At 50.7% G+C, this 555156-nt stretch overlaps 14 protein-coding genes, 1 long non-coding RNA gene and 10 other non-coding genes across 48 annotated transcripts; 16 read left to right on the top strand and 9 right to left on the bottom strand.

Annotated features, from left to right (window-relative positions):
- Positions 1–10638: 10638 nt before the first annotated feature.
- On the top strand, positions 10639–12721 carry LOC130608165 (uncharacterized). The gene is made up of 3 exons (XR_008974460.1): positions 10639–10745; positions 11623–11770; positions 12640–12721. It is a non-coding gene; the product is annotated as an uncharacterized LOC130608165 (long non-coding RNA).
- A 13331-nt stretch (positions 12722–26052) lies between these two features.
- KLF17 (KLF transcription factor 17) lies at positions 26053–28672 on the top strand. Its single transcript, XM_057425900.1, has 3 exons — positions 26053–26176; positions 26436–27414; positions 28217–28672. Exons 1-3 carry the CDS (start codon positions 26084–26086, stop codon positions 28390–28392), a joined length of 1248 nt encoding a protein of 415 aa, XP_057281883.1. The 5' UTR covers positions 26053–26083; the 3' UTR covers positions 28393–28672.
- A 1582-nt stretch (positions 28673–30254) lies between these two features.
- On the top strand, positions 30255–66563 carry DMAP1 (DNA methyltransferase 1 associated protein 1). Of its 7 annotated transcripts, none has more exons than XM_057425890.1 (10): positions 30255–33176; positions 35876–36032; positions 39289–39380; positions 39981–40176; positions 44448–44606; positions 45566–45733; positions 46678–46863; positions 49754–49825; positions 61729–61801; positions 63045–66563. In XM_057425890.1, exons 2-10 carry the CDS (start codon positions 35931–35933, stop codon positions 63389–63391), a joined length of 1395 nt encoding a protein of 464 aa, XP_057281873.1. In that variant the 5' UTR covers positions 30255–33176; positions 35876–35930; the 3' UTR covers positions 63392–66563. The 7 variants fall into 7 exon arrangements, with proteins under 7 accessions (XP_057281873.1, XP_057281872.1, XP_057281876.1 ...); XM_057425889.1 differs by lacking the exon at positions 30255–33176 and adding an exon at positions 33750–33918; XM_057425893.1 differs by lacking the exon at positions 30255–33176 and adding an exon at positions 34966–35084.
- A 2176-nt stretch (positions 66564–68739) lies between these two features.
- On the bottom strand, positions 68740–199961 carry ERI3 (ERI1 exoribonuclease family member 3). 7 transcript variants are annotated; one of them, XM_057425881.1, is made up of 8 exons: positions 199833–199961; positions 189987–190261; positions 177553–177669; positions 171097–171156; positions 168816–168907; positions 148999–149071; positions 107218–107317; positions 68740–70319 (listed from the first exon to the last, which is right to left on the bottom strand). In XM_057425881.1, the coding sequence occupies exons 2-8, from the start codon at positions 190236–190238 to the stop codon at positions 70237–70239; spliced, it is 777 nt and encodes a 258-aa protein (XP_057281864.1). In that variant the 5' UTR covers positions 190239–190261; positions 199833–199961; the 3' UTR covers positions 68740–70236. The 7 variants fall into 7 exon arrangements, with proteins under 7 accessions (XP_057281864.1, XP_057281865.1, XP_057281867.1 ...); XM_057425882.1 differs by lacking the exon at positions 199833–199961 and adding an exon at positions 199807–199830; XM_057425885.1 differs by lacking the exons at positions 68740–70319; positions 107218–107317 and adding exons at positions 133389–133449; positions 133534–133712.
- Positions 199962–220218: 20257 nt separating this feature from the next.
- On the top strand, positions 220219–444488 carry RNF220 (ring finger protein 220). 8 transcript variants are annotated; one of them, XM_057425910.1, is made up of 16 exons: positions 220219–220387; positions 226838–227578; positions 311214–311288; positions 357801–357930; positions 372887–372932; positions 382182–382277; positions 386035–386077; positions 393997–394040; positions 395140–395272; positions 411153–411249; positions 412227–412313; positions 414010–414065; positions 415814–415895; positions 430940–431048; positions 432190–432264; positions 441638–444488. In XM_057425910.1, exons 2-16 carry the CDS (start codon positions 226954–226956, stop codon positions 441707–441709), a joined length of 1770 nt encoding a protein of 589 aa, XP_057281893.1. In that variant the 5' UTR covers positions 220219–220387; positions 226838–226953; the 3' UTR covers positions 441710–444488. The 8 variants fall into 8 exon arrangements, with proteins under 8 accessions (XP_057281893.1, XP_057281887.1, XP_057281894.1 ...); XM_057425904.1 differs by having other exon boundaries at positions 220221–220387; positions 393997–394118; XM_057425907.1 differs by having other exon boundaries at positions 220223–220387; positions 393997–394118; positions 415817–415895.
- A 4994-nt stretch (positions 444489–449482) lies between these two features.
- On the bottom strand, positions 449483–453567 carry TMEM53 (transmembrane protein 53). The gene is made up of 3 exons (XM_057425903.1): positions 453294–453567; positions 452612–452724; positions 449483–450829 (listed from the first exon to the last, which is right to left on the bottom strand). Exons 1-3 carry the CDS (start codon positions 453565–453567, stop codon positions 450167–450169), a joined length of 1050 nt encoding a protein of 349 aa, XP_057281886.1. The 3' UTR covers positions 449483–450166.
- Positions 453568–456851: 3284 nt separating this feature from the next.
- ARMH1 (armadillo like helical domain containing 1) lies at positions 456852–478461 on the top strand. Its single transcript, XM_057425870.1, is given in 11 exon segments — positions 456852–457057; positions 457395–457463; positions 457953–458116; positions 459544–459740; positions 459893–459977; positions 462192–462314; positions 462615–462687; positions 463258–463387; positions 464167–464188; positions 464191–464243; positions 478287–478461. Coding segments are annotated over 11 exon segments (1251 nt in total). The 3' UTR covers positions 478416–478461.
- On the top strand, positions 460402–460516 carry LOC130608175 (U5 spliceosomal RNA). The gene has a single exon (XR_008974467.1). It is a non-coding gene; the product is annotated as a U5 spliceosomal RNA (small nuclear RNA).
- On the top strand, positions 461372–461486 carry LOC130608176 (U5 spliceosomal RNA). Its single transcript, XR_008974468.1, has one exon. It is a non-coding gene; the product is annotated as a U5 spliceosomal RNA (small nuclear RNA).
- LOC130608179 (U5 spliceosomal RNA) lies at positions 461950–462064 on the top strand. Its single transcript, XR_008974470.1, has one exon. It is a non-coding gene; the product is annotated as a U5 spliceosomal RNA (small nuclear RNA).
- On the bottom strand, positions 465974–484584 carry KIF2C (kinesin family member 2C). Of its 4 annotated transcripts, none has more exons than XM_057425867.1 (21): positions 484336–484581; positions 484165–484259; positions 482498–482587; positions 482226–482274; positions 479428–479547; positions 478611–478724; positions 478110–478210; positions 477758–477853; positions 476558–476612; positions 476309–476471; positions 475944–476034; positions 474025–474088; positions 472846–472937; positions 472470–472612; positions 470767–470971; positions 470227–470337; positions 469671–469738; positions 468046–468142; positions 467852–467968; positions 467369–467495; positions 465974–466079 (listed from the first exon to the last, which is right to left on the bottom strand). In XM_057425867.1, the coding sequence occupies exons 1-21, from the start codon at positions 484397–484399 to the stop codon at positions 466003–466005; spliced, it is 2139 nt and encodes a 712-aa protein (XP_057281850.1). In that variant the 5' UTR covers positions 484400–484581; the 3' UTR covers positions 465974–466002. The 4 variants fall into 4 exon arrangements, with proteins under 4 accessions (XP_057281850.1, XP_057281849.1, XP_057281852.1 ...); XM_057425866.1 differs by having other exon boundaries at positions 482486–482587; positions 484336–484580; XM_057425869.1 differs by lacking the exon at positions 479428–479547 and having other exon boundaries at positions 484336–484584.
- Positions 484585–484857: 273 nt separating this feature from the next.
- On the bottom strand, positions 484858–484972 carry LOC130608169 (U5 spliceosomal RNA). Its single transcript, XR_008974461.1, has one exon. It is a non-coding gene; the product is annotated as a U5 spliceosomal RNA (small nuclear RNA).
- Positions 484973–485805: 833 nt separating this feature from the next.
- LOC130608177 (U5 spliceosomal RNA) lies at positions 485806–485920 on the bottom strand. Its single transcript, XR_008974469.1, has one exon. It is a non-coding gene; the product is annotated as a U5 spliceosomal RNA (small nuclear RNA).
- Positions 485921–486899: 979 nt separating this feature from the next.
- On the top strand, positions 486900–491508 carry RPS8 (ribosomal protein S8). Its single transcript, XM_057425901.1, has 6 exons — positions 486900–486995; positions 487826–487932; positions 488311–488410; positions 489389–489564; positions 490515–490644; positions 491343–491508. Exons 1-6 carry the CDS (start codon positions 486992–486994, stop codon positions 491450–491452), a joined length of 627 nt encoding a protein of 208 aa, XP_057281884.1. The 5' UTR covers positions 486900–486991; the 3' UTR covers positions 491453–491508.
- Positions 487672–487756, top strand: LOC130608170 (small nucleolar RNA SNORD55/SNORD39). The gene has a single exon (XR_008974462.1). It is a non-coding gene; the product is annotated as a small nucleolar RNA SNORD55/SNORD39 (small nucleolar RNA).
- On the top strand, positions 488116–488219 carry LOC130608173 (small nucleolar RNA SNORD46). The gene has a single exon (XR_008974465.1). It is a non-coding gene; the product is annotated as a small nucleolar RNA SNORD46 (small nucleolar RNA).
- On the top strand, positions 489802–489875 carry LOC130608171 (small nucleolar RNA SNORD38). The gene has a single exon (XR_008974463.1). It is a non-coding gene; the product is annotated as a small nucleolar RNA SNORD38 (small nucleolar RNA).
- On the top strand, positions 491062–491133 carry LOC130608172 (small nucleolar RNA SNORD38). The gene has a single exon (XR_008974464.1). It is a non-coding gene; the product is annotated as a small nucleolar RNA SNORD38 (small nucleolar RNA).
- Positions 491509–491933: 425 nt separating the features above from the next.
- LOC130608174 (small nucleolar RNA SNORA35) lies at positions 491934–492063 on the top strand. The gene has a single exon (XR_008974466.1). It is a non-coding gene; the product is annotated as a small nucleolar RNA SNORA35 (small nucleolar RNA).
- Positions 492064–495783: 3720 nt separating this feature from the next.
- BEST4 (bestrophin 4) lies at positions 495784–499207 on the bottom strand. Its single transcript, XM_057425899.1, has 8 exons — positions 499056–499207; positions 498656–498750; positions 497778–498011; positions 497322–497476; positions 497154–497231; positions 496704–496856; positions 496357–496437; positions 495784–495942 (listed from the first exon to the last, which is right to left on the bottom strand). Exons 1-8 carry the CDS (start codon positions 499205–499207, stop codon positions 495784–495786), a joined length of 1107 nt encoding a protein of 368 aa, XP_057281882.1.
- A 2085-nt stretch (positions 499208–501292) lies between these two features.
- LOC130608139 (SLIT and NTRK-like protein 6) lies at positions 501293–503082 on the bottom strand. The gene is made up of 2 exons (XM_057425847.1): positions 503011–503082; positions 501293–502748 (listed from the first exon to the last, which is right to left on the bottom strand). Exons 1-2 carry the CDS (start codon positions 503027–503029, stop codon positions 501514–501516), a joined length of 1254 nt encoding a protein of 417 aa, XP_057281830.1. The 5' UTR covers positions 503030–503082; the 3' UTR covers positions 501293–501513.
- Positions 503083–507146: 4064 nt separating this feature from the next.
- PLK3 (polo like kinase 3) lies at positions 507147–514140 on the top strand. Its single transcript, XM_057425849.1, has 15 exons — positions 507147–507305; positions 508076–508183; positions 508262–508378; positions 508827–508956; positions 509044–509131; positions 509639–509734; positions 510414–510609; positions 510954–511080; positions 511450–511559; positions 511646–511763; positions 511868–511951; positions 512098–512260; positions 512390–512519; positions 512623–512733; positions 513097–514140. The coding sequence occupies exons 1-15, from the start codon at positions 507147–507149 to the stop codon at positions 513289–513291; spliced, it is 1932 nt and encodes a 643-aa protein (XP_057281832.1). The 3' UTR covers positions 513292–514140.
- A 770-nt stretch (positions 514141–514910) lies between these two features.
- On the bottom strand, positions 514911–516189 carry DYNLT4 (dynein light chain Tctex-type 4). The gene is made up of 2 exons (XM_057425852.1): positions 515885–516189; positions 514911–515613 (listed from the first exon to the last, which is right to left on the bottom strand). The coding sequence occupies exon 2, from the start codon at positions 515602–515604 to the stop codon at positions 514933–514935; it is 672 nt and encodes a 223-aa protein (XP_057281835.1). The 5' UTR covers positions 515605–515613; positions 515885–516189; the 3' UTR covers positions 514911–514932.
- Positions 516190–517311: 1122 nt separating this feature from the next.
- On the top strand, positions 517312–524348 carry BTBD19 (BTB domain containing 19). 2 transcript variants are annotated; one of them, XM_057425850.1, is made up of 9 exons: positions 517312–517443; positions 519248–519485; positions 519881–519934; positions 520188–520244; positions 521496–521555; positions 522758–522826; positions 523636–523767; positions 523887–524012; positions 524142–524348. In XM_057425850.1, exons 1-9 carry the CDS (start codon positions 517352–517354, stop codon positions 524274–524276), a joined length of 963 nt encoding a protein of 320 aa, XP_057281833.1. In that variant the 5' UTR covers positions 517312–517351; the 3' UTR covers positions 524277–524348. The 2 variants fall into 2 exon arrangements, with proteins under 2 accessions (XP_057281833.1, XP_057281834.1); XM_057425851.1 differs by lacking the exon at positions 520188–520244.
- Positions 524349–526087: 1739 nt separating this feature from the next.
- Positions 526088–547118, bottom strand: PTCH2 (patched 2). The gene is given in 26 exon segments (XM_057425848.1): positions 526088–526345; positions 526447–526860; positions 527022–527267; positions 527669–527768; positions 528045–528187; positions 528319–528456; positions 528963–529246; positions 529779–529959; positions 530049–530191; positions 530441–530753; positions 530840–531245; positions 531796–531914; positions 531994–532119; positions 532205–532297; positions 532422–532577; positions 532659–532790; positions 533019–533166; positions 533551–533672; positions 533768–533963; positions 535859–535950; positions 536177–536246; positions 536370–536559; positions 546420–546612; positions 546828–546923; positions 546925–547046; positions 547049–547118. Coding segments are annotated over 25 exon segments (4293 nt in total). The 3' UTR covers positions 526088–526345.
- Positions 547119–555156: the final 8038 nt, after the last annotated feature.

Genomic DNA, 555156 nt, shown 5'->3' with positions numbered 1-555156 from the left:
TCCCTTGGCTGTGGGGTGAGCTCAGCCAGGGTAGAAACCAGGCTGTAATAGAGGAGTCTGCAGGGAGCTCACACCCGATGTCTTCATCTAAAAGATCAGCAAGAGGTTCTCATGTAAGCAATTTCATTTTTGGCAGTCAATATAATGAATAGAGCTGTTTTCTTCTGAGAAAAAAAACTCTGTAACAGCTCAAATGACTAAAATGGGATAACCCTTTTCACTGGCAAGGTCTGCAGGCTGGTGGCTTGGAGGTCTGTTCAGTGGTGTGCAGCTCAAGGTTCATGTATTTGAAAGGGTCTAAGGTTATCTCTAGTAGTGTCTCTATAGTGTGAGCTCTATTAAAGAGCATTTTAACTGGTACTTGAAGAGTCAGAGTGCCTTTCTCACTGGGATCATGACAAACCCGCACCTCCCGCACCTCCTGATGCAAAACAAACACCAGCTGTGTTTGGAGTGGGGGTCCCAGAGTGGGAAGGGGCAGGTGGAGAGACCTTATGGTTGAAGTCCACGGACTTCACGATGGGTAAAATTCCTGGGGCTGATAGAGATGGATGGGTGCTATGGCTGATACCTGCAGACACAGAGAGATGCGAAGGCTGGGAACCCCCTAAGAATCGGGGTTCTCCCAGCACAGGTCCAAGGGATGGAGGCAGGGGTACTGCATGGACACAGCTCAGGAAGGACTCAATTGTGACTGGGAGGGGGGCCACTCCTCTGCCATTTCACCCTTAACAGGGGAGGTTGAGGTTAGATATAAGGAAGAAATTCTTTACCGTGAGGGTGGTGAGGCACTGGAAAAGGTAGTTCCAGTGTAAATGCTCCACCCCTGGCAGCGTTCAAGACGAGGCTGGACAAGGTTTGGAGCAGCTTGGTCTAGTGGAAGGTGTCCCTGCCCGTGGCAGGGGGTTGGAACTGGATAATCTTAAGGTCCTTTCCAACCCAAACCATTCTGTGACCTGCAGCTTGCACCCTTCTGAGCAGGGGACCCCGGCGGGGGACCCGGTGGATGCTGAGGACCCACACTCTCATCTCATGGGCAGAGGGGGCCGGAGGGGAGCTGCCGGCCTGAGCCGGGGGTAGGAGGAGAAGGAAGAGGAAAAGGAGGATGTGGGCCGGGTGCCAGAGTATCCCCCGCAGCCGGGAGGGCTGGGAAGGGGCCGGGCTCCCTCTGCGGACCGCTGCCGCTCACTGCAGCCGCGGGCAAAGCAGCCGCGCCGGCTCCTGCGGCACCCTGTGGGGTCCGGTTCCCCGCGGGCAGTGAGGACAGCCCGGCCTGGGTCCCCTGCGCTGCTGCTGCTGGCAGGGACAAGGTCTGCCTCCTCTTGGGGTGCCCCCCACTCGGTGTGTGCCGGTGGTCACCTGCAGCCCGGCACACACTGTCACCAGAACAGCTCTGGTGTCCCTGGGGAGAGCTTGCAGGAACCCCTTCGGAGTCGCTGACAGCAGATAAAATGCAAGTATCTCTGCCCTGTGCTGCTTGAGGGTGTCCCCGACCTGGAAACAGGCTCTGAAATGCCTGGAGGACAGGCAGCTTGTGGGCATGGGCAGGCTCTACCATGCAGAGCTGCCAGCCCTGCCATGAGGCTTTGCAGCTCCTAATGTGACTTGTCAGCAGCAAGGGAAGAATGGGAACAGAGGGGACAGCTGCAAAAGGCTGGGAGGGATGGCCCAGGACAAGGGACCACCTGGGTGCATGGCCCCCATGGGGTGGGATGCTGGGGTGATGGGCATGCAAATCCTGTTCAGGCTGGCCAGGCCTGAGCTCCATGCTGCTCAGATATGTGTCATTTAGGACTTTTTAGGCAGGGATTTTAGGGCAAGCTGGAGGTGAAAGGCCCGGTGTCAGAGTCAGATGAAGCACAGCACATTTATGGGAGGACATAGGGCTGTCTTAGCTGTCAAGAGCAATCACAGACTGGTGGGCTTCACATGTGCCCTGAAATAATAGGGGAAACCATGTTGGGGTCTAATTAATAGAGGCCGAACAGGTAGGGATCCTAACACACACTGCCTTTGCCTCGGGTAAACTTGACCTTGCCTGTCCAAACGTATCGGGTCTCTCTCCAAGACAAGTAATTCACTTGATAAAGACACCGAGCAGACCAGCAGTGTGGTAGGATGAGCACAGTGGCACGTCCACACAGCACAGGGCTGCAAGTGCTGAGGGATGCTCAGGCGAGTGCCTGTGCACCTTACAGAGGATTCACATGGGACACCCAGGCCTCTGGGTGCCTGGGGCTGCTCTGCAGTTCACCACGGGGGCAGGGGCAATGCCAAACGTCTGCTGATGAAACTGCAGATCCAGCTCTGCAGATGATGCTGTAGCGATGATACAGCACACATGGAGCATCCGGGAAGTGTGGGGATAAAATGCCACATTTCACCCAAAGCTGAGTGGAGGGGAAGGAGCGGGCCGCGGGCCTGGCTGCCAGGGGAGAGCGCTGCCTTGGGGCTGAGGAGCACAAATGCCGGAGCTCCCGGAGCTCCTGGGCTGCGGGCGCCGCGCTGCCGGCAGAGGGAGGCAGACACTGCGGCGGAGAGTGCGGACTGGCCGGGACAGCACGGCAGGGAACAGAGGGACAGCGGGAGAGGGGGACAGGTGAACGGGGGAAGAGTGGGACAGTGAGGCAGGGGGACAGGGAGACAGAGGGACAGGAGGGTAGACGGGACAGAGGGACAGCGAGACAGAGGGACAGCAGGACAAGGGGACAGCAGGACAGGGGGACGGTGCAGCAGTGGGTCAGAGGGACAGGAGGACAGGACAGTGGGACAGAGGCCAAAGCCTGTGGAGCTGGTATGGCTCAGCATGCCCCACAGCCCCGGGACTGCTCCAAGCCCAGCCGCAACTGAGCTCTGAGCTGTAATTTTGGGATGTAGCCCTAAAGTGGTTTCTGATCCCACAAGCAGCCCTGCATAGCACTGAGTACTGGGATGGGAAGGTGTCAGCTTGGCCGGGGGTGGTTTTGGGTCAGGGGAGATGTGGAGCTGCCCTGGTGACACCAGTGTCCTCACTGCATGCACATGAAGCCTGTGCTGTCATCCCCAGCAACCCTGTTCTTCTGGGTGGCAAGCTCATCCTGCCCCCATGAGAAGTTCCACCTTCCCCTGTGGGACCCCACAGTGGGTGCTGGTCCTGGGGGTGCCTGCGCTGGTGCACACTGGTGCCGCTGTCATACGTACTGCTTGCTCTGACACAGGCTGTGCAGGGAGCTCCCTCATGGCCGCCAGCACTGGATGGTGCCTGGGTGTGTCCCAGCTAAATTTAAAGGACTTTGCGGTATAAATATCCTCGGTCATAAATACACAGAGGCTAGATGTTTATCGGGGCCTTCCTGGCAGCCCTGACCCAGCACTCTGGGCAGCCCACACAGCCTCTGCAGTCCTCACCATACTGTCCCTGTCAGCAGCATCGCCAGGTCCTGTGCTGCCCTATGGGGACATGGGCACAGGGACCTGCCCCGTGCCACGGCCCTGGTCCGGTCCCACAGGGCCCTCAGGGGAGAGATGCAGCCTCTGCTGTTACTCCTCTGGAGATGTTGACTCTGTCTGTTTGCTGGCAGGAGCAGGATGGCCTCAGGCCCTGTGCTGTTGTCTGCCACCAGCCCTGTTTGCCGGGCACCCTGGGAACAGGTTTGTGTGGGGACAAAGGGGATTGGGGCTGGCATCCTGGTACCTGCTGTAGTGATGCTGGGCACAACCTTCCTAGTGCTGGAGATCACCCTAGGGACCTGCGCCGCTGGTGTTGTGACTGAGGCACCACAAAGCTGGTGCATGGTGTGTCCCTGGGCTGTGCTGGCGCTGCTCCTTGCGGACGGGCCACCAAGGGGCCACCGTGAGCCAAGCCCAGAGCCACAAGGAGGGTCGGGGCCAGGACCACAATAGAGGGAGGAGCCAGACTACAATGTGGGGTGGAGCTGTGCTGCTGGGGCAGAGCCAGGGCTGCCTGAATGGGAACCAGGCAGAGGCAGGAGCAGCCCCACGGCGTTGGCAAGAGGTCCCATGGGCACAGCACCCATGGGCTGCCCCAGACCAGTCTCTACCTGTCCACAAGTGTCCCAGCACTGCTGCTGTGGAGCCACCCCATGCTGGCACCAGCCTGTGCACACCCGGGTGCATTTGCATCCTCACAGCCCCACCAGTGGGGAGTCCTGGGGTCTGCAGGTTTCTCCTGTGAATAAAGGCTTTCCTATGTACAACCTCTCTGCAGCCAATGGGATGGCATCAAGGGCAGAGCAGCAGCTCCGTGCCTCCACCTGCCCCCATCTCCCTGCTCTGCGCCAGGCTTTTGGTCAATTCCTGCCCCGTCCTTCCTGGACTGTCTATTTCCAGCCCCTGTCCTGCATCCTGCACCTCTCAGGGTGTCCCATTGCTCACTTCCACCTGGTCCTAACCAGCCAGCCCAATCCATGCTGCACATCTTTCCATGACATGGCCCATTGTGAGGCCTCTGAAACCCTCCTGCCACACACGGGGGCTTGAGCATCCTTCTGTGAGAGCCAGCAGCTCCTCTGCAACCCGTGGCTGTGCCAAAAGCATGGGCTGAGCTGGAGGGGGATGCTCTGAAGTGGATGCCGCCTTGAGCAAAGTCTCATTGTGGGGTGGCCACGGGCCTGTGGGCACGCAGGGCTGACAGCACCTTGCAGACGTGTGAGAGGAAACCTCTGGCACATCAGCACCTGGTAAAAGGTCACCAGAATCTGCTCGGAGCCGATTCCCATCACTGTCAAACTGTTCCTGGCTGGCTCAGATCCGTCCTCCTCACCATCTGCAGCCTGGGGTTAATGAGTACCTCCTGGGTACACAACTGGAGGGTCATTAAACAGCAGTTGAACAAGCCGGGGCTGCCAGCAGCACTCAAACAAAGGGGGCTGATTCACTGTTTGCCCTGCAACAATATTTACCATGGCCAGGAGTGAGGGAATGTTTGAGCGGGGCAGGACGTCGCGGCGACGCGGAGACCAGCAGGGGACGGTGGCGGTGCCAGAGAGAGGACCGCATGCTGCTGCAGTCCTGCCCACTGCGTGTGGCATGGGCACATGTGCCCTGGGCTCTGCAGGGTGTCCCCCGATGTGTCTGTCCACTCTGGAGAGCTGAGGCAGCTCAGTGCCAGGCTCAGTGTGCAGCCTCCCTCATCCTGGCAGCCTGCTCCAGCATCCCTGCTGGTCCATTGTCCTCATCACCTCAGCTTGTTCCCCAGAGAGGCAGGGAGCTGGGGAAAGGTGGGGAAAGCCCTCCCCCAGGAAATATCTGCCTCTAGACCATGGTGTGAGGCTGTTTGTGGCTCAGGGATGCTGTGTGTGATCCGTGTCCCCACTGATCCTCACTTGTCTCCTTTGCTGTCCCCAGAAAGCCATTGGAGGAGGGTTGCATCCCGATTAGCTTACTACCTAATTAGCCCCGACTGAAGATATGTCACATGCGTAGTCAATATGCTCTTGTTTTACATACATGCACACAAACACACATGTGTCAATGCACACACTCAGTGGCCCCAAGGCCAGGACACCCACAGGAGAACATGCTGCATCCCCTGGGAGATGCTAAGACAAGAGAGATGTTCAGCAAAAACGCTGTTTCATGCCAGGGCCTGCCATGCAGCCGGCTTCCCTAACGCAGCAGTGATGGGCTGGGGCATGCAGGCTATACCCTCCCCATGAGCCCTCCAGCCGCTCTGGCTCACAGCCCTCTTGGCACGGCTTGGCACAGCCTTTTCCCACAGCTGTGCCGGCACTGCACCTTGCTGGGGCATCTCTCTGCACCCTGCAGGATCACCCTCCTATCTATACATGGGGATGGGAGCTGCTGGGCTATTGGTGGTCATCAGGATCAGGAAGCTCCCTCCAGCTCACCCCAGCATGTGCCCCCAGCATAGGGACCATGTTGGCCTTGATGCAGCTGCAGTGTGGGTGAGCAGCTGGCAGTGACCCCAGCTTCCTCCACAGCATCCCACTGGTGTGTCTGGACTCACACCCATGGGGCAGGGAAGTCCTGGACAGGTATGGTGGCACTGTGGGTGCTCTGGCCTGGTGAGGGGTGCTGCCTGCCCTGTTCATGGTGCAGCAGCCCACCTGCACACTCCTCCCTGCCCTTGCAGCCTCCTGGGCTGAGGGTGGAGGGGAGCAGATTCCTTTCCAGGTGGAAGATTTATTTCCTCAGGAGCAGTGAATTATTCCCAGCCCATCGCACATGATCCATCTGCCTCTTCATCCACCTGATTGCCAGGCAGCACGGAGCCTGCCTGGTGTGCTGGGTGCACGAGGGTCCTGCTACTGGGTCCAGCCTTGGCTCCCTGTGTCCTTGCAGCCTCACAGAGTGCAGGTAATTCCCACAGGGTTGAAATGTGTTCAAGCACTAGCCATGTAAGCTTGGCTAAAGTGGGGACCCACACCTCCATCTCAAAGGCCTGCGAGTACCCTCAGCATCCACAGCAGTGTGGGAGCTGGTCCCACTTCTCTCCCTGCTCTGCCCTGGTCACTCCCAGGAGCAGCATCCAGCTCAGCCCATGCTCAACCCTGTCCCTGGGCCCCAGCAGCCATAGGTTCCACTATGTGTCACCAGTGGTGTTAGCTGTTGTGTGTCCCCATGCTGGCCCCTGCATAGGGGAGCAGTGTGAGGGGCAACCAGCCCCATGTGTCTTTGTACACTGCGCAGGTATCCATCCCATCCTGAGTGCATCCTGGGCACTAGAAACATGGTGTCCCAAAGCAGGACCTCATGGCTGGATGGGTTTCCCAGCTGGAACCAGAAACCCCAGGCCTGGATGACAATGCTAGGATTTCCCCCACAGCCGACATAATGGGGCTGGGCAGCCGAGCTTGAGACAGGATTCCTGGGTCCCAAGACAGGACTCCTGCGCCTGAGATAAGACTCCTGTGTTCCCAGCCAGGATCCCCTAGCCGAGACATTCCCTTAGTGTGACACTGCAGGCGGGTGGGAATGGCCGGGACTTGCTGAGTTTGGCCCTTTGGTACCCACTCTTTGCCTGGGGCATCCTCATCCACCTGTCTCAGTCGGGGGCAGGAGGAGAGGGGACAAAAGCCTGTCATTACCTGGCCCAGAGAAGCCTCCCTGTGCCCAGAGCCAGCCCCCTGCCCCGCTAATCACAGTCCTTTCATTAGCCAGCCCCTCATTCAGCCCTGATGAAGGGGAACAGCAGGGGATCCCATTAGAGCTGAAATAACAGGCTGGGGCAGGGATCCTGCCCTACCTCTCCTACCCCCAGGCAAGCATGGATCACAGAATGAGGGGTCTAGTGGGACAATGTGCAGGGCAATAGGGACAAGGTGGGCTTGTTGAGGTCCTTGTGTCCAACAGCCTTACCTTAGACACTGCTTTGATTAGCCACTGCTGGAGCCAGGGAAGGGGTTTTAGATGCTGCCCACGTGTTGCTGCAGGGGATGAGCCCACGCTCTGCTCACCCCTATGTGTGTGTGCCAGGCATGAACAGATCCATGCACATGTGCGTGCAGGTGTGCCAGGCTCTGCCACCCTCTCACACCCAGCAGTAAGTTCCTCCAGTGATGCAAACTGCTGCTATCCAATCTGCCCTACACCATGGCAGGCCCTGGCCCTGCCATCCAACCACCACTGGCTGTGGTGGGCAAAGCTGCATCCCAAATACCCACCTGGGGTGCAGCCTGGCCCCATCCCTGCACTCCTACCCTGCTGCCCTGCAGGGACCATGGGGACCTTTGGGTCTCCCTAACATGACTGTCCCCAACCCATTCCCTGGAATAACTGTGGGGCTGGATGGGACCACATAAGCTGGGTACACCCTGGCTCTGCTGGAGAATCTGGAGTTGTCAGTGGTCCAAAGTTTGGGTCCCCATGTCTGGTGCATCCTCACATTCTGGGTGCCAGCAAAGAGTGGGTACAGGGGGGCAGGCTGCAGGAGCCAGGGCAGAGAAGGGTTATGGTTGCAGCAGGACAATGTTCCCAGTACTTTTCCAGTAGGAGCTAGAGGGCTCATTAACAAGATGTCTTGGCATGGATGGGAGGGACATCATTAGGGATGGAGAGCCAAGCTCAAGGGCCCAGCCTCTGGGCACCACAGGGCTATATCCCTTCTCTGCCAGCCAGGATCTGGCCTCACTTGCTCAGGAAGGAGACCCTGACTCAGCAGTCAATGATGGAGCAGTCACAGCCCCACTCCTCCCTCCCATGGGCTGCTCCAAACCTTTCCCTTCACTTAATTCCTGGGGGTGCATACCTCCCCTACCCCAGCCAAGAGCCCATGTCCCACCTGGTGTGGCCAGGAAGGCCTTGCATGGCCTGGAGGGGATTGTCCCTAGGACAGTCCCCTGGCTGCTGGGGATGCTGAAATGGGTCTGGCATCACCACAGTACCTGAGCCCCATCTCCATCTCTCCCTGAAGGATGCTCTGGCAGTGCCCAGGGCTGGGCAGGGTTGCTGGCTCCATGCTTTCTCCCTTTGGGCTTAACCCAGCACATCTCTTCCACTACACTCCCTGCCTCAGTTTCCCCCTCTACCAGGGCATGAACGGTGGGGCACGGCCTGAGTTGCCCTGGGCAGGCTGCAGTGACAGGGAGGCAGGGCAGGGCTCAGCACAGCGAGCAGCTCCCCTGTGCCCGCCTGTGGCTGTAGATACACCCTCTGCCCAAAACCATGTCCTCACTCCTGGTGCAGAGCTGTGGACAAAGAGGTTTTCCATGGGCAGTGTGAATTTGGCCAAAGATCTGGACTCTCCTTAAGGCCAAGCATCCCTGTGTGGCTGGTACCATCATGCACAGTGGCAGGGATAGCCTGGCTCACTGGGGCCATCCCAGCCTGGCTCTGCCTGTCCAGCTCCCAGCCCTGGGGCAGCCCCCGTGCAGTGGGCACCTCATCCCCAGCTCCAGCACTGGGAGATGCCCGTCCTCAACAACACCGATCCCGGGACATCCTCCAGCCACAGTGGCAAATACACAGTGCCGCACTGCCCGCCCAGGCCTGACTTGTCCATCCAGTCCAGCCACCCCAACCACCCGGCACAGAGGTGGCAGGTTTTTCCCTGGTATGACTCAGTGCCTGCCTGCAGCACTCGCAGCCCCAGTGCCTCACTGCCCGCCCAGCATCACTCAGCAGGGCGGCCACAGCACAGTACAGAGCCATCCAGCGCTGGGGTGGGATGCTGGAGCCCGGGCATGGAGCCAGGGAGGCAGTACAAGGGCCAGGGTGATGCGTTGCCCCAGCTTGGTGCTCCAGGAACTTGCCCATCCGGATGGGGAAGAGGCAGGTGCCAAGCAGCCATCCGGGAAATCGCGGCAAGACCCAACATGACTGGCCTGACAGGCTGGGAAACAGCCGGAAAGAGACAGCCTGGCCCCTGTGTCGTGACTTTGGAGCCACTGCTCCTGGGAGAGGCACCAGGAAGGGCTTGGGGCTGGTCCCCAGCTACCTGCTCACACAAGAGCTCACCAACCCACTGGTGGTGCTCACTGAAACACTGCTGCGCACCGGAAGCTGCTGCTAGGGACACTTGCATGTGTGTGCAGGTGGATGGACACATGCCATGACATCGCATGCACCTTGCAGTGCACACTGCTGTGTAACACACACCACCTATGTGCACACCCCCTGCACCCTACTCTACTGCATCCTCCTAGGTGCTATGCACATGCCTGCACACATGCCCCACTTGCATACGCAGCCTACACACACGCACCTCCTCCAAACTCACTGTGTGTATATCAGTGTCCTCCATACCAAATATGCACCCCACAAATGCCCCCATCTGAAAGCATGTGCAACACTCACACCAATGTATGTCCTATATACATTTCTATGTCACATACACACCATGCGCACCCACCAGATCCATGGGTACTCTACCCAGACCCCACACCATGTACCCCCCTGCCATACGTACCTCATGCATGCAACCCCACCATGTGCCCACTCACCTCTTTACCTCTCACCTCCCCTGCCCCATGGCTCAGTTTGGGTTCACATGTGTCATAGGGACAGACATATGGCACACCCCCACGGGCACCGCCAGACCACACACACCCCTACCACACGTCCCCACACTCCTTTCCATCCCATATGCAGACTGATCCCCCATCCAGTTGTCCCAGCACAGGGCTGGGGAGGTGCTATGATGTCCTGTTCGCCTGGACCCGTCCTCCACCCACGTGGCTTCCACACACATGGCCATGTTGTCCCTGGCTCAGCCACCACTGGTACCGGTGCTGGTACATGCTGCACATGCTGATATTGGTGTGAAGCCCATGGCCCCACAGGAGGGCATCCAGGCTGGGGGTCACTGCCATGGTATTCTGGGGGTCACACCTTGCTCCAGCTCTGGGCCAGGTCTCAACAATCCTTGGCACAGGTTTGCCAGGCCCCACAGTAGATCTGGGGAGTGCCACGCTGGGACTGGTGGCACAGTGGCAGGAGAAGCACATGTGCTCCCTGCTGACAGTGAGCCGTCCTGAGGGGCTGCTGGGGAGAATGTAGGGGGGACCCCCATGCACCCCTTCCTCCGCACCCCATCCCCACAACCTCTCTGGTGCCCACTACTACCAGACAAGTGCTTCCCATGTGCCTGACGCCTCTGTCATGGCTACTTTTGCAGATGCCAGGCCAGCCCTAGTGCTGGGGAATGCCACTCCTGGTGTGGTTGGATGGGGATGTGGGGCAGTGCCTGTGGCCCTGAGCAGGGGCCAGGGCTGGGCAGACTGGCTGCCAGCAGGGTGAGGTTGCTGGCAGCACCACTGTGCTCTTCGAAAGAGTCAGGCACCCCAGTGAGCCTGGCAGGAGGCAGCAGGAGGTTAGGGAGGCAGTGCCCGGAGCTGGGAAGCACTGGTGGAGGATGCAAACCCTTTCCATGGGCTCCCTGGGGCAAAGGGTACAAGGGTGGGTGCCCTTCAAGCTCCCCACAGGATGCACTGAAGCATCCCCAGGGCATGGCAGAACCATTTGCCCTGCTGGGGTCTAGGGTGGGAAACCCAGCTCTGGGGCTTGGTAGGGCAGCCTGGAGCATCCTCACAGGGACAGTACCCATGGTGTTGCACGGAGCCATGCGCGGGCACCGGAGCCAGCACAAGCTGGCGGCAGGGCCAGGCGCGGGCAAGGGTTTTGGCAGCAGAGGTGCCGGTGACTCAGAGCTGGCAGGAATGTGGGAAATGCAGCCGGGCTGCGGTGCCACGTGAGGCGCAGGCAGGGCCAGGCCTGCCAGCACGGCCAGGCTCCACGCAGCCACGCTTGGCTGGGGCAGTGAGGGCACCCTGCTGACGAGGCACCGCAGGTAGGCCCTAATTAAGTGTGTGGGTCGTGGGGACGGGTTCAGCTCGCCTTCTTCCGCAGCATTGAGCAACCACGGTGCGGCTGCCCACCCGCTTGCCCGCAGCTTTTGGGTGCTCAGGGTCCATGTACCCAGGTCCTGCCCGCTGCAGCCCTGCACTGGGTGATGGTGGTCGACGGCAGCTCCATGGGTGGGTGATAGCGGCTGGGCAGGGTGAACCAAAGCTTGCAAGATGGCCAGGAGTGGGAACTGGGGACTCCAGCTCTAGGCTTGTGTCCCCCATTGTGATGTGCTACTGCCCCCTTGCCCATGGATGCTGCCCCGTGCCCTGTGGGACCCCAGCCCAGCCCTCCCCTGGAGCGTTTGCTGCCAAACAGACCTTATGCTGCTGGAAGAAGTTGCCCAGACATCTCCTAGCCCTCCCAGGGTGTCATTTGGATGTGGCATGAGCTGCTTCTCTGCTGCTAAATGCCTCCAACCGCCCCCGGACAGGCAGAGGATGGCTCTGGAAAGCAGCTATTTCTGGTAAGACCCAGAGCACAGGTATTTGGAGGTGATGTTACCTTCAACCAGGGATGGGGAAGACCCCACAAGAGCAGGCAGTGGCAGCAGCTCTTGGGTACCTGCACTCTTCACCTAGGACAGAATTTGTGAGTCCTTCTGGGAAGGGTCAGTGTGTGTCCAAAGAGAAGTGGCCAAGGAATTTGATGCCACAGGGAGAGGGAAAGGCTGTAGAGAGGTGGATCTCAAGTGGTGGCTTTCCTGGAGCATCCCAGGAGTGCAGGCAGGACTCAGGCTGACAGCAGAGGTAAGAATGAGCCTGGCTGCAATCCAGTTAACCACAGTGCTCAGTCACCAGGTCAAAAGCCAGATGAATGAGGCCATTGACTGAGCAACAGGGGCCAAATCCAGGCTGCAAAGTGCAAGGGGGTTGTTGGCATCTTCTCTTCCACACGAGAGTGTGCTGATGGTCCCCTCCTGGAGCAGGGACAGGTCCTTGGGGCACAGATGGGATGAAGTGTGCAGAGATTTGATGTGAAGGATAGGGGCGCTTGCCTGCTTTTCCCTATCCTACTAAGGGCAGGTTGGAAAGGCGAAGTCCCAGTGGAAAAGTGGTTCAGGAACCAGAGAGCACTCCCATGCGGTAGTCTTACAGCAAGGGAGGTGTTTACAGGCAGGTCTGGGTGCCTGGAAAAGTGGATGTGAGCCAAGAAGTGATGCTGTAGCTGGGGTAGGACATCTGGGGGCAGAGGGCACCCTTCGGGCCACGGGCAGTGAAAGGCAGAAGGGCATGAAGCTGCGGGGTCAAAGTGAGTCAGGAGCGAGTCACGGCCAAACAAAAAGTGAGATGCTCGGATAAGAACCGCAGCTGACTCAGTTTCCACCTCTTCCAGAGGGTGACCACAGGGAATGGCCGGGGACCAGCTGGAACCCCCCTTTTCTTGGAGCCAGCACTGGAAGGAAGCGGCAATTGCACACCCTTTGGGACCTGAGAGCCCAGACATGTTAGCGGGAGCTGCACCAACTGCTGCCAAGGGCCCCCATCCAGTGCTGGTGTCTTGAGGCATGGAGGGTCCCAGGGGATCCCAGGAGCCAGCCTGGGAACCTGAGCTCAGAGCTCATACCTTCCTGAAGAGCTGAAGAAGAAGCTGTTTGAATTAAATAGGAGAGATTTCCCCCTTATTAGCGGGCTATTAATCACATTCAGTTTTTTTTTAAATGGAGCTGTTGCACAACAGGTTGAGTAACAGCCTAATAACAGGCTGTAAATCTCAGTTTGCTCTCCGGGAGATTACAGATGTTAATAACAGATAATGAGCCACAACTCAGGAGCTGCTCCTCTCCCCCGCCCCTTTGATCCCTCTGCTCTGCCCCTCGCTGTACTCAGCCTCCAGGATGGAGCAGGGCTGCAGGAGACCCCCAAAAATGCAAACCAAGAGGTTTATCCAGCACCACCACCAGCACCACCACCAGCACCACCAGCAGAGTTGGGGTCCAACGGCCCAGTCCTGCCTGCAGAAACCAGCCCCCACTAAACCCAGCTTCTCCTGCAGCCCCCTACCACCACCCATGCTGTCACCCCACACCTGTCTAGAGCAGGTTTTAGGGTCCATGGCCCCATGCGCTGGTTCATGCGACTCATCTTTAGCTGTGGGAGCACAGGGAGCAGCATCAGTGCACCCAAGGCTGTACTCTTGCAGCCTGGGGGAGCTGGCTGAGAGCTGCTGCAGGTCCCCAGGAGCTTGGGTGCCTGCAGGACTTGTGCAGGATGGCTGGGCAGGCAGGGCTTGGCCCCTGCTCTGACTGCTGCCAGACCCTGGGCATAACTCTTCCCATCCCATGTCCTCCCTGCTGCAATCACCTCAGGGTTCTGGGCCTCATGCATGCTCAGGGCTGCTCTTGGGCTTGCTACCACCCTGGACATGGTGAGACCAGAGCATATCGCACACGATGAGAGCCTGTTGCACTGAGACAGGTAGCAGCTTGCTGCAGCAGAGCTGTGCAGGGGAGCTAGCCCCTGCGAAACCTGCTGGGGAGGTTTCCAAACCCATCCCCTCCCCACCTCCTGCCTGCTGCCCCATCCCTACCTAGGGCCCCCTTCCTAAAATGGGGACTGACCACCAACGTGACTTTCCATCCTGGATGCGTGCACGTGCTGCCTGCATCCTTCCTCTGGGATACATACACAACACACCCCTGCAAGCCCTGGGGCAGCCAGACACTGCTCTGGGGACAGGGACAGTCCCAAAAGGGCTCCCCCTCTCCCTGCCCCATGCACTGGCTGGCAGCAGGAGTCTGGAGGGACCCTGCAGAAGGGGTTGAGTGTGTATTGCCCCCAGAGGACTTTCTCCTGCTCCTGACTTGAATCAGACACCACAAAGCATAGGAGGAGGGTGACAGTGGTGCAGCCTTTGCCATAGGGTGTGGTGTGGTCCCTCCATCCTCAGGTTCAAGAGACATCTCACACAGGTGGCAGCCATCCCCACCAGCATCCTCCCAGCACCCTGCAGGGTATCGGCCCGCAGCTGCTGCTATATAGAGCACAGAGGGGCTGGCAGGAGGCATGGGACAGGGTGCAGGAGTCACCCAGCAGGTAGGGCTGGTGAGGGCAGTGAGTCAGTGTCAGCTTTCCCTACCAGGGTGGGACTGCCACAGTCACCCAGTGTCCTGCCACACTCACCATGCACACCGGGCAGCACTGAGCAGGTGGCAGGCATAGCAAAACCTGCTCCCCTGCCCGGGATTCCTTCCTGAGGGCTCCTCGGCCCATCCCCACCTCCAGCAGGTCAAATCAGGCACGGTGCAGGCAGTGGTGGGGCCCCATCCCTTGTGCAGGCACTTGATGTTCCTCATCCTGATCCGTACAAAGGGGTGCAGAGGGTTGGGAGTTGCTGGCTCCCCCCAGTGCCATCAGTTATGGTGGAGAAGGATGGTTATGGAGAAGGATGGGGCAGCAGCTGTGCTTGCTGTGAGAGCCGACTGCTGGCCAGGAGCTGTGAGCCAGCTCCCTGCATGGCACTAAGCCAGCGCAGGCAGTGCTCCTGTGGTACTGCAGAGGTATCCTTGTGTCCCTTCAGGAGCACCATGCCATCTCTCCAGCAGACCTGGGACACTGATAGAGATGGACACCAGGAAAGCTGTAGCCAGGACCCCATCCAGACAAGGCTTGGTTTCCAGCACCTGCCTATGGCAAGGATTATTCAATGACCCAAAGGGGCTTTCCTGTCCTGACCTGGAGGCACAGTGCCACCAGCACATTAGCACATGGGACCACATCTCTGCATGGCTACCTTGGGCCATGGGGCAGTGTCCTCTCTGCACACAGGGAAGGTGCTCTGGAGGAGCCCTGGATGGTGCATAGAGTATAAGCAAGGAGGAAAGCACTTTTCAAGAGGAGAAGATGCTGATGGAGCTACAAGCACACCTTGGAAGATGCAGCAACCACGGCCAGGCCACCTTGGGGTGCTGGCCATCCCACACAGCCCAGCCTTCAGCACCCAGCACCCCGTTAGGTGGATGTCAAGCAGTGCTCTCCTGGTATTTGGCAACGAGGCTGCCGGCCCTTTCCCTAGGGACACCTCACAGCGGGATGAGGACGGTGCCACTCCCTGGCACAGGGAATGTGGACCAGGGCTGCTCCAGCCAGTTTCCTTTAGGATGTTGTTACTAACCCCACACATGAGTCACAGTGTTTGTGGGTGCTCCTGGCTCCGGGTGGGTGGTGGGGGCTGCACCCCTCCCCAGCCTGTCCATGGCCACATTCCTCCACAACATGCATGGGGACCAGAGCTCCTCCATGCTGGTCTATAGGGAGGGAATCCTCAGCAGCAGAGTGCTGGAGCAGGGTGCAGACATAAAGGTATCCCCATCGCGGCACCCAGGGAGGGCTGACGCCCCTTCTCCATCCCTGCTCCTTGGGCTTTCCCGCGGCCAGGGGCTGCCTTGAGCGGCGTGACAACCACCGAGGCGGTGATGAAAGTCGGAGGAGGGGAGGTTTGTGGCCGGGAGGATGCTATAAGAGAGCCCGGGACCTTTGATATGCAGAAGCCTCCGGCCCCTCTGATTGCATTAGCGGGTTTAGTGCCCGAGCAAGCGCCGAGCCCCCGCTATCAGGAGCTGCTCAAGGGCCCAGGTCCTATTTTAGATGCAAATGGCCCCGCAATTGTGGACTTGGAGGGGAGAAGAACTCCAAAATCACCGCCGGGTGGAAGCAGACCTGGCTGGAGACAAAAGGGTTCCCAGGGGCCTTGAGTGGCCCCGTAATCACCGCACTGATGGCTCAGGTGCGGAGCATCTCAGCCTCGATAGCTTCCCGGAACCAGCCTCTTTATGGGAAGTGCACATTCCCGGAGGAATCTCTCACCATTCCCACTGCCACCCCCGGCTGCCCGCTTGTCCCCTTGCCTGCCACTAATGTCCCCAGGGCAGGCGGGTCCTACCCCAGGGCTGGAGCTCGGCTCTGCTCTTGGCTTTGAAGTGCATCAGATTGGGCTAATGGGGAGATGTGTCCATCAAACTCGCACACAGAGAGGCTGGGGGAGGCGACCCCCATCCAGGTTCAGGGGAGGTGACCAGGCATGGCTGGAGCCCCCTTGGTATTCCCCCAGACCCTGTGCCCACTGTGGCCCCATTTGTACCAGGTGAGCTGGAGCAGACTCGCCATATTTGAGCCAATTCAGCAGTATCCTGACTCTAAATCCACCCAAGCACTCAGAGCAATGCTGGGCCACAGTCCTGCTGGGATGTGGCAGCCGCCAACACTCTGAGGCAGCAAGGAAGACTTTTCTGCTCCTGGTCCAAGCACCATCCTGGTACTGCTCTAGTGGCCCCAGGGCACCTTGTGGCACCTCACATCCCCATCCCCTAAGCTGCTCCGGCCCTTCCCTTGGGTCGGGGGGTGTTGGGGAGCTGCCCCATGGCTCCCTACTCCTGGGCTATAAGCCTGTGAGGGCAGGGTTCCCAAAGGGCTTGGTGTGGGGAGTGCCTGGGATGTGGGCCTGGGTCCCCTTCTGCTGAGAAGCAGCCAAAAAAACAGCTTCACATTGCTGCCCAGTTACATGGAGAGCTACACAGAGCCTCACTGCAGCCCCATAGAAACTCTGCCTACCATTCAGCAGCCCCAGCCCCAGAGCAGAATAAGGGATGTGGGGCCATGCATGGGGTGCAGCGTTGGAGTCAGGATGGTCTTACCCCTGGAGATCCCTTGTCCAACCCCCCCAGCTCTCCTTACCCCGTGGTGTGGGCTCAGCCATGGCCTGGACCACAACTCCCCCCCACCCCAGTCCAGCAGCCCACTAACCCGAATACGAGCCATGAGTTCAGTCAGGCACCTTTCATTCCACATCTCTGGGGTGGGAGATGGATACAGGGGGCCATGGGACTTTCTCAGGGCTGATGGCCACCTGGACAGTGTGTAGGGTGCCAGGTGAGGCAGGAGGGACTGAACTGGCATGGTGGGGAACAGAGGACCTCAGGGTCTCAGTGCCTCATGGTCACCATCACTTTCCAAAACAAGGAGACAGACAGGCAGGCAGGTGCACGGGGCACAGCCTCTGCATCCATCCTGCAAAACCACATGGCTTTGCTTTGATGTAGGTGGAAAATTCCCTGTTTGTTCAGGAATCTGAGGGGCCGGAGGCTCCAACACTGGCTGCGCTCGGTGAGGGATTAAAAGCGTGTTTTGCTGGAAAGATTTTTCCTCTCCTGACTGGGGAGGTGACATCCGAACCTTATTTTCCTTTCCACGCTGGGACACCCGCCAGTGCAGCCAAGTGGTCCCCAGAGAGCCACAGGACACAGCGGCTGCGCCGAGACCCTCGATGGCACTTGGGATGGCTGGCACGTGGGAATAGAGGCAGGGAAGATGGAGCCGAGGAAAACGGAGGCCGTTAGAGGCTGAGTTTGGGCTCGGGGCTATTTGCCTGTAGCTTGAACACACACCGAGGTCGGGCAGGGATCCGGCTCGGCTGTGGATATTAAAATAGCACCTCCAGTGCCAAGGACCCTCCTACTCTGCCACGGGCTGGGTGGATCCCGGCCCCGCTGTGCACCTTGCTTTGCTGGTGATGCGCTGCACGCCCGGCCGGCTCCGCTCCAGCACCGCAGCCGCTGTAGGGCTGGGAGGCAGGGAGAGGTGTGCTGCTGCTGCTCCTGCCGCACGCCCGGCCACGGCCGTGCACCAGCACAGGGACAAACAGCCCCTGGCCACCCCCAGCACTGTCTGGTCAGGGGACACATCCTCTGGGCAGGGTGCTGGGCTCCAGCCCCAGAAGCACAGCGCCCTGGAACAGGTGGAGAAGAGCATCCTCATCTCCTGGCATCACCCCCAGCAGCTGGGGTCCCAGGGACCGTTCATCTCAGGGTGGTGGTCCCTGCTTTGGGGCTCTTCACCCCCAGGGTGCTGTTAGGGACCGCATTTGCGGGAAGGCAGTGCGCCTCCTGCCTGCTTCCTGCAGGGCATCTAAGGGCAGGAGCAAACTGGGATTGCCGCACCAGAGCCACCCAGGGAGCGAGGAGGAGAGGATGTGTGCATGCTGAGGCTGGGAAATCTCAGGCTTCCCCCTAATCCCTCCCCTGGAGCACTGCCTTGCTATCCCACTGCTCACGAACAGCAACTGAGTCCCCTCAGGATCAAAACCTTGTGAGAACCTGCCCTCCGAGGCACCTGCTGCCCTGCCAGCTCTGCAGAAAGCTCGGGCATTGAAGGCTATGATAAGGATCTTCCTCTGTCTTCTCAGGTGTAGGTGCTGCCCTGGGGAACACTGGCAGCCAAGCACAGGCTCTGCTGGAGCCGGGATGCTGCGGCTCTGAGTCGACTGACTGTGGCACCTGCAGCACTGCACACGTGTGTGTACATTCACCTGCAATGAGCTTGGGAGCTTCCCGAAGGTTATGCTTGTGCCACAAAGCTTCAAATGTTAATGGCTGCTCCAAGGCAAGCCCTGTCCATCCCCAGAGCATCTGCATCCCAAGCAAAAGGCAGGATTCAGCCTCTGGCTCTGCAGTGATCTTTCTTCATCCCTCTCTTGACTGTCCAGATTTGCCTCTGTCCATCCTTGGACCAAAAGCACGCAGAGATTCCCTCCATCCCCACTGTCTCCACTGTCCCTCGTGGACACCGGTACTGCCAGCACAGCCAGAGTAGGCGAAGCAGCTGGCTCTCTCCGAGTGACTCATGCTGAAATACATGACGTTCACCATAGTTCAGGACTTTTGGCTTGGATGAGAAAAACACCAGGGCATAAGAAAGTTTCTTTACAAGTTCCTCTTAAAACACTGGAGGGACTCCTCCTCCCACTTGCTCACACTCTACTTTTTGGGGGAGAAAAGTAGCATTCTTAATTAAAAAAAAATCCTTTTTATCATTTATAAGGTAAAAACAGACAATTAAGCAAAATGTTGTGCCTTGATTTATATATAAAAAAAAACAAAATGAAGACCACCTGGGTCGATCCCAAACAGCTCCCAGCCGCACAGAGCTGCTCCAGCCAAGCCTTCGTGGCCCAAGGAGCCACGCTGTGCCCTCTTGCCCACAGGGCCATGCCATGACCATGCCGGGCAGCGCTGCCCGTGCTGGCGCAGCGATCCCGGCAGCCCGGCGTGGTTTCGCTGCTGCGTTTGCTCGCAGGGTTATCTGCTCCGGAGCTGGTGTTGGTTTTGGCACGCAGCGCCGGGACCACACCTACTATTTAAATACCACAGCTCGGAGGGGAAAGGGAAAGAAAAAAAATGAGGGAAAGAAAGAAAACGAATATGAAATGTTTGTTGTGGTTTGGAGATACACACACACACATGCACACACAACACAAACACATCAGCCCGGCTCCGGGTCGCTGGCAGCCGAGGAAGGAAGACTCGGGCTAAGATTGTCTTCAAACCCATGCTGGTGGGAGGGAAACCCTTTGGGCCAAAATTAGTTCCTGCCACATGCCAAGCCAAAGCCTGCTGTCACCCGGGCTGGGAAAGCCGGGGCAGCCCCGGTGGCACAGCCAGGACTAGGGAGCCATGCCAGCACATCCCGGGTGGCTGCCCTCCTGCTGGGCTAAGAAAGGTTGGAGACCGGGTGCCAGAGGTGAAAATCCCCATGGAGGCAGCCCTGATGGGGACGAGAGGGTTATCCCTCTGCAGCACCCTGGAATAGCAGGTCCTAGAGACACCCATTGAGGTGACAGCACTCATAGTGGGGCTGGGTAGGCAGGGACAGAGACAGGCAGCACCTCCACTTGGTGCTGGCATGGGATAAATAGGCACCCAGCAGCTGGGGCTGGAAACAGGGATGGGTGTCCCATGGGAGCAGGTGCTCCAGACACCCTCTTGCCTTTGGGACCAAGAGGCATCTGGGATGGACTTGTTGACAATGTGACCCTACCACTGGCACAGTGGTGGATGGGAAGTGGTGCCATTTACCACCTGTCTTTGCTCAGCTCACCTGGGGCAGGTCCCGCTTCCCCTTCCCCAGTATTGGCCCTGGAAAGGTAGCTGCAGGCATGAAACAGCAGCAAGCTGTCCCAAGGGGCGCTGGGTGGCCGTGTTGTTCTGTGCCGAGCCGTGCCACGCAGCGAGGCCTGCCGAGGCGGCTGAGCAGGTGGATTACCGCCACCTTCCTTTCTCCAGGCTCCTTCCCGAAGAAGTTTTCCCGATGATCTCACTGGATGCACATTTCCAAATCATTTGGTTGATTGTTTCATCATCGGAGGTCAATTACAGAGAAGGCGAGTTCCTGTCGCCCCACTCTGAACCCCTTCACTGCCAGAGCCCCAGAACAAAGGGAGGAATTGGGCTTGGGCTCGGCCAGCTTGGATTCCCATTTGATTATTTCCAACAAGGGAGCAAATCTATTTTGGAGCCGGTATTCCCAAGGGATGAGCTCACCAGCACAGAGCATGAGCAGGGTTGGGGAAAAAAAAATACAGCCTTTTGTAATATGTTGCAAACCTATTTACTACCAGGGTAATTAAATGCCACTTCCTGGAGCGGAATGAAGCAGCTTTATGTAATGATGGCACAAAGGGATTTGCTCCCGATGCGAGGCGGCTGCTGCCAGAAGTGTCTGTGTGTGTTGCAGGTGGGAGGATGCATTTCCACAGGCTGCACGTGGGCAATTGCACCTTGGCATCCATGTGTGGATGCTGTGATCCAGGGCTGATGTCCCGCTCTGGAATAGGTGGCCTTGGTGCAGTGCATGTCCCGGGGGCAGTGGATGGCAGCAGGGCAGCTATTTTGTGCAATGCTCTGCAGTGTGTGATTTACACCTGCGAGGCGGCTGCAGTCTGCATGGGAGGAATAACAAAATCAGATGTGCTGGAAAACAACCTCCACACAGAGCAGGATGGCTTCCCAGCTCCCTGTGTGTCCTGCTGTCCCCTGCACTGTCCCCCTCTGCCTCTCACCAGGGCTGTGTCTCCATGGATGCCAGTGACTCATGGCACAGCCCGTTTGCTCAGCTCCACACCACAGCTCCCATAGGACAGTCATTCCTGTATTGGGGCGGCAGTGCCACGCGTACCATGGCCACACCAGTGCCCAGCCTCCGGGGCCAGCCGGGTTTTCTCTGGGCTGGGAAATGGCGTGAAGCAGGGCTGGCCAGCACTTTCCCTGCCTCTGTGCAAGGCAAGGGAGGTTTTCCCCACCCATTAAGAGTGTGAGTTCGTTGGAGACTCAATACCTTAGAGTATGACTTGGAAGGAGGGATGGAGGCTGCTCGGAAAAGAGTGGTGGATTTTACCTGGATTAGTTGAAACTTTTGCAGCTGAATTGCTCATACATGATGTACAGCTGTTAATCCCCAGCGCACAAGAGAAGGGCTTTAATGTGCACAACCCCTGTGCTACGCAGCCGTACTACGATGCCTACTGTGAAACTCTCTGTGTATCCTGCCGGCTCTGTGTCTTGGGCTGTTTTTGTAAAGATAAATCAGAATTAGTGGGAAAAGTATCCTGCACTCTTCCTGGCCACCCCTGCTGCCCACAAGGAACCAGAAACCACCAATTACTCCTTTTACTCCTGGAGCTGCTGGGGTGGCACAGGTCTTCTCCAGCGTGGGTACTGGTGACAGCCAAAGTGCATGCTTCCCACAGCCATGGTCCAGACCCAGTTTTTGTGGATGGAGCTGTGGAATATCACTGGGTCATAGGGCAAGATGCGGCCCTGGGCTGGCACGTGAGTGCACCCGTTCACACATGAGGCCACTGCTGCGAGGACTGGCTGGACACCTCGAGCATGTTGTGCTACCAATGGAGGCTGTGGTGTGTTACAGGTTGGGACATCTCTAGGCACCGTACTGGGTGTGATGTCCTCTCCAAGCTGGGGGATACCCCATCCATTGCAGTGACGGACCCCGTGGCTCTGTGCAGAGCCCGGTGCTTTCAGTTTTCCTGAACCAGTGAAAGTTAAGCAGTGGAGGAAAAACGTTGCTGTATGTTATAGAGGAAGAGAGGTAAAAAGGGCAGGAAATTTGCACCATGTCCATTTCCCCTTGGCCCCCGGCCGCTGCTCATTCCGGATTCGGGATTTGCGTAGGCAGAGTTAAAAATAACAGGGGTATATAAAGAAGGACGGCAAGGGCTGCGCTGGACCCGCAGCCGCCAGGGCACAGCCAGGCAGCAGGCAGAGATCAAAGCAGGATGTGGTCCAGGCGGTGCAGTGGGGCTGGGAGCGTGTGCTGGGTCTGCGGGGTGCCGCGGTGTGGGGAGTCAGGGTGCCCAGCTCTGCTGGCTCAGCAGCCTCCATGGGAGATGGGGCCATGTATGTTCCTGTAGGCAAAGACATCACCACGAACCCCTGTCCCTCCGTATTGTTTACTCCACAGTAACATTCATTGGGAAGGACCTGACCCAGCTCCCCTGGATGGAATGAGCCTGGATGGGGGCGCTGGATGTGGTCCCTGTCCAGAGCACCCCATCCTAGGGACGAGCTCCCTGATGGTGCTGCCAGGGCTCTCTGCCTGTGTTCCAGAGCCTCCAGCAGCCCCAGACCTCAGCCGTGCATCCCAGTGCTCCCCAGGCCTGGGCAGGCAGGGCGGACACAGAAGCTCCATCGGTGGTGCAAACGAATCTGCCCTCTGTGCCCTGATAACATTGTGTTTGTTGCAGAGTGGGAAGAGCCTGCCAGCACACGATAAGAGCAGATGACTTTACTCTGGACCTGCTCCGGATTGAATTATGTTTTAACTTCATTTTCAGTTCCTCTTTTCTTTTCAGGATGGGAAGGGGGCTTTGGGGGGTGATGGGCAGGTCTGGGGACTCCTGGACCCTTCTCCAGGCAGGCCAGCCCCATGTAGAGGAGAGGACAGAAAGTAAAACCCAGACAGATTCACTTTCTGTTCTCAGGGACTTAGCACTGGAAGGTCAACAACAGGGGTGTCCTGCTACATGTGATCCCATGGCACCTACCTATGGGGTCCCCTGCAGAGCTTTGGGGGATGGGTTTTGCCTCCCATTGAAGCAGAAGCTCTCCAGGCTGTGATGCCGTGGCTGGTGTTGGAAGGGCTCATGTTTCCCATCAGAGAGAGGGCACCAGAGATACCCCAAAGGGGAGTTCCTGGGTTCAGTTGAGACCCCCAGCTCCAACTGACCCAACTGATCCAACAGCAGAGGATGCAGTGCAGGTGTTTTGCAGTCCCCAGTGTTTTGTGGTGTAGGGAACTCCTCTGGGTCTCCTGGGGACCCCACAGAGCAACATCTGCAGTGTCCCCTGCTTGCCCCACACATGCTGTGAGGAGGGTGCTGGTGCCGTGGCACTGCCGCAGCATTAGCAGGGCTGTCAATGCTCTGACGGAGCTTGATGGAGCCACTGCCAGCGCACCACGCTGGGCATCACACGCTCGTCCGCTGCCAGATGCGCCAAGAGTAGGGATAACCATTAACCCATTCCTGTTTGGCCATCACCTGGACGGGCAGCCCTTCCCACCCTCTGTTTGCTCTGCCGCTGGACTTGCCGTTTGATCTTCTGGGATGCCAGCGACTTGACAGCCCGTTGTAGTGGCACGGGAGATAATCTGCATTTCCTAAACAGGCTTCTGTCAACAGCGGGCTGAGCACGCGCCAGCTGCTCCTGTGCCTCCCGCTTGGCTTGGAGGAGGCTCTCGCGGCTGGGCTGTGGCTGGGACCCCCCCCGTGCCCACCCCATGGCTCACAGCAGGCAACCCCCCCTTGGTGCCGCCCTTCCCGGCTCCCTGCACGGTCAGCGCTGGCAGCGCTTGTGTTGGTGCGGTGCCTGGCGCAGTGCCGCTCCCCTCCGTGCCGGCCCTCCCCCCGTAGCATCAGCAATAAGAGTTTCCTGGGGAATATCCCGCATTTGCAAGAAATATTGACTGTAAAAAAAGAACCCGATCTGCTGGCGACGCCTCTCTTAAGATAAGGCAGTGCTGCATGGATACAGACACCAAACTGCCCGGAAAAGGGGAAAACCAAGTGGAATTAGTGTTTGTCTCCTGTGGCATCTGCTCTCACTTATCTATAAAAGTTTGGGGCAGGAACTGCCTTCTGATTAACCATTATTTGGCCAAGAAACAAATAATGGGATTAACCGGTGACTTCAATAAACTACTCTTGGGGCCAGGATAAAAGGGATTTTGAGTGATGCCCTCGTGCTTCATTCCCACTTTGGAGGTGACTTTTTCCAAGGAAGTACTGTGCAGCCCATGTGTTTTGACCCGCTGGATGGCATTAATAAACATGCTCCCCCACCAGCAGCCAGGCACGCGGGGCCCAGGCAGTGACCCAGTGTGTGCTCTGGAAACCAGGGCAGAGATTCTTGGTAAACGGGGGAAGACTTGAATCGTTGTTGTTCCACTGGATTACTGAAATAATTTATTGCAACGCTCCACCCTTATAATTAAAGCGCGGTGATGAAAGCAACTGGTAGAGTAGCTTTGGCTCCAGCAGTGGCGTGTGCATGTGTGCGCACCTCACCTCTGCTGTTTATATTTGTTTTTTTTTTAACTGACTCCTCGCTTCTGAATAGCACAGGCAGCAGCCCCAGTTCTTAGAAAGGTATCTAGGGATGAAAAGCCCCAGAAAGCAAGGAGACAGGCTCCAGGAGATAAGGGCCATTGCTTCTTGACAAACGCAACAGTAGCAGGGCCATTCCTGGTACCGGGTGGATGGGGGCCAAGCGGAGGTCTTGCTGTGAGCTAGACAGGGTGGCAAGAGAGACCCCGGGAGGCCTGCACAGCGCCCTGAGTTTCCATTCCATGTCTTGACATGCCAGCATGGAATAGAGCACCTAAAAATGTCTCCTGTGAGGTGTGACATCCTGATCCCCTTGCATCCTCCAGTGCGGAAGCCCTTGGGTGGATAGCACTGTCCCAGGGGCTCCATGGGGTGGGCAGGGTCAGGCAGCCAGCCCGTGCTGCCATGGTAGGACAGCCAAGGCTTAGCCATGGTGCCAGTCCCCAGGCAGAGCAGACAAACGTCCTGCAGGGGCTGTGGGGCGAGATGAGGCAAGGCAGGCAGGGTGCCAGTCCCCGGCAGGGTCCGCTGGGCAGTTATCTCTGCTCACACACGCACCCTGCATACGGCCAGATGGGAGCCGGTGTGCTCTGTGCTGCTGATTGCCTCACCGACAGCGCAGGCATGGGGAGGACGCGGCCTGACGGGCCCTGTTACATGGAGTGGTGTGGGGGCACCGAGCTCAGCCACCCCCGCCTGGCTCCCCGGCAGCACCTTTGCGTGCTGATGGGCTTGATGTCCCCTATGGCGAGCGCTGCGCTCGGCTGTAGCCCCACACCAGCTCTCCCCGGCATGTTCCCACTCGGACCCACACACACTGGCATACGCCACAGCCACTGGCCCTGTCCCAAGTGAGGCAGCATCCCGGGGGACCACCGCCTCTGCGATCTACAACCCCTCTCTCCGCTCGCAGCGTGGGGCAGTGTCACGGAGCCGCTGACCCCACTACGGAACGGGGACGGGCAGCAGACACCCTGGGCTTTCCGATCCGCACTAGCACCCCTGCCCCTAACTCCAGCCGTTGGGCAGGGCACGGGTTGGACCCAACTACGCACACCATGGTCCCGGCGTGGAGCAGTGCGAGGGAACCCCAGCCACGTTGCCTCGGCCGGGCCGCGGGACCATGCGGGCCGCGAAGCACCGCTGGGGCTGGGGCAGCCGCCGACCCCCGTCCGCCGGGGCAGCCCCCAGAGAGGGGGCGTGGCTCTAGCACCAGCGGAACCAATGGAAGGCGTCGGCGGTGAATATCAATGCAGGCCGGGCCAATGGGCGCGCAGCCATGCTGTTAACAGCTTAGGGGCTCGGGGTGGCGCAGAGCAGCGCTGCCGCCGCCGCGGGGAGCGGAGCGGTGCCGGGCTCCGTTCTGGTCCCCCGCGCCCGGCCCGCCATGGCGGCGGCCGTGGATGAGAGCACTTTGCCCTCAATCTCTACTTTCGCCAACTTGCTGCCGCTGGAGGAGCGGCCCGCCGACATGCTCCATGTAAGCACCTGGTAGTGAGGAAGGGGCGGTGGGGGGTACGGGGCATGGAGCAAAGCGTCCCGTGATGGGGTGCAGCCTGGCCGGTAGGGGAGGCCCCCTCCCACCGTCGGAGGGCGTCCTGGGGGTGGCGCAGCCGGAGCGGTGCCGACCCGTCGGACGGGTTGGGGGGAGCCGCCGCCCCGAGCGGGAGGCACGGATCGCAGGGTCTGAACGGCGGTCGCTATCTTCTCGGCGGTCCTGACACCCCTCTTCCCCACAGAGGATGCTGCAGCAGGACGGCACCGCCGCCGTCAAGCGGGAGGAGGACGACTTGGGCAAGTTCGTGGATTTGGATTTCATCCTGGCTCATACAAGCAGTGGCGCGCAGGGGCCGCCCGGCCCCAACTACCCCCTGCCCGAGACCCCTGAGAGCTGCGGCACCACCTACGACAGCGACGGCGCCTACCCCACGCCGGGCAAATTCCCGGCGCCTTACCCCGAGGGCCAGGGCCACAGCTACGTGGCTGAGCTGCTCACCCCGGATCTGCCCGGCCACTGCGATCTGCAACGGAGAGAGTACACGGAGCTGCGGGTGTCCGGGGGCCCCCATCACCCTCACCACCCCGCGCACCACCACCCACCTCTCCACCCAGCTATGGCCCGTCCGCTGCCCCTGGACCCCGCTCAGCCCTTCGGGCCCCGCATCAAGAAAGAGCAGCCAGAGGAGCGCGCCTGCATGCTAGGGGTGCCCGCCGCCGAGTACCTGGGGCCGGGCGGCGGCGAGCATAAGCCACGCGTAGCACCAGGTCCCGGGCCGGGACCGGTGCCGGGGCCGCCGCTGCCTTACCCGGGCTTCGCTCACGGCCGCCTGGGCCCCCCCGAGGAGCCGCTGCCCGGGACCGACCCGCACCTCCTGGCCGACCTGCCGCCTCACTACGCCATGGCCCCGCATCGCTATGCGCCCCACTTCGCCCCCCAGCCGCCGCCGCAGTTTCATGGACACTTCAGTGTTTTCAGGGAGCCCTTGAAGGGGCCGGGGCCGGGTCCGGCGGGGCTGCCCGGGCTGCTGGTCACGCCGCCCAACTCCCCGGTGCTGGAGTACTTCCCGGCCGGGGCTCCCCCCGAGGACTGCAAGCCCAAGCGCGGCCGCCGCTCGTGGGCCCGCAAGCGGACGGCCACGCACAACTGTGAATACCCGGGCTGCGGCAAGACCTACACTAAGAGCTCCCACCTCAAGGCGCACATGCGGACCCACACAGGTAAGGGCATGTCGGGGGAGCTAAGGGGGGGCGGCCACGCTTGGAAGTTAAGCAAAGAGTCCCAGGTGGGAGGACCGGGATACACAGTGAGACCTGTGTCATTCCTGGGGGTGCTGGGTGCTCGTTGACCCCCTGGTCAGTTTGGGGTGCATGGAGGGTCCCCTTAGTGGGGGCACTCAGAGAGGCCCCCCTGTAGCCGGCATAGGGCTCTGTGGGGGACAGGGTGCAAGTGGTGATGTCCACTTGCACTCACTTCGGGTGCTCAGAAGGACCCCCATGGTGGGGCTGGGCAGGGATACAGAGGACCCATGTGACACCCCTGCTTGCTGGCTTTGGGGCCCAGTGGAGCCTGAAGAAGCAGGGCCTGGGGCCACAAGGAGAAGCCCCCCACCCTAGATGGGGGTGAGCAGAGTAGGGGAGAATGGGGTTGTATAGTAAGACCCCTGTGGCAAAGCTGGGGTAGAGCACATGGTGAATCCCCACAGTGTGAAAAAGCAGGGGAGCACTTATAGTTTGTGGTGGGGTGGGGGCACGTGGAGGGGCCCTGCAAGGGGGCAAAGGTTCCAAAGGATGGGTCTCACGCAGGGCACATGGGCAGCAGAGCACATGGGGGAAGAGCAGGAAGATGGGGGACAAAAGAAAGGTGGGGCAGACAGGGGTGAGTACATCACAGGGCTCCCCTCTACTAAGGGTGGGGGTCAGGGTTCCCCTTGAAAGGAGGGGGTGCTGGGCAGAGTAGCACAGGGGTGAAAGTATAGGGAGGATGAAGACCTCCAAGCCCACTGATGCCCATTCTCCACAGGCGAGAAGCCCTACCACTGCACCTGGGAAGGCTGCGGCTGGAAGTTTGCCCGCTCCGATGAGCTGACCCGCCACTACCGCAAGCACACAGGGCACCGGCCCTTCCAGTGCCACCTCTGCGAGCGGGCTTTCTCCCGTTCCGACCACCTCGCCCTCCACATGAAGCGGCACATGTGAGCGGGAGCTGTGGCCGGATTCTGTGTCCCCAGAGCCAGCTCATGGTGTAAATAGCGTCAGGCAGGGGATGGCACTGGGGAGCAGCCTGGCTATCTCTGCTTGTAGTTGTTAACTAGTTTTCTCCTCCTGCCCCTGCTGTGAGAACTGGGCCCAGCTGCATGGTGGGGAATGGCTGCTTTGGGGTGTAAATGGGGAGTAAAGCTGCAAGGAATGTCTCTAGCCCCTGCCCTATCACCACTCAGCTCCCAGTGCCTGGAGGATCCCCCCCTTCTCAGCCAGGTATCTGAGCCAGGTATCTGGTAAGGGGGGGGGGGGGGGGGGGGCTGGTTCAGCAGGGATCTGTTTCCAGAGCTCCTGGCTTGTATTTGGCATCAGCTTAACCTTCTCCCCTTAAATCCTAGCTCTTCCTGGCTCCAGGCACTGGGGTAGCTGACTCTGGCCTGGTTTTGGCCAGAGACCTGTGCCCACAGGGTGTGCAGGTTGCAGCGCTGGGAAGTGGGTTGCTGGTCTTCTCGGTTGAGGCCATCAGAACAAACCTCCTGACCCAAAAGCCCAGCATGGATGGGGTCAGGATGGCACCTGACTGGCTCATGGCTACAAAGGTTTGCAGGGGTTGGCAGTGCAGCATCACCTTGTACAGGGAGTGGGGATGCTCCTGTTGCCAGCCTGGGACCCTGCCGGGCAGTCTGGTCCTGGCCATTCCCATGAGCCTAAAATAGCTCTTTGGGCTCTTGTCTGCTTCCATTTGTCTTGTTCTTCGCCTCAGGATGACACCAGGTACTGCTGCAGCTGCCTTCCCCATGCTGCTTTTTTAAACTTAGTGTGTAAAGGACAATGAGTCCAGCTATGAATGCCCAGGTCTCTGCTATACTTGAAACTTTCATAGAAGAAAACCAAAGAGAAAACTCAAAAGAAAATGAGTCTTTTTATGTGCAGCTTCTGCAAAGCAAGTTGTAAATTAAACAAAGCAGTAATATATAATGTTTCTGTTTTTTAATATATTTTTTCTTCCAGCTGGGAACCCAGATGAGTCTCGGCTTTGGGAAGTGCACTGTTCCCGTCTGTGTATATTGTTAATTAACATTTCTTTGCTTGGGCACGTTAGGTCTCTCGCACTCTGAAATGTTACTTTTCTTTATATGCAAACTGTTGAAATATTGTGATCTGCTGTATAATAAATAAACAAGATGTAAACATGAAAGAGCCAGGAGAGTTTACTTTAAAGCTTTCTTCTAAGACGAGAGGGTGAGGCTGGGCTTGCTTGTCAGTAAATATTTACATTGATGTTCATTTCTGCTTAAGTTAGCTGTGGAGGATCGATGGGGAACGCCCAAGCCTCGGCATCTGAGCAGCATCTCCTGTGCAACAGCTCTTGAGTCACCCCACTTCCCTGTGCCTCAGTTTCCCTAATCTGCAGATGGGGCAATTGCGGCACCGGGATGGCGTGACTGGTCCTGCGGTGAGTCATTCCTAAAGGGAACGGTAGCCGAAACTGTGCCGGGAGCCTTGCTGCTCCTGTTGTCTTCCCAAGCGCTCCTGTCCCGCTGTCCCCCGCAGCAGAAGCTCTATAGCACAGGCCTTGTGGTCACAACCAGGAGGTTGTTGGTGGCTGCCCGGTCCTGTTCCTGCTGCCCTCCTGGGGTGTCCCAGTAGCTCGATGGGGTTCAGGTGCTGAGGTTTCCCTGCGTTCATAGGTGGTGACTCAGCACAAGCGTGCTGGCAGGTCCCGAGCTCAGCAAGCAGGTCTGGCTCCATCCCTCCCTCCCACAGCTGATTACCCGTGATGCACGCATCCTCCTGAAGCCAGGGGCTTGTCTGGACCTGACACCATGCTGGCAGTGCAGGGAGCGTGCCGTGAGGGCTGTGCAGTGCCCTGGCCCAGGGTGTTAGTGGCTTCCTCCTCCTGTGCTCACTGCCACAACCCCTGGTGGCTGACCAGGGCTGGGGGATGCCCTGGGGCTCCTTGCCCCGCAAGCGGATATGGGATGTAGCTGTGCTGCCAGCATGAGCTGGGCTGATCCTAGTCCTTCCCTGTTTTCCTGCCTGCAGCTGTGGAGAGTTGAACTGAGCAGTAGACTAGGGCTGATGTCCCCTTGAGGGGTGGCTAGTGTTTTGGGATTGGTCTCAGTGTCCCTGGGCCAGCATCCAGCCTTGGGGTCTGCCCCAAGCAGGTACAAAAGTCTAGGTGTCTCTAGGCAGGGTGGCAGCGGCTTGGGATGTTGTGCTCTCCCTGCAGGCCTGGGCATGGGACCATGGGACACAGGTGTCATGGATCCACCAAGCTCAATCACTTGTCCTTTCCACAGCTGCCTCCACCCACTGAGTGCCCCACTTTCTGTGAGGTGCCTGTGTGGGGTGACCATGCTGGGACACCAGTGAGCTGTGTTGGGTTTCTCACTCCTGGGACCCCTGGTACCTAAGGGCAAGGGTCTGATGGTGAGGGGTGGCTGAAGCAAAACTGCTGCCTCTTCCCCAGAGACTTGTTCAAAATGTCACATGGAGGGAGAGGGAAAGGTGTGGGCTGTTTGAATTAGCGATGAGTCAGGCTGGCAAAGCCAGATGGGGAGAGTGCGTGCCTGCGTGTTTGTGTGCGTATAAGTAATCTCTGGCTTTGTGCTTTTATTATGATTATTATTTTTATTTCCAGGGGAACGATGAATTTCTCCAACCATCCTGTCCCACTGGAAAGGCTGGCTCTGCTGTCCTGTCCTCCTTAAGCATCCTGGGAGCTGGACTGACGGTCCGCGGCTGTTTTGAGGTTCGGCTCTGAGATCAGAGTACAAACCAGTTCTTCCTTGCCTTTCATCATCGCTGCACTAGGGCGGGAGCGAGGTCCGGCTCTGCTGCCGCTACCTTACATGGAGGCGAGCACAGGGGAAGGTGCCTTGGCTCCTTCTCCAGGCAGAGCTGCTCCGTGTTCACTTCCCAAGGCCTGGGGCAGGGCACTCCTTCGGGCACACGATGGAGCATGGCGGTCGCATGGACTGGCATGGCTGGGAACCTCACCTGGGGGAGGAGGAGCGGCTGTAGTGGAAAAGGCAATTATGGTTAATTTGTTGTTAATAAAAAACACTCTCTTCCAATCGCCTGGGCCAAGGCGTGCTCCCCGCTGGGGGAGAGAGCCCAGTCCTGTCCTCAGCAAAACCTGCCCTGCAAAGTGACGAGGACAGCAAGAAAACACCATCAGCAACATGGAGGAAAGGAGGGCTGGCGTGTAATCCCTGCCTATGGTACGTTTGCCCATGGTCAGCTGAAAGCCCTTTGCCTGGCCATACCTCCCCTTCCTTTCTCCCCTTGGTCACCTTCTTGGTTGACCATGGGAGCCATGGTGGTGGGTGATGCAGGGGTCTCTAATCCCCTCCTGCAAACCTTAAGGTGCAGCACCATGGTTTTGGGGTGCAGCCGAACCGGCACAGTGAGGCATGGAGAAACACCTCCCAGCAGTGAGGTGAGTCACGGCCGCAGCAGGCCTGGCACCATGTAGTCACCTGCCAGCAGGAGCAGGGCCCCCGGGGGTTTTGTAGGTGGAGGAGGGTGAAGGAGTAGCTTGGGTGGGTTTCTAAGCTCTGTGTATGGCACAGCTTGTGGGGATCCCCCATGCTACAGCCAACAGGTCCAACAGTGGTGGTCCAGGGTTGCAGAGATGTGGGGAGAAGGGGGGTGTAGGCCTGGGAGGGTTCCTTGCGCAGGGCTTTACCCTGGGGTTACTGTGGTCCATAGGGACAACATGGTGCTGAAGGTGAGATGCAGCCTGGGTGCTCCAGGGTGGGAGGGATGCTTTGGGGGTGCTTGGAGGGCTGGACACAGACCTTTCCTCACCACAACACAAGGTGAGATCTTGGCTCTCTACAGCCAAGGTGTCCCTGCTGAAGGATGCTCCCAGGGCTGGCGTCCCCATTCCCAATGGGGCAGTGGTAAGTGTCTGATCCCTGCCATGAAGGGAAGGTCCAGCAGCCTGCCTCCGCTGCTTGGGGTGGGCCAGGCGCCGTGATAACGGGGCTGTGGCTGTCACCGCACCTTTAGGAAACATTTGGCTTCAGGCACCTGAACCCACGGGGAAGCGATAACTCTCCGGCTCGCTCGCCCTGCCTGGACCCACACCTGCTGCTATTGTGCCTTAGTCACACACCAAGCGTTTTTCCACTGCTGGGCCCCAGATAACCTCCTCCCACCCCACTGGCCACAGTGTTTGCACTTGTCCTCCTCCGCTGGTGCCAGGCTGGGAGACACTCATGCCTTGAGCCCTGGGCTGGAGGCACGCACACCTCTGGCCTGGGGCCACCTTTGGCTATGCCTGGCAGCTGTGACATGGGCAAAGGGCATGAGGTGCATCCTTCCCTGGGGTGGAAGGGGCCAGCACTGCTGTCCTGCCATGGCTGAATGTGGAGGGACATCCCTCCCCGAGCTGCTGAGCAGCAGTGGGAACACCCAGGTTTGGCACCCTGTGCCTGCAGGATGGCAGGAGGTGGGTGATGGGTTGCAGGACAACAATGCTGGCTGTTGCTGTCCCCTTACCTGGGATGCAAAGGACTGGGCTTCCCAGCATTGCTGGCTTTCGCTGACCTGCTGCATTCCCTGGGTTCTCCCTGTGCTCTGTCAAGGCAGGACCCCAGTGCTTGGGGGAGGTACAGGCCATGGCATGTGTCCCCATGCAGGACTCTCTGACCAGAGTCTCCAGCTGTGCCCCTTTGCCCCTTGAAGGCTCTGCAAACAGCCACTGCTGCCCAGAAACAACATCTCTGTGTCCCTTTGAAGGCAGTGTTAATTGCTCCACTGCTGATCAGGTTAGCAGAAGCACTCAGCTCATGTGTTTCACTTGCAGGTCCACACAGCTCCTGGTAGGACACAGCCTTGAAGTGACACCCGTGCTCACAGAGCTGTGGGGTAAGTGGGCTGTGGGTAACACTACCCAGCTGCCCGCCATCTCCACCTTTCATGAGATTAAAAAGCTGCTATCCTGTGGAAAGGAGCTCAGACGTGCTGTGGACTTCATTTGCTGAAGCTGAGTGAGCTGATCACCCAGCAGAGCATGGGCTGAGTCTTGCTGGGACTGGGGTTGAAGCTGGGCTTGAGCAGCTCGGGCCTAGAAATGGGAGATACAATCAAACCCCAAGGACACTGAATGACCACTCATCTCCGAGTTTTATTCTGGGACTCATTGTGTTTCCTACAAGTGCTGTTTAAAGACATGAATGGACTGTGAACGACCTGCCAGCGAGGGGCAAATGGGAGGTCTTTGTTCCCTGGTCTTACAAAGCTCTCCCTGCAGCAGCAGTGCTGGGTGTTCCAGGCAGGGGTGAGACTGCAGAGGTGAAGGGAGGCAGCTTGGGAAGACCCTATCCTGCTTCCCTCTGCAGACCCACCTTGTAGGGGATCACTTTGTAGGGACTCCACCTCCAAGCCAGCAATTGAAAGAGAGGAAAGAAAGATGTTGGAAACGATTAGGAATGGGCACATTGATGGGGGGAGGGCCTGGGTGGACATGGCAGAGCTGAGAGCAACTGGACAGGACAGGAGAAACCCTGGGTAAGCTGGGAGGAAGGATAATGATTCTTAAAGCCATCCCTGGCAGTGTGGGACAAAAAAGGAGTTAGATGATTCCTAGGGACAACAGATGACATTCTTGTGTTCCTGTTGGGGCACAATGGCACTGGCTTGGCCCTGGTACAGATGCCCCTGTGGGAAGGGATCACCAGTGGGGTGGGAATGGCAACAACTCCAGCACAGCCTGCCTGGCTTTGGGGGGCTGCGTGCTGGAATCACCCCAGCACAGTGAAGTTCACCTCATCTGTGGGCTACTGCACAGAAGAGGTCCCCCCAGGTCCATCCCTCTCCCGGGCTATCCGAGGTGTCTGGCAGTAGATCTCTGTGCCCCATGCTGAAACCTTCTGCTTTGGACAAACCTCTGCCAGGCAATCTTGTGCCTGCTGCAGTTCAGTGGGATTTCTACAAGTCCCTCCTGGCCCCACTCTGCTGTTCCTTCTCCATCCCCCCCCCCCTCTCTTTCCTCTCATAGGGAAGAGGAAACAGGATAGTCCTATTGAATCATATTAATAAAACTTTTGCTCCTAGCTGTCACAGCCTCAGGTAAGTGCTGCAGCTCTGGAGCCCTTCGGGATGGTTTTCTTGCCCCTGCCCTGCCCCACAACCCCGCTGTGCCTGCCCAAAGCAGAGCCCAGTCACCCGTCACCACGGCCCCGGGGAAGCAGGCACCGTTGCCTTGTCCCCTCCGGCAGCTGGGGACAGCTCCCCGGAGGCCCCGCACGTCCCGCAGGCCTCAGCTCCCGCGTAAGGATCGGGCTGAGGTGCGGAGCAGCCCCGGACCCAGCTCCGAGATACCGATCGGGGCTGGGCCGCGCACGGCTGTGCTGCCACCTCCTGGCGCGGGAGCGAGTCCCGCCTGCGCCAACCTTTCCGCCCCGACCAGGGAACGACGTAGGTCGGCCCCGAGCGGGTCCGGGCGCTGCCGCCGGGCAGCAGGGGAGGCGGCTCCGGGCCCGGGGCGGCCGCGATCTGCCGGGAGCGGGGCGCGAACCCGTAACCCTTGCCCCTCGCACCCTGCTCCTCCAGCTCTATGGTGGGGCGCCCAAAGGGCTCCGGGCACTTCCGGCGCAGCTTGGCGGGAGCGGAAGCGGCGCTGCCCGGGCCGCTGTGCCGGTCGCACCGTCCCGGTGGCTGCGGATCCGGCGCCGGTGGGTGAGCGCGGGAGCGGGTTTGCTCGTGGCTACGGCGGCCCTGCGGCCCGGCCTCGTCCCGTACGTCCGTCTGTGGGCTTTCCGGGACCCCGCCGCTGCGCTCCGGGCCGCAGGCGCGGCGCGTCTGGTCCTCGGGACCGGCCGGGTACAAGGCCCCGTTGTTGGGCCTGGCGGGGGATGGGGAGGCGGCTGAGGGGGGTGTGTGTATATGTGGATATACGTGTGTGTGTGTATGTATATATATGCGTGCGTATATGTGTATATGTGCGTATATGTGTATATATGTATGTATGTATGTATATATATGTGTATATATCAGGATTCCTAGGAAAGTGATGGAATGACGATCCTCGAAAACGTTCAAAAACCGTGTAGATGAGGCCCTTAGTGACATAGGTTAGTGGTGGACTTGGCAGTGCTGGGATAACGTTTAGACTTGATGGTTTTAAAGGTCTTTTCCAACTTTTATGATCATAGAATCATAGAATGGTTTGGGTTGGAAGGGACCTTTTATAAAGATTATCTAGTTTCCAACCCCCTGCCATGGGCAGGGATGCTTTCTCCTAGACTGGGTTGCTCCAAGCCCTGTCCAACCTGGCCTTGAACACTGCCAGGGATGGGGCATCCCCAGCTTCTCTGGGCAATATGTTGTATGTATGTATATACATATATATACATATATGTATGCTGTGTGTTATATGTGTGCACATAAGCATGTGTGTGCATGTACAGGATAGTACTCATGAGAGGTGCATGTTAACCCTGGTACCCTGGTTTACCCTCCCCAGAGCCGGAGGGAACGGACAGGACGGGGGCAGAGAAGGCCACTGAGCAGCAGGAGAGATGGCGACGGGCGCAGACGTGCGGGACATTCTGGAGCTGGGTGGTGTGGAGTCAGAGAACACGGGCACCATCAACAAAAAGGATATCATCAACTCGGATAAGGTGAACTGCGAGGCCCTAAGGGGCTGCTGCTTGTTTTCTTGACACTGACTGACCGTGCATGTGGTGTCTGGGGCAGATATTGGAAAAAGATGGAATAAAGCATGTTCCTACCATAGCCTGTTTAATTCCAGGCTTCCTAGAAATATCTGGAAATGCCTGGAGGGCCCAGTTCCTGGTGTTCTTAAACTGCGCTGTGGCATTTGGGGTGGTATTTGAGCTGGAGCTGTGTAAGTGGTGTCTTGGTGAGCTGGGCCTGGCCCGAGGGCGTTTTCAGCTGTCTTGAAAATCCCTATTTTGTGGAGTGAGAAGTGTGTTTACTATTTAGCCCACAAGCAGATGGAAATAATATCACACAGTCCTGTTTTAGAAGGAAAAAACTTATCTGACTTGATTGAATGGTAAATGTCTTCAAACCATGGGAGCAGTCCTTCTGCAGGGAAGGTGTGTGGCTGGGGTTTGGGAGAACTGGGACGTGTTGCCTGTGGGAATGTGTGCAAGTTAGTAAGCTCTGTTAAGGATATATGACTTCACATGCTGTGTTCTATGTGGCGATATGCCACGTTATGTTGTTGTCTTCTGTATTTTTGTATAATTTGGGCAAAGTCTTGGCTTGTAAGGTGTCAATGGTGTCAATTAATGAGTAGTTATGAGATATGGAGGTGCTTGGAAACGAGTTGGGGGAGATGAAATCCCCAAGAACTCTGGTACAGAGATGGTGTGATTTGCATTTGTGTGTGAAAAAACCCAAACCCAAACTAAACATGCGCAACCACTCCATCCCTAAAAGTACTTCCTGACTGTGTCTGCTGAAATGTTTGTCTCTGAAGAGAGGCACAGTGATTTCATGGGTCCCATGCTGGGGCTAGGACACAGTATAATTGCTGTAATGGAAAACTGATGAGTTTCAGTAATTTAGAGGCTGAAATGTTAAAATCACCAGTTATCAGCTGAATTGGTGAATAGTGTGTCCAGTGTGTGGCTGGATTCAGCCTGTGATGTTGTGCCAGTGAGTGTTCAGAGTTGTAAGTTCTTTGATTTAGATGTGTTTATCTGTTAGCTAGCAGAGACCTGGAGGAGTACTGATGGCTGCCTGTCTCTCTTTTGGAGCAGAGAGTAAGAGGGACTTCTCCACAGATTTACTGTAATGGAAAGAGAGAGGAAGGAGAGGTGCAGTGAGAGGCTTCTGGAGGAGTGCAGGAGGCCACTTGTGGCTGTGGGTGAAACGTTCTGAATTTCAGCACAGAAATTAAATCAAACCAAAGGTATAAGTCATTATTGTGCGGAGAGAGCAAAATTGCTATTAACAGTGCAGCACTTGCTCAGGAAATAAATCTGTACTCAATTAGAAAAGAAACAGATTGACGTCTTTAAATCACAAGAGAACCATGAAGTACTTCCCAGTCCATTAGTGACTGAGAATGTTAAAATAAAAATTACTGGGCATAAAAACATTTAAATCAGGCAGGACCAAGTAATTTGTTCTCAGCTTCTAAAAGAGCTGTCTGAGCTGATCTCTGGCCTGCTGATATTAACTTCTAATAAATCTGGGAACTTTGTGGGAGTTCCAGAAGCTTGTGTTCAAACAGGGTGTGTGATGACCCATGTGTAACTGCCTCGGTTGGCCTTACATTGCTCCTGGGCAGTGATGGACATGCTGGGAGAAAGGTGTTTGATTAGGAGTGAAAAGGTGCCAATACAGTAAATGTCTGTCATGATATTTTATGGAAAGGGTTGTAGTCCAAGTTGATAGGTTATTATTTTTTATTGGGATTTTGAATTTGCCTGATAAAGGTGAATGTATGGATTTAATACTATTTATGATAGAGTGTTGGTTTTGCTATTACAAAGTATTGTGATTTAAAAGTCGGTAGTAATGTGATAAACAGGTATTTTAAAGTAGTGATGTGGCTAGTAGTTACAAAGATGGTACAGTTAGACCAGATGCTCTGGACTACTCAGTAAATTCATCCATGTATATCAAGTGTACGTTGTTAATGTGACTGCTACTGTATCTACCTGAATCTAAACCAAATTACTTTATAAACTTCTATATGTGATATCAGGTGGACTATGTCTTAGAAACCATTAGTTCTGACAAGGGGCCAGATTGAGTTTTCAAAACTGAGTTTCTTCATACTAGGAATTATATAAAAATGAATATAGTTCTTTGCTGTATAAATGGGAGTATAAAGGTGGGGATGAGGGTTTGTTTTTCTAGGTGGTACTGGTAGTTTTGACATGGTGCTACTGCAAGGGTTTGGTCTCAGCTGGCAAAACTGGAGTTGCTGCAGAACAAAGTGACCAAAAGACTAAAAGAAGGTGGGAAGACATTTCTTATTTTCATCTTTACTTACATTCATTTCTTATTTTCATCATTACTTAGTTAAATGTATTTCTTCCTAGTAGCTGTGTTTTGGCTTTAGTCTGAGAATAATGTTGATAATACACCAATGTTTTAGTTACTATGTAATGCTTACCCTAAGTTAAGGACTTTTCAGTTTCTTGTGCTCCCCACTGAGGAGGGGCACAAGGAGCTGGAAGGGAGCAGAGACAGGACACCTGACCCAAACTAGCCAGAGGGGTATTCCATACTCCAGAACATCATGCTCAGTACAGGAAATGGGGGCAGTTGGCCAGGACGGGCTGTTCACTGCTTGTGAGTGGGCTGGACATAAGTCAGCAGGTGGTGAGAAATCGTATTATGCATCACTGTTTGGTTTTGGCTTTAGTTTTTTTTACTCTCTCTTTCTCTCTCTCTTTCTCATATTTTCCTTTTCATTACTGTTACTAGTATTCTGTTATACTTTGATTATTAATCTGTTCTTATTTCTACCCACGGGTTTTACTTTTTTTCTTGATTCTTCTCCCCATCCCACTGTGTGTGTGGGAGCGAGTGAGCGGCTGTGTGGTACTTATTTGCCAGCTGGGGTTAAACCACGACATTGCATTAATACTTTCATGTGAGGAGAGTGCTTACCTAGTAAAAAAAAGCTCAGTATACCAGCCCTGAAAACTACAGCCAGGTGTTCAACTTGGAATTTAAGTGTGTGTTGTCAGCAACAAGTGTCTGAGTACTGGTGAGTGCTGTCACTGAAAATGGGCATGTTTTCACTGCCAGTGTCTTCCACCAGAAAGAAATTCAAGGTGTCTAAAACCACATAAAAATGAAAACCATCGCAGGGTACCAGTTTATGTAGTTTAATGTTCCTTCAGGCACTGCTGCTTCTGAATCTAAAATGCAATTCTTTTGTTTCAGAAAAAATCCAAGAAATCTTCAGAGACATTGACGTTTAAGAGGCCGGAAGGAATGCACAGAGAAGTTTATGCACTCCTCTACTCTGACAAAAAGTAAGAGCTTATGGTCATCTGGGTAGGTTGTGGTGTAGCCTGGGCTTTTGGAAGCAGGGCAGCATCCTATTGAAACCATGGGCAGGCTTGCTTCCCACATTGATTCACCTTTGTGCTTGGCCATGCTTGTGCCCTTCTCTCTTGGTCATGAGCAGTGCCTATCTTCTCTCTTCTAAGTCTGAGGGGTTTGCTCTGTCTAGGAGATGAATTGGGCAAAGGCACAATAATTTGGAGCAGACAAGGCAGTATTCTTACCCTTCTGTGTCTAATTCTCTTTATTTGCAACTGGGAATAGCACCTGCTTTTATTTCTGCAGAAAGAGTTCCGCTGCAGCCTATATTTAGCTTGTATGATTGAACCCTTGCCTTAGAGGTCTCTTGCATAGTTTGATGGCTCTGTCCAAATCCATCTAGGCAGTGTATTCTGTCCTCTGATGCTGGAGGCATTGCAGTCTGGGAGGTGCAGGACCTGAATAAAGCTTAATCTCAGGTTTTCCCACCCTAAACATTTTGGTGGCAGATCCCACTGAGTCTGAAATCTCTTTGGGTTTGTCGTTGGCTGCTGTTTGCTTTTGTCACGCAGTGCTTTTCTCCACCACAGGGATGCACCTCCGCTGCTGCCAAGTGATACAACTCAGGGTTATCGAACAGTCAAAGCAAAACTGGGATCCAAGAAAGTCCGGCCTTGGAAGTGGATGCCTTTCACCAACCCAGCAAGAAAAGATGGAGCAATGTTCTACCACTGGAGGAGAGCAGCAGAGGAAGGAAAGGACTACCCTTTTGCCAGGTTCAATAAAGTAAGTGGGAGCACTTTCGAGCAAAAGCATATAAATAGCAGCTGGAAAATACCCTTTTGTCAGCTGCTTGAGCATCCAGACAGGAAGTTGGTCCTTTGAACAAGTGGAGGCTGTTACATTTGGCAATCACATTTTAAATTGCAGAATGGCCTTACAGCCACGTGACCACAGACTATGATGTCTCCAAATCATTCAAACTATGTGGGATCGGTATGTGGTCAGAGCTTGCTAGAGTCTCCTGTGTTTCAGGTGCTCCTTATCAAATCTTGTTATTGATTTGGTAAGGAGGCACTCTGCCATCTCATTCCGTTCCTAACCAACATCCTTCCCCTGATTACAGGCTCCGGGTGGTAAAAGATACTCTATTCTGAGACAAACATTAAAGTCATAAGTCTTGTTATTTTGCCCAGTGTGAAAAAAATCGCTAGAGCTTTGTGGCAGAAAAGCTGGTTTGCAGCCTCTTGGCCAGATTCCAGCTCAGATACTGAATTACGTTGTGCTCCCTCTGAAATTGCTCCTGTGGTATCAGTGTGGTGCAGTACCTTGTTCTTTGCGTCTTACATTAAATTGTCACAATGTGTTGTTGTAATCTCCTGGTGTCTTTTGTCCCAGATGTATCTGCTTTGAGTGGCTGGGGCTTTCATGTGTATGCACAAAGAAAACTACATCAAGATTTATACTTCAAAGTCAGGGCCTCCAAAGTTAGGAAGGAGCAGAGTTAGGGTGCCTTCCTAACATAATTTAATTCCCTTCATGATGCAAATCTGAAGGGGGAAAAAAAAAGTGTGTGCTAACATGATTTCCACAAAAGCTCTACTTGCCTATGCAACATTTAAAGTTTGTAACCCACAGAGCATCAGTTCTGTCAAAGCCTGGCTTCCTGCAGAGTTAAGTGGTTGATTAACCTTGTGTGTTAGAAGGCTTAAGGTCTGACCAATGCTTTTCCTCTTGCTGGGATGTTGGTAAGAGCCTCGTGTCATATCTCTTCTCTAGGGTGTCTATGGTAGAAGTCTGAAGCATGACTCAGTCAAGGCACCTGCCTGGCTTTCTGAGGAAAACTTCGGGGGTGTAATTGTCTCTAAGACTCTACTGCTGTAACTGCTTTTGGCTGAGTTCAACTAAGTTTATCAAAGGGAGCCACACATGGGTTGTAATTATATGATTCTTGTTTCCTTAACTTTATCATGTACTGTGAATTGACAGGCAGAAGAGCCTTCAGCAAGGCTGCAACCTTTAGATTAGTGGTAGACCTCTGCCATCTGCACGTGCCCAATCGCATAATATTAGGAGCAAGTTGTTACCCTTGTGGATCCATGGTTAAGAGGGTAGAAGGCACTGATGAGAAGTTTTGCAGATATTTGCTATGTCAGAGGAATTTTATTTACTTTTCTAAACTCTTCTGTGGGTTCCTTCTCGCATACTTGATACTTCTGCCCAAATTTCTTACTCCTCTTCGCATAATCCATTTTCCCGTGTAGTCTGTCCTACTGGTCCCTCAAACTCAGTTCCTTTGCCTTTTCTCTGTGCTTCCAGTCTCCAAACCAAATCCCTTCTGTTCATTGTGAGATCCAAAATGTAAACTTATGTTTCACAGTGTACACTAAGCTTTGATCAAGGGTGTGAAATAGGAATATAAAAGCAGCTTCATTGGTGCCAGAGCAAAGGCCTGTCTCGGCTGATATTCTGTTTCTAGCTACCATTAGTAAAGACTTAAAGAGGATGAGAATGGGGAAAATACAGAGCATTTTTTCCTAGCTTCTGGTGGTCATTGGTTTAAGGATTTCTTAATTTGGAATTTGTGTTCAATAATTCTTGCTAGGTTCTGGGCAGAAAGCTGCTCTGTGAATACCCCGTGATAACGAATTCTTCAGGTTAACTTTGCATGGTGTGCAGAGGTATTGCTTCTGTTCATTTTAAACTGCTGCCTTGAGGTTTCATTTGGTGCCTCTGAGATCTTGTGTTACATGACGTAATAAATTGTCCTTGCTGTGCGCTGTTTTCTGTGTAATGTGACATACATCTGCCCTTCTGTGCCCTGTCTCACCCTGTTCTCAAATACCTTTTCCTTTGAAACGGGTGGACTAGGAGTGAGTGTTTCACTTAGGGCAGCATAGTGGGTTTGTACATTGGCTGTGTTTCTCTTTGTTTCCCTGATCATTTTTACTATTCAGTTTGTCTTTTCAGCACTGCAAGGCATTGTGCTAATGCTTTCTCAGAACTGTCTCATGGCTCCAGGATTTTCCCTGAGCAGTTTCAGCTAATTTAATGCCCATCATTGTTTGAGTTTATAGTGTGAAATACAGGACTGAGAAGGGTTTTCTGAGCCATTGAATCTTCCTCTTGGCTCTTTCAGGTCCGGCACCATCCATTCCCTTTCATAAACCGATCAAGTTACTTTTGAAAAGCACTTGGATTTTCTTGCCCCTCTGCTGCCTTGGGAAGCTGTTCCAGACTGTCTGTGCTCCGTTTCTTATTTCTAGGTTAAATTTTCCATGTTAAATTGGCATTTCCTTGCAAACCAATTTCTTTGTTCTTGTTTCAGTTGTTCTTTTCTTCCTGTGGGTATTCCTTTCATTCCCTCTAGCATACTTGAAGCCTGCAGTCAGATTCCCTTTCAGGCTTCCTTTGCCAGGCTCCTTTCTCTTCCAGTCTGCTGTTGGAAGACAAGCTCCCCACCCCATTACTCATCCTTGGTGCCCTGAAATGGATACTTGTTCCCATTTCAGTTCATCTTTTCCAAAAAGGGGTCGGTAGAGTTGTGGTTGGCATTCCTACCAAGGTCTTGTGCAAGTGAAACCTTGCCAGCTTCTGCTGGAAATCCCTTTCCGGGGATCATACTTGCATTTTCATGGCTACATTGCATTTGAACTTGCAGTCATCTCATGTTTGTCTCAAACTTTCCATCTGATGATTTCCTACGTTCTCAGTTCTCATGACTGGGGCTGAGGAAGTGTTTTGGAAGTGTCTGTCTGCTCTTGTCCCATTCTGTCCTCTGATCAGGCACCTGCCACCTTCCCTGATAGCTCTTTTCATGTGTATATGCTACTCTAGAAAATAATTCTGTTTTTCATGATGTACATAGGACATCCTTATGGTGTCTAGTGGGGGCTTTTCGCCTGGTCGAAGTGGTACTGGAAGGTTGAGGTGCAGTGCCTCCCCAAGAGATATGCTTCACATCTAAGTTTCTGTGTCTAAGTGATGGAAGAAAGGCAGGAGACCTAAAGAGGCTCAGAAATTCTCCTCCGAGCTGTATGGCGTTCATGAGGAGGACTTTTCTGGTGTAGGACTCAGGGGGCATAGTGTTGTTGACACGTATGCTGCTCACATTTGCAGTGTTTTCTGGTGGAAGCAGGACCTCCTCAGGCTGAGCACAGTTCCTCTGCAGGATGGTGGGAGGGTGAAAGGGAGGAAAGCAGAGGCTTGGTGGTACTTTTGCTTTACCATGTGCTAGGACTTCCCCATATACAGTAAGTATTTTTATTGTGGCTTTAGTACTTGTGACTCCTGTGTTCTGGATAGGGTCCTTGCAAAGCAATTCCAGGGTTGGGACAGTGGTGTGGGTTTGGCCTTTTAGACACCTGGGACATTCGTGAGAGCTGAACTGTCTTTTGGCCCTGTGGTTCTGCTGGAGAAAGGGTGGATGAAGAAAGGAGGGACAAAGTTGTTTGCCAAGTTTATGGCCCTCAGTTGTACAGTACCCAGCCTTTCAGATCTTTGTGGCGCTGTCTGCACCAAACATGAAAGAAATGGGTTGTGTATCAAAGCAGAAGGTGTTCTAAAGGCTAGGAACTACTGCTCCTTGCCTTTCCTGTTCTTCCTGTATAAGTAAGCATGTCCCAGACCAAGTAGAGTTGGCTGTCAAAGCAGTTTATGTTAAGGTGTTGGTGCTGCTATATGGGAGGAATGCAGAGAGGCTGGCTGAACCTTTGGTTCACTGTCATGTTAGCCTGATAAGTTTGAAACCTATAGTCAGGATGTGGGTTGCTGCCCTCTGCCTGTGTCAGCCACCTGAAATAGGTTTCAGCCTCCCAGGCAGTAGTTCCTGATAGGCTTCCCAGAATGTTGTTTGTGGCCCTGAGATCACACATTGCTCCTTATCAAGTCCTCTGCCTGCTTGTCATGTTTCCTACCAGGACCCATTGCTCGGGGTCCTGGCAGCCCTGTCCTGTCAATGCCGTCCTCTTGTTCTTGGCTCAAGTATCTCGGCCCTTACCAGCTGGCAGTGAAAAGAGCTGCAAGAGAGCTACCATCTTTTAATTTTCTCTGCATAGGCAGTGCAGGTACCTGTCTACTCAGAGCAGGAATACCAGATGTATCTCCATGATGATGCGTGGACCAAAGCTGAGACAGACCACCTCTTTGACCTGGCTCGGCGTTTCGATCTGCGCTTCGTAGTGATTCACGACCGCTACGATCACCAGCAGTTCAAGGTGAGTCCCTGGGGCCAAGGTGCTGCTAGCAACCTGCTGTGATGGCACGTGGAGGGCTTGCTGCACTGCAAAGACCAAATTACCCTTTATATCAACTTAATTAGGGAGAAATAATGAATTATTGGCAGCAGGGAATATTGAATTTCCAGCACAGGGCATTGCTGCTTGCTTTGTTTGTAATTAAATCCACTGTGACTTGTGCTCATTCCCTGTTGTGTTTTATTAGAAAGTTAGAAGGTTTGCCCTGCCAGGAGAATAACTCATTATTCCTCGAAGGTGAGGCAGCTCTGGAGATTGTTTAGCTGAGCAGGATAGGTGTCCTAGATTACAGGCTAAGTCCTGGGAGAAGGATCTGCTAGTGGTCCCCAGGGATTGTGATATTTCCTTGGTGCTGCTCTTGGCCTGGTGCATGTTTCTGTCATCTCTCCTGTGAAGCAGGGACCATCAGTGGTCTGAAGATGCAGCACTGGTTTCATGGTCTTAAATCTCCTGCAGTTGCTGGTTCCATGTCTCCTGGTGACAGGAGGGAATGATGTGACTCCTATGGAACAGCTCCAAATGCTTGAACTTTTTGGTGCCCTCTGAAATGCTCACGTGGGGAGCCGTAGCAAAGTCAAATAACAAGAGTTTGCCCAGCTGAGCAGCCCAAACACCTTTGGTGCTTGGAGTGAGGGAACACAGCTTAGATTCCATGTATCAATGGGCAAAGAGTTGTGGCAGCTGATACCTTCTTGGTTATGGCTTGAATGGCCATTGTCTGGAGCAGTTCAGAGGACAGAGAAACTCTCCCCTTCCATGTGGTTGTTCCACTGGGACTGGCCAGGCTCCCTGCTGGTCTTCCTTCCAGGCACTATCTTTACCCTACCTGATGTCCTTCAGCCAGGGGTCCTCAGCTGGCTACTGCACAAGGCTTTGCTTGGTTCTTCCATAATATTGTCCTCTTGTGATGTCTTCCACAGAAAAGATCAGTGGAGGACCTGAAGGAACGATACTATCACATCTGTGCCAAGCTGGCTAATATTCGTGCGGCTCCAGGCACGGACCTGAAAATCCCAGTCTTTGATGCTGGCCATGAGAGGCGAAGGAAAGAACAACTGGAAAGGCTGTACAATAGGACACCAGAGCAGGTAACTTGGGAAGGAGAGCATCACTGCTCAAGAAACTTAAGTTGAATCAGTAGGTAGATGAAGTAGTGTGGGAAAGGGAAAGAATGGACAAGAAAGGAACAACTTTGTTGTTGGGTTTGCGTAATTTTATGGGATGCAAAAAGACAGTAACTGAGAGATCTGACTATACAGGGGAGAGGGTTATGGTGAGGATGAGGGTTATGGTCTCTGGTAACTGCCAGCATCTTCTCTGTAACACTGTATTAGTTCTCTGAATAGAATTAAGTTTGCAGATCAATGTCCTTTTGAATCCCTGAGTCCCATGGGAGGAGGATTACTTCCGTTGAGAGTAAAAATCTTACCAGAAAGCATCAGAGGTTGTAAATCTACATGTTTAGTTCTCCTGTTTGTTGAAGCTGTGTAATGGTCCCATTAGAAGTTAAGGAACTGTGTGTTCCTCAAAGGCTGGGGGAGAGCATCTTCTTCTGTTAGTACGTCTGTCTTAATGAGAACTTCGTATGTGTGACAACTCTGAAGTCCTTCCCATGTTGATAGGTGTGCTGATATTAGGCATAGCTGCTCTAGGTTCTACATGCTAGGTCTGGGAAGGGGAGCCAGCTTTTCACAACACTCCAGTTACAACTACAGTGTATTTGAGCATTTTTACCCTTCTATCTGTGCTCTTGGTCTCTTTGTCTGGAGATGAGAGTAATCATTTCTGGATGCTGCTGAAGTGTACATCCTGGATGTTGTCATACAGTACCTGCCAGTTTGTAGCATGATACTACCATGGATGCAGGGGAGGGCTATGGAGCATTATGTGCTCTGCAAATCCAAGACATTAGGCAGGGGAACATTGTAATACCCAGGCTGGCCCAGAGCTGAGCTGTTATCGGTAGATGGCCCCCTTACCTTGCTGGGCCTCCTCTGCTGCTCTGATTGCGTTTACGTGCTCTGGTCTGCAGGTGGCAGAAGAAGAATACCTCATCCAGGAGCTCCGCAAAATCGAAACCAGGAAGAAAGAGAGGGAGAAGAGAACTCAAGACCTCCAGAAGCTCATCACAGCTGCTGACACCACCACTGAGCAGAGGCGAGCCGAGCGCAAGGCTCCCAAGAAGAAGCTGCCACAGAAGAAGGAGACAGAAAAGCCTGTAAACATTTCTCCTTTTTTCTTTTTTTTTTCTTTTCTTTTTCCTCTTTTCCCCTTTTCCCTGCTTATGCTTTGGCTGCGCAACGTTTTCCTTCAGCAGCCCTACTGGGATCAAGCCCTCAGCTCTTTTAGGGGGAGTAGCTGCTGGCTGCCTTCTGGCAGATGCTTTTTTTGTTATGTCTTTTGAAGGCAGATTGGTCTGAGGCAGCCATTGTCAGAGTCCTCTGGTGTGTACTCTTGTCTCTCTCCCATTTGAAAAATGCTCGTTTAAATCCTGTTTCCCCTTCCCTCTCTGAAAAATGGGATGAAATATTTCCAGCCATTCATGCCTCATGGCAGGGAGAAATATCTGTCTCCCTCCTTCTCCCAAGTGTATTCTGGTACTGCTGTGCAGGGTTGTCCCATCAACCCATTGTCTTTCACCTGCGTTCTTTTTCTAGTCCGTGTTTCCCTTTCCTTTCCCACTTCTGGGTCTCAGCAGTGTCTCCCAAGCTCACCACATGCCTCTCTCCTGATCCTCAGCTTTGATCAGAGCAGCCCTGCTTTGGGACTGTTGTATTTTGGTAGTTATTGCTTCTTATTTCTCCTTCAGCTGACCTAAAGTCTAAGGAGCCCAGAATATAGCTTTTAATTCACAATTGATGTTAACCTCAGTTTCCTTTTCTGGAGAGAGGACAGTATGGACTGAACAAATTCAGCCCTTCAGTAGAAAAGGGCTGTTAAAAAATCTCAGATATTTCCAATGGGTCCATGGGAATTCCTGTCCCTCCATACTGTGAACAGAGAGCACTTGTGTCATTGTCCTCCAAAACGGTCTGTGCATAGTGGGGAGGGAAGCAGAGAATACGAGACAGTTATTGTTTGATGAAGGGTTCCTAATGGACACCACTTCCTCAAAGCATTGTTTTGGTTCCCCCCTGCCCCTAAGTGTAGTTATGTAATATCACTGGGCACCTTGTGCATTGAATTCCCTTGAGGGTTGATATGGTAAAGCTCAACCGTGGCTGGTGTATACCCCTCTGAAGAAAGCAGCGTATTGGTGGTGGTAATGAAGAAAGGGTGGTGATGGAGAATGGGGCTGGAAAGATGCTGAGGATACTAGGGTGAGGGAGTCCAGCCCTAAATGCTGGCTGGTGCCTGTCTGCAGGCATATAGTGGATAGAAACGCCAGGGTGGGCAGAGAAGCAGTTTCTGTTGTTGCACTAGCATCATTTCAACCATGACAGAGTCCATTAGGAGTCAATTACCAACTATAGCTGGGAAATGTTAGGAAAAAAATTGCATTTTAACTAAGAATTTGAATCGGGAGCTGCATCAGCATCATTTCAACAAAGGAAAATCATTTACCAAAGAGTCAATTGAGGTTGAAGCGTTTACAGCATGTACAGGCACGCAAGGCAAAAGAACCCATTTAATTGCTTATGCGCTGAGTGCAGTCAGAGACGTCTTGGCTAAGCCAACAATGCTGATTTACCCTCACTGCTTGTGTCAGGGTGTTCAGCAACAGGCTGGGGGGGCAGAGTTCGGGGAGTCTGAAAGCCAGCCTTCATCCAAAGGAAGCAGAGAGGATTGATTTTTGATTGCAGCTGCCTTTGCGTCTAATAATCCAAGCAGGGAGGCTACAATCCTACCAAAGATCAGAGTGATCCCTACAAATTCATGAACCCTGCTGGTAGTTACGGAATATTTTTTCCACCTTGGTCGTGTCTAGGAGGCTCTTCCTGAAGCTTCTGTTTATTGGACTGACCACAGATAACTGAAGAAGATCCTTAATGCCTGGCCACGCAAAGCACTTTGCAAAGTGCCACCTCAAGACCAAGACACAGAGATAGCTGATAGAGATGTGAGAGTAATTGGCAGGGAACTTGAGGAATTGAGTCACTGTCCTTCAGCATCTCTTGTGATCTTGGGGCAGCCCTGGTTGTCTCAGCACTGTCTGTAATGAACAAAGCCTCTCTGCAGAGAAATGTGGGAGCAGCAAGGCAAGCACTGTCTCCAAAGAAATTGTGAGATTTGAGGTGACTCTTCCTTTTGGAAGAGTGTGATTGAACATACGTTTTGCAAAGACTGGGGGTATTCTTAGATTGAATCATGAGTATCGCTGACCCATTCAGGGGACCCCACACCATTCAGTGGACAGGCCCCTGCAGACAGACTGCTCTAATCATTTAGAAGTTTGTTCACCTTGTGCTTTGTTCAGCAGCACAGATTTTTAAGGAATTTGGTTTATGTTTTTCTCCATTTTGTTGAAATGCAACTAAATGCTCTACTGTCTAGCAGCAGCAGCATTAGAAGTTTGCTGCCTTGTACTGCTATGCATAAATGTTTAGTGGAGAAGAAAGAAAACTGTCTAACGAGTGGACAAATGGTAAAAGGTGTATGAACTGCAGGCCTCCCTGGAGAGGTGCAGTCCTTACATCCTCATTAGTGGGCTCATGTCTGTACAGATCAGAGGTTTCTCAGCTCGTTCCTTAGAGGACTTTCAGTCAAAAGGCATGATTTGGGGAAGTCCTGAGCTGTTTTGATCAGTGACATGGGCCTGAGTTAGATAAGGATGATATTGTGCAAATATGCATGAGTTAGTGTAAAGAGTAGCATTTACGGTTTATGCTTGTGGGGATGGGTTTGAGGTCTGTGTAGAGCAGTGCCTTTAAACCAGCCCAATAAAAATGCTTGAGCTTTCCAAAGATACCTTGGAGTATTTTTTCTCAGTGAATTCCTTGGGATTTTCCCACTGAATCCCATTGCTTGGGATTTTCCTCTTGCCTCAGCTGTGACATGTGGCCATGGCAGGTGCTTCTCTGTCATAGGAAACAATGTTTCCCCTTCAGATAGTCTGTATGAAATTTTGTGTTTCCTCCATCAAGACATCCTGTTTCCATCTCTTTCAGGCTGTTCCTGAGACTGCTGGCATCAAGTTTCCTGACTTCAAATCTGCAGGTGTCACACTACGAAGCCAGAGGGTAGGCTGTTGTCCTGGTCCCTTGGGACCTTGGTTAATGTTTTTCAGTCTGCCTGTCTGTCTCCTCATCTGTTCTCCTTTTATAGCTACAGAAAGTCAAGTTCTTGCCTCTAAAATAAGAAAGGAATTCCATAAATTTGGAGTCTCAGAAACCTGGAATGCAGGCTGTGGGGAAGCCAGCTCATTGCCTTGAAGGGGCACCTGAGCTTGCTGGTGTTTGTTACTGGTGTTCCTGCTCTGTGGTTAGACATGTGACAGACCCAAATGGAGCTGTCTAGTCCAGCAGAGCTCATAGCTAAATGTAATAAGCCTCACAGAGCACATGTCTTAATAGGCGAGAGGTGCTTTTAAGAACTGGATGTTCAGGTTGTGTCTGGAAAAAAAAGAGACACATGAACACAATTTTTGGCTTCCTGTTTCCATTATCTTCAGAAAATATTTCGGGAAAAAGCCCCTTTGTTCATTCTGCTGCACAGATATCCCTGGGAAATAACTTTCTTGTTGTTTCATCAGTAAGATAAATGTAGATGCCTGTCTCTTAGCGACCGGGTTTGGGATACTGAGTATGTTAAACCTGCGTGGCTGGCTGGATGTTTTTAGAGGGGTTTTGATAACCAAATCCTGTTTGCCCAGGACAAGTATTTATTTTTACTATTTTTTAATTTCCCTAGCCAAATAAAATAATCCTTAGTTGCTTTATTGTAGCAAAGGTGGAGAAGTAGGTTCCTTGCCCAGCACATTCAGTTGGCATAGTAATTTTCTAGGTCGCTTTTAAAGACTGTTTTATGGGGTGTACTTTTGATGTCAGAATAGTTTCAGATCTTGCTGGGAACGCCCTGGGGCTGTTATTAGGAATGTGTTTGGGATCATGCTGCTTCACCTTATGGGTGCATGCGTACATTAGAAGAGATGTGCCTCAGCAAGGTCCCTCCTGGGGGACCCCCTTAGTGTACAGGCGCCACCATCTGCAGGCTACCTGTTTGAGTGAGGGGCTACAGCCTTGAGGAAGTCAGAGGCAAGTGACATGAAAGACTGCAGTGCATGTGTTGAGATTTATGGAGACATGGCAAATACATTCTCCTGCACTAAGATAAATAGAATAATTTATAGAGATTGATTTGGGATTTTGAAAACTGATAAGTAGTGGTTGATCTTTTCTGGTATTTTTACCCCCTCTGGAAGAGAAGCTGAGAGCAGTGAGAGAACCTATCTGTGATGGAACCATCTGGCAGAGCCAGCAGCCTTTTCGTTTGCCAAATGGGCAATTCACATCCCAGCCATTTGTGAAAATGGGTGTTGCATGCTACTCCCTGTTCTCTTCAATGCCTGCAAAATGCAGTGATAAGCTGAGGCATGGCATCCTGATTCAGCAACTTTCAGACTGTGGTACCTAAACTCCTGGGATAACCTAGAGCAACTTTCTATGCTCTGCTTGAAATTTTTAAGGATATAAATGCTGTTATTAGAAGTACCAGTGTTTTGCGAATTGAAAAAGATTGCAAATCACTGATCCAGGTGAAAAAAAACAACACTTTGTTGCTTGGAAATGTGAAACCTGCCTCCAGCCCAGCAAATGAATTCATTTATTGCTTTTAGCCAGTCACCTGGCTTCCTTATTCAAGTCTTCCCTGTTCTTAAAACAGGAGCTAATAGACTCACTTTCTTCACATGTGGGTGACGGGGGGGGGGGGGGGGGGGGGGTGTGGAATTAATCATATGAGGTCAGTATGGGCCTTTTGAATTGGTAAGAGGTGCTGAAGTGCTAAGTGGTACAGCTGGCAATCCATGCTAATCCAAATTATTTTGCTGGTGGATTTATATGTCAAACCCTCTACACACCAGTGGTATGGAATTGATAAGGGCAGGAGCTGATTAGGACTAAGCAAGGAATTGGAATGCTGTTCTGGAAACTTGTACTCTGGCAACATCTAGCATAAGATGTTTTGCCCTGAGCACATTGGAAAATGATTTCTAAAGGCTTGTGACACCCTGCAGTAAGTTCTTTTGCCTGAGGACCTAAAGGGTCCTCACCCTTCTATTGTCCTCTTTTATTTTGTACTTTACTACTGTGCTTTACGCCTTCTTAGTTAGGCAAAGTTGGATTTTGCACCGAGATCAGGGACTCAACCTCTTGTCATGTGTGAAAAATGTACCATATTATCCCCAGGATAATAGCACTTAACTCTTTGATTAGAGATTTTTTCCCCTGAAGGATTTACAATTAGGCTGAAAACTTGAGTTAAAATTAATTTGTAGAAATGAGTCCTTGAAGAAAAGGACTGTATTCAACTGCATTCTGTATTCAACTTGATTTGTTCCTAGTAGTTTTTATGACAATAGCACAGGCTTTTCAAATTCTCCCTGTTGTTAAAGCTTACAAAATCTTATGCATAGTCTGAATTTGAAGATCTTTCCCTCCGCCCTCCAGGATTAATGGCCATTTAGGGCTATTATTCTCCATAACTGAAAGTTTCTCCTTCAGCAGATGCTGAAGAGTAATCTCCAGTGAGTTCAGTTTGACAAGCTGCCTTCTATCACAATGGTTTCAGTCTCCCATTGTTCTCCATGGGACTGTGGCCACAGCCAAAGAAGGCCACAGCCCCTGTGCCCTTGCTCTGCATGGGATTTCCCCTCTGCCTCCTGACAGCACAGACTGCAAGTTTCTTTAAGGCAGTAAGAAGCTGGGCATTATGAAAAGCTCTGTCTTAAATCAAGACAGTGCATTGTCTTGGTGCTACGGAGAGCAGGAGACAGTAGTAGATGTTTAGGAAGGGGGTAAGCCTTTCATGAGTTTCTTCAAAAGGAATTTTAGACCTTTGCCTTTGCTGTTAGTAAAACTTATGAAAGTAACAGCAGAAATGTATTATTAATCCTAAGCATTACTTCTGGAAAACTTCCTGTTATACCGGATCTGCTCAGCTGGGAGGGCACACAGCCAAAAAGCCAGAGGAAATGAGAGATGGGTAGGGAATTTGTACAGGGAAAGGAGAGGAAGAAACTAAAGGGAAAGCAGAGAGCTATGAGGAAGGAAAGCTTTGCTGAGCATCTGCCTGAAGGAAAGGAAAATGGGAGCTGTTGAACTTGAATCTTTTCCAGGACCCAGACAAACCAACAATAACCACATGTTTGTGATCTAGGCATGGTGTTGCTTTTGTAGAGCAGAACTGAGTTTGCTTTGAATTCACCACAGTGTTTCTGTACCTTGCTATGTTCAGCTTTCTTTTAAGTTTAACCTTTGTCTTTGACTTCATTGTGTTGGCTTTGGCATACTTAACATCCATGTATTTTAAGTTGTTCATCTTCTCTCTGTCTTATGTGGAAATTTTAAGTTATGATTCTGTTAAAGCTGTTGATTGCTGCAGCAGTGCTTTTAAGAAGATGATGGATGGAAAAGGGTGGATGTTTGTCTCCACTCCTGCATGTTGAGGTGTATGTCTGTGTCCTTGCTCTCTTGTCATGGATTTGGAAACAAAAGAATGGAAGAGAATCGATTGAGTGATGTCTCATCTGGAAACAAAACAAAACTCCAGGGTGAACAGGAGTTTGTAGAGCTCCCAGTCTGCAGAAAGAACTGAGGGATGCTCCAGTTCTGTCATTCCAAGCTGGCCACCTCCCCTCAAAAAAGGCTTCCAGCCAGCAGCCTGATTCCATCAGCTAATTGGGATCTTGTAGACAGTTTGCCAGTCAGTCCAATTAAAAAAGTAGAGGAAGGAAAATTACAAGTACAGCTTTAGTACCCATTGATTCAAATATTCACACTCACCAGCTTTTAAATATTTACTAGCCTGCTGAGCATTTTTTAGCACTGATTTATGAGTAAGAATTTACTGTTTGTTGGGGGAATGTTCTCTTCTATGTTTTGCTTTCTTGGAATGGGAACTGAGTGCTTACTGCAGCACCAAGGTGAATGATATTTCTAGAGGAAGATGGGGTTGTATGTATGTGTTTAGACATGTTTATTCTCCATATTTGATCTGACCCACAATTAAATGGCCAAGCACGCTGACTGTTTACTCTGCATTGGAGGCTGTTGGCTCTGTTCCTTCCCTGTCATTAATGCAAACCCAGACCTCATCGGCTCTGACCGTGTGAAACATCTGTCTGTCCTCCTGTGATCAATACTGTCCCTTCAGAGGTTCAGCTTTGGAAGCAGCTCCATAAAATATCAGTTATTTTTATTTGGATTTGATAAACTTAATTACTTGGAGCAATTAATTATTTATTTGTTTTGTATTGATTGCACTCCAAGGCATCCTGGCATCAATCTGATGGAGATCAGCACACCCTTATTAGGTAGGAAAGTTTATGTTTCCAGATCTGAACATCCCATGGATTAGTTGGCTGAGATGTGCCCATTGCTTCTGCTAGCAATTTTTCATTAGCAAAGTTGTATGTATTGCACTCTGTAAGAGAGTGGAAGAGAGTAATTTCCATGGGGAGCCTGACAGAGGTGTGGAAGGAAAGTAGTAGTCTCATTTCTGTGAACAGAAGTTATGAACAAATGATGCAGGCTGGATCGAATTCATGTTGTGGCATTGCCATCTACTTGTTGTATAACATGCCCTTTAATTAGGGCCAAGAGAGTGCTGGTGCATTTCCTAATCAAACTCCTGACTGTAGAGAGTGAAATAAGATTAAAACATTGGAGTATTTATTTTAAAAGAAAACAGCACAGGATACAAAATCTTGAATGAACTAGAGAAGGTGAATCCAACACTTCTCTTCCACTGTTCTCATTCTTAGCTAAACTGAAAGGTAGTTCATGTTAAATTGCTGAAAGAAAATTCATGCATCAAGTTTTTTTTTTGTGGAGTTCTTTGGTGTGGGATTGCATCGGGACCAAAGCCTTTATGAGGCTCTTGGGTATAAAGAGAGCACTCTGGATACAGTAATGAAGTCTTTTAAAGTTGTAATTCTGGAAAGGACACTCTGTGCTGCTGCTTCTTTTGAACCATCAGGTACCAGTGTCTGTGCGGTACAAGGCCACAGGTATCTTTGTCTACCAGTCCTGGACTGATTTGAGAAGCTTTTACTGCCTTTGTGTGCTCATTGTGATGGTCTTAGGTGTCATTCATCAGGTAATTTCATTGTATGTAACTTGGGCAGAGCACCCAATATGTTACTTTTTTCTTTCATTAGCATAACCAATATAATGATTGGAATGTAATTAATCACAGTGTATTTTTGTAATTGTGTAAGTGTAGTTTCAGTTAAATTATTTAAGGGAAAAGCAACATCAATTCTAGACTGTTGTGCTACAGATTTTTGGATTTCTGTCCAATCTAGAAGTTTAAATAATGTTCTTGTACTATGTGAAGCTGTCCTTGAAGTTCCCCCTCATGTGGCCTATCTAGGGCCTTCCCTGCAATCACAGCACACTCTTTTCTGCTCTTGACCTGTTTGTCAAATGCAGTTCAGAGGCTGCAGCCCTTTCCATTTCCTGCAGCTACCTCTATAGGTCTCAGCTTGGTTTCTGTGTCTGTAGGGAGAGGCAGGGGTAGGACTATACGGGCATCTGCAAGTCTCCTGAAGCAAAATACTACAGTGGCAACTGGTAATGTGCTTTTAACATAAAACACCCTCCAGTAAAAATATCCCGTGTGGTTCTTTGTTCAGCACCATGAATTTTACTATTTTTCCCTACACAAACATTTCCTGTAGTCCTTTTGCGTTTGTTTTACAGGCTTGCACTATATTTAAAGCAAAATGTATTTAAGGGCAAAGAAAATGTTGGGATTGATAAATGGCAGATAATACTTTGCTTGCCAGAAGATGACTATGTTCTAAATGGCAGGCAGTCCTGGCAAGGTGCGAATTCTTTTCTTCTCCAATGTCCTGTTCCTTGTCAACCTGTGTGTCAAATTGGGATAAAGCTGACTCTTTCCAGGTTATCAGCTGTCATTTGTGTGGATTCCAAGTCATTCTCATTTAGGCCACTTGTGCTGGGTCAAAGCAATCTATACACCCTTCCCTGGGGGAAAAGGGTGGGAGAGTATGAAAACCTTGAAGACCTTGTTACCTGTGCTGGTGAAAACCCATCAGGCTGAGCTGTTGATGCTGATGGGTTCTTCAGGAAATATTAGTTTTATCCCTTGAATCAGTGCTATCGATGCATAACGAGGCATTAATGTTTATAGGATCAGTGAGCTGCTACTCCTATGCCTTCCAGTGCAGTGCTTCTCTGGGATCTGTTGGCTTCCCTCATCCTTGACAAAGCTTTCACTAGGTATATTCCTCTAACAAGTAAAACTGTTTTAATTTACTAGGAAGATTCAAGTACAGAATTTATATTTTTGCACAACTGATTTGGGAATTTGTGAGCTATGTCTAACTTCAGTCTAAATAAACCCTGAAATAACCATTTATATAAGTTAATGTAGAAATGGATTCTTCTTGAAAGATTGGTTTATTTAGCATTAAGCCTCATTGATGAAGCAAGTGAATGGTCATGTGCCATCCCAGAGTGATCACTGTGTTTAATGTGTTACAGAGCATAGCACAGATGGCATAGCAGTATGATTCTTTATTTTTACATGTCCTAAACCTTAGTCTGGCAGATCAGCAGGCACTGATATAAGACATGGGGTCTGTGGCTGTAAGCGTGGGGCAGGAAGAAGCATCTGTGTTCATTGAGACAGAACATACCTATGCAGTTTGAAACTTCTAACTTTTGCATACATCCATTGCAATTTCTCTTCTTTCTTCTACTGTAGCACTTTAGTTCTGAGCTGTTAAGCATTTCAGATTTCCAGAAATGTGCACTTTCATATCAGAAATGGAATATTTTCTGCTGGGGTATTTTAAATTCCAGAGCTCTAAGACTAAAGTACTTAATATGGTTCTTTCTCTGAGTCTTCAAACTGTGCAGGAGTGGAAGCTCTCCGCTGCTGCGGAGCAGAGCCGTGCAGCTGGGGAAAGGTTGACCTTCAGACAGAAAATGCAAGAAACATTATTCATCTGAAACTTTAGCACTCCTTCCTGGAAACCCACTAAGCAATTCGGTACTCTAAAGATATCCATGAAGAAAGTGCCTAATGAGAAAGTTTTCTTTCTGCCGAAATTCACGAGGAAGGTGGTTTTCAATGTCAGTGAGCTGTATCATAATGCTGAACAGCAATGCCCGTGCATAAAACCACAGTTTATAGCTGTACAGACACAGGTCAGATGTGTGCAGTTTTTAGGATTAGTTGTTTTAGGACAGTCATATTATTTAGGGTTGGGGAAGGCTGAGTTTAAGGAAAAGATTGTCTCAAAATAGAATTAAAATGAAATGCAGCATCCGGGAGGGTATGTGTGAGATATCCAAATAACTGCTGATTAATTTTAAACCTCTTGTATTTTGGTGATAGACCACACAAAAGCTTTCAGCACAAAAGTGGGATGGTTTTATTTTGTTTTGCTTTGGTTTTAATTTATGAAAACCAGAAACAGCATTTATGAAGAAAGTGGTGAATTAAGAGCAGGACATTCAAGACGACCACATAGATATAATCGCACATGGGACCAAGCTGAATCTGTCTGTAGATCCTGCAGACCAATTCCATTCCTAGTGCAGATCCCCATGACAGTCTCTACCTGACAGGTGATGATGCTGTAAGACACAACAGGGGACTGTGTTGCAAGCTCTGCTATTACTTAGGCTTCTTTACTCCTCCAAAGTATACTCAAATACATTTACAACTATGCTTAAAAGTCTTAGTGTAAGTCATGAAAACTGAATGGCACACAAAAATTAACCCAGTCTGGTTGGGGAGGCTGTGTCTTCAGTTATTTTTTATCATGTTTGTTCATGTAATGAATATTGCCAATTAGTAACTCATTTGCAGTAGGTCTCCTAGTCATTAGCATGAATTAGCAAGGTTTTGTTGGGGGAATGTCTCAAGCATTAAATAAAAATCCTGTATCATTCAAAACCTCAAGGATACTCTGCAGTTAGACCCTCTATGGAAATAAAACTGCTCAGGTTCACCTCCCAGTCTCTCAGCCTCTGCTGTGACAGTGTGGTGGATGCTCTGTTCATCTCTCTAAGCTTCATAACCCAATTCCTGAGCAATATCCTCCTCCTCCAGAGGATAGCAGGCTGGGTCAGTGCTGGTGTACTCCATCCCCCTCAGGCCAAGTGCGTGCCAGCAGAAGCTGTGTATCCCAGGACCAGGCAAGGCTCCTCTCTCCATAGGCAGGCTTTGGTAGCTGGGGCTTTGTGGTGTTGATTCGCACAATTTTCTGTAGCTCTGTATTTATTTTTCTCTTGGTACTCACAGTTCATGTGTTTAATGCAGATTGTTTATAGCAAGGACAAAGGATTACAGTCCTTAAATCAAAAGCGACGTTGGTGTAATTATAAGCGCAGGCTGGTGTGGCAAAGTGGCTGTAGGGAGAGGCTGTCAAAGGAGAAGAGCATCCAAAATATAGTAACCTCAGAAATCCTGGCTAATCAGTTTTCTGACGGGAGCAATCTGTTTCCCAGGTATTATTATTATATGGGGACTTTAAAGATAATAAATAACAATAATAGTCTAGTATAAGGAAGGAAAGAAAAGGGCAAATGCCATTCACCTCGGAAACTGTGGTTGCTCACTGGAGTTCTCCCAGGAACATAATTTTCCTTAGCCCCTGCAGAGGACTTGATCCATGACAACACAAGAACATCTTGGGTGCTGCGGTGTAAGCAACAAGATTGCCTTGAGTAGTGTTTTCATTAACATAGAGACATGGCCTGCAGAAACTATGTACCGCAGGGCAAGCATCCTGAGCCAGAGAGCTGTTCTCTATGCTGTTGGCTGGGACCGATGGTCCCTGTGGATTGCCACATTCCTTGGGAAAGAGGGCAGGCGATACACCACTTCCAGCACTCTGGTACATCTCTGGACATTTACTTATAAAACCAAAACAAAGAAGGGCTTGCAGAAGTAAGCTTTGCAGAGCTGTACAGAGTGTGGAGGCTTCTCTCCTGCAACAAGGCAGCCTGGCTAACGGACCCTGGCTAACATATTATCAGCAGCATTTGAGTAATAGACTGCTCATTTAGTTTTAATACATTTTGCATAGAGAGCAATCAGCCTTCATCAGTCTTAGAGATGAATTGGCTTAGCCAGCTAAATTCTAAAGATATTAGTCTGACAGCAGCCACATAAATCATAACATTTTCTTAATGATGGTAATATTAAAATATACTCTTGCTTTGAGAAACCAATGAAGCCTTCCTGTTTGCAGGCCAGATCATCCTGCCTGAATTAAAAGGAAGCTTAATTGATGTGTTTTAAAACTAAACTCACAGCCCCACTCCTGAGCATCTCTTGTATTCCTTTCTTTGAAGTTAAATTAATTTGTCCTACCTCTCCCTATTCCGTCTTCTAATCTTCAGCAGTGTCAGTGGAGACCTTGGCTCGGTGTTCATTGACCAAACTCCTATGGGAAGTGAGCAGGACATACACAACATCAGAGCTGAAGGCTTTGCCAGGTTAATCGTTTGTGTTGCCAGTAGTTCTTTGAGCTTATGCTTTTCCTCTAACCAACAGATGAAAGAGACCACAAGAGCTCCTGTCTGTCCACCTAGCCTAGCCAAACATGACCTTTTCCTATTTCTAGTACATAGCTCCTGAAGCTGGCTTGAGATCCAGCATGTTTTTGCCAGTTAAAGCTAGCACAATCTGACTAGGTCAGCTCATACATCACCTAGCTGCAGCAGAGCTGGGTACCTTGCCTGTATTAAACGTTCTGTGTGATTCCATGTGGGGCAGAACAGTTCTTTGGACCAAGGCTTGTTGCTCTAAGGAATGTCTTCCTAATGCTCCAGGCTAACCATTCTGTCTCCTGCTAAGCCGTGCTGACTGACCTTTTCTTCCTTGGCATTCTGCTGCTAGATGCAGCAAGGCACCCAGGAAGTAACCAGGACCATTTCCTGTCCCAGTGCCTTGTGTTAGGGCTCTACCTTGTCCTGCTGCTTTTCAGCAGAGCCTCTATAGGGCCTGTGCCATAGAGCTTCTCAGAAAACCTACTTTAGTACGGTTCTGCTCACGTTAACACTCTGTACGAAAGACTTGACTGAAATCCAAATATCTGATACCTTTGGCAGCCTTTCTTCTGCTAAGACAATACTTTTGTGGTCAACTGTAAAGATTCAGTTTCTAAAGTATGAAGTTCATTGCTATGTAGAAACCCCAGCTCTAAGCTAGAGACCCTCAGGGTTTTAAGAAAGGACAGAGGTATCCTTCAGTCCTTACCTGTGCTATTTGCATGAGGGAAGGTTTTCCTGTTTCCCTTTTTGCATCCTCTGGATCAGGTTGATTTCTTAGAAATCCTCCTCTGATAGTCCTCTCCATCCTTTGCAGGGTCTTAACTGTGGTGCTAATATCTAGCAAAAGGACTAGGTGTTACTTATTGTGTACTGTGAAATGCTCATTCCCCTGGGCTGCTCTGTGGCATCCATACTCTGGTTTCTTGGCTGAAACAATGTGGTGGAAAAGGCAGATTTTCCCGGCAGGTGCTGCCCTGGGGTTGTGGAGCTACTTATGGGACATCAACCGCAGCTGAGTTCAGGTTAGTGCTTATGCCATTTGGGTATATGCTCCTGCCTTCAAAGGGATTAAAAAGTTCCAGATGGTGTCTCCTGTTGTTGTTTTTGTGTTGGGGCAGTGAACACCATGGAAAAGATGGGCCTAATTTGGGAGGCTGACATTGGGCTGTCTGTTTTTGGGAGTTCCAATCTGTGGCTTAAGGGAACTAAGGTGACCATGGTACCCTCCAGAGAGCTCACCTCTGAGGCCAGTTTTAAGGTGCAGTAAAGAATGGCTCTCCTTCAGGTCATTCCCAGCCAAGTGTTGCAGGCTCGTGGTTGGTTTGGCCAAGAATGGGGCCATTGCTCAGTAAGTGGCGTGCAGGATGGCTGCAGGATGCTCTTACCTCTTGGCTGTTCACTGACTTGCCAGGCAGCTTGGGCTGGTGGTGGTGATCCTTGGGTGGAGGTGTAAGTTCACCTTCCCAGGGCTGGGTATGAAGGGACAGTCCACAGCTGTGTGCAGTAAGGTGTTTGACACTGTGGTGTTGAGAATCATTTCTTTCCTGGACTGTCTTCTGGCATTGCTGAGGAAGGAAAGTGCTTTCGTTCGTTCTTGGATCTACCCACAGGGCTTGGAAACCTGTTCTCCCCGGTACATTGTGCCAGCTGCGTTTGTGCTGCTTGTAATCTAATAAATGCTTGGTCTGAGCAGCTAGGACTCCTGCTAGAGCCCAAATGAATGCAGAGGAAGGACCCTGCTAAGTGTACGCATTCTTCCTCTCCTGGCCAGCTCCGATTCCCTTTCATAGCTCACATCTGATGCTTCCTCTCTCACCTAGCCCCTTAGCTCCGATGTAAATGTGTGTTCACACTTCCGCCAGTCAAGTAACTGTGCTCTCTCTGTCTCTCCCCTTTGTTACAAAGCCTGCTCTGTAAATGAATCCCACAGGTCTGGGGCTCAGCAGGTAAAAGGAGAAGTGAGTCTGTTAGCGCATGAGTCTAATCAGGCCGGCTAAAGCGAATAAAGTAGGGCAGCATTGCACATTAGCCGCTGTGTAAATGAGCCCTTTGATGGGCTGGGCACCGCGGGAGAGGGTTTGAAGCCAAGAAGAACTTTTGTTGTTAATTCAGTGACACATGGAAACTGTAAAACAGCGTGTCTTGCACGCACACGAGAGGGAAAATAAAAGCCCTCACGACCGGGCTTTTCAATACCTGCCCTCGGACCTAGTCTGAAAACTTTCAGCCCCTGTCTCCCTCTCTTACCACTTGATTTTCCTTTCTCTCCCTTTCTTTTTTTGTTCCCCCTGCACTATAAAAAGAAAAGCTCTCTTGCCTTTTGAACTAGACGGCTGTGAGTGAGGGCTATCTCTGAGCTGTGTGGCTCTGTTACCTTTGTGTTCCAGATGAAACTGCCAAGCTCGGTGGGACAGAAGAAGATTAAAGCCCTGGAGCAGATGCTGATGGAACTCGGAGTAGGTGAGTAAAGGGGGCACGCGAGAGAGAAAGAGACACACAGAGCTAGCCTTTGTTCTCGAGATGGGCTATTTTTTCCCCTAGTAATACAGCCAGTTTCTTGAATAACAGTATGTGAATGGTTTTTAAAATATTTTATGTGTCTAAAAAAAAAGGAAAGAGAGGGTAAAAGCCAGAACAAGATGCACAGGGTTTTTTATTTTTTTTCCTCCCAGTAGAAAAATGTTTTAAAAGAGCCTTTGTTTCTCTCTTGTTTGGGCCTTTTTAACCATCAAGAGAGGCAGCACAGTATTAGAAGGCAAATCTCAGCCTTGCAGGGAGAGGTACTTCTAAGTGTGTTAGTGACCGCGGCACACACATTGTTCAGGGCTGCCCTGTCTTGCTTTCAAGCTTCGTTTCCTCTTAATTTACTGCTCACGGTGGCAAGTCCAAAATGCATCTGGGACTGTTCATCCCCCCTTTATAGGTTGCATGCTGTGTGAAAATCTGGAGCATCTCTGCCGAAGGGCGAGTAAACACACAGCCCTCGCTCTTGAACTCCAGTGTCTTAGCAGCAGAAAGAAGGGTTCACTTAACAGGTACAATACCCACTCGTAGCTAGAGGGAAAGAAGTGCAGCCCATGGCTAGCTGCTGCCCTCCATGCAGTGGGTACAGTTTGCAGGTACCACAGGTCCCAGCATGCAGTGCCCCTTGACTGGACACCTTTTCCCCACACTGTGGCTAGGGGGGGATTTTTAAACACAGAAAAGGAAAAAAAAGAAGGAAAAAAACCCAAACCATGACCTTATTGGTAATTTAAAAGAGATTCCTGAGCCTGCTCGGAGCACTGACTCTGTTAACTCTTGTTAATTTTTTGGGCCAACTGGTTTATGGCTTGATATGTTGTCTCGGAGACACTGCAGTTCTGAAGGCCTCCTGTGGCTGGTGAAAGTGGCTCAACCAGGGTGGTTTTCCCTTTCTGCTTTAAAACTAAAGGAGTTACCATCTTTGCTTGCTAGGGAAGCCTTGGGGAAGGATCTGAGTGCTTCTTACAGCTCACTTTCTATGAGGGTAAGGAGGGGTTCCTGACTCCCCACTCCTGCCTTAGAAAACACGTGTATCCTGAGGGCTTCGTGGTGCTCCAGCCCTGCTGTGCCTTAGAATCCATGTGGGAGTGAATGGGCAGTCAGGACCCTTCTAGGGATATTCTGTAGTAGGGTTTTGCAGGTCTGGGTGTTTAACAGAACCCTTTTTTTTTCTCCCTAGATCTCAACCCGATGCCCACAGAGGAGATTGTGCAGATGTTCAACGAGCTGCGGAGCGACCTGGTGCTGCTGTATGAGCTGAAGCAAGCCTTTGCCAACTGCGAATATGAGCTGCAGATGTTACGGCACCGCTATGAGGCCCTGGCCAAAGCTGGTAGTATTGGCCCCCTCACTGCAGAAGGCGTCCATCCAGATGGCCAGGCGGGGCTCGGCATCGAGGAGGTCAAGGGAGATACCAAGGACCAGATCATTGATGTAGTAGGAGCACCCCTGACCCCCAACTCGGTGAGAAGGAAGGTTGTGGGGGCAGAACAGGGAGCACTCAGGTCTCCGACGCAGATGCCCTGACAAGCGCTGGGGATGCTGCCCTGCTCTCCCTCCAGGCATGCGCGTCCAAGGGAGCACAGCACGCCTGTTTACCCCAAGTCCCAGTGCTGCTCTCTGGGCTCGTCTCCTGTGCTGGACAGTGTTCTTGGTGCTACAGGTGGGGTTGGCAGGGCTTTCTACATCCTGCATGCAGGCAGATGGCTTGACGTGGGTGCCACCGTGGACCAAAGCAGCAAGGCTTTGGGTGACGAGAGCTTGCCCTAGGGCAGCAGCAGTGATTCCATTACAGCTGCAGGCCTGAGGCATTTTCCTTCTAGACACAGCTCCATAAGGGTTTCTCAGAGGGAAGTGAGTGGGGAAAGCAGTCTTGAAATGATGAGCCATGACTTGCCCAAGTATCTGGCATCAAGCAGTAGTTCTGCCTGAAGCAGGAGGCTTGGGAAGGAGAGAGGTGTTTGAAGAGCAAAGGGGTGTTTTTATACCCTGCTTCCAGTGCTGTGAAAGGAAAGCCAGACCCTAGGGGTTCTTCCACTGCGAGCCCCGTGACAGTGTCCTGTGCATGTACCTCTGCAGGATGTGAATTACCAGCCTCTCCTCCCTGCCTCCATGAGGGCAGGCTGCCCAACCCCTCACCACTGCCTCAGGGCCAAGGGTATGCTGGGGATCAGCTGAGGTTGCTTTCCCCTCTGTGCAGTCCCCTGGCACAGCTGAGCTGAACTGCCTGACAAAAGCTGCCCGTCTTCACACAGTGGCATCCCCGACGCCTCAGATATACTGCCCCTGGTAGTGGCACAGACCTTTACTTTCTAAACTGTATAATGTATTGCAGGATATTGAGAACACCTAATCGGCAGAGGTGACACCTTAGTCTGGACTTGAGTAATGTCCTGTTTGATTGTGACAATATGGAGTCATAAGGAAGCGTTCCACTGAGACAGGTTCATGTTTGCAAAGGAGTCTTCTGAATTTTTTTTCTCCCCCTTACTGCTTTCAGTCTGAAATCTTACCCCTCCCTGCGGTCCCGAGTGTCCTGGGTTGAAAACTTTTCGGGCTGATTCACAACACACTTGCTCTCCCTTGAGACGTTGCTTGCTGGGAAGCTGGAAGAGGTGGTGGTGGTGGCCATGGCTGCAGGAGGAGGGAGCCCACGTGTGTTTTTGACCACATTGGTTCTCAGTGCCACCTTCTGGAATTGGAAACAAAGGGGTGGGCCCAGGCAGCACAGAGAGGGTTAAACTGACCTGGTCTCTGACATATTTGAAAGAAATATAATCAAGTTAATTCACTGCAAGGCAAATTCAGTACCTAAAGGGCCCCCATGTTAAATACAGCACTGACCTTTACCGGCTGATTACACAAAGACGACACAATTAGATTAGTCCAAGACAAAAGGTCAAGCACATTCACACTGTGACCATTTTATGCTACCTTTTGAGGGGGGGAAAAATTACATCCCAGCTGGAGGGGTGTCTTGGAGAGAAGTGGAATGGTGCCGCTGTACCATGTTCTGCCTGGCTCAGGTATGTTTGGAGAGTCAAGCAGGGCCTGGCACTGTGCTTGCCCTGAACCCAGCCAATGTGGCAGTGAGAGAGACAAGCAGCCTGTGACCCACAACCAGCTTTTCCAAGGATGGGCTGACCTTGAGTGGAGGCCATGTGTTGACGATGCTCCCTGCCCTGCCCACAACCGGCAGGAGCCTTCCCATGCCTCTCACTCAGCATCATGGCTAAAATTGGTCTCCGGAAGATAAATGGCTTGGGGTCAGCTTTAAGGAGAGCTGGGGTAGGTGCTGGCTGGTGAGGTGTGTGGGTGTGTGTCCTGGGTTTGGGGTTATCCCTGCACGAGGTAGGTGACACCTTGCCCTTCCTCTCACCAGGTTTAACCCTGCCACGCCAGCCTTGAGCTCCCCAGTTCAAGCGTGTTGCTTTGCCACTGAGCTGCTGGGGGCACTTGGGGGAATCATTTAATCTCCCTGCTTCAAATTCCTCTGGGTTGGAGAAGCCCTTTGTGCTGTCTAGCACTGCCCATCCGTGGCACTCCACATGTTGGATTAAGCATGGATTAGTTTAGCCTCCAAACCAGCTGCTCCCCTGAAGCCAGATTTGCTTCCCTAGAGAGAAGTATCTTGCTCCAGATGTTGGAGGGAGTGAGTAGCAAAGCTGGGAATAGGACTAAGGAGTCCTGACTCCTGAGCCCTGCCTGGCATGCCTGGATTCCTTCCTAGGAATTGGAACAGATGGGCAAAGGCACAATGGGGTGTTGAGATACTGTTTGTGGCAACATCTGGCTGCCTCCATCCCCCTTGTCCAGCAGTGGGGATGGAGGCATCTCAGAAGGGTGTTAGGGGTGGTCCTGGCAGTGAGACCCTGCGGGGCAATGGGAAGCTGGTTACCGGTCTACCTCACCGTGTCCACTGCATCCCGGCTGCCCTGGCTGCCTGTCCACCCTCCCCGAGGCACTGCGCTCCCGTCGCTGACCATTAAAGCCGAGCTGGGATCCCCCCAGTGCCGTCTGCTGCTGACCCTGGTAGGGGCTTTACTCGGGGCCTTTGGGAGGTGAAAGGTGAGCCGAACTCAGAACAAATTAGTTCCAAGCAGAAGTTCAGCCAGTTACTCCAGATTGGATCCTTTGATTTCCGCAACTCAGACTCCACTCAGTGATCTGTAATGAGTGACTCTCAGAAATCCTCACATTGCAGCACTTTGTTCCTGAGCTCACAAGTCAGCCCATTAATGGGTAAAGGAAAGGACCTTGAGTCTAAGAAGTCTCGGGTTCAGAGTCAGAATTATTTGACTTTTAAGCTTCCTTTATCTGAACTCCTGCTGACTTCTTGTTTTCTGAGCCTGTTTGAAAGCTAGAAGTTACATTGTTAAGATCAAACATTCTCTCTTTCCAGATGGAGTTACAATATCTGTCTTTTATATATATATTTTAATATATATAGTGTATATATACCAGGGTGTATATATAGACCTCTCCTTTTTTTTTTAATCGTTCTTTCCATTAAAAGAAACTAGACTTGTAAGCTCTTGTAAATTATAATGTAAAACATTTTTTTTAACCAGACAGTTCCCAATTTTGCCCAAGGCAACTGGAATAGCTGCGCCACAGAAGGCAATAGGAAGGTGATTAATATGAATTTGTGACATATTTGAAAGATGGGTCTTTTGCCATATAAAGATTATCAAACACATGTGCTCTTCCCCATTAATTCCACAGCCCTCCCAGGGAAGCCACAAAGCCCAGCTCCTTTGTTTCCAGGGTGGGTTTTTTGTTTTTTTAAATGTACCTTTTGGTCCCCTTGATTACCGCGGATTTGGTTTTTATAGGGCATCTGCTCACACTGCTGCGTGGGTTCTCTGGCCCTTTTATTTCCCCGTTAATCGGATCCCGCGAAGGCAGCCGTGCCAGGGCCTCTGACAAAATCCGTGTGTGTGTTGTATTTAACTTTTAGCCGTGCAAATTCCATGCTCTGTTTGCCGTCCGCCCGGTGCCCAGCGGGAACTGGGGGCTGCCTTCCTGCTGGTGGTGGAGGCAGCGGGGCCTCCCACGACGAGCGCTGGGCTTGATCAGTTTGGAGAGCATGTCCGTTGCTGCCTTGTCCAGCCCCTGGGTGCTTGCTGGCCTTTGGGGACAGGGGCTATCTGCAGGGACATGATCGCAGCCACCGGCCTCTGCCACTGCCTGTGGTGTGTTGTGCAAAGTGGACCCCAGCCTCAGGGCTCCGGCATGGTGTGACCATACAGCACCCAGCACATGGGGTACCTGGTGGCTCTGGCATGCCTGGGGCACCCTGCACGCAGAGTCCACCTTGGAGTGCTTACAGACCACTGCATGGTCTTTAGAGCCTGTGCAGTGCCTTGCAGAGAGGCTCCCTGCAATGCAGTGCTAGGGCTGAGGGAATGTTCCCTGTTTGGTGTAAATGGTCCCATTTTTCCTATGGCTGGATTCAGCCCACACCTTGACTGTGAAGGGTAAGGATTGCCACAGCCCATCAGTCTCACTCCTGTGTATTGGTGTGTGCTGCCCAGAAAAGAGGTGTTTTTTTTGAGGGGCTGTGGTTCTCTGTCAGCCTCCTACTTTGCTCCTGGGCCACTTTACTGCAGGTCTGGATGGTGGAGCAGCAGTTCCAGGCTCTGCCCTGTCACATGCTGAGCATCCGTTGCATGGCTGGCTGTAGTGCAGAGCTGCTCTGCCCCTCTCTCGAGGCTATGCTCCTAATGGCTTGTTGCATCCTAGCTTGCTCAGTCAGGGCCCCTGGGTTGCCACAGAGCTCAGCCCCTTTCTCCTGCTCCCTCCCAGACCCTGTGCCAAGAAGGTGACCATCCCAAAGCCCTGTCCCAGAGGCCCCAGCCATGTTGTCCCTGGCATTCACCATCAGGCCCAGCTCCTCCTGCTGCCCTGCCCAAGGCAGGCAGACACCTCTGGCTTCAGTCTGCAGTGAGGTCCCTGCACCCCATGGTTTGCAGGGCTTTGGAGGGGCTGCAGGGTTGCTGAAGTCAGCAATGGGAGCCTGGGTTTGTGCAATGCCCACTGTGGGCACCATGGCCCTGCTGTGAGCCCCACTACTGCTGCCCACCCCACGTCCCCTCCACCTGCCTTTCAAGTGTAACTGGTGATCGATCCGCTCTGACAACGTCCTCTGAGTCACATTCTCGCCTGCAGGAGGAAAGGGCAAAGGCCAAGTTCTTAGTTTTCATAGAAAACTAATTAGACGACTCCATCGAAAATGGGTCAATAAAGCTGATCAGGGGCTGCTCAGAGGGAGCCATTAAAACCCCTGTGACCTTTGCTGGAGCGAGTGGGATGGGGCTGCCCCTTCCCTCTGGGATCTCCCCCTTCCATGCCAGCTGGACAGCTGAGTCCCTGTCGCACCGCAGCAGCAGGCAGGTCCCTTGGGCATGTGGATGCGATGGTGGTTCCTGCACGGCCCGTGTATGGCTCCTGTGCATCATGGAGCTGCTGCTTGCATGGCAGAGCCATGCTGCCTGTAGCAGGGATGCTCTGTGATAGCAGCTATGTGGGCACAGCGTGCCAGGTTGCAAGGTGAGGTGACAGATGCCAGTGGGCCGTGGTGGTGGCACCCATTGGTGCAGCCTTGTTGGGACAGGCTGGTTGCATCCTTGGTGGCTGTCCTGGGGTACAAGCAAACATAAGGTGGTGGGAGAGGCTGCTGGGAAGTGTTCCCAGTACCAGGGAACCCAGACCTCCCATTCACAGCCAAAAAGCTTGTCTTGGTAGGGAGCATGGACATACTGGGGTGCTGTATCCCAGAAAGGACAGCCCCATCCATGGGGCACCCAGGCAGCACACACCTCTGCATCCGCTCCCCCTGTACACACTCGCACATGGATGGGCACAGCCCGGGCTCCTTTACCCCCAAACTTTATTCATGTGGCACATTTACAGCAAGGATTGGAATAACTAGACAATGAAAATGCTGGGTTTGCATTATCGGTTGGTTTAACTGGAACACCACACACCATGCAGTCATGTACCGCCAAGTTCAGTGCCTGTATTGCCCTTCTGGCTGCCGTCACCGGCTTCGCTCCAGGCCATGCACGCACGGGCCCGGGGCTGCAGCCTCCCTGCTAGGTCAGCACCCGGACGAGGGCTCCATTCAGCAGGGCCCTGGGGCTGGGTGATAGGTGACACTTTTTGGGGGGGGACGGGACGGGACACGACACATGTGCCCTCAGCCTGCCCCATGGCTGCCCCCCAACCGCCCTGGCCGGCCGGGAGCCCACCCAGCCGGAGGGGATGTGCTCGGCAACTCTCAGGCAACAAGCCAGCTGCTGCTGAGCGTCCGCGGGGACGGGGGTGGGGGGGGGCCGAGCCGCAGCTCGGGGTCGGAGGGAGGCCGGATGGGGTCGGAGGGGAGCGAGACCGGGGGCACGGGGCAATTTGCAGCTCCCCTGCTCGGGTACCTGTGGGCCGGGGGCCAGCGCTCGCTGGCACGTCCACCGCCGGCGACCGACGCGGTGCTGTGGCGGGCCCGTCCCCGGTGGAGCTGGGATCGGTCGGCGGGGCCGGGGCAGGGCTCGGGCATCCCACTCAGCCCTGCAAGAGGCACCAGCAGGCGGGACGGGGACGGGGCTCCGCATGGATGCTGTCACCTCCCTCTTGCCGCCCGCCCGCTGGGCCCCTGCCCCACTGAAGGGAGCCCTCCGGGGCCCCGCAGCCCACGGTGGGGCTGCCAAGGGGCTCTGCAGCGGAGAATACAGGCACTTCACCTTGAACATAAAGAGACGGATCGCGTTTGTCACATACAGGAGTCAGAGAGGGGTTAGTGTTGACTCAAAAAGGGGGGAGAGGCGCTCGGGGGAGAGGCGGGGGGGCTGGCAGGGAGGGCGAGGGGCCGTCTCGACACTGCTGAGCCTCCGTGAGCGCTGCCCGGGCGCAGGCATCGCTGCAGCAGCCATCGAGGCCTGGAAACATAAAACCAGAGAAAAGAAAGAAGAAGGGAAGGTGGGGACGGCCCATGCCGGGGAGGGAGGAGATGAAGGGGGGGGTATGCTCTGGCTACGGGGCGGGAGAGGGAGGATGGGGTGGGATATGGAGGGAGGGACGGAAATTGGGAGCCAAAGAAAAAGAACTACGAGTCTAAAATGTGGTGCAAGCGCCCTACGCGGCTGTCCGCTAGCATGGCATAATGTCCGGAGCAGCCCAGAGAGGGAGTCACATCAGGTCTACACAGATTTGCCTTCCCATATATACAACCTCTACTGGAGTTAACAGCTGAAATTGAGATTTTTTGTGTCGGTTCCTCTGGCCTCGGTTGCCGTTTTGTTTTTAATGCTGGAGCCCGTCCTCCCCGCCTCGCCGGCGCCGGGCGCATGCAGCCCTTGCCTGGCTTGCCTTGGGGATCAAAAGGGTTTGGAGGTCTGCTTGAAGATGAAGCCTCTATGGGCCAGTGTCTTCATGATGTTGGCGATGTTCTTACAGTCATCTGCGGAGAGAGAGCACAGAGGTACTGGGTTAAAGCCACGATCAGACCAGGACCTGTTGGATCAAGCTCCCAGTTCCAATGCTGGGGCCGTGCAGCTCCAGGCACAGCCCCTGTGTCCACACCAGTCCAGGCACTCTGTCCCGCGTGCTCTGCAGTGCTGTGGGGTGAGTGCGGGGTCCCCAGCTCCCCAGCATTGGTCACCTGCATCCCAGTATTGCCCCATGCTGCACTGGGATGGATGCATGCCCAAGACTTGGAGGCTTGGCATTGCCCAGGCTGCAAGTGGATACATCTCTGGCTTCTCCAGGCTGGTGCTTGCCCCACAGCCCATGGGGAGCTAGTAGATTCAGAAGGCAGCATTCCTGCAAGACAAGCCCATCACAGTCTCTATCTCTTGGCCAGTGTCTGCCTCCCTGCAAGCCTAGTGCCAGCCTCCTGTTCCAGCACCCCTGTCCCTCAGGTGCAATGGCCAGCAAAAGGGCTGTCCCTGCACTGGGATGGGGACAGCAAGTGATGCTGGAGCTGCCCTCCACCAGCCAAGCCTGGTCCGCACCTTACCCTGGCCCTCATGCAGGGGCTGTGTGGCACTGGGCTCTCTCTGCACTTTGGGGTTGTCCCTGTCCCCACCAGAGCCAGCCTTTGGTGCTGCCCCGTGCCCACCAGCCCCATGCTAAGTCAGACCACGGTCGAAGCAGATGCAGGGGTCCATCCAGCAGTTCCATGACCACCAGAGCAAGGGGTGGCCGTAGCAGCAGCCAGGAGGGGGAAGGCTCTGGCTGGTGTTATTTACCTGGGACTAAACTCAGGCACCGTTTGCTAAAATAGAAGCCGGGCTTAAATTGATTCCTAGTGTCTATATTTCATGTTGAAAATTGGCTTGTAAATCCATGTTTTGATCTATGAGGGCCGTCTCCTTAAGAAAAAGCAAGAGTAAATGTGTAATTTCTCCCTTGACAGCACACGGCGCAGAGGCGATCCTTCTTCCCGCTCCCCTCCGTTTCGGGACAGCTCCACTCGCTCCGATTACCACTCTTTCTTCCTCGCCCCACGCCTTGATGTCTCCATTTCATTACCGCCCGCCCATTTATCAAGCTGTTACCGTAAGGGTGACTTTGCCCACTTGCATGTGGCAGCGGGGCCCGTCTGACACGGGGAGAGGGTGCCCCGGGAAGGGGGGGGAGCAGGCAGGGCCCCCCTCTCCCTGCCGCCGCTGGATGGATGTTGTGGTGGAGGGAAGGCTGCATCATTACTGATGTGTAAATGATAAAGAAGCCTCCACATCCATCTCCCAACTGTAAATCCAGGGAGTGCTTTATAATCAAGCTACAGCGATAATAATGTGAAATTAGGTCTCTCTATCAACGGGAGGAGGCCTTTTAATCACGGCTTAAAGGGTGCAAACGCTGTTTATCATAATTGAACTGTATCCGGGCTAATTGTGGCCATATTTCACTGTCTAGGAGACAGCAGGCTGCCTGCTGACAGTGCCGCGTGCCGCACTGAGGGCCCCAAGCAGACGGGCAGCGCTGCCCCACTGCCAGGCGCCTGCCTGCAGGGATGGGGATTCTCTGCTGCTCCCTGCCCCACCACCAGCACCGCCCAGCCCCGCTGCGCCCCGTGACCTGATGGCAAAGCCATCACTTGTCCCTCAGCGCTGGTCGGAGGTGCAGCTCCTCAGGGAAGGAGGAGCCCTCCTGGCTGATGGCTGGCAGCAGAAGAGGTAATGTCCCCACTGGAGCTATGTGCCTCCATAGTGTTCCTCCGGCCCTTCTTATGGCACCGTTCCCCTCGCCACTGTGACAAACAGGGGAAGAGAGCTGGGTATGAGGACAGCCTGATGAAGGAGAAGTGTTCAGGGCATGTAGTGACAGGACAAGGGGAATGGTTTTAAACTGAAAGAGGGGAGATTTAGATTAAATATTAGGAAGAAATTCTTTACTGTGAGGGTGCTGAGGTTGCCCACAGAAGCTGTGGCTGCCCCATCCCTGGCAGTGTTCAAGGCCAGATCGGACAGGGCTTGGAGCAAGCTGCTCTAGTGGAAGGTGTCCCTGCCCATGGCAGGGGGTTGGAACTGGATGAGCTTTAAGGTCCCTTCCAACCCAAACCACTCTGTGATTGTAAGGAGAGGTGTCCCCAGACCCACTGGCTAGCACAGGGGCAGAGATGAGCCCGTCTGCGCCTTTGTCCTCTCTGCTAACCAAGGTGGCACTGATAGCTCTGGACGTGCCCTGGAGATGCTGGGTGTCCTGCTTGCCCAAGCCACAGAACCAGCTCCTGCTGTCACTTACCCTGACACAAACGAGCCTCTCACCATCCTTAGGACCTGCTGAGGCCCCAGGAAACCAGCACCAGACCTGCCCCAGGAGCCAGCTCCCAGGTGTACCAAACAGGGAAATGGTGGCTTGAAAGACAGAGAAACCAAGGCAGGGAGAGTGCCACCATCTGCAGCCAAAGCACCCCCACCAGCCAGCCCTGGCCTAGTCTCCCAGAAAAGTAACAGCAAAGCAAATCCTGGCCTCTGAGCTCCATCAATCCATGTCTCGTATGGGAAAGCACAGCCCTGGCTGCTGCCCTTCACCACTCCCAGACATCCCATTGCATCCTCCTTGTCCACAGCATCGCCCAGGGCCAGTGTGGGATGCTAGCACTTGGCTATTGCTCTGTATTGCTGTATTGCTAGGGGAACTGCACAGAGACCTGGGGGACCCCACGGAACCTCCTGGGACTCCCAAGCTGGTCCGTGGGGAGATCCCCTGGGACCACTGGCTGCTTCCTGAACCCCATCAGCTGCCTTCCCAAAGCCCTGATGTGCTCTCACGCCGAATGCCAGTGCTGGGAGCTGCCCTGGGCTCTGAGCTGCTGGCCTGTGAAGCCGGTGGGACCCCAGCAGGTTGGTGATACCTGCACAGGTAGCAATGTTCTCACCATCCCAAATGATGCCATGGCCCTTTGGCAGCGGGAGCGCCAAGCTTGTCATAAGTCATTTAGTGAGACTCATTCCAAATCAGTGCTAAGGTAAACACGCTTATTATAATTATCCATGTAAAAAAAAAATCAACAACAGCAGAACAACTTTCTAATATGCAATTACAGCCATCTATTGATTTTACAATGTAATCCGCTGCGATTGATTTAATAACACAATTATAGGCTGGCTCTCGGGATATTAGAGTGGGAGATTTTCATAAACTCCAAAGCAAAAAACTAAGCGGCTTTTAAAACAACACAGTCAGATGGCTGTTTGGGGAATTATTAGCAATATGAAATCCTCTAAATCTGGCCGTTGTTACCTTGTGAAAGGAATTTCTATTACAAAAATGGCAATTGACAGCCTAAGAGAGCGCGAACGGGATTGCTCTGCTGCTCTTTCGGTGCTTAATCCGTTGCAAAGGTGACCACTGGGCAGGGGACGGGTGGGATCCGATGCAGGCCGAGGGCCAGGGGCAGCCCTGCCCTCCTTGTGTCCCCGCTGTCCCCAGCACCCAGGCTGGCACCCACCAAACCCGTCACATCAGGGTGCCCCTGTTGGGCACACAGAGGCCCCCACGGTGCAGAACCTCCTGATCCCTACCCCAGCACACCCGGGTCCCAGACACTGCCAGGGGCCGTTGGGGTGCCAGCCCGTGTCCCCAGGGCTGTGCAGGGGGACAGGGTGAAGGTGGCCCCATGTCACTGGCTGGCACAGCTCTGCGGGTGCTGCACAGGCTCCGCGCGCTCCCGCTCTCCTGGCGCTCGCTCCCTCAATGTATTCCTGACTTTATGGGCACATTTTTCTTGTCAAGCTGACAGGGTTGCTAAGTGGATTTCTCCCTGATATGCGGACGGATTATCACATTACTCCAATGTCCTACACAAACATATTACTTTATATTCAATAGCCCTAATGAATATAAACTGCTTTTTCTTTTTTGGGGGTGGGGGGTAATCTATAGATTTTTAATGAGGGCACTATTAACTCCCTCCTCTTTAAAACAGACTTAGGTGCAGCCTCTGAGTAGAAAATCAATGGTGTTATTGTAGGAATATTGTATATTGATATTGTAATAATAAGATGCAATTGATTTAGGGGTGTTGTGCAGCGTGTGTGAAAGGGGTCAGCCTGGGGTTATCCTGCCTCCTGCAAACAGAGGGTGGCTCTGTCCTGCCTCCCTGCCCCTCGCCTTGTCATGCTGCTGCGGAGCATCGCCCCATGTCCCCCCTGTTACCCACTGCAGCACTGCATGGCCTCGAAACCCGTGTCCTGGCCCTCTGTGTCTTGACAAGCTCTTGCCGCAGTGACAGCCAAGGACAGTGGTATGTGCACACACATGGGGCGCAGGAGCCTCTCTTGATTAGGGCTGGAGTTTGCCACCATTCAGCATCACTGACTGCCCTTGTCCTTGGAGGGGGACAGACATTCCCACCGCACTCCTCTGCCAGAACGGAGGCAGAAACCCTTCATCCCAGCCAGTGCACATCCTCCCTCTGGCCACTGCAAACCCAGGGTGAGCTCAAGGGTTCCATCAGCAGGACGCTTAGCTTGCAGCCCAGGTATGATATAGGAATGGGGCTGCCAGGAGGAGCGATGCCCACTGAGGAGAGCATCACCTCCGCACACACCCCAGGCTCCTGCTGGCATTTCCCCTGCCTCTCCATGGGACTGGACTGTGTGGATGCCATTGCCACTGGGGCTCAAAGGACCGAGCACCACCATGACCACTGTGTGCTGGGCTGAGACACAGTGCAAGGAGCTGGGGGAGCGCAGGGCCCCCTAAATGTGCTAATTTGGAGGCAGCCCCTTTGCACCTGTGCTATGGCCGGGAAGACGGATCACCCCTGGCCCGAGCTGAGCAGGTCCATATTTAAACTGTCCCCATGCTTTATGGGCTGTACAAGAACTGACGCTCAGGCGACGAGGGGCCATTTGTCAATGTTCTAATGGCAGATTACTGTTAATGAATAATATCACCGCTGCCTTTGTATAACAGCTCCCTGCAAAGCGGAAACCCTAACCGCCGCCCTCCGTCTCCTGCTGTGACCCCGGTGACAGTAGGTGGCCTTGTGACCAGCAGGAACGGTATGGTCCCCATGAAGCTCAGCCAGCATCCCCAGCAATAGCAAAGGGGAGCGCTGGGTGCTGTGTCCCCTCAGTGGCTGTGCTGTTCCCTACGAGCAGTCACATCCCCAGGAGGGGACAACCATCAGGGGCAATGAACGACAGCGTTTGCCTGGCACACAGAGACACTCACTCTGTTCATGCTGGAGATGGGAGGGACCTGCGTCTGGTCCACATCCATCCCTGCCATGACATACAGGGCAAGGTGGGGACACCGGGATGCCCAGCTGCAGCGGTGACAAGGACACGGCAGAGCTAAGAGCTCCCATCCTGAAGGTATCCATGGGGACACCAGGGATGGTCCTGCCAGGCTTCTCCCGAACAAATGGCCTCATAATGCTGCATGTGGGGCGAGGGGCTCCGTGTGCCCCGCACAGCCGGCAGGTACATTAGGTGGAGCTGACAGCGACGTGTGGAATATTAAGAATAACTTACCTCATTATCTGCAATTACGTTACTGCCACACACCTCATTTCTTCATGAAGAGAAGGAAATTAGTTTTATATTGACTTCATCCCAGGGCCTCCCCTGCCTGCCCCGCCACAGACCGCCCGCACAGGCTCTGAAGGGAGTTTGGACACAATCGATACTCATCCTGTCCCTACCTGTTGCTGTCCCTATCCCTTGGGGACAGGATACTTGTCCCACCCTCTGCACACCGGGGTCAGTGAGACCTCCAAACGTGGCTCATCCCAGCAGGGAGGCTGGAGCTGGGAGAGCCTGTGTCTGGCAGCTTCCAGGTCCACAGGGAGGTGAGACCACTGGGTGTCCCTGGGAAGCAGCCAGGCAGACACAAGAGAGGGGACACGTTCTTGTGTTCCATCGTATACCCTGCCACTTGCTTCCCCCTGCCTGGGCTGGCCACTGTCACCCCATGGGTGATGGGATGCTTCCTCCTGTCCTCCATGCTGGGTACCTCTTTTTCTATCGTGTCCCCACCGCACTGGCATAGAGCTGGGTAGATGGGGACACAGAAGCCTTGAAACATGACATGTGCCAGCCCTCAGGCTGCTGCATGGCCTGGCACAGGCGATGCCATGTGCAGGGATCCCAACATCTGGGCCTTCCCAGCGTGAAGGGACGGGCAGCTCTCTCACAACATCCCCACCAGTGCACAATCTCAAAGGTCGTTGATACTGCTTGGGCTGAGGGTGGCACAGGGTGTGCTGAGCCCTTGGTTTGTCCTCCATCCCTGTGACTGTCCCCACACACCCAACATCCCAGTGGGCATCCCTGGGCAAACAAAGCGAGTGCTGCCACCGCCCCGCTCCTGGCTGCAGCCTCTCACCGGCCGGGAGGGAAGGGGAGCGGCGTGCGTGGTGATACAGGGGAAAAAGCCAATTTCATCTTTATTAGAAGGAGATTTCTCTTTTAGTAATAAGCACACTTCAAATAATTAGCGTGTTTTACGTAATAATGAAATTATGGAAATGCAGGCCACTTATTCAAACAAGTCACCATTACCATATTTTTAAATATTAGACTTAATTAGAGTTTATCACTTCAGAGAAGTACGAGGAGTGGAAATTTTTTTTCCTTTACAAAAAAAATCCTCATAAAGTGTTTATTAAGAGCGGGTAAGGAGGGGATAATGATCTGTTTGGAAATTAAGGCAATCAAACATTTAATGCTCTGCACTCCTGTAGGCAAAAGCATTCAAATGAGTCAATTATACATCCATTATCCAGGCACGATTAAACAAGGCAGGACGGGGAATTTGTCCTCCGCATCATGCGATTGTCGCGAGGACTTATGTCCACTTAAAGGCAGCTAATAAAACACTAAACTTGGAGAAGGAGAGCAAGGGAGGACTGAGAGAAGGCAAGACAAGAGAAGAGAGGCGGCGGGTCAGTGGGACTGTGGAGGGGCGAGGGTGGGAGGTGGGTAAGGATGGAGCCGTGTCTGCATCCCAGCCCTTCATAAATCAAAGTAATTAAGTTAACATGAAAATCAACTTCACCATCCCGTTAAATTACAGAATTTGCATATTAGGACTCAAATGAAGTAGGTAGCAGGCGAGGGGGCTGGGAGGGAATGGAAGGGGGGGTGGAAGAGGAGGATGAGCGGGACCACGCACCAAAAAGGGAACCATTTATTATGGTGAATAACTAATTTCAGAATTTATAGCTCTGGATTTTCATTCCCGTGCCATTTATATTACAGAAGGAAATTAAGGGGCGGGCAGGAGGCTGGCTGGACATCTTTCTGCGTTATTGCTTGTCTGCCATTTGCAAATCATTATTAATTGTGGCCCGTGTCACTGGTGCAGCAGGGCAGGGTGCCTGGACAGCCAGAGCAGACACACATATCTCTTCATCAGGACCCCAGCCGCTAGCCCTGGAGAGCCAATTACCCCTCCCTGATTGGTATCAGATAAGGAGGGAATTTTTACAAATTAGGGAATAAATAGAATTTCCACACGTGGAGCAGGGAGGGCTTGAGAGGCAGTAATGAAAAACGATACATCACCATCAGCCAGACAACCCTATTCATACGCCGACGCATTACGCTCACTACTCATAATCCCGCCGAGTGACAGACAGCCGCCGAGCCGGAGGGGAGCGCATCCCGCCGGCCAGCCCTTTCCCAAGCATGGCCTCCAGCTTCCAGCACCCTTGCTGCAGCCCAGGGAGGTCTCCCATGCTGCAGCCTTTGCCATGGCCTCGCAGGGTGCACACTGAGTGCTTGGCATTGCTTCTGGCCAAGGTGATGCTGCATGGAAGCCATCACTACTCTGCTGCCTATAGGAGGAGACCGGCAAGATAAGCCTCCAACTTGGCCTTGAGTTTGGTGGGTGAAGTCAGCAGCCAGGCACCCTGCTGCACCCCAGCCTCTCACTCAACCCCTGTATCCCTGCAGCTAAAGCACATTTTGCCCAAAATTATCCAGCCCAAACACTGCCCTCAAGAAGACTCTCCACTCCCTTGGTGGGTCATGGCAGTATCCTGCTGTTACAAGATGCCTATCTAACTTCCAGCAAGGATTTACCTTTTTCTGCTATTCAACCCCAAATTGGTCCCATGGCTCTGACCTCTGCTGCTCAGTTAGCACTGGGGTCCCTCCATGCCAGCGGGGTTCCTGCGTTACTTTATGAGTGGTGCTAGAGCTTGAGGACAGCAGCACTGCCACTGACCAGCCACAGGAGCAAAAAGGATGCTCCATCGGGAATAAGCTTGGGTTAGGGTGCCTCCAACCCTGTGAGTCTGCCTGATGGGGATTTTCAGACCCCAGCATCTCCCTGTGGCAGCACAGTCCTTCACCCTGCCTGCAACAAAACTGGACGGCCTTGAACACTAACAGGGTCCATGGCACAAGGTCCTTGGTCTTGGAAAGAGCAAACCCTGGGAGCATGAGGACCCCGCTGACATTCGGAGCCCAGTCTGCACCGTGCTCCCCAGCGTCAGAGCCACGTGCCTCCGTGCCCATAATTAGGTCTCCCTTATGACAAGCACGTCACTAAACAAAATGCTCGGCAGGAGATCAATCTCGCCTGTAAGTCACGCAGCCTTTAATTTATTCAGCATACACTGTCGCTCCGCTGCTGCCTTCCTGTAATTTATACCGTACACTGTCGTGTATTATTTAACTCGCCCCGGTGTTTTACAGCTCTCCCGAAAGTCGCTGTGCAAGAGAAAGTCATGGCAGGGCACTGGTGAGGTGAAGTGGGATGCAAACTGACCCCTTGCTCCGGGGCTGGTACAGCACCCCTGGCCCTGCCTAGGGACAAGGTGACAGTGACAAGGTCCCACAGAAGCTGGTGCTTCAGGACCCTGCAGGTGGGAATGGCAATGGGAGTTTACTGATGCTGCAGGCGAATCCCTGCAGGAGTCCAGTAAACCACAGGCTCCACTACTGGTGCTCCCTTAGAGGAGGACAGCACGGTGGATGCAGGATGCCTTCCTGTCGGGGCTGGGCTGCCTGGGGAGACCCAGCTGGACCTGGGAATGGGACAAGGCAGAGACGCTCTCAGCATCCCTCCTCCTGGCTGTGCTGGAAGCAGGGATGGCCAGGCTTGTCCCCTTCTGCAACATGGATGGAGGGTCCCTACCCACAGGTACTGCCTGAACACAGCCAGAGATGCTGAGCAAAGTGCGGAGGGTGGCTGGGAGCCCCATGGGTGGCTCAGCAGGTGGAGCAGCATCTCCTAGCCTGGCCTGACTGTAGGGCTGCAGGCAGCTGTGGGCAACGGAGGTGAGTAAGCAGCAGCACTGCCAACATGCTCAATCCCATCAGCACCAGAGCAAGAGAGAAGTCCAAGGGATGGAGAGGAGCGGGGAAGCTGCTCACAGCCCATCACCACCATGGCTCTGCCTTTGCCCTGCTGGCACAGCTGGGACCATATCTGCCACTGGAGCTGGTCCCTGAGGATTCCGGGGGATGCTGGTGGGAGCAGGCAGCCCTGCCAGAGTGGTGGGGCACAGGACACACAGCAGCAGCAGCCAGGCCCTGACAGCAGGAGGGAGGTCCTACCCCAAAACTGGGTGGCTGATGTGGCTGCTCAGAGCAGCTCACCTAGAGCTTTTCTTCGGCCGTGCAGCTGGATTGAAACATGATGTAGAGCTGGATCTCCTCCACAGGGAAGGTTAAAACCTCTGTTCAGTGTAAAGTTGCCATATCTAAGCACTTATGATCATGATATTTATGGCTATTTTATTCCAGGCCGTTAAAGGCAGCAGTAGTTATCCACAGATAAAGGGAATTCAGCTCCCCTGATGACTTTTCTCCCCACGGTGAATGCATACTTGGCCGGAGCGGGGTGCTTATGATGCAGGATCTCGCCACATGGTCCCTGCCAGAGCCAGCACTGGGGCTGGGCACACAGATGCTTGGCATGGCTCTGGTTCTGCTGTGTGGGAGCTGTGGGGACACATGCAGGAGATACTGCACCAGTGCGGGTGTCCCTGCCTCCCATATCCCCTCTGCACGCTGCCAGGCCCTGCTGTGATGGAGGGTTTATTTAGGGCAGCAGGAGACCAAACTGCTCTGGGGCTTTGCAGGGCATTTAGAGCCCCACACATCTCTCACTATCAACCAGCCATTGGCTCTGCTCCACATCCAGCTCCTGACACCCAGTCCCACCACTGGGACTGGGAACCTAATTAAGGAGAAATTTCAAGGGAGAAATGACAGAGTTGATAAAGCCGAGTTTCTCCTGCCTGTGAGTGACACGAGATGTCAGAGAAAGGAAATAAAAGGCAAGGATGCAATTCCAGTGCCGCTGAGAGTGTGTGGCGAGTCCTAATGGAAAGTTCTCCTGCTCTTTAAAGCTTGGTCAGATGGCCTAGTTATTGCTTTAAAAGGACCCAGAATCAAACTGCAGCGCTGCACTCGATGCCTTCAAATAAAGGGAGCTGGGTTTCTGCAGGTCCAGCGAGGCAGAGGCAGGTGATTACACAGAGAAGGGCAGGTCTCTCTATCTTGGAGGGAGACCTACCTATTTTTAAACATTAGCTCCAAATCAGCAGCTCACCTCTTTGTCTCACACAAACCCTCTCTCTCCTTCTGGAGGAGAGATCAAACACCAGCCCTGCTGCCATTGTTTCTCTCCCAGCGAGATGGATGCGGGACTGTAATCTTCCCACAAAGCTGCACGCTTCAAAGGTATCAAAAGTGCTTATTAAAAGTCCTAGGAAACTAATTTAATAACATCCCAAAGGGCTGGAAAAATCAGCACCAGCAACTCAAAATATAACCTTGGGCCCCATTCAACATGACTCTGTCTGCAGAGCGCTTCGGCATGCAGACCTGCCCCGCTCCCCACCATGTGACCACCCCAGGGCTGCCTTGCTCCTGCCTGGGATGCAGGAGCATGAGGGACCCTGCCCCGATGGCACTGCTAGCACAGATTGCGTGGGACTGTGTCCCCACCAAGGGCACTGCTGGGCCAGAAGCATCCACACACAGTGGGAACAGGGTCTGTCCATCCACCCCGGCTCCATGGCTCAATTCCTTGTGTGAAGTCATAGAATCACAGAATGGTTTGGGTTAGAAAGGACCTTAAGATCATCCAGTTCCAACCCCCTGCCATGGGCAGGGACACCTCATCCTAAACCATGTCGCCCAAGGCTCTGTCCAACCTGGCCTTGAACATCGCCAGGGATGGAGCATTCACAACCTCCCTGGGCAACCCATTCCAGTGCCTCACCACCCTAACAGTAAAGAACTTCTTCCTTACATCCAATCTAAACTTCCCCTGTTTAAGTTTTAGCCCATTACCCCTTGTCCTGTCACTACAGTCCCTAATGAAGAGTCCCTCCCCAGCATCCCTATAGGCCCCCTTCAGATACTGGAAGGCTGCTTTGAGGTCTCCACACAGCCTTCTCTTCTCCAGGCTGAACAGCCCCAACTTTCTCAGCCTATCAAAACAGTCAGAACCCTGCACCATCCCAGAGGCAGGGTTCCAGGCTTGCCTCTGAAACATGAAAAGTACTGCGCAGCTTTGGCTGGCATCTCAGTGGCTGCTGGAGCTTTGTGCAGCGCTCACCCAGAGTGCCAGGCTGAGGGAGCCGCATGGGTCCTCAAGCTGTGCCAGGGGAGGTTTAGGCTGGATATTAGGGAAAACTTCTTCACTGATGGTCAGATATTGGAACAGGGGAAATGGTGGAATCATCACCCCTGGAAGTGCCGCAAACCCATGTAGATAGGGCCCTCAGTGACATGGTTTAGTGGTGGGCTTGGCAGTCCTGGGTGAAGGTTGGACCCAATAATCTTAAAGGTCTTTTCCAACCGAACTGATGCTGTGACTCTATGAAAACGGAGGGCTGGGCTAGATGACCGATGAAGGTCCCTTCCAACCCAAGCTATTCCGTGATCCTGTGGTGCAGCCGGGGATGTCAGCCAGACCTTGCAAAGCCACCTCAGCGAGACCTGTGTGCTGTGTGTGAGGCAGACCTGCACGTTGCCGGTACACGTGCCCTCCCACCAACACGTACATGCTGCAAGCACGTGCTCACAGCCACAGTGGCCCCAGAGCCCATGGTCCCGGCTCCCAGCCCAGGTTCCAGGCACCACGCGGGACCCTAGGGCTGTGTCCCGTCTGAGCGATGCAGGCTCCCATGGAAAGGGGCAGGGGATGGAAATTAACGCTCCAGCCTCCCTCTCATCCTGCCCATTAGTGGGGCTGTTTTACTCCGGATCATTAAATATGTATATCTTATTACACGCCTTGTTACAGTATTGAGCTCTATTGACTGATAATAAATTCCAAGCATCATCCTGGTCATAAATTTATCTGGAGATGATGAAGACTCAATATTCTAGTCATGCAGATAATATGATAGGGCCTTAAAAAAGATCATTACATTATATGCCAAAATTAAAAGTGAAATACACTTTATTAACACTGTTTCCACACTCGGGGCCATTACTTGTTATAACCCCGTCTTCCCTCCTACCCACCAACACACTGTCCCTTGGGCGAGATGAGGCAGAGCTACCACAGCTCTACCCTGGCAGAGGGATACAGGGGTCACACAGGCAGTCACAGCTTGACCCCAAGGATGCAGGGCCTTGCCTGGTACAGCATCACTGCCCTGCCCATGGGCAAAGACCTCGGAGCATCTCTACGTGTCTCAAGAAATCTGTGCCTTGTGTGGCTTGCTGCCTGCAGCAGGCCCTCAGGCTTAACCACCAAACGGCAGCTTCAGGTTTTGTGGGAATGCTGCCCACCCATCAGGGTTAATCCAATAGCTCCCACCACGCAGCATCTCACCCAGGCTCTGGCAGGCTGCAGAGCCAGGACACGGGGCCCCGCTCATGCCCAGATGCACTGTGGTGTGGCACAGGCAGTCGGGAAGCAGAGGTGGGATGTGGGTGCAGTGGGTGTCCCCTCCGAGAGAGGAGAGCTCCCAGTGCCCTGGTGCCAGGATCACTGAGCTGCCCCTTGGTGGGACAGTGAGGGCCGGAAAGCTCCTGGCAACACTCCCTAGGGATTGGGGCTCAGCCCCCTCCTCTCGCCGGCCCCTCCAAAGCCGTTTCCCTCCTTTAATAAGAAGGTCACAGCCATTTAAACTCCACTGATGAGGGCAGGCAGCTCGTGCCCCTCCTGCCCGGTGGGGCCGGCCTGGCCACGCTCCTGCCTGTGGATCAATGGCACACAGCAAGTTTAAAGTGTGTCCCCCCCAGTCCCCCTTCCCTCTGCCACCTTCCTCTCCATACGCACAAGGTGAAGAGCGCTGGGGGGGGGCCCACGGATCGATGCCGCGACACAGATCGGCTGCCAGGAAAAACCAATCGTGGATCAGATGGAAACCGACTTCTTGTATCTGCCCTGCTCTCGGCGGGATAGATTGGCTGGAGAAATCCGATGGCAAGAGGAGACAAAGGGGGAGGCGATGGGGAGAGGAGGAAAGGGCTGATAATGCTCCTGCCACAGCCGCTCTAATCTGTGACAGCCCGAGGATTTGCTGAAAACCATTATCACATTGCTCTCCCTTCTCTTGTCCCTGATAAAGCCCCGGCTAATCTGTTTGTTGCAGGTATCGAACGAGTGCATTTAGCGAAACAAGGGGTGTGTGTGCTCATCCCTGCCTGCAGAGCAAAGGGGTTTTGCCTGCACCTCTGGCCTTGCTGGGAGGCCACTGGGGAGCAGGGAGGGCAGGGATGGTTTTGGGTATGGACTTGCTGCGTGTGCAGGCTCTACCCTGTTGGGCCATGCAGAGCTGCTGCGCTGGGCACAGGAGAAACATCAACACCACCCACTCTTTGCGAGATTTCCATCTCTTTTCCCTAGACGCCGTGTTTCATCTTGGTAACACAACTTGCAGTGGGTGACAAGTGAAGCCCTGGGGCCGGTGGGTGATGTTGTGGATGCGCCACGGCACATCCCAGCCTGGAGCTTTGCCACAGCTCACTGCACACCCAGCCTCACTCCCATGGGGCAGAGAAGCTGAGATGGGGATGCACACTGTGCCCATGCCATGCGAATGGCCTCCTAGCCCTGTGCTGGAGCCCGGCTTGGCTCACGCCTGCCTGTCCCGGTGCTGACCTTGTCCCTCCCCTTGTGAGATGCTCTTTCTCTGGGGAGGAGAAGATAATTCAGTGGCTGTGAAAGCCCAGACCTGGGGCTCTTGCAGCCGCCTGTTACAAACAGTTCTAGTGGAACATTAATTATAGTAATTTAGCCGTGGAACACTAACTGCAGCCAGTGCAATAGCATTCAGTACATTAGTGGCTATAACCCACTCCTTAAAAAAGACATTTGGCTACTGACAGCTGATAAAATGAGTTGTGAAGCATAACCAAAGGGGGGGTGGAAAAAACCAGAAGCGTGCTGGGAGCGAGCTGTGGGGCAGGAAGATGGGGGGACATGTGGGGAGGCACGGGGGTTGCAGGCAGAGGGGCAGGAGGAGATGGGGGGCCCTCCTGCTCTGCCATGGGCTCCAAGTGCCGCGGGCAGGGCTTGGCGAGGCAGGGGGCTGTGTCTCGGCAGTATGTCAAACAGAAGGACATTTCCTTCTATCTCCCAGCTGCCGCCCCAGGGCACAATCCACCTACATTCAATCTTTACTCCACTACACATGTTTCCTTTCCAGCCTCGGATTATTTTTTATCATCAAATTACCGTGGCGATAAGATGGAGTAGATGTGATAGTGAGCAGAGCTCCCACCCTCCCTTCTCCCCTCCTTCCCCAGCATCCCTCCTTCCCGCTGCCACCCCCGGGCTCTGAGCAGGAGACAGGGTTATCCAAATGTCAGCGGGTGAGGAGAGGCCCCTCAGCAGCAGGATTCACCTGCCTGGGTGCAGTCGGGCTGCGGATGCCACACAGTTTGGGTGCCCATGGAGCTTGCAGGGTGCCCTGCTGTGGTGTGGGACCCATCAGCAGTTGCAGCCATGCACGTGCTCCCCACAGCACCCTGGCTCCCCAGCCTGGCACTAGAGGTGTGACAGCCCGGTGACATCGGGAACACAGGGAACCCTGGTGCAGGGTGGCCAGGAGAAGCGTGGCTGGGCTGTTACAAGCCCAAGCAGCACTGCAAGGCCCTGCTGTGATGAATCCTCCCCATCTCCTTGTTTACTCCAGTCTGCAACAAATGAGTCCCTGCCCGTCCAGGGATAGCTCATTCGGAGGAATGCTCTTTCAGGCCTCTCCCTCTAATCCCTATTAATTTAAATAATGCTCGGCCACTCTTCTCGAACTATTTATTATTTATCAGGTTTGTTTATTTGTAGCTAACAGGTAGCGCTCAGCATGCGTCCCCGGCACGGGGACAGGGGCCGTTCATCACACCGGCTCCCCCGCCATCTACCATCCGTCAATTACTCCTGCTTCCTTTAATTAGTAATGAGGACTAATATCTCTGCCTGGGATGGTGGCTGGAGCGGAACTTCCCTCCGGTGGCATCCGAGCAGCACCAGGGAGGGAATGAAAAATAAATACTTGTACCAGCCAATGCTGCTGCTGCTCCTGGATGAGGAGGGGAGCTCACCAGCCCCATGCTCCCCTTCCCAAGGCGGGTCTGGTCTCTTCCAGCTCCCCAAGTGCTCCCTGTACACCAGAGGCCCCTACCCAGCAGGATGCCAGCTAGGTCCTGATCCATGGGTGCCCTTTCCCACAGGGCAAGGCCATCCCAGACCATGGAGGGTCCCCTGCTGAGCCCCAGCTGCTGAGCTCCACGTAGGTACTGGCAAGGGGAAGCCTAAATTAAATGCCCATTAGAGCCTCTGGCCTCGCCTGGCGGTCCTGGAGAGCTCTGTATCAGAACATGCCATCCAGAGGCAGCCTAATAGCAAAGGCAGCGCATGATATAAATCAAAGCCCCTTTGATTTATTGACTGGGAGAAGTTTTTACACGATAGCCCATTAAGACGGACGGCTCTGTTTACAGCCAGGCCATCTAGCTATAGGGACCCTGAACTGGATGGTGTGTTTTGCTATTGCTCTTCAGGCAGACATCTCATTAAGGGGAACAGCATATGGAGCTCTCTGGATCTATACTTCACGAGTCCTGAGGGAGGCTTTTACCATTTTTAATAAGCGGGCAAGGTTAGCAAACCTGCAACACGGTGACCTCCCCTCCTGTGCGATGGATCTCCCTGAAACACACAGAGCTGGACTCACCGGGTGCGTGCGGGACTCCATAAATCACATCCCTGCTGCCGGCCAGGGAATGGCAAGGGGGGTCCAGCCCAGGGAATGCTGTATCCAAAACGGGGTGGCCACGTGTGGCTGAACACACTGGGAGCAGGCAGCTCAAACACAGCCAGTGGAGTAGTGTGGGGCGTGCCTCTGCCCATCATGGGGGTGATGGGTGCCACGTGTGCGGCTCAGCCAGCAAAGATGCTTATAAGGAGAGAGTGTTAACATGATAGCCGCAGTGCAGGAAATGAAACCCCTAGCTGGCAATGGAGGGGGGATTATCCCGTATTCAGTAACATGGCTGTTTAGGAGAACAAGTAATCTCTGGCAAAGACCTCTGGCTCTTCCCCGATCTGATAAAGCCATGCAGCCTACAGGCAAACTGGCCCCTGCGGGGCTCCTGAGGCTGGATGCAGTGGGCTGGGGCTGCTGGGGCTGGAGGAGGAGCTGGGAGGCAGGCAGGCACACTGGGTGAGCTGCTGAGGGGTGAGGTAGACACAGGGCAAGCAGCTCACCCAGGATACCTTTCTGAAGCAAAAGGGCTTGTGAAAGGTTTGGGTGCTCCTACTCAGGCATCACTTACACCCCCAGGTACAGCAGCACAGACACAGGGTCTCAAGACAGTGGGTTACGCTCCATCTCTTCCAGGCCCAGGTATGTGGTTGTGCACTCACTTGCTCCACCAGAACAGCAATGTGGCTCCTGCCCATCAGCCAGCCCTTAAATCCCTGTTTTTCACTCCTGTGGTACCAGCTGAGCACTATAACCATCACCAACCTTTAGCATTTAACTTATCTAAAATTCACACCACGGTAAAACCCGACAGAAAAGCAGTAAACTGAGAACATCATTGTTTCCTTTTGAGACGTCTTGTCTGGCTTTAGTTGGGAATGAGGGAAGGCAGAGGACGAACAGACAGACCTGGTGGCATATTTGGGTCTTTTTCCAGCAATTCTCTCACAAACAGTCTGAGCATCTCTGAAATGAAATTTTGTAGGCGATTAGCTCACAATGTGAACTTAATTGCTTTTGGTATTTAAAAAAACCCATTAAATTAAATGGCCGAGATATTGAGGCTTAAGCAATGGCTGCTTCCACTGCACAGTAACTACCAGCCTCATTACTGGGATGCCAAATTCAGTGGCGGAAGGCACAGACCCATGCGATGTGACCGGTGGCGGCTCTAATGCTGCCTCCCAGCACACAGCCTGTCAGCAAGAGGATCATCAACAGCAGCGAGATGATGGCTCAGAGCAAGGCTGGCCTGGAGCAGCAGCCCAACAGCATCCTGAGCTCCTGCTTCCCCAGAGCATCCTTGTTGGACCAAATGGCCCAAATCTGGGCATCTGGAAGCCAAGCGAATATTTAGCTCCTTCGGCTTGATGGGAGGAGTGGCTGGAGTGGAATAGTACCATGCTGCAGGGCACCCAAGTCCTGCTCTGGCAGGACATTGATGTCCACCAAACCAGTTTGGTCCCCATTTCTTGGGGATCCTGCAGAGCAGTGGATGTGCAGCTCCCACAAGTAACTATTAAGCGACGGCACCATTTATCCCTCGGGACAGCTCCAAAGCCGGTACTTGCACCTTTTTATGCCATCACTACGCAAAGGAGCTCTCCTCACCACAGAGCCCGCAGCACTGCCCTGCTTTGCGCTGAGTGCTGTAATACAACAGAGCAGCCAACGGTAGTGCTTTCACCTTACTTTACTTGTTTGTTTAAATTATTTACACTCCTCAGATGCAAGATTGCTCTCCAAAAGGAGCATCCTTTTGGCTGCTGCAGCTTTAAAATGACTTGCATCCATCACTCAATCGCTTTCAGGTCAAACACACGCTCCCGACTTAATGACCACATTTCCGCAGCAACAAATCTGTCACTGCTGTTTGTTTAAAGCCAACAATCTGTAGGAGCACTGTGTGCAAGGATTGAATTAACTCAGCATCTGAATGACTGCGGTGCCAGATCATTCAAATTGCACCTTTCCCAACATCTTCCACAATGTTAATTAATGTTCCTTGGGTGATGTGCAACATGCTGCAGTGCGCAGGGCTGCTGGAGGGCACAAAATCCAATCCCTGTGGGTCTGAGGACATAGGAACCAGGTGCCTGGCTGCCCCAGACCCAGGAGCATGTGTGTGTTTGTGGGGGTGTTGGGGAAAAAGAGGGGCTGGTGGTTCCCCTTTGCTCTGACACGACCTACCCTGATTTCCCCCCCAAATTTAGTGATCCGAGATACTCTGTGCTGGATGTCCCACTCACAATGCATTTTTTTCCCCAGGAAATTTCAGGCTGAACTGTTAACACATTGCCATCAACAAGAATGAGAAATACGTTGCTATTTCCCTGAAATTCCAGCTACTTGTTGTAACAGGGTTTTTTTTGTTGTGCGTGCCCAGATGTTTTGGAACAAAGCCTTGAAGTCTACCGGGAAGGTGATTTTGGGGCCAGGGAGCATTCTGGGTTTCCCAACAGGATCTCGCCAGCTTTGGGCAAAGCCAGCATTGCCCATGGCCCTGGGTGGCCACACAGGTGCTGACCCCAGGCACCTGCATGGGAAGAGGGGACCCAGCTCTCCGGAGCTCGATGACTTCCCCAGGAAGGGTGAGGGAGGAAACTGCTCCATTGAAGCCACTTGCACCAACAAGAGCTGGAGTCGGGGCAGGTGAAGCAGGAGGAAACAGTGACGGGGATTTAGTGGCGATGGTGATGAGGGGAGATGATACCAGAGAAATAGGGGAAGGGAGTGGGACAAGGAAATGAGGAGAAAGAGGTGGGACAAGGATGGGGAAACAGGCTGAGCTTGGCAAGATGTGTAGAGAAGGAAGGAGGGAGTGGGATTCACTCCAACACCAAACTGCCTAGGTCTCCGGCTGCCATCCACAGTCTCTGGCTACTCCTGCCCTTGCCCACCAGTAAGTCCTTGGCCCAAAGTCCTCAGCCCAGGCTCCCAGCCATGGTCCCTCTTTATGTGGGGCATTCACATCTGCATGTAGCAGAAGCAGAGTCTGCTGAGGGGTCCTAACCTGGAAAGCTAGGGCCCTCCTCCCACTTCCCCCCAGTTAACGGGGCACTGCTCTTATCTCTACCTCCAGTTTTCTTCTTTGATCTTCTCTCACAAACAGAACACAAATCCTCAGCATCCCCTTTGCTTTTCCCTGTGATATTCCAGCATGAGGTCCTAGGCTGGGGAAGGCAATGACTAATGCCTGTTTGAACCTATACACTCATGCACAGGGATGGACACACCAACGCCTGCCGACACCTTACTTAGGGCACGCTCACTCCAGCTTCTGCAGAGAGGGAAGCAGTGATGCCCTGATGCCATTCAAACCACAGGAGAAAAGCATCATAAAGGGACTTCCAAGTGGCTTCCTCCTTCTTTCTAGGGGCCTATAGGTCCAAGAGGGGATGTGGGAGTGCTCCTGTGACTGAGTCTCAGCTGCTAGGTTTGCACCCAGCGCCCATCTTCTGCTTGCCTGCAAACTGGTTCCTCTGCACTGAGCTCCAACCCTCTGTGGGCTGGGATGCTCAAAAGGCAAGTGGAAGGAGATGAGCTGGCTATGAGCTACGGGAAGACTGCTCCTTTGCTGTGTCCCTGGGGCCATGGATCTGGCACAGATACCAGGAGCACCTGCTCCCAGCTCCCTGATGCCCCTGATGCTCTGTGCCATGATCTGGAAGGGGATTCAGCCACTCAGAAGCAGTTAAAATCAGACTGCAGTGTGCTGGTGCAGGCAAGGAAGGGGTGTCCCCCACAGAGAGGTGCTGTCAGCACCATGAGTTTTCAGTGGGAGCTGTCAGGGGGGTACAGGATGGGAAAGTCATAATCCATTAACACCCATCCCTTCCTGGCACCCCAAAAGGGGTGGAAAACCTCTGCCAAGGCTCCTTGCTCAGGACAGCCTGGATGCAAGAATTTCAGCCCTCCCAGGGCCCTTCTTTTCCTGGCAGCAATTCACTATGTAAAGAGGCTGGATATTTATAATTATGCTCAAAGTGGCCACTTTGAAAATCTATATGTCTCTAGGCTCCCTGTACATCATAATGTCAAGTCTGTGAATAGAGGCATCCATCAGAAGCCTCACATCACAGACCTCGGAGCTGTGATAAACACTCGGGAAATGCTTGCTGAACCCTGTGTCCCACTGCTGCCTTCTGGGCAAGAGGCTTGGTCCATGGCGTTGCCCCCATGGGGACTCCTCTAGGAGGGATGACACTGGGTGCTCATGAGTCACTGGTCACAGATGGGGATGGAAGCAGAGTTGGGGTTCCTCTAGCCAGAGCCTTCCCTGCTGACTCTTGCCATCCCCAAGGAAGAGGGGGCTTTCCTCCAGGTGGGACCATCCAAGCCATCACCTGCTTCCACCCCATGGTCCCACTGTCTGCAGAAAGGCAGCTTCCACGTCTCGGTATGTGGGAAAGCCCCGGTGTGATGGTGAACTACAGGGACAGAATACACCACTCAAACACCAGCCCCACTCTAGGTCATTAAATCCCCATCCCTTGGCCTCAGCAACCCCAGGATATCCTAAACCTGGCTGAGAAAGACCAGTCAGTGACAGAGCGGGGGGTGTCAGCCCCCATTTGCAGCAGGGAAACTGATGCAGGGAGCTGAGGTCTCTTCTCTGGTACAGCAAACAGAGCTGACCTTGAAGCCACGCTCCAACGGGGAGTTTCCTCTGCACCTCTCCAGTGTGGGGACACAAAGCCCCACCTCAGCATCACCTCTTTGATAAGCGGGGCAGCGGGATGCCCGCGGTGGACCAGGAATGCCCCTGTCTGCTGTCAGCGTGGCGAGAGGACGCGCAGGCTTCGCTAACGCCTTGCTTGGGCTGTTCTTAAAAATTTATTGCTGTGTTGCAACATGAAAAATAAGACAGAGAAGTAATCATTAGTATAACTATAACTCCCCGTGCAATAGTCCCACTTGTAAATTGAGATTTATGATTGCAGCTGCCGATATTTTAGAGGCCGGTGCAGGCAGCGGTGGCAGTACAGCCCAGCTACGCGCTGCCCCGCCGCAGTTACAGTTTATCACAATCTGCAGAGATTATTGCAATGAATAATACACAACAGGCTGGCAGTGAAGAACTATTCCCGATCAAACGCTTCTGTAAACAACTGAATAAATAATATTGCTCAGCCCCTCTTTAGAGCCCTCGGAGGCCCAGGGAAATCTCTCATTACTCAGCAGGAGAGGCAGTGAGGGGCTTGGAGATGCCAACAGGGAGGGATGCAGTGACTCCCGGCAGGCACTGGGCATCACAGGGACTGGCACTTGGAAGCAGACAGCTCATCCTCCTGGTTTTTGGCAGAACAGGAGGCTCAGACACTGAAAAGACCTGCTCTCAGGCACGCAGCTCCAGGAACAGCCTGCTTGGACAGACAGAAGCCCAGACATACAGGTACTGCTGTCCTCTTTCTGCTTGGCAAGGCTTTTGCTCACTTCTGATATTGAGTTGGCAGCAGGTAAAGAGCAGGTTCAGGGGCAGCCAGCCCCGCTCTGCAGTAGGGATGGATGTTTGGGGCTAAGCCCACGGGCAGCGGGGCTCCCTGCGCTCCCTGAAATGTCAGTAAGTAATGCAACATGATGAGGGGTGCGCGCCAGCAGCTGCAGAAAGGGCATTTCTCACACAGCTCAGAAGGATAAAGTTCAGCTCCACGATGCCCCAGGTTCCCTCACTGCAGCGAGCTCTGCTTCGGCTGCCACAGGCATCAGGTCTGCAGAGACCCCTGCCCTGAGGGTGGGCATGGGAGGGGATTAACCTCTTTCCCAGCACCCGCTGCACAGAGGAGCTTTATTTACTCTCTGGATGTCTACGCATAAAATACAGTCATCAGAGGAGAAGAGACTTGCAAAGGAGCTAAGCAAGGGCTATAAACCAGGGCTGCAGCAGCTCTCTGAGGTTTCAAAGTCCTCATACCATGGGGTGCTCATGTGCCTCTGCCCAGATACCCACAGGCAGGGAGCATCCCCCTGCACCCGTGTCCTGCCTGCTCCAGGACCAGCTCCCAGGGTTGTTACCTGCTCCCCACAGGCTCTTCCCACAGCCAGTTCCGAGGGAAAGGCAAGAGAAGCAAAGCAGGAAAGTTTGCATCCCTGCACTGACTGCTCTGTATTATCTGTATGTGCAACAATCAGCTCCAATTAATCCCCCCTCAGCTTGGCCCGCCCGCTTCATTACCTCCCCTTGATGAGAACCATCAGTGGGGCCTGTAGGATTTTGCTAATTAGCCTCACTTCGTTTATCATTTCCATTTTCTCCCAGAGACGCTCGGCTTGCTGGGCGACAGCTTCATCTCCCGTTGAAACAATGCGGCCCCTTCTGTGCCTGTCTCACTTAGCGCTGTCACCGCAGCCATTATGAAATTGGGGTTTCATTTACACACTAATTAAACATTACAGCTTGTTCACAATTACAACACGGGGATGAAGAGGTAACTAATTACTTAAGAAATGAGCTAACATTTATCTCCCATTCTTCCCCCCCCCCCCCCCCAGCCCACCGCCCTCCTCTCCAATCAAGATTAGAAATTGTTGTTGGATAGAAGCAGCCCAGCGGGCCCCTGCCCGCCTCTGCGTGTGCCACATCCCCTTTGGGGAGCCGTACCGAGACCCTGGCTCTGGGACAATCCATCAACCCCTAATTGCAGCTGGGATGACGGGGGGGGGGGGCTGTGGTGGTGATGCGTGGCGCTGTGCCAAATGGGCTGCAACGGGATGAGCAGCGATGCTAAGGATGCATCCGTCCTGCTCGCTGATGTGGCATCCTCAGGACAGCCTGGCTGTGATGCTGGAAGGGACTGAAGTGCTCCATGGGCATCATGGCCTCCTGCACCTGTCAGGCTCTTGCCCATCGGGTTAATGCTGCAGAGGCGAGGGAACCCAGCACACCTTCCATGTCCCTGTGGATGGGCAACTCACCTGGGAAAGACATTTTCTTCTGGGAGGAATTAACATTGAAAACTGGGAACCACTAGAGCAAATAAAGCAGGCTGTCACTCAGATCAAGAGGCTTGGGGCACAAATGTGACTGGGGAGATGGGCCCTGAAGAGCAGGCAAGGAGGAAAGGGGCAGGAACCCCTTGGCTCATCCCTTGGGATGGAGCGGCTGGCATGGGCAGGCTGGTGGCCTGTGTTCAGCCTAGCAAGGCTGGGTGCTGCTGCTGAGCGAGCAACAGCCTCCTTGCACAGGCTGCCATGTGCTGCTGTCACAGCAGAGTGGTCCTCACCTCGCTGCACTGAGGGCAGTGGCTGGAGCTGTACATGGGTGTGAGGATGGGGCTGTGGAGAAAGGTGACAGTGACCAGGATTGTCTTGGGATGGATGAGAGGATGCTTAAAAGGCAGCAAGACAGCTGAGGGGAGAGAGGCCAGGGATGCTGCTGCCGTGCCTGGACACTGCTGCAGGCTCTGGGAAAGGGTAATGCTGCTGCAGGGCTTCTAAAACACAAGAGATTCCCCCCATAAACATCCCAGAGCATTGGAGATGCTCTCAGGAAAAACTACCTCAGCACCAGACAATTAAGGTTCTTTCACAACTTTTAACCCGTGATTTTGAAGACAAAGAATTCGGCCTTGGCATAATCTGAACTGTTAATTGCTTTGCTGATCCGCAGTGAGAGAACTGAGCTGTATCGGGGGGCACAAAAGCATCACCTTCCTGGGCTGGGAGAAAATTCAGAGCTGCTCTCCAGGGGAAGGGGATGCTCTCTTCTTCCCTCTGAGCCGCTTAAAAAATAATGATCAGGAAACAGTTAAGCAAAAGGGGGGTGAGCTGGCGGTTTAGAGAAAAAAAACCTCACACCACTTTATAATAATAGTAACAACTCATTCCCATAGTTTTTATCCTTCCTGTCTTTAGCCCACAAGAGAAAAAAAAAAAAAGAAAAAGAAACCCTGAGCTAAACTACTGACACTGGCTGGGAGCTTAGAACTGCCGTATCAAACAGAGCCCTTGAATCTCCTGAACATAATTGTGCTGCCCTCTAACCTCAACCTTCAATCAGTGCAGTGTAACTATCTCATTTTAGCCTACAGGACACACCCCTCTGCTAACTAGCAGCCATATTCTTCTCATTAGGAGACTGCTCTGGACGGGAGCGTGGAGGCAAAGCCGTTGTCTCTCTTTTTCTCTCCTCCTCTGCCTCTCTCGGCTGTTCTCTATGTACTTCTGGAGAGGGAGAGCATCAGGCAGAGGGCTTTGTGGGTGCTGGAGGTGGCCCAGCGGCCAAGCCCTGAGTCCCCCGAGCATCCACATGAAGCCAAATTGTTGGTTCTTGGTTGGAAACGCAGGACGGGAGAGGGAACCTGGCGCTGGTACCCCGAGCCCTGGTACCCCCAGCTCCAGGGAGCTGCAGCTAATGGCTGGAAGGGGCTTCCCAGCAAGTCACTGCTGCTGTGCCCACTGCAGGCTCCTTCCAACCATGGCTGCACCCCATGTGCAGAGCCCCTGGGGAAGGGTGTAGAGGTGGCAGTGGAGACATGCATGCCCTGGTGTGCATAGGCAACCAGCAGTGCCAGCACTGTCCCTGCTGCCATGGGGTGGGCAGGAAAGCAAGGGGTAATGCATGGCTAGGGTGTGGGCAGCAGGAAGGTCTGCACAGGCAGCCCCTCTGGACTGGTGGTCGCTCCCCCTGCACATTGCAGGCATGTGTGTAATTAACAGTGAGAATAACTACAGCAGGAAAGCTTACCCAGGGTTGCTGGGTGCTCTCCATCACAGGGGGGTTTTGCATCATGTCACTGGGTAGGGGTTTTCCGTGGTTTCCAGTGCCATAGGGGGATGAGGGAGGACAGTCCTGTAGCCCTCCCAGCACAGCAGCCCTTGTGACCCTGCTGCATCTCAAGGCCACCACCTGGCCAAAACCTGAAAGATCGGAGCTCTTGAATCCCTGCTTCATGCCACCCTCTCAGAGACCTCCAGGCATGCAGGCGGACACATCAGAGCACAGCACTGGACATGGACCCTCAGTCCCATCAGCATGGACTGGTGTGCCCACCCTCAGCAGTGACCATTACTCTGCTGCAGGACCGGGAATGAGCCAGAGCTGGAGTGGGATAAGCTGGGATCAGCCTGTGCAGTGGAAGCTTTGGCTTTGGGAAGAACCTCACGCTACGGAAGAAACAGGAGAGCAGACCCCCTCTGATCCCACTTGCAAATCTACAAACAGGCGACGCTGGGAAGGGGCAGCAGTGTGGCTGGTGCAGCTCTTCCTTCCTCCAAGAGCCCTCTGTCCTGGGATTTCAACTTGTTATCAACTTGGGAGTGGAAGAATTACACTGATTTTTGTAAGGACACGGGAAAACACAGCACTCAACGCATTTTTGATGCCTTGGTGTTCACCTTCCTCATAAAGCGGCACCTTCCCCATCCAGACCCTGTCCCTAGATCCTGTGCTGAGTTACACCAGCTATTAACACACTCCAGGTTTGCTAAACAGGACATGGGGCAGTGATCCTTAAACCAATTAATGTGATCCTTTGATTTCAGGGAAGGATGACGAGAGGGCTGCCAGTGCCACGGTGAGGCAGGAGTTATGGGTCAGAGCCCAACAGCACAGAGATGCCCATTAACATTTAAGAGGTGGGAGCTGGTGGGCAGCTGCTTCTGCCAGATCCCTTTTCTGCATCCTTAGCTCTGCCCCAGCACCTCTTCCCAGGCACCAGGAAGAGCGATGGAAAGCAGCACCACGGTGCTTAATGGGGGTCTGGATGCCAACAAAGCCTCTGCCGCCCCATGCCTGGGTCAGGGCTGCCAGGAGGCAGCTCCTGCATGGGGACAACTCCCCTCTGCTCAATGAGGACAGCATGGGGCTGGTGGTGCTTGGTCTGAAGGCCTGGTACCAGGGGCAGCATCACCCCATGGCCCAAAACTTTCTTTCTTTCTATGCTTGGCCGTTTTGAAAGCAGAAGTTCTCTTGGCGAAGTCTTTCGGGGGAGGTGGAGAGAGAGTAGGAAGCCAAAGAGAACCGTCTTGCTAGTCAAAGCCTTTAACAACTATTTTTAATATTAGGCAGAGGAGCCGGAATTTGAAATGAAACAGCCGGTGCCTCTTTGATGGGTGAGCTACAGATCTTGAAACAAGGTCCATTCCCTCCTCCTTCACTAACTAACAGCCATATTTCTCTCATTAAAGACAATCTGGCCGTATTTTCAAACTTCTTAACAAGGCGATCACTGTAATTTGAGATTTCTATTATCCATGCTCCTATTACAGCAGCCTTTTAAGCAGCTAGCTGCTTTTTTTTCTGCTTTCTTTCCCCGACTTTGTCTCTCCCCTCACTCTGCCATTAATGGTAATGACGTGCAGGAAACAAGAGCGCCAAGAACCATCTTTTTTGCCCCCACCAACCCGTCTTTTTGGTACTAGGTTGTGTGGGGGGGTGGCAATAAGGAATAAAATAAAAAGCGAAATGAAGTTTGGTTATCTCTTATCTGGAGTTCGGTTTTTAATCCGCCCAGGGGCGCAAATGAAGCCGATGCAGTTCCTTATCTCCCCCGTGGATCACAGAGCACCCCCCCCCTCCAAAGACCCCCAGCTCTGTCCCCTTCCCGAAGGCGCCTGGCCATGGCCCCCTCCCTGCCCCATTAGTCCTTCACTGGGCTCTGCCAGATGGATGCAATTTGCATAATATCACCAGAGGAGGCTGGCAGATCAACTGGGGTCAGGCTCTGACATCTCCAGCACAGTCTATCTCCAAGTGCTAATTTGGACTGCATTGATCTCTCTTTCTGATTTCTTTGTCATTTACGTCTGCAACGGTTTGACAGGAGATACAGAGACAGACAAGGGGGGAAAAGAAGGGGAGGGGGGGAGAAGAAGAGGACAGAAACAAAGATTGTAGTTACAGATGTCTTTAAGGGGAAAAAGCAGATTAATCCAAGGACTCCTCTGAGGGTCGCAGCTTTGAAACGTCCTAATTATCCTATTCTTATGAATTCCTATTCTTATGAATTCCTGTGCAGACTTGGAGGGGGGTCTTACCAGGGAACTCGGGAGAATGGGAACTTGTTAAATTGTGGTGGAGTCTCTGGCTGGCTGCTACCCCTTCCCCTCCTGCACCTTCCAATAGTTTCTGATGAGGTGAAGCAGGGCAGCTTTAAATCTGGCATCCCTCACTGAGATGGCTTTCCCTCCATAGCTCTGCCACCACTCTTGTTAAAGGCAGATCTTCAGTAAGACTTGGGCAGGAGTCTCTCCTCGCAGAGGGGGGCACAGTGCTCAGAGCCACCAGCCCCATGCTGCCCAGGGAGGCTGGAGCTGGGACAACGCATGGATGGCTGAACTCTGGGCTAATCTGAGAGGGACCGCAGCATCCCTGCGATCCCCCAGGATCACTGAATCACAGAATGGTTTACACTGGAAAGGATCTGAAAGCTCATCCAGTTCCAACGCCCTGCCACGGGCAGGGACACCTTCCACTAGAGCAGCTTGCTCCAAGCCCCATCCAACCTGGTCTTGAACACTGCCAGGGATGGGGCAGCCACAGCTTCTCTGGGCAACCTGTGCCAGCACCTCAGCACCCCCAGATTAAAGGATTTCTCCCTAATAGCTAATCTAAATCTTCCCTCTGTCAGCTCAAAGCCATTCCCCCTTGTCCTGTCACTCATGTCCTTGTAAAAAGTCCCTATCCAGATTTCTTGTAGTGCTTCTTAAGTTATTGGGGAATGCAGGGCAAGTTTGGGGACATGTTGTTGCAGGACAGCACGATGTTAAAACCCACCTTCCACTGGAGTCCATTGCAGAGCAGCACAGGCAATCCTTGCTCGTAATTGAGATGTTTATGTTCGTTAACAGGAAACTCTTCCCCTCCTCACAGGTAAGGGAAATCACACTACCATTTAGGCTTGTCTGGGACACAACACAGAGACACCAAGGCACCAAAAGAATCACAGGGAAATCAAAGTGACACTCAGTGTTTTACATTGCTGCTTTCTACAGGAAAAGCTCCCTAGAAAGTTAATGATCTTCCAAGGCTTTTCACCTAACATGTCTTGCTGTGTTGGAGGATGCATCATGGTGCATGGGAAGTGTTTGCTTGTTACAGGGCTAACACACTAGTAAAGATGCTTTACCTGCCCAGCACAACATGGGGTCAGCACAAGTGTTGTTCCAGCAGTGTGTGTATGGGATACTGTGGAAAGGTTCAGCTACAGGACTGGACAAATAAATAGCCAAGAGCAGGATGAGAATGAGGCAGTGCAAGGGTCTCTGTACAGATCATTTCATGTCTGCATGCTCCTGGGTTTGGGACTGGCTGATTGGTAAGACAGAGCACACACAATATAAACCATTGGCCTCTCCTTGTGCTCCCAGTATGCCAACAACGGTTTAGAGTGATATGAGAAATGCGTTTATGAGGTTTCTCATTCCTGGGGAGAGGAACTGGGCCAGGCGTTGGGCTGAGGATCACAGCTGGCTTGGGAAGGAGGGAGAGAAGGACAGCAGATCTTCTTTATCTACCTAGGGAGGCAGTCCCCACTGCTGATTCCAAAACCAGAATCCAGACAAAATGGGCTACCGGGCAGCTGCAGGATGACAGCCGTGCTGTCCTGATGTGGGTCAGCCAGGTCTGAGTCTTGACAGAGACCTGCCTTGATCTTCAGCTGGGCTTGTCATAGAATCATAGAATAGTCTGGGTTGGAAGGGACCTTCAAAGCTCATCTAGTCCACCCCCCCTGCAATGAACAGGAGCAGCTTCAACTAAATCAGGTTGCTCAGAACCACATCCAGCCTGGCCTTGAATGTCTCCAGGGATGGGGCATCCACCACCTCTCTGGGCAGCCGGTGCCAGTGTTTTACCGCCCTCATTGTAAAGAATTTTTCCTCACATCCAGCCTGAATCTCCTCTTTTAGTTTAAAACCATCACTCTCATCGTATCGCAACAGGCTCTGCTAAAAAGTCTCTCCCCATCTTTCCTATAGTTTTTTTTAAGTACTGAAAGGCTGCAATAAGCTCTCCCTGCAGTCTTCTTTTCTCCAGGCTGAACAACCCCAATTCTCTCTCAGCCTTTCCTCATAGGAGAGATGCTCCATTTCTCTGATCATTTTCATGGCCTCCTCTGGACCGTCTCCAACAGATCCATGTCTTCCCTGTACTGAGGACTCCAGAGCTGGATGCAGTACTTACTCCAGGTGGGGTCTCACCAGAGCAGAGTAGAGGGGCAGAATCACCTCCCTTGATCTGCTGGTCACTAAGATAATAATCCAGAAATCCCCCTTATACCCAGTCTGATACCAGTGCTGCAAACATCACTGCTTCCACCCAGAAGAGAGGGGCTTGTGTCCACTTCCCACACATCCCAGGCGAGCCGGCACTGCATCTGCCTGTCCTGGGGCTGGGAGGGGAGCATGGTGGTACCCGACTTTATTTCAACCTCTTCTTGCTCTTTCCTTTCCCCTCTCAATTTCCTGCCTCTCCTGGGGGTGCAGGGAATCCTGCTTTCCCCAGTATCCATGGGATCCATCAAAGCCCCACAGCCCATCTCACCCTCCCTTCCAAAGGCTGCTCTCCCCAGGGACAGCAAGACCTCAAGCGAGCAGCAAGGCGTGATGAGCCCATCACAACCCCCAGCAAGCAGCAGAGTCGGGCACAGGACCAACTTTAGGCAGGGTAGGACGGAGGGGTGAGTGCAGTCAACACAAACACTCAATCATCCTTCCTTTCTTTCTTCTGTGCCTCCTTTGTTAACTGCAGGAAACAGCTGAAAGACCTTGAGTTTCCCATTGTAGCGTGTATGGGAACAGAGCTGCAGTGATCAGAACATACCCCCCGCTGCTCCCGGGGAAAAAGGGAGAGCAGGATTCTGTCTAAAAAGGGTTTACGATTAGAAGAGTGTTCTGTCACTCTGGCGCGCAGTAATCCACTGCGCCACCAAGTCCCTTCAGAGAGATGTCGAAAACTTAAATGACTGAAAGCAAAAGAGCCCCGGCTCAGGTTCCCAGGCAGCCAGACATCCTAATTATCTTTAGATCCACTCCCACATGGAGGGGAGAGAGCACACATGAGTAAAAAAAAAAAAGAAAAGAAAAGAAAAAGAAAAAAAAAAAAGACTGTCACATTGCTTTTTTCCTTTTTTAAAAGCTTGTCTCCGCTCACTGCTTTTCCAGCTGTGACACCTCTCACGGTAGTTAATTAGAATCATGTCACCGCGTTAATGTGCTCTGACTGGACTCTGACAGACGCGTGTCCTCTAACCGGCCGGCCCGGCCAGAGCTCCCTCCCCATCCCTCCTTGGGGATGCGGGGCTGCTGCTTGTGGTGGTAGCACCCATTGCCGCCCGCCTGCTCTCCCATCCCCATCCCCATGGTCCACGCTGGGACACGCTGCCCGGCTGTGACACCCGGCACACCGCAGCCACTCCACCTGCTTGGATCCGCCTGACCTTTACGAGCGCTAATTCAGAATGACACTGCTCATTTGGTGACATTTCTGTTGATTTTTACTTAAGTCTCTTTTAATTATTTAACTCAAAGTCTTTCCCCTTCTGCCTTGGGCTTTCCCCTTCTGCTGTGTGCAGGGCAGCAGCCCCATGCCCCACTCTGCAGCAGTGAGCCCTCTGCTTGGCTCTTGCTCCCAGCATCCAAGGATGGTACGGTACAAATGGCACTGCCCCAGGCATGGCACCAGCTGCAGGACACCTCTGCTGAGAAAGCAATAGCTGGAGAACAGGGTATGTCTGCTCTGGGGGAGCATGGGGTTCTCTAAGGCTTCTCCCATCCCCTGGAAGGGACAAGGAAGACAGGACTGGCAGTGTTCAAGGCCAGGTTGGACGGGGCTTGGAGCAAGCTGCTCTAGCGGAAGGTGTCCCTGCCCATGGCAGAGGGTTTGGGACTAGATGAGCTCTTTTCCAACCAAAACCATTCTATGATTCTATGACTGACTCTGCCAGACAGGGCCATACGGGTGGAATGGAAAGTGATCCAAAAAATGGAGGGGAGTTTCACAAAATGCTGTCCCCTTGTTCCACTTGCCCCACTGCAGATGAGGTGGTGACAGGATCCCACAGATGCCTGGGAGAGGCAGGAAACTGAGAGCGGAAAGGAAAGCAGGGAAGAGCGAGAAGAGGCTGAAATACAGCCAGCAAGCTGCCAGGACTACACACTCCCAGCACCTTGCAGGGCGAGGCAAAGCCTCATCAGTCCCCACTGAGCTCCCGGTGAGGGAGAGCCAGTGCTGACAGCCAAAGGCCCCCATTACAGCGGGTGGCATGCCACGTGCCACCGCACTTAGCGAGCGTGTCCCTTGCTGCCCTCTCCTTCAATGTCAGCTCGGAGAGCAGCCCGGCGCTGGCAGGACGGGAGCAGGCAGAGTGGATGTCTCCGCTGGGCAGGAGGCACCCGGCAGCGCTGGCCCGGCTCCCCGCGGCGGTGGCAGCTCGAGGTAGTTAATTAGAATCGTGTCACTATGTAAATGTGCTCTGACTGGACTCTGACAGACGCTCACCTATGACACCGGGGGCCAGGAGACAATCCACATCAAACTACTGCAGTGTGACCCTTTTAACACAAAGAGTAAACTCAGTGCACATCGAGTTGAAGCTCATTAAAACTGTCTACTCTGCGAGCATCCCATTAACCTCACTGTTAAAAACACGCGATTCCTCTTCTTCTTTCCGAGGCCTAATTAATGCTCTGGATCAGGAACAATATCACACCCTAACCTTCCGAGATTTCCAATCAGTAAATGAAAAGAGAGAGATGGAGCCAGAAAGGCATGGTGGTTTGCTGGGTCGCTCACCGCATGGGCTGCTGACCTGCCCAGGCAGGTAGGGCTTTTCCATTTGGCATGGTAGAGATCCTCATGGAGGGAGCACAGCCCTGACCAGGGGGACTGTTTGCACAGGGAAGACGGTGAAGCCCTGTGCAGAGGCTCAAGGGTCGCAGGATTACATCAGCTGGTGTAAAACAGCCCCGTGAGGGCATCGTGTTGAGAGAGATGTTGCTATGGGACCAGCAATCCTGGGATGGGCAGTGTGGGTTCACTAGCAAGAGACACAGCAGCCTGGGAACCCTCTTTCCCCCCAAAGTAAAAGAACAACAACCCCAAACCAGACATTTAGCACTAAATCTAAAATCATAATAATGTGTGTGCTAAAGCCTGAACCTTAAAGATTCAGTTAAACTCAATTAGATTTAAAAGATCAGTAGCAAGGGGTAACATCATGTTTTAAAGACAGTCAATGCACCTGAGGTGGAAGCAGAGCTGATGAATGAGAAAAACTTTCCCAGCAGCAGCAGCTACTTCTGCAGCTTTAGAAACTTTTTGGTTTTTTTTCAGTGTATTTTCATTTCAATGGCTTGTTCAGAGCTGAGAAACAACCAATGATTGGGGGGGTGGAAGGGGGGAAGTGTGCCTTTTATCCTTTCATAATCAGGGAAACAAACAAACCACCAAACGAAGGTGGGAGAGGATGAGATGTACTAATGCTAAAATGTTGAATTGGTGCTCTCCAGAAACACTGCTTCAGCTCACCCATCACCTCTTGCTTTGGGTTCATGCATGAGGTGTTCTTACCTAGAAAGGATTCTGAAATTGACTTTTCCTTCTGTATTGAGTACATGGCAAGGGAAACAGGATTTTATGAATAAAACCAATTCAAACTACTGATGGGGTACTTCAGTATGGCATTCAAATCTTTACCCAAAATAATTTAATCACCGCCTCTTTAAGAACAAATAGTAATTCCCCATTTTTCTATCATAATGGATATCTAAAAAATAAGACTAAAGGCATATTATGCTACATAATTGATCAAAATAAATGTAGCAAAAATAGAGTATCTGATGAATAAAAGAAAACCAGGTTTAACAATTGGGCAGTGATAAGAAGAGCTGCGCTCAGTTTGATAGGTGCTGTTTGGTAAAACTTGACCTTTTTTTAGGGAAACACGTGAAAAGGCAAATATATAAGAAAATAAATTCCTGAATCCGGGTGATGCGCTAGCTGGTTTCAATCACAACTAAACCCTGGGATTTTAATTCTGATTTATATCAGTCTCTGGAACTCAGTAGCGAGACCCCAGTGCAAGACTTGTATGGAGCCAGTGACTGCTGATCTTTGCATGAGAGTGCCAACAACCCTATTAGAAGCTGCAGCTCTTTTTTGGCAAGCAGTGCCTCAAACACATGTTTTAAGAATGGCAACATACACACATCTGTAAGGGGTGTAACTTCTTGGCAAGACTCAACTTCATAGTGTTAAGGGCCAAGAAAACACCAGAAGTTCCTCACCCCAAGATCCTACAGTCCATGCTAGAGCTGACACTCATTTAGTCCTGTGTGGCCCTGTTGTGGTCTAAACCCAGCCAGGCAGCTCATTCACTCACTCCCCCCCTTCTTGCCCTCCCCCTACTCCCAGAGGGACGGAGAGGAGAATCGAAAAGAATGCAACTCCCATGGGTTGAGACAAGAACAGTCCAGCAACCAATGTACAACACAAATCACCGCTGCGACCACCAATGACAACAATGATAAGAGAAAATAACAAGGGAAGAGAATACAATACCACCGGCCAACAAACGAGTCTGATCCAGAAGACCCCTTGTCCTTCCGGGTAACTCCCAGTCACCCCCCCGGGCATGACATGCTGTGTTATGGAATACCTCTTTGGCTAGCTTGGGTCAGGTGTCCTGTCTCTGCTTCCTCCCAGCTTCCCCTCCTCCCTGGCAGAGCATGAGCCTCACACAGTCTTTGGTCAGGGTAAACATCACTTAGCAACAACTGAAAACATTGGTGTTATCAGCACTGTTCCCAGGCTGAAAGTCAAAACACAGCGCTGCACCAGCTACCAAGAAGGAGAAAAATGACTGCTACTGCTGAACCCAGGACAGGCCCTCAGGGCCACATTCAGCCCAAAGGGAATCCATAGAGGATAAATACCCTGCACTCCCTGGATTTTGAACAAGATGAAGGGGATAAGGTGAAGCATCAAGTGGGACTGGTCCACAAACATGCAAACTGCAGGGATTTGGAGTGGATACCGACTGAGCCAGTGAATCTGAGAGTGATTTGAAAATAAAGCAACACACAATCGGTCAGGGGAGGCTGCAAAATTCCTTGCAAATTGTTTGCAAAAGCAAGTGGCCATCCACTGAAATTTTTCTGCCGTATTTGAAGGGAAATACCCATGTTGCACATTCCTGCATGAGTGAGCTGAGGCTTCACAGGACTGCCTGCATCCCCCCAGACCAGTCCCAATGCTGCCAGGAAAGGAGTTGCAGGGATGATGGCACGGTATTCATGACAATGGTGTGGCTGGCTAATACATGTCCTTCCTGTTCCCTTCTCAACACTCTTCAGTTTGCAGACTTCTGAAGGGAAAGGCAGTCCTGGGCAGGGAAAGGGATGGCTCCTACCAGCCCTGAAGCAAGAGCAGTTTAGAGCATGAAAGAGGAGAGTGGTGAGGACTGCTCAGGTACAGGGTGACCGTCAGCAACTGGGACGACTGTGCCCAGTTTCAGTAGCCAATATGGAAGGAGTCAGCTGTGAAGGACTGATGCTTGCTCCAGGATGAGGCAGCAAAGCCAGACCCAAGCAAGCCAGGCCTCCTCTGCAGTGAACATCACCTCCTCTGCGTTTGGGCTGGGGACCTCTTGGGGTGTCACTAGAGCCAACATTTGACCCATGCCCATCCATTCCCAGCCAGCAGGCTGGGAAACGAAGTGGCCAGGAGGCCAAGAGGCTGGTGCCCTGACAAAATGCCAGGCAAGGCATTTCTCCAGACACCAGCATTGCCCCAAGCCTTATCCCAGGGGGGACACTGGGATTCCAAGCCCCAAAGCCAGCAGCACTGACACTGCAGGCAGCAGCTGTGCCTGGGGCTCCCAACCTGGCCAGGAGGAGAAGCCATTCTCCCTGCTGACATTCAATGAACCATGCCCTCAGCTCACTCCCAGAGGCCCAGCCGGTGGTAAAGGCACCAGACACAGGGTGCCAGTGGCTGCCACCTCAACAGGAAGGCAGAGGATTGCTGATACCCAAGGCAGAGCTGCTCTGGACCCAGCCCAAATGGAACAACCAGCAGGCTGCAACACACAGGGCACATGTGTGCTGTTGGCAGTGCCAGGGAGATGGGGACCATCACTCTGCTGGTGTGGCATCCTTCACAGCAACCATAGAAACCCCTTCAAAGAGTGTGTGAAAGGCAGGTTTGCCTCTGGGATGGAGTGCTGCAAGAAGGAAGCTTGGCTGCTGGGCCTTGCTTCAACATGGGCAATCTGCCTGTGGTTTACCTTGTACTGGGGAGAGCTGGGAGTGCTCCTCACAGAGGGAGTTTGGCAGAAATGAAGTTGCAAAACCCTCCTAGAGGACTGTAACGAGGAGAGACATGAACAGCATCTCTCTGAATTCCATCAGGCTGTGCAAGACAACAGCACTGAGATAAACACAGGCAGAAACCAACAACAGACGGATGATACTCCAGTGCTAGGGATGCTTTGTCAGAGCAAGAGAAGACAGCAACAGAGAGCTCCTGACATAAATAAAATGAGGGAAGATGAGGCACAAACCAACCTTGCACCCTCAGGAGACCCTAGGAAAAGCCCAAGCCCCCACAGCAGGACATGCACACACAATTCCTACAGTCCCTGCTCCCTCCCCATGATCTGCTCAACATGGCACAAAAGCAAGGCAAATCTGCTCCCAGGCAAGGAAGCAAATTTTAATGCTACCTCTGTCAATAATGCAACCAGATCCATAGTTCAAAAGGAGCTTGCTAATTAAAAGCGGGTGAGCTTTAAATAATTCATCTCCTTAACTTGGATTGATTGGAGAGTTTAATGGTTAGAGCCTTGAAACAATATTAAACAGCCTCCTCAAGGCCCAGGTAGCCAATGACTTTTCCAAGTAAATCTTACCTCCTTGCAAACTTTAATGGCCACACGTCACTGTGGATGAAGCGCTGGGAAGCAGAGGGAACACCTGACTGCTGCTCTCCAAGAGGTGATCCAACACCCCGCAGAGAAATGAGACAGGCAAGAGTGATGCAGCCCTGAGTTACAGCCCTGCCTACAGCCCAGTAAATCTGAGCTCCTGCCATACCACAGCCTGCTGCTGTCCCAGCTCTGTGCCCCCAGCACTAAGCAGCAGGCAGATACATGGCCTCGGTGTCTCAGGCCAGGTCTGCATCTTCATGTCACTTTGATCCCTGCTGTGAAGGAGGTAGGGGAAACATGGAGCACTGGCACCATGCATGGTTATTTCAGCTGTGGGACCATGAAACTCATCACACGTGAGCAAACGGGATGATGATTCAGTTCTCCAGCTGGGGCCATGCATCTTCACTCAGCAACATGTTTCCAGCCAGCTCCAAGGCTGTACTGCCTGGCAGAGCGTCCTTTCCAGAGCAGCTGGAGGACTGGTCCAATGGGGAGAGCATCCCAACCAGCCTGGAGACCCCTGCCCTGTGGTCCAGGCACTGTGCAACCCCTGTGCTGCCCACATCCACACCATCCTAAGCACTGCCAGAGCAGCCAAGGAGGGGAGCAGCTCCCCAGCCAGAGGTGTGTTTGGCACACTGGGATGTGTCAGGGACGGAGAGCTCATCTGTGTGCCCATCCTGCCCTGACACATCTTTGTCCCTTCCACCAGCTGGAGACCCTGCAGCCCTTTGACTGGCTCTCAGCACCCCAGCCTGGACAAGCTCTTGGAGCAGAGGCACATCCTGTGTGCCTGGAGCAGCAGCTGTGGGGAACGATGGGCACGGGGCGGCGTCACTCACCTATCCCGCTGTGAGGCCTCCCTATGTGCTGTAGGTTCAGTCCTTTGTTCATGTCTAAGAGCCCATTCTTTGGCCAACTCCCCATGGCAAAGCTGTAAGCCTGGAAGAGAAGAGCAGAGGGTCAGATGGGTTCACAGCCCATGTGCAGACACGTTTTGTACTTGCCCAAGCTTGGTTGCTCCTGGTACTGGTGTGGGTCTGTGTTCGCCGTGTTCAGTGTGGACCCGCGCATCATCTTTGCAGCAGCTCTCCTGAGCTCAAAGCATTCTCACCCTGCCCCGTCCCACCTGATGCACCTCAGAGAAGAGGTGAGCAAGGTCTCTGCTGGTCTGTAGAGATGACAACCCTCATGAGGTTTGCTGGGCACTGTGCTGGATTGGCATCACTCAAAACCACTTTCGCCATGCTGGGGCGAGCCAGGGGCTGTGAGCTCATCCTGCATGTCCCTGGGTTGCTTCAGCACCATCTCCCCATTCCTGCCTCACCACAGATGGGGTCAGCAGCAGGAGTCAGGGGTGCCCATGGCCAGCAGCTCCCTTTCCTTCCAGCAACCACAGCTCTCCCAGCCTCCCCTTTCATTTCCAGTCCCAGACCACAGTTGCCATCACTGGGAGAAACCCGACTGGAAGCCAGCACTGCCCACCCCACTGCACAGAGCCCACAGCCTGGCCAGAGGGAGCCTGCTCCATCCCTGCAGGATCAAAGCAGCCTGGAGCCTGATCAACACAAAACCCCACCGGACAATGCAAGCATAAAAGCAGCCAGGACCCGTGTCACACGCACGGCTGTAATTACAGCCTGACAGCCACGTATCTTCTTCATCTGCAGGAATTAAGCTCAGCGCCGCATTGTGAGCAGTAAGAAGGGTGCGTGGGCTTAGCGTCGCTCACGCTGGCGCTATCTCTGCTGCCGTGAGGGCCATTGTCCCCAGATGAGATCAGGTCAATCCAGCAGCCCCTATCTCCCTCCTGCAGTGGGGATCATCGCTAACCACGGCCACAGCGCGGCGGGGTATCACCGACAGGCTGCGGACATGGGGAAAGATGCTCTCTGCAGCAGGAATGGGGCTGAGTGGAGCTGAGCGGTACCCCCAGAGCCCATCACCCCCCTGCCTGCCACTGGGACCTGCTGCCCGTCCCTCTGCTCCCACTACCTGCTGCTCTGCACAGCACAGGCAGGGCTGGCAGCCCCCTGGGGGCTATGGGGCTTGGGGGAGTTAATTTATTACCAGCCTACGTAACCATTCACGCTGCTTTGTTACTCCTGCCTTAGCAAAACAGAGGGCTCCACAGATAATTAATAGACAGCATTGCTAATCCTATTGGGAGATGATTAGCAATTAAAACTCCTAATTAAGTCTGTGCATAATTCACTGAAATTACACTTTGTGTACACAACGGGGAGGTTTCCTCTGCCTTCAACAAACACGCTCTGCTATCTTCATTGCCATGGCTGGGATGCAGGTGGATGGGGGGAGCCCGGGTTGGAGTGCAGCATGGGACCCTGCCACCCGCCTGCTGGGTGGCCCTGGGTGATGGTGGCAGTGGCTCCGCATGTGGCTCCCTCTCCTGGGCTTCATCCCAAAAAGCAAGCCCAGGCACAGCGCAGTAAGGTCCTCACTCAGCACCAGCAGGTTCAGACCCAGGGTTGCCAGCACTGAGGCATCCCTGCAGAAGGGGTGTCCCCACAGGCTTCAGAGGAGGACACCAAGAGGGAGCAGGGCTGTCCCCGCACAGAGACAAGGCAGGCTCTGAGCTACCATATTGCAGGCTGCTTCTCCAGCACAGACACATCCCTCAGGCCCTGGCCAACCAGGGGAGCACAGCAGGAGGCTGGCAGGATCCTGGGAAAGCCATGGGGACAGCTTTGGAAAGCTCCTTACAGCTGGGTGCTCATGCCAAGCCCAGCCTGCCTACCCCAGCACCACAGCAGCATCCTCAGCAGGGAGCTGGCCCCAGGATCGGCACCAGACCCATCCCCGCATCGCGTTTTGCTTTCCTAACCAAGGTCATTCGATACAGCCGCAATACCTGAGCAAACTCGCTAAGCAGCCAGGGTGGAAGTTGGCCTGACCACTGAAGGTCAAGTATGCACTTATGCATATTCAAAGCTGCCTGCACGATCGATAGGGTTTTAATTGTTTTTCCTGGGGTTTTGGAAGGAAGTGCCAGGGGCATTGATCAGTCCCAGACGAGGCCGCTTGCACTTCGGGGCTGGCAGGGAGCATCGCTGTGCTGCAGGCAGAGGGAGATGCGGGCAGAGGTGAAGGGAAGCCAAGGGGAGAGGCAAGGCAGCCCCAGCCGGAAGGAGGAGCCATCGCTGGGCTGCACTGGAAAATACAAGTTTTTTAATTAAAATTGGCAATTCCGAGCCGCCTGCCGGCAGCAGCCACACAATCAAGAGCGAGGAGCTTTGCTCTTTAATATTTAAACACAGCGTTTAATCTTTAAACAGGAAAGTTCTTCTTCTGACTGTTAAAGCAAAGCAGAAAGTGCTGGAGGCTCCCCAGCGTAGGGCTCCCCAGCCCGCCGGGGTTGCCACTGGGACACCAGTGCCAACCACAGCCACGCTCACACCGGCTCCACCACCACATCCACTGGCAACGCTGTAGCCCCCTGCCCCTTCAGCACTGATCCCTGTGGCAAACTATGAGGCAGTTTGGGATGCTCCTGGTCTGCTTGCAAGCCAAAGGATGTAAAAAACGCCCTTATGAAACCCTTTCTGCAAGTAAATCACAGTAATTTGTTCCTCCCTTTGGTTCAGTCCTGATGTTGCAGGGACTGGGTTGCTTGCTCCCTTCTGGGTCAGACACCGAAGCAGGGCCAGGACCCTGTGGTGTTTCATTTTTATCTGCATGTTAATTGACAGAAAATGCAGTCAGCTTTACCAAAAAAGCTATTTTTAAATGGTTTTGGTCAAAATTACGATTTAGAGATAAACCCAATGCCTCTGCTCTGCTACAAACCACCCAAATGATGTTTGCAGAGTAATTTTCATGCAGGTTGAACACAATTATTTCCATTCACACCAGCTCCCAGAAAGGTCTTCCTTTTTATCCTGATTTTGTTTGTAATTCTATGAAGGCCACATTCACCTCCCTGCCAATGCTGCTCTGAAGTCGGGTAATTATTAATTATATTTATTTACTTATACAATCCCCTCGGCATACACAGGAGTTCACAGACAGAACCACCCTGGGTCCCTGATGCAGGGATCTCGAATCAAAGGGAAGCAGATACTCCTGTGATAAATGTGAGCTAAGAGCAGGAGGAGATTAGAAACATGAAGTGTTTCCATCCATAGAGCCAGCACCTTGTTACAAGTGCAGGTATGGGGAGGTAGGTCCTTAGGTGACCTGTACCTCACATAGCCTCCAGAAAATCCAAATAACCAGAAGTGGGGATAAGACAAGGGGTACAGCAGCCAGGGGCATGGAGGTGCTGTGTGCATGCAGCCACATCATTTTGGGCTGGCTTTAAATAAAGTGAAATGGGTCTGAAACCATCCTCCTGTTGCACTGGACCACAAACCTTCCCGGTGGCTGTGACACATCTGCCTCAGTCTGCAAAGAGCCAGAAACAAGAGCTCCAGGACCCATTTCTGGTAGTGCTGGGGAACAAAGATGGTCTTCTGTGTGTGAAGGGCACACCAGTGAGGCTGGGCAGTGATACAATGCTGCTTGCAGGGGGAGAATACAGGCTTTGGACAGTTTGGCACTAAATTTACCCTGCCTTCCCTTGCTGCAATCCCTAGCAATACCAGGGCCAGAAAGGTAACAGGACTAACATAGCCAGGTCTTGATGCCCTGCTCCCTAGAGCTTGTTTGGGCTACACACCATGGTTTATAAGCAGCACAGCTGCAGAGAAGATGTTCCAAGGGGTCTGAAAATTCCCAGAACTGGAACTTGTCAAGCTGATGTATTGATCTAAGTGGACTGAATAATGCTCCATCATTTATTTATGGGGAAGTGCCCGGCACACTTCACAAAAACTGGTGTTTGGCAGTCACATTAAGGCAAGATTTAACATCCCACATCATGCAAACAGGGCACCTGTGCAAAGGTCAGGATGCTCACTTAGATGCGGAGCTCCACGAATCCTTCCTGTATCCACAGGGAGGGACAGGGCTGCTCCTCACAGAGCTGTCAGAGCTCTGCTAGGGTGATGTGCTGATGCTACAGAGCCAGCTCTGTCCTTTCCACATGTGTGGATGCTGTGATCTGCTCGACCAGCCCCAGGCCATCTGTGCTCCGCTAAAGCTGCTGGCACTGCAGCACCCTGGGTGCTCTAGCTGAAGGGCAGGAAGGGAAGAGGGGCTCTGTGCTTTGCAATAGCATGAACATGTTCACAAACCACAGCAGCAAAACGTGCCAGGACCAGCACAGAGCTTCCTCCTGCCCTGTCCAGCCTGGCAACCTGTTCGCTTTTGATGTCGCACCAAGATGTCTTACATGTTTCATCTGCCAATTGTAGCTTTAACATTAATATGGGCACTTTCAGGGAGGGAGAAAATAGTTCCTTTTGGAAGAAATCCTCCCAGGAGCAAAGGGGCTCAGTGGTTTGAGAAGATGCTGAAGGGTGGGTACTAAAGGATAATAAAAGTGGTGTTTCGTGCTGAAAGTTCTGGTAAGAACTTCAAAGAGACACCTGAGAAAAACATGTTTTTAAAGAGATAGAGAGATCTCCCTTAGCTCGGGCAAGCAGCAGGTACCAGCTGTGCTCCCCTGGGATCAGGCTGGGCACAGCAGCCTGCTGATCGCAGCTGACCCCCCTGACATTTTCACAATGGAGAAAATGACTCTGAGACAGCAAAAGTGTTTTCCTCCTCATCAGCTGTGCTCCCCATCCACCCAAAATAAGCATTTCCCTCTAATTCCCCTCATTCTGCTGCTGCCACGATGAGGTGTCAAGGTTTTATACTACTTTGTATGGTGGGAAATAAAAAAGAGGCCATGTCTATGACTAACTGGGCTTTTAAACACGTTTTCAGTGCCACCCAGTAACCATAATGTTTTGGGGCTGGGGGGTATCTTGGAGGCCATCCCTGAATAGCACCCAGGACATGCGGACTGCAGGGTGGTCCCTCGACATCCCATTTTAATTGCATGACTCTTCAGGAATGGGAGGTGGGTATTTCTTGCTGGGATTTCTTGCCACGCAAACGCAACCAGCACGACACAAGGCACATTTAACACCACTGAGGGCTTGACCCCACTGCCAAATCACTTAGCAGCAAGGCTGAATGCAATTAAAGAAGAAGCAGGTAACGAACAGGCAGCTTGCCAAGCTCTGGCTGACAGCGGCAGAGCTCTGCTGCTGCTTTGGAAGGTGTGGAAGAAAGCTCATCTGGCAGGATGGAGGCATGTATCCTGGGATGCTCAGCCCTGGCAGCGCTGGAGCCCTTGCTGGCTGTCAGGAGGCAGCAGCTAAACCCAGGTGTAGCGTGTCCCTTTTAAGCAGTTTAGTCAGAAGTGCTGCCGCATTCACAGCTTTCAAGTATTTTTAAATCACTTACAAAAGCAGGATTAAACGATCAGGAATTCCATTTAATAGGACAAATAAAGAAATAACAATCTACTCCATCAGCCCTGCAAGAGGCAGGTTTGATTTAAGGAAAAAAGAAAGTATAAAAGAGGGAGAGAAAAAAGGAAAGGGAGGTGGGAAAAAAAAGGATAATGTGTGTTTACTCAAGCAAAGAAAAAAATATTTAAGTGATGTAGGGGAGAAGATTGCGGTAACTAGTGAAGAATAACATCGTCTGCTTTGCTGTCAAATCACACAAGAATTTCAGTAATAGATTCTCATTCTGACACTCAATTCAATTCGAAGGTGATCCTGCTTTATCCCAACACATCAAATATTAAACACTCGTATTAGCCAGGGTGCCGTCGCCTTTCCCGGCTTAGACGCGGCAGGAAGCTTTTCCCCCTACTTTCTCTCACTCGCTATAATATTCTCAATGTTATCTAAACATGCCTTCATACACTGGGGTTCCTTATCAATCCCATTTGGGGAGGGAGGAGGGGGCTGTACTTAAAACGGTATTAGTTTGGGGGGCTTTTATTATTATTATTTCCAAAGCTTTTCAATTTTGTGTGGAAAAAGCTTAGGAAAAAAAAAAGGCAGAGGGAGGGGAGGCGGCGAGAGAGGGAGAGGGAGCGCGGGAGCGAGAGAAAGTATAAGAAAGGGAAAAGCAGCCAGCAGCTCGTGTGACTGATGCCTTTCAACAAGGGCAGTCTAGCTTGTCAAAGCCCGGGCTCGAGATGAATTGGCATATCTATTCAGCCTGCCTCTGGATGTCATGCAATACAGTTTCATATTCCCAGATAAGGCATGATAAGCAATTGCTGCCCTGACACCAACTCCATCCATCCCTGCCTTTCTGTCCACGCGCATTACAGATCTCTGCTGCGCCGCTAATGAGAGGCATTTAATTCTTACCAACGCGGCAGCAAGAGGGGCCTCCAGACTGACCAGGTACAGCATTAACACAACTCACGCCTAATGACTTCTGCTCAGTGCACCGAGCTCCCTGAGCACTCCTGAGTGGCACAGGGTGCACGGAAACAACTTCTGCCCAACATGGCACGCACCAAACCCTCAGGTTAAAAATCTCTGCTAATAATTAAGGGGTAGGGGTGACAAAAGTGAAGGGGGTCCGCTCCCAGATAAATCTGCAATGCCATCAAGCAGGAGGTGGTTTGGCTAGTGTTTGGATGGGAGGATGCAGGAGAAGATGCGAGTGATGCCCTTAATCAGGGAAAGTCCCTCTCCAGAGCACAAACCTCTGAGAGCTGCAGGGAGAAGGAGGGAGGTCAGCACACCGAATGTGGGGACACCACAAATGGGTCTGGTGCTGCCCTTGGAAACCCCTGCCACAACCACCAGCACCCTGCAGTGGGAGATGAGAGCTGGACGCAATCCTCCCACATTGCTGAAAAGGTGCTGAGACCCTGCCTGGTGCTCCGATCTCTTAACACCATGGCACTTGAAGGCTCTTCAGGGAGCAGTGCTACACAACCCATAGCTTCCCCCATGTCCTGGATGAGCAGGGAGCCCACAGCACACAAGCCACCTCACCAGCCTACCTGGCCATGCCAAGCAACCTATGGCAAGCCCAGCTGGTGTCCACTTCAGCCCATTTGCAAAGCTACTGGTTAAAACAGCCATATCTTTATGTCTCACATCAGGCAGTAAACTAAACAAATATGAAGGTGAATGGTCTATTTCTGGATCTGGCTGCCTCTGCACACCTTTGAGAAGTGCTTTACAGAGGTGAGGTGTCCCCAGTTCATGGGAGGAGGGCAGGTCAAGCTTAAGGGACTGCAGCAAAGTGACAGATATGATGCGGAGAATGCAGTCTAACTGTACATGCCTTCTCCTTATTAAAATAAGCAGCCCACTCCATCAGATCTCTATAGATAGGAGCACTGCAAAAAAGAAACTGAAGCACACAATGATCTCATGCCTGGCCCTTCTTCCTAACAGACACATGCCTAAGCAGCCTCTGCCTGCCCATGTCCTGGCAATACCCCAGCTGAGCCATGGATATACAAACGCACTGTTAAAACTCCTCTTAACTTCAGAAGGGGCAGGATAGATCCTGCAGCCTCCAACAATCCCCTCCTGGGTGCACTTGGATGCTGTGGCTCAGTCAGGCAGTGGGGAGGTGGTCCTGCTTCCATGCAGGATTAGCACGTGCCCTGGTTTAGGCTGCAGCAGAAACACGCTGGTGTTTCTGACTCCGGAGTGTCAAAGTGCCAAGCGGTTTAGGCTTCACATTTCCCTGTGTTTGAACAAGAACAGTCTCTGTCTTGCTCCCAGGCTAGGGATTATCCTGGATAAAATGTTCTCGACTGCTGTGTGCTCTGTGGCTGGCGACACACTAGGTTAATGCTGTGGAGACCTGGGTCAAAGCCCTGGGTTTGGTCACAAGCAAAACAAAGCTACAGGTCTGAGTCCCTGGGGGGCTGAGGAATAGAGACGGGGTGTGCACAAGCCAGTGCTGGCCCAGGAGAGGGGACAAACGGAGCCAGAAACTGCCAAGAAAGAAGGTCAAGGATGGGGGCTGCTGGCAAGACTGGGAGGACTGAGCTCAGGGCGAGATGGCCAAGCAGAGCATTGCAGCAGGAACACAGGGGCTGCTGAGGAGACAAGGGGCTGGAGGATACATGTCAGGCATCGTTCTTGGTCCAGGACAAGTGGCCCTGCCCTTGAGCCATAGGTCATGTCTGCTTGAACAGGGCTGCCTCCAGTGTCCTGGTGTTCCTGGCTACAAGACCCAGGGTGGGTTATGCTGGTGCACGCAATCAACTCCTAACACAAGCATCTCTCAATTAGTGCCTGAAAGAGAGACACATGATGCCACAGCAGACAGCTTCCAGGGAGTACCCACACACAGCTGGGAAGTAGCCCCCTCCAGTCCTGGGAAGGATGGGCTCACATCCTGTGGTGCTCTCCCCCAGGAGAAAAGTGGCACTAAACCTCTCCCCATCACACCACTGTGGCCAGCAGGGAGGGGAAGCTGGGGATGGCACCAAGGAAACCACAAACACACTTCATGGATGATTCACCTCATCCACAGTTGACTCTCCACACAGACGAGAATGGACCAGTCTATTCTGGCAGCTCCTAGGGAAACTGGGAGTTCAGGGGGATGGGGAATATGCCTCCAACACTGCTGCAAAACAAGCAAATACTGGCACTGCCTCAAAATCAAACCCACCGTCAGCCCCTGCATAAATGAGGACAGCAAATGGCATGACAGGGCCCCAGCAGATGCCCCATGCTGCAGAGCTGAGCTGTCTGGGCAGCAGTGAGGTGGACACATCACACCTTCCTTGAGTTTAGCTGGAGATTAACAACCACCAAAGAGAGCTGCAGTTCTGACACGCTACATGAGGGTGGGTAACAATATCCACTGATCACCCCCTTCTTCTCTTCCCAGGGCCGTGAGCGATGGCTGCAGTGCTCAGATGTATGCAAACACACCCCTTTTAATCTAACCCCATGCCTTTCCCAAGCAAAGCCAGCACCAGGCTCCCTATCAAAACCTTCAGTCCCTTCTGAAAGGGGTATTTCCCCCCCCCCCCCAATTTCTATTCCTACACAGGCACACGCTTGCCTCTCCCTCGCTCGCTGTTTAATTTCCGTGTGAGAGGGAAGCAGGTGCCCGTGCTCCCGTGAGCTCTCCCTTCCCTACGTTTTTTTTCCCTTCTTGGATCCTGCCCCATTAGTTTAGTGCCCAGCCATCTGCGACGTCTCCTGTAATGCTGTCCCCCTTGTGTACCAGGGAGCTTTTCCATTAGCGCCTTTAATATTCTGACACCTTAGCACAGGCTGCTATTACATTCAAACACTGATCGCCCTGTGAAATTACATCGCAGGGCTTGCTAAAATGGAATTGTGTATAATCAGGCTCCTCCATGCACTGTCAGTCCCATCACAAATACAACGTAAAGCAGGCTTATGGATGGGCTTAGCAGCTGCTACAAGTGTATTTTTTTTTAATAGATGAAGTATCCCTTATTTAAAGCATTTCCTTAAGAAAAAAAAACCCACCCAAAACAACAGTGAAAGACAAATCAACAGCTGCTGCATTATGTTAACCACAGCACCGGCCTCTTAAAAACATGTTATTTACTAAGGTATCTGTTTATCTATGACTATATCAAACAGAGGAAGAGGGTGAGATAAAGGTAGTTAAACAGACAGCCAAGGAGATATCTGCCACTGGGAAATAATAGCTAAATAAAAAGTGCCATTATTTACTCCAGAGAGCAGAGGAGGGAGAGCCAGCGCTCTCCTCCCAGTGCTGCACAGGAACACACAGCCGGGAGCCTCCAGTTTGTAAGGGCAGCCCGTGCCAGCCTGAATGTGCCCCAGCGAGCCTGGCTCCAGCCTGCTCATCTCCTCACAGCCACGTCAGATGAATCTGGGGGCTAAAAAGCAGCTTAGGATCCAAGTACCGCACCTCTCCAGGGAGGCTGCGATGCAGGGAAGATGTGCTGATGGGGCAGCCCCCCACCTCCATGCAGGCTGACAGCAGGTCAAACCAAGGCAAAAGTGGCCATGACAGAGGGTCTGGGTGTGTTCCCACAGGGGAGGCTGGTTTCTGTGCAGGTAGCACACAAGAGACCAAGCTCCCAGGTTTTCTTTCTGAATTCCAGCTGAGGAAGTGATGGATTAGGACAAAGGTATTTCAGGAAGCGGCAGGGACACAGATGATGTGTCAGAGAAATGAGCTCCCTAGCTCCCCAGCTTGGTGTTCAAAACACTGCCTCTTACCAAGCCCTAAAGGTTATTCTGTCTGTCTGCTGTAAAATGCAACGGGCACATCACCTGAAGGGAGATTTCCCGAGGTGCTGTGACCCTTCCGCTATCTCCTCCGAGGAGCCTCTGCAGGAATGATGAGATTGTAGCTCATTTCCACACACCTTGAAAGAGCCTGGCTGGATCAAACGTGCTGGAAGGAGAAGCAGCACATCTCCGGGACTCATCCTCGCCTCCCGGCAGGCAGCGTGCTCTTGCTGTAACAGGCTGGGAAACCATGTCCACCCCACTGAAACACTGATACTCTGCCACTGCCTTTCATCCTAAACCAGGATGGAAAAGCCGAAATGTTGTCTTGTTTCACTGTGTGGGGACAGTTCTGCTTGGGAATCACACAGTAAAGCACAGTGACAGAACTCCTGCCTCTTGGAAAAGAGCAATCTATTCCTGTGTGAAACACCGGTGTGACATTTTGACTCCGTTTTTTCCAGTGCAAAAGCAAGCCATTTGTCCAGAGCAGCTCCACTGCACCACACACAGCACGTCTCAGCACACGGCGCTCTGGATGGTTTTGGAAGGGACATGTCTGGCAATGGTGTGGCTGCTGTGCACAGACATGCCAGACAGGGGGAGGATGGGACCACGGAGGGCAGAGACTCATGCACAGGTTACCAAAAGAAAAGCATAGGGGAGGTGCTGTGTGACTGCATCTCCATTCACACTGCAGGTGCGAGACAAGGCAATTCAACCCTCTGGTTTTCACTCCCTGGCACTGTCAAGATTAGGCGTTTGGAAGGTGGCAGCATGGGAGGGTGCCGAGCCACCAGCAGGTTCATGTCTCAGTTTCACAATCTGTTCCTAAAACCCAAGCTCCGGTGGATGGGAAAGCAAATAGAATGATCCTGCAGGACCTTCCAAGCACATCTGTGCATGTCTTACCACATACATCTCTCTCTCTGCTCATACCCTACAACTCCTTCCATGTTCCATGTCCACCACACCTTCCTGACACAGGTACACGACCTTCTCCAGAACTCACCTCTGGCATGGTGCGGAGAAATTGGCTCATATAGGACAGGTCAGAGGGGCACGGAAACATGTCTCCTGCTCCCTCTTACCTCCTTCTCCCAGTCAGCAGACTCTCAGGAACAAAACCCAGACTTTCATGTTTGGCACAGCACCTGCCCAACAGAGCTGTCGCGGTCTCTGAGGGTTACTGCTCTGCAAGAATTGAATAAAACAGTTTCTCAGCACTCCCACAAGATGCAAAGCCGCTCAGAGGAGAGGCAGCTGGAAGAGCAAGAGAAAGACAAGAGAATACAATGCACAAGGCATCGGGGAAAAGATCAATAAAGATTACGAGAGCAGCAGCCACGTCCCTTGCCCACGCTGGAGCCTCTCATGGCTGCAGTGAGGGAACACCAAGTCAAGCTAACAAGGCTGCAGCAGTGCCTGGGTGTGATACCTGTCTAATCAAAGGCGCAGTTTATACTGGATCATCTAAGCAGCAGCTCTTGCTCATGACTGTTGATTCAGGTCAGGGTTAAGACTGAGGAGGTTAAAGCAGGGGCACCTATAAGAGCTCTGATGGATGCAAACACCAGGCAAGCATGGGGCAGCAGGCAGCAAAATTGAGGCTCCCCAATTCTGATGGAAGAACAAACAGAAGGAGATGGTCCAAGGGGCCAGGCAGCATGCCATGAGAGAATTGATTTGGAGAGAGGCCAGGAAAGCAGAGAATAAAGGGACCTGAGAGGAGGACGTGACAAGGTCCTGCGAAGAGGTTATTAAAGGAGGTATGGGGGAATGAACTGTAGCAGCTATGGTCAAGCAGGAGTGGTGGGCAGGACTGGCTACTCGGACTGGAAAGGGGGGACCAGCACTGCATTATGGTGCTGAGAACATGATAAAGGAGATGATGATACAGAAATGAAGGGCTTTGGGTCCTCAAGGCCTCAAACTCATGTCTCCCAGGAGAGCAAAAGGCACCTCCATGGAGAGGAGCGGGTCCAGGAGCACATGCCCAGCAGTGTGGGTACCAGAGGGATGGCCCCCATGTAGCCACGGTGCGAGGACAGAGCCGTGGGGTCATGCAGTATTCATCCCACCTCTCTCAGCATCCCTTAGCTGCCCCATGAGCCTATCCCTAACCTACATGAGCTGTCTCAGCTCCGGCTAGAGGTGGTGGAAATAAGAACAAGCAAGAACAAATGCCCCAAGAGGAAAGCAGATCTGCAGCAGAGGGCCGGAGGGCTGAGATGTGACAAGGAAGTTCATGGGTTGACTAGAAAGTGCTTGGCTGTGGACTGCTGCTGCCTCCTGCCAATGTGCCAGCAAAGAGCGAGCGGCTGGTATGGAACAAGGTGTCCCAATTAGTCCTCCACTAATCCAATCAGATCTCCCTCCTTGGCCACCTGCAGCATTTCATTTGTCAGATTTTTAACTTGTGGTCCCACGTTTGTCCAGCTCAGCAGAACCTGCCCTGCCTCAAGTCCTGCCCCAGCTCCTCACCAGCAAAGAGCAATTACATGTGTACACAAACAGGCACTCAGCAACTGCGCACAGCATCCCAGCTCTCTGCTCCTGGGAACAGCTCCCAGGGCTCCAAATCAGATGTGTAAGGCGAGGAACAGGGAGCACCAGGAGGTAGAGCCGATTGGGAAGGCATGGCAGAGCACACCAGGTACCTCTTCGCCCCCCCCGAGCAACAGCAAGCCCTGTGAGCACACCTGCCCTCCCCACCGCCACCCCGCACCACCCCAGAGAGCTGGCAAACAAGCTTCAAACCAGCCCGCTCCTTGTAATCGGAGTCAGTCAGTGTGTGTGTTACGCTTGAGTTGATGGCTGGTGTTAAATTCAATGCCTTGAGTATTGATTTCCTCGCACATCCCGGACTTTGTTAAAGGGTTAGCCGTGAACCGAGATCAAAGGGAGGTTAACTCGTTTCTCATAAGTGGTAAAGCAGACCTCTAGCAAAACCGGGCACCAGGCCTCCTCCGCAGAGGATGCTCTGTGCATGTTGTTAGCTACCCTGGTTGCCTCGGAAGCCAGATAAAGCCACAAAGCTGCCTCAAAGCAGGGAGAAAAAATGATCCTGACAACTTCCCAAGGACCCCCAAGCTATTACGAGTGCACACCGGGGATGGGCAGCGTGGGCCAGCACACTCCTCCCTGACACATCCTCACACTATAGGGAACTGCTCTCCTTGCTCAGGCATGGAAAAAAGGGGAGGAAGCAAATCTTTGCCAGCTGTACCCCAAAGAGGCTGTCCCTGAGGGGCTCAAGAGAAGGGGAGAGCCCTCCCCAGGAAGCCTAGGTTGTCCCACAGCGCAGGTGGGAGAGGGAGAAGGCAGAGGGATGCTCTCTGAAGGACCTCCTGGCCAGGACATAGCACCCTTCCCACCATGGCCAGGTGGAGAGGACACCTTCACTTGAGCCACCACCATCAGCATCATCTCAACCTGTGTGGCACCTGCTTACTCCATTTTACTTTCTTCTTGTCTTTCCCTGCCCCACACAAAGTAATTTTGGCACCGACAGCACTGAGAACAGCAGATTTTGCCAAGGCAGTAAGAGTTAAGTGCACAAACAACACGACGCTAACAGGGTTTTGGCTTTACCTTTGTAATTTTTAAGAGATAGAGGCAGGGAAAGAGGTGTAGGAGACAATCTGGAATTGTTATCACTAGTATTAATGTATGCCCAGAGGGGCTGAGCAAGAAGCATCCATTTCAGATGAACATCTGTCAACAATAAGAGGTAAAATTTCCGAAGTAGCTAAGGTACTTCAGAGCCCAGATTGCACCAGCTTCCCAGGAGGCTTAAGCACCCAAGTAATTCCCAACAACAGGACCTTTGGCCCCTAAGTCATCTGGGCACCAATCAATGCTACTTCTCAGCACCTCTCCTCTACCCCAGGAACTACTTACAGCACCGTCCAGCTTTCCAGCAGCCATGCTGTTCTTCAACCAGATTAATTTGGTTTCAATGGCACTGTATTTTCCACCCTGGGATGACACCATGAGCAGTCCCCACCTCTCAAACAAGCGAGGCAGCTTCAGCTGCAGAAAATAGCACAATCTGCCCCTCCACACCTAAAAACCCATCCCAAAGCAACCTGGCAATGGTGGTAGTGTAGCTCCCTCTGTCCTGCAGCACTGGTAGGGAAGAGGTCCCCACCACAGCCCATTTTGGGGGTGAAACCCTCAGTGGGAGCTTTATTCCTGAGCACTTTATAGCTATGTTTGACTACAATGTCCTCCCTAGGGTGCTAAACAGGTACTTTCCTACCCCTTGTCCCCTCTCCCAAAGCCCCTGCCACCCAGCACTCCCCAGCAGCTGATTTGGTTTTAAGTGAAGGGTTTATACCACAGTGCTTGGGGAATATCTGCTCAGTGCCCAGCATACCAAGTGCTGAAGATTTCACTTAAACTCTCAGCATCTGTGTATCTCAACTAAATTAAGCTATTTGCTATAAAAGAGCACAATGACAGTAATGGAATAATAACAGCATTAATAAAACACAACAATCCTCGAATGGGAAGCGGACGCATCAGCTAGCTTCAACCAAGAGAAGAAGGCTATTTTAAAATCACACACAAAACCCATCTGGGGGTGGAGAAAAACAACAAAAGCTCCGAAACTCAGAGGTCAGACTGAAATTATGTTTTTAACCTCGAAAGAAAGATGCTTGCCAGAGCCTTCCCAGCCAGAGCACTCCCGCACCGGCTGGAAATGAATTTCCACAGCTCCCAGCAAAACAAGGGTTTACAATGGGCATGCTGGCTCCACAGAAGAGGGGGTGGGAACACTTTTAGCAGGGAGCACACAGAATCAAAAGCCTAAAATAGAAATTACTCCTCAAGCACCAGCAAGGTTTGTAACCCAGCTCCTGGGACAGACACATTGGAGCAGGGGGTGATGCTGCGCTGAACGTGTGAATGCCAAGCTACTGATGCAGGGCCAGATGCTGGCCCATCATTATGCAAACATCCAGATGCCTCAAGCTCACCACACTGACATTACCCTCTTGGTTGGAAAAGTCGCCTTCGCTCCATCCACAAATTCTTCCTCCTTCCTTTATTTCGGATGAGATTAAATACAGCACTTTCATTTTCAGAGTCACCTACACACTGTCTTGCTGGGATAAAATGACCCTGGGGACCTGCGGCAGGTTTGGGGACAGGTATACCCAAGTCCTAACAACAGCTATGAGGCCACATTCCTTTGCTGGTCCCTTTACAGGAGAGGGAGACTGAGCACTTGATGATGAGAGCAACCAATGTGCATTAAGCATGTCATGCTGTATCTCTGAGGTCTTGCCACAGCTCTATCCTGCCTAGGGCAACACCCCAAAATATCACTTGCCTTGGGAGAACTGGAAGGGGGGTGACAGTTGTTTCCCTGGAAGGGGAGGGGATGGAGGAAAAGGAGATCACCGTGTTCACCACCATGCTGAGAAGGACCAGTAGTGAGTTTGTGCCAGCAGGAAGGGTCTGTGTGCTTCTCCTGCAGGCATGTTTCTCCATCCAAACCTTGCCCCAGCTCCATGAGCAGAGAGCCAAGCCCATTCCCTACCCAGGCTCTGGTTCAGCCAGCTGCCTCTGCAGAGGGTATATGATAGCTGCTCTTCTCCTCACCCCAGCTGCCCAGAGCTTGTGTGCAGATCCTCCTGAGGATAAGGCAGCTGAGAGAGATGTCACCTCTTTTCACTGCCATGGAAGGAAACAGAACCAGCACCACAGTCCTGAGGCAAGTTCATTGCTGCCTACCTGCCCTCTGCAGCACAGTCTGAGCCAAACAATCTGAGTGAATCCTGACTCCAAAAAGGGCAGCTTTGTGCAGAAGGTGGGGAGCATCTGGCTGGCTTTCCCACAGAACAGCGGGTACCACCTTCAGCTCCACTTGTCTTTAAACAGGAGCCAAGAAGGGCCGGCAGGTCAGGAGGACAGTGTCCACAGCACCCAGGCTCACTTGCTGCAAGATGTCTGGAAGCCTTCTGGGGACAGGTCTGTAACACAAGTCCTCCCGCTCATCCCCTGAGCAGGCAGTTCCAACTTGGCTGACCTATCTCTTCCAGCTCTCCCGACTTGTACATATCTAAATTCCCATGGAGAAAAAGCCAAAGCAGCAGTTGCCCCAGACCCGAACAGGCTGCAGGTTCCTTTGTTTTCATTACAATTTCCAATCCTGATCCTTTTTATGTGTTTTTTTTTAGCCATTTCTGCTCTGCCCCCCGGAGGTGTTGCTGTGATTGAATGAAACACGACCCCAGGCTCCAATAAGTGTATTTCAATTACATCTGTCACCATGTAACAATGTAATGATATATCATGTGATATTAAATCCATGGTAATCATATCAGCGATTTTTTTAATAGTGTGCTAATCACATTATTACATCTCAATAATTAACAACAGGAGGCCTAAAAAACCTGGATGCAAAGCAGAAAGCTCAGAGGGTCCCAAATTCCTGCCTGGGAGAGGCCCAGAAGACAACAGGATGGCAAGGCACTGGCAGCTGGGCATGGCATGACAAGGAGCAAAGCTGTTCCCCATCCCTGGCAGTGTTCAAGGCCAGGTTGGACGGGGCTTTGAGCAACCTGCCCATGGCAGGGGGTTGGAACTGGATGAGCTTTAAGGTCCTTTCCAACCCAAACCATTCAATGATTCCATGACTTTGGCACTTAGCAGCATGGTGCAGAGCAGCCAGGTAAGACCAGGTTCTCCCTCAGTCCCATCCTAAAGGAGAAATGAGAATTTTGGAGCTGGGAAGAGACACTTGGTACATTAAATCTCACTAAGCATTGCTCTGTTCTCTTCTGTCTCTCTTATGCTGCCACTTTTCCTCCAGCAAAGCAACCCCTCTGCTCTGGCAAGTGCATTGCAAAGGTGCCATCTTGCTGCAGACAAGCACTGCAGAGGGAAGGACGGTGCCTTGAAACGGAAGGACCAATCCTACCAACATGTCCTTACCAGGCTGCTGGAAGAATGGTGTTATTTTCCTTCTCCCCTCACACCAGCTAGAGACAAAGCTAAGAGAGCACCCACCTCACAGAGCCACTGAAGTCACTCTGATTTTTGCAGCAAAACAAATCCATCAGCTTAAAACTGAAATGTGATGAGGATCCTTTGGAGGGACAGGAGTCCTCTGGGTCACCACCTGCACCCCAAGCTCTCACCCACATGCCTGGAGCAAACTGGGGCTGGACTCCAAAGCACCAACATACACATCCCTCCATGCAATGGATGTTACCCAGTTTAGTGCAAACAGGCTGCTCCCCCCAGCTCCCAGCTGTATTTTACCCCTTGTAGGATGAAGATGAAGATGTGCTGAGGTGGCAGGGAGCCACGGTGGCAGCAGCCTGGTGCAGAGAGCTGGGGCATGGGGAGTCCTGTGCTGCATCATCCCCAGCTGTGACAGAGCTTTCTTCCAGTTGCAGCCTGGTCAATCTAGCAGTTTCCACATCACAAGCTGATCTGAAGAGAGCCTCATTACCTGCCTTAAAGTTCCAGCCAAGCACTTAGCTCTTAAAGACAGGATTTAAGAAATATTTGACTGATCATATCTCTCCTCATTTAGTTTGGCTGCTCTGAACCAATTCAACCTGTGAAGTTGAAATAGCGAGGACGGGAGGGAATGTGTGTGCAGGCAGTCACACCACACACAACGTCCCAGCTCCCCCACCAGCTCTTTCCAAAGGGCCAGATCCTGGCTCAGGCAGATCCGCACAGCCTCTCCTACACCAAGAGTGCGCATGGGGCATTTCCCAGCACCAAAGGGGAGCCTCCTCTTCTTTCCCCCGGCGGGACAGCAATTTGGGGGGTGGGGATCATTAACTCATTGGCATCCAGACAGGACCTTTATGCATGCTTGGAAGAGCCAAGTACAGCATCTCAGACCTGGGAGCAAGTGATGGAGAGAGGGATGAGCCAGCCAGCACTGACAGCACCATCATCCACTCTCCCAGCACCAGAGATTCCTGTGTCCTTTGTCTTGCACACCTTCTTCCTATCCTGCTTTCCAGCTCCACAGTCCCCACAGCAGTGTCACAGAGTGGCTGGGTTGCTGCCCTCCTGCTGCTTGCCCAGTGAAGGTGCTGCCCACCATGCTCTTGCATACCCAGCAGTGCCCTGCTTCCTCACTCTGGGGACCCGAGCCTGTGGAGTGCCCTCAGGGAGATGAAAAGCCCTCAGGGCCAAACAGGAATTGCAGCAGCAACAAAAAGACGCTGCAAGTCATTTAGGGGTGATCCTGCCAAGGGGCAAGGAGGACAGATGGACCTTGCTGGCCAAGGCAGCGCAGTTGGACTTTCTCTCCTTCCCCCATCCCTTCTTTTCTATTTTTTGTCTTTTAATTCTGTCTCGGAAGCCACGATCCTTTAAAGATGTGCACGTCTCATTAGCTCTACCTTGACAATCATTACCGCTCCTGCCAAGGCAGGAGGAGAGCTCAGCCAGAGCGCGGGGGAGTCCATTACCTTGTAGTTAAAGGGACATTGACAACTCTGGGCTGCCCATGGCCTGACTCCCCCATCGCAACAGGGTTCCTGCTGCACACGGATGTTTCCCCTCCTCTACTGAGCAATAAACCTCTACTCAACCCCGGTAAGATGCAAACTTTGCAGTGATGGGTGGTTATACACCCACCACCATACACTCAGTGCTCACCTGGTTGGGCTGTAGGGCCAAGTCCAGCCCACAACACCTGGGATGAGGGGGACTGAAGCACCCAAACTTTCCCAACATGTTGTACTTGGCCTTCATGCAACCACACCTCACTTAAGCAAATCCATGCTTCCAGGCTGGAACACAAGACCTGAACCTATCCATGACAGCAAGCAGTGAGTCCAAAATGTCCATAGCAGAAATCATAGCATAGGATGGGGTAAGGGCCACACTGAAGGGCCCTAGGACAAGGGTAGAGGTACCATGTACGTACACCTGGTGGCACAACATCAACAGGGCAGCGAGCTCTGTGCTCATGAACCAGCTTCAAAGTGCAACATATTCTACCATACAAGTCTCTTCTAGCTCTGTAGGGTGCAACATGGACCACCACACACCCAAGGGTGGGATGAGGAAGTGGGTGAGCGTGCAATGGGGTGATCCCACGAAAGGACCCTACTCACTGAAAACGCTGGTCCAGACATTCCTGCCTTGCCCCGTAGACAGGGGCTATTCTCTGCTTGGATGTTCCAGAGCCTGCTTTACCACCCCCAAGCTTGATAACAGGGGACCTGACTCATGTTATACAAGGGCAGAACCCCTCATTCAGGAGATTCCCTGGTAAAGACCCCAAAGCAACTTTGGATGAGATACCCCCTGCCTTCTTCCAGCCCCACAGGGCTTTGAAGCCCGGTGCATTCCTCAAGAGGCAAACACAGCATGGTGCAGCCCTACAGAGATGATTCTGCTTCTTTGTGCCTTGCAGGATGGGAGCTTTGCTGCATCCGCATTAACTCCTCCGCAAAGCCATGCCAGGAGACAATAACGCATGGCCGCGGCTCCAAGGAAGGATCCTACCTCTGCACGAGGCTGTCCAAGAACTTGACAGGACCGTGTTTGAAAAAGATGTTGAAAGAAATGATCTCTTTAAGTGCAATGGGAGATATTTGTCTCTGATTTACCCTTGGCTTTTTGCTCTGGTTCAGGTAGGAGCGGTGTGGGATGGCTGGCAGATCTGAGAGCATGGCACGCCCCAGCGGGCAAAGCGAGCAGTGCGGAGGAAGGCGCGAGTCAGTTTGGAGTGCTCCCCATTTATCAAACTCACGCAGCCCGCCAGCAGAGCGAGTCTTTCCATCATTACAGCTCTCAAAATCCGATTCATACCACTAATCCTGCCTTCATTCTCCCAGATTAATAACATCTCTTTCAACCTTCACAGTGTGATAAATAGACAAAGAGAGAACAAAAGGAGAAACAGAAGTGAGAGAAAGAGCCTGAGCAACTCCACGTAATAAAGAGAACCAAGAAAGGGGAAAGGGAAAAAAAAAAAGGGAAAAGAAAAGGGAAAGAAAGGAGCCGGTGCACTTGACTCTGCCATTTACTTTAGTAGATTCTCCCCAAGAGCTCCCTGCGATCTTTAAAGAATGTAAAACATTGCTCAAAGGAAGGGCTCGTTAGCAACCCTGACCAGCCAGGTTTGCTGGAAATCTTTTCACTTACAGCCTCTGCTCAGGTCAGCGCTGAAAATGAGTTTGTTGGTTTCTCGTCCTCCTCCTCCCCAGCCTCCTGCAGAGGCAAAGCCTCCAGCACACGCCTGCTCTCTCCTTTACTTGCACTGGTTTCTTGGAGGGGAACAGGGGGTCTTGGCCATTTTCTGCTCCAGGGGTGCCCCAGCAGCCCAGTGAGCCCAAGACACACTGGCAGAGCTGCAGCGGGCTGGCACAGCAAGAGCTGTTCCAGAAGCCAGGACCATGTGTTGAGCTTGGAATGGGGATGAACATGAAAACCATGATGGCATCCCCATTCCATCAGTCTGGCTGGAGGGTACCCTTGGGGCAGAGGAATGGGGAAGCCTGTGTGGACACAGATGTACTGCAAGAGGGGTGTCACAAGCCCCAGCTGCTGGGCTGCACCTCTCTGTCCCCTGCCGTGTCCTCTGGCAGGGAGCTCCCATCTCTGCCTCTGTCACAAAGCCCAGGCCCACAATTGGGTCACCCGAATCCCACTGGCAATTGTGGAGGCTGGAGCTCCAAGCCAAAGGGGTGGCACGCATAGGCACTTCCCCACTCTGGTTCCTTTGGAAACAACTGAGCCCCAGGGAAAGTGGATCCTACAGCCCAGGACCCAAGAAAGCCAACCCCCCCTGGCTACAGGCACATGGATGGAAATACTTAGCCATTTCCCACCCCTAGCCCTCACCAGAGCTGTGCTCTTCAGCTTTTTCACCCTGCCTCATCATATTGAACACTCCATGCAACCTCTGAGTTATTTCAATAATTAAGTGTTTATTGGCACATTTTTCCCATGCTGCTTCCAGACTTGCCTGGTTTTCCTTCCAGTGCACGACTTCCCTTGCTTCTGTCCTTCCATAGGAGGCACCACATGCAAAACGTTTCCTCTGCTCCCCCTGCAATGAGCATCCCCCCCCTGCAGCCCATCCCCGTGGAGTCCTGGCAGTGCTGTGCACGCTGAGTAACACCACACCAAGCCCTGGTGAAGGGCTTGGGCACAGTGCTGGATATCTGGCCAGGACGTTGCTCTATTACAGCTCTCCATTCACAGCCCCCATGCAGAGGCTGGGCTAGGTTGTTTTTTTTCCTCCCTTCTTTTACACTGCTCCATATTACTCCAGGCTTTGAAGTACAGAGAAAAGCAACACTCAATGTGCCTTTTTTTTTTTCCAAGCTACCTTTATCATAGCAAATCTTTTCCTTCTCTGCTGTGTCGCTGGAGATAGATATCAAGCAAAAAGAAAGTCTCCTCTTCCAACAATGGATTTCCCTTCCCTTCTGAACTTCAAATAGAAAACTCTTATCTACAGCCACAGTTGACCAGGAGAAGAAAAGAAATGAAAACAGACATATGAACTGAACCCAGGCTCTCTTTCTATTCACTCAAAAAGGCTGTGCTGGGCTCTTCACGCAGAGATGCTCTGAACGTGTTTATAGCACATATTTACTCACTTCACTAGCTATCCCCCCACCATGGAAACCCACTTTTCCTCCAGAACAACCCTCCTCTGCTCCATGTACCCACTGCAATCTTTTCCATGCACCTGGGCCATCCAGCACAACAAAGCCTATACCTAAAGCTGAGGATAGCAAGAGCTCTTCAAACTCAGCTAAGAATAACAGCAGCAATGCCCCTGGCTCACATAAAGCCTCCCTTTTGCATAGTGCAAGTACTTTAAATGACAGGATAGATAACAGGTCGGACCTTGCTGGCTGTACCCGCACAAGATGCCTCGCACAGCCCTGACTGAGACCAGGCTGCTTCAGCAGCCCAGGACATACCCACACAGCACCTGTGTGCCACTGCTGGCACCAGCCAGCTCCTCTTTGTGCTTTAAGATTTCCCTTTGAACCATCTCCCTCCTTTGATAGAGCTGCTCAAGCAGAAACATACAGAACCAGCCACGAAACTTTCTCTTCCCTGCTTCAGTCCCTAGGTGCAGCCCTCTCATGCCCTGCCTTTCCTTCCCTCCAGCTGCCTGCTATCTAGAGAGGCAACACAGCCAAACCACTTTTGCTCCCTGCCCAGCTAACAGAAATCCTGTGAGCACTGCGCTTAACAGGTAGTGTTTCTCCCAGAGTAACACTGCCAGGACCAACACGCACATAGCAAGAAACCCAAGGAGGCAGGCACTGCTGCCTTACCCACCTCCCAGTGTGTCCTGCCAGGTAATGTGTGCTTCTTGAATGGTTCTCACTTTCAGCCTTGACAGACATGGTCACACAAGCCTTGGAAAACCTGGCTTTACAGCCCTGGAGCACCTCTGGCCACAGCCATGGAACTCCTGTTTCTCCTTAACCTCTCAAACCCATCTTGACTTCAGGCACAAATACATCCACAGGAGGCTGCTAGACAGATGAACTGTCCTCCCCACCACACCTGGCACCATGGGCTGTGCCACAGAGATGGACACAGCCACTGCCACATGTTGTCCCCCAGTCTGCAAGGGGGACCTGAGACAGAGAGACTTGCTGCTGGAATTGGAGACAAAGTCCCAAATTGATAGGGACAGAGAGGGCTGGAAACTTTCCAGATCATTTTCCATTAGAAATGAAATGCTTCCTTCATCAAAAGCCAAATCTCATTCTCATTGGGAGAATCTGGAGCTCCCTGCCAAAGAGAGGATGAACTCAAACCTGAGACATGGCCAGGAATCCTCTGCAGTCACACATGGGGAGAACGTGCAAGTCTGAGCTCTGCCTCATTCAGACTGGAGGCAGTTTTGGTAACTCTGGCTCCAAAGCAGCTCTCAGCCACGAGAGCCCAGCCCACAGCCCCAGCAGGTTCTCCTGTGGTCCCCCCCATAGCTTTCCATGCAGCAGCATCATTCCCTTCAGGTTGAACTCCACAAAGTCCCCAGTGCTATTCCCTCAGGGTAGTCTCCCGTGTTGCTGAAGGCCCCTCCCTGTGGAGCTACAATGGGAAGATCCATCAGACAAAGCACCTTGTCTTCAAGCTGCCTGATGACAGATGTTCAGCCAACTGAGCAGTGGGATTGGCGGAGCACCGCAGAAGCGCTTTATAATTCCTGCTCCTCTCCTCCTTCCTCAGCGTCTCCTGGGAGAGACACGATGATGGACGGTGACATAACTGACTGTTCCCAATCAAGGTAATGTAAGTAATGACAGCTGACGTGATTCCTGGAACGTGCAGGCGCTACTGGCCCACGTGCCTTGCCTACTGCGGGCAGCACTGCCTGTGCTCATGGAGGGAGAGGAGACTGGAGCATGGAGGTGTGGCTGGGGGACAGGGGAGGAAGAGTCCCAGGACATGAAGGCTGTCTCCAAATCAGCTGCAAATAACTCCTTACATCAGCCTGCAAACCAGGCAGGAGCCAAGGGGAGGTGGGTAACACCTTTCTCATGAGCAAACCCTTCCTGGGCAGTGCATAATGCCACACCAGTGTATCCCTCCCTAGTGTCACCTGGGACTGTAGTACCCCAAGTCCTCAGGAAGTGGTTTGCTGGGGTCTTGCCTGGCCCACCAAGTTTCAGCAAGGCTTTTACTGCTCTGGCCCTGCCCCTGCTCCCCCTGCCAACAGTGAGTATCTGAAATGGGAACATTAAGTCAATAACCTGGAGCTCAGCTCCCCAGATGGCTGTCTGGCACACAGGCAGCACCACGTCACCTGAACCCAAGGCAAAGGGGTGCAGCAGCCCCACACTGCATGCATGGATGTATGGAGAGCCATGGAGGGAAAATACTGTGCAAGCTCATAGCTGCAATCCTCTTCCAGAGCCTCGAAATTAGTAGGCAAATTTAACATGCAGAGAAGCAACCGATTAATAACCCAGCATTGACTTAAGAAGACCTTGAATAATACATAGTGCTTGTACATGGAAGGGGAAAAAGTCAAGTCCTTCTGCTTGTCAAGTGTATCTGCCTCCCAAGCACCGACACTCGATGAGAAATCTCCTTGCCAACAAGCCACAGCTTCAAGCAGCTCTTCAGAAATGTCTTTTGCTAAGATGAATGGTAAACTTTGTGCCAAGTTAGACTGGCATTTGGACAGGTCCAACTATGGTGCTGTTTTAAATGTAATTAGCACTTCCTGCTAATAGAGTCCCTTTAAACCTGCCAAGCAGAAGATGCTAAGCATTTGGAGCCCACAGTGATGAGCCATGGTGATGTCACGTGTTGGCTACGCTGATAGATAAGGGAGAGTATCTTACCATGAGGCTGCCCCAACCTTTTCTTCATCCTGTCTGCACTGCAATCCTCCCAGCAGCTTGGCCATGTGAAGGAAAAGTCAGACCCAAACAGACAAAAGACTGGCAGAAGCTCAGCTGCAGGTGCTGGGCTCCACTGCACGATGATGACAGCAGCTGAAGCTATGAATGGACTATTCCCTTCCAAAGCTTGATGCCAGCTTCTGTTTAATGCTGGTTTTAGTGTGAGACACTGAAAACAGGGGTATCAGTATCCCTGTTCGGTGCTGTCTACCTTCCTAAATAATGATGGCTGGAATAAAATTTGCTCCCTTTTGGGAATTTTCCAAACCAGAACTAGCAGAAAATGGTGTTTACTTTGAAACAGCCACTTTTTTTTTGTTTAGGTGCTACCTACACAATGCTCATTGTGAGAGGGGTGGAGAGCTGCGGAGTGCATCGTCAGTGATTGGTGGATCATCAGATCATTTGTGTACCATCAATGAAAAATGGTGAACCTAAAATGCATTAATTCTTGAGCTGGGGAGAAGAACCAAACAGCACCTCAGGCAGAGGCTCCCAACAGCCTGTTATTCCAACTCTTGCAGCTGAGTGACCCTCCTGGGCAGTCATCCCACAAGGATGCTGCATGGATTTAATACCTGCAAAGCAATTTGAAAGTGAAAAGCCTCACAAGCAAGCCCTGTGGCTGTAGTCCAGGAACAGGAGAGATGAGACCTGATTTCTATTCCCATCTCTGATATGGATTCACAGGGAAATCTTCCAACCCCTCCCTGTGCCTCAGTATCCCCACAATATCTATAGAGTGTTACGAGCTCAAATTCATTCATCTCTTTAAAGAGCTTTAGCGTCTACTGCCTGAAGACCAAATGACCATCACACAAAACATGAGCTGTGTACGACACAAGGTCAGAAGGCATTTAAAAAAGCAGCCACCCCATGCAAAATGCAGGGTTAAAAATATAAGCAGGAAATGAGATTTGTCTTCTTCAGATGTAAATGAGTGCCAGCAAGCAGCAGAGCTCCAAAGATCTGCATTTTAGAACCGAAAAGTGTTTCTACAAAGGAACTACAAAAAAAATGGAATAAACAAGCTCAATTCTTAGAGTTTGGTTTCCAGAGCAATAAGCACAAAAACTGAACCCACAGAAAAGACCTGTATAAGCAACCAAATCCAATCATTACGACAATAAAGAAGAGACAGCCGGACTGGTGCAGAACTATTTCCAGAGAGAAGTCTGTTCCCCATCCCTTTCACACCCTGCAGTGGCTCAATGGAAGAATATTTAAGAAGTTGCAAGTTTGGTCATAATGTGTAAAAAGCCCCTGAAATGCGACATCATTTACTCTTCTGTGGTATTGCTCAGCAGAGCTAATAAATCTTGCATGAGCAGAGCTGATTCTAATTTTCTAATATGAAAAGGCATTTGGATTGAGAGAGAGGGGAAGATAAAAGTGATTGAATCTCCAATAGCCCAGCGTCAGTGACAAGAAACATCCTGCTACGGACCCCAAGGAAGAATAGCTCCCCCTCCTCCCCAAACCATAGGCACACTCACCCGCTCGCATATCCAATTCTCCCTGCTTTCTGCTCGCCACGTCTCAGTCTCCCCTATTGACAGGACGTGGTTTTAAACACAGTTACACAAGTTATCATTTCTGCCTTTTGATCAATCTGAATTTTCAGGACAATTACCCTCTTAATCAATGATTGCTATCAGCAGCCCCTTGGATTCTTCACCAAGGCAATCGTACCGCCGGGGCAGACGGCGTGTGCATATGCAATGAAGCTGCGGGGAGGTGCAAGTCCATCTTCCCCTGACGTAGTTGTCGGCTAAAAGGGTGGAGAGCTGTGAAGGCCACTTCAAGGAACACCTGACGTAAAAAAATAAACGGAGGGAATTAAAAGGGACGTTGTGTGAGGTATCTGTGGCACAGCCGGGCTGCGGGGACCAGGGAACTGCTGAAAACACCATCGAGTTGAAAAACAAGCCAACTAAACCAACAGATTTACCATCCACTGAAACCATACATTTCAGAGCTATCTATAGCCAGCACTAACTGCTCCTAATGAGGCTAATAAAGTCCGTTTGCAATCAGAGACTGAAACTATTAGAAGAAGGAAAAGCAGAGAGGCAGCTTTTAACAACCTCTAAAGATGTGGGGTTTGGATTTAGTGTTTTCTGTATTTTTTTTTCTTCTACCAGAAATAATTTAACATCACCAAAATGCCTCTCGTGCTTATATACACAAAGCAAGCCTCCCGCTGCTCCTCCCTGGCAGGGTACATGTTTCGGTAATTGATGTTTGCACAGAACCTCAGCTCTTGGAGGATGCGGCTCCTCGAGGCATCTCTCACCATCACAGCAACACATCCCCAGAGATTCAGATGCCACAAGAAACCCCAAAGCAGCTGAAGCCAAAATGCAGGAGCTGCAGATTGGCTGGGGGATGAGGCTTAGCATCCCTGCTGTTGCAAGAGCACCACCACGTTGGCAGGTTCATGCTGCTTGGCTTTTGTTATCAGCACTCCACATGAGGCAGGGTGAAGAAGCACATGGCTTCTACCTTCACATCACTTTGTTGCTCTCTTGACTACCTTACAGGCACAGGACTCCTTCACACATCGTAATAGCTTGGCTAGATCTAGATAACCATCGTATCTTTCCTAATAGCTCCAGCAGGCAGTGAGGCTGCATCCTCTCCTCTGTTTGGAAATCACTCTGCACCTCTTGGGCACTGTGCTGGCAGGAGGGAGCTTTGGGACCTGGACAGCAGGAGGGGAACGCTGCCGGAAAGCAGCCGAGCTCAAGTAGGGCAAGGCAGTGTGGTGGCAGCATGGTGTCTTCACCATCTCGACCACCAGCTCGGGCTGGCAGTAGGCAGCAGTGGCAGCTGCCTTTGCAGGCTGCTGGCTGGAGGAGCTCTCCGGAAGGCGCAGTATTTCACTAGCTATTTTACATGGAGAATTGCTGCTCAAAGATATCCCCACTGTGTACTCCAGAGCAATAAAAATAAAAAAAAAAAACCACAAGAAGAATTCTTTAGGCGGGTAATGGGCATTTTATTCCTTTTTATGACACTAAACATAGGCAGCTGGCATAATTACACCACAATAAAGGCATAATGTGCACCTAGCAGAACAAACTCATACTTTTGATAATTAGGCAGAGCAAACACAGTCTGGGATTCAGTCGCATGGCTTCACTGTCTCCTGGATCTGCCAGAGCCCCCACCCCTGCAGCACATCAGCCCTATTCCCACAGCTCGGTTTAGCTGGGCCCCATGGGCTGAGCAAGTAGAGCTGTCACCTGAGCACTCTTGCACCGAGAGGAATGGCTCTGCAGCTCACTGTTTAGAGTAGGGTGCAAGGGAGGGAGGTGCAGGATGGATCCACGTGCAGCTCCTGAGAGGCAGCTGGAGATGATGCACTAACAGAGCATCAGCAAAGGATGTCAATCGCCTCCTGATCGGCACTGGCTGACCCCATAGGCAAGGCTACAGTAGAACAACTCCATGTGGCCAAAGCATACATGGTACAAAGGCAAAGTGAGACAAAAAACACAGGAGAGATGCAGAGTTCTTCTGGGTTTGGCAGCTAAGCTGAGGCCAGTTCCAGGAGCTGGAAGGGCTAAGCAGGGGCATGGTGACACCCCTCCACAGCAAGGACCTTGGTTAAATGCAGCCTGTGGGACAACATCCAGAAGAAAACTGGGCCCTTTGGCAAAAGGCAAGGATGGAAGGGAATGTCTAAGGGAGGCTGAAAGACCCCACCTACAGAAAGGGCCAGTCTGTACCTGCTGGAGGCTAGCAATTAGCTCTTTGAAGGCTTTGTGCTCCCATTAGTACTCCTAGCCCTGCTAACTTGCAGACCTGCCTCCTCCAAAACACACAGGCAGGCAGCAAACGTGCTCCTCTGGCAGCTGCGGACATCCACGCAGGACAGCTCTTCCCCGAGCAAGGAGCTCAGCCAAGGCGGAGATCCTAAATGATCTCTAAAATATTAATAGCATCAATCAGAGCCAGGCTGACAGAGGTTACAAACTGGAGAGCGCAGAGAGCAGGCTTTCCTCCAGTTGGCACAAGACCATATCCACAGTTTGTTTAAAACATCTAAATATCCACAGTTTGTTCAAATATGCATCTGCAGGATGCATGCATGAGCAGTGCTGGCACAACAGTGCACTGGGGTTTCATCTCCACACTGCCGAAACCCACTGTGGGTGCCAGTCACTGCACGTAGGAGAGAGACCAGCTTGGCTACACTCTATCCTACACAGCTTAGTGGAAGCTGGTGGCTTTAAGGTATATTGAGTGCACTGCAAAAATGCTGGAGTATCTGGCCCAAAGAAAAGTGAAGGAGGTGAAGCCGATCTATCAGCCTCGAGTGAAACCTGCATATTCATCTGTGGACAGGATGCCCAAGAAAACATCACACAGCATCATTATGAACTCTTTCAATATGAGATTTAACGCAAGGAAGGGAAAAGTAAATACAAGCATCTTGCTTCCACACCTACTGACATGCAGAAAGGCACTGCTAAGAACTTGATGGGTACTGAGCAGGCCTGGGAAGACTGCAGTGCAGAAATCCAGACTATGACTTCAGGATGTCCATTTGCTCTGGAGCTTTGGCGAGCACCAAAATCCATGTCAAAGCACTTAAGGAGAAGCTGGTCCCAGTCTATATGAGGGGCCCAGGCAAATGGGAAAACCAGACACTGTGAGATAGCCCCTGGCTGGGCTCATGCCTTGATGTGATCAGAGATGCCCTCCCCAGTGGGCCACAAAACAGAAGTTTATGCCTAGATGAAGGGTTGTTTCCTATGCAAAAGCAGGCTATCTGCAGACTTTCCAGCCAGTTCTCAGGAAGCCACTGTCACAGATCCGATCCATGGGCTGCAGGCAAAGAGTTCAAGCAAGGAAACCTGCAAGTGGAAAGAGCAATAGCCAGGATGGAGCCAGAAGTACTGTGCCAGCATGGGGGAAGGGCAGCAGGAGACTCTTAATCCCAACTGTGAAATCAACTTGCTTAGTAGCCTTGGGGTTCTGAGGGATTTAATTAATTAATGACTGTGAAGAACTGTAAGTTATTAATACACAAATTCCTCTACAGTATCTCCCACCTCCCAGTTCTGCCTCTCTTGCTGCTTTATATCAAGCCCATGAGAAGCAACAGCCAAGCCACAGTACCCCTCTGTGCAATGGGGCAGAGGCTGCACCACCCCCAGTTTCTCAGTCAAGAAGCAGCAGCACCACAGTATCCCCCCTTTCAGCAGGATAGTGCATCACATTCAGCACAGGGCACCAGGAACACCTCATATAACAAAACCTCTTTCCAGTTACTGGCAAGCAAATTGCTACCATAAACCAGCCTGCTGTTGCTGGTGGAGGTGGCAGGCAGTCACTCTCCTTCTTGTAGCCATGCTGGCTTGGTGGGACAATGCGGACAAAACCAGTTAATGTTTTAATCTCCAAAGCTACAAAATCTGATTTACCCTCCATCCCTCCTTGGAGAGCTACACACATCAGCTTTTATGCTCCTACATGGAGCTCCTGTCTTTTAAATGCAGAGAAAAGAGGACACTGCTCCTTTCCCAGGCACTAGGCAGCTGTACCGGTACCCATGTAAAGCTCCAGCTGAAGGACTGGGATGCAGGGATGCTCTGCCCCTTGCCTGGCCCATGGGACTCTGGGAAAGGCCATCTTTCACGCACTGTGCCTTTGCCTACCAGCTCCTCCTGGCCTGGAATGCAGCACACGTTACAGGATTATTGTAAAACATGCCCTGCCTCTAATCCCTTCTCCTCTTGCCTTGCTCTGGTATTGACTGCAGGGAGCTGTGTCAGGCCCGGGGTCAGGCTTGCCTCGTGCAATACCAGGCCACACAGAAGGCTCCAGCCTCTCCAGCTGACCAGAGCACACGAAACTTGGGAAAACACAGCCTGCCTCACACCTTCATATAAGCAGGCATGTGAGATTGGAGGCCCCCATGTTTTGCTAACAGCACTGGTGCCTCACAGGCACAGCCATGGTCCTGCGTGCAGGTGAAATGCCAGACTGGTGCCAGAGAGACACCTGCTCAGTGGAGATCCAGGGTCAATTCTGACCATCCTTATGGTTTCCCTGGTCTGCTCCTAGGCTTCCATGCCAAGGGCTCACTACTGGGCAAGTCTGGATGCAAGTGTGTGGCACATCAGCCATGCAGCAGCCATGCTGTGCACACCATTATACCCACCTACAGCAAGGGTCCAGCTAACAGGTCCCCAGTCACACCATGACCAGGCCTGCAACAACTCCCTGCCTATCCAGACCCCATTGTGGGGACCATGAGGCCACTTCAGGCTGCATAACCTCAACACTGCAGAAAGATTTCTTACCAAAAGGACAAGCTGCTTAGATTTCACTGTGCTTATTTTGCTTGCTTTTGAATGCTCTTTCCAAAACTTTGGCACCTACAGCACACTGCCTCATCAACAGGCAGGACCAGGAAAGCCAGCGTGGCTCCTTCCTCCACCTGTGAGCAGCAACCTCTCATGGTGTAAAGGTCTGAGCAGTACGTTTAACCTCAGCAGCAGTGTGCACACAGTCAGATGGGAGCCAGGAGGCTCCTGGGTGCAGGGGGCAGATGCTCAAATCCCCCAGCAAGGGGAGCACAGGCACAGTGAGGTGCAGTTGAGCAATATGGCACTAAGCAGGAAGAGCAGCACAGGAGGTCTGAGCAGCTGCCTCCGTGCCTTGTGCCTGCAGGCTACGGTGATGTGCATGTAGAACCACAAATGCCAACCACTTGAATAGAGAATGATGCTTTAGATAAAGCAACCACTGCAGTGCACCCAGCAAACCACTGTTTACAACATCATCTAGAAGGCTAAGCTTTTGAACTGGCTAATAAAGGCACAGAAACAACAAATTCTACTTAACAATTTGTCCAGTATGGGCAGGCTGCATGGGGCCAAATAAGATAATTGTGTTCCTCAGCTTCCTTGAATCACCACTTTCCTGCCTTATCTGAGTGCCCTCTGTACCACACATGGTACCAGGAGGCCCTGGTCCTTGCTGAAGCCTGAAGGCACTGCCAAATAATAAAGGCCATCTTGGGATTTTCCCCATACAAACATCCTGATCTGGGTAAACAGCATCAGGAAAGGATGGGAGAACATACATGGCAGCCAAGGCAACCATCCCTTCTTTCCCTGCTCAGGTGCTCTGGGTTTCAGCAATGTGTCCAGGGAAAGCAGACATTCTGCATCCAAGTGTCACAATAAGGCAGGAAGGGAGAAGTGATGACCCACACTGTCTGCTTCAGGACAGGACCAGCTCCACCCAAACCATCCCCACCATAGTCTTCTAAACAATGAAATCTCAAGAGCTAAAGATCTCACATCCCTGCCCTCATCCTCAGAGAGTATTTACTGATCTCGTTGCAATAGTAAGGACATGAGCACCAGCCATTGACCACAACCACTCAGAATAAACTTTTGCCTTCCTCTGAACACTTTAATTCTTCCAGAAATGATTTCTGCTTAGTTTTCTCTAAGCTGAACATCCCACATCCCTCAGTCTTTTTTGGGAACACATCTTCCAGCTCTCTGACCCTTCTGTTTCCTTCTGAGCTCTCTCCACCTGTGCCACGTCCTCCTCAAGCACAGTACACAAAAACGGTTTGCTTCAAAGGCTAAAACTAGGCTCCAAAACACCTTGTCTAGGAAAAGAGATGACATTTTTAACATGTGCCTAGCACATTTTAATATGTACTAGTGAAAGAGAGTGTAGGAGAATCCGTGATGGTAAAGAAGTTAATCCCCGTGTGAGATGAACACGTGCTAAAACACATGCTGGATAGCTATGGGAAGGGAGGAAGGACAGAAGGATGGAAGGAAGTGCCAGGAAGAGCTTGCTGCTAATAGGACCAAAATACTGATGTTAATGGGACCAAAATACTGATGGCCCCTTTACACTGGAGTAGCTCTAAATGGTTTCCACATAACAGGACCTTGACAGAGATTGTCTTTACTTACCCAGCAGAGTCTAAATGGTAGTGAGGAAGGAATGGGCTGCATGTGCCCAACCCACAGCCCTCTGCTTGCCATGAGTTTGGCAGCACGAAGGGTTCTCTTTCACCCAGGTGTGGATTTTATGGCCAAAAGGATTTATTAATCTGCTATTTCACAAGCCAGGAAACTCGGCTACTTTCTAGTGAATCAAGATCAAGAACTTACATTAACCCACAGCGGATCACATCTTTCCTGCTAGCTCCGAGAACAGCTTGAACAGACATACGTTCCACAGAAAATTGCTCCTGTGCTTTTAGGATGCAACAAGAAAAAATAAACACAACAAAAGGCAAAGAAGAGGGAAATACACAAAACTATTTGATTTAGACAAAGATGGACACTGCTTATTTCTGCCCTCCTGGGATGGGCATGTATGTTATCACTCAAGTCATCCAAAACCAGTGAAGCCTCCAGGCTGCATCTAGAGCCCCTCTCAGCTGTGGCAAGACCAGCTCCTGAGACTGCAAGAAAAGGAAATGAAATGCAAGGCTGGGATCATTACTTTGAAACTATAAGCTCGTGCCACTGAGCCAAAGCCTGTTATATCGACATGGGTTTGTGTCACCCCAGCAGCAGAGATCATTCTCCATCTCCGCTTGCTCGGCTCCCCTCCTCCCAGGACAGCAGTGCTCTGCAATGCTCTGTGAAGTCTAGCTACAGAAAAAACTCCCAACACCTTGCCCAGCAGGCTTAAGTTATGGGGTTGAGCTACTGCAGAGCGGAAAGTACCCTGCTGACTGCTCCACCACACTCGGAAGCTGCTTGGCAAAGCACAAAGTGCCACTTGCAGAGGAGCAAATAGCAAAACCCCCAAATTCCCTTCCCTGGGGCAGAGAGCCTAGAAGGGGGGTGCTGCTTCTTAAAGCCTCCAGTATTTAAAAGGCACAGAATTTGTACCTCAGCTGTTATACAAGATGCTCCTAGCCCCTGTCTTCAGTCATCAGCCTGGGCAGCAGCTTTGAGGGATGGAGACAACTCTGCTTGCCAGTGAGACCGGGGGCTGAGACGGTGGAAGGCAACAACTACTGGCCACACAGCCCACACCCCTTTGTTGCCTTTGTTTTATGTGAAAGTGGATACTAAACCCAACCCCGATGGTTACTCTGCCATTACAGGAGCACCCTGCCTTAGTACATATTGCAAACCCACCACATCAACAACCCCTTGGTCCATCTGGTTATAACTTCTAGGGAAACAGAGGCAAAGAAGTCCGTTGTATCAACTCATCCTGCATCCTCTTCTAATGAGTCCAGGAGGAGGAAACAGAAAAGACTGCCAAGAACTTGAAGACTCTCAGCCTCTCTTCCCAGTACAACCTTCCTGCACATTGGTTTTCCTTGGAAATGTGTTTTTACTAAGCACTCTTTGTTAAATAAGAAAGGGAAGACAGGTCCTTCTGTAGCAGGATGGAGAGGGGCTGCTCCTTTAAGCCCTCTTCTGGATGCCCTTTCCCTTTGAGATGACTGTCCTCGACTCCCTCCTCATCTCCCTCCTTTTGATTTAAGAGTTCCTCTTCTGGCCCTGACAGTAAGGTATTTCTGTCCCACAGATTATAACTCACTCTGGGCTATTATTCAACTCCCAAGCCCTGGCCCTGCTGCATTTAGTCCAAACATAATATCCTTCATGCATATATTATCTGTCTCCCTATTATCTGGAATCATTTCGGAATTAAATTTCAGTCCTGCAATATTGGCTTGAAGAGCGGCTCGCTTTATGGGCTAGTCAAAGGTTAGAATACCAATCAAAATAACACTGCCGATGCAGAGAGACATTTTAATATTCCAAAACCCGGTAATTGTAAAAGGACATAATATTTTTTCCCTGATTACCCCAAAGGCAACACATGTTAACAAGGCAAGGGAGAGAGTGAAGGAAATTTCAGAGTTCAGACAGCCGCACGACAGATTTAAAGGAGAAGTGGTGGACGGCTGCTGTGCTCCAGCCCCTGGAGCAGAAGGGTTCCCGTGCCCATGCCAGCGGGATGCCGGCCTCTCCATCCCCAGCCTCACGGCATTCGTGCCACCTCTGGTCCCCCAAGTCAGGAGCCTTTGAGGGTGCTGTCACTGCAAGGGAAGAGAGCAGCCAGAGCTATGCTGAGATGGACAGCTGAAGATGATCATGGCAGAAGAAACTGCCGGCATTGGCTGCAAAGGCCATGAGGCTGCCCCAGATTAACTCCTGTTTGAACCAGAGCTGATCTTTTTGGGAAAAAAACCTTGCTTCCTGAACTGGAGAATGCATCACAGCCCTTGGTAAGTTGTTCCAATGGTTAATTACCCTCACTGTAAAAATTTGCACCTGAATTACCTCGTTTTGGCTTCCAGGCACTGGAACTGCTTATGCAATTCTCTTCATTGGTGACCTCGTAGCAGTTTTCCAGTATCTGAAGGAGGCCTACAAGGATGCTGGAGAGAGACTCTTCATCAGGGACTGCAGTGATAGGACAAGGGGTAATGGATTCAAACTTAAAACAGGGGAAGTTCAGGTTAGATATAAGGAAGAAGTTCTTCACTGTGAAGGTGGTGAGGCGCTGGAACAGGTTGCCCAAAGAAGTGATAAATGCTCCACCCCTAGCATTGTTCAAGGCCGGGTTGGACAGAGCCTTGGGCGACACAGTCTAGTGCGAGGAGTCCCTGCCCATGGCAGGGGATTGGAACTGGATGATCTTAAGGTCCTTTCCAACCCAAACCATTCTGTGATTCTATGCTTTTGTTTGCTAGGCTGAAGAAGCTTCTCACCACATTTTGGCTCTCCCTTTAGATACTTACAGACTACAGCCAAGTCTCCCTTACCCTTCCCTCTGTAACTTTAAATGGCTCCCAGGGTCTTACAGCTCTTGTGCAGTCTTCAAGTCTCCAGTATTCTTTCCAGTGCAGAGACGGAACCCAGCATCCCAGACCGGTCAAACCAGTTCCAAAGAAAGGGATGATCCAGCCCCTCTGCTCCTACTCGTCATTGCCTGTTTATAAATCGAAAGCAGCCGCCTCCTGGATGCAGTATCTGCACACTTTATCGAAGATGATTTTTATGTTTTCTTTTAGAGCATTGATAAAAGTGTTAAATACAAGAGGTCTGAGAAATAGATCCCTGTGGGACCCCACTAGGAAGACATGCACTCCATGATGATTATCCATTTACAATTAAATGCTAGGAGCTGTCAGTTTGCTCGTTCTTAATCAATGTAATGTGTGCCATGTTGATTTTGTATCACTCTTGTTTCTTAATCAAAATGTCATAAGGTACCAAGTCAAATGCCTTCCAGAAGTATATTACGTTGACATGGTTACCTTTATCAACCAAACATGTAGTCTCATAAAAAAAATATCAAGTTACTTTGAAAAAGATCTAGTTTCCATAAATCCACATTGATTGGCATTATATTACCCTCTTTTCATTCTTTATTAATCAACTATGATATCTGGCTTTTCATTACTTTGCCCAGAATTAATGTCAAGCTGATAGGGCTATAATTACTTCATCGGTCATCCCATTTGCCCTTCTAAATTACTGGTACAACATTAGCTTTCTTCCAGTCCTCTAGAACTTCCCCCATGTTCGAAGACTTATTAACAGTCCAGGACTTCTCAGCCAGCTCTTCAAAAACTCTTGTAGACCAGCTATGCAAAATGCCAACCAGAAGTCACCACTTAACTTTATCAACAAATTGTGTTGTAACAGCAAACCTCTTGCTCAGCAACAGGGCATCCTCTGCCTTTCTGTAAATACAGAGCTAAGTATTTATCAAACACAGTCATTTTGCTGTTACAAGCAATTCCTTCAACTTCCTTCCAGCTGTGAACCAATGCCACTGCAGACACCTTTATTTGCTAATCTCCATTGAAAAGACACTTTTACTCCCCTTAACCCTGGAGTCACACTTCTTGTGTTTCCTTTCACAACCTCTCCCCTTCTTGCCTTCTGAGAGAGACTTTCCAAAGCCAAGAAGTCCACAGCCAAGTGTGAGAAGCCCAGGAAAGCACAGATCCCATTGAAGGAAGGTGTGACAGGGTTTGGGAGCACTCACCCATGCTGCAAACCAGCAAAGCACTGAGCACTGGAGGTATACGAGCAGCTCTTCATAGTTAAGTGACAACATCTTTTCATGTGCTTGGTGCTTTGGCCATGAAACACTGCCTAAGGAGTCCTCTGCTATTTGTAATCTTCCTAGGCATTCCATATTCCCTACAGCCAGTAACTCAACAAAGAGACAACTGATAACAATCACAATAAATCCTCAAGAAGTTAGACCTCACAAAAGCAACTTCCAGCCACATAGGCCAAAAAAAATAAACCATTTTTCAGTTATACCCATTTCAAAGTTCTTCATCCAAAGCACTCCTCTTCCCACCCCAAAGGCAGATGGAATTGTTAATTCAGAGGAGAGACAAAAAGCTGTTAGCAAATCTTTGTTTGTTTAAGATGTGTTTATTTCTAGTTGCCAAATATTAACAAAAACATCCTATTACAGGCTTCCTCTGTTAGATTTCACAATGTGAAGAGGTGACCTTAAAACATTTGTGCATTGTAATAATTATTTGTTTTCAACTAGAAGTATCTAGATATCAACAAAGGCTGGGCCTGGAAAAGGCCAGCTCTGCACACAACCATGGCACCCTCAACATGATCACGCTGTGCTCCCCAGGGCTCTGTCACCTCTGTTTCGTGATGCCGAGAGAAGGAAAGTTGCGTTCCTCCACACACATCATTCAACCCCTGCCTTTCATAAAAACTCTTCTGAACTTCAGGAGGATGTCAGGCTAGGACCAGTTTTCTGTCACTTCTTAAGGAACCACTATTCCTGTACCTAAAGATATGTTGCCTTCTGTGAACAGAAATCAAAGATGGTCAAACATGCCAGGTCAGCTGTCCTGAGAAAGGGGCAGCTCTGATGGGTATGAAGATTGTCTTTTTAAACAAAATAAATAAAATATCATTTGGAAATTAAGGAATAAACCAAAACCTTAGTGGATACATGAACCACTTTTAACCGCTTAATATCCAGAGAAATGGGGGAGCAGGATAGTGTATACAGTGTTAAAAATAGCTTCCACAACCCAGTTCTACTCACAGCGCCCGCAAGCATCTTTGTGCCAGCCCTCTGACAAGTTCTGCTGTGCTGGAAGAGACACAATTAAGCAAGAGTACGGCAGAGGTCTCAAGAATAACACAGGGGACAAGAACTGGAAACACTTATTTGCTCTTTCACACAATGCAAGATCTCAGCCCAAGAAAATCATCTGACAGTAGGATTAAAAGAAACAAAAGGACCCGCATCTTCACGCAACATATGAATAAACAGAGTACAATTAATGCATAATTAAACAGCAAAACTCATTGCTGCAGGATGATGTTGAAACCAAAGCATGAGCAGATTCAGAAAAAGATGTACAAATTTCTGCTAGACGGATGTGGTAAAAACAGGGGGTGCTGGACACAGTAGTCATAAGGCAGCTACCGGCTCTCAATCCTTGAAGAGACAATTGCTGGGAAGCAGAGAAAGCTGTCTTGAACCATGCTCTCCTTGTTACACCTGCAAGCACTAGTTACTAGCCTGTGGTACAAAGACGATCTGGGTTAGACCTTTGGTCTGCCTATTTTGATACCCTCAGCATCCTTCTAATGTTTTTCTTGCACAAGCTGATTCTAAGAAAATTTAGCTTCACCCCATTCTTCCACCTCCTCCCTCCATCAAACCACTCTCCCCTCTGTGACGTGCTCCTGACCCAGTGGTGCTGACACTGCTGATTGCTGGATTTCCCATTCCCAGGCTCCCAGCCACTTTGCAATTGTAAGCACCTTGTCTTCAGCCTAACACCATGCTGGCTGCATCCCTGCAGGATGAGGCTCTACCACAGGACCAACCATGCTGCTAACCGAAGCAGGACCTGGAACAATAAACCACAGAGGCTCCTGAAAAAGCAAAGGGAGTATGAATGAGAGCTGATCCTTCTGTTAGAATAAGAACTAATGAATTTATCCAGGCTTCCTGAGGATGCTGTTGGGGCAGCAGCTTGGTTGTAGCTTGTTAGCTGCAGCAGCTTTCCTTTCACATAAATCTTGACCCACAGCCTCCTACCTTCTGCATATATTACTCCACTGGTGTCCTTCTCTCCTGACATGAAGCACTCTGCTATTTCCATCCTGAGCATCCAGCTCCAGTGATGTAGCTCAGGTTCTGCACCTCAGTCCCAACCCACAGGGCCTCTGTGGATCGACATGACAGGTACATAAAGAGAACTGGCAGATGGGATACTGTCTCTCTACTGAGATGGTTTAGGGGGATATCTGAAATGCTGCAGCATTCAGAGAAAGCCTCCTCTGCTTTCTGCTGCCCTCCCACAACGCTGAGCTAATCGAAGAGAAGAACATGATAACTCTCTGCCCCAAGTCAGCTCTACACTGACAGTTCACTAGAGATGCAAGATCGCTCAGTGACATTAAAAATGTCAGCAAACACCGATCAGGCTTGACGGAAGGGATGCATTAGCAGGCTGGGGGGGGGGGGCACAGGGCAAGGTAAAACTTCAGCAAACACAGTCAAGTGCACAGGCAACTTTTCCCCTTCTGTCCTCCACAGATCTTTTTCACAAATCTCAAGACACTGGGGCCACCATCACAACAGTCAGATGTGGAGCTCACCACCACCTGCACAGCCAGATCAACCTGAAAAGGTTTGCCTGGGGAAACATAAGCATGGTAGCTAGTAGGGACAAATTTCTGTCTTCAGCTTGCCTGGGAGACATGTCTTGGAAGCTGTGAAAGAGGCCTGGAGCCACAGGTTTCTCACCTCAACTGCTCCTGCAGCAAACAAGTGACAAGGGAAGAGTTTATAGGAGAATAAACCCTGAGAAAGACCATTTCACCACTACGGGAAGAAGAACCACTGAGCTCTGGAGCATCCTGTCCTCTGGCACAGTGAGCACAGACAAGGACTGTTTCTTCAAATGATACAAAACGGAGACAAAGAGGAGCTGAAGCCATGTGTGCATGGGCAGAGAGAATCTGGAGCATGTTTTGTTGCTGTCCCACTACCCACAGGTACACAAACACGTCTGCCCCATGCACGCACCTTTCCATATGTAATCCCACTCTTCCACATTGCCTTGTATTTGCAACAACAGCTCCCTGACTCAAAAGGGTTCTCTTGTTCTGCTCACAAGCAGAGACCCAAAGGAGGGACAGTAGATGCAGGTGGGGCCATCCTGCAGGAAAATGCTCTCAGTCACAAACACCTGTTTTCTCAATGTCTGAAACATCCAAGTCTTTTAATTATCCATAACCTAGAAATTAGCAGTTTCACACCACCCCCCCCCCCCATCACCTTCACTTCATGGATCAGGTCAGTGGCAGACTTGGCCTAGGAAGTATTTCTAAGTTAGGAACGTGCCAGAGGTAGGGGAAAAGGGGCCACCTGATCTATGCAGGGAAGAACAGGGGAGCTAGATACCTGTCCACTCTTATTTGTCTCACACTAGGAGCTCACTCAAAAGCGACTGAGGCTTATTGGGTGCAGGTGCTTGGACAGAATTACTTATTTAGGCTGGAAATCCTCTCTTGTGACCCCTTCAGAGAACTGGGCAGGGGAGCACTTGACTGCAACAGCTTCCCTCCTCCTCCTGCCTTTAGCTCTGTGCTTAGTACTTCATGGATGCTCAACTTAGTATCACAGTATTTGCTGAAGTACAATACATAAAATATCCATCTTGAAGAGCAGCCATTTGCCTGGATGTCCACATTATGATGAATCCCAGCTCCTAACACGCTAAATCAAGGAGCCTTGAACTACAGGAAAGAGCTGCGAGTCATTCATCCTGAGGCCCTGAGGAGGAACATGGCTGGATCAACCTACTTCTTAGCAAACACCACAGCACATTGGGATTTTTGTTATTTGTTTCTTTTTAAGTACTATTATTCTGCAGCCATCAACCTGCTGGTTATATAGCTGCTATCCATTCACCGGAAGTTTAGTGAACTTCAAATGGCGATCATTAATGGTCACTGAACTGCAGAATGCCCCAATGTGCTTTCAGATTTCATTTACCAAGGACCAGCAATCAGCCAAAAGATTTGCTCTGACAGCAGGGAAATACAAGACCCTTTGACAAGTTCAGCTGGGAATGTGCTGCCAGCATCCCTTGTTAAGTTCATGCTCTACCCTATTTGATGGAACAGATCATGCAAATTGTCCTCCTGCCTGTCACTTGTGCTTCCATTTAAAACAATAAATAAATAAAAGAACAAAAGAAAAGCCAACAATGAGCTGTTTACAAGCAAATTCCACTTACCAACACCCCTAATTATCAGGAAAAGATGCAGAAACCCAAATAAAACATTGAATTGGATGGGGGGAGGGAATCTTAACCAGGAAGGCCACCCCAGCTTCTCTCATGCATAGATCCCAGCCTTTCCCCTCACCCTGCTGCTGCTTGTAATCACACTTGTTCTTTTCTTCCCACTTTGTGACTTTAGGCATCACCATGTTTTTATGTGCAGACAGAACAACACTGCCAGGAGACCCTGTGGATGTACAGCAAGCTGCTCTGTAGCCATCCAGAGAAGGCATGGAGACACACAAGGCACCAGACAGTAAAGTCCGAGGCATTTTGCTTTGCAAAGTGATCACAAGTCTCTTAAGTGGACGTGCTGCTGAGACATCTTCCCTTCCCTGCACCACGAAGGGAAATGCTGGTTTTTACAGTGGAACATATCCACATTTATCAACTAGAATTTGATCTGAAGGGAACCATGCTCCTAGGAGCTTTATACGGCTGCAAAACAAAACAGAGTGAGCAACACCGAGCCAGTACAACCTTCAGTTGCAGAGGGGCCTCACAGTGTCCCACTATTACGCAGAGACACCGCACTGTGCCTGCCACAATGGGCTTCTCCCCAGCTGCAGAACACATCCCATCAAGTACAGTAAGACTCTATTAGAGGAGATACAATAGGGAGCTGGAGGACTCGCTCAGCCCAGCTTCTGAGAAAATAACTCATTTCAATGCAAAACAGCAGTAGTTATTAGACACCTCCTTAAAGAGGAAACGAGAAGGGAAAAGGGAGGGGGAGGTTGAAGGAGACCATGGCAGTTTGTGTAAAAGTACCTTTTTCAGATTAATCCACTGTTTGAAGTAATCAGCAACTGGCAGCCCTAAGTACTGGCATTGTCCTGGTAACCTGTAAGAGAGAAGAGAGAGCAGGTTTGATTCAATCAGTGTCCTGACAACACAAACTCTGTTTTCTTAAGTGCATTTTGTTCCGAGATGGAAGAGACCCTCAAGTCTGCTGTAACACGCTGCAAATCAGAAGGACCATAGCTCTTGGCAAAAAAAGAGTATCTCATGAGAGCACAGCGTGGCTGAAGACTTACATTACATCCAGCCACATCCAGGCTGCTGACACCTTTCACACTGATCATTTTGAACAGGAGCTGTGTGCAAGCACAGCATGCAGCTCCGCTCCACAGTGGCTAACACGCAAACATGACTGGAGCATCCTGGCTGTCCTTTGCTAAGTGAGCACATTACAGATCCCTGCAAAACCATCCTGCTCAGCCAGTGGCTCACGGGGCAGGTGGAAGGACTGACAATTCACCTGCCATGCCCTGGTGCTTTTCCATTTGAACTTTACGGTTAAAACACTGAATGAGACATAGGGAGGGAAAGAGGCACGAATACGTTCCGTTTTTAGCTAGTAACGCTGCAGGACCAATGTTTTAGGGCTAAGAAAGCAGAGGCTGTCTTCCGAGCATGTGCTTGGAAGAAGACAGTCACAACTCTGAAGATACAAGATGCTGCACACTGTCATACTATGGGTTGAAGCACCAGCAGCCAGAGCTATGAGCACATATAGAATCATAGAATGGTTAGGGTTGGAAAGAACCTTAAGATCATCTTAACATCTCCCTTCCTACAGCAAGCTGCAGAACAGGGCTCACAAAACAAAATGGCACTTTTAAGGGAATTTCCCGAAGGGACAGGAGGACCCCAGGATTTGGAAAGCTGTTTCTCCCCCACTCGGCTGAGTGTTTTGGCAGGGGAGCTACAATGTGCCCCTCAGATGGGGAAGCCTGAGTCACGAAGCCAAGCAGCTTCAGCCAAGCCTGTGCAGGAAGATGAGTTATGGGAGTTTTCCCCGGCCGGTTTGATCTGATCAAGAGTAATTGATGGATCTTGTTCATTCATGTACTGCTGAGCACGCCTGGGGCACTGGTCACAGGATCTTTAACTGAAGCAAAGGAACATCCCAAATAAATATGTCAACTAAATAAATGACTAAATTAGAGCCATTTGTGCATGTTAAAAGCCACAGCCCCAGAAATCGGCTTTTGCAAACAGAGGGGGGTGGGGAATCTTACAACTTCCTCGGGCACTTGGGAGGTTGTAGAAGAGAAGGGAAGAGCTGCAAGTGTCGGCATCAGCTGCTCAAACATCCCAACGCAGATCATATCCAAGGCAAAGTCTTCTCCCACTCCTCCAGAAAGGAAAGAGTGAATAGCCTAGGCTGGACTTCAGACTCAAGGCTGAAATTCAGGAACAAGCTCTGGTGACATGTGGATACAAGCTAGGTACACCACCTTGAGCTGTACCCAAATGTTCAGCCTAGCTCTAAACCCTTCGGTGAATAGGGCAGCATATCTTCAGACCTACAGTTTCCCAAGCACAGAGATGAAGGAGGGACACAGACAATGCACTTGCAGATAATGTGAGATTCAGGGTAAAACAGTACCAGAGTGATTTGGTGTCAGTGCTGTATCAATTTCTATGGGAAGAAAAGGAAGGAAGCTTGCAAACATATCCAGGAGAATCCCCAGGGAATATTTGGCTAGTGGAGCCAGCACACACTGCGACCCACCAGTGTACTGGCTTTTTGAGTCCTGCTTAGGCTAAGGCAGAAATAGACTCCCTGTGCCAAACCGGAATGCCTGGTCATTATTTAGGAGCAATAATTTAAGTCATACAAACACATTTGAGTATGAAGGTCCAGAGGAATTTCTTTGAAAGCAAGAAGCCTGTCAACAAGCTTGCAAGCAGCAGCACTATGGCGATTTGCAGGGTAAGCAATGTGACTTGACAGCACAGTCTCATCTCTGGCCATGGCTCATCTGATGCTAGCACCATCATGCTGAAATAAACCACCTGGAGTCACTCCCCACAATTGCATAGCTGTCACATAAATAGCAGCCTGGTACATGCATTTTACTGCCATTACACATATATCCATGACATCCGCAGTTGAACAGACCCTACCAGCCCCAACCAGCATGCTGAGAAAGCTCTTTCTCCAGGAAAGCTGCTTTCTACTGGTGCCCAGATCAAGAAAGATCACCAGAAAAGGAACCATCTAAACCAAATGACCCATCTAAACACACATGTCATCAGTTCAACCTCTCTTAGGCTGCTCACATTTAGAGAGGATGATAAGAAGAGTCAGCAAAAGGTATGTTACTAAAAGCAGAGTTTCTTCTCCCAATCCAAGAGGTTGTCATTAATACATGTCCCATTTATAATATTCCCTGTTAGAGGAATAATTATCAATTTACCTAACACTGGAATAGGGCCCAGAAGAAGCAAGTACAGCATTGCTCTTGTTAGCCACAGGAATTGACAGCTAACCAGCCAGTGCAATGAATGACATCTAAAGCATCTCCCCCCTGTGGGACCAAAAGGCCCAGCAAACTGGACAGTCTGGTTCTATTTCCACCCTGAGACTGATGGCAGTATGCCCTGGGCGCTGGACAGTGGGTCTTTAATTGGAGAAAATAAATGCTACAAATAAATATGTCAACTAAATAAATGACGTGTTTTTGCAAACAAGTAACAACCCCAGAAACTGCCTGTGAAGCTGTGTGACCTAAGGACATTCTCCCTCCCCCTCTGCACTTGTGTCCCCTCATTTCACACTAGCATCACAGAGACTTCACCAAGTTTTCCAAGCATTACAAGACTTACACTCATGCCATAACCTGGACTGGCTGTCAGGAGCATGGACCAAAGCATCAGTCTACCCCCCAAGGTGGAAGATGCAGCAGGGATACAGTTGCTCAACGCACTTGGCTTTCGCAAAGGATTGCTGCATGGATCTGGTCTAGTCTGGGTACACAGCGTTGCCAGCACAGAGAACCAGGGCTCTCACTGCACAGAAACCAGGTCCCCAGGTAGCTATGGGGAGGAAAAGACCCCTGAAATGCCTTTTCCTCAGCTCCAAGCTCACCACCTGCAGTGGGCCCTCCCACTCCTAGCCTGGCAATGAGGCAGGAGTTTCTGCAGTTATCTTCTCCAGGCTGGAGTGCCCAAGGTACATGTGTGGCTCTCCTGGGGAATAGAAGTGCCAAGACCTGTAAGGAAGTACCTCCATTTATCAGGGCCACCATTCATTTGAGCAGCTTATTTGCTAAACATGCTTTTATGCTCAGTACAACTTCTTGCTCTTGCAGAAGTCAATCTTGCTCACTGGGGGCAGCTTTGCTTAAGCAAGAGTTTGGCATTTGGCCCTCTCACAGGTAGTGGAGAAATGACAGCACATTTCACTGCATTCAACTTCCCATGATCCTTCCAGCTGCTGAGCAAGATCTCGCTCCCTCCCCAAACACTGCAGCTCTCACTCCCTGGGAAGGAAGCTGGCTCTCAAAACCACTCCATCAGGCAAACACCATGGCTTCAGGTGCGACTGCACTTGACAGAAACTTGAAAACGGCTGTGGGATTTTCCAGCCTCCAATTCAGCTCTGGTAAAGCTGTCATTACAGCAGCAGAGATGGGAAAGCACAACCTTCACCTGCTCCCCAAACATGGGTCTCCTTTGGAAAGGAAAGCAAGCGACATGAGGCAGCACGCTCTCCTCCACCAGCCAAACTCTTCAAGTCCTCCTTGGGCTGTGGTCAGCATTGTCAGCTCTGTGCCATTTTCAGAGAGCTTTCATCACCCCAGACTCTGATTTCTATCCATCCCTGCTCCTCCACTCTGCAGGGTAAATGGGGCCTGGAGATGAACGGGATGCAAATAGGAGGCGAGGTGACACGGCTGCATTTCTCCCGTTGAAGCCAGCTCTCTCCAAGGCGGCAAGAAGCACACAGCTCGGCGGTGATAAACGGCCTTGCTTTAGTTATCACTTTCCTTAAGTTAAGGAGAGCAGCCTAGTGATGGATGGGCTGGAATTCGGTTATAAGGAAAGGCTGTCAGCCAGAGTTGCCTATCTCCACACACATTTAGCAGGGCGTCATTATGCGACGGCATGGAGTTAAAATATGACCAAGGGTATTGAAAGAAAAAGAACAGGATTAAAAAAAAGCAAATTGAGCAACAATAAAGGAGCATGAGGCAAGAATGTTATCAGACTAGTGACACCTTTTATCTCAGTCTGGTTAGCTAGAGCAGGGCACAAATTGGTCCTTCCTCCACTATTGTATCCTCTTGTACAAACAGAGGCAGATAAAATGTGTCACCAGTGCGATAGCGTATCAATTTAACCCTAATTATCCAGGGGGTCAAACTAAGAAATAGGGGTTTCTCATTTCAACAGGTTCCTCTGTCTCAGCTCAGAGCAACCACATTAATATGGAAGGGGGAGGGGCAGCATAATTGATTTCCATCACTCAGGTGGTCCTGGCATATAAAAAATTAATGCTTGGCTCTCCCAACTAATCAGAGCTGGTTAACGTCCATCTGCTACTGGGTTCAGGATGTCAGGAGACACAGAAATTGGGCCACTTCCTACACACTGGGTGTATTGATACAGAGCCTGTCAAAAGAACAAACCCCTCTATGGGAAAGATAAAGGGACATTAAATCTTGGGTTTTATAGACCTGATCTCAGCCTTCAAAAAAAAAAATCTATGCCCTGAAGACCTTGTGTTGTAAGAGATGCAGAACATTTTTGTTGTGTCCTGGCCATCCCCACTGCACTGGGCTGCAAAGGAGAGGGCAAGCAGGCTCCTGCCCTGGAAATCCTTCACTGAAGAAGGGCTGGAAAGCCTGAAGAAAGCTGCCAGGATGCTGCAGCACACAAGGCGATAGCCAAAGAGAGGAGCTGTCAAGCCACCCGCACCCTAGTTCAAAGCAAGGCTGGTCAAGGCATCACTCTGGACCATGTGGCGCAGAGCTGATGCTCAGTTTTGATGTAGAGTGGGATGTCTGCCAGGCCAAGAGGAACGCCTGGGTGCCCTCTCCCAAAAGAGAAAGCTGGTGAGGGAATAACACCCTGTGTTAAGGCATCTGAGATATTTTAGCAGAGAAACAGCACCATAAGAAGCAAAGCCACATCCATCTGGACTGAACCTCAAGTGAGGTGGAGCCAAGCTAGGAATCCAAATCAGTTCAGGTAAACCCACACCCTCCCAAAGACAACCTTAGACTGGAGTTCAAACTTGGTTAAAACACCAAGTCCAGCATAGCCCAAGCCATATCACAGCCCGCAGAAACTGAAGCCTGCTGGCACACACCTCCAGAAAAATCTCCAAACTCCAACTGGCCCATCCCAATAATTCAAGTTATACTGGAGCAGCTTTCCTGCATAATCCAAGGCTTTGGCAGGGAGATGTCTCCACCCCAGTGCTGGAGTCACTATGCCACTCCCTGCAAAGAGGGAAGAGCTGAGCCAGCCTCCCCTCATGCAGGGGTGAACCCCCTGCCAGACCTCTGGCACCCCACTTCACACACTCCTTAGCCCCACAGACCTGCCAAGGGGCTGGGGGAACCCTCCTGCCCTTGCTTCCTACTGGATGAGCCCTTGCCAGGTGACTGCACCTCACTCTCACTGAGCATACCCGTGGTGCTTCCCTCTCTGCCCCCATCAGTGCAGGACAAACCACTCCAGCATGGCTGTACTTAAAATTCACGAGCAGTAGCTGTGGAAAGACAATACATTTGGAGAGGGTCTGAAAAGCCCTGAGCTTTCACAGAAACCATGAGACAGATCCCGTCTCCCTGCCTCTCTGCTTCCCTTCCACCCTTTCAGTTCCCTCAACCACCCCCAAAGTTGTCACAGTGCAACAAGCCTATGAGCCACACATCAGCTTTAAATATCAGCATGCGTGAAGCAGAGACATGAGAGCAGGGAAGTGGGAACAGACAGAGCAAGCCTCCATCGCCTGTCAGGAAACACTAATGAATTTCAGCACCAGCAGCCATTGCCTCAGACGGGCTAGCGAAAGGAGACGGAGTTACAGCGAGGAGCCTTTGCAGGAGCAGCCTGCCTTCTTTCAAAGCCCCCTCTGTTAATAAATGTCATTGCTGAGTGGGCTGCAGCAGTCCTCAAGCTGGGATAGGGTAGGTTAGGGGAAAGACAGGCGACTGACAGTGCTCAGGATGCCTGGACAGCACAGCCTTTTCTTCTGCGGCATCCCCAGACAAGAGCCAGGATAAGGAGGCACATGGGGCATTGCCACTGGCATGAAGCTGTCTTCCAATAAGGTCCCAGTACCCAAATAACAACCTCCACAAGGAACCCAGCCCCAGCACCCCCCAGTTCTTTTCACTGGGATGGATGGAGGCTCTACAGGGAATAGTGTTTGGGATGAGCAGAGGGATGCAGAGACTTCCAGACACACTGCCTGCACTCCTGGCAGCAGCAAAGGGTTACAGAGCAGTCTGTCCCTTTGGTAACACAAATGCATTCCTGAGGCAGCACAGGAAGAAGCATCCAGCACAGGGCACGGCATGGCAACCGCACCGATGCACAACATGAAGGTCAACGCAAGTCTTCTTTACAAATGTCAACCTGTCATCTCTGGATATTAATGAGGGCTGACCAGCAGCTAAAATGCATCCATGCTCCATTAGTAATAAGAGAGACACAACGCAGGAGAAGAGCACACACCATGGCATGTGGAGGCACCAGTGGGTCTGCAGGGCCTGGGGAGGTGTGGTGATGCACAAGATAACTAGGGCCACTCCAACTGCCCAGGAAGGAAAGCAGTCACCACACAAAGCCCTTCACTGGAGTGTGTTATCTTTTTCTATCAATATTTAATTGGATTAGTGTAATGAGGCCAAAAACCCAGGCTAAGCAGTGAGGCTAATACCTGGCACTTTCAGACCTTCCTTTCTTTTTCTGTCATGCCCATTCTGGACAGTGCTGCTTTTTCTCTCTGGCAGGCATATGCCTGCCCAGGAGGCTTAAAAGGGAAGCTGCAAGCCTTAACACTTGGGACTCACAGCAGCACTAGCTGAAATGCTTGAACATCCATCACATGCTAACAGCCAGATCCCTCTTCTCTAAATGTTTTCTGGGTACTAAGAAATTTGGGAGATCCCCAACACCATGCTTTCCAAACAGCCAGGCTGTGAATGGGAAAAAACTGTTACCCCAGATTGCAGCCAGAGCAATGTATATCCTAGGAAAATAATTCTGCCACAAAAAGCACACAGGGCAAGTGGCTCACTGTGACTCACTTGTCCTGCAAAGCAATGTGTACCTACCGCTGCCATCAACCTTAATGAAACATGAAGGCATTTAACACCATGTGAAATCTGGCCCTTTTATGGGTATCTGTCTGTGCGTCAGCTAGATTCTGGCAGAGATGCTATCTCAACATTAAAAGCAAGGCTGTAACACAGCAGGTATTCAGCCTCCAACAGAAGATGTTCATCAACAATTGCACACACATGATGCTACAATAAATCTATGTGCTACTGCTTAACAGCTTCTCTTAAAAAGATTCATAGCTCTATTTACAGGGCCTGATTCTGCTGCTATGCCATGTGGGAGTAAAACTGGAGTAACCCTACCTGGAGTTAGTAAGTGGCCAGTGAGAGCAAGATCAGAATTGAACCTTTTGATTTTTAAATAACTACTTAATTACCATGCAGGAAACCAGAGCTCAATGGTTCCACAGTTCAGCTGAGGTTAGGAGTGCAGCAGGCAGAAGCTTTGCACTCCTCCATTCTGAGTCCTCCAGATCAGGGAAGGGGTAGAGCAAATGCTCTCACCAGCCCTTCCAGACAGGGAGGATGACTAGGTGGACTTCCTTTTGACATCAAAAATGCATGATACTGCTCTCAAGGAAAGAGAAACTGGAAAGTCTCCAAGGCTGAGGTTGCCGCCCCAGCCTGGGGAACATGACAGTATGAAACCCCCTCACAAACATTTCTACACAAGCTTGCTGTGACAGTCCATTTGCTTACTAAATATGACATTATACAGCATCTTATGAATAGGAAAGTACAAAACTGGATACTGTGTGCAGCTACCACACAGGCACGTTCTCAGTGAAAGTCACCTGTCATGACCACAGGCTGCAGCAATTCCAATTTGTTACCAGGAAAACCTCTTCCCCGCACAGATGATAAAGCACTGGAATAAACTGGTGGTGGAATCTCCTCTGCTGGAGACATTCAAACCTGTCTGGATAAGACCCTGAGCAACCTGATCCAAGTCTGAAGTTAGTTCTGCTTTGAGCAGGGGGCTGGATTACAGATTCTGTGATTCATGCTGCAGCAGAGCCTGATTACACAGAGCGTGTCCCTTCTCCGTCTGTATAGTCTCTTATGAGTCTTTCACACTGATACTAATTTAGTAATCACCTAGTCCTCTGCATACTAGGTGTTTTAAGAGTGAGTCTTCAGACTCCTGCTGCAGAATACTGTAATTATGCACTGAGTAAGGGAATATATCTGATGCAATGGATGCACCCACAACGCATCGTGTCTAAACCCCCTCAAAACCAAAACACGCACAAAAACTAAGCTAAAATTAAACATGCTTCTCTTCCCACTGCAGAAGTATTTCTCCCGGGATACTGGAGCATGGAAGACCTAGAGCAAGGCACTGCTCTAGAACTGAGAAGTCACATCCTGTCCCAGTCCTTCCCTACACCAACATCAGGAGGAAACCTTGCCTCTTCCGTGCCTTGCCTGTCCAGACCATTTAGCATATAAACTCTCCAGGCCAAGGGCTTCTCTGCTATGAGTCATAAACTGTTTAGTGCCTAATGGTAGACGCTTAACATAATACAATCATGTCACTTAAAGGCCATTAGTCTCCAGCCTAAACAGCATTTTTCCAGTCACAAAGGGGAGCTGCCAGCTCAGGAAGGCAGGATAAGGGACATGGGTGGCCAGTCGGGTCACTGGACTTGCAGACACCCGATGTGAAGTCCCAAGCTCAGCAAGCAGCATGGGGGAAAGCCATGGCAGCTCTAGCAGTCAAATAGCTTTATGTTTTGGGCTTTCTCAAACCTCCTGAATCAGCTGAAATCCCCTGCCTGGCCAGCTGTAAAACTCTCACACCTAGCCATGGCTGTACTGCTTACAAGGGGGTCAGGAGCTCCTCAAACACACAGAGGGTATCCAGTCTTCCGTATCACCTCTCTTCCCACTCACTGAAGTAGATCATCTGTCTACAAGAAAACACACCATTCTGTCTTGTGGTGCTGTTTGAACCCTCTTCTTTCCTGGTGTTGTCTCTGGCACCACATCATCCAGGTCTCCCCTCAACTGACTTCTGTGCTTGCCTCTTCTTCCCTCCCACCAGCAAAGGGAAGAGAGAAATCCTAGAAGGAGCCAGGGGGATGAGATAAACCCCCTCCCCATCCCCTATGATAATGCACAACCCCGAATTACACATACAACAGCTCCACAAGCTCTTGACACAGCCTCCAGGCTGGCAGCAGTGGGGAGCCTGACACATCGTGTAACAGGGTCTGAACACAGGTTTCCGTGCAGCTTCAAATTACATCTGCACAAGGGGAAACAAGTTTGTTTTTTCCTTGTGGAGAAGAGCCTGCTCCCCACTTCCAAGCACGAGCTAGCATTAGCATTTGCTTCACCAGAGAGAAGGAGCAGCGAATCCTCCAGAGCAAAGGACAAGTGCAGCAATTAGGATGCAGGGGCTGCGGGAGCTGTTTAACAGCATGACCCAGAGGTCAGTGCTGCCGACTCCCAGCCCTGCATAAATATTGTATGAGTTGGGGAGAGGGGCTGTTACAGCCACCCTCAGCGCCAGCCCTCCCTCCTCCACCACCACTGCATCCAACCAGATACACCAGCAACATTATTTACTGATGTGACAGTCAGGAAAATCACTTCAGTAACTAGGGGAATGGGGAAGAAGGCTGCTCAATGGAGCAGGAGCCAGGAGTGGGCTCTCACCCACACCTCCTGCTTCCCCGTGTAGGGTGCTCCTCTGCATGGGTAATTGACACAGCCCGTGCTCAAACTGGAGGATGAAATACCACCAAGAGCAAGGAGGGGAGGCTGTGAGCTCTCCTCTCAAAGGTTGCCCAGGGGGTTGATTATCAATGCTGCTGAAGGACACTTCAGCCAGCAGCTGCTTTCCAGTTTCCTATCAGTATCTCTGCTAGACCCTCCCTTTGGAGGGAGCTTTATAGCACTATAATAACACGCTTTATAGAGAGCTTTCCCTCGGACTCTGTGTAGCTCTGCAGAAGGGTCCCTACTCTAACACAGCCACAGGGGCCTCACCCCCGCAGAGATTCACTCAGTGCTGCTGTTTGGCACCAACCACCTTTTTCACCTACAATCTGTCCACTGCTTATTCTCTGAAGGATCATATTCACCTGCAGCTTTAGCCACACTGACTGGCATCATCCCTACTGCATCCTGGAAGGCACTCTCATTCCTCTGCCCATTAAGTTTTGCTGGATATGCCAGTCAACCACATCTTTGCCATGATGTTTTGCACAAATGGAACCTACTTTCAGGTTCACCAAGATTAGAGGCTCCCAAAGATAAGGACATGGGTCATTCTTCACCTGTACCAGCAGCCTATGAATTCCTAGCAGCGCAGTGCTAATAAACCTTACTGTCCAGGGCAGCACACGAGGGCTGCAAGATAGGAAACACAGCTTGGATATGCTTCTGCCCGCAGTATCCCTCCAGAAACCCTTCTGCTGCTCTGTGGCTGGTTGCTGAATCCAGGGAAAGCAGAAGCCCGGTTTTACCATTTGCAGCTTTCCTGAACTCACTGTGCAATTAATGGGCTTAATTATTGATGGCAAAGGCAGGGAAGGGAGGAAAGAAAGAAAAAGCCAACGCGAAGGGAATGATGTGGGGGTGGCGGGCGCCAAAGGTCTCCAAAGATCTTCCCTCAGCCTAAAGCAGAGAAAGAGCCCCTAGCCGCTCTGCCGCTCCCACGGCCCTGCTCTAATGCTCCCTGACATGCCTCTGAAGACAGCGAGCTGTTTGCAGTCACCACCGTGATTTGTTAGTAATTATTTTCACGGTGTCACATTGCTGTCACTCTCTTAACAAAGAGACAGGCAGCCTGAGGCTGCCTGCGAGAAAGAGCCAGCAGAGAAAAGGAATTGTCAGGCACCCAGGGATCCTCTTTGCTTCTTGGGTTTCACAACCAGAGTCCTTACCAGCTTCTGAAGAAACTTCTGAGGAGAAGTGGCAAGTCAGAATCATCTCCCATCCTGGTCACAGTAAGAAGAATTAATTACCTAGCCCCCTCCTAATTTCACCTTACCAGTAAACCTACTGCAAGACCCAGGTGCTCAGAGCCCCTTAAGCCATCGATTTGCTTCAGGCCTGCAGCAAACAGAAAAAAACTTTGGCAACTGATGACTTTTAGAGCTCCCCTTGCAAGCTCCACTTTCTTTTCATGTGGTCTTGCCATTACACTGCACTTCCCAAGCATGGCAACCCTGATGACAAACCCCTGCCTAAGCCTATCACCCTCACACTCATTAACCCTCCACACCAGCCATACGCGCTCTCCCTACACCAGCGTCATTCATTCCGACACACTGCTGTGCTCTGTGTGGCAGTAACATTTCACTTGGCATTTCGCAATGCCAGGGGACCTCGCAGCTCCCTCACTCCTGAATTACACAGCCCTGCAGTCTCTGTTTTATCATACACAGTGTGTGACTTGACAAGAACCTCCCCTTGAACCACCTCCCATCCATCCATCTCACACCTGCTGTGCAACCACAGCCATCCATCCTTTGGCTGACTTGTCTGTCCAAGGTAATCACTCCTTTCCCAAGAAGCATGGAGCTTGCCTGGGCCCCCAAGGAATGGAAGCTATTTTGGCACCTGAAGTGTCACACAATATAAGGATATAGAGATGAAAGACTGAGACACCTGGCTAGCCAGCCCTTAAAGCACCCTTGATCTCTATATAGAAAGCAAGTGGACTTCCTCCAGAGCAACTCCAAGTTTGAATTACTCCCGAGAGAAGCATTCTTCCTCTGCCTGCTTACTAAGGGTATATCAGGGTCATTCCCTGCAGCCACAGGGAAAACCTGGGTATTAATTCACCTTCTTAGCACAGGGAGAGTTTGGAGATATTAAGCCTCACAGTCTAAGCACAACCCTCCTGCAATTAACTGCGTGTAGGAGCACTGACTCGGAGGGCAGCTCCTTTTCAGGGGTCCTTTTAATAACCAAGAAATGGCACATACATGCTGTGAAGGATTAGGATCACCATTGGGAAGCTAAATGGTCCATAAAACGTAACAGTTCTCTTCAGAGCTGGGAGCACAGCGAGCTGGAGGAGAGGTCTTGGCAACCTCCCACCAGCCTCCTCCCTCTGCCTGGTTTGTAGGGACACATGTGATTCCAGGCAGGGACAAGGAGCTGAACTCAGCTGATGCCCAGGCACTTCCAGACACTGGCCAACAGTCAACACCGAAACCTGGATCAACACCCAGGTGGTAAAACTGAAGCAGGAAAGTTAGAGATGACCATGAAGCACCTATGGAGGGAAAACGGAGGGCTTCCAGAATGTAGGTACTGGGCAGAGTGAAGGAGAAAGCCCTGCTCAAAGAGAGGCAAACACAGCTGGTGGGACCAAGGCAGGATGAAGTCCTTGGCTGTATGAGCTTCCCACACACAGCCTTGCCAGCACATCACACCGTGTCCTCAGCTCTCTTGCCTCAAACTCCTCTTTTCTGCTCTTTCTTCTAGTACCAACTCCACATGCCTCACATCATTGCTGAGACCTGGCCCAGAGCAATCTTGCTCCAGAGCAATCAGTGTTCCAGGCTGAGAGCAGCACCCTCACCAAACACACAGGAAAAGGCAACTCCAGCATGGAATGGACTTAGCTCAAAAAGTTAGTCCACAGCTTCAGCATCCTCCCAAGAGTCCTGCACACACCCAGGCATCCACTCCTGAGGATGCGGAGCTGCTGGACAAGGCACATGAGAACACGCTGGAGGGAAAATACCAGGGATGACCTCAAGATGGCCCAGTAGGTCTTTGCCAGCCAGGAGCTTCAGGAGGAAAGGGACTGAACCCATCCAGGAAAATGGCTCCCAACAGGAAACAAACATGCAAACAAACTAAAATGCTTTCAAGAAAGCTACTGACTCACACAATAGAGCAAGCGGAAGGGGAAGGACGCTGCTGCTCGCAGGCTGGCTGTATTTTTCAAGGAGACCTCTCTAAGCAGAGAAGCCATGAAAGCGTCGCTCCCAGCCAAGCCACTGGGAGGGCAGCGCTGATGCCAACATACAACTGGCTTTGCTTCAGCTGGGAAGTAAGAAGAGCTGAGATCTAAAGGGAGACAGCTGACATTTTAGCCCCAGCATGAAACACTACCGCTGTCTAACACCAGAAAAATTAAGCTTTTTGAAGTAATAAAGAAAATTCACACTTTGTGAAGCTAATCCTATTTTTCACACATGCCTCAGACAACAAAATTCAGATGGCAAACAGCCCTCCAGTGGTTTATCCTCCGCAGTCCCCAAGCCAACCAGCTTTTCAGTTCCCCAGGGCACAGGATAACCACGATGTTGAGTTGCTATCTCACATACAGACAGAAGCCAGGGTGTACTTTTTACCAAATATCCACTACAGATCCACTGATTTTGAAACCGTTTTGCCTGAATTCACTGCACACAGAATCCACCTTAGCGATTCCTGTTGCAGAGGGAATTATGGTTCCTTAAGGTATGAGCAGATGACACCAAGACCAGTGGCTTGCATTCAGTTCAGTGTGACTGTTTCCAAATACAGCTCTAGTTAAGTTACCCAGGGATGGAAAATCCACCTTCTCTATTCATTACCCCATCCCAACAGTTCAGTGCAGGAAATAAAGTACTCGATGCAATGCCTGTCTCATTCCCTCACACACTGTGAATTTATTCTAAGTTTCTCCACCATCTTTCATGCTCATTCCAACTTCTCTGGTCCTAATTCCCAGGCAGCAGAGTCTGTGCTCCCCAGAGTGCATCGGGCATCACAGCTCAATAAATCTGTGGCCACTACAGCCCTGACTATGAAAAATGTCTTTGCTGTGACATGCCAGACAAGTAGCAGACCTGAAGGTGACAGTCCATTGCATGATGATCCCTCTGCAAAGATTTCATGTCCAAAGCTTCACCCAAAGGCATTCCCAGAATCACACATCTCAAACAATTCGCAGAAGCTCATGCAACCAACAGATTTCAAACAAAGGCAAGAACAGGAGACAGACACGAGAACTGCTACAGAAGGATAACAAAAGTCAGGTGTGCTACAGTAATTTTAAATGAGAGTGTGCATATGGGGGAATCTTAAAACCTAAAATTTATTTTGCATAAGTGATATCATTTTCTTTAAAAACAAAAATCCGGACTGCAGGGTCGCAGAAGTGAATGGGGTCAGTGCTGCTCCCTGTAAGTGCTAGAGAAGAGCATGCTCACAAGGCTCCCCTGCTTAGCTCTGGCAAAGCACTTTAGGATGTAATTACATGAACGACTCCATCAGCAGAGCTGACTCAAAAGGTTCCTGACCCTGGATACTCAGTCCTGTCCCTCACTGTAGTTCACACCACCCTCTTCCTTCAGGCAATGTCACCGTGCAAGGATACAGACCACAGACTTGGTCAACAAAACGATCCCCACTAAAAGCAAATCTAACAAGATAATCAAAGATCTCAGATGGAAACAAATTGTTTTATTAATCTTTAAATGCAGATTACTACATTATCTTTCAGTTACCAACTCCTTCTAGTTACTCCCAAAGCCACTCTCTGAACGTACCTCCTGCCCTGCTGCCACCCAACCAGCCCACCCTCTGCCTTCTCCTGCCTTTCCCACAGCTACCAAGTGGTCCCACTCACTCCATCCAGTGGCTGGCTGTAATTTCTCCCCCAGGCAGAAGCTACCAATCCCCTCCTGGTTCCGAGATAAAGAACAACATCACAAGGGAGGCTAACACCATCAATCCTTCTTCATTCTCTACCTAAGGCTGATCTCAAACCAAGCCTCCAGGACAGAAGGCTGGAAAGACCAACCCATTGCCACACTGCAAACTGCCCTAGGAAGGCAAGCATCCTCCCAGCCTGTGTAACTTGCAAAGAAAGAATTAAAACAGTGAGATAAAATTAAGCAATGGTATAATTTACTGCTCAGAATTTACTAATATGCAACCGAGGAAGAGCACCAAGGGCTATAAACATTTCAAGAGACTTCACTGTGTTTTATCACTATATTAGAGAGTACTTGCCTTTTAACACTTACTTAAGAAAATAAAAAACTTCAGAGCAGTAGTTTCCTGTAAAGACATAAATAAGCATGTTCTGATCAGCCACAGTAAGTGCAGTACGAGTGTCCTCATGCCAGGATATACAGACTAAAGCCTATACCTATGTTCAATGCATTTGCAGAATGATACAAAACTGGAAGGAGGATTAACTGATGCTCTTGGTATTAAGGTGGAGGCCCAAGACTCAGCATGTGTGCCTTCAGCTCCTTTCTTTGCCTCTACCTGCCTACACAACCACAGGCACACCACTTAACCTCACCGTATCTCAGCTCTGTAGCTATGAATACATAGTAAAAATGCTTCTTTGGTTGCCAGGATTATTTCACATTGTGCTTAAGAGCAGGCAAACCAGTTCCATACACGGAGGGAGGCAATTTGACATTTCAGAGGAGATAAACCACGCTAAAGAGCTTTCATTACAAGGGCTCAACCCCAACAGACACCGAGTACCCTTTTCCGCTAGAACTGTCTCCTGCAGTCGGTAGCTCCCTCAGCCCTTCAGAGGCACATTACCCTCATCACCCAATGCCACATCAATGCAATTTGCTTAATGAGTAGTGGCAGTTCCACCCTAGGTGCAGGATGAGGCCCAAGCACTAAAGCGGATTACACCAGGTATCTGAGTCCATCCCTGAAGCTGTTAAACTTAGAGGATAGCTCCTTGCAACAGGCTAAAGGAATCCACCCGCTGAGCATGCAGAGGCCCGAGGACCGTGTGCCTAACGAGGCTGTATCCCCACTCATATTTTAGCTTGGCAGGTCTGGTGCTCGTTTTATCTTTTGCTTCAGGTAGCTCTCTTTAATTAATAACATTTCTGTGTCGACACAGGGAACTTTCCACCCTGAATGAATGGCCCTCTCTCATTAGAACCACGACTTGTCATGATGTATTCAAGAGCAGGAGTGTGATTCATTCCCTTGTCTAGGAACGAGGGGTGTTGCTAGGGGGTGTGGGGGAGAAGAGCCTCTGTAATGAGTGACTGATATTTGCTGAAGTTGATATGCGGCTCTGTCGGCTTGAACTGCCTTGTCAGGACAAGCCTTCAGAAAGGTGATGTTCCTACTCAAGAGGTTTTCCTCATTAAAGAAATTGCATCTTAACAAGAGGGAAGGGAAGGGCTGGCAGAAGAGCTGCTGTCTCCCCGAATCCAGCCTGGTTCACACACACACACACCAAGCACTGAAAGCCGGTTGATGCAAGCACAGCCAGCAGAGGATCAGCACTCCATTTCTGAGCCCTCTCATGCAATGGGCTCTCTCCAACACTGTCCAAATCCTTCCAACAGGGACAATCCTTCTGATGGTGTACCACACCCATGACAAAGCCTTTGGTAACATGCCTGAGGACCTCAACTCATGCTGAACTTCCATGAGCCCTTCCCAAATGCTTGGTGTCCTCTTCTGGGCACCCAGCAACTTGTGACTAGTGCTCCATCTTCCAAGAAACATCCAAGGTTCAAGAGAAATAAAGTCTGTAGCCACACAGTGCCTTATTCCCTGAAGACCCCCGAGCCAAGAAGAGGCTTCACTGGTCCTTTAGCAGCTGTTTCCATCTTGAATCTTGCAGAGTCAGGATTCTGCCAGACCCCCTTAGCAGAGAGCAGTACCTTGACACTCGCTATTCCTTTGATGCTCTTCTTTGAGCTAGGAGTGTTACATATGTCACAACTCCTGGCTTTGGCAGGCCTATTTCCCCACCTTGTCTCCACATCCATCGTTGACAGGCTTGCAGATTCCTCCTCTTTGTTCCAGGCACTCTCCTCATCCAGGTCACTCACCCCACTGTGCCTTCTGGTGCTCTGGCACCTACGGGAAGCACTCACAGTAGACAGCCCTGTCCAGAAGATACCACACCTCAGCTATTCAAAAATACATACAGAAAGAAGCGAAACTAAATGTCCAGGTCACTGCTAGAGAAGCCAGGAATAAGGCTGCATGGTTTCCCACCAACAGCTGAGCTAAGTACAGTGGATGACAGGAACTTCAAATCAAACTAGACAATGGGTAAGAGGACTGGAGCTTGCGTCACTGTCAATACTAAGGAAGGTCAGAAAAGGAGCATCAGAATTAGGGATGGACCTGTCCAAAGGCGCTGCTCCCTAAGCCAGGAAGCACTGCACTCACCTCATTGTCCCGAATTCCTTGGAATACAGTGGGTTTCTACCACACAATGCTTTCACCAACACTCCTCCAAATGTGGACAAGCAGCACTGCCTCCCCTTCCACTGCCCCAATGCCTTCTGTGCCCAGTGGGCAGTCTCGACACAGTAGCAAAGGGCATGAGCTACACCACAGGTCTTGTAGGGAAGCATGGGGCGATTCCCTGGAATATCTCCTAGATGTTCCACATCTCTGAGGCTCTATCTCCCTGTCTGAACAGCCTTGCTTCAGCTCTCTGCCTTCCCTCTTTAAAAAGAGATGCTCAGTTCTGCTTTGCTAAACCCTATTTGGCAATGTGTCTAAACACACGCAAACTTAATTAGTTCAGGAGGGAGACTCGGCATTTGTGGTGATGGATAAAAGTAATGGGAAATGAGGCTAGTGAGAGCTGGCAGGGAGTCTTCACTCAAGCCTCAGTTACTGGCATGGCTCTAATCAGATGTGACGCTACACACTGCGGCACCCAATCGGCGACGGAGCGACGTGATATGCTACTCACCAAGCAGCTGCAGCCAGACTCCCACTATCCATGTGGTTGGAAACACGACATGTATTTGCTGCTTTGCCCTGGAGATGCTTCAGGATTGAATTCTGAAGTTAATGGTTTAAAAAAATTTTTTAAAAGGAAGAGGGAGAAACGAACCACTCGCTGTAACCTCATGGCCAGGAGTGGAGTCTTCTTTTTCCAGCTGACTAGTGAGGCACAATCCATGCGAGAGACCACTTCAAATAGTGAACTGAGCATCTCTGCTCCAGAGCTGCACGTCCTGCTACGTCAATTCAACCCCAGCCCCTACAGCTCACCACAAATGAGGCTCACCTTTACCTCTATTTGCCCACTGTAGAGCTCTGAAGCAAAAAACCCCAACAGCCAAACATCTATAAGGTAGCCCACTCCATACAGACACCAAGTTAGGATGTCAGTTTCTTGGAGCCTTGCTATTCCACTGAGAAAGTGATGGAAAAACAACTCTTCCTCACAGCCATCACCAAAAATGCTAAACTGGACTCTTAGAACAGCAATACAGGAGTAAAGAACTGAGGAAAAAGAACAGATGAGAAACAGAAGTTTAGCACACCCCTGCAGGTGTCTGTGATAGCCTCTAATAAAAGTTTAACATGCTATCTAAAGGAAAAATAAGCCTCACTCTTAATTTAAACCAGTAACACAGGAATTGGCAATATATACCAGCTCTGGACATGGCTGCAGCAGAGACACAGATTCTGATTCAGTACCACACCCCTGTCTAGAGCATAGGAAATTTCTTATCTCCACTAGCGATTGTGCCACTGCTTGGGTCCTCGTATCTCATGTCTCACTAATCACACCAAGAAGAGGCAAGGAACTGCCACTCTACAAAGACCACTCTGCAGGAAGAACTGGTGCTGATTGCTCCCAGGCTGTGTGCAGTTTATTTAGGTTTCTGACTTGGGAAAACCAATGTCACCATGAAAACCAAGTAACACTACTAACGAGTTGTGGATGTCAGTTTAGCATTCGATGTGTCAAGCCCATGCTTTACCGGTGTGATAACAACAGGAATCTTTATCCAGCACTCTGAGGAAATGAAGAGCAAGATGTAGGAATCCAAGTGAATTCAGCACAACATGGCACTGATCTGCAAACACCTTACAGATTAGACTAATTCCATTCTTAGCCATTTAACTCTGTTCTTTTCAATAACAGGTTTAGGTTGGTGGTCTAACTATTTTCATAGCAAAACACATACAGACACCGACACTTTGCAGATCCCAGTGCAGGGCTCCACCTGGTACTCTAAAGATACAGTTGCCCAGCTGATGAAGATGACCTCAGCAGGAAGAACACTGATGAAGCATGGCAAACTTGGCTTGTACTTTCTTTTCTAAAGACTATTCTGCAACTCACATCCAGTTAGTGTGCCAAGATAACAGAGAGAGAAAGCCTTGCATGAGGAGGTCAGGTAAGGAGTTCAGGTAAGGACCATTGCTTGATTTGGGTGTACAGACACACGGTTCCATCTATGCACTCAGAAATATACATCCCTTTGGAAAGTACTGGATAAAAGGCATAACATCACAAAGCTACAGTTTAAACCTTTCTTGGGGTTCTAAAATGATTAATTTGCTTTAGGGAATATTCTAGGCAGTGATCCTGCATCATGCCCAGCACCCATCTGTCTTCTTAAACAATCCTCTACTCCAAATTATGCATGGCAAATGATTATTTCCCTAAGAAACAAAGACTAGGGACAGTTGGATGTTTGTAAGGACAAAGAAGTACATACTACAGCCAAACATGGAGTGATAAAGCCCAGGAAAATCTCCCTCCCCTTCCATACTCACATCACTTTCAAATCCCAGTCTCCACAGGTCACAAAAATTGACTTGACGCTGGGATCTAAGAGGCCTTCCTTCGCCATCCACTCGTCAACCCTCTGAAAGGAAGGCAAGAAAAGGGGATGAGTTTTGCAGAGACAGGCCGAGCCACAACAGTTACACTCAGATAAGCTGCTTGCAATCAAGAGAGAAGAAAATTGTGATCTTATCCACCCCTTTCCCTCTCTCTCTTCTCTCTTTGCTTGCCATCTCAACAACAGCACGTTTGGACCTTTGAAGATTTCTGATAGGAGACATCAGGCAACCAGAGCAGAGATGATCTTATCAGACACCGCAGCAGCTCTGCTTGTGGAGGGATGGAAGTTGTGCAGCATTAACGGGACAATACAACAGCGCTGTTACCTGGCATTCCTCCTCCACTTTTTCCTCTCCCTGTACCAAATGGGCTCACAGTGAGGGGAAAATATGGGCATCCTGGGACAGCATCCCTCACCTACAGCATTTCTCACATGTTCAAATTCAGAGAGCTCAAGGAGATACGTGAGAGGGGAAGAAATGGAAGGTCTGAACACACACAGGCACCGTGTGCCACTAACAAGCCAAGCCACATGTTCCCTTCCTCTACAGGCTGGATCTCTCCACCTCACAGTTCTAAGGAGATGCTTGTTGAGGGTACAGTGTGTATTTAAGGTGAATCCACTATTCCTGAACAACTTCCCATAGGGACACATGTTCTGGATCCACTTCAGAAATAGGCCACATTAATCTGGAGGATGAATATCCACCTCAGGGATTAACCAGGAGGAACTAACCTAGATTACAACCCCTGCACAGACACTTATTCCAGCTAAAACTAGCAAATGACATGACCAAAATCTTCCAGTGGCAGGTGACAGGCTATCAGCTGCTATTATGCAGCCTCACTAGCAGCATTTTCAGTGCTTCAGCAAGAGAAATCCCTCCTCTTTTCCCTTGCGCGACACCTTCTGCTCCTGAAGAAATCAGCATGCCCCAGAAGCTGCCTGACCCAAAACTCATTTTAACCTAGAAATACGCTACTGTATCAACACGTTTTCAGTGTTTCCACACTCCATGAAGCTCCTGTAGGAACAGAATGAGAACTGTTTTTTCTGACACTGCAGCAGTGCTGCACATTCACCCATGCAGGCAAAGAGGGCTCTCCCTCCTGGAGAAGCAGGCACAGGCATCCATATGCTTACAGACATGCATCACTGCTACATGCTCTCTGGAGAGCCCAGGGAGAGTTGGGAGTTTGCATGGATACAGAAGTCACCTTTGCAGAGCACCATCTTCGACCTCGTGTCACTCCTGCAGCCTTTCTGGCAGAGGACAGTGCTTCATTCTGTGACTGTACAACAGCCCTCTGGAGTAAAGCTCCCCAAAGCAGCATCCAGCCGCTCATCCACACTTCTCCCTCCCCTGGGCTGCTGGGATCTTCCAGCCAGCCCTACAGGAGGCTCCCTAGAGCAAGGAACAGCAGCAGTAACCTTTCTAAACTGCCTGAGGTGAGCACCCATGAAATGCTGTCTCCACAGAGGATTTTAAAGCCTTTAATTTGATTTCCTCAGATAAGCAATTGTTGCAATTATTCTGATTAGGAACAATTAGGTAACACAGCAGTGGAAATCCTGACAGAGACAATGCATCGAACACCAACCTGCAGCCTAAGCAGGCTCTGCTTGAGGAGGTTTCCTTCACTATTTAACTATCAACAAAAGCTATTGATGGAGAAATACTTCCAAGCTAATTAAGCCCTAAACGCTGTAGGAATTCAGCATTAAGTAGATGGCATTATTAGGGCTATATCTGCATCTGCATATCCTCCAGATTAGATTTTAGAGGCATTTTCTTTCTAGACTACATGTATTATTGAGCATTTAAATAGGTAGAAAAAAAATAATTTAATAAAGCACTGAGGGAGGGGAAGGAAAACAAATGCAGAAGCTCCCGGAGCAGCGGTCTCAAGCAATGTCCTGGTGCTTTAAAACTGGCTTAAGCAAGAATCGCCTCTTCTCCTATCTACTGGCAGGAGTTTGGATATCTTGTCAGCACCCTTGACATGAACAGCTGGAGATGACAGATCAATGGTTCAATACTCTCAACAGCGTGTCACCAACATGACAGCAAATGTTATTCTAATGAAGCTGTAATCATAGTCAAATTACGCGGTTCGATTCTCAGGAAGGGGAGGGTGCAGGGGAAGAGATGAAGAGGGGACAACAGGACCAGAGGTCAGAGTTCGGGAACTAAAGGTTACTCTGCTTACCTCAAGCACTTGCTGGAGGCTTGGCTGCCCATCCACCATGCCTTGAATAATCCCAGTCAGCTGAAATGAGAGACAAACAGAAAGCAGGCGTCAGAGAAGCGCTCAAAAGATCACCAGAGAGGTCTCCTCTCCTGTCCATCTCGCTGCAACCAAAACATGCTCCTGTGACCCACATGGACATTGCTGTGGAGCCAGCGACAGCAGAGTGACCCTGGCAGCTCCCCCAGCCATGGGCAAGGGCATAGATGTCTCCCAGACACAGAGATGTAGGGGGGCTACATCAAAAACCAGCAAGCTCTCAGTAGGGCAGGGTCCACCTGGGGAGCAGTGGCGCCTTCTGCTTCATATACTGGCATGATGGCCAAAATGCTACCCTTGTGCAACATGCACTTCACCAGTTCTGATGTTGCCTTGACTTACACAGGCAATGGTAACTACCAGAGCCTCTGGTCATTCACCTGCTACTGCAGTGACACCAGAACTGCAGTGTCAGATGAACAGAATAGACCGGTACTGGTTAGTGAGACCCATCCACACTTCCCTGTGCTGGGCAGCCAGCACACACTGTTTCCCACAGCCCATCACAGCATCCCTCTGTGTTTCAAAAGTGTATTTAAAATTGAATGAAATCTGAAGAAAACCACTTTCTTCCAGAATGCTGGTCTGCTCTGTTTTTTTTAGGAGCTTCCTTAGGAACAGGTCCTGCCAACAGATAGTCCTGACTGTATCCACACTGCTTGGCTGTTTAAAGCTAGACACAAGCATAAAAAGATGCAGTCTCTTGGGCCTCTGCCTGTGTCTGCCCAGGACAGCTTGAGGCACATGGAAAATAGATATTTTTTTCTGCCTGCCTTCCAACTGACAAACCTGTCTTTTAACATATTGAATATTGGAGGTCAGTAGCTTGCCATCAATGCCCAAGTAATTAAAAAAATCATTATTAAAACAAGTGCACACTACAGGATTTCACTTCATATGGCACTTTCCTGAAGCTACACATCTCACACGTTTTCATAAAATAAAGGTCAGACACAGCCTAGGAGCATGCCCTGCTGCCTGCACGTGTATCCCAGCCTCCAGAAGCCATAGCATCCAGTTGAGAGGTGCTGACAGCCCCACCACCACCACCCAGGAGTAACTCTTCCATGTAGACCAGTTCAACCTACTCATAAAACATAAGCCTCCTCACAAACCACAAGGTTCTGCTTTATTAAATGTGTGGCAACTGAAAGAAGCTCAATGGTTTCTACCTCTCTGTTTCTTTGGCTTCTTGGCTTACAGCACTGAACTTGGAGGAAGGAAGGAAAAAAAAAAGAGATTAAACTCCAATTAAACTGTAATTACATTTAATGAATACCAAATACCTGACTCACCGAATAAGCTGTAAGTGGAAAGATTATTTTCTCATAGTGACTTCCACGGATTGGTAACATATACCTTTTAGGGAAAGTATTTTAATTTTAAGAATGCAGAGTTCCTCTAGGTGGGTTTCTCAAGTTCATCAAGCCATTAGAAGGTGGAATTTTAAGGAAGTGGAGGGACACAGACACTCTTTTATATTCCAGAAACTGTTTTTTATATTAATCTCTATTTTAATTGAGTAACAGCTGCTACCTACAGACTTGCTGTACTCTGAGAGGCAAATAGATTTGAGAGATCAATGCACGGCCCTTTACAGCAATTTTTAGAGCTTACTGGCTTGGTTTTGCTTTTCCCTACATCGCCTGGCAGAGGTGGACAGCTCACTTACTGCAAAGTGCTGGCTCTGCCCCTCAGAGGGTAGCTCAAATCAAACCTCTGGAAGTAGCTCAAAGATGAGCTTTTGGGAAAGGATCACAGAATAGTTTGGGTTGGAAGGGATCTTTAAAGGTTAACAACAGAGGAATCTAAGGTTATCCAGTCCAACCTGCCTGGCAATGAGCAGGGACATCTTCAATTACATCAGGCTGCTCAGAGCCCCATCCAACCTGACCTTGAGTGTTTCCAGGGATGGGGAATCTACTACCTCTATGGGCAACCTCGTCCAGTGTTTCATCATCCTCATCAGAAAAAACATCTTCCTTATACTTAGTCTGAACCTACTCTCTTTTAGTTTAAAACCATCACCCCTTGTCCCGTCGTAACAGGCCCTACTAAAAAGTCTATCCCCACCTTTCTTATAAGCCCCATTTATGCACAGGAAGGCTGCTATTAGGTCTCCCCGGAGCCTTCTCCAGGCTGAACAACCCCAACTCTCCCAGCCTTTCCTCACAGAAGAGGTGCTCCAGCCCTCTGATCATCTTGTGCCCCACTTCTAGACCTGCTCCAATAGGCCCATGTCTTTCCTGTACTAAGGATGACAGGCAACCTTTCGGTATCATGGCCAGCAGTGATGTAAATGGCTTCTACAACTCTGGCACCTTCAGAACTGCATCTCTTCAGTGGCGCAACTCTTATGGCCATGGGAGGACAGGGTGAAATGGCCTCATCCAGACATTTCCCATCAGGAGAAGGGAGGGATGGGAAGATGGACGCAGAGGTCCTATCAAAGAGTCATGGCTTGATCTTGACTCCATCCCCACCAGGCCAAGCGAAGTACAGCTTATCTGTACAAGAACACATCATTACGCGCACTTGCACACAAAATTCATGCCACACATGAATACAAAGGGACGTACCTGCTCCACGGGTACATTTCAGTACAGGTCAGAGTGCTCAAAAGGGACCAGATTTCTTACTCTCTCACCCTTTCTGATCCTTTCCATTATCAGTTACACCCATCTGTAACACCCAACCTAGTGCACTGGGTTTCTGTAGTGTTATCTGGTCTTGCAGCTTTGATAAAGTATAAAGGCATAAAACTGCACAATTGTAAAGTTTCCCTGGCAATCCCAAGAAGCACACAGTACTTGGGAACATAAACAAGCTATAAGGCATTTATCTTTTTTGTACTTTTATTGTCTGCTCCTTCAGGAAAAAAAAAAAAATCAATAAAAATTAATCATAAAAAGAGAGCAAAGTACCATGAAAAAGCCTGTACAAGCACCTTCTGTGTAGAGGGAACCTTTCACTTAAGCTCCTGGCATGAACCTTCTTGGGCATCAGCCAAACCACTTGCATCTTCCAAAAGGGCATGATGAGCTTTATATACCTAACAACAGCTTTTAACCACTTGGAAGCACTTTCCACCTTCTCTGTCTACAAGTTCAGCACACCCCTCATGAAAAACAAGCCTCATGACCTGTTGTTTTACAAAAACAGGTGAAGAGAAAGGGAACTGGGTTAGTGCTAGAGGGTGAGCTAGCACTGGAAGCTGTGCTCCTGGCCATTGGTGTGGGGAGTCAGAGGAACCTCCTGTAGCCAGGGAGAGCAAAGACACACTAAAAGCTAAGCAAAAGGATACCTTGAGGGTGACCACGAGCTTTCCACCCTTGCAGACACCCTTCCTGTGCTGTGCTGTCTTCAAGAAGGAAGAGGGATGTGAGAAGTTCTCCCAAAGAGTAACATCAAACAAACCCATAATCCTCCGCCCACAAATCTATACCAAGCAGTCCTGTTGCTTCACAGCAAAGGCAGCAAGAGGAGGGGAGAGGGGAAAGCAGAATCACAGCAGACAGGCTCCCGTGTAATGTCAACACCTCTGCTTTTCTTGCAGAGTTTATCTGGGAAACCATCGTATTTCTACTCCAAGACAGTTTGCTGATTGCCTAAGCACTTGTCTCTGGTGTACAATCTGATAATCAGGCCTGGTCTTTCTGTGTAGACAAAGAGGCCAATAAATCTCACCCTTTGTAAGCAGAGGTGCCTAGACAAAGCCCTTTACTGGCATTTAGCAAAATGGGTATTTTTCAGAGAACAGAAACCAGCTGAAAGTCAATGGCGGGTGCTGGAGCTGTGTGGGCACCAGCTGTGCAGGAGCTGGACTCACAGCACATCCTGGCTGTGACCTCGGCATCTCAGGGGAACCTACTCTAGTGGCACAGGGCTGGAGCCACTGACCCCACAGGTCTGTCCACATGGCCACGAGACTCCACAAAAAAGCAGCTTCAAATAGAAAAGGATATTCTTGCAAATGTTTAGTAAGGTCCTCAGTACAACCAGCTCACCTGTGCCTCTCAGGGTTCTAAAGTCAGGGCTTTCATAAAGGGGCACAGGGACAAGCCCAGTTACTCCTCTAGCACAGTCTCACTCCCTGGACCTCATAGCAACAGGCAGGGGAACTACCAAGGCAGGAGGGACAGCGGCCACACTGTGCGCTAAGGAGCACAGGCTGGTAGCTTCCAGGCTAGGATTAAAACCAGCTCCCTAACACACACTGTTAATAACAACAGAAAACTTGCCAAACCTGGCAAGTTGGATCATTTTGTGCCACCAGTACACACAGGTGAGGGTTCTGTGACCACGCTGCCTGCCGGCTTCAGCACTGCCCATTTTTGTCCAACTGTGGACACAAGACACAAGACTGAGGTCAGCAGCACAGTCTGAGGCACAGCACTGCCGGTAAGACACCCATGTTCCTCCTTGGGACTCCTGCAAATGCAGAGCCAGCACACATGGCTTTGCTTACTCAAGGGCTCCACAAAGGAGACACAAACCTGTGAAGACACAAACATCTGCTACGGGCTCCTGTGAGCAAGAGAAGACAAAAAAAACAGCACTGTGATATGAGAGCATTGTAGAATCATAGAATCAACTAGGTTGGAAAGACCTTCAAGATTACAAAGTCCAACCATTACCCCAGGACTGTCAAGCCCACCATTAAACCATGTCACTAAGGGCCCCATCTACACAGGTTTCTGAACACTTCCAGGGACAGCAATTTCCACCCTGGAAAGCCTGATAAGAAGCCCATTATCAGATGGGCTGAATGCCTCAGTCACTCTCAAAGCCCCCAGGCTGCAGCAAGGTGGAGGCTCGATCCAGCTCAGAGAGCCACACCAAACAAATCATGCAGACCCTTGTGCAAGAACAGAGCTGCAACTTTTAGCAGCGGAGGGGAAGGATGCAAAAGAGGGAATTCCAGAAAAACAGCATTTTGGTGGGAGTTAATGAGATGACGTCTCTCTAGAATTTAGATGACATGCAAAATGGATGTTTTGAGCTCTACTCCAGAAGATAACGCTGCTTTTAGCCAAGATCAGGTGCAAGCTGTGAGATCTATCACATTTGTACAAGCATATGTCCAGTAAGTCTCATGGGGATAAAGACAGCCAAAGTAGTTGTCCAGCCTCCTGGCATTAAGGTTGCAAACCTGTTTCCATTGTAACTCTGTTTTCACACATTTATAGGTTTCTTAAAGCCCCTCGCTGGGGAATAATGATTTCTGTGTTTTTTTTTTTTTTAAGTTTAAATAAAATACCTTCAGATGGTTTTTAGTTACAAGAGAATAAAAAAAAGCATTTGTTTTTACAATGTGGAAATATGGAAGGGGCTGGCTGGTCCTGGAGGGGAACTCCACCTAACACAGAGGAGTTGTTTTCATCAAGTTAATACACATGGGACAAGCACTTCAAGGGCTTAAACTTGCAGCCATGGAAGTAGAGCAAAAACACACCACAGTGTCAATGAGACTGGGACAGAATGAAGACTTTGGATACTCCGATTCTCACAGTCAGTACTTCAGTCACTGAGCTGCCCAACATCAAACCAGTGGAGTCAGGAAAAAAAATCCCAAAGGAAAAGGAACTTAAACTTTGTTTTGATGGATACAGCAAAGGAAGAATGCACTTGCAGAAACAGCTGGCTTTTTGTGCTGAATGAAAAAAACCAAGTGACCAACCAAAAACGCCCACAAAAACCAACCCCTATCCCCCTATTCTTTTGAACTCTCAGAGACTGCATTCATCACCTTCATCCTCTTGCCTGTATTTGGGGAAAGGTGGCTGCAGCTCAAGAGCACCTGTCCTCAGCAATGAGAGTAACCAAGTAATAAGAGGCCATTTCCTCAGCAATCATTTCAAGTGCCCCACAAGCATGACATCAAAAAGAAAGTCTTAAAAATAGAGGCATGGGTTATCCTACCACTCTGAAGGACTCATCAAATCCCAACAGGCAAGCCCACAGGAGAGCCATTTAGAGCCTCTGAACTATGCAGCTGTATGACACTTTCTTTGCTTTGACCATGCTCTCTTTGACCTTCTCCACCAAAGAGCAGCATGGTAAAAGTCACAAAGAGCTCACAGAGAGGTGAAAGGATTTTGAGCATCAGCTAACACAAGTGCTTTTATTTTGTGGTCACTCAGCTACATGATCATCAATTGTAAATAAAACTATCTTAGTTAACAGATTACAGATAGAGTTATTTATGAATCCAAACTGAGGTCCTTACATGTTATTGCAATGACAAAAGATCATTTCCTTTGTCCTTAACTCGAGGTTGGCATGACACACCATGAAGAGGCAACCCCAACCCCTGGTGCAATGGAAACCTGCTTCCCAGGAAGACTCTTGGAGCACCAGGGAACCTTTGCACTTTACCTCTGTACAGAAGGGCGTAAGCTGGGGATGCACCACAGGCTGAACATACATGTGAAAGGTGGATTCGATCTCCATCGTCCTGCCATTCAGCTTCAGGATTGGGAATTCGATGATTTCCTGAATAGGGCAAAAAGAAAAGCAGCTGTTCATTTAAAACAAATAAAAAATGAAGCTGGAAATGATCCTGCCTAGCAAGCTGACTGTAAAAGGAGTGGCCTGACAGTCCCAAACAAAACCAAACCTGACACAGAGCTCTGCAATACAAGTGGGAAAGTGGTGCTGGAGCACTGAACACCTCCAATGCCACGAGCACAGAAGATGGTGCAGCAAGGAGGTCTCTGAGCCCAGTGCTGCAACTGCATGTATCATTGCCTAAGCCTAACCTAAGGAACATGGTCTAGCACCACTCGCACATGGTAGGCAGGGAACATGGAGATGTACTTGAGTGGGATAATGTCTGTTTATCGAGGACATCGCAGGGGATATTCCCCATAACCAGCCCCAGCCTCTCCACCTTGCCATCCTTTCAGAGGACACCACCAGACAGACAACAGAGGTACTGCAACAAGAGGCTGAGGAGCACTGTTCTCCTCCAACAGAGCGAGGAAAGGAGCTGGAAGCACCCCCCAATCCATCCCTATGGGATACGGCACAGTAGCAAGCCCTGCTTCATCTTCCTCTTTGTAGCCAATTTATGCTGATAGGGAAATAAAAACGTTCCTTCATCAGAAGAATGTTCAATTATTTGAATAATCAGCAATCAAAAATTTACATGGACCTGTTAATAAAAAGTTTAAACAAATGCAGTTGCGATGGATTTCTCAATTATTAAAAAATATACACGAAATTAAAAAAGCCGACCACTGAATAAAAGCGATAAAATCCTTTGTGTTCACCCCCTCCTTCTCCACTCCCTTCCCTCCTTCCAGTCTAATGTAAGAGCAGAAGTGACAATTTGTTTGGTGTCTTTAAAGAATAATTTGTCTATGTTATTTAATAGAGATCCATGGCACCAAGGTTCTGGAGTGCAAATGAGCCTGCTGAGTGATATCCATGCAACAAGCCTCTCAAATCACTTCTGGAGAGAAAGAGAGAGAGAGGGAGAGAGAATAAAAAAAATATTGCTTTTTAATATTCAAAAACAGTTTGCAAAATTTAATCAAAGCAGAGCAAAAGCTAACATTTTTACCACTTTGACATTTTTATTAGCGCTTTCATAAATTTTTAAAACATGAATGGAATTAGTTTAACAACAACCCAAAAAAAAAAAAGAAAAAACAACTGCCTGAAAACATCTGGAAGAGACAAATAAGAAATAATAAAAAAATAAAGAGAAAAAAAAAATCCAACTCCTGCGAGTAAAATTAGCATGTGGAAAACGCAGCCGCTGCGGAGGAACTAACGCAGTTTTTGGACCCTGGCTGCAACCTTCATGACCCGCAGGCGGAAATTATCCTGAAGTCATACATATGAGCTGGTGACATCACCTCGCTGGCAGGCAAGGGGAGGGCAAGAAGCTGGGTGGGTAAATGGAAACAACAAATAATTTCAATAGCTAAGAGAAACATGCGATTTCCATGGTGGACAGACCATGGCCACAGCAGAGCAGCTCTCCCTCCCTGGAGGAGCAGGCACACAGCCCAAATCAGGGCACGTGGGGAGCACGTGCCTTTGGGATGGAAAGTTAGGGGGAAAAAAATGAAAATAAAATGAAGTGTTAACAGTGCCGAAGTGCCCAGGTGTAGACATGGAGCAGCCAAGCTGTAGAGGACACAGGTCTTAACCATTTCCCCACAGTTGGCTGTGCCAAGCTCTGCCATGCAGGCTGAGGCAGAGCGGAGGGTTGGAGCATCCTTCCCCACAGCCGTACCACCCCGCAGGGAGCCACCAAGTTTCCCCTGGAAAGACATGAAATTCAAGCTGTGGGCTGGAAGAGGAGGAAGACAGGGAGGGAAAATATCTGAGCATCACCCAGATTGCCTGTTGTGGTGCAGCCAAACTCACTGGCTTTAGCCCCCCAGGGGGACCCTTGGAAACATGAGAAACTCAACCTGAGTAAGAAATGCTGGACGCAGCTGATCCTTCCTTCAAAAGAGCTACCACAGACAGGCTCTGAAAGAGGCAGATTTACATTCAGAAAGAAAACACACTGCAAAGTTTGAAGCCAATGGACAGGATGTCACAACAGAGCCAGGCTTAACCCCAGGATAACACCACCCTGCCCTTCAAACCATGCTGGGCCAGCTCATTGCTCCTTCGGTCAACATCCCACCCAGGGGCTGACCATGGAAGTGCGTAAGCCCACAGCAGGGCAAGAAGAGCATCCCTGCACCCAGAGAGGTGGATTTCACAGCATGCACCGGCTGGATTTCACAGCAGGACTGCGTTGCAATGCTGAGATCAGTCCTAAGGGACCAGAAACATCCTCAGGGGCCATCAAGTGGCTGGATGCTAAGTGAGACTGAAAGACGGCCCTGCTGCTGATCTGATACACAAAGGCGTCGCTTGCCTTCCAGAATCAAAGGCAGAAAGCACTTCCAGGAGGGTCAGATTAAGACAAACTGAGGAAATAAAAAGCCATACTAAAAGAAAATGTGGAAAAATCTAACAATACCCAGAATTACTGCAGGTCTTTGGGAAGCACACGGCCAGGAGCAGGGGTGGAACCCCAGGAGCAACTCAAGTGTCTTGGGAGAAAGCGCAGCCACTCTTTTGGGCTTATTTGGTCAGTTTCTGAAGCAAGTGGTAAAGGACCTTTCCCAAAAGACTGTTTATCTGCACACTTCCTATAGCGGAGATTTTTCCAGTCTCTGGCAGTGTTTGCTCCACTGGTATCTAAGGCAACAGATACCAGCCCCATGAAATCAGCCCCACTCCTCACTAACGACGTTAGCCAGTCCTGCAATGAAATTTAACCTGTGACACTGCTGTACTTTTCATTTAAACTTTCATTTGGAGAGAAGCAGTGTTTGGAGACCCTGCAGTTTGTCCTGCTAATAAAGACAAGTGTTGGGACCTTTAAAGGTGCCATTCATCTTTTGCCTTTATTAAATTCAATTTTCTTAAGCCCATGATACATCATGAAATTAAGAGTTGACATTCCTGCAGAAACAAAAATATCTATCAACCATAAACAGAAGGAGGGGGGGTGAAAGAGGCCTCTATTACCAAGAATTTATGGCTTCAAGTTGATCTGTTTCCACTTTTTTTCTCTCTCCTGTTTTTTTTCTTTTACAAGCATATGGTTTGTTTTAGATATCCAAAATGTTATTACAGATCTAGAATTTCATTAGTAATTATTATGAAATGGTGAGCACTTAAGACACACACACAACCCCCCAACAGACCGGGATGCAGGAAGGCAGACAGGCGCTCTCCCACATTTCACAGCAGCCCTGCGAGCTCAACACACTCAATTCCATCAAGGAGCATCACACTCAGCTCCATCAAGAACCATCACTGCTTCTTCCTGGGTGGGAAAGGTAGAGGAGAGAATCACCAGGGAATTAAAAAGAGATGCTCACTGACACTTCCTTTCTTTGTGTTAGTCTCATCATCCGTAAGCGTTACCTTGAGATCCTCACCCATTTCCACTTCCAACACTTGAGTACACGCTCCAGCTTCAGCAGTGATTTGTGCCAGCAGTGATTTGGGGTTTCTATGTATTTATTTATTTATTTATTAAATCCCCCACAGATTTTCCTTCTAGCACAACCAGAAGTTATGGATGTGCTGAAATAATGCTGAGGGTGTCCAGAGCCTGCAAATAGCCGCCAGCTCTCAGAAGAACAAATGTACCCATTTGAATTTTGTGAGCACTGCAATTAGGTATTTTATTTAGCCCTGCAAAGTAACTTGAAAGGAAATCCAGGATTCAAACCACCAGCAATAAATAAGCAGCTTTTTATTTTCCTTTCATTGTCATGAAAAGTTGAACATGTTTTCTGTTGAGAAATTCTGCACGCAGCTCCCAATTACAGGCATTTGCATTTATATTGTTGGAACACAGAGCTTCTAAAATCAATATTAACACGCTTAAAGAAAAAGACATTGGCACCCTGTCCCTCCCCTCAGCTGCGCCCCCAAACACGGGAACAATAGGATCCTACAGAGCCGGAGGCTTAGACATATCCATTACCAGGTCCACTCTCTTTACAACAATCTTGCATTTATGATTTCACGGTACTTCAAGCAAATCCATGTGACAGCTTGCTCGGAATTTCTGCCTTTTTAAAAAAATAAACTAAACAAATGTTGCCTCCAAAAGGGATGTTCCAGGTGAAAGCCTCCTATGAAACCTGGCTGTCTCAGGCCAGGGGACAGGGTGGCAGCAGGAGGCTGCAGGGTCACTGTGGAATGGCAAGGGGCTTCCTTTTAAGAAGGATTTGAAATATTCATAAGGGCATGTGAAAGCAGTGCTATAAACCCACCCCTTCCTTATCCAACCGTCCTAAATGAAACTCCCCTCCCTTTAACAGCAGAGCAGGGATGCACAAATTCAGCTGTATTGATCTTCTTGCTAATAAAAGAAATGAACAAGCACATCACTATACTCGCTAAATAATTTCCTGTAACGGACAGATCTCTGGAGCTCAGAGAAGAAAGCATCTGAAGTTACACTAATTCCCACAGAGGAATCTTTTTGCTTATTCTTTTAGTTTCGGAGCACACGCCATCATGAGACGAAAAGAACACAGTGTCCAGCGAGACCTTCCTGGCTCTCAAAACCTTTTAATCCAGAAGCCCACATACAAAGTGGACAAGGCCCACTTCAGAAGACCCAGTTATATATTTGAAGAAGACTGTGTGGCCTATTCAGTTAAAAAACTACCAGAGAAGAATTCATCCCTTACTCCCACCTCCATGTGAAGAAGTTTAATAAACACAAGAATAAAAGATGCCCATAAAAATCAGAGCTGACTGTTCAAAATGCAATAAAAACAAGCAGAGGCCATTGAGAGAAAGGAATTTTTTCTGAGGGGGAAAAGCATAAAATAAAACTTCCTACCAAAGGACCCCTTTGCACCTTCAAGAAAGGTAAGGGTGAAAGAGGCAAGGGAGTCTCCACGGAGGGACACAGCCTCAGCACCAGCTCATTTTGTTCAGCGATGCTTCTTCTCCCCTGCTCTTTAAAGAAAAAAAAAGTCATTTTATGCACAAGGAGCTTATTTCTTAAACAAACACTTGTGTTTTTGATTTACACCACGGGCTGCTCCTAAATAATTTATGGCGGGTTAAATTTATTGCACAGCCCTGGCCGGCTGCAAATTCGAATTGCCAAATAATTAGATTTTAGGGCAATGCTTATAAATTATCCGCCGATTTGTCCGGACTTGTTTGTCAGTTGCTTTGTGCTTCGGGTCATCTTTGGCATTTCGCTGTTTGTGTTTTAATTGCTGATTTACACTTTGACAGATGAGAGTTGATGCCTCCAAGATCGGGGAGGGGGTGGGGGGTTGAAGAGCAGGAAGAATCAGAGCTTTTAAAGCCTTGTGATTTTCCTTTTTTTCCATGGCAATTAAAATCGAAAAGGGACATAGTAAGGACAGCACCGGCCTAACAGATCTGCCTCCCCAGTTCCCATCCTCTGCTTAATTATTATTTTAACTAAAGCTGTTTCCAAGCGAGCAGCCTTGCACTGGCCCACAAGGGTAGCAACCGAGATGACCTCATAGGTCTTTTCCCCACCTCTAAATTCGTATTAAACTAACCAAACCAAGTACCATCAAGGCAACACCTCTGCAGTGGGGAACAGCAGGACTTCTGCTGAATCAGGGCTATCCTGACTTTCCAAAGGATGTCCATCTACACAAACAGAGTGAAGGCTCTCAGTGCTCCTGTCCCGAGTTAAGTTACTCTGTGTACTGACTAACCTTGTCAAAACATCTCTAGGGAAGCAGCTGATGCCCAAATTTCATTTTGCATCAATACCTAGCTTAAAGCACACATGCAACCAACAATTTAACACATTTAAATTTAACTGTTTAATCCCAGGAAAGCATGAAGGGAAACACAAATCAAAATCAACACACACGAGAACAAGCAGGAATATGGGAAGATCACGAAACACTGGCATAAGATGATATGAAGACAAATTCTGTTGCCCAGTCATTGACTATCCAATGTCTCTTCCTCCCCTAACTCTTAGGTGAACCTCAGTGCCTACCCCCAAGCACTCGCACTGGACCCCAATGTCAAAGGATGGATTTTCTCAAGGATAAATTTGGAGCTGCATTTTTGTTTCTGCGCTGGCATCAAACCTGGCTTTTATTTCCAGGTGCTTCCTTACAACTGCAAGGGTGATGGACCGACCATTTCTCTTTCTTTAATAGAAGCTGAAATTCACATCTAATCACATGCCTCCAGGAGCTTGAGCTTTAAAAGAGAGTCCATGCACCTGCCTGAGGGCAGCATCACCTCCCCCTAAATAATTTCTGACTTTGTCTAGGCTGTTTTTACCGACTCCAATAAGAGAGACTCACACACTCCTCAGGCACTCTATCCTCCTGTTTCATTAGTCTTATCACTGGAAAGTTTGTCCTAATGTCTAATCACAATTTCCCTTGCTGCTGTTTAAATTCAAGACTGCTCTTCTACCCACAGCAGATACAGACCAGAACATTGCCTTTCACATCTTTGCAATGCAAGACCTCGTCATAAAATCATAGAATCAGCTAGGTTGGAAAAGACCTTTAAGACCATCAAGTCCAATCATTACCCCAAGAAAATACAGACCACTCTCATCACTGCGCTGAACACAACCCCAAAGCTATCCAGCCTGCACTCGCAGTTGTACTTTGCAGACCCCTGATCACACTCACTGTCTCTCTTTTGCATCCTTTTAAAATAGTCTCAAGGGTTAAGTACGAAATCCAAAGTGCAGCACTTCTGCAGCCGAGGTCCCCTCTTACAGAGCCAAGAAAAGGAGGATCCATGTCTCAGAAATGACATTTCACCCTTAAACTTACCATTGTGGTCTTTGGAACTCCTTTTATACCTGCCATTGCATCTGAAATCTTGACAGCTGGCTCACAACCCTTGTCCTGCCATCCTGAATAAAACCTTTGGTAGTCATATGCTCCCAGGCTGGTTCCTGCCTCTCACCATCAGCATCATCTCACCTTGCCAAAACTCACAAAGCTATTTGGATCTTTCCAACAGCACCCAGACATCAAGAATAAGGCACAACCTCCCTCCTCTTTCGACACCTGGGATGAGAAATATAGACCAAAACCATCAACACTTCAACTTGTTTCTTCAAGCACTACTGACATATACTTAACCACCCAGAAAATCTCCAACGACACAGCCAACAACAATTTAAGCTTGACAGTTTGGGGGAAGTTAAGTACTCAAATCAGGTTAAAAACAGCACACACACATTTCCAAATGTTACCTTTCCATTGCAAGATGACAACTACACTTTATCCTTTTTCACGTCTGCTCCTTTTTATCGCAGGCAACCAGCCTATGCACAATTATCAAATCATTTCAAGACCCAACCTCTTCACCTGATATTGAGCAGAACAAATGATCAATGTTGCCAGCAACACTATAACATCTGGGATGGGTAGAAAGGGCATGCTACTGCATGTAAATGAACACCCAGGGTTTTACAGACATCACAAACAGCTGCTGGTGACAGCGCATTTCTGCCTGGCAGAGAGGAGCTAAATAACATAACCAAGAGCTATTTTGCCAGCTAACAAGTACACAGACCAACAAAGACAACACAGGGATGGTTGCACAGCCAGCCTGGCACAAAGAGGAAGAAAACCACAAGACTTTGGCATGTCCTGTGTCTTTCTCACCAAAAGAGCTGAGCTGCAGTTTATCAAGGTGGTTTTGTTCAAAACTAAGTAAAGGCCACCTTAATACAGCAAAGACCACTCCCCAGCAATCACAGCAGCCTGAAAAGCAGTGTCCCTGTACAGCACCAGATACATACCACATCATGGGATAATACTGCCTGCTTTTAAAGCATCATGCTGGGGGTGATGCAAAATACCCCTCCTGCCACAGAGGCTGTGAAAGAGCTGCAGGCTCACACAGATCGTCAGCGACCACACAGGGCAGGACAAGCACAGCAAACATACAAACCTGTGGCACCCATTCCCTTCCCTTCAGAAATGCACGTGTTGTGAACATTTCCAGCAGCACACATTACCTTCAGCAGCAGCTTTACAGAGAGGTGAACAAACATTTAAACACAATGCAGCAGGCTTGCACATTCTTGAGCTAGCCTGGATCTTTTCTTTTCAGGGTGACTGCCACTCAACTACTTTCTGCTGTAACAACAAGTCTACTTAACTTTGCAACTTGTCACCTAAACGATGTGTAATGTTTGCACAGCTAAGGATACAGTGCTCAAACAGCACAGGTGGGGAATTGCACGCCGGGATGCATAACTGATGTCGGGTCTCTGCATGCTGCAAGGAAAAGGGCAACATGACTGATGGCTTTAAAGTAGTCACCTCACTGGCCTGTCAATAACCAGCCAAAAGCTAAGCAGGTTGGGTCAGGTTAGGACTGCAGCAATTGGCCACCTGAGTGTTTTGGTATTTTAGGCTTGTTGCTATAATAATGCTGGGTTTGTATCTCTAAATAAGAAATGGCTTTGAATACTTTTTTTCATACATCAGACGTCTTTCCTGGTGGTCTCCTGGTTGCACTCTCCAGGAGATCTGGGTTCAGTAACTGTTCGTGTTCTCTAGCTCATCGGACTTTAAATAAATACAGCTAATTCTGTTGCCTGAAGCCATAAACTGCCCTGTCAGATTCATATGGGTCACAGCTAGGTTGTCCCCACTTACTAGAAGAATAAGGGACGTATCCAAGGCAAAATGACTGCCACAGAGAATGCAGCTTTTGAGGGTTACACTGCACCTGGTGCCCCAAACCCTGCAGAAGCCTCTCTTAAACACTGGTCTTCTCTCCACATCTTTTAAAATAAAGACATTATTCTCCATATTGGTCAAAATAAGATTTCACAACAGCCCAAGAGAACTGCAGTAAAGCATGTGACACATGGAAAACATGATTAAAAAAGAACAGCATCTCTTTAATTTCAGATGCATCTTGTAGGACGCTGAGCTATGGATATTCATGTTCTTTTAGCAAGATTTTTACTGTTGAGAGGAATTAGCTACAAGCCTCAAAAAGTTTTTTCAAAAGATTGTTCAAAAAATTAACACAAACAGAAAAACCCATCTGAAGCAGCTTTTACATGAACTGTTTCCTGTCACTCTAGAACTTAAAGCATTCTGACATAAGAATGGCATATCAACAGCCATAATTGGCAAGAAGATGATAAATATATATATTACTTTACTTATTTTTAGTAAAAAGACAGACTTTAAGTCACTGTTACGTGCAGTTTTAATGGCATTTCTCTTGAAACAACATTGTAAGAAGCTGAATTGAGAACTGGGTATTTAAAACTACACCCAAGCCTAAGCTGCATGAAGACAGGTAATTGCAGATTAATATTCCACTGTAATACTTATGCACAAGAGTGCAGAGTTAAAGTTGCCATGGGAAACAAGCCTGAATTTCTTCTACTTTTCAGCAATTCATGATCATCCTTAATAAAGGTTTTGGCAGGTGATTTCTAATGTACTGAGCTTAACAGCCACACAAAAACCACACAAGAAGAAAGCTGCTACAGGGGGATGTCTAGATAGAAGAGGCAGGCACATCTCCATTATCCGCCTCTGGGTAAGATTTTGACATTCTCCGTCACTTGTGTGAGCCACCTTCTGCATTCCCATCCTGGCATAGGATTGCTGTGATACAGGCTCCACAGAGCACTGCTTGTGAAACACACAGAAGATACCTCACAGTCTGCTTCCCAGACTCCTCCTGGAGCAGGTTAGTGATTTCAGGGACAACATTCCCTCCTGGGATGTTCTGAGCCTAGGCTATGGCTCCCAAGGCAGCTTGCCTATCACACATCTACTCACTCTGAGCAGGGAGTTCAGCAGGGACTGCACATCTGTTGCTACAGCCTATATTTGGTGGAAATCAACATCCACTCCCATTACAAGGTGAGTCTATAAATCACTGCATCTCAGGAACAGAGACACATCATTCAGTTGTCCCTGCCTTGGGAACGAGACCATGGGTAAAGCAGTATGGGCAGCGAGAGGCAGTGATCATTGCTTCCCAGGGGAACACCACTGCCCTTGACCCTCCTTGATCCCCATTATGGGGGCCATACCACCAGACCTTCAATAGGGATTGGGCAGCATGAAAAGGAATGAAATAAAGGAGTCATCCGGGCTCCCGAATGAGCATGAAGAATTTCCCCAGGGATAATGCTAGCGAGCAGAAGAGCGTGAGGGGAAGCAGACGTGGCAGTTGCACACCTTGGTGTAGACAAAAGGACAGCTCTTCCCAGTTGTTTCTGGTAAGAAGCCAGAATAGTTTGAAGAGCAGTTAGCGAGAAATGTGAAATGTGCTGCACGGTGACAAGTGCACTCTGTAAGACTTTTAGGCTGAGCTGGCTAAGTTTAGATATGCCTACCCCACTAATGTAACCTGGATCACAGCTTAGCTCTGTATATGCAGCCTCCTTGTCAAATTCCAATGCATTTGAATTTCATTGATCTAGACTTCTATTTTCAGGTATTAAAAGCAGAAAAAGGATCAGGATCATGGTGAAGATCAGAACCTGACCATTCCTAGGTCCCAGGTGTGTCCTCAGACCAAACCTCCAAAACCTGTCTGCCACTGCTTCAGTGAAAAAACCTGCCACTAAAACCCTGCACAAAATATCACTGAAATACATGGCAGTTTGCCCACTATAACATACAGCCCAGCAGTGAAGAGAACATGCTGGTCAGCAAAAAGGTAAGTAAGATGTAGGTAGGGGCATCAACTAAAGTCTTATTTTATGAAGTTGCCCAATTCTGGCAGCTGTCTTCTGCCTTTGCAGCTACACTGATTCCCATGTAGCAAGAGCCATTTCTTTATTTGTCTAATTTGCTGGTGAGGATGTGAAGAACGGACGACCCTTTCCACACATGATGTGATACAGACAGGCAATAAACACAGCAGACTAGAAAAACAATGCTGAAGAACATCTCCACGTTAAAGGTGCTATCTCACCAACAAAATATATAGCGTATCTGCATTGGCCCAGACCGTTACTTTCCCTGGCAAGGACTTGGGGACAAAGCTCCTTAAAACAGTAGCAATCATATTCCACTCATGCTCCTTTTTACTGCCAGCTGTAAACTACCTCCACATGCATCATGGTTTTGCATCAAAATGTGCACAGACCAAGCCCATATCCAAAGGGACAAGGTAGATCCAATTTACAGCTTTGACAGGTCCGTGCACCCGAGGCAGAGCGTGCAGGAAATAGCCTGACATCTCACTTGGAGAGCAGTTAAGACCTTGCTAGCAGAACTGGATGCACAACCACAACAGCCTCTCACAAAGACCTAGCAAAAGAGCAGGGAATTTGAATGTTCATTTTCCAAGAAACACAAGAGGCAGGTGGCACTCACCAGGGCAATACTGGGGATTAGAAGAATCAAATTTGACCCTGACTTACAGCATCCCTTCAACAAGTGCAAGGGAAACCAGAGATATGAACACACAAAAACCACTCAGAATTCAGTATATACAAGGCCAATTGCTTGGCAGATGAGGACGAGAAATCCAAGTTCATTTTAGAGACTCAGAAATCCTGTTTATTTGTTACTAACCCAATGTTAGTTGTTTGGGATTTAGGTTTTTTTTACCCCTTTTTAGCAGTTTTCTAATTTAAATGGAAAACCTAGGCCCATCCGGCTGACAACTGAAAATATATTTACTAATACACTGTACTGTACTTCATCTGGATCTCTATACGTCTCAAGTGGTAAGTCACTGCAAAATCTCTCTGAAGCTGAACTCTTGTCTCATTACAATCCAGAGTTAACATGCACGCAAGATAACTGCAGCAAAATCAGACAGCTCCAAAATATTGTTCTTCTCTACTCAGAAACACCATTATGTTGCACATATATCATTCAGACTATTCTTGTCCTAAAGCTTTTGGCTACCAACAGCCTTTTTCCTTGCAGAATCAAACAAGGTTGCCATGAGTACACTACTAATGCAGGTTCCCAGCCAAAAAATTCTTACTCTCCCCCTCGTTCAGGCAGATGACAAGAATCTCATAAGATGACTTAAGCGATGGTTTCAGTTACATGTGAGTTGTTACTTCCTCAATGGAAAACCGGCTCCTTCATTTCATTCCCACTAAACAGTCTTGGCATTGCTCCTGAGAGAGCAAGTAACTGGCAAGAGCTCTGGAGGACCAGCAACAGAAAGGTGAGACAAACCAGAGAAAATGAGTGAGCCAGCACTGTGCGTTTTCCTTCCACCTCTCAGAACAGCAGCAGCAACCTGCAAGAGGGTAATTAACAGGACTGACTATTTACCTGAGGATGAATCTGTGGTTTATCACATGTAGCCTCAAAATCCAGCACTAGGAAGTAGTGATATCTCTGTGGAGGGAAGGATGACATTGCTGCCATGCAAGCTCCAAAGCCGTGGGACGCCAGTTTCCTGCTTATGATGGAGCTGTACTCTTTGAGAACACCAGCTGGGAGGAGGGAGTACACAGCTTGTCTTGCCCTTGAAAGTAAGTTTTGGGGAAACTTTGCTGCTCCAGTATGGAGGAGTGCTATCATTGAACATCCAGAGGCATCTGAAACTGAAGAGAGACTCACGTTACTAATGCAGACGTACATCTCATCTCTGTTAGCATCTCTCTACTGTCCTCTGACAGTGATTTCCTCTTGCTTCCCAGTGGAGGTTCCAGCATTGGAAACCTGAAATAACAGTACCCTGCTCTAAACACAACAGATGACATCTGGACTGAGCTCAAGGTGTCCAGAATACAGGCAACTGGAAGTTAACCACTGCAACAGCTCTAAATTAAGAACTAAGAGACACACAACAGTCATGGCTCCAGGCACCAGGCTGCAACCCCTTGCTGAACCTTATCATAGCAGAACACAACACAAACCACACAAAACATAGAAAATCTGTTCTAAACCTCACTGAAACAGATGATCTCCAAGAGGTCTCTTCTAACCCCAACCATTCTATGATTCTAAGGAGGTTTTTTGTCTTTTCATATACTTTTGATATATGGTAGGAATTCAATACAACAATACATATATCAGCACTACAACCCATCCAGACAGCTTGGCCTTGAAACACCTGTTTAGTTGCACCAAAACCTCCCATTTCCATTACAAATCCATGAATCTGGTGGCTGGAAGGCTCCTCCCCAGGGGAAATACTCATTTGCTCTGGGTATGAGGTTTCTCAGAGATGTGATTCTTGTGCTACACTCAATTTCTTCCTTCAGGTAGCTCAGGACTTCAGGAACTCTAAATACAAGCAAGACTCTATAAGGTTACAGGCTCCCTCCCAAAGAAATAGCTCAGCCGGCTATCACCTTCTGATGCTTCTATTTAACAAACGCTATGTAATAAAATACATTATCCATGTGAGACTCCCTGGATTCCCCCATGCTTTTTCTTTTAAGACATTCCAGGAAAAACCCAACAGGACTGTCACTGCCCAAGGCAGGTCAGCCTCAGGGCTGTTAACAGATTTATCTGATGAGAGTTCAAGCCCAACTCACAGAGGTGTTACATAGCTGGGTACAGTGACTGACAGCAAAACAGGTAACCTGCAACAACACAATCTTCTTGAACAAGGATAGAAGCACCCCTCTGTGTATGTACATATATATACGCACACCTTGCCATATAGAGATTTAAATCCATCCCTCCACCCTCATGGTTGGTCCTATTGCCCAAGGCTCTGGGCAAGACCTCCATCCCACCATGTGCCACCTGCCCGCTTGGCTTCTGAGTCCTCCCTGTGTCTGCACTCGCTGTTGGCACCACTGCGAAGGGCTGAAAGTGCCTGCTATGAGAGACGGAACCGAAATGGGCAAGGCAAAACAGAGGACTCATCATTGCCTGTGAACAAAGTGGCTGTTTGCACAAAAGACTGCGTTTGCTCTCTCCCATCCGTTAGTCCGTCAGGTAAATAATGCACGTGCCAAAACACACACTTAATGAGGTAAATAATATGCCTTGAATAACGGCTAAATCTGTATTTACCTGCGAGACCAGAGAAACTCGAAAGGACCAGATTAGGAGATAATTGCGGCTGAGCACGCTGTGTGCCTCGAGTAAACATGCATTTGGTAACCTTCCCTTTCCAAGGTTTCGAGTGAAAGGCAAAAATCAGAGGAGATGAGACGTTTAAGACTGAGCCAATGCCCACGCTGCCAATTCCATAGCATAAATACATCCCCACCTTGTGGCTTTCACATTCTGGGGGTGCGTGCTTTCTTAAAGCAGTGTGTCAGGCAGCAGGAACCTGGAAAACTGAAAACCCAAGTTACAAAACCATAACGAAGAGCCCAACATTGTCTTTATCTTAAAGGGGCTCAGTTCTACTTATTGCTTTTCCACCTACTGCTTTTACTGTCATTAATAAAGCATCACAGCCAAATAGAAGTTATATTCACTTCTAACCTGCCCCAGATAATATACATACTTTATCAGATAAGAAATATTTAAGATATACATGCTTTAAACCTTCAAACTACCGGCTATGAATCTGAAGGCACATGACAGCAAACATAACATCTCAGAACAAAGCAGCTTGTAAGTTAGTTGCAGTAAAACCTGGTCTTTAGCCTACTGCATAAAGTAAAACACACAGTTGGAGTGGGGGAGGGAGGCAGGCTCCAACCCCTATATCAAACACAGGCAGTAAAACATATATAATCCACCCACGTGCAGCAAGATCAGTACCTCTCTAATTTATCTCAACCGGCAAGACCAGGACATCAGACATGAACCCCACAAATCTTCGGGCTGGCCACACCACGCACAGTAGTGCAGCGGTTCCCAAGCCACTGAGCTACACAGCAAAGGTAAACCAGCCATCTGGGCAGGATTCAGGCACGGCACCATGCAGCCATGGCAGCACCACTCCAGATCCCAGCAGGCCTGTGTCCCACAGGTACCATGGGACATCAGCACAGGGAAATAACAGCCAACATCTAGTGCCTGTTTACATTAACAGCTTCCGCAGGTGGTCCATGTCCAACGACAGGATCAGGCTCCCTCCCTGTTCTCCTCTGTAGCAGAGGGAGCAATGCTCCAACCAAAGGTGCATGAGTGGGGTATTGCATGCTGATTCCCCTACACAGATGGCATACAAATAAGGGCAACCCCACTCCAAACTCTGCACCTTCAGCCAAATGAAGTTTGAACTGCATGTTTACCCAGACACTGTTCTAGGTGCCCTGGGAAGACCTCACATCATCTTCTTTGGCAAGGTCAGAGCATGAGATCGCTGGTGAGCAAACAGACTTTATTAGAAGTCACGTAAAGCATTTATAACTGCTATGACAATGCAAAGCACTCATAATTATCCTGTATTTTTTCCAACAGACAACAATGCAAGCAATGCAGCTTCAAAAATTAGAAACCCAGCTCTACCCATATAAATCCACATGTTCAGTGATTCCATTTCCAAGCCTATGTAAAACACCACATATATTTCTTACACACACAGGATCAGATTATAATCTCAGGGCAAGCTGTCACATCTGGCATTCAGAACTACTAGGTTAATATTTCGTATCACACAGCTCCGATTCCTTACACAGATACATATGAAACATAATGGGACCACGAACTGAGGCTGGACCTCAGGAATTATTTTGACAGATTGCACACAGACCGAGGAAAATGTGACAGCACTTTATATTTGCAACACCCAATAACATGGGAAACAGCCATGTGTGGTGGGTTTCAGCTGGAAGATAAAGTCTGTGTTATGTGCTGTATAGCAGCATGTGCCACACGTGACATCATCTAATCAACAACTGTCTTTAAGTCATTAGAAAAAACATCTGATCTGGCAATCAGTTACCTGCAGGGAACAAGCCAAGCTCAGGCTGACCACAGTTCTTGCTTGTTTGGTGGTTCGACAACATGATACCAAATCATGACAGTTTGACCACCAGCAAGTGAGGAAAGCCAAGAGAAAGGCAAGTGCCAGCTGCAGCCACCAGCTCCCGAGGGACCCCACCAAGTATGAAGCAGAAAATCTGCACTGGCAGCCATCATGCTCCAGGCTTCCCACTGGGGAAGCTGCTTAGGGGGGACCACAAGGGGCAAGGAACTCCTGCCACGTGGAGAATGCTGGTGACAAAAGCCAGCAGGGCACTGAAAGTGCTCTCTCCTACCTGCAGGGCAGCCCTAGAGCCACAGAGATGTGCACGACGTGCAGAGGATTCAAATCCATCAATGGAGAGATGAATTAGCCTATGAACTTGAGCTAATGGGCTTTTTGCATATAACATCATATTTACCTTCTACAACCACATCTAATTAAAGTACCCAGCAGTAAGAGAAGGCATGACTTTAACAGCTTGCCTTCAACCCCAAAATACTCCCCTCCACTGTCCGGTTTGATAAGCTGACGTGGAGTGGAGGCAAGAAGACCAACACCTCAGTTCAGGTTGGTACCTCCATTTACACATGAATTACTTTGTTATAGCAATATGGCCCTTTAAGATATTAAAAAACAAAAAATTCCCCATACCGATCTAAAGGACAAGACAAACAAATTAAAAAATAAAGCAACCACGCTTTGGGAGTTTCATGCTTCCTTTTAATCCCTGTGAAAAGCCTGGGTAGGGGCAGCTGTGACTCCTGGTCCTTACAGACAACTAACCTTTAGGCTAGAGCAGCCAAAACCAATCCAAAATGTAAGTCAGGTTTTTCTTACTTTATTCAATTATAGTGTCTCGTTTTATTAAATTATAAATATAAAAGGTAAAAAGATAGGGTAATAAAGATGCTTTTTGTAGAACAAAACTGGATACATTTAGGAACACCTGGAACAGAGTATAACAAACTTCCCTCTTGGTAGCTGTTCAAATGCATACTCAGAGGTCAAATGTGAGCCCATATTTCAGTTGTGCGAAGATTTAACTGAAGAACAATAGAGATAACTCCATATAGTTCTTTTTTTTTAATCAATCTTAAGCCAAACCCAAGTATTTCATTATATGAACAACAGTCCAAAAATGACAGCACCTGGCTAGCCTGCAAAGCAGGAAACAAGAGCCTATGACCAAAAGCAGCTTATTCCACTCTTATGATCCAAACTTGGAAAAAACCCAACAAAACAAAACCAGAAAAAATACATAAAGTAAAACAAACAACAAAACACAAAGCTTTCAGAACCATTTTAATAATGCCACATAGTTTTAGACAGGTAAATTTGCTTCTTTACTTCATTAGCCTCATGGTATCAACCCCTGAACATGAATCCAGTACACTTTATGATTACACTCCCTTCACTTTTGGCTGGGTTTGTCTCCGGTCCTGCTAGACAACCAAGCCTGTGTTTTGGAAAATGCATAACAGAATTTTCCCAAGCATTGCCACAGGATGCCTATATGCTGTCCCATTATTACTCAGCTCAGATACAACTTGGCATCAATCATTTTGTTTTTACAGCACTCCACAATCATACCCAGCCTCTTCCCACTACAGATGAAGAGGTCCCTGTTCTCAAGAACTTACAGTCTAAAATTAGATGCAATACAACAAGTGAGAGTAAGAGCAAAGAAGGATGAGGGTTACAGGAACAAAGTCAGGCAACCACTCATCTAGGAGGTACCTGCATCTTGGTAGTTCAATTAAAAAAACCCAATTCACTCTATATAGGCATCGGCTTCCCTCTATATGGGCCATTATAGAGGAGATAAGCAAACACAGAAAGGGTAGACTAAAGGATGGAGGGCACTCTTGGGTTAAGGAAGGTCTGTCCCGTTCTTGAGCTCATTCTTCCCGCTGCATTCCTTGGCTGATATGTCACAGGCACCACCAGATATGTCAGCTATGTCACAGCACCAGAATCTCTTCCATTGTGACACCACAGACGCGATGGCTTGTGAGATCACAATGAGCGAAGAAGGCGCTGATTAGTTAGGGAAGCACTTCCTGGGGCTATGGCACCCTATGAGGCTGGGAAACAAACACATCTCAGTTCACTTGACAACACAGTGAAACACGAGACTTCCACACGTGAACTCACCCAAACAGACCAACTAGAAGCTGTCCCAAAGATGCACAGTACAATTCCACTCCGATTTTATTAGACCACCTCTGCTAAGCAATCCATTTTTTTGTGACTGGTCTCCTAAGACAGGCTTTGCTGTGTATTTTTAAACCTTCTCCAAGAGTAATTGTGTATAGCTAATTGGGTGTAAGTTGGAGTCTAAAGAAGTTCCACAAAGTAAAGGACTGGTCACTTAGAGGAAATGTAAAGGAAAGAAACAAAAATTAAACCAAAGAAGCAACAACACAGATGCATACAGAAAAAGACTGGAAAGCTGCAGTGGAAGAGCAGATTTGTTATTAAGGAAAAGACCATTTGCAGAGGATCAGACCAAGAATCCTTTAGTCTAGTCTCCTGCTTCTGCATGGGAGCCATAAGAAAATGCTCCAGGGTGAAGCTACACAAAATGGGGTTAACCAAGCCAACAGTTCTGGGAGGCCAAAAGGAGGCAGGCCTGTCCTTCCCTCTCTGTTTTACTCTCCCGCTAATTACTTTACACCAGTTCCTGAGCTTGTCTGGCCCCTTTCTATGACGACTCAAGTTCAGGAACCTATAAAAGGACTAATGGAGCCAGAATAAAACACAATTAAAACAAGATAATTTCCTGCTGGTTTAGTGGAATGAATCAGCTCAGGGACAGGCTGGGTGAGTGCCAAAGCTCAAAGGAGAGGATGGGCTCACACTGGCAGAAGTGGAAGGAATATGAGCCACTGGGAGCTGTTGGTTGGCTCAGCCACTCACCAAGCCACATACTCAGAACAGGACAGACATGTGGGATGGCATGGCACTTTGCAGGAAATGGAGAAGGTATCTCAGCTTTAGCAGCATAAACACATAAAACTCAAACTCAAGAAGCCCACTGGACCATCCTGTCTGAACCTCATGTAATGCTGGCCATAAAGTTTCCACTTCATCATTCCTGAATTGAGCCCAAAGGCTTTAGTATCTTTCAGAAAAAGTTTCTGGCCTTGAATTGCAGCAGCAAGCATGGAGGCTCCCCGCTACCTTCACACAGCTCGTTCCAATGGTCAGTCCATTCGCTGTCGAAAGATAACACATCTTAGTTTTCATTCAAACTTTCCCAGCTCTGCTCTTTGGAGGAAGTTCAGAGATTCACAGCATTTCAGTGCTCTTGATCCACAGCAGAGCTCCCAGTGCCAGAAGTAAGAGATCTGTAGCTGCTTCGCTTCTAGTCAGTAAAAGCTACTATTACATATTGGCCTAATTTAGTGGAAAGGAGACATAGCAGGCTACCCTTTGTTTAATGGAATCTAGCACGCATAATTACTTGATCTTCATACACATGAATGCCACAGTTGTTCCAACTACTTCTACAACCGCACACCTTCATTATCTGAAGAATGAACTTGAAGGTTAACGCCTGAGAGTGTCAAACGAATCTCAGTCTGGATTTGGGGAGACATCACCTGCATTGCTCAATGCACTGGTCACTTTTGATCTTCACAAATGAATTCCGGAAGTGTTAAAAGAAAGGCTGTACTCTGCCAAAGTTCTGTCCTGGTAGACAAGCAAATGCTCCAAGCAGAGTAGCAGCTACAATGAGGAACATTTCCAGAAGGTGCCCCATGGTTTCCAGACAACCCTGTCTCAGTGAGCCTGGAAAACCAGCCAGGGAAGATGTTGAGCCTAATACTCAACCACAGAAAAAAAAAAAACCAACAAAACAAAACCCAAAAATCAAACAACTGCAACATATGCAGTTGAATTAAAAAAGAACAACAACAAACTTTTCTTGGAGGGAGGGAGTGGGTCAGAGTAAAGTACCTGCACAATGTACCTGGAGAGAATACAGCTTCTCAGCTGGCATTTGCCCAGCACAGGTAACTTCTCTTAGAGGAGAGAAAAGTTGTCAAATAGTATCTAGCAGCAACAGCCAGCGCCTCTGCTCTAGATTACGCTTTGAGAGCCACAGCTTGTGCTCTTCTCCCCTCACTCTCCTGTGTGCCATTGTCCCATGCTGGTATGTTAGCTCAGCATGACTGGAGGAAAACACTCAGGATGACCATTTCCAGCAAAAACACATGCTTCAGACCCAAGGACAGACTTGTGATAAACACACTGTGCTCTACAGTCTCACAGCCCTCCACTGGAGGTGGCTACTGGATCGATACTGGGCAGCCAAGTGCAAAAGCCTCACACATTTAAGCCTCTTCCAAAATGGGGAAAAAAAAATAATAGGAAAACAAAATCACGGCCTACCAAAGTTAACAAAACCAAAACAAGATAAGCACTGAAACAGCTGTGATAGGGCGTCCTAAAGGAATCAAACTCACTTCGGGTATCTCTCAATTGCAGGGCAGACACTTCAGGTCGTATCAGCGTATACTGAATCCAAGGACTTCTTTATTTAGCATCAAGCACATAAGCATTTTCTTTTTAATGCTTTAATGGGTTTCTCCTTTTGGATTTTGGTAACACTCAAATCTGTTTGCCTACACACACTAATTTAAAAAAAAAAACCAAACTCACCCACAAAATTCCCCAACACATCATTTGTGTAGGGAAACCCCCAGTTTGAGATGAACAAGGACCATGAAAGGGCCACTCTTTGAAACAAGACAAGCATTAAATTAACACACTATAAATTAACATGAAAAGCCAGTTACAAAGGCCAGAATTCAGTACTTGAAAAAGGAACCAAAACCATCTGAAATCAAATTTTCCAAGTGTAGATGCTGAAGAGTACCTGGACTTCTAACACATCACTTCAGAGTAATCCATTCTTGGAAACACAAGTTCAACCACCAGCTTTCAACATCAAGTGATACAAGATGCTACAATGTTGCAAGCAGCAACTAAAGGATAAAATAAATTGCAGTTACCATTAAAAAAAGAGAAATATATATAATCCTAAAACAACTAACAGCACCTGATGGGACATGTGTCATTGAGATACATCTGCCCGGTGTCCTGTGCACCTCATCCTTCCCAAGGCACAGTGCAAGCATTAGCCTATTTGAACACTTGCTGGTCCCTTGCATTGCAACTGAATATAAAGAGTTCAGACTAAGCAGGAGCTGTCAATCCACCCATTTCTGAAACCAAAGGCTCCATAAGGAAAGCAGACAAGTAAAGAAGTAATGAAACAAATACCAGACTTATTAGCAAGCAGGCCAGCAATGACCATGTAAAACCACCAGACGCAGGACTTGTGAAAGACAGAATGTAAGGAGTAAGTGGCAACACCTTTTCATTCATCTGAGTTTAGAAAGAACACCTGTTAACAGCACAGCAGCTTAGAAGAAACACCTGTAACAGTACAGTAGCAAGAAAAGAAATTCCTACTGCCAGTCAGAAAACAAGTAAATAGATCCTGCACTTCTAAGCCTTCTCAAGTTTACTTCAGTCTCAAGATCCAAGACAAGTGACAAGTTCAATCTCACAGCGTAAAAAAATAGAAAGGAAAGAAACCCCAACCAAATCTCTTATTCCCCCATCACTGCCATCTAGTAACCTTCACATCCCAAACAACATGAAAGTCCCCATTGCTCCTGCCTCCTACTCCCCCCGGGTACAGAGCCGATTCTCCCTTCCTCATGCCCCAACAGCAACGGATCCCGCTCGCGCTCGGGGGGCCGCTGCCACCACCGCTCTCCACACTTCCACCGAAGTACAGCCTGGAGAACGGAGGGCCCGGCAGTCCTGCGCTCCGGCGCAGAGGAACCGGGTCTCGGCGTCGAGCGGACGAGGTGCCACCACGCCTGCCCGCCACCGCCCCGTGCCCTCCTCTGGGGCCGGGGCCACCCCCTCCCCGGCCTCCCCACACCCCCGGCACGGCACGGCACCGCCCCGCCCCGGCCCGCAGCCCGGCTGCCAGCCCCACGCTCCCGGGCCCGGGCCGCCGCCCCAGCGCAAGCCCCGCCACCCCGGGGGAGAGGCCAGGCCGCGCCCCCCTCATCTCCCCCCTCCAGGCCAGGCCCACCGGGCCTGCCGGGCCCCCGCGCCGGCCGGGCCCCGCCGCAGCCGTGCCTCCGCCCCCTGCCCGGTGGAGGCCGTTCCCCCCCACGCGGCGGGGGCCGCCCCGGGCCGGCGCTGCCCCCCCGCCCCGCACACACTCCGCACCACGAGTCCCCAACACCGCCACTCACCTCCGCGCACTCTGACCCCCGACCCCGTTCTGAGCGGCAGCGCCGCAGGCCAACCGCAGCGCCGCCTGCCGCCGCCGGGGGCGGGGCTTCCTCTCCGCCGCGCCCCCCGGCGCAGGCGCACACCCCTCGCCGCCGCGCAGGGGACACTGGGGTTTGTAGTTCGGCGCCGCCGCACCGCCCCTTCGCCCTGCCTCCCCGCGTGGCCGCGCCTCGACGCCGGCGCCGCGCCGGGTCGCGCTTCTCCGGCCCCGTGGGAGCCCGTCGGCCTCCCCTTTCACACTGGCTGCAGCGGAGAAAGCCACCATCCCCTTGCTGAGTGACGCAGGCACCGGGAGCGGGTCTCATCAGCACTCATGCCATTACTTCACCTGGGAAGTCAGTGCTGCCGGTGCTGAGAACTCTGCTGGTCTGCGTGGTGCCCGGGTAGGGCTGCGGCAGTAATCACAGCTGGTGCCGGCCGGTGTTTCCTTGCTTCATTTGATTAAGTCAAAGTCAGGTCCCTCACCAAGCCTGGGGCTGTCTTGCCTTCCCTTAACTTGGACATCAGTCACCGGCTTCCAGATCTTCTGTGTTCATGCAGAACATGATCCTAAAGTGATCCTAAACCTGAGTATAGACTTGCCCAGTTTCCACGAGACACCCCAAGCTGTGTCATGTCTTCCCCACGCACATGGCTGGCACCCACAGCCAGGACACCCACATCTTACCTGCAATGATGCCTAATCTTCAGCCCACTGCTGCACCATAGAATCACAGGATCAAATGGTTGGAAAAGACCTTTAAGATCATCAAGGCCAGCACCTACCCCACGATTGCCAAGTCCACCACTAAACCATGTCACTAAGTCATCTACATGGCTTGTGAACACTTCCAGGAATGGTGATTCCACCACTGCCCTGAGCAGCCTGTTCCAATGCCTGACCACCCTTTGGGGAAGATTTTTTTTCCTAGTATCCAGCCTAAACCTCCCCTGGCACAGACTGAGGCTGTTACCTCTTGTCCTATTGCTGGGTACTTGGGAGAAGAGACCAGCCACCTCCTCAATCCATCCTCCTTTCAGGTAGTTGTAGAGAGTGATAAGGTCCTGCCTGAGCCTTCTGTTCTCCAGACTAAACAACCCCACTTCTCTCAGCCATTCCTCATCACACTTGTGCTCCAGACCCTTCAACAGCTTTACTGGAAAGCACAGGTGCAATGACAAGCATACTAGCTGGGGCCAGTCACCGCTTTGCTTCCCTGCATCAATTCATACAACCACATTGCAAACCAGCAGATCCTTTGCCCCATCCCTGATACCCCACATGTCTGTGAAGAGCAAATTCCATCACCAACTTGCACAAATATGACTGTGAGGGATCCTGGAGGTCACCTCACCCGTCCCCTGCCCACAGTTAGGAGCATTCCTACTCTCTGTCATCTTGCCATTCTCTTCAAATCATCCTTGAAGGCCTTCTCTATCTCTGTGCCTTGAAATATCAGACAAACCTAAGCACCACAGGGATGACTGATGGCCACTTACTGATGACCACTCTGCAAGAAGGGCTGGCTGCCTGGCTGGATCTGCCTGGTGCTCCTGCCTTTAATTGCATTGCAAGCTCTTCAGGCTGGATTTATCTTTTTGCTCTGTTTGTATGCAGCCTTGAACTCAGGAGGCCTGAATCATGAAAGTAGCATGTCAGAACTATAAAAATACCAACAGCAAACCATTTAATAATAGAAAGAGTTCCTTTAAGCCCTCTTAGATTTGGCATCTCTCAGCCTCCCACCCACATAAGCGAGGATAATGTGAAGTTTTACTTTTAAGCTTAGCTGAATCACTGTGATTTGTCAAGCCTTTGGTGACTAATGTATGGTTTGCCAGGAGTCCAGGAGAGTGAATTGAGGAGAGCCTTTGTGCTACGGTGTTGCTTGGATCTGTCCCTGTCCCTCCTTATCAGGGATGGGAACTGGCTGAGAGATGCTTGAAATTACACTATAACCCCAAAGCCTGAAATTCAGGGCTCACAGCCTGCGTTTCTGGGAGGGTGAGGGAGAGGAGGCCTTTTCACCACTGGCCTCTGCATCTAGCAGTAAAACATACTTTATGTCAGTCTAGACAAGCACTGAATGGCTTATAGGTGTGTGCTGTTACCCACACAGCACAGCAGGCAGGAGAGTTCCTCTTGCCCATGTTTTTGAGGGAAACCTTTTTCCCATCTGAGCATCTGCAATAAACAGTGGCCACATCCTGGTTTCTGCCACTCTCAGGGACCCTTGTGAGAGCCATACAAGTTGTCCTTCAGAGACTGCAGGACAGCAATGTGATTCCCTTTGGCTACTGCGTTTCCAAAGAGGTCCTTTTTTCTTGTACAGCTATCAGCTGCTGAAGAAGGCACCCAAACCAGTTTGAGATGTGTTTTATTAAACATTGTCACTGTTTCTGTAGTGTTCATATCTGAGCATGCATGTCTCAAATGAACATTGCAAGCCACTGGAAATGTCACCTACAGATTAATCTGGCTCACTCCAGGTTTCTGGAATAATGAGGGTGATCAATGAATACCCTGTGGCTTCCCCATCAATGCATGTGGCCTCTCTACCAACTTGGTTGGGAGCAGCTCACCTCCATGAGGGGCTCAGTCAGTGGCAGAGCAAGAAATGCAAAGGTGAATGCCATGGGGCTCTGGGCAAGCAATGTTGAGAAACTGAGTCGTGCAGATGTGGAAAAGTGGGCATAAAGGCTGACAGTTGCTGTTGTGGTTTAAGCCCAGCTGGCAACTCAGCCACGCAGCCACTTGCTCACTCCTCACCCCGCCTTCCTCCCCTTGTTCCCGGAGGGATGTGGAGGAGAATCAAAAGAATGTAACTCTCACGGGCTGAGATAAGAACAGCCCAGTAACTAAGGTATAACACAAACCACTGCTGCTGCCACCAATAATAATAATGATAAGGGAAATAACAAGAGGAGAGAATACAACTGCTCACCACCCACTGACCGATACCCAGCCCAACCGAAGAGTGATCTAGCCCTTCCAGGTAACTGCCCTCAGTTTATATAGTGGGCATGTGCTGTGATATGGAATACCTCTTTGGTTAGTTTGGGTCAGGTGTCCTGTCTCTGCTTCCTTCCAGCTTCCGCTTCTCCCTGGCAGAGCATGAGACTCAGAAAGTGCTTGGTCAGAGTAAACATTACTTAGCAACAACTAAAAACATTGATGTTCCCAGGCTGAGAGTCAAAACCACAGCACTGCACCAGCTACTAAGAAGTAGAAAAATGACTTCTACTGCTGAACCCAGGACAGTTGCTGATCAGGGTCACCTTATTTACTCCTGGTAGCACAACACATTCCAGTCCCGCTCCCCCACTGCGTCAGGATCGACAGAATCAGCCCCCTGTCAGTCCAAGAGTAAATGTATTTCAGGATTAGCTCTGGAGTCTTAATTGCTTGTCCTACTTTAGACATTTTGGGATGGCTAGAAGCAGCCCAGAGGAAATAGGGTCCATGCTGGGATGGTGTCTGGGCTGTCCTGATTTACACAAAGGACTATCTTTGAAGCCAGGGTAGAAAGGGCATCCCAAAGCTTCCACCTGTGCCCCTTCTCTTCTGGCTGGATCCCCTGTGCTGCCACCAGCAGATGCAGCAGCCTTGTCTACAGTTACCCCGAAGTTTTATTTGTTTAAAAAACCCAACAGTTTCTTAAGAAAGCATCATTCATTCAGCACAGATGTGCAGCCACCTCTTTACTGATGGACAAACAGAGCTTTACGAGAAGGCAGCAAACTGGTGGGGCACAGTAAGGTAGAAAATGCAGAATAAACTCTCTCAGCCCCTCGTGGCAGCTCCAGGGGATCCCCTGTGTGAATAAAGGACTGAGCTCATCCTAGCCCACTATGAAGTGTGAGGTCTCTGCCTGCTGCTGGGTCAGCACAGAGGAGAGAGGGTCCCACTGACTACCTTCCCAGGCCTGCTCCCAGAGTCTCCTTCCCAAGGGCCCATGGAGCACAGCTCCTTTTGAAGCAATTGATTTTTACATGAATATGGCACAAAGAAACATCGCCTCATTTTAGAGGTGACTCCTTCAGTCCTGTTCAGCTGCTTATGCTGAATGCAGCTTTTAAATGCCTTATAATACACATGACAAGTAGTTTTGTATCACTGTTTTCTACTTAACCAGTTAATAACGTGCCAGCCCAAATCCTTCAGATACTAATGCCACCGGTGGGACTCATTAACCAATGTGAACACGTATTTAAGGGAATACTAATATTCACAATGTACATTTTTATATCCATGTTGTCATTCTTGAAACCACAGCTCAGTTCATGTATTCTGTTGGAACATTTGTTTGCAGAGGATTAGTCTGTCCTTTTTCCTCTAAATACATATACTATCACTCGCATATCATTCTGGTGAATGATATTAATGGCAGCCTGTCATCATGGAAAGCTATTCCTAGCTGTCAATTAAAAGGTGCTTTGAAAGAAAGCAGCTCATTCAACCCCGGTGGGAGAAAGCGTGTCTCATTGTTTGGCAGTGACCCCCGTGATGAATTTGGGAGCAGCAGCAACAGCAGCTCTATGGGGCCAGAAGGTTTGCAGATGCAGCACAGGGCTCTTGGGTGACAACAACAGGGGATTTTAAAGATGATGATGCCCTTAGTAAAGGAAAGAGGGTTTCGGGTCATAAAAACAATCTGCATGTAGGAGTAAAGGCCAGAAAAGGAGTCTTAGGCCTACCAAGTCATTCTCCTCTGTCTTGAAATATCATTTCGCATCAGACATCCCAGTAATTTAGAAACCTCAATTGTCAAATATGTTTGTTTACTTGCCCGTGCTAACCCAAGTAGAGGGCTTCTTTAGGTCTTCTCTGCCTGATAGATGGGAAACTTCCTCTAATTCCCAGATAAAATATATTCATAGCTAGTTTACATTAACTTACTCTGCCAAAATGATCCTTTGCTTTAACTTGTGGGGTTTTTTTCCTCCCCTGGTGTATTTACAGGCAGCTCTCTGATCCCAGTCATGTTTGTCATCTTTGTTTTGCTGGGATAAACAAACCATTTTAATCTTGTGCCTCCTCTGCACCTTAGCTTTCCACTTCCCACACCATCTTTGCACCTGCTCCAGATTCAAGTAGATTTCTTTGAGCATGAGCGCCCAGACTGGTACATGGTATTCCTGAGCTGGGCTCCAAGGCCTTGTACAATATATGTCACTTGACCCTATAAACATCACTCATATAAACATGCTTCATTTCTATATTTCCCTCCTCAACAGGGTGGTCCACTCTCAGGGCTTTCTTGTTCCTTTTATTTTCCTAAGCACTCCTTGCACAGTAATAAAAATGTACAGACTCAGTGGGGATCTGTTTTAACTTCAAATGTGCTGATTCAGTTCAAAACCCATTAATTCAGCCGGAATCAGGGCCATGGGGTGGAAATCCTTTTCCAGTTAAAACAGAGGTGAGAGGGACAACCTTTGGCAGGCTAAGAAATAAGTGCATTAGAAAAACATAGCAGGACATCAGAAAGTGGCTATTGACTGGGCTCTGTAAACAGAGGAGCAGGGAATCTTGGACATTTCAGATGAGGATGGGATGTTGCCATAGGAGACCTGCTGTATCTTGGATTTGAGCAAAACTCTGGGGTTTGCCTGTGTTTTGCTGAGTCGGACACAATGGTCTGTGATGGACCCCACATTGACCTCACACTCAAGGTGGTGTACAAAGCTGGCCAGACACAGTGGTCCTGCCTCAGAAAACTCCCTTGTTATTCAAGAGCACAAGAGGATGCAATGAAATGCAAAGCAAACACAGACTCTGTACCTTGGGCTGCACGCCACTGTCATTCCCCTCTGCATGGGTGCAGTGCGACCACACAGTTCTTGGTGCTGGATGTGAAACTGTCACCAGCATAAGTGCTTCACAAAGAGGAGCAACCCTGGGTAGGTGGCTTGGGAAAGGAGAAAGGGTGAAAAGTGCCCACTGAATCCAGCTTGTGCCTCTTAGACTCACTTTGTATATGGTATGAGGAGGGAAGCTACTTACATGCATCAGGAAGGCATCAGCGCCAGAGCACAAAATAAAAGACTCCTCAGCAGAGCATTTCCACATGATATTTGACCAAAGGAAAATGAAGGCTGAACATCAGGAGAAATTTCCCGAGGCTACGATGCATTAAACTGTGGGATCACCTCCCGGGAGGAGCAGTGGGAACCATGAAAGCAGCCACTTAGAGCACCATAAAATGTCCCGTCGGTGCCAGCCCGATTCCAGTTCAAGGGAGCTGCACTGAATCATCTACCATGCCTTTTCCAACTCTTGCTCCTAAAAATCATACCCAAGAAGTACAAAGAAAGAAGGACAAGCAGTGATGTCAATTTGCTGAAGAAATACAACCTCTTTTACATTATTGTATGTTGTAAAACCCCTGTGCTCGCACCATATACTTAATCTCCATATTCCAATGCCATCCACAAAAAAATTCAGGCTTAACCCTGGTAAAAAAATATTGTGCAGTTGGGTGCAGTTTATTCTTTATATTTTAATGGCTATAGCAAAACGCCATTGCTAACTAGTAAAAAAAAAGAACTGAAAAAATAAAAAGTTCAATGTGTTTTACAGCTATGTCGTCATGGGAAAGCTGCGTTTCAAAGTGAGGGCATCAACTGCCATGAAACGGGACATTTTTAACCATTTGAAACATTTTTAATGGGACATTAAAAAAAACAACACTTCACCAAAATCTCTTTGCCAGTATTTTACCTAATAGGGTTGCAGTTTATAAAGGAAGGGCTGTGATGCCTGCACAGGCCACCCAATACTGAGCCGCTGCTCAAGTGTCTTGAACTCTAAGTGTAAATGGAAAAAACATCTCAAATTAAGCATTTCTCCTGGAGGAACAACTTGCTGATAAAGCAAATCTTCCCATAGGACAAACACACCTGCTGGAAGGTAGAGAGACATTTTTATGTGTGGGATTTTAACTTGAGATAAAATACTTTTCACGGGCAGTCATATGGAAGACAGCTGGCCAAAAATAATAATAAAGGAATTTGGGTCCCTTGGGAAATTCTGAGGTTTCAAAAAATATGATTTTTGACCTAAGCCGAGACAAGAAGTTGAGGTCTCTGATTTCTTTTTCTTCATTTAATGACATATTCCCAAATAAAAATAGTGTATTTATTTCCACTTTACTGCTTTGACTTTTCTTTTGTTTTATTATTACATAATTCTAGAAGCCCAAACCATCCATTACACCACGCTGTTACGTTTCCTTATGCCATACATTACATCGACAGGCATAATCTCCACCCTTTTTTAAGATCCCTATTAAACCAGCTCAGTTTCTTCATGAAACTGAATATCAGGAGCAGCAAGGATCCCTGCCCCAAGCCTGGGGACAATGGGTTTTGATGACTATTTTTCAAATGTTCTTTTAGAAGATGGATGCAAGAACCCAGGACACCGGAGCAACTGGGAAGGAACATGATTACTTTAAAAGCCTGAACTGGCTCTTGGGATCATGGCTGGCAGGACAATGGCCTGGCACAAGCCCATCATCACTGGTGGTTTGATTCTTGCTGTGGGCAGAAAAGTGGAGCTTTGCAAAGGGAAGGGAAACTTTGCTCTCTTTGCCAGAGAGCATCTGGCTCCCCCTCAGCTCAGGAGACCCCATGGTTTTGGCCAAGTGCTTGGACCGAAAGGGGTATAAATAGATAACATAGAAATAAAACAATACTGTCAGAAGGAGACGAGGGAAAAGACATATGAACATTGTGGATAATTTCTCAGCAAAAGCTTGGATAATGTTGATACACCCTAGGAAATGCTCCCAGTTACTCCAATCAGTGTTTTCTAGTAGGAAACTGGTCTGTGGGAAAAAAACAAAAATGACCTCCTCTACAGTGGAATCTATGTTCATTAGTTATTTGGACTCAACCATGATGCTCAGTGCTATGCAAAACTTCCTGGATCCCCAAATCGTCTAAACTGTCCGTAGAAACTAATTACCTGGCTAGCACTAGCCACTGCTGCTCCAAGTGCCCAGAGGCCAGGTTTTCAGAGCATTTCCTAAATTCCTGACCAAAGCAGCTCCTTTCAGCAGACTTAAGGTCTCACCTCTCTCTCCAGAAACAGGCACCTCCAAAGAACAGCTAAATTCACTGGGGAAGGTGTGTAAGGGCTTAGTCCCTGGCGAGTCCCTGAGAGTCAGCCCCTTGCTCTCGCATGCCTTCCATCTACACTACTTTAATTTCCTCATCGTCTCCCCTTCTGTTTATTCTATTTTCTGCCTCTTTGTGTTTCCTCTCCAGTGTTTGGAGACCCTCTTTCCTTTTCCAGCCTCTCTCTTCCTCCCATCATTTCCCCCAGCTTGCTCCTTCCTTCCTTCCTTTCTTTCTTCTTTCCTTCCTTCTCAGCTCTCTGCCTGGAGTTTCTATTCTCTCTTCCCTTCCCCCTCTCTTCCAGTAGGACTTCCCCTTCTGCCACTGGAGTCACCAAATCTGCCAGGGGTAGGGAGGAGATGTGCCATGACCAGACAAGACTGAGACACAGACACCCCCCTTGTCTGGGGACCAGTCACAGCTTCTGCATCTCCAGCTGCATTTGATCCACAGGTACCAGCTCTGTGGATTGCTGTGTAGGGATGGGAAATCTAATCCTGACAGACAGTGCAAAGGGGGTCCAAAGGCAAGTGTCCTCTGAAACCCAAAGAGCCTGTGGGAGTGAGTGGTGCATCTGCTCCTCTCCTCTCTTACAGCCCTGAGGTAGCTGGGCTTTGAAAATATCAAAATTCCTTTTCCCCTTCAAATATTGTCACTTGGGTGCTGAGACCATGTAAATTCATCACAAGTGTGACCCATGTTGGAGGTAGAGACAGCTCCTCCAGCTGAAGAGGCCAGTGTAGTAATGTGCTACCTTATCTCTAGTGCCACTGACTTCAGTCTATTTAATTTTCCCTTTGATTTTAATATAGATTTATTGAAAACAACAGTTATCAAAACAAACTGCTCTGGCAAATTGCTGTTTGTCTGTAGCTGTACAAGCACCTATAAAGCTGCCAGCGTATGAAATAAATGGTGCTATATGGGAGGTCAGTTATTGCAATAGAAGTTCCCCAAGGATTTGCACTGGGCAGTTTAATATTTTTCTTATTACCCTCTTTTCTTTCCTACTATTTATGCCTCTCTGTTTAAATTTAAAACATACAGCCATCTGCCAAGACAAGCTTCTCTGATAAAATCACCTCTGGTAAACCTTTTCATGAGTGGGCTTCCCTCACAGTACTGGCAAATCCTGATGTGTCCTGTTCAAAAGGCAGATGGGGAGAAGCAGGCCAAGTTTTCTTCTCAGAAAGCTTCACCACCTAGGCCAGATCTTTTTTCCCCTGCTTCTGAATGGGTTTGTCCTTACCTCATGCTCCTTGAAAAAAAAACACTGATTAAAACCCTGCTTCTTGCCATGTTATTTAACCTCCATTCAAATTCTGCAGCAGTATCCCACCTTACACAAATAGTATCTGTGGGCTCCTCCCTGCACATGGTCCTAAAAAAATCAAATCCAATCATAGTCTAAACCTGTTCATCAGGAGAGATAAAAGGGTTTCTGTACTGATCTCCGCATCAGGAGAACACAAATCAAATAACATGACTGTCAAATGAGGAGACGAGGTGTTTAAATGCCTATAGAAATAGGAACTCTAATTACGGAAACATCTATAATGTAACTAATATTATTTACATTAGAGCGATGTTAATCCAGATGAGGGTTAACATCCCTGCTCCTAAAACATTACCGTTTAAATAGACAGCGAGAGGATGGAAGGGAGCATCAGCATGTTCGTTTCTGCTTGAAGATGAGGGATGGAGGCAAACTCCTCACGATGGAAGAGGATGAAAGCGAGCCAAAATGTGCAATAATGAAGATGAGTTTAGATACAGCCAGAAAGAGCAAGCAACTTGCTCAGCCTCACACAAGCTGCCTGGGGGGTGGTGGGAAATGAATAGAAACCGTGGATGGCTTATATGAGTCTCTTACTCACAAACACATTACTCGGCAGTGAGCAGAGCTTGGATCTCACTGAGTCTTGCACTGTGCTCTGCAAACATCCATTTCGCTAGGAATGAGCTCCTGCTGCCACTGCTTAAAGCCAGGTTGGTGGTTTTCACACCAAGCCGCTCCAAGTGGACCTTTGTCTCCATGTGAGAGGCACCAGGCATCATTGGGGGGCTCCAGGGAACAAGGCATTTTGCTTTGGTCGACAAAGAAAGGGTTGAGCTGAGGGAAAGCAAGTAAAGCCCTACATCCTCTGGAATCAGTGACTCAGCCCATCAACGTGCAGACAGCCCACCCCATGCTCAGCATTGGACCTTTTGGCCTTAACATCTACTCTCTGAAGGACCTCGCCCAGCTTCCCCAAGCCAAAAGCCTCCTACTCTTCATAAGTCTGTTCAAAATGAGGATAAAACATTAATTCAAACATTTTGCCCTTTATCCACTGTGGTTGCCAGCTCTGGCTTCTGTTTTCTACCTTCTCAGCGTACCAGTGAGAGGATATCTTCTTCCTCTCCTCCATCCTGCCCCTTCCCACTCTATTCCCACTGTAAAAGCTCAACATTTGCAGCTACCAGTCCTTTAGAAACCACTTCTGGTCCTTCCTGTCTGGAGAAGCTACCCCAATACAACCTGGGGTTGCACCTGACCTCTTTAGGTCAGATTGCTGAAGTGGAGACAGAAAAAGTAAATATGACCTCCTATAGATAAAGCTATTGCAATTTCAAACATTAGCTCTGGCATCTTCTGAAGGGCTCTCAAACATTTCTGTTCCTTTTCAGAAACCTGTTGTAAACAATAATAGTCCCACATGCCTGAACTGAGGCAAAAATCTTCATGTGGGGATCCACATAATTTGGCAATGGACCCGGATTTCCCAAGGATCTAGTGAGAGTTTAACACAATAGGAAAAGCCAGGAGATGAGAAGCAGAGCATTAACAAGTCTGAATGACACATGCAGCCAGACTGTCTGCTTCACTGACAATTGATGCCATCCCCATTACTGGAAAAATATTGTAAGCATGCTTCCATAGCGCTCTGCAGCTTATTGCTACCGATAGCCAGTGTTTTGTGTCATGGCTTACGGCTTTTGTGAGCTGGTGTAAAATGGCTTGCTGTTCCCAGGCTCAAATTTACTGGTGGAGACAGCTGATGCACAGCCAGAGTGTGCCTCTCCAAGCATCTTGTATGCTTTGGGATTCTGCAAAGTAGCAACTGTATTATAAATACTCCTCTGGCACAGCTAAAGAGACAGTCTTCACTAGAGAAGTCTCACTGTTGAGGATCAAATACAAGACAAAGGAGAGGGAATCCCACTAACAAGGTCTTCTGCACTTGTGCAAGGAGAACACAAGGATCTCCACATATGCTTCTCTAAATAGTACCATTGGGGAGCCCAAGGCTGAGGTATTTAAGTTAGGCAATTTATTCTCGCTGCCTCAGTAGCACTGGAAGAAAAGCAAGTGGGAAGGCCAGGGGTCAGCAGCCCTGGGCAGCGGGAAGGTACAAAGGAGCATCCCACAGCAGCCTTTGGGCAGGCAGAAAAGGGCTCAAGGAGTGAATCCAAGCAGGCAGGGACCATGGGCAATTCTCTCAAGTAAGGATCTGCTACAGAAACTGTTGAGAAACAGTCCTATAGCCATCCTCTTGTTTCTGTTAATAGTCCCTCTTCACTCTCACTCTCCATTTCTTTTCCTTTCATTCCTGAAGCATCTCATGAGGAAAGACAAGCAGCTTGCCGCTCCTGGCAGTGAAGATGTGACACAGGAGTGTGGTTTCACATCTTCACAGCCCTCTTACATCCTCCACCTACAGTCAAAAGTACCCTGTAAGGAGAACAGCTGTGGTGAGTAGGCAAAGCAGGGGATGGGGGAGAGGAAGGAAGAAGAAGAATTGGAGGCTGAGGCAGAGCATCACTGTGAATCATAGCAATTTCCTCTGATCCTGTTTTATCATTGGGGGTGGGAATGTAAAAGATGCAGAACCTGTGTGAACAAGGTCAAATTAAATCACATTTCCAGGCTGGGAAAATTACTTTTGCCTGAAGCAAGAGAGGTGCACAACAGGAATGAAAGAGGGAAGGTTCATGCCACCAGGCATGCTGTATCCAGTTAATGCAAGACAGAGGGAATTTATAATTAGTCCACTGAAATATATCCCTACAGGATTTCAGTGGAGAAGGGGGTCACACCAATTGGGCATGTTAAGAGAAAAACCAACTGAGATCTGATTTCAAACCTATTGCTCCTTATGGGAGACAGCTCATCCTTATCTCAATGGACATGTGTTTCTGTCTAATGAGGTGACATTACTCAACAGTGTCAACTACCCACACATGCTGAAGGCTTAAGAGAACATTTCCAGGACAGTCAAATCTGTCTCAGCTTCAAGGGCATCAATGGAAGAAGCACACAGATGCTACTGGAGCTCAAGATTTCCTACAAGAGCTCATAAATTGTCAAGTCGATTTAACATCTCTCGATCAAACCCCACAGCTGCTTCTCACTAGCACAGCCTTAAGGGAGGAAGAACAATGCCATGCTTAGTGGCTTGATGGACCAATGGAAAGATGAGTGGAAAGGAGTCTCCTGACAACCAGCTTGAGAACACAGGACTGGAAGAAGTCACCTTTTACATACTCCAAGTAGAACAGGGAGAAATTAATACAGACTGCCACACTGCTTCATGGACTATGCATGAAGCATTGCAGGAGGGTATCGGTGCATCTGCCTTAGCTAACTCTCTGTCTTGGTGCTAACAAAAGAAAGTGGGGGAGATGGTATGTGCAGGTGAGAGCTCTTCAATTCTGAAATGCTTATTCTGAGGTGTTGTCATTGGATTTTAAATCCTGATATCCCTCATTCCCTTCATTTTTGACTGTACAAAACCACAGGAGTTTGGAGATGGACCAGACCTAGAGCTCACCTAATCTATGTCTTGAGCCTGCTGGTAGGAGCACTGCCAGGAGGCACAGCTGGTGTGCAAGAAACCTTGCAAGGGGAAACTACACTGGCAGGACAAATCACTCCCTGGTCCAGTTTTCTCTTCAAGCCAGATACTGGTCCAACCTGTAGTGTAAGGCTTTACACCCCTTCCAAGGTTTATTGTTTCTGTTTGTTGTTAAAATTCAAGCTATTGTTATTATTTGAATCATTTTGTGAATTCCAGTAAACTCTGCCTTATTGATCCTGTGGGAATGTTCAATGTGATGTTCCTCGAACAATTGAGGCAGCCATCTGAAAGGTTGGGAGATATGAGGCATTGGGACTGGGTGTCAGGAAAAGCTAAGTAAAGATAGAGCTCAGCCAAGGTAAAGAAATTTTGAGTGTATCAGTTTCTGAACAGGCTCATGTCTGACAGAAAGCTAGTTTGTTGCATGTATTTACCTGCTTTAAATAATTTACTGCTAGAGTAATGCGAGCTGGATTAAAGGACAAAAGAGGGGCAAGAAAAAGGAATGGGAAATGCAGGTGAGGAGTAACTCGTAAAAAAGACCAGTATAAAGAAGACGTGTTTCTTGGAGGAAAATGGGTAATTTCCCAGGAGGGGAATAGTGAGAACCAAACATAAAGTCCTAGAAATCAGCAGCAGGGATCTATCTCAGTGTGAAACCAAACATTTTCCAAAGCTGTGAGAAGAGACTGTGAAAATGGCCTCTGAAGCCACATTTGGTGCCTGAGCTAAGGTAGACCTGGGGGAGCTCTGGAGCACATCACCCTCTCAGAAAGGCAATGGAGAATCCCAAGGAGGAATAAGGCTTGGTTGGGTCTGCAGCAACACCCTCCCTCCTGCGAGCAGCCCACTGATAGAACAAAATCTCTGCTGGGATAGCAGACGTGCTGGGGCAGAGCAGGAGGCTGGGCAGGTTGCAATAGGGACAGGCTTTCCTTGTGCCATGACTCTGCTGGGGCCACACTGCTGTGGGACCACAATAGGGGAGTTCAGTGTAGAAGTCCTTGGCCTGATCCACATCCCCAGGAAAGAATCCATTAGTCAGAAATTCCCACTCCCCTGCGCTGGTGCAGAGTCTTCTGCAAAGGACAGAGGGGATGGAGAGGATGAAAGACCTTTCTGCTCTCATCAGCCAAACAGAGTCTGGTTTGTTTTTTCAGCCTGGATTCTCCCCCTTCAGATTTAACCTCCAACTCCTATTAAACAGACAGATCAGTCTAGGGAAAGAAAGTATTTATTTATTTGGTTATTATTATTTTTTCTAGGGAGGAATACCATCTGGTTGGCATGACAACAGTTCTGTGGGCCACCATAAACACTGGATCATTAGCACCAAAGCATTGGGCTATTATGAAGGCTTGGCCATCAGCGCGGCTAAGGTGTGTGGGTTTATGGTGCAATCCCATTTGTACTGCAGCATGGGAATTATCACAGCAGTCACAGTAGTGAGCACTACCGCTGATGCTGAGGTCCAGCCTTATGCAGGACTAACTGCATTGGCATGTAGCATTTTGCTTTGAAAGAAGGCAGGCACAAAGCATAGGTTTGTCTTAAGTCACCTACGGTGTGTTAGCTGGGTAATATCTAATGCAGTTTCTGGGCTGGACCACAAACATCGTAATACTCATCATTTTATATGCCAAAACAACATCCCACTGTCTTATGTTATATCATGAGGAAATGCACATGTGTGTAAGGCATCAGTGTATTTTCTCTTAGGAACAGCCAGTTCCTATTTCTGCAGATGTGCAGGGTGCTCAGCATGGCTCTGAATAAGACCCGCAACCTGTATGTTCTTGGGAAAGAGCAACTTGTCTGTCTTTTTACTGTAATGCCCCATTTCAGCTTATATATCTGTAACAGGTATTAATAACAATTATGCTGCACTTGGCTGCTGCGAACTCAGACTGATGAGAGCATCCCTAACTCACACAAGTTTCAAATCGATTTTATCTCATGTTAGGCTCTAACTAATCATACCAGAGAGCTGCCTTAAAGCCTCACTATATCTGCCCTGCTCAGGTTTGCTTGCCTGGCTAAAAGGTGGGAGTTGAACTGGGGTTCCTTGCTGAAATGGGGAGCCCCATGTCTCAAACCAGGCTATTGAGGTAATGTTGCTCCAGCATCAGGCTGTGCAGCCTGCTTGGGCTCTGAAAGCAAACCAGCATGTTCCCTGAGGAGCAGTCACAGCTAACACAAAGAAATAAGAAGAGCAAAGCGTTGCTTACCTTGTGCTGTTTCCATGTGCCAAAGCAGGACCCACTGCTCAGAGCTGCTCTCGGACATGGCTCCAGCTTCCCCTGACTTCCAAGACACAGTTCAATAGCTTTGCCTTAGTTTTACTTGATCCCATTAATGACAAAAATGACAAACACATATGTGTTGCCTTTATAGCTATTTCACGCTTTGACATGATCCCGGGCAAGTTACCTATGCTGTCAATGTGATGGATGGTGAACAGAACGGGGGTTGGACAGGTGTAGCTCTTCTCACAGGGAAATATTTTTCCACACCATTAGCCTGTGGAACTCCTAGCAACAGGATATTGCTCAGAGAGGGATTCAAAAAAGCCCTGAAGAAAGACTGGATGCTTGTACAGAAAACAAGTGTCCAGGGCTGTAACAGCAAGTGTTAGAAATTATTGATAGGAAAGGATGTTGTGTACTGCATATGCTTAAATCACACAGCTCCAGCTGCTGGAGTTTTGGGGAGAACTTTTATCAGGAGCACTGTCCCAAAAGTGCCTCATGTAGTGCTCTAGATATCTTATCCTAGACATCTGGGTCAATGCTTGGCTTTGGAAATGATAATACGGTTGATGTTCACTTGTGAGCAGTGTTCCTGAAACAGTTGATAGAGTAACTAGCCATCCAGTCTGCAACCTCCTTTATGGAGAAGGCATTTTCTAAAGGGAAAGTCATATAGGAAATAGTACCACAGGACAATGGTTTATGAAGAACACCTTGTACCCATTCGCAAAATCCTGGGCATGGTCTCCACTCTGCTGCAGAGATTCGGTGACGAGCAAGATTTATAAGCATAGCAGTCTCTTGCAGCATGTCCTGAGAAGCAGAACCAGGAGGTTCTCCTTGCTCTCCTGTGCTACTCAGCAGGCTTTGGAAGAGACCTAGGTGATGGTGGTGATGATGATGATGATGTTGGAAAAGAGACACACTTATCTGTTGGTCATAGAAAATGTTTCTAAGCTGAAGAAAATTTTCTCACTACTGGTGCTGTGAGTCAACAAGTCATTTAAAGGGCTGTTTTCTCATTCTGGGAAGACTAGTCACTGAGAGTACGCCAGCTCTAGATTTCAGACTTCTGGCAGATAGTACGATTTCAACCCTGCCTCTGCCAAATTCTTCCTCTGCAAGAGAGAGGGGACTGGCAGAGGGCAGTCACATATGGATCAGAAGACGTAGAGTTCCGATACGAGCTCTCCTGAGCTATGGGAAAATCCTTACACCAATCACTAGAACACGGTGCAGATCAGCAGCTAAGACCAGAATAGTGCTTTCAAACTCACAGGTCAATCTTCAACTCAGATGTCCTTGCTGATAGCATCAGAGTGAGACACAGCTGACCGCAGAGGCTTCAAGCTCCTGTCCTCCTGAAGTGTAGGCACCAGCTTACTGACATTTAAACCAGGGCCACGGCTCTGATAAAACCAGGGGACAAAAACATTTGGGCAGCAGGGACTACTGCCACTGGCAGCACTGCCCAGCATCCTGGACGAGTGGTCCTTCTCCCAGCAGTGAGGACAGGGTGGTGGTGGCACGCTGCTGAGACACGCTGGCTGTAGCCAGCAGAGGGCATGGAGATTACACCCGCCAGCCAGCCAGCCACACTTCGTGGGGAGCGACAGCCGCCTTGGAGCCTAATTGCCATTCAAAGTTTACATTTAATAATTAATTAATTGATCAAGTTGACATTCCCCCTCCTCCATCCATAACTGCTGATGAAAGGATGCAAGGAATGTGCGGGTCTAGGAGAGGTGACAGTGCCAGTGACTTCAGGATGTGGTCCCATACATGCAGTATTTCTCAGGGTGTCGCTTTTGGGGACCCACAGCATCACAACAAGGCAGCTCCCAACAAATGCAACGCACTGTCATGGGGTCCCAGGGTGCTGCTGCTATATGTGCAGTGCAGTTTTCCACCATGCTTTCTACAGCTGCTGCTAACATTTAACATATTTCTCAGTCTTATTTTATAAAACAGCAGTGAGAGGACATAGTGATGAGTGAGGGGGGTTCTTGATTTAAGAACTGTCTGCTGGTATTGTAAGAATCCAGCAGGCTTCCAGTCAAGGCACTGTTCCTGGTGGAATTTACATGTACACTTGACTTTACGCGTTATTGGTAATCCTATTGAAATCCATATGCATAAAGTCAAGTGCATCTAATCAACTCTGTAGGTTGAGGATTGTATATGTTAATTTAATTCAGACTTCAGTATTTAGAACAATGAGAAGGTACAGCTATAGCTATACCTTGTGATAGCCTATAACAACCTCAAATGTTGCTTTAATATTACGAGGGAAAAGAAATATGAAAGAAATGAAGGTTTCCCCATTACTCTTAGAGATGAGCAATGCACACAAAGTTAAATCAGATGTTCAAAGTTATTTTAGGGTCCAAATTATCAGTGTAGAGTATATTTCAGTGGAAATTTTTCCTATGGGCCTCTGTGCATATCGCAGCTCCATAGTGGTGCAGGAGTCCATGTTTATGGATCCATTTCCAGGATCAAAACCCTCATTAGTAATACAGATTAATGGTAATTACCAGTATAAATAACTTGAGTGTATCTTCTCATTTTCCTCTGAAGACATTGCTCACAGAAGCTAGCTAAATGCCAGACTTGTTCCCTGAACCCAAACTGTATTAAGTTCTTGTGTGACGGTGTCATAACAGAAAGTTAAATAAAGCTGCATGAATTCTTTTTCAAGCCTCAAAACATGGAGCTTGATTCTCAGCTCACATAAATTGAACACCGAATTCAGATCCCTTTTTCCATACTAAGGAACTGAAAAAAAAAAAAAAAAAGATAAAAAAATCGCTTTTTGGCTAAGAACAAAAAAAAGAAGTTTGAATCTGAGGAATCGTTTTTCATGATGTTGTAAGTACTGAAAATACAGCTTTATAGTAAGAGCACTTGTTTAACCAGGATTCTGGTTAAAGCTGTAGCACAAGCTGGGCTGTGGTTGAATGTTTTCCCCAAGATCCCTGGGAAACAATGGTTGGGGCTTAATGTGGCTTCCTGAAGTGTGTCAGAACACTGATGTTATTTAAAATAGGGCTCATCTCTACTATCCTATGGATCGTTTATACTACCCTAGGAATATTATTATTGGAAGTCCTCAGCTGGTTGGTACTGTTGGCACAGAGCATGCTGCAGGCCCTGGAAACGTGTGTGATGCCCATTAATTTGGTGTCCCCACACAACTCATCATGACTTGTGCGTTAGGGCACATCTGTATATGCAGCCTTTGGGGCAGCTGTTTCCAAAGATGTGTTAGAAATGACCAATCCCCTCAAAACCTTCCCTTTGGTTAATCAAGGGGTAACTGGAGGATGTTACTCATGAGCTGAATATATGCCCAGTAAAGTTTACTCACGGTTGTGAGAGGCTTTTACCTGAAATATTGAAATGCCAGCTTTTACACAAAGCAGAAAAGGACCTCAGACTCCTCAGCCCACATTTACCATCACGACACAGCTGACCCGTGGCAGAAGGCAGTGCTTGCTGCCTGCCCTGCCACCCCTCTCGCTCCCACACATGATGTGCGGGGAAGCTGTGATGGAGCAGAAGCCTTGAAGGGCAAGAAGCATGCTCTCATGGTTTACTGTCATCAGTCTCTGCAGGGCTGAGCTGCAGGTCAGGGCAGGGAACAGAGCTGCTGGTAGCTATGTAAAGAAAGTACAGGAAGCTCCTTCACCCGGGTGCTTTCCTGAGCTGAGGAGTTTGAAATGCCACGTTGTTTTATTTTGAAATTTAAGTGTGAAAATAAAGAAAGCAGCCTATTTTGGGGGTTTGGGGCTACATTTACTACCATTTCCAAAGATTTGACTATTGACGAGACATGCAGGCACCCTGACTGCCTAACACCCATCGCTGAAGTGTTGTAGAATGTATGAGCTTTAACCCACCAGAGAAGCAAACCACTGCGGTCTTCACAGTGCACCCAGATAAGGCCTGCGGCCGTGTTTGTTACTGTGCCTGTGGGCACTTTTATAGGGGTTGGCATATTCAGTGATCCCATGGATTAACAGGCAAAACCAGCCCATATTCTTTAGTGATGAGTCACTGCTTACACAAAAATTGTTGGATGACATAAGCACATAATCCCTCTTACTCTCACACACACATATAGGATGTAGCCTAAGTGGTTGATGATGCTGATGGAAAGGACTTCTGTCAGTGTGTGTTGTACTGCATGGTCCTATTTTGCGAATACCAGTGCAGAGTTAGATAAAAGCCAAGAAATGCTGCCCATCCTCTGTTTTAAAGAACAACCTGAAATTATTTAGCAGTTGAAGAAGCAAAACAAACCAAAACACTTCCCTCCTGGGTGGAATAAATCAGTCTCTCGAATCAATCCCTGGTGTATTTTACAAGAAACAATGAGACAAGTGTTTCATCTGAGCCCTCATCTAAAACTGGCTCTTCCATTCCCTACAATGGGCAGTTTTTGCTCAGGACAGTCCCATGGCTGACAGGGCAGTTGGCTGTGGCCGAGGTGGTGTGTGTGTGCGGGTGGGTTTGCGCAGGGCTGTGACATGAATCCAGGAAACATTAAAATAGCAATGTGCGTGCTGTGCGTGCTGCAGCTGGGGAAACACTGAGAGGGTGAATTCCCTAATTTGCTCTACGGCTTTGCTGCCATGGTCCAAGGTGAATCTGGGGACGGTCTTAGGTCTGCCCATCCCTGGGTACCCTGGTACAAGTGCCAGCAGACGCAGCGGGGTGCCTGGGAAAGGCTGCATGAACATCCCGCAGGTACCGGCTGGCCCGAGACTGGAGGGGTGCAGGGGTGCCCCGGGGGGGGTTCTGCCACCCGAGGGACCCTGCTTCAATTCAGGAGGGAGCTGCGCAGTGGAAAATGTGACCAGTGGCAGGAACTAAGGGTGGTACGGTGGGGCTGGGGGGGAAGCGGCGTCCCTGGGAGGACAGCAGCCCCCCGACGCCCCATTTGGACAACTCCAGGGCTGTGCCTGGTGGCCGGCCGTAGGGTGTGCGCCCGGTCCGCGGTCCTGGACTGCATTTCCCATACTGCCCGAGTGCCCTAATGTATGCACTGCTCAGCCTGGCTCCGTGTGCGAGTGTGTGTGTGCGTGTGTATGTGTGTGCGTGTGTGTGTGTGTGCAGACAGGAGTCCCTCGGAGAGTGGAGGCTCATTCACTGATGAGAGCCGGCACTGAGAGGCAGCACTGCTCCTTCCCTCGCACCCCCGGCGTCTCCCGCTCTGCTACATGCGAACCGCGGGCGCGCAGCGGGGCCAGCACGCCCGGGACTCCCCAGCTCCCCGCACGCCGCCAGCTCCGCGCAGCGCCCGCCGGCAGCCGCACCGTGAGTACCGGCCACCGGGGCCGCCCGGACACACGCAAACTTTGCAGGGCAAGTTTCTCCCCCCTCCTTTCCCTTCCCTCCCTCCTACCTCCACCACAGCCCCCAGCGCCCTTTCCCGCTGCCCAGCCCCGGGGAAGCCGGGCAGCGAGACAGCGGCGGCGGGGAGCCGCGCCGGCCGCGGGGAGGGCCGGGTGGGTGCGGATCGGCATGGTGATGCCGAGGGGAAAGGCACATAAAGGGCCCCCCCCGGACCCTCGGCGAGCCCCGAGCTGCCCCGATCCCTCCCCCCAGCCTCACGGTGGCTTTCCGGGGGGACCGGTCGCCACCAGGGATCAGGTGCCGGGGGGCCCGGCCGGACCCAGGGCCCGGCGCACAGCCCTCGCTCCGAAACAGACACTATTTCTTTAACTCCTTTTCCATACCCCCCCCCCCCCCCCCCCCCCCCCCGAGCTTATTTTCCCGGCGGGGCAAGCCGGGGAGTTATTTCCTCGCTTCCCCCCGCGGCGCCCAGGACCTCGCTCTCTCCACGGTCGCTCTGGGCAGCGACAGTTCCATTTCCCAGCGGCTACGAAACAAAAACTTTTCTATTTTTCCGAAGGAAATAAGCGGATCCACAAACCCACCGGCCGGCTCGGCGCCTTGCTCGTGTTTTCCTTTTTTTCCCCTATTTTTTTTTTCCTTGCAAATACCCCAAATAAGGCTTTTATTTTTCAAACAGAGTCTCTGAAAAAGGAAAACCCCTTCCAGGGTTTCTGTTTGCTCAGGAACCCCCGAACAACCGGTAATTTCATTTACTCCGAAGCTTTCATTTTTGCAAGCGCGCAGTCCCCGTGTGAACTTTAGTTTTAAGCCGTACCAAAAATGCGCGATCCCTGCTCGAAGACCGAATGAGTTTTTATTTCGAAACTCACGTTGGTAAAGCCGCCGCTTTAGCTTAATTTTGGCCGAGGCTGAAGTTTGGCCAACATCCTCGCCCCTCCTCGGGTCCTTCATCCCCAAAAGATTGCCGCCCTTGCCCCCGACTGCTTTCAGGTAGGAACCGGCCGCCTGGATCTCTCTCGCACGCGGTGTCGTTCTGGTTTTATTATTGCAGATAAAACAAAAGGTAGAGAGGAGGTTTAAATTGTCAGCGTTATTCAACGAATGAGCTAAAATTACTCCACATGTGAATGGCGTAGCTTGGGAAGCCAGAAGAGGTGAAAGGAATTATCCTTGTTTTCGCTTTAGGTCCTTTAGAAAACTTTCTGGATCATCCAGCGATGCGATCGAGAAATCGCAGGATTTTCTTTCTTTTAACCAGCAACCCCAGCTCTAGACCAGGGAAGTCTGTAAATAGGTTGGAAGCATGGAAAATAATTCTTCACCTTCAGATCTAAATACATAAAAACCATCTGGTTGACCACAATGAAATCATTAGGAACTGTCTACTTAAAGAGTTGTATTGAATGCTTATCCTTCCACACAGGAAATGTGTATGGTAAGTGATTGTTGCAATAAATCCAAACAACTTTGGTCATCTTTGCGTTTGATGATCTTTGTGACTTGGGGGTTTAAGGAGGAGGAAAAGTGTGTGTGTGTGTGGGGGGGTGGGTAAGGGGGAAAGCGCTTCCCGGGCTTTACGGACCGGACCGGACCCAGGACCCCCCTCCCGCCTCCCTTCCCGGGAGCGAACAATTCCAGAGGCGGCAAGAGACGAGCAGCCCCGGCGGGAAGCGGGGCTTCTCCGGGCTGAGCCGAGCCCGGGGCAGGGCCGTACCGAGCCGTGCCCCCCGCCCCGGCCCCGCCAGACACCTGTTTAATTTACTGTTGGGCACAGCGGAGCGGCGGGGCTTGGCGGCCGCGGTGGGCTCCAACCGGGGCTCACCCCTTCTGCTTGTGTTTTATTGGGGTTTATTGAACACCCCCCGACCCGACCCGACCCTACCCGACCCGGGCGGGGGGAGAAGGACCAGCGGCAGGAGGCGAAGGTGCCAGCCCGGTTGGCCGAGGCGGGCGCTGCCGGAGGGGCCGCTGCCCGGTTCCGGAGCCCCGTGCCGGTGCCCGCCGGAGCGGGGCTTCCCTCGGGGCGACACCGCCCGCTATTTTCATTCGGGTTTCGCCAAGTTGGCAGCGCGGCCGGGGCGCGGCGGCCGGTAGCTCCGGTACCGGCGTATTTTATAATCCCCTATCCGGTAGGGCATTATTTTTTCTTCTCTCCCTTTTTTTTTTCACCCTATTCCCACCCCCCCCCCCCCCCCCCGCGCTTCCCCCCCTTCAGCCCGACACCGCCTCTCCCTCTCCGCCGGGGGCTTTTTTTCATCCCCTTTTTAATTCTTAAAATTATATATTTATACATATATACATTTGAGGAAGTTTATAGCAAAACAGCAGCGGGAGCGCAGAGCGGGACGAGGGGACAGAGGCCGGGCTGCCCTGCCCGGGGCCGGAGCTCCGGCCGTCCCCGCCGCCGGCTCCTCCGCTCCCCGCTCTCCTATGTAGTGTTTTGTTTTGTTCATTTCCCCTTACACCGGTTTTCACAGCGGCTGCCCGGGTGTGCGGCTGCACTTGGCGTATTTCGCACGTTGGGGTGTGGGGGGGGAAGGGAAAATAATAACAAAAATTAACTGTTTTTCCTTTGTATCTTAATCCGGTGATGAGAGCTCTCCTTTGTTGGCTTTCGAGCTTGCATTTGTTTTATTTATTATAAGGAAATCCAGTTTGGTTCAAATATATAATCCATTTGAGCACTTAAATCCCCAAACAGCTGGCATTATTTTGTTTTATAATCTTTGGCTTTTCTGCGCAGAGCATATTTCTAAATTCCTACTTGACATTTATGGGGAAAAGAAGTTTTTAATGTAAATGGATATTGTGATTTTTTTTCCTGGATCTTTCCTAATTTACATGCATCACCAATTTTCCTGGATTTCCTATTGTTTTGGTGTTGGATTTTTTTTTTTTTTTTTGCTATAGCTCGTTAATTTTTTTTTTTAATTTATTTTTTGAACCCCAAGAAAACTTTGTTTCTGGAGGGTGAAAAAAAAAATGTTAATTTGCCCCATTATTTTAATCTCTGGCATTTGGAAATGGTTGAGAGACCGCAAAAATGCAACCTGTTGTAGAAACCAGAGTGGTGCATTTTATTTATTTTAATCGATAGCAGAGAGGTGATTTAGTAATAGGAACTCTGAGTAAGGTTTTAGTAAGAGCTTTGCAGATCTGGTGGCGGCGTCTGGGGTGTGCATGTGTTTTGCCTGGGTGCCTGTTTCTTTGCTGGCTGATTAACGAGTGGGTTTTACGCTTCTAACCAGTGGTCACTGCTGTTTTCTCCACTTACGGCGTGCTTGTGATGCCTCCTAAATCCAGCTCCCTCATGGCTTCTCCTACTTTTGTCAGACTTTCCTCTTAACTAATTCAGCCCAGTGCTGCGACCGTCGTAAGCAGAGGAGCCACAACTGAGCCAGTGATAACTGATTACAACTTGTTCCTTAGTGAGAGATATTTTTTCCCCCTCGTGGTTCAGCGCTAAAGGCTGTTGATTCAATTTGTCTTGGTTGTGGCGTGTTGAGCCTTGTTCTTAGCAACACACACGATTACACAGGTAATTTGTGTACACCTTAAACAGGGTAGCTCTGAAACCCAATAACTATACAAATTGGGAGCCGTGAAAAAAAAAACAATAGTAATAAAAAAATCAGAGTTTGTTTGCAGCCTGTCCGTCTAACCTTCGTACTTGGTAGACAGTTTATGCACCTTCCTCGATTGATCTCCACCCCCCTTCCCTCTACTCCTTGTTTAGTTAATTCAACAAAGACTTTTTGCAATCTGTTTGGAGTTTGTCTGATGCTGTGGAAAAGTAGCTGCTGATTTATTTGGTTGCTTTTCGATTTCTGTCTCCAGCCCGTCTTTTCTCCTCCTTTCAGCGGGGATGTCAGCTGTTATTACTTCCTATTGATCCCTTTGCAAAGTGAGAAGTGAACTAAAATTAATGTCAATTCCACTGCCCGGATCAATAGCTGGAGTTATTTTAATCTGGATTTGCGCGAGGTGCTAAATTAAAAAAAATCAGCATAGAGGCAGAAAAGTAGCAGTGCCTCCCTCCACCTGTGCCCACCGCCTTCCCGGCCCCCAAATGTTCCCTCCAGCTGATTACCCCGCAATCCATATTTTTTTAATTAAGGAGGTCAGTCAGTTTTCTTATTTTGGGGTTCTGTATTTGAATCTATGACATTTTGACATTGGGAGTGTATTAACGATAGATTTTCATAATGACTGGCCTGCTGCAGTCTAATCTGTCCCTGTTGCTGGGGGTTGGGGAGGTGCTGGGAGCGGGGGAGAACGAAAAAGGAAGTGGGAGCTGAAAAAAAATCAAATTTGGCCGGCTGAGATATTGTAATGTGTTGATTTATTCCTGGTGTAATGAAGTTTGCAAACGAATAAGCGGCTGTAGTGATTCACAGTATCCTACAGGAGTGTCAAGTGTTGCGGGGCCAGATTACTAATTTATGAAATACGTTTAACGTAATGGGGTGATAGCACAAGTAAAAATAGAAAAGGAGGCAGAGGTGGTTGCTGGGTTTTGGTCGTTTTGTTGTTTTTTTTTTCCGCTGGAAATCCATGTTTTCCCATGATTGCTCTGTTGGACTTCCATGCTAATGACTGTTTATTTCTGAGACTGGTGGCTTATCCACATGCATCTCTTTGGACATATAATCTTGAGTGTGTATGTATGTATTTACATGGCTGTGTAAGCCCCCAGCCACCCAGGTTTGCCAGTGGCTGCAGTTTCCTGACCTCCAGTTTTTGATCAGCCTGGCGTGAAGCAGCTGAGCGAGTGTGCCCAGGACTGCAGCACTGACCAGGATGCCCTTGGCATCCCTCTCTCTCCCTCTCCCCCCTCATTCCCCGTGGCAAGAACTCGACGGGAAAGTTATTTAAAATTTGGAAGAGAGCAAATCCGTTAATGCGAGATACATAATCTGGTAATTTAGCAATGATGTCTGTAGGGATGGGTGCCAAATGAGGAAGCGGAGAGATGATGTCCACTCATCTTCACAATTAATAACAGTCGGTGGAGTGGCTGGGTATAGGATGGGAGAGAGGAAATGTTATCACTGAACTGCATTAAAGCCACAGACTGGATTTCATACACTTTGTTAACCTAGGCTCCCTCATTCATGGAGTACAAAAGGCACTCCATTAGGGAGACACTCTTTCACTAAGTTTTATTTGAGATGTTTGACCCTCTGGATTTAAGAGGCACAATTTGCAACAGCTTTTTATTATTATATGATTTTTCTGGCCCTTTGAGCTCCAGCGGCTAGTATATTGTTTCAAAGTTATAGTCCTTGTATTTTAAGCTGGGCTGTGGGGCCTGAATGGCAGGCGGCGGAAGCTTAAAAGAAAAGACATGAGATTGATTGGGGGAGAAAATAACAACACAAAAAGCCGGAGCGAACTGGGGGAGACACAGAAAGGAGCATTTTCCCTTCTCTCACCCTGGGAGGGGGTGGTGGCTGGCTGGGTGGCTGCAGCCAACCCGGGAGGCTCAGCAAGATGCAAGGCAGAAATTTTGTTAACATTTTCCTCTAAATGTTAATGGCGCATCCAGGGCAGTTTACAAATCTACTTAAGAGTGAGTGCATTAGGAAGTAAAATTACTGATCCATTCTCTCTTGTCCCCGACCCGAAAGGGAGATGCTTGCAGAGATCAGATGGCAGAAGCACCCATTATGATTTCAAATACTGTCAGAGTTGCCAGGCATTTTACTGGGGATGTCTCTTCTCCTTTGGCTAGCAGGGACCACATATGCGCATGTGGGTGCTTGTGTATTACACACATGCACTCATATGCAATCACATTCCTACATTCCAACAGTGTGCATATATATATATATATATACACATAATGATATCAAGTACTGTGTGTGTGCAAGTACCTACCTGCCCATATATACTGTGAGAATGAGAGAAAATACATGTGTCTTAGACATCGTGTACAGTATAACTACTTACGCTGGCTCATGTGGGTAACTATGTGCAACAGATATTTTTATGGTGGTTACACACACACCCCCCGAAGCAAATAGTAGTGTGTGCATGTGTGGGCTTTCTGAAGTTTATTATATGTACATGCCTCCTTTGCCATATAAAATTACAATTATAATTTGGAGTTACTATCTTAATTTTAGACTGAACCTTGTTTATTAGTGGGTTATTAAATCTGTATGTTATTATGGTTGGTTGTGCCTTTCATTCATCTGCACTGGATGATACCCTTTAACCTGGAGGGCCAGAGCTGATTCCAGTAGTGTGTGAAGTTGTCTATTGATTTTCTTGAATGAGAACAGTGGTGCGTCTCCGGCCAGTGGGTTGTAACACATGTGGCCACCCGGCTGCTGGAGCATCCCAGAGAGGGGAGTGCAGAAGCCTAACCGATTGTGTTTTCCTTTCTCTTCTGTTTCCTTGCAGTGTTCGGAGGGCGATGATGCTCCAGTAATTTTCCTCGCTCCATTCCCAGGCATCGCTTTGCTTTCCTTCCAGGGAAGATTGTTCCGCTTGTAATCCTGCTGACAAAAGAGACTCCGATGGACTTACACCGGGCCGCGTTCAAGATGGAGAACTCACCCTATCTCCCCAACCCACTGGCCTCCCCGGCGCTGATGGTTCTCGCCTCCACTGCTGAAGCCAGCCGTGATGCTTCCATTCCCTGCCAGCAGCCGAGGCCTTTTGGGGTCCCCGTGTCAGCAGATAAGGACGTGCACATTCCCTTTACCAATGGCTCATATACTTTTGCCTCCATGTATCACCGGCAAGGCGGGGTGCCGGGAGCGTTTGCAAACCGTGACTTTCCTCCGTCCTTGCTTCACCTCCACCCCCAGTTCGCACCCCCTAACCTGGACTGCACCCCGATCAGTATGTTGAACCACAGCGGTGTTGGGGCTTTCCGCCCCTTTGCATCTACTGAGGACCGGGAGAGCTATCAGTCAGCTTTTACACCGGCCAAGCGCCTGAAGAACTGCCATGACACTGACTCACCCCATCTGCGCTTCTCCGACACCGATGGGAAGGAGTATGAGTTTGGCACGCAGCTCCCCTCCAGCTCCCCCGGCTCCCTCAAAGTTGATGATACGGGGAAGAAGATCTTTGCCGTTTCTGGCCTCATTTCTGACCGGGAGACCTCATCCAGTCCCGAAGACCGAAGTGACAGATGTAAGTACCTCCATTGACTTGTTGGTTCTTCTTTAGTTGCACCTTGTTGAGATACTCAACAGGTGATTGTCCCGCAGTGCTGTGGTTCTTGCTGAAGGCAGAGGAAAACCAGCCTTTCCTGCCTGCCAAGCTCAGCCACACGGTGTTGCCTTGTCTGTTGTAAATGGACATTGGTAGATTTTAAGGTGAGGTGCTCTTGAAGGAAACTCGTCTTCCAGCACACAGCTGGAGAGGCAATGTTGACCGTGCAGAAAGCTGTCCGAGCCCCGAGTGTGAGGCTATAGATGCTGGTACATACATGTGTGTAAACAGGGATGCAGCTGGAGTGTGTAGCCAGAAACTTTCCCAGAGCTTGCAGGAAACATGTACCCCTTGCTTCCTCAGGTATTTCTTTCTGACCTTTTCTTCATGCACACCATTCTTTACAGCAAATGCATCACCTTCAGGATTTGTGCCTCAGGTTAAGATAAAAGTACCTTTTCCTCTGGTTATCGTAAGAGTATTTCTGGCTGCCAAGCTCCCTCTTCGAGACATAAACCTGGATCCATCCTTACAATTCAGTAAGCTGCGGCACCATGTGCTTTCTCGGAGTGTTTCCTCCTTTGGTGCTTGTTGAAAGGTGATGTGCTCTTTCGCACGGTGGTTGGACTGAAGGAAATCAGTCTGCATGTTCACAACTGTAACTCCCCATCACCTTGTCCCTTGTGCTGTTGCCTATGCAGGGGGGGCAGAGCTGTCCTTCAGGAAGGACAGGCTTCCAGATTTGCTGTGCTGGGAGGTGACCCATGACGGGGAGTGGTCTAGGGGCAGTGGAGCGTGGTACCCTGAAGAAGAGCACTGACTTATGATTAGAGTTTTCCTGTAAACCCAGACATGTAGACCGAGAAGCAAGTGGTTTGCTTTTCACATGGGCTCCTTTGTTCTGTTGAGTTTTCTATCTAGAAAACAATTTTATTATTATTGTTATTATTATTACTATTTTTTCCCCAGCAAAAACCTGCTGCACTGTTCCTTCCTCTCCCTTTCAGACGTGATTTTTCTTCTCCCCTTTATGATGCCGAAGAGAGTAATAGAGACATTGTGGCTCTCTCTCCCCTGTCGGCGCTGCTTCCTCAGGCTGTCTCCTTGAATTAGGCACTGTGCTAACTTACCGGCGCTAAAAGGCATCTGCCTAAACCCAGCGTACCTTTTCAATAAAAGTCATCATAAAATCAACCTGCCTTGTAAATCCATCGCTCTTTGGTTTTGAAATATGCTGCTTGTCTTTTATGTCAGCATTTGTGAGGGTAAGACGATTCCCACTGAAGGCAGAAGCTGTGTATTCCTTGCACTATGAATGCGAACTGTTATCTTTCCCCGCTCTCCTTCTGATCCACCCCTGGCTGTGCTACTTTTTGTGCCGTAAGCTTCTTTCATTGTTCAGCATCCCCTCTCCCTCCTTTTGGGTCCATAGGGACTTGGCTGTAGGTGGGAGCACGTGTGGATGTGTGTGTGTATAAGCTGGCAATATAATTATCCTGGGGGGAGGCAGGTGAGATGGCAAGGCTTAGAGACATCTTTGTCGATGCTCTTTCCCTTATCGATATAACCTGGCTGTGGAAATGAAGCCTGCTTGAAAGAATACTCTGGGAGATAGCGGTGGAGGAGTGGGTCCACTAGCTAAATTAATTTAGAGCGCATCAGCTGCTATGGATCTTGCTAGCAAAATCCTGTCAGATACCCCATTTAAAGAAGTAAATCTGTTAAATGAATTAGACCACATGGAGCGCAGCTGCAGATGGACAGACATATCCACATCCACATCCACCGCTGTGCCTTTCCTTTGCCAACTGTATGTGCTGAACGTGGGTCGTCTTCTTGGGAGCAGACGGGGCTCTGCGCAGGAGCATGCAAGAGGCAGCACGGTGACACTGGCTCCCTGTGCCGCCACCAGCCCTATGGCACGGCACTTCATGGGGAGGGGAAGCGGAATAAAACTTTGCAGGCAGCATGGGGAAACTGGGGCAAAAATGGGAGGTGTTTTGTTTTATTGTTTTCTTTCCCGTATGGTTAAATTTCTTTGAGATGCTTTGCTGCACGGTAGGAGCCGGGCAAATACAACGTCCCCGATATTTCATCCACATTAAAATTCTTCCGTAACTACCAGGACAGTGTACACTGAATATGTCTGTTGGCTCTGTATCATATTCCCATCACATACAGACACTGCACCATGGAAACTTCGCTCCATTAACACGGCGAGTTTATTTGGTGTGTGCATACGCACGTATGGGTGTGTTTGCTAGAGGCCGGGAAAGCGAGCAGCAGAGCGTTTTAGAGGGATCCTAATGATCTTTGATGTTGACCATCAGAAAAGGAAAACTTCCGCAATGAGGAATTTTGAGAGATCACGAGATGTGATCGTGATCCTGTTTTGCATTGACGTTTGCTTGTGTGTTTTTGGAGTTTCCATATAAATGCATACTCCGGGGGGAGAAGGGGTTGTTGTTGCCTCTGAGAAGTTTGGTGGATTCCTGGTATAATTGTTACGTATAACCCTTTGTAAAATGCATTTACTTGTGCTCCTGATGGAGAATTTGTTGCAGGTAGGTGGCTGTAGCTTCTAGGCAAAATGCAATGAGGTTTTTCTATAACTGAGAGCAAAAATGGTGAAACTGCCTTAGATCAGCAACACCTTTACACGTCTCACAGGTGCTGCTCAGATATGTAGGGCTCCATCATTCAGTTGTATTTTTCAGATTCCTGAAAGGGTTTGTATGACACGGAAGGCGAATTACTGTGATTGCTCTGCGTATTCTGTACCACTGCGCAAGAACCTGTTGTGAATAGCTCATTAAAACATCTGTTTTACCCCATAGCTTAAAGGGTGATTTTCTAAGGAATTTGCCTTTTTCTTAAGAAAAAAAAAGGAATTCAATGAGCTGAGTTTTAATTTTCCTGAAGAATATGATTACACTTGAGATACTTCGCAGCAAAAGAAGAATCCAAAGTCAGGCATTTTCATTTCAGGGAATGTTTGGAAGGTGCTGTATTTAGTCCTCTGCATTGTGGGAGCAAAATCTCAGCCTGTTTTCCCATGAAGGGAGAGCACCATTTCTGGGGTGCAGCTGTGTGGGATGATGCTTCTTGTCACTCAGCAAATTGGGCTGAGATGTCTGCATTGGGGTGAGCTGTCCCTTGCTGTAAAGTGCAGACAGTCAGGACATCCAGCGCGGTGGAGTGTACAGGGACCATGTAGAAAAGCTGAGCCTTTCCAGGAAGCAGCAGACATGCCATGTACTGGATGGGCCCATTCCTTCAGATGCTTATGGAGAAAAATAATGCCATTTGTTAGAGTTCAGGGCTTCTTGTAAAGCATGTGTTAAAGACACCAGGAGACGTATTTTATGGGTTTCCTTTAATAAGCATGCAATAGTTGAGATTCCTAGAAGGACTGGAAATAAATGGCATGTTTCTTTCTGCAGAAGAGACCTATACACCTGTTTTAAAATCAGAGAACATATGAAAGATCCCTGGGTTTACTCTTTCCTTCTAATAAAATCTGTCCCAGTCTAATAAAATATTGTACCCAGTCACCACAGCATCGTTTTCCCACAAAGTGACAGGCAGAGGTCCATGCCAAAGATGGGATCTCTTGGTGAAGAGCTGGATCTTGTCCAGTGGACACCCTTACTCTTCCCGCAAGGCTGCCCATGCCCCCAGTCCCCCTGTGCCGACAGAAGATGGTTTCCTATTGCTGTGTGCTGCTTGGTCTTCATCATGTGTTGTCTGTGACTTCTTGGGGAGCACAGCCTGACGTGTGAAGGTGACCCTCTACATCCTGGTTGCTGGTTCAGTTTCCATCCTCTGGGCAGAGCCTGGCTCTTCTAGCTTCAGTTCCCCTGCTACCATTGGCAGCTCTCACCCTGCTCCTGGTGTGTCCTGGGGATGAGCAACTGAGCTGGGGAGCAGGCTGGGATCCCCGCTCATCCCTTAGGACTGGTGCATAAAGTGGGGGTGGTTCTATTAACATTACTTTGATTATTATTTTTGATAATCATATTTAACCTTGGTTATCTGGACACGGACAGCTTGTGCTGCAATGGGTTTTCTCTCTGCAAGAGAGCTCTTTGTTCCACTGTAGGGCTTTAAAAAACACCTCTAGCACAGAGTTAGTTTTCCTTTTGAAATAACTGCTTCATTATTGATTGAATGTAAATCACACTTCAGGTGATGAACATCAGGGCTATGATGACCACAGCTTGAAAGCCTGAATAATGTAGCGCTTTGGAAATCAGGCTGAGAACTGTCTGTACAGTCATCCACCACTCAGATAAGTGTGTTTGTTGGGCTTTGTGTTTATGGGCTGGGACTTGTGTAGAGAGCTGTGTCTGTCTGTATGCCTATGTGCTGGGAGGGGAAAAGGGTTTTTTTCCTTATATTTTGTGTCAGAACAATGGGTTGGAGGGGAACGCGCACATGCACAAATCCATATGTGCGCACATCCATCACTCTATGCCTCTTCCCACTGGGATGCACCACTTCCAAGCCTGGTAAAATCTGGGTGTAAAGCAAAGTGATGCTTTGTTGCTAATAATAATCAGCTGCGACCATGGGAAATCGCAAGCTTAACACTGCTTGTGAAATAATGAAATAAATCGAGTGGAATGTTTGCTTTCCATCGTCAGTGCCCTGTGTGATGTAGGAGGAGAGAAGGAGCAACAGTAGATTTTGGGAAGGCGTTGGCAGGCAGATAGACAGTAATAGGCATGAGGGTCGTGCATCCATCCCCGTTGCACCACTGAAACCACGCCATCCTCATGGAGCTAGGTGCGCTGCCTGGAGGGAGGTCCTGGAGCAGGCAGCAGCCACCTCCTTTTTCTGCTTTTCTGTCAACAACCTTCCCGCTCCCCCTGCAAACTGTTGCCGAGACTCCTTTCTGTGCTGTTTGGCTTAATTGTCTTGTCGGGATAAAGAAATGTTTGAACAGTTAAAGTGGGGAAGGGCTGGATGGGAGCAGCCCCTGCCGGCTGCGGGGCCATCTGGCCTGCCTTGGATCTGCCGGTCTCCAGTTTATATTTCTCTTTCTGTTATTTGGGGCTATCTGGCACACTCGGAATACCTAATCACCGTGGTGAGAGGAGGGACGGGGCTGCCTCCCCCCACCGCCAGCCCCTCCAGCCTCCCCTTCCCATCAATTGTCATGCAGAGCCGGGCCGGGTGGCTATTCTGCTCGCAGCCCTCATTTGCTCTCCTCGCCGGGCTCTCTCTCGGCAGAAGGATGGCTTTTAATTGATCGTTTGAGGGGGAGGAATGGGGCTGTTTTCTCCTCCAAAACGTTTCCCTGCGCAGCCGCTGCCATCCGGCCTGCTTTCGTGTTGTCTCAGCCATGCCAGCGATGCCTTGTGCCCTTTCTCTTCCTCTTTGGTCTCCCCGGGAGTTGATGTCAAGGCTCGTAACCACCATCCTTGGAGCTCTGAGAAACACCAAAATGCCGTATTTATCCATCTGCTGGAGAGATGGCCATGGGTGCAGTACATACCTATCGCTCCTCATTTGCCTGGAGCGTCTGAACACTGGCACCAGGGTATTTATTGTGCAATTGCAGAGCAAACTCCCCACCTCACTCGGTATTTCCCATCAAAACCACGGCCCCCAAACCACCCGCCAAACCTTGCTTTTCGAGAAGGAATTAATCACATTAAATCTTCGGCCCCATCGATCACACTCCGCTGCTGTCACAAAATTGCAGCAGAAGAAGTGAAGGCAGACTCGGTGGCTGCTGTGCTGGGCTGAGGATCGGGAATCCTGACCTTGGGCATGGCTTGGAGTCACAGTTTCCCGATCCCTAACTGGGGAATGGCAATACCTCCCTCATGGCGGCGTGTGCCGCTTTGATATCTTCTGACAGAAGACACCAGGCAAGGGCAAAGTATTAGTATTATTAATATAGTACAGTTAGTAGAATATTATGAACTATTATAAATCATTACTGCTAAACTACAGTTATTAAAGGAAATGACCAAAGTGCACTTTGCGAGCCAGGATCTCCGACAGTTAAAACATTGTTTTATTATTTTACTTGCTAGCTTGCAAAATTCAAGAGTTAGCAACAGTTTCCTGGTTGATCAGTGGCAATTGTGTGAGGAGTTGGGATAAGCGGGGGGAAATGGATGTATATTCCAGAAGGGAGAGAATAGGCATTAGTGAAATCCTGTGATTTTTTTTTTTCCTCTTTCTTTGATAATCTGAAGGTCTCGAAGGAAAGAGACATACTGAGACATGGGCCTAATCCTGCTCTGTACCCGTGAAAGTGTTCAAAGCAACAAGGGCTTGGAGTTTCTGGAATTCCCTCATGGAAAAAATAAAAGTGAAGGTGTTTGTGAATTGTTGCTGGTTGTTATTTGCTTGATGTCATTTAGACAAGACCCATTAAATGCTAGCAGCAGATTAATTTTTCCTCTCTTTGTTTGCCTTCCAAGGAGCAGAAAACAGGCATAATTATATTTTACGTGAGAGTGTAAGATTTCCTCTCATCTCCGTTTTCTGGCTAATATCTGCAGCTGTAAAATAAATTCCATTTGTGCATACATGGTGTTAGACTGAGGTAAATAACTGTCATCCAAAATCTGTCTAACCTTAATCTGCATCCGGAGCACTATAGAGAACTGCACCCATTTGTATAATATTAAGCTTTATTTTTATTATGGATTTCTAATGCAAATTCATAGTGGGGGCAAAGTTGTTTTCTTTTAATACCATATTCCAAGCAAAGCAGCCATTGAAAGCAAATTGTGACAATTTTTATCCCGCAGTTCATGTCGCTGGTGGTCTTTGATCACGTCAGTTTGCTTGATAGCCTATGAATTTTTCATCTGTTCTTCAGGATGGAGCAGCAGATTTGGGGACTTCTGAGGACATTTTTCAGCTATGCAAAGCAATTGAAATTCTTCGGCAATAATGGATTTCTATTTGGGAAATTTAATGTGGGATTGGATTCCTATTCAGCATCCTCTGGAAAAGAGCATGTGTAGTATCTGTAAATGTACATCTGTAATCTGTGTGTGTCCTTCTCCCCTTTTATGTAACCTCACTGTTTGCCTCCTTGGCTCTTCTGGCCTGAGCAACCCTTGTGTATATAAACGTGCAGGTTTCAGGCATTCAGGGTAAATTCATCACCTTGAATGCAGTTTTCTCTGTTTTAATGCTGAAGTATTTTCCTGCTGCTCCTAGGGGTTGGCCAGGTTGGCAGTTTTCCACTGGCACCTAGCACTCAAGTCAGTGAAGGCTGAAGAAGTACTGTGGGGTTTGGTACTATGTGTGTCTGTCCTCTTCTTTGTCTTGTCATTTTAAACACAGATGGTGGCTGTGGTAAGCTGGGTGTTTTTAGCCATCTCTTTCTCTTCTCCTTCGACCTTTTATTGGTGCCTTGAATTGCAGCAGTACCCTGAACAACAGAAGAGGGAGAAAAGCAATGTTGGGCAGGAGTGAGGCAAAGAGAGTTTATTGTCCTAAATGCAGGTAACATGGGAGGGAGTTCTGGTGGCAGTGAAACTGCTCCTTGAGCTCAGGTGTGGACACTTCCATCGTATTTTTCTTCACTTGGGACATTGTTTCTAAGGAGTATTGTTTTAAAACCTCCCTTTTTTGATAACTTGATGCTAAGACCTGCTTTCTGAATTGCAGAGCAAGAATGTGCTTTGTACCTTCTTGTGTGAGCACCAGTTCTGTGAATACAGTGGGGAAAGTGTCTCTGGATACCCCTAAAAGAAAGAGTTGGAAACTGAGTCATCGCTTTCCCCCAGCAGCACCAAATCTTAGTGACTGGCTCTCAACAGAGTAACAACATCAAGCTTTCAATTTGGGAAGACCCAAGAGCTTTTCACTCATGAGCTTTTTGCTGGTACAATCCTGCAGCTTTGCCTGTGCTTTGCAAACCTGCGATGCTGCAGCTCCAAGCAGGGTGAGGGCTGCAGGACATATCCAGCTGCAGATGCTGGGCTTGCTGGCACAGCTGGATTCCCAAGCACGGGCTCCTTCTTTGGCAGGAAGGTGGAGCGCTTTGCGGCTCTTGGATGAAAACTAAAACAGAAAGCACTGGGGTGCCAGTCAGCGGGCGAGCGGCGTGCTGCAGGGGTGGGAGCTCCCCATGACAGCCTCACCAAATGGAATAGGATTTGAAAACAGAACAGAAAGTAAAACTCAAGGGACTGCCCTGGTGGAACCATTCCTTCCTGTTGGGATTTTTTGGTACTTTGATTCAAAGTGAGGTCTTTTTAATTGAAAAGGACTCAACTTCTTCTTCTGATTTTGATGTTGTTTCTCTGCACTTTAGGAAATAACTTGCAAAGCCATTTAGTGTAGGAAATTGTCCATCCTGTAACATCCCTTGCTGTAAGGAGGAATAGGGTAATAATCCCTCATTACAGATACCGTGGTTTGGTAGTTCCACCAGCATGGGAAAAGACCTGGTACCAGACGACAGCTTTCCCTTCTCCTCCAACTTTGCTTCTAATACTGAAGATTTCTTTTGGACTCTTCTGTCCCAGGCCTGTTTGGGGGAAGACTCCACAAAATTCCCTACCGGAGACCCCTGCCCAAGCCCCATATGATGCACAAGGCGATGCCAGGGTGTCTGTGAGCGAACAGGGAGGAGGGCTTGCAGGACGAATGGCACCCTGGGTGAGTGAAAGCCTTATCAGGGTGGCCTGGCCGTGCCACTGCAGAGCTGCAGAGCCACTCCGCACCCAGGCCAACCTTTGGCCCATGCAGGATAGAGGGAACCTTGTCTCCTTGTTTCTGTTTGCAATGCACACGATCCTGTGAGGTCCTGGCGGCTGCGAATGGATGGAAAGCAATATCTTAGATGCTGGATATCAGTGCAGGTCACAGGGATCCAGGCCAAACGCTGCAGCACTGTCGAGGCTGCAGAAGCTTGTTTCCTTCTCTTGCTTATTCTCCTCCTTGCAAACCAGTCTCACTTCCCATTACCAGCGCTATAGGTTGGAGGTAAACCTCCAGCGAAGTCCTTAGTCAGGGTGATGGTTTTTCCCTCCTGAGCACTTGTCTTCAGCCTCCCTGAAGAGGCAGTTTGACCACTGGCCCTTTTTTTACTGGGGAGATGAAGGAGCTATCAGTGACCTGGGTAACCCTACATGGAGCACAGGCAGAAGAACTTAATGGTCACAATCAAAAAGGTGCCAGCCTGAGTGGATTCATACATCAGGAGGTGCCCCTTAGACACAAGGGGAGAACAAGCAGCTAAACTCTTACAACCCTGCTTCTTTGCCCTCAGTTTTGCACTTTGCTCAATGCACAGCCCTGTACAGGACTGTTGGAGTTGCTCCTGCAGTCTCTGCTCCTGGGGGCTGGTTGCCACTGTCTGTTCTGCTCCTTCCTTTGTGCATGTTTGCGCTCACGGACAGAAGTGCTGCTCTCAAAGAGCTGCTCTAGCTACAGAAGGTGCATGGTGATCAGCAGCCTGCCTTCGCTCAAAATTTGGGACTAAAAACTTCAGGGGAAGCTGTGTTGAAGGCTCCTGGAGATTCAGTACTGGGGAAGCAGGGAGTCTGCAGACCAGACATTTAATGTCAGCAAGAGGTCTTTGAAACTGTGTGAAGCAGAAAAGCGCTACAAGTTATTTCTGTCTTAATTTGGCCAATGTATTGTGTCCAGTCCCATGTTTGGTCCAAGACTGAAATAAGTATGATGCTATTTGGATCAGGACTGGCATATACTGGAAAAAATCTCTGTCTCCATTAGCCAGAAGTAATGTTCCCACCATCTCATTATTTTCCCCTCTTAAAATGAGAACAACACGTTAACTGTGGAAACAGAGGAGGATTGTGTTAGAGCAAGACAGAGCTGGGCAGAGAGAACTTGAACTGGCCTTGCTTGTATGTAACTGAGATGTTGTGGGTGTTGTAGCCTGGGAAAGCTGTGTATGGTGTGGTCCGGATCAGGCCCCAGGTTTATGGCATATCTTAAGGAACAAAGGGCCTTAAACTAAAATAAGTAACACTCCACTTTTGGTCACCTCTTCAGGAGCACTGTAAGGACCTGAGCCTCCCCTTGAGTATGTGCATCTCCTTCCAGGCGCCCACCCTGAGGAGCAGGCACAGCCTAGTGAAAGCTGGGGAAGGTTATGATGTCAACGAGAAACATCTGGGTCTGTGTTCTCCCAGATGTTGCCAGTGGTGTCTGGGTTGTTAGCTGCACCTGGGCAAAGAAGGAAAGGAAATCCCTGGGTGGTGTGATGGATTTTGCAGAGCCTGGGAGGAGAAGGCAGTTAGACACTACTTGCTGATAGTCCCTCTGCTATGTACTCAGGTGGCTCGCTGCCGCTCGGGTGATCCAGGACCCATGTTTTGCTGTCGCTAAGGAAATGTGTCATTGACTTGTCACATACCGATTATTTCACTTCTGTTGCACGTTTCTAGCTTGACCTGTGTGGGGGTATTGAAGATGAAGGGCACATTTATTGGCAGAGTGGAGCGTGCCTTCTCCTCACAGCCAGGCATAGCAGGAAGAGGGAAGGGCTGCCTGGGCAAAGCCCTAAGCGTAGGTTGTGCTTGTTCTGTGGACTCTGTTGACCTTGTAGAAGCAGAGCCATTTCTCATTGCCTGTCTTTAAAGCAGGGGTTACAATATTCTTGTAGTACAGCTGCATGCTGAGGGTGATTGTGTTCACGTTTCAGACGTGCTCAGTCCTAAGGCAGTGGTTATAAACTTGGTACCCAGATGGTTGCACCAGGATTGAAAAGGCTGCGATGGGGAAAGGGGTGGAGGCTTGTTTCTTGAACATCATCACTGGGATTTTCTTCTGAAGAAACGATTGCCACATACGCATTTTTGGATGAAACTTGGATGAGCAGCTGGGAGCAGTGGCTAGGAACAGCAGAGAAAGAGCCGGGGGTGAAAAATTTGGAGTAAGGTAGATAAAAGTGAGAGATAAAAGGAATAATGCAGGGAAGGATGAGTAATCGACATTCCTGGAGCCCAAGCGCAGGCTCTGGCTTCCTTCCTGAGCAGTAAAATAAAATTAAAAAAAAAATTCCCTTAGAACAACAAAACTCTGGACGCGCTGGTTTCCTTCCTGACAGGCCCAGCCTGGTGCTGTTTCGATGAGTCCTCATTGGCAACCACGGCTGGTCTAAAGGCCAAAGGCAGAAACACCCGGGGGGAAGGGAGAGGGATTTAACCCTTCGAGCTCTGCTGGAAAACCAGAGCTTTGCGTGGGCTCCTTTTGCCATCACTGGAGCATGAAGAGTGTTCATTGCAGCTCAGAGGTATGGGAGCTGGTTGGTGCATCTACCCAGGTGCTTGGTCATAGTCAGATGTGGTAAAACAGAAGTGAGGTTCTTTTAATCCTGGTGGATAGGGCTTATTGGGCATGGTACAGCATGAAACAACAGCACCAGTGAGCGATGTGGGAATGGACTGGCAGCTCTTAGTAGGAAGCCCTGACATGCTGCTGCTGCCGTCTCAGGGGTGCTCATTACACTTGTAGCATCCAGTTTACAGTAAAGTGCTACTCCAGTGTCTTTCATTAGCATGCTTCCCAGCCGGGAAGGAGCTGCTGGGTGCATGAGAGCCTGTTGTGCCCCAGAAGGCTCTGGACAGCTTGTGAGGAGCCAGGAGCACGGGAGGGGAGCCTGTGTGTGTGCTAGACAGGTTGAATGGCTTGGGCAAAGCTTGTTTTGCAACTAACTCTCTGAGGCTCGCCGCTCTCCGCAGGGTTCCCCTCTCTGAAAGGTCGAAGCTACTTCTTAATTCTCAGCAGCTGACAAAATATTTATTTTCAGGTACTTAAAATATTATAATTTGAAGTGGAGTCCAGGGCCCTGGCTGGAGCTGAGCTTTTGTACTCACAGCTTCAGTGAAATGCCTTTTTCCTCCTACAACTTGCCAACAAATGCTTGGAAAATAATTGTGGGACAGTCAACCCTTTAGTGAGCAGATCAAGAAGATTTGAGACTTGCCAGAGACTTTCAAAGGACAGGCCAAAGGTTCAAGTTGTTGCCAGTTCTATTTGTCTTAGCCTTTAGACTTACTTTTGTGTCATTAATTTCATCTAATGTCTGTGGGTAAAAGGCACCCAGCGGGCTGCTGCTTTTGCTGAGCTCTCTGGGTGTACTTGGACACCTCTCGGGAAATAAGCCCACCTTTTTGTCTAAGGAGAGAGATTAATCCCACCACAGCTGTAGCAGAAAGAGGCTTACCCACCGCAGGCTTGTGATGACCTGACATGGAGATGGCTGCGCTGGGGGAGCAGTACCGATGATCTGTTCATGATCTTTCTGCAGCCCTTTTAAGTGGGTTTTGCAGGGAGGGGTGCATATGAAAGATGCTTCAGTAGTGGTACAGTACCTATAGCACTTATACAGACCTACAGAAATAAGGTGCCACACCTGGGTTTTGTGGAAGTTACTGAAATGAGGGCTCATCAAACAGAGGCGAGCAGAAACCAGGCATCCTGATGCCCCAGGTCCTGTTCCTGGCTCTGCTGCTGGGTCTTCAGGAGAATGATATATCTTTTGGGATGCTGGCAGGTTGTTCTGTTGATTTTGGTAGACAGGGCATCTCTGTTGAGCTCTTTGTAAGGGCTGCCCTTGCTAGAGTAACAACTCTGTTGGCACTGTCCTCTCCTGCGGACCACGCAGTAAGATAAAGAGGGAGAAGGCTGTTTTCTCAGCAGGATCCCTGCAGGCAGAGCTTCCCTGCCCTTCTCCTGTGCTCTTGCACTGCATCCCATCGCTGCCTGCGTCCTGACAGCTGCTTTCCTACCCCTTCTGCCCCAGTGCAGCCGGCCAAGCACGTTAATTTTTCGGCAGAAGTGTTGTAATAATTAGGCAGCTCGTCGGAGGGTTTAGCAGTACTTAACCAGATGTGAAAAGGCTCGTCCCATGGTCCCCGCTCTCTCGCTGGGCTCCAGCCAGCTGCCTTGTCCCGCCTGCTCAGGTTGCCTAGAAAAGGCTGTAGATCTCCCTGCTGCCCAGGCTCCTCTTGTCTCTCTTCTTATGTTAAACACTCATTTGTAAAGGAGAAGGAGGGAGGGTGGAAATCCTGAGGCTGTTTGGGAGAAGAGCAGCAAAGAATTAAAGCAGACACCTGCAGCGCTGGGGCTTGAGACCTCCACCATTAACTCTTCCCAGGGCAGCATCCTTTGGGCTTGTGGCCCTGGCAGGGCTGTGTGGCTGGATGCAAGGGCTGGAGAGGATGGTGGTGCTACCTGGGGTTCTTGATGGCTCCTTGTTACACATCATATCCATCAAGATATATATATATAAATTAAATATATGAATAAAATGAAATCTCCATCTCCCCTGCCTCAGTTTCCCTCCCTGTGGGAATGATGCTGTTTCCCTGTCCACTGCACTCTATAAGCATTTATGCACAAGGCAGTATTATTATCACTAATGTGGTTATAAACCGAGGTTGTAGTAAACTGTATTGTATGCCTAATCCATATTAATGGGAAAAAAATGTCAGAGACAGGATATTGGCCTGGATGACCCTTGGACTGAGTCGTTCTGTCAATTCTTACACTTCTATGGTAGAGTTTATAAATGCACATTGGTACGGTATCTTAGGCTTAAAAAAATCTATGCACAACCTATAGCTTTATAGTTAGAGGGAGAAAAGCCAGAAAAAGGGAGCAGACAAGGTATAAAATGAGAGTGTATTATGCTAGAACTTATTGAAAATCCCAACGCATCTTTTTTTTTGTGTGTAAATGGTAAATTCTTTCCTGTGTTCTGTATTTGTTTCTTAATGTGTGTCACGTACCGGAATAGCAGCATGGACTCAGTTGCAAATACGGCATGTGTTTTATTGTGAGTATTATACTGCATAGCAGAGTGAGGGTGTTGAATATTGCAGTCAGTTATATACAGTAAATGGGAGCTACCTGCTGTTCTGTATACAGCGAGCTGCATGTTTATTAGTAAATACCAGTCTAGGTAAAATAAAAATAAAACAGGAAGTTGTATTAAATACTTCAAGGTTTAAAACTAGTTCGCACCAAGCCCCTGGGATCCACTGCAGGGAACGGTCCTGCATTTTCCAGCATTAAGTCTTTTCCGTCTGATTTTTCTAGTTCTGTGAATTCAAAAGCCTCTGCTGCACTCCCCCGCTCATCTCTTTGTGGAATAATTCATAAGGGTTTCAAAGCAGGGTAAAGATTGGGTTTGGGGCTGGAGGAATTGCAGGTCAGCTCCTTCCTGTGTGTAGCTGCAGCTGGACATACTGGAGTAGGTCTGATGGGTGATGTACTGAGGACCTTCGGTTTTGTACATGTGCGAGAGCACAGCATCCCACAAGTGTGTACACATAGCACAGAGCCACGTGTGGTCGATGCCTTCGGCAGGAAGGCCGGGTTAAAAGTGGAACGCAAACCCGTGTTTTCTGGGGTACCTGCAGGCTTTCCGGCTGACAGACACTTCTCCGGAGATAAAGGCATCAGGGCAGAGCACGGGCTCCAAACTGAGCAATGCGCTCTGAAATACCCGAGTGTTTAACCTAGAGGGAGCTCTCTTACATGAAGAATGAGACTATTGGCACAGCCTGCCCGCGCAGCTTTTAGCTTGCGTATCTTCAGCGAACTTCTGCCTCCCTCACCCTTGGTTTGTGCTCCTGGGTACCACATTTCCCTGCGCTGATGTATGGAGGGTTGGGGAAGTCCTGTGGGTAACTGCTGCACTTCCAGCTCTGCAGGGGCCAGAGGCTGCTTCTGGTGGAGCTTGATGGAGGTGATTCTGGCAATAATAGCGTTTCTTCTATTTTTCCTGCTCCCAGTAGTACCATCACACCTTGCAGATAAGTCATGGCTGTTGGGGTGCCAGGCAACTGATCCCTGCTCTGCTGGAAAGAGGAAGGGCTTCTTGGGGAGGAACAGTCTTTTGCTGGCTGCTGAGGGTGCTGTCAGCAGGTCGATTCACTAAGGAGATATTCACGTGATGGTTGGGGGTGGCTCAGTTGCTCCCTTTGGGTCTCTCCTTTTAAATGGCTCCATGTCCCTTCATCCTCAGGGTGGGTGCAGCTGCCTGAATACAAAGCCATGATGTTTTGGAGTTCGATGAACTAATGTATTTCCTTTTCTGGAAGCTGGAGATGCTGGATGCGACACAGATGGATGATGTGAAGGTGTTTCCCAGTGCACAGGCAGATCCAGCTCCAACCTGGTGTGAGTCCTGCAGGTCCTGCTCCTGGTGGGTGCAGGAGCCCACAGCTGGGTCGCAGGGCAACCTATCTCCAGACACTGCAATGCATTTGTGAGAAGCATGAATGAGCTGACAGGGAGCTTGTAGCCTTGTGTACCCACCAGAGCAAGGCAGAGGGGATGTGGCTCTCCAGACAGTGACTGTAGTTCTGCACCTCTAGGCCACCCACTGATTTAACAGAGTGAAAGAGAAACTTGCTGAGGCGCTGAGGCAGAGGTCTTAGAGAGCCAGCAGTGCCTGAAATGTCATTTAAAAAGAGGACTGAATGAATGGTGCTGTTCTTTCCTGGGTCCAGAAAGCACCTATCTGGACCCAAAAGAACAGGTTCATGGTACAAGGGTCAAGCTGAAGGTATTGAGATTGGCGGTGCTGCTCTGTTCCTCCATCATATCCTCAGGCATCCCAGGTCCCTATGGTGGCTGCATTTGCCCAGGCAAACGGCAGTATCTTCACTGAGCAGCCTCCCTGTCACTGGCACTGTGCTGGCCTGGAGTGAAAAAAGAACTACCCCAAAAAGTAGAAAGGGGAGTGCAGAGCTAAAATCCAACCTGCAAGCCAGAGCAGGTTTTCCCAGTCTCATCCCAGCCTCTTCTTTGGGGCTTCCTATTCTGCTTGGTGGAGTCTTTCTCTGTTTTCCTTCCTGATCTAAGAGGCTTAACAGCCCAGAGGATGAAGTGAGCTCCTCTCTCTTTTGGAGCCCTTGCCTTAAGGAGTTTATTGTATAAAGGTGGCAAGGGGATGGGTGAAGGAGGAGAGCAGAGGTCCTTGTCCTTCTGGCACATTGCTTGCTGAGAGCTATGGTGTTGTCTGTTATTCAGATCCCCACACAGGCACCCATGGGAATGCAGGACGGATTCCATGCAGTAGTGCCTCCCAGCCGCTGTTCCTTGGACACATCCCTGCTCTCTAGACAAGGGCTGGCTGTTGCTTAATTAGGTTTTTTACCCACTGTGCCCCCACTGACCTACCCTGCCCTTCCCCAGCTCTGTGCACCTACCTGATGGCTTGAAAGGATGTAAGGGAAGCTTAGGTGCAGAAAACAGAAAGGCCAGAGTTTCCACAGGAGAAAGCGAGCAATGCTGTCAGAGTCTCTGGAGAGTTCTTATAGCAGAGTTCACAGAGAGCTGAATTGAGCCTTTCAAAACCTTGACCCTGGTGTGCAGGGTTGGGGTGATCCTTCTGCAGCCCCACTGCCCAGTGGCTGGGCTGCTTTGAAAGAGGGCTGCAGAGAGGCAAACCTGGGAGGAAAATTAAGGACAGATGGAGAAGGGCAGCGCATATTTTCCTGGGGGTGCTTTTCTTTCTGTTGTTTTGTTATTGTTGAAGGTTGCTGTTGAAGGAAGGAGTTTGGGGAAGGGAAAGGCATGAATGAGGGTAAGGAGCTGAATGGGGAAGGTAGTTGGAGGAGGGAAAAAGAAGAACTAAAACACCTTTTAAATCTAATTTTTAAAGGAAGGCTTTGCACTAAGTTTCATGTGCCTTCAGTTTGTAGTGTGGTCTGTGGCAAAGACAAGTGTAAGCAGTGTAAGCAGAAGTTGCTTTGATTCAAACCCCCAGTCTAGCTTGAGAAATGCCAGAGGACAGTAGATGGGATTGGAATCAGCACTTTTCCCGAGGACTTCTTCTCTCTGTGTCTCAGATTATGGCCACCCCTTCCTTCCCCCATCTTGCTGTCCTTGCTTTGCTACCTAGCGAATCATACCTGAGTCTCCATCCTTCCCTTTTCCAAGCTGGCACAAGGAGATTCTGGGTGGCAGCTAATTGCAAGGGTATCTCCCCTGCACTTCTAATGGGTGTTGCTGTGGGAAAGAGACAGCAGGGTGAGTAGTCACACTTGACTTTGTGGTCGCAGCAGATGTCTCTGTATATTAATAATGCCCACAGCTCACCCCATCCCGTTCCTGCGTTTAACAGGAGGAAGCTGCACAGTTGGGTACAACTCTCATGAAATTCAAGTCTATGAGGGCCTGTCCAAGTGTGGTTAGAAATAACAACCCATTACCCTAATGGTTAGCTGTAAAGAAGCCTCTTAACTCTAGGAAGCAAGGAGTGGGCTCAATGTGCTATCCTTCAGGGCTGCTTCCCATATGCTAGAGTGGCAGCCCTTGTGAGCCCTGAAGCAGCAGCTATTAGATGTAAGCTCCTGCAGCGAGAGGTCTAGATGCCCAAATTGTACATTTGAAAATTGCCTTGGTTTGATGTTTGTCTCATGGGCTGTGGTTATTGACCGGCTATGAATGTCCCCATGTGGCAGAAACACTTCATCTCCTCTTCCTCTGTCCCTTGTGGTCCCAAGTCCAGCAGAAATGTGTGGTTTGAGGGCCTGGCTGCAGCAGCCTTTTCATTCTACACCCAAGTTTCTTGGCAGTGAGTTTCCTGCAGGTCTCTGCTCTTTGCTCAGCACAAGCAGCCCTCCTTATGTGCTTGACCTTGGACAGAAAGTTAGCTTTAGTTCTTGAGCCCCAGGGAAGGTGGCTGGATCCCCAGGAGCAGAGCAGGTCCTGTGTCCTGTGTCCTTTGTAGGGAATGTAGAGGCAGCTTTAGGGGGTGCTGATTTCTCATCAGTAATTCCCACCAGTTCGGAGTGAAACGCTTTGGCTCCTGAAGAATTCCTGTGAATTTGAAAGGGTTAAAAAACCTAGCACTTCTGAGTTGTACCTCGCATGATCTTCCCCTTCTCTTTACCTCCTTCCATTCATTTACCAGTCAGAGGAGAGCATTAGCCCAACATACTGCAGGTGCACAAAACCAGGCTGATTTATGTTAAATGAATTTGTGGTGCTCCTGTTGTCACCAGTGACTGTCTCAGTGTTCATGATGTGGGGATGAGAAACTAACTGCTCTGCTGCCCCTTGAGACGCTGCCTTTATACCTATATATTAACAATGCAGAGAAAACCTGGGGCAGTGGCCTGTAGGGAAAATGGGAAAGACTTAAAACCCACAGCATGTAAAACGCGAGTGGCTCAGGGCATCGGGGTTGGGTGCTGGAGCCTTGGAGATGATGGGAATGTCTGTAGGAAATGGGAGCAGGGATGAGAGGTCTAGGATTAGGGATTGTTGTCACAGGCTAAGACTGCTTTCAGAAGCAATTCTGGACCTTTGGTTGCTCAAATGAAATATTGATATCCTACACATCGTTGTTGTGTGTCCTTAATAAGACTGTACCCCCAGATGAGGAGGCAGGTAGGGGATGGTGAGCATGTCATGAACATGCTGAGAACGGCAAGGAGGAGGAGAAGAAAGGCTCTCTTCTTCCGCCAAGGCTAGTCTGACTTGGACCAGCCCTAAGTTGGCATCAGCTCTTTTCTCCAGGGCAGGTGGGTGATGATCAGCTGCACAGCCATGCTCTGTCCCAGGCAGGATAGATGTGTTTCCAGCTCTTACCTAGACTTTAAACTTAAAAGGTCCTTGCTTGGTAAGTCAGCAGCGATGTAACTTTTGCTTGCAAACCTCAGGCTTGATTTAAACAAGGGCAGCACTTTAAAAGTAAATCCTTCTCCTGCGTCCCATCAGGTAGGGTGTGCTCGATGCCGGCTTAATGCTCAGATTTAAAGAGATCATTTTGTCCAAAGCCACCCTTCTATAGGAGCCTTTAAGTAGCAATTAAAGCATAAAAAATATTTCCATCGAGTGACTCCTAAATAAATGCTTGTCACTGCTGATCAGAGTTGGTTTATTTCCATGTGTGTTTTCCTTCCCTCTTTTTTCGTATAACTTACAGCCCTGTAAATGCTCAGCAGCTGTTAATATGATTCTGTCGATACGTTTACCATGGTGATTTGGCTATATTTGGCGAGCGTGTGAAGAAATCACTCACTGGTTAGAAGGAGGAAAGACAAGCTGTCGATATCAAGGGAGAAATGCTAATAACCCCGGTGACAAATCATTCCTGGGAATCTCAAAGGGTTAAAAGCACTTCCCGGAGAGAGGGGCCTTGGCGAGTGAAGGTGACTCATCCGGAGCTGCAGACACCAGCTGTCATCTCCAGCTCCTCCTGTGCTTAATCACTTCACTTTTCTAAAGAAATATTTTGTTCTAATTCAAACAGACCTGGGCTTGTTTGGTTTTTATGAATTATTTACTGGTGAGGAGGACCTCTTGAGGTATCCATCTTCACTCAGAGCCTGCTGCAGCGCTTTAAAGCACACGGTCCCCTCCAGGATGAGCCTTTTTGGTTCTTTAACATGCACTTAAAATACAGAACAAACCCAAGAAAGTCAACTCTGGCACTTGGATTCGCACTGGAGGGAATGCATGCACACTTTGGCCTCACCTAGATGCTCTTTGAAAGATGTCCCTGCTCATAGAGGGGTGATGCTCCTGGTGACCCTGTGCCTCCAGTTTCCCAGCATGGAGGTAGAGATGTGCCCCCATTCCTGATACGCTCCTAGGTGCATTCCCATAGCAAGCATGTTCTCACCATTGTGCATGAAGGGGCTTGTGTGTGTCACTGACCCCCACTCTGGGCACAGACACCCCCAGCTCTGGGTGATGTTTCCATTACTTAATGAACCCATGACCAAATTCCACATGGCTGCTCCTGACTCTGCACATTTATAGCTCTTCCAGTGGCAAGAGGAGCCCGTATGATATTTTGCAGTCCCAAAAGGTCTGATCCAGCAGCTGTGGAAGTAAATAAATGGAAAAATTTGCACTGACTGGACTGGGCATCAGATTAGTCCCTAAATGTTGGTTGATCTGCTTTGAGGTTATGACAGACAAATATTGCCCCAAGGTTACTGCTGCAGGAATAATCGATCTACCTGTCTTGGGTATGTCTAGGCTGCCTATCATCGCTGTAATATCAAAGTGACTGTTACCTCCCAGGAAGATCATGCCTGACCAAATAAGTTGCCTTTTCTTTGTGTGGTCTGAGACCAGGGAGTGCAGTTTTCAGCGTGTTTAAGATCATTTCAATTTGGTACTTATCTGCTCCACAGGATATTACTACTTGACTGCAATGTCCTTATTGCCTACTTCTTATATTTAATTTAGAATTCTTTTTTTTTTTTTAATTTGCTTTTTTACTAAACAACTAACATGATCTGTGAATAAATGACTTGGTCCTCAACACAATCGAGACAGACAAAGTGTCTTGAGTGTGATTTAGCTTGAGTGGCGTAAGATGCAGGCTTATGCAAGCTTCAAAATGACAGGAAAGATAATCCCATCAGGCAGTCTGTAAAACAGAACAAGCCTGGAGAGGGGTTTCCTTGTATACAATTACACTTAGAGACACAGGATGAGAAGGAAGGGGATTTGGGACATGCGGAGGCTGGAAGAGGCATCTGGTTGTGTCCTAGACACTTATTTGCGCTAAAGGCCCCTTCATGCAAGCCACCGCAGCCCAGGGAGGCTGGAAGGAGGATGGGCACAGACCCTGTTTGAGGCATCTCTGGTGCCCCAACAGCATACAAACACTTTGGGTATGGCCAAAGGGCTTTGCACCAACGCTGGCTATAGGCACCGGTGTATCCCAGACCTGCTGGGAATGCAATAGGAGCATGCTGCATTGAGCAGCCTTTTTTCCATCCCTTGGGTTATGTGCAATGGGGCATATTTTAGCCTCAGTTCAGGGCTGCTCTTGTGTGAACCAGAAGCCTGCAGCCTGCCAGCTGCCCTGGAGCACAAGAGACAAAAGTGCCCAAAAGTCTCCTTTGTACCCCATTTCTGTTTGGAGAGTGGGAATATTCCCTGGCAAATAGGATGCATGAAAGCGATGCCTTTAATAAAGTCAACAATGTATTCGCTTTTGATTCCTGTCTTTTTTTTCCTTATCCTTGCAGAAGACCCTTTAAGCAACACTTTTGAAGGGGCACTTCTGACACACAAACCTCTTCTTCCTGCCTCCTTCCATCCTTCCTCCCTCCAGCTCACACAACCTGCTGGGTTCCCTCTCTGCTTCCCTCCCCGTGCAAAGATAAGACATGCGGGGTAAGACATTTGTGCCATATTCATTGGTGATGGGCAAGTTAGCAGAATTGAGGGTGACTTTGGGATTTTTGCCATTTACTATGAATTCTGCAATCCTGCTGTTTACAAAGCAGCGGCTGGTGGAAAGAGCAAGGTACAACCACTGACGTTCCCTTCTGAGCCAGTTTCTTGCCTTTTTTCCTGTTCAAGTTCTTGACTCCATGTTGATTTTCTTGAGATTGTGTTTATTTAATTCAGGATAATAATCTTCCAAATATACCCTAAAATTATATAGCCATATAAATCCTGCCATAACATATTCAGTGAAACTGTCAGGTGATCATTCTTAATGTAAAATGAGACCTTTTCATTTTCATCCAGTCAGTTAGCACTAAATTAACTCCTTGGAACAGGCTCAGAGTCATTCATTTGAGTAAATACCCCAGTTATTTATTGAATATACAGCATTGCTGGAAGTGAGTGGCTCCTGTCCTTATCCCAGCTCCAGCACTGGTTGGCCAGGATGCTTGAAAACTTCAGTAATATCCGCACAAACATTCATTTTGTTCTTAATTTCAGCGCAGCCATGAGCTGATTCCCAGTGATGGGGTTAAGCCATGGCTAGGCTGCAAGCAGGACTTCTGATGTGCTTCTCCAGCAGAAGCCCAGGAGAGGAATTGACCCATTCTGTCTTGAGCGCCCAGGGATGCAGACAGGAACCATGTCGTGGCATGGAACTGGGGGTGCTCTGTCAGTGGGTTGAGCCCCTTGAAGGAGGACTCTGACCAGCTGGACTGGTTCTGTCTGCCTTGGTCACCTCACCTCAGAGCACCTCTTTAAATGATTCTTATTTCCAACCTTTTTGATTCCTAACTAGGACTATTCTTATTCCTAGCTATTCTATGGTTCTAGGACAGGTCACCTCCAGCTAAGAACTGGTCTGAGCACATCAAGACCTCTCTCTCATCCTCTTGGGATGGAAAGGTGCCAGCAGGTGTGGAAGAGGTTTGCAGCGGGGTTCCCCATGTGTGGCTGTTTGGAAGAATCATTCAGACTCATGCTGAAGTCCCATAAGAGCTGTCACTGGGATAGAGACCCTAAAAGAGTTTCAGCTCACCCTTCAATAAGGTGATTTTGTGGAGCTCCTGATCTGTTACAGCCTCTTCTCCATCCCCAGAGAGTATAGGGCCCCTCTTCTATTCCTCTTCAGCCCTCCTCTGGCTGCCAGGCCAGTGGGGAGCATGAATGGTCAGCAGGCACCTCTCCCAGAGCCTGCCATGAAACAAAATGGAAATCAAAGCACTGCCTTCAATGCATTCCCTGGAGGACTCAGATATTTTATCAACACACACTGTTTAGATGTCCAGTCCCATGAAGGAGCAGGAGGGAGAGGTGAACTTCTTTCCCTGCATCCCTGAAAAGATGGTGGAAGTACTTCCAAAGATGCCCTGACATCCAGTCCAAGGTCTGAGAAGAACAGACTCTGTCAGGGTCAGGGAAACACCTTCCTTCTCCTGGACCTAAAGAAAGAGCCTTGCTTGCAGCCCTGTGTTCAGCCTGCCAAACACAGAAGCCAAATAAAAACAAACGAATCAATGAATCAAATCCTGACTGTCCGGAACCAGGCTGCAAGGAGACACACTCATCCTGCTCTTCTGGGAGATCAAATTCACTACACAGATCAAAGAAAGAAGAGGAAAAGCTCTTCAAAAGTCAGGAAACAAAATCGCCTTGGCCTTCCTTTAAAGAAGGAAAGTTACTGGACCGCAGCCTAAAAGGACCAGAGGAAAAAGCATCAAAGGGAAAGCTCTTAGTCACGTGCGGCTCTGTGAAAGGTGAGGTCTGCCAGGTACTAGATGTCCAGTCTGGACTGAGAAACTTCAGGTCTCAAAGAGCTGTCTCTTATCCTGCCCACAGGAGCTCTGCATCCCCCCTCCCCTAGAAATGAAGGAGATTAGAGTAAGGAAAAAAGAAATGAAAACGCTCACCAGGTTTATTCATAAATTCTTCCTAGTCCTGCAGAAAATGGAGAGCTTTCTTAGTTCTCCTTGTTGATGCCCATTGCAGCTATAGCCTACCTATGACAGTGATGGTGGTCAGATCGGTCTCTCCTTAGGAGGGTGAAGAAGACATCCACCCTCATTTGAGGATGGCAAGTCAGGAGGGAATTGCAGGTTGAAAAGTAGGAAGATGTGCCAACTGCAGATAAGGCAAGAAGTTCAGAGCTTAAACTGAAGCCTTTCTTATTTTCTAGCATGAGGGTGACAGAGCAAGGCAATAGGCACTCAAGGGAGTGGGAAGCACTGACAGGTTTCAGGAGCAAATTAAGCAGAATTATTTCAGGAATGTGTTAAATTTAGCTGTTTCTGCTTCTGGACAGAAAGAAACAGATAACCTCTTGCTCACCCTTCCTACTTCTGCATGATTTTGTTATTCTCCAGGTACCAGGTTCCCACTGTTGTGCAGACACAAAGTGTGGAGCACTGGGTGCTCTCCTAGAAATGTACTCCAGTTTCTGTGGGAGCTCAGTGCGGAGGGATGCTGTTGGGTGGGGAGATGTTTTAATAAATCAGAGGCACAGCAGATTAAAGCACAGGATCAGAAGCTGGCAGCAAAAATGGTCCCATGTAAGTTTATGAGCACATGATCAATTAAAGGAAAGGAGAAAGCAGTGCCCCCCTCCCCAGAAGAAAAGCGAAGAAGATGCAAAGGGGAAAGGTGTGAGCCAGTTGTGCCAGAATTGGAAGCAGGGAATGCAGCTAGAGAGATGTTCCTTATACCTTTCAAGTATACCAGCTGCAGGAGTATGGTGAATATGGTGAACTCAGCCATCTAGCGGGTCACCTATCTAAAGGACTCACAAAATCAAAGCTGGGGTTTATGGCTGCCTGGGGAGGACTACCTGTTCATAGGATCCCAGGTTTCAGCTGAGAGAATGCCAGGGCTTGGTACGGCGGATGCTGAAGCCTTTTATCTCTGTTTTCTTAGTCTGGCTGACCCAGGGTGATTTTGATGCCTAGCTGGGATTTTGTGTAGTTTGTTTTAGTTTAGTATATACACATTGTTTAGTGCTTAAAGGTTACCTGGGTTACAAATTTTACTTTTGTATTGATTGACTGGTCGTTTCTGCCTTGTTGCTGGAGATGAGAAGGAATTGAGAAAAATATTCCCATTTCCCCCACCAAACGGGAGTACTCTTCCCTGCAGATGGCTGGTGATTTCCTTCCAGCGTTTTCCGTTGCTACCATCTTGCTATGTGCAAACGTGCACACAAGGCAAAAGCTTCTTTCAGTGTTGAAGCTCACATTTCCAAGCTGCTTTGTATTTTACCAGTGCAATTTATGGGTTATGTGCAGCAAGGTTTTAGAAAAGCCAGCAATAACCAATGTGATTGTTTTGAGCTAGGGGTGTGTGTGAGGAAGGCAGATCAGAGACGAGAGGAAGATGCTCTGCTTCATGGTAGTCTAAGAATGTCCCTGCCAGTACTATGTCTGCTGCAGAGAGCAGAGCTGGGAGCAGATGTGTTAGTAGACAGACCATGTACGTTCATCCACTGGAAGGTGCTGTACTTTGGGGGACTGCTGTACAATGAAGCTGTGACAATAGCAGTTGCAGATTTGGTCCTTTTCTACTGTTCGAATGAGTGAAGGTTTCCTTGCTACCCCAGGCACTTTCCACTAACAGTGGGTGTCTTTGATCCTGCAAAGAAATATGTGTTGGCCCCAAAAAGCATGGCTGGGATGCTGCTGTCATACCTCTACTGGTCCCTTTGGTGTGTTTATTGGTATCCACATTCCTCCATTTTAGTGTTTTAGCAATCACGGTGATAAACAGCACCATAACAATGCCCCGTGGGCATCTCAACCCCTGTGCTGTAAGGTGCTGCATAAATACCTGTGCTGCAGAGCATCTCCAGATGGGAGCTGGTTTGAGGCTGCCCCCCAGCTCACAGTACCTCTGGAGGTCAAGGTCCAAGGAAGCAGGTGGGCGGCAGGCACGAAGTTCTGCCTCTCATCTTTCACTCTATGCACAGAGCACTGGAAAGCACAAATTCTGTTGAGACCAAGTTATAATTTAAGGCAGTGAACATGTGCTCTGCTGGCAGCTATAAAGATTCAAATCATAAAGTTTTACAGTGGAATGGTTTCTGTAAAAGCATCGTTAGAAAGGGGGAATCGTGCCTTTAATTCTTACGACTTATGGGGCTGCCTGGTTTGCTTTGGTTTTAGTGGTGCTTGGTGTGACATGGGGTGGGGTCTCAACCCCATCTTTCCATTTAAAGTCCAGCCTTTCTTCCCCAGGGCTCTGCTGTTCCAGTGCCTTGAGAAGGACTGGGGATAGTGCAGTTTTCTGTGTTCACCCCATCCACGGGTGAGTTTTGGGACCACTAATGTATGCAGAGCTTCTAACCTGTTGGACCAGCAGGGAGAAAGATGATCTGATGTGTGCTGCATAGTCATGATGTGGAGCCAGGGGAAATCCAGTCTGAGGTACAAGTATCTCTCGTAATGGTTGCACTCAATGATCTTAAAGGTCTTTTCCAACCTAACTGATTCTATGATTCTATCTAGAGCAAGTTGTAAATGCCTAACCAAACCATCAGTGTAGGGTTAGGGTTGGGTTAGTCAACCTGAGGCTTGTGAAGCTGTCGAATATCCTTACAAAGAACGGGTTAGCTTCCTTGTCGTTTTAGGCTTTGAAACCAAGTTGTGCCTCGTCATGTCCCCTAACACCGGTCAGTGTCCAAAAAGTGGCACCACCACAAGTTTTTGCACAGTGCAGGGTGGTGTTCTCTATCTATAATGTCTTTGCACTGGTAGTGTTGGAGCGGAGACCCAATTGCCTGGGCTTCGGAAGTGGTCTGACACAGATGGCGAAAAGCTGCAGCTGCTGCGCAAAAGGCAAATGAATTAAAACATAATATGAATAATACAGTCAATACAGCAGCCATGAGTTGTTTATTTTTATGTTAAATTCAATGCATTTTTGTCACCCTCATATTTTGAGTGATCAATAGGCCAAAGATTTTTATATTAACAATACTCAGCTGCATTGTAGAAGAGGGGGGAAGTGCGAGGTTTTGGCAGCTAGATAGGCACATAAGGTTTTTGTCACCTCTTTGGGAGACATGGAGAGCAGTTTGAGATTATGAATAAGCATCCGAGATACATATATTTGCTGAAAGATCAGCAATTAAATTGTTAACAGTATTCCCATCTCAATGGTTATCTCCAGCTCCCAGAATTAGCACCCCACTGGGGTGACTTGACTACATCAGACCTTGCCATGTGGCTATAGCAAGATATTTACAGGGGGAGAAATGCACTGGTGGTGTGATGATACTTGGTTCATCTTTCAGTTTTATTTATAAATTAAAGTACATGAACTTAATGGAAACTGAGATTGGTGCAGGTGGCACTTGTGGAGTATTTAGGGCTTTGACCCTAGGTCTCTGGTCTGCTGAGCTTTGCAGCTGGACTGCCATTGCAGAGCTTGCTTGGGTGAAACTGAGAGGGGAAATTAGCTCAGCCTTAAGTCATCTGGGTTTAAAATGGGGCAGTTTTATGTCTAAGTCTTGGGATTTTATGCAATCCTGGCAAAAAGCTGGAATAGAGCATGGGGAGATAGACACTTCCCAGCCTTCATCTGCAAAACGGGGAGCAGACGGCTAGCTGAGGTGCTGTCGGTATCTTATAGATGGAAAGAAGGCATTTAATCTGTTCCACTGGGTGGTGGAAGTGACTTCCCAGCTTTGGCTGGCAGCTGGCGGCTGGCTATATTGCCTTTAAAGCTGAGTGTCATGGGATTAGATTGAGTCCTGTGGCATTATGGCCAAGTCTTGCTCTGCTTTTGAATCCTCCTTTTGCCGAGCCCATAGATCAGCCCGGCTCAGGCTGTGCAGTGGCAGTAACCCGGCATTATTGAACCTGTCCTCCTCGCTCTCCCAGGCAGTCACACGTCCGTCTGGCCAGATTTGCAGGACTCAGCAACGGACAGCCCGGGCCCCACTTACTCGGAGGAGCAGATCGATAACAGAGGCGAGTGATAGATGAGGAGAGTTAGGGATGGATAATCTGCTGAATTTACATGACCCAGGGTGGTCCAGGGAAAGGCTGCAGCTTTGCTGGGAGGCTTTCAATAGGAGACAGAAGTTGCCTTAGTTTCCAGCTGCTGACTGCATTTTAAAAAACATTGCATGGTCTGTTTGGGTGGGTGGAGGAAGCTGCCAATTGTGAGCAGAGAATAAAGAGCGGCATGTCCACTGCCTGCGTCCCCCTGGCCCTGCTCCGGGGCAGCCAAACCAGCACTGTGGGAGTGGGAATGCATAGTGCCATTCACCTATTTGCCAGTGCCATCAGGTTCCGTACCACAGTGGAGTTTCAGAGAAGAAGGAAATGTTGGCAGGATTGGCAAGAGATGCTTTGAAATAGTATCGATATATTCAGTATATGTGTTAAATTGGCCATGCTGGCTCACTTGGTAAGAAGCAGAGGGTTTCAATCTGAAAACACTGTATTTTCAGGACCTGGTTAGCAAACACATCGTAAAAACAAGCACCAGCAGGTAGAAAAGAGAAGCAAAAAGCTATGCTTTCAAATAGCAATAATTAAAAAAGATTCCAGCTTTCCAGTCCCATTGATACTGGAGAGTGGAGTTTTAGGGCTTAATCCTGTAAGATGTTGCTAAATGCCTTCTGCCATGAGAACAGAGCATATGCCAGTGGCTGGCTTTTGGGGAGGAAGCTTCCCTTGAATTGAAGCTGCCCTGTAACTGTTTACAGTGGTGTCTTCCTTTTGTCTTCTTTCGTTTGATCTTTCACAGAAGCATCTGCTCTTGCCTTTGCTGAAGACACCACACTGGGCTGGAAGGACCACAGGTCACTTCTTCTGCCCACAAGTGACAGCTCTGGTGCCCATAAAAATATAACCTTCCTGCTGGCTGGAGTGCGCTGCTGACAGCCTGGCACACTTTGATTTAGGTGGTTTAGCTTTTTCTGTAATGTGTCTATGTCATTTGGTCTCGGATTCAGTTTTTGGTAAAAAACAGTGTTTACGACTCCTCAAAACAAACACACACCCCCCCCCCAAGCCCCAAACAAACAGTAATTTGTGCAAATACGTACACCAATCCTTTGCAAACCAACCTTCCTCCTTCCCTTTCATCTGTTCATTTCAGAGCTCAGGCCTTGCACTATTCAGCTTTTGCGTAAAGCCCTGAAAGATAAAGCACTGAAGAACAACTGCAAGCAAAAGCGAGGGGAGGAAAGCTGTTTTCAATACGCAGACCAATAGAAATGCCTACACTCCTGATAGGAGAAAGTAAAATAGATTTTCATGATTCTTCCCAGTGCAACAATCACAGAAGTTCTTAAAAAACAAACAAACCAAAAAGAGATATTATTTTTATTAAAAAAATACATCTGATTTTAATCAAAGTATGTCTCTTGATTGTTTTACTGAATTAGATCCTGATCCTACAGTTAGATCTATTTTGGATGCAGCTGACTGAGAATCACCTTACTCCCTCTGATACCAGGAGGCCTTTGCTGTCTGTAGAGTCTTTTCCTCTGTATATCCAGCTGCAGAGTTGATGTCTTGGTGTGAAATGGTCCTCTTCTGCTTGAAGATGCCTTTCTGCAGGTAGAGCGAGCATTGCAGGGTGAGAGCAGTGCTGGAAAAAAGGCAGGACACTGCAGGCCGCCGTGCACTGTGGTCTTGTGCATGTGCTGATGGGCTGCAGGGATGGCTGCGGGGATGGGGAGTTCTTGGCTGGAGGTACCCTGCAGCTCTGCAAATCATCTGTTTGGGCAGCTGTGCTGGGCTCCACAGCATCCCCAGTGAGGCCATGGTTCAGTGATTGGAAGGAGAATCCTGTAGGGGAGAAACAAGCTGTGCAAGTGTAAGGGAGTTCACAGGACAGCAGCAGTACCCAGGAGTACTCATGTAACGGTCTGGGTAAAACATGTGCTCTTCAGGCAAAGCGGTTGTGCTGCTACCAAAGCTCTCTGTAGACAAGGTCTACATGTGAATAGACCCCTTCAGCACCTTTGGTTGCCTCTGTCTTCTTCCAAGCAAGAAGAAGGAGCAGCACTGAGAGCCCAGCGTGGATGTGTAAGCCCGTGCCATTGAGTGTGGGTGCAAGAAGCAGGGGTAGCCCAGCAGTGGCAGATAGGCTCATGCCACAGCAAATCTATGTTGCACTGGTGCTGTGGTCATCTTTGAGCAGGAATAGGCTGTTCTACCGGACAAATTGTATTTAAGGCAAAGAAGTTTTCAAAAGGCAAAACTTAATTTTTCAAACAATTCTGTGTAGCAGTGATGGAGAGATGCTCTTCACATCTACCTCTTCTCTCTGCATGTAATGTACATTGGCATATCTGTATACAAGCACAGCATGCGTATTTTTCTGTAAAATCACAGGCATGCACATATCTGGACATGGGTATATGCACCCAGGCTGAGGCCTTTGTATGTTTGTGTTTACTGAGTGGGCTTAATGCAGGGCAAAGTTCCCTTTGCTTTCTACTTCCTGACACTTCAGGGAGAAAAATGTCCTGCCGTAGCCTCGGCAAAATAACTGCGTGAATAACTTAAAGGAAAAAGAAGTAATACCCAGGATTGCTCCAGTTAAGGAATTAGCCTGCCTTGCTCTGCAATAAAGCTCTTCTCCCTCTCTCCCTGTCAGTCCTGTGGCACCCTCCCTGCTCTCTGCTTTAATTCTAGTCTCTAATCTCAGCCGCTCCTGTGATAAATTAATTGTAATGATAGAGGCCCCAGTTACGAGGTCTGCACCGTTTGCTTGTAATCTGAGCGACAGGTTTAGGGCCTGCTTTATTTAAGATGCGAGGGTAATTACATGGGAGTTAGCATATGCAGGCAGGGAGATATGATTCATTCTCCCAGCGACGGCCATGACACAGCTGTTTGTCGGATAAAATAGAGGAACCGTGTTGTTACAAAATGTTCCCCTTATTATACCTCATTAAAAACAAGGCTGCGATAAGTCAGACCTGGCAATGAATAAAATGTATTGCCCCCTGTAAAAGCTGATAGGAGAGAAAGAGGGTCTTCCAAGCAGCCTCAGGTCATTTATTTATTTTTTGTTCTCTTTCATGCTCCCTCTCCTTTCTTTCCCTCTGTTTTTCTGCCTTGCACTGGCTGCTGGAGAAAAAAAAAAAGCAGTGTTTTCTCTTGCTTTCTCTTCTTTTCTTCTTTCTTCCTTTCTTTGAACCTGCCTATGCCCTCCCCTTCTGGGAGCAATCGCAGATAAGGCAGAGTCGGGCCAACGGCAATTAGCAAAGCCTTTTGCAGGGAACAAAAGCAGAGATTTGTTCCCATCGGCCTAACACGAGTTGTGCCTCTTCACCTTGCCTGAATGCAACAGGCTGAGGGAGATGGGAAGCTCCATCTCCAGCCATGGGGGCCGGGGCGTTCCCAAACAGGTTATTTAAAAAATAATAATAATTTTAAAAAATCAAAATAATACAAAAATGTTCCTTTCAGGAGAGAAAAAAGTATTTTTCTTTCCCTTTCTTTTTAAATAACCCAGGAAGTGAAAAGTGATTCTCTCCCCTTTTTCACCTGCAGGAAAACAGTGGAAGTTTAAACAGTAAAAGCCAAAAGTAGGGGAGAAGGCCACAAAAGACTTCTGAGAGCCCCATCAGGGTAAGATGTATAGAAGGGGTCTCTCTGAACTGGCATGCTGGAGCAGATGCATAAATCCTTCGCCTAGGAGAGTGCTTGGGCGCAGGAGTTCAAAGGATGGCTTTCACTCTTTCACCAGTGTTTTTTCCTTTGCACACACTTTAAGCTGTCAGACTTTGTGGGTTGCAAGCATTCCTGCTTATTTATTTATTATTTTGTCACCCTGAGGATACAAGGTTGACTTTTGTTTTATTTATTTATTATCATTCCAGGGAAGATAGGGCAGTTTTAAAGTAGTAGGAGCAGTAAGAGGTCCTGCCCGCTCTTGGAGGGCTGTCATTTGGGTGAGAGGCACCAACCAACTCAAGCAAAGCTCCAGGCAGGCAGCTGTGGCCTTTTGGAGCTGTTTGTGTGGGCTGCATTAAACCAAATGACGTGTGTCCTGTTTTCCTAACAATTTTTTGTTGTTGAACTCTGATCAATACGTTCAGCTGCCTCTTCTCAGGCCATTTGCTTCTCTCTTGCGTACGTTGCTCTTTTCTTCCCACAATAGCTGAGGTGAATGAATAAGGCTGATTGATAAATTGGCTAGTTTATTTTTAACTGAAGCTATTGAAGGAGTTTTATAAAAGCATCATAATTTCTCTCTGGATGGATATTTAAGTTATAAACACTGTAACATTTGACTAACAAGATATTGAGCTGCATTCTATTTAAAAATTAGATGCAGTATCTTAGAAATAACTTTCTGAAGTACCAGCAAATTAGTCACCTTTTAGGTTTGTTCCCTTGAGAACAGGTCCTGTTTGTAAAAATGTGTATCTGGTTTGCATCCAAAACACCAGATCTGTACCATGGGGAGGTTTAGATTGCATATTCGGAATAATTCCTTCACAAAAAGGGTTGTCAAGCATTGGCACAGGCTGCCCAGGGAAGTGGAGTCACCATTCTGGAGATACTGAAAATACATGTAGATGTGACACTTGGGATCACGGTGGACTTGGCAGTGCTGGGTTTACAATTGGACTTGATGATATTAATGATCTTTTCCAACCTAAAAGATTCTATGATTCTATAATTTTTGGAAGGGTAAGTCATTGCTCACCCGGGCCTCCCTGCTGTACCCAGGTCTTGTATTGCCATGTGGCTGGTGTTGGGTGTTAGTGGGCTCAGGAGTGACACAGACAGCAAAAAGCATTGTAATACCATGGGCTACCATCATGCTGGTAAACCAATTAGGGACTTACGATGACAGAGCCAATGTCCTGGGCAAAGAAGATCAGATCCCAGGGTGCTTGCTGTGTTGATGTCCCATTGCTGCTCATGGCTTCTCCCATGTCAGTCAGAAGAGGCACAAGACTGCCAGGTCTTGCCTCTAGTGGTAGTATTTTAGTGGAAAAAGTGATTTCTGGGTTCAGGGCAGTAGCAGCTCATAGCAATAATGGCAGTAATGGTGTCATGGACCTGCTGGGTTTTACAAACCCACTTTAGCTTTGGGAAGATCAGTGCTGTGCACTTGTGAAGAGCCTGTCCTGTTCAAATTTTCTTGCTCCAAGGATATAGGATGTATGGGTGAGGAGATCTTTCAAGATAAAATGTCCCAGGCAGATGTGTCCACATTCAGGAATCTACGGCATTGCCACGGATGGCAACAGTGCTGCAAGTTTCAGGAAGAGACTAGTACGTTTTGAAGGCTGATTTTGGAAGTTTGGGGAGAAATCGAGTGCAGCATAGGCCGCACTTGGACAGTTTTTCCCAAATCCCTGTGTTTATCACACTTCCCAGACTGGCTTGCTTGTCCTCTCACCTCCTCTTCCCACTTCCATATTGATCCTCTGCCCCAGTCCTCCTTTCTGAGTAGATCTTGTTTACAGGGATGTAATGAAGTGTCTTATTTCCAAATAAAATCCTAACCAAGCAGGTGCAACGGTTTGCAGATTCAACCACTCCCACACTGGTAATTTACTAAAATAAAAACTTAATTAAGCCAGGCTCGCTCAAAGGTTTTGCATAATTTAGTAGTCTGTCTTGGATAGCCAAGGAGCTGTACAGGCAGGGAGCTGAGTCAGAGGCTTGGTCTCTCATCCAGCTCTGGAGTCAGAGCTGTTGGCACTTTGTACACTTACTGCTTTTCACTTGTAAGAGCTCAGAGCAGCTTGAAGGAGTGAGCTGGAATCACTGCCTCCCTTTTACTGATGGGGAAAACAAGGTCCAGAGAAGAATATCTCCTGTCCAGGTTGGTGCTGTGAGCAGTAGTAGAGGAGAACCTGATGTCTGCACTCCCTCATTCCTGTTTATGCATCATAAGTTCACACAATCATAATGTATCAGCCATTCTCAAGATTTTTTAAAATGGGTTATACACAGTAGCAGCATCTGAACAAGGACATGTCTCTGCTGAGGGAAGAAACTTCCATTTTAAGGACATATGTTGGTGGAGTATGTCACCTTTGACAACAAGACTGCTTAGTATCACTTAGGGATGACATTTTCAGAGTGCGTGCAGCCAGGTCATGGTGATGGTACCCATATGACTTGCTGCTATGGATTAGGGCACATTTCAGAGGAACACAGGGCAGGGAGGAGAGCTGTTTCCAAAGATCTTTTGGAAGATCAAGGATCTTCAAAAGGAAAAGGAAAAATGGAAGGGGAAATGGAAAGGAAAAATGGAAAGGCTCAAGGTGTCATAACGGAGCAGCAGGAGAGGTCCTGGAGAACGTGTAGGAGCATAGGTGGAATTGATGGGCTGCTGTCACTGTGTTAGCTGTGCTGTCTCCCCCCCCCTCCCCCCAAGAGGTGCCCTGCAAGAGCCTGCTGTTGAACTGGGAAGAAATCAAGGAATCTTTGTACCCACAGCTACTTGGTCTCTTTTCTTTATTCTATAAAGGAAAAGGCCAAGTTTTATCACTGGATGCTCTGCTGCCTCTGAGAAATCTCTGGAGAGACTTGGTGATAGAAATGCCGAGCCCTCTTTTTGCTCCTGGGAAATGGCATTGACACAAGCACCACTGTGGGAGGTTTAGCAGAAAAGCTGGTGTCTGGTGTCTGAAAACCACGGCTTAGTGTCGTTTTGCTCTTCTTCTGGGTGCAGGTACCCAGACACCCCAGAGCTCCTCTGTGGAGAAGTTTGAGCATTAAAATCTTTCTCCATTTTCTCACTGGCCACATGGGGACAGCTGATGGGGACTGCCCAGGTGGGTCAGCACCATGAGGTTTTGAAGCCCAACAGGGCAGTAGGAGTGTTGTTGCCCTTCTAAAGCCTCTGAGAGACACTGCCTTGGCTGCAATGGGTGGAAGAGCTAGCGGAGTTGGCTTCCTATACAATCAGGCATGAGTGGGGCTTACGGAGAAGACACCTCTCCTCTGTGCGGGGAATACAGAACTAGGAAGAGCATTTGAGAGGGAAACAGAGCAACTGTTTGGCTGAAGATGCACAGAAAGAAGCTCACCTCAAAATGTCTCCCTCAAAGGGAAGGGAGCTTCAGAAGTCAATGTCTGGACCATCCACACTGAACGGGACACCCAGCAGCAGCACGGAGGGGTGGGACATCAGCTACTTGCAAGGTTAAGGATCACCCAGAAGATACTGGCTCCAGAGAAGGGGGGACGGCAACAAAAGCTGGTGTGTGTGTGCATAAAACCAAAGGGCAGCTCTCCCCTCCCCCACACCCCATAGAAATCCACGGGTGGCTGGAGAGGCAGGTGAGTAAATCACGCCGGCGGGCTCCATCACCGCCGGGCTCCTCTTTGTGCGCCGCACAAAGGCGGCGAGGGTTTGGGTTTCGGTGCGTGCGGGTGTGTTTTGGCGCGTAGGGGGACCCCCCCCGGCAGAGGGCGAGCAGCGGCCGGGAGCGGGGAGCAGGGCCCCCGCGGGGCTGGGTGCCCCTTGTCGCTGGCCCGAACCTGCCCCGGCCAGACAATGCGGAGGGTGGGCTGGGGGAGGCTTTTGTCTCCCTGTTTTATACACTCTCTTTTCAAGGTGGGGAGGAGGGAGCGGGGCTGAAAAAGTTTTTGAATTTCAATCAGGTTTGGCTTTGAAAGCCTTTGGCTTTTGTTGCGGGGAGAGGAGGGGAGGTTTACATTTCAGCTGAGCCTGGTGGATGGGCGCTGGGGAGGCGAGGGGGAGGCGAGGGGGGCAGTCACTTTAATGACATCAGTTTGGCTTTGGGGCTAGGCATCCAGAAAGAAAAGTGTCATCCCAGAGCCGGCTTATTTGGCAGGCACATGGAGACGGTGTGCGGGGGGACGATGGGACAGTGCTGCGGCTGCTTTCTCAGTAGCTCCGAGATGGGCATATCCATCTGAAGTGCTGGGTGTGAAACACAAGCCAGCCTGAATGGCTTGTCCCCATGAAGCACCGGCCACCCCCCGCCTAGCTTGTCCCCCCCACCTCGGCAGCTTTGACTTGTGTAAGCTGGTGAAGAATGGACCCACCCATGCCTGGAAATCCGCCTCCTCCCTCCCTTCCCACCCCTTCTCCCCTTTTCTGAGAGGTGTAATGGAGCAGATCTTACAGGGAGCAGCTGCCTCTGCCCCCGTGCCTGCCTGCCCTGTGCTCCGCTTTATAACCTCGGGATGAAAAGGGGGCATGGGGTGCCCGTTACCCCCCGAGATGCAGGGCTTGGGTCTGCTCTTCCTGTGCAGTGCCACGGCTGCCACCGTTGCACACGCTTGTTTGGCTGGATGCTGCAGCACCCTCGGTTCAGTGCCATGCAATTTCCAATCTTGCAGCACCGTGACGGGGTGAGGGCAGCACACTGCGACCTCCATGAGCTGGTTCATCTCCCTCTGTACTCTGCTCACCCGCTTCCCACTGCAGAGGCAAGAGGGGATTACCCTCTCTGCATGGCCAGCCTCGGCCAGGGAGAGGTCTCGGGGAAAGAAGCATCACTCATTCCAGCTTGTCATCGTCTCCAGTAATGTGTCCTTGCATATTGTGATACTGTGGGGTTCTTGTCCCCCATCTGCCTGGTGGTAGGGAGGTCCTGTACCAGCTTCCATGATTGTATCAGATGGTGCAGATGGCCCTTCCTCTTTTGTGTGTGGACACATTTGACTCCCCCATTCAGCTGCAGGAGAGCTTATTTTCCTTTGTTTTGAATAGACTTAAGGGAAACACAAACCCGCACTTCCAAGAGCAGATCTCGGCTCTCCTAACATGAGCCATTCAGATGCACTTTTTTGATACTAAAAATCAAACACTGCCCTCATCTTCTGGTTGCTGCAGTTCTTTGTGGGACAGACTTGGAGTAAAAAATGTGGAAGAGCCCATGGGAAGAGAAAGAATATAGTTTCACATTATTATTTTCCATTTTTGAGGCAAATTCTGAATTCTAGGCCATAGGTTCTGATTCTGAGGTCATAGAAAGAGTAGACCATTCCTAGTTTGAAGAAAATAAAACCAACAACCTTTGGGTTTTGATCAGAAGTATTTTACATCCCAGAGGTGTGTGTGCTGTCAGACCAGTGTGCCCTTGGCAATGAATTAAGTTCTTCTCCTTGTGCATCCTTCCGAAGCGGATGAGCAAGGGGATGAGAAGGTATCAGGAGCAGGTCTTAGGTCTTATAAATGGAGATGGCTCCTATTCTACAAATATAAAGAACCCCTCTCCATTCTTCAAAAGTCAGAAAATCCAGAACTTCAGTCCGGCCCCACAGAAGCACCTTTTCCCAAGCCTTATTTCAATATAATTTGGGAGGAATTTCCACACAAAAAAAAATGGTTTGAAAGGAGCCTCATTTCAGCCTGAGTTTTTCTTTTAAAGTTGAGTCTATTAACTAATACGGGCAGCCAAATGAAACCCCAGGGGAGAAGATCCAAGGGGAGCTCACCAGCATCATGCCAGTGAATGTGCAAAGGCATAGTCTGTGTGGAGTGAGATGTGGGTGAGGTGCTTGTCTTCCCATATTGTGTTTGGATATTTTTAAGAAGACTTTAGCTTTGCCCCTGAAGAGTTCTTAATAGGTAAAAATGCATGATATAAATTGCATTTCTTAGAGCAGTCTTGTCATATGCTCTTTCTACCTGGTGTGGGGCTTTCTTCATCTTTAAAACAGTACTGAAATTCATACTGATTATCTTGGGAGATATAAAGTGGCTTCTCAGAGTCCCTGTGATGCTTGGCACAGAAGGCCATGATATAATTTTTCCTGCTTTCCGTCCCTGATGTGAGCCCAGCACCTTCAGCTGGTGTCTGGTATTGAGGTACCCGTGTTCACCATGTCCATACTGAGCTGTAAGGGTCTGGTATAGAAATCAGCGTAGGGGAATAAGAAAGACTTACCATCCCTTTCAGGAACTTCACCATAATCCAAGGACATGCCTGCAAAGAAAACAGTGGCATTGCTACATTGGGCTGGCATTGCCAGCAGCTCCAGGTGCTTTGTATTCCTCATCATGAGGAACTTTGGAAATGACCTGAGGCTCATAGATAGTGTATGGTGTCCTGCTTTCCATTCATGTGTCCACCACCACCTGTAGAACCACAAGATGAAGGGAAAGAGCTGCTGTACCACTACAGGGCAAGTCCACCAGGGTGCTGACACAAGGCTGGTGTGAGCCTGAGTGTGAAGGAGGTGCCTGTACCAGCCCAGGCTGCTGAGGGTGGTCAGGGTGGCATGGGCAAACCCAGAGCGTGACGGATCATTGCTCAGAAAAGGGAGATTGCCAAGAGAAGAAGGGATTCAAAAGAACAACAGGTTTTGGGGAAAGCAGCTAGAACTTGAAATTAGAGAGGTTGGGAATGTTCATATACGAAACCAGTCAGAAGACCTTTGAGGGCAGATGTTGGCTCCTGGCTGGGCTGTGATAATGTGGTGCCAAGAAGTGGAGGTCAAGGAGGACATATTCTCTTTGTACATTAATCTGAACCATGGCTGTGGAAACTCCTGCCGTGCCCCATATTTACACTCATAGTTTACTTTTATCTATTTACCTCTCAATTTAAAAGAGATGGGAGTGGATGTCTCCTTGTAGGGGACTCATTTCTGGCATCAGTTATGTCCTGAAAGCCTGTCACATCTCCTGATTCCAGCAGCGTTACTCCAGGATTTACACCAGCATGGCAGAGGTCAGAATCTGTCCCTGCCACCCCTCCTTCTTCTTACAGGGATCTTTTTGGTTTGTGGCTTGCCCATGAGTCCCATACAACTCCGTTCAGCTTTTCTCTTCTTTGACAAAAACCCCACACTCTAATTTTCGCTCTCTGACCGATGCCAGGGCCTGAGGTGCCACCCCAAAATATAAAAGCATCCTCCCTTCCCCAGGTCCAGCGAGGTTGTTTTGCTCTGGCTCCTGCAGCGCAGGTTAAGCCAGTGCCAGCTCTGGTCTCGGGAGATTCCCTGCAACCCCCACTTGCCTCGCTCCGTCGCCGGCAGCTTTTTCATTATTTATTTAATGTCTTGTACCGTAAATAATGGTGACTTTATGGTTATTAGGAACGGGTTAAGGTACATGCGGGCAGCACCAGGCTGCCTTCAAAAGGAACAGGCCCGGCATAAAATGTTGCGATAATTGCTTTACTGCTGAGTGCTTGGTCTTTATTTTGTGTCCGATTTGTCTCTTAAGCCAGCGTAACATTCTCCCCGCTGCAGGAGAATGCAGAGAGCAAATTGAAGGTCTGAGCGTGAACAATGCAACATGGTGCACTGCTGGGTTTTTCTTTTCTTTCCTCTTTCTTCGTTCCTCTCTCGACCTCCCTCCAGTCATCCCTGCTCCCCCTCCCCCTCCAGCCTCCTCTCCCTCTCGGCCGCTCTGGCTTTTCCACCTCTCGGCACCCTGTTTATGGCAGGTGAGATGGGAGGTGGGAAGCAGTCAGGTCCTCTTCAAAAGCAAAGAAAAAGATATATAACGGTGGAAAGTACCTTCTTAGGCAAAGCCAGGCATGTCCTTCAGCCTGGAATGCCAAGCACATGTCCCAACACAAGGGTAATGATGGTGTTAACGATACCTACGCACACAGCAGCTAAGGATGCTCATGGGTGCCAGACAGCAGCACGGCTCCTGCCCGTTCGCCACACGTGCCAAGGAAGAGGCAGCAGGAGGCAGGTGTGCTTTTAAAACACGGCTCCCAAGGTGCCGGGGCCTGGGGAGTGTTTGTGTCATCTTGCCGTACACGATAATTAGCTTGTTAGGAGTAATTAACCATGGATTTGTGATCCCTCTAAGGTGGAGCTTCCCTTTCCCTCCTCTTAATCATGAAAGGCGGCTGCAGTTGCACTGCAGACAATGGGAGCATCCTGGAGCAGGGCGGCTGTGGTGGGTGCATCAGTCATCCCAGGGCACTGGTAGTTAACCCGGCTCTTTTCCCACCCATACGCTCCTCCTGGTGTGAAACCATCTGAATTGCTTTCTTCTGAGATTTATTTTTGCCAAAGGGGGTACAGCCGAGTGCCAGCCTGGTTCCCATGTGGCACTGCACTGTGCTGCTCCTCTGACCTTGATAAAGCTGCTCAGTTTTCTTGGACCTCAGTTATCTGGGCTGTGAAATGGCACCATTGTCCCCAGTCTGCCTGATTAGAAGTTTCCATTTAATAACTATTCAGAAAGTACTATACACCAGAGGGACACAGATCGGCCTCTCCTCTGTCCAGAGGTGGGTGGAAACAAAGGTTGCGGTTTCTCATCTAACCAGTTTCTCTGATTGTAGAAAATTATTGACATGGCCCTGTGGACTCCTCTGGAGTGCCTGGGTCTCCAACCTCCTCTGGCTGTAAAGTCAGATGTTTCCTGGTTGTGCAGTATGGGCTGGCATGATGGGATGTGGTGACTGGGAGCTGGCTTGCTGCAGGCAAACAGACCTGTCTCCATGCCTTGCTAGCAGTTTCGGGGCCAAGGCAATATTTTGTTTACTAGGAGGAAACAGAGGAAGGGAATTTGATTGTGAAGGAGCCCACAGCCTTCTCCTGGATGCCCAGCCAGGAGTCTTCTGAGATGTTGTGAATCTCTCTCATTGGAGAACAGCTCTTTGTGGTGTGGCCTTCCCACTCCTTATCCACCCGGCATAGAAAATACAACAGAAAATTTTCCACAGGCAGATGTCATCTTTGAAAAAGCTTTGGTTTGAATTCTGCTCAGGAGTTTAGATTTGGCTGCTACCCCAAGTGCAACAGCTACCCAGCTGAGGAGTTAACGTGTAAAAATGCAACTTCTTGCTTTGCCCTCTCTTCCTGTCTTAGCTAGATACGTGATGCTTACCAGGGATTAAAAATGAGAGATTTTACCTTCCCTGGGCCTCTGGAAAACAGCTTGTTTAGTAGAGCAAATTATTACACAAAAGAAGTTTTGTTTTTTTTTTTTTCTCTGCAAGGATCTAGGAGTTGTTTCAATCAGAAAGTGCTAATCATCAATTTAAGATTAAGAATCAATGGGTTGTAGCCGTGGCAAAAGCCAAATCAATGCTGAAAATCTCACCCATAGATAGGTCTGGTCCCCTTTCTCACACCCCCCACCTGCCTCCCTTCCCCCTCCCCTTGTCCCCCACAGCAGCTACCGAGTAATTAATAAGGCATAAGGGGAAATACGAATGAATTGGGCTGAGCGAGAAAAGGAAGAGCAGGAGGAAGGATTTGCTGTCTGTATCTGAACAGCTTTAATTAGCTGTTTCTTAGTCTCTTTGGTTTGGTTGCTTGTTAGGGTAATCCAGTTAAAGAGGATGCCTTTCATCTCCGTTAGACTTTTCCCAGCAGAGAGGGATGGGTGAGCTGCGCTGGAGCACGGGGTGGTGCGGCGGGTGGGAGCCGAGGCCACCCCAAACCCCAAATGCGATTGTTCCTACAGGGCTGCCGCCTTTAAAAACAACTGAAATAACCCAGCTCCGGTGCAGCCCTCTAGCTAGCCACGAAAGTCAGTGGTAAAATGGCCAATGTGCTTCTCTGGGCTTAATGTGTCCTGTTTTCTGACCCCGAAACGTTTTCTTTATGAAAGGATCAAGTTGGGAGCATTGTCCCAGCACCTTGAAAAGAGCTGCACAGAATGCTCTTTTGTGTTAAGTTGCCTTTTTTTTTTTCCCTTTTTTTTTTGAGCCACTGCCTGCTGTGTTTTTTTCCTCCCCCTCCCTTCTGCACGCTGGGGGGGGGAGGCTGGGACGGACAGTGATACAGACAGAGACTGTCTTGATGAACCATCTGTGCCACAGTGTAATCCAGTGGAGCTGAAAAATTAAACAGCATTTTCAATTAACTTTCTCTCTCTGGTTCTTTTTTCTTCTTCTTCTTCTTCTTCTTCTTGGGGAGAAGTTTTAGTTTAACCCCTTGGAAGCCATTGGGATGGGGAAGGTATTGGATGCAGGCGCATTGTGGGCAGGGCATGTGTAAAAGCACACACCTGGATGCAGGACTGCGTCCGTGAAGCCCAGCATCCTGTCTGGGCCAAGAGATGCTGGCTGAGTTAGGGGATGGTTCAGAAAGGCATGTAATTTTGGAATAAATAGGTCACGAGGGAACTTTTCTTACTCAGCTGGAAGAGTGTGTGCTCCTTTAAAAAATGACAATGGCAGGTTCTATTTGCTCTGGTTGATATGACCTGGGATGTTTTCATTATCCTGTTTAAGTGGGTTTTTTTCTCCCTCTGATTGTAGCCTCAGCACTATCTTGTGGCAAGGAGTCCCAGGGGTTAACTCTGCATTGTCTGTATCTATTGCCTTTTTATCAGTTGAAAGGGTTTTTTTGCCATTCGTCTTCACATCTTTATTTAATTTCCTTCTTCCTTTACCCATGGAAAGGCATAGGAGGTATTACTTTATTAAAACTACTCCTGTTCCACTCCCTGTTTTGTATATGTCTTTTGTGATCATTTTTATTTGTCCTGTTTCCAGCAGAGGTGTGGAGGCTGGCGTGGGACTCAGCATCCTTGCTGCGTCTCCCGGGTTGTGCTTACTGTGGCTTTTCAGGGAGAACCCTGCCTTTTTCCCTTTGATGACTTTAGCTGTCCTAGGTGCTCGCTTGGGAGCTCCTCTGTCAAAAGCATTTAGAAAGCCCCCAGAACTTGCCAGGGCCAGTCACTGAGCTGAAGCACTCAGACAATTCCCACAGGGAAGAAGGGATTTGTCTTTGCAAGAGGCTCCCTGCATGGGATGTGTTAAATCGTGGCCACCTGAACACAGCCTGTAATTCTGGAGCTGTTGCTAGTGATTTGCCTGACACTGAAGCAGGGCTTTGCTTGTCTGTAATCCTCACGGCCATCTTTCAGCCTCTTTGAGAAACATTACCAGTGTTTTGCCCTCCAGTCCTCTGGCTTAGCAGTTGCAATAATCCTTGTACTATTTTGCTCTTATAAGCTCCTTTTACAGCTGTAAGACTCCCAGTACTTCACAAGGGAGATGAACCTTGTTAGTACTTTATTTTGAAGGAGAAATGAAGCATGAGGAAGCAAAGAGACTCACCAGAGGTATCACCAGGTGACCAGCGTCACGGCTGAGTCTGGTCCATGAGCTGGAAATCCGGGCTGTTTCCTGTTTCTAGGGAAGTTTTGCTGCTGGTGTTGAGGACATCCAGCCCTGTCATTCACACATCCCCTCACTTGTGTCTCCCCTAGGCCCGGGAGCTTGAATTCTTGTAACCTATGCGCTATGCACACACGTGGGCAGAGGCACCCAGGCTCTTGCTCCTCCAGCTCATCCTTTGCCTCCCCCCTGAAGCACTTCAGCAACCTCTCTGAGCCCTCCCACCTCCACACCCTCCTCCTCCCCAGCCTTCCCTGTCAGTAAGCTCTCTTCTCCCACACTTTCAGCACAGCAGCAGCAACTTTTCCCCAGAAAAAGACCCACAAGGATGGCCTCATGCCTGGTTCCCCTCCCAGTGCTCATACTAGGGCAGAGAGGTGGGTCAGTTGGAGACCAGGAAGTGAAGACCTTTGCTTCCCATGAGAGCAAATCCAAGCTGCTCTATCCCACTCTGTGGAAGCTGGGAGAAGGGGGATGTGGGGACAGCAGAGCCACAGCTTCACTGCAGCCTTTGCATCTCTACTTCAGACCTGTTTCACACATCTGCAAATGACCCCCGGAGCCAGTGTCCCCTATCCACTGTCTTCCGCAGCCAGGAAGGGAGGCCACTGGGGCACATGGGTCCCTGCAAACCCTGCACTGCAGCTGGAGCTTGTCCCTTCTCAGCCTGGCAGACAAGCAGGGAGAGTTACCCCTCACAGCAGCATCCCGGTGCCCGCTTGTCCTGCGTTGGCTGTATTCCCCCCATCAGAGCAGCCTGTGGGTCTCCCCCTCCACGCGGGCAGCCTCCCAGTTACCAGGGGCTGCTGCTGGCATGACAGGGGGGAAGAATACTCAGCAAATTGCTTTGCTGCACATCTTAAAGCAGCCCTTGATTTGATTTAAACAAAAACAAAAGGGGGCTTGGTGGAAAGCGGGGCGATTGGCGGGCACTGGCCCTCTTCTGTGTCTTGCACAGGCTCGCATAAGTGACAGCTCAGTGGGCCGCTGTTGAGTGCTTTCATTGCACTGGCTCAGCCTTTCGCTGGGGAAAGCCAAAGTGTCTGTCACTGTGTCCCTCCCCGGCCCCCCCAAGCTTTTTCTTTTGCTTTTCCCTTTCTTTCCCTCCCTCTCTCTGCAGAGGAATGGGCGAGACCTTTGCATTCAAAGGGAGGATGGCTCTGTGAGGTCTCACTGAGGGTGGAAATCACTTTAGCAGAGATGATGTTTCTTTGTTTAGGGGCAAATTGTGCCTCTTCTCTGCTGCTCCTGAGTTGCCAGATGCTGTCATTTGCAAGGGGTCCCCAGAGAGGGGTGTGGGAGCCATGAGGGGAGAGGAAGGATTCTAGTTTGGGAGAAGAGCTTCTGGTTTTAGCAGTTTCCAGTGGGAGGCAGGGATACAACCAGGAACAGAAAAAGGTTTGGAAGATTTGTACTCAGTGTCTGGGGAACTGCAAAGGCCCAGGGAAGAAGTGCAGCTGAGTGGAAAGGATGTGTGCTCCTTCCTCACATTTTGGGGCCATAAGCTCCATGCAGTTGCTGAGCAGTGACTCTCCCTGATGCTTTGGCCTGAGTTCCTACTGTTATTTGATACTGCATCAGGTTCCCATGCTGCTTCCACCTCTAATCTTGACCAAAATGGAGCCCTAGGACTGAATTAACTGGCACCAAGGGAGATGGATCAGGTATTCCTTTTCAATGTCTCTAGTATTTCATTTGATTGGAGCTGTTCTGACCATATCCAGCTCTCGTAGCAAGCTGGGGTAAATCCATCCCTTGGCTTTCACATGAACCTTGCACAAAACACAGGATAGTGGGATCAAGAAAAAGCGGTGAACAGTGTCAAGGAAGACACAGGATGCTTGGACATCTGTCGACAGGTGCAATGGGTCTTGGCCCGCCGTGGCTGAGAATGTGCTCGGGATGGTACGTTCTCCTGAGCCCCTGGACTAAGGCTGCTCTTATTTTGACAAGGGAGCAGATCCTCAAGCTCCTGTCCCTCATCACCCTTCATGAGCTCCCTGACACCTTTGCTGAGCTCCACTCCCACACGTATTCATTGGTGGGTCTTGTTCCTGAGGACTTAGAGCATGGTCTTCTCAGCCTGCTGCAGCTAGTTGTCCTTCCTGGGCATGATCCTGAAGTCTTTGCCTTGACAGCAGCAAACATCAGGTACAGGTGTGTCCAAGGATGCTCTCGGATCACTTCCAGGCTCAGTCCCAGCACTTTGGGTGTTTTCAGTGGTTGGTATTTGAAAACAGACAGGGTGGTTTCTTTAGCAGCAGATCGCTGTAGCCCCCAGCACAAGGAGTGTGATGTAGAACATGCATCTTGGCATGTGTGCTGCTCCCAGGAATCATTCTGTGTATTTCTATTCCCAGTGGTTTACTACAGGTCTGCTTTGGCAGAGGGGAAGGGAAGCAAATATCTCCCCAGTGAGGGATAAGGAGAACAACTCATTTGGGTGATCCTGTGGAGTCCTGCCAGCCCTGGTTTCATACGCCTCGGCTGTGTTGAACACTTTCTCGAGGTCCTTTTGGCAACCTCACAGTTAAAAACTTTACCAGTTTCTTTCTCTCTCTTTTTCCCTTCCTTCCTTTTCAGAGTTGACAGGGGCAAAATAAAGGCTTTATTTTTTTTAAACAATTTTGTTCCTTCTGGGAGTGATGGAGCGAGAGTGAGTGAAGATTATAGCTCTGTGTGCCGAAGACCTTCATAATGGGGGGAGAAGCAGTGACATAATGGGAACCTAATGGCAGTAATTGGCCCTGGTTTTGACAGGGCCTATATCACGGCTCAGGAAAAAAAGAGATGTTTAAAGTAAAAATTTACACAAAATTATACGGTTTGGGGGGTGAAAACGGCTGTTTGGTTTTTATCTCTCTTTTTTTCCCATTCCTCTGGGGACATTGCCTCGCACTGTGTTTGTGTCTGTGTGTGTTTTCATGTCCATCACTTAATCAAAGTCAGAATGCAGGTCCCTGAACAAGAGAGACCAGGGTTTTAAAGCTCCAGGTCAGATGCTGAAAGCCAACACTGCTGAAGTCTCCTTTAGGAAAGGTGGGATGTGGGGTCCCCACTGAGGCTCATCTGTGCCAAGGCTGGTGGCATGGGGAACTGAGGAGCATGAAGGGGAGCAGAAGCCAGAGCAGCAGAGAGGGGCTGTGGGCAGGGGTATCTGTTCCTCCTTGCCATTCACATCTCTCTGAGTGAGATCCCTTCTACCCTTCTCCATCTTCCCTTGTAGGGGCTGTAAGAGCCCACGCATGGAGAGGACAGTGAAAAGGATGTATGTCCATCAAGCCAAGGAAGGGGCAGCCCTGTGTCTTCAGGCTGCTCTGCCATCCCCTTAGCCCTCAGCACACTGTGTTTAGCATTTGCTGTGGTATTCAGGGAGCAGAGGTCCACCTATGAACTCCCTTCCTTGAATGTAGCCACAGCTCCTCCAGCTTTAGTCAGCTCCCAGGATCTCTTTCTGTTGAGCTCCAGATCATCTCTGCCTCTCTCAAACACTGCAGTCCCAGGGGACAATGTCCTTTCTTCCACACAGCCACATCAGCATCAGCTAGAGTAAAATCTCGGATTCTTTTGCAGGACACATGTTTTGTGTTGCATGCTGAGGTCCAGCTTGATGTCCCCTCCCATCACCTAGGTCTTGCCTGCTGCTGCCGCTTGCCTTGCACATTTTCTTACTTCGTACGTATCAGTCAGCTTGTTTTCCCTTGGAATAGCGGTGTGTGCTAACGAAAGCCTGTATACTGTAAGATTGCACTCTGTAGGCCTTTAGCCAGAAAACAGCCACAGGGTTAGAGGTGTGATTGCAAACAGAAGCTTGGAAGTACAGCATCATGAGCATTTGAGAGTGACTGTGCAATTTTATATGCACTGCTTAGGATGGAGACCTAAACTTCAAGACCCTGCAAGAGCCCTCAAAATGTGTGTGCATATAGTGGTGTAAGCATGTTTATCACATGCCTGGTGCTGACAGCTCAGTGACAAATTGCATCACTGCAATCTGGATCACAGAGCTATTCTAGAAGATACTTCGATGTTTCTAGAGTGCCCTGAGTCTTCAAGCTGGATTTAGCACAAAGGGCTTCTGGCCTCATGGACAGAAAGGTGTTGAACCGGGATGATCACCTTTGCTGGTTGCAAAGGTCCTGATTCTTTCACTTTCCTGACACTAGGACCTTTAAGTACGTTTAGTAGATGAGATCAAGGCTCACCATGGCCATTACCCAGTAGAAGTTGGGCAATATTCTTCAAGGACTGACCCCAAGGGGGCAGCCTGGATGCACAGCATGTACAGTTATCCCATGGGAACAGCCGAAGGAGGCTTGTACAGATGTCTTGCCCCCATTCTGACCAAAACGAAAACAGTAGATTTTCAGTAGTACAGTTTGAAAGAGACAAGGAGCTTAAAGCAGGATCTCTCAGTGAAAATGCCTGAGGGCTGTTGTTACACCTCTGTGTTAAGGGATCAATAGTCATTTGGACCAGATTGAGCAGAGCAATGACTAATCTCGGCATACACAATTCCCTGTGTAGCTGGGCTGGAAGTGGTGTGCCATGGTCTGGGAGGGTAACCTGGGCTCACTGGACTCATGGTGAATTTGCAGACCCTAGGTGGCCCAGTCTGGTGTGATGTTTTAGGAATAAATAAGCACATCAAAGCCACAAGCAGTTGTCTGTTCTTCAACCTAGGCAGTTGAGAGTCACAACACAGAAGCTCTGTGCTCGTCCACCAAACCCACACAGATCACCTGCTGCTGCAGTCTGCTGAAGAGAGCCTTCCTCAGATTCTGCAGCTATCTCAGCCCCCCACATCTCCCAGGGGGCACAGAGAATATGTTTAACTCCAGTTTAGTGTTGGGATTGCAAAGTCCCAGTGCCTGTGCTGCTGGCTGTGGGGAAGGGAAGTCCTTTTAACACTAACGGCTGAGCATAGCCATAACTCTTCCCTGTGCTTGCTTTGCTTTACTCTGGGGTGCCTCTCTGCCCACCCCACTGTCAAGCTCATTTCTGTGTGTGTGAATGTGTGTGTTTGTGCACATGCACCTGACTGACCTTAAACAAGTGTGCAAAACTCGTTTGCCTTCCCAGCTCAAAGGCAGCAGAGCTGCTGCAGACCTTGGGGGCAGGGGGAAGGCAACATCTGTTCAAAACCAAACAGTGCCTCCTGCTAAATGGCCTAGAAAGCTCCTGCGAGCGAGGTCCTGGGTGGAGACTCCAAAGCTGGGAATGTTTTGTCTGGAGGAGCTGGGATCGGAGGTGGGTGTCTGTGGGGGCTCCCACATCCTGAGAATGAGCCACATCTGGGGAAGTCATTTGGCTGGTGCTGATGATTCCCCAAGCGCTCTTGGCTCTAATGACTCGTGATGCCGCAAGAAGTGGCCCTGTAATGGCCATTCCATGCTTGGCCAAGGGGCGTGTGCTCTGCCCCCACACCACTGTATGTTCTCATTCCCACAGTGGACCAGTGCCTTCTGCTCCCCAGCTGCCCCAGGCAGGGACACCTGGAGACCCCAGAACCTTTGGGAAGGGTCTGGGGGATTTGCAGGTTAAAGGTGTGCTTCTCATAGCCATCCAGGTGTTTGTTCTGGCTCTGCTGTCCCCATCATCAGTACTGGGCCAGGGTGAATTCTCCCCCCAGGAGGTGGGTTCAGAGGTGCTGACTAAGCTGGGCTGTGGGTGCAGACCCAGGAGTGCAAGTCTGAGCTTGGACCTGCTGCTTGTGATGGGAAGGAGAACGGGAGCACCCTGACCCTGGAGCAACAGTCCTGGCTATTTCACTGCCTGGGAGCTGAATTTCCAGTGAGGATGCTGTATTGCATTGACTATAGGAGAGGTGGCCAAGCCCCAGGACACCAGCACCAGGATTGCCTGCTGGAATTCACGTGGGACCAAGCATCCCAGGCATGGCCACGCATCCACAACCCTTCTTACTGTGTAGCTGAGAGGCAGTGAAGGCACTTGTACCCCTTCTTCCTGCCAGACTGCCATAGCTTGCCATTCAGAAAGGTCCCTGTTTTGGACCTTGCACCCTTCACACAGCTTGTAGAGACCCAGGGTATCCTGTCAGCCCAGCATCTGGGCAGGCATGCCCCTTTGGCTTTTAGCTTTGTTCAGAAAGGTGAGCTGTTGAGGGTCTTGTCTTGCTGGGAAGCAAACTAGCAATCTGTTTAACCCAGCACCTTCCCTGCAGCAGTGAGTGGAGCTCAGTACTCCATCAGGAGTTTAAGTAACCTGCTGTTGGCAGTTCAGTTAATTCCCCTCCAGCCTTTGCCATTAGTAGACCTTAGTTTGAATCCCATGGCTGCATGGCAAACCTAAGGCAAAGTTGCCTTGACTAAAAGTTGCCTCTTGCTGGTTTGGTGGTGTCTAGTAACAAGGGTGCTCTTGTAGCTTTTTCATTGCCCAACTACCATCGTTAATCCTCCACAGGAGGGTTTTGGTGGGTCTCAGCCTAGTTTCTGGTGGAACATACAGATAGTGGCCAGGACTCTGCTCTCCCTCCTGTTGTCAGCCTTGGCACAGCAGTTGAAGCCCAAGAGGGGCTAGGGAGAATGAAGCTGGTACCATCCAAAGCATGTGTCCTGGCTCTCCTGCAGCCTCTGAGACTGCTGCTGACCCCGCCAGGTATGTGGGGCTGGCAGTGGGACAATCTGCCACACCGCTTCGGTCTCTCAACGCCAGATAGTAGAGGACCATAGCTGAGTACCAACAAGTTATTTTGTCTGCAGAAAACAATGTTCTCCAGGCTCCAGCTGCTGTGAAGAGGGATGGAAAGACAGAGTCATTGCCTGGTGGCTCCTCCGGTACCTCCATGGACTTTCTCCTTGGTTGTGCCAGTTTGAGGGTCTGCTGCAGCCTGCTCTCACCCTTGCTGTCTTGATAGTCTCCAGATCTGTTTCTGGAAGACAGACCCAACACTGTTGACTGTCCCTGTCTTCCTCCCCTCCTGTCCCTGGTGTGGGTTGCCTTCCTTTGGTGAATTCTCTTGGTGCTCTCTTGCTTCTCATCCAGACCCTGGTGGGAAGATTCTTTTTCACGCCAAACCAAATGCAAAGCCCATGACAGCAACAGCAATGCGATTCACGTATGGATTCAGGCTGCTTGCGGAGCCCGGTTCCCGCTCAGCTCCAGGTCACAGCATCCGGTACTCCATCCTGGCAGGAGCCTGTCCGCTGTGCCGGTGGGGAGCAGGGAATTCCCTCCCCCTGCCTGCCTTGCAGTGAGCGCTCATAAAGCCGCAGGTGTGGGATGTTTGTTATTTAGTCTACAACCTGGTATGTGACAGTTTCTTTTCTGCTCGGAGTGGTTTCAGATAATTAGTACATTATGATTCCCCCACCTTGAGTGGGGGAGAGAGGAGGGGGCAGCCCACCCTCAGACTACTTGTAATTTCACATCCTGTGTTTTATGGACCCGAACTGTTTGGGGGCGGGGAGTTGGATGGGGGGGGGGGATCAGAGAGCAAACAGTGAGTCCTTCCCCCACCTTCACCATCAACCAAACCCTGCGGTTGTTAGGGTGGCCAAATGTTATTTTGCAGAGTTGCAGCCAACTTAATTCAGAGATGTTTGCCTTTTTCTTAACTCGTTTTTTTGTTTTGTTTTGTTTTTGTTTTGTTTTGTTTTGTTTTCTTGCAAGGTTTGAATGCCTTAAAAAGGGAAGAATGAAAAACAAGATGCTCTTTCTCCCGGCCTGTCCATGCTCCCCTCTCCCTTTTTATTACACGCTTATCGCTTCTTTCCCTCCTGCTTTTGAAATTGATTTCCTTTCCTTTCTCCCCTATTCAGGGCCTAAACGCTGAATGTTCGATATTTCATTTGAGGCCGCTAATCGCATTACCACCCTTGACGTTTTACAGATATCATATTATGGGCGCAAATTTGGCAAATTATTAGCGTTGTAATGTATAGCTTGTCAAAGGTATTTAAGACACTAAGAGCCCTGGGCTTATCGGGGTTAGCAGAGAGCTCTCGTTGAGCTTTTGAAATGCAGAGAGCCGGTTATAAAACACACTGTGACTCTCTTTTCAGCTTGTAAAAAAAGAGAGTGCAAGAGAGAGAGAAAGGAGGGGGAAAAATATCATCCGTCTATCAGGGGCTTCCAGGGCTGATAACAAGCAAAATTCTTCTCTGTGGGTTTCACGGGAAATGTGAGAAGCTTTTAAAACATTTCACAAGCTGTCTGGGAAAGAGGAAAAAATCTTTATTGAAAGGATGTAGCAATCTTTTTACTGGGGTCTATTTATCTCCTGGGAACGAGCTGTAAGTAGGAGTTCCCGTCCCGGTCACTGGAGGGGTTTGGGGAAGGAGAGTGGGATCCTCCCGTGCTCCCGGACGGTGACTTCTCCCGGCCCAACTTGGGATGCTGGAGGCTGGAAGTGGGTCCCAGCAGCCCTCCTTCACCCCGCTCTGCTAGGATGCTCATACCATATCCTGTTAGGCAGCAGAGGTAGATGCTTCAGGCCAGCCACTGGGCAGCAGGTCCCGGGAATCCCTTTCCCTGGTGCCCCAGTGCAGCTCCAGGGCTAGCAGAGCAGGACACAGCCAGTGTTGGCATGTGCTCAAAGACCCTCTCCCCAAGGGGAGGCGTTTCGTCTCTGATCAGTTTATTAAAATGGTTTTAAGTCCTTTTAAAGCCCTGTGGGGGATTTGTGCCTTCCTTCGGTGTCGAGATGTGAGAGTGTGTGTTTCCCCCTCTCTTTTCAGACCGAGGGAGGAGGGGGCATGGCAGCGCTGGGTCACATTTTGCTCCCAATATTGTGATGCTAACAAGCTGTGGAGTTCGTCAAGGCAAAGCGGGGTGATGGGGTTGGCGTGATTCACTCCCCGCTGGCAGCAGAATGGATATCATGCGTCTTATTACAGAGTTAGACAGACAGAGCCCCACCACTGAGAGCTGTCAGTCCTGCCTCCGCTTGACAAAAACAAGCCATAAATAAGCAAATGCTTCACAGCAAGGGGGCTTGTGTGTGTGTGAAAGAGAGGGAGAATGACTGTGTGTGAAATACCCGGGGGGGGGGGGGGGGGGGGCTGCATTTGTAACCCCTGTTTGCAAGAGGGAAAATGGGTGGGATTTATGCTGCTGGGTCTCCATGGAAGGGAAACTGTGTCTTCTTATTGCTTTGCTGAAGTGTTTGGAAACATAAGCTCGTGTACACCAGGCAGTCCACATCTGGGTGCAAGCATGCCGACACGTGGGGTGTGTGAGCACATTCGCAGCAGTTTGTGTTTGCAAGGCTGCGTCAGCAGAAGAGGTAGCTGGAGGGTTCCTCCTGCAGTGGTATTTCGCTGGGTGAGCACAGTGGGATGCTGAGGTTGGCAGAAGCTTTAAAAGTACCTGTTGCATATGCATGCGGGCCTGGCTTTGATGCAGGTGCGCTGGGAAGGTGCAAAGCAGTAGGTTCAGGGAGTTGTCCTGCTCTTCTGAGCACAGAGCATCTCTGGAGAGATCATCATGGAGATGGGTTATGCGCAGGCATAGGTGAAGTGCCCATCATATTCAGCAAGCTCTGCCAGCCTCTGTGAAGGCAGAAGGACATGCAGCCCTCAAGTGAAGGGAGCCTGTCTTGTTTGGGACAGGAAGGGACTTGTCATCACTTTTGTAAGAGAATGTCAGTGAAGGACTTTGAGCACATGCTCCTGCATGTGTCCTGGGAAGGCTGAAGCACTGATATGTCACACATCCCTCCCTTGCTGAAGCAGGGGATGGCACATGGTGCCCAGTCACTGCTGATGGGTTTAGCAGGTTTTCCTGGCAGCCTGGTAGCCACATCCAGCCCCTTCCACTGTGGGTGCTCTGCCACCCACATCCTCACAGCACCTTTCAGCCTCTTCTTATTTTGTGGTGCCTTGGGGGTTTCCAGCAGACATGTAGAGCCCACACGAAGAGCACTATTTAATCCTCAGTTTGCTTTTCTTGTTCATCATTCCTGGGTAGCTGAGAAGTAATCCATGGACCCTCAGGGGCCACAGACCATGGGCTACAAATCACTACTCTGCTTATGTCTGTCAAAGAGTTTTGTAACTGCCCCCATGCTTGTTGGAGGGCAGGGGATAGTGTCCTCTGACCAGCCAGTTAAAGCAACAAACCACCTGATTTTCATGATTTTCAGTGCCATACAGAGCTGCTCAACACCTCTGAGCCTTGCAGTAAGTTCTGGGGCAGTACTAAGGGCTGTAAGGGCAGAAACATCAGCCACAGGGCAGGAAGCAGTGCACAGGCCCTGGGCACTGCGGATTGTTGGTTCATGCAGGTTCCTGGAGCAGTGGTGGGAAAGAGAAGATGCAGCAGGATTTGGGGAAGGGTCCTGGGTTGCATTTGGCTCCTCTAAGGAATTTGCCTCATTGCAGGCAAATGTGCCAGGAAAGCCCTTTCCACTATAAATAGAGCTACTTTTCTATCTTGCATGGCTAGCTGCGGTCCTTCTACCTTAGAAGAAGGCAGTAGGAAAAAGAAACCTCGCTTGGTTTCTGCTGGGTTAAAGCCCATCCTTAGGGCTTTGGTCCCATTTTGTTAATGGACAGAAGTTTGTTTGATTTGAGTGTGGAGCCCTGGGCTCCCTTCCACTCTCAGCCTCCTAAGGATGCAGCATTCACCCTCTCTCTCATATGAAATGGCGCATCAGTAAGTGCTACTTAAGAAAACACATGTTCTCCCCCTTGAAAGCAGCCCCCCCATTCCCCCCTCACACCAACACCTTTCTTTATTCGACCCAAACCTCACCAAGGGGAATTTGCAACAACTGCGGTGATAAATCCGCCCGCAGATAATTGGCAAGAAAACAACACTTGTGCAGTATATAACGTTTTATGGTTGTTTCATGTACTTTATTATAATACTAATGAGCAGTTATATATCAGGAGCTAACTGCACGCTGGATTAGCTTGTTAGCATGATATGAAACGGCAGAGCAAATAGTCCAGTCCCCCTCACCCGCGCACCCTCCCCCTACCTCTCGTTCCCATTTGCACTGAGTAATTAGTATGCAAATTAGACCCCGGGACCACACAAGTTCTAGTATATTACAAGGGCTTTATTATGCTCTTGTGAGTAGATGATGGAAGCGGCCCATGACAGTGTTTATCTCGCTACCTCTCTCTCTTTTTCTCTCTCATACACATTGGCAGAGAGTAAACACACACTGAGCTGGGCCCTGTACCATTATGACTCCCTGAAGATGCCACCAGCTTGCCTTTATCCCGACGAGCAGAGTTAAGAGCCTCCTCTGGAAGCACCATAACAATGATGTTAATAATAATAATAACAACCCTGATGATGATGGTGATGCTAAGAGCAGCCTTGGCTCTGGCAGTCATGGTGATGACTGCAGGAGCAAGGAGAAGGATCAGAGTGAGCCAGAGTGAGCCAGAAGGAGCTCTTTGTCACCTGGGCCATGCTGCAGAGGAGCAAGGGTTGGCCTCCGTTTCCAGCCCTGCAGGGATATCCTGCTTTCTTGCAGCACAGGATTATGGTGTGTTAACTGCTCTTGGTGTGTGACGCTCAGAACAAAGCATCTTCATGGTATTTGATGATTTCCAAGCTATTAAGAGAGAGATCTCAGCTGAAGTTTGCTTCTGGGTTCCTTCCCTCTTCTATTTTATGTATACCTTACTTTGTGTCCCACTTCCTCTTTTTCCATTTATTGCCCACTGAGGTGGTCTCTGTCTTGCAACCACATATGTGCTGATGGACAGATCCATTTAAGTTAGACTTTAATAGACTGTCAGCATCTTCAGACTTTCCTGCCAGCACAACTCAGGTGTGCACCAAGACACAGACTGAAATCTGTTTCCATGATATGTTGGTGCTTTGCTGGGACATTGAACATGGTGCCATGGGGCTCTACTCCTGCCTATAGCTGCTGAACCCACCAGCTTGGGTGCTCAGCACTCTGAGGAGCCATTAGTCACTGTTGTCTAACGAGGGCTGATGCCAGTCTGGTCACCTGGGTTTGAATGCATGACACAGTCTCATTCCTATCCCTGACCCAGCCTGCTCTCTTCTCTCCATGTCTGAGATGGGGTGCCTCACTTAGTTGGGGCTGCTCTTTGAGTTGAAGCAATGAGTACTGAGGAGCTGGTAAGGATGAAGGAATGGAAGGAATCCCAGTGAAACCTCATCCCCACTTCTTGGACCCTTGTGGTACGCAGTCACCTTCACAAGCGCGTTGAGCTCTGTCTTAGACACAAGCAAGTTTTTGCCCAGAGGCTTTCCATTAGAAAATCCTGTCTGTGAAGCTCTTGGGCTTTGACCAAAAGGAGATGTTGTTGGGGGGCAGCACGCGCTCTCTGGAAATGCAACCTCCTGTGGTCACTGTAGTGTTTCTGGGGATGCCTGGGACTTCATGGAGGTGCACGAGAGTCCACTGATAAGTCTGAGGTGGGGCAGAGAAACCTGAATCGGCACAGGCTCTGTGCTGGGGGGCCCATGGGTCAGGACAAGTGTGGCAGGTGTCAGGTGTTAGACCATCTCCAGGGAGCTGCCTCTTGCAGGGTTTGCTGCCAGCATTCATTTTGGTTTGTTCCCATTTGCAGCCAGCTTCTTCTCACCCCGAGAGCCGACTGTCCAGGATGTTTGCTGTTCCGGGGGACAAAGAGAAAGGGAAAACAAGGGTCTGTTTTCTGGAAGGCATCTACGTGGGGCTTAATGCTGAAGAACTTTGTGCAAAAGGAGAGAGATCCCAAAATCCCAGGGCAAAAAGAAATTGGCCACATTCATCCTGAGCATAAGTGAGGGACCGTCTTGGGGGGGGGGGGGAGCGGAATTGTGTAGAGGCGGCAGTTTTTGTAAAGCGCTGAAGTGCCCCACACATCACGCCCTGACAGGCCCTGATGTTGGCTCCCGGAATGGATCACAGGAGACTCATTAGAAAAAACAAATATTATCACACGCTGAAATGATTTATGGAGAAAAATGAAAAATTTTGTGTTGCTGCGGCCTCGCTCTCCTGCTCTCCTCTGCTTTCGCTCAGGGAAGTTATTTATGGCAGCGGGCCCTTAACAAGAGCAAGGCAAAGCGCCGAGCCGCTCGCTCCTGCAAACTGCCTGCATTTGATTTTTATTAGCGAGTTAAAACTTCCTTCTTTTCACCTCCCCCCCTTTTCCCCTCGCGCGCCTTTATTATCCCGGACTAACTGAAATGCATTTTAATGCCTACTACTTGTGCTTTTAACAGGGATCCTCTCGCCACCCCAGCAGCGCATAAAGTGACATTGACAGGGGGAGGAAGGCCTGACAGACAGCCGGGCAGACAGGAAGGAGTTACGGGCCCGCGTGTGCTCCCTCCTCGTCTGCTCGGCGCCGCTACCTTCCCCGTAACCCGAGAGGCGTTTTATTGTCAGCGCAGCAAACGCACACCGAACCCAGCCGCTGATGTGTTTGCGGCCCCGGCAGCGTGCCGCCTGCGAGGACGGGCGGCGTGCGGTGCCCTGGGCACGTGGGCTTGTGTCCCTAAGGAGGTGGCAGAGAGAATGGGAGACTTGGAGCTTCTCCTTGGCTTCCCACGTATCCCTTGCGCGGGAGGAGACAGGCTTCCTAGTTTTCCTTTGGCAGGGGGTTCTGTGTCCTCAGTTCTGCTTCCTCGGGGGGAAACAGCCCTATAGTTCCCAAAGCAGGGCACTCAGCTCCAGGCCCTGCCGCAGGAGCAACTTGCAGTGCTTTGGATGGGAGGGTGAAGCAGGGGATGGTTCCTTTCCCCTCCAGGACAAAGCCTGGCCTCTGGAGCAATTTTCCTGTCTCCAACCCAGCCTTCAGCCATGTCTGGATGGGTTTAACCCTGGCATGGGGCAAAGCCACCGAGTCTGGGTGGCGGAGTCTGGCAGGCACCAGCCACCAAGCTTCCATCCCCTCCACTCAGTTGCCAAGTGTCCCCACGGCCACAGTTGCTGGGCTCCCCAAATCTCTCTTCCAGCTGGGTGGCTGGAAGCCCCATTCTCCCCACTGAAGCAGCCCTATAAGCTTTCCAATGCGGTGGTTATCACTTGGCCTTCCCCTCTGCTCCCTCTTTGTGCAGGGTTTCCCACGTGCGCTTGGCCCGGGGGACCTCCCAGCCCTGTCTGTGGCCCTCACCGGCTGCCTCCCCATGGCCGGGCGGGAGCCCCGCGCTGGTTAATGCCCGCTGACACCTGCAGCTCCTCAGCTGGTGCTGCTGGATGGGGGAGGCACGCAGGAGGGGGGAGCGTTGGTGGCGTTATTATGAAGAGCTCAGCAGGCCTGGGGCCTTCCATTGTCCGAGTGGCAAATAAATAAATAGAAGAAAGCAAGTCTTCCCTATGGCTCGGCAACGGGAGGTTAACAGCTGGACATGACATGACAAATTGGGAGGGTTTTTTTCCTTGCAAGGGCCGATCCCAGCGGCTCAATGTGAGGGGGAGGGATGGGGGAAGAGCGGATGAAGGAGGGGAGGGAGAAGTCAGCCAGGCAAGGGTCCCATCGGCTTGTGGAGAGGCTTTGTGGAGGCTGGCCACCTCCCTCCCCACTAAACTGGGTCTCCAGGACAAACCCTACTCTAGAAAACATGTCATGGAGGCATTATCTTCCATGAGGGAATCCCCAGTGCCTAAACGCTCACTGTAACCTTGTGCACCTGATTCCCTTGCCAGCAGGTCCCCGCAGCCAGCCCCCATGTTGTGTATGTGTGTCCCCCCTCCCAGCGCGGCTCCGCTCCAAAATCAGGCAGCGCGGTGCCTTTTAACGGCCAATAAAATCCGGAATTCTCCAGCAGGAAAAGCAGGGAAATGAATCAAATCGTGGATCTGCTGTGAATTACGTGCTCACCTCCCATCTGCCCATTGAGCCAGCTCACCTTCCCCTCCCTGCCTGCAGCCCCTTCGGCTTGCTGCGGGAGGGAGCCTTTATGGCTACGCCTGGAGCCCTTGCCATTTGTCGTGGGCTTAATAGAAAATGTGTTAAACATACAGGAAATAGCCCAAATGTTACCAACGGGCCTAGTTTGCTTGATTTGTTTCTCCTTTTCAGGGGTTGCAGGGGGTGGTTGGTTTCATTTAGACATTGTGGGGTGTAATGGCAGCCGGCCTCAAGATGCTCCTCCATGCAGCCTCTGCTCACACGGTGCCCCTGGCTGTGTGTGCTGCTGGTGGCAATGATGCTGATCACACTGAACACCTGCCTGGGCTGTGAGCTGAGTTTTGTTTGAGGCTGCTCCCCAGCCCTTTCCACCAAACCCTGCCTCCCTCCACTCTGAACGACTGCCTCACTGCATGTCCCATGCTGGGGTCCATGGGCTCCTCTTGCACTTTGCTGCCTGCTTCCTTTCCCAGAATGTGGGCATCTTGAGCCTGGCCTGCATCCACAGCTTTTATTCCCATTCTCGTCCTTCCTGGGATCTTCCAGCACCTCCGTACAGTCAGGAGGGACTGCTGCAGCCCTTTGGAGCATCTGCAAGCACTGTGCCATCCCTAACTGCTCTGCAGCCCTTTCTATACTCTTTGCAGTACGTTGACTTGCTGAAGGCTTTGGTAGAGCTGGTGTCTGCTCCGTGTAGCTTCTGGAAGCCTGACGCAGTTAAGGGACCTGATCCCCCTGAGATTCAGGTTGTACTGAGTTCCCATCACTACGTGGATATGGCTGGGGAAGATCTGGTTGCTCTCTTCCATCTCAGCTGATGTGCTTGGGACCAAAGAAAGGTCTTTTAAAGTAGCCAGGGTATCCAGCAGATGTAGCCAGCCTGGTTTTCCCTGTATGGTGGACACCAATGGAGCCATCGCCATGACTGCTGTGTGGACAGGCCCAAGGGAGCTGAAGCCATGGTGGGTGGTCAGGAGGGAGACTCTATAAACCCTATCAATCTCCTCCTCTGGCTCCCATACATCTGCTTGCAAAGGGAGGGGGAGGCAATAACCTGGCTATCCGCTCACCATTGGCGCTTTGGGAGGTGGAAGGGGGAGGAAGGGGGGAAACGCCAGTCCCGATTCCTTGGCAACTGCAGGTCAAAATATTAACTGGAAGAATGTGCCCAAGACTTGGCCCCCAAGCTGGCCTGCTCCAGCACTGCCTCCTGGGGGGGGCACAGGGACAGGGCAGCCTGTTTGCACAGCCTAAGTGTCAACTAATTAATAGGAGTTTATAGGAACGTTTCCTGGGCAGCTGGCTCAGGAGCAGTGCGGGTAGCACCCCACGTTTCCGGAATCCCAGCCATGACCCAGTGCTCTTCTCTGACCCAGGTGGGTGAGCTTGGCTATGTGTGTCCTACAGCAGTTCCCTGAGCACCCATGCTTGGTTGAGGAGCTGAGAGTTTCACATCCTGCTCTCTGTCCTCCAAGGTGCAGGTGTGGATGAGTCAGTTCCAGCCTACAGTTTCTTATATTTTCTCAAATAACAAGAAAGATGCTTCTTGGGAAGTGAATACACTCCCAACACTGTATTTGCTGGATGGTCCCCTTGGAGCACATGTGCTGCTTCCTCTCGTGTTGACATCAGACTGTGTAGACATCAGTGAGAGGTCTCACATGCACATCTCTCCTAATGCATAGCATGTTCCTAAGGGTCAGCTCCCGTCCTGTGCTTCACCTGGTCGTGGTGGCGATCTTACAGAGGAGCCAGGATGGATCTGTCCTGGGGTAGGGAAGGGCACGATCTGGGGCAGCACCCTGGGGTGCAAGGCAAACCCATGGAACCCACCACAGAAAGCGTGACCAGAGACCCCTGCTCCTAGCATCCCTGAATTTAGGGCCTACCTGGCTGTGATCTTTGAACAAACCAATAAATGAAGTGTAATAACCAAAGCGGTGATTGTTTTCCTCTCAGTAGCTGCGGAAATCTCTCCCAAGGGAGCACAGACCTGCCAGCCTCAGGTTTTAGATCACAATCCCACTAACCTTCCTGTCCCCTGGGCAATAGTTTACCGCTGTTGCCCTCAGAGCTAGGCTGTGTTTATTGTATATACTGGCCTCTGTGTATGGCGATGTGTTTGTAAAGCCTGATTGAGCTGTAAGGAAAAGTGCACTCGAGGGGAAGGAGGAGACAAATGCCCTATCTGGCCTGCCCTAAATATGGGCTTATAACATCTATGGGTGCTGACAGAAGGTTCAAGGTGGCCATCCAGATGCAGCCCCAGCCACACAAATCTGTTCCTTGATAACCCTCTTCCACAGGTAATTGCAGTCATCCTGCCCTTGCAACCACCCGTGGTGGGGCCAAAAGGCTGAAGGAGAAGAGCAGGACCTGAGAAGCTTTCTCTGAGCTGGTGGCTTGTCCTTTACATGGATCTGCAAAGCCCAGCTAGGAGAAATGGAGACCCCTGACAGTGCAGGTGCAGCTTGGAACAGCCATGGAACCTCAGCACAGCTGGCGATGCTAAGGGCCAGAGCGTGCAAGGTGTTGTAGCCATTGGATGCTAATGAAGTATTTGGGGTTTGTTTGAAATGATAGGTACATGTAGCCTGGACCAAAACTGCAGGCGTTTGCCTTCAGATGATGGATGGGCAGTCAGGTCTCTGTGGGGAGGACAGTGGTCTGATCTCCTGCCAGAGCAATTCTTTAGCTTTAGGCTTGCAAAAACCTCATCAACGTGGCAGAGATTAGCAGGCACCCTTGTCCTGTGCTGTCCAACATAGCTTTCATGAGACCTTTACAGTTACCATGCTGCAGGGAGAGAATCTGTACCTCTCTGCAGGGAGTTGGCTGGTTGTATGGACAAAACCTTGGCTAAAGAGGGAAGAGGGATTTCTACAGGGATGCTGTACTAGCCTGTGTGTGTAGTGCACAAGTGTAGACAAACCCGCCCAGCAGTGCTCAGCTGAGTGTTACAAGTCCTATACAGCTCAGCTCTGGGAGCAAATCTTCGGTACCAGTGTCAGCAGCCATCTGGTACAGACAGCTATGGGCCATGGCACTGCTGATGCTCGGTACAGTAAGTGGCCGTGGGGACCAGCAGATCCTTGGCTGGACATTCCCATTTCACTTTGCCCAGTTTAGCTGGTTTGATAGAAGTAGAACAGGACAAGACAAGGTAAATGAGGCTCTGTCACCCCCTGAGGGATGGCATGACCCAGGAAAGCCCCAAAGGACAAGCAAAACATCATTCTCCCCTCCCAAACTCCACTATGAAGTGAGCATTGGCTGTAACTGCCTCCAGACTCTGTAAGCATTTACTCCTGGGCGTGGGCTTCGTGTTTCAGACCCATCCTCAGACTTACCTCCCAAAACTCACCCTCCAGGTATGGCTGGTGCTGGAGATGTGCACCAGCACACAGTGTGGCTGTCAGCTGTTGGACACATCAGCATTGCCCTGCTTGTCTTGCTGGATTTTTTACTGTGCTAGGAGAGAGCTCAGTACAGATTGATGTAGGGGCTGGAAGACTGGGAATGGCAAGGCTGCCCCAGCCACTCAAGAAGGGGCACAGTGGCACGGCACAGACATAGTTATTCTGTACTGGGGTAACGGAGAGCTGTAAGATCTTTCATTTTCCAGGAATCTGCCCCCTCCCCCTGCTTTTAGCTTTCCTATATAATATTCCATGCTGTAGCCTATAAATGCTGCTCTGAGCCCACAGCCTGATTGAATTTGGAAGCCTTTGTTTACAGATGTCTGGCTGTACAGGGGTATTTATTGAATTTTCCATGAAATGTTGCTCCTCTAATGCTGTAAAGCACAAGCTGCCCACATCAGAGGAGCTGCGTGTTAACGGCTCAGGTTTCGCAAAGATGCATTGCTCTCCATCGCCGTCCTTTCCTCTGCCGCGGGAGGAAGGTGGGTGCTGGACTCCACGTGCAGGAGGCCAAAGAGAAGAGGAGGACTGACTGTCCTGTGCCCTGTGCTGCAAGGCAGCAGCTCCAGCCACATGCAATGTTGACGGGCCAGTGCTAAGGGCAGAGCAAGTCACTGCATGTCACAGCAGCAGCCAGGTCTGCTGATGGGACTGAAGGTGGGTCTGACTTTGGGCTGTTTTAATTGCAATGCTGGTTTTCAGTGGCTCTGAGGAGACCTTGATGACAGGCAGATGTTCACAGGGCTTTTCTGTGCCTTCCTTTGAGGCTCGCAACGTTGAGGTACAGTCAAAATAGTGGATAGTTTAGTAAGATGCCTCTTCAGTCACTGTGTAACCAGTGTCCATCTTTCCTTGCTCACCTGATCTGCTGGTGGTCCACAAGCAGAAGACTGTTACCAGCAAAAGAAACAGGATTTTCTTCCTGGCAGAACTTTATGGAGCCCCTTGGAGTATTCTCTGACCTCAGTGCGTCATTTTTAACATCTGTCTTGAGAGGGAAATGGGGGAGAGCCTGGTCTGTGGACACATCCGGGACCTGCCGTTCTTGCAGTGGTAGCTGGAGAAATGTGTCTTCCTTCCTCATGGGGGAAAGTACAAAACCATCTTGCAAAACGCTGGGTCAGGAGCCCCAGGATCTCTGATGTAAAATAAATGATTCTCGGGAGAGAGCATGTGTTCACCATGTTAGAAAAACAAGCCCCCTGCAAACAGCACATACCAAACTCTGCCCGGAGGAAGGGACTTCAAGGGTGGACAGAGGGAGCAGTTTGAGCATCAGAGAGCAGCCTGCCCCCCTCTCCCAGGCTGGATCTTCACACTGGTCCAAGGAGGAGGCAGGAGGGATGGGGGCTTGTTTTCTCAGATTTGATTGGTTTATTTATCCTTGGTCCAGGCTCCCATCTGGTCTGACTTCAAACAGGGGCTGCCGCGAAGTGTGGAAGCCACCAAGAGAGATTCTGCAAACAATGGTTGTGCAAAGTATATAAATATTTCTGGACATAAAACTGACTGTGTCTGAGAAGGGATCAGTTTGGGCTGGGATGGAGGGCTCCCTGTCCTGCTTGAGTCCTGGAGGGTGGCTGGAGCAAGGAGAAATATATGCTTACCTACAGTTTACATGTGCATGTGCAAGGGCAGAACCAGGCCTGCTGAGTGCTGCTACTGCTGGGGGCTGTAAGGCAAGGAAAGGACAATGGGAAAGTCTGTCTCTCTGCTCTGATTTATTAGTGTGAACATGTCTACTGATTTGGCAGGCCAAATTGTATTTGGGGTTTGTAATTCATTGGAAAACCTAGCATGGTCTGTCTCAACTTCCAAAGCATAGCAGCTGCATTCAAAAAGTTTGGTGCAGCTGCTGGACGTGAGTTGAAGATATAGTCAAGATGCAGTTCTGTTAGTGACAGCCTTTTGTGCTGCTTGAGCAGCAATGAGTGTGTGGGCCAGGATCCTTGTGCATCCTGAAGCCATACAGCTGGTGGCTTCAGAACTGCCTGATGGATAGTAAATCAGATCAGCTCACAGATTACAGTTTGGATGGCATCTCTTCAGGGAAAAAGGCAGTGGCTGGTGTTATGCCTGGCCTAAGGCAGTGTCTGTGTTGATGATGCTGAAGAAGACACGAAGGCCACGTGGAGGAATTTGTAGTGATATCACAATGAGGGAAACTGCAAACACTGCTGGAGGCAAAGAAATAGTGTCAGGATAGAGAGGACAGTGCATGTTAGGCGAGGGATGCTCAGGTGTAGGAGTGGCACATGGCATTCCCAGGTGTGTTTCTTTGTATTCACATAACCCTCCTTCATTGTATTTCCAGCTGGGATGAAGAGAGGGACAAGGAGGCCACCTTGGTGAGCACACTGATGCCTTTGGAAACACTGCGGGGTACTGCATCTTGTGGGGTTCACCAGGAGTGTGCCAAGCCCGGGCAAGGCATGCTCCATGCTGCAGCTCCTCTGGGGTTCCACTGCCCATTGACCTCTGGCCAAAGGGGCTGGAGCCAAACCACATGCTTGGAAACTCCACCCAGCTGGTTGTTCTCAGGTCAAAGAACACAAAAGCAGGTGTTTCTTGAGTCTGGTCTCAGTTTCGGGGGGGTGGGGGGGGGGTGTGCAGGAAAATTCCAGATCAGTGGATTTGAATCTGAGTGGTTTACATTTGCAGGATTCAGAGGTTTTAACCTACAACTTTGAGGTATGTCTTAGCCTCTGCACACCCAGATGTGCTCTAAGCAGCACATCTGTCCTTCCCTCAGAAAGAGACGAATACTCTTGTCAGTGTGTGGCAGGACCCAACTGATAACCATGGACAGAGGTGACATTGCGCCCAAGTGGCAGAATGGCTGAGTGCTACCCCTTCCACTGCTGCAGAGTGACCCCAACCTTATTCCAAGAGGAAAATGGCAGCTGGAGCCTGGTGGCATGGACTCAGCCAATGGAAGAAAATCAGCTGTACCCAGGCTTGTTTTTTATCACATACTGCATCAGGCAATAGAGTTGGCAGCAAGGCAAAGACAGAAGACTCCTTAGGAGCAGAGGCAGGATGCTGAGATTCCCCCTTTGCCTCTTTTCCTCTTAGCAGTGACTCGGATCAGCCCTGTGTGAGCTCCAAAACCCACTGTCCTGTGGCATAGGGCTGCCTCTCTGAGATCTACTGCTCTCGTGGCCCGCAAACACCGCCAGCTTCCCATGCTGGGGCTCCCTAAGACTGGGTCCTGACCAGTGCCTTGGGGAAATTCACTGGGAATATCTCACATTGAGCTTGTCTCTCTGGAACGGAGAGCATCTAAAAACCATCCTGCCCTGTGAAGCCCAGCCCGAGCCCTGGCCTGGCCTCCAGCAGCCATGCTCTGCAGTGGCCCTCAGTTAAACCTGATCCCTTGCTTTAAAGGCCTGCCTGGCACTTAGTGGAGACCATAAATAGCAATTTATAAACGATCTTCACGCCGATTCCTCTGCCGCTGCTCAGACATCAAAGTCTATAATTCACGCCCTCCCGCGTCCCGAGCCTTGCAAACCCAGAGCCTTTGATGTGAGCCTCCCCCTTCGCTACCTGCGAAGCCCGGTTGGGCTGCGGGCATGTGCACTGCTTGCAGCAAGGCGCCAGGCCCGCTCTGCAAGGCATTTTATAAGGTGTCTGCTGTCATTCAGCCTGTTCCTGAGCCTATTATCCCCTTTGGCAGGGCCGCATGGGACGGCTGTGAAACAATGGGAATGGACCAAGGGGGAGATCGCTGGGGGCAGCGTCCAGAAAGCACCTGGACTCTCCTTCTCCCCCTTCCCCCCAGCACCTGCAAATTAATGGAAACTTCTCCTTCCAATAGTGCTGCCTGTGCTGTTTAACAAGTCCGACTGTGGGCTCTGAGGGCTAGAAACCAGCCCTGCTTCTTGGTGTGGAGACAGCTCCCAGGATCCTTGCATCAGCCCTAAAGCTGTTAGGGCAGGGGCGAATGCTGGTACAAGAAGAGCTGTGTGGTGTAAATGGGTGCTGGTTATATCTAAGGTTATATGTCTAAGAAGGAGTTTCCTGGCTCTGCAAGCAGAGACTCTCTGAACAGCCTCCCAGGAGGGAATAAAGAGAATGAAAATGCCTGGCTAGTTGTGAGATGAAGCTGGGTCCATTGTAGGATGTGGTGGGGGTGGCAACTGCTTGGGACTCTTCCGTGTGCCTGAACTCATGATGGTTTGCAGGCAGCCTCAAGGTTGATTTGACAGCCCCACTGGCCTCTCTAGACATTGTGAGGCAAAGTTCAGCTTTGTCATTCTTATGAGCTGGCTTGGGATGCTCTCCCATTTCCCCTGATCTCTGCCTCACCTCTCCTGAGCCAGCATTGCCCCATGCAGGTGCAGGAGCCCTACTCCAGTGCTACAGTCAGCCTTCCAGTGCCCCTTCCAGCTCCTCCATTATCTTCTGAAACCTTGAGCTGGCTATTTCACCTCCTGTCTGTAAAATGTACAGTTTTCCTCATACATGTGAGACTGCAGAATGAAGGCTCCACGCTGTGATCAAGCTGAGGTCTGGGTGAGCTTTGTGGGACAGGTGTCCCTGGGCACAGCCCACCAGTTTGTCCGTTTCTTCCTCTTTCTTCTGCCTCTTTCTGCATTTGTTTTTTAGCCTCTGGTGCCATGGAAAGTACTTTCAAGATGTGAAACCAGCAGAGGCTCTGGTGACACACCCCTGGTCACATCCCTCTTAAACACAATGATCATTCAAGCACAACATGTTTGATCATGGTACCAAAGTGCTGTGAGAAGGGAGAATGAGAGAGGGGATAGATCTGTATCCCTTTGCCAGTTCAGCCCCTCATTCCCCACATGAGCGTCTGCAGGGTCAGATACCAGAGCTGGATGTAAGTCTCATGTAAAGCACAAATTAAACCCTGTCCATAAAACAAGCTGCCTGGTGTGGTGCAAAATACTTTGTCTTAGCAGCCAGACACTACAAAGTTGATAGAGGCATTTGGGGTATTGGGGGGATTTCAATGTATTTTGCAGCTGGGATGGTTATGGATTTACTTATTTTAAGTGAATGTCTGTAGAAATGTATTGAGAGAATCTTGTGTGTGCTACAGGCTGGCAAGCGGTGAAGAAAGGGCATGAATCATGTCACTCGGCTCTGTATTTAATCATATCAAACTGGTTTGGTTCTCCAAGAAGTCAACATATATTATCTGTGTAAAAAAGGCATTTTACAGGACTGGGAGTCTAAATATCATTTATAAATATTTAATTCTACAAGTGATCTTTGCAAAAGAAGGATAGCTATTCATTATCATACCTGTGTCTATTGAAATATCACCATTATTTATCATCCACTGTTGGTGCAGTGTCCCGCCTGCAATTGGAAGAGTTATTTTGTACTCTTCCACTGCAGGACTGGTCCTATCCTTCTCCCCATGTGGCACACCATATAGGACACACTGCTCTGGCATGAGGCCCCGTCTACCCTGGCCCCTGACCACAATAGCGTAGTGGCAGGAAAGTCACACCACATAGGTGCTCTGGGACCTAGTGCCTAAGCTTCTGGAAGACTCATGCCACCTTAGCCTAAGCAGCCAGAGCTGCTGAAATCCTCTGTCAGAGAGCTGTTGTTCACGCCTGTGTTGCTATGAAAGTGCCCTGCTCTGTCATAGTCCTGCTCTTCTTATATTTGCCAGAATGAACCATAAAAAGCAGCGCCCATCCCATTTATCCTGCCCCATCCCCATCCCCTTGGTTTTCTGCCTGTTTAATCTCTATGACATTCAGCTCAGCTTTGCCCTGTTCTGTTTTGACTCCTGACAAGCCTTTCAATTTGCTTTCCTCTCTGAAGAGCTGAGAAGCCATTGATAGCTCTCCCCCTGAATTATTGAACCTCAGCGTTGAGTTTCGGGCCCCAGGGAGCAGCCCCACATGCCATTGATCTGCAGAGCTCAGCCTGAGCTTGATACTGGCACATGCCTGTCCTTGGGTCCCCAGGCAGCTGTGGCTCCCTGTGTGCACAGATTCTTGCTCTGCTGTGGGAGGAGACCCCCGTCTTTTAGGGCTGGGGCTTTAGAAGTTGCCACCTCTGGGGTGTGCATACTGCACTATCATCTTCCCTGCATTTGAGAGGGATGGGAAGAGATGGACTTATTCCCATTTGTGGCCAGCCTGACAGCTCAGGAGCTTTGAGCCCTCTGTATCTTTGTGTCCCCTCCCATGAAATAGAGGTGTGCAGCTGAGGTAGCGGAGGTGTGTGGAGCACCAAAATCTTCTGTTGGGCTAGGAAGAGACAAAGAATTAGTCTGGTTGGAGTACAGGAACCTCTGACCTTGCTTTTCTTGGAGGAACAAACCTCCCTGGAGAAGCCACTGTGACAGGGAGTATCTCATTTAAACCCTGCTGGCATTTTGCCCCAACTACCTAGGACTTCCCTCTTGTCACTGCTGCATGAGCTGATGAGAAAACAGATACCCATTCACACAACAAATACCCATGGTGTTTTTATATGCTGTTGTGAATTGTTTTCCAAAGACCATGGGAACGTGTGTTGACAGGCTGCAGAAAACTGATGGCGTTTTTCACCGTATTTTCAAGAGAAACATTTTTCATTTCCATTTTTCACTGCCACCGCATTCTGAACAAGAGCAGGGAGCAGGAGCAGGTATTCCTCACACACAGGCCCATGTCACCATGCATGTCCCCTGGCACTGCTGGGCAGTGCTGATTGCCAGAAAAGGATAGACATCTTCTCCATCCCTTCCTTATCCACTTAGGGCATTTTCAGTCCCTGGCTGCTCCATGGTCCCTCTCCCAGAGGCAGGCAGGATGCAGGGGCATGGCAGGAGCTGTCCTGGGAGCCAGAGTGCAAATGCATTTCAGTAGAGGGGGAAGAGGAAGGGCAAGTGTGGATTTTATTAAGTGATAACACATCTTCAAATCAGATTAGGGGAAATTTTCGGGGGCACCACAGCATCGATTGGCTAGGCCAGAGTTGGCAGGGCCAAGTGGGAGCACGTCAGAGCATGTGCAATCGGATCCCTTCCATTAACCTGATCAATAGCCACTGCGTGGGGGGAGTCACGGGAGCGTGGACAAAACTGCATAAATATATACGTGAGAGCCAAGAAATCACATTACAGCCAAAGAATCTGAGCACAACACAGGTAACCCTTTCACCCCAGCACCCAGGGCAGAGGGAGCATTAACCCTTTCAGGGCAGCCCTCTGACTCTGGTGCTGGATTGGAGGGTGACCAGATTGTGGCTTGGTGTAGCAGTAGGAAGAAGTAAGGTACTACTTCCCAATGCCCAGGTTTCGGGAGGCCAGGTGTGTCTCTTTGGCTGAGAAGGATCTGATGGCACATGCTCTCATATGCACGAGGTGTGGTTGGGCACAGGGAGAGTGAGCAGTGTATGCAGTGTCCCTTCCAACTGCCTCTCCACTCTTCTTTGCAGTGAGGTGCTTGTGGCACACTCTGTGAGTGTGTTGGATGCTGCATCCGTATAATGCACAAAGAGAAGGAAGTGGCCAAGGGCTGGAGAGTCATGCAGTGCTGAGCCAAGCCCAGCCTGAGGGCCAGGTCTTCCTCCATTGTTTCTCCACCAGTAATTTGTTGTGCAACCTCAGGAGACTATGAGCTGTATGGGCTTTTCTTCTGCATTGTTACATGCAGTATCTCCAGGTGCTCACAGGCAGGCAGAGCTGGGTGCACCCAGCTCAAGGCAGCCTGATGTCAGTGTATGAGATGCCGGAAGGGAGAAAAAACACTTTCTATGGGACAGAGAGCGAAACTGAGCGGCAGAAGGCTAACATCAAAGACAGAAATAGCACATTTACAAAATTTTCTTCTCTGCTTCTTACAATCCTAAGGATTTGTAGGAACACAGGACAGATCTTGTCCTCTGAGCCCGTTTCCTTTACATTTCACATTTGGGATCTCTGGACAAAAACTTGTCAGGGAAGCTCAAATGCACTGCAGGGGCTTTCCCGCTCCCACCTGCAGTGTGGTCCGGAGCTGCAGGATTCCAGGTCTCTCTCCACCAAGCCCTGCTTATCACGTTTCCAGGCCCTCCCCAGCCATGTCTGCCTTTCCAGTCCTGTTTTGACACTTCTAATTAGCAGACATTTAACACCTTGTTTTGCTTGGACTCTGCCTTCAGCCAGACAACACATCGGTGGCCTTTGACTTCTCCGCTGACCCCAGCTAACCTGGCAGCGCAGCGCTCTTGGCATCTCTCCGAACACATCCTGTCCAATTTCCTCCCACTGCCCTCTGCCCCCCTGGTCCCCACGGCCCTCCCAAGCCATGCTGGGGCAAAGGCTCGGTGAGATGTGATGCTCAGCCTTTCCTTCGTAAGCGCTTTCCTGAGCATGATTTAAAGCACTGAAGCAAGAAAAGAGAAAAAAAAAGAAAAAAGACCTGTAATAAAGTCAGCACTCTGCTTATTAAGGGGAAAAGGCTGTGCTTTACTTATACTAACATTAATTAGATAGATATATAGGGAGCAAAGAGGCCTCTTGGAGATTTATAGAGGCCCCGAAGATGGATGTGAGGACTGACAGACAGCAGCTCCCGTAGAGTGCCAGGAACAAGATACCTAGGAAGTAGTGATGTGATGGGAAACCAAAGGGGCATTGGTCTGGGGGATGCTGTGAGTATGAGGGCAGGTGGAGATGTTGGGACCTGCCAAAAAACACATCGGGGTGCCATAAAGCTGCCAGGAGATGCTGATGGGGAGTACCAGGGAGGTTCCTGAGAGCATCCTCAGAGAGGAGCATGTTTCCCTGTCCTGTTCCCCTCTGCAGTACCATCTGGCAGGTGTAGTGGCAACTGAGGTCTTTCAAGCAGTAGTTTGTCTTTCATGCCCCGGAAACCTGTAGTCACTTGGATGCCATTACAAAATTTAGTTGATACTCAAAGCTGTTTATTTTCACTATGAGACTTTTTTCTCCCTCTGTTCCCTTCTTTGTTGCATCTATCAAATATTTCCCTACTGTTCCAAGCCCTGGACAGACACCAGAAAATTCGTGGTGGCTTTTTCATCATCCCCCTGCAGAAGGATACTTTGTAAGCGTCTGGTCAGAGCAGGTCCCCTCTGCTTGATGCATCATGCTGACACAGGAGGGTGGTCCCTGCTCCAGTTGCCGCAGCCTGCAGCCACACAGAGTGGGGCATAACCGTGTGTATGCTACTAACATAACAGGACAGATGACCATCTTCTTGGTATTCTGGGCCAGTCTTCATGGCCATCTGGACCATCCTTCTCTTGAGCTTCTGTTCTGGGGAGGTGACCACAACTTGTGGGTCTAGCAGGGATAGCTAGCTGAGCCTGCGCCATGCACAGGATCTATGTTTTTCACCACCCTACCTTATTCCTCATCTATCACCCTGGGGAGAGCAGAACTCCTCACTGGTCCCTTCCCAGTGATGCTTCAGAAAGGACAAGTCTGAAAGTGCCCTGTGGTGCCTTTGCAATTGCTGAACTTTCCACTTTGTCAACGTAGTTGGCATCCTTGGGCTTTCTTCTCTCTCCTCTCCCTGCAAAGACAAGATCTGACTTAAGCAGGAAAGGAAGCTTAACTGTGTGTCCTTGCAGCCCCAGTGGAGGGGCCTCCCTCATCCCAGGACTGCCAGGTGCTCACACATGGTGAGAGAATTCCCAGCCTGGAGAGCTGGCTGTCTTGTTAAATCCCCATTCTCATCCGCTTTGCAAAGGAGGAGCTTTTACACAAGGAAGAGCCCAGGGCTGCTTCAGGAGGCTGTGATGGAGGTAGGAGTTCAGCTGAGGTCTCTTTGATCTGTAGCCTCGTGCTCCACCACAAGCTAGCTCTGCTCTTGGGTTAGGCTTGTAAAAGGGTTGTGGCTGCTGCTGACAAGTGGAGGGAGAAGGCTTTGGGGGTTTTATTTACAACTGCTGCAGCAGGAGCCTGCCTGTATCATGGGCTGTGTCAGGGCCACTTGTCACCCTGTCTTCACTTTCCAATCTTGATTTCTCTATCCTGCCCAGGCAGTGCCCCCTCCCCTCTTTCCCCCAGCCTGGGTTAAATATAGCAGCTAACTTTGGTGGTGATTAGTAATAAAATTTTAACAAGCATCCATATGAACGTCTTTCTGTCACTTTTATGAGCCCATTTACCACAGGGAGATATAAGAGCACCTTAAATCTTCCCCTAATGGGAGGGGTCGCATCAGAAGGGTGAGAAGCAGAAGGCCCAGTGTCCCATGGCTCCTGCCTGGTGGTGCTGTAGGTGGCCCCTGTGCCCACAACAGGACAGGTGGCTCCCCTATGTGCAGATGATACTGGCTTGGCCAGTCACTTTCTGGACCAGTGAGTGAAAGAGCAGAGGGGATGCCATGGGCACACACAGGGATGGTGCTGGAGTTTGGGATGGGCACAGTGGTATGAGGTTAGCTCAGGTTCCACTGAGCAGCAGCCTCAGTGCTAAGACGCTGCACTTAGACAAATAAACTCTGTTAGGAAAAAGTATTCACATCAACCATTTCCCACTCACTTCCCAAGCGTGCTAACTGCAAAATGGGGAACGGTTCCTGCTGCTTTGCCCAAGCTTAAATTTGGGGCCTGACTCTACCCTGACACTGTCTACCTTTTTTAAGAAAGGCTTGTAAAAGCCATCCACCCTTCCTTGTTTCCAGCTCTTGCTTGGCTGCACGTCAAGGGCAGGGTCTGCTCCTGCTTCCAGTGGTGCAGATCTCCTCCACCCTCAGCCACATCACACCCGGCGTAAGTGGGAACAGGACTGAGTCCCTGGTGGGCAGTATATGTATGGGCAAGTGAAGCAGTCCTTTCCAGGAGTACAGAAGAAGGAATAAGTCTTTGTATTTCCTGCGTAGTTACATGTCCCACCTCTGCCCCTGTCTATAGGCTTCATGTGGGCAGTGATATCTGAAATCTTTCTGCCTCTGTTTTTGCCCAGCTTGGCAGTTGCATCAGGCTAGGACAGGTCCCAGGTTCAGCCATGTTCTGGGCTGACCAGCTGAGACAAGCGCAGTTTCTGGAGCATTGATCCAGCCGGTAAATTCAGTATGGAAAACTGCACAGGACTTTGCTGGGTGGTGGTTCATGGTGTGAAGGTGGGAGCTCCTTCTGCCCTAGGTAAGAGGCAGCAGCAAATTCCCACACTGGCCGGTGCTCCCATGCACCCAGAGAGGGGCAGAGGGGCTCAGTGACAAGGAGAGGTGCTGTGCCTTCCCCAGGGTCACAGGACCCTTTGAATTGATGGCAAAGTCCAAAATAGAGCCCTTCTGTCCTGACAGCTGCCAAACCACACGGCTTCGCAACTGCTCTGTGACACCCCTTTCGTGTGGGCTCTCTGCTTCCTGCACCCGCATCAAACACAGTTTCACCAAGTTTTTAATAGTAAGACAAACACCAAGACTTGTGGTCTGAGTTTTGGGTGGAAGTTTAGGTTTGTTCCTTTTTCTAGTTTTGCTTCTTCAAAAACAACACACCTTTGAACAGTGAAATGAGAAAATAAGGAAGCAAAACGTGTCCAAAATGAGGCTTGTTTGTTATGAGCAGTGCCTGGTCCCTAGAGGAGCAATGGCAGCCTCTTCACAGGCAGCACAAGCTTTATGGGACAAGCTACTTTTACATAACTAATACACATTATAACTAGTGTGCATTAGTTGTGTGAACATATATAACTTGTTTTCCAACATCATATACACTACCCAAGAGCTAACTATGTAGTGCAAGTATAAATATCACCCATGCAAAGGCAAGGGAGCAGATGTGGCAAGCCAGTGCCTTGTTCTAGGTCTAGAGCTGGAATTAGAATTCACTTGCAAACCTGCTCCTTTCCAAGGAGACGAGGCAGAGCTGTCAGCATCCAGCAACCCGGCAGGGCAGGCAGCAGGGGTGCTCAAACTCCTTTCGGTTTGGTCAACAATGAAAGTAAGAGGAAAAGATCAGTGTAGATTACTTTGATTTTCTGGTGAGGAAGGCAGAAGGGAATAGGTTGGCTAACTCAGACTGTTACTTTTTGCTTAGAAAAAGTGACATTTTTCTCAGAAAAAGTGACTTTTCCATGTTTGAAAGTTTCATTCTGGAGTTTTACAGGATACAACAGCCTTCTGGTTTTGACCAAGTGGGAAAGATGCTGGCAGTGGTGTTTCCTAAACAAAGGCTGTGTGAGCCAGCAGCCCTAGCAAACAGCACCTCAAGGACTGCTCCCTGTATGGCTCACAGGCCATGGGATGAAGCAGGGGTAGAGGCACAGGACAGCTGCTGACAGCTTGAGAGGAGGTAGTGGCTGCTGCCAGGATAAGATGGTGCTGGCACTGTCAATGCCTGGCAGCAGTGAGGGATGACCCTGCTTCTTGCTCCCACGCTGCTCTGTTGAGTTTCCCTTGGAGCCCAGGCTCTGCCCGATCTGGTATTCGAGTGTTTTTCTTGATTGCTTCCCTGGGTCAGATGAGATGTGTATCCCTGGGAGCAGGATGGACCCAAGGCTCCCTCTGTGCATCACTTCATGCTGCTACCAAGAGCGCCTTGGTACCCCAGACGAGGTTAGCGAGCTGGGATTTCCTGCACATCCTTGGTGCTTTAAATAACATTCTCCATCCTCTGCACACACACAGGCTCCCATCCCATCCCACGTACTCACTGCGCATATCAGTGCAGTCACTGATAATGACTGGGATGCTGGGATCACCCAAGTAGCCATTTTGCAGAGGCGAGTTGCCTGAGCTTGGCTGAAGAAGACCCCTGGAAGGATGGGATGCTGTGAGAAGGCGAGCAAGGAGCAGCGGACAGTGACTGGCAGCCCCCATGAGTGGTGGGATGCAGGGGTAGCCCTGCTCCATGGGGTTAGAGCTTGCTCTGGCAGGAGGTCAAAAAGGCAAAGTTTCTTGGGAGGTGAATTATCAGTGGGAGCAATATTGGCAGGTCAAGCACATCGGTGCTGGGGTAATACAGTTAAGGTGCAGAGCCTTGGAGGGAGCCCGGCCGAGGAGTGCAGCATTAAAGCAATGAGCCCAGCTTAATCTGCCCCAAGTGAGGGCAGTGGGGTCTTTAATATTGTGTCAGGCTCGCAGGGCCTTGTTGGCGGGTTATTCTTCACGGCAGCTAATGCCACTGGGCTAACTGAATTAGCCCCTCCTTCCGCGGGGTGAGTGTGGGGTTGCCGGGAGGGCGATCGTGCCTCGCAGCTGCAGGGAAAGCGAGTGATGGCCTGGAAATTCAATCAGGTGAGGAGCCGCCACCATCCCCAAAGGACAGGGAGCAGCCAGATTGGGAAGGAGAGCCTGGGACAAGGACACTGGTGACTGGCTCCATGCTGCCCCTGGGCAGGGTGCTCTCCGGGCGCTGCTCCCTGCTTTGGATGGCATCAAGTGCTGCACTGCAGCCTGCTGCTCTGCATCCATCAGCCCTGCCTCCAAGGGAACGCCTTGGTGGAGAGCCCATCCGTATCTCTGTGCTCCTTTCCAGCATGCTTGCCCCTGGGTGAAGTATTCTCTCATGCATCCATAGGGAACTGTGGCACAGGGACGTGCTAGGACATGCAGTGTGTCTCCAGCCAGGCTGAGTGTACCCGAGGCCCAGCCTTCAGCACGCTTGCAGCATTTCTGTTTGATCAGAGATGAAGGCTGGCCAGTGAGAGACAGCCTGGCCCAAGGAATGGGCAAGTAGGTCTTTTTCCTGGCCTTGCTGTTAGGATGAGGTGCTCCTCCAACAAGCCACTGAGTGATTGCACTATTCTCTTCGTAAAGGCCTGAGGGATGTGCAGGCAAGGAGGATGGCTAAGGGGCTGGGTTCAGCAATGGCACATCATTCCCAGGAGTCATTTTCTGACCTTCAAGTAAAGGAAAAAAGAAATTTCGAATATTGCAGGTGTTTGCTTGTTCTCTAAACCTGCCACTGCTTTCCTTTTGTTCCCAGCCTCAGCAATTGCCCTCTCCTTCACATCTAATTAAAAGCACACTCCTGGCAAATACTGCAGCACATCCTGAGTGGGTAATAGTGCCATGCCCACTGCTGCCTGGAAGGTGCTGAATATAGAAGGGCTCACCTGTGTGCCAGGTGTCACGTAGAAGCACTTTATCAGCCCCCAAGGCAGGAGCAGCTAACAGGGCCACAGAGGATGCTGTGGTCTCAGGGGTCCAGGACAGCAGACCCATGGCACAGGGCTGCTCCCCTGCCATGGGGCACAGCCCCACCACACCAGCCCTTTCCCTAACTGAACCCACCATCCCTTCCTCCCTGCTGCCAGAGTAGACATGCTCCTCTTTCCTTCCTTAGGTGCCCCTTTGATCTTCAAACCTGACCCATCTCCCTTCACCCCCCTTCCCTCGCATGGTTATAAATGGAGGCTTTGGCCGCCTTTAAATAGTCATATCTATCAGACAAGCTCATGTCAGCCATAAATTCTACAGTAATGATGATTTTCTAAGTGGGTCAACTGGAGCTATTTCCGCCTCAGCCTCAAGTTACTGCACGTGTGTCCCCCCCCAGGGGCCAGCAGCCTCATTTGTTGTCCCCCTAATTGTCATTTCTCCCTTATGTACTTGGGCATGAGCTGGAAGGAAGACTGGTCCTGCTGCCAGCCTCAAGCTGGGGCTCCCCCCTGCCTTCACGGGTCCCTCCTGGTCTTCCCACGTGGAAAGGGGCTTCAGAGGAGGGGAGGGGGCTGGAAAGGCGAGAGAGCACCAGCTGCCTCTAAGGCAGGCAGGGGGAATGGCTGCAGAAGCCCACCATATGGATGCCCTTACCTCTTGCCATTCTCCCTCCCTTCTCCAGCCACGTGAAATCAGCCCCGACGTGTGAAAACTGTAATTGCAGGTAATCCCCCCTGCACTGTGCATGGTTTGAATTTGGTAGAGCAGGAATGTGGAAGGGAGAAGGGGAATTACTGCCCAGACGTGCTGCAGGGCCAACATCTGCACGAGTCATCAGTGCACATCTGGCTGCAGCAGCCTGTGCTTGTAGCCCAAGCCAGTCACATTTAGCCCATAGGGTCTGTCTCAAGCTCCCACTAAGGGCAGGGCATGGACACCCCTTAGGAGTCATGAACCTTAGGCTGGTAGAGAAATTCCTTCCTTCACCTGATACTGCTGCTGATATTGGGGTGATCACATAGAGTTGGTGTGCCTTAGTTTCTTCATTTGTAAAGTAGCAGGAGCGCTCTTTAGGGTGCCTATCACTAGCTCTTCTGGATAGGAGAGTGACTGTGGTTTGCCTAAGGCTGGCATTGCTTTGTAGCATCCCCCAGTGAGACACCAGAGCAAAGAAGCTGCCTCCATGTGCAGTTGGGATCAGCCAGTCCTGCTCCCTGGGATGCTGCTTGGACTCAGGAGGAAACAGAAAGGGCTGGGGAAATGGGAGGGCTTAGGTCACTGGGAGGTGCTGCAGTCTGGGTGAGGGGAGGTGAGTCCAGCACCGGCCTTGATCTGATCTGCCAGTGAAAGGTGGGACAAGAACTGGGGAGGTTAGAGGGATAGACAGGCAAGTGGCTGTGCTCTGGGACGAGGGCTGGCTCTGGGGAGCACTCTGGCAGTGGCTCATCCCTGATGTAGGTGACCCTGCTCTGTCTCTTTGATGAAAAAGACCTTCTCATCCTGACCCTTTGCTTGTGAGGTATCTTTGTGAATGTGCACAGTCAGGCTGTAAATCCTTGCTGCCAGTGAGCTGCCCCATGCTGGCGGGAGGGATGCTGGGAGGCTTTAAGCAGCAGGCAGGTCTCCTCCCAGTTGTGGCTGGGCACCTCCTCATAAGGAGCCTGCTTAGGGCTGACCCAGGAGCAAAAGCATCTTCTGTTCAGCCGCTTACACCCCTCCCAGCCCCGAGGAAAGCAGCCTGACCTGGCTAAGCACGCAAGCAGACACAACCTCCTGCCCAGGCAGGCGGCTTCCCAGATAACCCCCGGCTTTCTGAGGGCAGTGCAGGTGTCAGAGGCATTGTCTCTTTGGAAATTAATTTTCCTGTCGATTTCCTTATTTCTCTTAATTGATGAGGGGCAAGTCTTAGGCACGTTGCCAGCGGCACCAGCCACAGCCTCCTGTAGGTATCGGCAGAGCCAAAAGCACTAGCGCCGAGGGCTGGGGAGTGTAATGAACTCTCAGAGGACTCGTTGCAGCTCAGCCCGTGCTCTAGATTAGCTGAGGAATCATCTGGCCCAGCTATTAACTGTCCCATTTAACATCATAAATTATTAACCTAATTTTGAGGAGGGTCGGTGATGGATCACACTGATTTTGTCAGCTTTCCTGCAGCCTCTCGCACAGCCTGCCGGTGTGGGGTAAGCCGTGGGCAGGGCCTGAGAGGTCAGTGCCTCCAGAGAAGGAAAGAGATGGGGTAGTACAGCTCAGCTGCCAGAAGGACCAGCTCTGCTTCTTCTGCCAGTGGAATGCTTGGGGAGAGCCTAAGCAGAGGGGTTCCTCCAGTGGAAATAGGGGATAGAAGAGCTGCCCCCAGGGAAAATCAAAGCTACCCACTCCCAAGCACATCTGCACCCATGTAGGTATCATCTGCATGCTTTGCACATGGATGCTCAAGACCTCTGCCCCTGACTGGGTACCAGCACATGCTGCCTACCCTCAGTGCAAGCCATTACCAGAGCTGCTTTTTAGGTTGCTTAAGCAGCTAACAGGATGCTCTTTAGTTTGCATGGCAAAGACCTGTGGTCAGGAGGTCTTTTTCCTTATGCTTGTTGTAGACTAGAGCTTGTTCAGAAAGTTTCCTCCCTGGGAAAAGATTTAAATAAAATAAGAGGAAAGTGGATTCTTTGGTGTAAAAGTTTTAAATGAGAGGATTTTTTTTTTCAGCTGATTGAAGTGCAATGAAAATTTAAGGGATACCATCTTTTCTTTCCCCTCTATCTTTCTGTGATAAGGCAGATGTGTGCAGGAAGAAGGGGCTGAGAATTACACTTACACCAGCATTATTTTTAATTGAGTGGAAAAATTTTGAAGTCATTTGGTCTGCTGAAGAAAACATACAAACCTGAAGGAGAGCAAGCTCTGAAATCCTTGTAAAATGCCTCTTTCATTCTGGCATCACAAAAAGGACTTTTTGTTTCCCCATGAGCAGCTGTGCTGCTCGGTGCTGCCTGTCCGTGGTGTGTAAGCGCGTGGCCCCAGGCTGGCTGTGTCCATGCCCCTGTGCTGTGTCCCACAAAGAGGTGGCATTTGGGATCCAGTTTAGGCCCCAAACCCACTCCCCTTTGCTTTGAGGCTGTGTAAGTTTCAGGGGCTGTAGGACCAAGACTCACTCTCTGTCATGAATTTCCCTGGATGGGGGTGCCGCATTGCTGGTAAAATATAAACCAGAAAAACCCAACACAAGCACAGGGAAGTGCTTTTGGTTGTGGTGGGGGCATGGAAAGGTGTCAGAGTCTGCATTTAATTGGCAAGAGCCTGTACCACTAACCTGCTCATCCTTGGATACTCACTTACTAAGCAAAAGCGCCGGTAGCTCATAGTGTGGATACTGCTTCTCTTTCCCTTGGTGAAATGGGAAGCCCCAAATTTGCAACCCTACAGCATCAGTGCTCTCAGATCCCCCTTTCCTGATGCAACGCTTCACACAAGCACAGAATAGGGAAGCTGCAAGGAAATCTCCTTCACCAAAGGCCTGAACCTCGCAGTGCACACACAGTACAGACCTGCACAGGACTGATGCCCGGCACATGGATGTAAAAAACAGCGCCCTGCCATAAAACATGCACTGCTAGTCTATATATTTTGCAATCCCTTTAAAGATTTTTTTTCTTTAAACCCCTCACCCCAGCTCCCTCCCTATTCTCCCCCCCAAAAATTATTATAAAGAATTATTGCCATTAGTGCGTCTTTCCCAGTGAAAGGAGAAAATCGCCTCATTCATAATTTATACCCTCAATTACTATTAATAAAGAAATATTTCAGCAGAAAATCGCCTGGGAAAATTACACGTAACATTGCATTAACATTCTATTTGAACATTTTCATCACATTTGTTATAGAGTTAATAAGAGGGATATGCTCCCCTGACTTCTTCATGAAATTATGGGCTGCCTATGATAGTTTAATCTTTTAGACTTTATATAATATATTCACTTTACTAATTGAGCTATCCAAGGAGCAGTTAGGGATGTTCTTAAATGTGGAAGACAAAGTAATCAGGGCCGTGACTTCCTGACGAGAAGATCTTCTTCCGGAGATGAGGAGCCGCGTGTGTGAGGAGCACACACGTACGTGTTTGCGTGCAGATGAGCTGCTCCATTAGCCCTTCCCTGCTGTACTCCGAATGAACATGAATGAAGGGTGGAGTGGTTTTTGGACTAGTGAAATAGTCCTCAAAAGCTCTGTTTGTATTTCAGGGTGAAAGGGGTCTGGTGAGCTTGAGCAAGCTATTATTTTGGGGATAAAAAATGCCCAGCATGGGAGTTCCTTAGGAGCACTGCTTTGAGCCTTCACACTCAAACCCCACTCACAATCGTGCACAGGCCACCTCCAGAACTGTGGACAAGGAGCTTATCTGGGGTATACAACCCATCTTCTGCTCTCCCTGGAGCTTCTGCTTCACAAAGTAGTGTGATCTGGGACACACAGTGCAGAAAGGCTTCCCCTCACCCATGGTACGAACCAACCCAGAATTGGGCCAGAGGCAAGCAGCAAGGTAGGTGTGAGCAGTGAGGGATGAGGAGGCACCTGTGGATGGACACTGCTGTGGTGCACCACAGTGGGGCCACCATGGGCATTGCTCTGGACAATATACTTGTCTCAAAACCCCTTGAACAACAGGAAAGCTTTGCTAGCTCTCTCTTCTGCTTGCTCCATCCTCAGCTGCTCTTGGACCCTTTCTTGCACAGAGGTAGTGTCACACACTGAGATTTGTGCCTCTCATCCAGTCTGGCCACTGAATCCAGGTCAGGGTCTCTCTGCAAGACCCTCTTTCCCCTTCATGTGCACATAAGGTGTCCCTTACCACAGATGTAATCCAGAACTCTTGGTTTCAAGCAGGAGGCTTCCTGAGGCAACAGCAGGCAGCAGTCTGCACCAAGACACTGTGGAACAGGGCTGCATCGTCAGCATGCCAGGAGGTTGCTCGCTCATTAAGTCTAAGTACATGCAGCTGTGAGCAGGTGCAAAGAGGGATCCATCACTGCTGAGCAATGGCCCTGCCATGGGGATGAAGGTGAATCTCTGTTCACTGCCCCTGGTGAGGGAGACTGAGGAAGACCAGGATCAGCCTTTTTGTTTCACATCCACAGGGCTCTCATGTCCCCTCTGCAGCCACTGAGACCAGGCATGGGCAGGGAAAGGGTGACAGGGCACAAGGTAGCACGCAGGCTCATAGGTGAGGGTCTGCAGTCACCCCTGAAATCACTCTTGTGATTCCCAGCCTCTGCAAGCTGGTGGCCAATGCTTACAGAAAGCCAAAGGGTTAATGAAAAGCTTTTATACATTTGGATTCATTAGCAGGGACTCATTAAACAGCAAATAAGAGCCTGAATGTTGACAACAGCCCTGCTGAAGGCAGGTCCTGCGGGTGAGGCAGCCCGGGACCACAGGAGGCACATATCACCCCTTGGTAGACCATGGCCAGGGCATTCCACCAGAGATGGGAATCAGTGCAGGAGGGTGCTGGCAGCAAGCATCTCTCCATCTCATACCCAGGGCTTTAATGTCTATTCACAAGACTCAACCGTTCAGACTGCTGATGTGACACCCAGTTCTGTCACCTTGGCAAGGGGGCTGAGATCTTGCCATCTCTGTCCTCCCAGTCCATGTGAGCACATCAGGGAGACAGGGATGGGTGCATGACAGCTGAAACCTGTGGCCCTCCACTTTGGCATGAGGTATGAGAAGCAGAGCACCCACGCATGGTTGTATGAGACCTGCAGCTCCATTAATGCTTTCATGTTGGAGCATGCTTGTCCCTGGCTGGTATCTCATGGAATGTGCTGCACCATCGTTTCAGAGCTTGCATCAAATGTTTTTCTGAGTGATGGTGTGCTACCGGCCAGCACTGGTGGAGGCTGTGGCCACCTGGGCCACTACTGGACAAGCAGCAGCCTGTGCAAGCCTACGTCTCCCTGTTGCCTCCTAGATGGGCAGGAGCCCACAAGCTGCCCTGTGTGTAAACACATGGGGAGTGTGGGATGTTGGGCATCTTTCCAGGGACCCCATAGACAGCCTGGGCATGGCAGAGGCTGAGGAAGGTGAGGCACAGACTGCCTGCTCTGGGGATGGCCACTGCCTGGTCCTGGGCAGGATGGACCACGCTGTAAACAGGACAAGGCTTGTAAACAGGGCTCCAGCTGGGATAAATTTAGCTCGTTGGGGTTGCAGCCCTGGCGCGGCAGGACACGGTGTCAGGGCATTGTCGAGAGGAGATGGGGAGAAAGAAGCTGAATAAACAAACACAGCTTGTCCCTGTTTTTTTTCTGTCCCAGTGTTGTTATTTCAGCCGGACAATTGCCCTGCACATTGAGGGAACAGGCTGGAGTTCAAGTGAATTTAGCTTCCAGCACCTCCCTTTTACATTGTGTTTTCACATGGGAATGTATCTTGGTGTATATGGGGGCGTGTCCATACCTCTGTGAGTGTATGGATAACTCCATGGATGCTCATGAGCATCTCCGGGCTGGTCCGCAGGGTATGGGCTGCTTTGAAGCCCAGGTGAGGCCAAGTAACTTGGTGCTGACTGTCATGTAAGACTTTGCTTTCTCCATGTGCATAGCCAGGACTAACACCCATGGGTGTCCAGGAGCACATGTGCAAGGTGGTCGGTGCTCCGTATGCCTCTGTGCATGCCTCTGTGTGCGGACCAGCCCTAGAAGTGTCCCTTCATGGCAGAGAGGATGCTGTAGAGGTGAAAGTCTTTGCAGGACTTTACAAATGGGGATCAGGACTCCTAAGCCTGTCTCCTCTAGTCCTGACATGAGGTTTGGGCAAGTCCTGTTCCCTTGACAGAATCATCTGTGATCTCAGGAGCAAAGAGCACAGATTTTCTCTCTCAGCCCTGCTCTGTGAGGCCCCAAGTCTTTTCTAAAGGCCATGTTTAGAGGCAGACTAATTTTCATGTCTTCATTTTATTTTTCTCACATCTCTCTGACACACACATACACACACACTCTTCTATTGAAAAAACGATTTTAATACCCATGGCACATTGTCCTGGTGTGATATAAAATCCAATGACATGTGGCATTTGGAAAAGGTCACTTCCCCCATCAGGATTCATTATCCTACCTCAGCCTGGGAAGCCAAGGGGTTGCCCCTTCCTCCACAGACCCCTTGCCCCCTCCCTGGCTGCATGGGGCAAGCAGGGACCAAGGATGAGGCCCTGGGTGGCCATGGTGGGGACTTCGGCAGTGTCAAGGCAGTCCCTGCAGTGAGGGCTCTTGTTTCTCATGTTGATGTCCCTGCCCTTCCCAGTGCCTTCATTTTCCCACCTACCACAGGGCAAAAGGAGTCACAGGGAGGTCCCAGGCCACAAAGCTGACTCTGCCAGGCGCATGGGGCTTGCTTTGGCTTTCACCTGCCTCCCCCTGCTCGCTGCTCCCTCTCTGTTCCCTTTCCTTTCGAGCAGGAGCTGGGTCTTGTGGTGCCCTCACTCTGCACTTTCAGAAGGGAAACACTCCCCTTCCCTGTTTCACTTGTTCAGTGCCTTGACTGGGTTAGTTGGGAAGTGCCCTTTCGTGTCAGTGCTACCACCACCTAGGCGGAACTGGGAAGAGAAAGCAGAGGGGACATGGAAAGCCCAACTCCTCCTTGGCCAGCTTCCAAACCAAGCAAGTGGTCCCCAAGGTGTTTCCAGCTGCTCCCTGAAAAGGCAGAAGGACACAGGAGGGCCAGACTTGCTTGGAGGCTGCCTGGGGATGCTCAGGGAATGTAGTCCCTTGCAGGGCAGCACATGGGCTATTCCTAGCAAGTCATCCTATGGGCAGGGGACTGGGAGCCAGGACTTCTCCACTTGGTCACAAACCACCCTGAGGCGCCTCGATCAAGTCATAACCCTGTTCTCCACCTTCATGGGAGGGAAGAGGCGAGGGTATGTGCACCAAGCATGCAGAGAGCTCTGAGCTGCAGGAAGGGAGGGATGTGGGGAGCAGGAGCAGTTGTTCCTGGGGAGAGGAGGGTTGTTTTTGTAGCAGGGAGCAGGGTCTAATGTCTGTTGAAGATGACTTCTCAGAGTGCTGAGGGTGATAGTGAGCATAGCCCCTTCCTACCGTATAAACACCGATGAGTTATGGGTACCCCAGCCTCTAATTATGCAGTCAGCCCCAAATAGGCTGTGTCTAACGAGGCTGACAGACTAATATCTCAAGAGCCCTTAATGCGTTATCATCTCTTGCTGTATGACCTCATATTTATAACTGCTCTGGTGGGAGGTTGAGAAATGTCCTTCTCTTCCCCCAGCCCCCTCCCCAACTTTCCCCCTCCTCCCCGGAGCAACAGCTCTTCAGCCTCATCTGTTAGGATCAGGAGGAGAGAGGCGACTTCTCTCCATCCATCATGAGTGGGGTTCGCGCTATTAGATGATTAAAGACATTTTTTATAATATTTGGAAGAGGCTTTGAAATGTCTCTCAAACAGTGTGATTAATGCCTGTTAACCCTCGCCTGGCCGGGATGGGGTGGTGGGGATGCGCGTGCATCCTGGGGCAGGGCTCCCTGGGCACCGCAGAGGTCACCCAGCCGTTGGGCACCCCGAGCCCTGTGACAAGGTGTGATTCATGGGCCCGGGGCACCTGCAGGAAGCTCCGGCCTCCAGGCAATTCCTAATGCACCGGGGACTTGGTGGTTTCTGAGGCTGCAACGGTCGGGGCAGGAGGAAGCAGCGCCTGCCCCTTCCCCAGTGCTTACAGAGGGGCCCCGGGGCACTGCTGGTCCCAGTCCATCAGCCAGACCAACCCACACCGGTGCTGTGGATTTCAAGGGTGGGAAGAGAGAGGATGTGAGCAGCCTGTGCCCCTTCACCGCTGGCCTGAGCTGGGCGGTGTTGGCTTTCCTCATTTCCCCTTCTTTTTCCTCCCAATGACTTGCTCTTAGGGACAAGTCTCCTCAGAAAAGAATCATGGGCATCTAGGTGCTCCATTACGATCCACCTTCAGGATGCTGCATCCTTGCTCAGAGTTTGCCATAAAGACCAGTGGGGCTGGGGGACATGTGCCAATATTGTCCAGTATCTACCAAAGGCCAAATCACTGACATTCAATGACATTGGTTCCCATGGGGAGTGGAGATTTGGCCTCCTCCTTTGATCACAGCCGCAATGTTTCATAATCTCAATTTCTTGTCAATTGATTGCCAGATAGAAGCGACAACCAAAGAGGGCCCCAGGCGTCTGCAACTGCCACTCATCGTATGATTTTAACTCTCCCCCTCTGTAAGTTTGCATTATTTTCTTGTTGTTGTTGTTGTTATCTAAAGAAACCTCCCCTCCCTCCCCTTCCAAATATCCTCCCAGAAATCCCAATGCCCTTGTCAATTCGGTGTTCAATGTACACATAGCTGAGAAGGGTTAATGCATGATTAATAGGTGTTTTATTAAAATGGTTAATCTGTCATGATACAGTCCAAAGGATCAATAGATTTCTTATAATCATGGCTTAAAATCATCTTTAGCACTACTGCTTATGGGCTTAAGACCTGGGGCAAGACGCTTAGGGGACCTGGGAGTCTCCTGTTAACTCTTTCTAACCCTTCTGCCATCCGAAGTGTGACTGCAGACAGAGGAAAGCCAACACAGGGCTGTACATTCCATTACTGTTAACATCCACCTTATGATTTATGGGTACTAAAATTGTCACACCTGGGCAACAGAAAAGGGAAACGGAAAGAGGGAGAAACTGGGAATGCAGCTGGATAAATGTTCTTTGTTAGGACTGCCAGCAGCGCCCGAGCAGAGCGAGGTGGGGACATGGCTGGGCTGTCTCTGATCCATTAGTGCCGTCGCAAAGCAGCAAGCCTTGGCCAAGCATCGCCCCATCACAGCCTTGCTCCTTCACTAATGAGTTCCAGCCTTGCACGGGGATGAAGCCATGTGGCTGGTGTGAGGCAGGGTGTTGGTAGCCAGGGAGGACCAGCCCAATGCCACCTGAGCCCCTTCCGTGTCCTCAGCCCCAGAGGTTGCTTTCCCTGCAGATGGACGATGATGTTGGGTCTGGTTGATCCAACCCTTTGGCGTGCCTGGTCCAAGCTGCTGTTTGATAACTCCAGCACTACCATGACAAATCCCAGAGATGCTGAGCTGCCGACCCCCAGCACAAGGTCTCTGCAGGAGGAGGTGCTGTTTAGACAGGCTGACACGGGAGCAGCTGAGCCAGTGCAGGCGGGGGGGAGCGCAGCCCCCTTTCTGCCCCTTTGCTGCCCCACAGCATCCTCTTCTCCACAGCAGAGGAGGGATCCTGGGGTCATGCAGGAGGTCTGTGGTGGAACCTGAATGGCAATGTAGAGGGCTGCACGAGCACTGCACTCTGAGAATGAGGCACCAGTGAGTGGTCCCTGAGTGATTTTCAGAGCCTTGGCTATGGATGTTGGCTGTGCCACTCATGCAATGGAGACCCAGACCTGCTGCCTAGTGAGCAGAGCAGACGTTGGTGTGCTGATACCAGAAACCCCTCCCTGTGCTTCCTTTTCTCTCTTTGAGACGTGTGTGTGCAGCCCCAGCACCATAAGCTTGCCCGACGTTGGAGACCCTCGCTCAGAGGCTACTGGTTGCTGATGCTCTCTGGCAGTTTGGCCACACCAAGCACCATCACCACAGCCTTCTTCCCTCACCTCCTTGCCCTGCATGGCGGCTCTGCCCCACTGCCCACCAGGCTTTGCTCCCTCCCTGATGCCCCAGCCCATGCCAGCCAGCTGGCCTTGAACCATAATTCAGGTAAAATTAAAGCAAGTTCATACCGTTACTTTCTCCTCTTCCCTGCCTGTCCTGCACTCATCCTGCTTCAGAATAACTCCCTCCTGGCAAGAAATCCCAAGTCTTGCCCCATCCAACTGGCGGTGAGTGCCTGGCACAGGGGTCCCAGCCAGCCTCCCACCCCCACTGGTGCTCAGCATGGGGCTGGGAGGAGATTTTCCAGACCCCCAGCGTCCAGCCCTCTCCATCCCTGCCTCATTGCTTATTTCTGGGCCATTATGCTCGACAGGGAGAATTTGTTTCTGTCCAGAGCAGATCCCCAGACAGTCTCAAACCCCTGAGGATTTATCATCCTGAGCATTTGTTTGTGGGTCTCCAGGACCCTCTGCCCCACAGCCAAGCCCAGATACTTCTCTGTCTCCTCCATGGAGCCTGCTATCACCCAGGAGCACTGACCCCTTTCCTCCCCTATGGATGCCCAGGCATGCAGGCTTCCTTGCATCCCAGTCACACACAGGCAGGATGCTGCAATCACAGGGGACATGTCCTACCTACTAGGATGGTGATGGCTGTGGCTCCTCTGGCTTTGTGGTTCACAGGGCTGCTGAGCAAGGTAGCCCAGGGCAGAACATACTGGGTTCCCAGCACAGAAAACCCTTGGGATAATTTGGTCATATTCAGCCTTCCCTGAGACCACTGGCAGGGGAGCCTGGACTTGTCCCCTTGCAGCTCCCACAATGCATCCCTGCTTGCAGTCCTGCTCCATGGCAGCCAAGCATCTGGGAGGGCCAGGAACAAGTAAGGTATGAGAGTTTGAGCCCCCTTTCTTGTCTCGGGGTCAGCACTGATGTTCCCTCATGTCTAATAGAGCTCAAACAGCATCAGCTGCCTGTGCCGAGTGACAGCGGGGTGAGTGGGGCCAGTTCAGGTGCCAGCACCACTGCCTGCCCTCTCCATCTGAGCAGATGCTCAGCTGCCCTGTGGTCATGATGGGGAGGATTTGAGGTCGCTCTCAACAGGTTCAGGTGTATCAGGACAGAGGTAGCAGTTGGCGCAGCAATTAGGTTTGCATTAGAAAGCTACTCTGGAGGCTGCTGGAGTGTGATGGAGAAGGAAAGGGATGCAGGATTGGTCCACCTCATCCGCCTCGTCCCCTCCCTGGCTGCCCACATTCCTCTGCAGCAGCACCAGGAAGGGGGGGAACCAACCTTTGGCACCTTTATTGACACTCCCTGAGTTCATACTGTGCCTCTACAATCTTTCCCTGAGATTATTAAGAATTAATTGATCACTTTTATATTCCCCCCGATACCCAGTGCTGCTCCGCGACAGGCAGCAGGAGGAGGGAAGGAGCCGGGAGGAGGGCGGGGTGTGTGTAAAAACCACACTGATAAATGTTAATTACTCTTTTACAGCCCCTGTCAAATTCCAAAGCAAGTCGTAAATTCATTAAACTCTAACGGATTAAGCACATGCAGCTTATTTAGTCACCATAAACAAGATCATTTGGATGTTGATTTTCCCCTTTTTATTGCTGCAGCAGAAAAAGGGGGGGGGGGGGGGGAAATCAGATGAGGGAAGCAATAGGTTGTTGCCAGGGAGTCAGAAAAGTTTGGATTTATTTCCTATCTTGTTTTCTTGCTCTGTAGCAGCTCTCTGCAGCACATCAGTCTGCGGGCTGTGCCTGGGCAGTGTTTTGGAGGGAGCATGGCCTTACCAGGAGCTACATCTGTGCCCTGAGCAGCATGGATACTGCATGGAATTTGCATGGACAGCCCTAGGGTGGAGGGGCTATGCTGCACAAAAGGTCTCCATGTCCTCTCTGTGCCACATGGCTGCCTTCTTAGTGCTGAGGCTCTTAAAGACCCAAACAAGGTCTGGGTACCAGAGGTGGGATGCTCAAGGACCTTTTGGTGGTGGTTTTGGGCTGGGCTGGCTGTTCTCCAAGGGTAGGTCATCTCTAGCAAGGCTCAACCCGGCCCCTGGGATGCAGGGATCTGCCCTTAGCCACTGTGCAAGGGACTGCACAGGCAGAGTTAGCATAAAAGCATCTCTGCAAATTCTGGGATGTTTCAGCTCATTTAAGTGCTCTCCCCAAGGTGCTGACTATGTCTAAGTGAGTGAGGTGTGTCCCCATCCAAGCCCAGCCATGAGAGAAGAGGCCAGGAAGGGACACCATGCTGGTGGGATGTGATAGGGCACCTCTGGCTGCTCTGAACACAAGACATTGCCCAGGGTCTGCCAACCCACTCAGTGAGCTTGCCATCTTCCACTTGCATGTGTTAATAATGCTGACTGACCTCCTGAGCTGTGAAAGTGGGGGAAAGAGAATAAGAGGAGGGTCATTGGGATTAATTAATACTCAGGGCTTTAATTATGAGTTTCTTCAGCACTGGGCTTCTAACGAGGAGCAGGCACTGAAGCAGCCTCTAGTCCTGCTGCCCCCCAGCTGGCCCGGCTGAGATATCGAGATATCTCCTGCCTCCTTGCAGAGGAGGTGTTACTGGGAGAAGGATGGGAGTTAGTCCCTGGCCACCAGCATCTCTCACTGGGGCTCTGGGCTGTGTGGCCAAGAAGTCACCGCACTGCTGTATAACCCCATCTGTGCTTCAGACTGAGTGCTGGAGACCTACTGCCACTCCCAGCACACCCAGCTCCCTGCCTTGGTACAGTACCTGAGAGTGGGATGGGGACAGGAGGTGGCCTGGGGGACCAGAGGACCTCGATGGATGACACAGCCCAGCCTCCGGTGAAACTACTTCTGGAGCTGCAGGCAGCCGTGTGCTGCAGGCAGCAGAGGGAACTCTCAACACCTCACCAGATATCACTGCCTGCCAGAAAAATACAGGGCTTTTGCTTTAGAGGCTTCAGCAGCACTTTGTCTAAGGGGAAGATGGGCAATGGAGGGGCAACTGCCTTCCCCCAGCCCCAACTCAGTCTGTGTCTCAAACAAGTACAGCCAAGAGGGTCTGAGATGGGTATGTACGTAACCATCATGGTTCTGCTGCCTTCTGCATTTGCCTTGTAGGGGCAGAGGAGCCACAGAAGGTCCCAAATAGGGCAGTGAGGGGGTGCCAGCCTTCAGAGCCCCATTCCCAGCAAGCATTTCCTTCCTCTATGACAGGTATAACATGCACACATAAGTGCCTGCAGAAGCATCCCTGCCCACCAGGTCCCTCCGTGCATTCCCACTGCACAGAGGTGCTCTCTGGAGATCTTCCTGTGCTTGAGTGTGGACGGTACATCCAGGGGTTAATGGAAGGAGTGTGCCCCATGCTAAGCAGTAGCTAACAGCCACTAGCTAATAACTTTATGGCTTCAAAGCAGGGCATTTATCATGCTGAAGTTTGTTTATGCACTAGTTGTATGGCGCATTATACCAGCACTGTGTTGGGCTGATAAATTCTCCTTGACAAGCGAGGCTAGCAATGGGGACTTACCAAGTCCAAAAGACCAGTAGCTTTTTCCTGAACCCTGCTTGACGAGATAAGAATGTTTTTTCCCTCTTTTGTTTTGGAAGGAGGAAAGAAAAAAAAAAATGACAACCTGTAAACTTAAAAGAAGGAGATTTTTGTTCCGCTTAAGTTGCCTGATTCTGTGGTTCCCCAATGGGTCATGGTGGGGACCTGTGGGGCTGTGTATGAAGACCTCTGTGCTGGCAAGTGATGCCAGGAGATATGTACATGTGCCGATGGGCACTGACACCTTGTACAGTGTCTCCAGAAACAGCCTATTTCAGTCCCATCTGCCTTCAGGGAGGGTATTTTGGGGGTAGAAGTGTTAGAGGACACTCTGGTAACCCTCCAGTTCCATCCAGTGTTTCTAAAATGAGCCATAATTGTAGTATTCATCACTATTTTGTGGTTGTGTGTGTGCGATTTCTTGCTGAGCAGCTGCTGCATTCACCTGTACCCCCTCACTCTGGGTTAAACTGCTTTAATCCCACCAATAATAATGACCTTCACATTTCTGCCTTGCTCTACCACAGGAGCCAAACCCACTTTGCAAACATTAACAACCTCAGCCTCCCAGCTCCGTGCAAACATGATGGGTCAGGATTATTTTTCCTGCTGTGGCGGTGGGGAAACTGAGGCATCGAGTAAGGCTCTAGCTGCTCTGAGCCTACCCAGAGGGGCACCCTTTGCTTTAACCAGTGGACCAATTTGGACCAGTGTGAGCTTTCCTGGGTCTCACCTGGGGAGCAAGACTGCCTGACTGGTGGGATGCAGCAAGATGGACCCTTCCAAGCCCTGTTCCAACCTGGCCTTGAACACTTCCAGGGATGGGGCAGCCACAGCTTCTTTGGGCAATCTGTGCCAGCGCCTCACCAACCTCATAGTGAAGAATTTCCTCATAATATCTAATCTAAAGCTGCCCTCTTTCCATGTAAAACCATCTGCCCTTGTCCTGTCACTACGTGCCTTTGTAAAAAGTCCCTCTCCAGATTTCATGTAGCCCCTTTTAGGTACTAGAAGACTGTTATAAGGTCACCCCTGAGCCTTCTCTTCTCCAGGCTGAACAAACCCAGCTCTCAGCCTGTACCCAGAGCAGAGGTGCTCCAGCCCCCTGGTAATCTTCATGGCCTCCTCTGGACATGCTTAAGCAGGTCCCTCTTGTGTTGGAGGCCCCAGAGCTGGGCACAGTACTGCAGGTGGGGTCTCATGAGAGAGGAGTAGGCAAGAAGAATCCCCTCCCTCGACCTGCTGGTCACATTCCTTTTGATGCAGCCCAGCACACAGTCAGCTTTCTGCAAGTGCACACTTCTGGGTCATGTTGAGCTTCTATGCACATCTGCAGGTGCCCCCCAGTGAGGGCATCTTACCTGTGCACACCTCTGTGCGCATGTATGGGTGAGCATAAACATGTATGCATTGGTGCACTGTGCATCTCCATCTCTGTGCAGCATTAGGATCCACCCACGGCTGCATCCCCAGCTGTGTAGCCATCTCCATCTGCGTACCTGTTGCATCCCGACTGTGTACCTGTGCTGTTGTGCATGGCCCTAGCTGCGGGTCTGCATCGCTGCGTGCAGTGACCCTGCAGGCTGTAAATACTGGCAGTGTGGCGGGGAGGTTGAGCGGTTTATGGCTCAAGGTCAGGCCCATGAATCATAAAAAGGTGTCGGAAGGAGCATTAACTCGTAGCCTTCGCTTGGTCTCTGTGTGGTTTCAGGCGGGGCCCTGGAGGCAGTGATTAAAGGGTGCACCTTCCCCTTTCAGTTTTACGGTAAAAGGAAAGCAGTAAATTAGAAGCCCACAGGCTGGGGCAGGCCAGGTCCCGCCAGCACAACAACCAAGTGAGTACCTGCCGTGCGCCCTGAGACCCTGCCACCACCTCTGCACCCACAAGCAGCATGGTTCGTTCACAGCCCCTTCCCAAGGCAGCTCCTTCCCAAAGGACAGGGTCCAGATGTGTGTTGGGCAGGCGGCCGTGCTCATGATGGGTACATCCCTCCATCGTTGTCCAACTGACTGCTTGGTATGGTCAGGAGCGCTCAGCCCTGCTCACCCACAGGGCAGCAACACCTCTTTGCTCTGCATCTTTTTACAACTCCAGCTATAATTAACTCAAGTAATAAAATTTTTCTAATCCAAATAGATACAATTAATGTTTAATGTCCCTGTTTTCTTGAGAATTGCCAGGACTATTAAGAGCTGAATACTGATCGAAGAGGTGAGGCAGATGTTTCTGCTGATGAGGTGGGATTGTTGGGGCAGAGCAGAAAGCCCTGGTAATGATCAGGGCTCTGCCCTACATCCAAACCTCGGGACAGAAAGTTGGGGCTGGGGAGAGCAGGGGTAACATCCAGCACTGTGGGGCTGACCCTGGCCCACGGAGGAAAGGCTGAAAGATGCTTGAAGGATCCTGCTTTTTCCTACTGCCCAGCTATAGGTAGTCTCCAGTATTACAGCCTTATGGTGAGCACCCTTGCGGGGCATTGAGGGAGGTTTTAACTCCTGGAGAAGGGTTTTTAGGGATGGAGGTGTGAACGCATCCTTCCCCATCCTCATCCCAACAGCAAGTGGGATATGGGACATATGCAGTAACACCTTCCCCAAGCTGCTGCTGCTGCAGCCAGCCCCATAAGGCATAAGAAAAGAGCCGGGTGAGTTTGTCCATCGCCAGGCTGGTTTCCCCCAGCTCCTGCCCCCTTGGCACGGATGCTCACCCCCTGACCTGCCTGCAGGACCTGCGGGCTGCGGGTCAGGCTGCCACCACCTGCCTGGTATCTGCAATAGCAAGGGCTCGGGTGCAGGAAGGATGCTGGAGCACATCTGCCCGTGGGACACTGCACATCTGCCCGGGAGCACTGCACATCTGCCCGGGGACACTGCAGGTATCTCAGCCCTTATGGCCGCTGGCATATGGAGGGGAGGCTGAGGCTGGGATGAATGAAAAGCCCATGCACATGCTCTGCCCCTGTCCCCGGGCTGGCTGCAGCATTAAAAGTCTCTGAGGAAGGGAAGAATGGAGCCTAGCAGCTTGCTGGGAGGGAAAATTCTTCTCCTCTCCCTTAAAAGAAAAAGTGCCTTTTCCCTGAGGAATGGCATCGTGGAGCCCTGGAATTGACGGGGCTGCCAGAACTGATGGATGGCACTGGCGGAGGGAGCAAAGCGGGTCAACAGAGCAGAAATCAGCAGGCACAAAGAGAGCATCCCCGCTAACCAAGGCAGGCAGTGACACTCCGTGCCGGGCCTGGGCCCACAACAGCCCCCTCTCTGTTGGTCTGGAGAGCTGGCACAGCTGGGGTACCTGGGGTGCCATCCTGCGATGCCCCCAGGCTCACCCCGACTGCACCCGTCGACAAGAAGGGCCTTTCTTCATCCCTACACAAGCCCTGATTGTTCAGATGCTTCCCCTGCCACTGCCTTGTGCTTCTGCTCTTCCCAGAGGCAGTTCTGGGAGGAAAGGGAGGATTTGGAACATCTGTATGGCCAGAGCTGCTGGGGCTTCAAGGTTTCTAAGGGGGCTGAGGCTCCTCAGGCAGCTCCAGAGCAGGACATCTTGGTTCTCTTGGCATCTGCTGTGCATCTCCCCTTGCCTCAGTTTCCCCGCTGGTGGCTGCATGCATTTGAGTCGAGGCACCCCAAGATTTGGGGAGCTGCATTGCCAGCTGCCCACCGCAGCCTCAGTGCAGTTAGTTGTTCTTCCAGGTCCTCTGCCTTCCCTCCCAGGTATACGGTATCTATCCTACCGGCCATCCCAGAGCTGAGAGGGAGGAATTGAAAAGTGGAAGCCTGGGCTGGTGTGGGTCTCTGAGGGCTGCTCCAAGCAGGGACCTGACCATGTTTTAAGGCTGGTGGGAGGAACTGAGTTTTCATCAATGGTGGCTACAGGAAGAGACTGAGAGACTGGGGATGAATCAAGCTTAACCTCACTGGAACTTGTGTGCAGACTCTGCTTCCTCATGAGAGGACATGCTTCCCAGTAGGAGAGGGGACAGCAGCTTATAGGGATGCTGGGGGGATGCTGGCTGTTGTGTTGTGACTGGGACTCACAGACACCCACTCTAGCCTGGGAGCCTCTTCCTCTGCTGGCAGGAAATGTCTCCTTCCTGAGCACTGTCCATATCAGGCACATGTGGGAGGACAGGATCTGTCCCCATCAGCCACATGTGGAAGGGAAGGATCTGTCCCCATCAAGCATGGGTGGGTGGGCAAGATCAGGAATCGATCAAAGGATGGAGGCAGGCCATGCTGAGCTGTAGAAAGTGACAGCTCTTTTGGAGAGCTGGAGTAAAACAAGGGTGCAGTGAGCTGCAGGCTTGGGATCCAGGAATGCAGGCTGCTCCCTTGTCTCTTGTGGGGGCAGCAGGACTTTCCCCTTTCTTCCCCTAGAGCATAAAGGCAAGAACAAGTTCCTGCACCACCTGAGAGGCCATAGCCCTTTGCCCAGGTCCCCCTGGACAGAGGCTCACAGTGCCCTCCAGGGATGCAGAGCTGCATTGCCCTCCTGCAGCCTGGGGATGTGGAGCAGATCTCCCAGCAGATGAATGGCAGGAAGAAGCCCAGGAATCCTGGCTCCTGTCCCATGCTCTCCAGCAGGGAGCTGTTAGGCTGGAGGGACCTGTCTCTGGAGGGATCTGAACCCCAGACTGACTTCTTTGCTCCCCAACAAGCCCTGCTGCCGAGTCCCTCTGCAGCATCAACCAGCAGCTGCAAGGAGCAGGAGTGTGGGGAAGGGGCTCAGCTTCAAATCGATTCTGAGCACTGTGATAAGAATCTCTTATCACCCTTGTCATTGTAATGGCTGGGACTGAAATGCTGGGCTGAGAAAGGGCCAGATTTCTGCATGACTGGCGGTGAGGAGAAGACAGGGTGCAGCAGGGAGGCGGTGGTGGCTCTGGGATGAGGTCCTAGTGTTTCAAGCATCTGATTGCCCTCACCAATGATGACAAAACCAGCTCTCCCTTCCTTTCCCAGCCTTGAGGCTGCCCCATCACCTTGCCCAGTTCCTTACAAGGAAAGATGCTCCTGGTGACATGGGTAAAATGCAGGGATGAGTCCAGCAGATCCAGAGCATGCATGGGGATAAGGGACACACAGAAGAGCAGGCCAGAGGGCTGAACACTGCCAAGAGAGACCAGGAGTGAAGAATGGGAAGCTCTTGCTCCCACCTCTGCAGCTCCTTACAGCCTCTTCCCACCTCCCGCTGGGCTGGGCTCAGGAGCAAGGAACAAGATAGGAACCCAGGAGCCGGTGGAGTGACAGGGGTCTGGAGTGGGTTTCCAGGCCATTGGGAGTTCTCTGTTCCCATTACTGTGCAAAAGCAGCTTTTTCAGTGGGTAAGGAAAAGGGAGCACTAAGCTTACGTGCTCTGGGTGGTATTGGGCTAAGCAGTGGCAGCATGGAGTGTCCTCAGCCCTGCAGCAAGCTCTGCCTTTAACCCCCCGTGCTTCTCCCCTGTGCGTTTATTCACAACTGTTGACTGGGATTCCAAGGTCATGCAGAGACGCAGATGACATCTAAGCTTGCTGCAGTCCCCAGCATCTCTGGACCCAGAAATCTCTGCCTGTCTGGAGCATCTCCTCCTGCTCAGCTTTCCTCTGGTGTACAAGCCCGAGGAGATTAAACAGGGTCCTGCAGCAAGGCCACTGCTCCTCCTATAAACCATGTCGCTGGGGGATGTGTTAGCTTTCCACCCCCTCACCCTATTCCCCTTTGCTGTGGCTGTGCAGGATGTCCTGCTGCCCGGCGGCCATGGCCATGGCCAGGCAGGGACCATGGTGCTGAGGAGGGCAGCACTGCTCCACAAGTCTTGCTGAGGGTCCATAGCTGCCTGGGCGGTTTTGCTGCTGGGTACACATTGTTGGTGGCAAAACAACGCGCACACACACACACACACACACACCATGCTTGGAAGATGCCCTGAGCCCCCTGCACACGGGTACCCTGCTGCTGGTGGCTTATAGCCAAGGTGAGGCTATAGCGCTGCAGAGCTGGGGGCTTGCAAGCAGGGGCTGTATCAGGCTCCACAGTTGTTCTGCTGGAGAGGATGGCTCTGAAGCTACAGGCTCTGTTCTTCTACCATGAACCAGGTCCAGGTTCCATGGCTGCTCCCGGCTTGGTGGCTGGGAAGCCAGCGGGCAGAGGTGCTGGTGTGGTGCTGAGCAGCTCCAGAGAGGCACCTTGGGACTCGCCTGTTTAATTCCAGGAGGAGCAGTGTCAGGTTGAGTGGAATTGGCCCCTCTGCAGGATTTATTCATTTCTCCTTCCCTCTGCCTCCTGCCAGGGGCTGAGCTAAGACCCTGCACGGCGCAGTCATCTCACTAAAGCCAAGGGGGGCTTAGTGCTTAAATGGTTTTCATGCTGCCACAGAGTTTAGTGCTTGTCAACACGGCCGAGGTCTTGCCAAAGAGCCTTGACAAACAGAGCAAGGGGAGAGAGGGCACCAGTGCTGGGAAGGGGGGAGCACATGAACTGAGTCTCCAAACCACCCTGTGTACATGGGAATGTTGCATACCAGCTCAGTGTGTCCCCTCCAGCACAGATTTGGCTCTCCCATGCTGCAGTAAGAGGTGCATCTGGCCCAGCTCTAAGTTTAAACCTCATGGAAACACGTTCATTAAGCCTCACTAATGTGAAAAAGCAGAGCTCACTCACGGTTTTCAAGCCCTTGCTCTTGTAGGCTCTTGCAGAAACAGTTGCATGCATATGAATATGTTTTGTGCTCTCTGTATATCAGGCTGCTTTTAGCACTGGCGTGAGCCCGAAGCCGGAGGGGCTGTGTGAGTGCCGCTGCAGTAACGTTCCGGCTCTGCAGATGGGGATAGCAGAGCTCAGAAACCAAGCCCAGCTCCAGATGCCACTTGGAAAGCTTGCCCTGCCTGGGGAGGGTGAGGAAGGCACCCGCACCTCCTCCAGCACCCCAGCCTGACCCGATGGGTGGAGAAGACCTTAAACCCATCTCCTTGCCTTTTGAGTGGCTGGATTTGGCAGTGATGGATTTGCTTTGGCCATGGGATAGCTCAGTTCGAGCTCTGGGACATAGATCTGACATGGTGCAGAGCTGGCAGCGCTGAAGTCCCCTGGGAAGCCATCCCACATCTCGGTGGCAGCATGGAGAGCCAAGGAGGCACATGTGGTGGGGCAGGCAATAGCAGTCCCCGAGATGCCCATCCCATGGGATGTGCTGCTGCCGCTGGGTCACTCCAGTCAAGTGTTTGAGCAGGACTGGGAGGAGAGCTGGGTAGTTTTATGGGCAGTAATAGTATTTACAGCCCTGTTGGCTGAGGCACTGATCCAGGGGGAAAGGAGCCGACTCCCTACGAAAACCAGATTCCGACATTATTTGCCTCCAGCCTTCCCAAGGGCAGGATTGGCCCCATCCTTTTCTTGAAGCACCATTAGATGACCATTGCCCACAGGTCGGTCCCACCTGACACAGCCAGCATTCCTGTGCTGGTGAGGTCCTCACCTCACACTTCTCCATGGGTTAAGCCATTGACTTCCACAGGAAGTGTCAGGGATTTTCTTTCTTCATCCTACTCCTTGGTTTTGTCCTGGCATCCACAGTAACTGCTTCCTTGGCAGCTCCCCTGCCTGATGGGCAGCCCTGTGCACACCCCACATTGTTTTCCCATCACCTGCCATAGGCCCCGCATGTTTTCACTTAGTCGACATAGGGAAAGGCTGTAAAACATATGTCTGCTTCCCAAGGAGAGAGGAAAAAACGACTCCAACAGCTTGGTCCAGTTAATGGCTTGGGCTCTTGACTCCACGTTTGGTTTTGCAAGGACTTTTGTTTCGTGCTCTGCATTAGCTGGCCCCCTTCTCTGACTGGACCAAGGTGTGCGTCTGGGGGGAAGGATGCTTGGAGAGGGGAGCATTCTCCTCACAGAGCATGGAGGGACTGTGTTGTCCCCCAGGTGCAGGCAGAAAGGAGCACTCCCACCCTCACGGGCTCCTCCCAGCACAGCTCCCCATCCATCCCATACATTTACCTAACGCTAATGAGACATATTGATTGGAATGATGGGATTTGTAAAGGTCGCAGGGTTAAAGTACATAAAACCAGCCTTTCTGGAGCTGCAATATCAGGGCCGATGGGTCTGGTGGGAGAGATTAAAGGCCTCGTGCTGCAAGAATGGAGAGAGCTGACAGCAATTACATTTCAGATGTGTGCATAGTTATAACCCCCCCTCTACAAGACAAGCGACCATATCCCCACCATCGGAGAGCAAGTCTCCACGCCCCCATCTCCCTTTCAAGAGCAGGATTTCAACAGTGGAAATCAGGGAATGAAAGAATGGAAGAAAGGCAAAAAGGGAGAGAGAAAGACTGGAGATCCCTTTGGAGAGGTGGTGCCAGCCCCATCCCTGTGGTTGGGCTTATACCCCTGGTTTGGGATTCCCAGCTGAGCTGTTATGGCACCACTGAGCTAAAATCACACTGGAATGTGAACTCTGAAAACACTGCAGTCCCTTTTGTTAGGGCAGGACTCCCACTACTGGTAATGAGCTGGCAGGTCATTAGAGCTCTATCTGTCCCCTGGAAAGGTTCACGCTTGAGGGCTGGAGGAGTCCAGATCCCTGGAACCACAAGTGCAGTTGGCTGAAGATTTGTCCTAGGACAGGGTTAACAGGTCTTGATGTAGGAGACAAATGGATCTGGACATCACTTTGTATAGAGGTGTTTCTCAGTCACATCCTGGGATGACTGGGAGCTCAGTCCCTTGTGCTGTGCCCGTCAAAGGTATCTCCTGGACCTGAAGGTCCAGCACAGCTCTGGTGGCATCATCTCACCATCATCCCTCCTTGCAGGCCTATCTCTGCACCAAGTCTTTGGTTGAAAACAGAGAAGAAAACACAGCCAGGGCAGTTGTACCACCCGAATGTTGTGTGGTTTTAGCATCATGGGCTCCTGTGCTGGTTCTGAGGTGCAGGGGAATAAACGTGTGCCTCAGTGGAGGGAACAAGTAGACAGAGACAGAGGCTATGCTGTGGGATACACTCATGTTAAGGAAGGATTATTGTCAACAATATCACTACACACAGAGACAGATAAATTAGCTCCACGACCAGGCTTCATTAGCCCAGGCTTAAAGCCAGGAGGAGGTCCAGCTCAAGGGCCTTTCAGCCCCAGCTCATCTTGACTTCACATCACCCACTGTACCTCTCACAGCAGGATTAACACCAGAGGTGCCTGGGACTCAGGGAACCTGGCTCCATCTGGCATCACACCAAGCCAGAACATGAGCAGGGGCTGCACTTCCCCAGGGATGAGCCTCAAGATGAAATCCAGCAGAGAAAAGGAGCTGTCTACCGTGCAAGAAAGGAGGCACGTTGCTCTCCTGTAACTGTAGCTGTCTCTGGCTTAGAGCCTTTCCCTGGTGACAAGGCAGGGCTTAGCACATGGCATGAAGAACCAGCGATCGTAATAGCCCTGCAGAGCAATTGTGCGCAGCAGCTTTTCCCTGCTGCCCATTCACACATGCTGGAGCCTGAAATCCTCCCCAGAGCCCTGCCAAAGGGATTGAAGCAGGAGCATCCCCCAACACTGCAGCTCACCGCCGGTCCCAGGCACCTACCATGTAGCTCAGACTTTATTTATCCCTCCTGCGCACACTCCTTCCGTCTCTCAGATGGTAATGAGTGGTTTGCACTGGGAACTAAATGAAGTTGATTGCCCACTGGTGTCTGCCATTAGTGGTAATTAGTTAAAACATCAGAGTATAAACAGTAAATTGGCTCTAATAATTAATACTAGCACTCAAGCATATGAGAGACACAGAGACTGGGAGAGAAGCAGCGGTAAGCTTGTAAAATCAGCTGGGGCTGCTTTAATTAAAAAAGAAGGAATGTAAGTAACACAGTATTGGAAAAAGGACAAAAGCCATCAGGATCTTGCTCGTTAGGAGCGTGGTTGTGTCTCCCCTGGTGTGCAGCAGGGCCGAGGGCTTGCCTCAAGCCTTGGGTACCCACCACTGCAAGATGCAGGGGCTGCTGCATCCCCAAGGTGCTGGGAGACCACTTGTGTGATGAATTATAACCTTGTCACCACTCTCCCGGGGCAATAGAGGGGACTGTAACATGTGGATCTGCTCCTGCAGATGTGAGGTGAGCGGGGCAAATGGGTGGGATAATCCCATGGGATTTTTCAGGACAGGTCTTCTTGGATCAGAGGGCCTGTCTCATTCTGCTGCTCCCTGCTTAATAAAGGCACCATGCTCCTCTCTATCCTTCAGTAGCAGATAGTACCTGAGATGTCCTTTGGGAAGAAGGAGCCAGCAAGGAATGGGTGGGTCCTGCTGAGGAAGTTTGGCTTTACTCTTAGAATAACCATTTTTTGCCACCCTGCATCCTTCCCCTTCTTCCCCTTGATCACATTCCCCTTCTGCCAGCTGGCATCTACGGGGGGGGGGGGTTCCCATAGCCCTCTGCCTTAAAAATGGCAGTAGTAATAAAATACAGTGTAAAGCAGTACTACTGTTGGTGCTGAAGTGATGCTGAGCACCCGGGCTCCCAGGGAGGGGGTGCAACATGGTTCTCCCCACTATAGCAAATGTGCTGGCTGCATTCCTTGCAGTCCTGGCTCAGCAGAGGTGGTAGAGATGCGGCATTTGGGGAGGAGGCTGCATGTATATTGCTATTAATCATCCCTGCGTACGTTAACCATGCTAATGTCGTAAGTGACAATAGCCCATCTCAGCTCATGATTTAGGGTCTGTGAACGGAAGCCGGGCTCCTGGGAGTAAATGCGTGAATCCTCCGCTGGTGCTAAACCTTCTAATAAATCTAACGCACACCAAAAAGCCCTGGGCACTAAATCCCAGAATCCGGTAATTGAAACCCTTACAGCTCTCAGGAAAAAAGGTAACTGGTGAGTGGAAGTGAGTGTGTGTTTTTACAGAATATATATCCTATCTGCTCCTGATTATCTCCAGCAGAGACAAAGGAAACCTGGAGCCTCCTCGTAAAGCGCCTCGTTCCACAGGCCTAGAATAATACCTTTGAAAAGAACCGAGCAGGCTCAGGCTGCAGGGTTCTGTGCTCTGCAGACCCGAGTAGGCAGGAGGAAGGAGCCATGGCTGCTTGCTGCATCCCACTGCTGCCCCAGCCATTGGAAAATGCCACCAGGAATGTGGTGGTCCATCTGGCTGCTGCCTTGGGCTGTAGTGCCTTGGTGTCATGGGGATCAGTGGGTTGGCATTCTTAGGAACAGTCGCCAACCTGTCCTGGCTTATGTGTGCTTTTGCACAGGTTGTCAGTACCAGCAGAGGGGTATCCCTGAGCTGTCCCTGCCTTACAAGTCAAAGGATGTTTCCATGGGGCTCAGCATCTCTGCTGAGGTGGGGTGATGCAGGGCAGGGTAGTTGAAAGTGTTCCTTCACCAACCAGCTTTTCAGTGCAGGGAGCAGCTGGACAAGCAGAAGCAGAATGTGTAGGTCTGGTCCTCACCTCTGAGAGTGGAGTGTTTGCAGGCACAAGTAAGTTTGCTTTGTGGCAGTGATGAATTCAGCATCCTTCGCATGGCTTGCATGTTTCTGGTAGCCAGTGCTGAGGCTGTTTATTGGTTTGTTTGCTTGAAAAAAAAATCACATTGGTGCTTTATTCTGCTTTTAATCTCTGTTACAGACCACTCTGTAATGCCTTGGCAGGGGACTTAATAAATATAGTCATTTGGATAATGAATGGTGATGATACAGGCAAGCCTCGTGGAGGTTGCAGAGGACAGATGCTGCACAAGGCACCTGGCTGTGTTTGGAGGCAGGAAGACTGTGTCCTCCCTGGGATCGACCCTCTGCAAGGTCCCACAGCCCTGGCTGGTGCCCGGGACTCAGGGGTTGCCCAGCCCTTTCCTAGTTCAGCATCCTTCACCATGGGAAGAGGGCTGAGACAATCAGGGATCCATGCAGAGCCCAGTGTCCTGCTTGGAAGTAACCATGAGCCTGTCACCCACCAGGATTGGCGCGTATCCGGTGTCCCTGCACCCTGCGGACCCGGGAGCCATTCTGTACACGCTGCAGCATCGTTTCATGCAGCACTTCTGTACGATGGTTTTCTGCATGATATTTCTCAGAAGCAAAAGATAACTGAGATTTATATTCCCCCTCTTTTTACCTTTCCACTTACTGCTACCTGTCTATCTCTCTCTATTACCATGGATCATCCTCACAGCCTGTCCTGGGTTCAGCAGTAGCAATCATGTTTTTTCCTTTGTGTTAACTGGTGCAGTGCCATCTTCCACCTTCCAGAACCCACACGCCTCCCGTCAATGCTGTTTGCACACAATGCAGCTGTTTTTAGGTGCCACACTGCCGTAACGTCCACCCACCTGCATCCCCCATCTCATCCCATCCCATCCTCGGCCACTGGGACTGTCCCCTTGGGGACAACCACAGGATTTCCATTGCCTCTCCCTTTCCTCCCAGCCAAACCTGGGGGGAGCCTGAGCACCCTCATTTCTCAGGTCACCGCTTGGCTAATGGTCTATTAATTTGTTCAGTTGTCCCCTGTGAGCCAAACTCAATTTCAGCCCGAGATTCCTCCCTGGATGTCAACACAGTGATGGATAGGACGAGCGGCTGTCACTGGCAGCCCCGCCGCCCGCTCGGCACACGGGGTACCCTCCTCCTGCACACCGGCCCTGCTCCGCCACCTCACACCCGAGGATCTGTCTCCAGCAATGAAAAATGACAGAAATATTTAAGGACAAATAAGGTTTACAAACCCAATTTAAAATTATTACGGGAGGCCCTGGCTGCAGATGGGCCCAAGCTGATTCGCGGCGGCAATCAAATCGAATTTCCTTATCATTGTATTATTTTAGGGCGTTATCTGGCCCCATAATGCAGTTATAAATTCAATTTCATCTGCGAGCATTCATTGTTTACTGTCGCCTGTTTGCCAGGGAAAATGTAAACACTTCGCAGCCCTTGGCTGCAAAATTAATTTCTGATGGAGAAACGGGAAAGGGGAGAAAAAGGTGGAAGGTGCCAAAAAACAGGAGAGAGAAAACAGGAAAGGTGGTGGTGGGAATGCGGCTGGGCATGACATCAGGGATGGCCAGGGCACTAGCATTGGTTCTGCTGCTTGTGATGGTGAGATGCTGGGGCTGGCTGCCACTGTGGTGGGACAGCAATGGATGGGATGGATTCATAGGGATGGGTACCCAGGCGGCATCAGTCGCTCTCACCTCTCATCCCCACTGGAATGTTTCTCCCCTGTGCAAAAGGAGCAGAAAAAATACTCAGTGACCTGCTGGGGCTGCCAAGGGAAAGTTGAAGGTCTCCCATTAATTCCAGACTAAAAATGACAAATTCATCTTCTACGACAATTAAATGAAGTCAGTAATTGATGCTAATTGATCTTCAGCCGAGAGGGCTCTTACTGCTTTGCCATGCTCTCCCCCATTCTCCCACAATCCCCCCCTTCCCCACTCTTCCTATCCACAGCCCCTGTCCACGGGGATGTTCCCAGGGCCCCAGTAGCCACTCTGAGCCTGCCCAGCCCAACCAGCTCCATTGCATCCCTTTCTTCTGTCCTCTTCTTGGAGTTTGCATCTCTTTTCCTTCTCCTTTTGGAGGCAGGTACCAGGCCTGGCTGTGTTAGCGACAAAGGATTTATAGCCTACAGCTGTGTAGGTTTCCACTTAATTTTTATAAGCCCAGCATAAGAGCCAGCGGGGGGTAAAGCACACTTGGATTTTCTCTACTTAAAATATTACAATGTTAGCACTTTTGCTTGAGCCTTGAAAAGGGGGCAGTGGGGGGGCTGGATGCATATGTGTGTGTGTGTGTGTGTGTGCGCATTTGGGGAGGGTTTTTTGGCGTTTTTGCTGTTTTTATTTTTTCTGGGTTTTATGAGAGCCCTTTAATCTCAAGCCAATATGTCAAAATCAAATTAAGGCTTGGAAGGGGAGCAGGCTCAGCATGCCAAGCTTGCTCGCTGGGTTGTAAATGTACAATTGTTTCTGGGAGCTGTTATTAAAGCGAGGTGACTGCTGCCCATTAAGGGACCCTGACGTCACGTCCTCAAGTGGTACTGGGAGGAGAGGGACAGGGTTAGTTAGTTAGTTAGTTAGGTGGCCATAGGGAAGGGGTGGACCCATCATGTCCCCTAGAGCAGAGTGGAGGGATGGTGGCACCAGCCCTGGTGTGGATGGGGTGCTCAGTGGCCACAGTAAAGTGACCATTGGGAAGTCCTGGGGACACCTGGGGACATGGCAGAATAGCAGGTTGAGACTTCCTCCAAGGAGCTGTCATAGGGACTGGGTTTGGGGGGCTTGCAGCAGGGTCTGTGTTTGGGAGGTAGATGAGGTTGCTCAGCCAGAACTTCCTCTGGCCCTTCTGGAAAAGCAAAAGAGGGAAACCATAAGAGGTTTTTTTAGTGATTTCTGATGAAAAAGTCCCTGTTTGCTTTGGTTGAGAAGATTGTTTCTTGTCCAAGCAAAACCCTTTCAGTGGGGTGGTGGGGCCAGCCAAGACCCCCACCTGCAGAGCCCCTTGCAAGGTATGGAATAGCATTGCTATTTATTGCGGAGCTGGAGTTCTTAGCCTGATGATGGTTAGGGGCAGAGGGGACAAAGAGCCTCATACATAGTGGTTACTGGACTCCCTTGATGCAGAGGCAGGATTTGGGGTGCTCTGGTGTGAGGTACATGCTCTGCAGAGGGTCATGAGCCATTTACAGGGGGTCTCACCACACTGAGATGCTGCCATCAGTACTGTCATGAGTATTTTAAATATACATTTCTGCTGAGCTTCACTGCAAGCAAAGACAATACTGTAAAGTACCCCCGTTCTTCACTCAGGACAGCTTATAATTCTCTGTAACGCTGATATCTGGCATATTTAGGCAGTGCATGTTTTTAGGGTAGTCACTTACCTCCTTTTAATTCATGTTGTAGAGCTAAAACGAGCTGGAGAAGAGTGTGGGGCAGTGGGAGGTTTGTTGGCACACTGAGATCTGCTTTCCACCCTCTCCCATCTGACCCAGTTTCAGAGCAGGTGGTCTCTGCTCTGCATCCCCAAATCCCTGATTTCACTTCACTGAGATGGGCAGCTTTGTAGCTCACCAGGAGCCGTCCGGAACTGGATGCTGTGATCCCAGCAATGTCACCATCAGCACTGGCTTGAGGATCTGGCACAAGGACAGCAAGGGGACCTCATGCATCCTCTTGGCCATGCCATGCTGAGCAAGGGAGGTGAGCTAACAGCTTGGGTAATTAGTCCTGGTGAGCAGCAGTGCTAATGAGATGGAGAGTAGCATGCAGTAACGGGGCTGTCTTGCTTCCAGGACATGAGACAGGAGCATTGCATGGTGCTGGGCTGTCCTGGGGGATGTACGAGCTCATTAGGAGCTAGCTGAGAGACATGATGCTGTGGCAGGGTGTCAGACCTTGGGGTAGGCAGCCCCAAGGGATGTAGGCAATGGTTCTCTGTATCAGGTGGGTGATGTGGCAGAGAAGCCTTCATGCCAATTCAGGCTGCTTTTGCTGGTCTTACTGGGTTGTCACTGGGATGCAATGGCACGGGTAGTTCTGTTCTGTGGTCTTTATGGGTCCCACTAAATCCTGTGTAATATACTGTAAATAAAGTTTACAGCTGAAATTGGTGTTTTACAGGGGGAAACCAAAGTCCAGCTGCAGAGCTACAAACAAATGCACTGTATGCGAAGGGGAGAGGGCACCGGTGCCTCCTGCTGAACCCCAACCTGTTTCTTGGGCCTGTCTCACTGTGTCTTAGGGAGACCGTAGCTTGTACTGGCTGGCTATGGCTCTGGATGTGCTCATCACCTCCCAGTGCCTCTTTCCTATAAGCAATTGAGACCAAAAGTCATTTGCAGAGTGAAAACAAATGACTTTCTGTAACTAATGCAGGGAATCAGCGGTGAGGGCAGAGGCAGATGTCACGCACGAGGAAACTGAGGCAAGGAGCTGTGCTTCAGGGTCCTATAAAAATGCTCTGGCAGAGCTGAGAGGAAGCCCTGTGTCACCCTCTTTGTGTCTCTGCTGTTGGTGCCTGACACGGCGTACAGGGACTCAGCCCTGTGCTTTGGACCAGTGTGTCAGATGCACCCAAAATACCCCCATCGCCCCTTTTCCCCATGGCTCTGCAGCTGGAATGGCCAGTGGGCAGGGCTGTGCTCCGGGTTGCTCAGCGATTCCCAGACGTGCTGCGCTCGCTGTTTTCCGGGAACCCAGCGGCCTGAGCGGAGATAAATAAGTGATACAGACATCTCTGCACTAAACACACATGAGGCGCTCCTTCCCGCTGCCCCCCTCACGCACACAGTTCTATTAATCCTGACAAATTATGACGTACAGACGTGTAATGCAAACTGATTCATCATACATTCAAATCTGCTGTGCGGGAGCAGCGGGAGGGCAGAGGCAGACAAGTGTATTACACGGATAATGTATTTGACGTATTAATAAAACCAGCCGCATTGCTCAATCTGGAGAGAGGGGGGGGATGCCAATACATCATGACAGATCACATATTGATGGAATCCAGATGTTGGGAATCATAGTCTTGGGGCCTTTCTTGTATTGACTAAAGGTAAAAAATGCAGGCTGTCAGCACATTAAATCTCCGCTTCACCAGCGAGTGGTTATTTATTTCTGGAGGATGAGGAAACTGCTCCCTGCATCCCCTGTCCCATAGCCCAGCTATCTGCAAGGGAGGATGTGGGGATAGAGTTTTGAACCCTCCTGCGATTTGGTTGCCTATCGACTGCAATGACCAGACAGAGCACACGTTAATAGCGCCCCATCAGCTTGAAATCCTTGGCTATTTGATGTAAATCAGCATCAAAGTCATCCCGTTGAGCACCTGGCCTTGGATTTTAGCCAGTGAAATTGTCAAAAGCATCCCCCTTGGCTTTACCATCGATGCTGTGGCTTCCCACATTTTGCTCCTTTTGGTCAATGATGCTGCACAGCTCCATCTCCCTTTTCATCCATGTTGTGAGTGGTTTGAGTGAATGTTACACATACATGCACACATATATATGTAGCTATAAGGTATTTTTAGCATTTTTCAAGGAAAGGTATTCCATTACTCACACTCTCATGGGTAAAAGCCATTGTGCCAATAACAACTCCAACCTCTATTTTACCTTCCTGAGTCCTTTTAAAATGAAATCATCTTGTTTCAGATCTGTTTGGGTTGGATACTTTCTAAGGGCTGCTTGCATTCGTGAAGCCTGATTGACTTTGGCTTGTGTGTGACAAGGCGTTATGTTACCTGTTGGGGTACACAGGTACATGAATGTACTGGCTTGGCTTTTTGCTCCTCTGCCTGAATAGAGCCTTTCCCTTGAGCATCCTCTTGTTGCAGCGGGTTAAACCTGCTGCTCGGTGCACAGCCAGCACAGCAGGCTGCAGTGACACTGAGAAGATGACAGAGCTTTATGCTAATGCTCTTTCCAGGGTTATTGTCATCCTGGAATAGGTGCTGTGCTCTGCATTTTTGGGCTCTACCCCTGCAAGCTTGCATTACCCGCAGAGGGGAGTGACCAGGAAGTGACTGAAACACAAATGGTCATTGCCTGGGAGGCCAGGGCAGCTCAGGTGAGGGGTGTGTGTTTCAAAAGTGATGCTTGCAGCAGAGAGGGAGGGAAGTTTGAGCACTAGGAAGGATTTCCTTGGATTCAGACCACTGGGACTCACATATAAAGCCTATAGAACTATTATGTAGTCTCAGAGAGAGACAAAAACTATACAGGAACTACAGAACTATATACACACATATAACTCTCTACATAATATAGAGCTATTATATTATATAGAACTAATCTATAGGAGCCTATAGAACTACTTGCATAGCATTTTCTCCCCAGTCAGAATGGATAAAAAATCAGAAATCAAGGAATTTAGGGAAATATAAAAGCAGACATTGCCATCTTGGTACTTTCCCCAGAGGAGCCCCGCTTGGTGCGTGCCATGAGTCTGTGCCAGGCAAAGGGGGATGCTGTGAGGTCTCTGGTGTGCAGACATGCAGATTCCTGGCAGAGCACACCTGAATTCCTCTCCTCCCAGGGAGGATAGCCCAAACTGGAACTATGCTGAGTGATCAGCTTCACTGAGCCTTCCAACATACATCCCCAGCATCCTCAAATGGCTGGCAGCAGGGCAGGGATTAGCATCCAGCAGGTTTGCCAGGTGGGAGTGAGCCTGCCCCATGCTCTGGGGTCAGGACTTCACCACTGTCTCTGCAGGTCTGCAGTCTCATGAGGGAGCTCAGCTGATTGTACAGGGAATTGGTGCTGCCCATTGATGGCAGTGGCCCCATTTGCCGTCTTGAGGAGACCCGGCCAGCCCCAGCTTTGAGCACACACAGCAGTGCTGCTGCCCTCAGGCATGGCCGGGGCACAGTGCTGATGACTGGGGTGAGCCTCTGTCCCCTACTCAGCCACCAGCTCCCTCTTGATCTGTGGGTGACCTGCACCATACAGGGCTTTCAAAAGTGAGGACAAGTCCCTCTGAGCCCAAAGTGCTCTTAACTCCTTCTTTAACCTCTGGAAGCCGTTTCTTTGCATGTGAAATGGAGACAATAAACACCTAGGATGAAAGGGCAGCTTTTCTGTGCTAAGATAAAGGGGGTTGCTCTTTCCACTGGACTTGTTTGTTACAAGTGGATGGGTCTGGAGGCTGGACCGCTGTCAGGGAGAGCACACCAGCCCCAGAAAGTAGCAAGGTCGTTTTTCAAGTTGGAGAAAAGCAGCTTAGAGGAAATATAAATTGCACTGAGTGAACAGGACTTGAAAGCAGGGAGGGCTCCTCAGATGGGAAGCTGGGGAAAATGATGGAGAGAACGTAAGAATGACAAAGCATGTCGTTCCAGTGGAGTGCAAGATGATTTGCTTTAGCTCATTAAATACTGCAATAAAATATTAATAGTTATTGTCCCTCTATTTTTTGTAATTATCCTTGCAAAGAAGGATCTGCTGCAAGTCACTAATGTATTCCCAGCAGCGGGTTGCTTTTTAATACGGTGATGGCAGTCAGGGGTGAGGAGTGGGGGGAATGAAAGCATTTATGTGTGGCCAGAAAATAGTTGTATGATCAGGGTCATTAAGGAGCCAGCTCTGTCTACAGAGAGAGAAGACATGAGGAGGGGAAGAGAAGGCTGAGGGGAGGGGAAGAGGGTGCAGGTCAACCAGGGAGCACTTGAGATGAGATTTGAGGGCAGTCTGGTGTCTGCACTCCACCTAACTCCAAGGAAGAAATTCATGCTGCCATTGCCCAGCCTGGAGCTCAGGTGTTTGCTGGTGGAGTGACTTCATTGCCTGATCACTCTGATGTGGCTATGAAGGACCTTGGAAGTGCCAAGGAAGTGCACATGGGAGGTAGACCTCAGGGAACTGTGTATTGTGCCATGGAGGGTCCCCTCCATCACAGAAGTGAGGTGGGATGTCCCCTGCCAGCAGCAGAGCCACTCTAAGGCTATAAGGCAGCAGCACCTACATCCCACCTTGTTGTGCTCTGACCACTTCCTCCACCTCTGGTTTCCCACTGCTTGAGCAAAGTGGGATGCAGAGAGGTGTTTCGCAGAGCTTGGCTTTCAGCTTAAACACAGCACTGGGGCAGGGAGCTGGGAGCAACCAGTGGTGCCCAGGGTGGGTGAGCGAAGTCTAAGCCTCAACAATGCACTCCTTGTGATCACTACTATGCAGCTTGAAAAGCCTTGGCTGGAGGACAGAGAAAGCTCTGCTGTCAGAGGAGGAGAAAGCAGGGATCAGGGATCCCACCATTTCTCCTGTCCCCAGGCAGGGAAAGCTGGGGAACACAGGTGCTAGTGCAGCGGTGTCAGCAGCAGTAGCAGCCACGGCTGTGAGCCCACCTTGGGGAGCAAAGCCTGCCCTGGTGATCTGCTCATCCATCCAGGCAAGCCAAGGGCAGGGCAGCCATACTTATGATGCTGCCTCTCACAACAGGAATGCTCCTGCTTCCCACACTGGAGGAGGGACAGAGGCTCCAGCCCCACTCAGATCCCATCAGCTGGCGCTCGGCAGGGAAACGGTGCTGACAGGTACCTAAGCGAGGCAGAATTAAGGGAAATGATAATAAATGTAGATGGTCAGGCAGGGGAATGAAATGATCCATCTTTTGCATGTTAGTCAAGAGGTGCTCTCAGGCTCCCCCTCTCCCCGCTCCCATTCAATCAGGGCCTGTCAGACCTCCAGCAGGCTGGCATTTTTGTGAAGAATCTCTCTGCTAAAAATTGTTGTCATTCCTATTTCCTTGTTATCAGTCGGCGGCACCTCGGTGGAGCCCGGAGATTAACGCAGAATCACCGGGCGAGCATCCATTCCCGAGGAGCCCTATCCATTACGCCGAGCTCGGCGGGTCCCTCCTGCCTCACCTCCCACATTCATCATCTTTAACGCTGACAGCCCGGCGCAGGCCTTTCAAATTTATCTCGCCGCGTCCCGGGCAGGCTCTATCCGTCAAACTGCACGAGAGGGAGCGAGCGGAGCGCCGTCTCCTCTCCCCTGTTCATCGGGGAGGGAGAAGGGGGGAACAACCTGCCCGTGTGAGGGACTCGGTAAAAGATTGGTCCGAGATACACAATTAATCATGGCTTGCATCAATTTGCTTGATTTACTCCCCGGAGGGAGAAGGGGCGTAAACACGGCGTGTGCAGAGGCAGTGTGGAAACATAATGTGTCTGTCTATAGGAAAAACATTAACACATCATCCCCGTTGTGGGTGATTGATGGGGGAATGGGAGAGGGACAGCCCAGAGCTGGCAGGGTGACAGAGAGCCAGGAGCTTGCCAGAGACATGGACCCAATGGAGATGAACCTCAGGGGCCACCGGTCAGGGCAGTCGGTGCTTGGCACGTCCAACCCACCTTGTGCTTCCCTACCAGTGCTCTCCCGGAGGCAGCAGCCTGGCCCAGGCATCATCTCCCAGGCTGAGACTCTGGATAGGGAAGGGAAGTGGGATGGGGAGATGCTGGCCATGCACCATGCATGAGGCAGGTGCTTCAGGGTATGGATGTACGAAATGTCCCGTCTCCAGGGTGGTGCAAGATCCAAAGCAAAACTGCTTTTGCACTTAAAAATTTCCAAGGTGTATTTCATGTTTGCCACCATGTCCTGAATAGGTAACACTGCAAATTGCTCTGCCTTGCCTGCCTTGAATTCCTCTTGTAAATAACTGTTTATACCTGTCCCTGGAAGTGGGTGAATTTCAGTATGAGATCCAAATGTGCAGAGTGTGCTTGTGAAGCCCTTCAGCAGTTTGGTGCGGGAGATGCCGTAGCAATGAAAGATGCTGTTGTTATTAGATCCCAAGCACGGGGTTGTGCCATCCCTTGAAGGCTCCAGCAGAGAGAAGAGGCTGACTTTTATGGAGAAAGTTACTGCTGTATTTACAATCCAAACCTCCTCGTAACCAGCCAGGAGGAGGAAATGCAGAGAGAGTGTGTGATGATTTAATGTGTCCTTCCCACGTGCCTTTCAGCTAAGGAGCCTCCTCCCTCTTTCACCAACCTGCACTTGGCCAGGCTCTGCCTTGGTTATCACACCACATGGACAAGGGGAGTGGGAACAGAGGTTTAACCAAGGTCAAAATAGGAGGCCAGGAACCTGGAGACCCATGTCCTATACCTGCATCTTCCTTGGTAAAGTCTTTGTGGAAATCAACCATACCCAGGCCTCGCCAGGGTCTCCCACTATTTTCCGGGGAGGTTACGGTGCTTGGAGGGGAAGGTGGGGGCTCAGGAGAGCTCACTGCTGCCAACAAGTAAATCTGCACCTGGTATTTGTAGGGAATAACCTACCTGATGGGAATAGCTCAGTGTGAGGGCTGTGCAAGATGTGTGGATGCAGCTCTTACCACAAGGGACGAGCTGATGCAGCTCTTACTGCACAGACAAACACGTTTCCCCAGGCAGGTTACATCCCATGAGCTGTTTCAAAACTTGTCACCATTCCTGCTGTGAGCACCCACCTGAGCCATGCTGCCAGGTTTGCTCCCTGCTTAGCTAGTGGTGCTGTTGATGGGGCTCGTTCCTGCCTGACCATGCATGGCCCTTGGCTGGGACCCTCCTGCAGATGCTCCTGTCATTTGGGCTCTGAACAAGCAGCAATTTCAACATGTATGTTTCTTGATGAGCCCAAGGGTGGGTTTAAAAGCTGGTCTTTCAGCTTGTTCACTACCTCCCTGTACAGGGTTTCCTTTAGTTGCACCCCAACATTTCTATTTGGGAAGAAGGGATACTAGGGCAGGGACATTTGTGTTCCATGGTGCTTTGTAAGTTAGAAATGCAGGAGACAGATTTAATCTGCCTTAAATGAAACCTTGAGTGGTGCGGGCATGATTGGGGTATCCAGGCTGTCCATTTGTTGCCCTCAGGTTTGCTGGTCCTTGGGAGAAAAGCCTACTGTGCCACATCTTGTCATGTGCCTATCTCTCCAGCTATCAGTACAATGCTTCTGACCATTCCTATTCCTAAAACAGACAGTATTAATTAAACTCTAAGAATTAGCACTCCAGCCAAGAGCTGCTCCCATCTGCAGGAAAATTCCCATCGCCTCCCTGTGATATGCAGAATCAGCCCAATGCACCCAGCCCTTTGCCCTCCTTGGGATAGATGCGCTCCCTAAAGTACTCAGGCTGAGATCAGCTCTGTGGCCCATGATTCTGGGGTTGGTTGTGGTTTAAATTTACTAGTTTAATTTAGTTTTGTTCTCCCCTGATTTAGTTGCATCTGCAGAAAGGTTTTGTTTCTCCTTATCTTGTGGAAATTACTCATAATTTTGTAGTGGCTGTTTAATATATATATATGTATATGCAGGGTTTTACAGCCCATTTTTATCACCTTTTTATTATCTTGGGTCAAAAGCTTTACTGGGTTGCATTCAGGGAATTATGCAAACTAAGAGAAAATACCATAGCAAAACTATAGATTTTCTCATTAAACTCTGCTTGGACATGTAGTTATTGTAGTAAAACTCTAGTAACTATTACAGGCCCTAATATAAAATTATAGTTTGACACCTCAGCGTGATTGGCCTTGTACTGCGGTTACATTAACCCTTTCCATCCCATCGCCTGCTCAGACTAAAGGCTTTTGCTGTAAGCAGGTGAGCTGGGTTTAGTGGCCAAGCCTGGCTTAACAAACAAGCCAGGTTGACTGTGTTGGGTCTTAGGCTGGGACTCAGTGATGCTCAGACAAGGGAGGATCCAGCAACTCCAGATGGATAAAATCCAGCAAGGAAGTAGGATTTTGCTGGAGTTTGCAGCAGCCTGCCCCATCATCCCAGAAATTGCTTCATTCCCACCACCCAAAGACTGTAATTCTCCCTGCTCATGTGCATTTAAGGAGCGATGAGCATATTCAGTGACTTAATTATCTCAGACCAGATTTTCCTCTCAATTACACTCAAGTGAATCTATAGTGGTTCCATTCAAGTGCATGGTGTTAGTCCACCCTTGTAAAAAACAAAATCAGGTAAAATAGAATCCATGCATGCGAGCAAATCTCTACACCTCTGCCAGTAATGCCGCAGCAATCATGTGAGGGTATTGGGGACCATCTGACACATTGACAGGGAGCTGTGTTTAAAAACACTGGGATGGTCCGGCAGGGATGGGCACTATTTCCTTCTGATTGTCTGATTAACATTTTAAAGCCATGTTGATAATAACCTGGGGTACTGTGACAGTTCAGCAACTTCATTTGAGGGAAACACTTAATCATATTTATTATGTAAACACAGCTTGCCATGCCCCCATTAAATTATTAATAGTACCATTAACATATTTACATATAAATCTTATGGCAATTGATGGAAATGGCTTCAAGAACCTTGCGTTAACTCCCTTTTTATAATGGATTCTCTCTCACAAATACCCATTTATTAAAGAGAAAAAATATGAATTTTTTGTTAAATGTTCATGTCAAAAATGTCACCTTTGCAGTTTTGCAAATTGCTGTTTATGCAAAACCTACTGACTTGGTATTTTCCTGTCTTAAAAAATGGCCAGTTTAAAAATATTGCTTCAATAGCAGCAATTAAGGAGAATGAGAGTAAAGACATTTCAGTGATCTGGGGTTCTGTTGCATTTTCATTAGTGATCAAGTTGAACAACACACATACTGGGTGGGTTGTTCCATCATTTTATCCCTGGAGGTGCCCTGAAATGGTCCCAGTCCTTCTGCCTTGTGGGTCAGTTTTTACACATTTGCAAAAGCTATTTGTTACTACTGGGACCTGAGTTAATTTACTTTGGGTTGGAGTCATGCCCACATGTCCTAGCTGGAGCTGAGCTCTCTAATGTGACGCCATACCCCAGTTATGCATGAGGGATGCTGCTGTCCCAGGGAGTTCCTAGGATGAAGGTCAGAGGATAAGGCAGAAGGGACAAGCACAGTGGCTGGGGTGCCGGCCACCAAGAGCCCAGAGATCCTTTCTGTGTGTTCTATGAGAAGAGGTGAGGTCTCCTTTCAAAACAGGAGTGGGAAAATGAGAGAAATAGGTGGTATGGTTGGGAGCATGGCAGGAAGAGAAGGAGGAGGGTAGGGAATGTGAAGGCAGGATTTACCAGATGGGATAAAGAGGATGGTGGGTACGTTAGTCCTTCTCCGGTTTCTCCTCCAAATTCTGCATCTTTCCTAACCAGCCCAGCCCTGACTAATAATCCTAATTAGGCTGTACACTGTAATTCCTTAATATCTTCCAGGTAGCAGTGTCCCGAGGTGATTCATTCTCAGGACTGCCAATTTTCACAAGTTTATCATAAGACTCTTAGGATTTTTTTTGCTTCTTAAAGTTTCAGCCCCAGCAATTGAATGGTGATATAAGAATCTCAGTTTTCCTTTAAATAAATACCAAAGGTATGCTTCAAGCCCTGCGGTCAGGGCAGAAAGCTTAGGTATATGCTGCAAGCCTGGTCTTTAAGGCATAGAGACCAGAAGGCAAAGAAGAATGTGATCACAGGGTAATGGAGTTGTAGGATAATTTAGGTTGAAAAGGACCTCAGGAGGTCATTGTACACTTAATTTCTGGTGCATCTCATACTTAAATGGCAGTTTTCATTAACAGTTTTAGTAATAAAGTTAATAAAACATAGCTCACACTTCTGCATGAACTATGTATTCTATACATCTCCATATGGTGAAGTATAAATCTCTGCTGAGAGCCTGGCTCTTGCCCCTCTGGCACACCAAGCTGCGATGGCAGATATCCCACACCAGCAGCTCCGAGCTGAGCAGTGGGGAAGGAAAACCAGCGTGCTGGAAAGGAGCCTGAACTGGGATGTGCTAGGAGACCCAGCATGAGGCTCCCATCCCAGCTCCACTTAGGATGCACAACCTCAGCAAGTCATGCTCCCTTCCACACCTCCCTTCCTCCCACCTGAATACAGGGGTGAATAAGGCACTTTCCTTTCTGGAGAAGTATTCAAGAATGAGAACTCATTATGGTAATGCAGAAGCCATGGAAAGGCAGAGGAGGCATTGCAAAGGATTTTTTTTCCCTTTCCCAATTAAACAAATGTTCTCCTAACGCATCATGCCCAGCCCTCGTGTGTGCTGTTACAATTGTCTCTAAAAACTCTGCCTGATTTTTCGAGCAGTTTCTCACGAAACAGGCACTTTCAGAAAAATCATAAGAAAGCAATCATTTCAAATTGGTCATTTGGGACCCAAATTACTGATCTAATACATTTTTTATTGAGGGTTCCTGAAAGGTTCCATAAAACACAGTCTGTGAAGCTGCCCAAACTTGCCAGCCTCCCAGTTTGACAAATCGAACCCAACAATCCACTTTGCAGCGCAGGTTTAGGGCTCGCAATGCCACCACTTCAATAGCAGCCTTTTATATTTCTCCATCAATAGTGCCTATCTGGTCAGGATTTTAAATTCCCTGGGATGTGTTGTTCATATTTTTTTGCCTGTGCCTGATTTTTGTGTCTGTGTCCAAGCTGCAATTCTGACATTGAGGATATATGGGGAGGGTTGACCTGGAATCCTCTGGCACTGCTGGGAGGAGCAAGCGAGAGGGCAAAAGTTGGGTCAGGCAAGGAGAGGACTGGGAGCCAGAGACTGGCTTTTTTATTATTTATATTATTTTTATTATTTATATTCTTTTATTATTTTGTTGTATTATTTATAATGTTATTTATGTTTTTCATGAGGCTGTGCATAGGTGGGGCTCCTATAGCACCAGAGCACTGTCCCTATCCCATTGAACTTGAAGGCTGAACAGAGAAAGAAGCTAAAATATGGGACAGACAAGGGATTTTGATCTTCTTTCTAGAAATGAGGGCTTAAAGCATGGGAAAATGAGTGAGACAGAAAAGGCAGTCCCTGGTCCCAGGTCTCTGTGCTATGTCATGGCTACATGACCACATTCCCCTCTTTGCAGCAGTTTTCTGGGGAAATAGGGATAGTGTTGACCCTCTTCCCAATGGCCACTCATGGTGATGAAGCACCAGCCTCCCCACTCACAAGGCACTAATCCAATACATGTTAATTACTATTTTGGCAGATGCTGAGGACTGCCTTGAGGTAGGACTGAAAAACCAGCTCCTCTCTGATTGGGTTGAATAAAATCCAAAACAAAACCCCTTGAGCTGACAGCTATCTCCTTCCTGATGATGGACAGACAGCATCCAGCAAGGAAAATCAAGCAGCACAAGGCCAATACCAGCTCAGCTTGCTAAGAGCCCAACCAAAATTGCTTTACTCCTTTAATGTCAGTTTTCCTTTTGCAAGATCTTCCAGTTGGGAGCAAGGCAGAAATGTAGGTTTGGGGGAGGATCTTCTAGCAGTGTGTGCTTCTTGGTTCAGCCAGCACAAGAGTGCTGAGAGGAGGGGGAAAGAGTGGGGCAGCTCAAGGGAGAGGCACAGAAAGCTGCTGGGAATCAGGCAGAGATGGGGATGGAGAGCTTGGAAGAGAGGGATTACTCTGTCCATGGCTCAGCATCCTTGAAAGCACATTGCTCATGGAACAGGGATGGGGTTGGTGCAGCACCAAAGCTCTTGGTTCCAGTGTCTCGGTTTGAATCTCACCCTGGTGTGACAGGCACCATTTAGGCAGGGAGAGGAGGCTTCCCTGCAGACCCCATTGCATCCAGGCTGCTCCTCACCTCTGGTGCCCTCAGGCTGTGTGCCTGCCTTGGTGCTGAGATGGCCAGCTATGTGTTGACATAGTCTCCAGTGCCTCCAAGGGGGCCTGTTACTATTTATTGGGTTAGTGTACTGTTTTCTGCTGCCATTACAGTTTTACTGTGGGGATAATGCACAATGTGTAGTTAAAAACAGGACCTGGAGTTGCTTTCAAGCTGAACACGGCCATTTTGGATATTGGCTGGGGCTGCATTGCAGAGGGGAGATGCTCTCAGCTGATTCTGCCTGTGGTGATCACCCATGGGTGATAGGGATGAGCTGGTAGTCCCTCCAGCCCATCCTCTAGTTTGCAGCTCCCCAAGGAGTGTTGCACAGCTCCCTGCATATCCATGGGCCCTACAAACAGACTGGAGTTTACTATTGTGCTGTTTCTCTAAGAAATATCCAACCGTCTATTAAAAGTAATAACCAATGTCATTCCCATTTCAAAGAGAACTTCCAAGCCAGACTTCAGACTGAAGCAGTTTCAAACAAGACCATTTATACATCAAGCAAAAGGAAGGTGAAGCAAGAGCCACTTTAATTTGGTCTTGGCTGCAGCTGTATCATCAGCAGCTCTTACCTGTGCTGTCCAGGCTAGGGGTGATGGTGCCAGTTCATCACTGCTCTGCCAGCACAATGTTGGGCACATCTGCTCCCCTTACAGGAGATACAAGTATTTTTATTCTAGATGGGAAAACCGTCGTGCAGACATGTGCTGCCAGCTGTGTGTTTCCTTCTGCCCTGGCTCAACCCTTCTTTAGGCATGTGTGAGCAGCAAGATGCCCAGGTGCTTCCATCAGAAGGGCTGCATGACCCAGGGGGACATTGCCTGATCTCAACCCTGCCTTTTCCCTGTGGATCAGCACATTACAGTGTGCAAGAGCAGGTTCATCTCCCTAAGGCTATATGCACCAGCCTGCTTGCCTCTATCCCCACCAGGTAGGAAAGCCACCAGCATCAGTCCCTTGCAGAGGGGTGGAGAGGTGTCAGGCCAGCATCTCGTCACAAGATCGCTGCACAGAGGCACATGGGGCCCTTGGCAGGTCGAGTGCATTACTCCCCACTCCACCAAGCTGCAGGTGCAGCTCTGCCAACCCCTGTCCTTGAACTCCCTCCAGCTGCTTGAAGGCTTCTCAGGGTGCGTGTGCTCCATCTCCTCTTTGCTCTCCTGATTCACGCCTCTCCCCTGCCGGGGCCATTCCCTGCTCTGCTGCATGCCATGGCCGCCTGCCACAGCTCAGCCTCCCTGGGACGGTGTCTGATGAGCTGTTTGCTCTAGCCGGAGGGAAGAGCCAGCCACGGGGCAGGAGCAGCGGGCGGCTGTGACAGCACGTCTCCCAGCCCGCTGCTCCGCAGACTTGGATGCCGACAGGCACGGAGGTGCCAAGTGCTGATCTGGCTTTCACGCTGTTGAAGTCCATGAAGTTGCTTTGGATTTACACTCATGGAAGCAGGATGGGAACTTGGCCTGAGGTCTCGATGCTGTCATAAAGCTGAAAGGGCCTTTGGACCCACTGCCAAGCTTTTAGTTAGGACGGAGGAGAGGAGAGGTGAGGCTTGGGGTAAGGGGAAGGCAGCCCTGGTCTTCTCGGTCTGCTGGGGAAAAAGTGGTGGCTATAGCATGGAAGGAACAGCGAGGGTCTGGGCAGGTCAGGACCCAGAAAGAGGGAGAAACAAGGACTTTCAATACCTTCCTCATGCTCCTCTGCACCCCCTCTGCCTATCAAAGTCACATTTCCTTGTGCATCAACCAAGGCACCCCAGGGACGGGGATAAGAGCATCCCCGTGCAGGTCAGGACTGTGTGTGAAAAGCCAGATCCTCACAGCAGAGTAAGAGACTGAAGCATCGGGACATGTCCTTGTCTTGTGCTGAGATTCCCTCTTTGGGAAGGGGAGGCTCTCAAGGCAGATTTCACCTTGTGCAAAGGGGTCAGTGAAAGGCTTGTGCGCCACTTAAATCCCACTTAAGCACTCTGCACTGGGGTGAAATTAACTCTCTCCACAGAATAAGCCATCAAGAAAAACTGATCTAAAAATCTACACTGGGCCACAGCCGAGCCACGCTTCTATTAGCAAGTAAAAAAATATTTCCCATCCTTAGAGTTAAATGAGCCAATAGTTCAATCATGGAGCGAAAAGCAGCAATAGAGACGGGGATGCTGAGTGCCTCAAGTATTGGCAATCTATGCAAGGAATCACAATAAGTAGGACTTGCCTGTTTTCTCTGTGTTTAGCAGCAGTGTTATTCAACAACCTATTTGCAAATGCCATCTTCCCAAGTCCTTTTCTCCCCCCTCGTTAAAGTTGCAGCGATAATAGGGCGATTACACTGCAATAAGCTAAACGCGATCCATTAGTGGCACCACGGCTGTTTTTAGATCTTAAAAACAAAAATAATCAAAGCTGTTTAAGTTTTCTTATTATGCACATTAAAGGCAGGCAGCAGGGTCTGATCAAAGACACCACCACCCCTGTGCTCCCCCCGCCCACCTCCTGTCCCTGCATCTTGTCCACCCCTCTATTCATTAGTGGTCACAGCTGTGCAGTTGGCCAATTACTTGGGAATAATAAGTACATTTTGCAGTAAATTAAATATTAATTAGTCCTTGGCAGTTGTTTGGGGCTTTTTCTCTTTATTTCCCTCCCTCCACCTGAAAAGGCAGAAGGGATGTGACACTGTCATTGACTGTGTTGGCATGTGGGTGGCAGCGGGGGAGGCTCTCCTCTGGCCCTCTGCTCGGTCTCCTCTGTGGTGGCTTGCAGCCTCATCTTTCCTGCTCTTCCTATAGGATTTGCTGCTGCTGGGCTAGGATTTGTAAACCTATCCCCAGCTTTGACATTGTCTTTTTCTTCCAAGTCCTGTCTCTGCCTGGGCACTTAGCTCGGCAGGATAGGGCACCATCCCTGACTGCCTGTGATGTGCCTGTGAGAGTGGTCTGGAGGCAGTAAATAAATCCATGTGGGGTTCATTGGGTCTCCTCCATGCGGTGCGAGAGTGCAACCCTCTCCCCAGCAGTGGTAGCAGGAGAGATATTACATGGTACCCTGGACGTGCCTACAAGGACTCATAGTGCCCTACTGCTGCATAGCAGGATTTCAGTCCAAACACCATATGCTGTGCCAGGAATGAAGAAGAGGAGGAGGGATGGGCAGGTGAAGCCCAGACCAGATCCCAGGCATGTGTCTGCTGGGAAGGATGGTTCCTTAAACTGAGCCATGTGGGCTGGTTTTAATGTTGTCAACATGTCAGCTTATATTAAGGTTTAAAGAATGAATGCAATGTAAAGAAAAGGTGAATGAAAAGAGCAGCTAAGCTCCATGTAGGAGGGATGAGAGCCTGACAAGGGAACAGTCATGCTCGCCTGACATGGAGGGAAGACCTGTCCTTGCTCTAGAGCTCCCCAGTACTGCAGAGGCTGGCACAGGAGCCCCTGGGAGCCCTCAGCAATCAGGACAGGAGGGGAAGGTGCTCTGGTCATTCACCCTGCTGGTTAATTCTGGTTGGAGCCACTGTCCCAGGCTGTGTCTCCCTGATGTGCAGCACCACCTTAGCTCCCTGAAGCCAGGCAGGAGCCTGCAAACAAGGAGATGGGGTCTCAGCATCCCACCTGCCACCCATCCTTCCTCCCTGTCACCACTGCCAGTGTGAGCAGAGGACAGAGCTTTCCGTTCTCTCTGTTCTTAAGAATCCCTTACCAAGAGTTTCTGGGGCAGGAATGAGCTATGTTAGCAAAGCCAGAGTAATCTGTGCCTGTCAGCACATCCCAAGGTAAAAGGCTCCACTTGTCCAGCTCTTGGATTTACACTTTAGTAACAGCTCTGCGGGCTGTGCTGTGATGCACCATGCACCAGTTCACCCCTTGGTGCTCTTGAGTGCAATTAAGTTGTTTCTTTTAAATGTAGTTTGACAATACGCAGGTTAGGTTTGTATTTCATTTACAGCTTTTACTTGGGGACCAATAAAACCCCAGCTGGCTAATGTGAGATCTAAAACTTACATCTCACTCTTTGCCTTGGATATCTTTTCTATGGCAAACTATTTCTTTTGTGTTTCATCTTCTACAAGCTCCTCTTTCCATGCTGAGAAGCTGAGAGCTCCAGGGGCTCTTTGAAGACTATTTGCTATAGGATAGCAACTGGAATTCTCTTTAAACATCCACGCTTGCTTTGTCCTACAACTGGCCTCTGGGTTTCAACACGCAGTTTTGTGCGAGTTTCCTATGCAAAGCTAACATTTGCACGCTCCCCTGGCAATTGCACTTCCAGATCCCTCTTGTTCAAGTATATCCCACCGTTTATCCTTGCAAGCACGAGCAGCAGTTACTCCACGTGCCAGACGAGAGGCAGCATCAAGGCCTCTTTAAAAAGGAAGATTTAACCAGGTTATGAATGAGCTGCTGAGGTAGGAGGGATGTGCTGCATGTCCTAATTGCTGGTCAAAATGGTCCACGTTTGCACTGCAAGTACTTGGTCCTCCTACCTCTGAGCCTTCAGGTTCTCATCACACCATTAAAATGCAACAAAATCTTCTTGGAAAGGGTTATTTGACAGCAGGATGAGGCGCACTCATGCAAAATCCCAACACATTTCAATGTCGGGCAGTCAGACATCTCCACCTACGAGCATCCCCCGGACACTGACCCTGGCATGCTGGTGGAGTACGTGTGAAGGGTGAGGTGGCATCAGGCTAGCAACACAAATCACGCTAAAAATGCCAAATAGCTGCGTTTATGTGCATTCACAACCCGAGGGTCGTGCTCTTGCCATAAAAAGGAAGATGAACCCCAGCGAGATGGGAGCAATGTTCCCAAGGATGCCTCTGGGAGGGAAAGATCAAGAACTGATGCTCGTAATGGCCTCGGCTGCTGAAACAGTCAAAATAATAATGGGGTGGGGAGGATGCTGGAGGGGATAGATGCAGCCAGGGAGCCATGTGGTCAGTGCCCATCGTGTGCTGCTGCATCTACCAGTGACACCCCATTCTCCCTGAGATGTTGCAGGCCTTCGGTGTGCCTATCCCAGCATCCAACCCCTTTTCAAATCCCAATGGAGGTCTCTGTTGTGGGGTGGAAATGACCAAAAAAGCTCTAGCAAGACCCAGAAGAAACAATATTTTCTTTCTCTCTGGTGTTATTTTTTCAATGCCTCTGTTTTCCTTTCTGGTCTTCCTTTGCCATCTCACGGCTCTCTAAATTCACAGGAGCTTTTCCTCAAGGTGAAATGAAGGCTCCGGGCTGCATTTGGTGGTGCTGGCAGGGGGAGATGAGGGTCAGGGAGGGTTAAGCAGGGAGGGGGCAGTGCAAGAAGGCGTCCTGATCTAGTGATTAAACAAAGGGATTCAGCCAACATGTGTAAAATTAAGTGATCAAGAGTTGATTACAGAGTGCATTGATTGTGTACTGATGGATTAAACAGAGTCGTGCTCGGGATGCGATTTTCCGAGCTGGGCACGAAGAGCACAGGCAATCGACGTGTTGGCCAGAAGGACCCGCTTCTCCCAATCCCTGGCTTTTATACATTCTCCGGATAAATCTGCAGAGAGGCCCGTGGAATTATAATCGATTATCCATTTCTCAAAGTCACTTAAGGGCCCTGAGCTACAAGCTAAAGTGCCGGTGCTGCGAAGAGGCATTGGGTATGCGCCGGCATGTGCAGGTGCTGGCGCGAGGGGAAAATGTGGCAATGACCCTGTGTGCTGCAAGCTGATGTATCTATTTTCTTGTAGGAAATAGTTTTGACAGTTCAATATCTGTGTTTTCGATATGTGCCCCACACACCCCCGAGGGAGGAGAGGAGAGGAGCTGGGAAGTAGGGGGGAATAAGAGGGGGGAAGGTAGGGAAAGGCTCTACCCCATCACCCCTTCGAATTATAAGCATATCAGTATATCACCAACTTAACAGGCTGCCCTCCAAGTCAAGGGCATGGGAGCAGTGTGTCTGCTTGTGAGCATCTGCTGCAGGGCCAGGATGGGGCTGGAGCCCCCCTTGGGCACCTCACTGGGGTGCGGGGGGACCCAGAGCAAGCCCCCAGACCACTGGCACTGAGGCGCTCCCTAGGCTCTTGTTTCACTGTCAGTGGTGAAGGCAGAGTCTTGTTTTCAGGCTGATCCTGTCTCTCAGGATGTGGGCAGACCCTTCACCGAGGACCCTGAGGAGCAGGAGGATGGGGCAGTCTGGTGCAGCCTGGTGCAGGATCATCCTGCAGGTTTTGCAGGAAGCTTGGGACGTGGAATGAGGCCGGGACAGAAAAGACTCCTCAGTGCTACCCCTGTGCAGAACTATTGCTCCTGTTCAAGACTGCATCCCAGTTTTTGGTGTGGATGAGCATACTATCCCATCTGGTATTTGCCACGTTCATCTGATATGGATGGGCAAGGCACAGGCCCCAGAAATGTCAAGGACATCAGAACCCAGCTCTCTTATGGGCTCCCAGCCAGATATGGGGATGTCCGTGTGAAACTCCCACCTTCTCTAGTTCCCATTGCTGTTACTTTTTGGCAGCTAAAGAAGGTATTTTCCTCCAGGTCTTTCCATCCCAGGAGCTAATGCAGAGCAAGGATAATCAAGGCACACTTTGGCAATGCAGCCACACAATTCCTCCTCTCTGCCCTTTCCCACCAGGCTAGCAGGAACCACCAGCACAGGTGACTGGTTCAACAAGAGACAGCAAACAGGGCCAGAGGCCAAGTCTGGCGGTGAATGTCACCCACCTGACAGCACTGAATGCACAGCCCCAGCCATGTGAAGAGGAGGGATGAGAAGGCATTGGGTCAAGCCATATCCTGGCTGCATGGTGTGACAAGGCCCATGGGATAGAGGGCAACTCAAGGATGCGAGGGGAAAGAGGTGCACCAGGCTCCAGGAGATCCCCCAGGCTGGAGAGACAGGGCTATAGGATTCCCTCAGGAGCGTTCCTGCCATTCCATGTTCACTGAATCCAGGGACCCCACTGATGCTGTGGAGACCCAGCTGCTCCTCGGGACTTGTGTGTCTTGGAGACGAGGCAGTGGGTTGGAGGAGGCTTCAGTTTCACAGCCAGAGCAGAGGATGGTGGTCCAACTCTGTGGTCCTGAGCTTGCCCAGACTCATAGCAGCACCCATGTGAGAGAAGCTGGGGTGGAGAAGGGATCATCTGTCTTCTCCTACTGTCCCAGTTTGATCCATCTCCAGCCCAGGGTGGGTCATGGCCAGACACCAGTGTGCTTCCTCAGGGTAAGCCAGCATGGGCAGCGTGCCCAGCCAGCAGCCACGAGGAAGGAGGACAGTGACAGAGGCAGTGCAGCCCCTTGGCATGCTCTCAGCGCTTCTCTATTTCCCTCTTGTGAAGCCTAGGGGGATGTTTCTGCTCTGCTCTAAAGCCGTGCTATGCCCAGGAGCAGCACCATGGGGAGATGGGACCACGGCCCCTCCCAGCCTTCCTCTTCCCCTCTTCCCTCTCTCTTCCAGGTCCCTGTCACACTCTCCCTTTCCAGCTCTCCCGGTGGCCCGTGGCCCTCTCATCGAGGATTCATTGTCTTGTCAGCCTCTAGTTAGCCGGCATGCGTGCAAATCATAAATTACCCCACCCGGGCCTCTGCTATGCTTCAGCACAGACAAAAAAATTGCACTCCATCACCGTGTCTCCCGGCTTTTAGTGGTATTGATCAATGCTGCTCCCTTCCCACCCACCCCCCCCCCCTTTTCATTTTAACCGAGCCGGTTAAGTGCAGTATCTTATTTTGTGCTGGGACAAATGAAAAGAATATTAGCAAGGGCTGAAATATATCTCTTTTTTATCTCTCTGCTACTTTTTTATTGAATCTTTCTGAGTAGGTGGCTTTCCGCAGGATGACAGCCTCATGACAGGCTCCTCATTAGAGCCGAGACAGTAATTGTGATGCATTTCTCTGCGCGGCCTTTTCACTTCTCCCCCCCCCACTTATGCCTTTCCTCCTCTCTCCTTTTCCCCTGATTTGTAAAGTGATTGGATGTACAGACTCACTCAGTTTCTTAAATTATTGCCCAACTCAATCCATCTTCCTCTGCCCTGTGCCGGGTGTCCGTGATGTCCGCAGATGGAGAGCTGGGGCCAGCATCATGAGCGGTGGGGTCGGATGCTCAGAGGGGCTCCTCACCTCTCCTTGCTGCTGGACTGCCACCCGCCATGGTGCTGGACCCGATGGGACATGCAACAGCCTCTGAAGAGCACAGGGTGCTGTTTGAACACACATCTTCATTGAGCAACCCTTGGGATCATCCCAACTGGTGGTAGCTCTGTGCCACCAGCACCAGTTTATACCAGTCCTCTCCAGTATGCAGGTAGCCTGGAGAGGCAGCCACAAGAGCAACTCTTTTCTTTGGAAGGAAATCAATATTTCAGCAAGCTTTTCTGCCTCAGATCCCTCTGCAATTTTTAGCCTCAGGAGAAGCAGGTGCATTTTCTAAGCTGCTTGGTAGCCTGGGCACCTTAGCAGGGAATGGTGTCGGGGATCAGGCCCTTAAAGGGAGGCAGGAGGCTGAGCTCAGCCCTTTGCTGTGCTTCAGTTTGCTCATGAGGTTGTAGAGGTCCCTCACTCTGTCTGTCCCTCTATGTGGTTTATATAACCCACCTGGATAAAGCCTGCTGTCACTCATCCCTGGATAATCTAAGTCCAGCTTTTGCTGATGCCCTGTGGCAGCTCTGCACTGTGATGCAGGAGTGAAAGAAGTAACTTCTCAAAAGCCTTTTCTTACTTGAAAAGCCACTTTTCCAGACTGCTCCCTTCCTGCCAGCACAGACCCTCAAAAGGCACATGCTTCAGGGAAGGACAGGTCTGCTCAGCCCAGGGGGATCCCTTGGTGATCTGGAGGCACCATGGGGTCCTTGCAGAGTTAGGTTGTGCTGTGGATGCAGTTGTGGCCAGATCACAGAATCACAGAATCACATACTTGTGAGGGCTGGAAGGCACCTCTGGAGATCATTTAGGCAGGTTACACAGGATAGTGAACCCAGCCACAGCATGAAAACCTAGAATCACCTCATTGCCCATCTCCAGTGCCTGGCTCTACATTGCTCTGTGCAGAGCAAGTGCAGGAGAGGCCAGATCCAGGGCACGGGGTCCTGGGCAGCACACTGAGTCTGAATCTCGTACAGCCAAGGTCTGCATCACACAACCAGCCAGGAGCCCACAGGAGGGGAAGAGGCTGCTGGACAGAGCAGGACATGTCCTGACCTCAACCACCTCTCTTCTGCAGGTTTTGGTGGGCCACGTGCCTTTTGGTCACAGTCAAAACCATCAGGGTCCATGGCAGCGCCTAGCAGCAGCACCGGGAGCACAGCGGTAAAGAACAGGGAGATGGGAGAGCAATGAGCAACGTTATTCCTGCTCTCACTTCACCACCAAACACTTTGTGCCTCTGCTGTTATTCCAGGGTGCTCTGCGCTGACACATGAACCATCTCCACCTTCCTTGCCCCACTCTTGTCATCCTCCCCCAGCTGTGGCTGCCACTTACTGTCAGTGCTCTGTGAGCCCCGTCAGCTGCAGCGCAGGATTGCCAGGAGAATAGCGAGTGTTTGGCTATTTCCAAGCTAATATGGGGCTTTCTTTGAATTATTGTTTTTTGAGCTGGAAGGAAAAGAGGCTTGTCACACGAGATATCTGCTATCAGTACACAAATAACAGCAAGCCCATCATCGAATGGAAAATAATCGCCACAGAAACCGAGTTGCAGAGGAGCCGGGAGGGATTATTACAGGCGCTGGCAGTGGCGATGCTGTCAAGGAGCCTGTGTCAGCACTTCCATTACCACCCACCTGGTTTCAGCACGGCCCCAAAGCGGTGTGCGGGGCCCCAGCATGGGGTCATTTCTATTCAGAAGAGTCTCAGATCAACTGGCTTTGATTGGGTTTAAATGATGGAGTGTTTAAGAGGGAGAGAGAGGAAATAGGAGGGTGAGATGGAGGGAGGCATCTCGGAGGAGGGGGAGTTTGGTACTCAGACAAGTGGAAAACAGTTTGAGATAGGAGAAATCAAAGAGTCGGGAAAGAAGAGCTGGTCCTCCAGGGGCAAGTTTGAGATGGCCGTGAGGAAGGACAGTGTGAGGAGATGACCTGAAGCCTGGGCAGATGTGCTGAGGTCTGCCCAGCAAAGGGCTCTTAGGAAAGGGCAAATGCATCCCCAGCAGTGGAATGCGGTCCCATCTATGCTCTCTACCTGCTGCCACCGCCTGTGCCACTGGGGTGGCAGTCCCTGAGGAGGCACCTGGCTGGGGAAGAAGCCATCAGCAGAGCTGAGCAACTGAAATAAACAATTTATTTCACTCATTTGGCAACTTGCTGAGCTCTGGGCCTCATGCCTGTAAACTTCGCTCAATCAGAGTGACTTGGGAACATCATTTGTTCTGTGCTGCGTAGTGAGGAGGAGCTGTATACATCACATGCTGTCGCAGCTGTTTGTGGGCTGGGTCCCTTTTTTCCTCACTTAAATACTCTCCAAAACAGCAGAATGCCTTGTGAAGGGTTAGCTTTCCCTTACAAATGACCTGGCTCTGCCCTGCAAATGCCTCGCAGTGCTGACAGCCCTCCATTCCAGGGCACTGAGGTGGGAATGTCTTCATGCCTTCACACCTACCGAGTGCCATGCTTGCATTCCTGGTACCTGAACCCAGCTTCCAGCCTGGAGCCCAGGTCCCATTAGCAGTCGCTTTGCAGTGAATCCAGCCTGACTCAGAGGACTCAGGAGAATTATTTTGGATCCATGGCAGTGTAATTGAGGTCAGGATCTGGCCCTGGATCCCCAGCTGGGTCAGACGGGTTCACTTCAGTCCCCCCCTGAACTGGGATCTGCTTGCAGACACCCTCCAAAGGAGCCCTTGGACAAGTTCTCCCATGCAGGGGTGCGTCTGCACATCGAGCCCTCTGCTTTCAGAGCAGGAAATATTGGATTTCAACACTTGGAGTTAAACATTTCCGCAGAGCCCAGGAGATGGTGCAAACAGCAGGAGCACCACAGCTCTGCCTTTTCATCTCTCTGGCACTGGTGAGCAGGGGGTCGGCAGCGGGGGAAGCAGGCAGAGCCGAGGAGGGTAAACACTGGAGCAGAGCCTACCGAGTAACCAGAAAGCAAAGAGAGAGAGAGGGGCAAAGAAAACAAAAACACAGCTGCCAAAAAACAAAAGCCTGAAAAGAGCCATTCAGGGTCTCCCAGGAGCGAGTTTGGCACAGGGCAGCAGTGTTCACTGCTGGAGCAGGCTCCGGTCCAGCCCACTCAAGGCTATGGACCCTGGGCAAATCAAAGCTGCCTGCTGCCCCGAGCAGGGTAAGCATCTACACCCCAGCACGGTCCAGCCACACAGAGTGCAGCATCCTTTGCTTGTTAGTGGTACCAGGATGTCCCTGCTCTGGAGAAGAGGGATGTATGCATCTCACTTCACCTTTGCATTCAAGAACAAAAGCCAGGGACTTGCAATGTGCATCCTCTCCCTCTCCTAGCACCCCACACTGCAGAGCTGGGTACCACTGCCTAGTGCGAGATATCACAGTGTGGGATGTGCCAGGCTTTGGGGCACGCTGCGGATGAGGATGCTGCTGATTTGGGGAGACGCATCCCGCTGGCAGCCTCTGTGGCACTGCAGGATGCAGCAGGTTTCATGGACCTCAGGAGAGTTGCGTAGGTGTCCCTGTGGCTCTGCATATGATCCCCCCTTCTGACTGTCACTTGCACTTAGACTTGCTCCTGCAAAAGTGCGGTTGTCAGCCCCTTGGGCCAGGAGCTAGGCTCCTTCTGCCTCCTGCTTTGCAATCTGTACATCAGGGACTTGGCTGCATGTCCAGGTCCCTGTTCTCCTGCCTCTCTGGAAGCCCTTACTCCAGTGCAAGCACCAGCCTCCTGCACTCATTGGATCAGGGGATTGTCCCTGACTGTCGCAGCGATGTGGGGTGACAGCTGTCATGTCCTTCCTTGGCAGAAATTGGTCGCCATATCATTGATGTAGTCAGTGGGTAAGGCCATTGCTGCTCATTTCTTCTGCTGTCCCAGGCTGAGGTTGGGAGTGGCCATGGAAGGCAGCAAAGCTCCTTCCTATGACCTGAGATCTCTACCCACTGAAATCCAGAGTCACTTCTGCTTAGAAGCATGCAGCCCATGGAAAAGCCCCAAAGAACAACCAGGGGGTGAGAACCTGGGTGTGCAGGAGGTTGAAAAAGGCACCAGCCTGTTGGAACTGACCTGGTCCCCAAGAGGGACCCCATCTGCGCCTGCTGGTCTAAGGCTGTCCATCCCAGCAATGGGGTCCAGGACACTGTCATCCCCTCCCTAGAGAGCAGAGACCTGGAGATGCTCAACCTTCAGTTCACCCTCTGGTGCTGCTGAGAGCATCCCTGCCCCACTATCCCAAGCTGTGGGTGGCAGGCGAGGGGCTCAACGGGCCCCACGGCGGTGGCCTGGTCTGGGATCAGGGATGCGGTGCGGTAGGGCGGAGGGCAGCCTGTTTACCCATCCATCTGCACACCCCACAGCGGGGATCCAGCAGGATTTCCCGTCCGCTCAAAGGCTGCCTGTTTATTTTGGGAGGGAGACTCAGACAGTTCCATTGTTTTGCTGTGAAGTTGGGGTTATAAATAGCAGGTGGTCGGGGATGCTCTGGGGTTATTTTGGGCCCCCACTATACAAAAGTGGAAAAGCTCCAAGAGGAAGGTGGAATTACTGAAATGCCGACCTTTCCCGCAAGGGTCAGCAGGAGCTGGCTGTTTGGGTTGGGTTCTGGGCATTATTTAAACACAAGGGAAGGAGGAGAAAGGAAGGTGTCCCAGTTGCATGGAATTCAGTCTGTGTCCTCCCGGGCAGAAAGGTGGTAGGGATGAGGAGCTGAGGTGCCTGAGGTCTGCCCAGGAGCCATCAGGAGCAGCTCACATCCAGTGGAGAGACCATCTGCATTTTCCTCTGCAAATGGAAGAGTTCCCAGTGGATGGAGAATAGGGAGGTGGAGGATGCCACATGGCAGTGGCCTGCCCCTACTTGTCCCTCATGCCTCAGTTTCCAACCTCTTCTATAAGGAGGCTGAAAAAAAGGGCAGGTAACACCTCGCCAATAGTACTGTGTCCTGCTGGAAGTCAAGGATGAGCTAAGGTGACCCTCAAACTTATTTCAGACCCTTCCTCTCATTAAATGCCTGCGCCAGGCGGTTACACAGTGAGCAGCAGGACCCAGTAAAGCCACTCACACCAATGTTTTATACTTTAAGAAGGTCTATTCCTTTAATGGGGATTCATTTAACTGGGCTCTGCCATCGTTAGGAGCCATAAAATAGCTCCTGATTGGAAGGCCATGGTGCACGCAGCCCCCTCGTATCCAGTGCCGGCTGCTTTATTGTGCATTACTGCCTCTCAGTCGGATTTAACCAATTTGATCCATGTCTAATACATAAATAAATAATCCAGCAGGAGGGTTCACGTTGGATGACAACAGGCAGCTATAAAGCATGTTTCTCCCTCCAGAGCCATCTGAACCAGGCTCCGCACGCCCTCTCATGAGCAGAGCTGCTAATACAGCTGGGAGAGGGGGGCCTGGAGACCCGCGGGCTCCTCTGTTTTATTGAAACTTCATTGTTTGCTTTAGAGTTTTATTTCATGTTAAATAGATGCTGTATATGCCTTACAGAGGGGGCAATAAAGTTTCTGAGCTGGAGGAAATTGGCTTCGGAGAAGGGATTGAACCAAGGAGATGTGGTTGGGGAGGGGAACAGCAGGAAGGATTTTTGGAGAGGAGGGTGTGAGGCTGCATACTGCTTCCAGGTGGCCCCAGGGGCTTGGGACTGGAGAGCACAGGCATCTCACCTAGGAACAATGCAGCCCCAGGGTCCTGGGGCTCAAGCAGATGAAGGGTCCAGAGCTGCTGGTGGTGAGGAAAGGGCAAGGGACACCACCCCAGCCCAGAAACAAGGTGAGCCTGGTCCCAGTGACCACAGGGACAGCCATGCTGAGCATCCAGACCTGCTTCCTGCTATCCACAGCCTGGCACTGCAGGGTCTCCTCTGCCTCCCAACCATGTGGGCCCATGGGGAATCACTCTGCCCTTTGAAGGGGTCATCCTGATCCACCTGACTTCAGGAGTGCTGAGGAGGATGAAGACAGCTCTTCTTGACTTGCTGTTATTTGTTCTTCGGATCAGTGGGCAGTGCTGTGTCATACCGCCTTGCACCGCAAACTGGGAAAGCCAGGGTTGCATAGCGTCACTCCCAAAATGTGGCTCTTGCTGCTCTCCAAGTAAGACTGGAGAGCCCATAGCTGGAGATGGGATGCTGTCATGTCACTTGCTGTCCTGCTGCAGAACAGAGCTAGTCCCTGACCGAGGGAGCATGGGGCAGGGAGAAAAACCGGCCTATACCTGGAGAAAATTCCCTGGTTTCAGACCTTGGCTAGGACAGAGACCAGGGCAGAGTGCAGGCGGTGCTGATGGCAGCCGATCAGAGCTAAAGCTTTCTTCCTTCTTTTCCTTCCCGCAGGCAAAAAGAAAGCAACCTTGTTTGACAGCCAGGCTCCGATCTGCCCTATCTGCCAGGTCCTCCTTCGCCCTGGGGAGTTGCAGGAGCACATGGAGCAGGAACTGGAAAAGCTCACCCAGCTGAACATCAGGTAAGCAGCTCCCTTGGGTCCACCAGCATCCCTGCTTAGCAAGCCAGGGTAGCTGTGGATGGCAGAGGAGATGATGGCACTCACAGCTACCAGATATGGAGATTTAATGCTAGCCAGTGGGGCAGAAACATTTCCCTGGAGTTCACTGCAATGGTAAAGCCAGGTAGAAATGGGTACAGACACCCATTTCCCTGCGGACATCACGTCGCTAACATCCTGTGATGGAGCAGGCCTGCAGCAATGGTGAGCACTGCCCCTCAGCTGCCTGCAGCTCCCTTCAGCTTTCCCCAGCACAGCAAAGTCCCCTGTTTAAAATAATAATTGCATTCTAAGTGCTAGCAGTTATTTAGGAAACGGCTACAGTCAAGGGTTGGCAGATCCCTGGCCCTGACTCCATAAAACTCAGAAGCCTTGGAAAAGAACGTGTTTATTTCAATTATTAATGAATTCCCCAATCATTAAAAGGTGAGGAAAGGAATCAAACTGCCGACTAGAAGCAAAGTTACATCACCAGGTGGTAGGAGAGGAGGGAGGGTGCGTGCGTCAGTGTGTATGTGTGTGCCAGGGCAAGGGGGTGCATGTGGCTGTGCATAGTGCGGAGGATGCAGAACCCATCCCTGCCTGGCTTGGGTCTTCATTTCAACTCAACAATAGCCATTGCAGATGAAAGGAGAAGAAGGGAGCTTTAGAAAGAGAGACCTCTCCAAATGGGTCCTGGCTGAGCTCTCCCAAATCCAGCACCCACAGCCTCAGACTGAGACCTGTATCCCCATTGCAGGCATTGCACGGGAAGATGGAGAAGGTGGGGGGGCCGTGGGGAACAGGCAGCGCATTTATCCCCCGTGACACCCAGTCCTCCTGCGAGCATAATTTATAGTGTAATTTGGGCTGCATCCAACTTAATAAAGGGCCACTGCAAATTAGTGAACAGGTTTAAATGAACAGAAGCAATTAGTGCTCGCAGGAGCCCATCAAAGAAGTTGGGCCAATATCAGAGTGAAACTGAAACCGCAAGCCAGGAGCGGAGGCTGGCTGGCGCGAGGTGGTGATGGGAAGGTGGCATTTAATGGGAGAGGAAAGGAAACCCTAAATCATAAAGCATGACAAGGGCCATTGTGGGCCAGCTGACAAATGAAAAAGAATGGCATTATTCCTTTAAATAACAGCAGCAGTTAGAGAGGAGACAGCTCTCCCCAGCTTGCCCTCGCTTCCCCGGCCCGCTCTGCTCGGCCACGCAGGCGGTGAAGAAGAATCAGAGGTCTTTATTAATTATTAAATAACGACTCCCTCCATAGTGTGATAGATAACGTTCAATCTAGTCGATGGATTCAGGCAATGGAGGCTAATCTGTAACACAGCAGCTCTGCACAGGGATGGTCCCTACCAGCCCTGATGGGGGCCAGCAGGCAGCAGCAGGCAGGGCGGGCAGCAATAGTGGGCAGCGGGATGTGAGCAGGTCGAGGTCCTATGTGCTGCCTAACTCTAGTGGGGCGGCCTGACCCAGCGGGTGGCCCCATCTCCCATTCCCCCCACCCTTCCTGGCTGGAGGAGCCGGGAGCAAGAACACATCAACAAGAGGAGAGAGAAACTAATAATGGTCTCAAATAACCCAATAAACATAAAAATAAAATGTAGGCCTATAAACATGACGGGCACCGGCAGCCCTGGCCGCTCCCTGCCAATACGGACTTGTTAGGGAAATGGCTGAGCAGCTGTTACTTATCAGTGTGATGGGGAGAAGGGAACGGGGGGCTGCTTTCCAAGGGCCTTTTATTTTTCTTAATTTAAAGAGGATGCAGCCAATCATGGCTCGTGCTGTTAAGTTTTAATAAACCTTAATGATTTGCAACAAAATCATAAATTTCCAGCGCTTGGGGTTAGGAAGGCAGATCCCTTCCTGCCTGCTGAGCCTGCAGTACCAGGGACATGATGGGTGACACAGCAGCTCCTGCCATGGCACTGGGGCTCTCTGTGTGCTGGGATTTCACCCAATGCAGCGTGGCCAAGGAGCTGTGTGGTGGGTGAGCCAGATGAGATCCTGCCAAAAGGCCAGACCAAGAGGGGAGAGGCTGGTGAAGGAGCTGCCCCACGCCATTGACTCTGTTGGGTATTGATCACTCACCAGGGGCTTTTGGGCATCGCCAGAGTGGGGAGCTCTGCGTTGCTCAGAGGAGCACAGAAGAAGGCAAGGAGGAAAAGGGATTCCTCCAGGTCATCACAGGATCTTTTAGGGGTTGGGACACAAGGGAGCTGTAGGAGCCACCTGGATGATGCTTCCCCATGGTCGCAGCTCACCAACAGCCTGGGGTTGCAACCCACCCACACCAGTGACTCCTTGCTCAGCTGGTGGGATTGGTGTTTGCTATCTCACAGGGACAGGGACAGCGTTTCACCCCCAAGAGCAGAGCTGGTGTGAACATCCTGGCTCGGGGCAGGGACATCTCAAGGTCAACCCAGCTGGAGCATCACACAACGAGGCAGCAGGAGCCGTGCTGAGCCACAGGGCAGCACCCACCCATGCCAGGGTGCTGCACATGCCCTGGGGATGGCCGCTGGCCACTGGACCAGTGATGGACATCACTCAGAAGGATCCAACCCTGGTGCAGGGTCAAGATTTCCCTTGAATAAGCAGACTTGAGTGTGAATGAGGGATTGAGTTTCTATCTCTGCTGCCTTCTTGGCGTGTCCAGTGTCCCAAACCAGAAGGAGAGACCTGCTGGTGCTCGCCCCACAGCTCCTCCACCCTGTGTGGGTCCAAGCGAGCCCCATACCCAGCTCCACTCAGCGAGGCAAGGCTCTCTGAATGCAAATTTCATTTCTGAGCCACTGGCGCTGTTTCAAGAGCCGGCAGCCTCCGAGCCCTTCTCGGTGTTACATATGTAACAGCCTCATTGAACTTGACATGTCAAATTCAGGCCATTTGTGCAAAATCTCCCTTTAATAATACCGTTTCATTTCGCTCAAATGAGACTTGAATGCATGTAAAATGGAAAAGGATATTTAAGCGCTAACATTAGGCAGATGTCTTGCCAGAGGCCGATTGAATATATGAGATTTTGAAGTGCTTAACACGTTTTCGGTGCTCCCTCTTAGAATATGTCACCTGGCTTTCTTTTTTCTCCCCCTCCTTTCTTTTTTTTCTCCCCCTCTTTAAGTGAAGGGTATAAATTGAAAGAAAACAAAACTACAAGCCTTGGGTTTATGGGGTTTAACTCTTGCCAGCCAAGACTGTTAGCATTCCTCCTCCAAAGAGGAGCTCACCTTCACAGAGCAAAAGCACAAAGCGGCCCCATGGCGCTGTGCAGGAGGGATGCGCTCCTTGCTCTGCATGTACAGATCATAGGGCAAAAGGTGCCAATCCCCAGCTGAGCAGCGAAGTGCCACCAAGGTGAAAATAAGAAATAATAACAGCAAACCTTTGTGTACAGCGATGCCCTGTGCCCCAGCCAGGCTGGTCGCTGCAGCATACATGAATATTCCTGGCTTGTGTGCATGAAGCTTATCTGTGTGCTAGATGCAGGTCTCCTATCCTCACTCGATTTGTATTCACTTGTTTTACACCTCACCCATATTAAAGGCTTGCAATAAAGCACACTGAAATGTGAGAGTCTTTGGAGCTGTCAGGGCCCCAGATCTGAGCTTTGGCCAGTGCTTTGGCTATACATGCATTTCCCCAGCCCAGGGCTACCCAGGGAGTACAGGCAGACACAGCAATTGAGAGCAGCACCCATGGGTGTCCCTTGGCACAGGCACACATGCACACACCTCCTTGTGTGCATATGAGTATATTGCTGCATATGTCAATGCAGGTAAATACCACGAGCAGAGGTGGTGGACCCCTAAACCCTGCCCACTGCTCCACAGGCAGTGACCAATCTGCTTATGATGGAGAGGCTGGGTGGAGAAGGGGCAGGTCTGGGGCTGTGGTTGGAGTTTGGGGTGGAGGGAAGATGAATTTGATGGCAGATGAGGTGTAAGGGAGGCAGCGTGGGAGCTGTGGAGCCCTCATGGGCCCACGGTGCTTTCTAGGGTTTGGGGAAGAGGCATTTATTGGCCATTTAAAAAGCCTCAGGAAGTCACATTACAAATATTACAGTTGCTGAGTCAAGCACTTGAAGGTTGGGAACGTGCCTTTGGACACCGTGGTTTTAATAACACAATGCTCTGCTCTTCAATATGCAGCGCTCTTTTTAAAATAGGCATTTGGCAGGGGGCATTTTTACCTCCCTGCGTGACAGCTAACAGTTTCTTCCCTCCATTGCCTTGCTCCTAAGCAAACCTATGCTTCAGAGCTGTGATTTCACCCCCCCAAAAGAGTGAGGTGCAGAGGGTGTAGCGGTGAGTTGGGCCATGCCAAATCTGCTCCTGCTTTTGCGGGTGAAAGATGGCACAAGCACAGACAAGACTATCTCAGCTGTTTGCCTTATTTCAAGGGGTTTCTTAGCTCAGCAGACATAGCCAGCAGTATCCTCATGCTGTGTTGTAATATTGCCTGTGCCTGTGCATCTCGGAGCTGGGCACGGTTATGCTTCCCCACTGCCTCCATGGATGGACATGCTGGGTTGGGCAATGAGGGGTGATGCTGTTCTCACAGTGCCCCATGGCTGTGAGAACTCTCTCCTTCTTCACTTTTCTTCCTTTCCTTCCTCCACATTGAATGATTAACCTGAGCATATTTGTGTTTTAAAGCCCATGCCCACCAGTTGGCTGTTCCCAGCATGGGCTAGCAGCTCTTATTGCTCCTTGCCACTGTGCTGCAAGTGTGGGGACACATCCTTGCGCACCCAGCATCTCGGGAGCTACTAATTCCTCCTAATGACCTTTCTGGTGTGTCTTCTGATTCTCTGATTGGGAAACATTTCCCAGAAAACAGAGGGCACCAGGGTCTCTCACCTTGGTGCAAATGGAAATTGCTACAGGCAGTTTTCTGGTGACCTCAAAGATGCTGTCATGAAGAGGGAGCCAAATAGTACCAGGGAAAGGAGGGCAAGATGCAGTGGGAAGAGTCCTGTTTCAAAGCAGGTGAAATTCCCAGGTGGGAGATTTAGCTTGGCTCTTGTAGCCAGCTTTGGTTCATGTCAGAGGAAAAGAGCCAACCGTGAGATCGTGGTGCCCTAGCTCCTGTAGCAGCTCTCAGTGCACCTCTGCCCAGGCTTAAATCTTCCTTTAGCATCCCTCTTAAGATTCTTTTCCCCCATTTGCATGTGTGCTCTTTTTGTCTCAGCAGTCAGGGTTGAAGCAGAAAGTGCTGCCTCAGTCCCTGGCACTGCACTGAGCATCCTCACTCTGCTCGGGGGGGCTTCAGCTCGAGGCTTCTTTATGTAGATAGGAACAACGATAGCTCTCCTCAGGGAACAGAAGCAGCTCTGGACCTGGTGGGATAAGGAACAGAGAGGAAGCTGGCAGTATAGCTAAAACATGAAGGCTATAGGACCTTGGGAGATGGCCTGGTCGCTCCAGGCAGGGTCCCTGTCCTTGAGATGTCTCCAGACATCTGGAGATGAATGCTGGATTTCACATCCTTTCACAGGTTGCTTTCCCAGTGTTTCATGGACTTTCTGGCTAAAGTCATCCTGTGGTAACCACCCAGAGTCTGCACCGGAGACTCCTGCTGATGGACAAGGAGAGAAGCACACAATCCCTGTGGTCCCTCTATGCCCAAATGACAGGGGCTCTCTGCATTACTCCTCATCAGAATAAGGACCTAGAGCAAGTTTTGAGATGTGTCTCCTCCTCAGGGCGCCGTGTGTTTAAATACAGCTGCTCCTCATGCTGCGCCAGGCAAGGGTTTGCTTCATCTCAGTGGGATCTGCTGAGCACTGCATTGTCCCAAAGGGCCCTTGGAGGAGACCTTCCCGGGGCTGGGGGAGCGGTTGTTCTGGGAAGGGCGAGCAGCCACACTGCCACGTCCAGCAGGATAAATAGAGTGTGTAAAACCCAAATTAGCTCTGTTGTCATGTGTCACACCAGGGTCATGGCTCTCGCCTCAGGTCTCCTTGATTTATGCCCAGGGACTTTAACTTGATGGCCAGGTACTTGTGCAGACTCCTTGTGTGGTGAACACTGCAGGAGCCCCAGCATGCGAATGAGTGAGATTAGAGACAGTTTTGAGCGAGAAGGCTTTTTTCCCAAAGCTCCACTGAAATACATGCTAATTTTCTTCCCTGCATGTGGTAGCCGCCTGCAAGCGCTCCAGAGAGGGCAAGGAGCCCTGTCCAACAAGTGAGATTACAACCAATGAAAAGCAAGCACTGCAACCTCCTGCTCCTCAACTTCATCTTTTCCATTCCTTCTTTTTCCCCTATTCTCTCTCCACCTTCTTCATTTCCTTTCTTCCCTTTCTCCCCCTTTTCTTCCCCCTCCCTCCATCTCTCCCAACCCCCCGGTATCGAGGCGACATCTCCAAGCCAAGTACTTTTAATTTCGCCCGTGGCCCTTGCTGACACGGTGGATATGCACAGCAAGTTAAATTCCCGCCTGATCAATAAAGCAGAAGCAGTGTGTCCGACTGGTCGATATTTTTTTATCTGTCTTCAGCCCAGTCCTGCTGATGACAGCCCCCTGCGCTTCAGCAAAGGCACTCAAGGGCATCGGGCTTTGGCAACACAGCTCTTTTTTTTTTATTATTATTTAAATTAAGAGAAAAAAAACCTAGATGCCTTAAAAAAAAAAAAAGTTCACGGAGTTTGGCCTTTGCTTAATAACATTTTATGATTTATCTTAATTTTTAATTGAAAAAAATTTGCGAATTAATTGATTTCTGGGACTTGCCAATTAACATTGTAATTGGGTGCATGATAAATTCCGAGGGAGCATCATTTTTCTCCCTCTCCCCCTTGTCACCGAGAAGGGGAATGGTGAGGGCAGCGGCTTCCTATCCGTGCGCCCCCCGCTCCTTCCTGAGGTGCCGCTGCCCTCCTTCCCCCTTGCCACTGTATCTTAAAGAAGGAACAAGAAAGCTAATAAAGTCTTGTTATTAGAGTCTCGCCAGAGGTGACCCCTCAAGGCATAAATCCAGGCCAGGGAGATGGTGGGGACAGGTATTATTAAGTGCCTGACAGCACTTTGCAAGGTGGGACTGGGTACCTCCCCTGCAGCATCCTCTCCTCAGGCCATCGGGAAGGTGTCCAGTCAGCCTGGGGCTTTCCTGGAGGGCTCTGACACCCCTCAAGGTGTTCAAGCAAGTGATTCATTACCTGCGATGTCTCCTGACACTCTCCCCATGAGAGAGTCGCAGTACACATGAGCCTTCACGCAATGCCTGGCTGCTCCTGGGACAGACTCAACTGTGGCACCGAGCATTTGGTACCCAAACGGCTGCTTCTCGCAGCACATGCAGCATTCAGGGCTTGTCCTACAGCCAATGTCCCTCAATAAAACCAGGCTGCTGGGGCAGGCTGGAGCTTGGGAGCTGCTGCTTTGCTCTGGGGACACAGAAGTGTTATTTGCACCCTGCTCTGCCCCAAGCACCCCAGGAAGAGAGTCCTGCCCCACAGCAGCAACAGAGCATCCCATGACACATGGCAGAGATGTTCAGTGTAGGACCTCAGCTCTGGGGTCATGGTGTCCAGATTCAGGCATGGACACATCTCCAGCTGTGTGGGAAGTAGCATCACCTAAAGCTTTCTCTAGCAGTGTGTCAGATTTAAATGAAACACACTCTGTCATAGAATCATAGAATAGTTAGGGTTGGAAAGGACCTTAAGATCATCCAGTTCCAACCCCCGTGCCATGGGCAGGGACACCTCACACTAAACTATGTCACCCAAGGCTTCGTCCAACCTGGTCTTGAACACCACCAGGGATGGAGCATTCACAACCTCCCTGGGCAACCCATTCCAGTGCCTCACCACCCTCACAGTAAAGAATTCCCTCCTTATACCCAACCTAAACTTCCCCTGTTTAAGTTTTAAGCTGTTACCCCTTGTCCTATCACTACAGTCCCTAATGAAGAGTCCCTCCCCAGCATCCTTATAGGCCCCCTTCAGATACTGAAAGGTTGCTATGAGGTCTCCACGCAGCCTTCTCTTCTCCAGCCTGAACAGCCCCAACTTTCTCAGCCTGTCTTCATACGGGAGGTGCTCCAGTCCCCTGATCATCCTCGTGGCCCTTCTCTGGACTTGTTCCAACAGTTCCATGTCCTTTTTATGTTGAGGACACCAGAACTGCACACAATACTCCAGGTGAGGTCTCACAAGAGCAGAGTAGAGGGGCAGGATCATCTCCTTTGACCTGCTGGTCACGCTCCTTTTGATGCAGCCCAGCCAGAGAAACCTGCCTGGAAGTGTCAGCATCTCCATGATACCTGAGCAGGGTGTAGGAACAGGGTGATGTCCCCATGTGGGGTGCAGAAAAGTGGTTGAGCTGGCTGCTGATAAAACGAGGAGTGAGGTGTTGAGCCAGGGCAGGGAGAGAGAACAAGCCACATCTAGGGACTGAGGTGGGGAATGGAAATAACGAGTAAACTAAAGGGTGCTTGGTGTCTCTAGTGCTTCTCCCACCCACTTCACGTGCTGGTGTTGTCCCAAAATCAGGGCTCTTCACCTGGTGTGCAGAGAGCCGCAAAACACACAAGAGTTATTTGTGTATGGATCACCTCAAGACAGTCAGCTCACGTGTCCCATGCACTGTCTAAAGCCCATGAGCTTGGATGGGGCTTCACTGTTCTGCCCTGCAGCACCCACTGCACCTCAATGTGTGCAGAGGGTGAAGGATATCAGCCTGGTGAAGCCACAGCTCTCCCCACCAGCCAGGACACCAGGAAGGCTAGGATCAGCCCAGCTCCATGTCTGCCAGTGTCAGTGGCAGGGAATGATGGGGGAATGGAAGGAGATTTATGAGAAGCAGAGTCTGTTTATTATCTAGCAAATGTGGTGCTGCTGATACCATGGATTTATCCTCTTTCATCCCCCCTCTGATTTGTGTCCCTGCCCCTCACTGTGGCAGATTAATCATGGACAGAAAGGGAAGAGAGACCCTCCAGCTTCCTCCTGTGCACTCAGAGGGTAGCAATGACAGCAGCCTGGATCCTTCATCCATGGCTTCTCCAGTGGAGAGAGCACAAGCCATATAGCTGCCTGTCCTGCTTAGAGATGCCCCATTCCTTTCCTCCCATGGCAGACGCCAGCGAAGGCAGAGGCTGCTGCCCATAATCCGTGGGTGAGAGCACTTCTCACAGATCAGGGCTTTCAGGGTAGCACAGCGAGTGAGAAAATCTGTGGGTTATGTATCCCCCCGTTCCTGCAGTGACCTGAAAGTGCTGTGAATGTTCCTACAGGTGCTTTCAGACCCGCTGTACCCACAGCCCGTTCCCTGACTCTGGGGCATGGGTTTGCAGGTTGGGGTTTGGCACCTCAGAGAGCAAAGCCTTCCTCTGCTGCGGCATCCCTGGACAGCAGGAGCCCTGTGAAGGGATACATAGAAACCCAAGGGTGAGAAATAAATCTTCGGTCAGTTATTTGCCCTGAAGCGATGCATGCCTTCTGCAGAGCCTCTCCTGAACTGCCACGTGAGCTGGGAATAATTAAACAGCCATTACAGCCACGGTAGCAAAGAGCCCCCCAGATCAATCTAATGCATGACCTTTCCCTCTGACTTTCCTTTTTATTTTTCCAGCCACCTTCTTTTCAAATAGTGGGAGAGAAATGAAACAACCTTCCCACCCCAGCCTCTGCTTCATCCCAGGACCACCACATCCTCACCCAGAAACCTATTGCCTGCTCTGAGCAGGGTCTCGTGGCAGGGGTATGGAATACCAAGGGTTGATAAAGAAAATGCAGCAGGGGAGAAAGAGCCAGGGGGGTGAATGGGACAGAGCAAATAGGGGATTTTAGCAGACTCAGGTCATGCCACAGTGTTTTATGGTCTGGCTTCATCTCTGCTGCAGCTTCATGTCTTTGAGAGAGGCAGGTGGCTGTCCTGCAGGGTCAGGTTTGTCACAGCTGACCATGTTGGTCTCACAAATGCTGCCTGGGGGAGCATTTGGGAAGCACTGCATTGTAGGTGCAGAGTGTTTCTACTCCTGACTCCAGTATCTTTGGCAATCTTTACCATTGCTCAGCCCCTTTCCCCATCACAGGATGCAGGCGATGCTAAAGGAGCCACAGCAGGTTAAAAACCCCAGCACACTTCCCCTGGCAGCACAGATCATAACCGGCCATGCTGGGCACTGTCACTTGGAGCTGGCTGAAGATATAGCGTCATGTAGTTAAATAAAAAAATCAAACTCCTATTTCCTTATTTAGGCTTCAAGTGACATCTCTGCTTATTTAAACTGGCGTTCACAAAAGCCAATTCCCTCCTTACCCAGCGACTGCTTATTTACAACTGGCGCTGCCATCCACATGGCTCTGCCGGAGGCTTGCTTTGCTGCTGGGGCTCCCATCCCAAGGCTGCATATTCAAGCCACGAGTCCTGCAGCTAAAAGCAAATTGTTTCCACTGGGTTATTATTTGTTTTAAGAAATACATCAGTTGGCAGCAGCTTGTAGAAACCTTTTGGCTTTGTAGAATCTCATGTGGGAGCCGCTGCATGTGCTCTGGCTGGTACCCATCAAATCCAGAGGGCTGCTGAGAGTTGTGTAGAAGAATCGCAGAGCTGGAAGACACCAGCTGCATGGTAGCAGCCCTCTTACCACCTCTTTACACCTTTTCTGGCTGCAATGTCAGTAAGGGATGAGCACAAACATCTGTAGCAGCCCAAGCTCAAGGAACTTCTCTTGCAGTTGTTATTAATGACGTGCAGGGAGTGTTCCCAGGGGGTGGCTGCTATGCCAGGTACTGAGCTCAGCCCTTCCTTGATGGATGCTCATCATAAGCCCTGCCTTGCCTTGAGTGGGGGCTTTGCAGAAATCTTGTTTTAACATGCTTGGGGAGCCTAAGCTAAGGCTGAAGTGCAGCATTGGAGCTGTTTCTGGCCTTACAGTTGCACTGAGATTCCAGACAAGTCCCATCACTGCTCTGTACTCACATTTCCCCTCTGAGCACATCTCTCTTGGTCTTCTCACTCAGGCTGTAGTTACAACCGCAACACAACTTTCCAACCCTTGCTCCGGAATGCTGCAGCGATGCCCTGGCGCAGATACTCTGTGTGTGTTGCAATGAGCACAGAGGAGGAATGCTCCTGTCCCTGCTTCCCTGGGGCAGCTGCCTGACACCAGCCTTCTGCCTGGGCTAGGGGTGAGTGAGAGCCCTGCCTGCACATGGTGGGTTCTGGGAGCAAGAGCAGACCTTGGGTCACGCTCCTCTGCCTGGCAGTTGATAGGGGGGAGCAGGGCTTATCTTGTCTCCTCACTTGAGCACAGAAAACTTTCCTTTGGAGGAAAGCTGAGATTCCTACAGAATAAGGGATGATAAGGGACCACTCCTTCCATGTTGCTTCTTTTCTTTTCCTATGGCAAGCATACCCCAAAAGATATAACAAAAGACATAAAGACATTAGAAGGCCATTGTGTACAACAGAAACCGTGGCAGGGGGAGAGAAACACTAAGACTGTGGGTAAGGACACATATTTGGTGTGCTGAGCTACCCTTTGCCCTTTGGGACGTCATGACATAGAGACTGGGTCTGAACAGCCCCTTGGGGATCACTCAGGGAGATGCACAGGGGTTTCCATTTGCATCTGGGGATGCTCCTAACCAAATCTCTGCCTTGGGTTAAAAGACATCTGCATGTCTGTGACGTACCCTGAGTCTTGCTTTCATTGCAGAGAGTCTTGCTAAGAGTAAATGATCCTCTTAAAGCTGATATGCCCTAATATAGAGGAGTGTTGGGTCTCTGGTTGGCACCCAATGGCACGTGGGGACCTGGCCATGCAGCTCCCATTAAGGGTGATGCAGCTGCAAGGATGGACAGAGAGCTCCAGCAGCACCAGAGCAGAGACCTTGTTTTGTCCTCACAGAGGTGTATGGCACGTGGGGATGCCCAAATGCACAACCAGAACCTGTGTCTCAGCCCCAAGAAAGGGAACCAGTGAGGAAGCAGCCTCATATCACTTGGAAGTGCAAAGTTGTCAGGAGAGAGAGAAGGAGGCTGCCCAAATTGCTGGGTCTTTCCAGGGCATTTCTTGTCATCTTTGGTACTTTGGGGGGGTTGCCTAAAAGGGAAAGAAGTTGTTTTGTTGTAATGAACTAGATAAACAATTCCCCAAATAGATTAAAACTAACTGTAACTTAGAAAAGCGGGTAGTAATTATATTTTATTAGCTAGCAAAACACCATTTTTTTATTTCATAGGATAATTCTGTGTAAATCACCTTAATTAGAAGTGTCAGGCGAGCCCGTGAATATCGTACTTACTAACTAATTTCCTATGTACAGGTTATAATTTAAAACACATGGATCACTCGCCGAGTGGAAATATGCTAGCCATGAAATAATGTGGGGAGTGTTGGGGTTATTACTATGTAAATGTGTAATCATTTCAGATCACTGAAGCCTGGCTGGGTGATTAAAGAGAATCCCAAGGTCTCCAAAGATTGTGCTGTCTGCAAGGGCCTAGAGCGAAAAAACTTTAAAAGGCACCGAAAAGTGTTTGAACTTTAAAGGTCTTGATTTCCCTTTTACCATTTTTAATTTGTCTGCGGTGTTTATGGAGGGGAAGGTCTCTCTTTGCTGACGGCCTTTCGATTCTCAGCCCGCTGCCAGCATCCTTAAGAGATGCAGGGGGCTGCAGCCACTGTAATTCAGGGGGTTGCTAAGTGGGATGGAGGAAAGGACCCTTATACTCCAGGGTCTTGGGACTTGGGTGACCAGGGCTTGTGCCTATTCCCGACCAATCTCTATAAATAGATAAAAACCAATTGCAACCTCTTATTAGTAACAGTGGGGCTAAATTGCAAGGAGGGGGTGGTTCTTAATAATCCTTCAAATATAGAATAAAGTAAACTTTGTCAAGTTATCTAAATCAGTCCTCTTCCTTATCTGTCCCAACAGCAGAAGCTTGGCCTTCAGCTGACCAAAGAAACTCTCATCCTGGAAACTGCAGTTTCCTGGCACAAACACCATTTCTGGGAGGAATTAATGAGATTCTTCCTCTTTCCCTCGAAAAGGAATAATTTTAAAAACCTTTAACGAGAAAAGGGAGGAAATGAGTTGGTTTTTTTAACCTGGTGTTTGGGTTATAAAAGGAAAATAAAGTTTCACACTTTAGGTGACTGAGGGATTCAAGGTAGTGCTGGAGATGGGGAGGGGATAGAAATCTTTCCCATCACACGCATTTGGATGCAGGCTGGAGCTGGTGCCAGGGCTGCATCTCAGGGGACAGCAGGGACTGACTTTTCTCTGTGCCACCTCCTGAGAACAGGGGAGCAGAACTGGGGGACATCCTGCATCCTCCAGTAAGCATCCATCAGCACATTCCCTCAGGGAAGCAGGGCTATGAAGGAGGTGATACCCCAGCCTGTGATCCCTGGTCCCCAGGAACCACAGCCACTTGCTCCAGGAGCAGAGCTGCAGCATTTGGGGTGACCTGATGGCAACGGATAACTGCGTGTTTCCCCCCATTTTGGGATGGGGGGTGAGGGCGGTGGCACTGAGAGAGGAGGGAGGCCGTAGCCCTGGGAGAAAACACCTTCCTCCATCCCTGCTCATTTCATAACACCCAGCCATCTGCCAAATCAAGGCAGATTAAAGCCAGCCAAATTCAATTTCTCCCTGCTGGCACTGCAGCTCGGCATCTGGGGCTAAAGTGTCCCCGACAAAGCGAACATGACAGGCACATTGCTTTTTTGTCACATCTAGTACCGTGTTGATCTTCTAAAAGTCTCATAAAAATTTATTGATGTCTCCCATATTGCTGTGATTGAGAAGAAAGGAGCATGGGGTGTGCGGAGCCGGGCGCGCGCGCGCGGGCGAGCGTGTGTGCGTGTGTATATTAATGTTTCTGAAGTAGATCTGATTTGATATGTCTTGTTCTATTGTCAGCATCTGTTTAGCGAGGCTTTTTAATACTTTCTGGCTGCCGATCACTCATCCTTAGCCTGGGATGCAGGCTTGCATACAAATTTTGTTATTAAACACAATTCCATTCCCCCCCCTTCCTTCCCCAGCCTCCCCCTTCCACACACCCACCCATCCATCATCTCCCCGGGGCTATGGGGAGCTGGGAGCCAGCCACCCCACCGGCATGCACTTACAAGCCCAAGCACTGGGCTTGGCAACATATTTCACGAGCCTTTTGCCTGCTGCAGGTGCTTTGCATTGACAAATCGAATCATGGGGAAATAATTTATTTCCTAATGCTGTTTGCAGCATGTTAGCAGGAGAATTTACATGAGAGAGATTACTTTAATAACCAAAAAATTACAGTGCAGGCCTCCCTGCCATGTCGGCTTTGATATGTAATTGTTTCAAGTTTAACCTGTCTGGAGGGGGGGAAGGTGTTATTAAATCTATAGCATCTCCCGCTGGCGAGGGCAGGCGAGGAGGAGCAGCGTGGCGGGGACCTCCTTCCCTGCTAAACGGGGAACAAGCTGAATTAACAAATCATTCCATCCTCCGGCAGAGCTGCTGCCCCCACGCTGTGGCTGGAGCTGGGAGGATCTTCCTTCCCTTGCTCCTATGCCGATTCCACCTCCTTCTCTTTCCTTTCCTCCTTTTTTTATGATGCCTGATCCACCGCTCCCCTCTCCTTGGCTTCCTTCCCTGTGACCCTGCAGGCTTGTCCCCATTTGCCCCAGGGCTGAGAGAGGAGTTGTGCAATACCCCAAGGAGGAAGAAAGTCAGGATTTGACTCTGCATTGTGTGTCTGGGTTTTGGAGGTTCCACTTGTAGGACCATTTTATCCCAGCTGGAGAAACAGTCAGAGCTGCCCTCCTTTCCATGGGTGGGGAGGGGTTAGGGTGAGGAGGCTTTCCTTGGTCTGGGGAAGGAGAGACCTTGTGAGATCCCCCAAAGTGCTCCCCCATTGCCCACCACAGCATTTCAATGACTGATCCCATTCTCTTCTCTCTTGGCAGCAAGAGCTCCATCCTGAAGGATGCCATGGCAGCAGGCACCCCCAAGGTAAGTGAGAACAACTCAGCATGCTTTCTTCCCCCAGAGGGATGCTTTTTACACCCCATCACCTTCCCACCCTGCTCCCTGTATTGCTATTCAGTGTGTCCCAGGAAGGTAGCCACACTATGGGGGCCAGTGCTGGGAGAAGCCTCTGTCCCATTCACCCACCAGGCTGGAGCAGCCAAGTACCCACACGCGGCTTTCTCATTCCCCATGAAGCCAGGGGACAGCAAAGCTGAAGGGCCCAGTGGGCTCAGGGACTCCAGATTGTGTCGAATGACAGCTAATGAGGTTGAGCTCAGCCTGGGAAATCGTGTGCAGGAGCTCCTGTAGCCAGAGCCATATGCCAGCTTTGGAAGAGGGGAGTGGGACTGTCTCAGGGCAGCAAAGCACACCTGAAGAGGAGCCCAAATCACTAAAAGACCCCATCTCGGCTGCATCCCCCTCCCCAGGACCCACTTCCCATCCACTTGGCTCAGAATGCAAAAATGCAAAATGCACAGAGCATCATGGCATCACTGCGGAGGGCACCATTCACTAATTAATATTACCATTAGCTGGACTTCATATGAGAAGGACCAGAGCTTGGGCAGGAAAGTGGGTGGCAGGGAGCACTGCAGGGCAGCTGGGCATTGCACAGCCTCTGGGAACCACGCTGTGCTCCTCAGTGAGGGCAAAAGCAAGTGGTCCAGGCTCTCCTGCCCTTCTGGTGACACAGTTCAAGCAGTCTGAGGCTGCTTTGGGATGTTTCAAACACACTGGAAAGGGCACTCACAAAATGAAAGCAGCTGGACGCTGCAAGTTTCCCTTTCCCTCCTCATCAGGTCTGAGTGCAGATAACTCAACAGTCCCAAACACATCACCTGCAAGGGAGAAGGATGGCTAGGAAGACAGATAGCTGTTTGGAGGGAAACACAGCCAGTGACTGACAGAGACCAGATAAAGACGAAGGTCCATCTCGCGGCAGGGCCGGGCTTTTGAAGTTTCCATTGACAAAGAATCCCATTTGCCTTGAGTGAGGGGATTAAACTGGGACTGAAGCGTCGTTCTATGTAAAAGAGATCAATCGTCCCCTGTCACCACATGGATCTTTTTCCTTTGCCCGTCACGTCTGGGGCTAAGAACATTAACTTCAAGAAGCCAGGAGAGCAGGGAGGGAGAAGGTGAAATCAAGATATCTTTCATTCCCTTCTCAGAGAGCTTGAAAGCCTCTCAGCCCAGGAGGATTCATTATTTCTAGGTGGGTTTTGCTGGGAGACAAGTCCTGTGTGGCATGGGATGGCACAGTGCTGTCACCTTCACCTGAGCTTCGTATTAAAGACCCCTTTGTAACCAGGTGGGATTGAGCAGGAGGAGGATGGGGAGATGAAGTTTTTTCCCCTTCTGCCCACTGAGTGCTTGCAGCATGGGGTGGGAATAGCCCATAGGGATGTGAATTCCCTCTGAGAAAGTGCTGCTGGAGACAAAGCTGGGCCTCTGAGCCACCATTAAACAGGGGTCCCAGGCAGAGGGATGGGGGACAGATCCCAGGGTGGGCATCACTGGAAGTCTGGCAGGAACCACCTGGGAAGAGGTGGGACCTGTACCATGTCGCATTTCCCACCCTGGGCACTGGTGGAAAGTGTTGCAAGCACCACAGGGACCGCTGCAATGTCTCCTGGTCAGTCTTCTCCTGGTGCCAACAAAAGTGCCAGCACCTCCAGCAGTGGGAGAAAGGGGCTGCACCTCCCCAGTCTTCAAGAGCATTCCCTGGCAGCGCAGGCAGGCTGGTTTTCACTCAGGGACATGGGAACTGGGATGGGGTGCAGGCTGGCTGTGTTGTTTTTGTGATCACCAGTGGCTTTAAGACCATTAAGACCACCTTAGGACCCATTTAAGACCTTTGCATGCAGTATCACTACCATTGCTGCTTCTGTGCTGGCCTGAGGCTCTTCCCGGGGTGCATCTGGGGGCAGGGAATTTAAACCCCCATGCCCTGCCTCCTGACTTGGCTCCTATCCCATTCCCATAGTTGGGAATGTCTCTCCTGGCAATAAAAGCCCAGATGTAAACGCATGCTCCTCGCACGCAGCTTTCCTGCCTCTGAAGAGCTGTCACTCACTGCACTGGGTCAATTTTTATGGCAATATGTCAAAGAAAATCCAATCACTCAACATGGGATGTGATGAATGCAGGATTATTGTATCAGATTCTTCTATTATCAGAGCTGGCGAAAGCAGTGAAAGCCAACCAAGAGCTGAGAGCTGTGGGGCTCCAGCCAACCCATCTGCTTGGTGCCTGGGCTCTCTCTGTGAAGGCAGCTTGGAGGGAACACTGAGCACCACATAGCTCTGCATTGTTCTGGATCCTCATTTGCTTTCTGTTAGAGACCAAGTCCAATTGATGGTGATATGCCAGAGTGGACAAGCCACTTGGACAAGCAGATGACAAACCTGCACAGTGAGTCTCAGGATGAGATTCCTATCTAATCCTGACTGCCACTTAGGAAAGCTGGGCTCTACCAGCCTTTGATGGGGGAAAAAGGCCTGAGATAGCTCAAGGTGTCTGCAAGAAGTCCCATAGCCTGAAGATAGCAAGGGGAACACCACTGTCTCCTCTCAACAGCAGTTTCTGTCCCTGTTTGCATGCTTGGATGCTACACCCAAGGTTTGTGATGCTGAATCTTCTTATTGCTGAGTGCCAGGTAGCCCACTGAGTCCCCATACGTCAAGGTGACACCTTCCCTGCAGCACTGCCCAGCATGGCCAGAGGCTGTGTCTCAGGCAGACCGGGCAGCAGGGATGACTTTCAGGGATGTATGGACAACATCACAGGCTCCATCCAGGCTCATGGCTGTCCAGGGGTCTGAACATAGCTGTCAGCAGTGTGCAGTTCCCTGGGCATTGGTCGTGGGCTTCCTGCTCTCCCTCTGCCTTTCCTGCCTCTTGCAAGGGCTGGTACAGGAGAGGAGCACATGTTGAGTTAAACCCATGTTGGTGAGATGTATGAGTAACATTTAGTCCAAGTGTTACTGTTCTTCATTGAGCAGCCAGCAGTAACTTGGAGAGTCAGTATCCCCAGGTCCTCCTAAGGGCACTTCTTTGCCACTCTCTGTCTGTCCCGTGGCTCTCCCTCCACAGGCTATCATCTAGGTGGGTATCATCTCTGTACAGAGAGATCTTAACCCCTAAATCTCAGGGTATTAGCTGCAGCCTGTTACCCATCATCTAACAGGAGAACTTACATCCCCTGTGAAAGTGCTGGTACTGACCACAGAAGCAGAAGACGCTGGGCTCCATGACACATCCCAGCGATGCCGGTGGGGTCAGCACTGGTTTTCCACTGCTGCTCCCTAATACATGACTGCAAATTCACTTTCCCACTAACAGTCCAGTCTGGGCGCTGGCTCCTGCTGCAAGCAAACACTGATGCGAGCAGCCAGCAACAAAATCCATCTTATGCACCTAGCAAATACTTGCGGCTGGTTTGTTTAGGTGCGCACCCAGCTCCTCAGAGGGTGCCTGCAGGCAGGCAGCCAGCACGCTGCTCCGAGACCTCCGGCATTGTTGGGAACCAAGCCACAGTGCCAGAAGCCCTTTGATTCCCCCACCAACCTCTGTGATTTTACAGCTTCACTGGGCAGTTTGAGAGAGAATTACAGCATCTAGAGGGAAATTTGACCACTAAAGCCCTCCAAGGAAAAAGAGCTTTGAAGCAAGCAAGATTTGGAGCCTTAAACCTTGACAGAATGTCTGTATTAAGCCCTTCCCAGCTGCCTTGCTGGAGATGGAATTTCTAGCACAATCATTTAACTTCTCCGTATCACATCTGGTGGTAGGAACAGGGGACGGGTGCCAGGGCCCTGGGGTTTTAACTCCTTCTCTTGTGTCATTGGCTCACTGGGAGGGGGTTGCAGAAGTCACTCACCGTATCTGTGCCCCCTCCCTCTGTAACTGTGATTTACAAGGAAAGATTAAAGAGCTATATCTGACACCGCTTTGTGGCAAAGCTATGGCCAAGCTGGGGACATAAGAACAGCCCATAGATATGTGAAAGAGGTAAAATTACATAGGATGAGTGTTGGCTGGTCACAGTCCCTGCCAGTATGGGGTGATGAATACCAGAGCCACTCCAAAAAACACTCTCTGCCAGGTTTTATTCCATAAGACAAATTACCCCATGAACAAACAAAAGCCTCTTGCTCCCCTTGGGCCAAACAGCTGTGCCCTCCCATTGGGCTGGGGGAAACCACTGTGTTTGGCATCAGGAGCAGAGAGGGATGTGACGGAGGAGAGCTGCACAGGCTGGCAGACCCCCGCAGACCTCTTTCCCCTTTATCCCTGGTGTGCCCATAGGCACTTCTGCTGGAAGGGGCCCTTTCCCATACTGTGTAGCTGGTGTCTTGCCCAAGAGGACCCAGAGCTCGATTACAATCCCAGGTGTAACTGTAACATGCACAGAAATAAACCAGCAGCTCACATTTCTGTAAGCTTATTCTGCTTGAAGACCACTGGAATCTTTTAGCCATGGCCAGAAGCTTCTGTTACCATAATTTCTGTTCACTACTCACACCCTTCTCACACTTAAGCCTTTCATCCTCAGTTCCATACCACCTTTACCTCTGCCAGCTAAAAGCCACTAGATAATTTTACCTCTAACTTTACCAGGAGCAAATGTGAACCCTCCGAAAGCTTCTAGGAAACTCAGCTCTAATAGTAGCATCTTTGTGTCAGGGATCCTCCAGGAATAACACAAAAAACAGCTAGCAGAGTTAAGGGGGAAAATCACAGCAAGGCCTGGTATCACTCATTGCTTTCGGGTTACAGTTCCCAAGTGATAACAGCTATTAGCAACACTTTGATGGCTTCCCTACCGTGGAGGGGAGGGCAGGAGACAGAAAACATGTCAAGCCATCACCTCCATGTTAAGTGATAAGTACCTATTTAGACAGCAGCCTTAAAGCTGAATGCATCAAGCAGGGAACACTTTGTGCCAAAATAGAAAAAAATAATAATAAAAAAGCCTATACAGATACATAAAAAGCAGGGTTAGGGTATTTGTTCTGCTGACAGCAGCTGTGATGGATTGTTTAAGAAAAATAGACTCCTTGTGTTTTTCCAGGGCTATCAGAAAGCAGGAGTCCAGCACTTTAATACTCTCAGATGACTGGCCTTGAGAGGCAGCAGAATGTCAGAGGCACAGGCTGGGCTCTCTCAGCACTGACACCTCACCCGGCCGCCGGCGAGAGGCAGTGCTTGGTGCTGGGGTCAACGAGTGCCAGCAATTTCCATCCATTTCTTTGGATGCACCCTGACACCTGCACCCTCCCCTTCTGCTGCCACAGACACACATCTTGAGTGCCTATGGTCTGAGCTCTGGTGGCATGTTGGCACCCATGCCCTTGCCAGCATCACCTTGGAGCTGCCCGAGCAGGGAGGAGCAGGTCTGAAGAGCGATGGACCGGGATCAGAGCAGCACGTTTGGTCCATGGCAAACCTGTCCATGTATTTATGTATGTAAACTTTATGTCGTTCCTTATTTGAATGAGACTGCTGAAACATTTGCAGATGCTGTGCAGAATTGCACGGTCCATGGAGGATGTTGGGAGCTACCAAGGTGTGAACCTTGCAGCATGAGCAAAGCTTACATGGCCTCTCCTTCTTGCTGGGATCCATAGACACAAGTGGGTAAAGCCATACATCCAGACGTGCCTCTTCTCCTTGGCACAACATAGCTGGGCTCCAAGGGGTAGGAAGGACCAGTGAGCAGGGCCATGGCTGCCTGGCATGGCAGGAGGGGCAGGAGGAAGGAGGGAGTGCAGGGCTTGGACAAGATTGATAGTCTCGTTGCCATTAAGAAAAAAATTAGCCGGTGGCGGCTATCATATTAAAGGGTGAAGAAGCCGTGAATTATTTTCTTAAAGATCTTATCACTTACAATGATAATTTTACCTTCCAAAAGGCCACTTTTAATGAGGCAAGCCAGGCAAAAAGTCATGATTTAATGCCAGATTTTTTTTTCCAAACACATTTTACTGCTTTTTTGTCCATGTTTAAAAAGCGCCGGTGACCTTTTTTTATTTAGCTTGCCCCAGGTGTAATGCTCAGGCTGATCCTCTCAGGGTTTATAACCTCCGCAGAGAGTGCCTTTACCCAGTGGAGAGATGATTTAAAGGGGAGGGAGAAATATGAGGCTGCATGGCCGCTCGCATAAGGCCCTTGCTGTCTTTGATACTGGGAGCTGTGGTATACCAGGGTAAGGGGGACCAGAATGGGCTCTCGCTCATTTCACTTGCACCCTGAAAGGGAGCTGGGCTGAACTGGCAACCAGTTAGGGATGAGCTGGCTGGTGGCCTTTCCACAGGGGGGAAAGGGAATTCTCAGTGTCAAGGCTTGTTCCCACCATGCCAAAGGGAGCATCTCCACACAGCCATACGGCACGCTTGTCTGTATGCAGAGCACCCAGCGCTGTGTTTCTGGGATGGGATGCTAGAGTTTGGGTTTGCCCTGCAGTGTGAGCATGGGAAGCTGCCTTTTCCTTCCATAGCTATCTTCCCAGATGCTGCTTGAGATAGGAATGGGGATTATATCTCTGCCCCTTCCCCGCTTGCCAGGACCCTAGTGGGATTGCGCTGCGTGGGTCCATGAGACAGCAAATCCTTGGTCTGGCGTGCTCTGGCCAAGCATCCTTGCCATCTAGCCATTGGAAAACAGCCCCAACATGACAATCCAGGATAAAAAGAGGCCAAAATTCTGATGGCTTCTTTTAGAGAGTATGGCCTACTGCAGAAATGAAAGTCATCCTAATGGCGAGTGCCTTTCCTAATCCCTTATCCCCAGAGCCTGCATCCCTGCCTGCTCCCACAGCTGCCTGAACAGCAAAGCGTGGCACAGCACATGGAAATGAGAGAAACAAATGAAGTCAAGTTTCCTAAGAGTGAAGGGGAAGTGTGACTTGGCATCTCTAACGCTGTGTTTAACATGCCGGCGAGGTATTTAGAATTGAAGTGCTTGCACACAATTTAAAAATAGACAGTTTATTAATCTAAACTGCAAGTGTATGTAGAAGAGGCCTCGAGATTGACATCTTTGGGATTAGTTTAGCCCTGCGTTTTTCCAGAGGTCATCGCCATGGTGCTCAGGAGGTTTGTGGAATAAATGGGGCCGGCGTTCTTCCCGGGACCACATGCTAAAAACTAATACATAACGTTTAATTTACTGTCTCCATAGCTAGCCCCACCATTTTTCACATAATAATATTGGATTAGAGCTACCAGAAGCTGAGGGGGGAGCTGGAGTGGGGGAGGGTTTGTCTGTCTGTCGCCAAGGAATGGGGAGATGGGTATTTTTTCCCCTTCTCTAGAATAGGTTGCAAGACAAAACAGATTTAACCCTCCCAGCTCCATTGGCTTATTAGAGGGGAAGGGCATTAACACTGCTGTAATCTGGGCTGTTGTTCTGAGTCCCACCCAAAGGCTTTGAGCTCCTACCTCTCCATTTTATAGGACATATGCAACCCTGCTTCTTCAAAAATGGTCCTCATTCTCTGCTTAGAGAATAAAGAAACTAAGCAACGGCAGGATCTTGGGGTCTACACCCTGAAGAAATTCTCCTGGTGGCTTCACATGGTTATCAGAGGGCTTTTCCAGGCATAAATGAGCCACTCACCAAAACCCATCACTAGTTGGGTTCAGCCAACACATGAGGCTGGAGAGCCCCCTGTTCTGCCTGTGTCTCCCCTGGGAGGTGGAGGCTGATCTTTTCTGGGTACCCACAGGCTCCCACTGACAATTCCCCTATCCTTTCAGGATATCACATCTCTGCTCCACCATAGAATCATAGAATTGAATCACAGAATGGTTTGGGTTGGAAAAGACCTTAAGATCATATGGTTCCAACCTCCTGCCATGGGCAGAGACACCTCACACTAAACCATGTCACCCAAGGCTCTGTCCAACCTGGCCCTGAACACCACCAGGGATGGAGCATTCACAGCTTCCCATGGAACCATGGAACCAGCCATGGAGCCATGCATTATGGCAGAGACTCACAGGGATGTGGGTCTTGCCCTAGTGACAAGACTAGAAGTTCATGCCCATGGGGTTGAACCCAGCATCACAAATCCTCTTTCCCTGCCTCCATCCCGATCCTGCTCTCCCTCCGTGCCCACACTGACTGAGCTTTTCTCACTGGGAGAGCTGTCCGAGCCCAGGGGATCGCATCCTGCTGACTGAACGGATTTGTATGCTGAGTCATTTTCCCACTTGCTCATATCTTTCCAAAAAACGCACATTTTTTCACGTTTCATTTCAGCCCAGAGGCAAATGTTTCTGGAATACTTCCCTTTCTCCAAGGTATTATGCTTTTTAATAATGTTGTCACCACACTTGACCTGTCCAATTCAGATGATATCTACACTTCCCTTTGCAAACATACACATCTCCGAGCAGTCATTTATTGTCATATCTTGCCAGCTGATTCTCAGAAACAAACATCTGCAGAGCAGCGTTTCCAGTGCGCATTTTGTTTTACAATGTATTGGACTATATTTAGCTCAGTTTAGACAATTTATATTTTAAATTAGAATTTTGAATTGCATTTTGCCCTCAAACTCTCCTAATAATAAAGTTCACTTGCAACTCAGGGTATGGTTTTTTAGATACTGTCAAACTCCTGCAGTAATTTTCCCACTGGAGTTCACTGTGTGTGGAATTTAGACTTACCTACTATTGACTTGAAGTTTATCAGTGATTTCTTAGGTCTCAAATATCACTGATCTTTTTAACCTTCTAAAAGGCCCTTTTTTTCTCTGCTACTTATTAAAATAAATAGCATCATTACAGAAGGAAGAGGTAGTTGTGCTGAAAAGGTGCTGAGAGCTTTAGTGCGGTTTACAAAGCTATTGAGAGATTTAGTGGCACTTAGAGGGGTGGATGAGAGCCCATAAGCCCTGCTCCATATCAGCATGTCTTCACCTTTACCTTGTGGATTCCTGGTGTGGTCCTCACACAGCATTTCCAGCAGAGACTGATCCTGCTGCCCCTAGTCACCAGATCTGAGGACAAAATGACCATCCCTTTGTTGCCTGATGCATCTGCACTTTGCATCCCAGTCCCTCGTGGGGCAGGGTCCCTTGGGAAGAGCAGACCCAGCCCATTAGTCCATCCCAGCACAGCCCCACAGCCCAGCAGATGCTCTCCATGGCTTTGAGAACAGCTTAGCAATGGGCAGAAAGCTCAGCAACACTCACAGCATAAATTTCTCCTTTCTCTTGCAGTCAATTTTGTTGTCGGCCTCAATCAAGCGAGAAGGAGATTCTCCGACAGCATCACCCCACTCCTCAGATGACATCCATCACTCTGACAGATACCAGGTAAGCAGGCGGATGCTGTCACTGGTCTCAGCCTCAGGCAGGGAGCCAGCTTGCCCCAGTGCTCACAGCTCTGTGTGTGTGAGAGCCTGCCTCATGGATGTGCACCACTGCCCCAGTTCGCATGGGGACGTGAGCACTTGGTCCCTCACACAGCTACAAAAGTGTGCTTTTGTCTGCAGAGTGCTCCCAGTTCTGACTTCAAACCACAGCCAGGCAAAACTCCTCTAAATACTGTCAGAAGTTTCTGTTGCAGTATATTCATTAGTTTGGTTGTTGCCATTGCACGTTTGTCAATACTTACCCCCGGCCACCAGGAAAAGTCCAAAGAAGGGATTTTTTTGTAATAGAGCAAATTATGTCAGCCTGCAGCAGGCCAAACTTCTCCATTTCACTGATGTGCTGCTGCCCAGCACACTGATTCATGACTCCCACCCAAAGCAGAAATGGTTTCGGACCGTCCACAGCCATGCCAGCATGCTTTATAAAACACTGTCTGCCCAGAGGAGCAGCAGGTCTTGACTTGCTCTGCAGTGAATAAAAGCTGAGGGAGACGAAGCAACAAAAGAAGAGGAAGGCAGCAGCACAAGTACAGCTTGTCTTGCTGTGTCTGTGTTTTGGGGCAGGCTGGCACACTTGACTCCAGCTCAACACACATCCAAACCGTTTGGCTGCAAGCCTGTGCTCGGCCGCTGACTTCAAGTAAGTTCTGAAAGGCAGCAGATAAATTAATGGTGGTCTTCAGCACAGCCCCAAGCCTGCTTCTACCTGCCACATGGTCAGGATGGGTGTGCTGTGGCTGTACCAGCACAGCATACACCCATCACCCTGCATCCTGCCATGCTCTGCAGAGACCCTGTGCCCAGGGTCAGGCAAACGGTCACATCTTCCTGTATCAGCCACATTGCATGTGCCAGGTCTGTGTTTAGATCTGAAGAGGGAGAGGCTGATGAGCAGTGCTGCTATCTTCAAGAAGACATGCTTCAACTGAGGCTTCTCAGTTAAGACCCCAGTATATAACCAAGATATATACCTAGATAGATAGATAGATAACCAAGAGAGAGAGAGTAGCAGATTTGTACATTTGTCACCCATTATTCTCTATATTGGTTATATTATCAAATACAGACCAGAATCTCTAGTGTTTGCGACATATTCCCATGCAGCCTTCAGTTATAACTTGGTGTCACATCAGTCACTTTACCCTCCTATGAAAGATGAGACTTGGTACAGAGTAAGAGAAGCAAAACCCTGCAGAAGATAGAGAAATGCATGATTCAGGTAATCTTGCTGTTTATTAAGGATAATAAATAAACCATGTTCTTCCTGAAAGGACATAGAAGAGGCTTTTACCATGACCCCTTTGTTGAACACTCCTCCCTTCCACCAGTCCTTGCAGTCCTCCATTCCTGTATGTTTTTATTATGCCATACTTGAGGACAACTCTTCTCGGCAGAAGCCCTCTCTGTATGCTGAGTCTAGCTGGTCTCTAATGTGTTTTAAGTTGGTGAGTGTATTTTATGGAGGGTTGCAGCCCTTAATGCAAATGTGTAATGGGAGCTGTAAGTCTGCACTGCAGGGAGGAAAAACCTCTGGGGCCTGATTTTCATTTACGCTTGTGCTGGCTGCGTTATGCTGCTCTGGCAGTGTAAAGGGACCTCAGAGTGGGTGTCAGGCTGGTGTAAAGCCTCAGTGTATCCTTAATAAAGCCACAGTATGAATGAGATTTCAGTCTTCCTGGCTTACCAAGGGAAATGCTCAGGAAGCAGAGCAGAGTACTCGCACGGTGGTGACTTTAAGCCTGCAAAATTTAGCTTTCCATGTGCAGAGGTGTGCTGGAATTATGAATGTCCCCTGTGTTATCTGTGATCTAATTGCGAATATACAGTGTATCAGTAACATGCTAGAACACGAGTTATTGGCATATAGGTTTTCAGAATTCCTGTGGCTCAGTTTTCTTCGTCATCGTGTTTATTTTCCATGGGGATATTTAGGGAAGAAGGAGATTTATGAACAGGAGTGCTACAGGAACACAGCCTTGCACAGCACTTGGGCTGCTTGCATTGCTCCCCACGCTGAGACGGAGCTGCAGAGGAGGCAGCAGCATGGCTCCGGGATGTGGGGAGGGGGGATCCTCTTGGCTCCCTGTGCCAAGACTGCTTGATGGGGTTTGGTATGGGAACACTGATCAGACCAAGGTGGTGGCAGCTGGTGTAGTGCAGGACCTTGCCATTCGGCCAGGGGTGGGTGCTCCTCTTTGACACAGTATGTTCTGTCAGCTGGGGATTTTCCTGTGCTTCCAGTAAAAATAAAGCCATTTTAGTTAGATTTAGGTACAGCCCTGAATCCCCAGTGGAAAAATAAACAGCAGTTTATAAGTCATTTATTGTACTGCAAAGATAACATTTCAAGCTTGGAAAGAGACCATCTTGCATGGGTCAAATGAGCCCACAGAGTGCTTGTGATTGGATAATGTGGGGAGTAAGTGTAACAGAGAGCCTAAAAACCTTGTCCAGGGAAGGCTCACCTTCCTCCCCCTGTGCCCAGCAGTGAGCATGCCTCCTGAAAGGCAGCTTTATCAGTCAACAGGGTAAAACCAACAATCAGCAGCTTTGATTTTGTAAGTAAGCACCTGTATGAAAATTCAGCAGCATTTCAGCTTGCAGACCCAGCTGGGGTGTATGATGCAGCTCAGCTCTGCATAAAGCTTACCTGCCAGCACCTTAACTTGCTAACTGCCCGTCATCTTAGAGACACAGAATGGTTCGGGTTGGAAAGGACCTTAACGTGATAAACACATTAAGAACATCCAGTTCCAACCCCCTGCCACGGACAGGGACACCTTCAACAAGATCAGTTGCTGCCCAGTTTGTATCCTAACCCCAGGCTGCTCTGCTGAGGCATCCCCCACCACAGACATGGGCAAGAACCCCAGGAGCAGCCACTGCTGGTGCTGGTGTTCAGGGACAGGCACGATGGCCGGGCACCGGAGGCAGCCCTCGGGGCTCCATGGCAGGGCAGGCACCACGGAGGGAGCTCTGCACCCTCACTGGCCACTTGCCTTTGGGTCTAGGTATGCCTTGGGCACAGACTGGCCAGGTGCCTTGGGCCCCCAATCCCTAACTGGGCAAGGAAACTTGGGGAGAGGTTGGTCCTGGTGGCTGACTGGCTAGCACCTTTGGGTTACATTCAGGCCCAAGACCCTGATTTGCCAGTGCTGTTGGGCCTAAAGGGTGCTCAATGCCTCCTCAAACAGACAACTCCACCTTGCTCCCTTGCTCCCTCCCTCCAGGGCGCCTGGGCTCCAACTAGCCATCTGCCCCGGGTTCCTGTTGCCCCGTTGTCCTGATTGGTCACATGTCCTTGAACTTTCACCCGCACGGCTGTGGGTCACATGACCGGGGCTAACATGGCGGCGGCCGCAGGGGGCTGATCGGCGGCGCCTGCCGGGTCTCGCCGTATCCGCCCGCATCCCGGGCCGTGCGGGGGGCTCCGCCCCGGGGCCCCTGCCCACCGCCCGCCCGCGGCTATGCAGAGCGGCAGGAGGGGGCCCGGCGGCGGGGGCCGGGAAGAGGTGCGTGCTGGGGGCCAAGGAAGGGGGGGTAGTGCAGGCCCGGGGCTGTTGCGTTGTCCCGATGATGCGCGGGGCGGGGGGGCGCCGGGGCGGCGTTGTTTACCGGCGGGGGGGGGGGGGGTCGAGTTGTTTACGTTGGGCGCCCGCGAGCCCTGACAGTTTTCCGCTCTTGTGTCCCCTCTGCAGACCTTCCTGCGGGTGCGAGCGAACCGGCAGACCCGGCTGAACGGTGAGTGCGGCCCCGCGTTCCCCCCGCCCCGCAGGGCGGCCCCTGCCCGGAGAACTTCACAGAGCTGGGCCGAGTGGTGTGAACCAGCCCCTCCGAAGGCCGGGAGCTGCGGCCTGCCCCACCGGGGCCTCGCCGTGCTGCTGCACAGGGTGCACAGGGTGGGTTAGGGGGAAACCCTCTGCGTTCATCCTGGCTTCCCGGGAGGCAGCCCCCGGGATCCCACCAGTGAGGCTATAAAGTGGGCCCAGCATCCCGTCTTTTCTAGACCAGCTTTCCGTGTTTTCATAGCTCATATGGCAGAATCTTGCAGTAAACTTTTAAACCAGCAGTCTGAGCGTCCGTGCATCTGACGTCATGTTTTGGTTGTGGCTTTTTTTTTCCCTCTCAAACCCACTGATGCTGGTGCGTTACTTTTGCTCTTGTATTTCTGGGTGTTCCTGGCAACAAATTACAAAGTGTTCCTAGCAAAATGTGTCTTTGTATTTGAAGAACAAATCAGAGGTCGCTTTATTTCAGAGAAAGTCCCATCTTTGTGCTCGTAAATCAGAAAACAAAAGCAGAAAGTATACTGTTTTGTTGTTGTTTGAGCTGAAGAAGTTGAAACTCTTTTCCCAGAGTTCAGAGAACTTAAAATTACACTTTAAATGGTAACAGTACTCTGGCATCTGATTTTGTGTTGTTTGGAGCTGGTCTGATAAGTACCATTTAGTCAAAATGTGATTATTCAGGCTAATAGGAGGTTTATTAATTGTTATCACAGCTTCCTGCTGTCCCAGTTTAAGCTAACACCGGTGACATTGTGCTGCTGCGGTTTACTCAGAAGAAGATAGAGATATTTTAACAAAATAGCAAAAGGCTTTAGAGTGTGCTGGTGGCACAATAGGGTGCTTGAATTTGAAGTACTATGTGTTTAGCGTAGCCTGAAGCAAGTAGGAGCGTTATTATGACCCAGGATCTTTGATAAATGATACATAACTGAGTTCAGATTCTTAAATATAAGCCCAGAAGGCCAGAAACCTGTGAGCTCTTGGAAGCCTGTTCAGTCGTATAGCAAAGAGGTGAGTTGCTTTACCTCAGTTACAGGTAACTGCTGGTAGGTGTGCTCACATCTGTGCTCCCAGATGAGTGCAGTGAGCTGCCAGCATTGGCAGGTCCTGTTCCAGACACAGAGACTTTAGATGGCTGCAGTATGCTGAGGTATTGCTCTGCAGTGACTTGTTTTGTGTGACAGAGGTCTCTGGAGTCAGCCATGTCAAACTGTTTCTTTATCATTTTTGGATAGATGGGGTTAACTCCCACCTTCCACCTTTTTTTCAAGCCAACAATGTGAAGTTACCTTATTTCAAATTAAAGAAATACCCCCCAAAAAAAAACCAAAACCAAAAAAAAAACCACATCTGAGCCAGGCTTGTGAGGTTCTTGGTGTTGTGCAGTCCTTCAGAATGAACGAAAGCTCTTGATGACAGCATGCTCTGCTGAACTGGCTCAGTAGTACTTTATGCTTTCCACTATAGCCCAAAATAGGGCTTCAGCACAGTCACTCCTCTTGGACCCTGTTCTTGGATGTTTTTGTGAATCTGAGCTCATAATCTAAAGGGATGCTGGTTTTGAACAGCGTTTGCATTGCTTTTGCTGAACCTTTTACTCCTTTTATATATACCTTTTGGGGTACAGTGAGCACAACTAATGAGGGCATTTGTTTGATTTATATAATGCCTTTATAATGCTGATATTCCTGTCCTTTCTGTTGTACACCCTGACAGTACTAGGCTCAGACGTTACGGAGCTGGATGCAGGGATACCAGCTGAAGTGCTTGGCTTTGGGTCACAAAGAAGGTCAAACTAGAACAGAACTAGTTCCTCCTGACTTTAGCTTTTTATGATTCTGTTACTGCTGTCCTCAAAACATACCTGTAATGATATCCTATGCCCTTGGACTGACATCCAGCTGAATGGTTATACTGCTCCTTTCTATGCCTGTGACTTTCTATTTGTGACTACTGAACTCAGCCTGCTTTCTTGTTTTCTCCTCCAAGTGTTTTTGGTTTTTTTTTTTTTGCACTAAAATAACTTTGTGGTACTCGTAAGCTTTGCCACATGATTGTTAAACAGTTATTTAAGCAGTGTTGCTCTAGATGGAGAGCACTTGAATGCTCTGGGAAAAGAAAAAATGCTTATTTGATACTGTCTTGTGGTTTAATGAGCTTCTGATCAATCATGCAGCTTTGCAGCTTGCTTGGTGAGAATGGTTAGTTTGCATTGGCACAAGGACTTGTCCAAAAATACCTGGCTTTTTGTTTCATATTCTTATTGATGCACTGAAGAAATTCAGGATGTAGAAAATACAGCCTTATCTGTCAAAGAAAAATCTACTTCATTTGGGTTAAGTTTTAGTGTACTTTTGAATGTTGTTGTAACATGTTTATCTTGGTATCTCTGTCAGGCTTCCTCCCATCTGAGTTCCAGAATCACATTGGAAAAAAAAAACTCTAAAAAAGGGCATATTTGCTCTTCTCACACATCATCCTTGACTCAAATCTCAGCTGCCCACAGCTTTGCTTGAGCCCTGTCAGATCTCCTTGATGTCTTCAGTCCTGTTGTAATCACTTGGGAAAGTGCAACAAGAGCTCAGGAAAGAGAAGGTAGAAAGAGAGTTGCCTTCTGTGGGCTCCTGTTGGCCTGGCTGTGACATGATTAGGTCCTGATGGTTACATGGTTCACAGGTACCTGACAGTCCAGAATTTTAATTCTGTAAGTCAAATCTTTGACTTAAATTGAACTGTAAGTAAGGTGAATGCATTTGCAAGCTCTGGAGGAAGAGATTAATGTTCTGTCTGTTAGACTCTAGGTTGAGTGTTTTTATCTGAACTTCCCTGTCAGCCTCAGTGAGTTAAACCCACACCTCTCACCTGTGCTAAACTCACTCTGCAGAGGTTGAGTCCTTGTGAACCCTGGAGTATGAGGTGTTGATTCCTTATGAACCCGTGTGAAAAAGAAGGCAATTCTTTCACTTGCTTTATTTCCAGTGTTGCCAAACTGGAAACTTTAAGCCACCCTGTAAATTGATGCTTATGAAGTTCAGCAGTGCAGAGCAGGTTGGGTAGTCATTCCAAATTAGAGGCACAATGTTACAGGTTAGTGTTTCAGAACATGGATTCAGCAGGTTAAGTATGTGGCAACCTTGGAGAAGAGTGTCAGAAGGCTGCAGAAAATCATCTGTGGGGAAGTTTGGCCATGTAAATGTGAAAGTCCCACTGAGACCCTTCTGTGAATTTTGCCCTTAACATTCTCTCTTGGGTAGATGAGCACCAAATTGTACGTGAGGTCTGAAAAGCATTCATTCTTGACCATCTGGGTTTTTTTGCTTTAGCGTGTTCTTAAGATTTTTTTGTGCTCTGCCATTGCTGCCTTCGTTCCGTTTGGTCACATGCTCTTGGAGAAGTTGGTCATCCCCACGAGTTTTTTGTGATAGGCCTAACAAAAATAGGTGTAACCACTCCTCACGACTCCTCTAGTGGATTTGTAGAGAGCAGGTGCTAGCTCTTGTGCTTGAATATCTTTAATGCAAATTTAGGGGTATTTGCAAAGTTGGCATTTTCAGTGCAGTTGTAAAATAGGGCCTTACAAAGCTCCTTTTGTACCTACCTGAGAAGCTGATTCCTGTTTTGGTGGTGACCATAAGCCTACCTTTGGGCAGACATCCATTGAGGTGGCCACGGTGCACTTCATTGTTGGACCACCACCAGCATTTCATGTGCTGTTGTAGCTGATGGGTGTGGGGTGGAAGAAAGCTAGATGGTTTTCACTGGAAAGGAGACAAAAAATGTTTCCACTTAATTTGATTGGCCTGCCATTGCAGGAGCTGCTAATGATGTCTGCATGGGACTCGGGGGACCACTCAAACTGGTGGAGGGAATCATAAGAGATATTGCTAGTAACTTAATCATCTCCTTTGATGCTGTGGTAGAGGTTTGTATAGTATCCACTGCTAGATGCTGTGTCAGAGCACTTCTGAGGTAATTAATGCCATGTCCTGAAGGTGAATTTTTACTAGGAGAGGGGAGTACTAGTGAGAGCTAACATCCATTAGCTTTTCTCTCGGGAAGTTTTGCTGGGCTAGAGAATAACATGATCTTTAGGTTTAGCCTTGATGTGGGGAGCCTGTTGTGACAAAAGATCCTTGGTCTCTTCTGCTCATAAGGTTGGCTCCTCTCTGCACCCATGGGAAGGCAGGGACCAGTGTGCCCTCAGCAGCAGAGGCTCTGTCAAGTGCAGTTTGACCCTTCCTCTTGTGTCAAAAGCAGCTTCTCACCTTGTGCTGTCCCAAAAGACCCTATGTTAGGAAAGGGAAGAGCAGCTCCTGTAGCCAGCACAGCTCCTGAGTTAGGTCAGAGACTGCAACTGAGGCCTCAGCCCCTGCAGAAGGTCCTAATTCTTGCTCACCTCCATGTGCTGCTTTCTCATTCATGTGTTGTAATGACTTAAACTCCCTGGGTGCCCGATGCTTTAGTGTAACCTGAGGGAGAACATGCAAGTGCAGCAGGAGCAGTGTGTAGGGTAATGTACGTCTGTTAAAAGTGAGGCCTCAGACGTGCTGGAAGCCCTCTGATGGCCTAATAATAATTATTAATGCTAATAAAAATGAGTGAACTCCTCACCTCCTGGCAGAAGGCTGGAATAATAACTATGGAGTCTTTGTTCAGTTACAGATAAGAATGAGGGGCTGAGGGTCAGCCTCGTGCGAAGACCTCCTTCTCTGAACTCCGTCCTCTTCTTGCATCCAGTCCCCCACTGGCTGCATTTTTATCCTCCTGCATTACAAGAGGGAATGGCTCTTTTTTTTCCCCCTTCTCCCCGTGTTTCTGCGACAGGAGCAAGAGGGAGAGGGATTAGTGAGCTAATTAGAAATGATCGCATCTATCAACACTAATTAACAATCCTGTGGCCTCACTTGCGTGTTCTTTTGAGCTGCTCCCCTTCGGGACAGCACCACAATCACCCCCTGCCTTTGGGGCCTCTCTGTCCCTTCTGCACTGATTGGAAGTGATAGCCTGGTTGCATGTTGAGTTGGGCAGGGACAGCGCTGCTTCAGATGTGCTTTCCAGGCTGCAGCATTCCCTCCTGGTTTCTGCTGTCACCTGGGGTACCCTGACCATCCATGGACACAATGCTGCTGCTGCTGACCACAGAATGAAAATGGCAGGGGATTTGTTTCCAACACCTCTTTCTTCCAGTGGCCTTTTTAACTTGTGGCACTAGAACTGAAAGGGCTGCTTCTTGGCAGAGCTAAGTGAGCCAAGAATGGGGGCTGTCTGCTGAGTCTTGCATGGAGCTGGAGTGGAGTGAGGTTCTGTTCCCAGCTCTGCAATGTTTTGACAGCAGATCAGGTGCTTGTTCTGGCAAAATGGTCCCAAGAATTTATCAGTGCAAGACCTAAAATAAGTTATCTTCCTTTTGTCACTGTTAGAGCACATGGACTAGAGGATAGCAGTAAAAAAGTTAAAAATACCAATAAACTTGCCAGACAGGCTGACTGAGCTGAATTGATTGGCCATGGGGAGTCCTACCAGAATAATTAAACTGCTACCTCCCTACATTTCCCTGTTTAAAAACAAGACGAGGTAAGAGAAAGATGTGTCTGTGATCAACATAGAGGAGGCTTTGCTCCTATGTTTTTCTCTGGTCAGATAGACGAGTGCTGGAGAATACTCAGGTCATACCTGATTCCAGCCTTCTATTTTGTGCTGGCTCTGTAGAGTTAGTGAGCCAAGGAAAGAGCATCCTTAAACTTACACAGAAGAGCCGTCCTGGAGGATACATGTAGTCACTAAACCAGAACTGGAGAGAAACCTTCTGCACTGAAGTACAAACCAGAAAGAGCATGGCTTAACTCTTGACTACTTCTGAACAGGGCCAAATGATGTTGAAAGGGTGCAGGAAGGGGAGAGAAAACACACAAGAAATGTTGAGGGGTCATTGTTTTATTTAAAGCAGAACATAATTCATCTGGGCACAATGAAATTAGCAATAATACTTCATGATGTTTGCTTCTGTATTGACTGGAAGTCGTGTGGTTTACTTTCTGAAGGAGGAGCTGACAGTAGAGATAACAGATTCAAGCAGAAAAATTGGAAGGGAAACCTAAAATACCCCAGTAGGAATGCTGAGGTACCTGATGTGTGGGGAGAGGCAGGTGGGCTGTGGAGCTGGCAGTGTGGTGTACCCAATAAAAGGGAGGGTTGTGGAGCTTCAGCAAAGAAAATCTAGACAAGCGATGAAAGTGGTGTGCATTCACTTGGGAGTCTCTTGTTCAAAGTGCCAAGTATCAAAACCACTCGTTTTGATCTCGAGTTGCATCTCAGAAATGTCCCTTTTGCAGAGCCCTTTTCATGGTGCCAGGAGTGGAGTTTTATTTTCCAGGGAATTTTTCCTCAAATCTGTCTTGTTCAGTGAAGGAAAGTAATGCCCAGGGAATAATTTGAAGCCTTCTTAATCCTGGAGCATCAGAGAGTGTAGGGGATGCTGAATACTCCTCATTCTGGATTGTGGGAAAGAATATCCTAACCCATAGAGTCCTGAGTCCAGAGAAGGCAAAAAGAAAGCTTTAAAAGAGGCTTTTCAGGTCTGTGTTAGTGTATTCAGCTGAAACTTTATCATTCACTTGGTGATGTGCATGCACTAAACTGAGGTACTTTAGAAAACAGTGACTGACAGAAACTTTCACGTACCCTGTTCCTTCCCTTCCTGGCATTCCAGCAGCTTTCTCTGACTTGTTGGCTGCAGGGAGCTGTTGATCCTTCAGTATTCAGGCATGAAGGCTTTCAGAGCATGCTGCAGTGCTCACAATGTCAGTAACGATTTCTGGCTAACGCAGCTTTTTGGTGGTGTCATCTCTCATTATCACATGGGCTATCCTTGGGCTTTTCCTTGTCTCTCATTCAGAATTTTGACCTTCCTTATTAATTAAACAGCGACTTTCCTCCAGCCAGTGATTGAGTTATTCGGTAATACCTGCCTAAAGCCATCATAATAAAGGACAGAAGTTTTTTAATGCAAATGATTTGGTTCCAGATGTTTTGATCACATTAAACGATGCCTCAAATTAACCAGAGATTGGATTAAGCAACAGGCTACCTTGGCTGCTTTTTCTAATCATTGTGATTCCTGACATGTTAGTTTCCCAGAGCATGCCCTCAAGAAGGCAGTGTAGCCCCCAGTTTTCCTGTGTGTGAAAATAGTGAAATAAAAGTAATAGAGTGCCAGAAGCTATTGAGCATAGGTGCTGCATTTTTCACAGCAAAGATCTTTCCTCTCTGTAAATGTTACCTGCTACTGAGATGCTGCTCTGACTTGTGATTGGGAAGAAATGTGTTCTGGGAAGAAATTATTCAGGGTGTACAGGAGACTCGGTGGTCCTGGAAGTGACTCTTAAATACCTTCTCCGGGGCTTTTCAGGTGCTACATCATCCTTCTGCAGTCTAAGCAAGTTCTTACATAGGGAATAGATGTGTCAGTGGATGGGGCTCAAGACTTAGAAGGCAAAATCCAGAACAGGATTCAGTGGCTTGGTCACTCAACTTTGAAGACAATTTCAGGCTTCCAAGAGAAAGAATTTAACCATTTGACTAACTTACCTGGGATGTGCAGCAGGTATTTCCTCTCCTAGTTATTAAATCATGAGTAGCTGCCTTTCTGAAATTGGGCTGTTCTCAGCCATGGGTTACAGATTTAATCTGGAAAGTGCTAAGTAACACTGTACTGTTCACAGAGGTCAGAATAGGGGTTTTCTGGTGTGAAATCTTACCATTTCTGCTAAGGGTTTATTTGGAGCTGAGCAAATAGCAGAGTGGAACTACAAACTTGACATGTCTTCCTTTCCTGTTTTTTGTTTGTTTTCTTTTCCTGGTTTCTCCATGCAGCTCGGATTGGAAAAATGAAACGGAGGAAGCAAGACGAAGGGCAGGTATGTCCCCTCTGCAGCCGACCTCTGTCAGGATCCGAGGAGGAGATGAGTAGGCATGTGGAACAATGCCTTGCAAAGGTAGAGGCGCAGCAGGATCGCCAGCTGCCATTCCCTTCTCCCTACTCCCAGCTTTGTCTGCAGTTGACCTAACACGGGGCAAAAACTAACACTGCTGAGCTTGCAGGCAATACTAACTGTCTCACTAAGACCTGTGTAGTCACTTCTCTTTGTCTTGGAAGATGGATTTTTCTGGATTTTTCTCCTGTGTTGCATTAGTAACTTTCTTTCTTCATGCACCCTTTCGCTGTTACTGAAGTCTTGAGTTGCAGGCTGTGAAGGTAGAGCTATTGAAGTTTATGATGCCTTTTGTAGGACTTCATGCTTCCTGTGTAGCACAGCAGGAAGATTTCTTTCTGATCTCTGCCTTTAACAATATTAAAATTATTTTTTTTGTTGGGTTCTTTTGTAACAGACTGGCATTTGTAAATGTTGCATGACCACCTTAACTCCAGGAAGTGCATTTGAACAGAGCCATTCTCTTGCTGTTCATCCCAAAGATTGAAAGGAAAGAACGAGCCCTAGGGGAGGGAGAGAGTTGTCATAGGGCTTTCTGTGCTTGTTTCTCAGGAAAAGCCCACAGTAGAGATAAAAACCTATTCACGCTTGTTGCCTCAAGAGGTGCATGGTGTAAAGAGAGGGGTCTTTTGCTCAGTGTGCCCCAAAAATTATGGTATAGGAGAACATTCCTGCTGGGGATCAAAGGAATTTGTACTTTACATGGCAGGGTTGTTGTGCATGAAAGGCAGGGGAATGCATGTTGAAATGCACACCAGCATTGGTATAGGAACCAGAGCTTAAACTTCCATGTGTAAATATCGTGAACCTCTCAACTTGTTTTAATCTTAAGGTTGTCGCGTTCTTCCAGCACCCATTTACTTCTAGATTGAGATCATTGGGAATGGGAGTGGGAGTAGATGTCTGCTGTCCACTCTGTACTTGGGAGCAGTCCAGCTTTTCTTCTCCATTCCACCATGAGTTGTTAACCCCAAAGAGCTATTTCCTGCATCTCAACAATATGCCTCTGCTTTACCCTTTGCAGAGAGAAGGTTCATGCATGACTGAGGATGACTCTGTGGACATTGAGAACGAGAACGGCAACCGATTCGAAGAGTATGAATGGTGTGGGCAGAAGAGGATACGGGCTACTACTCTCCTGGAGGGAGGATTTCGAGGTGCGCTAGTGTTTTGGGGGCCCTTGTAAATTATTCTACTGTGGAAATTGATCATTGCCTGTCTTTAAAGGGAGGGAGCTAGAGATTCGCCTTTCACAAAGGGTGGGACCTTCAGCCTTTGCCAGAATGTAAAGTGATTCCAGCTTTCTGCCTCTCTTGAATGATGAGAGTCAAAATTTGTGCAAATGTTGAACAAAAAGCGTGGTGCTATTTCTTGCTTGAGAAATGTGTCTGAAGAGGGAATGAGTAGGAATGGATAGAATGGGGAGATCGTTTGGGGAAAATAGCTTCTTACATGTTACACATAGTAAGAAATAGGTGGAAATATATGAAGAGAGGGAAATAGAAATGAAACTGTAAAAATTCCCAGCCTGGAGTGACGAAAGCTGGTGTATCGGCCTCTGGTGATGTATTGAAGGTGACAGCTAAGTCGCTTTAGCACCTGCATAAAATATTAAAGGGCCAGTTGTGCATTTATCACTCCATCCCTTTTAAGGTTGATAAATGAGAATCCAGGAACCTGCTCTGCACCTGCAGCACTGCAAGCCCTTAGGGCTCCCAGACAAACACATTTTATTTTTCCTCCTTCTTCTGCTCCTTCCCCAGTGACGGGGAAATCAGTTACTGTGGAGAGAGTGAGTTATGGCAAAATTTGACCTCTCGTGAGCTTTATTGGTGAATGTAATTTTAGCTAGAAAGCTGGCCCCTTTCTTACACTCAGCCCTTTGGCCTCGAAGAGGAGGATTTACTAAACTGTTCATTGGCATGAACCTCTGGCACTAAGGAGAGTCTCTTGCAAGCAATCCACGTAGCGCATGCCTAATGAGAGGAGGAACACTGGCTCCCTCGGTTCAATAAAGAGGATGGGATGTGATCTCTTCTTATATCAGCTTGGATTTTAATTTAAAATATCTCAAGGGGAAAGGCTACTACATAAGGAGTTGGACTTAAAAGCCAGCTGTGTGCTCAGTGACAGCCTGGCACTCCTGATCTGCTCTTACCTTCCTCTGAAATTAAATTGTAGCTGGGTTGTAGCAGAGCAGATGATCAGGAGCACAGAGGTGCAGGAGCAGCTTCTTTGGGTTTTAAAGGCTTCCCAGTGAAGCTCACGCTGTCGCTGTGTCTGTAGCCATATCTACCTTAACTGTTTTTTGTACCCACATGGAAAGTTGCATCTGTACGTAACCTGATGAGACCATGCAAGGTCTTAGACCATGACCCTACCTAGACACTTAGGTAGTACAGTCACTACAATCCATAGTGAAGCATGGGACATCTGCATGCCCCTATTGTTGTCACTGCTAGTCCTGATTAGATAAAGCTACTTAGTTAATTTCTGCCCCTTTTTTCTCATTCATGGCTTCTTCCTTCACCCCCAATAAACATCTGAGTTTGAAAGCACAATATTCTGCCTGCTTTGGTATGGATATTGTGCTGCCTTCACCTAGTTAATGTTCCCAGATGGTTTTGAGTTAAGTGAAAAGTGTGATCTGAAGCTTTCATATTGCTTCTGCTATATGGAGATGCTCTTTCAGATGAAGCTTCAGGTGGTTAAAATGTCTAATTGATGTGATTAGGCTGTGTAAATTCAAAGTACTTGCTCCTTTTTGCGTTTTCTTCCTTATTTTAAGGAATTCTCAAAAGGGTTAGTTTGTGTTGTATAGATCAGCTGCTTTCCTCCACCAGAAGTTAGACAGGTTCTAGCATCAGTCAGGGCTGTAACCTAAGCTAGATGGCTGCAGCATGCACGGACAGGTATTTCTGTGTTTCATAGTTAGAAATAGCCCTGCTTCCATCAGGAAGTGTGGGGTATCAGAAGACTAGCAGAAGAGTAGAGCACAACTAGATGTGGTTCAGAAACCCTCTGTAATTACCCTGATGAGAGGGCTTTTGGATTAGACACTTTCCCTTTGTGGTGCTGGATGAAAGGTGTCTGTAGATCAGCTTGCAAGCGCAGGAACCTCCTGGTAGCATTTGTCCTTGTGCTGCTTTTGGTAGCAGAGCCACTGCTGAAGAGATGACTCCACCTGAGGGGCTAGCAGGTCCCTAGTACATACGGTTCTCTCTGCCGTTCCTCCTCTGGAGCACACCTCTGCTGGCAGCTGGGTTCAACAGCTAGGACAGATTCAACAGCAGAGGACCTCTAGAGAGGTGTCCTCTTCCCTAAACAGGGGAGCTTTGTGCCACCAACTTTCTACCTAGTATTTTGGGATGACCAGTTAATATCTGCAAGGTACCTACCTACTCTGCAAGAAGTTTCTGTAATATTTGCCATAGCAAAGCTGGAATCTCCTGTAGTTCACTGATTGCTTCTTGTTTCTGTTTAAGCAAGTCACACGTTTTTATGCTCCCTTTTGTGGTTTTTGTATTGTCTCTGGCTGCTGGCATTGAGAGGTCTCCATCAGTCAGGCCTGCTTTGTGCACTCTCAGGTAACCTTAAAGGTGACTGTCCCTTTCTCTGCCAGTGTTGGCTCTTGCCTTGTTTTAGGGACAGAATTCTTAATTTAAAGCCTGGAAGCACAGCACAACGTTTTGGAGATGCTTTCCAATGCTTAAAACTGCTTTGTCTGGAGTTGGCAAGGCCCTTGTTAACCCCTGTCACCCGGGGCTTTGTATTTGGCTCTGTTCCCTTTGCTGTGAAGTAGCAGCGATGTGGAAATCGAAGGCCTTTTATAATGCCAGACAGCCTTTGCCAGGCTGCAGCGATGTCACCGGTGTCTAAAGAGATGACATGGGGAAATACATAAAACCGGAGGGGAAAATAGATGGCCGTGTGTCTCATTAATTTTGGTTTTAATGGTGTGTTGCTTTGAGGAGATGTCACAGCTGGGCAAAGGGGGAGCAGGATGCGGTGGCCAGCATGTATCACATGAATCGGCCAGACCGTTGGGCAGCATTGCAGAAGTGACTCAAACTTAACACAGGTCCTGGCTTCTTCTTTTTATCACTTCTCATTAATGTACAAAGTTCATATCGCTCTCAAAGTGAGGCAAACTCTTTGCTAATTATATGAAAGATCCTGCCAGGCTCTCATGTGGGATAAGGTTGGGTTTTTTTTTTCTTCTTGAAAACAGGAAGGTCAGAGAAATGAAGAGCCCTGCTCAGATGTTTTGGAAGGTGGTCTAATCCTTAGGAGCAATCACAGGCTGAAACTCTCAGTTATGTGGTTCCTAGGATGGCTTTTTCTTGCTTCCAAAGCACTCGCAGGGAAATCTTGCTCCTGTCACCTATGGGGCTGGCTTACAAGGTGGAAATTCTGTTGTTTGTATTAGAGCTGCAAATCCTCAGTCAGGTCTAGGGAAGCAGAGCCAAAGCACACGGTTTGGCATACTTGAGGCAGCAGGTGGAAAGGACAGGAGATGGCAGCAAGCAGGAGCATGGCGTAACTGAGAAGTGCAGGGATCCGTATGTTGTTTCTTAAGCTGTTGGGTTTGATGGAGGCATTCAGTCAGGAAATACTTGGTACATCTACCTGTCCCCCTGGCTTCTTACAAGATAATTTCCTATCACTTAATCTGCTGACCCAAAACTGGAAGAATGCAGGGTGTAAATGAAGATTATTGGCAGTTATCTAGCATTTGAAACCACTTTGTTTCAGCAGAGGTTCTGCTTGAAGTAGGGGTTTGTAGTAGGAGAGTTCTTGCTTCTGTTTAGGATAGGTGCAGAAGGCTACCAGCATGAAATACCAGGTGCTGCTTGAATCAAGCTTGTGCTTCAAAGTGAAAAGCTATACAGTTATAATAATGAAATATTTCCCTGTCTCAGTCCAGTGTCACAAGACTAAAATTTCTCTTGAAATAACCTGAACATTCAGTAACCATCTATCCCCATGTCTCTGAGTCATCCCTCTCTGAAGCTCTTTGTTGCAGAGGATTATTTCATGCCATCTTTGTCTAATGAGTTTCTGTGTTTAGGAAGCCAGCAAGGCTTCGCAAGTGAAAGCATCAAGTGGCTTCCTCTCTGATGTTTTCTTTTAATGCTCAACATATTTGTAGCAATTCTTCTGTTCCTCTCCAGAATGGATGCACGTTACCCTCAGTGTTTACACTGTAAGGTTATCCTTTTAAAGAATTCCTGAGGGAAGTTCAAAAGGGTTTTTTTTCCCCTTTGAAAGATTCAGTGTCTCTTTTTGTGTGTATGTCTCTTACTTGAAAGAAGGGAAAGGGAGGGGGGAGTGAAAAAAAAAGTGCTTTATCTGAAAAGAATCACATCAGCTTCGCACTGATAGAAGCCGCTGTCATCTCTTAAACGGCTTAGCACAGTCAAAAGGCAAGAGGACTTAAAACAGTGTCTTACACAGGGATCGATGGGTGGAACACATAACTCGTAACTGCAGAAAAAAGGGGGGGGGGGGGGAGAGATAACAGTAATGATTGCATTGAGGGAAGCTTGAGGGAGGCTGGGTCTTTGTAACACAGCTTCAAAGGTGTCTGGACCGGTGCCTAAGCAAACGGTCCTGTGAAGTCGCTGCCTCTGTAGGTCTAGGGAAGGCGGGGGGGATGCTTGCACCCTTCTGTTTCTTAGCAGATGGGACAAAGATTAGTAAATGCCAGGTTAGCGGCTCCCTTCTGTTGCTTTGGATTTGAGGAGAGGATTTGGTCACTTGGTTTCTTGCCCTCCATTCTGGGCTTGTCCAGGAGAGGGGAAGAAGGCGAGAAGCGGATGGGGTGGGGGGACGGGATGTCAGTTTATCGATCGCACCTCAGTCAGGAGAGCTGCAGGCGCAGTGCTCTGAGCACGAGCGGCAGCGTGCTTAATGTGATTGAAAGGCAGTTAAAATGGCGGTGACCTTTTCAGGGGGAATTAGATTGCCTGCCAAGAGTGGTTAGAGGGAGTGATAACGCCAGCTTGAGGAAGCTGTCCAGTCTGCTTCAAAGGGAGAGAGACAGGGAAAGCAAGCTGGCAGCAAGTACCATTTAAAGCACGAGCCGCACGATCTGATAGAACAGAGATTGCTGTCCTCTTTAGATATGAAAGAATAGAAGAACTTCAGCTAAGTTCTCTCTACCCACCCTGTCCCCATCTTCTCCCCTCCAGCTCCCCCACCAAAAAGCCTTCCTCTGGGTGCACTAGCAAGCTGGTCACCACTGCTCTTGTGGGTCTCTCTTTCTTTCAGCAGATCAGTTTCATCAAAAGTAACACAGAAGAGAGAAAGACTTTGAAAATGTTAGAATGGTAAGCAGGGCATTTTCAGGGAAGGATGCTTTCTAAGAAAGATCAACATGACAGGATCTGTCTGATAGATTGTGATACTCTTGACGAAGGAGAAACACACAGGGATTACTTAACTCTGAAGTTTCTCTTTATTTCTCCATGCTGCCCTCCTCCCAAGCTGGCAGAGGGCTTGTATCTGTTCATTAATGTCTTACGAAGGGAAAAGAACAGCAAGACTTAGCAAATGCATAGAAGGACATAGTAAAGCCTCATAAGCTGTAACAAACCGCAGTTATACTTGGGTGCCCATCTGCATTGGCTCTCATGGCATGTACCATTAGGGCAGCTGCCTGGAAAGTGGGACTGTATTAGAATATCTAAAAGTTTGCAGTGGATGTCTGCATTCCCACTGTTGACTTTCTGTCTCTGCAGAATCAAGATGTTCTTCAGTTTGGGCAGCAAATGCTGTAGGCCAGCTTTTGTCCAGCATGGATTAGTTGTCCAAGGAAGAGCACTGGGGCAATAGCTGTAAGCTCTCACCATTTCTTCTCCTTCTAAGTACATGCAGCATTAGAAGCATGCTTTCAAGTGTGAGGTCCTGTCTTCAAAATCTCAGTAGATGCTTTCCAAGTCTCCTGCCTCAGCAGCAGTGGCTTTGCTTGTGCCTGGTAACTGCCTGGCAGAAAGCTCCAAATAGAGGAGGAAAACTCAGTTGCACTTCTCAGTGCAGTTCTGTGAGCATCAAACTCTACAAGAGAACTCCACAAACATCAGTGTTTGACACGTATGTGGAAACTGAAGTGTAGAGGCATCTTCTCTAATGCTATAAAGATACTAGCAAAGCTGGCAACACAGCTTTAAAGTTTTGCTCTAGAATGACCCCTAGCCAGCTGTGCCCTCTTTTTTAGATAATATATAAGGAGGTGTGTAGAAAAGCATCAGGAGGTAAGGAGACTTTCAATTTTTCCATGCCAGGAGGTTCAGGCTGCATTTAAGATCATACTAAGAGGCTGTAAATTGATCTACTCAAATTCAGCAAAAGTATTTAAGCTGAACAGTGTGACTTCTCCTAAGAGACTGTGTGGGATATAGAAGATGTCACTGGCATATTCAGGCTTTTTGGAAGAACGGTCTAGTAAATAGAATCATCCCTATTTCTGTATAGATGAGTCAGAATTCATTCATTTTACCCTGGCAGGCTGAAGCAAACTTCAGCTTGGATGCAAGAGTATAGGAAATCTTTGCCATAATGAAATTCTACTCTTCCTTCCACTTAGCAAGAGCTCAGTTCAGTGCCTTTCTTTGTCATGTTTCCAGTGTCAGCATCCCTTGTAGCTTAGTCTCTAAGGTGAATACATCTATACGTTTGAGCATCCTTCTTGGCTTTACAGCTTTTCCTTATTTGGGCTGCTACTTTCTGCTGGTCACTTCTACCTGCTCTAAGCTTTCAGGTGGGTGAGATGTATAAATTTCATGTTTCTCAAGTGCTTGTTCTGTGCCTTATACCCCTCTTTAGCAGGCTGCTGAGTCCCAGAGGACTTGTATGCCTTACCTCAGCCCTTGTGTATAATGGTGGTAATCCTGGGTAATCTCCCTGTGGCTGAAGGATGGTACTTTTTACTGGTCTGATGGAGTAGCCCAACCACTCCTTAATGTTTGCACCTCTCTCCTTTGAGAGCAAGTACTTGTCCATAAGGTAATACTTGACCTAAAATGCTAACACATCTGCTTACATAGTGTTAGATGCAATAATCAAATAGGCTATACTTGCATGTCTTCTGTGGTTTGTACCCACATACAGAATGTGAGAGATTCTGTGGCTAATAAAGATCTCTTGGGTACTGTACTATATATTAATTTCAGAAGTTGACTTTAGTGAGCAGGAAAACCAGATGAGAATAGCGTGTGATTTAAAAAGAAAGAGATTCAGAATTACTTTATACCTCACGTACAAAAGCCAGCAGGACCCACCATATAGATGGTGCTTGATATCCTGTGTGTTTAAAGTTCATATACTGCTTCAAGGAACAGCATTTTCTTCATTTTGGAGCACAAAGTAATCAATGGGACTTGGCAAAGCAAAAATCACTGTAGTTGCAAACAAAAAAAGCATTTTGTTTATTGCCTTTAAAAGTCCTGATTGTTGGTAGAACATTTTCCTTAACTTGAACACATGTAAAAATGTAAGAACCTAATTTTTGTGCTCAGACTGCCAGAATGCATTAGCTGAAGGGAGCACAGTCAACTAAACCTTGCTGTTTGATTTATGTAATTCTGACAGCCACTCTAAGTAGGGAAAGTTTTTCTGCTGGAGGAAGGGGAATTCTCTCCACTTGGCAGTATTATGTATCATAACTTGAGTTAGGAAAAGGGATGTGTGTCACCCAGGAGCAGGGCAAGGAGGTAAAATAAAGCAAGCAAACAGAAAGTGTAGTTGTAACACCTCGGAAATTGGCAGGGGGAGTAAGGGAGCAGGAACAGCACCTGAAACTATTCAGTTTTTTGAAACTGAATACCAAGTTGGCAGCATCCGTTTGAACTTCTCGGGTCTTAGGCATTCAGCATAAGATCTTCCATTCCCATCTGCTGCATTTGCTTGCCTGCTCTCTGCAGTCCATTTTTCTAGTGGTGTGTCTGCTCTGGTTTTGAGAATCTCAGGCTTTAAGAAGTCATTTGATAATTATTTGTTTCCCCCGGCATATCTGCAGTTTTACTACAACTGAAACCTACTTCTTGGACACTCAGGTCAAACTTCAGCCTTAAGCACACAATAGTTGATTGACGTGATTTTAATAGCATTTTAGAATACAGTTGTTAAGTCAGGGGCAGGGAGATTTTTCTAAAGGAAAAAGGGAGCGTGGGTCTCAATGGCTCTAAACAGCTCCTGTCTCCACATGTCGTCTCTTACACTCGGCGGTGAAACGCATTATCGAGTAGTGCCCGGAAAGTGGCTAACTGCGTTTGACACACGCCAACTCCCTGCCTCCACACTGGATAATTGCATTGTCAACTGTTCAGCAAAGTGGCAGGTGACACTGCAGCCGGATTGATTGTCCTAGTATGGAGGCTCCCAAGACTGTCAGCCACCCAATCGATAGAGTTTACACAAGACACCATGACTGCATCTGTAACTAATTTCAGTTTGAACCTCACAAGATGCGCTGTCCCTGTTTCCTGGCGTCTCTTCTTCTTTGCTTGCATCTTCTCCCAGGATGAAGAAGTTGCTTTTCCGCTGAAAGCCCAGGTTTATTTCTCATTTTGGAGCTGGAAGTGAAGAAATCAATGGTGTGTTTTGTGGTTTCAGAGTTGAGGGCATTACAGCACATGGCTAACTAGCAGCTCCAGTTTTGCAATCAATAGGCTGATCAATTGATTAAATTAGCACTGATTTTTCTTTCTTCTTTCCAACCTAGAAAAGAATTAGTTTGGGGGGAAAAGCGCATGGGTTTGGCCTGTGAAATTTAGCCCTTGTTTTTTCCAGTCCTTGGCTGCCTCTCCCTCACGAATACAATCTCTGTGCTCATCATTATTTAAAGCAAACTGCATCGAGCCCCACCGCAGGCAGTAGCCCACTGTAAGCCAGGGTGTCACTTTCAGCTGTTCACCAGCCCTGCTGCTTCATGCTCCGCTGCCTTAGAAAAGTCATCCTCCAAGCTCTGCTGTGCTGCTTTATTATTGGCAAAGTTGCGACATTCCTGTGATCCCTGTCAGTGGTGCTTATTGATCCAGTGATGTGAATCTGCTTAGTGATTCAAGATTACTTTAATTCTCCCTCTTCCTTTTTTGTTTGTTTCCACCCTCTCCCCAGGGGAACAAAAGCTTTCAGATCCACCTTTCCCTGGCTGTGGAAAAGGAGCTGTAGCTGCAAAGACCGTGGCTGTTGCTGTTGCTTTTGTACTCTAGCACTGGGTTTTGAAGAGCAGCCTTTGAGATAGAAGTGAGACTGTTCTCACCTTAGTGCATCACACTAGCGTGAAGCTCTAGGAGGCAGCCATGCATGAATGGCCACACCAGATCAGACCTTTGGTCTGAGTGCGTTTTCCCCTCTAGCCACAGTCTGTACCTGATGGATTATGGAGAGGCATTAAAGAAATCTCTGGAATACTCCATGGTGCTGTGAAGGGTGGGGAAGCCTCTTCCCCAAGCCCTGCAGCAGCTGGCTCTTACCCTGTACAACAGAGCTGGCCTGCCCTTTGTTCAGCATACTGCTGCAAAATGATGTTAATGGTCATAAAATTATATGGCCCCTTTCCTTAAAGGCAGCTGTTCCTCTGATCTGTTAGCAGAGATCACTGTAAGCATCCAAGACACTGGTAAGCAATCAGATCTCTGGCAGCCTCTTTGTGCCTCTGTGGGAGCTAATAGATGCATCAGATGGGTGCATCTGCTCTTCCCGGTGTACGCTGTAATGGCACAGTTGGGTCTCGGTTTTCCAGGTAAGTCACTGTTTTGCTTGAAAAGGTTCTGGCTCAAGAGAAATAAAACTGTTCCCTGTAAGCAGCTTTTGATAGCCTCTGAATGTCATTTTTCTTGCAACAGGCTAGGAAAGTCACCAGAAGAACTATTCTATCCCTGTTTGTGCTAGGAAAACAAACGGGGGAACAATTTCACTGTCCCAAAAATAATGGCTGAGGTTGTGTTATAGATCTGTAGCAAGACTCCTGTTCAGCGTGGCATCATCTCTGCTTTCCGCTTGTTTTCAAGAATCCCTAATGGCTTTCCCTTTCTTCCCAAAAGCCTTTTAAAATGAAACAGCATCCGTGCCGCCTTGTCTTCTTAGCACTAGTTGGGGATACTTCAGCAGCTGATGAAATAAACCCAGTTTAGAGCCGTTCTTGGGAAGTGTGTGAGGCCTGGCCGTGTGTCTGCATAAACTACTTTTATTGCCTTCGTTGTTTTTACTCTCCAAGAAGCCAACGAGTGACATTTTGTTAAGAAAATAGAGTGAACGTGCTGGAAAGGGAGGTTGTGCAGGAGGGGGTCACTGCAAGGAGTGTAATTAGCAAAGGCTGCAGTGCTGGAGATTTATGGGAGGCTTTTTTCTTCTTTCCTGAACATGTGTAAATTACCTGCAAGCAGAACGAATGCCCCTTCCCAGCCAAAACAGGCCCCAGCAGAGCTGCATGCCCCCAAAATGGATTTGGATTTAGACCCACTTACAGAATTTACACAAAATTCTGAGTTTCCAGAATTATTTCCAGTATAGATTTGACACTCCCCCAATTCCTTGGGAGCCAAACAGGAGAAACACTAATTATGCAGATGAATTTGTTCCTCTGCGTGAGCAGCAGCTAGTAGCTGCTTCATAACAATGGTGCAAATAATAACACTAGCATCTTTGTTTTGTTCCTTGTTCTTGTTTGAAGTGACAGTCAAATGTCTACTGAAGAGTTTGCCTCCAGACCTGATTTATCGACCCAGGAATGAGTTGAGGATCAGAGGTGGGGCACAGCCTTCCTACCTGTGCTGATGAAATGTGCCTATGGCCTTTTGAGTCTGCACTGGTGTGGTTGTCTCACTTTTCAAGTCCCGAGGCTGCTAGTCTCCCTGTGAGCTCATGTCTGCACAGGAGCCAGCAGTGCTGCCAACACCTGAAGCAGCATATGTTGTCACTTTGACCATCTGCCACTGCATGTGATGGGGGAAACAAGGGACTTGAATGTGAGGCCCTTTTATCTGTTCTGTGAATCTGCTTATATATAACGTTAATGACTCTCGATCTTAGCTTGAGCCACCATTCACTTGAGAGGTGTTGAATTGGCCAGTCATCAGGGGGACTGCACAAAGGAAGAGAGTTTTGAGAAGCAGAGCAGAGGTCAAAGAGGATGTTTAGGCACAGGGGATGGCTTAGGAAAAAGAAAAGTGCTGTGACAACCTAGGGGGAATAAAGTGATTCCTGATGAGATTTATCTCCAGCCATTATTAATAGAAAGTGGGAAGTGTTTTCCAGTCTCCTACAAGCTCAGCCAATTGCTGTAGTGCCTGCAGCCTGACAGTGGTGAAAAGGCATGTGAATTTTTCCTGCTCTTCAGACCTCTTGAGTCAGTATTTCAGAATCACTGTTGCTTGTGTAGAGTACCTAAATTTTTCAGAAACTACCTTGAACTGGTGCTCAGACAGACTGCTCCAAGGCCAGCCCAAGCAAAGCTGTGTACACAGTGCTGGAGGGTGGCTGGGCGCTCTAGGTAAGTGATCTTGATAGGTACATTCTGATTGATGGGTGAGTTTGTCTCCCAAACTGTCACAGGGTTTATAGAGGTGCCACTCAATACCGGTGTTGGAATTGCTTGTCAGAGCACCTGGCTACAAGAGCAATGGGGATTGGAGACAGAGCTGTAACTTTGTTTTTTCTCTGCTTAATGGCCCCAGCATCTGACCTGCCTGCTCACTCCTGTTTGTCTGGACCTTAAGGAGGCAGCTGGGATTAAGACTGTCAGAGGATTGTGCTGCTTTAGCGTCAGGAGGCTAATTGTATCGGGGCTGGCAGTGTATGACAAGTGGTTGCTTCCTAACAAATGCACAGCAAGAGCAAAGATTTCTTCAACAAGGAAAGGGAAAGATACAGGAGAGCCTGCATTTTGGTGTATTCTTTTTTTCATCTGAAAGCAGTGTTTTCACATTCACATGTGGAATTACATTCCTCAGGCCTTAGGTGACATCTCTCCTTGTAAGAGTTGCAGCTGTTTCTGTGAAATAACAGTCTCCTGTAAATTCCTAGGTCAAACACACAACATTCAGTTGTCGGATTTCAGTTTATTAACACGTTGGGATAAAGTTCTGGTCCCGAGCGTTGACCTCTGGATAGTAGCAGTGGCTTCAGAGGTCCACTCTAGGCAGCATTGCTGATGGCTCGGAATTATTGCATGACCTTCAGAAGCTGAGCCTTGCTGGAGGAACCCTTCTCTGTTCCCAGTACACACTATTGAATTGCAGATCACTCAAGTGTAATGGTAGGGGGTCTTCTGGAAGCTCCCATTCTCCTCTGGTAGGTCCAAAACAATGCTATTGCAGAGGCAATTTTATTCTGCTCGACATCCTCTGCAATCCATCTCGCATTTTCCTTGCTCCTGGATGGCAGCATACACTACTGGCAGGAGCTGGAAGTTGTGAGCCCTCTTTACACTTGGGCTGAGTTAGTGAGAAGCAGGTGTGATCCTGTCAGGCCTTCCTTGCATTTAGTGGTCCTCTTAATCCATTTATAACAGCACTTTTCCAGAAATCTGGTTTGAATGAGCCTGAGATAAATGAATAATGTCAAGCAGTTCAGACGTCAAATATTTGAACAGCTGCCTGGGTGTTTTCACTGGCTTTGTGCATGGAGGCATCCCAAGAAGTTAGACAAGGAGGGTCAGGTCGAAATTGTGGCACTAAACCCCAGGCCACTGGAACTGGCCTCAAAATCCATCCCTCGGCCCTGCTGCAGATGAAGGGGCATTAGGATGCCAGTGGCAGGCCATTCACTCTGCAGGTGATGCTGGACTGAGCTTTGCATCCTCTTTGCTGTTCTCTTGTGTGCAGGGGCAGTACTGCGATTCATGGACCTTTTGATTCACATCAGAAACATATTTTGTGGAGGGTTTTTTCCCCTTTTTTTTGTAAAGCAGCCTCTGAAGTCCTAAAACTGATAGCCCCACTTATATTCAAAGTCTTTTCTGGGTTTGCAGAGGTTCCTTTGGTCAGCAGTTAGCATACACTTTCTGAATCACTTTGTTTTTACCATGTTGCAGTGGACTGCACTTGGTCATGTTAAGAAGAAATCCATATTTGGCAAAAATCTAAGAGTTGGATCATCTTATTGTGGTTTCCTTTAGCTGCTGGCCTGGGAGTCCGCATTTGATCAGGAAAGAAAATGTACCCTTCTCCTGTCCCTCATCTTAACCTATGAACTTCTCTGCTACACCTCCTTTATGACTGAAATGCTCTTTCAGGTCATCCCAGTTGTATCTGTCACTGTAACACATAACTGCCTAAACCCATCGCTGTGCACTCCCTGTGTAGAGAGGAGAGGATTCTGTGGCAATGCAGTGATTCCCATTAGAGACTTAGATTCAGCAAAAGCTCTGGAATATTTTCCTTTCAGACTTAAAAGGGATTTTCTTAAGTACAAAGGTTTTGAGAGCAAGGACACCAGGATTCTGAATTCAACATACTTCAATATTTGTAAACTGTATCACAGTAAGCAGATCTTCTCTTCTTAAGCTCTAACCATAAACCACTAGTTGGCTTGAGTCATTTGGAAACAAAATTGATGGAAAGGTGCATATTTGATGTATGCTTGGCATCCTTGCAGATGGAGAGACATGGGGAGCAGTCCCACTTACACTCATTCTTTTGGACACCTTCACTCTCCTCAAGGCACTTGTTCCAAGTATTCATTGTCTGGCTAAGGTTCAGATCACCTCTGGGACTGGCCAAGTCACAGCTCCAGCTTTGCATGATTTGTGTTTCCTGCAGTTACAAGAAAAATGAAGACCTGTGTGTCCAAAGTTTATGGCCTTTGAGAAGTGATGGGCTAAAGTAATGCCAGGTGCAGGGGATGGTGTTACTGAAGGTTAAATGCCATGCCTGTAAATTACCACGCCATCACCCACTGTGACTTGAGGCAGCTTTGAAAGACTATCCAGCTTCTTTGACAGGTCTCTCTTGCTCCTCTAAATCTTCTCCCAAGCATTGTGATGAACTGAAGGAGTCAAGATTTACTAGATAAGCCATTGCAGCTCATGACATGTGTTGGCTGGCAGCATGCAGCCAGTATGTGAAGTGCTTTATTAAGGGGCCTGCTAGGTGACAGCTGCCCCAGTGACACCCCAGAGCTGACCTACAAGTGTGGCTCCTGCAGTACCTGGCACAGATGGTGGATGCTGCATTGTCAATGCTCATCGTGTTACCTCTGCTCAAGATTAAGGCTGGCAATTACTTTGAAGTAAAAGGTAGTTTATGCTTCTAGGGAAAGGTTAGTCTTAAAATCATTGCCATGCTACGGTTATCACTCGTTAAGGGCCTTCTTTATATTCAGGGAAGAGAAATATCAAATCCATATAAACAAATTTTATTGGGGGCTTAATGAATCAGTGAGAGCATCCGTTCCTGGAGAGTGACAGTAAAGAACTGTGCCTGCATGGTGTCCTTGGAAATGAGACCTTCGCCTTGCCCTGCTCTCTGCACAGATGTAGGCTGTTAGATATATCGCTCACTATTCTGGGCTAGGAAAGTGCAAGTTTACAGCTGGCAGCACAAGCTTATGTAAGTCTGTTGTTGAGAGCCCAGTGGGATGAACAGACTTCGACATCTGTAGCACTAAAAGAGCTATCCTAATGCTTGGGAATGTCCTCATTCTTTGGATATGCATCTTATATTCAGTGCTTCTAGATTAATTTTAGCCTGTTGTGTCCATTCAGAACCACATTCGAAGTGCAGAAATGTAACCCCTGTGGGGAATATGTGCAAAGCCAGGACTACATCTACCTGTCTGCAGGTGAGATGTGCTCCTGGTCTAGTCACAGACGTAGGTAAGTTACCAGCCATCTGGATGTGCCAGGTCCTTCAGGCTCCACCAGCTACCTGCTGTGAGCCAGGTGTCCAGGTCTGCTGCCTGGACAGTGGGGTGCTAAGTGAAGGAAGGTACTGGAGGCAGCCGGAGTGAGCAAATTTCTGCCTGCTTAGCTTCTATCCCCAAACAGCTTAGATCTGCTGCAGAATAGAACACAAATGAGGACCTTACACCACCCTAGGTTTCAGGAGATGTTTAATTTCCAGTCTCATGGGAGAGAGCATATCCAGTATTAGATCTCATAAAGAGAGATCTAAAGAGTAAAAGAGTAAATTAGTTTCCCTTCTATTAATAAACCTAAGGCAGTAAATACCATGCGAAGGTTCATCTTTGTCAGTGTTTGCACACCAATTCAAGAAAAAGAAGCCTGGTTACTATCAGCAGTAAAACAGACTACAAAATGCTTGAGAACCAAAGTAAATGTGTAAGGTTTTAGAAACTGGCAAGTGTTAAACAGTTCAGTCTCGGATGGAACTGTTAAAGCTTTAGTTGGGACTGGTCTTGTGCCTGATCCACCTATGTTGGAAGTGCAGGACTCTTTTTGACTTGCACTGGAATTTACTCACTGAAGTACTTGTAAGGAGCTGTTGGTGACTGTGGAGGCTTTCTGGGTTTTATTTTATTTCTTCCCCTCTCCTAGAAACAGGTTTCCCATTCTTATATGTTTTTGTATTGTAAAAATCTAAGCCATGATTAAATGCATTTAAAAAATAAAATGGCGTTTCTGATTGTATTTTAGTCTCTGCTTGCCCTTTGCAGCTGAGTTAAGGACTAATTCCAGCGGTCCCTATGGCCTTCTCTTACCTGTTAGTTATGCAGTTTTTGTATTAACCACTTCTCTGAAAAACCAGTCTTCCCTATTTTGCTTCTGGTTTTTTCTGCCTTTGAGAGAGCCTGCCAGTGCCATCAGCTTTAAAGTAACTCGTGGAGAGCAAAAATGTCAGTGTTGAGGGGCATTTTAGAGCATAAAATACATGAAGTTAGAGCATTTCTGTGAGTGCTTTCTCTGCAGTCTCCTAAAGATTGTTCTTTTGCAGCCTTTGGAGATGATACCTTTTGTGAGGCTGTTAAGAGTAAGGACAGCCTGCAGACTGGTGCTGTTGCACCATGCTTAGGAGATCTTGTACGCTTCATCTCTAATTCAAATGCTCATCCATGTGGTTTATTTTCTTCCAGGTTCTGGGTTTATCATGTGCAGTGGCAAGGAGAATCCAGACAGCGACGCTGACTTGGATGTGGATGGAGACGACACACTTGAATACGGGAAAGCACAGTATCGTTTTTGAAAGGCTCTTACTGAGAGGGAATTTAGAGATGCATCTTCAGCTAGCTTTCCTACAGCACGTCCTGGGTATTGGTGGATAGTCTGTGTCCAGCCCTACTGGAAATGACACAGCCTTCTCCAGTTACCATGTTATTTGAAAGAGGAGGAATTCTCAGTTACCCCCTTTGAGACCTTTCTGTTGATGCAGTGCTACTTCAGACCTGGTTGGAGAGGTCTGTAGGAGATATTATAGGAGATCAGAGTTAGTGATCTATCTTCCTGGTTTATAAGCAAACCAGGAAGATAGATCAGCAAATCCATGTTTCTTCCACGTAGTACTTTTTCCTGCTTCATGGGTAGGCATTGAGTTTATTTTCCACAAGATAATCCTTTGTTTTCAGGAGTTTTGTGCGGTAAACATCTCAAGCACTATTCACCTGCCACTCCTTTCATTAGATATGGACAATCATTAAGGGCAGTTATGGGGAGCTTCTCTGTCTGGGAGCCAAGCTTTTCAGACACAGTTCTCCTCCATCAAGGAGGCATTCATGCAAGGGTATTAGGTAGACATTGACTTAGCTGTGATGAGGGGGAGTGTATAGCTATAGAATTAGACCGTATTGAAATCTGTACCGGCCTTTAAGACTGAAGCCCCAACTCTTAGCTGGTAAAAGATCTCTGTACCTCAAACAGAAATAGTGGAATTGTGCAAGGTAGGCTTGCAGAGGTTGAGGAACTGGTTTTCCCCTTCTAGAAAGCTGTGGCATCATGTCGCTGTCAAAAGACTTTTCTGTTTCTTTCCACCTAAACCAGACTTTAATCAGGAATTTAAAAGCAAGCCCCTCCATGAATACCAGCCCCTCTTCTTTTGAGGTGTTTCCAGTTGGAATGAATTTGTTCTGTATCCCAGATAGTGTCCTAACCATCTCAAAAGCCTTTCCACTATCTCCAGCAAGACTGCATGCTCCTTAATCCCTTGTGTTCAGGTACACAGAGGCAGACGTTATCCCTTGCACTGGGGAAGAGCCAGGTGAAGCCAAAGAGAGGGAAGCGCTCCGAGGTGCTGTTTTAAAGTAAGTACTGTACCTTTCTTAATTTGCTTTTATTACTTTTGGGGGAATCTCAATTTATTCAACCACTCGAGTGCAAGGATCGCAACAAGAGAGACTTAGATGAAGCATAGTGTGATGGGTGGGTCTCCATTCTGCCCATGCAACTTTATAAAGCCTCTGTGTACACTCTCCCTCCCTTAACCACCCTGCTTCCCAGCCAGTGCCATCTCCTCCTCAAGAGGGCTGGACAGAAGGTGAATTCTGGCGATGGAGAAACTGTGTTGTACTAATACTTTATGCATCAACTTGCTTCACGATGAAGTGTGGCTTCTTAGTAGTATAATGTGATGCTGGCTGAATCATGTTTAGCACATTTGGAGTCTGGCACCCAGGGTATGATTTCATTACATCATATTGTATGTTGTGAGGCATGCAGACTAGTCCTTCTGCGTTTGATTCTGGTGTTGGGGCAGGATGTGTCCTCTGCCCACATACATATGTGGAGAATGTAGGCAGCCAGTATTCTGGGTGCCTGGGGCGGCTTTCAGGCAAATAAAATGAGTCTTAACACGGAGCTAGGATTGCTTTCTAAGCCCTCTGCCCTGCATAAAACAGGGCTTAAATTATCCCTCTGTCTCTTTCACGGGGTGATCTTGTGAGGTCAAGGTTGAAGTGATTGATAGAGCAGTGAAATGAAGTTTTCTTACTGCTTAGCCTGTCACAAACACTAGTTCAAAATTAGGTTCCACTCCATAGAAAAGTGGCATTTGCCACACTGGATCCAAACCACTGGTCTGTTGTATACTTTGCTAACCATGCTGGTCCATAGACAGGGCCTCAAAGATGCTGGAACTCTTTCACAGCCAGGACAGTGGTACTGTAGCAGGAGGATATCTGGGTATCCCTTGTGAGTGACTGTGGACGCATAGTGCTTGGTGAGACAGCTGAGGTCCTGAGGCCAAGAGACCAAGTTCCTTCATGTGGCTTGCACCTAATACATTGCTTCACTGTTTGGGCAGTGTCCTTGCACGTCTCCTGGATGAGCTTGTCTGCCCATCTCTAAAACAGGAGAGGTGATGCTGCTTGTAAAAGCACTTTGAAATTGCCAGGGTTTTGTAGAAACACAGTAGGGTAGCTGATGCTATGGAGCATGAGCCTGTGTTACCTTTTGAGTGCAACTGTCCTAGCACATAGAGCCAAAATGTTATACAGCCACAGGTGTGCAGCCTGCTCAGAAGATTCCTTTCTCTCACAGTCTCTTGCTGGCTTGCAAGTGAATAGACAGGGTTTTGAGTTGTCTGCACTTCAGCGCTGCTGTTCTTCAGATGGGAAGATGGAAAAGATGGGGCTTATGAAGGTGTAAAGTTATTCTTAAAGGGAGAAGCTATTGCAGCACTGAGGATTTCTGTTCACAAGTAGGGTTTTCAGAGTAAGGTTTTCATCTTTGAAATTGTGTATTCAAAAACGAGCCTTAGGTCACAGATGCTCTCTGAATCCCAGGCCTTCAGTTAACATCACTATCCCCATGTGATTCAGCAGAGGTCGCAGAATGTGGATTAGCACAAAAACACCTGGAGCAGACAACTGCTCACATTTTGAAGCCTAGACTGATGGATAGAAGTATTGAGAGAGAACTGCTGGGTGGAAGGGGTAGCTTTTCCTGAGCAGCAGAACTTTCCATGTCCAACCTTTAACATTCTGCCCTTTTCTCTTTCAGTGGTGGCACACCCAGTACCCGAATAACACCGGAGTTTTCTAAATGGGCCAGCGATGGTGAGTGTTGAACTTATGAAATATTAATGTGTGTGCTGCAAGAGGGCAGGTAGATACTCCGTATCTTCCAATTGCCAATAATTAGGCAAACCATAGTTACATATACTTTAGCACAGTAGCAACAGATATGTATGCACGTACAATCACACGGTCTTTGTGAAGCTTTACCACACAATCAGCTGGAGTCAACGACAGCTGAAGGAGTTCCCAAAAATGCAACCTTAACTGATACAGTGATAAGAGATAGGGGTTGGATTGACTTGCTGTCGTGTCACTAAAAGACAAACTGCTGTATCACAGAGAGGGCCATCAGAGCTCGACTGTGTGATGGCAGAGTTCAGCTGCTGGGCAGTTAAACTACACAGGCACCAGCTGTTTAGGTCTTTTTCAACAACTTTTTTACCATCCTTGCTTCTTTAAAAGGGTGTGCTGGGGACTTGTATCATGATCTGTTGGGTAGGTCTTGTCCTTGCCTGCCTCTGTAGGGAAAGAAAAGCCTGCAGCTCTGAAGCCTCCACCTTTGAAGTGGGACCTCTAGAATCTGTCCTACTTGATGACCTGTTGTTGAGACTCCAGCGCGAACGAGTGAATGTGACATTGTACCTATGCATGCATTATTTGAGAGCTCATAGCATTAAGGGTACAAGGGTGTTAAACCCATTGGACTGCTGTGTTTTTTTATTTAATGCCTGTAGCACTGGAAGTGTAAGCAGCAGCCTAGTGGAAATATGAGAATGATAAAACCTGGCACTTTCCAGCTGTAGATGCCAAATCCATTTCCAGAGCTGGGCAGTGCTACTCCAGCTCCCTTAGGAAGGGAACTGAAGCTCGGCGACCTGAAGAGACTTGTCCCAGTGATTTTGTTCACTGTTCTTTTACTGTAATGCTTTGGGCATTTGATTCCCAGCCTTGAAAGTACCTACAAGACATAATTGCTTGTCAGTGGGAGGGGGGTGGGTAGAGCCAGTTTGCCAAAGGCATGATGATGAAATGGAAGAACATAGGATATCTATCGCAGGCATTTTCTTCTGTGGGATAGGCAATCTCATTTATTTTCTGTGATGTAGGAACAGTTGCCTTTAGGTGTGTTCAGCTTCAGTAACTACAGCCACAGAGGTGATGAGGAAGGAGCCCTAATGACATTTGCTATAAGCTGTTTTCTTCATACCTTTTACTCAAAGCCACTGTACTGAACCTACAGCTCAGGGGCTCACCCTAGGACAGTTCACCTGGCTCATCTCCAGCTGGTATCTCACACCTCCTCCAGTGCTGGGAGGAGCCATAGGATTGCAAGTACTAGGAGACCTGTGAGCAGACTCTTCTGTCATACTGGTTACCTGGCATATATTGTCAATGTCTGAGGGGTCTCAGAAAAAGGGAGAAGCTGAGAGCAGGGGTTTTGCTCCAGAACCAACTTTTAAGAAGTACGCTTTGGCGTGGCAGCCACATCAGATCATTCTGAATTAAATCCTGGCTTGAACAAGTGCTACATCTGTGAGGGTCAGAAAGTACGAAGTGGGGAGACCGTTGGAATTGTATTTTCAGCCCTGAATCATAGAAGCGTGCTTTCCAAAGAGAGGGCCTCCCTCCCAGACAGGGACACGTAGCATCAGTCTCTCCTCTCTCTTTCCAAGAATCAGCATGAAAGTAACTCATAGGGATCCTCTGCTTCTGAAGCTGTAACTCACTCAGACTGTTTCATTGCAAGGATCAAATGCCCTCTTACTAATTTGTCTGTTCTTCCCCAGCAGAAATGCCCTCAACGAGTAATGGCGAAAGCAGTAAACAGGAGACCATGCAGAAGACCTGTAAGAACAGTGACATTGAAAAGTGAGTGTAAAGTGGATAGCTTTCATTTTTCTTTTTTTAAAAAACCATAGCGTCTCACCTGGTGTTCCCAGAAGCAATGCTACTCTGAGGGTAGGCATGTTTGAAGCTTTTAGCACTGAGAAAAGAAGTTGTGCTCCAATGTGAAGCCTGGACTTGGAGCTGTTGGTGTCCTGACTTGCTGTTGCTGTGTCCACAGAGGGCCTGCGGGGCAGTTCTTCCCCAGATAACCTGCATGGGCAGGTACCCAATCACAAGGAATTGAGCAGAACTTCCAAATGGCTTCTTCACTGCAAATTGCCTTCTTTTAAATCATGTAAATAGATATATCCATGTTTTCCACCATATTTTAGTTACAGTGTGTTTTCAAATATGTTGAGTGATGCATAACAGCCTAGACTAGAGCTGGGACTTTGAACAGGAGGTGAAGATTCAAACCCACTTTAACATGGCCAAAGCAAATGGCTTGTCAAGCTGTACTTATTTTTTTATTGTTCTTACTCTCTTTGCAAGATTTCTGCTATAAATGTATCATGGGATCCTGCTTTTACCGGAGAAGTTACCTTATCTTTCCATCTTGGGTTTTGAGAGCATTCCTTCACATGGTCTCTATTCTGTTTTCTCTGTGGTACTTGCATTTTTCACGCTCCTTCTCTCCAGCAAAAGGGAATCCCAGCAGCCCTGTAACTTGACAGAAGCATCACTGAGATAATTTCTTTTCATTTAGGATCCAGATTTCATCTTTGTATGGTTGCTAATGGAAATAAGGCCTCAGTTCCTGAGGTTTTCACCTGCAGCCTTTCCAGTTGATTCAGAAGTGTTGGAATATACAATAGTGCATTTGAATAACAACCTCTGTCCTCAGCCTCCTTTCACACGCTGCTATGGTGACTTATTGCTCAGGCAGATTCGACAGTCCAAGCCTAAAACTGCAGGCTCTTCACTGCTGCCATGGACTGCATTAATTGATGTGTTTTAAGTTGATTGTTGCCTGACATAAAATGTTCCCCCAAGATCAAGTGGGAGACAAAACAGCTCGAATGAGATGGAAGCAATGAGGTAGTTATGGGTTTTAAACAGATGGCATTTACATTTTGAGGCTGAGACCTATTGATAATTTGTGATTGAGGAAAAAAATCTGGTGATAGCGTTAAGCTGATTTCCTGTAAAGTTGGGGGTTTTAAATATAGTTTGTTCTCCTTCTGCCTCCTGGTCCCAATTTGCGTTCCTGGCACATTTTGGGATCTCTTGATGGTTCAGCCATCCTGGCAAAGCATATGTTCACAGTTAGGGGTTAACTGGGAAACTCCCTGCTGCAAGAGGAAACTTTAATACTGCTTTGCTGTCTCGGCACTTTCCTTTTTAGAAGGCTTTTTATTAGCATGTCCCAAATATGGGCTGTCTGTGCTTCTCAGTGAGCAGACTGTCCAAGGACCACTGAGTTTGGCCTTGCAGGTCAGTGCAGAAGCAGCTTTGTCCTTAGAGTGAGCAACCACTGCATGCTGTCTTGGTGGCAAGGACTCATCCCTTCTGCCCTAATCTGTCAGCCTCTGTCTCAGCCACTGCTTGGCTTCCCTTTGGGCCTCTTGCCTGTCAGCCCAGCAGCCCTCTAGCCTCCCAGATCCACTCCTATTGAAAATCTTTAAACTGCAGGAGCTGAAAGGATTTGACATTTTCCAGAACACTTGAGCTCAAGTGATAAAATTGACATAGCTTTAATAATCTGATCAAAGAGGCTTTAGCTTGCACCTTTTGAAGGATCCCGGAATCCTTTCCAAACAACACTTGTGCTAACACTGCTGTGAAGTACAGGGAAGCACGTATGTGCGTGTGTGCGCGCACATGTACGCACACACACCTTGCTCTGCAGTAACCTTGCCCCACTAAAGCTTCAGTTCCACAAAAGGTACAAAATGTCAGCAAAACCTAATAGAAATTACAGGAAAAGCCTTAAATGCCTTGCTGAATGTTTCCAGTAACGTTGAGTTTTTTGGAAGTAGAAGGTAGAGGTTTTTATTTAAGGCATTTTATTTCACCATGGTTCAGAAAACAAGATGGTGTTTCAGGTGGAGAATTCCTTTCCCCCCCTCCTTTCCTTTGAGATTTGTGTGTGATAAATAGTTTCTGTCCTGCCATTTAAGGAGTCTGAATGCTCTGTGTGCTTGTCTGTGTAGAGGGGTTCTGTTAAATTAATTGATAACAGGGATCAGAGCTAGAAGCCTACAGAAAAGGAGGGGGAAGGGTTTCACACTGTCTGGCTGCTTCCCACTCCACTGCTGAGCCATGATATATGGCGACCCAGCCCAACAGGCTAAATTGATTCATCTCCAGTTCCTGTTTCTTAATCTGGAGCTAAATTGGTTTCATTTTTCTTGTTTTGGGCGGTGCTTACAGGAAGTTTTTGGCAGCATCACTTTGCTCCATTGTTTGTAACTTTAATTTTTGCCTTTAAATCTGAGCAGTATTGATTGGCATATTAAACCCTGCGCAGCATCTGATTAGCATTTTTTAAATTGTCCACAAGCACATGGCTTACCTCTTGTGTCAGCCGTGCTCTCTCTTCAGAGCAGTGCCTAATAGAGTTAACAGCGATCCGCTATTGATCCTTCTCTCATAAGAATGACGTTCCTTCCCCCTCCCCTCTTCCAAAAATAAGCCTAGCAAGGAGGGCAGTGTGGTTTTGTTTGGGTTTTAATCCATTAATACAGTACAGCAGGTAGTCTTCCTTTTGACACACTGCTAAAGCTCTGCTTAGGTAAGTTAATTTAGTCTAAACTTAGGGTCTGGTGGAAGTCTCTTGCATGTTGAATAACTAGATGGGGTTTGGGGTAAGTCTGCCTTTGTTGCTTCACGCCTTGTGCCATGTCAGGTCATCAGTAGCTTGGGAAGGTTGACTTCATCTATGTTGAATGTCAGATGGCAGCCACAGGTAATGAGACATGATGCTGGTCCCAGCATATCCTGGGTCCTTGGTAGCTTGGGCAGATTTTTCACTGTCGGGCTCACCTGTGTTGCATTGAACTTCAGGTGGCAGCCATAGGTAATGAAGGAAGTTGTCCTGGTCCCAACACTGTGGGGTGTCTCAGCCCTGCTGAACCTTTCTAATCTCACCAATGCGAGGTGTCTGGGAGAGACACCCTGAAGGTTCATGGGGAAAGCATTGCACTGGCTGCAGCCCATCTGCTGAAGACTTGACTCTGCCCATCTTGAGTCTCTGAACTCAAGATGCAGCTTTGCTCAGGGAGAGCAGCCAGCCCCTAGTTGCGCAGGTATCCTCCTTGGCTCCTCCACCAACATCGTACTCTCAGCCAAAGCACTGTCACGCACAGAGAGCTGCAGAAAGCACTTTCCCCACAAAAAGTCTTCCTCCCCCCCTCCCTCCCACAATGCTGCTTGCAAGGGTCTGGTGCCATTTTGAAACCGAGGTTTCCCGGGGTTAAAAGCCAGCATCTTAATTCAGAGTGCCAATGTTCAATTTTGCTTTCTGCCACCAGACTAGATTGCAGGCCAGCGAGAGAGTCTGGGTTAGTGGCCCACTGGGTCACCTCCCATTTGTTTTCCTCAATTTTGTGTTGTCATAAATTCATTCCAGCCCGTTGTGGTTGATCAGTTTATCTCCGCCGGGGCAGGGAGCGCTGCGAGCATGATATATGGCACAGAGCATTGTAGCCAGCCTCTCCATGAATCACTCCAGCTGTTTGGTGTCAGCCCCAAAGCAAACAGGACCCGGCCGCTGAGCGTTGACTACGATGAGCTCAGTATGGGAAGAGACATGACGTATGAATGTTTATTTAATAATTCTCTAATATTTCCAGCGGAGTGTGGCTGTGCCTTCTGGGAGGGGTGAAAGGCGGGGGGAGGTTGAAGAGGGAAACTCTAATCTGTTGGGGTGGGTCATAAATCAGGCAGACAACATCATTAATCAGGGATGGGACAGAAGTGGAAGGAGGTGGGACTGGAGCTGCCATCCTCGGTGGGAAGGGGGCTGTGCTCTTCTTTTTTTTTTTCCTTAAAACAAATCTTGTTTCTGATTCCGCTTGGCCCCAGCCACGCCACCCGCATAATAGCAAACCCGGACACAAGGCTGGTTAAGTGAGTATGCTACCTCTGCTTATAAACCTCCAATACGAGCCTGCCAAGCATTAAATCCCTTTATAATTATCTTCTTTATATAACACTTCATGCTCATCATGCTTCATTGGATGAGACACTCCTTGGGTTAAAAAGAGGGGTTTAGAGACAAAAAGCAATTGTATTTGTTTTATTTTTCTTGCCTCCTCTTTCCTCCCCCTCCCTCCCACCTTACCTCTTTCCAGTCCAGCTGTTCTGAAAGCATCAGTTCCAAAAGGGCTCTGGTGTGGCAGCACAGGAAGGAGCATCAGTTAAAATGAAACAAAGTTTGGTTTGGGGTCCTTGTGCAAAGAGTCAAGTGTGTGAGAGCAGTTGGGGGGACAGCAGTGTCTGTCCCGGGGACCCTCCTCCTGGGCAGACAGGTCAAGATGGGAGCAGAGTAAGTGTGAAGCCAGAGGATTAGTAGAGGCCTTAAAGCGAAGGAGCCATGCTTAAGCTGGTGCATCAGATGGAAACAGAAGCTGTTGTGAATTGACACCAGAGGATAAGTGCTTCTTAGCCCTTCGCTATAGTGTCACACCATTAATAGGCTTTGGTGGGAGGCAGGAATGTCATATAGCAAAGACAGAATCTAAAAATTAGCTTGAGTCATAAATGAACTAACCCTTTGTGCTCTGCTGAGAGAGAGCATCCTCCTGGTGTGTCCAGTCCTAGATCAGCCCATGTTAACTTGAGACAGGATCCAGGAAGCTGAACTGAAACATGGGACTGTCAGAGCCAGGCTGAGAAAGCACTGCTGGGCTGTGCTGCTTGTGTTCCAGATTGTTGTCTTTACTAGGTTTTACTCCTTCCATTCAGTAATTCACTAGTGTGTAATACATGCTTGTAATGTATACTGGTGTTCAGTGTTGAAACGGTGCATAGGCAGATGCTCTGTTTCTTTATGAAGTGCGACTGTGTTGTTCCTTCATCCCTTAGACTGTGGTGTTGGAGAGCAGAGTGCTGGGCTGTGTTTCTTTATTCTGCTCCCTCTTTTAACTGTGCGGTAGAATTTGCAATGGTCTCAACCGTTATTACCAGTGCACCAGCTGAAATTGTATCAGTGTCGTGGATTCATCACAGGCTAGCAGATGACGAAGCTCAGCGAGGCAGGCCGACTGTATGAACTTAGAGATGGGGGAAGGTGGTATCCCTGTTCAGTGCAGCTGTGTCCAAAGGTTAGGTCTCATGCCTTGGGGCAGTTTTCCATAGGTTTTTAAATTCTCATATATACTCTTATGTCTGTTGAACCCGTGGTGGTTTGGAGCTGAATCCTCTGCAAACACAGGGTAGCTGCTTGGCTTCGGCAGTATTAGCATCCTGTCGCGTAACGTGAAAACCCTAGGAAGAAATTTCATTCACATGTTGGGGGTACAATTTAGACATCTTTCCATTTGTATCTCTTTCCCTGCCCCTTTTCTTTTTTCCTTTTCTTTTTTACCTTAGTTTCAGAAATGCTGTTAAGTTTAATTTGTGGAGTTGCTTCCTGGGAATGAAAAATCGATGGGGGGCTATCGCAGTGTGAAATTCGACTGTCACTATTGAGCTATAGAGTTAGCAAGATGTCTTAGAAGGTAAAAAATAAATCGTGGCCCAGCAAGTGCTCAGCTGTGCTATTTCAAAGGGGATATGAGGCTGATGGTCTGTTAGAGGGTACTTCAGTTAGATGGATGATGATTCCCTGTGAAATATTGGAGTTATTCCATAGGTAAGAGAAACTTTAGCTTATAAAACACAAACAGGCTGCCTTCTAGCAGACGAATTCTGCCCTTAAATGTGTGAGCAGCTTGTCAGAGAGAGGACTTGTCCCTGAAATTAGCCTGTTGTGTTTAACAGCGTCTCTGAAGGAGCATTGTAGATGTTGCTGTGTTCCTTCTGAAAATATTTTGAGGATGCGACTGTGTATTCACATTCCCTTACCCATGTTTGTACGGTGCCCAGATGTTCTCAAGAGAAAAGTAACAATTATTCTTGCATGGGCTGCACCCCTGTTTGTATGGAAATGTTCCTTTGAAGAGCAGAAAAGGGATAATGTTGTGCCCTATCCATTGCCAGTTTGCTGTCGCTTTCATGCATCTGCTGAAGGGCAGCCCTGGCTGCACAGGCTGGCTGTATGCTGGTGTTAATAGGGCTACTGCTTTCTTTGGCACTTACTGGCTATTGTGGACAGACTTAGTAGGTGTTTGTGCTGTGCCAGCTGCTGTATGACAACAGAATGATTGTAATTATGGCTCTTGGTGGTTTATGCATTTATACATTTATTTAACTGTAGTTAGTAAGTATAAATATGAAACAGTACCTCAGTAAAAAAAACAGCCCCGTTTGTATTACATCTCACTAAACTGTATCTGGAACAACTGTAGAGTCTGTAATTATTTCTCTTACACTTATAGGCACAGTTGTAATGCCGCAGAGGGGAGCTTACTGCTGCAAGAAGGAGTTTTAAGCCACATTTAGCTGGAGCTTGGTAAAGATTTCCCAAAGAACTTAATGACAGAAGAATTCATTGTGCTTTCATTTCTCCTTCTGTAACACAGTGCCCAGCACTGCCTTTATAGAAGCAGTGTAGTAGCAAGTAATGTAATTAACTTAGTTTAATATCCGTGTTGAGTTTTTGCCCTCACTTCACCGTCGATACTTATCCTTACTCGCTCCCCCTTGCAGGCACTTCATCCTATTTACTACTTCTTTCTTCCTTTTTGATAGTTTCTGTCCATAAAAATCTGCTGTTTCCCACTCAGTTACATAAGCATTCCTGCTTTTCCCTCAGATAGCCGGCTCATGACCTGTCCTTCCTCTGCACTGCTGGTTTCCTCTTTCAGCTCTGGGACCACAATTGGTTATGTGATACTAATGTGCCGTGGCCTCCTTTAATAGCCTCATGTTTCTTTTTGAAGGCATGATTACCTTAAATGATACTAATTCTGATCCTTTCTTTCCCTGTAAAGGAAACAGCAACAGTGTAAAAGTTCTAGGGCGGCAGCAGCAGTTGTAGGAAGCTGTCTGGAGGATGTGTTATCGCACTGCCCTTGAGTACCTCCAATCAGCAGTCATGAATGGAAGTTCTGGAAAGCATATCACCTCCACAGCAAAGCCCTTAAAAGGCTGCAGATGAATCCAAGTGCTGCTGTAGTAGCATAGATATTTCCTGTTTATTTCGGCTGTTTGGATGCAGGCCATGGGAGTAGAAGGCATTTCATTGTGAACAGAGGCTGGCTGCAAGACTCAGCTGTGTGTCCAACCTTCTGAGCACCTTTCAGCCATAGGAATTTGCTATTCCTCTTTCCCTTCAGGGATATTTTACAATTTTGTGCCCTAATCATCCAACCAAAGCTACCACTAGTCCCAGGCCACGGTAAGATGACAGGTTACAGCTGCCATAGGTCTTCCAGTAGAAAAATATACCTGCCTAGCTATACGTGGAGTGTGGTCGTAATCCAGACATGTTTACTTGTGGGTGAAGGCAAGTTTCAGTAGGCTGAAACCTGTAACACAATGTGCCTGAGCAGGGTGAGGACCTGCATTTTCCATTTCCACTGCCTGCCTTTTGTAACCTTGACTTCTATTACGATAGAGACCATGGTGTACCTTCACAGGTCTGTTAGGAGTACAGTTAGGGTCACCAGGATGAAGGATGCATCTGAAAAGTGAACTGCGATATTAACATATTAGATGTGCAGTAATTTCTATTTAGGAACTTTTGTTCAGAGAATCATTTTCTAACTCAGCCTCAGCGAAACCTCGCTGCAGCAAAATACTTTCCTGTAGCATAGCTATTTCCTTTATCGCCAAAGCTGCTCCAGTAAAGCAATGGGATTGCGTTTGTTTTCTCTTTGGAACAGGGGACATAGTCTCTAAATCGAAATCAGAATGACCCATGCATTCTTTCTCCCAGCTTTCATGTCGAACCATAATTGCTCAAATGGCGCATTTAGAATTTTGGCGCAAGCTCAGGCTTTCACTAGCCGCCTTTTTAAATCAGTCCCAGTGGCCAGCGGATACTGCGCAGCCCTACATATGCATCTAAACATGCTGACTCTGAGGCTCCTTCTATTCTGAATGATCAGCTGGGCCATCTGTCTCTGTTTTGATTGGGGCTGGGCACATGTGTCCCAGCGAAACACGGGCCAAGAAAAAGAGAGAGAGAAAGAGCCAGTGCCTGAATTCACTTCCCGCTTCTGTAAAGACATTGTTGGGTTTTGTGTTATAGAGGCGGAGGAGATATGAAAGCATAATGAATTCTTCTGTCATTAAATTCTTCGGGGAATCTTTACCCAAGTCCCTACTAAATGCCCTTAAAACGCCTTCGTGCAGCGGTAAGCTCCCCTCAGTGTTATTGTGACAGTGCATGCAATGTAAGAGAAGTAATTCCTCTGTAGGGAAAAAAAGAGACAACATTTTGGTTTGCATCAGGATGAAATTATTCAGAAGCAACTCTGAATTTGGCAAGCAAATGCCAGTATTAACAAGTTGTGCAAGCAAGTATAAAATAGAGGCGCTCATGACTGAGAGAGCATCGTATGTGTGTGCCCTTGCATGCACCCCACTCCAAATTCACAACTTAGAACACGGAAATTAGAATGGGGAACATTGCATTATTCATAACTTGGCAACCAGAAGCCAGGGCACTTTGCCAAAACAAACTATTCTCTATAATTACAGGTGAAGCAACATTCTTTAATATCTTACAATACAAAAACATACATTAATCAAGGAAAGAGGGCTTTCTTTTTTTTTTCCTAGAGGACAATAAATTAGCATCCTTGCCAACTTCCTCAATACATGTGACAATGCTTTACAGGATTATAAGTCAACCTTTTTAAAGAAGGTTAGTCTGAAACCAAATAAACCAAATACATGAGATTTTTAGCTAAATAGAGGGGAAGCCGGCTCCTAAAACATTGATATCTTGCCAGAAGATTTGCTTTTATCACTGGCACTCACAGGCTGAGGGTCTAAACTTCACTCGGTGTGATTTGACATGGCTCTATTGCAAACAGCTTTGCTGGGCAGTTTTCTGCTGCTGGGGATCTGGCCCCTTCTGCTGCAGCCAGCTCATCTAGTGAAATAAAATCACAGTGCATCATGCCAGTCCAGTAGCCCACATGTTCTGGGGTGATTCATAGTCAATCTGCCACCAGTCCCTGACACTGGACTTCTTCTCAGAGACTTAACATACTGAAAATGCTTGAGCTGTGTCTGTTTCCTTTTAAAGCCACCTGTAACTTTTCAGAAACTTCCTTATCCGTTTAAGTGTTTTGCTTGTTAATAACAAACTTTTTTTTTCAGCATTATGCTATGTTCTTGCATTCCAGTAAGTGCGGGAGGCATTTGTGTCTTTATTTCCCACTGACTGTAGTGGTGCTCACCTACATCTGCCAAAGTAAACTCCCCATATTGTCAGCTATAGCGCTTGCCGCAGGTGGTGCTTGCTGAATTGAAAAAGGGGACAGATTCTTTCACCAGGTTGAAAACAGAAGCAGTTTTTATCCCAGAACGCTTAGGGTTGTTTTCAGTGGGTGTTTAGAACTCAGATAGCAGGGGAATTGTGCTGAAGGCAATGTACGAGTGAGAGCCAATGCAGCAGCATCATGCTCTGCCGTTCTGCAGTGCTACCAGTGTCACAGGAGCTACGCACAGCATGTCACAGGCTAATAAAACATGGTCTCTTCTCTGAAAAAGTTGCCCTCTCACCCAAACGTAAATTGGTTTTGAGAGAAGGCTTGCAATTAAATGATTGAGCACTGATGCCTGGGTCATTTTTTGGATCATTTTATCAGGTTTAAAAGGTTTGTGCCCCACAATGCAAGGACTGCAGTAGGCTTTCTCTTCTGCAGCATAGTAGTGGTTATGATAATTGTCATCTGTGGCCATGGTTGGATATGGCCAGGAGCAATTTCTCTGCTCCTGGAATCTTACTTTAGTTTGACTCTGTCTTCAAAGCATCGACCAGTCTGTTTCTAATATTTATGATATGTAAGCTGCTAGTGACCTGACCTGTGGCCCTGGTGCAGGGAAGAGGCATGTATGTTCTGCTGGGATCAGGTTCTTCACCCCAGACAAGGGAAAATAAAGGCTTTGTTTAAAAATGAAGACATCACTCTCAGGTTTATCAGCAGTACTGTACATTTTCCACTCTGTGTTTACAGGCATACGAAAACACAAATAAATACATGTGGAAGAGGGAAGAAGGTCAGAATATCAAGTGTCAAAAGTAGCCCATGAAATTTTATTGGTGGTGCATTTAATCAGTGCTAAGCGTTTTTTACAAGGTACATACAAATGGTGGAATTGTAAAAATTTATGGAATGCTGTGTACAGTGTGGCCATTTATGAAGAAAGGGAAATTTATATCCAGTTGAAATAAACCAGAGGGGAATGTTTTATGGAGACTTGTCAACAGCAGGGTACATCGAGAGAGATCTGGGTAAAGGGAGGATGGGGGCTCACAGATCTTTGAGGTGTTTTTCTGCTTCTTCAGTAGTGAACAGTTTGCATCTTTCTGTGGCTCTCAGATACACAGGATACTGGAGGCCGTAATGGTGTGGTGGATTTTCTGCGTAAAGGAAAGGAAACACAAGTGAACAGCTGCTACTGGTATCTCTGGTACAAGGCTCTTGCTCTTGGGCTCATTCCAGTGCAACAGTTCCTTGAGTAGCCCTTGATATCCAGCTGGGAAGGGTTAACTGAAGCCAATCACTTTGACATCAGCATTTTTTGTTTCCTTTTCCGTCCAGTATTTTGTTGATGATAAAGCACAGACTTAGTCAATTGAGAGATTCCAGAGCTGCAGAATCAGAGATAATTTAATTAACGGAATTGCTTGTGATTGCCCACTGGGACAGCGGGTAGCAATTGCTCGATTTAATTTGGAGAAACAAAGATCACATGCATGCTAATGTTTAACAAATAACCAGTGTTTGGGTTAAAGTCTATTTTTCCTTTTGCAAAGAGGGGGGCAGCTGATTCCCAGGGGAATTTCCCAGGAGGTGATTGCTGACTAACAGCTCAAAGCTACAGATAGGTGCTTTTTCCTTACCCAGGGTATTCTTATGCCCTTCTTCTGGTCTTTTACCTGAACAAAGCACGGATTTGCTCAGGGGAGGAAAGTTTGTTCTTATTTTCAGTGCTCGGGGGGAGATGCTGCGAACAGTAGAAGAACATGCATTTAGCACAAAGGCTGAATACTAACACATGCCGTGTCCCCAGTTTCGCAGACTTGCCTCTTGGTACCCAGCTTCCTCAACTGCGACTGCCAAGTTGTTGAGGAGTTAACCACAAAGCCCAGAGAAAAGCGCAGGACCAAGCTTCCTCTGCAAGAAACCAGCCCTTTATGTTCTTGCTCTTGTATAAGTGTTCTTGCTCATGCTCCTGTTTGTGGTGATGTAGGTCCACAGCGCATAGAGCATGAATGTGCCCTATTGATAGGTCCTCAGCCAGGGAGGACAGTTCAGGCATCAGTGAGGCCGCTCGCATGTTCTGGAACCCCAGAAGAGCAAGGGCTGGGGGTCCAGGCATTGCTTTTGCCGCAGTTGTGCTCAGCAGGTCTCTGGAGGCTGATAAATGACGTTATCCAAACACGTCAAATCAGAGCACTGAGGCGCAAAATTGTTCAAAGAGTCCTTCTATATCCAGCATGAGATCAAGGCAAAGCAGGGAGAGCAGGGCTGTGGAAGCCAGTTGCTTCTTCCCTGCAATTCCCTCTGCCTCCCTTGGCAAGGTAACTTATACACAGCCTTACCCTGGGTGTGGAGCTTGGCTTTCTGACCCTCACTCCACCCTGGCATTGCCCTGTAAAAATACTGCCCAAGCTGCTTCCAGCTGTGTCCGGGCAAGCGCACATGAGGTGCGCACGGAAGAGGGAAGCCTGAGGGAGTTCCCAAGATTGCTGCTGCAGGAAGAGTTGCTCCTCAGAGATGCTTATCTTTAGGATACAAGCAGCAGGTTGACGGTAAAATGTTGCTAAATGGAATGGCATGTGTCCCAAGTGTGCTGGCCACCGCGGGAGCCAGACACATGGGAAGTGACTCTTGTCTTTATTCTATCCCTGGAGGTAGTTCCAGTTTCCTTTATTTACTAATGTTCTCCCTATTTCCCTTGACCTCATTTCCTCTGGCTTTTTGGAAGCAGCCATGCAATTATCATTCACTTTGGGTTGACCCTTGGCCGCCTTGTCCCTGGTTGCTGCTGCTCCAAGAGGCTTTCCTGAATTCTCAAGTGCAAAATACTCGCTTACGGCCAAAACCTCTCTTTTTTTGAGGTAGGAGCTGCATCTTCAGCACTACACTGTGCATCAGGATTTGTCCTGAATGCACACTTGGCAGGGAGATCATGGGGTTTAAAGTCTGTCACAGCTGAGCTTTGATCAGCACTGGGAGATATTGCAGTGGCTAAAGCTCCCTCTCTTACCAATGCACCCCAGCCTTGTTAATAAATGTATATTTAACAATGTCTGGAGCGTATGAAGTGATAATAACTAAATCAATACCTCCCACATTGATTGTCCAGGATCCCTACAGCGTGACGCACGCAGCGGTGCGGTAATTTTCCAGCTAACTAGCACCCTGATCTACAGCCCTCCTATTGATTGGCCATTGTATCAGGCAGCCTCTGAGCATTATTGCTTATACCTCTATTCAGCCTCCTTTTCTGATTCATTCGTTTATTACTGGACAGGTACGATTATCTGGGAGACTTTCCGAAATTGGCCGATGGGGGTCAGCCATTTAGGCTTCTATAAACAAGCCATTTTCTATCTCCTCTGGTTGTTGCAGTGGCAAGTTTTTCCTTTTCACTGTTTGTGAAACAGTGAAAGAGTTTCCTTTGACTGTTATTGGGGTGGACTTGGGGATGGATATGCCTTTGCTTGGATCTGTTCGAGGAATCAACTTTTCCCTTGCTGAGCTGCCTGCCCTTCAGAGGACAGATAGCTCCACAGATAGTAATAAGAGAATTTAGCAAGGGTTGAGGCTCTGCTTGCCACCTGCTTTTGGCAGAAGCCACACTCACTGCCCTTACACCTCCAGTGCCCTTACTCGTGCTGGGAGAAGTGGATTTCAGAAAGTCAAGTTCAGCTGCAGCCTTCATCCAGCATCAGCTTGTTGACGGGCTAGACTGGAAGGGAAATAATTTTCTCATTCAAGAATGGTCTTCAAGCTATAAATAAATAGTTCTCTTTCTTCCTTGGACAAAACTAACACCTTTTAGACTTTCTTTGAAAACACTAACAACTCTTCCTTGAGGGTGAGAACCCAAGCTGGGATGCGGTAATAATTTATCCCAGTGAGTAGGAGCAAGTGGGTGGTTCACAGCAGGGAGCACTGTCTGCTACTGAAGCTCTTTCATTTCACTCCAAAGAATATTTATGGGTACGCAGACTTGAATCCACAGTGTCCCTGTCCCTAGGCAATCCTCACCCACTGGTCTGTCAGGGGACATGTGCGTTTCTTTGCCTTTTTTGCAGTTTTAAAATCGTTACCATTTCACAGCAGCTGTCATTTGCAATGAGTCTCCTGATGAAGATCTTCCCACAGTTAACTCGTGCAGAGAGCGTCTGATGCGTGTAAAGGCAGGAGTGAACTTGGAGGAGCTCTGTAACACTGGTACTTAACCAGACACACTCCTGCAGCTGCGGTTTCTTCTGAAGTGTCATAATTAGACAATCACTCAAGGTTTTTAACTAGTTCTGTTTCCAGAGCCTTGGGAGAAACCAGCAGTCACCTCAAGGGAGATACCTCAGGTTCTTCCCTGCGTGCTGGCAGTAAGTGACTAATGAACAAAGGAGTGAATGTATGCGTGCAGTAGGAGTACTGAGACTGCAGCTCACTTTATTAGTTGCAGTGATTCCACTAGACCTATGTTTTAGCCACCTGTTGATGAATCATGCTCTAAAAAGGCGGAACATGTATGTGCCGCTGTGGGTTATGCTGTGATTGATGCACCTCCTGGTGGTGAGGGTACTTTGCAGGTTCTTCTGAGCTAGTTCTGCTTGGACAGGCCTGAAGTTCACTGACTTACATGAAAATTGCTGGTTTGGTTTTTCATAAGAGTGAAAGCTTTAATGTCAGTATAAAGCTCTAAACCTTTTCTGGGGAATGCTTGAGGGTCCCTCCCTGTCTGCACTGTAGAAATTGGGAATTTTGCAGCATGCTGGAGTGACACATCCTTGTCTACATTGCTCCCTGCATCTCATTTGCTAAGCGTTGCTGTCTGCCCTTGCTTTTAGGTTGGCAAGTTGCTCTTTTCACCAGCCTTGCAGAACCATGAAAATACACTTGTCTGCCCTCGGCACAGCACCTGTGTGACAAAAGAGATAATGCTGCCCATCAAAAATGACCCTAGGAAATGGGAAAGCAGAGATTGTAAAGCTGCTTTTATAGCCACCCCTTTGGCACAGTGTCCATCGCTTTGTTTTCTTCTTTTTTTCAGTATTGGAGCCTAAAAAGCTAGGAGTTCCTGTAATATAAAAGTGTTGTGTTATCTTGTGTAATGAGCTGATTTTGTGGTTTGGTTGATGGCCAGCAAAGACATTTATTCTCTATGGGGAAGAGCAGCTCCTATTGTCTACAGAAAGTTATCTCACCAGCTTTAGAGCAATGTACAGAACTTTGTCCAGAGCATTTCGTCCTAGAGGAATCTCTTAAGGGGGATAAGAAGCAAAAAGCAAACAAATCTGTTCCTTAAGTGCCTGTGTTTTGCGGAAACTTGCTCTCTGTGAAGCTGGCAGCCCCAGCACCGTTGTGTTCTGTCATGATGCGTTTGGAAGTGTTTAGTAGGACACCTCAAAGAATTCACACTGGGCTTCCCAGGAATTCTTCTGCAGCCCAAGTTGGATGTTTCCATTTCCTGTGTGGTACCTGTGATGGGATCCATTTCTCCCCAAACTCTTAACCAGTCTTGTGTGCTCAGTGATGCTCACTCTCCATCATCTTTTGCAGAATAACAGAAGACTCGGCAGTGACAACATTTGAAGCGTTAAAGGCTCGTGTCCGTGAGTTAGAAAGGCAGCTTTCCCGTGGGGACCGCTATAAATGTCTCATTTGCATGGTGAGTAGCACTCCACTTGTGGTAATGAATCAGAAATGCCTTGGTATCTTTGCTAAGGAGGAGAGAGGCTTGTCTCCTTTTTTTGGTAGAGTGGGGGAACTCACCTTTGTCCCTCTACACCAATCAGCCTTTTATATGAAGGTGCTGGGTTATTTTAGCAATTGAAATTTCTATATGCATTACACGGTTCCGCTGGTATTTGTAGCTGTCCATCTGTATGAGGGGTAGAAAAGCCACAACTTGAGACAGCTTACAGCCTTCCTATACAAAACTCCCAGATAACAGCTTCCCCTTCCTGTATGTACAGATTTACATCCATAGGAGAGAGCAGAAACTGTGTTCTGAGACTCATAATGTGATTTGGAAACAGGAATGTTGCCTGAGTGCTTAAAAGTTGTCGATGTCCTGCTTGCTCTGTGGTGATGCTGTGGCCTTCTTAAAGAAGAGCAGCAGCTCCCTCTGATGGTGTGAGCCTGTAAAGTTTCACATCTGCTGTTCGGTTTTTACCCTGCTGTTAGGTTTTTACCCTGCTGATAGGAGAAAATTCTGCTTGGTGAGGGCTCCCTCTACAACTTCAGCTTGATGCATGGTGCTCTCCCCCCCACCTCACGGCTTGTAGGTGTGGAAGCGCAGTCTGTGTCTCAGGTTAAGCAGCTTGCTGCTGATTTCCAGAGGTTTATTCACAATGATAGAAAATACTCAAGGCCTGCGCACTGACGTTGCAGCAGCACTTTTAGGATGCAGTTAAACTGTTCTTGCCAAATTAAGAGTTGGGGTAAGGATTAATCTTACCCTGTCACTGGTTTTCATATGCTCTGTGACCTTATGATGAGAGTGATGGCAGGTGGCTACAGCAACTTCAGATGCTCCTGCGATAACTGCTGAGCCAGGTCGCCACTTGAGTGGATTGTGGGCTTCCAACAGGAGTTCTGGGAAGTCAGAAAAAGGGACTGCAGGGGACTCTCTGCCTCTACTAGACAAACATTACAGAAATACAAACTTACATATTGCACAAGCTTACTTTTTTTAATGCAAAATAGAAGGCAATGTTATCCACAAAGAAGGACATTGTGATGGGCTTGGGAGCAAAGGATCAGTAGATCCCTGCTGTGGCAATAATCTCTTTGCTTCTTCTCTTCAGGACTCTTACACAATGCCCCTGACTTCCATTCAGTGCTGGCATGTGCACTGTGAAGAATGCTGGCTGCGGACTCTGGTGAGGCTCTGGTCTACTTTCTTGTTGTCTTACAGGCTTTTTCCTCTCTTCTGGGATACTTTATTTTAAATCACCACAGGGAAAGGTGCTTTTTGCTTTATTTTAAACTGAGTGCTGTGCATGCAGACTTCCCAAGCCTTGCAGTTCAAAACCCCATTCTGGCTTTGACTTGAATGAGTTTCATTGGAGTCATCATGACCAAAGTGTAGCCCTGCCCCTCGCTTGCTCCTCTGCTGCTGTGGGGACAGCCATTGCTCATGTAAGAGCTCTGTGCTGGGGACAGCCTTGTCTTGCAGTAGTTTCCTCTGGGACAGCCAGGCAGAAGGGTAAAGCTGTGAGAATGGAGGCCAAATCCACTGAGATTTCATGGAATGGGTAGCTTCTGAGAAACCTAATATTCCCCATGAAGCAAAGGGAATCATCTTCAGGATACAAGATATGAAAGGGAGCTTTTATGAATATGAATCTGTATTTTTCAGATTATTTGAAACAGTACTGTGCATTTTTCATGTGTATGCCATTCTGTTTTGAAGATTGGGGACTGCCTTGAACACTGAATAGGTGATTCAGTGCAGTAGTAATTTACACATGTATTAAAGGAGATCAGGTTAAAATTTAAGGCATTATTAAATTAAGTGTTTTCCTTTCCTGTGTTAGAACTGTGGCCTTTATAATCAGCCCTTAATGTCCCCTGTGCAGCTGATTTTCAAGCTTTCATTTTGCCCAGGCTGGGGAGTGGAATATAGTCAGTTACGCTTTCTAATTCTCCTGTTAGCAAGATGATACAGTGTTGGGTTGCAAAAAAATGCAAGGGAATGCCACTCCTAAAAACCATTCCTGTAAGGCATTACTAAATCTACTTTATAGAATATGTTGTGTGCTTGGAATTACGACTAAGCTGATCATACTCCTTTAAATCTTGCCTTTTAAAAGTCTTGTCCAAGAAAAGTTACCAGGATGGTGAAGTGCCTGTGGGCTTGAGTAACTAATAGCAACTCAATAACTTGGCTATCCCTTGGGCTGTATTTTATAGCTCTTCAGCTACACCCCGTCACTATTTAGATTATACAAGCTTTTGTAAACATTTTAGCAGCATGTTATAAAAGACACATATGTGGGTACATAGCTGGGAGGTGTTTGGATGAATGTGTGCTCTGCCACCTTTGCTAAGTGAAGAGTGATCTTGTCCTTTAGCGGTGCTGTAATAGAGGATAAAACACTGATTTCTATCTCATTTTCTTTACTCTGAAGTCTTTGTCTTCTCCTCTTCCCACCAGCCTCAAGTCATCTTCTAAATCCGTGGCACTAATTTCAGGTTGTTCTTATCCTCAGCAGCTACTTAGTTCAACTTCAGTCAGGCGCCTTTGTTTCTTGTACTGTGGTTACTGCTGCTCGTGGGGATGGGGAAATCCCATTCCACGTACTCAGTGATTAGCATTTACCCTTGCGGGGGGGAGCCATCTCCTCTAGAATTCCCTGCGGAAGGTGGGGATGGAGCTGGCTGTGTGCTCTCCGCACACGGCTCTTCTGCCGGCCAGGCAGGCGGGATGGGAATAGTCCAGCAAGACATCATATTAGGACTTGGCACTTGCATAGGGGAAGCAATTAATAAGTGGCTACTCATGTGTTCCCCAGCCCCAGCCTCTCCCTGCAGCCCCCAATTTATTAAAGCAGGCCTTTTCACAAGGCATGCTTGCACTCCTTCTCCCGTCTCAAAAAAAATCTCCCAGCCTGTGTTCGCATGTTTCTAATGTAACCATTAAAATGTAGCCCGAAGACAGCAATAAAAACCCTGGAACGCCTTGGTGCTTTTGTGTCTTGATCAAAGTCAATGTGTGTAATCTCGTTAAGACTGCCCTCCTTCCCCCCTCCTTGTTTTTATGAATTTAATGGCATACAGCAGCTGGGCTCAGAGTTTAATGCTCACCAACCTGCATTGTTCTAATTAAGGTATCTCCTTTTATTTCGGGCACAAAAGAGACTCTTGTGTTTTTTAACAAGCGAGGAGCTGTGGGATAGTGTGTGTAATAATCGCCGCCGTTACCTTTCCCTGGGTATAAAGCTGGCTCCCCAGCGGGGGCAGGAGGAGGGAGCCTGCGCGTGCAGCACACATGGAAAGACTTGGCCGGGGAAAAGGGGCAACGTTTTTCTTCTGTTGTGCAATAAACAATTTGTTGGAGTTAATAGGAGCTGGGGCGGGTGGGTTGTGTCGGGCTTCCGGCCCCTTTTGAACATTCTGGAGATCTGCCATCCCTGCTGGTGAAAAGTCCCCTTTCTCCTATGCGCCTGTGGTTTGTGTGCCCGGCCAAGATCTAATGTTAAATTAGAGTGTGAGTGTGTCTGAGAGAGACGGAGAGAGGGAGGACCGTGTATTGAACAAGGCCCTGGAACTGGAGGCTCAGAGTGCCTGGGAGCACTTCTAAACCTCTGCAGGGTATTGAAGACAGGGTGAAATTTGATGTGCACCTCTGTCTATAGACCAGAGGAGGTGAAGTGGGTTTTAAAAGGCTTAAGCATTCTCTAGGATACAATGCTACAAGGATCTGAGCATCTCTGGTATCCCCTGACTTCAGTGGTGTCTAGAGCACTGATGAGGATTGGATCTTTAGAGCACTTGGGCTTTCTGAAGATGAAGCTTTTGGACTTTGGGCTCTTGATGTCCAGTTCCAAATTATAACTGTTCGGTTGCTAAGGGAGAGGGATAGATGTATTTAACCACTGACTCTACAAATGTTTGCTGGACTCTCTAGCTTTGGCACCATTATATTAGAGCTGAGTGCATCCAACTGACTTCAAGTTGTGGGGGATGAAACATTCACCAGAGGAGACTCCATCTCTGTCTCCTGTTGGTGTGTTGGATTAGCATGAAGGAAAGGCTAGGGCTGCAGAAAGGGACCCTGGAGATGGCTTAAGAGAACTGAGATCACTGTGCTCACTGAGTTAGACTGCACCTCAGTGCCAGTAGGAGCTGCTTGGCTAGACAGTCCCCCTCAGGGCTGTGGAGAAAGGGAGGAACAGTTTAATGGTTTTCTCTCCTTCCACTTGCTATGTGAGCAGAACTGTTCTCCCCGAGGGCTTTGGTCCAGGGGCCACAGGTTAAAGATGTGCTGTACACTGTGTACGCTGTGGGCAGCTCTGTAGTTGTAGGCAAAACAGAGAATGGAGGCAAGCAGAAGGAGACAATAAGGTGTTACTTGATGCCATGTAATCGTGCCTAGGTTCCCAGGAAATCCTATTGGCTGGGTTTGTCTGCTGGTTTTGTATTGCTGTGTCTAATCTCACCAGTGAGCTTGCTACTCCCTGCTTGCTGGTTGTCTGGGGCACTCAACACAGTGATATTTTTCATTCATCCTTCCTGCGTGCAGGGATCTAGTTGACATCTTCAGGTAACACAGAAACTGGGATATAAGCCTGGAATGACTTCCCTGTGATCCCTTTTGGAAAGTCCTGAAAACATGTGCTGGCTCTTCCAAGACAGGAGAGGGAATGGTGCTGCAGGAAGGAAGCTCAGCCTGGTCAGCAGGAGGTGGGATTCATTTCCCTGGATGTCAGTCCTCCTAGCAGCAGGTATCTATCCTCTGTGGGTTGTTGGACTGCAGCCCTGAGTCACTGGGTGATGGGGGATGAATCTCCCTCTAGTAGAGGTTTATCTGCCTCTTCTCCATCCTTCCCCATTAACTTGAGCTGCTGGTGACTGAGATTCATATTTTCCTTCTCCTGAGAAGAGTGCTTTGGCAGTTTGCTGCAGTGCTTTGCTGGAGAGGTCCTTGAAGGTGTGTGAGAACAGGTTTGGTGCGTGTCCATCAGCAGTAATTCAGGTTGAGGTGATCTTGCTGGGGAATGGGTCAGTGAGTTCTCGATGTCCCTCTGAGCTATAGTTCTGTGACCTCCCAAACCCTGGTGTCCTTCCTTATGAAGTAAATAGCATTCAAAGCTAAGTCAGTGGTGGAGCTGTTGGTGGGTGCAAGCAGGCAGGGGCTGAAAGAGGGCGGGTTTATTTGGGCAGATGCCATTTGCTGAGTTTCTGCCATCACCTGTACTGGGTCCAGCATTTCCTGTGTGTATTTGCAGACCCCAGGCTTGTGCTTGCCTGTCTTGGGCCTATTTGAAAATGACAACTGCAAGAGCAGGAAAATACCACTTCTAAAAAGCCTTCTTCACAGAGAATGTGCTTCCAAGGGACCCGTCGATAGATGTGTATGGTCTGCAGTTGACACATTTATATCTTTGGTAGATTACTACGTTCTTAGCCTCATCGCTTTTTCTAGGCTATAATAATGTATGTCCCATGTGGGCTGGAGCAGGTTTGTAAGAACAGTGCCGATACAGAGCTATCTTTCGGGGGGATTCCTTAGTGCTTCCAGCAACATAGGCACCTTTGGGTCAGCAGCTGCATGGACAGTGCTGTGCTTGATCCTTCACTGTTTCTATCTGCAATGAGGTTATCCAGTTATTTATTAACATACTTCAGCTTTGGCCTCCCAACAACCTGTGGGGGTGATCGCCACCCTTTTGGGGGGTCTTTGTGATAAAGATTGCTCTCCTGGTTGCTTTAACCCTGATAACCGGTGGAAACCCCACAACGGCAGTGAATGGCTGCTTCTCTGGGAATTAGCATTTGCAGAGAAGCAGCTGCCACTTCATGTGGAGACAGGGGAGGGAGACGGGCTGTTGCCTCTGTTGGGAATTGGATCTTGGAGTTCAGTTCTCCTCCTCGCAGAAGCTGGCTCTTAGTTTGGGTCTCTCTAGTCACCTTTTAGAGGTCCTCTCACATTTTAGAGGTTTTCCTACCTCTAAGCTAGGCAAGCTTTAAGCCTAGGTTTGATGGTAGCACTGTGTAGGCAAAGTTGCTCTGTGTGTGTCTCTTTATTCTCTGTGCCTGGTAGTATATTCAGCTTGGAAATGGCCCATTTTTAGGACCCACAGGACAGCAGGAAGTGCCTAAATCCTTCCTTTTGAGTTTTCTTGTTTTAGCCACTTTATAGCAGACGTCACACCATTTCTTGGTTTTTAAGAGGCAACTTTAAGACAAAATCCTCCAATCCTTCCTGGCACCATCTGAGCCCTAACGACTTCTCAACATCTCAGCTCTCATTAATGTATTTTTCAAACTAGGACCCCAAGTGATTAGCCTGTATTGTGGATCAATCACTTGCCAAATTTTAATTAAGAAAGGAGGAGAAAAAATAAACTCCATCCTGGTTTCCAGCCCCTTTGCATTGCTTTGTAGCAGCCCTGGAGCAAACTTCTTGCAGCAGAGTTTTATAAACCCCTCAAAACTGGGGTTTATAATGGAAAAGCTGAGGTGGCCTTTACTCTAGCACACGCAGCTATAACACATCAAGGCTTTTCCATGAAGCCATGATGAAAGGAGCAGAAGGACCTGGAAAAAAAAAGAAGAAAGAAAGAAATGGCCGACAGGTGGGACTTATTATTCCACAGCATTTTTATTTCAAGGGAAAAGTTTAGTAACCCCAGCTGGCAGGTGAGCAGTGGGGGAGCAAACGCTTTTTCATTGTGCCTGTGCCAGCATGTGTGTGTGTACAAGCTTATGTGCCTCTCTACAAGACAGGAGAGCTTAAACGCTCGTGCCAATAAATGTTGCACACCTACATCGAAAAGTCAGATGTAAGGAATAAGGTTCTAAGCAATTTCAATGTAAAAAGGACTAAAAAAAATCAGGACTTAGTTCTCAATTTAACACACATGCTTATGTGTGCAGGGGATGACAGTTTTATTTAAAAGGGGGAAAAAAGAGAAAAGAGAAAGGCTTCCCCAAGGGTCCAAAGTCATTATTTTTGCTTGAACTGTTTAATACCAAGCATAAGTACTAGGGAGACCCGGAGACCCGAGCCCAGCATGCCTTGTGCAGTCAGCCTGCACAGCATTTGGGCCAGGCTGCTGAAGAGCTCTAGGATGCCATTATTCCCTCCAATGTACTCAGGCTTCAGAGCTCGAGAAGAGCTGCTCTTCCCACGTACAGGTGAAGCAACATCCACCACTGCCCTAAATCAGTCTGTGATCATGAAGCTTCTGCAGAAAATGGGTCAGGCTACACGTGGTTGTGTTCTGCTTTCTGGCATGATTGAAAACATGGCCCTGGCTGCACATGTGCAGCTCTCAGCCTTAGGCGTGGGAGAGTGGGTGTCCCTACAGCCGTCAGCATGTGATGTAGAAAGCAAACCTCCAGGACAGAGATCCCAGGGTATGGCAGGGCAAATCCACTCATCTTCCCTTCCCTGTGGTGTGAAGGAATTACACACCTGATCTTACTTTGCCACGGAAGAGAGAGCAAAGCTGCAGTGGTTTAATCAGGCTTGTTCTGCCATCCTGTGGGCTGACTGTGGAGGACTTCTGCTTATAGCAAGCACCTGCACAGCCTTTGGAGAGACCGGAGCAGAGTGGCTTTCCAGGAATCTGTCCTTCCAGAATTTCCCACAAGGAGGTCTCTGATATGTGTTAGCGAGGTTGCCCTTGGAACGGCCCACGTACATGTGCCTGCGGCTGGCTTAGTTCACCTCCAAATCCCAGAAGGGAGCACGAGATGCAGTGAGATGGCAGCACTGAGGTTTAGTTTTAGAAGAAGTTAACTCAAGGGGGGGCTCCTCCCCACGCACCAACAGACAAACATCTCCAGCAGAGCTAAAAGGGAATAACTACTGAAATGCTGTTCAGCATTGCACAGGAGCACTGAGGAACAGGGGGGCAGCAAGCATCCTTTGAGGCGTTTCATGGCTCAGGAGACTGGTCTTGCAGAAGGTACCTCTCTCCCTGGTGCACTGTTCAGAGGAGAGGCTCCAGCTACTTGGTTGGATGCTTTGCTGCTTCTTGCCATTAAGCTATGCCTGTCTAGGGAAGGAGAGCATGAACACAGATGTGTGCAGGAGTCACATCTGGAATGCCTTAAAGTCCCCATGCACACTTCTTGTCAGGGCTCGCAGGGGCAGCTGCCAGCTGCAGCCCCTTTGACAACATGGTGTGAATTAATTCCTCAGCACCTCCCTGCCACTTCCCCTGGGACACTTCAGCTACAAAGATGATTTGAAGAGGCCAGCCAGATGCAACAGGCGCCTCTGAGGACCTGGGGACTGCATGGCAATGCAGGCCTGAGCAGGGAGTCAATTGAAACAGGCTCTTTTGTGACATTTGAACCCAGATCAGTGAGCCCTCCTGAGCAGTGTTGTTATGTAGCCTGACCCACAATGGTTTTAAATGTGGCAGAAGGGGCAGATGTGTAGGTTTTTCTGTCCTACCTGTTGGAATTGCTGCAGGAAGTTTTTACTGGGACATAGAGCTTGTCCTTATCTAATGCAGCTTTGGATCTCCAATCCAAAGCTCTGGACTTAAGCAGGAGCAAAGGGGCTTGTTATATAAACAGGCTCTGTTAAAGTCCAGTGCAGTCAGTCTTCAGTTTCATCAGGCTTTTAAGCCTTTCTTTCCCACTGTGGTTTGTGCTTGCTCTTCCCAGAATCCAGCACTCAGCGAAGACTGGTGCATGGGGTTGCCCAGTGCCTTGCACAGGCACAGTGAGATGCTTCCTGCCCCAGAATGCTGAAAATCTAAATAGACACGGTAGTTAGAGAATGGGATAGGTCCCAGACAGCTGGAAGGATGTGCCCATAGGCATCAGCACCACAGCGAGGTCCACCATCCAAGGCACGAGTGCTCTGTCATTCACCCTGAGAGTGATGTCAGATGTGTCTTGGGTGTCTGTTACGTGTTTAATTCAACTGTAGTTCAACAGGACTTTATGCATGGCTATTTTAGATCTTGGGTGCAAGTGCCTGTGGTTCCAACATGTGTCAGAGCAGCAGCTCAGCCACGAGCAGCAAAGGGTTTCAAATGAAAGCCTGATTGCTCAGAAGTCCAAAGCTTGAGGAGCAGCAAGCATGCAAAGTCCATGTCTACCAGGAATAATGGGAGCAGGGTTCAAGGCTGGCTGGTCTGCAGGGGCTTTTTGGTAGTACTCAGTAGTGCAGAGCAAACATGACTTGCACCTCTTTGGAGCTGTATCCTTGTGAATTACTTGTACCTGTTTAACTTCTCTGTTCCTAGGATTGTCCTCTCCAGATTCTCCTGAATCCAAGAAGCTTCTAGGGGAGAAAGCCCCTGTCCTGTCTCTGCTGGTGTTGTCACAGAGCAGAGAGGACCTTTCCTAAAGATGCTTGCCTTTTGTAAGCAGTGGTGCTAGGGATGTACCCAGGTGCAGGCAGCAGTGCCAAAGCAGCATGGCAGATCATGGTCCTGCCGTGCCACTCCATCCATGTCCTGCAAGCTGCCCACTCACTGCCGCAGGTACTGAAACAAGCCCTGCTAAGGAAGAGCAGCAGCAGCACTGAACTGAATGGCTTCAGTTCTGTCAGCGAGAGCCTGCAAGCTCTCTCACAGCATGCTGCATCCCTGGCAGCTTGCTTGTCACACCGAGCACTGGGTGTTAGCTGCAGGGAGGGCCTGACAGCAGTGAGCAAACTTGGGGTGCTCACACAGAGCCTGCGCTCAGCTGTGTGCAGAGGGAGGTTGTGTCGATGCTGTGGTCAGTGTTTAAAGCCAGGACATCCCAGTTTCCTGTGCTGGTGCTGTAGATGGGAGGCTGCCTTGCAGCAGAGACATCATTCTGTCATTTTTCTCATCAACTGTCTGTCACATCTGCCAATCTAATGATGACTGGCTTAGGTTGACCCCGATTCTGAGGCTTATTAACACTCTTTTGCTGTCAGGCTCGGTGACAGATGACACATCAGCCCTTGGTTTATTTCATGTCGTGTTCGTGTTGGCCGCCCATTTCCTCACCCAGCTCACATCACAGCTTGATGGTTGTAGCTCACCTTGGCAGAGCACTCATCTCCACAGCATCTCTGTGAGCTGAGAGGGGACAGGATGGGGTTCCCTTCATGCCAGCAGCTCTGGGTTTGAGGCAGTCCCCTGGTGTGCTGCCCTGAAAGGGATGGTCGATCCCCACCATGCGCTTCTTCCTTCTGGGTTGGGTTTCTGCCTGCTCAGTGACCTGAATTGGCTCAGTGAGGGCTGTAGGTAAGCAAGGGAAGCAGAAAGGAGCAGCTCTCCCAGAAGCCAGCGGTCATAGCGCAGCAGGACATGGGGCTCAGGATGATCCATCTGCAAAGACTCCTCTCCCAGGGCTCTTGTGCTGGGGACTGCAGTGGGATGAGGGGCTTGCGGGGTAGGGAAGAAAGGCACTGGGGCTTCTTCTCACAGCTTGTACCTGCTGTTGGGAGGACGTGGTTCTCTTGGAGGGGAAGTGGAATGGCCTCACTGCTCCTGTGCTGCTCCCCCTGAGGTCCCAGGCCAAGGGCAGGGCCATGCAGGTTGTCCTCCTTCCCTCTCTCACACCGTTCATCTCATCTGCCGGTTGCAGGGTGCCAAGAAGCTCTGTCCCCAGTGCAACACCATCACGTCTCCCGGAGACCTTCGGCGCATCTACTTATGAAGGACCCAGCGGGAGGGCAGGCCCCAGCTACTCGGCTCAGCTCATCCATCACACCAAGGGGGAGAGGAACGACAGCAACAACAAAAAAGACCTTTTAAAATTCAGAGAAGATGAAAGGTTACAAACAAAGCAGAGACTCCAGGCACGGACTCGAGGATACAGGAGCAGTGGGCTCGCGTGTTGAGACCTCCTTCAGCACCCGCAGCGGGCAAAACCAAACCCTTTGTTGTGAAGCCCCCTTTTTTAAGTACCAGTATTGCCCATCACCCGTCCCCTGGAGCTGGCTTTGCATCGCGGATGGCTCGTGAGCCCTCCTTTGGACTGTGTTGTTCACCACTCTGACCCCAGGAGACCTGGGGACAAGGGACCCTTGCCAGGAAGATGTTAAATAACCTGTAACTTGTGTTCTTCGTTCAGTTTCGTTCTGGTTTTGTTTTTATTTGGTTCAGTTTGGGTTTTGGTTTGGTTCCGTTTTGTGGTGTTCTAGTGATAAAACAAAAAGTTTAAAGGAAAAAAAAAACCCACACCCAGGCAGAAATGAAGCACATGTAATATAGATTATATATGTTTACAATGTTGTGTATAAATGGGATAGACTCAAACATTACATACTAATAAGTTTCCCTTTCTGGTTTGTTTTTTTTTTGGGTTGTATTTTTTTTAAAGAAGAAGAAAAAAAAAATGAGCAGAGAACATTAAACCCATATTTTTCTTGGTTCAGCAAAGTTTTGGCATTAAAGTCATTAGTTTAAACAAAGTATATATATACATATATATAATATAAATGGTTTAATGTTCTGTGGTGTATATTTCCTCATTCAGATATGAAGTTAACAGCTTTTAGTAATGGCTGTAGCATTGCCCATAACTTACAGAACTTATGGGGAGTAGAGGAGGTGGATTTTTGTCATTAGTTGTAGCTAATGGGGCTATTTATAATAGAATCGTTATCCCCGGGAAGACACGGCTTTTAACTCCTCGCCAGGGGACCGGGCAGGGCGGGGGGATCTGGCTCAGCCCCCTTTGCCTTTCCCAGCTGGAGAAGGAGCAAATGGTGTGGAGCTGGAGCCCCTCGTGCCTCCTCCAAGGCCGTAGCCCCTGCCCCTGCCTGGCTTTGCTTTGCTGCTCCCAGTGCCAAGGCAGGATGCTGGGAAGCGGTGGGCACAGGGAGGGATGGAGGGGTCTGAGCGATGGCTCTGTTGGTGGCTTGGCTGGGAGGGGCTTGGCCGGTCCCCTCGGTGCCCTGGCAGCCAGCACTGCAGAGCCAGCCCCTGGCTTCTCGCAGGTCTCTCCTCCTGCAGCCTGTGTTTGCAAAGGGGATTTTGGCGCTGAGAGCCAGCCCTGCCTCATCCCCAGGGCTTCCCAGCTGGGATGCTTCCAGCTGGGGCCAGAGGTTCCCTGCAGCCCCAGGTTCTTCCACGCGGTCCCTCATGCTTGTCCCTGTGTCCCCTGTCCTCAGCCTTAACCAAAGCTGCCGTCTGGCCTGTTGTTTTGTTGGTTTTTGTTTTATCTCCAGGACCCAGGAAACAGATTCTGATCCATTTCCCAAGGTGAACGCATGCCCTGTGTGCTGACTGCTCCCAGCCCCAGCTTCCCGGGCAGCCATGGGGTGCCAGCTCCCCAAAGTCAGAAGACAGGGAGATGGAGAAGCTCATCTCCTCCACTCCCGCTGGGTCTTTCCAAGCAGATCCCACCTGGCACCACAGAGTGGCTGGGGAATTTTAAGACAGTCCAGAGCCAGCAGTGGATGAGGGGTTTGGAGCTGGGCACCGCTGGGCTGATGGGGTGTTTCCAGAGAGGGAAGGGATAGGGAGGTAGGATGCCTGGAGTGATAGTCCCATTGCCACTTCTCTGCCCTGAGCTTGGTGCTGTTTTGCAGAGAACAACTACTGCCCTTGGCATCTCCCAGGTGGTTCCAGAAGGATCCCACTGCACCCAAACCAAATTGAAGGAGCTGTATTTACAAACACCTCAGCAAAAGGCAGCAGTTCCCAATTGAGATGCATCTCCTGGGTGCCCACGCTCACAGCAGCATGGTGGTCTCAGACCAGAGCTGCAGCCTCCCCTCCTTGGGAGCACATCCCTGTGGAATGCCTGGGGACCAGAGGAAGGCAGGGCACTCCCATAGGGTCCTGCCTCCCCATGGGCAGGGGAAGGGGCTCAGCGGTGGGTAACCCTCCAGCCAGCAGCACTGGGGATGGGGAAGGGCAGGGACAGAGAATGTGGGTCTGGGTTTATAGAGGTGGGAGGGAAGCTTTGGGATGAGTATGGATGGGCTGTGAGTGCTGGATTTGGAGAGGGTGCAGTGGGTTTGAGAGGCAGGATACCCCATCCTAACCTTTCATTGGGAATAGGCCCCAGGAGGGAGCCAGCCTTTCTGGCGGGTGTTGTGGACCAGCCGTGTGCTCTATGTACGTCTGTGTAAAGCCACGTGTAACTCGTCGTTGGTTCTTGGTTTTGGGGGTTAGATTTTTGTTGCTTTCTTTGGTTTCATTGTAAAGCCATCCCCTGTTTTCAAAGGGGGGCTGCAGGGGGAAGGCTGGGGAGAGAGGTTGGTCACAGGCATCCGCCACTTCCCCTCTTCTGGAATGAGTTGAAATGATTTAAAAAAGAAAAGAAGACCTATTGGAGTTACCTATCTTTGCCCAAAGAATCCCAGTTGCACAAAGCGATATTCCAGTGTGTCGATGATTGTGTGTCAGTGTATATTATACAAAAAGGTACTTGTCACTCCCGTTTGTAAACTACATTTGACATTAATTAAACAAGTATAAATCTTCTCAGGCGCTTTCTGCCTTTCTGTGTTTCCCTTTGCAGGTGAGAGGCAGCCGAGGAGACACAAGCCCTGGATGTTGGCAATATCCCAAAGGAGAGCCCCAGTCCTATTTGGGATGCAGGGACAGATGCAGCAGCAGCACCCCCTCCAGACCCCACCATGGATGGTGTGTGTCCCCCCCACCCGTAGTGCCAGGAGGGCAGGGTGAAGGGCACACCTCAGGGGACACCCCAGTAATGAAGTCTCATCAGCTGCATTAGCTGGGGGCCAGAGGCGCCCAGCCCCAACAGATCTATACGTCCTGCATTAGGGGCCACCGCCGCAGTATAGGGTTACCCCCAACAACAGGCACTGGGAGGCTGCAGGGACGGGGCTGGCGCCGACGCTTTTGGTTTACAAACATTCAGCAGATGGGTCGATGGGGTGGTTTAACCCCACCCCCCCCCCCCCCCCCATGGCTGCATGCACAGTGATGGGGTGCTGGGAGTCCCCTGGAGCAGGACATCAGGGACCTCTTCCCAACTGCAGTGGGAAAAGATGGGGAAAGGGGTTGATTTGGCCGCTGATTTGGCTGGCAGGGAGCGAGCAGAGCATCTCAGCCCATGGGAGGCCTGAGGGCAGGGTGAGGGGCAGGAACCCACCCTCCTCCCCTGCACCCGCCCCGCAGCAGGCTGCTAATATTTTATTTAGGATATCTTTAGGAAGCGGAGGCCCGTGATGTATCGGAGGTATTGAGAAAATGCTAATGTGTAATAGCGTGTGTCTGGGGCCTCGTTCATCACCCGGCGCCGCCTTCTGGGGGATCCATATCTAATTAACAGTAATGAATGAGGGAGCCCACCTAATGACAGCCCGCCAGTTTGTTATGGAAATGAGGCAATCCCATTAGGCAAAACACTTAATTAAACAAACTGCTCCGAATGGAGGCCGGAGCAGGATGGGCCCAGGCCCTTTGGGGGAACTGGAGGGGGGGGGGGGGCTGTGGTATCCAGCCCCCCATATGCCGGGTGGGGGCACACAGAGGCTTCTGCAGCCCCACAGTGTCCATGGTCAACCCAGCAGCAGCAGGCTTGGGGAGCCGAGGGGGACCCACTGGTGGGGGCTCCAGCTGGAGAGGTGGCAGCAGGGAGGTTTACATCTCCCCCCCCCAGCCCTCATCTCTCTGCACATCGACGGGCACAGAGGCGGCAGAGGCCAAACACGGATTTCCAATCATATGTGTGTACTTGGCTCCTGCTCTATTGACATTGAAGCAAGAAGGGCTCAAGGTTAATTCCTTATCAATACCCTATTGTCAGCTCATTCATCACCCAGGGAGGGCAGGAGCTGCCCAAGCTCTCCCTCCTCCAGCCCCCCCGTAGGTTTGGGAGGGTGACCAAGGATGCTGTGCACACCTCTGCCCACCCCAGCCCTGTCTGGGCCACCCATCTCTGGCCTGTGGTGCTGGGGTGGGCTTCCAGCCGTGTGAGGATGTAGAGATGAGGGGTTGTGGGCTCAAGTTCAAGGGCAATGGGATGGGGAAATGCTGTGCAGGCAGAGTGAGCTGCTGCCTGGTGAGCCCCTGCCCTGGGCTGGGTGCAGGAGATGTGCATAGGAGCTGCACTGGGGGGTTCAGATAGTGCCTGTGGCCCCCATTTGTGCTGTCATGTTTCCTGACTGCCCTCCAAGCCCCAGCCCTGTGTGCTGTGTGGTCCTACCAGCCTTTTAGAGAGCAGTGCTAAGCTCAGGTCCCTCGTCAGGGCTTGGGGGCTACAGGGGACCCGAGGGAGCTCCACAGTCCCGATTTGTGGGGTTTCGAGAAGTTGGAGCATGGTCTGTGACCACAATATTGTATGGATTTGCTTTAAAGAATAGTTAGCCCTCTCTGTGCGATGGGTAGGGAAGGTGCAACCTGACCTCCTGATGTGGGAAGAGCAGTAATGCTATTCCTGACATCAAGATTCCAGTTTATGTTAAGTTGAAGCTAAGAAACAGTATCTAAGTACAACTTCCCAGGGCGTGCAGCTCCAGGGCCTGTTGCTGTTCTCTATTAGCTCACCCTCTCCACTCCTCGCCATCAGAGTTTGCTCTTGCTGGTCTTTTTCCTTGCCTCACGAGGGTCCTTTCTCGCAGGCACACGCTCAGGTTGGGTTCTCCTCGGGTGGGAATCTCCCCACGCAGGAAGGAGAGCGGCTGCTGCCACCTCGTGGAACGCTGCTCTGCCCGGATCAAACGCCCCAGCCTGAGGGCTGCTGTGGCCACCCCCTACCAGCTCTGGCCTCCATCACCCCCATGGGGATGGAAACCAGGCTCACGCCTCCCCCCTTCTCTTTCTGGCAAGCAGCAGATGGAGCTGGGTTGCTCGGGTCCATTCAGGCCATTCACATTTCTCCATCAGTGGCAGATCTATGTCTGCAACATCCCAACACAGGTGAAGATGGGAGCTCAGCGCACAAAACGCAACAACAGACTCAGTTTCAAACAACACCTTTATTAGGCACAAGTCTTTGCTCAAGGGGCTGCTTTGAATTAGCTGTGCTGCAAGATGCTCCCTCCTGCTCCAAAACGTGACCCCTGGCTGGGCTGGATCATGCCCCTGCTCTGCACCAGTCCAGACCGCAGCCTCTGCCAGTGCCATGGGCCACCCTGGCTACACAGGCACCCCCCCAGCAGAGATCGCTCGTGCCATATCCTGCTCCCATCCCACAAGGCAAGCCCAGGGATGCTGCATTTTTCCTCCCAAAGACCACATCTGAAATAAATACCCTCCCATAGCTCCTCTCAGATATTTACTTGGATTTACCAGGATATCCCAACCTTTGGCTTTCAGTGTTCGGGCTGAAGCTCTTTAGGAACCCAGGCTGCACCAAACTGTGACAGTTTAGCAAGGATTAAACATCTGAAGCTGGATTTTTTAAATCCAGTAGTGCTTGGATCAGTTCTTGGCCGTGTGCCTTCAGGCTCCAAGTTATTAACCTTCTGTTTTAAATAACAAGCAACAGAAATAAAGAGGGCAGAAAGGGGACTGTGAGCATACATACTGTATAGGCAAGAAGAAGGTGATGTATCAGACAGTACATTTAACACACTGCTCATAAGCATAATTAAAACTGGCTGGGACACAGAAAACAAAACCCACCCAGGAGATATTGATGCTGATGGTGCCTCTGTAAATCACTGGCTTGCTGGAGAAGCCCCTGCTCTTAGAGAGGTGTGTGCACTGACTAGCCCTGAACTCCAAGTCAAGTTTGAGCAGTGGAAATGCCCATGAGCAGGTTCCCACCTGTAAAGCCCAGGGCATCTCCAACTGCAGAGCTCCGGCACCTGCTCCCTGCCCTGCTGCTGTGGAAAGTGGGGAGCTGGAGCAAAGCTGTACTGAATTAGGGAAGCAGCAATCCCATGGTGGGGAGGTGAATGTGGAGCTGACACTGGTGAGGCTCTTCCCAGAGGGAACCTCGCCACCCTGTTGCACAGGGACAGAGGGTTTAGCTCCAGCTCCTGCCAGCCATGCTCTGCAACAGCCCAAGTCCTTAAACAGGAGAAGTTCCAACACCCACAGCAATAAACAGGAACAGCAGATTCCCAGCCCAGCACAACTGCATTAATCCAGTATGTTACGGAGTGTTTAACTGTTCTGTAAATACTGAACCCATAGAAACCAGCATGAGGGCAAGCGCTACTTAAATAACCTTTTATCACCCCTACTCCCTAAGAGTTTTCCCAGTGCCACAAACGGGCTGGATGCTTAGCAGACACAGCCCAGATCCCTGGGAAGGCAGGCAGAGCACAGCTCAGGAGTTACAGCACAGCCAGCACAAACCAAGGGCCTGCTTTAAAAAGCTGCGAGATCTCTGATCTCTGGGTATAGGGGACCATGCCTGGATTCTACAGGCCGAAACTCTAGGGGGTTTGGAGAAGCAGCAGGCTGAAGCTATCTACCTATCTTACCCAGGGCAATCACAGCTCATCTTCACAGTGGCAGCTGAAACTGGGATCACAAGTACAGAAGACAACCTGAGCAACAAGGACTCCTGTGCCTGGAGCCAGTTCTTGCTTTAAAAAAAGCTGAAGATAAAACAAGCTATCAACACCTTTTCACTTAATTATCACCTGCCTACCCCAGTACATCCTTTACAGCCATGTCCAACATGGGGTTACTCTTCACTTTAAACAAATGCTGCCACACTAGCCTGCTAAAAACAGTCGTGCTGGCTGCCATCCACAACCCACCCTGGTGTACTTCCACAGAGAGCTCCCTCTCTGCATTTCGATTCAGAACAGCAAGTGCCTTGTAATTGTGGATGCCAGCATCCCAAGGGTGGGAAAGACAAGCACAGCAGCCCACAGGCAGCAAACAGCCATGAAAACCCTCGTGCTTTTTATGTTCCTGCTTTACAAGGGCAGGCCCTTGCTCAAACAAGCCTGTATCACAGCCCTCCACAGCCTGTTTCTGGCAATCTTGGACTGGGAATTTAAAGTTGGCTAATCCTGTCCACCACAAGGTTAATTAACTGGCAATGCTGTGACATGAACTAAACATACTAGCAGGCTCTCTTCTGTCTTTATCACTGTTTCTCCCACAAAGAAACAACAAACCCCAAAACCAAACGTGGCTGAAGAGCTGTACAATGAGCAACTTTTTCACTAGGTGGAATTAATTTCTTGTATTACTGGTACATGCTGCACATACAGCAAAACCTGATCATCTGAAGAGAACATTATGGGGAAAAACATTGAAAGTCACAGTCATTTGTGGGCTGGAAGTGACTTAAGACACAGCCAGCATAAATCATCGCTCCAAGAGACAGTTTCATTTTTCTTTGTAGTTCCACCTTTCTGTTTCTATGGTCTTTGGGGTTACAGCTGTGCCAGTTTCCCTGCATTTCCCAATGCACACTATAGGCTGCTCAGAGACCCACAATAATAAATCAGAAGTTCTCATAGGAAGCAAAACTACTCAGAAGAACACACAAAAGACTGGAAGAAAGAGAAACAAACACAAGACACATTCAAAAAGGTTAACTTACATGTTTTAGTTGAAAACCACAGAAGTTATCACAAACATTTGAGCTCTCAACAAGGATCAAAGCTTTGAATGCTCTATCTCAGCTATTTAGTGGAACCAGATGATAGTATGGCCACACTGCCCTGCACACACTTTCTCCAGGTCTTACACTTGGTTTCTGGGCCTGAACTCCAGCAAGCAGTATAGCAAGAGATAGGGTGCACCAAGAGAAGAGGCAAATCCTGCACAGCTGCTTCTGTTTGCTCACTGTGAGGTAAAAGAAATGGCTCAGAAGAAAAAAACAGCTAAAGACATGTAAAATCAGCACAAGGCAACAGACCACGCATACTGAACATGAGTGAACAAGGACACAACGTGGAAAGCAGAGAACAACAGGAGAACAGGAAGAAACAAATAACCACCTGTGTGAAATTCTGGCCTCTGACACCCTGGTGCCATCATCAAAGCACATCAACATCAACCATCCTAGGATTTCACCTTCAGTACTTTAAATTAATCCTTATCTACCTTCTGCTGTAACACAGAGGCTTTCAAACTTGTATACGGTGGAGAGAAAAAACCAACCCAAACAGCTAATAAGTCTCAACTTCCCTCCCTCCAAACACGTAAAGGCAAAGGGGGTGAAGTTTCCCATATAAACTGAGCAAAGAGGCAAACACTGGTGGTCATTATAACTCTATTGAGGTGAGCCCTCAAGACAGTCAGACAGGAAAGTCGTACAGAGGCTGCTGTAATAGGTGGGATATGCCCGCATGTGGCTAACATGAGCTGAATATGCGAAGTCCACAGCCTTCACAGAGACACCAAGCCGCTGACGGGCATCAGCCATGGACTTCACTTCGCTGGCCTTGATGATGGCATCAGCTTGGGAATAGAGGTAAAGCTCAGGCCACCGCGAGGGTGCTTTCAGCAGGACATCATAATGGCTCTTGTGGATGAAGCGGGTCAATGGGTACAGCAAGATTCGCAGCACAGCAGCTGCAGTAGCAAAAGCAAATAAGAGGAAATACTTGAGCAGCACATTCCTGGACACCAGGATTGTTGCAAAGGCACGAAGGGCTCCTCTTAGGTTTCTTCTGCCAGGGGCACTATCGAAAATGGTGCCTGCTACTTTGAGGTCTTTAAATTGCTTGTGAGAGTGGAGCATTTCCATGATGTAGCGGTACAGCATGACACCACCATTGCTGAAAACATGGAAAAGAACTGGTCTGTTCTCAATGCTGTATTCAAAGAGTAGTTCCAGAAGTCGCTTGGCTGGGGTCTGGAGGGACCTGATGCCACAGGTCTCAGAGAAGAATACCATCCTCCATGGAGCTGTGTAGCGGATGACAGTGCACCCCTAAGAAGAACAGAAGGAGACCCCACAGACATTTAGGCTGTGCTGTAAATTACATGGAGTAGGCAAGCATCAACACAAAGAACATGAACATTTGGGACAGGTTTCCAACAGAAACTACAGGGCCAGAAGAAAGTCTTCAGTATCTGTAGCAATGCACCAATATGAATAGGATTATAATAATCATAACAGCACACAGTATTATGAAAAGGCTTATGTGGTACCAGAGGCCTAGATTTGATAATGTTTTAAATCCTTTCAGATCTTGTACTAACTGGCACAGCCCCTGTGGACATTGCCACCCGAGGTTTTACAAGTGTTAGTCTTCACCCAGGAAGAGAAAACCATCTCTCTGATTTACAAACCGTAAGTATCAGCCATTTGGGTAAGAGGGGCCTGCTCTGGTACACATCTAGTTCGTGATACTGAAACAAATGCAAGAAGGAGAAGGAACTTCTTCCTGTCTTTGGGTAGTACTTATTTGCAGCTGTCTCCAAGACCCACCCACAATAAACACTGACATGATTTTCATAAGCCTTTTTGAAGTGCTCCAGCTGTACAAATGAAGAGCAGTAGTTCAGAGATTCAGAATGCCTGACCAACTGCCTTTACAGTTAAGGCCTTACATTTAGGTGTAGATTGGGAAACAGGGTCTTGGCAGAATTTCTAAATAAAGCAGATGGCACTACATTTATAAATGCTTTAGGTCTTTTCTACCACCTAAACTCACGGACATTACACAATGACAAACACAAGCCAAAGCCACGAAGTCAGCCCTCCGGCCCAGAGCTCCATAAGCAGTCAACAACAAAGAAGGGGATATCAAGTTCTTAAATCAAAGTCTTCTATAGAGTCCTGCCATGGTTGCAGCCACTTCCTTGCTAGGGAGCTAAGAAACCCCTTTCTCTCCTTTCCCATTTGTGTCATCTTTCTGACAGAAAAGTGTTTTTTAAAAAGTTATGCTGCCATGTAACATGCTCCCCATCTGCTCAGCAGCATTTCTTAGTCACAACAGTCACTTCAAAATTAATTCTTCACTAGAACAAGGCAATTAATGACTCTTGCACGAGATTACACATTAACAATAATCTTGTTAATGTACAAACTTTACCTCCTATAGCTGAAACAGATCTGGATAAATACTGGATCTACAAGCTGGGGTCACTCCAGTAAAATACAGTATTAGAAAATATTATAACTTACAGAACTAGCAATTACACAGACCTCTCCAGCTCAAACACAAGGAGCTCCCAATAAGCAGGTATGATTATTATAGGATGCCTGTTTCACAGACAGGGTAAAATGAATTTGCATTACAATATTTAGATGAATCACCTTCACAGGAAGCAAAAGCCAAACAAATGACAGACGCTGATAGGTTCTGTCAATCCTCAGCCTGGCCTCACCAAGTCTGTGCTGTGACCGATTAGGAAGCCATAAACCCATAATCTTTCCCCACATGTTTACCTGTTGGGAAAGCTAACATAGTTCGTATCATTCCTGAATAACTTCAAAAGCCTAAAAATACTCCAGTGATTCACACAAGTTTCTCTGAGACAGTAATTTTGTCTCAGCTGCACACACAGAGATGACATCAGCCACTGTTAGGTAGCGCTGCCTGGGCTCCAAGAGACAAGGAGTTTCCAATGACAACAGAACTTGCCACTCACTCCCAATGACTCTTCAGACTGAGAGGCTCTAGAGTGATTTTACCAACATGCACACAAAGAGGCAGTTTGTCAGAGAGCTGCATGACTGTCATAAAAATATGAATCAGGTACTCACCTTTTGGCTGTAGATTGTGCTGTATTTGGCCAGGTATCTATCCTGGCAGCCTGCCCAACCCAGAAGGATCACCACAGGCTGACCATCTGCATGCCCTCTCTTGGTACTGCTTTCTGAAAGAAACCACAAGATTTCAAATGACTGTCCTCCCGTCAAGCAGAATCAGAACTTATGTCAACTTGCTTAATAAAGTTTAAAGGTAATGGTGAACTAGGTATTAGCTTAATTTCTCAGTCAGTTATGCACACTGCCCCATCCCAGTTTCACAAGAACTTGCAGCACAGTTTCAATCCCTACAGCTTCCCAAAGCTCTCCACTGATGAATAACCAGCAGTGTGCAGATCACTACGGGGGGCACAGACACCTCCTAGGAGCTGGGGAGGCATCAGGGACCACTTACAGGGGGGAAAGTGCCCTGCGCTGCCCTCCACAGCCGATCACACACCTGCTACACAAGTGTCCCCCCGGCTCCCACCCCTCCCGTAACCTGACAGGTCCCCCAACGTCCGCCCTCAGGAACCCCCGAGGCCTGGTCCACTCGTCCACCCCCGGGAGCCCCCCAGGCCCGACCCCCGCCTCTCCACCCTCTAGGGTCCCCCCGGCCCTCCTGTCACTGGGGTCCCCCTGGTCCCCCCGCCTCCCCTTTCCCCTCGGAGCCCCCCCGGCCCGCTGTCCCCCTCACCGCAGTCGTCCCCCGGCGCCAGCTCCACCACCGCATCCTCCATCCCGCTGGCGCCCGCGTCCACAGACCCCCACCTCCCGCCCCACCGGCGCTTCCGTTGGCCTTCACAGGAAGCCCCGCCCCCAGCCCCGCCCCGCAGCCAATGGGAAGGCGAAGCGCGGACCCCGCCTCGCTCTCCGTCCCGTCCCCTCCCCGCCCCCCATTTCCTTAGCAACGCGCCCTTAGCACCCGGAGGGGAAGCCCCGCCCACTGTGGTGTAAACTCTCCCTCCCATTGGGCAGGGAGGTTGAGGGGAAGTGGGGGGCCGAGGAGGGCGCTGCCGTTAGGGGGTGTAGGGCCTGGAAGGATCGGGATGGCGGGGGACTGGAGGGAGTGGAGGTCGGGACACGGTCAGAGGGGCTGGGGGATAGGTTGGGAGTGGGGGCTTGAGGGGGTTGCTGGTCCTGAGCTGGGCGTTTGGGTCTGGGGGAGCCCCTGGGGACAGGGAGTGCATGAGGGACTGTAGGGCCTGAGGTGGTTTTGAGGTGTAGTTGGGCTGGCTCAGGCCTGGAGTGGGGAATGTTGAGGCTGCAAGTGGATTAGGGCAGGTAGGGGCTGGGATCTACGTAGGGGTCAGTGCAGGGCCTGGCTGGGGTTGAGGGGAGTGCAGGGGTTAGGTTTGGGGTGGTAGCTGGGGTTAACAGTGGTGCTGGGAGGCAGGATGTGTTGTGAGGGAGGGGCCAGTGGGACTGTGGGTGGGTAGGGGTTGGGTGGAAGGCATTGGAGTGTACTGAGGAAGGTGCATTGTGTATGAGGAGGGTTGTGGGGGACTTGAGGTGTGGCAGGAGGGGTGAAACCTGCTGGGGAAACACAAGCGCTAAGCTTTGCTTGAGGCTGGGCACAGTCTTAGTGTTGCAAGATGCAAAGGTAGTGCCAAATCACCGTCACTGTGTCCTTCCATGAGTTCAAGGCTGTCAGTCCTTGGCACCTCACACTCAGGCTGAGGCTGATGCAATACCACTCTGTCTTTTGATCTCAATCTGATGATTTAGCAGCACTCTGGATGTAAAGAACTGCTGAATTGCTAGAGACAGTTGCTAAATCACTTGTCCTTTTCTTGGCAGCAATAAAGCTCTGCCCTGACCCAGCCTTGTTTTGATTATTAGGTCCAGTGGACTGGGGTGGCAGCCCAGCACTGTTGAGAGCAGAGTCTGAAGCCAGTTACGTGCTGAGACTAGCAGTGACAAACGACTCAGGCAAGTCACTTAACTTCCCATATGTATCCATCTGTATGTTCCCATATGTAAAATAGTCATCATAAAAATATTCATGTACATTTTCAGGGTACTTGTAATGACTACTCTGTCAGCAGCTGCTGTTATTATAGCAACCAGGGACTGATACCACTGTATCCTCAGAAGCCTCACGTTATTGTTTCCAACTTTTTTTTTTTTTTGCCATTGATTCATAGGCAAGCCCTACATATCCCTAAAATCCTCACGTCTAGAGGCTGGTGCTGGTATTTCTGAATAGTGGAGGGCTTACGGCAGCTTTATAATAAAAATAGGATAGCATTACACCACCAGCATCTTCAACATAAATATGGAAACGTTAATTTAGAATCAATTTTGGGATGTTTCAGACTGTAAAGTTCTTTTAACTAGATCTCTGTTGAGGACAGAGGAGCACTTTATGGGACTGTAAATTTCATGCAAACAGCGCTGTGAAATACAGGTTCCCCCTACACACTAGCTGTTCTCTCAATATCAATCATATGCCTTGCAAGTAATGTTTCACAAATATTCTGTAAATCACAGGAAAATGCTCGCAGTAATGTGAAATATGACTTTCACTTGACTGTTTTACCAGAGGCCCCTAACAGGCCATTCTCCTGTCAGCACTAACATTTGTTATGGCTAATAACATTTTCAATCACAACTATTTGGGGAAAATGGATTTATTTTAAACCTGCTTACCTGCAAAGGAGATCCTGAAAATGCCCTGCCAAGGACACAGGCTCCTTACAGAGCACAGACCATTAATTCCCAAATGAGATTTCATCTTGTCTAAGTTCTCAAACATTGTTTCTTAGACAGCTTTTTGAAGACATTGTTTGTTTGTTTTCAGGTACTGTTTTCAGGTACTGAGGTTCATGTTCATCTCTTGGTCATTGCTTTCAGTCTGCTCAAGGTAATAGGAATAGAAAGTTACTTTTGAGCAGCTTGGGGATATTCTGGAACTGATCTGGAATTTTGCTCCATATTCTAGGGAAAAAAAGCTTAAGAACTTTGTGGATAGGAAATTGGTAATCTTGGTAACTTATATTGCATTGAAAGAAACTTCTTATTCTGAAACCTGAAGATTTTGTGTCATTGTAACTTTTTTTTCCTCCTAAACCACACTTTACATAGAACCTAAAATGGTGCTTTTCTTACGTAGGAAGTTCCAGACCGGTATTACATAGTGCATGAATTCCTTTCTCATCCTCAAGCATGTTGCTATGCCTTGATGGAGGACAACATACCTGTGTTAATGTAGATGTCTGTGACCTCATCCCTCTTTCTGCACCTGTTGCTGCACAGACACTGGTGTTTAACTGCGATGCTCCTTGAGGTTGGTCAGTCTCTTGAGGCCAAACACATACACATCAGTGGAATTCTCATCTACCTGAATGGAAAACTTAATCCTCTAATGTTTCATTCCTCTACAAAGTGTACCTTCACAATTGTCAAGTTGGACTAGGGGATATACCATAGTGAGTGAAAAGTGTGCAAAAGAATTTGGGCAAATTATGGATTGCTTTATTTAACACCTGTATGAAGGGATGGAAGGAAGTGCAGGCAAGGGATGTTTCTGGACTTTCTGTCAACTTGTCTATAGTTCTTATAATTTTAGGTTTTCTTAGATTGTTTAAAACCATGCCATAGCAATTAGCTAAGTAAAAAACAGAGCAAATATCTGCTGTGCCAAAGGGTCCCAAAGTGCTCTCCCACTGACAAGAACAAGCACGTCTTCCTGGAGTGGATGTGGACCCAGTCCAAATGACTGTCACTGCGTCACACAAATGAGGGCACGCTGCGCTGCTGTGCTAACAGGCATTTACAGCCCCTTGACCCTGTCACTCCCCATAAATCCATACCTATTTGTGATCTCATTTCACCCTAGTTATTCTGTGGCAGGTCAGATATGGGATGCAGTTTTCATATCATGAGGCTAGTGAGAAACCAAGGCTGGGGTAATGGGTAACATCAAAATGACTTTATTAACAGAGCGGAGAAGAGAACTCCTGTGGTGAAGCCACCTGCCCTGGAAAATAATCTCAAGTCTGTTGCAAATTCATTGTGCAGCTTCAGACACAGCAGAACTATCCTTTCGCCTCAGGTTTTCTATCTATGAAATTAGTATAAAGGATAATGAGACTAAATTAATGGTTAGTAAGTGCTTTAAACCTAAATGATTCTATGTTATTTGCCAGAGATTTTAAATCTGATCTTGGTAGAAACTCCTTAGTACCGACTTCTTCTATCTTCTAAGCCCTTTTTTAACTTCTTTCTGACTTTTCTCTAGGCAGAAGAGATCATGACTTCTGTCAAAGAGCAGGAAGCCACCAGGAGGCTCATGGTTTTCTTACAGGAATGGGATAGTGCCCACAAAGTTGCACGAAGCCACATACTGGACAACTTCATTAAAAACAATGACAGCAAGACAGAACCAGAACTGGAGCTGGAGTTATCCCAGTGAGCCAGCTTGTTTCTGGCTCGCCTAGCAGCATGGCTCAAGATGACGCATCTGCTTCCTTGGAGGTGGCAGTGGGATGGAGAGAAGGGGAAAGTTCTCCACCAAAAAATTGTTTAAAGAGTAAGCTTCTGTATGGAGATATCCATATCCAGCTGTGTTCTGCAGGGTTAAATATCTCTGTCTATCTAAAGATGGAACTAAAGGTAGAGCCACATAACCTGTCTCTCAGGGACCTAGAATTAGTGTTTTTTCTCATATTGGGATGAGGGGAAGGTCCATGCACTGTCACATGAGACAGTAGGCAATTCAGACCTCCACACCACTAAAGGAGGCCTGTGGGACACCACAGTGGTCTGCAGATCTCTCCTTAACCCTGCCAAACAGCTACACGTACAGCACATGCCTCAGCAAACTGCTCAGGTCCATTGGCATCTTTTTATCTGCTGCAAGCGGGTGAGTATGGCATGTCACTGTATCAGAGGTGCATGGGGAAGGCACACAAGGGTGAGCAGATAAAGCAACAAGTCGCTGGACATGTTTTGTGAGAGCTGTGTAAGAATTTCAGGCAAGGCAAGCCTCAGTGAGGCTTCTGGTAGGAATTTTGAATGCTTTCCAAGCCAAATCCGCTGCTTATGCACATCCCCAGAGCCATCGGGTCAGTGACACAATGTGGAATGAGTGTGGTGAGAGTCCGAGTGCAGAGATGGAGCCTTCTCTGCCTGTGGTTCTGAAATGAGCACAGGGCAAAACAGGAGTTGGTGACCTGCTGGCAGCAAAGCATCCTGTTAGCAGGCATCTGCCTCTGCGTTTCAGGCTAAGCCTCCTGGTGTTCCCTGCCTGGGCACCCGCACTCCAAGGCAGGAGGTGATGGTTCCTGGGAGCATGATGTGGTGACAGAGGAAGTAGGCGATGCTTTTGGCTTTGTTCCCCCTAGCCTTGCAGACACAGATACCTTATAGAATTCCTGGAGATTGGAGGTGTCTTGATTCTCCTGGAAATACTAGGGCTGAACTACCACAAAGAAGAGGACAAGAGGGAGTCTGTAAAGCCGCTGCAGCTCATTGAAGATGCTGGCAGGAAGTATGAGCTCATCTGTGAAAGCTACGGTATGCAGTGTGTCCATATGTGCTTGTTCCTAGTTCAGACAAGGATGTTATCCCTTGACCTCTAGCCTCTGGGGCTGCTGGAGGTACAGAGCTATTCCTTTTTCTTCCCCTGCTGATGGCAGATGCCCCAGTGTTCTGCTAGAAGGAGTTCAGAGTTTTGGCTGTTGTTGAGCAGTTGCATTTCATCCCCTCTCTCAGTTTGTACAGAGCTTGCTTTCTTTACACTCATTTCTTTTGATGCAATATTGCTATCCTCCTGGTTGCATCTGCTTCAGTTAAAACCCACAAAACAGTTTCCCTTCTTACCTACAGCATTCACCTACTGCAAACTTTCCTCTTGGGGTGGGAGGATTTTGCAGTTTGTACCTTGGCCGACTGAACATGAGCCAGCTTGTGCCCAGGCAGCCAAGAAGGCCAACGGCATCCTGGCCTGTTATCAGCAATAGTGTGGTAAGCAGGACTAAGGAAGTGATCATCCCCCTGGTAAGTGATTATGAGCACTGGTGAGGTTGCACCTCAAACACTGTGTTCAGCTCTGGGCCCTTCACTACAAGAGAGATATTGAGCTGCTGGAGCAGGACCAGAGAAGGGCAACAAAGCTGGTGAAAGGTCTGGAGCATGTCTGACAAGGAACGGCTGAGAGAACAGGGGTTGTTTAGTTTAGAGAAGAGAAGGTTCAGGAGGGACCTTATCTCTTCTCTACAGCTACCTGAAAGGAGGATGGAGGGAGGAGGTGGCTGGTCTCTTCTCCCAAGTAACAAGTGATAGGACAAGAGGTAACAGTCTCAAGCTGCACCAGGGGAGGCTTAGACTGGATATTAGGAACAATTTCTCCATCAAAAGGGTGGTCAGGCATTGGAACAGGCTGTCCAGGGCAGTGGTGGGGTCACCATCTCTGGAATTGTTCACAAACCATGTAGATGCCCTTATTGACATGGTTTAGTGGTGGACATGGCAGTCCTAGGGTGGAGGTTGGGCTTGATGATCTTAAAGGTCTTTTCCAACCCAGTTGATCCTATGATTTTGAAAGAACATGACAACAGGTTTCTTCCTGTTTTGTTTCTTTTTTTCCTGGGCAGCATAAGCCAAACCCTGTTAGCCATTCTGTAGCTCAGATTCCATTGTCAGAAGCCATGAAGTGATACCTGCCATCAGAGAAAGACAGAGCGGCAGGATCATCAGAGCGGTCCTTAGCAGTGCCAGACTCTGCTCATGTAAATGCCTGTGGAAGCGCCTTGGCCACATACTCCACTTAGAATTTTGCCAACTGGTTTTCCAAACAAAGAACCTTTTTCTTGGCTTTTCTTCTTCAAGCCATATTTTGAGTGGGATGTGGTGCTGGGCTCCCTCTGAGGTGACAGTGGAACAGCTGAGGTGGGTGATCTAGGCTCATGCAGGCACGTGAGTTGGTGTCTCTCTTTGCACAGGAGTGGAATCCCTTGCCAAGTTCTTGGCCACTTCCAACTCAGCAGAGGCTCAAGGAAACACGCAGATTCTGCTGGGCTCTTTGGGTCACAGCAATCCAAAGTACCAGAACCAAGTCTACAAAGGCCTCATTGCTGTGCTGCCGTGTGCCTCCCCCCAAGCCCAGCAGCTGGCTCTGCAGACACTGCGGGTCATGCGGGTAGGTCATGGCTAAGGGCAGCGTTAGCTTCCCTATCTGTCCTTCCTGCCCTGGCAGGAGCTGGGACAACCTCCTTGGCATCAGGGCTGAAGGAGGACAGCCTGGAGTATGGTGTGAAGACTGTCCCTGTCACTCTCCCCTTTCCCCCGCAGGATGTGGTGGGAGAGGTGCCCACAGCCGTGGTGGAGCTGGTGCTGGGTGTGCTGCGCTCCACACACCTGCAGGTCCAGCACGAAGGTAGGACCTGTCTAGCCACCCTGGGCAGGGGCTAAGGGCGCTTGGGGGAGGCTGTGGGTGTGCATTAAGGGCGGCTTGGGCAGGGGATGGGATGCCTCGGCCCGTGTGGCGGCGGGACGAGACGGGCGGATCATCCCGCACGGGGCTGAGGCCTCCCTCGGTGACTCGGGTGCCTCATTAGCATGCGGCTCCTTAGCACTGCTGTCATTTGCATACCCAAGGTGCACTGCGGACCGAGGTCCCGGCCCCGTTAAAGTTGTCCGTTCCCGCGGGGCCGCCGCTGTCCGGGTGCGGGGCATTGCCCGTGTACGCCGTAGGGTAGACGACGAGCCACAGCGGCGGGGACCGTGCGGGAGTGGCGGGGTCGCCGTGTCCGTTGGAGTGACAACCGGGGGAGGCTGCGTGTGCGCGGGGAAGCGAGAGCATACTCTGGTTTCTCTTCAGATCGTATAAATCTTTCGCCTTTTACTAAAGATTTCCGTGGAGAGGAACAAGCACGAGTGTCGAAGAATTTTTTGAGGCTCCATTTCGGTGGAGCTGACCCTATTCTGGTTAAAAACAGAACTCGTTCTAGTATTGTTAGAGGAAGAGGAGAAGGTGCGTGGGAGTTGCGATAGTGCAATAACCGCGGAGTAGATAAACGAGCCGCTTTGGGCTGAGATAGCGAGGGTCAGCCTGGCTCCGGGAAAACGGTGGGGCTGGGCCCGGCCCGGCTGCCCGTAGCGCTCAACCCGCTGCTTAGGCATCTGCGCCGCTTCTTCGCCGGCGGCCGCTTCATCACCCGACCCTGCGCAGGGCACCCTAGGTCTGCCCAGAAGACGAGCGAACGGTCCCTTCCCTCGGACCCGGCGGTGCAGAGAGGCCGCTGCCTCCGGCAGGTCATGCTCCGAGAGAAGCGCCCCGCAGGTCAACGCCGTCCCGCATCGCCGCTGGGCTCCGCTGCTCCGCCTCTCCCGGTGCCGGCTGTTCGCCTCTGCGCGGCGCTGTCCGCGGGGACGACGCGACCCAACCCGGGCAGTGCCAAGTCCCTCCCCGCTTCCGCTCAGGCTCCCGCCTGCCCCTCTCCATCGCCCCGGTCCGGTCCAGCCCACCCGGTCCCCGCAAGGCCCCGCCCAGCGCTGCTGCGATGCAGGGAGTAGGGTCCTCATTAGCATGTTCTTCATTAGCATGGACTCATTAGCATACCCAGGGTGCAGTGCGGGAGACGGCCGTGCCGCCCCGCTGCTGCCGCCGCCCTGAGCCGGCGTGGCCGTCGGGCTTGGGCCGAGCTGGGGGTGTCAATAGCCGCGGCAAGCCAGTGCTGGTTGGGTGGGAGGTGTAGCTCGGAACTGGGGTCGCCGTGTCCTACGGGGCAGCAGCTGGGGGTGGGAAGGTTGCAGGGGGAGAAGTGGCGCATACTCTGGTTTCTCTTCAGATCGTATAAATCTTTCGCCTTTTACTAAAGATTTCCGTGGAGAGGAACAAGCACGAGTGTCGAAGAATTTTTTGAGGCTTCACTTCGGTGAAGCTGACCCTATTCTGGTTAAAAATAGACTAATAACAAAGAGTGTTGGCTAAGTGCTTAGCTGTGGTTGTGTGGTGGTGATGGGATACGACTGGGGAAACATAAGACTCGTCTGGGTTTGGGGGGGAGAGAAGCTAGGGTCTTGCTGTGGGACAGGGACCGGCCGCGGGGCTGTCCGTGCCTCATCCCGCCCGCCCGCCGCTTCATTATCATGCTCCTCATCAGCACTCCGTTAATTTGCATACCCAGAGCACACCGCGGCAGTGCGGTGGTGCCTGGCCCCGCCGGTGTCCGCTGCTGCGGCCGGTGCCGTCGGCCCGTCAGGGCTGTTTGGGCCTGCACGGCTCGAGTGGCCGCGGCGGGGCTCGGTCGCGGGGCACCGCGGGGCCGGGAACGGGCGGTGGGGTGTCGCCCTGAGCTATGGGTGGCGGGGCAGGCGGGCGGTGGTGGCGGGGAGAAGGGTGGATCATACTCTGGTTTCTCTTCAGACCGTATAAATCTTTCGCCTTTTACTAAAGATTTCCGTGGAGAGGAACAAGCACGAGTGTCGAGAAATTTTTTGAGGCTCCACTTCGGTGGAGCTGACCCTATCCTGGTTAAAGACAGATCAAATACTTTACTAACGGGTACATCACCATACTTAGCAACCATCTGATGCCGGGGTGGGAGTTTCCTGCTTTACTGATTCCTGCCTTTGCTTTCTCCTCTAGCCATCCAGCTGCTGAAGGTCCTCATGGCCCACCAGGTCCGCCCAGCGCTGCTGGAGGGCCTCGTGGCGTTTCTGACACCATGCTGCAGGAAAGAGCTCACCTTCTGCAGCGAGACCGCCAAAAGTACACAGCTGGCTGCAGCCTGCCAGGGCGCCCAGCGCGGCGCTTCCCCGGGGTCCCTCAACTCCTCCTGCAGGGCTCAGCCATCACCCTGACTTGTAGGGGGAGAGGCTCTTAGAGCTGCGGGCATCATGCGGGCATCAGGGTGTTACATATGATATTGTATCCATAGGGTGTCCCTAAGGTGCGTTTCCTGAAAAACTACATGCTCCTTTCGTGTTAGCCGTGTAACTGCACCTCCCCTCCCTTCAAACATCTTAAAAGTGTTTCAAATGTTCAACCTTCCTAATGTTCCTCATGCAGACCCAGCCGTACCTGGCCTGAAAGAACCCAAGCTGGTGTATAGTCAGCAGGCAGCTGCTGCAAAAATCGTTGGGTAAAAAACTCGGGAGTAGAAACTACAGGGGCACTGAAAAGACCTTAGAGAAGAGGCTCCCTTTGGGTAGAAAAGGACATCAGTCACCCAGTGGAAGAATATAGTACCTATGACTGACTACAAACTAATGAAAATCAGACAATTCAGTATGATTTTCTCGCAGTGTCCACAAGATAGTGCTATCGGAACACTTTTCCTGCAAAAGCAGATGACAGAAAACTCTTGGTGGGTAGGAAGACCTATGGGACTGACTTGCAGGGATGTGCTCATGGATGTAATGTTGGTGGCATTTGTTCGTTATGGTTACACAAGAAACTTGCTGGGCTTTAATACACATCTGGAAGCTCCTGCCAATCATTAAGCAATAATATCTCTGCAAGTCCACGTGTTAAATGATCACTGTGCCATACACAGTCAAACATTTCTTGTTTATTTTGACTCTGCTCTCTGTTGGTGTCACTGGGGTGACACACCATTTGCCATTGAGGTCACACCAAGAGGCCCAGCCTCAATTTGTTGCGTGCTTGTTCCCACACACAAAGTGAGGGCTGATGGTCTATCTCATTGCAGTGTCTTAGCGAAGGAGTCATCAGAAGTGGCTGAGGAGCTGATCCAGATGAAGGTGGTACACGGCCTGATGGTTGCTGTGGGGAACCTGGACTGTGTGGGCAGCCAGAGATACGCCAGCATCTCCCTGGAGGTGAGCATGGTGGAACATCATAGCATGGGGTCTGCTCCCACAGCACCTGAAGAGGAAGGCTCCTTGCACTGTTTTGGGGTTTCTCATTGGTTAGTTGGGGTTTTTGCCTAAGCAGAGCAGGAAGGCTTATTCACAAAGGCAGGAGTGACACTTTCTTCAGGGAAGAGCTGTATTTCCACTCCTGCCGCTCACTGCACACAGGATACTGGGAAGCCAAATCTGGCCCTCACACCTCTGTTCTAGCCCCAAGCTTGCTGTGGGTCACAAGCACACAGAGCTAAGGGGGCTAACCAAGACAATTTGCTGGAAAAAGGCTATTTTTCCCTGCTGATGCTGGCCTGCCTCAGCACAGCTCTGCCTGTGTAACAGTGGCAGGGAAGGACTTCATGGTCAGTAGCTGGGAAAGGCTGAATAAGCAATGGCTGAAACCAGGCTGCTCAGCTTCCTGGTGCAAGCAGGCACAAACAGCGCAGCAGGATGAACTTCCTAGCAACTACCGCACTTAAACACGGTGTAATACTTTCAAACATCCTCCCTCTGTCAATGAAGGTGGGAACTGGCACTGGGGAACAAGGTGAGGCTTGAGTAGGGAGCCACAAGTTTCTCTTGCTGTGTTCACAAAGTGCCACTTGTAGTAGCACCAGCAGTAAAGGAGGTGGCGAGGGACTCACTGGCATGGGACACAGGTTAGCTGAAGCCACGTCATCGCTACAGCTCTACCCTCTGTACCCACACTCACATCCCTTCTCCCTTCACATCAACTCTCAGTTCTGTTGCAGTATTTTGTCCACCCATTTCCCTTCAGGAGGAGTGCATGAAGGATGCATTAGGGGACACATTGTTCCAGTACTTCATGGTAAACATGTCTCCCTTATGGGGTTTAGTAGTGGCCCTAGGACCTTGGTCTGTTTTGCAGGGATGTAGGGTCTGGATTTCACAGGGAAAAAGCCTGTTAGTAGATGGGACTTTTCACAAGAACTAGTCTTGCATGAGAGCCCAGAACTAAGACCCCCTTTGAGAAGCATTCACTTTCAATCTCAGTGTTCAGAAGATAATTGTTCTTCAAGACAGAGCAAGGAGGGATCTCAGATCTTCTGTGAAGTAACTTGAACTCCTCCAAGTCAGGTCACTCCTGACTGGCTATAGAGATTAGTAACCAATGTTGGGACCAGTGAGGGAAGGTGGAACAAACCAAGGGCAACATTTGCTCCTTGCACCCAGGCCCATCCTTACTCATCCTAAAACAGCACTGGGAAAGGCTAGATAATCCAAGCAAGTAATAACACCTGAAGTGGAACAAGACTGCCTTGCTTTAGTCACAACTAAAGCCCTGGTACTCTGGCTATGCCACTTTAATAGGATGCAGGCAACACCTAGGTACAAGTCTGTTTTGACAGCTCAGAGGGCTCAACCCTAAACATTTGATCACAAAAGTGCCCCAGCTGTAGGAGATCCTGTCTGGGTTAAAGTATCCCTTCTCTAACTGCTTGTCACCACTGCTTGCCCACATCCCATTACCATCCTAAATCTTCTGCCGCCTTTTCCAGGACAGTCCTGAGACCTGTTACACAAAAAATGGATCCACTCCAGGCAGAGGTACTGGCCTCCATTGTGATAGGTATCTCTTAGAGCCATGGCAAGGATACAGTCCACAGAAGGTGTGTGCAGAGCTGCTGGGGGCATAGTCACTTAAATTATACCCTTTACTTTCAGGGGGAGAAGGTAGCTTAGGGAGCAGATGAGGGTGGGGGATGTGGGGAAAGAGAGAGTAATAGTAGAAGGAGCCAACATGTTTGCAGCATGTTAGCCATAGGAAATTATGTGAAGTAAGATCCTGGGGCTATCCTTCAAATCCTAAGTAAACTCCAGGGGTACAAGGGAGTATCACAGGACCTTTCCTACTTACCCGGTGTTGTAAGAGCTGAGCCACTTACTACATGTTGAGCTTTACTCAGCTGCAGGATAGGTACCCTCTAAACCAGCTTCTCCCTTGCTCAGCAAGTTCTAGCCAGCAAGATCTCAAAATTGCAAGACAAGATTTATTTTCAGTGATTTTTAAACATTACAAGTGTAAAGACTTAAAATAGAACGTCTGACAAATCAGCCTCTCTACACCACCTGTGAGTCTTCAGGGACTGTTAGACTGCACCAGAATCAACAAGAAATATTTTATAATTTAGAAGATAATTAAATCCAGGAACATTTATTTATCAAACTTATTAAAATACCAGTGTTGTATAATTACATACAAGTCAATTTTCTTTCTAGAAAAGCCAGACTTGCAATGTTTCAAGCACATCTGGAAAGGTTATGTACACTAGAAAACTATACACGTATATCTAGTTCTATCAAAACAGACCATTGTCACTAGCAAAGGACCAGAAGAGAGACATCTAGCAGGCTCTCAGCCCCCCTCCCCAGGCCTTGCAGGGGTGTTTCTAGCACTCTACTAAGCACCCTGATACCAGACCATGAAGAAGGAGATGCTGCTGTGTTCTCCACCCTCAGGCACACGTAACCTGCAAACACTCTACCACATTGAAAACAGGAATGACACAAACCAAACAAACATGCAAGACAGAGAACTGCTTGTGAACCACATTTTGCTGTATTTACTAAGGCCTCTTTCGCCTCATCTGCTTGCTGGCTTGCTCCTCCAGTTGCATGGCAGCCCCCAGGGCATCCAGAGTTTCTGTAAAGGAAGATAGGAGTGACAAGGTGACTGACCTGGAAGCTGAGCTCCCTGGGCCAGCTGTCCCTCTCAGCAGGGCTCTGCCAGGGCCACAGAGATAAGTGGACTGGGCAATAACTGCTCAGCCAACTTTAAATCCTGCCTGGTCCCACAAAACTCTTCAGTTGTACTTGTTCATTTCTCCTCATCAGTAGTTGCAAGCCTGCAGTTTGCAGTTCAAACTAGATGCCACTAACCCAACCATCGCAGAGGGCCAGATTTCCTCAGCCTATAAGGCTGAGAGGGCAGCAGGGCATTTACTCCTCCTATGTTGTCACCACTCTAGATAGTGAATGGAAAGATACAGCTATGGGGCTGCATTTGAGATGGGAGGACAGTCAGGGCTGCTTACAAAACAAGTCATTGTTTCAGACTGACAGTTCACTTTGATGCCACAATTTTTAGCCTCATTTTAAAAACTACAACCCTCATAGGCCTGTTTTTGAGGCACAGACTATGCCAGCTGCAATGGCTGGAATGGCAAAGTACAAGTTACTGCGATAGTGGCAGAAAGGTAGCAATTACCAGCATAGCTTCCCCTGTCCCAGCCAGGCAGTCTAAGTACCCACCCCTGTTGCCACGTGTCAACCAAGCCCATGCGTCTGCCTTACTGCCTCCCTTCCACCCCTGCTCCAATGAAGGTGAGCAGGACAAAGGAAGCAGGCAATTGACATCCTCCTGTGCTGAACTGGCAAGTCCCCAAACTGGGTCAATACTTAACAGTGGAGGGATTTTGTGGCACATTTATTAATGCCCTATAGTAAGGCAAATGCATGCCAAACTGAGGTGCTGGCAGATGTGGCATCTCAGTGTATGCCTGGCAGATTGATGTAAGTGGATGGTTATCAAGGCCTGATATCCATGAGAACAGGAATGGAAAGAGAGGGTACACCCCTATGAATCCCTAGAATATGGTACTAAGACCTATTTCTCAAAGTCTGGGTTTTGGCCAAGGCAAAAGGTAAACTATATAACCAACCTAGGCAAACAGACTTCAGCTCATCTGCTTTTTGTGGATATAGTGTTCTGCTCAAGGGAAGGCAGTGTTACATGGCAGTAAAAAGCAAGTGGAAATTTCTAGCCAAAATTTTACTTTGGAAAGTGCAGACAACAGGATATTTCAGATCTGTCTCTATGATCAGCAAGGAAAGTGATCAGAATCATAAGGTAAGCAGAAGGACTGGGTGCTCAAACCCCAACAGGTGTGCTGGTGGAGCGACAGTGCTAATCAGAGACAAGCATTAACATACCTCCAACACTCAGGAGGTTTCTTGAGCTCTCCTCTACAAAGTACTTAGCTGTGCTCACAAAGGTCTCAAGATCATAGTCTGGCTGCTCCGTGATTCCCAAGAGGTAGTCAAGTTCAGTTTCCAGTCTCTGTTATTTACAAGGATAACAGTAAGAAATTGACTTTCTGGAAATTCGTTTCCTCAAACCTGGCACATCAATCAACAGAGCCAAGCTTCTGCAGAGCAGTACCAGTCAGTGCTCACTAGCAGGCAAGTAGAGGTTTCTAGTTGGAGGGGAAGGGGGACTGGATGGTCACAAGCACTGAAATGCCCCAGTTTAACCAGCTGGGCAGGAAAACACAGGAAAAAGTGAGGAAAAAGCAACACAATAGTACAGCATCTTGCATTACAGCTTGCAGCCTCCCCAGCAGCACTTGGCTCAGACAAGCAAGCTGCAATCAACATGCAGAAGGCAGCCTAACCAGGCTTGCCTCTTCCACATACCTGTTTCAGTTCTTTAAGCTGCTCTACTACCTTCTCCTCACGTTCACTAATTTGAGTCATAGCCTCACGAAAGCTGAACATGTGGGGAGAGAGCTCTTCCTCCTCATCCTTGCAGAGCTGCAAGAAACGGTCCAAGTAAGAACAGCAAGTTGTTCGCAGCTTAAAGATCTGTCCAACCCACTGCACACACATACATTGTATTGAGGACTTAAGCCTTCCATTCCCTCACTTTCAGTCTCCATCTGATTCTGTGTTTCACCACCTCCATTATGAGCGCTTAGCTCTTTCACCCTGCAACAAAAAGATTTGTCACTCAAACTGTTCTTCCAGCAGTTTCTGGTCTACAGCATCACAGAGCAGCTACCGCAATCAATCAGTGTTCAGCAAGAAACTGTCAGCTGCACTTAAGTTCCACATTACCCCACCTAGAACAACTCACATGGGCAGAAATCTCAGAGGGCTGTGGGAAGGAAAGCTGAGATGTTTATCTCCAGGAGCTGTCCTGGAGAGAAACATCCAAATACACAATGCTAATTGCAGCAAAGCCTTTCACAGAAGCTGTTTTCCATATATCAGCTTGGTTTAGCATGACCAGCTAAGAGAAGTTAGTATAGAAGGAAAAGGTTAAGGTTGATTTTTGCCCAGATACCCATTGTTCCAGAATAGATATAGAAGGATGAAAGTCATGGCTGATAACTTGGTACACAAGCTGGACATTTCATTCCAGTTACTAGTGTCAAATACATATTTCCAGTCAGTTTCAGCCTAATACCCCCTTTTCTTGGGGCTTGAACTTGCCCTGTACACTGGCAAAGAACCCACTGGGCCAGCTCAAGGCTAGAATCTCACTGAAGCATGCCAAGTCAGGTGTTGTCCTGTACTTATAGTTGAGCAGGAATAACTGTCCACAAAAAGGAAAAAAAATGCAACTTCACTCCAGAGCCAGATCTGGAAATCTGTCAAGATTCAGTGTTCCAAATGCATATGACAAGCATTACCAAACACCCTTTCAGAGAGTGGTTCCTTTCTGGAAAGGATTCCAGCAACATTTTGTGAACTAAATGAAGGCAAGTTACCAAGCCCAAGATGTCATATATTAACAAAATGATACCTGCATAACAGTCAAGTCTTATCTTTGCTTGTCACCTCACTGCAGGGGTGTAGAGGTATGTAAAGCAGAAACCAGGAGGCACCCACTGCTCTGACACAGGTGGTCCAGCTACCAGCAAGACACCCAGGGAAACCTGGGGCTTGGTCCCTGCCAATCTACCTTACCCTGCAGGTAGCCAAGGTCAGCTGTGGGGCACTCCAAACACACTTCCACCATCTGCTTAGAGGCATTTGAGTTCTCAGGTCCATCAGATTTCACCCAAAGTCTCCAAGGTACCATACCTTATGAGCTCATACTAAAGCCCATCAAGAACAAAGTGTTTTGTGCCACCTGTAGGGCACTATAAGGGACACAGCACACACTGAGAGATGGGACCTAAAGTAATCCAGAAAGTAAAGGGCATGGAGGTAATCAGGACAGGGTAAACTCTCTACAAAAAACAGGGCAGTCAAGTCCAGTATAACAGACTCCTCCTCTGAGGAAAGGAAATATTAGTCATGGTCTTATACAATCTCTGTTATGTCTCACAGAGAGAACACCCAGGTCAGTTTCATAAGACAGCTCTAAGATAACTTGCTCCTAACAGCAAAGCTCCAAATCACCATTACAAACAATTTAAGAGAACTCGAGTTTCCAAAGATCAAATTAAAAACAACCAAAGCACTTTCTGTGACAAGAATAAAATCCCCAAATCATAAGGGCCATTACCTGTCAGCATATCTCAGTGTGTTCAAGGTGTATTCACATGAACTCATGCCTGGAGAAATCATTGCTATCTGCAAACAGAACAGAAGACCTCAGTGACTCTCACATCTGATTTCCACTCATGTTAATGGTCATACAGATCTCACCAGGCATCTGGGACACATTAGGGCAGAGTTGAGCCATTCTCTCAAGTGCATTTTAATTTATAGTTCTGTGGGACATGCCAGTAGCCCTGCATCCAGCTTTGCACTGGCTGTGTGTATACCCACAGTGCTGCACCCCCACAGGAAGCAGAGCCCTTTGAGAGCATGCCAGGCTCTACTTGTACATTCACTGTATGAAAGTGACTTCTGCAGCCCTGCTTCTACCAGGGCTAGGCATAGCTCACCACTGTATCTCAGTCACCACAAGCGAGTGGAGGAGGAAACTGTATGACTTTTTTGCCAGGGAAGTGAAGCTTTCTGCCTTTAAAGTCCCCTTATTCTAGAGGGGCACACAGTTATCCATCCAGTAAAACTGTAGAACCCATAAGCAGTGTGTGTCCCATGCACGTACTCACCATACAGGTCCTTGAGTTTGTTCCTATGAAAGAGTCTCTCAGCACCTGGGTCAGCTTGCTCTCCCGGAAAGGGGTGTGAGATTTGTTCTGCCCTAAAGCTCTGATACATTCCTAGTAAAAAGACAAGTCTTGTGAATGCAATATCTGCGTCTCTTCTCAACCAGCTCTGCACACTATCTGCCACAAATTGCTGTTAAATCCAGCAGGCTGGAGAATGGTCATCTTTATTGCTCTAAATGCTTCATAGTCTTTAAATATACTCCAGGTCTTTGACTTTGACAGCTGGTATATCCATCATATGTAAAAAAGATTGCTTGAATGAAGCTTGAAATGGCTGTAACAGTGTCTGGCCTGACAAGGTTGCGCTGCTTTCCTGGAAGCACTCTGAATGGAATTATACACCATTTTCAGGGTTCTTGACATACTAAACTAGGATTTTTGGGGCTGTTCTTTTCCCTTGCACTGGAACGGAGCAGAACAGACGACCCCAGAGTTGAACAGAAGTCATTAGCACTACTTGCTCCCTGAGCTATAGCTTACCTTCAAAGCCAGCAAGCTCTTATTGATCTCTGCACCTTCCATTCGTGTCTGCCGATCAGCACTAGATGTGTCTGCACCCCTCTCATTCCCTGCCAGATCCACTAAGGAAAATTTGCCAAGCAGTTTCCCTCTTCGGCGTAGTAGGATTTGGAAGCAGGCGTGCGACCGGGAAGAGCTGGCATTTGCAAACGTCTGCCCAGATGTCCTACAGCAAAGATGCAAACAAGCATTAGAACCGTGTCCCAGAAGATGCAACAGGTTCCGACAGCGATAGCTAAGACCTACAACCATTCAGTCAAGTTGTTTAACCTCCTAGGCTTTATCCCACATATTGGTACCTCAAGTTTGGATGAATTATGGAATTACTTCTGATAGAAGAGCGCAGAAGGACTGCTGTGAGAAATATGAACCTGCATCCCAGTTGTAGAGATTTAAGGCTATTTAAGCTGCCTGGCTAAACTCAGCCAGCCCTCCTGATTGCTAATGCGTTACATTTGGAGCTGGAAGAGGTGCCTTCAGCACTGCAGCTCTCTGCCTCAGAGCAGGCCACATGTCATTTTCCTAATGCATTTGCCATTACACAGTAAGCTCAGCCAAGCTCCCCACTAAACAGCATTAGTTGTGATAGCACATTACAGTCATGGTAAATCCCCTTCTCCAGCCAAGCTGGCTTGGCACTTCACCTCTGCTGTGCAGCTGCATGTGCGCCACCACTACAAGATACGGACTGGAGGCTTAGAAGTTCCATAAATCTCCCTAAGACCTTCACTGTAATTTAATCTCCAAGAAGGCTGGCAGGTGCACTGTCCCACCTGTGTCCCTACTGCTGGGGGAAAGGGAGGGAGATTGTCCCAGAGTGAGGCAGGAGGCTGTAATGGTAAACCCTTCTTGACTGAACTGTTAGCCAAATTAGCATGCACAGCAGAGTGCTGAGTGAGCTTTCAGGATGTGCGTATCTGCAAATGCAGTGTAATACAGAAGCCAAGGCCTTGTCATTTGCCTAATAATATTTCCACAGGAGTTGGCACTTAACTGAGACTTGAGATACACATTATGGTGGGGGGTTGGAACTACATGATCTTAAGTCCTTTCCAACCCAAACCATTCTATGATTCTAGCTCCCAATTACAGGCACCAGTACAACAGTAGAGCTGCCCTGACCACAGCCTTCCTGCCAGGATGATGAACCAAGCCTGCAGCTGTCCGTTGGCACCTGCTCTCAAAGATTCTTTAGACAAGATCCCTGAACAACATGCAGCACTTTTGTTGCCATTGGAATAGCTCATCTGGCCTGCAGCTAAGCCAAAGCATTTTTTAACTGTGGGTTGATGCCAGCTGCTCTTCCTTGATCTTGGAAGACCACAGGGAGCTACATGTGCTCCTGTAAACTAGCTGATACTTCTAGAAAGCTCAGCTTAGCTATGGCACCAGGGCAGCCATCTCCTCATGTGAACAGTTTTGCCCTTCTTGGAGTTGCATGAGGACATAAGAACCAGGAACTCTGACCTTCTCTATGGAAGGAGGGCTAAACCTAGCCCTGTTAGCCACCTTCCTGGATTCATGCAGAAGTGCTGCTCAGTGCTTGCCTGTTACTGAGAACAACAAGCTTCTATTTAAGTCTCTAAGCACTAGCCTCAGACATTTTTCTAGACATGAAGATGCAACAGGATATGACTATTTTTACTGGTTTTAAGGCACCAAACCTGCAGGCAGTGCCCATCTCAATCATTCTGATGACATCCTCAGCACAGCTGACTTGTCTCTCCTGGAGACCAACAACCTGGACCTGCTGCTTGCCATCCTCCAGGACTCGAAGCTTTGTCTTCTTGTTCAAGAGGTCAAACACCTACAAGGTAACAACATTGAGGCAAATCTGAACAAAAATTTTGTGCCATCTTTATATAAAGCTGTACAAAACCAGCACCTTTAACAGAGCCTTCCAATTCAATTCCAAATGCACCGTAAACAATAGATTATATAGAACTATTGAAACTAGTGAGTTTCACTTGGCTACTTATGAGACATTCAGCCAAAGAAGTCAGGTCAAGATTAAAAAAAAAATAAAAAAAGGAGTCTTACCTTTCCATTGTATATTTCAAAGAAAGTCACATAGACTTCCAGTTCCTGACTCCTGTACCTGGGCTGGTTTAGGAGGAGGAAGACATCTTGTGCTAGTGAGGAAAGGCAGTTCAGTTAACTAGTTTGAAAGACATTCTAGTTAATACTTGATCTACATTCAAACATTGCACAGCCATAAAGCAGTGTCATGCAGCTGAATGATACTTATCAACAAATGCTAGTGAAACAATTAGTGCTGTGCCAACATCTGGAGAACAGTATCAGCAGCATCCACTTCCAGGGACTGCAAACGCAGGGGCATACAGAAGTTTTTATTGCCAATGTGCCCTGTAGACAGCAATCCTCACTGCTGTAGGACAACACTGGGATCTGCTATTGTTTTGGACAGGCTTGAAAAAGTCTTGTTTTTTTTTTCATGCATCCCTGAACACCAGCATTGCTGCTGTTTGGAGACACTACACCAGATTAGTTGACCCTTTGGCTGGATCCGGTGCAGCTTTTCACAACTGAGCCAAAAAATAAGGACTTTATTTCAGGGCCAGTCTTAACTGACTTTCATAGACTAGTAAACAGGTGCTCTTGTTTCAGCTGTCTTGCCACACACAGGCAAGTTTTACAATATGCCTTTCTAAACAGGAGGTAGAGGAGGTCATGGTGCTTTCTAGGTCAAGGAGGGGCTTCTAAAGCATATGTTTTCTGGAATGATTTTGTATGTGGTAGGGTTTTTTGCATCTAATGCTTACAGGAAGAAGCAGAACATTTATATGCTTTCTCTATAAGAAGCTTTATATTAGAAATGGGTAGGGTTGTGTTGCATTCAAGTTGGGTATTGGCAAACACCATCCTGAGTTAAAGACAAAAGCACAGCAGAAGAATCAAAATCAAATAGTTCAGCCCAGCAAATGCCAGAATAGAAAACTGTCAACTCTTTGCCTCAAAAGCAAGTATCTTCTGGTGAGTTACGTGTGGACCTAGAAGCTTGCAGGCTGGATGGAAAATATTTTGTGAAACTGAAGAAATTAATCCTACCTCCTGCCACAAATACCACTACTTATTACTGACAACACAAATGCTTTATGTACCTTCTACTGGAAATATTTTAAATAACCATACACAGACAGATCTTATCTAGGAAAAACATGCACTAATTTGATTTTCATATCTGAAGAATGAACTTACACGCAAAAGCATATATGCCCTTTGAGGCATTTTGTGTCCTCCCAGAGAAGTCTCCTCCCATAGTCTGTAAACAGAAAAGGCCAAGGGTAGTGTGTGGTACAAACAAGTCAGGCTACCTGATTGTATTCCCAAGAACATACTAGGAAGTTACTGTATGTGTATATATATATATGTTTTGATGCCAATGAGATGATTAGAACAGTGCAATTCAGGATAAAATTAGTTTGCTGCTTCCCTATCAGTTCACAAAGCAGCTTTGGACTATGCAAAGCTGCAGCTGAATACCTGCAAGGGTCTGCAGTGCCGCACAAAGCACTTTCTCCCAGGAGAAATGCATAGCCTTGACAGTGCAACCCAACTGCCTCTGGTCAGAGGAAATGAAGCCTCATATCTTAGGGCATAGGTTGAATAAAGTTTTCATTGCTACTTGCAAAAGCTCACGTGGTACCAAAAATGCATCAAACTTCCAGAGCAGACAATGCCTAACTCCTTTGACCAAGGTACCTTTAATCCCAGCTTTTTCAGTTGGTGCTGTCCTGACTCTACCATTTTTGTAAAAATGCCTCAGGTTTTAAAACATGACTCAGTCATACAATCACAGAATGGTTTGGGTTGGAAGGGACATTAAAGCTCAGCTAGTTCCAACCCCCTGCCATGGGCAGGAACACCTTCCCACTAGACACCAGGTTGCTCAAGTCCCCCATCCAATTCGGCCTTGAACACTGCCAGGGATAGGGCAGTCCCATGACACAGTCAGTTCAGCAGAGTTTAACAGGCAGCACTCCAGTCTCATGCTACAGCTATTGTCCTTGCACTACTTCTGCACCCTAGGGAAAGGAACTTCACTGCCTATAATTTTAGTCCCTCACACTTGTATTCCCGTAACTATTCCGAGATGAGTATGTTCACCCATTCAAGTGCAATGGAGGCAGCCCGTGTCCAAACTTCTATAAACTTCCAAATTTCCTTCTGGATTACTGGAAGAGATCAACAGCTCACTGCATATCACTAATGATAGGAGATCCTAGCCTAAAACTTGGCTCCAACACTGGAATGACAGCAACTGATTACTCAAACTGATAGGCTAGCCTAGCTTAGTCCAGATCACTGTGGTCTGGGGTAAAGGCCTCTTGCAGAACAAAACAGCATTTTGGACTCTGCTATCATGCTGTGAGGAAGGAGTTTCCCACTTTCCTTCCCTACAGTTTCCAGAAGGAGGTTAAAAAGACAATACAGTTGTTTAAATCAGAGCAGATCATCTCTGAGGCAGTAAACACAATCTTCAGGTCTCTTGAAGCTACAACTGGTAGACTGGAAGGAGTTGTTAGAAAGTGAACACACCAACTTGCCCGCTTCACAACAATACCAAATCACTTAAATGTTTATGTGCAACAAGAAGCTTATTCTTTTACAATTGCTAAAGTCTTTGGAATGCCTCCAAACTCTCAAACACAGTATAGAAAACAGCCTTTGTCTCAGAGGTAGGCTAACAGCCCCACTTTGCAAACTGGAGTTCAGCAGCAACAGCAAGGGATAGGGTATCTTAACATGTTAGTCACAGCTAAGTCTTTAAAAAGCCAGCTATGAGGGGATTTTAGTATGATTTTCCTCACAACCTCAAAGGAACCCCAGTAATACATAAAGCTACCAAAAAAGAAGATTAAGAGCTGAGAAAGTATTAGCTTTAAGGCAAAAAAAAAAACAAAAAACACCCCAAGGTCCAAACTCATTACACAATCCTATTATCATAGAATCATAGAATAATTAGGGTTGGAAAGGACCTTAAGATCATCTAGCTCCAACCCCCCTGCCATGGGCAGGGACACCTTACACTAAATCATTATTCATTATCATCATCAAGGAGGTTTACAATGCTTCAGATAAAGCTAGAGAATTTGAGACCTTGGAGAAGAACTTACATGTGTCTTGCCACTGCCTGTCTGGCCATAAGCAAAGCATGTTGCCTTCCCACCCTCAAAGATAGTCTCCACAAGAGGTCTAGCAGTGAACCTGGTAGGTAAAAGACAGTTAAGACAAATATTTCACACCCTGCTTCATCAATTTTCCTAAAAAGAAAGGAAAACAAGAGCAAATAAAAGCAAATCCTTTGGAAATCAGCAAGACCATGCCAAAAATAAGATTTAGACTTTTCAGTCCTTTGGTTTCCTCCAAAAACGATTTTAATACTTATTTCAGGTTGCAGTTTCTTTAAGCTCAGATGCTGTCTATCCACAGCTCCATGCTTTAAGCTTTGAAGTTATTCTCAGCAAGAAGAAAGCATTACCTGTATACCATTTCATTAGAAGAGGTTTCATCAAATGAAAAGTCAAATCTAAATGCCTGGGTGTCAAGGTATTTTGTTAGGTCCACTTTCTGCTTTGGCTCATGCACCAGCAGGACACACTTGCTTGGAACGGTAATGACATCACATTCCTTTTTTTGCAGTTCTGTAGGCAAAAAAGACCCTCAGTTTTAACAAGAGTAAGCAATGTCAAACTGCTCTAAGGCACAGCTGCTTTGTCAGTACACTCACCTTGCTTATTGAGAGGGCGCTTCCTCACACAGACACAAATCCTATGCTCTTCCATCTAAAAAAAACCAAGTAATTATTTCCCAGTTAGACCCATATCTCCTTAGTATTACAGAGAGAAAGATCAGATACTCCCTGATACCTACTTTTCTATATGCTGATCAGAGTTGACTCCACTACTGATCAAACCCACTCATACAGGGACGCAAGGCTTAAAAGTCTGCTCAGTGCAAAAGCAGCACTACAAACAACAGCTTTACATAGCATGCTCCAGCATATTAGGTGGAAATGCTGCCATGCTATAGAAAGTGCCCCAAATATCCTGTATCAGAATTAGTAGAAAGTTTAGCCCTTGGCCAGCTTTCCAGTAAAAACTGCCATATCAATACTGCTACTATAGTCAAATCATCTTAATTTACCCCAGGGGTGTTTTTTGACCTGGGATATTTTACTGATGCAGTAAGTTTAGCAATTTGTCCAGGTGAGTTTGGTAAAGCAGGAAAACCGCATATTCCACTATGTGAGGCAGAAAGCAGATGGCAAACTCTTCTTCTATCATGTGGTGATGCTTACACCAGCAGCTGGTTGTCTGCCCCATAGGATGCAGGCACACAAACCACCTAGTGTTCCAAGCCAATCAACACCTACTTTTTCTTTTGAGCTGAAGTACTACCATTTTTCACTGACTAACACCTGAGAACAAGTAGTCCTTGTTTAACAAAAGCCTTGTTAAACAATGCTACCTTTGTAACTGCTGAAGATAAACTGAGCCTAGTTTTATGGGTTTGTTTTGTTTTAATTCTTGACCTCTACTTTTGCTCCTCCACTTTTTGACCTAGTTTAAAATTACTTAATATGTTAATATTACAATAACACTTCCAGGGCAATAATCCATTTTAAGTTATACCTACAACAAGCTAAGTTACGTAATTGGCTCTGCTGTTTACAAGCTCTGATGTTACCATGCAAATAATGATAATTGTTGAAGTGCAAGCTCTATACTAATAACACATGCAAAGCAGTGCAAGGCAGCTTAGCCCTAAAAAGGGAAGGTAAATAACTTCACATATACCACCAGGTACCTCAAGATCACAATACACTCAGAGGATTTCCAAGGTACAGTGATGCACTGAATTGCTCATATACTAACATCTTCAGTGCAAAATAGTCTGTCCACAAGCTGCAGCTTCAGTATTTACTTACTGGATCGGTTATACTTATTGGCTGGCAGTCTAAAGTTGCTCTGAATTCCTTGATCATCTTTGCAAACTCCCAGTTTGGACAGCTGCTGTCAAATTCCTGCATGGAAAAAAAACATGGATGCGTAGGTAATTAACATGTAACAGCAAAAAAGCCCCAGAGCATGATAAACCATCAGGTGTATGCAATTAGAATTATTTCTCAATATTAAGAACTTTCCAAAACTATAATCAATCCATCCTTATGTACAGCTTCATGTGAATTGAGCCTGTCAAAAACATGGTTTAGTTTCAAGCATTGTGATACACTGTCTTTAAGCAATGTCCCAATACAGGTGCATTGTAGAGTACTCCACCTGTGCACGCTTGGTCCTGATTTCACTGATTTGAGCTCTCTTCTCTTCCCTCTTGTTTTTCATTTTCTCCATCTCTTTCACAATGTTGGATCTTCTCCGAACTAGATAAAAGCATTTCCTTGAATTAAATCTCCACACTAGGTTTTAAGCACAACACAAGTATCTCAACTTCTCCAGGTTGCTGCCAGACTAGCTTGTACAGGAAACAATCATCTTCAGAAGGATGTAATTCATCATGCAGTATTTCCTCCTCCCAACCAGATCTACCCACCACGAACTTTTCAGGAAGTCCCACTGCCACTCTGAAGTAAAGGCAGCATTTCTAAGGTGATACACCACTGTAATAGAATTACACACCTGTAACAAAAAATACTGACAACACTCAGTCTTACTGCCAAAGCCACCTTTTTCAAGCTTTAGCCTTGGCAAATACAGAGCAGCAATCACATAGTGATGCACCACTGACTGGTGAGGCAGTTCTTACCCACAGCTCCATGGTACCTGGGCTCACTGAAGAGATTCTGCCAGGAAGCAGGTGATCCTCTGTATTTCCATTGAGATTTGTCACTGAGGCTTCTGGAACACAGTTCAGCTTGCTAGTCCTGGTTCTGCCAGCTGCAGAAAGAAGCCAGACCAAACCCAGTAATTAGATCCCTAAGATCAAGAACAGTTTTATAATCAGTAAAGCCTTGTAGATCATAGGCATTCCTCAACTCTGATTCTGGATCAGGAGAGAGAGCTGGCTAAAAACCTGTGACAGGTGTGCAAATGTTATTTTTTTTAATCTTTTGCTGACCACCAACTTTTATTCAAAGCTAAAAATCAAGGCCACACTAACTAGACAAGAACTTAGTACCAAGTCTCTTATTTCAATGTCTTGTAAGCAGAACTTAATACAACAAGGCATGCCCTCCGCTATTCATTGCGTAGGTCTGGTAAAGACATAACTACAATTTAGTAATTTAAGTAGGCTCAAGTTCTTGCTTTGATCAACCCATGTAGGTAAAACTACAACCAGTATAGTTACAGAGCATGTTGTCAGCAGTATTAAGGCACTTCCTTTCCCATTCTGGTGCTGTGAGTACCACTTTATGCTGTTAAGCAGATCCCACATCCACAACTGCAGCTATGTGCTTAATAAAGCCCCTCAAGGTAGGAACCCTGAATATTTACATTCTGATAGACCTCTAGGCCTCTCTTCCTTTATATAAAGGAGTAGGAGTTGCTCATTCCCTTGGGATTTGCAGTTTACCTATTTAAATGCATACAACCCATGTTGCCTCATGGTAAGAATTCACTGGGTTCTTTCTCCACTCACCAGGAACAGAGGAATTGTTTCTGGTTTGTGTAGAAGTGCAAGGATCTACCCCCATCTCATTTTCCTGGAGGCTGCACTGTGATTCTGCAATAACAGACATCCTGGAACGGCCACGCGCAGCTTTGGAAACAAATTCAAGGTCAGTATCATGCCTCAGACACCGAGACATTTGCAAGTATTCAAATGCTCACAAAGTGCAGAACAGAAGGGAACAAGATGTGCTAAAAGGATATTTTCCAGATCTCTGATGCATTAGCAAAGTTTATCAGTGAAAATGCAGGGGGGTGAAAAGTGATCGTGAAATACACCGCTACGGGAAAGCGAGCAGTTCATTCCAGATTTGCAGTTCCATTGAATTTCTTTCAGATACCACTAAGGATTCACTAACATGGAAGCTCCAGAACCATAATACCTAGGAAGGAGAAAGTTACAAGTTTGTGAAATCTTCTGAAGCTTCACACTTGCAGGGCTGTGTGAATTAGTTGTTTGATGGTGACAGTAGTACTGCAACCTGGCAGTGGTCATGGGCAGCATCATGCTCACCATCCCAGCATCCACGCTCAGACAGGGTGCGTGGTGCACGGTGGAGGGGGAGCTTGATAAATGCAGCTAAAAGACTGTATAATCACAACAGCAAATCTTTGGACAAGGTCCTTTTATAGGGAGGCTCCATTGTTACATGCCAAGGTTATTTCTCTCAGAGAGAAAGTCCATCATCACAAAGCTTCCTAGGGGAGGGTTTGGAGCATACACCTCAATAGATTTGTAAAGACGGCAAACCTGATATGAATAAACAGAAGTGTGATATGCAAACTAGAGCTACCTTCACCTCTAGCAGCCACAAGAATTGATCCAGAATTAATCACTATGATTTAAAAGGATACCAGATCTATTTCAGACCAAGGTTTAATTTCAATTCTGGATCAAATTCCCAAGAACCATATCCACAAAATTCAGTGCTGCTATATTAACTCTTTACCTGGAGTCCTCTGCTCAGGTGTAGAGACATTAGGTGTTGCTGCTGCAACTTTAGGAACAAAAGGCATCAGTTTCATTACACTCAGAGGTAGCATTTTATTCCATTTGTTTGTCACACATGCCCAGACCCGATCTCATCACAAACTCAGCAGCACATTTTCTGTAATGCTAGCACTCCTGGGCAGGCATATTGACTGGAGAATTGCTGCAGTCAAATGGGTTTGATTCAGGTGATTCTTATATGAGGCGATATGCAGTATCCTCCAAAACTCTTATTGATTTTTGAATAAGAATTTTGAATTCTTGTCAAAGAAACAGGACTAAGGCACTGTTTCTTAATTCATCCTGAAAGCACTGCTTCTGCTTCTCTCACTTCCCTGAGTGAGATGGAAACAGACACCTCCTGGATCTTGTTTAGTTTGTATGGAGCAAGAACCAAAACCTGTAGCTGGTGTTAGCTTTCTATTTGGCACAGTACAGCTTGCAACCAGATGGACACTCATTGACACTCATGGGGTTTAGCTAGTTATAACAACAGATAACACTATTTGAGGAATACTGAAAACATTGCTTCTCTCTTGTACTCTGAGCAGGTCTTCAGGGACAAAAGTGAGCCTGTAGGAAAGGCAACAGATTTCAGATTTGAAATTAGATTCTATAACTTCAGGAAAGCCATGACCTCTGTGAGGACATTTTCCCATCTATCAGTGGCTCAATTAACACACATCTTTTTCCAGCTGGCTGCCCAACTCCATTAACTGACCTGTCTAGAAGCAGTCATGACCATTGCATCATTCTGCTTGCCAGTTCACAAAGTTTATGGATTTCACAAAACCCTCTGGATTTGAGGAAGATCAGGATGTTCTAGCACAGAACAACTTTTGACATATTAAGCTTCTTGGACTACTTCTGCCTCTGATACAAAGGGATTTGTTCTGTTGTCTGCTGGTACTGACTTCCCTGTCTTGCATCACACACAAACAAGGCCAGACAAGCCCAGCTGTTTTGTTTATAGCTCAGTTGCATGGGAAAGCACAAGTTTCAGCTAACTACACTCTTGAAGAAAATCATCAAATTAGCAACCATTCAACCTCAGCATCACACAAGTTTATTACAAATAGACCTGTAATGCTGCCACTTGCAATTCAAAAAGCTAACAGAATCAACTAATAAGCTAAAAGAAGGTAAAAAACATGAGAGTTCAATTCCTGACACCTCAAGAAAAGCCTCTTAGTGATTTAACACTCTGACATCTCTATCTTCTCTTCTGGCTTTGCTCAAAAACATTGCACTGACATACAATCACTGAGCTACAGCACACCAGCTGGCACTTTGGCTGCCTGGTCCAAAACATCTCCAAGGATAAAGCTCTAGTTATTATCTAGGGGTACTGTTTGAAGAGGATACATTCATTTGTCACTGCTATTTCTTTCTTGCCCTTTCCACTCTCATTTTGACACTTTTAATTTTAATAAGTGCCACTTACCTTTTGTTGTTCATGGCATTTGCAAAAGCTCCATACGAAACTCCTATACTCACTGCCACAGAACTGCCTAGTGACATTTAAAAGCAGCATCAAGGAATAACTACAGCAGTACTGCAGAAAAGGGCAACACGTCAACAAGCCGCAGCTCACGGGAACAGGACAGCAATCTATTAGCAAAGTTTCTGCACTCCAAAATGTCAGTATGAAACATTATGCTCTTTGTTAGCACTGTCTGAACAAGCAGCCTTACAATTCCACTGAAGACTATTAGGACTACAATGAAAACATACCACTGTTTTACAGGGGTATAGCACAGAAAAGAATATTTCCTCACCTTCCCTTGGAGCAGGGATTTTTGAAAGGGTTGATCTACGCTTCTGTTTCTGAAAAAACAATGAATGCTGTCAGTTATCAGAGTAAGCTGCAAATCCCTAGCACAGCACTTCAAGACAACATTAATATAAGAATTTCTGACCAAAGTCTAACTACGAGATAGAAAAGACAGGCTAGAGATCTGGATTTTATTTATAACAAGACCTATGCTGCTGACACGTTAGTACCTTAGGAAAGGCCAAACCCATTTAAAGCACTTACCTGTACACTTACATTCTCTTGGAAAGGAAAGTTCTCTTTCAGATCAGCAGCAGGTAGTTCTGATAACTCAGGATTTATTGTTATTACATCTTTAATATCAATCTACAAGAGCAAAAGCAGAATTTTAGAGAGCAGAATATTGCTGCTACCACTTACAGCATGTTTATTTTCTTTTTAACCTTTACTTCCAGCACATGCAAACAAACCTGACCCACTGCTGCCAAACACTAAATTAAAAGACAGCAGTTCATGTTCTGAGGAGTCTCCTACATCCAAATATGCGGGAAGAAATGTGCCCCCTAAGCCATTTACCCTCATCTGCCAAACGCCATACAGTTCTGCAGGTACATTAGAGCACTTCTGAAGACACAGGCAAAGCATATTTAGCATGAGCTACTTTAATCTCTTACTGCTAATCTTAGTAAATCTCAGCCACTCTGTGGCTTCGGCACTAAGAGAGCATTAAGCATTTACTGTGATTGTGCTTACTGAAATAAACTTCAAAGACTTTGGGAAATGAAGGATTCAACATTTAATCCACAAATCGATTCACCTGCATTTTCACTTGCTATTCTGAGTAATTTCACCTAGGGCCAGCTACTGCTGCCTGCCTGACCCTCCAATGATCACAATCCTGGTCTGGTGCAAGAAGAGGGAGCAACAGCAAGCAGGCAGCCAAGGGCAGGCTCTGGCACAAGAGACAGCGGCTCTCAATGTTCTGTTTTCCAAAGCTAACGAAGCTGCAGGGGCTGAAATCACCAGTGCACAAAAACTCTGGTGTCACAGCAGCTTGTGCTAGAATTCACTGAGCAAAGCAACACAAGCACCGCTTCAGGAAGTCCTTGAGTTCTCATTTAACTTGCAAATTACTTAAATAAGAGTCCATAAAAAGAGCAAAAACAAGCAGGTGAACTTTGTAAAAAGTGGAGATACCACATCCTAATACAACTGATCCATAAAGTTTGATTTATATGGAACCTGTGAGTAACTAATTGGAACATGAATTAGCTCAGAAACACACATGTGCACAGCATAATGTATAAATGCATATACACTTACTTATGCAAGCATATAAAAAAAATGCTGTATTTTGAAGCATCTTCATGAAGATTTTCTATCATAACACATACATGCAATCTACCCAGCAGTTACATCCAAATCTGTGTGTTTTGCATATCTGAATGCAGCAGGCACATAAATAGTGTAAGAACCAGCTTCAAATAATGAGCCAATAACAACCAAATGCCAGGCTATATATGTTTCCAGACAGACCAGTAGGACAAGCATGTTTGGTCCATTACCAGAGGAGATCGTGCTAGGTGTCAGGATTTCAGCTACATCAACCTCAAATGCTCCATCCCACCTCACACAATGTTCTTGTACACCCATGTAGGGAGTCAGGAAACCAAACTCAGCCCTCTTAACGTTACACGTTAAGCCATAAGGAAAGGCTGAGGGTCATTGCTAAAGACAGAAAGGCCACAGGCAGTCTGCAGGGAAACGGGGACTTTGGGGATACTCCACTGCCCACCACCGAGGCCCAACAACCCCTGCTCACCCGCAGGCCCAGCCGGGGCAGCGCAGCGGGCCTGCCCTGGTGTGCGCCCAGCCAGGCTCCACCAGACTCGTTTCCCCTGCTGAGAGTGCACCGGGACCAGCCGGGGCAGGGCCGCACTCACCTCTTTGCCCTTGATGGTGCCACCCTCGGTCCACTCCACGGACACGGAGGCCCCATCCACTCTCACGGTCTTCACCTTCGCCTCATGGATCTGACCTGGAAGAAGCGGGCTGTGAGTCCCGGCCCAGCCGGGACCCGTGCGCAGACAACCCGCTGCCCTGCCCACGCTCACCGTTGCTCCGCTGGATGTTGATGATGAGTCCGGGACAGACACGGCTGTAGAAGCGAGAGTCCATGGTGCGGGCACGGCGAGAGCGCCCAGCTGCTCGGCGGCGGAGCTACCCGACCCCGCAGTGAAACCCAGGGCAGGGCAACCGCCGCCGATTTAAACCCCGCGCGCCGCCGTGCCGCGGGGCTTACCGGGAGACGCTGGCGGAGGGACTACATCTCCCAGCGTGCTCTGCGCCGCCTACAGCTCCCGGCGTGCCCCGGGAAGCGCACCGCCGCTACGGTCATACGGAGGGGGTGTGCGATCAGCCGTGCTACCGAGCGGCCGCTCCGTGTACGGCGGGTCCCGGTGCCGGGTAGGGCTGGAGGAGGCACCAACCGCTATAGAGCCTTAGGGGAAGTGGGGGGGCAGCGGAGCTGCTACGGGCGGATCGGGGAGCTGTATGAGGGCATTGGGGTGCACTGGGTGGCACTCTGCGGTTATCAGTAAAAACAGTTTAATTCTTTTTTTGACCAGGATAGGGTCAGCTCCACCGAAATGGAGCCTCAAAAAATTTCTCGACACTCGTACTTGTTCCTCTCCACGGAAATCTTTAGTAAAAGGCGAAAGATTTATACGATCTGAAGAGAAACCAGAGTATGCCGCACCTTCCTCCCGCGCCACACCGCCCGCCTGCCCTGCGACACATAGCTCAGGGCGATACCTGCCCGTTCCCGGAGCTGTGGCTCTCGACGTGGCCCCGCCGCGACCACCGGAGCCGTGCAGACCCAAACAGCTCGGATCGGCCGCAGCAGCGGACACCGGCGGCTCCGGGCAGCGCCGCGCTGCCGCGGTGGGCTCTGGGTATGCAAATTAACGGAGTGCTGATGAGGCGCATGATAATGACTCGGAGAGTCACAGACTGGTTTGGATTGCGAGAAACCCTAAAGCTCATCCATTTCCAGCCCCCTGCCATGGGCAGGGACACCATCCACTAGGCCAGGTTATTCAATGAGGCGGTTGCGCGGGCCGGCAGACGGGGCCGAGGTCAGCTCCGCCTATCCCGATCCCGCCTTCGGTCCGCGCCCCGATCAGAGCCTGTGTCTCCCCGTGCGGTGTTACCCCGGCCGGTACCGAGCACCCGCCGCACAACCGGTCGCCCACCTGCTTGGTCCCACCCACCCCGCATGGATGGGGGAAGAACAGGAAGGGTAAAAGTGCGAAAGTCATGGGTTGAGATGCAAGCTCAATAATTCTAACGAGCTAAGAAAGATGTAACCAGTTGTAAGGAAAACAATACAGAGAAATAAAACCCAAGCACGACAAGCGACGTACACCAAAACAACCTCCAGCCGCCTCCCGATCAGCGCCCATCCTGCGCGCTTTCCCGCAGTTCACAGCACTGCGACACCAGCTGGAAAAACTGTAGCATTCCGGACTCTGATTGTAGTTACTGTGTAACGCGTTTGTTCTGTCTTTAACCAGAATAGGGTCAGCTCCACCGAAATGGAGCCTCAAAAAATTTCTCGACACTCGTGCTTGTTCCTCTCCACGGAAATCTTTAGTAAAAGGCGAAAGATTTATACGGTCTGAAGAGAAACCAGAGTATGCCTTCGCTGTTCCGCGCACACGGAGCCTCCCCCAGCTGTCGCTCTGTGGCACACAGCGATCCCACAACGCCTGCCCGATCCCCGCCGCTATGGCCCGTCTCGGTCTTCTCCGACGGCGTACACGGCTCAGTTCCGCGCTTGAACCGCGGCGGCCCGGCGGGAGGGGGGAAAGTACGACCGTGTCCGCGGCGCTGATCCGCAGTGCACCCTGGGTTTGCAAATCAGGCTGAATAGTAATGAAATGGGGCGGAGAATGGATTCAGGGCGGCCCTCTGGAGAAGAAGCTCAACATGAGCATGTGTGAGCTCACAGCCCAGAAACCAACCGTGAGCTGGGCTGCATCAAAGGGAGCGTGACCAGCAGATTGAGGGAGGGGATTTTTCCCCTCTACTCCGCTGTCATGAGGCTCCACCTGGAGTACTGTGTGCAGCTCTGGGGCGTTAATATAGGAAGCATGTGGACCTGTTTGAGCGAGCCCAGAGGAGGACTGGGGCACCTCTGCTATGGAGAGAGGCTGAAGGAGCTGGGCTTGTTCAGCCTGGCGAAGGCTCCAGGGAGACCTTAGAGCAGCCTTCCAGTACTAAAGAGGGCTAAAAGAAATCTGGAGAGGGACTTTTTACAGGGACATGTAGTGACAGGACAAGGGGGAACGGCTTTGAGCTGTCAGAGGGGAGACTGAGATGAGCTCTTAGGCAGAAGTTCTTCCCTGTGAGGGTGCTGAGGCGCTGGCACAGGGTGCCCACAGAAGCTGTGGCTGCCCCATCCCTGGCAGTGTTCAAGGCCAGATTGGACAGCGCTTGGAGCAACCTTGTCTAGTGGAAAGTGTCCCTGCCCGTGGCAGGGGGTTGGAACTGGATGAGCTTTGAGGTCCCTTCCAACCCAAACCATTCTGTGACTCCATGCCCCGGGCCTCGCCATCACACACCCCCCCCCCTCCGCCATCACCGCCGCCGCCTCGTCGCTAGGCAACGGCGCGCTGGCGGCGCCGTGACGCAACTGCCTCGCGAGAGCTCTCCCCGCCAAACCGCCCCCGGAGGCGCCGCCCCTCCTCTTTGCGCCGGTGCCGCACCATGGGTGAGTAGGGGCCGCTGCCGTGCCCGCCCGCCATCCGCCGCCATCTGCTCGCCGCGTCGCTCCTGCCCGCCCCTGTCCCCTACCGGGTGACAGCGGGGGGTGCCGCCACCCTGCAGCGCCCGCCATCTTTGGTGGCCGCGACGGCACCGAGCCGCTGGCGGCAGGAGGCTGCCTAGGCCCAACATGGCGACTGGGGCGGAGGGGGGGGCGGGCTGACGGTTTCGCTTTGGATTCCTGCAGGTCCTAATCTCTGAGGTCTTTTCTCTGCGCCTTCCGCAGGGAATCCTGCGGATGAGGTGGGGTGGCTCCCTGGGGGTAACAGAGGAGGGGTGTGGAGTGACCTCGGGAAGGGCTCTGCAAGTTGGCCGGGGGGGACGGGACCCGGGAGGTGGGGTCCTCTGGAGAGATAGTTCCTGTAGAAACAGGCTTGAGATGGGGCATCTCTTGTTCGGGCTCAGTGTACAGGTGGGAGGGGGGTTGCTTCCCATAAAGGGTATGCCAAACATAGTGGATAGCACGGAATGTTTGCTGTAGTGTGCCTGGCAGCTCGGAATGGGATGTTTCGCATAGGGTGCCCAGCAAACAAGGTAGGTTTGGAGGCTGCTTTCCAAGGGAGACACTGATAGGACATGGTGGTGCCAGTCTGCTTTGTACAGCCCTGCTGGGAGGGAGGATCTGAGTATCAATGATGAAGCTTCTCTAACTGCTGCATAAGGCCGAGTGCACTGTGCGGATACCAACCTTGGAGAGCTGAGGACTCAGAACTGTGCCCTGCTATGGCCAGGTGGGCTCCTTGCTATCATCTTCTGACCACGCTGCTCTCCATTCAGGTATCTCCAGGGACAACTGGCATAAGCGCCGCAAGACTGGGGGCAAGAGGAAGCCCTACCACAAGAAGAGGAAGTATGAGTTGGGGCGACCTCCTGCCAACACGAAGGTGGGTAGTTAGGGGAGGGTGATCAATAGTTGTGCTTTCAGACTCAGGTTGCTGGTTGTGTGTTGTTAGAGACTTAAGTATATACTGTGTTCTGTGACTGGTTAAATGTCTGTCACTCCTTTAAAAGGTAGTATTTTCCTCTATGCCAGTGAAAAGCAGCAATACATTTTTGCACTAAGAGGCAATTGGAGTGATGAAACTTTCACCTTAGGTAGATGCAACAGACCGTTTTGGTCATTTACTGTATCTGCCAGTGCTGGGGTTTGTCATAGTTACACTGACCACATTGCCTTTGAGGTTAGGAGTTGGCTGGGCTCTTGCGTGAGCTGTGCAGCATTCCAGCACCAATACCACCCTGGTGTTTGTTTCCCACTGTAGATTGGTCCTCGCCGGATTCATACAGTGAGAGTTCGTGGTGGAAATAAGAAGTACCGTGCCCTACGGTTGGATGTTGGCAACTTCTCCTGGGGATCGGAATGTAAGTATGTCATGAACCTAATGTGTTGAAAAGTGTACTACAGCTGTGCTGGTTTTTGGTACTGCTGCAGAGCAGAGGGACAATAATGTATGTACAGATTTTTAGGCTGGGTTTGAAGATCATGGAGCTTGAGTGCTGGGTCTGAAACAGCATGCATAATGATGATAACTTTGACCTTATGTGGCCTTAGGAGACTTGGATGTCTTCTAAATTCACCGTGATAGGAGTGTCATAGTTACACTGAGTGACATGCTTGCATTACCTTTTTACTGGCCAGAGGAGCAAAACACCTAAATGCAAGTAGTTCTTCATAAATGCAACTTTCTTTTTGTTTATTGGTGAGCACTTACTAAAAGTTAGGTGATCATGTACAATAGAGTAAGGTGTTTAGGATTTTTTCAGAGAAGGCTTTCCCCTGGAACAGTGTTACATCAGCACATGCAGTTTAATTCGTATTCTTGCTTTGCTAAGCAAAAGTGGGAAGCACTGAAGCAACAGGGGGGTCTGCTGTAAGGTGAGTCTGAAGCAAGGTGGATTTTCTTTAATTGCAGACTGAAACTATACAACTTGAGCCTGGCCTGTTCAGCATTACTCAGTATGATGGCCAAACCACCAGTAAGAAAGGTGGTGGCCAGCATGGTGTAAGGGTGAAAGGACATGGTTTTTCCCTGGTCAGCACGGAGCATTGTCTGAACAGTGAAAAGTGCTGTTGCTCATAGGCAGTACAGCAGAAGCAAAGAGATGCCAGTGTTTCATCCTGGGATGAATGAGTTTCCAGGTGTTGTCCTAGCAACAACAGGAAGTTGGACTGATGAAAAATAAATACATTTTACATAAATACATTTTACTTTGTCAAATTTAATTCAGTGCCAGGGAAGCTGGGGGATGTTTGGTGGGGTGGTGAGTGAGAGATGCTGTGGACTGTATTCTCAGTTGTCTGATCCCTGTAGGTTTGAATTCATACTCTTCTTTTGAAAGGCTGCACTCGCAAAACCAGAATCATCGATGTCGTCTACAATGCTTCCAACAACGAACTGGTGCGGACAAAGACCCTGGTGAAGAACTGCATTGTGCTGGTTGACAGCACCCCATACCGGCAGTGGTATGAAGCCCACTATGCCTTGCCCCTCGGACGCAAGAAGGGTGCCAAGCTGGTATGTCTGGACTGTCATCTGGCCTCCTTGCAGACTGGAGTCTGCCTGGGAAGAGGCAGTTAGCTGTGGTGAGCAGGCAGTGCCTGACAGATAGGATTGGGTACCTGTCAGTGACAGCACTGGTTATCTGGGCTATGTTCCTGTCCATTCCCAGTTCATGGAGTGCCCAGTACCACAGAGCTCTCTCAGGCATTGCACCTGTTTGTGCACAAGGACCTGCCTGTCAATCTCTTTGGTCTTCTAATGATGATACCCTTGTCCAGTTCTGCTACTGAAAGGAGAGCGATGACACTTGTATGATGCTGAGGAAGACTTTGCAGGTCAGGTCCTTGTGCTGGGAAATGATGGCTTTGATGAGAAGCTTGTGGATTGCTAACTGAACTTCAGCACTGTTTTAACTGGCTTTAAACTGTCCAGACTCATTGTAATTTGTTGAAGATCCAAATTCCAGACTTAACAGAAGTTGCTCAAACCTCTATGTGTAGCACTCAGCTTATGGCTGTCTCCTTGCATTTAGAGCAAAGCACTTCTTACCTGAGCACTGCGTAGTTCAGCAGCACTGTGATAGCTCATAACCTGTCTGCCCGGATTCACACCGCACCCAAGTGCTCCCATTATGTCTGGAGAGGGAAAGAGCATTCGCTCTTTTTGGAGGACGATTAATTCATCAAGAAAACCTTTGCAATTCTATTTAGCCTTAAGAGCACCCTTCCTTAGGACGCTGTGCCTTGTTGTCAGCAGTGACTCTAGTGAGCAACATTGCATTTCTTAGCCTCAAAAGAAACACAGCACCTGGTTCTGTGAGGGTGAGCTATTTGAGCCTCTGCCAGGTATGACTTATGGTACAGGCTGAGAATACAAGGGTCTCCTTTATATTTGTGGGGACCACCTGCATTAGCTGAAGTTGGCCATATATTTAACCTTGGTTTTGCTTATGGTCTTGTTTTTAGACTCCTGAAGAGGAGGAAATCTTGAACAAGAAGCGCTCAAAGAAGATCCAGAAAAAATACGACGAGCGAAAGAAGAATGCCAAGATTGCAAGTATTCTTGAGGAGCAGTTCCAGCAAGGAAAACTGCTTGGTGAGTCTCTGGCAGCTTGATGTGGATGGGGATAAGGGAATCGGGGTACCAGAGCAGGTCATATTCCTCATCTTTGGATCATTTAAAGTTCTACTTGCTATGATAAAGCTGACTGCAGGGTTAAGGCAGCAGGGTGTTCCCTTTATCGTCAGGAGTATCTTTTGGGTCTTAATTTTTCTTTTACCTTCTTTGGAAACACGTTGATTTTGTCAGGAGGGGAAAAATCTGTTTCTGGAGCTTGAATGGCAACATTCCCAGCCAGGCTCCTAGTTGGCCTTTGAGAAAAATAATAGGGCTTGAGACTTGCAAAACAAGCAAAAAGACCCATGGGCTGCACTGTCAGAAAAATGTCCTGCAATCACAGAACAGCTTTGACCAGGTTTGAGTTCAGACAGAAATAATTCTGTGTTCTGAAGTCTTCTGGTGATGAGACCTTTGTCCAGTTCTGCTACTGAACTTGAGCGATGACAGTTTGGAGATCTGAAGAGGACTTCATTAGGAACTCTGCCCAGCAGAGCAGGTTCAGGAGCAGGGTTGGTACCTTAGGAGGAGGTACTGAAGCCAGCACGGGAACTGGCGTATCCATTACTGGTAACTTTTCTGGTCCCTGCTTTTGCACAGAGACTGCATGCAGTGCTTCCTGCAGCTGGTGTATCTGCTGGGGTGGTGAAGTGTTAATTGATGACTTCTCCTTGCAGCCTGCATTGCCTCCAGACCTGGACAGTGTGGCCGAGCTGATGGCTACGTGTTGGAGGGCAAGGAACTGGAGTTCTACTTGAGGAAGATCAAGGCCAGAAAAGGCAAATGAATAAAAACTGTTCTGCCGAGAGAACGAATAAAACCAAGAGTCTGCCCTACAGTAAAGGGTTGTGTGCTCATTTGTTAGGGCAGGGTGGAGGGGGCTTGTGTAGCTCCTCCTGCCTGCAAAATGGAAAGAAGGATCTCTCCTGGAATCTCTGAGTGCCTGTGTGTCTTCAGGCGAGCTCTGACCCTGCGTGCTCTCGACTGAAACATTTCCTTGGGTTCTGGGACAGTGACTTCATGGACCAAGTGGGTGTGGAAGAGCTGTCAGACTTGAACAAGTAGAGGATTTCCATTACTGGAAGCCTGCAAGCAGGAGGAAGGTGTAAATGTCCATGGGGCACTGGCTGGGCACATGTACCACCACCCCACCCCACCCCTTTTCCTGTTGTGTAGGTCAGCAAAGCCATGCTTGGGGTTTTAGAGTGAGGTCAGTGGGGGAACGGGCCCTGCTGCCTCAGGAGGGGAGAGTCTTCTAGCCACACTTGCTGCACTGCTCAGTGACCAACTGGCCTTTCCCTGACCTCCTTGGTCTCATTGCAGTGCAAGAGAAACTCCTTCTAGCAGAAGGGCCAGGCTCGCACCATGGTCTGTCCCTTTCGAACGCTGGGTACAACCTCCAGCTTTCTGCCCTGTCATGTGCTGGGATTGGAAAGCAGTGATGAACAAAAGCTTTTCTGGACGTTTCGGTGCCTTCAGTGTCATTCCTTGTAATTGATGCCTTTAAAGAAAGCTGTCACAATGGAGTCCTGCATCTAATCGTGAAATTATTTGTGCAGGTATCAGGGTGAAGTTGGGAGCCCATCTAAAAGGCTGATCCTGGGGCTGCAGGGAAAGGCCAGGCTTGCACATCTTACGCCTGCTGAGTGTGCACGTTGCATGCTTCACACTGCTTGTATATTACAGAAGCCTTAATTATTTGTAGGAATGTTCTGGTGTAAAGCAGGCTACCTATAGAATCAACTAGGTTGGAAAAGACCTTTAAGATCAAGTCCAGTGATTACCTCAGTATTGACAAGTCCACCACTAAATCGTGTCACTGGCGGCCTCATCTACAGGGTTTTTGAACACTTACAGGGATGGTGATTCCACCACCTCGCTGGGCAGCCTGTTCCGATGCCTGGTTGCTCTTCTGGGGAAGAAATTGTTCCTAATGTCCAATCTAAATCTTCCCTGGTGCAACTTGAGGCTGTTACCTCTTGTCCTATTGCTTGTTACTTGGGAGGAGAGACCAGCCACTTCCCCTCCATCCTCCTTTCAAGTAGCTGTGGAGAGCGATAAGGTTCCCCCTGAGCCTTTTCCAGACTAAACAACCCCAGTTCCCTCAGTTGTTCCTTGTCAGATTTGTGCTCCAGACTCTTCATGAGCTTTGATGTCTTTCTCTAGACCCGCTCCAGCAGCTCAATATCTGTTGCAGTGAGGGTCCAGAACTGAACACGGGATTTGAGGTGCAGCCTCGCCAATGCAGAGTAATGGGGAATGATCACTGCCTTGACCCTGCTGGCCACACCATTGTTGATATAGGCCAGGATGCTGTTGGCTGCCTGGGCACTGTCTGGCTCATGTTCAGCAGCCATCAATCAGCACCCCCAGGTGTGGCCCAAGTGCAAGACCCAGCCCTCTGCCCTATGGTGAGACCCATGTCTCTAGTGCCTTAAAATGCAGGCTATCTGCCCCACAAAGAGCTTGTGCTTGGTATTTTTTGTTTTACGTACGGTTTTCTGCCCCAGCTGCTGTGTGTGGCAGCAGGAGGTGCTGGCGGGCTGAGGCATCCCTAGCAGCATGAGTTCATCCTGCCTTGCTGGCAGGAAGCCGAGAACGGGTCTGGGCTGAAGATGGAGGCACACACTAACCACACCAGCAAGCAGTACCTGTTTCCTGGGTGGCAGCAGCAGTATGGTTATGCCATGGTGGGTACATGTGGCTTGAATGTGTGCTCCTGTGGGCACTGACAGCAGAGCCATGCCCAGCAATGCCTTTGGAGTGCTGGCAGCGGGACCTGGGCTGGGTGGGAAGTTTGCACAACCACATTCCTTCTCCATAGTGATCTGGGGAAAACTTTCCCTGCTCTCCAGCAACGCGTGCTTTTCAGAGAGGTGGGGCAGAGGCGATAAAGGGGTATGTGTCACGGCTGCTTCTTCTGAGTGTGTTTCTTCTCTCCCCTCCATAGAACACAAACAGGATTCAGGGTGTTTCTGCAGGACTTTGTACAGATGGAGAAACTGATGCTTACGGAGCAAATGCCAACTCTGTGTCAGTGCAGGAACTGTAAACCTGTCTCCTGATGCGCAGGATTATGACTAATTCATCAGTGCACGCTGCTTATGAAGTTATTGCTCTGAAAAACACAGCTGCCAAGGGCAGGAACCTGTGGGAATGAAAGCTCCTATTGCCTGCTCCAGCCGTGCTGTAGGTGTGACACAGGAATGGGATGGTGGCAGCTTGCTCCCACGGTGGTACAGGCTGTGTGATTTGACCACAGGATGTATGGCTTCTGGTTTGGCCTTGGCATAGTCCCATGGATGTGCACAGGGATTTACCCACCTGGGAGGAGGCAAACCTGCTGTGCACTGAGCCAGGTTAAGCACAGCTTTAGCCTGGCTGGGTTTATGAGGTGACAAAGCCTGATCTAAGGACCTTGCCCACTTCTGCAAATACCTGTGAGGGCTGAGTTACACAATAAGCAACCAGCAGTGAAACCCACGTGAGGTCACTCGTCATCCTGAGTGATGCTCCTTGCTGCTGAGTGGCTCACTCAGCTCCACACAGTATTAACTTGGTATTTTCACAGGACATGGTCTGACCCAGAAAATAACCTCATGGTTACCCTTTAACTAATCCAGCAGTAGCCTGGAGGGTAGCAAAAGAGCATTGAGGCTGGTTTGCTGCGGGAAAATGGGAGCTTTAAAGGAAAAGTGGCTTTTGGAAAGGGAGGCTTACAGGAAAGGGAATTATTTGACAGTTCTGCTGATGTTCTCAGGAGAAACACACGTTTCTGAGTGCAGGAATCCTTCTACAGAGGCTGAAAGCATCAATCTGGGTTTTTTTCTGATGGTATCACTTGGTCTAATACCCCACAACCATCACTGCTGTCAGTCCTTGGGGCTGTGCCCCTTTTACCCCAGAAGAATGTGCATATATATTAAATACAAATGTGCACATTAAATACAAAAATAAAATGGGTAAAATCCAGTTCACCCACTTTGTGAATAAATGCGGTGTCCCTGCTGTCTCACTGCTGGGGGTGACTTGTACCAACAAGGAATAAACTCAAAGCTGAGGCTGGCGATAACTTTATTAGTATTAAGGGGACATACCCATCACGGTGTTGGTTTTCTGCAAGACTAATTGCCCTCATCCCATCCCTTGCTTGAGGTGTGGGTTGTCCCCATCCCCTGCCATGGGAGCAGGGAGTGAGCCTGGCCAGCAAGCTGGGAGCATCATCACCCAGATGGGCTGAATCCTGCAGTTTTGGGGCTAACAGCAAGTGTTGAAGGCTGTTATCCCAAACCCACCAGGAATTTCCCATCAACCTGGGAACACATCTTGGCTCAGGGCTGGGTAGCAATGCCCTGCTTCTGGACAGGGAATCTGAAGGGAGTGTCTGAGGAGTACCTTGGATTGGGGGCAGCTATTCTGCCTCAGGAAAAGGGACACTTTTAGGGCAGCCTTGGTGCTCCGAGGCCTCTTGTTGATCAGCCCCAGTGCCATCACTGGATGGTGCCTTCACCTGGACCAGTGGCAGCTCCTTCCTCTGTACTTCAGAGGCTTCCAGTGGCCTGTTCCCCTCCAGATGACCACCAGCCATGGTGGTCTCACTGGCCCGGCTGTCATCCTCCATCTCCTCCTTGATGCAGGCCACAGCCTCAGGGTCCCCAGCACGGCTGGGATGCGGGGAGGGAAAGCCACCATCTGCCTGGGGCTGCTGCAGGTGGGGGTGAACTCGGGGGCCCCGGCCCAAGTGTTTGATGCTGATGGCAGGGGATGCAGCAGTGAAGAAGCGGCTGAGGAGAGGTGTCTGGATGCACGGCACAGCCAGCAAGGCCTCCATGGGCTGGCTCTGCTCTGTGCCCTCACACATGCTGCGGGATGAAGGGGACAGGCTGCCATCCTCCGCAGCACCACTCGCTGCCTCCATCCCAATGCAGGGAACAGCCCCAGGAGGCCACATCCCTGCCCCAGCAGCACATCCATCACCCAATGCATCCTGCAGGGGCTGGGCAGTGCATTCCCGGGGGGGCGGTTGCTGTTTGATCGCTATAATAGGGCCCAGGTGGACAACCTGTTTGTGCTGTTGCCACACTGAAACACTCACCCTTCTTCTCCATCCCCATTCACTCACCGCATGTCGAAGGTGGAGCCCAGGAATGAGGGCTTCAAGGTTTCAGCGGCTGTGGCTGTGGTGTAGGGGGGCTGAGCTGTGGATTCGTTCCAGTATTTGTCCTTCACGGCCGGGGGCAGGTTCTGATACATGTCATCCACCGAGAGCAGGGACACCTGGGCACAGCAAAGGCATGGGGCAGGGGTGGCTTTGCAAGGAGATGAGGAATGCAGATGCTGCTCCTGGTGCCAACCTGGCAGGGGTAGGGCTGGGCTCTGCAAGGGGTAAGAGAGGCTCCATGCCCATCTCTTGGCTGCATTTGAGGTTTTCCTCTTCTGAATGCTGTTTTCAGAAGTGAGGGGCTGAGCAGCAGTGCCAGGCTGCTGAGTATCCCTCGGGGGTGCTGATTCAGCCATGGGGAGTAGATACAGAGGGACAGGGATGGAAGGACAAGGTGCAGTCCTGCTTCCCTGCATGGGGATCTACTTTGGACAAGGACATGTGTGTCCAGAAGCTGCCCCTGTGGACAGGGAGCTCCCTTTGCCCTGATTTCAGCAGCCACACACAGCGTAAGCTGGGGCAGGACCCACCTGCAGATTCCTGTCTATCAGCTTGTTGGTCTCAAAGTCATCATCATCTTCTCCAAAGGGGTTAATGATCTGCTCTGCAACCTGCGGAGGAAGGGGGCCAGGGCAGCAAGGACAGCGACATCTTCCCATGGTGCTCTCCATCCCTTGGTCCACCCATGGGGTCCACCCATGAAATATGTAGATCTGGAGCTCCATGGTGCCCCAGTTTGATGGCTGGGACAAAGGATGTGTCCCCAAGGGTAGCCAGCAGTGACATGGGGTGCTCAGGGCCACCTCAACCCATAAAGCAAAGCCTGTCCATGTCTCACCTTCAGCCAGCCATAAAGCAAAGCCTGTCCATGTCTCACCTTCAGCCAGCCAGCATAGAAGAAGAATTGGAGGAGGGTGGAGAGAGGGATGTACATGTCCAGGTCCCCCTCCTGCCCTGGCTCTAGTGGCTCCAGGAACTGCCGCCCGATGAGGCAGAAGGCAAAGAAGGAGTAGACAGCGATGGTGACCACCTGCAGGGAGCAAGGGTCAGCCACAGTGAGGGTGGCAGCCAGCAGGGATGCTCGGCACAGAAGTGAGGATATGAGAGCTCAGCCAGTCACTGATGCATTCATGGGCTTAAGGCAAAACCTGGGCTCCTGCACATCCCTCAGGGCTGTGAACCAGTGGCTGTGCCACCCAGTTCAATAGGGGAGTAAAGTGCTCCCCATCAGAGTGGAGGGAGGAGGCTGTGGGGCTCCTCTGCCATTGTGGGGTGGAAGGAGCTGAGATCTGAGCTCCTGGTGCCCATGGGATGCATGGGTACCCACCTGTGTGTACACCAAGGGGATGCTGATCCAGTCGTAATGGAACAACATGCTGCACTTGGCCCGGTAGAGATTCAGCTCCTGGGCGGAGAGGACAAGGACGGGTGACCAGGGCTTTGTGTGAGCCCTCCACAAAACCTGGTCCTTCCCGCATCCCTGGTGCCAACTCACATCCATGAGCAGGCGGAGGGCCACATCATCACGGATGTGGCCATCCTGCCTGGCCTGGGCAGCCAGATTGGTGAACCACACGCAGGGGATCCAGTACTTGTTGAAGTCGGAGTGGAGGCTCTCGAACTTCTTGTGCTCATCCTGTGTCATGAAACCTGTGGCAGAGAACAGGCTCCCCTGTCAATGGGGGAGAGCCCTTCTGGGGACTGTTCCCACTGTGAACACAGGCTTTTCCAGGTGAAACTAAAGCCCTAGGAGACAGGCTCTGGACAGAGGGGACATGGGGCTCTTTGGCATTGAGTATCCATGCAAGGGTGCCACCCTGTGCGTGGGACTGTTTAGGACAGGGATGTTTGTAAGGATCCCCAGCACACCCTCCTGGTGACAGGGACACACCTGTGGACCCCAACCCTCACCCCATATTACAAACCATTAGCCCAGGGTTGAAGTCCTCACCCGCTTCCACCACGTGGTCCATGGTGGGGAAGCGCTTGAGCACCCTGGTGCTGACGGAGCGCAGGATGAGCACTGCTGACAGGTTGGCATAGCGGATGAGGGTACGCCGCAGGATCCGGCCCCTCTCGTCCTTGCCATGGACGTTGCTGGAGATGACACACATGAGCTGGTCGGGCAGGGGGATGCTGGTGTACTGGGCCCACCACCGGTTCACGACCAGGGTCACATAAAAACCTGCACCGATAGACAGCACACGGGGCTCAGAGTGGCTGGGCAATGGGACAAGGTGAAGATGAGCCTGTACCAGGAGAGCTGCCACGTTTTCAGGAGTGATAGATTTATCTGTGGCCAGGAGATAAAGTGCACATCAGGCTTCCCACTGGGCTGCCCTTCCCATGGATGGAGATGGGGATGTCCCTGGCTCTTCCTTATCCTGGGTGCAGGTGGCTCAGGGAATGTGTTCAAGGCCAGGGCAGTGTTCAAGGCCAGGTTGGACAGAGCCTTGGGTGACACAGGCTAGTGCGAGGTGCCACTGACCATGTCAGGGGCATTGGAACTTGATGATCTTAAGGTCCTTTTGGACCCAAACCATTCTATGATTCTATGTGTTGTAGATAAGGTACCCCTTTCCTGGGCAGGGGGAAGAGGGTGCAGGGCATGCCAGGGGAAATCACAGCCTCCCACTGGCATCCCTGGGTCAGGGAGCTGTGGTTGGTGGGTCAGGAAGCCAAGTGCCACCCCTGGGGTGCCAGGCTCCAACATCCCCCAACCAATGGTGTTCAAGGGATGTTTTGGTGTGGGGCAGGATGGTCTTAAGCCACCAGCACCACGGGGGAGCAGGGGAGCCCAACTCCTGTGTTCAGGGGAGGGACCCATACCTAGGACAAAAGACATGGGGATGAGGTCTGTGGAGCGATTGCAATATTGAGCCACTTTGGTATAGAGGCGCTTCTGCTCCTTGGTCAGCAGCTGCCTGCAACAGAATCACAGTGGGTCAAGGGCATGGAGCAGGGTCAGGGACATGCAGTGGGATCAGAGACATGCAGTGGGGTCAGGTGCAAGTGGTGGGGCTGGGTCTCTGCCTCGGACCTCTATGAAAAAACATTGCCTGATTCCCATTCTGCTTTCCCTCCCCTGCCCAACCCCAGCTTCCCTGGGGACATCCCTTGGGCTTTTCCCCTCCCTGCAGGGACCCCAGTCCATGACCAGTGGGGCATCTCTGCACACCCCAGTGGGTCACCATGGAGCAGACACAACCAACACCCTGACCCTGCTCACCGGTAGATGATGCTGAGCATGGTGTACAGCACCGCGAAGACGATGAACTCCTTGTACAGCAGCTTGTAGATGCTGCCCTTCCAGCGGAAGAGCAGCTTGGAGAAACCTCCAAAGCGGGAGTTGGCAACTTTCAGTGTGTAGGAGACGGTCATTGCAGCTCAGCCCTGCACCTCGCACCTTCCCTCAGTGGCTGCTGGCTAAACTGAGGAGAACTGGGGTTCCCAACACTGTCCAGGCTGCAGGGCCTGGGCACATGCACTTGCTCCCACCCCAAGCTCTATGGCCCATCAGCAGGTTCGCCCATACACCAACCCTGCCCTTCCCACACCTGCCTGCACCCAGTGCTGTTGCTTCTTCCCCTAAATACCCCAGCGTGGGCCCACACAGCTGAACCCTCCCCATGATGGATTGGGGTTGTCAGAGGCACAGAACAGGGAACTCCAGGTCGGTCACACCTCCCTGACACCCGTCATGGCTGGAGATTGCAGTGGGAGCTGGGGGCATCGGAGACAGGGCTGGGCAGCACTCGGTGGCATGGTTTGGGTCATTCCCCTTTGCAGCCATGGCAGCTGAGTTTAGGCTCCATGGCAAGAGGAAAGGACCAAGGGTTGCATTGCCCTGGGAATGGGACCCCGGAATGTGCAGGCAGAACCAGCACAGGGAGGGCTGCAGGATGTGTCTGGAGCATGGGTGAAAAATGTGCCCATCACTGCCTGAGTCCTTGCTGCCAGCTACAGGCGGTGCCTGCGGCCATGGGCCAGGCTGCAGCCCCTGGGGAGGGCTGGCGGAGTCCTGCCTGGCACCGAGGAACCTCCTGGTCCCTCCAAGTCCCTTGGGAATGGCACAAGGCAGGGCACACCGGGATGCTGTGGCTGCAGTACGTGACAGGGTGTGATGGAGGGACATTAAAGGCTGGCACTGGGCCACTTTCCCAGGGCTGGGGAAGGGGTGTGGAGGGAACAATTCCAGGGGGATATAAACCAGCAGTAAACATCTACCAGTGACAGCGAGACACGCAGGGAAACCATCGCATCCTCATGCCCAGCCCACACTGGTGCTGAGCACTGCCCGCGCCTGTGCCTGGGCCCACCACGGGCTGCAGGAGGCCGCGCTGTGCGCTGCAGGAAGCGCAGCTTCCTTTGCCGGCCGGAGCGCCGCGTCCTGCCCTGCCCGGCTCCCTCCCTTCCTGCCCGGGCACAGCGCCCGCCCCGGGCCCAGGCTTGCTCCAGTGCGGTGCAGGGTGGCTGCTGGGGCTTCCAGCTGGGAAACGTACCCCTGGGCAGGAGGGACGGGGCTCAAGGGCAGCTGCATCCCCCCCATCCCCAGGGAAGGGCTGAGGCACCCATGGGTGAGACTTGCTGGGGAGTGCCTGTGCAGGGGGGTGATTTACAGCATCCCCAGCCTTTGCCCCGTTCCCAGGAGCCCCACAAGTCCCTGTTCTGGCCAGGAACTGCAGCGTTTACAACAGGCTGACACCTTCCCCAGCTGGCTGTAAATCACGGCGCCAAGGCAGAGGCTCTGCTCGCCCTCAGCCAGGGTCCAGCTCTGTTGGCAAAGTGGCCCCGGGGCATCTGAATGAGACCCACAGTGGAGCATCACACAGAGCATGGGAGGGTATATGGTGTGGGAGCAAAGCCCCCCATCCCTACACTTCCCTCCATCAGATGGCTCCCCACCACCCCAAACCACACAAACACAGGGATGGAGCCGCACTGCCAGGAGTAAAATGATTTATTTCTTACTGAGAGCTGGATCCTACAGGGCTTGGGAGCACAGTGAGCAGGGGATGCTGCAAGGGGCCCCCTCCAGTGCTTCCCTGTGTGCATGTTGTGCACCCTGCACACCCACCCACAGCTAACTGTGAAGAGTCCCTGCACACACATGTGCATGCACACCCATGCATGCAGCAGCACACATGCACCAGCTGTTTCTAGCCCCCATGGGACACTGCAGGATGTGGGGTGTGCAGCAGGCAGGGCACCCAACCATGTATGACACTCCCCACAGACCATGTAGGCACAGACAGCCCCATTTCATGTCCCCAGACCCTGTTCTCTGCAGGCTGGGGAGCAGTAAATCCATGCCAGATCCCATTTGGCTACAGCAAGAGAGGATGGAGGGTCAGTCAGTGAGTCTGGCACACACAGTATTGTCACCTTGTCCCCAAAACTAGCCCCCACCTCTCCATGTCCTTCCTTGGGCACTTGCCAATCCGTGCATCCCCAAACACCACCAGCCTGCCCCGTGTTCTCACCACCCCTTGCTGAGCTGTAGCACACGGCAAGCGAGGGGTGCACACGGTAGCACAGGGGAAGGGATGGGGATTTGGAGTGCAGCTTTGCAAGCAGCCATTGTAAGCCATATCAGGACAGCTCGTGGCTCTTCTGCTGTGCTGGCTTTCACCACTGGCTGTCCTCTTCCATCCTGCTGCGTCCCAGACACAGCTCGAGTCCCATTATCAGTGCAGGTCGATGTTCTCATACTCCACGTTGTCTGAGTCCTCCAGCTCGATGCCGGGTACCAGGTTGTAATAGTTGGTTGACTGACTCATGTAGATCTTCTCCCGGTCAGCTGAGTCCTTCAGGACCTCACTCACGCTGACGGTGTCCACCTCTGGATCACTGCCCCCCAGCTCCTCTGCCCTCGGGGATGGGGTGTCCCGCTGCCTGCCCAGCCCCGTAACCCGCTGCCCTTCATAGGTTGGCACCTGGGACATGCTGGGGGATCCCACCCGGATCTCCACCTCCTCATAGAGGTCCCTGCTGCTGTCCAGTGCGTCCACAGAGGGTTGGAGCATGACTTGGCTCCCCAGCAGCACCTTCTTCTCAGTCTCAGAGGGGGCAGCAGGCAGATCGTAGGGGACATAGTGGTGGGGTTCTGCAGGCACTGGTGCATTGCCCCTCTCTGCTGTGGCCAGGTGGCTCTGGGACCTGCTCTGAAAGCTGTAGTTGGTCTTTCTCTTCCGCCTGCAGAAGCACCAGGTGACGATGGCGAGGATGAGGAGAGGGGGTAGGCAGATGAAGAGGGCGGTGAGGCTGATGGAGTGGCACAGCTCATCCCGGGGGATGCTCTGGAGGTCCACACCGTGGTAGCGCTCCGGTGTGTGGCAGATAACCTCAGCGGCCAGGCTGGGCCAGTCCTCCAGGGTGCTGAGCAAAGCGCAGCTGCAGTCCCAGCTATTGTTGGAGAGCTGGAGATGAAGCAGAGACGGCTTCAGGAGGCTGGTGGGAAGGAAAGTCAGGGCATTGAAGCCCAGGTAGACTTCCTGGACCTGGTTGGATGCTCTCAGGAAGAACCTGGGCAGCTCCTGGAGCTGGTTGCTGTCCAGATAAAGGACCCTCAAATTAGGGGCATCTTCCAGAAAGCTTCCAGGGAGTCTTTCCAGCAGGTTGTGACTTAAGTGCAAGATCTCCAAGGCAGGGGGGACTCCTTGTGCATTGCTGATGTCCGTGATGCTGCAGTGCGAGAGGTAGAGCTCCCGCAGCCCCCGCACCCCTACCAGTGCTCCCCAGTCCAGGTGGGTGATGTTGGAGCTGGTGAAGTTGAGGCAGCAGCTCTCGGTGAGCGGAGCTTCGCGGAACACCTGGAAGTCCATGGGCTCCGTGCAGTTGCAGCTTTGCGGTGCTGGGTCGAGGGTAAGGCCGGCAGCGAGCAGGAGGCTGCCCCACAGCGACACGGTCCCCAGCCCAGCACCTGCGGGGACAGCAGAGTGGACGGACGGGTGACCGCGCTGCGGGACCGGCTCTCCCGCTCCCGCAGCTCCAGCCCACAGCGGATTGAACACGCTTCCCCCCCCCGCCGCATCCCATGGAAAGCACCCGGATCCCCGCCGCCGCTCCCTCCCAGCCCTGGGCTGTCTCACACCCGACGTCCCGCAGCTCCCAGGGGGCAGCGAGCGACCCCCGGGGCTGCGCTCTCCCCAACCCCCGGCCCGGGGAGCCCGGCCCGGTCTCACCTGCCTCCGCACGCCCCATCCTCCGGGGCCGCTCCGTCCCCGCCGCGCTCCCCGCCGGGCGCGGCCGTCGGCTCCGCCTCGCCTCGGGGCGGCCCCGCCGCAGCCCGCCCCGGACCGGGCCCGCTGCTCTCCCCCGCGGGCCATGGGCTCCCTGTGCCCCAGGCACCCACCAGCCATGGACCCTCCAACCGCGATGGACAACCCCCCCCAAAATATTCCTACAATATGTCCCCTACAGCCAATATGCCTGGTGCCCCCACTTCTTCTGCCTCCCTCCATAAACCACAGCACCCCGTTCCTTCCCCAACCCTCTCCTCTCCATCCCCCCGAAGCAATGTCCCTTCCCAGCTTTCCCCAGTCTCCAGCCCGCTCTGGCCCACCCACACCTGTATGTCTCTCTAGACCCCCCCCCCCCCCAATACTCCAGCATCAGCCCCTCAGGATTCTGGAGAGGGGACAGGCTGGGGTCTGCTGAGTTGCCCCCATCTTGGGATGGGGAGAGGGCTCTGCCTGGCTGGTCCCCATCTCTGTACACAGTGCGACTCCCAGCCCCACTGGGGAGAGGATACAGGGTGGATAAGCTTGCAGGATGGGGGCAAAGAGGCAACTCCTCTTTCCATCACTGGACCCCTTATGACTTCCTTCCATCTCATGTAAGTCCCAAGCCATAAAGGAGAAGTGGAATCAGATATGAGACTTCAGCCCACAGGAGAAGCAGTGCTGGAGAGGGGAGCTGGTTTTGCGCACCCTGAAAATGCCTGTGTGCTCACCACAGTGTGAGCTAGGTAAACTGAGACACATGGTGTGGCACCAACAGTGCTTTGCTTCAGTATTTGAGAGATGGGTGAAATGGAGCCTGGCCTGAGCACAGACCCATCATCCTGTTTGTGTCTGTCCCAGACCCACAAATCCCACAGAAGGGTGATTTCTGGCAGCTGGACCTGACCTGTCCTGCTGTGGGCATTGTCTTGTGAGTGAGGTTTGGGGTGCCAGCACCTCATGCTGTGCAGCAAATGCTGCAGCAACGAATCCTGTGTCAGGGATTTCTGCTGGGAGGAGGGATGGGGTGGGAGGGAGCAGGGAGGGAAGCAGGACTGGCTGCATCCCGGCAGGCTGCTGGGGTGGGACGCAGGAAATCGCCGTTTCAGGCCCATGAGGAAAGGGAGGTGCCTGCAGCAACTGGCCGGGGGGGGGGCACAAGAATTGCCTCCGTGGTGCCTTGGACACGGTTACATAGCCCTTGGCTGGCACCCACGGGCTGGAGCCTGCTGACACCCTGCTTGGGGCAAAGCCTCCCCTGCTCCCCGTGCTCTGGGGCAGGAGCTGAGCCAAGGGCCCCGTTGTAGAGGATTTCAGAGAGCTTCCTGAACCTCCCTGGGCTGGATCCTGCCTCCCAAGGGGTACCTCCCAGCACTGGCATTTTACATACCACCCCAGATCCAAGCGCTTCCTTAATCCTGAGGGATCCGGGTCCTTTCATTTCTCCCTCCAGGCAGCTTTACCCAGATTTGCAGTTTCCCCCCTGCATATCCTGAGCCAGCCCCTGGGGCAGGTTTGCTCTGCTGGAGTTGCAGCTGGTGCTTCCTTCCCCAGTCACCAGAGGGACCATCCACCCTTTCCCTCCTCCTCCTCCTCTTCCTTGGTGGCTGCAGCCCCATCCTTTGCAGGAGCTCACCGGGTGAGGGGGAAATCCCACTCCTGAGGGGGTCAGGGCTGTCACCCCAATGCCAGGGAGCTCACCCACACCCCATTGCGTTGCCTGGGCACTATATGTAGAGCCCATAGCAATGCCATGCAGCCGCCCTGAGAAGCATCCCTTCAACAGAGCCAACTTGGCAGCTGGGTTCAGCACCACTGCTCCTGATGCTGCTCAGCATCCCTGAATACTGTGAGGGTGGGGGGACACTGAGACCAGGCCAGGTCTGAGTATAGTGGAGGACAGAGATGCCACAGCTTCTCTGGGCTCCTGTTACATTTTACCATTCTCAGGGGGGGAAAGAAGTTTCCTGGTATCTAGATGGGATTTCCCTTGGCGCGACTTGCATCAGGTGCCTGTCCTGGTTTCACTGTATGCTTCCTAAAGACCCTGGGTCTCTTTTCCTGCAATTCCATTTAAATAGCAGCAGGCAGCCTTCCCTTGCCAAGGCTGGGCAGGTTGTTGATGTCAAACCACACTCCCTCCCGCTGCTCCAGCTCCGTAAGGGGAAAACCCCATTTTCCATGCTCTGCATCTCCACAGACCCCAGCTGCAGATGGATGGGGGCTGCTCCCGGGCTCCATCTTTCCTGGAGAGGTGATGCCTTGGTGGGACTCCGGCTGCGGGGTCCGTCCATGCCCCAAACCCAGCCTAAGTTCTCTCCTGGAGGCAGGCAGAGCAGGAGCGGAGCCGGCAGCTCTCAGCCCTCGCTGATCCCCTCTGTGCCTCTGCAGGGGCCCGGGGGCAGGCCCGGGGCAGGTCCCCCGGTCTCTCCATCCATGGGCTGCTTCCAGACTGTGCTCCTGACTCAGCTCCGCCCAGTTTGCTCCTCCGTCGGAAAGCCAACGCTGCCCCATGACGCTGCCTGTGCCCCGGGAGCCCTGGGTCCCGGGTGGAAACCGGCAGCTTTCCCCAGGGAGCAGCAGCCCCTGCCCGAGCCGTGTTCGCTGCCGGGTGGTGGGTTTGCAGGTGCTTCCCCTGCAAGAGCTGGAAACCCGAGGAGAAAAGCAGACAGATCTGGGTTGTTTCCGCTGTGTCTTGCAGGTTTGCTCAGCTTTTCTGCAGAGCAAAATAGGGGGCTCATTCCTCTGCGCTATAGTGGGATGTGCTGTGGAGAACGGGGCTGTTTGGCCATGGGTGTTCATGCAAAACTCTCTGCATATTCAGGAGCACTTTGAGCATCAGTGACAAGAGCCTTGAGCTGCACTGGGGGAAACTGAGGCACAGAGCAAGGGATTTGCTCACAGTCACCGTGTGGGAGTATGAGCAGCGGGATCTGCTTTTGAAGGGCTTTTGCAATGCTGCTGCTCCAGGCTCATGGGGGGCTGTGGGTTTGCAGCCACCTTGGGGAGAGATGATCCGCATCCTGCCATGACCTGTTTCAGGTGACACAGGCTTGTCCTGCTGCTTATGGCCATGAGAGAGCAGCACCGCTATGGCACACTGCCCAGGCACCATCATTACCTTGGCCAGCCCAGCCAGGCCACCCCTCAACACCAGAGCCACCAGGACTCAGCGCCCAGGCACTGAGGAGCCAGGATGGAGGTCCCTACTGGAACAGTCCTGCAGGTTCCCAGTCTTGGACTGGCAGCTATGGGGAACCGATCCTTCAGGGTTCTTTGAGGACTGCTGGAGCTGGGCTAGAGCCAGGGCAAAGTGTGGCCAAGGGCCACCTGACCATGGGACAGCCTGGCTGGGAGCTCACCTGCACCTTCCACTGTCCCCTGTGTCCCCAGCACCCCACCTGGGGTGGACTGTGACCCCTCTCCTCAGCCCCTGGCACAGAGTGAAAGGTTCTGCCTGCATCCAGGTTTGTTGGGGTGAGGGGCTGGGCCCACAGTGAACACGTTGGGCTTTGCATCCTACCCTGGATTTTGCCTTTCTGGGGGGTGTAACTGTGGGGTCCGCAGGGGTTTGTGTGACACAGGCTGACCATCCCTGTGAGGGGAGATGTCCTGTGAGTGTGTATTTACAGACGTGTGTGCGGAGGGGACTCTGCGTGTCCTGGGAGAGAGGGGAGGGAGCTGAGGAGGGGTCTTGGTGTGTCTGTAGGGGATCCCTGTGTCAAGGAGGGGCTGATTGTCTGAGGGGGTCTCTGTATCTAGGAGAGGCACGCATCCACTGAGGTGCTCTGGGTGTACGGGGGGACTCTGTACAGTGGAGACAGCAGGGCCGTGGCTGGGTTCCCCCCCGCGGCTCACGGCTGGCAAAAGGGTCCCAATGGGCACATAAAACTCAGGTCGCAGCTCCTCATTTTCCGTGCTGCGGCCGCTTTAAGAGCCGAGCGGGGCCGCCCGGGGGCGGAGCTCCGGCGGGTGACGTCAGCGCGCCCATTGATAAAACCGGCGGGATTCCCGCGGCGGCGGCAGAAGCAGTGGTAGCGCGGGGTGGTGGGGCCACGTGTGCGGGTTCCGGTGCTGGCGGTGGAGCAGCCTCAGCCATGGAGCCCGCCGGCCTGTTTCCCCCTTTCCCCGCCGTCTGCCCCCCGCCACCGCCCGCTCACACCCCGGTACCCCCGCCCCGCGCCGCCGAGACCACCCGCATCATCACCGACCCCATCTCCGGCCGCTCCTACTGCAAGGGCCGCCTGCTGGGAAAGGTACCGGGGAGCGGGGAAGGGGAGGGTGTGCGGTGCTGGGAGCCGCGGACCGGTGCGAGGAGGGGGCTACGCGGCTGCTCGATCCCCACCTCGGGGTCGTCCGGTGCTGATTGCGGCCCCCTCGGCTGCCGCCACCGCCGCCTCCACCGGCCTCGCCTCTGCCGGTGGGCCCGCAGCAGCGCTGGAAGGGGTGAATCACCGGCTGGCTGCGTGCCTCGCCGGTTATCGGAGGCGCATCGGTTTCGGGGCGCCCCGCGGGGCCTGCGTGGGCCGCGAGTGCCCCGGTTCCCAGCGGTGCCGGCCCGCGCCGCTCCGCCGCACGCAACTTTTGTTCCCGCTGCCGGCGCTGTGTGTAGGAGGCGGGTGCCGGTTCCCAGCCCGGCCCGGGCGGCTGAGTGTGCAGATTGGAGGTGACATCACGGCAGGAAAAACCTGTCTCCATGGGGCTGCCTTTCGGTGGCCTCCGGTCCCCGGGCTTCCTGCCCCGCGCAGGACTTTCCAGATCGATCCCTCATGTGGAAAGATGAGGAGCTCGGCCATGGTGGGAGGGAAAAATGGCCCTGGAGGTTTTACAGGAACTGGGTGAAGAAAATCCCTGGTTGAGAGCATCACAGTTCAGATCTTAGTGGGCGACACAGCAGGAGGGAGCGTGTGACGCTTGCCGGGCTGTGCTGCAAGGGAATGGAGGAGGAGGAGGAGGAGGCAGCTTGTGAGCAGGCAGGGGCGAAGAGCTGTCTCTCACCCATCCATAACCACCTCTTCCCTTGCAGGGTGGCTTTGCACGATGCTATGAAATGACAGATCTCTCTAGCAACAAAACCTATGCCGTGAAGGTCATTCCTCACAGCCGGGTGGCTAAACCCCATCAGCGGGAGAAGGTGGGTGCTGTGGGGCTCGTGAAGTGGTGGGACACAGAGTGGGCCCTGTGCTTACCTGGCACTGCTGCTCCCTTTCAGATCACCAACGAGATCGAGCTGCACCGGGACTTGCACCACAAGCACATTGTCAAGTTCTCCCACTACTTTGAGGACTCGGAGAGCATCTACATATTCCTGGAGCACTGCAGTAGGAAGGTGAGCACTGGTGTGGCCTTCTTGTCAAAGGATCTCCTAAACAGAGCCATAGCTGGTTGGAGCAGCCCTTATCTGAGGTGCTTTGCTAGCATTCCCCTTCTCCTGGGCTGCCTCCTCTGTCACACCCTCTGAGCTCAGCCATAAGCTGTGTGGTTTTGCGTGGCATCAGGGACGCTGTTGGCTGCCTGTCCTACTCAGGCTGCCTGTTCATACTGGCAGTCCATAGCTCCTGGTGGGGCCCCCATAAATCCAGTGGTTCTCCTGTCTCTGCTGAGCAACCTCAGCTTCGTGTGGAGTTTGCTGAGGTCATGGCTGTGGAAGAAGGATTATTTGTGGATGTGCAACTTCTGGAAGGACTGGATTTGACCCTGCCTGCCCCATGCCTAGTCAGCAGGGCTGCCTGTTCTCCCTGCCTCCCATCACCAAGCTGCCTTCTCTCCCTCTGCAGTCCCTGGCCCACATCTGGAAGGCCCGCCACACACTGCTGGAGCCTGAAGTGCGCTATTACCTCAAACAGATCATCTCAGGCTTAAAATACCTTCACCTCAAGGGCATCCTGCACAGAGACCTCAAGCTTGGTGAGTGTTGTGGTTGGGACAGGGTGCCACGTGGGGAGTGAGGTGCCCCAGAGAGGCTTGTGGTGACACATCACCCTTGAATTGCAGGCAACTTCTTCATCAATGAGAACATGGAGCTGAAAGTGGGGGACTTTGGGCTAGCTGCTTGCCAGGATACCTCTGACCAGAAGAAAAAGTAGGTTTAAGGCTTCCCTATTCCGGAGCTCTCTGAGGTTTTTCCCCCTTCCTCCTATGGCTTCCTGGGAGGGTAGAGGGATGAGTGGTCCTCCCTGGCCTGGGGAGGGGAAGCCTTAGGGTCCCTTCCTGGTGTGGGGGAGCGATTCCTGCCCCAACTGCAGGCAAGGCGAGGGGCCTGGGGGCTTTGTGGCCCCTCCAGGAGGGAGCTTGCAGGCATCGGGGAGAACAATGTGCTGACTATGGCTATTGTGCCTGCCCGGCTGCCCTGCCGGCTGTGCAGGGCTGGGACACAAAGGCTCTGTTCCTCCCCGGCTCTAGGACAAGCTCTTCCCAACGGCTCCCCAGGACCAGCTGCTCCTGGGAGCTGGAGAGGGGGGAGTCTGTATGGGGCTGCTTGTAGGTGGAGGGAGCTTTGGGGGGGATGGTCTGCAAGCTAAATCCCAGGACTTAGAGCAGAGAAGGGTGTCTGCGAGGGGATGCACTGACCTGGCGTTTTGCCCCATAGGACAATATGTGGGACCCCCAACTACCTGGCCCCAGAAGTGCTGCTGAGGCAGGGCCATGGGCCAGAGTCGGATGTATGGTCTCTGGGCTGTGTCATGTAAGTCTGTGCTGCTGGGTTGGGAAGGGTCCAAGCTGGGGAGAGCTGGGCTGTGGAGCAGCCCCAGTGAGGAAGTCCCCTTGTGCTCTGCCTTGCGGCTTTGCAGTGGTTGCCCAACAAAAGGCAAGGGGAGGGTAGAGAGTGGCTGGATCCTGCCCAGCTCTGCTCTGGTGTGGGTGCTGCCAGTCATGCTGGGATGCCCGTCAGGGGCTGTGCATGCAGGGTAGCAAAGGGCAGGTGCTCTTGTGCTGTGCTCAGCTCCGGTTCAAAGCACTGCCCTGTGAACCTGGTAAACAATGGAAAACCTCAGTGTCTGGTGGCAGCTGCTGCTCTGTTTGTTTGGGAAGCAATTGCTTAAGTGCATCCAGCCCTTTGCCTGGCTGCTGCCTGCAGGCTTCCTGCTCCGCTTTCCACCCCATCAGCCACGCAGGGCTGGGAGCGATGGTGGCAGAAGGTGGCCTTCGCCTGCCAGCCCCCTCTCCCTCCCCAGTGCTCCTTGCCTGTTGCTCTAAACAGTTGCTAGGAGGAAGCATGGCCGGATGTCAGCAGGGCAGCCCAGGGTGGAAGTGGTGCTCCCAGCCAGGTGTGGCGGCCAAATGCCAATGACTTCCTTGCTTTAAGTGCTGCTGAGTCACAAGCCTGGTGGGGATGTGACAGTGGCACGTGTATCCCCTCCCAGGTACACCCTGCTGTGTGGGAACCCTCCCTTCGAGACCTCTGATCTCAAGGAGACGTACAGGTGTATCAAGCAAGTAGAGTACACCCTCCCTGTCTTCCTCTCCCTGCCCGCCAAGCACCTCATCGCCGGCATCCTCAGACGCAACCCTAAGGACCGCTTCACCCTTGAGGAGATCTTGGACCATGAGTTCTTCAAGGTGAGTGTGTTGGGGTTTGTCCTGACCCTTCTCCAAGTGGAGTGAGGCTTTTCGGGCTGTGTTGTGCTGTCCTTGGAGCCCAAGTCTCAGTCCTTCAAAGGAAGCAGCTGATGTCCTACCCAAATGCCAGCGAGGGGAACTGAGGGATCTGGTGTGTTCCCGCTGCCTTGTCCCTATAGCATGGGTTGTTTCCTGCACTGATGCCATTCCTAGGGCCAAGGCTTGGAGGAAATGCAAGCTGGCTGTCAGGAGGGTTGTGAGTGACTGTGGTCAGCCCAGGGCAGCTGCTCTGCCTGAAGCACGTGGGCTATGGAAACCAAACCTCTGCCTTGACCTCCCTGCAGGGCTACACGCCTGAGAAACTCCCTCCCAGCAGCTGTGTGATGGCTCCAGAGCTGAATCCCCCCAACCCAGCAAAGAGTCTCTTTGCTAAAGTCACCAAGACCCTCTTTGGGAAGAAGAAACCCAAAGGTGAGTCCTGGTGCTAGCCCAGGTGACCTTTCCTCCAGGGAGAAGTGGGTTCTGCCTCCTGGAGAGACCTCCTGATGGGTCTCTGTGGACCCCCTGCCTGAGGCCATCATAAGCTGTGCTTGCCCTCCTGCCTTTCTGGCACCGGTGGCCTGGCATGGGTGTGCGCTTCGAGAGCGGATGCGGTGCTGAAACCCATGGGAGCAGTTCCTCCTGGAAGCCCTCCGTTGCATGAGAACTAGGAAGTGAAAGTGGGAGGCAGCTGCCTGATGCTGTGCTCACCACCATGGGCAGATGAGGGAGAGCTGAGCAAATGGGAGGGGTGGCTGTGATGTCCCCATCCCCTGTGCTCATCACTTCCTTTCTCCTCAGCCAAGAAGGGTTCTTTGGAAGACAAGGATGACATCTCCAAGCTGGTCACTGGGCTGATGAAGACCTCAATCTGCCGGCAGATGAGCTATAAAACTGTGGAAGGGAATGAGGTGAGAACACCCCTGAGCCCATGCACACCCTCCTTTTGGGTGGGGGGGAGCAAGTGGAACAGTGATAAAGCCAAGTCTCTCCACAGGCCGCCCCTGTATCATGCCGCAGTGCCAGCTCTAGTCCTGTGGAGACAGTGGTGGAGGAGACATCTCACAAGTCTGCATCCCCTTCCATCCGAGGGACGATGGCCAGCAGCTGTGAGGGTGAGCAATACCTGCCTGGGCCACCCCAGCCTGCCCCAGGCTTCCTGTGCTGCCCTGGCTGATAGTGGGGCTGGCTGACTCAGCCTGTCATCTTCTGCCCGCAGCCTTTGAAGACTGCATCACTACCTCTGCCATCATTGAGTCGGCTGTCCGGCTCCTGCGGACCTGCCTCTCCTCCATGCCCCCAGGTAAACCGGTTGGTCCACTCTGGGATGGGGCAGGGAGCTGTGCATCCCCTTCCCCATGGGATGAAGGCATGGCTGCTATTCGGGTACTGTTAGAGGTGGGCAGGGGTTGTCTTCCTGCTCTGCTCATCCCTTCTCTTTTCCACCAGCGGGGAAAAATCCGGCTTCCCTGGCCCGCCACGAGCACTTTGTCTGGGTGAGCAAGTGGGTGGATTACTCCAACAAGTATGGCTTTGGCTACCAGCTCTCCAACCGTAGCATTGGGGTTCTCTTCAACAATGGCACGCACATGACTCTTTCCCCCAACCACAGGTAAGTGGTGGGGAAGGGGATGGTGTCTCTGGGGAAGCCCCTGCTGTAGGAAGGGGCAAGGGGAGGCAGTGCCAGGGTGGGTTTGGTGCTGGGTGGCCCCAAAGCTCATCATGGTCTACTCCTTCCCAGGACTGTGCATTACAACCCAACCAGCAGCAAACACCTTGTGTTCTCTGTGGCTGCTATCCCTGAGCAGCTGCAGGGGCAGATGAGTGTCTTGCGCTATTTTGCGTCCTACATGGAGCAGCATCTCATGAAGGTGGGTGTGAGTTGTGTGTTGAAGGCTGTGTGTATGCTGGTGACACTGAACCCAGGACACCATGTATGGGACCACTGGCTTAATGAAGATTCTTCTCTCTAAGGGAGGTGACTTGCCCAGCATAGATGACCTTGGGCAGCCAGCCCTGCTCCTCCTGCAGTGGGTGAAGACTGACCAAGCCTTGCTCATGCTCTTCAGCAATGGCACCCTGCAGGTATGTGTGGGGCACAGTGGAGATGCCCAGACCACCATGGGGAGGAGGGGACTTGTGGCATCTGTTAGATCTTGTCTGCCACAGCCCACAGGCACAGTCCAGCTGTGGGTGCAGCGTGCTGCTCCAGTGCCCAAAGCTGCTGGTCACAGCTTGTGCAGCCTGTGAGGGACATGATGCTTCAGTCGGCCACTTGTGTCTGCCCTGATGTTGGGGCTGGCACATTCCTGCCATAGGGCATGGAGCAGGGATGCTCTTGGGCAGGTTGGGGAGGAGGAACGGGTTGAGGCAGGAAGCGTGGCTCCATCCTGGCTCCCGACATGCCGCGGGAAGCATGGGTTAAACCAAGTCCAACCTGTCTCCTAGGTGAACTTCTACAATGACCACACCAAGGTGATCATTAGCAAGCCTGACCACTCCTGCCTTGTCACCTACATCAACCGGGAGCGAAATTCCTACACCTACAAGCTGTGCAGCATCCAGGAGCTGGGCTGCTCTCCTGAGCTCCACCACCGCCTCAGATACATCCTCAAGCTCCTCCAAGAACGTGCTGAAGCCTAGTGTGGGACCTTGGGGGAACCCTTGCTGGACATAAAGGTCTCCCCCTCCCCTCCCATGGGATGGGAGGGATGTTGTGGTGCTGGCTGCCTGCCTGGGCACCCTGTATCCCGGTGCTCAGATGGACTCTGGACTAAAGACTCGTGGATGTGGTTACAGCAGCAGGTCTGGACATCCTTGCTGCTCCCTGGCTCTGGGCAATCTCTGTGTTCTCACTGGTAGCTCCTGCTCTTGTTGTGCTGGTCTCGGTGGGGTGGACTGGGGTGGCACAGGGAGGGAGGTGGTAGGCGAGTGCCCCATGGCCAGCTTCGGGGTTGGCTGTGCCTTGTCTGTACCCTGGTGCTCCAGCCTGCCCTGGCTGATGCCCTAGTTCACTGACCCTCTCTGTGGCCTGGAGAGGACTGGCACAGCCTTGGCCTCGAGGCTTTTGGCTGCTGTGGGGTAGGAAAAACCCCTTCCCAGGGGTGGACAGGGGTGAAGGTTGCTGCCTGCCCTGCCAGGGGCTCTGTGGGCTGGTGTGTGCCACTCCACAACTCCTACACTAAGAAAAGTGGGCCCAATGTGCGCCGTCTGCTCCTAAATTGTGAATTGTCTGGTGCAACCTGATGTTTTGATAAAGGGGATGGGGGGGATGGAATTCAGGGGCTTGCCTGGAGGAGCCCTCATCTTGCTGAGACCCAGGGAAGTTTCTTGTTTCGAGGCAGTCTCTGCCATGTGGGACTATTTATGTATCTTATTTATATGGAATTATTTATTTTCCTGTTGGACTGTCCCTGTGCAGCTCCCCTGTCTTTGACTCGCCTAAATAAAAATCTATTTGTGTAAGGGCAAACTGTGTTTGACTTGCTTGGAGCTTGGGCACCAAAGGGCTTAATCTTCATCCTTGTTCTAAGGCTGTTACTACCTGCCAGGCAGGACCCCTCTTGCTGCTGCTGGGGGACAAGGTCAGGGACGCAGGATGGAGGGCAGGAGCCTGTCTGGTACCTCCACTCTTGCTGTGGATGGTGGGAGGGGCAGAATTAGCTGTTGCTGGCGTCTGTGGAGCTCTGGAGCTGCCTCGGTGTCTCCTTGCTGCTGCCAAAGTCTCATTCTCAACTGCCACTGCACTTGGACCAAACCCACCCGCTCTCGAGGTGTTGCTGAGATGCAGGAGGCAGGGGTTGAGGCCCAGGGGTTGGTGGGTTGCCGGGGTCCCTGCCCTGTGACAGCTCATGTGATGGGATATGAGCTGGGACTGGAGCCAGGAAAAAGGAATTTAATGTGCTCCATGAACTTGTTTCGAAGGTAATTTGTCACCTCCTTCCCCATCAGTGTGTAATCGATCCGCCTGGGAGCGGCTTGTGCTGTGGGAAGCAGCCTGGGCTGTTCCCTGTAGCATTGCCTTGGGCAGACTCTGCTCCCAGGGTAATGCAGCCCTTTGGGTTGCCTTTGCTGTAGCTTGGGTCTTGTAAACTGGGCTAGTGAAAGCTATGGTGTGGCTGTGAGCCCAGGCTGGGGACTGTAGTGAGCATCAGGGCACTGAGGTGCACCCATCCCTTGATCCTTGCGCACCTCATGAGGAAAGACTGCAGGTATGAGCCAGAGCTGGTGCAAACCTCTTTATTTCAGCAGCACTACAGCACTGAGTGGAGGGAGAGGCAGGTCCTACTCAAAGTAGACCCCATGCACTGTGGCCACAGCAAAGAGGGATGCATTGGAGAAGGTGGTGGAGGCAAAGCTGTCACTCTCGGGGTCCCACAGTGCCTGGCTGGCCACCAGCAGGCTCTGCTGTGCTTGCTGCCCCAACAGCACATGGCAGACCAGCTTGTACCGGGGTGGCACCACGTCCTTTGCTCTGCTCTGCAGCATCTCAACCAGGTTCTGGGCTAGCAGCGCACTGCTCTGTGGTGTGTAGACCATGGTCTCAAGGGCACCTGTCAAGGCTCCCTCCAGCACTCGCTGCACCCGCCCTGCATTGAACTTGCAGCCTTCATCTGGTCCTATCCTGTAAGTGTTCTCCAGGCGGGTCTTGAGGATGGGCTGGAACAGGGGCAACCCAGAAAAGCTCACGCGGCTGTGCAGCATCCAGGGGCCGATGGAGGGGCGCCTGCCCCCCGGGGCTGCCCCCAGCGAGCTGCGGCGGCTGGCCAGGGCTGCTGGCAGGGTGCTGAGGATGGAGCTGCGGCGGGAGAGCAGGAGCGGCGGTTTGCCTTCCTCTGTGCCCCGTGCATGGGGCTGGGACCCACGGCGGGTGGTTCGGAGCGGGTGGACTTCGGTGTTGTCTGCAGCTATCGCCTGGGCTGGCGCAGACACCTCTGCGAAGGGCTGCTCAGCCATCTGGGTGGCCTGGAAAGGGGGGTGTCAGGAGGAGGTAGGTTGTCCCACAGGTTGTTCACCCCATCTCTGCTTTGCCTATCTCTGACCCCTGCAATCCCATGGTAAGGGGCTGGGGGGACCACGGCAGCTGCCTTCCCTTCTCTAGCACCACCCTCCCCAGCAGCAACCACTGACCCACTGCATCCCAGGTCCACCCAGCCCTCAGCTCTCCCATCTCCAGCCTGTCCCCTGGCACAGGGGAGAAGCTCCTTCTGCTCCAGCCTCCCTGTCCCACGCTTACCGCTAGCCCTGCTCCTGCCCTGCAGGGGTAAACCCAGGGGACTTGTTTCCAGCCAGTGTTGTGCTCCTGGCTGCCCAGGGACCAACCTTGGCAGGGACAAACCTGTTGTGCTCCTGCAGTGTGTTGCTATGTGATACTGCAGCTCTCCAGGGCTGCTCTGGGGCACGGCTCCTGTAACTCCTTGTTTCCTGGTCTCTGGACAGCTGCAGTCACTCCGGGCATTCCAACGTTGGCTGCTCCCTGCCAGCCCCCAAAAACTGTTTCCCTGTGTTAAATGTGTGAAGGAAGAGCAAGGAGAGGTGGAGAATAGCCACTGTGATTGATGCTTTGCACCCCAGCTATGGGTTGCACCTCCAACAGCTTGATCTTTGCATCGTTTAGGTCCTTTTCTCCCTGTATCAAGGGAGACTATGGGCAGATGGGCACCCACTGAGCAGAGCCCTGGCCCGAGGGCAGGTTTGCTGGGGATTCCCAGCCCTGAGGAGGTTTCTCTCCACTGTCGGAGCCCAGCCCAGCTGGTACACCACCGCCACCCCATCAATGTGCCTTTGTTTGGCTCGGCTGCCAAGCTGTTTGAGGAAAGACGAGATGGCTTTTGTGTTTCTATCTCCCATCAGAGGTATTTATAGCCTGCCGCTGACTAGCGCTGCCAAGCGCTGGCAGCTGGACCCTGCTCCCTCGGGCTGCTGCTGTGGGCCCTGTGCTTCCTTCTGCATTCCACTACCGCTGATAGGCAAAGACGGGTCCCTCTGCAGGCACCCCCATCGTGTTCCTTGGGTCCAGCCAGGCTTGGGAGACAGGGGACTGGGCATCCTCTGGTGCAGTGCCTGAGTGAGGCTGGTTATGCTTTTTTTTTGCCTGTGCTCTCGTGTCCTAAGCAGATAGGAGAGTCGCAGGGCTTTGACCTGAAGCATCAGCAGGAAAGGTTACTTTTGCTGTTTAGGGGCTCGATCTCCCAGTGCAGGGCACTCAGCCATGCCCAGCAGCTTTCCATGGGGGCTGTGCATATAAAGGTGGTGTTGATCTTTGTGCCTTGATCCTGCACATGTTTTGCCTTTCCCAAAAATCCCATCCTCCTGTGTCCCTTCACCCCCATCCGCCCCATCCAGGGGCTTCTCTGCAGCAAAGCCACTGGCTGGGAGGGGACGGGACGACAGGCCCCGGTGCTGGTTCCCTGCTGTGAGCCACATCAGGGTTAGGGTACCGCCACGCGGACCGAGCCATCCGAATCCCGCCCGGCAGACACCCGGATGGTGCTGCCTTGGCAGCAAGGAGCGGGCTTCACCACTCGCCACCCCTTTGTCCCTGCCGCTGCCTCCCCAGCAGCCCTTCCGCTCCGTGCCAGGTTTCCCTAGCAATGGGCCATGGCGGGTAGCGGCCTCCTCCCTGCTGGCTCCCCGGGCCGGCCAGCCCCCCGCCTGCCTCCCTCCTTCCTCCCTTCCTCCGCCCTCCTCCCCAAGGCAGCCCATGGCTGCTCCCTGCTCCGCGCGGTCGCTGCAGGGCGAAGCGGCCGCCTTCACCGCTGCCCTCCGCACCCTGGTCAACAACCCCCAGTTCAGGTGAGGGCTTGCGGGGCTCACCCCCCGCCCCAGCCGTGCCGAAGCCCTCGGCGCTTGCTCCGTGCTGCTTCCCCCGTGCTGCTTCCCCATGGATCTGAGCCTTGCTTGGGGTGGGGGGGTGGTGGGGGTGGTGGTTAGGACCTCCCTTCTGCATGGACCTCCTTTCTGCTCGGCTTTTGCAGGAGCCCGGGGCTGCTGGGTACATTCCGCACCGAGGCAGCCACCACCTCTCCGGAGCAGGGAAGGACCCCAAGCGTGCCCAGATCCTCTGTCCCAGGGAGTGATGCCAGCATGGCAAGGCAATGTTACAGGCAAAATCCCGTGCTGAGGCTTCTGGCCTTGCCAGCAGTAGGGTGCTGCAGTCACCCTGCTCCCCAGGGGCAGCCAGCTATCCATGGCTGGCTCTTCAGTGCTTTCCTTTGATATCTCCAGTCTTCCGGCAGCACTGAAGGCAGGTGGCAGTGCTTGGCATCCCTGCTACCTCCTCCCACAGCAGTGAGTGGAGATGGAGAGCTGCTGCCTCTGCTACCTGGCACCTACACGGCACGTCCTGCCTGGCAGTGGGCTGGCCCTGTGGTCCTGTGCTGAGGCCTGGCACAAATGTCAGTGCAATCTGAGGAAACCCCTGTCCCTGCTGAAAGTTTTGGCCACCCAGAAGAGAAATTCCAGTGAAAACTCCCCAGCCACAGCACCAGGCAGTGGGGAAGCGGCTGCCAGTGCCTGGTCATCCCCAGCCCACTGCTTGCATCCCACACTTTTCACCCTGCAGCCTTCATTTTACATCCTGCAACCTGAAATCTGTGCTCTGCATCTGTCACCTTTATCCTACATCCTTCCTCCTGTAGCCTGCATCCCACAGCCTTCATTCTTTCTGCATTTTGCAGCCTTCATCCTCTGCCCATCCTGTTGCCTGAACCTCCATCCTGCATCCCACACCTTGCATCCCGTAGCTGCAGCCCGCATCCCACATCTCACAGACTGCTTCCCCTGCTTGTTTTGTGGTTCACAGCCATGGAACAGTTAACTTCACTCCCCTTACAGTAGCAATCACGGAGAGCTTGCCTCATACTGCCCAGTATGCCAGTCCCAATAGACATGTGGGATGACTCAGGTGCCTTTCCCTCTGGTGGACACATCCATCTCCATGTGGGACACCATGAGGTTTGGGCCATGGGTTTGTGCATGGCCAAGTGGCAGCTAGAGTTTGGGTGGCATGTCTTCTGTTGCCCTGCTGGGATGGAGGAAGAGAGGAGGAGAGGATGAATGAGCCATGGCTGCATGGTGCACATAGGCTAGAGAGCCCCTTTTCCTCTCATCTTGCCTCCCATTCCTGGGAAGGTGAACAGTGCTGGGAGGCTATGTGGGACAAGGGCAGCAGGGCGGACCTTGTGCCTCAGAGTGCACCACAGGCCAGTGCCAGCCCTGCTGGCAGCAATGCCAGAGGCTGCACATCCATGAGACCATGACTCAGTTCCTATGAGTCAAGGAGGCTGAGCCCAGTGACAGCCGTGCTTTCTCCTGCTCTGCCGTGCCAAAAGAGAAAGCCACTTTCTCCAGCTGCCCCTGGCCTTTCTCCGCCCTGCTCTGTGCCAGCACTCACGTCTTGCTGTGCTCCATACCTGTCGCTGGCTGTGCTTTCCAGAGGACCTGTCTTGCTCACCCCACCTTTCAGATGGCCATAAGGAGCCACAAGCAAGGGCCCTCTTGTGCCTCTGCTAGGAAAAGCCCACCCAGACAGTCCCTGCCCATGTGCCCTGTCCCAGCTCCCAGGCACCCCATCACTGATGGTCCCCTCTCCGTGCAGTGATGTGACATTCGTGGTGGGCCGGGAGCAGCAGAAGGTGTTTGCACACCGCTGTGTGCTGGCATGCCGCTGCCAGGCTTTCCGGGGGATGCTCAGCCAGGGGCCGGCAGGCAGCGAGGACTCCCCCAGCAGCATCTCACCCCAGGGACCCTTCATCCTGGGCAACGTGCAGCCCGAGGTCTTCCTGGCCGTCATTGAGTTCCTCTACACCAACAGCGTCACCCTCAACAGCCACATTGTGAGTGGGGATGGGGCTGGCAGGGACCATGGGCATGGGAGGGAGAAGGAGGGATGCAGAGGTGGGGGGTGCTTTGAATGTAGAGAGGATGCTCTGTATGACTGTGGCTGGTTAACAGTGCAATGAGTGTGTGGGGCTCAGCCTAGCACAGAGGAGTGTCCAGAGCATCTTGTCCCACATGTGTCTGCCCCAGCCTTGGGGTGTTCTGTGCATCCTGGATGATGGGAATGGAGACAGTAAAGCAGGCCACATTCATATGCCCCTATGGAGCAGCCCTTCCTGTCCCATACCCCACCTGGGAGCTCCCGCAGAGGCAGAAGGACACATGCTCTTGTCCACTGGGCTGCCATGCCTGTTCCTGCACCCGATGTTCACAAGGTCTCTCTTGCCTGCAGGCACTGGAGGTACTGACTTCATCAGTGGAATATGGTCTGCAGGACCTATGCAAGGTACAGCACTGCTTACTCTGGGGTGGTGGTCCCCAAGTGCCCCCATGCTGAGGAGCACTCCAAGATGGTCCCTGCGTGGCTGGAGGTGGTTCTGAGGATGGATCACCGTGGTCCAATGCAGGCTCAGCCCCTGCTTCTCAATTCCAGAGTGTCTCTTCAGTGGGATCCCCCTTGAGGGGATGCTGCACCAACCAGGAGTCCTGCAGGGGCCGGGGAATCCCTGGGAAGCTTATGGGAGTCTCATATCCTGCAGGAAAGCCCCGATGCTATCACCCACGGGTGTCCCGTGGTCAGCTGGCTGGATGATGCTGTAGGGAAAGCCCCATTGCTGGAGAGTGCTCAGCAGTGGCGCTGCCAGGGGGATGCTGCTCAGGAGAGAAGGTTTTGGGAAGGCAGCAGGGAGCAAACAGGAGGGATGGGAGACGGATGAGGGGAAGGAGCTGGAGCAGCTTGGCGTTGGGGCGGGCGGCTGGGCCACGTCATCAGGATGATTCCTGGATTACGGCTGTGCTGATCGTGTGACCCGCCATCTCACACCCGGACTTCCCCTCTCTTCCCACCCTGCCGAGGAGCTGAGCCACCATGGGCTGCTGTGTGCTGCAGTGGTGTGGTGGGACGAGTCCTGCCCCGTCACCCCATGAGGACAAGCACAGCCCAGATGTGGCACAGGGCTGTCAAACAGCTGGTTGGAGGGACATAAGGGGTGTTGCAGGAAAGGGGGATGCGGTGCCCCAGACACGTGAATCCGGGTGGGATATCCTGCAGTGAGCCATAGAGGAGGGGGGAAGGAAAGGGGCTGACCAAGGGAAACCCCTGACTGTGTCTGCAGCTGCAGGGTGACCTCATGTCCCTGTTGCCAATGACTCAGGGCCCTTCTGCTCCAGCTGAAGGTTCCTCCCTGCATGTCACATCCCCTTTGGTTTCCTAGGGGCTCTGACCCCTTAGGGTTGGTGGTACGACAGACAGATAGCTGTTGCAATGCCATGTACTGCTCAGCGGGATTTTCCCTGAAGATGCACACAGCAGATGCTATTTAGAAGGGACAGGATCTTGAATGTGATGGTTGCTTTTTTTAATGTGTGAATGATTGCACATCTTTTTTTTTCTATTTTGGGTGCTTATTATAAATATAACTTTGCATTCGTTAGTTTCTTTATAATATCTTACCCAGAACAGTCAGGTGAAGGGAAACTGAAATACAGGCAGAGAGCGGGGCTGGGCAAAGCTGACATCACCCAGCCAGAACCAGGGCTGTCCCTCATGGCAGGACACAGATGGGGACAGTGGCCAGGGTTAGGTGGCCCGCCTCGGGCTATGAGGTTGGCTGCGGTTTGGTGGCATCAGTCTCAGCCTATGGCTGAATCAGTGCCCAGGCTGGCTGCCCACAGGCTGTGCTGTGAGTCCTCATCCCACAGCCCACCACTGCCTGGGGGGCTGGAGGTGCCATCCCCGCATGTCTCCTGTCCCGTGTCCTGGGAGCTATGGGGAGGCTGAGAGTCGAGGAGAGGGGTGGCAGGGCTGGGCCTCTGCTCTTTCTATTCTCTCCCCATTTACCTTCCAGCTCTGCATCAAATTCATCAAGGACACTCTGAGCGTGGAGCAGGTCTGCGAGGCTCTGCAGGTGAGTGTGACACCAGTGGGGTCACAGAGGGTTGAAAACAACCCGTTCTGTTTTGGGACAGGCATTGGCCTGACCTTCCTGCTCTTGGCTGGATGGTGGGGCAGGATTTCCTACCCTGGCACATCGTACCAGGGCTGCAAGGGCCACCAGGGCCACCATGGCCTGGCAAGGGAATGTTCTCATGCTGCCCTAAACAGAGCTGGCCAGAGCTCCCCAGTGCCATGGCCTTGCCATCATATGTATGAAACTGGAATGCACTGGGTTTCCGTGAGTTCTCATGGTTTTGAGGCCAGCCCCAAAACCCTGCTGAGATTTAGGGCATCTAAAAATAGCCTTTTAGGCAGGTCCCAATGGCCCTGCCATGCTGCTTGGTGAGACCAAAGCTGCTCCCCAGGGTAAGGGGATTTGTTCCATCACCCACAAGACAAAGTGATGCTCTTATGGTGAGATGCTGGCCCCAGAGCACAGAAGCTCCTACCAGATGTGGTGCCAGACCACCCTGGCATAAACAGAGCCAAAACTGACCTGGAGGAAACAAACAGAAAACCCCAAAACCCCAGAACAAAACAAACCTGAAGAAAACATCTTCCATTCCTTCCCAGCTTGTGTCAGTCCCAGTCCCATGCCATGGTGGAGGGGGAGGCGATGCTCCCCCTGCCTGTGCTGGTCCCATGTACCCTGCATGCAGGGGCTGCCATTGGGACCAGCATTGCTGGGTAGGGCTGGGGGCATATAAGGGCACCCCAAATTCCTGCTGCAGAGGGATGATGGTATCTGTGGGGCAGGCTGGGGCTGATACCAGGGCATGGGGCATATATGGGGGGTCTAAGCTGACCCTGTGCCCACACAAGGAGCACTGGAGACATGTGGCCCCATGTCCTTGCAGTGTGACCTCCTGATAGCAATGCTGGGGCTCCTTGCCCACTAGGGCTGGGTGATGTCCCTGAGCAGCAGTGGAAAGTCAGGTGCTTCCTGCTGACAGCAGGGCTGTCAGGTGATGAGGCCACCAAACTCTTTGCTCTGGGGCAGGCCAGGAAAGCAGGGACCTTGGTGCCCTTTCCCCCCACATCTGCACTATGGTGTCCCCACACATGGATGCTCAGCCCACCCTGGTCCTTAAGAGGTCTCATGTCTCAGCAGGGCTTTGGTGGGAGGTCCCTCCTGCCCCAGACCCTATTGCAAGTGTCTGTGTTGTCCCACAGGCTGCAGTGACCTATGGGCAGACAGACCTCCAGCAGCACTGCCTGGCCTTCATCGAGGGCTGCACTGCGGTACGGCTGCAGGCATGGGGGAGCATGGCATGGGGTACCCCAGGGCATGGGGAGCACTGGGGGCATGGGGAACACTGGGGCACACAGCATGGAGTAAGTCCAGAGGTGGCCACAAGGATGATCAGGGGCTTGAGCACCTGTGGTATGAAGACAGGCTGAGAAAGTTTGGGCTGTTCAGCCTGGAGAAGAGAAGGCTGCGTGGAGACCTCATAGCAGCCTTCCAGTATCTCAAGGGGGCCTATGGGGATGCTGGGGAGGGACTCTTCATTAGGGACTGTAGCGATAGGACAAGGGGTAACGGGTTAAAACTTAAACAGGGGAAGTTCAGGTTAGATATAAGGAAGAAGTTCTTTACTGTGAGGGTGGCGAGGCACTGGAATGGGTTGCCCAGGGAGGTTGTGAATGCTCCATCCCTGGCAGTGTTCAAGGCCAGGTTGGACAGAGCCTCGGATTACACAGTTTAGTGTGAGGTGTCCCTGCCCATGGCACGGGGGTTGGAACTGGATGATCTTAAGGCCCTTTCCGACCCAAGCCATTCTGTGATTCTATAAGGCAGGAATGCAGGGACCCTAAGAATGGGTTGACTGGAGGTTGGACAGGAGAGGAAAAGGAGCAAATGGTGTTCAGGGAGATGATGGGTGCCAGGAAAAGGCTGGATGGAGGGTGCTGGGATGCCAGGGGATGGGTGTCTGGTTGGGGAAGTGCTGGGGTGTGAAACAGGGATGCACCAGGATGGGCTTGATGGCTCAGGGAGAGGGATGTGTGTGGGGTCCCTGTACCAGCGCCCCAGCACTGCGCTGTGCTGGCAGGCAGTGGTGCGGACACAGGGCTTCCACGAGCTCTCTGATGTGGTGCTGGCGCGGGTGCTGCGCAGTGACCGCCTGGCCGTGGACGAGCTGGACCTGGTGCAGGCTGTGCGGGAGTGGGCGCACGTCAGCTCGGTGAGTGCAATGCATGGCCACGGTGCGGTGGTCATGGATGGTGTTCCGCATCAGACAGATCCACCCAGAGGTGCCCAAGACATCACCAACCCCATCCCTTACATTCTGCTGTCTCGCAGGCTGTCCTGGAGCGCCCCGTGCCTGAGGTGGCTGCCCTGCCTGTGCAGGAGCTGCGCCTGCCCCTGCTGGCACCCAGTGAGCTGGCAACGCTGGAGAGACAAAACCAGCGGGATCTGCTCATCCCGGTGAGCCTCTGCCTCCTCCCATGGTGTCCTGGCTCACCTCAGCAGCTGGAGGATGCTGTAGGGTTGGGTTTGAGGGGGGACCACGCTGTGGCCGTGCTGATGCCACCATCCCCGTCCCCATCCCCATAGGCAGAGAGCATCGCGGCAGCCTGGCGGTCCCATGCCCTGAAGAAGGGCAGTGGGGTGCCCTCGCACCTCTGCCAGCCCCGGCGCGGCACGCGGCCCCGCGACCACCACCGTCACCTGGACCCACACGCCAAGTAGGGGCTTGGGCAGCGGCAGTGCCCCCCAGGACAGCGGGGCAGGGTGCGGGGCTGGGCACTGCCAGAGGTGCCACCGTGGCCAAGAGCGTCCATAAAGCTCTTTGTCTCATGCCACAGCTCCAGGGTCAGGGCAGGATTCCTGGTTCACCCCAAGAAGTGGTGCAGGGAATGGGGGCTTGGACCTGCGCTATGCGGTGGGTGTGAGGACCCCCATACACCCCAGTGACGCAGGGGTAGGGGGCGGGGCTGCAGGAAGGGGTCCCTTGTGGGATGGGGATACAGGGTGAGCCCCCCCTTTCCCCAGCCCCATGCTGCCCCCAACCGGGCTCTGCGCTGGGCCCTTCCCCGGGGCCGTGCTGCCCCCCTGCGGCAGCGGGACTGAGCTGCAGCGGGCAGCGAGCACCGCGGAAGGGCTACATCCCCTCCACGCACCGGTGGGGAAGGGACTGAACGAGATGGGGAACCTGGGGCTTAAGAGTGCGGGGAGACCCCCGGCATCTCTGCACCTACCCAGCACCAACACCAGTGACCCCCTCCCCAAGCCCTGCCAGCATCCCCGGCTCCTTATAGCCCTGGACACACGCACCACACTGCCAGCCCCCCATGTGCCACACACATCCCCCTCCACACAGCCTGTACCCCCACTGCGCACCCCATTGCATGTGCACACACAGCTGGATCTGTCTCAAGCATCCTCCCTTCCCCCAGCTATGCCCCCCAGGATAAAGGGCCGGACACAGCAGGTAATTTATATATAATATATATATTTACTCTTTAAAAATAAACCTTCGGTCCCCACTACCGCCTGTACAAACTACAAAAATAAACCTTTGCTCTCTTTGATATAAATAACTTAGATGGCGTGTTGGGGAAGGGGGGGGGGGGCTGCCCGCCGTGCCCACGCCTGGCACGGGGACAGGGTCCCAAGGGCCACCCCAGTGTCTGGGGCTGGGCGGGGGGGACCAGGGCCATGGGCACGGCAAACACCGCTGGAGTTAAAGTGCTGGGTAACGGCATGGACAGTGCCCGGGATAGGGATGGGGATGGGGATGGGGACAAGGACTGGCATTCGGGGACAGCCCCATGGCATGGGAACATGGTGAGAAATGCGCTTTCCAGTGGGATGTGCCCGGTGGCAGTGTGGGCACCCATGGGAGTGTGCACTGCCCTGTGTGTGGCACAAGGGGCTGTGACTGTGGGACAGCTCATGGGCTTGGCACAGCAAGGATCACCCTCAAGGACACCCCCCCAAAACCCCTGCCTGTGCAGTGGGAGCAACCACATCAGGCACATTCCCCGATCTCCATCCCTCCTGTGATCGCTGGTGGGGAAACTGAGGCACGGAGCAGCGAGAATCAGAGGAGGGGAGAGCTGCCTGTGGCCACCCAGCACCCCATGGAGCTGGGGGGCATGAACCAGGTCTGTGCCCCAGCTCCGGGCTCCCACTGCACTGGCAAAGGGTGTCCCCCCTTTCTGCCTGGGCTGGGCAGCCGGGCGAGGCCATAGGCTGAGAAATAAATCTTTAAAAATAAGCTTAAAAATATATATCTCTCTATAGATAGTTTCCCTTTGCAATAAATAAAGGTGGGGGGGTGCTCACCCCAGGCCTTGCCCACAGCACCCCAGGGCATCAGAGCACCCTGTTGGGGCACCCCAGCTTGTGGCCTGGGTGAGGGGTCCCAGGAGGAGGTGACAGGGAGCAGGCAGTGACCCCACAGGGGGGGAGCTGGCAGGCCATGGAGCCTGCCCTGCCAGCAGCTCCAGAAACAGAGTGGGGGGGGGTTAGTGCTTCCATTTCGGGGGGGGGGGGGGTGGGGGGCAAACAGCCCGGGGCATAGTAACCCCAAACCCTGGGTGAGGGGATGCGGCACCATTGGCACAGCCCCGGGTTGGGGACACACAGGCACAGCATGGCCTGCACACAGCTTGCATAGAAGTGCCAGCCTGCCCTGCTGACCCCCTTTGCTGGGGGGGGCACGGTCCTCCGAGACCGGGGGCATCGCCACACCGGTGATTAGCAGCACGATGCGGGCGACCCCGCTCTGCACCCTCCTGGGCCTGGGGAGCAACCTGTGGGGAGAGAGAATGATGGGGGTCAGACAGGTCCCTCCAATCCCACCCTGCATCCCCATGCATGAACCTAGGGTAGGGTGCCCATGTCCCCAGCTCACCTAGCGCCGGGCGCCCACCCCGTGGCATCCCATGCTCTGCATCTCAAAGGTGTCGGGCATGGTGGTGCTGCTGGTGCTGGGCACGCTGGGCTCTTCCAGGCAGTCCCGCTCGCTGCTGGTGAAGCCCTCAGGGATGAAGCTGGGGTAGGAGCCGGGCAGCGTGGGGTGCAGGGCCACTGTCACCGAAGCGGTGGCTGTGACGGTGGTGTAGGTGCCGGCAGGGCCCTGCAGATGGGTGCTGTAGGCAGGCAGGGCTCCGGGGGGCACTGGCTGGGCACCCGGCGGGCAGGGCTGTGGGTGCTCTCGGGGTGGAATAGAGCACGGCTCCCTGAAGGACAACGGGGGTGCTGGCTGCTGGCCGGGAGCCTCCTTCTTTCCCTGGATTTCTGGGCTGTCCTTATAGGGCTTCAGCACCTGGATGGGAGGACATGGAGCATGAGGACCCCCAGCCACGCTGAGCATCCCTCTGGCAACCCCACCAGCACTACCGGGGATCCATGAGACCCCATCCCCTGGCTCTGTCCATGACCCTCTCCCAGGGAGATGGTAATGCCATTGAGGGCAAAGGTACTTACAGTGATGCGGGGGAAGCTGGGGTCCTTGCCGGCCTCCAGCAGGATGTGTGCTGGCGTTGGGGGCACAATGAAAGGCCCCCGTGGGCTCCCCGGCCCCATGGCCTCTGTGTAGTGCTCCGTGTCTGAGGGGTCAGGGAAGGTGGCAGGCCAGGCTGGGGCACGGCGGACATAGAGACCCCCAGGGCCCAGGCATGGGGGCACCGGCTCTGACGGGGGCAGGCGGGGGCTGTTATCCACCAGGGATGCCTAGGGGGAGAGAGGATGGAGTCAGAGGCACAAGGAATATACAGGGATGGAGGGCTGTGGGGTGGCAGGGATAGGGGGTAAGGGATGTGTAGAGTGATAGAAATACAGGGTGAAGCAAGGATGGGTTCAAATGGGTCAGGGAGGGATAGGGGGAGTTGAGTGTGGGGTGAGGCAGGAATGGGATCAAGCAGAAATGAGCCAAGTTGGATGTGGGGCAAGGAAAGGATGGGATAAAGCAAGGATGGTACAGGGTGAGGGATGGGCTCAGGTGGCGACAAGGCGAGGTTGGGACAAGGCAAGGATGGGTATAGGGTGAAGGGGGGACAGGGTAAAGGGTGGTAGGGGATGAAGAGAGGTGGGTGGGGAGGAGGGACAGGTAGGGGTGGGATGGGGCATTGTACCTCAGGGGGTGGCCCGATGACAGAGAGCACGACTGGCAGCAGCACCAGCCCGTTGAGCAGCCCCAGCAGTGTCAGGATGGTGAGCACCGCAAAGAAGTACCTGGGGAGGGAGCAAAGGCAGAGGGAATAAGTGGGCACAGCCACCACGAACCCCATGCCACCACAAACACAGCTTCCTATACCACACCCCGTAACCTCCCCATGTCTCCCCAGCCTCCATTTAAGATGGGGTAGGTACCCCCAGCAAGACACATCGGCACCAGCTGCCCCATATCCCCACCACCAGCCAGGGGGCTGCCACGCTCACCAGCCTCCGCTGCCAAAGCTTTTGGCAGGCAGCAAGTAAGGGGCTGGTTTAATCCCCGCTGGCACTCACCTCATGATGAAGTCAAACTCGGAGCCAGCCAACATAAGGACACCCAGGAGGGTGGAGACAGCTCCATCCATCACAGGGGCGAAGGTGTGCTCCAGCGCTGCAGCTGAGCGCACGTTCCTGCTCCCCACAGCCGTCAGGAAGCCCTGCATGGGATGGGGATGTCACGCAGGGCTCGTTCCCATGTGCCACACGTGATGTGGCCCCCCATCAGCGCATGGGCAAGGGGTGAGAGTGCCAGAGAGTGAGAACTGGGCATGGGTCTGCTTGTGCTCACCAGCGCCACATGGACGGTGAACTCCACACCAATGCCCACCGAGGCGATGAGGATGACCACGGGGATGGCGCTCAGCTTGATGCCCATAAGGCCCATGATGCCAAACAGCTCCACTGCCATCATGGCCAGGATGGAGACCTGGGAGGGGGTGGTGGGGTCAGTAAGGGGTGGCTCTGACTGGCTGTCCCTTTTGCTCCCAACATACCCAATCCTACCCCTCCCAACAGGGCACCTTCATCCTGCTGCCCCCTTTCCCTTTATTCAGTGTCCCTCACCCATCTCTGCATGGATTTCCCCAAACTCCTGCCTACTACACACATTCCTTTCATAAAGGGTGCCCCTGGTCCCTCCATATAAGGCCTCCACTCACCACCACGTCCATATGGGTGTTTCCCTCACCCTCTTCTGCACTGATGTCCCCAGACCCCTGTACCCACCACATGTTCTCTTCATCATTGAAGTCCCTGATCCCTCCACATGGGTGCCCCTTTCACACAGGGTGTGCATGTCCACCCCATCCCCATGAAGCAGGTCCGCAGTGCCACCCAGGGGGATAGCAGCAGGCCTGGATGTCCCTGTCCCTGCCATCAGGAGGGCAGCATGGCCGGTCACCCCTGTCCCCACGCATCAGGGTGCGTACTCACGATGATGCCAGCCGTCCAGGGGTTGAGCAGCAGCAGGGCGCAGACGAGGAAGGTGCAGGCCAGCAGGATGCTGATGGCCAGCAGGAACCAGTGGCGCAGGCCGATGTACTGCTCCCAGAAGAGGAAGGGGTACCCGCTGGGGTAGCTCAGCACCCCATGGCGCTGGGCAGCCTCTCGGCAGATGGCACGGACACTCTCAATCGCCTCCACAAAGTCGGCCGTGCGACGCAGCCCGCTCAGGTAGAAGGGGAACTGTGCGAACTCCAGTGGCTGGGCTGCAGGGACTGGGGAGGAGAGCACGAGCAGTGTGAGGGGATGGGCAGCATGGGAGTGCAGGCAGCATGGGGCACCCAACTGCTGCAGCCTGAATGCAGCCTGACGCCTGGCTGGGTACCACAGGGCTGGGGAGCGTGTGCAGAGCGGACTGGGAGCAAGGACAAGGGTGTTTCTCTGCCAGCAGGATGCATCTGAGTTAGTGGGTCATGGGGAGCAAGGGGTTTCTCTACAGGACAATGTTTGTGGGGCAGAGTGGAGGGGCTTCTTTGCAGTGAGATGCTCATGGACTGAAGCAGGGACCTGTTGCTGCATGCTAAGGGTACAGGGAATGCACAGTGGGGTGGACGGGGACAAGCACGGGGCATAAGGAAGCAGCACAGTTCCTCTACCAGAGGATGCTGATGGGATGAGGGATGTGGGGGTTTCTCTTCAGGGGGGAATGCTTGCAGGGCAGGAAAGGTGCAGGGAGCAGGGTCCTCTCTGCAGGGGGGATGCCAGGAGGCAGGAAAGGGCCATGGGGAGCCCACCGCGCTCACTCACTTCGCAGGTTCTCGCCCGTGGTGTCGTACTTGTCATGGATCCACTCGGGGGGCGGTGGGTAGAAGTTGGCTTGGGAGGCAGCAAAGCCCAGGGGGTCGTTGCTGGCCCACACCGTCAGGCAGATGTAGAAGGTGTCAGGGGGGATGATGCCATTCTCATCCACCAGCCGCCGCGTGGTCAGCTACAAGGAGAGCGCAGGAGTAGGAATGAGCTGAGCAGTGGGCACAGCATCGTCCCCAGCCCAATCACCCCAGCCCAGTCCCTACGCACCTGATTGAAGTTGAAGGGCTCCTTCTTGTTGCCAGTCTGGATTAGGAGCTTGTACGCCAGCGCCCCATCCTCAGAGCCATTGCGGTAGCTATCGTGGGTGATGCGCCCGGCTTGCCAGTCCCTGTCGAAGGTGGCCTGGAGCCCTGGGGATGCAGTGTGGTGGGTGAGAATCCCCTGGGGCACGCCACCCTGCACAGCATCCCGTGTACCCGAGGGAGTATGGTGCTGGTGGGATGGGCATGCAGAAACCCCAGGGCATTGCTAGTCACCCTGGGAACGCCGTGGGACCAGCCTGCCCAGGGAGGACATTCCCAGATCAGGAGGGAGCATGCAGGCTGGGGAGAGGGTCCTTGGGCAGGGGGATGGTCATGGGGAACAGGGATGTCCCTCACCTCTCAGCCAGTCCTGGAAGTAATGGAGCCACATCTTGGGCAGGTCGCTGTTGTCCTCCCGCACCACGTACTTGACGGTGCTGAAGGCCTGGTGCAGGCTGAGCAGGGCAGCTTGGGCGCCGGGGTAATGGAAGCCACCCTTGGTGACGATGAACATGTTGTAGAAGGAGAAGTACTTGAACTGGGCCGAGATGAAGGCGTGCGCCTTGGTGTCCCGCGGCACGATGTCCGTCAGGTAGAGCCCGTCGTGCACCATGGTGGTACCATAGAGGCTCAGCCCCAGCAGTGCCAGGAACAGCACTGCCACCACCGCCTGTGGGGACAGCAAGAGGGAGTCAAGCAGGGTCCTGTGCCAACAACCCACCCCGGGTGGCGCCTTTGGGGCCAGCCCCACCTCACCTTGGTCCGGGTCCGCAGTAGGAGCGGGGCATACTTCTCGCGGGCGAAGTCAGCGAGGCTCCAGCGGCAGAAGGGCAGCGGGACACATTCCCTTCCACTCTTAGCCTCATCCATATGGGCCAGCAGGTCCCGCGTGGAGCTGGATGGGGCGAAAACCTGCGAGCCCATGGGGTCGGTGGGGGGCAGGAGGACGGCGGGTGAGGTGCACACTTGCGAGGTGGGTGGCAGGACGGTGACGACGTGGTGGCCCGAGGGGTCGCAGCGGGTGAAGGCTTGCACAGTGGTGGTGATCTGGGTGCTGGTGGCCACGCCGGGGTGACCATAAGGGGATGGGTGGCAGGCATGGTTGTCATTGGCGTCAGCAAGCTCCTGGGGCTGGATTTGGATAACCCGTGAGGAGCAAGGGCTGTGGGAAGAGAGGAAAGGAGAGAAGGAAGAACAGGATGAGTAAATTTGGGGTGATTGGAGTAAATTTGACAGGCTGAGAAAGTTGGGGCTGTTCAGCCTGGAGAAGAGAAGGCTGCGTGGAGACCTCATAGCAGCCTTCCAGTGTCTGAAGGGGGCCTGTAAGGATGCTGGGGAGGGACTCTTCATTAGGGACTGTGGTGATAGGACAAGGGGTAACGGGTTAAAACTTAAACAGGGGAAGTTCAGGTTAGATCTAAGGAAGAAGTTTTTCACTGTAAGGGTGGTGAAGCACTGGAATGGGTTGCCCAAAGAAGTGGTAGTGGCATCCATCCCTGGCAGTGTTCAAGGCCAGGTTGGACAGACCCTTGGGTGACATGGTCTAGTGTGAGGTGTCCCTGCCCATGGCAGGGGGTTGGAACTGGATGATCTTAAGGCCCTTTCCAACCCAAACCATTCTGTGATTCTATGACAGTAGAAGGTTATGTTGAAGCAGAGGAACAAGGGTGAACACGGGGTCTGCTCCATTGTGGCCAGCCTGGCACTGGTACCTGTAGAAGCAGCAGAGGATGTCGAGCCGACGTCTCTCCCGGCGGTACAGGTCCAGGCTCAGGATGGCAGGGAACACAAACAGCACCATGGCAAAGTTGAACACCACAACCACCGCAGCCTGCGGTGCAAGGGGACATGTCAGAGTGGGGCCTGGCCGCCCTTCCTGCCCACACCCTCGAGAGGGACCCTGGCCCTACCTGCAGGGAGAAGGCACGCAGGGCAGGGATGGGCACCAGGGCTGCCATGAAGAAGGCGATCATGTTGCTGACCGAGGTGAGAGCCACGCTGGTCCCTGTGCGCTTCAGGCACTCACCCGTTCGCTCCTGTGGGGACAGAGGGAGGGAGTGATGGGGACTGCAGGGAAATGGGAGGGAGCCAGGGGGCCCCCAGGCAGGGCTTGGTGCTCACCTTGAAGGGGATGTGCTGGCTGGTCTCTGTGAAGGCGTGAGCCAAGAGGAACATGTCATCCACACCGATGCCAAGGGCCAGGAAGGGCAGGACCTGCCAGAGCAGCTGGTGTCACTGAGAGGGGACATGGCCACCACCCAGGAGGGGACCCGGCCACCCTAACAGCCCCAGGGTCCCACCAGCCCCATGGTACCTTGGCTGTTCCCCCAGCACATACCTGGGTGGTGGCTGCGTTGAAGGAGATGCCCAGCAATGAGCAGAGCCCCAGGCCAGAGGCCACGGAGAGAGCCACAAGCAGGACCCCAGCCAGGCCCACAGCCCCTTGGGACTTGGAGCAGTCCCACCGCAGCATGGTGACACAGGCATAGGCCAGCTGGAAGAGCACAGTGGGTTAGTGGGGATGGGAGGCAAGGGAGGGACGGTGCAGGACAGAGAAGGGGACATGCATACACACCATGAGGAGGTAGCCCCCAGCCACCCGGATGACACTGACGTCGGAGAAGGACTTCATGATGTCGTTGAGTGTGGTGGTGGAGAAAGCATGGACGCTCTGCGTGGCATTGGGTGGGATGGAGTCCTGTGCCAGCTGCCAGAGGTGCACCCCGTTAGACGAGTCAGGACCCCCCAGCTCCCCATTACATCCCCCAGAGCCCACAGGGTATCAGCATCACCACTGAGTGTCCCTAGAGACCCACTGGACCACAAGAGGGTGGTGCCAGGACCCATGGCCACACGACAGCCTGGACACAGGGGGATGCCACATACAGGCTCACCCCTGCCCCAGCCCCACGTGGGGGCCATTCCTGGTGCCTACCTCAACGAATTTCCTCTGCCAGGCCTCCAGGATGGCGCCCGCCTTCTCTTCGCTCCAGCTGATGTCATGGATCTCGTAGTCATCCTTGAAGTGCTCAAACAGCTGCCGGGGGCTCATGAGGAGGAACATGGTCTGCAGGGCCTCGGCGCTGGGGGACAGGCACGCACCTCGCTGGGACCGGCTGCAGCACCCCGGGATGCAGGAATGGGTCCATCCCCCACCCCATGGCTCCCAGTCCCACTGCGGACACCCAGGGGAGGACCCAGGCATCCTGCCCCCCATCATCCCCACCTTGCTCCAAAGCACTGCCCCACTTGCCAGACCCATACACTCATCAGCATCACATGCTCTTCCAGACAACCCCACAGCCCCTCCTGCAGCCAGGGCAGGTGCCCGTGGGCATCACATGAGGATGAGGATGAGGATGAAGATGAGGATGAGGGAACCCTACCCCAAACCACCGCAGGGGTGAGTGCTGCAGCTGGGACCCTACACCATGCCCTGAGGAGACCCGCACCACAGCAGCTCTCACCGTAGCAGCTTGCCCTGGGAGTCTTTGGTCGTACCACCTAAAATCAGCTCCTGCTGCCAGCGCATGAACTTCCTGGAGAAGCCGTGGCAGCCGCCTGAGAGCTCAGCTGGGATGTCAGGGCTCTACGGATGCAGGGGAGGTGTCAGGGATGCAGGGAGGCAGGTGGGAGAGCAGCAAACCCCTGCATCCCTCCAGGTCCCCACGGGCTGTAACCCACCTGCTGGCTCTGCTTGTTGGGAGCACTTGGGGGGCACTGGGGATCATGGGGGTCCAGGCAGGGCCGCTCCATGTAAGCCTGCCCCACCTCTGCCTTGTCCAGCAGCTCTTTGAAGCCTTCCAGGGATGTGAACTGCCCCAGCTCCTCCATCAGCTGCAGAGGGTCCAGGTTGCTCCACTGGATGTCTGGGCGGCCCCTGGGGAAAGAGCGGGACCGGAGTGATGCAGGATGCTCAAACCCACATGTGGTACCACCACCACGACTGCCACCCCATCCCATGAGTCCCGGGGGTGCCTCTGCAAGGATGCAGAGGAGTAGCATCAATTCCCAGCGCATCCCTTATCCCCTCCTGGGGCCGCCTGCGGCATCCCCCGTGCCCTGCGCGGCACAGCGGCCGTGCCCCGAGTCAAGTAGCATGCCTGATCCTGTTAGGCTGGGACAAAGCGGGGGGAGCCGGCCCCGCTGCCTGGCCCCGCTTTGTGCGAGCAGTCAGGCCGATTACTGCCCGCGGGCTAACATCTTGATAGAGGGGAGCAGGCAGGGAAGGGCTCCCTGCACCCCCTCAGCCCTTCCTGCTGCACCTCCCCAAGCTGGACAGTTTGGGGCTCAGCAGACGTTCTGGGTGCTCAGGAGAGGACACAGGGGTCCAGCAGGACCCCATGGGAACATGGATACCCGGGAAAAAGGGCTTTTCCATTGCCTGTGGATGCTCTGCTCCCTCCATCCCAGCCCAGGGTGCCGGGGGCCAGTTCCCAGCCTCACTCAGTTCTTTTTAAGACAGAAAGGACACACAAAAAAGCCAGTAACCCAGCCCAGCACTCCAAAGAGGGGAAGAAAAAGCCCCGAGCAAGTGTGGGCTCTGGGGAGAAACGCAGCCTAATAATTCATGAAGGCTGGCTGGGCCGGAGCCGGCCGCTCGAGATTCCCACATACCAACCGGAGCTGCTGCTGCTTCCAAAGAGAGCCCCTTTTATCTGCTTTCGCTTGCTTCACTGAGCCAGGGCAAATCCTTTTGTCTTTCCATAGATTGCTGCTCTTTGTTCTCCCAGCTCCCGCCCCGCTCACCCCTCGGCGTTAAAAAGGGGGACGGGTCCCCATGGGCTGGCCGGTGCTCAGCCAGGGTGCCCGCCCGGGGAACCCACTCACCCGGGTGCGAGGGGAGATGGGTCCCACCGCTGCTGCGGGTGCCTCCCTGCCTGTCACTGGTGCCACCCTGCCTGCCATGTACCCCTGCCCCAGGATGCTGCCCACCCCGGCGGGTGATACCTGCAGCATCCCTATCAGCACAGCCACCCCAGGGCCGCTCGCTCCCGCTCCCAGCTGCTCCCCAGGATGCGATGGGGAGAACCGGAGTTCTTGGGGGAGCAAAGCTGGTCCCCCAGTCCTGGCTGGGGATGCTGCGGCCCCTTCCCCCTCCTCCCGTCCGGCAGCAGCCTGAATAAGGCCACTATTTCATCTGTTTGGCAAGGGGCAGCTTTCAGAGCAGCATTAGCATGAGAAAGCGCGGGGCTGCGTTTGCTGACAATGCACAAGCCGCCCGGCTCTCCCGGACAAACACACGCGTAAACAGAAGGAATGCAGGGGGGAGCTCCCCCCTGCCCAGCCCAGGGTCCCCAGCCCCACCACCGCGGTAAGGGGACCTGGCCGGGAGTCACCCACCACCCACCCTGGGCATGCTGTGTGCCCTATCCCCTTAGGCACAGCACAGGAGTGTGGGTGCCTTCTCACCACTGTAGCACCCAAAATGTGCTCCGGAGGGGAGCAGAACCCAGGGACATGCTTGCGGTACAGCCTCTGTCCCTGCATCCCCATCCCTGGCTGCTGTGATGGCATGGCATGGCACGGCACAGGATGGATGGGCAGCTCCTGCCCTGCCAGGCTGATGAAGACAAGGACCTGTCCCTGGGGTGCTGATCCAGCAGGACAAGCCATGGTGGTAGGACCATCCTGGGGATGAGCAGGACAAGCAGCAGCACTGAGGAACCTTAGGGGAGCAGGGCCAAGCTGCATGGAGAGGTCAAGCACAGCCCCCTGGAAGGCACCCCAGCCCCTGGTCCCAGCCACAGTCCCCAGGGCAGCCCCAGCACTCACGGGAGGTAGGCTGATCCTCCCTGCAGCTTGGAGCCTTCCCAGAAACAGTCCAGGGGCGTCAGGATCACGCAGGGAAACAGCTTCTCTATCATCTGGAGGAGGAGGAGATGCAAGGGGTCAGCAGGGATGGATCAGGACCCTTCTGGTCCACCCTCCCAGCCCTGCTGCGCTGCCCAAACCTGCACCCTCCCCATGGAGGTGGCAGTGCCTTTGCAGCACATGGGGCTCGTAAATCCCATCCCCACCACAGCCCGTTTCTTGAGGGACTGACCCCTATGGGGGGGCTCCATGGGGGACCACACCATACCCAGCACTCACCCTCTCGATCATGCCATTCTCAATGATGGGGACACCCGACTTGTAGCAGATCTTGTTCAAATCCCACGATCTGGAAAGGCAGGAAGTGGAACTGAGGACGGGCATCACCCCACAGAGGACACAGCAAGGGGCAGTGGGGCACGCAGGACACAGTGGGGGTCCCTGTCCCCACCCTGTCCGGAGCCGGACTCACTTTCCGTACAGCGAGACTTGGACTTTGCTGGCGGCCAGGGCCGCCTCGAGGTGGAGCTGCAGGGCCTCCTGCGTCAGGATGTTCTCCCCATCCCTCTTTGGGGTCTGGATCAACATCTGGGACGTGTAGACGGACTCCTCGCCAAGCTTCTCCTTGGTGTAGCGTAGCTCCTGGCTCACCCGACTGCCCGCTGCGGAGGGGACCATGACGTGCCCAGTCAGTGCCAGGGTGAGCAGAGCCTCCATCCCACCAACCTGTCCGGCCCATCAGGATGCCCATGGAAAGGGGCAGGCAGGACCGAGGCCCCACAGTATCAGATGGTGCCACATTAACTCGGGGGGACTTCTTGTCATGGGGTTACCCAACTGCTGCATCCTCTGGGTGCTTGCACCCAGGGGACCCAAGCAGGGAGCACCCCAGCCTGCAGTGGACCAGGCACGCCCCTTCCCACCAAAACAGGTATTTCCAGCCCCACAGCAGCTCATTGGTTTTGCTTTTCCTGGAAAAAAACCCCACAGATGGATGGATGGTGAAGCGGATGGGGAGCATCCTGCCCGCTCCCACCCGTGTGCTGTGGTGGGTGCTGCAGATGCCAAACGCAACCAGCCTCAATGCAGCAAACAGAACTGGGGACACCCCACCCCATCCATGCCCAGCTCTTCTCTGGCACCCCAAGGTGAGCAGTGTTTTGGCCAGGGAATGGGTGCAGGGAAAGGCGGGCACCCCCAGCCTTGCAGGTGCAGGCTGCCCCAGCAGGGGTCTGGGGACAGGGGAGGGATGCAGTGCTGGGGAGCTCTGCAGGACCCTTCTCGGATCTGTCCCTGATGGAGCAGGATTGCTCCAAGCACGGCAGAGGTTTCCGGGAGAAGCCACAGACTTCATCTGCAGCTGCCTCAGCATGGAAGAGAAATCTGCTCCCGGCCAGCACGGCTGGGGCTGAGATCAAACCCTGTATGGCCTTTTGCATGCAGAGCAGCATCCCAGGGACAGCCATTCCCATCCAAAAAGGGGCTCCCATCCCTCCTGGCACAGCAAAGGGGGCACGACACAGCCCAGAGGAGGGTGGGAGACCAATCCCAAGACTCCCCCTACCAAACGCAATACCCACCGCCCTGCTCCCGCCCCCTGCCTGGAGCAGGGGGATGCTTTCATGCAGCCCCCCCCCACTGCCACCCACCAGGGACACCCTAGGGTGCCTGGTGCTGGACAGATCCCAAGGCAGAGCTGCAGGCGGGAGGGAGGCCGGCTCTTGCCCTGCCCTGGGTGCTGGGGGGGGGGGTCAGGATTCATCCACACTGGGACGCTCCCTCAGCAAGAGGCGGGAGCCCCGGCGGGCCTGGCCCCCCGCCAGCACTGAGGAGGCCAGAGCGAGACCACAAATAAAGAGCAGAATCTTCCCTTTTAATGACTTATTATATGGGTTGGTGTTTTTTGGTGTTTTTTTTTTTTTTTTCCCTGCTTTTTGGGAACGGGGAGGGGGAAGCGTCTTTATTGTTCCTGGCTGGGCTGGGGAGCAGCTGGTGTCCATCAGATGCCAGTTGGGATAGAGGTTGTGCCAGGGCCAGGGAGGGGGGGACACGGACACGGCCTTTGTGTGTGTGTCAGAGGGGACAGCAGCGCCCGGGGCGAGGGGATGAGGACACAGGGAGGGTGGGTGTCACTGGGAGGTGGCAGGGAATGGGACACCCATCCCCTTCCCAGCAGGCTGGGAGGTCGGGCAGGAGGTGTACCGAGCTGCTCTGATCTCAGCCGTGCCACCCATGCTGAACCCGGGTGGGTGGTGGGACGTGGCCACGGGGGGGGGGGACGGGGGGACGGACGACTCAGCATCACCGCCATTCCCAAGGGACGCATCCTGCTGTGCCCAACGGGCATCTCCACCCAGCACGGGAGGAGCCACACATCTGTAAGCGTGGAGTAAGGGGGAGCCCCCCGAAAAATTAAGGGGGGGGGGGGGGGGAATAAAGAGAAGAGAGAAAATAAAAAGCCGTCCCTTGTAATTAGTGTTAATTTGGAACAGGGCACTGCGAGCCGTCAGCAAGCTTCAAAGGCTGTGAGGAAGCCTCAAATTCCAACACCCTAATTAACCAAAGAGCAACATGAAAAGACAAGGCAGCGCACACAGGGCTGCCAAGGACACTTCAAACGGGCGCGCACCCGCCGGCCGGCCGGCCCGGGAGCGGGGTGAGACGCCCCACACCGCACGCAGCCCCCCGGCCCGGGGAGGGGGCCTCCCCGATACCAACAATGGGCACCGTAATGAGGAACTGTATGTAAATTCTTCTTCTTCTTCTTTTTTGTAATCCCAATTAACAAAGGGAGCGTTTGGCTTTTTCATGCAAAGGGCCCTCTGGTTCCAATCAGACGCCCCAGCCATGCTTATTACAGCCCGCTCCGCTCCTCAGTGGGGTTTGGAGTCATCCCCCTGGATCCTTATGCTGGGCAAAGTGACATCAACATCCCCCCAGAAGCCCACAGTGGGCCTGGGGGCAGCCCGAGCATCCTCCCTGGGGTAGGCACTGCTTTGGGTACCACTGGCTGGGGAGGGTTTACACGGTCTATACATGCAGCAGTGTGGGCTGCAGGGTGGATGGGACCCCAATGTCACCCACACCCCAAACACCAGGGGTAAAAAGCAGGCTCCCACTGTGCCCAAGTGGGGACAGCGGGTGGCAGGGAGGGGATGGGGGCTGGTGTGGGGCTGCCTCCTCCCCATGGGCCACACCAGGGGAGCCATCCCCGTAATTACAGCATCCACCACAAAATTACAGAGCAGAGGAGGAGCCTCCCTGCCCCTTCCTGGCCACCCTGCCTGAGCCACCTCCTGCCACTGCTCCCCCAGCCCTCCTGGCACAGGACCCACAGCCATGGCCTCTGCACTGCAGCCAGGTCACCCTCTCACAGGGGGATCAGCTTGTGCCCTCAGTTGCATTGGTGGGTGCCAAGACTGACCAGTGCCATTCCCCCCTACACCCTCCAGCTATGGGCAGCCCAGCCAAGACAGAGCTCCAGCCCCTGCATTGCCCCCTTACCAGGAAAGGGTCTGACCCAAGCTGACCCCACTTTCCTTAAGGGGCTGCCAGCACCCCACATTATCAGCTCAGAGGGTTCCAAGTCAGAAGAACCAGGTCATGGTGCTCCTGGCACACATGCAAGCCCCCCAGCACAGGGCTGATGCAGCCACCCACCTGGCATGGTAGCAAGGGGACATCCCACCATGCTTACCCAGGGCAGGAGGTGGGCAAACCCCATGGGAACCCTGTCTCCAAGCACCTATGGGTCTGGAGCAGTGTGCCTGGGCAGCACCAGGAGGGCAGTGGGTCAGGGCAGGCTGCCAGCCCCACACCAAGCCATCCCTGCCTGACAAGGGCAAAGGGGCTGGAGGTAAAGGAGGGCCATGGGAGGTGCTGGGGGCCTCAGAGAGGCACTGATGTCCCCCAGAGAGACACATGCTGCTGCAAGGACCACAAGGACCACTCCATGTCCCCCAAGGGTGGGTGGAGTCTGTGGTCAACACCAGTGCCACCACTCTGCAGATGGGTCTTTGGCATTGCCAGCAGCAGTCACCACTGCTTGGGTGACCTGGACCCAAGGGCAGAGTGGCAGGGAGGGAGCACACCTGGGTACATGTCCTTGCTTGGCCTCCAAAAGTCAGGCCCTGCTCTCCTGCCTGGTGCAACGGGACTACAGGATGTGGTAAATCCCACATTCAACTGGTACATGGGGGATGCTTCACCTTTATCCCTGGGCCAGCCTGACCCCATCTCCAGATGTGCCCCCCTCAGTTAGGGAAGAGCTGGGGGTCCCCTGGGGAGCATCTCCATTTCCACAGCACAACATCCTAATGCCAGGGCTACAAATCCCTGCTAAAGCCCACAGCTGAGAGAGGGGCAAGGTCATGCCAAGATGCCCTGGCAAAAGCCATCCCCGTGGAGACCCCCCTCTGCAGCACCCTCCCCACTGCAACGAGGGGCACCCACGGCGGCAAACACCAGCCTGTTGAGCCATGCTGCAGCACAGACTGCGTGCATCCACTGGCAGATTCACCCACCCCTACGCGATTAAAGCCCCCAAGGGCATCAGAGAGATGTCAGCAGCATCCCACATCCCCTGCGCCATCCCACATCCCAGCGGGAAGGGTTCCCGAGGCACCGCCCCGAGCATCCCTCAGCCGTCCGCTTCCCCGTGCTGAGCTGCGCGCAAGCCAGAGGCCACCTTCAAAGTGTTTTGGGGCGGATTAGCTGGATTAGGGAGGCAGTGAAAGGACCCATGCTGCTCCGGAGGAAGTCTCGCCCAGGGCACGCTGAAAGAGCCATTTTTACCTGTCCCGGCCGCTACCGCCGGCCTCGCCAAAAGCCCCGCGGCCCCGTCCTGTCAAAACACGTCCTCCCGGCCCCATTCACCCCACGGAGCGGGGCTGGCCCTGGGGAAGGGGGGTAGGTGGGTGGCAGATGGGTGTCCCCAGCAGCCGTGAGGGATGAACGAGGTCTCTCACCGCTGCTCCGGCGCCTCCAGCCAAACCCGGCCCCACCGAAGGGGCTCCCGGCTAAGTCAAGAGGGGCGGCAGAAGAGGGGGGGATGCCTTCAAAAAGCCAGCGGTAAAGGGGCTGAAAGGGCCCGTTTGGGGCCAGCTTCGCAGCCGCCGGCCCCGGCCAAACCCCTTTTGTTTAAGGGCGAAGCTAAATTAATGTCTTTATTACCCCAAATCGCGGGGCGGCGGTTCCCAGCGCGGAGAGGGGGGCAGCCGGGAGGGGACAGAGCGACCCCCGAAAAAGAAGGGGGGTAAAAATAAGGGGGGTGGGGGGGGGAGAGAGAGGGGATTCAGTTGGGAACTATTCACCGCTAAGACTCCTGTCAGCATTGACATAAATTTCCACTGGTGTTGGCATTTAGGCATTTGCCATTTCCATATGTATAGGGCTGCCTGTACTAATTATGCTAATCACCCCCTCTGTTGGCTGCTGTGAAAAATGGCCACATTAGGCACTCCACTGCTTGCTAATGTCACTTAATGTGTGGTTGAAACATACATTCATCCCCCTCTGAATGGTGAAATTTTTCCACATTGCTGGCTTCATTCAGGCAAGAAATGAATTTTTTGAACTCAGACCACTTTTCCAGGCCCGAGGGAGAGGCAGATAATAAAACCCTCTTCTCGGGCCCTGCCGCTGCCCCCTCCCAGCCACCAAATCACATTTAAAACGCGAAAAAAGAGCCCCCTCCCCAAGTCGGGGAATATGGGTGAGTTTAGAGATAAAATAGAAACACAAAAAGCACGCAAGCAAAAAAAAAAAAAAACAAAAAAAACCCCACTTTCTAGGAAATAAAAAGAACCCGTGTCTATAAGTTGAAAAGCAAAGCAAAATGGATAGGGGCAGATAAGCCACAGCCATCTGTAAAGAGCCTCCCAGTCTCTTCGGGTTAATTAGCAAGATTTTCCAGCCCGAAAAAGATGACCGAGCTGTCAAGGAAGGGAAAAGGAAAAGCCAGAGGTTTCGCGCTCGCCTCCCCAAGATAAATAAATAAAGGCGAACTGCCTGTGCCCCATCTTTGGGCGGGCTGGGGACTGAGCCCTCCCCGTGGAAAGAAAGGTCCTTTCTGAGCCAGCTGGGCTGGGAGGGAAAAGGCGCTTTGGAGCAGAGGGCAGAGCCAGGCAGGCGGGTTTTGGGGATAACAGGGACCTTGCTACTCTATGGCAGCAATGCCCCTGCTGCCCCTCACTCCCCCGAGCCCACCAAGATGGGGGCACAGAGACCCCAAGGATGCCCACACGCTGCGAATGGAGAGGGCTGTGGAATCCCAAAGGAAAAACCCTACCAGGCCGGGCAGGAGGGTGCCCAGGGCTGCCCCTTCCCTCCCTGTGGGGCAATACCTGTGTCACTTGTGCCCTGAGTGGGGACCCCAAACCCATAGGATGCTCATCTGGGGACCAAGTGGGGACGTGGCAGCCTGGGAGCCACCTATTGGGCTCAAGGCTGGCTCAGGCCAGATACCGGCAGGAATCTCGCTGCCTCAGCCACAGACACAAGCTGCCATCAGAGCCCCCATGCTACCAGCACCAGCCCCACACAGCCCTCCAGCCCCACAGCCTGGCTTTGCCATCTCTTTTCTCAGCCCCTGCCTCAACATCTCGCCCCACAAAACCCACCCGCCGGCAGCCAGGACCACCCACCTCTCCCCGTGCCCACCCAGGAATGGCCACGGCACCCTGCTCCCCCCACAACTGCTGCCCATACTTCCCTGTGGGTCCTACAATGCACAGTGGGGACAATGGCTCAGAAGAGGAGCCACAGAGGGTCTCCCTAGGGCAGAGGCAGGGTGGGGAAGGCACTGAATACCCATCTTTAGCTTTCTGTTGTGGCTTTCCCATCCCCGATGGCCCTCTCTCTGCAAAGACAAAGCCAGCCAGGGTCTCCCCTGCTGCTTGCCCTTGCTATAGGGGGTGCCCCAGGCTGCACCTCAACCCTGCCCTGGGTGCTGGGGAAAGGACACCCTGTGTCAAGCCCTGTTGCTGAGGTCAAGAAAGGCCAAAAACTATTGCCAAGGGGGTTGAGGGTGTCTCAGCTTCATGGTCCAAGCTGGGACCGAGGCGGCAAGTTCCACTCACCCCCATATCCCGCATCCCATTTCATCCCACCAGAACATTCGGGGTGTCCCTTACCCCTCCAGCAAAGCAACAGGGTCTTCTCCGAGGAGACTCATCAGCTCTTTGAGAGCGCGACGGCTGCGCGGGGCGCTGGGCTGTTCCGGTTAGGAATTAACCCGGCCTTCCTTTGAACCAGCCCTGGGCGCTATAAATCAGGCAGACCCATTCACCACCCAGGGCTCTGCCTGCCCGGAGCTCACCACCCCGGCCCCTTGGCCCTGCAGACACCCTGGGAGAGCAGGGAACAGCTGCCAGGTGTCCAGAGGTAACTCAACACTTACTGCTAGCCAGGGTTTCAAAGCCTCCGAGTGCCTAATTGCTTCGGAGGAGCCTAATTGAACATTTCCATAGGCAAGCCCAATTTATAGGGTGACATGGCCGCCTTCCATCTCCCCAACAGGGATGCAGGTCAGGCATCACCCCAGGACACTGCAAGCATCCCCCCAGGGCTGAGGACAGCCCCTGGGTTAGGACAGGGGAGCCTGCACTTTCCCACGGTGTTTGGGGTCACAACCCAGGCTCAGGGGGGACCTGCCATCAGCATGCTCTCAGTGCTGACCCCAGCGATGGGGCCAAAGCAGGGATGCTCATCCTATTCCTGTAGTGGTGCGGAGAGCAGCATGGTGTCCTCATGGGAAGCAGCTCCTTTCCCACCAGGTCCCCAGCGGGGAGGGCTGAGCTCAGCCTGAAGCAGGGACAACCTTGAAGAGGGTCATGCTCTGCTCCTGCAGGGTTTGGACCTCACCCAGGTGAGGTGGTTTGGGCTGGAGCATCACCAATCCACATCCCTCAGCCTGGCTAGGCAAAGGCAAGTGGTCAGGTACAGGCCAGTTTCAGGGCATCATCAGAGGCTTCCTGAAATCCTCAACCACCCTGCCTCTGAGCTGAGACCTACTGGCCTAGGATGATAGGACCAGGACTCTCTGCACATAGGCCCTGCCCCTTAAGACACCCTGCATCACTGCCTTAGGCTGGGATGGACCATGTTCCTGCAAACATCTCCTCACACATGCCCAGAGAGGGCAGGAATACGCATCCCCTGGCACCCTGGGGATCCAAAGCTTTAGGGCCAGGCTGATGGGGCACCAGCTTTGTAAGAGCTGCACTCCCTTGACCTGACACAGCAGTACCAGGAGCACTGCAGAGGGACACTCACACAAGCCACCTTGCTGCACACCCAGGGACAGCAGAAAGTGGTGGCTGAGAACGTACCAAGACAGCTTCAAGTGGTCCGGATCCAAACGGACAGCCTGGGAAATTGTGCTCTGCTCCCGAGGGGCAGCCCAAGCCCTCCTGCCCCCTGATAACACCCGTCCCCACACCAGCAGGACAGGGTGCAGAGACCAGGGAAAGCTCGGTACACCCAAAGACACCAGGGAAGGCTTTGATCTACCAGAAAACGCAGAAGCACAGGCCAGCAGAGAGGAAAGGACCCACAGATGGTTATGGGGAAGGGAGGCAGCCCCACAGCTGATACACGAAACTGAAAGAGCCACTGCAAACCTTCCTTCCACATCCTGACCCACGCATGCCCATCAGGGACCCTGCAGGACTAAAGCCACATCATCCTTGGTGGTCGCAGGTAGTGCCAACGCCTGACAACAGCCTCCCTGAGCACACTGGGGCCGTGCCACCCAGGAGCAAGGCACAGAGGGGTCAGCCCCAAGTCCATGCTCCTGGGAGAAAAGCTCTGCTGGGAAGGCCAAAGGGGTGCCCTGAGCAGCACCCTCGGCATCATACACCATCTGCACCCCAGGCACTACAGATCCAGAGCAGGGTCCGCATGCAGACCTCAGTGCACCATCACCCAGGAAGGGGCAGGACACCCCAGGTCAGTGGTGTTTTGCTGTAGGGTAAAATAAATCCACCCCCTGACACCAAAGAAAGTGCCCCAATCATGAGAAAGACCCAGTTCCTCAGAGAGGCCCCAGTACCTACATTACAGCCACACTACAGCATGGGAGGAATATCCCCCAACAGCAGGCACAGTCCCTCCCGGCTGCACCCATGCTAGCAGGGAAGCACGGTGGGCACAGAAAGTGTGTGCAAGAAAAGCCGGGTTTCTGGGCACTTCCAACCATCCCCAGGCTCGGCCCCTTCCCCATCCCGCTTCCCTCCCCATGCACCACAAGTCCTGTTCCCCCTCCAAACAGGAACAACCACAGCTGCTTCCCTGCCTCCGGCCGCGGTTGCACAGAACACCGACTCCTTGCAACCCCAAAAGCACAATAAAAACCCGATGGAGCCGGAGCCACGACCCGGAGCTAGGGAACCACGGCAGGAGCGCGTCCCTCCTCCAGCAGCCACCGTTCAGACGCCGGCCGGACCGGGAGGTATCACTGGGTTTCTCTGCTACGTGTTGCAAAGGAAAAGGGTGATGGAGACAAGATCTGGGGAGAGGAGGGGGGGACACGCGTAGAAGCACCCTTGGGAAGTGGGGAGCAGGTGGGAGAGCCGGGCATTCCTGGGCAGGGGTGCGTGTGTGCGAGCAGCGAGGCAGCGAGTGCTCCTCTGTTTTTTTAAATTAAGGGAAAAAAAAAAAGGGGGTGGGAGAGCAAAGTTGCTTCTATTGTTGAACCAAATCCAAGAGTAGCTGAGGACCACACAGGGAGCGGGGCGTGGGGGAGGAGGCAGCGCTCCCGCACAAAGATGGCTGACACCCCTCCGCTGAGCAACATCTGCCCCTGCACAGCACCCCGCGGGGACCCCAGCCTGCGAGACCCCCCCCCGGCAGGGCCTGGCAGGGATGTAGGGGGGAGGCCATGCGGGGTGCTGCCCCCTCCCCACCCGCCCTCTTTCCTCATGGGACCCCCAAAGCGGGAAGGAAAAACACAGCAAGCAAATCACAGCACCGGGGAGCTGCAGGGAGAAGGGAGAGAAAATCCACGCTGGAGTTATTAATAACAAAGGAGGGGGGGATCAGCCGCTTCCACTCGGAAACGGGGATTTGCTCCTGCCTGACCCTGCCCGCTCCCCCCGGCCCCGCTGGGCAGGGGGTCCTCAGCCGGGACCGGCAGCCCCGCGGCGCCGGGTCTGTCCCGGTGCGGGGCTCCGGAGGCTGTTCCCGCGGGGAACGGGGTGTCCACGCGTGGGGACGCCAAAGGCCGTGTCCGCCGGAGCGGGGACCCCGCCGGGACACACGCGTGAGGGTCCCTTCCCCAAGCACCGAGCGGCCGCGCGGACGAGACCCGTGATCACGGGCACCCACGGCCGCGTCCTCCCCGGGCCCACTCGCGGGACGCCCGACGGCATCATCACCATCCTCATCCTCCTCCCGGCCCCTCTCCCGCGCTGTCACCTGCCTCCGGGCCGGCCCCGCACCTCCGCGCCTCGCAGAGGGACAAAGCCAAGACCGGGAGCGGGACCGTTCCCACGGACGGACGAGCCCGCGGGGCCGCGCTTACCTTCCACCCAGAGGTGCTCGATGTCGGTCTCGATGGAGGCCACCCGCAGCCCCACGGCCAGAGCCCCGAACACCAGCAGCCCCACGAAGAGCACCTTCCCGCAGTGCCGCTGGATCCGGCAGCCCAGGGCGAAGAGCAGCGCCTGAAAGCGGGCCCGCAGCCACAGCGGGGCCCTTTGGCCCAGGGCCCTGCCCTGGAGAGAGGGCAAGGATCAGGATGGGGGATAACGGCGACCCCGCAGCCGGGCGGGATGCTCCGTGTGCTGCGGAGCGCGGCCGGGAGCCCTCCGGCACCCGCGACGCTGGCGGTCCCCGAGCCGAGGGGCACACGGGGGTACCCGCAGCGGCTCCGCGCCCCCACCCCCAGCATCGGAGCCCCCCTCGGTACCAAGCGACGCTCGCCCCTTACCTCGGTCAGCGGCTTGCGGCGGGCGGCGCGGAGCGGCGGCGCGGCGCGGGGGGGCTCTGCCGGCATGGCGGGGCCACTGGCGGGGCTGGGCAACCCCCGTTATGTGGGGCCGAGCGCGGCGGCCCCCATGCGCGCGGCGGTGCCGGTGCCGGAGCAGCGCGGTGCCGATGCGGAGCGCTCTGTGCCGCCCGCCGCCCGCCGCGCCTCTAAAGGGGAGGCGGGGGCGGGGGGCGCCGGGGCCGCGCCGCCGCCGCCGCTCCCATTGGCCGCCGCCGCCGCGGCAGCGCCCATCACCGCTGCTAGGCAACGGCGCGCCCGCCGCCGGCGGCCACACACGGCGGTAACCCCCCCCCCCCCCCCCCCCCCGCCCCGCGCCCCCGCCACCGCCCCCCCCCCCCCCCCCCCCCCCAGCCCCGCACGGCCCCGCCGCGGGGGGGGTGCCGGCCACCGCGGGAAATGGACCCCCCCCCCCCCCCCCCCCCCACCCCGGCACCCCCCAGGTCACCCCACACCCCCCCCCCGTCCCCCAGCAAAGCCCATCTGCAGGGTATCCCCCCCCCACAGGCACCGCCGGGGGTGGGCGTCCCCATGCAAGCACCCCGAGGGTGGGCAGCACCCCCCAAGGGTGAGAACCCCACAAGTGGGGCATCCCCCCATAGACACCCCCGAGGGATGAATGTCCTCCTGCCACAGGTACCCTGCAAGGAGATGCCCCAAGGGGTGGACATGGTGCCCAAGGGTGGCCCAAGGGCAGGGTGTGCACCCCTAGTGCCTCCACAAGCATGGGCATCCCCCATAGCTACCCTCCACGGTTCAGGCATTCCCCCTCTATGCCCCCCAGTGCTGGGCAGATGCCCCATAGCCACCCCAGGGACCAGGTATCCCTTTGAGGGCCATTCATCTTCCCATAACAACTTCCCAAGGGATAGACAGCACCCCTAAAGGCTTGGTACCTCTCTACCTCCATCCCCCAAGGGCTGGGCAGCCCTCTATAGCCACCCCAAGGGACAGGCAGCCCCTTCCCAGAGGCTACACATCTCCCCTGTAGCCATCCCAGTGGATAGCCATCGTTCCTTCGAGGACCAGGTATCCTCTCCCAAAGGAAGAGGTATCCCCCTGGATTTCTTTTTCCAAAACCAAACTACACCCATCCTCCCTCCAAGAGCAGGGTGTCCCTACACCCCCAGTGCCAGCTGCCCTCCTCAAGAGCCAGATATTCCCCTAGGGACATGATGGGAGGCAGGAAGACAGCACACCCTTTGGGTGGATGCTGCCCCGTCCCCTGCTATGGGGAGCCAAGCCCAACACCTCGGGGCTGGAGGCAGAGGGGGCACAGCAACCCCATCCATGGGGCAGGGAATGGGCAAAAGGGCAAGGGCTAAATGCCACAATGATTTGTGGGGTAATAAGGGTTATTTCTTTGCTCATTTTATGTCCTTCTCAGGTCTTCATTGGACAGACCTGGTGCTGCTCCCACCGGGAACGTTGCCCTGAGGAGCTGCCGAGGACACCCAGGGAAGTCAGTAAACCCACATAGAGCAGCAGCCACCCCACAGGCATCCCCACCCCAGTCCTCTGGAGCATTGATGGTGATGTTCATCCTGGCACCTCTTTCCTGGCCGAAAATGGGAGAGACCCCAATAAATGAAGTGAGCTCCTCGGGCAGCCCCTCTGCACGCCTGACCCATGGCTGCCAAGTTCTTCTGGGCGCCAGCGGCATGTAAAGGGTTTCTCCCTCGTCCGGCGATAGGCCTGTAGCATCTGGCGTGTCCCCAAATACAGAAGGGAAACGGCTATTCAGCACTTCTACTGCCTGATTGCTATTAACAGCTCCATCATTCCTCTTCCCCCATGGACCCGCTCCACCGCTGGGCAGCTGCTGCCTTTTGTGAGCTTCATCTTGGAAAACTAAGCCGTCATCTCCCCTCCAGCACCACCGGTTCCCCTGACCCACCTTCTGCATCCGCTTCCTATCTGTCACCATTGGCTTCCACCTGGGGCTCTCCCGTTGGTGCCCTACACTGGGAAATGGCATCAATATGCATGGAAAAGTTGTGGGATGGTCAATGGAGACATGCTTGATGTCTGCTGGGGCCCAGAGCTGAGCTGGATCTGCCCCATCTCAGGGCACCAAGGGTTCCCCCGGGATCTGGGCTCCCGGTGCTGCAGGACCAGCTTCCCTGACCCCATCCTGGCTCACCCATGCCAGCACCAATCTCCTGTGAGGACCACACACGACTGGCTGTGCCAGGACCATCCCTGGCACCCCTGCTTGCTCTGCGGGGAGCGGGGGGTGACCACCCCAGCGACAGGGCCAGATCCTGCCACGCCAACAGGGATTGAAATCCCAACTGGAAAACGCCTGTGGGCAGGACAGGCCCCCGCCCTGACGCCACGGAGATGGGCTCCCGGACAGTGGGTCTGCTCTGAGCTTTGGGTCTCCCTTCAGGGCACTTATTTCCCCTAAAGACTCCCAGGAAGGGACATGGAGCCCTGTGGGCCTTGGGGCAGTGGGATGGGGAGCAGGGTCTCGGCTTGTATGTAAGGACGCTTTGCTCGCTGCTTCTTGCTGACCGGCTGTTTTATATCAAGGCGGGAGGGGGGATTTGCTGTTCTAGATGGTATTTTAATGGGCAGGCAGGCAGCTGGAGCCTGGGAGAAGCCTGCTTTACATTGTTTGGGGTTGTAACAAATAAATTCAATTAAAGGCAAATGGCTCCGCGCAGCCCCCACCCTGCGCAGTGTCTCTGTGGCACCGGTGGCTGCAAGAGCTGAGGGTGCGAGGCGGGAGCCAGGGGCTTTGCCCCACAACGGGGCCACCCAGTGCCGTCCCTTGCCCCTGCCATGGGGAGGTGCCAGGGCGAGGCGATGGGATGCGGCGGGAGTCAGGGCACGGCACCCACTGAGCACCCGGAGCGGGAATGGCGCGGCTTGCGAGTCCACCCTGTCCCCACTCCGGGCGTTCCACCCCGTCGAGTGCAGAGGATGGGAAAATCCCCGCGGGCAGGATCCACGCCGCAGCGGGCGCTCCTCGGGGAAGGGCAGCCCAGGACAAGGGCCCCGGCAGGCAGCGGCATCCTCCGGGGTGTGGAGCTGGGCTGCGCGGGGCCGCCATGCAGCCCCGGAGCCCTGCGGCCAGCGGGGAAAGCGGAGGGGACTTGGCAGGGACGTGCCAGAGCCTCGGCGCGCTGTAAACAGCCGCCGCCGCAGCAGCAACTCCTCTGCCGGGAGCCAGCGCCGGGCGTTTGTTAGTTGGAAACCAGATGGTGCTCTCCCAAGCACCGGCACAGCCCGCCCGGCTGCGGCCCTGCGCCAGCAGCGGGCTCCCGGGGACCCCCGGGCTGTGCTGCGCCCAGTGCTGGCACCCCATAGGGGTGACCGCAGAGATGGGAGTGCCAAGAGGGCCCCCCGGATGTATGGGTGGTATCGTACATCCATCGTGCCCCATTGTTTCCCCAAGCCAGCACCAGTGTGTCCCAAGAGATGCTGTGTCCCAAAGGGATGCTGTGTCTCTAGGGATGCAGGAGGGCAGAATGCAGCAGAGGGGATTACAGGGAGGATATTAACATACCCCATAAAACCTCACACGCACCCCTGTACTGCACTGTGCCTCAGTTTCCCTGTGCCTCCCCAGCAGCAGGAGACTGAAAAGAGGGGATAGAGGCTGGTCCTCAAGTTGGAGTCCACCTGAGATATCAGGAAAGGGACAAATCCCCATCTCCAAGGCCAGGGAAAGCCCTGGGAAAGGAGCAGAGGGGTCCGTGCCACATCCCACCTGGGGACACAGCACAGGGAACATGGCCAGCGAGCCCCTGTCCCAGCATCACCAGTGGGACCCGGGGGTCCAGGCTCTTCCCCAGCCCCAGCAGTCCTAGGGCAGGTGCACTGAGGGGCACGGATGGACCGATCCCATCCCATCCCATCCCTGGGATTCTGGGGGGGGGGATCTGCAGCCAGCAGACAAACAGACAGGGCTGGGGAGGGGCCGGGGAGCAGGACGGCATCGCCGGTAGCCGTGGCGGGGGGGGGTCCCGCAGTGTTTACAGAGCTTAAAACCCGCCTAAGCCCAGCAAGGCCACAGCGCACAATAGCATGTGGACGTGGTGACACCGGCCGTCCCCACACCACCTTGGAAGACAGAGAGCCCTGCCACCCACCGCCAGTACCGGGATTAATTATGATAATGTAGTTCTTTCCCCCTTTGTCACCCTAATGAATGGGCCCCTTTAGGATTTTAAGGCCTTTGTTTGGTGCCTCTTTACTGCGGTATTGTAGGATGGGGACTAGCAGGTGGCAGGTCCCCAAACAGCCCCTTTTGTCTCCTTTGGGGGCTGTTTTGTGGTGGAGTTGGGGAGGGGGATGCGAGGATGTGGGGAGGGAGGGGGCTGCAAGGGGGATCCTGGACGGGACCATAGGGCTCACCCCATCACTGCGAGGCCGTGGCACCCCACACCCTGCAATGGTGGCATTGGGGACCGCTGGCCCCGGCCATGCCCTGAGCTGCCCGCGCCCTGGCCCGCCCGGTGGGCAGATGCCGGGAGCCACCGTCTGAGCCCCTGCCTTGATCTTTTACTGCCAGGGCAAATCAATTACCCGGCAGAAAAGTCCCTAAATCCCACCATAAAACCCGTTTAGCAGCCGCCGTGGCGCTCGCCAGGCCCTGGGCAAACCTCGCCCGCTGCCGGCACGAAGCCGGGAGCGATTTGCTGCGGGGAGGGTGGGCAACTGCTGCTGCTGCTGGGGAAGGTCGGGCTGCAGCCACAGCTGCCCAGAGCATCCCCATTCCCGGGAGCCAGTGACAGCTTCCAAGGGGTTCTGGCTGTGCTCAGACCCTTCCCACAGCTCCCTGCCCCTCTGCACCAGCCTGTCCCCATCTGCATCCCCTGGGCATGGAAGCAGTTACGGATGTGCCAGCGCTGGGGACTGGGGACAGACAGATGAGGTGGCACAGAGGCACAGGGAGAGGGGACAAGGCAGGGCATGGAGGCGCCTAGATACCAATGCCTTGTGCCAGCGTGAGTCTGTGCCACTGGCTGTGAATCAGCACCGTGGTGATGATGATGGAGCCTTGCAGCCAAATAGGAGCATCTTTAATACCATGGGGACAGCGCCAGCACGGGGACAACACCAGCATGGGGCTGAAGGGCCTGGGGATGATCGAGGTCTCCCTGATGCAGGTTGGGCTGGGAGATCCCTTCAGGTTCATCCTGGGTGCATCACCAGGTGCCAGGCACTGGGGACGCCTGAGCCCCATGGTACCACCCCCATGGCAAAGGGGACCCCGACTACCCCATCCCCCTGGATGAGCAGGGCAGAAGGGCTCCCCACGGGGAGAGATCAGATCCTGTCCCAGCACCGCCGGGGGCTACGAACCGGTGAGCAGCGGGGTGGTAAAACGGTGACAAGTAATTGGTGTCCCGGCCAGTCCTTTCATGCTGACGCCGTTTTATGGGTGAGGAAATTGCTTGTGAGTCAGGAACACAGGAGACAAATTTAGGAAGTGCTCTCTGAATGTGCCGGGGTCAGGCGCCGAGGCCGAGTGCTTGAAACCTGGGTGGCCTCGGCGCTCGCCCCGCATCCAACCCCCCGGCTCCTCGGCATGGGAAAGCAGACCTTTTATCTTATCACTGCTCTTCCGCCGCTCCGGCATCCCCCACACGGCCCCCTCCCGGCGCAGACACAATGCACAGTGGTGGCCAGACCCATATCCAAGACCCTCCAGGAGCTCCTGGGCTGCCAGGGGGCTTGGGGTGCCCTACATCGCACTGTGTCCCCTTGGGAAGCAGCCTTGCTGCAAGCTGCTGTGGCCTTGGGGACGTGGCTATGGATGCAAAAGCATCCATATGCCATGGGGCAAAGCGGTGCCTGCAGCCAGTCCCCATCCCATCAGCAAAGATAATGGGGTACACCGATACACTGACCCCCATCCTGCATCACTACCCCTCACACCTCCTCCTTCCCTGCATCCTCTCCATGCTCCAGGGAGCAGGTTGTCCCTTTTGTTCGTTTGCTCCGGTTTTAATTGGGAGGAAAGGCCGTGGCCCCATTAAAACGCACCCGGATGCAGCCGACGGCTACCTTGAGCGCGCAGCCCCCCATTCCCGGGCGCTGCATGGAGCGGTTTGGATGTATTTGTCTTGATCGCTGGCCAAGCGCTCTCTCCTGCAAAGCAGCATGTTTCTCATTTTCTGTAGGTTTAACTCCAAATTAATTTGTAAGTGATCTAGGTTTCTTGTTCCCCGAAAGATACCTAATAGCGGGGGGGGGGGGGGGGGGTAGCTCCTGCCAACCGAAACGTCTCAGCGGGGTAAAGGAAAAGCAGGAAAAAGAAACCCAGGAACTGTGACCCCTGGTGGGTATTTAACAAGGTGTCAGGGCGAGGGATTTTCGGAGCCGGCTAAGTGGATGTGACACCGGCCCTGCGGGTCGGGACGGGGCGTGGGGATGCTCCCGCTGCTGCAGTGGCTGCTGCTGGCAGGTCCCATCCCCACCCAGTCCTTGTGGGGAGCAGGAATGGGGAGGGATGCTCAGCAGCCCACTACCTGATGGGTGCTGTGAGCCTGGAAAGCTTAGGGATGGGGTGAACCCTCCCACCACGGGCCATGGGAGATGCCCTCACGGGGTACCGATGGAGCCTGGTGCCCAAGCGCTGGTGCGCGCAGGGAGGCCGCACAGAGCGGGGGTCCCCGGGGCTGGTGCGTGGTGCAGGGGCCGCATGGGAAGCGGGCACGGTTTAATTGGGCGGGCGGCCGCGCGGCGGGGCCGGCTGCTGGCAGCAGGACACAAGCTCTTTTGTCTCCGCTCTCGCTGCCGGCACCGGCTGGGGCTGGCAGGACCCGGAGCGATTCAGCCACCGAGAGCCGAGCTCGCCACGGGGGCAAGCAGCCAAACCCAGCCCGGCTCCTCGGGCTGACACAGGGCTCTGCTGCATGCGAGGCAGCGCCCAGGTGGCCCGTGAGGCTTCCCCAGTGATTAGGGAGTAGGAAACGTGAGGCAAACAGCCCTGCAGCCCTCCCTGTGCCCCTTCTTGCTGGGAGAGAGAGCGGGAGCAGGCAGACCCTTGTCCGTCCTGCTGGCTGGGGCTCCACAGGGCTCCCAGGGGGCTGGCTGCATGGCCAGGGCTATGGGGCTGCAAGGGTGTGAAAGACCTGGGCTCTCGCTCTCCAAGGCTGGATCTGCAAGGATCAAGGTGGGATCTGCAGCAAGAGCAGCTGATACAGAGGGTTGACCACTGCTTTTGGATCATGGCTTCTCTCAGATCCCCTCTGTGCATCTCCCCTATTCCCCAGTAACCTCTGGGCATGGTGGTTCTCCAACGCCATGGGTGACATCTGTAAGGGTTGGTGTTGGCTGGGAAAGAAGGGGGCTGCCCCCCACTACGTGTATCCTTTGCCTGCTTGGTCTGGAACAGCACAGTAAGGAGCCCAGGAGCCTGCTCTCCCACATCTTCCTCGCCATGTTGGGAACAGGGGCCATGAAGGTTGGAAAGGAGATCATTGTGGAAGCAGATCCCAAGTGATGGAGGGACGGCCCGGCCACCAGTGAGAGGGAACTGTCCCTCCTTGCAGAGCAGCTCCAGCCCCTTGCATGAGGGAAGCAGAGCTGGGGCGGTTGGGTTCATCGAAGCCAACTGTGGATCAGCGAGCAGAGCACGGCCAAATCCCTTCTTCCCGGCATCTGGCACCAAACACCCTCTTTGCAGAAAGGCCCATGCGGGGGAAGACGCTGCTGTTGCTCAATGACCCTGTGAGGACCCAGGTTCCAGCTCCTCCCTGGAGCCGCTGGGAATGGCTGGACAATGCGGCTGAGCACCACCAACCCAGAGGTGGTGAGGGACCTCTCACGGGCAGTGCAGCCTGGCCAGGTTTGGCTCCCTGAGTCTCCCAACCCATCACCGGAGGATTCCCAGCTTCCTTGCTTGGAAGCATGGCTGGATGCTCTGGGAGAATCTCAGTGCTGGGATGAAAATCAGAGGGAAGGGACTGCGGGGCATCTCAAATGCACCCATCACTGCTGCTGACATCACCAGTCGGTCATTCCTCACCATCCCTTCCAGCTCTCCAGCACTGTCAGGCTGTGTGCAGCCAGGGGGTGTGTGCCAGCCCCGTGCACAGGTGTTCATCAGAAACCATGGTCCTGAGGGACTTTGGTCGGTCCATCACCGACCCCATGCCTTGGGGCGACCCACATCCCGCCGCGGGGTTAAACTCCCCAGGGAAAGGAGGGAGGAAGATAGGAAAAACAATCACAAGAATTTGTTTCATGCTGCCTGGATCCCTCCCCGCACGCAGCAGTGTTTTTGGACGGCCAATTTATAATCAGCAGTGTG

The sequence above is a fragment of the Pezoporus wallicus genome, unplaced genomic scaffold (genome assembly GCF_028554395.1).
Source record: "Pezoporus wallicus isolate ANWC-B61680 ecotype Strahan unplaced genomic scaffold, APGP_CSIRO_Pwel_v1 contig_13480, whole genome shotgun sequence".
NCBI classification, from domain to species: domain Eukaryota; kingdom Metazoa; phylum Chordata; class Aves; order Psittaciformes; family Psittacidae; genus Pezoporus; species Pezoporus wallicus.
This window is presented reverse-complemented; position numbering and strand designations above follow the sequence as displayed.

What these genes read in the sequence shown, in the direction of transcription:
- KLF17 (XM_057425900.1), top strand. Translation starts at nt 26,084, where the DNA reads ATGGCGGCGGCCGTGGATGAGAGCACTTTGCCCTCAATCTCTACTTTC. An exon ending in GGCCCGCCGACATGCTCCAT is followed by an intron (nt 26,177 to 26,435) that starts GTAAGCACCTGG and finishes TCTTCCCCACAG; the next exon opens with AGGATGCTGCAGCAGGACGG. An exon ending in GCACATGCGGACCCACACAG is followed by an intron (nt 27,415 to 28,216) that starts GTAAGGGCATGT and finishes CATTCTCCACAG; the next exon opens with GCGAGAAGCCCTACCACTGC.
- DMAP1 (XM_057425890.1), top strand. Translation starts at nt 35,931, where the DNA reads ATGGCGACGGGCGCAGACGTGCGGGACATTCTGGAGCTGGGTGGTGTG. An exon ending in CTTTTGCCAGGTTCAATAAA is followed by an intron (nt 40,177 to 44,447) that starts GTAAGTGGGAGC and finishes TTCTCTGCATAG; the next exon opens with GCAGTGCAGGTACCTGTCTA. An exon ending in ACGATCACCAGCAGTTCAAG is followed by an intron (nt 44,607 to 45,565) that starts GTGAGTCCCTGG and finishes TGTCTTCCACAG; the next exon opens with AAAAGATCAGTGGAGGACCT.
- ERI3 (XM_057425881.1), bottom strand. Translation starts at nt 190,238, where the DNA reads ATGATAGCACTCCTCCATACTGGAGCAGCAAAGTTTCCCCAAAACTTA. An exon ending in TTACGCCCTTCTGTACAGAG is followed by an intron (nt 171,157 to 177,552) that starts GTAAAGTGCAAA and finishes CTCTCATTTCAG; the next exon opens with CTGACTGGGATTATTCAAGG. An exon ending in GCCTCCAGCAAGTGCTTGAG is followed by an intron (nt 168,908 to 171,096) that starts GTAAGCAGAGTA and finishes CCTTCCTTTCAG; the next exon opens with AGGGTTGACGAGTGGATGGC.
- RNF220 (XM_057425904.1), top strand. Translation starts at nt 226,954, where the DNA reads ATGGACTTACACCGGGCCGCGTTCAAGATGGAGAACTCACCCTATCTC. An exon ending in TGGCAGCAGGCACCCCCAAG is followed by an intron (nt 372,933 to 382,181) that starts GTAAGTGAGAAC and finishes TTTCTCTTGCAG; the next exon opens with TCAATTTTGTTGTCGGCCTC. An exon ending in TTCTAAATGGGCCAGCGATG is followed by an intron (nt 414,066 to 415,813) that starts GTGAGTGTTGAA and finishes GTTCTTCCCCAG; the next exon opens with CAGAAATGCCCTCAACGAGT.
- TMEM53 (XM_057425903.1), bottom strand. Translation starts at nt 453,567, where the DNA reads ATGGGAGGGAGAGTTTACACCACAGTGGGCGGGGCTTCCCCTCCGGGT. An exon ending in GGCGCCGGGGGACGACTGCG is followed by an intron (nt 452,725 to 453,293) that starts GTGAGGGGGACA and finishes GGTTTCTTTCAG; the next exon opens with AAAGCAGTACCAAGAGAGGG. An exon ending in GCACAATCTACAGCCAAAAG is followed by an intron (nt 450,830 to 452,611) that starts GTGAGTACCTGA and finishes TGTTCTTCTTAG; the next exon opens with GGGTGCACTGTCATCCGCTA.
- KIF2C (XM_057425866.1), bottom strand. Translation starts at nt 484,399, where the DNA reads ATGGACTCTCGCTTCTACAGCCGTGTCTGTCCCGGACTCATCATCAAC. An exon ending in TCAGGACCAAGCGTGCACAG is followed by an intron (nt 477,854 to 478,109) that starts GTGGAGTACTCT and finishes TTTTCCATGCAG; the next exon opens with GAATTTGACAGCAGCTGTCC. An exon ending in CAGGCAGTGGCAAGACACAT is followed by an intron (nt 474,089 to 475,943) that starts GTAAGTTCTTCT and finishes TTCTGTTTACAG; the next exon opens with ACTATGGGAGGAGACTTCTC.
- RPS8 (XM_057425901.1), top strand. An exon ending in CTTCTCCTGGGGATCGGAAT is followed by an intron (nt 488,411 to 489,388) that starts GTAAGTATGTCA and finishes TTCTTTTGAAAG; the next exon opens with GCTGCACTCGCAAAACCAGA. An exon ending in CCAGCAAGGAAAACTGCTTG is followed by an intron (nt 490,645 to 491,342) that starts GTGAGTCTCTGG and finishes TTCTCCTTGCAG; the next exon opens with CCTGCATTGCCTCCAGACCT.
- BEST4 (XM_057425899.1), bottom strand. Translation starts at nt 499,207, where the DNA reads ATGACCGTCTCCTACACACTGAAAGTTGCCAACTCCCGCTTTGGAGGT. An exon ending in CCCCATGTCTTTTGTCCTAG is followed by an intron (nt 498,012 to 498,655) that starts GTATGGGTCCCT and finishes CTATCGGTGCAG; the next exon opens with GTTTTTATGTGACCCTGGTC. An exon ending in GGACCACGTGGTGGAAGCGG is followed by an intron (nt 497,477 to 497,777) that starts GTGAGGACTTCA and finishes TCTCTGCCACAG; the next exon opens with GTTTCATGACACAGGATGAG.
- PLK3 (XM_057425849.1), top strand. Translation starts at nt 507,147, where the DNA reads ATGGAGCCCGCCGGCCTGTTTCCCCCTTTCCCCGCCGTCTGCCCCCCG. An exon ending in ACTCTTTCCCCCAACCACAG is followed by an intron (nt 512,261 to 512,389) that starts GTAAGTGGTGGG and finishes ACTCCTTCCCAG; the next exon opens with GACTGTGCATTACAACCCAA. An exon ending in TCAGCAATGGCACCCTGCAG is followed by an intron (nt 512,734 to 513,096) that starts GTATGTGTGGGG and finishes CCTGTCTCCTAG; the next exon opens with GTGAACTTCTACAATGACCA.
- DYNLT4 (XM_057425852.1), bottom strand. Translation starts at nt 515,604, where the DNA reads ATGGCTGAGCAGCCCTTCGCAGAGGTGTCTGCGCCAGCCCAGGCGATA.
- BTBD19 (XM_057425850.1), top strand. Translation starts at nt 517,352, where the DNA reads ATGGCTGCTCCCTGCTCCGCGCGGTCGCTGCAGGGCGAAGCGGCCGCC. An exon ending in GTCAACAACCCCCAGTTCAG is followed by an intron (nt 517,444 to 519,247) that starts GTGAGGGCTTGC and finishes CTCTCCGTGCAG; the next exon opens with TGATGTGACATTCGTGGTGG. An exon ending in TCAGCTGGCTGGATGATGCT is followed by an intron (nt 520,245 to 521,495) that starts GTAGGGAAAGCC and finishes TTTACCTTCCAG; the next exon opens with CTCTGCATCAAATTCATCAA.